Below are 564,770 nucleotides of genomic sequence, written 5' to 3' on the forward strand. Positions count from 1 at the left end.
TGATGTTCTTCTCCGTCCCCCAGATGATATGGATAGGACACACCCGTATGACGGGAAGGCCTGGAGTTCTTCCGGGACCCTAGCGTTGCCCCTCTCCCACAGTTGCCCCCTATGTCTTCTTAGGAGATTTTGGTGAGACAGACAACCTAAAATCAACTGTCCTGCCTCTGTTTGAAGTATTGCTTGGAGCCTAATACTTCCTCGGCGTTCTGGCCACCGGCTACGCGCCTCAATAGGATGTTGCCTCAATCTTACAGCACGACTCCTATTGGTGTTATCTCCTTTTTGCTTTGATCTCGTTTCTCACTCTCCACAATAAACCTCGCTTCTTTGCCTTTCTTGAGATACCGCCGCGATGTAGTGCAGGCGCGGTTCCTTAACGTTCTTTTCTGTTCGCTAGGCCTCTGTCAGGATCCCACCCCTGACAGGGACCCCCTTGAATCTTCCCCTGCAACACCCTCTGCCACAGGATGTTGCTTGGTTCCAACCCAGTCAGCTTTCTGTCTAACTTTCTATCTAACCCCCAGTTTTACCAGATTGTAAGGAGTGGCCTAATACATAGCGCCCTTAGCTCCCCCTGGAGGCCAGACTATGAAGTGTATTGGTGTCTGTGATACCTGGTCAGGTGAACTCCTTCAGTGCCATCAGACATACCATCACCCCCCTTAGTGGCAGAGCGATGTTACTGCAACGACCAGGTCTCTGGGGCGCTGCAGTACCGTTACACTAAACGACTTACCAACGATCACGACCAGCGATGCGATCGTTGGTAAGTCGTTGTGTGGTCGCTGGGGAGCTGTCACACAGACAGCTCTCTCCAGCGACCACCGATCCGGGGAACGACTTTGGCATCGTTGAAACTGTCTTCAACGATGCCGAAGTCCCCCTGCAGCACCCGGGTAACCAGGGTAAACATCGGGTTACTAAGTGCAGGGCCGCGCTTAGTAACCCGATATTTACCCTGGTTACCATTGTAAAAGTAAAAAAAAAACAGTACATACTCACCTTCTGATGTCTGTCACGTCCCCGGGCGTTCACAGGGTTACGCGCTGCTGCTGAGAGCTTCCTGCGCTGACACATTCAGTGCAGGGAAGCCGCCGGCGAGGGATGTGACAGACATCAGAAGGTGAGTATGTAGTGTTTTTTTTTTTTTACTTTTACAATGGTAACCAGGGTAAATATCGGGTTACTAAGCGCGGCCCTGCGCTTAGTAACCCGATATTTACCCTGGTTACAAGTGAACACATCGCTGGATCGGTGTCACACACACCGATCCAGCGATGACAGCGGGTGATCAGCGACTAAATAAAGTTCTGGACTTCTAGCTCCGACTAGCGATATCACAGCGGGATCCAGATCGCTGCTGCGTGTCAAACACAACGAGATCGCTATCCAGGACGCTGCAACGTCACGGATCGTCGTTGTTCTCGCTGCAAAGTCGCTCAGTGTGACGGTACCTTAAGCCTAGAGCTAGGTATCAATGACAGCTGCTGACCCCAAGCAATAATCCCATTACCCTGAAGCTACTGCATCAGCATGAAAAAGGTGGTGTTGAACCAAGAAATTACATAACAATTTTTTTAATATCTTTCTTTAGCTAAAAAAAGCATTCATTGCTGTACAAAAAAGCATGCAAAAACGCATTCAAAAACGCATAAAAAACGCACGTTTTTTCCACAGCATTTTTCTTGCCAAGAGAAGCAGAAACCTTGCAGAAATTTCAGCAAGCTAATACTCAACGTGCGCACATAGGCTAAGGCTCATAATCAATCATACACAAGCACCAAGCTCTCTGGTAAATAAAGGACTCCCAGAAGTTGAAGGAGAGGGAATTATCTTAATAACATGTCCAGATTGAAATCGAAGCTGATTTTTAAATTAAATACTCTAGCCCCAAAAGGATTAAACCAGGAGATTGAACTTCACTTATTCAACTAAATAGCAGTTTTGATAGTGGAGTTTTTTTAGCACTTATTTTTGCATACATCCGCACAATTTATTTATTTTCTAACATTTAAGTACAGACTAAATTGTAAAAAAATTATTTTGAACATCAATTTATTCATTTACATTCATGAAATTACCTCTGCACACTCTGGAGAGATCATCTTTGAATATTAATAGGGTTGAAGGTACACTGATGAGCAAAAGGGTAAAAAATTTTTGAACTTTTGACTTTCAAGCTCTATATTTCACCTTCCACTACTGCTTAGAATGTGAGACTACCACCATTTCATAGTCAATCATATTGGCTATCTCATGCATAAATCTGATCAAGAGCACGTCCAGAAGGATTCAGACAGTGTTGAAAGGCAAAGGTGGATTTACAAAATACTGACAAAATAACAAAAATTTTAATTTTGATTTTTAGGAGCAAAACAGTAACAATGCAGTGACACAACAAGACTCTGTATAACTATTCATATGCTAAATAGTTGAAAATCAAATTTATGTATGAGATAGGCAACATGATTGTGTGTAAAATGTTGTTTAGAAACAGTAGTGAATGGTGAAAGTCAGAAGTTCAAAATATTGTTACAGTTTTGCTTGTCAGTATATAATGAGGGATGAAGTAGATTAAGTTGTATATTTGCAAAATATTTTTGCATTGATTTTCAATTCTTTAATAAATGACATTCTTCAAAATCAGATAGTGATTATGAGTCACCCACCAGGGTCTAGGGATACTTGGTACCGGGTCCGGTACTTAAAGGAGATGTCACGGTGGCTGTGACCCGGTCTATGGCCCTGGGCGCCCAAGTAAAGGGGACAGTTTTAAAGGGATTGGTAAAAAAAAGGTTTGTGATGCCACCTGTGGTTCTTGGTCAGAGGTGACTGACGCTGCTTAAAGGGGTCCTCTGGGGGTGATGGTGCTGCAGCAAAGATGGTGTCACTTCCCACAGGTGAAGCGGGGTCCCCAGGGCTCCCAGTGTGGTTGGCAGGGATGGTGTGGTGCCAGAAATAACAGAGGACACAGGATTGCAGTCTATTTACCTGGTTTACTGGTTGTAGTCAGCCAGAGTCCAGGATACCAGCAACAGGTGACGGTGGAGTCCAGGCAGCCTTCCACTATGCGCTGATTAATAGTCCCTTGCTGCCTGCGGCTTTCTGGCAAGGTCCTATTTTACTCTCTGTCCTGGGACAGTTCCTGCATGGTTGGCAACTTGAGCCATTCCTGTGCGTCTCTGTACACTGTGACTCTGGGCTCTAGATGTTGCTATACCTCAGGTGTAATGTAGACAAGTCACTACAAATTTGCTGTCCTCCGGTTCTGCATTGGGACTTGTAGTTCCAAACAGCCTTGGGCTCCTGGTGCCCGGATTCTGTGCTCTAGTTTAGAGGGAGCCCACTCACAGCTCTCCTCTAGCTCCTGGTTTCTCCTGTGCTCCTTCACTGTTTCTTGTCTGCACCAGACTAACTAACTCCTCCTCCAGACCAGAATGTATATTATCCAGGGAAGCTGAAAACCGGGTTCAGAGCTCCCCCTTCTGGCCTGGAGTCAGAATGTGTAGAATGTACAGCTTACCTGCCAAAAGGATTTCCCTCGTTTCCAGGCATGGCATCACCCTCCCCGGGAGGAAGGCAATACCACTGTGGTACCTGAACCTCTGGGGTGCCACAATTATTATGCCTACAAAAACACCTTGCTATTAGTGATGAGCAAGCATACCCTGATAACGCCTTGTCCGAGCATGCTCAGCTGTTGTCAGAGTATCTCGAACGTGCTCGTTTCTTATGTTCGAATCTCTGTGGCTGAATGATTTTCGGCTGTTAGACAGCTTCAACAAATGCAGGAATTGCCTGCTTGTTAGGGAATCCCTTATATATGTTGAGGCTGACTAACAGCCACAAAACATGCAGCTACCAAGGAATCGAAGATAATATGCGAGCACGCCCGAGACACTTAGATACACCCGAGCATGCTCAGATAAGAAGTTATCCAGTCATGCTTGCTCATCACTACTCGCTGTAGAATACTTAAGTTTATGTGTAATGAGATTTGTAGAAAGAAATAATCATTTGCTTTTTTGTTAAGCACTACTGCTTGATACAAGGTCAGAGTCATGGTACTTATATGATAGCTATATAGTTATGTCAGTAGGAATAAGGCACTCCTAGATAAGTCGGTGCTCGGATGGGGTCCAGCTCAAATCCATAAATAGAAAGAATTTGGCACTTGAATGGGGGTTATGGTGAAATCAGATGAAAGATTTATTATGTGGTCCAAACTGTGTGTACAATGTGTAACGTTTCGGACTTGCATAAACCTTTTTCAAACATATACCCTGATGATCCTGAGAGATCATGTTCAGGATAAATTGTATGGCATCCTTCAGACAGCGTGCTGAAGAGGATTCATCAGGGACTGACCACTGAGGCATGAGTAAGAGAGCAAGGCAGCACAATAAGGTAATGCAACTTCCATCGCTTGTGGTGCAGGATGCCTATTAGAATGGCCCCAGGTTTATAACTCAGAGAGGTAAAGGGCTAGGCTGGAATGGAGAACGTGAGACGAAGACTGCCCTGGGTGGGAGTTCCAAAGCATCAGCAAGCTAAGAAGCTAGGTACCAGTTATGCTGGCAAGCTAGTTCCCTCATGAGGGTAAAGGACGGGGTTCAGAAGAGAACTCACTTACTGGAGTGTAGTACAGTGCTGGGTTGTCGTGAATGCAGAGAAACTTGAAGCAGGAACAAGTAAACTTAAAGAGGTAGAGAGACTGTGTGTGAAGATTCTCGGTGTTATAAAAGAAATATTTGTGAAGTTATGCACCCACTATATATTCCACATAGTTCCCACCAGGCCAATGTTGAGTAAAAGACTGTTTATCTTTGACTGGTGGTCTCCTGCATTAAAGTCCTCAACATCTGATCTTGGTCAACCAAAGTCAACAGTAACATGCAGCCTGCACGGGCGTAGCACCACCATAGGCGAAGTCCACACACCCAACCAGGTCCCCCACGTTCATGTAACATGCCAGGGCATAAGAGATGAGTACCTCACTCATGGCTACCGTCCCACACTATGTTACATTTATATGCAAATATATTTAATCTACAGAAGCATTTGCATTGCATAGCGTAGAAAATAAATTTAGGTGTGCAGGACAAGATGTGCTAGATTTAAAGCTTCAGCAATCTGTATTCATAATTATTCACATAAATGTTATAACGATTTCTTATAATAATATCGGAGCATCATTTAGATACTAATAAAACAGTGACTCCAAGTGGCTAAAAACATAAAATTAATCATCCTGGATATAAAATACATTTTATGATAAAGAGCTATAAACTACATTAAGCTTTTTAGCTTCTTCTTATCATTATTAATATTATTAGCATTAGTAGTAGGACTAATAATATTTCAGTTGTTTGTTAATAAAGTATGCGCTATATACTACACCAAAAGAAAATAGAGATTGCCACAGGTAACTACTGTAAGCAAAAAAAAAACCTTTACATTAAAATGGTGATGATGATGTGTCCCTTCAACCCCTTTCCGACATCGGGCGTAATAGTACGCTGATGTCAAACTCCCCGTTTACTGCGGGCTCTGGTGCTGAGCCCGCACCTTTCCGGGCACATGTCAGCTGATATGTACAGCTGACATGTGCCCGCAACAGCTGCGGGTGGAATCGCAATCCACCCTTGGCTGTTAACTAGTTAAATGCCACTGTCAATCTCTGACAGCGGCATTTAACTTGCGCTTCCGGGAAGCACGCTGGAAATCCTGCCAATTGGTGCCCCTGTCACGTGATCACAGGTCACCGATGGGTTGACATGACAAAAAAGAGGTCTCCAGCAGATTTCTATGGTTGTCATAGCCAGATTGCTATGAGCGCCGCCCGATGCATGCCACGCCCCTGGAAGAAGCATCATTGCGAAACGTCTCTCGTCAAGCTCAGAGTTGGAAATATATATATTCCTATGACACATGGATCTATCCTCTTGGGTATCCTACTTGCTGGGCTCAGATTCATGAGATTTCTCTAACTATGCACTGGCAAAATCCAGCTTCTTTATGTAACCCCTTGGTGCCTACTGGGCTGTACGGTAGTATTTTTCAATCTCTATGGGAAACAGCTGAGCAACCGTGTGTTTTTTTTTTTTAGGGATTTGCCTTGTTTGCTATATTTTTCAAATCCAACTGGCTCACAGTGCATTTGTTTGTACCATTTATTTGCTGCTTTCCACCCCTTTATTGGAGGCCATTCCCTTGCCCTGTATTTTTAATATGTTCTTTTATTTTTTGATAACTAATAAAGATATTTTTAACCTCATCCTTCTGTTTTTCCTCACTTCTTATAGCACCTTCCATAATAGATTATGTTGTGTTTCGTATCCTGAAGTATATTTAGCCTTCATAAATTTAGGACTATGGGAATAATCATCACCTGTATGTAGCAGAGCCTATCAAAGTAGTGCAGCTTCTAGTCTTCCACAGAGACTATTGAAGCATGCAAAAAGTAAAAAAAAGTTTTTAGAAATATTAAAAAAATAAGAAATATATAAAAGTTCCAATCACCCCCCTTTTGCCCCATTCAAAATAAAACAATAAAAAGAATCAAACATACACATATTTGGTATCGCCACGTTCAGAATCGCCCAATCAATATAAAAAAGAATTAACCTGATCGTTAAACGGCGTACTGAGAAAAAAAGAAAAATGCCAGAATTATGTTTTTTTGGTCGCCACAACATTGTATTAAAATGCAATAACGGGCAACCAAAAGATTGTATGTGCACCAAAATGGTATCATTAAAAACGACAGCTTGGCGCACAAAAAAATAAGCTCTCACACAACCCCAGATCACGAAAAATGAAGACGCTACAAATATCGTAAATTGGCACAATTTTTTTTTTTTTTTTACAAGCATTGTTTTCACCTCGTAAATAAGAAAGAACCTATACATGTTTGGTGTCTATGAACTCATAATGACCTGGAGAATCATAATGGCAGGTCCGTTTTAGTATTTAGTGAACACGGTAAAATAAATTTAAGAAAAACAACTATGTGATTGCACTTTTTTTGCAATTTCACCGCACTTGGAATTTCTTTCCCATTTTCCAGTACATGATATGTTAAAACCAATGGCTTTGTTCAAAAGTACAACTTGTCCCACAAAAAACAAGCCCTCACATGGCCATTTTGATAAAAAAATAAAAAAAGTTATGGCTCTGGGAAGAAGGGGAGCAAAGAACAAAAATGCAAAAATGAAAATACCTCCGGTCATGAAGGGGTTAACCCCTTTCCGACGTCAGACTCCCTCCCTTTGATGTTGGCTCTGGGGGTGAGCCCACATCTTTCCCAGGACATGTCAGCTGTTTTGAAGAGCTGTCATGTGCCTGGAACAGCTGCAGGTGGAATCACGATCCACCCACAGCTATTAACCCGTTAAATGTTGCTGACAGCGGCATTTAACAAGCGCTTCCTGCCATTGGGCTGGAAATCCGCCCATAGGTGATCCCGTGACGTGATCGCAGGTCACCGGTTCATTGGCATGACAGCCAGAGGACTCCTGGAGTCCTCTATGGTTGTCACTGCCGGCTTGCTGTGAGAACAACCAGGTGGTCAGCGCTCAAAGCAAGTAATTCAGCTACATATAGGCGATCTGATCATCGCCTATATATAGCTGAGCCAATCGGGTTGTGGCAGCTTCTAGTCTCCCATGGAGACTATTGAAGCATGCCAAGAGTAAAAAAAAAAAAGTGTTTATAAAATATAAAAAAAATAAAAAATAGAAAAGTCCAAATCACCCCCCTTTTGCCCCATTCAAAATAAAACAATAAAAAAAGCCAAACATACACATATTTGGTATCACCGAGTTCATAGTCGCCCCAATCTATCAATAAAAAAGGATTAACCTGAATGCTAAATGCCGTAGAGAGAAAAAAAGTAAAAACGCCAGAATTACTTTTTTTTGTTCGACGCAACAATACATTAAAATCCAATAACGGGCGATCAAAAGATCACATCTGCACCAAAATAATATCATTAAAAACGCCAGCTCGGCGCACAAAAAATAAGCCCTTACCCAGCACCAGATCATGAAAAATGGAGATGCTACGGGCATCGGAAAATGATGCATTTTTTTTTTTTTTAACAAAGTTTGGAATTTTTTTTCACCACTTAGATAAAAAAAAACTAGACATGTTTGGTGTCTGTGAACTTGTAAAATACCTGGAGAATCATAATGGCAGGTCAGTTTTAGCATTTCGTGAACATAGTAAAAAAGCCAAACAAAAAACAAGTGTGCGATTGCACTTTTTTTGCAATTTCACCGCACTTGGAATTTTTCCCGTTTTCTAGTAAACAACATGGTAAAATCAATGGTGTTGTTCAAAAGTACAACTCGTCCTGCAATAAACAAGCCCTCTCATGGCCATTTTGACCAAAAAATAAAAAAGTTATGGCTCTGGGAAGAAGGGGAGCAAAAAATTAAAATGCAAAATCAAAAATACCTCTGGTCGTTAAGGGGTTAAATAAGAACTTTTTCCTATTTGATGACCAATACTATCTACAGAAAATGGAAATGGTTATGGAATCAAACATCGCACCCCCCTACGCAAATATTTTTATATTTTTATGACACTCTTTGAAGAAACTCATGTCTATATCCATCCACTCTTCCAGAGGCACTTTATATGCTGGAAAAGGTATATAGATGATGTTTTCACAATATGGAAAGGCGATGAGGAACAATTAACACAGTTCTTTCAATATATAAATTCATGTGCGCCATACCTCACTTTTTCTATACAGAATAGCACTAAGAGCATCAGTTTCCTCGACACAATGGTCACACTTGAAGGAGATTGTAGAATAGATGTTGATTTTTATACCAAACCCACTGATAAAAACAGCTTACTGCACTAACCCTATAGACACAAGAAACTATTGTCTTTACCAGCAGTCTCTCAGACTTCAACACCACTACCCAGTGACACACTGCATTAGCCATTGCTTGATCTTGGATATCCTGCACTAGAAATTTTTAGAAATGAACATATCCCCAATATATTTACTATCATAACACTTCACTTGCTTTACCCATGATGTGTACTACACTTATTTGTCTCAGACCTGTTCAACTGCACCTATAGCAAAAGGCATTAACAAACATTATACCTAACTTGGAAGGTTGGTTTACTACTTTGTGACAGTACATTCCTGATTGTATATAGTAGTTGTACATAGCATAATATAGCACACAACATGGTAATTAATAGTTTGCATAGAGCAAGTAATGACAGTTGCATAGTAGGAACATAACTCAAGTTTACAGGTGATATATCTATCTCAACAGAGTCAACAACAGCCCACGGCAACCAACAACGTATATATTAGTCCCAAACAGTTCATGACACAACAGTGGGGGCTCAAACCGCATCTTATTTTTGTAAGATGGTGACATTGATCAGTTTTCAAACCTCACTGCACTCCGATTTGCAGATACAATGTACAATAGTAACTATTGCTGTACATGCTGTATATTTAGGTGTACATTTAAAGTGACAGTCAATAACTACTTTGGATGATTACTAGTGATGAGCGAGCATGCTCGCCACTACTCGGTACTCGCCCGAGCATCTAACTGCTCGAGATGATCGGAGCTCACCGAGTACTTCCGCGGTTGTTCAGCGGGAGCTCGGGTCCCCTCCCTGCATTTTTGACGCTCTTTAGAGAGCCAATGAACATGCAGGGATTGTCTGCCACACAGTGTAAGTGCAGCGCCCCAGAGTCCTGGTCGTTGCAGTACTGTCGCTCCTCCGCTAAGGGGAGTGATGGTATGTCTGATGGCACTAAAGGAGTTCACCTGACCAGGTATCACAGACACCAATGCACTTCATAGTCTGGCCTCCAGGGGGAGCTAAGGGCGCTATGTATTAGGCCACTCCTCACAATCTGGTAAAACTGGGGATTGGATAGAAAGTTAGAAGAGAAGCTGACTGGGTTGGAACCAGGCAAAATCCTGTGGCAGAGGGTGTTGCAGGGGAAGATTCAGGGGGGTCCCTGTCAGGGGTGGGATCCTTACAGAGGCCTAGCGAAAAGGACAGAACGTTAAGGAACCGCGCCTGCACTACATCGCGGCGGTATCTCAAGAAAGGACAAGAAGCGAGGTTTATTGTGGAGAGTGAGAAACGAGATCAAAGCAAAAAGGAGATAACACCAGTAGGAGTCGTGCTGTAAGATCGAGGCAACATCCTACTGAGGCACGTAGCTGGTGGCCGGAACGCCGAGGAAGTATTGGGCTCCAAGCATTACTTCAAACCAACGGCAGGACAGTTAATTATAGGTTGGCTGTCTCACCTAAATCACCTAAGCAGACATAGGGGGCAACTGTGGGAGAGGGGCGTCACTAGGGTCCCGGAAGAACTCCAGGCCTACCCGTCATACGGGTGCGTCCTATCCATATCATCTGGGGGACGGAGAAGAACATCAGAACAGACATAAGTTGTGGGAAAGAACATCAGAAACAGACACAACAGTTGTGAGGACTATCCCGTGGTGCTCAGCAGGGAAGTACTACAACACACAGGCACTAGAAGGTAGGCACAGATTTCCACCTGCAAAGGGAACTCTGGAGGTGGCATCGGACCGGCCGGTCTCAGACAGCCCTGTTAACCGTACTCTGGATTGAGGATCTTGAAGCCTTCAGTAAAGAGGTAAAGAGACTGCAACCCTGTGTCCTCGTTATTCACCGCGACCTGCACCACGCACCACCTCCCACACCTTTCATTGGACGCCCCTTAGCAGGGTCACGGACCGGGTCTAGCCACCGTGACAACCCCAGAACTGAGACAGAGAAGCCCAGTACCGAGTACCCCGTGGCCCTGCGTCTGGGGGAGCTCCAAACTGCCACCGCCATGTTGGTTGTGGCATTACAGTGATTGGCTGGCCGCACAGCGTCATCTAGTCTATATCAGACCTGGCACCGACATGCTCATCACAGTCTACTCCAGAATCGGGCAGTGTAGGGAGAGGTGCGGCTGACTAGGGAGAGATTTGCTAGTTTTAGTTAGTGTAGGTATACCACAATATATTATACACATATCCATCTCAACTAACAGTCCTTCTGAGGACTAATACAGCTGCAAAGATATCAGTGTTAGGCAGGCAGGCAGTGTATGTGGCAGGCTGCAGTGCATATAGCAAGAGGGTCCATTCCAGTTCTGTCTGCTGCTGCTGCTTTTACAGATATTTCTAGACATAGTCCCAGGTATTATGTCCCTGGGACTATTTTTTTGGAATCTTAATCCTAATTACTTGCTTAAAAAGCAATTCAGAGAACACCGTTTTTCTGCTCCGCTTCCTTGTTGGCACTGCACAATACAACCAGATCCTTTCTGTAATGCTGTAAGAATCAGGCCGCACTCACATGTCATCCGAGTGCAGTCCTATTGTGAGTGTGACGATTCAAAGAGGGGAAACGGAAAGTGGACCCTCTAGACCGTGACGACGAACCCCTCACGGACGAGCTGACCAGATAGACCACCCCCTATACAGGGAGAGTTAGGGTCAGGCCCGTGAGGGACTATCGCCACGGAAGCTGGAGGACCAGGACGGGAGAAGACCAAGAAGAGGTGGAGATAGTAGGACCACAGGATAGGTGAGTACTGCAGAGACACAGGACTGGTGGGTAAACTGCAGCAGTGCAGGGACTGGCGGAGGAACTGAGGGAACGCAGAGGCTAACAGGATACAGGAAAGACAGGATAAACCCAAAGTCAGAGGGAAAACGAACTTCACAGAGACTAAGAGCGGCCAGGAACACCTGAAGGAACAAATGATAACCAGGCACAGAGGGACGGCAGGAAGCAGTTTAAATACCTAAAGGCAGGGTAGCACTTCCGGGTAACAGACCTCCAGAACCATAGAGAGGACAATAAGGAGGACAAACTTCATATACTAATCCTCCAGGACCATAGAGGAGATGAAGAGGAGTGCCGACAGAAGATCAGAAGTGCACACGTGCAGCACTGAACCTGGTATGCGCGCGCGCACGAGAAGCAGAGGCCGGGAGCGAGCAAGGAGGCGGCAGCAGCGGTATGATAGTACCCCTGTCTTTACATCCCTCCCTCCTCTTTAGGCCTTAAAGAAACTTTGCTAAATTTCAAGGAGCTTGAATATTCTCCCGAGGCTCCCAGGATCTCTCCTCAGGAGCAAAACCCTTCCAGTCGACCAAAAACAAAGTTCTACCTCTAATTTTTTTCATGGCCAAAATGTCCTTAACCTCAAAAACATTGTCTGCGGAAACAGACGAAGGTGAAGAAAGAGTCGAGGTATGAAACCGATTAAAAACTACAGGCTTAAGGAGAGATACATGAAAGGAATTAGGGATACGAAGAGAGGCAGGTAACTTAAGTTTGAAAGAAACGTTGTGAATACGTGCCAAAACTTCAAAAGGACACCTCAATATGTGAAGGGATTTTAAGGCGAATAAATCTAGAAGAAAGCCAGAACTTATCCCCAGGATGGAACACAGGAGAATCGAGATGCCTTTTATCTGCATGCCTCTTCATCCTATGCTGAGCTAGTTCAAGAGCAGACTTAGTCTCCTGCCAAACCCTGGAGAATTCCCTAGACAGAAGATCTGCCGCCGGCACAGTAGAGACAGGAGGAACTGGTAGAGGAAGACCAGGGTGTTGTCCATAGTCGACAAAAAATGGAGATTTGGTAGAAGCTTTGCTGGTGTGGTTATTATAAGAAAACTCGGCCCATGGTAGTAAGTCAGACCAATCATTTTGATGAGCGTTGGAGAAATGCCGGAGATAAGTAACCAGGATCTGATTGGTACGCTCCACTTGGCTGTTGGACTGTGGATGATAGGCCAAAGAAAAATCAAGCGAAATGTTGAATGACTTACAGAGAGATCTCGGGAAACGAGCGGTGAACTGAACTCCCCGGTCAGAAACAATGTGCTGTGGAAGACCATGAATGAGAAAAATATGTTGAACAAAAATCTTCGCCAGTTCAGGAGCCAAAGGCAGACCAGGAAGAGCAATGAAATGTGCCATTTTAGAAAAACAGTCCACAACCACGAGGATGACGGTACAACCACAGGAACGAGGCAGATCAGTTAAGAAATCCATTGCAATATGTTGCCACGGAGCGGTAGGCACTGGAAGAGGAAGAAGAAGCCAGGAAGGAAGCCGCCTGGGTACTTTGTTCTTGGCACAGGAAGGACAAGAGACCACAAAAGCTTGGACATCCTTCAAAAGAGTCAGCCACCAGTAGTAACGAGATATTAGATCAAGAGTTTTCTTGAAACCGACATGTCCCGCTAGCTTTGAAGCATGTCCCCAGAGTAACACGTCTCCTGTTCCTCTCAGAAACGAAAGTCTTACCCGGAGGTAAAGAGGTCATAGATACTGGAGCAAGTGTGATGTTTTTAGCGGGGTCAATGATGTGCAAGGACTCCTCCTCAGTAGGGTTGAGCGACCTTGACTTTTTTAGGGTCGAGTCATGTTTCATGAAACCCGACTGTTGGAAAAGTCGAGTCGGGCGAAATCGGCCGATTACTGCGCAAAGTCGAGGATCGGCCGGAACACGAAACCCTATGCACGTCAATGGGGATTTTTTTTTTTCTTTCTCTCTCTCTCTCGATAAAATGATGATAGGCGTGCACGCCCTAACCCCTATGTCATCACTCTGCCCACGCTCCTTCATTGGCTGTAAAAATGGCGCTAAACGCATCATACGAAACGCGACTTTGGCGCCAAGATCGCGTACCGCATGGCCGACCCAAAACAGGGATCGGGTCGGGTTTCATGAGACGCCGACTTTACCAAAAGTCGGCGACTTATGAAAATGAACGATCCGTTTCGCTCAACCTACTCCTCAAGAAGGACCTGGATAGAGCGTCAGCTTTGAAGTTCTTTTCTCCAGGTAGGAAGCGAAGTTCAAAGTCAAATCGGGCAAAGAACAAGGCCCACCTGGCCTGTCGTGGATTCAGTCGGTGCGCTGAACGGATGTATGCCAAATTCTTATGATCCGTAAAGATGACAAAGGGATGTAAGGCTCCTTCCAACAGATATCTCCACTCCTCTAAGGCCAATTTAATGGCCAAAAGTTCCCTGTCACCAATGGAATAATTTCTTTCAGAAGAAGAGAAACTCTTGGAGAAGAAACCACAGGGCACAAGACGACCAGTGGAAGACTTCTGAGAAAGCACAGCTCTGGCACCAACAGTAGAGGCGTCAACCTCTAGGAAGAAGGGTTTATTAGCTTCAGGGCGATAGAGTAAAGGAGCGGAGGCGAATGCTTCTTTGAGAGAATGAAAAGCCTTTTCAGCCTCTGCTGGCCAAAGACGAGGATTGGCACCCTTCTTTATCAAAGAAGAGATGGAAGCCGACAAGGAGGAGAAATGAGGAATAAATTGCCGATAGTAATTTGCGAATCCTAGAAAACACTGAATCGCCTTAACCCCAAGCGGACGTGGCCAGTTGAGTACGGCAGAAACTTTAGCCGGATCCATACACAGACCAGAATCAGAGATGATGAAGCCCAGGAACGGCAGGCACGACTGTTCGAAGGCACACTTCTCAAGTTTAGCATACAAACGATTCTCCCTAAGACGGAGAAGAACTTGCCGCACATGTCTCCTATGAGAAAGCAGATCCGGTGAAAACACAAGGATGTCGTCCAAATACACCACTACACAGGTGTAAAGTAGGTCCCGAAAAACATCATTCACCAACTCTTGAAAAACTGCAGGAGCATTACATAAGCCGAAAGGCATCACCAAATACTCATAATGACCGTCTCTGGTGTTAAACGCAGTCTTCCATTCATCTCCCGAACGAATTCGGATAAAGTTGTAAGCTCCTCTGAGATTCAGTTTAGTGAAGATTCGTGCTCCATGCAGACGATCAAAAAGTTCTGGGATGAGAGGAAGTGGATACTTGTTTTTAATGGTGATGTTATTGAGGCCACAGTAATCAATGCAGGGATGAAGGGAACCGTCCTTCTTCTTGATGAAGAAAAAACCAGCGCCTGCAGGTGAGGAGGACTTCCATATAAAGCCTGTGGCCAGATTCTCTTGAACGTATTCAGAGATGGCTTGAGTCTCGGAGGGTGACAGAGGATAAATACGACCTCTAGGAGGAGTAGAGCCAGATACAAGATCTATCGGACAATCGTATGGGCGATGCGGATGTAAGACCTCTGCTTCCTTCTTGTTGAAAATGTCCGAAAAAGAGTGATAAGCTGCGGGTAGATTCGCTAGTTCCGGAGACGAGGGAGAGAAACTAGCAGGCTTGACAGGAAGCAGGCATCTGTTTTGACAAAACTGTCCCAAGGATAGGACGTCCCCAGTACGCCAATTCAGAGTAGGTTCATGGTTTCTTAGCCAGGGAAGTCCTAAAAGAAATGCATGGGATCAAGACGGTAAAACATAAAATGCCAACTTTTCTCGATGTAAAGCTACAATTTGAATCTCAATCTCCTCTGTGACAGAAGAAATGACCTCCCGCAAAGGCTGACCGTCGACAGAAGCTATTTGCCTAGGAACCTCCAAGGATCTGACAGGAATCCCAAGCCTCTCGACCAGCTGAAGTTGAACAAAATTCCTAGACGCACCAGAATCTACATAAACCTCAAGAGAGAAGCGACTGGAACCCATGTGTAAAATAACAGGCAAAATTAAAGGTGGAGAGGAATCATGGCTACCTAGGGAGGCCTCTCTTACCTGACCTAGGCGGAGGTGTTTCCCGGCTTCTGGGGACAAGAACGCAGAAGATGAGAAGCGCTGCCACAATAAAAGCATAAGCCCTGTGCAAGTCTCTCCTTTCAGCGTTGTTCGGCAGGCTTGAGGCGATCAACCTGCATAGGCTCAGGGGAAGAAGAGGAAGAAGCTGCAGTGGTTTGGGAAAGAGAAGTACCACGTGTAACGGAGGATAAAATAAACGAGGAAATCTCCTCTCTCTGACAACCTCACGAGAACGCTCCTGGAACCGCAAATCAATGCGAGTCGCCAAAGAGATAAGGTCATCTAAAGCAGAAGGAGTATCCCGCCCTGCCAGCTCATCCTTAATATGAGGAGAAAAACCTCGCCAAAATGCTCCCACCAAAGCCTCATTATTAGTGTTGAGCGATACCGTCCGATACTTGAAAGTATCGGTATCGGAAAGTATCGGCCGATACCGGCAAAGTATCGGATCCAATCCGATACCGATACCCGATACCAATACAAGTCAATGGGACTCATGTATCGGACGGTATCCCTGATGATTCCCAGGGTCTGAAGGAGAGGAAACTCTCCTTCAGGCCCTGGGAACCATATAAATGTGTAAAAGAAAGAATTAAAATAAAAAATATCGCTATACTCACCTCTCCGACGCAGCCGGGACCTCAGCGAGGGAACCGGCAGCGTTGTTTGTTTAAAATTCGCGCTTTTACTTGGTTACGTGAAGTCCCGGCTTGTGATTGGTCAGGGCGGCCATGTTGCCGGGACGCGGACCAATCACAGCAAGCCGTGACGAAATTACGTCACGGCTTGCTGTGATTGGTCCGCGTCCCGGCAACATGGCCGCCATTAACCAATCACAAGCCGTGACGTCACGGGAGGCTGGACACGCGCGCTTTTTAAAAAGCGCGCAAGTCCATCCTCCCGTGACGTCACGGCTTGTGATTGGTTAATGGCGGCCATGTTGCCGGGACGCGGACCAATCACAGCAAGCCGTGACGTAATTTCGTCACGGCTTGCTGTGATTGGTCCGCGTCCCGGCAACATGGCGCCGTGACCAATCATAAGCCGGGACGTCACTGGAGGCTGGACACGCGCGCTTTTTAAAAAGCGCGCAAGTCCAGCCTCCCGTGACGTCACGGCTTGTGATTGGTTAATGGCGGCCATGTTGCCGGGACGCGGACCAATCACAGCAAGCCGTGACGTAATTTCGTCACGGCTTGCTGTGATTGGTCCGCGTCCCGGCAACATGGCGCCGTGACCAATCATAAGCCGGGACGTCACTGGAGGCTGGACACGCGCGCTTTTTAAAAAGCGCGCAAGTCCAGCCTCCCGTGACGTCACGGCTTGTGATTGGTTAATGGCGGCCATGTTGCCGGGACGCGGACCAATCACAGCAAGCCGTGACGTAATTTCGTCACGGCTTGCTGTGATTGGTCCGCGTCCCGGCAACATGGCCGCCCTGACCAATCACAAGCCGGGACTTCACGTAACCAAGTAAAAGCGCGAATTTTAAACAAACAACGCTGCCGGTTCCTTCGCTGAGGTCCAGGCTGCGTCGGAGAGGTGAGTATAGCGATATTTTTTATTTTAATTCTTTCTTTTACACATTTTTACATTAATGTTGTTTCGATACCGATACCCGATACCACAAAAATATCGGATCTCGGTATCGGAATTCCGATACAGCAAGTATCGGCCGATACCCGATACTTGCAGTATCGGAATGCTCAACACTACTCATTATTCCAACCTAAATCAGAGGACAGCGTCCGGAAACGGATGGCATATTGAGCTACAGAAAGGGTCCCCTGACTAAGGTTGAAAAGGGACTCAGTAGTTGATACCAGACGACCAGGTTCATCAAACACCTTGCGGAAGGTGTCTAAAAAGAGAGCAAGTTGAGAAACCACTGGGTCATCTCGCTCCCAAAGAGGGTTCACCCAAGCCAAAGCCTCATCCTCCAAATGGGACATCACAAAAGCCACCTTAGCTCGGTCAGTTGGGTATAGTAGCGGGGATAATTCAAAGTGTAGTTGACACTGGTTGAGAAACCGCGACATAATTTATTTAGGATCCCCACCATACCGAGGTGGCCTGGCAAGACGGGGCTAGGGCTGTGGAGCGGACGCCTGTACAGGAGCAGAAGAGGCAGTCTGAAGAGAGAGAAGTCGATTATCGACAGAGGCCATAAAATTCAAAATATGGGACTGAGTGTCCCGTTGTTGACTTAACTCTTGCTGAAGAGCCGCCAACTGAGTAGCGTTACCAGGGTCGGTAGACTGTAATGTCGCGAGACGAGACTCCATGTTCTTGAGAAAGGACATTATTCTAGTCTGGTTCTCCCGCAAAAAAAGTAACTCCTTTTGAGTGGCAGCGACACCAGCGGGGTCCATGGCCTGGTTATACTGTTATGCTGTAATAATCAGGCCGCACTCAGATGTCATCCGAGTGCAGTCCTATTGTGAGTGTGACGATTCAAAGAGGGAAAATGGAAAGTGGACCCTCTAGACCGCGACGACGAACCCTTCACGGATGAGCTGACCAGATAGACCGCCCCCTATACAGGGAGAGTTAGGGGCAGGCCCGTGAGGGACTATCGCCATGGAAGCTGGAGGACCAGGATGGGAGAAGACCAAGAAGAGGCAGAGATAGTAGGACCACAGGATAGGTGAGTACTGCAGAGACACAGGACTGGTGGGTAAACTGCAGCAGTGCAGGGACTGGCGGAGGAACTGAGGGAACGCAGAGGCTAGCAGGACACAGGAAAGACAGGATAAACCCAAAGTCAGAGGGAAAAAAAAACTTCACAGAGACTAAGAGCGGCCAGGAACACCTGAAGGAACAAATGATAGCCAGGCACAGAGTGACGGCAGGAAGCAGTTTAAATACCTAAAGGCAGGGTAGAACTTCCGGGTAACAGACCTCCAGAACCATAGAGAGGACAATAAGGAGGACCAACTGTTATGACCCCAATGGCGAGGGTCTCAGAGGAACGTGGAAGTCTGCAGAATACAAAAATCCAGCTCATAGGGCAGTGGTAACTGGGTTGACCATATATCTACTCCTAACGCCAACACTAGAAGTAGCCGGGGATCATTCCTACGTTGATTCTAGATGACACGCGCCAGCCGGAGAATCTAGCTACCCCTAGTAGAGGAAAACAAAGACCTTTCTTGCCTCCAGAGAAGGGGACCCCAAAGCTGGATAGAAGCCCCCCACAAATAATGACGGTGAGGTAAGAGGAAATGACAAACACAGAAATGAACCAGGTTTAGCACAGAGAGGCCCGCTTACTGATAGCAGAATAAAGAAAGGTAACTTATATGGTCAACAAAAACCCTATCAAAATCCACACTGGAAATTCAAGAACCCCCGAACCGTCTAACGGTCCGGGGGGAGAACACCAGCCCCCTAGAGCTTCCAGAGAAGGTCAGGATATAGATTTGGAACAAGCTGGACAAAAATACAAAACCAAAACAAATAGCAAAAGGCAAAAGGCAGACTTAGCTGATATAACTGGAACCAGGATCAGTAGACAAGAGCACAGCAGACTAGCTCTGATAACTACGTTGCCAGGCATTGAACTGAAGGTCCAGGGAGCTTATATAGCAACACCCCTAACTAACGACCCAGGTGCGGATAAAAGGAATGACAGAAAAACCAGAGTCAAAAAACTAGTAACCACTAGAGGGAGCAAAAAGCAAATTCACAACAGTACCCCCCCCCTTAGTGAGGGGTCACCGAACCCTCACCACGACCACCAGGGCGATCAGGATGAGCGGCATGAAAGGCACGAACTAAATCGGCCGCATGAACATCAGAGGCGACCACCCAGGAATTATCCTCCTGACCATAGCCCTTCCACTTGACCAGGTACTGAAGCCTCCGCCTGGAGAGGCGAGAATCCAAGATCTTCTCCACCACGTACTCCAACTCGCCCTCAACCAACACCGGAGCAGGAGGCTCAGCAGAAGGAACTACAGGCACAATGTACCGCCGCAACAAGGACCTATGAAATACATTGTGAATAGCAAACGACACAGGAAGATCCAGACGAAAAGATACAGGATTAAGGATTTCCAATATCTTGTAAGGCCCAATAAAACGAGGTTTAAATTTGGGAGAGGAGACCTTCATAGGAACAAAGCGGGAAGAAAGCCATACCAAATCCCCAACGCGTAGTCGGGGACCCACACCGCGACGGCGGTTGGCAAAGCGCTGAGCCTTCTCCTGTGACAACTTCAAGTTGTCCACCACATGATTCCAGATCTGCTGCAACCTATCCACCACAGAATCCACCCCAGGACAGTCAGAAGGCTCCACATGACCCGAAGAAAAGCGAGGATGGAAACCAGAGTTGCAGAAAAAAGGCGAAACCAAGGTGGCGGAACTAGCCCGATTATTAAGGGCAAACTCAGCCAATGGCAAGAATGTCACCCAATCGTCCTGATCAGCAGAGACAAAACACCTCAAATAAGCCTCCAAAGTCTGATTGGTTCGCTCCGTCTGTCCATTAGTCTGAGGATGGAAAGCAGACGAAAACGACAAATCAATGCCCATCCTACTACAAAAGGATCGCCAGAACCTGGAAACGAACTGGGATCCTCTGTCTGACACAATATTCTCAGGGATGCCGTGCAAACGAACCACGTTCTGGAAAAACACAGGAACCAGATCGGAAGAGGAAGGCAGCTTAGGCAAAGGAACCAAATGGACCATCTTGGAGAAGCGATCACATATCACCCAGATAACGGACATGCCCTGAGATAGCGGAAGATCAGAAATGAAATCCATGGAGATATGTGTCCAAGGTCTCTTCGGGACAGGCAAGGGCAAGAGCAAACCGCTGGCACGAGAACAGCAAGGCTTAGCTCGAGCACAAGTCCCACAGGACTGCACAAATGACCGCACATCCCTTGACAAGGAAGGCCACCAAAAGGACCTGGCCACCAGATCTCTGGTGCCAAAAATTCCTGGGTGACCTGCCAACACCAAGGAATGAACCTCGGAAATGACTCTGCTGGTCCACTTATCCGGGACAAACAGTCTGTCTGGTGGACAAGACTCAGGCCTATCAGCCTGAAATCTCTGCAACACACGTCGCAGATCCGGAGAAATAGCTGACAAGATAACTCCATCTTTAAGAATACCAACAGGATCAGTGACTCCAGGAGCATCAGGCACAAAGCTCCTAGAAAGAGCATCGGCCTTCACATTCTTTGAACCTGGTAAATACGAGACAACAAAATCAAAGCGGGAGAAAAACAATGACCAGCGGGCCTGTCTCGGATTAAGGTGTTTAGCAGACTCGAGATACATCAGATTTTTGTGATCAGTCAAGACCACCACACGATGCTTAGCACCCTCGAGCCAATGACGCCACTCCTCAAATGCCCATTTCATGGCCAACAACTCCCGATTGCCCACATCATAATTTCGCTCGGCAGGCGAAAACTTCCTAGAGAAAAAGGCACAAGGTTTCATAACAGAGCAACCAGGGCCTCTCTGCGACAAAACGGCCCCTGCCCCAATCTCCGAAGCATCCACCTCAACCTGAAAGGGAAGTGAGACGTCAGGCTGGCACAAAACAGGCGCCGAAGTAAACCGGCGTTTCAACTCCTGGAAAGCCTCCACGGCAGCAGGAGCCCAGTTAGCTACATCGGAGCCCTTCTTGGTCATATCCGTCAAAGGTTTCACAATGCTAGAAAAATTAGCGATAAAACGACGGTAGAAGTTAGCGAAGCCCAAGAACTTCTGAAGACTCTTAACTGACGAGGGCTGAGTCCAATCAAGAATAGCTCGGACCTTGACTGGGTCCATCTCCACAGCAGAAGGGGAAAAAATGAACCCCAAAAAGGGAACCTTCTGTACACCAAAGAGACACTTTGAGCCCTTGACAAACAAAGAATTTTCACGCAAAATTTTAAAGACCAACCTGACCTGCTCCACATGCGAATCCCAATTATCAGAAAAAACCAAAATATCATCCAGATAAACAATCAAAAATTTATCCAGATACTTCCGGAAAATGTCATGCATAAAGGACTGAAAAACTGAAGGCGCATTGGAGAGCCCAAAAGGCATCACTAAGTACTCAAAATGACCTTCGGGCGTATTGAATGCGGTTTTCCATTCATCACCTTGCTTAATGCGCACAAGGTTGTACGCACCACGAAGGTCTATCTTGGTGAACCACTTGGCACCCTTAATCCGGGCAAACAAGTCAGACAACAGCGGTAAAGGATACTGAAATTTGACAGTGATCTTATTCAAAAGCCGATAATCAATACAAGGTCTCAAAGATCCGTCCTTTTTTGCCACAAAAAAGAATCCCGCACCAAGAGGGGAAGAAGACGGACGAATATGTCCTTTCTCCAGAGACTCCTTGATATATGAACGCATAGCGGTATGTTCAGGTACCGACAGATTAAACAGTCTTCCCTTAGGAAATTTACTGCCCGGGATCAAATCTATAGCACAGTCACAGTCCCTATGAGGAGGCAGTGCACTGGACTCAGACTCACTGAAGACATCCTGATAATCAGACAAATACTCCGGAACTTCCGAAGGCGTAGAAGAAGCAATAGACACAGGCAGGGAATCCCCATGAATACCACGACAGCCCCAACTTGAGACTGACATAGCCTTCCAGTCCAGGACTGGATTATGGGTCTGTAACCATGGCAGCCCTAAAACAACCAAATCATGCATTTTATGTAAAACCAGGAAACGTATCACCTCGCGGTGTTCAGGAGTCATGCACATGGTAACCTGTGTCCAATACTGCGGTTTATTTGCTGCCAATGGTGTAGCATCAATACCCCTAAGAGGAATAGGATTTTCTAATGGTTCAAGAGTAAAACCACAGCGCTTAGCAAATGAGAGATCCATGAGACTCAGGGCAGCACCTGAATCTACAAACGCCATGACAGGATAAGATGACAGTGAGCAAATCAAAGTTACACACAGAATAAATTTAGGTTGCAAATTACCAACGGTGACAGGACTAACAACCTTAGCTATACGTTTAGAGCATGCTGAGATAACATGTGTAGAATCACCACAGTAGTAGCACAAGCCATTCTGGCGTCTATGAATTTTCCGCTCATTTCTAGTCAGGATTCTATCACATTGCATTAAATCAGGTGTCTGTTCAGACAACACCATGAGGGAATTTGCGGTTTTTCTATCACATTGCACCGAATTAGGTGTCTGTTCAGACAACACCATGAGGGAATTTGCGGTTTTGCGCTCCCGCAACCGCCGGTCAATTTGAATAGCCAGTGCCATAGTATCATTCAGACCTGTGGGAATGGGAAAACCCACCATAACATTCTTAATGGCTTCAGAAAGGCCATTTCTAAAATTAGCGGCCAGTGCACACTCGTTCCAATGTGTCAGCACGGACCATTTCCGAAATTTTTGGCAATACACTTCAGCCTCGTCCTGCCCCTGAGACATAGCCAGCAAGGCCTTTTCTGCCTGAATCTCAAGATTGGGTTCCTCATAAAGTAAACCGAGCGCCAGAAAAAATGCATCAAGATCAGCCAATGCCGGATCTCCTGGCGCCAGCGAAAAAGCCCAATCCTGAGGGTCGCCCCGTAAGAACGAAATAACAATTTTTACTTGCTGAGCAGAATCTCCAGATGAACAGGGTCTCAGGGACAAAAACAATTTACAATTATTCACGAAATTCCTAAACTTAAACCTGTCTCCGGAAAACAGTTCAGGAATCGGTATTTTAGGTTCTGACCTAGGATTTCTGATAACATAGTCTTGTATGCCCTGCACACGAGTAGCCAGCTGGTCCACACTTGTAATCAAGGTCTGGACATTCATGTCTGCAGCAAGCATAGCCACTCTGAGGTAAAGGGGAAGAAGAAAAAAAAAAAAAAAACTCAGAATCTTCTTTCTTATAATCCCTCTTCTGCAATGCATTAAACATTTAATACTGGCCTGGCAAACAGTTATGACCCCAATGGCGAGGGTCTCAGAGGAACGTGGAAGTCTGCAGAATACAAAAATCCAGCTCATAGGGCAGTGGTAACTGGGTTGACCATATATCTACTCCTAACGCCAACACTAGAAGTAGCCGGAGATCATTCCTACGTTGATTCTAGATGACACGCGCCAGCCGGAGAATCTAGCTACCCCTAGTAGAGGAAAACAAAGACCTTTCTTGCCTCCAGAGAAGGGGACCCCAAAGCTGGATAGAAGCCCCCCACAAATAATGACGGTGAGGTAAGAGGAAATGACAAACACAGAAATGAACCAGGTTTAGCACAGAGAGGCCCGCTTACTGATAGCAGAATAAAGAAAGGTAACTTATATGGTCAACAAAAACCCTATCAAAATCCACACTGGAAATTCAAGAACCCCCGAACCGTCTAACGGTCCGGGGGGAGAACACCAGCCCCCTAGAGCTTCCAGAGAAGGTCAGGATATAGATTTGGAACAAGCTGGACAAAAATACAAAACCAAAACAAATAGCAAAAGGCAAAAGGCAGACTTAGCTGATATAACTGGAACCAGGATCAGTAGACAAGAGCACAGCAGACTAGCTCTGATAACTACGTTGCCAGGCATTGAACTGAAGGTCCAGGGAGCTTATATAGCAACACCCCTAACTAACGACCCAGGTGCGGATAAAAGGAATGACAGAAAAACCAGAGTCAAAAAACTAGTAACCACTAGAGGGAGCAAAAAGCAAATTCACAACAACCAACTTCATATACTAGTCCTCCAGGACCATAGAGGAGACGAAGAGGAGCGCTGACAGAAGATCAGAAGTGCACACGCGCAGCACTGAACCTGGTATGCCCGTGCGCACGAGAAGCAGAGGCCGGGAACGAGCGAGGAGGCTGCAGCAGCGGTATGATACTTTCCATATTACAGAGCTAAAAATCCATTTATTTAAAACTATGGTTTGTTTGTCACATGGATCACATATAGGTGCGCTCAAAATTCTGCCATTTCTGGCCTCCATTTAAATTTTGTTGCAGTGTGTTAGCGAAGTTATTGGCACCAGTTTGCTGTTTAAAATAGTTACCTACAAACCAGCTATTTAAAACTGTGAACCTACAAACCAGCTATTTAAAACTGTGGTTTTCCATCACACGGATCACATGTAAGTTCGCTCCAAATTCAGCCATTTGTAGTGAACATGGAAAATATTGTCCTCCATTTAAAATTGGCATGGTGTGTGGCAAAGGATGGGGAACTGGATGTGATGGTGATGGTGCATGCAGAGGCCGACGCTGATGCAGAGGCCAAGGGCAAGCTGAAATTGTGCCACAATAAACACCCACATCTTCTTGCCCGACCTTCCTGTCCCAATTTCTATGGGACCGCAGCACACCACTTTTGAACCCAGAGCAGTGTCAAAAGGTTGTTGATTGGATAACAGATAATGCTTCCAGTAACTTTGCCACCACCACCACCATATTTTCCACATGGTTAAGTCTGAGTAGCCATGAGTGTGGACCGCATATTCCTCACCCTGATCCTCCTTCCTCCCACCATGCCGAGTGCCTGGAGACAACTGATCCCACACTTGGACACTCCAAAGAGCTGTTCACTTTTCCACTTAGAGATTCGGGCCTCTCACCCCGGTCCACTTGAAGCAGAGCAAGAGGAGATCGCATGTAGCGATGCCCAAATATTTAAGTAGTCACGGTCACACAAAGGCAACGGTTGGAAAGTGTCACAAGAGGTGGACGATGATGAGACATAATTGCCAGAAAGTCAGGAGGAGGACCAGGGTGTGGAAGTGGAAAACCTGGCATTAGGTCATGCAAAGCGAGGACAGCAGCACTCAGGGGGAGGGAGGCGTAGCACCCCAACAGGCAGGAAGAAGCAGTGTGGTGGCCGCAGAAGGAAAGCGGGCAACCGTTCCCCGTAACACCAACACGATGGAAGTTGCCAGTACAACTGTTTGGTCTTCCCGAGTATGGTTGTTTTTTAAAGACACTGCCGATAACCCCAAAAAGGCCATTTGCACCACCTGCCAGGCCAGCATCAGCAGGGGTATCAAAACTATCAGCCTGTCCCCCACCAGCATGATCAGGTACATGGCAGCAAAACACCCGACTTTGTGTGCTGAACCCCAGGGTCCAGGAACAGTGTCTGCGGGTGACAACATTGCTTCTTCTGCTGTTGTCCGTGCAAGCCAGTCCCCTGTCCATGGTGCATGTGAAGATATCTCCTTCCCTGCACCTGGCATTGCACACACTCAACTAGCACCATCAGCAAGTATGTCCACATCCTTGTCCCAGTTTAGTTGTCCATACCCCAGTCCTTGGAACGCAAGAGTAAATACACAGATAACATACCACAGGCCACACTACTAAGTTCCCACATTTCGCGACTGCTTGCGCTCGAAATGTTGCCTTGGAGATGGAAGTTTCCTCAACCTGATGGAGGTGTCCGTCTCACTGTACTCGGTCCCAAGCCGCCACTATTTCTCCCTGTGTGCCGTCTACACATTACACAAGCATGTGTCCCACAACATTAGCCATGCCCTCAACAATGCAGTTACTGGGAAAGTCCACCTAACCACGGACACGTGGACAAGTGCTTGTGGGCAGGGACAGTACATCTCGCTGATGGCACACTGGGTTAACATAGTGGAAGCCGAGACCCAGTCGGACCTTGAGATGGAACACTTCCTCCTGATGCTGAGGATTACAGGCCCCAGGTCAATCAGGGTTGTCCCACAGTCTAAGGCTGTGTGCACACGTTGCGGATTTGATTGCAGTTCCGCAGCATTTTTTGCCACACGGAATTGCATCAAATCCACAGTGTAGTGCACAACCAATGTAAGTCTATGGGAGCCGCAGACTTGTTGTGCACATGCTGAGAAAAAAGTCGCACCGAAAGGCAGCTTTTTTTCTTCCGCAGCATGTCACTTCATGGAACTGCAGCATTTCTGCACCCATAGACTTGCATTGAGTCGGGCACATCCGCAGCAAAACCGCAGATGTAAAAAAGATCTGCGGATTTGCTGCGGATGTGGGTCTGAGAAATGCTGCAGTTCGGGAGGTAGGAAGTGTATGGGCGGAGTGTGGGCGGTGACTGTGTGTGTGCATGTGTGTGGGCGGGGTCTGCGGGCTGTTTGGGTGTGTGCGGGTGTGTGCAGATGTGTGCGGCGCTGTGCGGGACCGTGCGGGTGTGTGTCGGGCTGTCCGGGTGTGTGCGGGACTGTGCGGGACTGTGCGGGTGTGAGCGGGTGTGTGCCGGGCTGTCCGCGTGTGTGCGGGACTGTGCGGGTGTGTGCCGGGCTGCCCAGTGTGTGCGGGACTGTGTCGGTGTGTGCTGGGCTGTCCGGGTGTGTGCGGGACTGTGCAGGTGTGTGCCGGGCTGTCCGAGTGTGTGTGGGACTGTGCAGGGCTGTCTGGGTGTGTGCGGGGGTCTTTGGTGTGTATGTGTGTGTGTGTGCGTGTGCAGGCATCGTCCGATGGGACTACAAGTCCCGTCGGGCTATGCCTGCTACAGTGACAGTGAGTGACACATTAGCCAATGATGGGACAGTAGTAGTCCCATCATCCGGCTAAAGTGTTGAATGAAAAAAAAAACATACACATGTACAGTACATGCAACATGCAACACGCAATATACAACATGCAACATGCAACACGAAAACATACCACACACAACATACAACACGCAACATGCAACAAGCAACATACAACACACAACATACAACACACAACATACAACACACAACATACAACACGCAACATACAAAACGCAACATGCAACACACAACATGCAGCACGTAACATACAACACGCAGCATACAACACACAACATACAACACGCAACATACAACATGCAACATACAACACGCAACATACAACATGCAACTTGCAACATGCAACACGCAACATACACAATGCAACATTCAACATGCAACATACAACACGCAACTTTCAACATGCAACACGCAACATGCAACATACAACATGCAATATGCCACATACAGTGCATACATACAGTACATACATACAGTACATACATACAGACATACAGTACATATAACGGAGTACATACTCACCATCACCTTGTCACCTTGATCCCCGAAGCCAGTGTCACCTGTAAAAAATATTAAAATAATAAACCAACATTACACTCCCTGTGTCTGCAGAAATCCAATTAAAACGAGTGTCCCACGATGATCAAATGATGCGACCGCTCTCCAGGGGCTCCAGGAATACAATGATGGAAGGTATCCTTCTGCACTGTATTCTGTTGTGAATTCCATTTCTTGGACTCCCTCCTGTGGTCATGAATGGTACTTTGGTTAGTTCTGCTCTTGGACTCCCTCTGGTGGCTTTGAGAGAAACTGCTGGTCTCTGAGGTTGCTTTCTCAGCTGCCCTCGTTTATTGTTATGCTTGCTTCCCTATTTAACTCTACTCAGATCGTTACTTCATGCCAGCTGTCAATGTTTCAGTATTGGTTCAGATCTCTCTTGGACTTCTCTGAGGACCTGTCTACTCCAGCAGAAGCTAAGTACCTGCTAGTTCATTTGTTGTTACTGCTGCCTGAATATATTTCTTAGTACTGCTGCCTGAATATATTTCTTAGTACTGCTAAATTCTAGTCCAACTTGCTATCTTGATATTTCCTTGCTAGCTGGAAGCTCTTGGGGTGCAGTGTTGCACCTCCACACCGTGAGTCAGTGTGGGGGTCTTTTTGCATACTTTGCGTGGTTTTTTGTAGTTTTTTGTGCTGACCGCATAGTTTCCTTTTCTTTCCTCTGACTACTTAGTTAAGTCTGACCTCCTTTGCTAAAACCTGTTTCATTCCTGTGTTTGTGACTTTCTTCTTAACTCACAGTCAATATATGTGGGGGGCTGCCTTTACCTTTGGGGAATTTCTCTGAGGCAAGGTTAGGCTTCTATTTCTATCTTTAGGGGTAGTTAGCTCTTAGGCTGTGAAGAGGCGTCTAGGGAGAGTTAGGTACGCTCCACGGCTATTTCTAGTGTGTGTGATAGGAGTAGGGTTTGCGGTCAGCAGAGTTCCCACTTTCCCAGAGCTTGTTCCGATTTCTAGTTTACTCATCAGGTCATTCCGGGTGCTCCTAACCACCAGGTCCATAACAGTACAGCTGGCCCACAAAGTGTTTATGCATCTCAAAAGAGGGATAAGAGAAGTTCTGAACCCATTTTTTTTTCTTTGCAGTGTGTTTTGTCTCTCTTTTCCCCTTAATCCCTGGGTGGTTCAGGACTCAGGTGTAGATATGGATATTCAAGGTCTGTCCTCTTGTGTGGATCAACTCGCTGCAAGGGTCCAAAGCATTCAAGATTATGTAGTTCAGAATCCGATGTTAGAGCCTAGAATTCCAATTCCTGATTTGTTTTCTGGGGATAGATCTAAGTTTCTGAATTTCAAAAATAATTGTAGACTGTTTCTTGCTTTGAAACCCCGCTCCTCTGGTGACCCCATTCAGCAAGTAAAAATTATTATTTCTTTGTTGCGTGGCGACCCTCAAGACTGGGCATTCTCCCTTGCGCCAGGAGATCCTGCATTGCTTAATGTAGATGCGTTTTTTCTGGCGCTTGGATTGCTTTATGATGAACCGAATTCAGTGGATCAGGCAGAGAAAACCTTGCTGGCTTTGTGTCAGGGTCAGGATGAAGCGGAGGTATATTGTCAGAAGTTTAGAAAGTGGTCTGTGCTTACTCAATGGAATGAGTGTGCCCTGGCAGCAATTTTTAGAAAGGGTCTCTCTGAGGCCCTTAAGGATGTTATGGTGGGCTTCCCCACGCCTGCTGGTCTGAATGAATCAATGTCCTTGGCCATTCAAATTGATCGGCGTTTGCGCGAGCGCAAAGGTGTGCACCATTTGGCGGTGTCCTATGAGCAGAGGCCTGAGCTTATGCAATGTGATAGAACTTTGACCAGAACTGAACGGTAAGAACATAGACGTCAGAATCGGCTGTGTTTTTACTGTGGTGACCCTACTCATGCTATCTCTGATTGTTCTAAGCGCATTAAGCGGTTCGCTAGGTCTGTCACCATTGCTACTGTACAGCCTAAATTTCTTTTGTCTGTTACTTTGATTTGCTCTCTGTCGTCCTACTCGGTTATGGCATTTGTGGATTCGGGCGCTGCCCTGAATTTGATGGACTTGGAGTTTGCCAGGCGTTGTGGTTTTTTCCTGGAGCCTTTGCAGTATCCTATTCCATTAAGGGGAATTGATGCTACGCCTTTGGCCAGGAATAAACCTCAGTACTGGACTCAGTTGACCATGTGCATGGCTCCTGCACATCAGGAAGATATTCGCTTTTTGGTGTTGCATAATTTGAATGATGTGGTCGTGTTGGGTTTGCCATGGCTACAGGTTCATAATCCAGTATTGGATTGGAAATCAATGTCTGTGTCTAGTTGGGGTTGTCAAGGGGTACATGGCGATGTTCCGATGATGTCAATTTCTTCATCCATTCCTTCTGATGTCCCTGAGTTTCTGTCGGATTACCGGGATGTATTTGATGAGCCCAAATCCAGTATCCTACCACCTCATAGGGATTGTGATTGTGCTATAAATTTGATCCCTGTTAGTAAGTTTCCTAAGGGCCGACTTTTCAATTTATCCGTGCCAGAACACACCGCTATGCGGAGTTATATAAAGGAGTCCTTGGAGAAAGGGCATATTCGCCCGTCTTCATCACCGTTGGGAGCAGGGTTCTTTTTTGTGGCCAAGAAGGATGGTTCTTTGAGACCCTGTATAGACTACCGCCTTCTCAATAAAATCACGGTCAAATTTCAGTACCCTTTGCCTCTGCTGTCTGATTTGTTTGCTCGAATTAAGGGGGCTAGTTGGTTCACCAAGATAGATCTTCGAGGGGCATATAACCTTGTGCGTATTAAACAGGGCGATGAATGGAAAACAGCATTTAATACGCCCGAGGGCCATTTTGAGTACCTGGTGATGCCATTCGGGCTTTCTAACGCTCCATCTGTGTTTCAGTCCTTTATGCATGACATCTTCCGAAAGTATCTGGATAGATTCATGATTGTATATTTGGATGATATTTTGGTCTTTTCAGATGATTGGGAGTCTCATGTGAAGCAGGTCAGAATGGTATTCCAGGTCCTTCGTGCTAATTCCTTGTTTGTGAAGGGGTCTAAATGTCTCTTCGGAGTTCAGAAGGTTTCCTTTTTGGGCTTCATTTTTTCCCCTTCTACTATCAAGATGGATCCTGTTAAAGTTCAGGCCATTTATGATTGGACTCAACCTACATCTGTGAAGAGTCTTCAGAAATTCCTGGGCTTTGCTAATTTTTACCGTCACTTCATCGCTAATTTTTCTAGTGTGGTTAAACTTTTGACTGATTTGACAAAGAAAGGTGCTGATGTGGTGAACTGGTCCTCTGCGGCCGTGGAGGCTTTTCAGGAGCTGAAACGTCGTTTTTATTTGGCCCCTGTGTTGCGTCAGCCAGATGTTTCGCTCCCTTTTCAGGTTGAGGTTGATGCTTCTGAGATTGGAGCAGGGGCTGTTTTGTCTCAAAGAAGTTCTGATGGCTCTGTGATGAAGCCATGTGCCTTCTTTTCTAGAAAATTTTTGCCTGCTGAGCCTAATTATGATGTTGGCAATCGGGAGCTGCTGGCTATGAAGTGGGCATTCGAGGAGTGGCGACATTGGCTTGAGGGAGCCAAGCACCGCGTGGTGGTCTTGACGGATCACAAGAATTTGACTTATCTCGAGTCTGCCAAGCGGTTGAATCCTAGACAGGCTCGATGGTCACTGTTTTTCTCCCGTTTCGATTTTGTGGTTTCATACCTTCCGGGTTCTAAGAATGTGAAGGCTGATGCCCTTTCTAGGAGTTTTGTGCCTGATTCTCCGGGAGTCCCTGAGCCGGCGGGTATTCTCAAAGAGGGGGTAATTCTTTCTGCCATCTCCCCTGATTTGCGGCGGGTGCTGCAGGAGTTTCAGGCTGATAGACCTGACCGTTGTCCAGCGGAGAAACTGTTTGTCCCTGATAGATGGACTAGCAGAGTTATTTCTGAGGTTCATTGCTCGGTGTTGGCTGGTCATCCTGGGATTTTTGGTACCAGGGATTTGGTGGCTAGGTCCTTTTGGTGGCCTTCCTTGTCACGGGATGTGCGTTCTTTTGTGCAGTCTTGTGGGACTTGTGCTCGGGCCAAGCCCTGCTGTTCTCGTGCCATTGGGTTGCTTTTGCCCTTGCCGGTCCCGAAAAGGCCTTGGACGCATGTTTTCATGGATTTTATTTCACATCTTCCTGTCTCTCAAAGGATGTCTGTCATCTGGGTGGTTTGTGATCGCTTTTCTAAGATGGTCCATTTGGTACCCTTGCCTAAATTACCTTCCTCCTCTGATTTGGTGCCATGATTCTTTCAGCATGTGGTTCATTTGCACGGCATTCCGGAGAACATTGTGTTGGACAGAGGGTCCCAGTTTGTCTCTAGGTTTTGGCGGTCCTTTTGTGCTAAGATGGGCATTGATTTGTCTTTTTCTTCGGCTTTCCATCCTCAGACAAATGGCCAAACCGAACGAACCAACCAGACTTTGGAGGCCTATCTGAGATGCTTTGTTTCTGCTGATCAGGATGATTGGGTGACCTTTTTGCCATTGGCTGAGTTCGCCCTTAATAATCGGGCTAGTTCGGCTACTTTGGTTTCGCCTTTTTTTTGCAATTCTGGTTTTCATCCTCGTTTTTCTTCAGGGCAGGTTGAGCCTTCTGACTGTCCTGGTGTGGATTCTGTGGTGGACAGATTGCAGCAAATTTGGACTCACGTAGTGGACAATCTGACGTTGTCCAAGGAGAAGGCTCAACGTTTCGCTAACCGCCGTCGTTGTGTTGGTCCTCGACTTCGTGTTGGGGATTTGGTTTGGTTATCTTCTCGTTATGTTCCTATGAAGGTTTCTTCTCCTAAGTTTAAGCCTCGTTTCATTGGTCCTTATAAGATTTCTGAAATTCTCAACCCTGTGTCATTTTGTTTGGTCCTTCCAGCTTCCTTTGCCATCCATAATGTGTTCCATAGGTCGTTGTTGCGGAGGTATGTGGCGCCTATGGTTCCCTCCGTTGATCCTCCTGCTCCGGTGTTGGTTGAGGGGGAGTTGGAGTATGTGGTGGAAAAAATTTTGGATTCTCGTATTTCGAGACGATAGCTCCAGTACCTGGTTAAGTGGAAGGGCTATGGTCAGGAGGATAATTCCTGGGTTGTTGCCTCAGATGTCCATGCTGCCGATTTAGTTCGTGCCTTTCATTTGGCTCGTCCTGATCGGCCTGGGGGCCCTGGTGAGGGTTCGGTGACCCCTCCTCAAGGGGGGGGTACTGTTGTGAATTCCATTTCTTGGACTCCCTCCTGTGGTCATGAATGGTACTTTGGTTAGTTCTGCTCTTGGACTCCCTCTGGTGGCTTTGAGCGGAACTGCTGGTCTCTGAGGTTGCTTTCTCAGCTGCCCTCGTTTATTGTTATGCTTGCTTCCCTATTTAACTCTACTCAGATCATTACTTCATGCTAGCTGTCAATGTTTCAGTATTGGTTCAGATCTCTCTTGGACTTCTCTGAGGACCTGTCTACTCCAGCAGAAGCTAAGTCCCTGCTAGTTCATTTGTTGTTACTGCTGCCTGAATATATTTCTTAGTACTGCTGCCTGAATATATTTCTTAGTACTGCTAAATTCTAGTCCAACTTGCTATCTTGATATTTCCTTGCTAGCTGGAAGCTCTTGGGGTGCAGTGTTGCACCTCCACACCGTGAGTCGGTGTGGGGGTCTTTTTGCATACTTTGCGTGTTTTTTTGTAGTTTTTTGTGCTGACCGCATAGTTTCCTTTTCTTTCCTCTGACTATTTAGTTAAGTCTGACCTCCTTTGCTAAAACCTGTTTCATTCCTGTGTTTGTGACTTTCCTCTTAACTCACAGTCAATATATGTGGGGGGCTGCCTTTACCTTTGGGGAATTTCTCTGAGGCAAGGTTAGGCTTCTATTTCTATCTTTAGGGGTAGTTAGCTCTTAGGCTGTGAAGAGGCATCTAGGGAGAGTTAGGTACGCTCCACGGCTATTTCTAGTGTGTGTGATAGGAGTAGGGTTTGCGGTCAGCAGAGTTCCCACTTTCCCAGAGCTTGTTCCGATTTCTAGTTTACTCATCAGGTCATTCCGGGTGCTCCCAACCACCAGGTCCATAACAGTATTCCTCCGCCACTGTAAAAAATAGTCTCACTTGTGGCACTGCTGTGTGAGAAAGTTCCCAAGCAGCATTGCCATAAAGTGAGACCCTGAACTAAGGTAACCTCAGTGATGCACTACAGGAGCCATTGTCTCCTGTCAGTGTGTCACTGAAGGTCTATAGAGCAGTGACCTCACCCGATGTCACTTTTCTATAGGGGAGATCGTCGTGGGACAATCGTTATTAATTGGACTGCGTCAGACAGGGAGAATACGGTTTATTATTTTTAATTTTTTGCAGGTGATCAAGTATGGTAAGTATGGTTAAATTAAGAATATTAAAATACTTTTTTCTGGCTGTCTATTTATTTGTGTTTATCTCTTTCACTACTCTAGGATTAATAATGGATAGGCGTCTTATTGACGCCTCTCCATTATTAATCCGGCTTAATGTCACCTTACAATAGCAAGGTGACATTAACTGTTATGACCCCAATGGCGAGGGTCTCAGAGGTATGTGGAAGTCTGCAGAATACAAAAATCCAGCTCATAGGGCAGTGGTAACTGGGTTGACCATATATCTACTCCTAACGCCAACACTAGAAGTAGCCGGGGATCATTCCTACGTTGATTCTAGATGACACGCTCCAGCCGGAGAATCTAGCTACCCCTAGTAGAGGAAAACAAAAGACCTTTCTTGCCTCCAGAGAAGGGGACCCCAAAGCTGGATAGAAGCCCCCCACAAATAATAACGGTGAGGTAAGAGGAAATGACAAACACAGAAATGAACCAGGTTTAGCACAGAGAGGCCCGCTTACTGATAGCAGAATAAAGAAAGGTAACTTATATGGTCAACAAAAACCCTATCAAAATCCACACTGGAAATTCAAGAACCCCCGAACCGTCTAACGGTCCGGGGGGAGAACACCAGCCCCCTAGAGCTTCCAGCAAAGGTCAGGATATAGATTTGGAACAAGCTGGACAAAAATACAAAACCAAAACAAATAGCAAAAAGCAAAAGGCAGACTTAGCTGATATAACTGGAACCAGGATCAGTAGACAAGAGCACAGCAGACTAGCTCTGATAACTACGTTGCCAGGCATTGAACTGAAGGTCTAGGGAGCTTATATAGCAACACCCCTAACTAACGACCCAGGTGCGGATAAAAGGAATGACAGAAAAACCAGAGTCAAAAAACTAGTAACCACTAGAGGGAGCAAAAAGCAAATTCACAACAGTACCCCCCCCTTAGTGAGGGGTCACCGAACCCTCACCACGACCACCAGGGCGATCAGGATGAGCGGCATGAAAGGCACGAACTAAATCGGCCGCATGAACATCAGAGGCGACCACCCAGGAATTATCCTCCTGACCATAGCCCTTCCACTTGACCAGGTACTGAAGCCTCCGCCTGGAGAGGCGAGAATCCAAGATCTTCTCCACCACGTACTCCAACTCGCCCTCAACCAACACCGGAGCAGGAGGCTCAGCAGAAGGAACTACAGGCACAATGTACCGCCGCAACAAGGACCTATGAAATACATTGTGAATAGCAAACGACACAGGAAGATCCAGACGAAAAGATACAGGATTAAGGATTTCCAATATCTTGTAAGGCCCAATAAAACGAGGTTTAAATTTGGGAGAGGAGACCTTCATAGGAACAAAGCGGGAAGAAAGCCATACCAAATCCCCAACGCGTAGTCGGGGACCCACACCGCGGCGGCGGTTGGCAAAGCGCTGAGCCCTCTCCTGTGACAACTTCAAGTTGTCCACCACATGATTCCAGATCCGCTGCAACCTATCTACCACAGAATCCACCCCAGGACAGTCAGAAGGCTCCACATGACCCGAAGAAAAGCGAGGATGGAAACCAGAGTTGCAGAAAAAAGGCGAAACCAAGGTGGCGGAACTAGCCCGATTATTAAGGGCAAACTCAGCCAACGGCAAGAATGTCACCCAATCGTCCTGATCAGCAGAGACAAAACACCTCAAATAAGCCTCCAAAGTCTGATTGGTTCGCTCCGTCTGTCCATTAGTCTGAGGATGGAAAGCAGACGAAAACGACAAATCAATGCCCATCCTACTACAAAAGGATCGCCAGAACCTAGAAACGAACTGGGATCCTCTGTCTGACACAATATTCTCAGGGATGCCGTGCAAACGAACCACGTTCTGGAAAAACACAGGAACCAGATCGGAAGAGGAAGGCAGCTTAGGCAAAGGAACCAAATGGACCATCTTGGAGAAGCGATCACATATCACCCAGATAACGGACATGCCCTGAGATAGCGGAAGATCAGAAATGAAATCCATGGAGATATGTGTCCAAGGTCTCTTCGGGACAGGCAAGGGCAAGAGCAAACCGCTGGCACGAGAACAGCAAGGCTTAGCTCGAGCACAAGTCCCACAGGACTGCACAAATGACCGCACATCCCTTGACAAGGAAGGCCACCAAAAGGACCTGGCCACCAGATCTCTGGTGCCAAAAATTCCCGGGTGACCTGCCAACACCGAGGAATGAACCTCGGAAATGACTCTGCTGGTCCATTTATCCGGGACAAACAGTCTGTCAGGTGGACAAGACTCAGGCCTATCAGCCTGAAATCTCTGCAACACACGTCGCAGATCCGGAGAAATAGCTGACAAGATAACTCCATCTTTAAGAATACCAACAGGATCAGCGACTCCAGGAGCATCAGGCACAAAGCTCCTAGAAAGAGCATCGGCCTTCACATTCTTAGAACCTGGTAAATACGAGACAACAAAATCAAAGCGGGAGAAAAACAATGACCAGCGGGCCTGTCTCGGATTAAGGCGTTTAGCAGACTCGAGATACATCAGATTTTTGTGATCAGTCAAGACCACCACACGATGCTTAGCACCCTCGAGCCAATGACGCCACTCCTCAAATGCCCATTTCATGGCCAACAACTCCCGATTGCCCACATCATAATTTTGCTCGGCAGGCGAAAACTTCCTGGAGAAAAAGGCACAAGGTTTCATAACAGAGCAACCAGGGCCTCTCTGCGACAAAACGGCCCCTGCTCCAATCTCTGAAGCATCCACCTCAACCTGAAAGGGAAGTGAGACATCGGGCTGGCACAAAACAGGCGCCGAAGTAAACCGGCGTTTCAACTCCTGGAAAGCCTCCACGGCAGCAGGAGCCCAGTTAGCTACATCGGAGCCCTTCTTGGTCATATCCGTCAACGGTTTCACAATGCTAGAAAAATTAGCGATAAAACGACGGTAGAAGTTAGCGAAACCCAAGAACTTCTGAAGACTCTTAACCGACGAGGGCTGAGTCCAATCAAGAATAGCTCGGACCTTGACTGGGTCCATCTCCACAGCAGAAGGGGAAAAAATGAACCCCAAAAAGGGAACCTTCTGTACACCAAAGAGACACTTTGAGCCCTTGACAAACAAAGAATTTTCACGCAAAATTTTAAAGACCAACCTGACCTGCTCCACATGCGAATCCCAATCATCAGAAAAAACCAAAATATCATCCAGATAAACAATCAAAAATTTATCCAGATACTTCCGGAAAATGTCATGCATAAAGGACTGAAAAACTGAAGGCGCATTGGAGAGCCCAAAAGGCATCACCAAGTACTCAAAATGACCTTCGGGCGTATTGAATGCGGTTTTCCATTCATCACCTTGCTTAATGCGCACAAGGTTGTACGCACCACGAAGGTCTATCTTGGTGAACCACTTGGCACCTTTAATCCGGGCAAACAAGTCAGACAACAGCGGTAAAGGATACTGAAATTTGACAGTGATCTTATTTAAAAGCCGATAGTCAATACAAGGTCTCAAAGATCCGTCCTTTTTTGCCACAAAAAAGAATCCCGCACCAAGGGGGGAAGAAGACGGACGAATATGTCCTTTCTCCAGAGACTCCCTGATATATGAACGCATAGCGGTATGTTCAGGTACCGACAGATTAAACAGTCTTCCCTTAGGAAACTTACTGCCTGGGATCAAATCTATAGCACAGTCACAGTCCCTATGAGGAGGCAGTGCACTGGACTCAGACTCACTGAAGACATCCTGATAATCAGACAAATACTCCGGAACTTCCGAAGGCGTAGAAGAAGCAATAGACACAGGCAGGGAATCCCCATGAATACCACGACAGCCCCAACTTGAGACTGACATAGCCTTCCAGTCCAGGACTGGATTATGGGTCTGTAACCATGGCAGCCCTAAAACAACCAAATCATGCATTTTATGTAAAACCAGGAAACGTATCACCTCGCGGTGTTCAGGAGTCATGCACATGATAACCTGTGTCCAATACTGCGGTTTATTTGCTGCCAATGGCGTAGCATCAATACCCCTAAGAGGAATAGGATTTTCTAATGGTTCAAGAGTAAAACCACAGTGCTTAGCAAATGACAGATCCATAAGACTCAGGGCAGCACCTGAATCTACAAACGCCATGACAGGATAAGACGACAGTGAGCAAATCAAAGTTACAGACAGAATAAATTTAGGTTGCAAATTACCAACGGTGACAGGACTAACAACCTTAGCTATACGTTTAGAGCATGCTGAGATAACATGAGTAGAATCACCACAGTAGTAGCACAAGCCATTCCGGCGTCTATGAATTTTCCGCTCATTTCTAGTAAGGATTCTATCACATTGCATTAAATCAGGTGTCTGTTCAGACAACACCATGAGGGAATTTGCGGTTTTTCTATCACATTGCACCGAATTAGGTGTCTGTTCAGACAACACCATGAGGGAATTTGCGGTTTTGCGCTCCCGCAACCGCCGGTCAATTTGAATAGCCAGTGCCATAGTATCATTGAGACCTGTGGGAATGGGAAAACCCACCATAACATTCTTAATGGCTTCAGATAGGCCATTTCTAAAATTAGCGGCCAGTGCACACTCGTTCCAATGTGTCAGCACGGACCATTTCCGAAATTTTTGGCAATACACTTCAGCCTCGTCCTGCCCCTGAGACATAGCCAGCAAGGCCTTTTCTGCCTGAATCTCAAGATTGGGTTCCTCATAAAGTAAACCGAGCGCCAGAAAAAACGCATCAATATCAGCCAATGCCGGATCTCCTGGCGCCAGCGAAAAAGCCCAATCCTGAGGGTCGCCCCGTAAGAACGAAATAACTATTTTTACTTGCTGAGCAGAGTCTCCAGATGAACAGGGTCTCAGGGACAAAAACAATTTACAATTATTCACAAAATTCCTAAACTTAAACCTGTCTCCGGAAAACAGTTCAGGAATCGGTATTTTAGGTTCTGACCTAGGATTTCTGATAACATAGTCTTGTATGCCCTGCACACGAGTAGCCAGCTGGTCCACACTTGTAATCAAGGTCTGGACATTCATGTCTGCAGCAAGCATAGCCACTCTGAGGTAAAGGGGAAGAAGAAAGAAAAAAAAAAAAAAACTCAGAATCTTCTTTCTTATAATCCCTCTTCTGCAACGCATTAAACATTTAATACTGGCCTGGCAAACTGTTATGACCCCAATGGCGAGGGTCTCAGAGGTATGTGGAAGTCTGCAGAATACAAAAATCCAGCTCATAGGGCAGTGGTAACTGGGTTGACCATATATCTACTCCTAACGCCAACACTAGAAGTAGCCGGGGATCATTCCTACGTTGATTCTAGATGACACGCTCCAGCCGGAGAATCTAGCTACCCCTAGTAGAGGAAAACAAAAGACCTTTCTTGCCTCCAGAGAAGGGGACCCCAAAGCTGGATAGAAGCCCCCCACAAATAATAACGGTGAGGTAAGAGGAAATGACAAACACAGAAATGAACCAGGTTTAGCACAGAGAGGCCCACTTACTGATAGCAGAATAAAGAAAGGTAACTTATATGGTCAACAAAAACCCTATCAAAATCCACACTGGAAATTCAAGAACCCCCGAACCGTCTAACGGTCCGGGGGGAGAACACCAGCCCCCTAGAGCTTCCAGCAAAGGTCAGGATATAGATTTGGAACAAGCTGGACAAAAATACAAAACCAAAACAAATAGCAAAAAGCAAAAGGCAGACTTAGCTGATATAACTGGAACCAGGATCAGTAGACAAGAGCACAGCAGACTAGCTCTGATAACTACGTTGCCAGGCATTGAACTGAAGGTCTAGGGAGCTTATATAGCAACACCCCTAACTAACGACCCAGGTGCGGATAAAAGGAATGACAGAAAAACCAGAGTCAAAAAACTAGTAACCACTAGAGGGAGCAAAAAGCAAATTCACAACAATTAACCCCTTATTACCCCATATCCCACCGCTACAGGGGAGTGGGAAGAGAGGGGCTAAGTGCTGGAATTGGCGCATCTTACAGATGCGCCATTTCTGGGGCGGCTGCCGGCTGGTATTTGTAGCCGGGTGGGCAAATATCCATGGCCCCTCTCTAGGCTATGAATATCAGCCCGCAGCTGTCTGTGTAGCCTTTCTGGCTATAAAATATAGGGGGACCCCACATCATTTTCTTTTTGGGGTCCCCCTATTTTAATAGCCAGTAAAGGCTACGCAGACAGCTGCGGGCTGATATTCATAGCCTGGGAGGGGCCATGGGTATTACCCCCTTCCCAGACTACAAATATTGGCCCCGGTCGTCGGCTTTCCACCTCTGGCGCAGAAAATTGCAGGGGAGCCCACGCCATTTTTTTACAGTTTTTTTTTTTTTATTAAACATTCATTAATAAACATCGGCCTTGCTATTATATATCTATGGATAATCTATCTATAGATATATTTATAGATATATCTATAGATATATCTATCCATATATCTATAGGGTATGTGTCCACGGGACGGATTGCCGGTGCTTTGGACGGAGCGGAAAACTCGCGCCACCCCCTTCTGTATGCACGGTGTTTCTGGATGTGTTCATTGCACACAATCCGGAATCTCCGCACCCCATACATAGGACCCTGTGATTTACCTTGTGGCGAAGGAGCGTCGCTGCAAGGGAAACAGACATGCTGTGTTCTAAAAAGATGCACCGCATGTCCGTAAACGCAGGGCCACCGGATGCGTGTTTGCATGTATAGTGGAGACGGGATTTCATAAAATCCCCTCCACTATGCTGTAACACCTGGACGCTGCGGATTGAACACTGCGGCTGTACGCAGCATCCAATCCGCAGCTAATCCGGATGTAATCCTGAATGTGGACACATACCCTACGCTATCCATACATCTATCAATAGATATATCTATCCATAGATATATCTATCCAGATATATCTATAGATAGATATATCAATAGATAGATGTATGCATCTATAGATCTATCTATATGTAGATCTATCTATCCATCTCATTCCTTCTATCTATCTATCTATCTATCTATCTATCTATCTATCTGTAATGGAGTGTGGGTTAGACAAATGTAAAGAGGAGGTTGGACAATCATGACATCACAAATCTTTTTTTTTTTGTTCAATAATACATCTTTATTTAGCTTTAAAAAATGCATACAAAAACGCATTAAAAAACGCGCAAAAACCGCACCAAAAACTGCATCAAAACCGCACAAAAAATGCATCAAAGGCAAGGAGATGCAGATTTTGTGCAGAAAATTCTGCACCCAAATCTGCAACATGTGCACACAGCCTAAAGCTCCTGCCCCCCCTCCTCCTCTTCAGCCTTATTCTCCGAAATGACCACATCAGTCACAAGCTGGAAGCATTGCAGCACTGCCTCAGCCAAGCGGCAACAGGCTGTTCTGAAGCTAATATGCTTAAGTGACAAATCGCACAATGCTGAAGAGTTGTGGACAGCTCTGAAAGAGCAGGCAGATCTGTGGCTGACACCGCTGAACCTACAGCCAAGCATGGTTGTGTATGACAATGGCCGGAACCTGGTGGCGGATCTGAGTTGAGACGAACTCACACACGTACCATGCCTGGCCCATGTGCTTAACCTCGTGGTTCAGTGGTTTCCCAAAACATACCAGGAGCTGCCGAATCTGCTTGTCAAAGTACATTCCCTGTTTGCCCATTTTAGAATGTCAGCTACAGCTTCAGCCCCCCTTGATGTGCTTCAGCAGCGTTTGCAGCTTCTGGCTCACTGACTAGTGTGTTATGTCCCCACGCATTGAAAGTCTAGACTGTAGATGTTGGGAAGGATTTGTGAGCAGAAAAGTGCAGTTGTTGACTACCAGCATCAACAAGGCCGTCGGTATTCAGTTTATACTCCACATATAAAATCTCAGGAACATGGATGTCAGACATATGTACCATCCTCCAAAACTTTGAGGACTCCACCAAGATGGTGAGCAGCGATGACATCATAATTAGCATCACCATCCCGCTTCTCTGTGTTCTGAAATGCTCTCTGTTCACAATCAAGGAGGATGGATTGCAGGCGGAGCATGATGAGATGGATCAAGGAACCATACAGGGTGATTACACACAACCCAGCCTCATCTCTTCCCAACGTGGATTGGGTGACAATGAGGAAGAGGAGGAGGAGGAAGAAGAACAGGTGCTAGTTTCATGCGCTATAGACCGTACTACCTGTACAACTGTCATACCATCTGTTCAGCATGGATGGCATGAGGACATGGAGGAGGAGAGCATGGACTGTCATCCTCTTGGTGAGGACATGGAAGTTTTGCCTGTTAGCAGTCAGGCACTCATGGCTGAGTCTATGTTATGCTGCCTTTCCCGTGACCCTTGCGTTCTCAAAATTTTGGGTGACAGTCATTACTGGTTGATGTCACTTCTAGACCCATGCTACAAGGAGAACTTTCTATCTCTTATTCCCGAGGTGGACAGGTCTACTAAAATGGGGTAGTACCAGAAGGCCCTTGTTGCGGAATTATTAAAAATAATTCCCATCTGAAAATGCTGGCGGCAGAGGTCACAGTTCGTTGGACAACCAAGTAGTACAGGCGAGAAAGACACAACTCCAATCCAGCAGAGGCAGGGGAACACTGACAAAGTTCTAGGAGAGTTTTCTCAGACCCTTCCATCGCACAGGCAGTGAAGCGTGGGGTACTCTCACAAGGAGTGCAAAGTTTGGGAAGATGCTGAGGGAGTACCTTGCTGACCGTACCAATGTCCTCCATGATTCCTTTGTGACTTATAATTATTGGGTATCAAAGCTGTACATGTGGCATGAACTGGCTCTCTATGCCTTGGAGGTCCGGGTCTGCCTTGCCACTAGCATTTTGTCAGAGCTGGTTTTTAGTGCCACTGGTGGAATTATAACTGATATGCGCATCCGCTTGTCAACTGAAAATGCTGACAGGCCGACTCTTATAAAAATAAACAAGGGCTGGATTGGGACAGACTTCTCAACACCACCGCATGATAGCAGCTTAACAAACTCAAATCCAGTGTCTTTTTTGGGAGGTCTATTCTCATGTACCTCTTCACACCCACACTTGGGTATACACTTCCTGATTTTGGCTATTTGCTGTTGTCCTCCTCCTTCTCCTTATCCTCGTCCTCCACCACATCACCAGGGTGACCATGGTCTGTGATGCAACACCCACATAATTTTTTAAAGGGTGTTTATGATGCCCGTAAAAAAAAATTTGTTATACAGTATGTTCATGTATAGCCCCAGGGGTAAATGTTTGTCAGCCCATACACTTAGTGCATGGGCATTAGAAGTAAATCAGACCCTCTCCTTTCTAATGGGAACATTTTTTTATGAGACCCTCCTCCATGTCTCTTCCAAGGGGCATTGGAGTGCCTCCAAATTTTTGGTAGCTCTTGCATTCACTGCATAGGAAAACACTATGGGACACCCACTTCCTAATAATGTGAACATTGTTTTCAGGAGGCCCTCTGACCTCTACGTCTCTTCCAAGGAGCATTGGAGTTCCTCTAAATTTTTGGCAGCTGTTGCTTCACTGCATAGGCAAACACTATGGGAGACCCACGTCCTAATAATGGGAACATTTTTTTCATGAGGTCCTCCTCTACGTCTTTCCAAGGGCCACTGGAGTAGGTCCAAATTTTTGGCAGCCCTTACATTCACTGCATAGGCAAACAGAATGGGAGACCCACTTCCTAATAATGGGAACATTGTTTTCAGGAGGCCCTCCTGTACGTCTCTTCAAAGGGGTATTGGGATGCATCCAAATTTTGAGCAGCCCTGCCACTCACTGCATATGAAATAACATTATAGGAGACCCACTATTTAATAATGGGAACAACAAAGCATAGCCGACTGATGGCTCTCTAAGAAGAGTGAGAGAAGACTGCTGGCCCTTTAAAAATAGTAAAGGCTGCCTGATGGCCCTATAAAAATAGGCTTTGTGAAATAAATAAAACAGGATGTGTCTGATGATGTGTCACACACCACATGGCCAGATAAGGTTGTAAAATGTAAAAATGACATTTCCCAGTGAATGATTTGTCTTGGTTGAAAGCAATGCTAAAGTTCAAAAACGCATCAGAAATGCTACGTGTGAACATAGCCAAAGGTGTGGAGGAGCATTTTTGTTTTTGGTTATTTATTTTACCTTCTATACAAATCATTACCCTGGAAAGGATGTGCCTTAACATATTTCCCAGGAAAATCCATTTTGGTTTCAGTTTTGTATATTTTACTGTGAGTCTGTAAAAGTGGCGTAAGACTCTGACAACACTGCTCACAGCAGTGATTTGGGAGTCAGAAATGCTACCAGGGGTCTTCCCCATGTTGTTCCCATGCCATTTGAACACTGTTCCCATCAATTTCCACAATTTCTAATCCCTCTGCAGACCACCGGGGGCGCCAGAAAAATGCTTGCATTTCCCATAGACTTACATTGGGCTCGTTGCTCGAGTCGAGCATCTGAGCATTCCAATTTGCTCGACCCGAGCAACGAGCATTAGGCCGGCCTCACACTAGCGAGTTTTACGGACGTATGAGCGCATAAACTACGTCCGTAAAATTCGCATTACACACGGCCCAATGAACCTCTATGGCCCAGCTCATATCTGCCGTATATTACGCATCCGTAATATACGGTCTTGTACGGCCGTAGAAAATCACAGCATGCTGCGTTTGTCACCGTATTGCGCAAAAAAATCGCCAATGAAAGTCTATGGGGGCGAGAAAAATACGGATTCCACACTGACCAGCAGTGTGACTTGCGAGAAATACGCAGCGGTGTTAGTGAAAAGTCGGTAATTCAATTGCCGGCTTTTCATTTCTCCTGCACAAACCCGACAGGATATGAGACATGGTTTACATACAGTAAACCATCTCATATCCCCTTTTTTTTTTTGCATATTCCACACTACTAATGTTAGTAGTGTGTATGTGCAAAATTTCAGCGCTGTAGCTGCTGAAATAAAGGGTTAAATGGCGGAAAAAATTGGCGTGGGCTCCCGCGCAATTTTCTCCGCCAGAGCGGTAAAGCCAGTGACTGAGGGCAGATATTAATAGCCAGGAGAGGGTCCATGGTTATTGGCCCCCCCGTGGCTAAAAACATCTGCCCCCAGCCACCCCAGAAAAGGCACATCTGGAAGATGCGCCTATTCTGGCACTTGGCCACTCTCTTCCCACTCCCTGTAGCGGTGGGATATGGGGTAATGAAGGGTTAATGCCACCTTGCTATTGTAAGGTGACATTAAGCCAGATTAATAATGGGCAGGCGTCAATTATGACACCTATCCATTATTAATCCAATTGTAGGAAAGGGTTAAAAAAACACACATGATTTAAAAGTATTTTAATGAAATAAACACAGCGGTTGTTGTAATAATTTATTGTTCTCTCAATCCATCAGCAACACCCTCGCTTGGAAAAATAATAAACGCACAAGATACATACCTTCTGGTGAACCGTCTCGTCCCACGAAGTAATCCATCTGAAGGGGTTAACTAATATTACAGGCAGGAGCCCTGCTAAATGCAGCTGTGCTCCGTGCCTGTAATCCCCGGCGAATGAATGAAATGTAGGTCATTGACCTACATTTCCTTCAGTCGCGGTGATGCGCCCCCTGCTGGATGTCCTCATATGACCTGGAGCGTGGGAAAAAGTTCCCAGGCTGCAGTTCATGAGAACATCCAGCAGAGGGCGCCTCACCGCGACTGAAGGAAATGTAGGTCAATGACCTACATTTCATTCATTCGCCGGGGATTACAGGCACGGAGCACAGCTGCATTTAGCAGGGCTCGTGCCTGTAATATTAGTTAACCCCTTCAGATGGATTACTTCGTGGGACGAGACGGTTCACCAGAAGGTATGTATCTTGTGCGTTTATTATTTTTCCAAGCGAGGGTGTTCCTGATGGATTGCGAGAACAATAAATTATTACAACAACCGCTGTGTTTATTTCATTAAAATACTTTTAAATCATGTGTGTGTGTTTTTTTAACCCTTTCAAACAATTGGATTAATAATGGATAGGTGTCATAATTGACGCCTGTCCATTATTAATCTGGCTTAATGTCACCTTACAATAGCAAGGTGACATTAACCCTTCATTACCCCATATCCCACCGCTACAGGGAGTGGGAAGAGAGTGGCCAAGTGCCAGAATAGGCGCATCTTCCAGATGTGCCTTTTCTGGGGTGGCTGGGGGCAGATGTTTGTAGCCACGGGGGGGCCAATAACCATGGACCCTCTCCTGGCTATTAATATCTGCCCTCAGTCACTGGCTTTACCATTCTGGCGGAGAAAATTGCGCGGGAGCCCACGCCAATTTTTTCCGCCATTTAACCCTTTATTTCCGCAGCTACAGCGCTGAAATTTTGCACATACACACTACTAACATTAGTAGTGTGGAATATGCAAAAAAAAAGGGGATATGAGATGGTTTACTGTATGAAAACCATGTCTCATATCCTGTCGGGTTTGTGCAGGAGAAATGAAAAGCCGGTAATTGAATTACCGGCTGTTCACAGATATCGCGCTGAATGAAATCTAAATACAGAATATATATATATGTGTCTCAATGACATATATATATATATATATATATATATATATATATATATATATATACTGTATATATGTTTTCCCGAACATTTGAGCACATAAATCCATTAGATGTCGGTTTTGCAAGCCTGCGCGAAAATCTCGCAGTACGGATGCCATACGGATTACATACGGAGGATGCCATGCGCAAAATACGCTGACACACCCTGACTACGGATCAATATTTTGGGAACATTTCTCCGTATTACGGCCGTAGTACGGATGTATAATACGTGGCGTATTGTCTTACGCCATGTGTGAGGCCGGCCTAACTGTCAATGAGAATTCTGCACCTTTCGACAGGTACTTTGGCCCACTCCTCAAGAGCAAACTGCTCCAGTTGCCTCGTGTTTGAATGTTGCCTTTTCCATACGGCATGTTTCAGCTCCTTCCAAAGATGCTGAATAGGATTTAGGTCAGGGCTCATAGAAGGCCACTTCAGAATAGTCCATTGTTTTCTTCTTAGCCATTCTTGGGTGTTTTTAGCTGTGTGTTTTGGATCATTATCCTATTGCAAGACCCATGTCCAGTGACTGAGACCAAGCTTTCTGACACAGGCAGCACATTTCTCTCTAGAATCCCTTGATAGTCTTGAGATTTCATTGTACCCTGCACAGACTCTAGACACCCTGTGCCAGATGCATCAAAGCAACCCCAGAACATAACAGAGCCTCCTCCATGTTTCACAATAGAGACAGTGTTCTTTTCTTGATATGCTTCATTTTTCCATCTGTGAACATAGAGCTGATGTGCCTTGCCGAGAAGTTCCATTTTTGTCTCATCTGTCCATAGGACATTCTCCCAGAAGCTTTGTGGCTTGTCAACATGTAGTTTGGCAAATTCCAGTCTGGCTTATTTTATGATTTTTTTCAACAATGATGTCCTCCTTGGTCATCTCCCATGAAGTCCACTTTGGCTTATACAACGATGTATGGTGCGATCTGACACTGATGTTCTTGAGCTTGAAGTTCACCTTTAATCTGTTTAGAAGTTTTTCTGGGCTCCTTTGTTACCATTCATATTATCCGTCTCTTTGATTTGTCATCAATTTTCCTCCTGTGGCCACATCCAAGGAGGTTGGCTACAGTCCCATGGATCTTAAATTTCTGAATAATATGTGCAATTGTAGTCACAGGAACATCAAGCTGCTTGGAGATGGTCTTATAACTTTTACCTTTGACATGTTTGTCTATAATTTTTTCTTTCTAATCTCCTGAGACCACTCTTTTCTTCTCTTCCTCTGGTCCATGTTGAGTGTGACATGCACCATGTCACCAAACAGCACAGTGAATATCTGTAGCCCTATATACAGGCCCACTCACTGATTCCAAGATTGTAGATGACGCGCCCACAGGGCAGTGGGGTACTCGGTTCTGGGTCCGGTCGCAGAAGGAGGATGTCACGGTGGCTGTAACCCGGTCCGTGGCTCGGGGCATCAACATTAAAGGGGGTTAAATGTTCAGAGTTTGTCGTGACGCCACCTGTGGGGTTCGGTCAGTATTGGGACCGATGCTGCATTAGAGGGGTCTCCTGTGGGGATGTTGCGGCAGCCCAGATGTTACACTTCCCACAGGTGAAGCGATGTCCCCAGGAGTCCTATGGTGTGTGGCGTAGATGGTATAGCCGGTGAATAAATGGAGGATTCAAGTGATAAGTCTTTACCTGGTTTACTTGTGGGTGACAGACCACAGTCCAGGGTACCAGGCACGGGTGGTGGTGGTCCGGCCGGCTCAGAGGCAAGTGAGAGTTCTCCTGTCCCAGTAGAGGTCCATGAGGCTTTCCTACATGTGCCTTTCTAAGTGAGGTCCTTGCTGCTTTAAGCTTCCTACAAGGTCCTCCAGTTTCCCCCTGTCCTGGGACAGGTACCTGCACGATGGGCAGCTTGAGCTTTTTTACAGGGACTCTCAGATGCCTCGGGCTCCTCTAGTGCTGCTGCGTCTCAGGTGTGATGCGGGCAGATGACGTGTAGTGTTATGCCCTCCGGTTCTGCTCCGTGTCATAGAGTCCATTAAAGCCTCGGGCTCCCGGTACCCGGATTCTGCGCTACAGCTCCAAGGATGCCCTGCCACAGTTCCCCTCTGAGCTCTGTCTCTCTCCTGTGCTCCTCCCCTTCTGGCTGCTCCACATGCAACCCAACAGGTTACTCCTTCCCAGTGGCTGCAGCTCCATGTGGCTGCCAGGCCTCTCTGTCTGCTCTCAGTTCCAGACTTTCTTCTCCTTCAGTGTCTCACTCCAACTAAACTAGCTCCTCCTCCAGGTCAGGATACATGAAGACTAGGGAAGCTCCACTGAATCCAGGTTTTGAGCTCCCCCTCCTGGCCTGGATTCAGAATGTGTTGCGCATGTGTGCGCCTTACCTGGTGAAGAGAACTCCTTTGCCTCTGAGCATGACATCACCTTCCCCGAGGGAAAAGCAACATCACTGCAGCAACAGGTAACCCGGGATGCTGCAGAGACACCTGTGACGCTAGTTAGTGGACACACCTTGATTTAACATGTCCCTTTTGCCACATTATTTCCAGGGGTACCATCATTTCTGTCCAAGCCTATTTCATGAGTATTATATAATTTTTTTTAATTCTATGGAAGCATGGTCTGACTTTCTTTTGTTCCATGGCGCTTTACATGTGAGGAGGGGTATACATAATAAAAACAAGTACAGTAATCTTAAACAATACAAGTCACAATGGTACAGGAGGAGAGAGGACCCTGCCGTGAAGGCTCACAATCTGCAAGGGATGGGTGAGGATATAGAAGGTGAGGGTAGAGCTGGTCGTGCAGTGGCTTAGTCGACCGGTGGTTACTGCAGCTGGTAGGCTTGTCAGAAGAGGTAGGTCTTAGGTTCTTTTTGAAGGTTTCCATGGTCCATAGATCTGTTATTTATTATTACTTTTGTCAGATTCAAGTTATTTCTGTAACCAGTGTGGGTTTTTCTTTCATTAAATGAGGGGTACCAACAATTTTGACCACGAGTGTATATACAAGAAAATGGACAGCATGTGACTTAAATATGAGTGTCTGAGCAAAGGGTCTGAATAGTTATGACCATGTGATATTTCAGTTTTTGCTTTTTAATAAATTTGCAAAAATTACTACATTTCTTTTTTCAGTCAAGATGGGGTGCAGAGTGTACATTAATGAGAAAAAAATAAACTTTTTTTGAATTTACTAAATGGCTGCAATGAAACAGAGTGAAAAATGTAAAGGGGTATGAATACTTTCCGTACTCACTGTAGCACAAGCAATCATACAATCTCAGCTTCAAGAACTCTGAGGAGACTATTAAATACAGTAAGGGTATGTGCACACGTCAGGATTTCTTGCAGAAATTTCCTGAAGAAAACCGGAAATTTTCTGCAAGAAATCTGCATTTTTTTTTTTTTGCGTTTTGTTCGCGTTTTTTTTAGCATTTTTCAAGCGAAATTAGCTTGCAGAATGCTAAAGTTTTCCAAGCGATCTGTAGCATCGCTTGGAAAACTGACTGACAGGTTGGTCACACTTGTCAAACATAGTGTTTGACAAGTGTGACCAACTTTTTACTATAGATGCTGCCTATGCAGCATCAATAGTAAAAGATAGAATGTTTAAAAATAATAAAAAAATTAAAAAAAATAGTTATACTCACCTGCAGACAGCCGATCTCCTCAGCGGCGTCCGTTCCTATAGATGGTGTGTGTGTGCAATACCTTCGATGACGTCGCGGTCACGTGAGCGGTCACATGACCGGTCTCGCGACCAATCACAAGACCGCGACGTCATCGCAGGTCCTTCACCACACCATCTATAGGAACGGAAGTGACAGCATGCACCGATGAGAGGCGGGAAGACTCCGGGGGCCATCGAAGGTGAGTATATCACTATTTTTTATTTTAATACTTTTTTTTTTTACCAATTATATGGTGCCCAGTCCGTGGAGGAGAGTCTACTCTCCTCCACCCTGGGTACCAACCGCATATGATCTGCTTACTTCCCGCATGGTGTGCACAGCCACATGCGGAAAGTAAGTAGATCAATGCATTCCTAGGTGTGCGGAATCCCCGCAATTCCACAAATTTAATGAACATGTTGCTTTTTTTTCCACGATGCGATTTTTTCGCAGAAAAAAAAGCAACATTTGCACAAGAAATGCGGACTACACTGTAAATAATAGGAGGCATATGTAAGGGTTTTTTTCGTGTTTTTTTCGCGTTTTTATCACGTTTTTATAGCGAAAAAAACGCGAAAAATACTGAATGTGTGCACATGGCCTAAAAGGTAAAGAAGAAATTTAAAACTATGAAAAAAACATAAAGAAAAAATACACATATTTAGTATCACTGAATTCATAAAAGACCAGTCTATCAAAATATAAAATAAATTAATCTGAACGATAAACAACATAATAAGAAAAGACATAAAAACTCCAGAATTCCTTTTATTTGTCCACCGTGTCATTGCAATAAAATGCAATAAGTGGTGATCAAAACATTGTATCTACCCCAAAATGGTATCATTAAAAACGTCTGCTCAGGATGCATAAAATAAGCCCCCACACAGCCCCATATCCTGCAAATTAAAAACATTACGGGTCTCGGAACACACGCAAATTTCCTAATTTTTTTTTCTTAACTTAAATAAAAAAAACTATACATGTTTGGTATCTGTGTACTCATTGTAACCTGGAGAATCATATTGCCAGGCCAGTTTTATCATATAGTGAACATGGTTAGCAATACCTCAAAAACAATTGTGGAATTGCAGTTTTTTTGCAATTTCAACACACTTGGAATGTTTTCCCTGCTTTCCAGTGCATCACATGATAAAATAAATGGTGTCATTCAAAAGTACAATTTCTTCCACAAAAAAGAAACACCCTCATATGAATATATTGCAGGAAAAATAAAAAAAGTTACAGCTCTTGGAAGAAGGGGAAGAAAAAACTAAAAGGAAAAGAACAGAAAATCACAAGTTCGTGAAGGGGTTAAGGACAAAATCAATATTGTGTGCTATTAGTGAGAACAGATGGACATCAGGTAATTGCTGCAAATAGCTTCATGAATGAGCCAAAGTAGTGTAGAATTTGGAGGGTCACTTTAACCCCTTCCTGCAAATAAACATAAACTAATTATACCTGAAGCATGGCATGGGCACAAGAGTTATGCTAATGACTTTCACAGTGAGAGCCTGCTGTAATACACATCTACGCTCCTTTTGCATGTGCTGGGACTTATGGATAAAGAGGAAAAAGTAGACGTGTGCACAGCCGTAAAGAAGTGCCAGAGTAAGTTCCCACACCGTAGTATATAGCAAAAACTCGGCACTCAAATTAAGGTAAAGGTACCTTCACACGAAACGACTTTGTAACGATATCGCTAGCGATCCGTGACGTTGCAGCGTCCTCGCTAGCGATATCGTTTAGTTTGACACGCAGCAGCGATCAGGATCCTGCTGTGATGTTGCTGGTCGCTGAATAAAGTTCAGAACTTTATTTGGTCGTCCGATCGCCGTGTATCGTTGTGTTTGACAGCAAAAGCAACGATACCAGCGATATTTTACACTGGTAACCAGGGTAAACATCGGGTTACTAAGCGCAGGGCCACGCTTAGTAACCCGATGTTTACCCTGGTTACCAGTGTAAAATGTAAAAAAAAACAAACAGTACATACTTACATTCGCATCCCCCGCCGTCTGCTTCCCACACTGACTGAGCTCCGCAAAGTGAAAGTGAAAGCACAGCACAGCGGTGACGTCACCGCTGTGCCCTGCTACTGCCGGCGCTCAGTCAGTCAGTCAGTGCAGGAAGCGGACGCCGGGGGACGCGAATGTAAGTATGTACTGTTTGTTTTTTTTACATTTTACGCTGGTAACCAGGGTAAACATCGGGTTACTAATAATAATAATAATAATAATTTTATTTATATAGCGCCAACATATTCCGCAGCGCTTTACAACTTATAGAGGGGACTTATACAGACAATAGACATTACAGCATAACAGAAATCACAGTTCAAAACAGATACCAGTAGGAATGAGGGCCCTGCTCGCAAGCTTACAATCTATGAGGAAAAGGGGAGACACGAGAGGTGGATGGTAACAATTGCTTTAGTTATTTGGACCAGCCATAGTGTAAGGCTCGGGTGTTCATGTAAAGCTGCATGAACCAGTTAACTGCCTAAGTATGTAACAGTACAGACACAGAGGCTATTAACTGCATAAAGCGGCCCTGCGCTTAGCAACCCTATGTTTACCCTGGTTACCCGGGGACCTCGGCATCGTTGGTCGCTAGAGAGCTGTCTGTGTGACAGCTCTCCAGCGATCAAACAGCGACGCTGCAGCGATCGGCATCGTTGTCGCTATCGCTGCAGCGTCGTTTCGTGTGAAGGTACCTTTAGACAGGTGATTTAATGGTGTCCACAAAATGCTGTGCCTGTGTGGGACGCGGAATCCACTGCTAGTCCATGCGGTCACACACAGGCACGGCACTTATGTCCTGATATTTTAAGGTATATCGCTTCATTTGGGGCTATACTGCCCACATACAGGCAGCGCTCACACACAAGTGTGATTTCATGCCACAATCAGCAATTCTGTGGGTCCACTCGCTCCCTCACATTTATCAACTGTGACTGATGAAGGTCCGGATGTAGGATCGAAATGTTTCTGTTATTTTGTGGACACCATTAAATCACGTAAAGTTGAGTGCCGAGTTTTTTGCTATATACTACGTTATGGATAAAGAGTGACATCTGAATGTGAGGAGTTTGACAGAGGGAGATCGCTCCCTCTGTAAGCGCACTCTGCAGCATGATTGCGATATGTCAATGGGTTTCTATTAGTGAAGAGTGAGTGTGCTTGTTATTCAAGTTTTCCAAGTATGCTCGGATGCTCTCTGAGTATTTTGGGTGTACTAGTAAATTATGTTTTTGTCTCCACAGCTGCATGATTTGCAGCTGCTAGACAACTGAACACATGCAGGGATTGCCCATACGTATTCAGGCAGTCTAGCAGCCGCAAATCATGCAGCTGCGGAGACTAAAACATAATCTACGAGCACGCCTGTTGTGAATTCTGCTCTTGGGTTCCCTCCGGTGGTTGTTGGTGGTAATACAGTTGTCCCTGGGTTGCAATCCTGAGCAGGTGTCCCTGCTGATTGCAGCTCTGACTGGGTATTTAGGTGTGCAGGATTCATTAGCCCTTGCCAGTTGTCCATTGTTCTTGGAGGTTTTACATCTCTGTCTGGTTCCTCCTGCCCTGCTGCCAAATCAGCCAAGATAAGTGTCTGGGTTTTGTTTCTGCAGCACACATGCTGTGTGCTTTACAATTCAGTACTATTCATTATTTTTTCTTGTCCAGCTTAGACTGTGTTTGGATATTTTCAGTCAAGTTGGATTCTCAGGAGATGCAGATATACATTCCATGTCTTTAGTTAGATGTGGAATTTTTGTATTATCTGCTGTGGATATTTTTAGGGTTTTAATACTGACCGCTTAGTATTCTGTCCTATCCTTTTCTATTTAGCTAGAGGTGCCTCTTTTGCTAAATCCTGTTTTCTGCCTGCGTGTGTCTTTCCTCTAATACTCACAGTCAATATTTGTGGGGGGCTGCCTATCCTTTGGGGTTCTGCTCTGAGGCAAGATAGAATTCCCATTTCCATCTATAGGGGTATTTAGTCCTCCGGCTGTGTCGAGGTGTCTAGGATGTGTTAGGTACGCCCCACGGCTACTTCTAGTTGCGGTGACAGTTTAGGGTTTGCGGTCAGTACAGGTTCCACCTACTCCAGAGAAAGTCTCATGCGGCTCCAAGGTTACCGGATCATAACACACGCCCAAGATACTCGGAGAACATCCGAGCATGCTCGGAAAACTCGAGTAACCAGCACACACGCTATTCACTAGTTCCTATGGCAATCAGAGACCTAACAATGTCCTCCATGTCTGCCATATGCCTTAGCCTATGAGAGCCCAAAAAACAAAACTTCACAAAACAAAGAAGAGATACAAACCAGAAAAAGGGCGCTCCTATCAAGATTAAAGAGAAATGGATTATCTCCACCCATTCTATGTGAACGGTACACAAGAGATCACTATATGACCATTTCCTATCCAACTGAGTAAGGCAGTAATGCATAGTGGCTTTTTTAATAAAAAGTATATTTTACATAATACTATATTTTATCTACACTTATCGGATCCATTTGCCTTTTTATCTCTACAGGATTGCTGTTTATCTGGTTTGTTTCACTTCATTCAGCTGTGTTGGAACTCCACATGGAGTATATTTCCACAGTATATCAGGTTGACCACACTGATCCACTATAGTGCAATTGGAGCTGTGCCTATAACACTTTGTATGGTGAGAATATTTTCTACTATTAGTTTTATTGTGTTATCTTCTGTAGCAAATCCAGGTAGGACATGGGTAAGTCCTAGCTCTGCAGGATTTGATTAGATGCACCTGTGTAGCTTTTAACTTGGACCATGGTCTGTGTTCACTAGGTGTGTCAGTGCTGAATGGAACAGAATCGAGTGTGCTGCTGGTGAACGACCAACCAAAATTCCGGTCTCTCTCTGAATGGAGACTGCATGGGTCAGCAAGGACAGCTGAGCAGTCTGTTGGTGGGTGTTGCAGAAAGCCATATGAAAGCTGTAGCCTGTTCATGTGAACTGTGTCAAGAGTTGAACACTTCTGTTTAGTGCTTGAAGCTTCGGGAGCTCAAGCTAAAGGTGATACCGAAACTGGCGGGATTGGGCCTCTTCTGTGTATAAAGTTTATCCCGGGAAAAAGGACTGTAATCTGTCCTGGTGAGCCCACACTGGCATATGTGTCCTGCAAAGTGAACTGTTTATTTGCTGTGATACAAGAAAAGGCAGTTTTTAGTTTTGAATTCTTTGGAGTTTTAGCAAGAAAACTGCGCTGGTTTAGACCAAACTGTATTGCCTGTTTGAATGCTTCCTAATGTCTACTTGAGAAAATGAATCCCTACAATTGATGGATGAAATGTGGGTGTGGCATTTCGGAGAGCACAAGCAATTGCAGTTTGAAGATTGAAGGTCCTGGGTAAGGTAAAGGCAGCTACAGCATTGAAAACACAGTCTGAAGGCAAGGAGGAATTGTCCAGGTGGAAGGTGAAATTGTTGTGGTGTCATGGCATTGGTGGTGTGGTTCTGGAAAGCTGGGAGATGTCTCTTTAAGTGACGTTGTGCAGATGAAAACCAAAGTCCGCAATGATGGGAGTGAGGTTAACATACACCTTGGTACAAAGAGAAGGTGGAATTGACCAAGTCTCAGAACTAATGGACTGCAGCATTGGCCAGTATGTCTCCTACATAGCCTACCCTGACTAGAGTGCTGTTCCTAATCCTGGAGAGCACCATCAGGCTTACCAGGTGAATGTGAATGGTGTCCAAGGTACATGACTTCGAGACTCGAGAAGTTTGTTGATTCTGGTAAAGGCCACACTTCCGCATGTGCTAGTCTTTTAGAAGAGGGTGGGCGTAAGGTGCATCCATGGAGTCGCAAGAACAATCCAATGTCCCAGTTCAACATATGGACGGACAGTTGTTCCGTGTAAGTGGATTGATAAAGGATTTGTGAATGCTATTGTTTCAGTTGAGATTTTCCTTTCACTGTACTGGATAGAGAGGAGGATGTAGTGTATTAAGCACAGACCAGCATGATGACCAGGTGGAAGAGCCTGTGTACGTGATGTACAGGCAGCAGAGCCTGTGTGCGGGATGTGCAGGCAGCAGAACATTGCATGTAATCTGTACATAGAAGAACTCTGTAGACTCTGTTGGCAGATGATGCCCAGTCCCTGGCTTTAGGCGGGGGGAGGATATGTGACAGAGCCAGGTAGGACAGAATTAAGTCCTTGCACTGCAGGATTTTCTTAGATGCATCTGCTTAACTTTCCTAGAATGGGGGGCTTGTGTTCACTAGGTGTATCAGTCTGCTGGAAGGAGCAGAGTCCAGTGTGCTGCTCAAGAGTGACCAGCCAAAATGTGAGAAGTAGCTGAGAGACATATCGTGGTCTCTCTATGAATTGAGACTGCATGGGTCAACTAGGAAAGCTGAGCAGTCTGTTTGTGGGAGCTGCAGAGAACCATGTGGAAGCTGCAGCCTGCACAGTATGAACTGTGTCCAGAGTTCAACACTTCTGTTTGGTGCTGGAAGCTGCTGGAGCTCAAGCTGAAGGTGATACCAAAACCGGTGATATCGGGCCTCTTCTGCGTGTGAAATTTCTTCTGGGAGAAGCTTGAAATTTCTTCTGGGAGAAAGGACTGTAATCTGTTTGGGCTAGCTCACACTGACATATGTGATAAATTAAGAACTAGTCCAGCTTCATGATTAGATTCTTCTTTATTTAGATGAAATCCATACTTCCATTGGAAGTCACAATGACAAGTGATCTAGCGTTCATGTAACACTCACATCTACACGTTTCAGGTGAACACTCACCCATAATCAATTTTTGTATAACTCAGAAATAGTGAAACATTATTATGACTTTTAGCATTTAGCTGCAAGTCCCAATCAAGTGCCTCAAAATGGGCATAGCATTGGTAGAACAGGGTGTAGCTACACCTAGCTGTCAAATTCATGAAAAGCTATGACACTTTAATGGCATAACTCATTGTGGAGACACGGGGGGGTTAGCGGGTGCTCTAGCCCGCTAGCCAAAACTGCATGGACCAGGGCTCATGCCAAAAAATGCCTGCACTCCTTTCACCATGGGCATAACACTACTCAGACAGTACAGGGTGAGTGTAAAACTGTGTGGTAATACTTTATTGAACCACAAAACAGGAAAATAACATATAGAACAGTCCCAGCAAAATACTCAAGATGGTGCAAAACTACAGAGTCTAACTCTTCCGCTGACTTGCCCTGATAAGAGCAGCTGTGATTTCAGAGCTTTCAGAATCCACTTCCCCCTCCTGTGGCACGCACAGAGAGGAGGTAACGACAAGCTTAGGAAGTTGACAGTCCATTGCGGTACAATGCTAGGTGACCGGAGGGTCATAACCTGGCTTCTCCTAACATCTCCATGCATCCAGGTGACCGATGGGTCACAATCCTAGCTTTCCCAAACGTAACCATGAGGCTCAGATGACTGGTGGGCCCAAATCTCAAAACATATCCATGGGTTCAGTAATGGTCAGTGGTACAGATCTGTATTCATTCAGCCGGGCCCATGGTCCCCTAAGCTGGTATTCTGTAGAATGTCAAATCTGTGTCCCTCATGATGGAGCCATGATCTTGCAGCTATCCTGTAGAGCAGTGTTCCCCAAGTTTGGTCCTCAAGAGCCACCAACAGGTCGTGTTTTCAGGATTTCCTAAGTATTGCCCAGGTGAGAATTCCATCATCTAGACAGGCAATAATTCCATCTCCTGTGTAATACTAAGGAAATCCTGAAAACACGACCTGTTGGTGGCTCTTGAGGACCAAACTTGGAGAACACTGTTGTAGAGTGTTCATGACTGTGGTTTTGGAAAGAGTCTCTGTTTCTTTGGATCTCTGGATCTCTTAGATCTTTGGAAATCTTGTTATAGTGGCATATCCCTTTTTATAGTTCACAACTGTTCTTTAGGGTTGAGCGAAACTGATCGGACAAATTCAAAAATCGCCGACTTTCGGCAAAGTCGGGTTTCATGAAACCCGACCCGATCCCAGTGTGGGATCGGCCATGAGGTCGGCGATCTTCGCGCCAAAGTCAAGTTTCGTATGACGCTTTCAGCGCCATTTTTCAGCCAATGAAGGAGGACGCAGAGTGTGGGCAGCGTGATGACATAGGTCTCGGTCCCCACCATCTTAGAGAAGGGCATGACAGTGATTGGCTTGCTTTCTGCGGCATCACAGGGGCTATAAAGGGGCGTGCATGCTGACCGCCATCTTACTTCTGCCGATCTCAGCATAAGGAGAGGCTGCTGCAGCTTCATCAGAGGAAGGGATATCATTAGGGAGGGAAGATTAACCCCCAAACCGCTTGTGCTGTAGCGATATCCACTGTCTAACACCACCTTTTCTTTGCAGGGACAGTGGAGGCTAGATTTTTGTGCATCAGCTCTGTAGCTTATCAGGCTGCCTTATAAGGCTCCCTGATAGCTGCATTGCTGTTTGTACGCTGCTGTGCAAACCAACTGCTTTTTTAAAAGCAAAAATCCTGTTGCTCCTTTTTGCACAGTTATCTTGTTTATTTGTCCACACTTTTGTGTGCAGCAGTCCTTTTTATTGCTGGCTGCCATACTTGTACTGAGATCATTGTAGGGAGATTGAAATTGTAGTACAGTCCTTGTATTTTTTGATATATCTTCCAGCCACGTTCTGCCACTTACATTGTATAGTCTAATACACAGGGCCTGTTTTTTGCTGCAGTCTCCACCCCAAAAAAGGGAGATTTAAATTGCCAACAAGTTTATATACGTCAGTTCTGTTTGTCGTATATCTGCCAGCCACGTTCTGCCTTTCACATTGTGTAGTGTAATACACTGGGCCTGAGTTTTGCTGCAGTCTCCCCCCCAAAAAAGGGAGATTTAAATTGCCACTAAGTGGATCTACGTCAGTTCTGTTTGTCGTACATCTGCCAGCCACGTTCTGCCTTTTACATTGTGTAGTGTAATACATAGGGCCTGATTTTTGCTGCAGTCTCCCCCCCCCAAAAAAAAAGGGAGGTTTAAATTGCCAACAAGTTTATATACGTCAGTTTTGTTTGTCGTATATCTGCCAGCCACGTTCTGCCACTTACATTGTATGGTCTAATACACAGGGCCTGTTTTTTGCTGCAGTCTCCCCCCCAAAAAAAGGGAGATTTAAATTGCCACTAAGTGGATCTATGTCAGTTCTGTTTGTTGTATATCTGCCAGCCACGTTCTGCCTATTACATTGTGTAGTGTAATACATAGGGCCTGTTTTTTGCTGCAGTCTCCCCCCAAAAAAGGGAGATTTAAATTGCCACTAAGTGGATCTACGTCAATTCTGTTTGTCGTATATCTGCCAGCCACGTTCTGCCTTTTATATTGTGTAGTGTAATACATAGGGCCTGTTTTTTGCGGTAGTCTCCCCCCCAAAAAATGGAGATTTAAATTGCCACTAAGTGGATCTACGTCAGTTCTGTTTGTCGTATATCTGTCAGCCACGTTCTGCCTTTTACATTGTGTAGTGTAATACACAGGGCCTGTTTTTTGCTGCAGTCTCCCCCCAAAAAAAAGGGAGATTTAAATTGCCAACAAGTTTATATACGTCAGTTCTGTTTGTCGTATATCTGCCAGCCATGTTCTGCCACTTACATTGTGTAGTGTAATACACTGGGCCTGAGTTTTGCTACAGTCTCCCCCTCAAAAAAGGGAGATTTAAATTCTCAACAAGTTTATATACACCTTCTACCTTGTTTTACAGTACCATATAACGGTTGTTAGTTTGGTTACATTTTCCCCAAAATGAGGAAGTCTGGTGGAAGAGGCTGTGGGCGGTCGTTGCCAGCTGGTAATGATGGTGGTGGTGGTGGTGGAGCATCTGGTGGTAGTGGGAAAAGCAAAATAGCACCTAAGGCTCGAGTTGTTGAGCCAGCGTCATCATCTGGCTACACAAGGCCTCGAAGGTTCCCTTATCTGGGAGTAGGAAAATCGCTTTTAAAGCCAGAGCAGCAGGAAAAAGTTTTGGCTTTCCTTGCTGACTCAGCCTCTAGCTCTTTCGCCTCCTCTTCAGAAAATTCGAAATATAAAAGCAGCGAGTCGTCAGTGGATGCTCCCGGTCAGGAACAAGTTGCTTCCTTGTGTCCTTCACCCAAAGCAAAAGTGAAGGATGCAGCAGGCGACACTACAGTTTACTCCATGGAGCTCTTTACACATACCGTGCCAGGGTCAGAAAGGGAAATAGTTAACACCCCATTACAAGATGAATCGGACATGGAGTGCACAGATGCACAGCCACAGCTAGATTATTATGCTGTTACATTGACTCAGATCACTACATTGCTCTCGCAGTGTACTGAGCCAGAATCTGACCCTGATGAGACTATGGTGCCCCGTCCCGAATGCTATAGCACCTTACACGGTGACACAGAGGAAGGTGCACATGACATTGAAGAGGAGGTGATAGATGACCCAGTTGTTGACCCAGATTGGAAGCCATTAGGGGAACAGGGTGCCGCTGGCAGTAGCTCGGAAGCGGAGGAGGATGATCCGCAGCAGGCATCTACATCGCAACAGCTTTCAGCTGGCAGGCCCGCATCTGGCCAAAAACAATGGACAAAACCAAAAACACTTTTAGGACAGCGTGGCCATCCGGTGAAAGTAGCACAGCGTGCAATGCCTGAAAAGGTATTCGATAGTAGGAAGAGTGCAGTGTGGGAATTTTTTAACCAAGATCCAAAAGATCAGTGCAAAGTTATCTGTAAGAAATGCTCAAAGACCTTTAGCAGAGGGAAGAATGTCCAAAATCTAAATACAACGTGCATGCGTAGAGATTTAACTAGCATGCACTTGCAAGCCTGGACTAACTACCAAATGTCCCGTACCATTAGTGCACCCACTCAGAATGAAGGTAGTCAGCAACGCTACATTGCTTCCCTCACTATAAGCCCACCGCTTAGGACACCACCAGCAGCAAATGTAGAGGTATCGTCGCAAGGCCAAAGCAGTCAGGGAATCACAAGGTTCTTGGTAGAAAACACTGTATGTAGGCCAACATCAAGAATACCATCACCAACCCTCTCTCAATCCGCCATGTTCACCACCACCACCGCTAGTTCCACCAATATGCAGCTCTCCAGTCCAGCTCACCCTACAAGAGACTTTCGTTAGGAAAAGGAAGTACTCATCCTCTCATCCGCGTACACATGGTTTGAACGCCCACATTGCTAGACTAATCTCGCTAGAGATGATGCCCTACCGGTTGGTTGAAAGCGAAGCTTTCAAAGCCCTGATGGCCTATGCAGTACCATGCTATGACCTGCCCACTCGACACTTCTTTGCGAGAAAAGCCATCCCAGCCCTCCACCAGCATGTCAAAGACCGCATTGTCCATGCACTGAGGCAATCAGTCAGTAGAAAGGTGCACCTCACAACAGATGCATGGACCAGTAGGCATGGCCAGGGACGTTACATGTCCATCACGGCGCACTGTGTTAATGTGGTGGATGCAGGGTCCACAGGGGACAGCCATAGTGGGACAGTTTTGCCTAGCCCATGGTCTAGGAAACAGTTGGCTGTAAGCGTTTGCCACCACTCCTCCTCCTCCTCCTCCAAAAGCGAAAGCTCATCCACAGAGCGCAGTCGCACGACCACTCCATCCGCAGCTGCCAGTGTTGCACATGAGGTGTCCCATTATGGAACAGCTAGTGGTAAGTGTCAGCAGGCTGTGTTGGAAATGAAGTGTTTGGGCAACAACAGACACACCACGGAAATGCTGGCCGAGTACTTGCAGCAAGAAACTCAGTCATGGCTGGGCAGTGTACATCTTGAGGCAGGCAAGGTAGTCAGTGATAACGGAAGGAATTTTATGGCAGCCATAGCCCTTTCAGAACTGAAACACATACCTTGCCTGGCTCACACCTTGAACCTGGTGGTTCAGTGCTTCCTGAAAAATTATCCGGGGTTACCAGCCCTGCTCCTGAAGGTGCAAAGACTTTGCTCGCACATCCGCCAGTCGCCCGCACACTCCAGCCGTATGCTGCAACAAGGTGGAACTCCACACTGCACATGCTTCAGAGGTTGTGCGAACAGAGGCGTGCTGTAATGTATTTGTGGGAGGATAAACATACACGGGCAGGCAGTTGGATGGCAGACATGGAGTTGTCTGGTGTGCAGTGGTCGAAGCTACAAGACCTCTGTCAAGTCCTTCAGTGTTTTGAGGAATGCACACGGCTGGTAACATAGTAACATAGTAACATAGTTAGTAAGGCCGAAAAAAGACATTTGTCCATCCAGTTCAGCCTATATTCCTATATTCCATCATAATAAATCCCCAGATCTACATCCTTCTACAGAACCTAATAATTGTATGATACAATATTGTTCTGCTCCAGGAAGACATCCAGGCCTCTCTTGAACCCCTCGACTGAGTTCGCCATCACCACCTCCTCAGGCAAGCAATTCCAGATTCTCACTGCCCTAACAGTAAAGAATCCTCTTCTATGTTGGTGGAAAAACCTTCTCTCCTCCAGACGCAAAGAATGCCCCCTTGTGCCCGTCACCTTCCTTGGTATAAACAGATCCTCAGCGAGATATTTGTATTGTCCCCTTATATACTTATACATGGTTATTAGATCGCCCCTCAGTCGTCTTTTTTCTAGACTAAATAATCCTAATTTCGCTAATCTATCTGGGTATTGTAGTTCTCCCATCCCCTTTATTAACTTTGTTGCCCTCCTTTGTACTCTCTCTAGTTCCATTATATCCTTCCTGAGCACCGGTGCCCAAAACTGGACACAGTACTCCATGTGCGGTCTAACTAGGGATTTGTACAGAGGCAGTATAATGCTCTCATCATGTGTATCCAGACCTCTTTTAATGCACCCCATGATCCTGTTTGCCTTGGCAGCTGCTGCCTGGCACTGGCTGCTCCAGGTAAGTTTATCATTAACTAGGATCCCCAAGTCCTTCTCCCTGTCAGATTTACCCAGTGGTTTCCCGTTCAGTGTGTAATGGTGATATTGATTCCTTCTTCCCATGTGTATAACCTTACATTTATCATTGTTAAACCTCATCTGCCACCTTTCAGCCCAAGTTTCCAACTTATCCAGATCCATCTGTAGCAGAATACTATCTTCTCTTGTATTAACTGCTTTACATAGTTTTGTATCATCTGCAAATATCAATATTTTACTGTGTAAACCTTCTACCAGATCATTAATGAATATGTTGAAGAGAACAGGTCCCAATACCGACCCCTGCGGTACCCCACTGGTCACAGTGACCCAGTTAGAGACTATACCATTTATAACCACCCTCTGCTTTCTATCACTAAGCCAGTTACTAACCCATTTACACACATTTTCCCCCAGACCAAGCATTCTCATTTTGTGTACCAACCTCTTGTGCGGCACGGTATCAAACGCTTTGGAAAAATCGAGATATACCACGTCCAATGACTCACCGTGGTCTAGCCTATAGCTTACCTCTTCATAAAAACTGATTAGATTGGTTTGACATGAGCGATTTCTCATAAACCCATGCTGATATGGAGTTAAACAGTTATTCTCATTGAGATAATCCAGAATAACATCCTTCAGAAACCCTTCAAATATTTTACCAACAGTAGAGGTTAGACTTACTGGCCTATAATTTCCAGGTTCACTTTTAGAGCCCTTTTTGAATATTGGCACCACATTTGCTATGCGCCAGTCCTGCGGAACAGACCCCGTCGCTATAGAGTCCCTAAAAATAAGAAATAATGGTTTATCTATTACAATAGTCTGATTGCCGTATGTGGAGTCGGGAAGGAATTTTTTTCCCCATGGTGGAGTTACTCTTTGCCACATGGGTTTTTTTTGCCTTCCCCTGGATCAACATGTTAGGGCATGTTAGGTTAGGCTATGGGTTGAACTAGATGGACTTACAGTCTTCCTTCAACCTTAATAACTATGTAACTATGTAAATACTTAGTTCTCTTAGTACTCATGGGTGTATGCCATCCGGACCCGGAGATTTATCTATTTTAATCTTATTTAGCCGGTTTCGCACCTCTTCTTGGGTTAGATTGGTGACCCTTAATATAGGGTTTTCATTGTTTCTTGGGATTTCACCTAGCATTTCATTTTCCACCGTGAATACCGTGGAGAAGAAGGTGTTTAATATGTTAGCCTTTTCCTCGTCATCTACAACCATTCTTTCCTCACTATTTTTTAAGGGGCCTACATTTTCAGTTTTTATTCTTTTACTATTGATATAGTTGAAGAACAGTTTGGGATTAGTTTTACTCTCCTTAGCAATGTGCTTCTCTGTTTGCTTTTTGGCAGCTTTAATTAGTTTTTTAGATAAAGTATTTTTCTCCCTATAGTTTTTTAGAGTTTCAATGGTGCCATCCTGCTTTAGTAGTGCAAATGCTTTCTTTTTACTGTTAATTGCCTGTCTTACTTCTTTGTTTAGCCACATTGGGTTTTTCCTATTTCTAGTCCTTTTATTCCCACAAGGTATAAACCGTTTACAGTGCCTATTTAGGATGTTCTTAAACATTTTCCATTTATTATCTGTATTCTTATTTCTGAGGATATTGTCCCAGTCTACCAGATTAAGGGCATCTCTAAGCTGGTCAAACTTTGCCTTCCTAAAGTTCAGTGTTTTTGTGACTCCCTGACAAGTCCCCCTAGTGAAAGACAGGTGAAACTGTACAATATTGTGGTCGCTATTTCCTAGATGCCCGACCACCTGCAGATTTGTTATTCTGTCAGGTCTATTAGATAGTATTAGGTCTAAAAGTGCTGCTCCTCTGGTTGGATTCTGCACCAATTGTGAAAGATTATTTTTCTTGGTTATTAGCAGAAACCTGTTGCCTTTATGGGTTTCACAGGTTTCTGTTTCCCAGTTAATATCCGGGTAGTTAAAGTCCCCCATAACCAGGACCTCATTATGGGTTGCAGCTTCATCTATCTGCTTTAGAAGTAGACTTTCCATGATTTCTGTTATATTTGGGGGTTTGTAACAGACCCCAATGAGAATTTTGTTACCATTTTTCCCTCCATGAATTTCGACCCATATGGACTCGACATCCTCATTCCCTTCGCTAATATCCTCCCTTAAAGTGGACTTTAGACAAGACTTTACATAGAGACAAACCCCTCCTCCTCTCCGATTTTTACGATCCTTTCTAAACAGACTGTAACCCTGTAAGTTAACTGCCCAGTCATAGCTTTCATCTAACCATGTCTCGGTTATTTCCACTATGTCAAAGTTACCTGTAGATATTTCTGCTTCTAGTTCTTCCATCTTGTTTGTCAGGCTTCTGGCATTTGCGAGCATGCAGTTTAGAGGATTTTGTTTTGTTCCAATCTCCTCGCTGTGGATTGTTTTAGAAATGTTCTTACCTCCCTTCTGAGTATGTTTTCCTGGGTCTTCTTTGCTCGAGTCTAATGTTTTTCTTCCCGTCCCCTCTTCTTCTAGTTTAACGCCCTCCTGATGAGTGTAGCGAGTCTTCTGGCGAATGTGTGTTTCCCAGGTTTGTTGAGATGTAGTCCATCTCTGGCGAGGAGTCCATCGTACAAGTAATTCACACCGTGGTCCAGGAATCCGAATCTTTGTTGTCTGCACCATCGTCTTAGCCAGTTGTTCGCATCAAGGATCCTGTTCCATCTCCTGGTGCCATGCCCGTCTACTGGAAGGATAGAAGAAAAAACTACCTGTGCATCCAGTTCCTTTACTTTCTTCCCCAACTCTTCAAAGTCCTTGCAGATTGTCGGTAGGTCCTTCCTTGCGGTGTCATTGGTGCCAACATGTATCAGAAAAAATGGGTGGACGTCCTTGGAGCTGAAGAGCTTTGGTATCCTATCAGTCACATCCTTGATCATCGCACCTGGAAGGCAGCATACTTCTCTTGCGGTTATGTCCGGTCTGCAGATGGCTGCTTCTGTGCCTCTCAGTAGTGAGTCTCCCACCACCACCACTCTTTGTTGCTTCTTGGCTGTACTTTTTGATGTCACTTGTTGCTGCGTACCCTTTTCTTTTTTGCTTGCTGGTAGTGCTTCATCCTTAGGTGTGCCATCTTCAACCTCTACAAAGATTTGATATCGGTTCTTCAGTTGTGTGGTTGGTGATTTCTCTATGGTCTTCTTGCTTCTTTTGGTCACATGCTTCCACTCATCTGCTTTTGGAGGTTCTCTGACACTTTTTTCACCTTCTGTGACCAGTAGAGATGCTTCTGTTCTGTCTAGGAAGTCTTCATTCTCTTTGATGAGTTTCAAAGTTGCTATTCTTTCTTCCAGACCCCGCACCTTTTCTTCTAAAAGGGCCACTAGTCTACACTTCTGACAGGTGAAATTGGATTCTTCTTCTGGTCGATCTGCGAACATGTAGCACACGCTGCAGCTCACCATGTAGGTTGTCACATCTGCCATGTTGCTCCCAGATCCTGCTTACTTGCTGTGTGCTTTCCTTCTTGTGTAATCTACTCAGCCAAGCTTTCTTGCAATAATGTCCTACAGGCAAAAATTTGGTTTGGTGATGCTTTCCAAGCAGCTGGTCCCGGCTGTACCCAACGATCTTCTTGCTGAGGGAGACTCTTCGCTTTTCCCAGAAGGCACCTGGAATATGCAAATTATCCTCCTCAAGCTTGAATCCCTGGTTTGGTGATGCTTTCCAAGCAGCTGGTCCCGGCTGTACCCAACGATCTTCTTGCTGAGGGAGACTCTTCGCTTTTCCCAGAAGGCACCTGGAATATGCAAATTATCCTCCTCAAGCTTGAATCCCTGGTTTGGTGATGCTTTCCAAGCAGCTGGTCCCGGCTGTACCCAACGATCTTCTTGCTGAGGGAGACTCTTCGCTTTTCCCAGAAGGCACCTGGAATATGCAAATTATCCTCCTCAAGCTTGAATCCCTGGTTTGGTGATGCTTTCCAAGCAGCTGGTCCCGGCTGTACCCAACGATCTTCTTGCTGAGGGAGACTCTTCGCTTTTCCCAGAAAGCACCTGGAATATGCAAATTATCCTCCTCAAGCTTGAATCCCTGGTTTGGTGATGCTTTCCAAGCAGCTGGTCCCGGCTGTACCCAACGATCTTCTTGCTGAGGGAGAATCTTCGCTTTTCCCAGAAGGCACCTGGAATATGCAAATTATCCTCCTCAAGCTTGAATCCCTGGTTTGGTGATGCTTTCCAAGCAGCTGGTCCCGGCTGTACCCAACGATCTTCTTGCTGAGGGAGACTCTTCGCTTTTCCCAGAAGGCACCTGGAATATGCAAATTATCCTCCTCAAGCTTGAATCCCTGGTTTGGTGATGCTTTCCAAGCAGCTGGTCCCGGCTGTACCCAACGATCTTCTTGCTGTGGGAGACTCTTCGCTTTTCCCAGAAGGCACCTGGAATATGCAAATTATCCTCCTCAAGCTTGAATCCCTGGTTTGGTGATGCTTTCCAAGCAGCTGGTCCCGGCTGTACCCAACGATCTTCTTGCTGAGGGAGACTCTTCGCTTTTCCCAGAAGGCACCTGGAATATGCAAATTATCCTCCTCAAGCTTGAATCCCTGGTAAGTGCAGACAACGCCATCATAAGCATGAGCATCCCACTAATGCATCTGCTGATGCAAAGTTTGATGCACATTAAGGAGCAGGCGTCTGCGGCCAAGGAGGAGGGAAGCCTTGATGACAGTCAGCCATTGTCTGCTCAGGGAACTCTCCTGGATGAGGTGGCAGACGAAGAGGAGAAGGAGGAGGAGGATGATGGGGATGAATATTTATGGGAGGAGGATGCTTCTCAGGGGGGAATAGAAACTGGTGGCGTTGCAAGGTCAGGTACAGGGTTTTTGTGGGAGACAAGTGATGATTTGCAAGAAAGTGCTCCTCAACCCAGCACAAGCAGTGAATTGACACCTGGAACATTGGCCCACATGGCTGATTATGCCTTGTGTATCCTAAAAAGGGACCCCCGCATTATAAAAATGATGACCGATGATGATTACTGGTTGGCCTGCCTCCTGGATCCACGATATAAAGGGAAATTACAAAATATCATGCCACATGAGAACCTTGAGCAAATATTGGCTACCAAACAAGCAACTCTTGTAGACCGTTTGGTTCAGGCATTCCCAGCACACAGCGGCGGTGATGGTTCTCACACGAGCTGTAGGGTGCAATATGGCAGAGGTGTTAGAGGTGCACAAATCAGAAGTGGCGTTGGACAGAGGGGTTTTATGACCAGGTTGTGGAGTGATTTCGCAATGACCGCAGACACGACAGGTACTGCTGCATTGATTCAAAGTGACAGGAGACAGCATTTGTCCAGTATGGTTACGAACTATATTTCCTCCCTTATCGATGTTCTCCCTCACACTCCCTTTGATTACTGGGCATCTAAAATAGACACCTGGCCTGAATTGGCAGAATATACATTACAGGAGATCGCTTGCCCAGCTGCTAGTGTGCTATCAGAAAGAGTCTTCAGTGCGGCTGGTTCAATACTGACCGAAAAAAGGACTCGTCTGGCTACCCGAAATGTTGATGATCTAACCTTCATTAAAATGAACCAATCATGGATTTCAAATTATTTTGCCCCACCTTCCCCTGCTGACACGTAGCTTGCCTGAAAAATGTCTTGCTTTTGGCCTCCTCTTGCTGACTGCTCCAATTCCTCCATTTGCAGCTGCTGAATGTCCACCATAGGCCATTTTTATACCTCCCTAAATGGGCTGACTCCCCCCACAGGGCCTTGGTCACCACTTGGCGCAAGCACCCGTGCGAGTGCCGTTTGCCTGGACAGGTGGGTGTGCCCACTTTTGGCCGACCGCTCTGGCACAGGGTCCCTCATAGTACAATGAAGTGTCTCTGATGGTGGTGGTGCACACCCAATGTCAGACACACCGTCGTAATATGAGGGGCCCTGTGCCAGTACCGCCGGCCATGAGAGAGTGTTCCCCCCAGCTCAAACAGTGCTCTACCACTTGCAAAACTTACCTCTCACTGCTCCACCACTGTTTAGTCTGTGCTGTTATATCCTTCAATGGCACTGCCAATACAAATTTGTTGAAATGATAGATGATAGTAAAAATATACAGGGGCCCTGCCCTCCATTTAGACCAGTTAATACTGTGCGCGAACTACCACTGTCTGCTACTCAGCAGAGGAGCCGACCCCTGTACCTAGCTATGCCACCTGTTTATTTAGGAACATTGTTTTGGCAGACATTTAGCCCACTTTACTATTTTGGCCTACTAATTGTGTCAGCCACTCCTTCCAGTTGTCCTCCACCGAACAAAGCAATGCCGCCTGTGTACTCCAGTTACCAATTTTGAACTGCATTTAGCCTACTTTATCATTTGGGCTTACTACCTGTGTCTGTCTGCGCCACTCCTTACAGTTGTCCTCCACTGCACAAACCTATGCCGCCTGTGTACTCCTGTTACAAATTTAGAACTGCATTTAGCCTACTTTTTTAATGTGGGCCTACAAACTGTGTCTGCGCCACTCATTACAGTTGTCCTCCATTGAACAAAGCGATGCCGCCAGTTTACTCCTGTTACCAGTTTTGAACTGGATTTAGCCTACTTACTTTTTGGGGCCTACTAACTGTGTCAGCCCCTCCTTACAATTGTCTTCCGCTGAACAAAGCAATGCCGCCTGTTGAGTCCTGTTACCAATTTTAAACTGCATTTAGCCTACTTTTTTATTTTAGGCCTACTAAGTCTGTCTGCGCCACTCATTACAGCTGTACTCCATTGAACAAAGCTATGCCGCCTGTGGACTCCAGTTACCAATTTTGAACTGCATTTAGCCTACTTTTTTATTTTAGGCCTACTAAGTCTGTCTGCGCCACTCATTACAGCTGTCCTCCATTGAACAAAGCTATGCCGCCTGTGGACTCCAGTTACCAATTTTGAACTGCATTTAGCCTACTTTTTTATTTTAGGCCTACTAAGTCTGTCTGCGCCACTCATTACAGCTGTCCTCCATTGAACAAAGCTATGCCGCCTGTGTACTCCAGTTACCAATTTTGAACTGCATTTAGCCTACTTACTTATTTAGGCCTACTAACTGTGTCTGCCTCCCATTACAGTTGTCCTCCACTGAACAAAGCTGAGCCTCAATTTTCATCCTGTTTCAGATATTAAACTGCATTTGGCCTACTTGTTTGGTTGGGCCTACTAACGGTGTCTGCCACTCCTTGCTTTTCTCCTCCACTGAACAAAGCTGAGCCTCAATTTTCATCTTGTTTCGAATATTAAACTGCATTTGGCCTACTTGTTTGGTAGGGCCTACTAACGATGTCTGCCGCTCCTTGCTTTTCTCCTCCACTGAACAAAGCTGAGCCTCAATTTTCATCCTGTTTCGAATATTAAACTGCATTTGGCCTACTTGTTTGGTTGGGCCTACTAACGGTGTCTGCCGCTGCTTGTTGTTCTCCTCCACTGAACAAAGCTGAGCCTCAATTTTCATCCTGTTTCGGATATTAAACTGCATTTGGCCTACTTGTTTGGTTGGGCCTACTAACGATGTCTGCCGCTGCTTGTTGTTCTCCTCCACTGAACAAAGCAGTGCCGCCTGTTTACTCCTGTTACCAATTTTGAACTGCATTTGGCCCACTTTATTACTTGGGCCTACTAACTGTGTCTGCCACTGATTACAGTTGTCCTCCAATGAACAAAGTAATGCCGCCTGTTTAGTCCTGTTACCACATTTGAACTGCATTTAGCCTACTTTATTATTTGGGCCTACTAACTGTGTTTCCTTCTCATCCTGCCCATTGCCCAGCCACTGCTAGATGAGTCTGCTGGTACATTGACCCAGACCACTACATTCCCCTTGCACTCCACACAGCCAGAATCTGACCGTGCTGAAAGTCAGGTTCCCCTTCCTACATATTATACCACCTTACACGGGGACAAAGAGGAAGGTGCAGATGAAAGTGCAAGTTCCTTCATCAGGTGGGGGGGGCATACTCTACTCTACTGTTCTTCAAACCATCATTCACAGGTCAAGGGGAAGGGGTGACGAGGTTAACCCTAATTGTTTGATAATATAGAGTTTATCCTTCAAAGTTTACAAGTCAACAAACTACATGGCCTGATAGAATGTGTAATCAACAAATCAGAAAACATCATTGTTCAGTGACCCTGCATCACTGTTTTGCAAAATAGCAGTACAATAAACTGTAGGAGCTGATATAAAAAGTAAATAACAGCCATTCATCAATTTGTAAATATCAAATAAACCTACAAAAAGAGTCAACATTTCAGACTCATGATCAACTGAATAAAGAAACACATAAATTTAAAAGGCGAGATATACAGTCTATGCCTCCTGGCTTACTGAAAATAGACATCTGGATAACTAAGATAAAATGCTGTGTCACACTCATTTCAAAAATATACTCCAGCCTCTAACTAGAGTACATTTCTGATGGCGGTACACACCATATAATAAAAGCGCCTAAATCATTGTGACTTCATACTCATACATCATACTCCAGCAAGCCATTCTTTAAGACTGGCATGCACAACACCAGTTGTTAGAACAGTTCCGGAGCCCCTGTATAAGTCCCCTTCCTCCTCTCAGCAGGGACGTCAGCGTGTTCACTTACCCTTCTATGCTGCTCTGATTCCCACAGTGTCTGCTTCCTCCCAGGACCTGCGCATGGCAGGTAGGTCTCCTGGGAGTGTGCTTAGGGTGCGTGCACCCCCTTCCTTTTAAAGGGGCAGCGCGTGTCTGAAAACATCCTCAGCCAATAGCTGTGTCATGAAAAGTATTGCGACCCAACGGGTGGTCGGTCAGTGGATGGCACAATACACACACAACGGGATGGTATTGGGAAGAGGAAGGCCCTACAGATAGGGAAATGGGGGATGGTCACCACCTGAGCTCAAACCTGAGCCTGTCCCTGCACTCCCCTAATGCCCTAAGCGGGTCCTTCCCCCAGCCGCTGTCATGAACCTAAGTCCCTCGCTGTCACCTAATACTGCCCTGGCTAGTGCACTGGCCAGCAAGGAGCACTAGCCTCACCACTGCAGATAATACAACACAGGGGACAGTAACAAACACCAAAGGGAGAATGTAAAAATACAGCACTTAGCTTCCGGACACTGCTGCCAAGTTCCACACCGCAGATACCAGAGCAACAGGACTCCAGTCACCAGAAGTGGCTGACACCAGAGAGCTGCTCCTGCTAAGCTGGTCTCCAAAGATAAACTCTATCAACAACAGTCAGCCGATGCATCAGGCGACCATTTAAAGGATGGTGGGAAATGGATCGTGACAAGCTGGGAGATGTCTTATATTTAAGCCACCCTTCCCTATTTGTATCAATGTGCTAGCATGCTACCTAGATTTAATGTCTCTGTACTTGTGCTCCCTGAATCTGATTCTGTCTGTCCTGTCTAGCTGATCCTGCCCATCCTGTCTGAACTTGATTCTGTCCATCCCGCTGTAGCCTGTTTCTGTACCCTCTTGCTCATCAGCGATCTCTGGAAGCCAATCAATGGCCTTAAAGACACAGGCAGTACACAAAAACTTCAATGCTAAGGCCAGTGTTTGCGTGCAGCACTTGGGTGACTGATGAACGGGTCATCACTTCAAGAACTGGCAACGACCTCAGCAGTGGCGGGGTATTCAAATGACAGGTAATTTAATGTCTTTATTTTATAGCATTCCCTACCCGAGTGAGGGTAGCTGTTGGGTTTCTTTGAGACCTACGGTGATTTTCAAGGGTTTGCCTACCCTTGCATGTGAAGTCTGGATATGGCAGACTGTGCAGAAGAAACCATTCAAGATTCAACGGAAAGACAAGCGATTCCCAGCACAGCGTTGTGGAGCGCTGAGAGGGCGCAGCGAAGCACATATAGGACACTGCTGGCCATCCACTGCACCCTGACCTATTTCCTGTTGTCTCGCCTAGTTCTTGCCACTGGGGCTAGATAGGTACGGGCGAGAGAGTGAGGTTGACTACTGCGCAACTCTTCTTCACTTTAATCCAAGTCAAGCACAAGTCATGACTTCAACCACTGCATATCTAAAGTCCTGTGGCGATGGGAGAGTGGCAAAGCAGCCGGGGTGGAATCACTGGAAGCTGTAGTCATGAACCTGCACGCAGGCGGCCCAGGCCATATGGTCACTCCCCACTGGACCGAAGCAGCAGTGGAGTTCGGCAGCCTCCTGGGTGTCTGAGCAGTCCTGTTCAGGATCACTCTGCTCAACTCAGTCGAGGACGGGGCTAGAAAAGGTGCCTCAAATCTAGTCTGCTTCATTTCACCTGGCCAGCCTACCGCAGCTTGAGGGTTTCCCATACAGCGGTCAAAACACAATAAAGAATAAGAAAATGATGGTACTCAACCTTGGCACATGGAATGTGAGAACTCTGCTGGATAATACTAAGGCAGACAGACCAGAGAGAACGGCATTGGTTGCTAGGGAGCTAGATCATTACAACGTTGACATAGCAGCTCTCAGTAAAACATGCCTGGCAGACAAGGGTCAATTGACAGAGCATAGTGGTGTATATACGTTCTTCTGGAGTAGTCGAGACAGCACTGGAAAATGAGAAGCAGGCGTGGGATTTGCTATTAAAACTCATCTTGTTCATAAACTTACCAGGCTTCCGGAGGGCATCAATGACCGTCTGATGACATTTCAGCTCCCACTTACAAACAAGAAACATGCAACTCTGATCAGTGCCTATGCTCCCACTATGACTAACCTGGATGATATTAAAGATAAGTTCTATGATAATGCAGCGCCCCAGAGTCCTGGTCGTTGCAGTACTGTTGCTCCGCCGCTAAGGGGGGCTATGGTACGTCTGATGGCACTGAAGGAGTTCATCTGACCAGGTATCACAGACACCAATACACTTCACAGTCTGGCCTCCAGGGGGAGCTAAGGGTTCTATGTATTAGGCCACTCCTCACAATCTGGTAAAACTGGGGGTTAGGCAGGAAGTTAGAAAAAGAAAGCTGACTGGGTTGGAACCAGGCAACACCTTGTGGCAGAGATGTGTTGTAGGGGAAGATTCAGAGGGGTCCCTGTCAGGGGTGGGATCCTGACAGAGGCCTAGCAACCAGAGAGAACGTTACGGGACCGCGCCTGCACGATATAGCGGCGGTACCCCAAGAAAGGACAAGAAGCGAGGTTTATTGTGCTGAGTGAGAAACGAGATCAACGCAACAAGGAGAATACCAGTAGGAGTTGTGCTGTAAGACGAGGCAATATCCTATTGAGGCGCATAACCAGTGGCCGGAACGCCGAGGAAGTATAGAGCTCCAGGCCAAACTTCAAACCTACGGCAGGTGTTGTGAATTCTATTTTTGGGCTCCCTCTAGTGGTCACAAGCGGTACTGTGTAGTGTTGTCTTTCTGCAGGTTGGCTGCATCAGCTGGTTCGTTATCCTTGGTTGGTTTCCTATTTAGCTCACCTGGAGACTCAGTTCCTTGCCTGCTATCAATGTATTCAGTGCTCTTCAGATTCCTTGTGTCTACCTTGCTCCCAGTCTCTCCAAGACAAGCTAAGTTTTTGTTTGATCATTTTTTGATTATCAGTGTTCATTATGTTTTTAGTCCAGCTCACTAAAATGTGATTTCCTCGCTTGCTGGTTGCTCTAGGGGACTGAGTTTCTCCCCCCACACCGTTAGTTGGTGTGGGGGTTCTTGAAATCTCAGAGTGGATATTTTGTAAGGGTTTTTTACTGACCGCATAGATTCCCTTTTCTATTTTCTGCTATCTAGTATTAGTGAGCCTCATTTGCTGAATCTGCCTTCACCCCTGTGTATGTGCCTTCCTCTTACCTCACCGTTATTATCTGTTGGGGGCTTCTATATCTTTGGGGATTATTTCTCTGGAGGCAAGAGAGGTCTTTTCTTTCTCTCTAGGGGTAGTTAGTTCCTCAGGCTGGCTCGAGACGTCTAGGATTTTTAGGCATGTTCACCGGCTACTTCTAGTGTGTTTGGATAGGTTCAGATTTGCGGTCAGTCCAGTTTACCACCTCCATAGAGCTTGTCCTATGTTTGTTACTTAGCTGGAGTAATATGTGATCCTCAACCACTAAGGATCATAACAGTATAGCAGGCCAAAAAGTGTTTAATGCATCGCAGAAGTGGGATAAAAAGAAGACCTGAGTACATTTTTTTTTTCCCCTCCCGCTTTTCCTTTGCTGCAGTCTGTTTAGCTTCTTTCATCCCCTTGAACTCTGGGTGGTTTTGAGCTCAGCTACAGACATGAATGTTCAGACTCTGACTTCTAGTGTGGATCATCTTACTGCACGGGTGCAAAGTATTCAGGATTTTGTTATTCATAGCCCTATGTCAGAACCAAAGATACCCATTCCTGAGTTGTTTTCTGGAGATAGATCTAGGTTTCTAAATTTTAAGAATAATTGTAAGTTATTTCTATCTCTGAGACCTCGTTCCTCTGGTGATTCCGCTCAGCAAGTTAAAATTGTTATCTCCTTGTTGCGCGGCGACCCTCAAGATTGGGCTTTCTCTCTGGCACCAGGAGATCCTGCATTGCTTAATGTGGATGCATTTTTTCTGGCTCTTGGACTGCTTTATGAGGAGCCTAATCTTGAGAATCAGGCAGAAAAAGCGTTGCTGGCTATCTCTCAGGGTCAGGATGAAGCAGAGGTGTATTGTCAAAAATTTCGGAAATGGTCGGTGCTTACTCAATGGAATGAGTGTGCCCTGGCTGCAAATTTCAGAGAAGGTCTTTCTGAGGCCGTTAAGAATGTTATGGTGGGGTTTCCCACCCCTGCAAGTCTGAGTGATTCTATGGCTTTAGCCATTCAGGTTGATCGGCGTTTGCGGGAGCGCAAATCTGCTCATCCTTTGGCGGTATTTTCCGAACAGAGACCTGAGTCTATGCAATGTGACCGAACTCTGACCAGAATTGAGCGACAAAGTCATACACGTCAAAATGGGTTGTGCTTTTACTGTGGTGATTCTACTCATGTTATCTCAGCATGCTCTAAACGCTTAAAAAAGAAATCTAAACCTGTCACCATTGGTACCATACAGCCTAAATTTATTTTGTCTGTTACTTTGATTTGTTCTTTGTCGTCCTACCCGGTTATGGCTTTTGTGGATTCGGGTGCTGCCCTGAATCTGATGGATTTGTCGTTTGCCAGGCACTGTGGTTTTGTCCTGGAGCCTTTGGAATTTCCTATTCCTCTGAGGGGAATTGATGCTACGCCATTGGCTGAGAATAAGCCTCAGTATTGGACGCAAATAACCATGTGCATGACTCCCGTACATCAGGAGGTGATTCGCTTTCTTGTTCTGCATAATTTGCATGTTGTTGTCGTTTTGGGTCTGCCATGGCTGCAAGCTCATAATCCAGTTTTAGATTGGAAAGCTATGTCTGTGTCAAGTTGGGGTTGTCAGGTGTCATGATTCTCAATGGCGAGACAACATAGCCCAGCATATATGAGAACTAGCTCTTGGAAGATGGAAACTATACTGACCATGAACTAAACCTGCCGCACAACTAGAAGTGGCCGGGTAGCATGCCTACGTTTTTTAACCCTAGATGCCCAGCGCCAGCCGGAGAACTACCTAATCCTAGCAGAGGAAAAGACAGTCCTGGCTCACCTCTAGAGAAATTTTCCCAAAAGGCAGACAGAGGCCCCCACATATATTGGCGGTGATTTTAGATGAAATGACAAACGTAGTATGAAAATAGGTTTAGCAAAATCGAGGTCCGCTTTCTAGATAGCAGGAAGACAGAAAGGACACTTTCATGGTCAGCAGAAAACCCTATCAAAACACCATCCAGAAATTCCTTTAAGACTCTAGCATTAACTCATAACACCAGAGTGGCAATTTCCGATCACAAGAGCTTTCCAGACACAGTAACGAAACAGCAGCTGTGAACAGGAACAAAATGCAAAAACACACAAGGACAAAAGTCCAACTTAGCTGGGAGTTGTCTAGTAGCAGGAACAAGCACAGAAGGCTTCTGATTACATTGTTGACCGGCAAGAAACTGACAGAGGAGCAAGGTTATATAGCGACTCCCACATCCTGATAGGAGCAGGTGAACAGAGGGGATGATGCACACAAGTTCAATTCCACAAGTGGCCACCGGGGGAGCCCAGAATCCAATTTCACAACAGTACCCCCCCCTCAAGGAGGGGGCACCGAACCCTCACCAGAACCACCAGGGCGATCAGGATGAGCCCTATGAAAGGCACGGACAAGATCGGAGGCATGAACATCAGAGGCAGTGACCCAAGAATTATCCTCCTGACCGTATCCCTTCCATTTGACCAGATACTGGAGTCTCCGTCTGGAAACACGAGAGTCTAAGATCTTTTCCACAACGTACTCCAACTCACCCTCAACCAACACCGGAGCAGGAGGCTCAACGGAAGGCACAACCGGTACCTCATACCTGCGCAACAATGACCGATGAAAAACATTATGAATCGAAAAGGATGCAGGGAGGTCCAAACGGAAGGACACAGGGTTAAGAATCTCCAATATCTTGTACGGGCCGATGAACCGAGGCTTAAACTTAGGAGAAGAAACCCTCATAGGGACAAAACGAGAAGACAACCACACCAAGTCCCCAACACAAAGCCGAGGACCAACACGACGACGGCGGTTGGCAAAAAGCTGAGTCTTCTCCTGGGACAACTTCAAATTGTCCACCACCTGCCCCCAAATCTGATGCAACCTCTCCACCACAGCATCCACTCCAGGACAATCCGAAGATTCCACTTGACCGGAGGAAAATCGAGGATGAAACCCCAAATTACAGAAAAACGGGGACACCAAGGTGGCAGAGCTGGCCCGATTATTGAGGGCGAACTCCGCCAAAGGCAAAAAAGCAACCCAATCATCCTGATCCGCAGACACAAAACACCTCAAATATGTCTCCAAGGTCTGATTAGTCCGCTCGGTCTGGCCATTAGTCTGAGGATGGAAAGCAGACGAAAAAGACAAATCTATGCCCATCCTAGCACAGAATGCCCGCCAAAATCTAGACACGAATTGGGTCCCTCTGTCAGAAACGATATTCTCAGGAATACCATGCAAACGAACAACATTTTGAAAAAACAGAGGAACCAACTCGGAAGAAGAAGGCAACTTAGGCAAGGGAACCAGATGGACCATCTTAGAGAAACGGTCACACACCACCCAGATGACAGACATCTTCTGAGAAACAGGTAGACCCGAAATAAAATCCATCGAGATGTGCGTCCAAGGCCTCTTCGGGATAGGCAAGGGCAACAACAATCCACTAGCCCGAGAACAACAAGGCTTGGCCCGAGCACAAACGTCACAAGACTGCACAAAGCCTCGCACATCTCGTGACAGGGAAGGCCACCAGAAGGACCTTGCCACCAAATCCCTGGTACCAAAGATTCCAGGATGACCTGCCAACGCAGAAGAATGAACCTCAGAGATGACTCTACTGGTCCAATCATCAGGAACAAACAGTCTACCAGGTGGGCAACGATCAGGTCTATCCGCCTGAAACTCCTGCAAGGCCCGCCGCAGGTCTGGAGAAACGGCAGACAATATCACTCCATCTTTAAGGATACCTGTGGGCTCAGAATTACCAGGGGAGTCAGGCTCAAAACTCCTAGAAAGGGCATCCGCCTTAACATTCTTAGAACCCGGTAGGTACGACACCACAAAATTAAACCGAGAGAAAAACAACGACCAGCGCGCCTGTCTAGGATTCAGGCGCCTGGCAGACTCAAGGTAAATTAAATTTTTGTGGTCAGTCAATACCACCACCTGATGTCTGGCCCACTCAAGCCAGTGACGCCACTCCTCAAAAGCCCACTTCATGGCCAAAAGCTCCCGATTCCCAATATCATAATTCCGCTCGGCGGGCGAAAATTTACGGGAAAAAAAAGCACAAGGTCTCATCACGGAGCAGTCGGAACTTCTCTGCGACAACACCGCCCCAGCTCCGATTTCAGAAGCGTCGACCTCAACCTGAAAAGGAAGAGCAACATCAGGCTGACGCAACACTGGGGCGGAAGAAAAGCGGCGCTTGAGCTCCCGAAAGGCCTCCACAGCATCAGGGGACCAATCAGCAACATCAGCACCCTTCTTACTCAAATCAGTCAATGGTTTTACAACATCAGAAAAACCAGCAATAAATCGACGATAAAAGTTAGCAAAGCCCAAAAATTTCTGAAGGCTCTTAAGAGAAGAGGGTTGCGTCCAATCACCAATAGCCTGAACCTTGACAGGATCCATCTCGATGGAAGAGGGGGAAAAAATGTATCCCAAGAAAGAAATCTTTTGAACCCCAAAAACACACTTAGAACCCTTCACACACAAGGAATTAGACCGCAAAACCTGAAAAACCCTCCTGACCTGCTGGACATGAGAGTCCCAGTCATCCGAAAAAATCAGAATATCATCCAGATACACAATCATAAATTTATCCAAATAATCGCGGAAAATGTCATGCATAAAGGACTGGAAGACTGAAGGGGCATTTGAAAGACCAAAAGGCATCACCAAATACTCAAAATGGCCCTCGGGCGTATTAAATGCGGTTTTCCACTCATCCCCCTGCTTGATTCGCACCAAATTATACGCCCCACGGAGATCAATCTTAGAGAACCACTTGGCCCCCTTTATACGAGCAAACAAATCAGTAAGCAGTGGTAACGGATATTGATATTTAACCGTGATTTTATTCAAAAGTCGATAATCAATACACGGCCTCAAAGAGCCGTCTCTCTTAGACACAAAGAAAAAACCGGCTCCTAAGGGAGATGACGAAGGACGAATATGTCCCTTTTCCAAGGACTCCTTTATATATTCTCGCATAGCAGCGTGTTCAGGCACAGACAGATTAAATAAACGACCCTTAGAGTATTTACTACCCGGAATCAAGTCTATGGCACAATCGCACTCCCGGTGCGGAGGTAGTGAACCAACCTTGGGTTCTTCAAAAACGTCACGAAAGTCAGACAAGAATTCAGGAATCTCAGAGGGAATAGATGATGAAATGGAAACCAAAGGTACGTCCCCATGAGTTCCTTTACATCCCCAGCTTAACACAGACATAGCTCTCCAGTCGAGGACTGGGTTATGAGATTGCAGCCATGGCAATCCCAGCACCAAAACATCATGTAGATTATACAGCACCAGAAAGCGAATAACCTCCTGGTGATCCGGATTAACACGCATAGTCACTTGTGTCCAGTATTGTGGTTTATTACTAGCCAATGGGGTGGAGTCAATCCCTTTCAGAGGTATCGGAGCCTCCAGTGGCTCCAAATCATACCCACAGCGTTTGGCAAAGGACCAATCCATAAGACTCAAAGCAGCGCCAGAGTCGACATAGGCGTCCGCGGTAATAGATGACAAAGAACAAATCAGGGTCACAGATAGAATAAACTTAGACTGTAAAGTGCTAATTGAAACAGACTTGTCAGGCTTCTTAGTACGCTTAAAGCATGCTGATATAACATGAGTTGAATCACCACAATAGAAGCACAACCCATTTTTTCGTCTAAAATTCTGCCGCTCGCTTCTGGACAGAATTCTATCACATTGCATATTTTCTGGCGTTTTCTCAGTAGACACCGCCAAATGGTGCACAGGTTTGCGCTCCCGCAGACGCCTATCGATCTGAATAGCCATCGTCATGGACTCATTCAGACTCGCAGGCACAGGGAACCCCACCATAACATCCTTAATGGCATCAGAGAGACCTTCTCTGAAAATCGCCGCCAGGGCGCACTCATTCCACTGAGTAAGCACAGACCATTTGCGGAATTTTTGGCAGTATATTTCAGCTTCATCTTGCCCCTGAGACAAGGACATCAAGGCCTTTTCCGCCTGAAGCTCTAAATGAGGTTCCTCATAAAGCAACCCCAAGGCCAGAAAAAACGCATCCACATTGAGCAACGCAGGATCCCCTGGTGCCAATGCAAAAGCCCAGTCTTGAGGGTCGCCCCGGAGCAAGGAAATTACAATCCTGACCTGCTGTGCAGGGTCTCCGGCAGAGCGAGACTTCAGGGACAAAAACAATTTGCAATTATTTTTAAAATTTTGAAAGTGAGATCTATTCCCCGAGAAGAATTCAGGCAAAGGAATTCTAGGCTCAGACATAGGTGCATGAACAACAAAATCTTGCAAATTTTGTACCTTTGTGGCGAGATTATTCAAACCTGTAGCTACACTCTGAAGATCCATTTGAAACAGGTGAACACAGAGCCATTCAAGGATTAGAAGGAGAGAAAGAGAGGAAGGCTGCAGTATAGGCAGACTAGCAAGTGATTCAATTAAGAGCACACTCAGAACTAGAGGAAAAAAAAAAAAAAAATTGTAGCAGACTTCTTTTTTCTCTCCTTTCTCAGCCAGTAATTTAACCCTTTTTTGGGCTGGTCAAACTGTCATGATTCTCAATGGCGAGAGAACATAGCCCAGCATATAAGAGAACTAGCTCTTGGAAGATGGAAACTATACTGACCATGAACTAAACCTGCCGCACAACTAGAAGTGGCCGGGTAGCATGCCTACGTTTTTTAACCCTAGATGCCCAGCGCCAGCCGGAGAACTACCTAATCCTAGCAGAGGAAAAGACAGTCCTGGCTCACCTCTAGAGAAATTTTCCCAAAAGGCAGACAGAGGCCCCCACATATATTGGCGGTGATTTTAGATGAAATGACAAACGTAGTATGAAAATAGGTTTAGCAAAATCGAGGTCCGCTTTCTAGATAGCAGGAAGACAGAAAGGACACTTTCATGGTCAGCAGAAAACCCTATCAAAACACCATCCAGAAATTCCTTTAAGACTCTAGCATTAACTCATAACACCAGAGTGGCAATTTCCGATCACAAGAGCTTTCCAGACACAGTAACGAAACAGCAGCTGTGAACAGGAACAAAATGCAAAAACACACAAGGACAAAAGTCCAACTTAGCTGGGAGTTGTCTAGTAGCAGGAACAAGCACAGAAGGCTTCTGATTACATTGTTGACCGGCAAGAAACTGACAGAGGAGCAAGGTTATATAGCGACTCCCACATCCTGATAGGAGCAGGTGAACAGAGGGGATGATGCACACAAGTTCAATTCCACAAGTGGCCACCGGGGGAGCCCAGAATCCAATTTCACAACAGTCAGGGAATTCATGGCGATACTCCGTTGGTGTCTATTGCTTCTTCCACTCCTTCTGAGGTCCCTGAGTTTTTGTCTGACTACCAGGATGTATTTGATGAGCCCAGGTCCTGTGCCCTGCCTCCTCATAGGGATTGTGACTGTGCTATAAATTTAATTCCTGGTAGTAAATTCCCTAAGGGACGACTTTTTAATTTGTCTATACCAGAGCATGCCGCGATGCGGAGTTATATAAAGGAGTCTCTGGAGAAGGGACATATTCGCCCATCCTCTTCCCCTCTTGGTGCAGGTTTTTTTTTTGTGGCCAAGAAGGACGGTTCTTTGAGACCTTGTATAGATTATCGTCTTCTGAATAAAATCACAGTCAAATTTCAGTATCCTTTGCCACTATTGTCTGATTTGTTTGCTCGGATTAAGGGTGCCAGTTGGTTCACCAAGATAGATCTCCGTGGTGCGTATAACCTTGTGCGCATTAAGCAGGGAGTTGAATGGAAAACAGCATTTAATACACCCGAAGGCCATTTTGAGTACTTAGTGATGCCTTTTGGACTCTCTAATGCTCCTTCTGTGTTTCAGTCCTTCATGCATGACATCTTCCGAGAATATCTGGATAAATTTATGATTGTTTATCTGGATGACATTTTGGTCTTTTCTGATGATTGGGAGTCCCATGTGAAGAAGGTCAGGATGGTGTTTCAGGTCCTGCGTGCTAATGCTTTATTTGTGAAGGGCTCAAAATGCCTCTTCGGAGTACAGAAGGTCTCCTTTTTGGGTTTTATTTTTTCTCCTTCTACTGTGGAGATGGACCCAGTCAAGGTCCAGGCTATTCATGACTGGACTCAGCCCACGTCTGTTAAGAGTCTTCAGAAGTTCTTGGGTTTTGCTAATTTTTACCGTCGTTTCATCGCTAATTTTTCTAGCGTGGTTAAACCTTTGACGGATTTGACCAAGAAGAGTTTTGATGTGACTAATTGGTCTCCTGCGGCCGTGGAGGCCTTTCGGGAGCTGAAGCACCGGTTTTCTTCAGCTCCAGTCTTATGTCAGCCAGATGTTTCTCTCCCCTTCCAGGTCGAGGTTGATGCTTCTGAGATTGGAGCAGGGGCTGTTTTGTCGCAGAGAAGCTCTGATGGCTCTGTGATGAAGCCATGTGCTTTCTTTTCAAGAAAGTTTTTGCCTGCCGAGCGGAATTATGATGTTGGTAATCGGGAGTTGTTGGCTATGAAGTGGGCATTTGAGGAGTGGCGACATTGGCTCGAAGGAGCTAAACATCGTGTGGTGGTCTTGACTGATCACAAAAATCTGATTTACCTTGAATCTGCAAAGCGCCTGAATCCTAGACAGGCTCGTTGGTGGTTGTTTTTCTCCCGTTTCAACTTCGTGGTCTCATACCTGCCTGGTTCGAAGAACGTGAAAGCTGATGCACTTTCTAGGAGTTTTGTGCCTGACTCTCCGGGAGTTTCTGAGCCGGCTGGTATTCTCAGAGAGGGAGTGATTTTGTCTGCCATTTCCCCAGATTTGCGACGAGTGCTGCAGAAATTTCAGGCGGATAGACCTGACCGTTGTCCACCAGAGAGACTGTTTGTCCCGGATAGATGGACCAGCAGAGTTATTTCCGAGGTTCATTCTTCGGTGTTGGCGGGTCATCCTGGGATTTTTGGTACCAGAGATTTGGTGGCTAGGTCCTTCTGGTGGCCTTCCTTGTCGCAGGATGTGCGTTCCTTTGTGCAGTCTTGTGGGATTTGTGCTCGGGCTAAGCCTTGCTGTTCTCGTGCCAGCGGTTTGCTTTTGCCTTTGCCTGTTCCAAAAAGGCCTTGGACGCACATTTCCATGGATTTTATTTCGGATCTTCCAGTCTCTCAGAGAATGTCTGTCATCTGGGTGGTGTGTGATCGTTTTTCCAAGATGGTCCATTTGGTGCCCTTGCCTAAGTTGCCTTCTTCCTCCGATTTGGTTCCTCTATTTTTTCAGAATGTGGTTCGCTTGCACGGCATTCCTGAGAATATTGTGTCTGATAGAGGATCCCAGTTTGTGTCCAGGTTTTGGCGGACTTTTTGTGCTAAGTTGGGCATTGATTTGTCTTTTTCGTCGGCCTTCCATCCTCAGACTAATGGCCAAACCGAGCGAACTAATCAGACGTTGGAAACTTATTTGAGATGTTTTGTTTCTGCTGATCAGGATGATTGGGTGACTTTTTTGCCATTGGCCGAGTTTGCCCTTAATAATCGGGCTAGTTCTGCTACTTTGGTTTCGCCTTTTTTCTGCAATTCTGGTTTTCATCCTCGTTTTTCCTCGGGTCAGGTTGAGCCTTCTGACTGTCCTGGGGTGGATTCTGTGGTGGATAGGTTGCAGCAGATTTGGAACCATGTGGTGGACAATTTGAGGTTGTCACAGGAGAAGGCTCAGCGCTTTGCCAACCGCCGCCGCGGTGTGGGTCCCCGACTTCGTGTTGGGGATTTGGTGTGGCTGTCTTCTCGGTATGTTCCTATGAAGGTCTCCTCTCCTAAATTCAAGCCTTGCTTCATCGGTCCTTATAAGATCTTGGAAATCCTTAACCCGGTGTCTTTTCGTTTGGATCTCCCAGCATCGTTTGCCATTCATAATGTGTTCCATAGGTCTTTGTTGCGGAGGTATGTGGTACCTGTGGTTCCTTCTGTTGAGCCTCTTGCTCCGGTGCTGGTCGAGGGCGAATTGGAGTACGTGGTGGAGAAGATTTTGGATTCTCGTATCTCTAGACGGAGGCTTCAGTATTTGGTTAAGTGGAAGGGCTATGGTCAGGAGGATAATTCCTGGGTTGTCGCCTCTGATGTTCATGCGGCCGATTTGGTTCGTGCCTTCCACGCGGCTCATCCTGATCGCCCTGGGGGTCTTGATGAGGGTTCGGTGACCACTCCTCAAGGGGGAGGTACTGTTGTGAATTCTATTTTTGGGCTCCCTCTAGTGGTCACAAGCGGTACTGTGTAGTGTTGTCTTTCTGCAGGTTGGCTGCATCAGCTGGTTCGTTATCCTTGGTTGGTTTCCTATTTAGCTCACCTGGAGACTCAGTTCCTTGCCTGCTATCAATGTATTCAGTGCTCTTCAGATTCCTTGTGTCTACCTTGCTCCCAGTCTCTCCAAGACAAGCTAAGTTTTTGTTTGATCATTTTTTGATTATCAGTGTTCATTATGTTTTTAGTCCAGCTCACTAAAATGTGATTTCCTCGCTTGCTGGTTGCTCTAGGGGACTGAGTTTCTCCCCCCACACCGTTAGTTGGTGTGGGGGTTCTTGAAATCTCAGAGTGGATATTTTGTAAGGGTTTTTTACTGACCGCATAGATTCCCTTTTCTATTTTCTGCTATCTAGTATTAGTGGGCCTCATTTGCTGAATCTGCTTTCACCCCTGTGTATGTGCCTTCCTCTTACCTCACCGTTATTATCTGTTGGGGGCTTCTATATCTTTGGGGATTATTTCTCTGGAGGCAAGAGAGGTCTTTTCTTTCTCTCTAGGGGTAGTTAGTTCCTCAGGCTGGCTCGAGACGTCTAGGATTTTTAGGCATGTTCACCGGCTACTTCTAGTGTGTTTGGATAAGTTCAGATTTGCGGTCAGTCCAGTTTGCCACCTCCCTAGAGCTTGTCCTATGTTTGTTACTTAGCTGGAGTAATTTGTGATCCTCAACCACTAAGGATCATAACAGGCAGGACAGTCAGTTATAGGCGGGCTGTCTCACCCAATTGACCTAGGAAGACACAAGGGGGGTAACAACAGGAGTGGGGCGACGCCAGGTACGGACTGGGGATGAAATTCAGCCCTTGCATTTCAAATCATAGAGGCCCATGGTGTCCCCGTCCTTAATAACCAGATGGGATATATTACTAATATTACCCTGGATGGAGGAAAGGAAGATTTACTACAAGACCAATATTTCTAATTATACCCACGGCATGCTGAGGTAAGTGATGGAGTGACCGACTTTGTACTCCGTCACAAATGATAACAGTATGGGTGCATTGAGAACATTGATTCTGTTAACAATGTAGCACACAAGGCAGCCCACAACCAGACCAGCCCTTCTGGCATTTGCCAGAATTGCCAAATGGCCAGTCCGGCCCTGGGCGACGATAGAGTCCCGGAAGAGCTCCGAGCCTCCCCGTCATACGGGTGCGTCCTAACCATAAGATCTGGGGGACATGGAAGAACATCAGAATTGAGTTTTGAGGGAACAAGAGAAACAGACACAACAGTTGTGAGGACTATCCCGTGGTGCTTAGCAGGGAAGGACTACAACACACAAGCGCTAGAAGGTAGGCACAGATTTCCACCTGCAAAGGGAGCTCTGGATGTGCCATCGGACCGGCCAGGCTTGCGCAGCCCGGTTAACCGTATTCCGGATTGAGGATCCTGAAGCCTTCAGTAAAGAGGTAAAGAGACTGCAACCTGGTGTCCTCGTTATTTACTGCAACCTGCACCGCACCACTACAACATCACCACCATCCCGCACACCTATCATTGTACGCCCCTCAGCAGGGCCACGGGCCGGGTCTAGCCACCGTGACAACCCCAGAACAGAGACTCAGAGGCCCGGTACCGGGTACCCCTCGGCCCTGCGGCAGTGGGGGCGCTACAACTTGGCGTCACGAACAGGATCTACTTAAGCCTGAAGAATCAGGTCATGTGTGCCTTGGAACTGTGATTTATTATACTTGGACTGTGACTTATCGCAAAGACTGTGTATTGCTACTTGCCGCCAAAAGTTCCCGCCAAAACCCGCCGCCATTGCAGCATCACAGGGAGTGCAGAGGAAGAAGGAGGGCGTGCCATGGGAGGAGACTACCAAAGCGGCGCCAGAAGTAGCGACCGCCCCCTCCGACTTCTGCTGCAAGATGACGACTTGCCCAGCAGCAGAGAACCGCCCCCTGATTTGCAACGGCGGGAACGAGGTGAAGAGGGAGCTCGAACTCGGAGAAATGGCGGAGCCAGGTGCATGCATTGCCGCCGGATGCCGGACAGCGATGATGAACAGCAAGTGCCCAAACGACAGCGAAGCGATTCCGGCTTGCCCTCACCCGCCAGAGGCGGATCCATTTCCACCACAGCGGAAGGGTCTGAACTCCTTGGAACCGCCGGCGGAGGAGCCGAGCCTACCCATCCCGACCACGGAGCCATGGAGAGCGGAGCCACATCGAGAGGCCATCCTGGAGGAGCCGCGGTCCGGGCTGCAGCCGATTCCAGTGTCCTTGTCAACGGAACGGATCGGCATCGGTGGAATCACATCAGGCGCAGGTATGGAAGGCGCCCCTACTCCCCCGGCCAATTCTGCTCCCCTGACCGATCCTGCTCCCCTGCCTGATCCCGCTCCCGTGACCGCTCCTAATCCCAACAGTAACTGCCTCTTCTCGGTTGAGCGGGTGACCCTCACCCCCGACGCGATGGGGAGGCTGGTACCTCCACTACCAACCAAGATGGGAGAACCCATAGACGTGGGCCCAGACAGGGTGATCCTCCGGTGGGACACCCCCTGGACCGAGCCGGATGGAGCTCGGGGGGACGGCCTTACCCTTGCTGTGCTCACTTGGGAACAATACAAACAATGTCTGATCCTACATTGGAAAAACCGAAAAGAGACCGAGCAGACTGATCCGCTAACAGTATGACACCCAAGGCCTGTGCGCGGCAGGAAAGACGTGGTGAAGCGGGGAACGGTGCTGGCCTTTCACCCAAAGCGGGGTTGGGGCTCCATACAGGAACCGGGACTACCGGCTGACGTCTTCGTTACTAGTTACAACGTGAAAACTCCCTGCTGCAACCAATATGGTGACCCATTGCAAAGGGGGGATCAGGTGATCTACACCCGCCACCGGAGTGCGCAAGGATGGTGCGCTCAGAACGTCCAACGCTGTGAGCCTGAAGGGGCGTTACCTGTTGCCCCGACCACGACTGATCCGGGCTTGACAGATCTTGTTACTATCACCACCATCCGCCTTGTAGCGGCTACCGAACTTGCAAACAGGGTTAGCCTTCAGATCCAGACACCGGGTGATCTGACTGCACCTGAGAGATCAACCACCGGTACTGACACCGCATCGGCCGCAGATCAGAGACCGCTTCCTGCACTGCCACAAACTGAGTAAGCAAGAATGCTTTAATATGTATATAGTTAACTGTTTGTCCTTCTGATGTTTTGCTGCTACAACCCGACTAGGGTTAACTCTTAAAGGGATCCCTTTGTTTACCCGGGATCCCTTCTTCTGCTTTTTGATTTTGTTTCCTGTTTGTTCATCATTGAAAGAACTGCTGAATCATGAACAATGCATGATTACAAACTTTTTGTACATAGTTTGCACCTTCTTAAACGTGCTCTCTACTGGTTTTACACAAGGAAAGGACTCTTTGCGAAGACACTGGTCTTGGAACCAGCACCGGAGTCCTTACTGCGAACAGACTTGCAGCTTGAGGAGTTGCACTACCTCACAGAGACTTGGTCCCCTCTTAAAGGGAATGTTCACATATTGCACTTATGAACAGTGTTGCCTTAAGATGGTTAAATGGCAATAATGTCTTGAAAGAAGAAGTTAAATGTAGCTAAATAGTTGATTGTGAGAAATGTTTAATGATGTTGATAGAAGAATGAGGGCAGAAAGTGAACCCGTACGGGTTTAGTCAGTGAGTCCTCCTAGGAGCCATACAGAGCTGGCTCAGTAATCCAAACTGAAAGATGGATGATAAGTTCTATACCGTGTATAGCAGTAGAAAGGCAGTAGGCCCGGGCGGAAAGGGGCGGTCCTGTAACAGAAAGGAGAGGCAGTAGGCCTGGAGCAGTTAGGACAGGCGGTCCTGCAGATGTAAAGAAGGGGAATGCAGAAAAGTTGATTAGCCTTATAATGTTTTATAAGAAGGTCTTTAGTGGATTCAGCGTGTACATCCTTAAAGGCAATGTTAAATTATTGTTCAAAAAAATTTTGCACTTAGTAGAATACCCGGTTGGGTAAGAAAAGTATTTATAGTATGTTATTTAAAGTATTTAACCATGTTTGTAATGTTCAACTGTCCTCACCTCCCATAAAGGGAAGCTCTGTTGAAAAGTTTATTTGTACTTGCATTTTCAAAATTGTATGTCTTTTTGCTGACATGTATTGTTGTTTTCTTCCCAGTCCAGGAGTACTGGATTTAACCGAGGGGGAGTGCAGCGCCCCAGAGTCCTGGTCGTTGCAGTACTGTTGCTCCGCCGCTAAGGGGGGCTATGGTACGTCTGATGGCACTGAAGGAGTTCATCTGACCAGGTATCACAGACACCAATACACTTCACAGTCTGGCCTCCAGGGGGAGCTAAGGGTTCTATGTATTAGGCCACTCCTCACAATCTGGTAAAACTGGGGGTTAGGCAGGAAGTTAGAAAAAGAAAGCTGACTGGGTTGGAACCAGGCAACACCTTGTGGCAGAGATGTGTTGTAGGGGAAGATTCAGAGGGGTCCCTGTCAGGGGTGGGATCCTGACAGAGGCCTAGCAACCAGAGAGAACGCTACCGGACCGCGCCTGCACGATATAGCGGCGGTACCCCAAGAAAGGACAAGAAGCGAGGTTTATTGTGCTGAGTGAGAAACGAGATCAACGCAACAAGGAGAATACCAGTAGGAGTCGTGCTGTAAGACGAGGCAACATCCTATTGAGGCGCATAACCGGTGGCCGGAACGCCGAGGAAGTATAGAGCTCCAGGCCAAACTTCAAACCTACGGCAGGACAGTCAGTTATAGGCGGGCTGTCTCACCCAATTGACCTAGGAAGACACAAGGGGGGTAACAACTGGAGTGGGGCGACGCTAGAGTCCCGGAAGAGCTCCGAGCCTCCCTGTCATACGGGTGCGTCCTAACCATAAGATCTGGGGGACGTGGAAGAACACCAGAATCGAGTTGTGAGGGAACACGAGAAACAGACACAACAGTTGTGAGGACTATCCCGTGGTGCTTAGCAGGGAAGGACTACAACACACAAGCGCTAGAAGGTAGGCACAGATTTCCACCTGCAAAGGGAGCTCTGGATGTGCCATCGGACCGGCCAGGCTTGCGCAGCCCGGTTAACCGTATTCCGGATTGAGGATCCTGAAGCCTTCAGTAAAGAGGTAAAGAGACTGCAACCTGGTGTCCTCGTTATTTACTGCAACCTGCACCGCACCACTACAACATCACCACCATCCCGCACACCTATCATTGTACGCCCCTCAGCAGGGCCACGGGCCGGGTCTAGCCACCGTGACAACCCCAGAACAGAGACTCAGAGGCCCGGTACCGGGTACCCCTCGGCCCTGCGGCAGTGGGGGCGCTACAATAACCTTGACACACTTATTTCAGCAATCCCACATGCAGACAAGCTCATTATACTTGGAGACGTTAATGCCAGAGTGAGAACAGACCATCAAAACTGGGAAGGGGTCATTGGGAGACACGGCACTGGCAAGTGTAACAGTAATGGCCTGCTGCTCCTCAAGATGTGTGCCACACATGACCTTGTCATCACCAACACCCTATTCCGCTTACCCACACGCAAGAAGACATCATGGATGCACCCACGCTCGAGGCATTGGCATCTCATTGATTACATCATTGCCAGGAAAAGGGATGAGATGGACTTTAGAGTGACGAGGGCCATGTGCAGTGCAGACTGTTGGACTGACCATCGCCTCATTGTGTCTAAGTGCAGGCTCCGCATACTGCCTGTGAGGAGACCCCAAGGGCAGAAAACTACAAAGAGGCTGAATGTCTATAAGCTGCAAAATAAAAGAATTGCAGGGGAATTTGCCAATGACCTTGATGACAGACTGTTATATACACTGCAGGCAGAGGAGACCGGCATTGAAGAACAGTGGAGGATTCTGAGAGATGCTGTTTATAATACTGCTCTGGAGCATCTCGGAGCAGTAAACGGAAATAATCAAGATTGGTTCGATGAAAATGATGAGGAAATAAAGACACTCCTAGAAGAGAAACATCAGCGGTACAAGGTGTATCAAAATGACCCCACGTCGTTAGCTAAGAAATACGCCTTTACCACCATAAAAACAAAGGTACAGATCAAGCTACACGAGATGCAGAATAACTGGTTTAGCAAGAAGGCTGATGAAATTCAGGGCCATGCAGATACCCATGACCAGAAACGTTTCTACGATGCGCTCAAAGCTGTATATGGACCCCAGTCATCAAGCTCTTCATCTCTGCTTAAAGCAGATGGAACTAAGCTGCTGACAGAAAAGAAACAAATTCTGGAATGGTAGGCTGGGCACTTTAATAATATTCTTAATCGCCCTGCCAGTATCAATGATGAGGCTATTGCTCACCTGCCCCTGGTAGAAATCAACAAGGACCTTGATGTTCTTCCAAGTGAAGATGAAGTCAGGAAAGCAGTAAAACAACTTTCTTGTGGAAAAGCACCCGGAAATGATGCTATACCTGCTGAGGTATATAAAGCTGGCGGCCCTGCTCTGATGCAAACGGTGACCAAACTATTCCAGTATATGTGGAAAAAGGAACAGGTTCCGCAACAGCTGAAAGATGCCAGCATAATTCACATATACAAGAGGAAAGGTAATCACCAATCTTGTGACAACCATCGAGGCATTTCCCTTCTGTCTACTGCAGGAATGATATTGGCTCATCTCTTGCTCAACTGCCTTTTACATCACCTTGAGCAAGGCCTATTACCCGAAAACCAGTGTGGTTTCCGTGCTAAACATGGAACAGTAGATATGGTCTTTACAGCACGTCGACTTCAGGAAAAGTGCCAGGAGCAACACCGTGACCTTTATGTAACTTTTGTTGATTTGACCAAGGCTTTCGACACAGTCAGTAGAGATCGCCTGTGGAAGATCATGGCAAAATTCGGCTGCCCGAGCAAGTTCATCTCAATCATCTGGCAGTTCCATAATGGCATGATGGTGAAGGTTCTGAATGATGGAGACAAATCTGAGGCTTTTCCAGTAACAATCGGCATAAAACAAGGCTGTGTGCTTGCTCCAACTCTGTTCAGTATGCTATTCTCTGCAATGTTAAGTGATGCCTTTAACAACTGTGAAGATGGAATCCAAGTTAGATACAGGACTGATGGCAAGCTATTCAACCCAAAACGCCTGAAGGCGGTTATGAAAGTGCATGAGACTGTTATCCGTGAATTATTATTTGCTGATGACTGTGCACTTAACGCTAGCACGGACCAGCAGATGCAGCATGAAATGGACTGTTTTTCGCAAGCCTGCGACAGTTTTAGTCTAGAGATCAACATTAGAAAAACCGAAGTCATGTATCAACCTGTTCCAGGGAAACTATACATGGAGCCACATATCACGATGAAGGAGCAAAACCTCAAAGCAGTCGATAACTTCACCTACTTAGGCAGCACACTTTCCCGTGAAGTAACCATAGACACTGAGCTTAATAACAGAATTGCCAGAACCAGTGCCGCCTTCGGGAGACTGCGTAAGAACGTCTGGGAATGAAGGGGACTCAGCCTTACCACCAAGCTGAAGGTCTACTACGCGGTGGTCCTCACCACACTTCTCTATGCTAGCGAGACCTGGACAGTCTACAGCCGGCATGCTAAACAGCTTAATCATTTTCACATGATTTGCCTCCGCAGACTCGTCCACATCAGGTGGCAAGACAATGTCCCGGACACAGCAATTCTGGAACAAACTGGGCTCTGCAGCATTTACACTCTCCTACTGAAAGTCCAAGCCAGGTGGGCTGGACATGTGGTCAGAATGCCTGACAGCCGAGTAGCGAAACAACTGCTGTACGGAGAACTGTGCCAAGGAAAGCGAGCAGTTGGGGTGCAGAAGAAGCGCTATAAAGACTGCCTTAAGGTTTCTCTCAAAAACCTAGAAGTCAATACCAAGGAATGGGAAGAGCTTGCCCTGGATCGTCCAGGTTGGTGGGGCAGGATCACTTCAGGAGCACGTGCAGCTGAAGATAGGAAAATCTTTGATGCAAAAAGAAAGTGTGCTGTCCGCAAGGCACAAGTAGAATCTGGTGTACTGACTACACCTGCTTCCTTATGTCAAGTATGTGGGCGAACCTTCAGGGCCCGGATTGGACTCATCAGCCACCTCCGGACCCATAACTACTAATTCTCTTCTAACCCTGAAGTCATAGTCATCTTCGACTACGAAGGACGAACATCATCATCATATAAAATGCTTTTTCAAGTTTTGCATTTTTTTTATATTGGGGCTATGTTGACGTAAAGGAGACACAAAGACACAATTACAATCCAGAGGACTTTTGTAAATTTGCCAATGATTTAAACACTACTTTAATGTTTTAATGTCATCTAAAGGTGTTGAGCCAGTTTCTTGGATCATTTATATTACCGTAGTTAGTGTACTACACAGAGTGTGCTCATTGTAGCATGTCCCAGGATATGTCACAACCATATATCATTCATAAGAACATTTTACCCTGTCGTATACCTATCACCAGTCATGAAGGAAAAATTTTGAAAGTTGCGACTTAAATGTGTTTTGCACAGGTTGGTGTCAATTTGTGCTGTCACAAGCAGTGTTCAGTTCTTCACAGAAGTTCTCTGGTCTCTGACTGCAATACAAGCCTGGTAGCTTCGAACTCTGTGGATGTGCTCTGACAAGGATTGATTTAATAGCTGATGTAACCATATAAAGAGGCGTTTGGAAGCCTTTGTTACAGCCACTAACTAGTCTTTTAGTTGTATTGTTTGCTGGGAAGAGGAGTTTCAAGCTCTATTTCGGTGTTGGCAGCAGAATACAGGAATGTTCCACAAGGCACTGGAGCCATAATTCTGAGTGTCTTAGTAATGCATGTAATGTGCCAGCTGTGGACATTGAACTTCTTATTTAATTTCCATTCTAATAAACTGCTTGTAGAAATGTAGCTGTAAAATTACGTTTCTTAAATGATTTTAGAATTGTATTGTATACTATAGACCTTATGATCTTTTTATGCATCTTTTTACAGCAAGGTGTTCTGTAGTAATATAGCACATTTGTCATCTATGCCCAATGAAGGCTGCCATCTTTACTGGATCAATCAAAATTTGGAGAATGAACCCAATAAATTAGTAAAGCAGTGACATAAGTGAGGCTGAGAGATCAGTGAACACACAGACTACAGTCTCAGTAACATTGCTCTTTCTACTGTTATAGATTATAAAATAAATGCACGAAGCTAAGCTTTTGGTCACCCCCTCCAAATTATTTATTACTAAGTTGGTTTGGTTGTGAATGGTGCTGGTGTGCCACAACTGTAATTTACAATGTACTGGGCCATGGAGCTAGAATGGTTATCCACTAAGTGTTGTCAGAAAGAATCAATTGTACATAACTAGTGTTTCAGCAATTTTACTCACAGGAAAGTTTTACGTGATAGTCTATTCTTAGGATAGGTCATTAAAGGGAATCTGTCACCTACTTTTTCGTATATAAGCTTTGGCCACCGCCATCAGGGGCTTATCTACAGCATTCTGGAATGCTGAAGATAAGCCTCAGATGTAACCTGAAAGATGAGAAAAAGAAGTTAGATTATACTCACCTGGGGGGCGGTCCGGTGAGGTCCAGTCCGATGGGCCTCGTGGTCCGGGTTCGGCGCCTCACATCTTCCTGCGAAGACATCCTCTTCCATGTTTCTGTCATGGCTCCTGCGCAGGCGTACTTTATCTGCCATGTTGAGGGCAGAGCAAAGTAGTGCAGTGTGCAGGCGCCGGGAAAGGTCCGAGAAGCCCAGCTTATATACGAAAAAGTAGGTGACAGATTCCCTTTAAAATCTGATTGGAGGAGTTGTGACGCTAGGCATCCCTGCCGATCAACTGTTCCCGCTGCAATGCTCAATTGTGGAACTGCACAGCACAGCTCCGTTAATGGTATAGTGGTCGTGGCCATGTCATGCACAACTGCCTCCTGTTTGAATCTGTAGGGGTGAAACTGCAGATGCCCACCATGGCCACTATACCATTGACAAAGCTGTGCTGTGCCAAAGGATAGGCCATAAATGTAAAAGTCCTGAAAACTCCTTTAGTCTTACAGGAGGAAACAGTTTGACTTGAACAGAATCCAACTGGTATCTGGAATGGTGAATGCCTGGCACTTCTGCAGCCTACTTTCCACAATGGATAAACAAAGAAGACAAGAAGAAAAAAGAGAAGCGATACAGCTCAGTCCAGAAGTTGGTGTGTTAGAGAATAATTACGGTAATCCAGTATCAGGTACACAGGAGCTCTTGGGTGAAGGAGTTGTGAATCCTAAAAGTTGATAAAGTTCTGTACAAATATTTCACTCTTTCATTCAATCATGGTGAAAAAAACCATATAGCTATGTGCCACGGTCATAAGCAGAGTCTATGCGTTTTGGATGTATCCACCCCTTATAAACCACAGCTCATAGCTATACAGTGTTTGTTATTAACCATGATTGAATAAAGGAAATACATTTTTATACTGGATACAGGAATTTTATCAACTTTTTTTATTCAAAACTCTCCAAGATAACCACATAACAGTATGGTACTCCTCTTTGCAAACAGGCATCATTTTACAATCAATATTGATGTGGATACTCATTATCTCAGTTTGTGGTTAATCTACACTGGAACACATCACTCACGGTCTCCTTTGAATATAAGTGAGACACGGTGAGGTGAAATGTACACCACACCATGGAAGTCATGCCTTGGCAGAGTTGACTCTCTTCCTAATTTCCCCTGATGAACCTCATCTAATCTAAAGGAAAGTAGGCTGTCAAATTACGCCTTCATTGACCAATTTTCCACCTGGCTTCTTCACTTTCTCTCTGCTGACATCCCCACCATCATAGGTAACTTTAATATCCCTACTGAAACCCGCCAGCCAGCAGCATCCAAGATCCTGGCACTTACTTCATCCTTTGGACATACTCAGTGGTCCTCCACAGCCACCCACACAAACGGACATACACTAAACCTCATCTTCACCCGCCTCTGTTCCTTATCTAATTTCACAACCTCTCCCTTCCCCTATCTGACCACCATCTACTCACCTTCTCATCATTGTCCTCCTCACCCGCCCCCCATGTCCAGCCACTACCACATCCTCGCAGATTGCAAGGACTGTGTATTGCCATTTGCCGCCAAAAATTCCCGCCAAAACCACCACCATTACAGCGCCACGAGGAGCGCAGGAGAAGAAGGAGGGCGTGCCATGGGAGGAGACTACCAAAGCGGCGCCAAAAGTAACGACCACCCCCTCTGACTACTGCTGCAAGATGACGACGTGCCCCGAAGCAGAGGAGAACCGCCCGCCCCCTGATTTGCAACGGTGGGAACCAGGACAAGAAGGAGCTCCACCCAGAGAAAATGGAGGAGCAGCGTGTATGTGGGGTCGCCGACCTCGAGGTGGTGAGGGTGACCAGTGGGCACCTGAACGATGACGAAGTGACCCAGGACTGCCTCAGCCGACCGGGGGTGGACCCGAACCTGCCACAGCTGGAGAATCCAGACTCCTTGGATCTGCCGCTGGAGGAGCCAAGCCGACCAATCCCAGACATGAAGCCGACAGCAGCGAGGAAATGGAAGTTGGAACTATGCCAGAAGACCGCAGGGGGAGAACCGCGGTCCGAGCCGCAACCGATTCCAGTGTCCTCATCAATGGAGCAGATCGGCATCGGTGGAATCACATCAGACGCAGGTATGGAAAGCGCCCCTGCTCTACTGACCGATCCTACTCCCGTGACCGCTCCCCGGCCCGACAGTAACCGATCCCCTGCCGCTGAGCTCGTCGTGGTACCTCCTAATGCCCTGGAGAAGATAGTGCCTCCGCTACCAACAACCATGGGAGAACCACTAGACGTGAGCTCCGAGGGGGTGATCTTCCAATGGGATGCACCAAAGATTAGACCGGACGGGTCCCGAGAAGAAGGAACCTATATTGCTGCGCTCACCTGGGAGCAGTACAAACAATGCCTAATTTCGCATTGGAAAAACAAAAAAGAGACAGAACAAAATGACCCACCAAGAGTACAAAAGCCAAAGACCGAATGTGGTAATAAGAACCCGGTGAAACAAGGAACCGTACTAGCCTTTCACCCGAAGAGGGGTTGGGGCTTAATACGGGAGCCGGGACTACCGTCTGAAGTCTTTGTTGCCAGCTATGACGTAGATGTTCAATTCCGCAACGGATATCGGAACCGAATCTTGCGCAGAGGGGACCAGGTGACCTACACTCGCCAACGGAGTGCACAAGGTTGGTGCGCACGGAACGTTAAGCGATGTGAACCTACTGTAGCGCCACCTGCCATCCTGACTGCAACTAAATCTGAACTGACAAATCCTAACACTACCACCACTGTGTGCATTATTGCCACCACTGAACTGGCTACCAAAACTGACATTCGAATCCAGACTCCTAGTGATCTGGCCGCACCTAAGAGACGAACCAATGACACTGACACCGCATCAGGCGAGAGCACGGAACCAAAGCTTCCCCGGTCAGGAAGTGTTCACTACCAACTGATGCATTGCAACCTACTATGAGGATGAACCTCGGAAGCCTGAGTATGTATATAGTTATTTTTAAAACGTTTCCTGTTTTGCTGCTAAACCCGTCTAGGGTTAATTTTTAAAGGGGTCCCTTTGTTGACCCGGGATCCCTATTGTTTCTAGTTTGCGCCAAGTTCATCACTGTTTTGCCAAAGAACATTTGAATCATGAACTGCGCATGATTACAAACTGCCTGTATATAGTTTGCACCTTCTTAAAGGTGCTCCCTACTGGTTTTACAAAAAGAAGAACTTTTTGAAGAGACTGTTCCTGATTAGCGTGAAAGTTCTTACTTTGAACTGACTTGCAACTTGAGCGTTTGCACTACCTCAGAAGAGACTTGGTTCCCCCTTAAAGAGAATGTTCATTTGTTACACTTAGCCTAAAACATGATAATGTTGCCTTAAATAGTTAGATAGTGATGTTTTACATAGTAGTATGTTATGACCCCAATGGCAGAGGGTCTCAGGAATAAATACCAAGTCTGCAAACACAAAAAAACCAGCTCATAGGGCAGTGGTAACTGGGCTGACCATATATCTAATCCTAGCACCACAAATAGCAGTAGCCGGAGAACGTGCCTACGTTGGTTCTAGACGTCTCGCGCCAGCCAGAGAACTAACTAACCCTAGAAGGGAAAAGAAAGACCTTTCTTGCCTCCAGAGAAAAGACCCCAAAAGTTGGATACAAGCCCCCAACAAATAATAATGGTGAGGTAAGAGGAAAAGACAAACATAAGAATGAGCTAGGTATTTAGCAAAGAGAGGCCCACTAGCTAATAGCAGAATATAGTAAGATGACTTATATGGTCAGCAAAAACCCTATTAAAATATCCACGCTGGATATTCAAGAACCCCCGAACCGACTAACGGCCGGGGGGAGAACACCAGCCCCCTAGAGCTTCCAGCAAGGTCAGAACTCACATTTAGTACAAGCTGGACAAAAATAGAAGCAAAGCAAATAACCCAAAAAACAAAGAAGCAAGACTTAGCTTAATTTTGCAAGAACCAGGACCAGCAGACAGGAGCAACAGAAGGATCTGATTACAACGATGCCAGGCACTGGACTAAGGATCCAGGAAGTTTATATAGCGACACCCCTGGACTAACGACCCAGGTGAGTGCCAAACTGAAGAAAGACAATCCCAGAGTCATATCACTAGTGACCACAAGAGGGAGCCAAAAAGTCTAATTCACAACAGTACCCCCCCCCTTAAGGAGGGGTCACCGAACCCTCACCAAGACCACCAGGATGATCAGGATGAGCAGCGTGAAAGGCACGAACTAAATCGGCCGCATGCACATCAGAGGCAACCACCCAGGAATTATCCTCCTGACCATAGCCCTTCCACTTGACCAGATACTGAAGCCTCCGCCTGGAGAGACGAGAATCCAAGATCTTCTCCACCACGTACTCCAACTCGCCCTCAACCAACACCGGAGCAGGAGGCTCAACAGAAGGAACCACAGGTACAACGTACCGCCGCAACAAAGACCTATGGAACACGTTGTGAATGGCAAACGACACCGGAAGATCCAAGCGAAAGGACACAGGATTAAGGATTTCCAATATCTTGTAAGGACCGATGAAGCGAGGCTTAAATTTAGGAGAGGAGACCTTCATAGGAACAAATCGAGAAGACAGCCATACCAAATCCCCAACACGAAGTCGGGGACCCACACCGCGGCGGCGGTTGGCAAAACGCTGAGCCTTCTCTTGTGACAACTTTAAGTTGTCCACCACATGATTCCAGATCTGCTGCAACCTATCCACCACAGAATCTACCCCAGGACAGTCAGAAGGCTCCACATGTCCCGAGGAAAAACGAGGATGGAAACCAGAGTTGCAGAAAAATGGCGAAACCAATGTAGCGGAACTAGCCCGATTATTAAGGGCAAACTCAGCCAACGGCAAGAAGGTCACCCAATCATCCTGATCCGCAGAAACAAAACACCTCAAATAAGCCTCCAGAGTCTGATTAGTTCGCTCCGTTTGTCCATTAGTCTGAGGATGAAAGGCAGACGAAAACGACAACTCAATGCCCATCCTAGCACAAAAGGATCGCCAGAACCTGGAAACAAACTGGGATCCTCTGTCAGACACAATATTCTCAGGAATGCCGTGTAAACGAACCACATTCTGAAAGAACACAGGAACCAGATCGGAAGAGGAAGGCAGCTTAGGCAAAGGCACCAAATGGACCATCTTAGAAAAGCGATCACATACCACCCAGATGACAGACATGCCCTGAGACACCGGGAGATCTGAAATGAAATCCATGGAAATGTGTGTCCAAGGCCTCTTCGGGACAGGCAAGGGCAAGAGCAACCCGCTGGCACGAGAACAGCAAGGCTTAGCTCGAGCACAAGTCCCACAGGACTGCACAAACGACTGCACATCCCGTGACAAGGAAGGCCACCAAAAGGACCTAGCCACCAGATCTCTGGTGCCAAAAATTCCCGGATGCCCTGCCAACACCGAGGAATGAACCTCGGAAATGACTCTGCTGGTCCACTTATCAGGAACAAACAGTCTGTCAGGTGGACAAGAGTCAGGTCTACCAGCCTGAAATCTCTGCAACACACGTCGCAAATCCGGAGAAATGGCTGACAAGATAACTCCCTCTTTAAGAATACCAACCGGTTCTGCGACTCCCGGAGAGTCAGGCACAAAGCTCCTTGAAAGAGCATCAGCCTTCACATTCTTTGAACCTGGTAAATACGAGACCACAAAGTCAAAACGGGAGAAAAACAATGACCAGCGGGCCTGTCTAGGATTAAGGCGTTTAGCAGACTCGAGATACATCAAATTTTTGTGATCAGTCAAGACCACCACACGATGCTTAGCACCCTCGAGCCAATGACGCCACTCCTCAAATGCCCACTTCATGGCCAACAACTCCCGATTGCCAACATCATAATTTCTCTCAGCAGGCGAAAACTTCCTCGAGAAAAAGGCACAAGGTCTCATCACAGAGCAACCAGGGCCTCTCTGCGACAAAACGGCCCCTGCCCCAATCTCAGAAGCATCCACTTCAACCTGAAAGGGAAGTGAGACATCAGGCTGGCACAAAACAGGCGCCGAAGTAAACTGGCGCTTCAACTCCTGGAAAGCCTCCACGGCTGCAGGAGCCCAGTTAGCAACATCAGAACCTTTCTTGGTCATATCCGTCAAAGGTTTAACAATGCTAGAAAAATTAGCAATAAAACGACGGTAGAAGTTAGCAAAACCCAAGAACTTCTGAAGACTCTTAACTGACGTGGGTTGAGTCCAATCATGAATAGCTCGGACCTTGACTGGGTCCATCTCCACCGCAGAAGGGGAAAAAATAAACCCCAAAAAGGGAACCTTCTGTACTCCAAAGAGACACTTTGAGCCCTTAACAAATAAAGCATTCTCACGCAAAACCTGATACACCATCCTGACCTGCTCTACATGCGAGTCCCAGTCATCAGAAAAAAACAGAATATCATCCAGATAAACGATCATAAATTTATCCAGATACTTCCGGAAAATATCATGCATAAAGGACTGAAACACTGAAGGAGCATTAGAGAGCCCAAAAGGCATCACCAAGTACTCAAAATGACCTTCGGGCGTATTAAATGCGGTTTTCCATTCATCTCCTCGCTTAATGCGCACAAGGTTGTACGCACCACGAAGATCTATCTTGTTGAACCACTTGGCACCTTTAATTCGGGCAAACAAGTCTGACAACAGAGGCAAAGGATACTGAAATTTAACAGTGATTTTATTCAAAAGCCGATAGTCAATACAAGGTCTCAAAGATCCGTCCTTCTTGGCCACAAAAAAGAATCCCGCACCAAGAGGGGAAGAGGAAGGATGGATATGCCCCTTCTCCAGAGATTCCTTGATATACGAACGCATTGCGGTATGCTCAGGTACAGACAGATTAAATAGTCTTCCCTTAGGAAATTTGCTACCTGGAATCAAATCTATGGCACAGTCACAGTCCCTATGAGGAGGCAGAGCACTGGACCTGGACTCGCTGAACACATCCTGATAATCAGACAAATACTCAGGAACTTCCGAAGGAGTAGAGGAAGCAATAGACACCGGCGGGGAATCACCATGAATACCCTGACAGCCCCAACTTGACACAGACATTGCCTTCCAATCCAAGACTGGATTATGAGTCTGTAACCATGGCAAACCCAAAACGACCAAATCATGCATTTTATGCAGAACAAGAAAACGAATCACCTCCCGATGTTCAGGAGTCATGCACATGGTTACCTGTGTCCAAAACTGCGGTTTATTTTCCGCCAATGGCGTAGCATCAATACCCATCAGAGGGATAGGATTAACCAACGGCTCAAGAACAAAACCACAGCGCTTGGCAAATGACAGATCCATAAGACTCAGGGCAGCACCTGAATCCACAAACGCCATAACAGGGTAAGAGGACAATGAGCAAATTAGAGTCACAGACAAAATAAATTTAGGTTGCAAATTACCAATGGCGACAGGACTAACAACCCTTGTTAGGCGTTTAGAGCATGCTGATATAACATGTGTAGAATCTCCACAGTAAAAACACAACCCATTCTGACGTCTATGATTTTTCCGCTCATTTCTGGTCTGAATTCTATCACATTGCATCAAATCAGGTGCTTGTTTAGACAACACTACCAGAGGATTAGAGGTTTTGCGCTCCCGCAAACGCCGGTCAATTTGAATAGCCAGCGCCATGGAATCATTCAGACTTGTAGGAATGGAGAAACCCACCATCACATTCTTAATGGCTTCAGAAAGGCCATTTCTGAAATTTGCGGCCAGAGCACACTCATTCAACTGAGTAAGCACGGACCATTTCCGAAATTTTTGGCAATACACTTCAGCTTCATCCTGGCCCTGAGAAATAGCCAGCAAGGCTTTTTCTGCCTGAACCTCAAGATTGGGTTCCTCGTAAAGCAATCCGAGCGCCAGAAAAAACGCATCAATATTTGCCAATGCCGGATCTCCTGGCGCTAGCGAGAAAGCCCAATCCTGAGGGTCGCCCCGTAAAAAAGAGATAACAATTTTAACTTGCTGAGCTGAGTCTCCAGATGAACGGGGTCTCAGAGATAGAAACAATTTACAATTATCCCTGAAATTCCTAAACTTAAATCGGTCTCCAGAAAACAGTTCAGGAATAGGTATTTTAGGTTCAGACATAGAACTACTGGTAACAAAATCTTGTATGCTTTGCACACGAGCAGCAAGCTGGTCCACACTTGTAATCAAGGTCTGGACATTCATGTCTGCAGCAAGCTCAAGCCACTCAGAGGTAAAGGGGAGGAAGAGAGGAAAAAAAAAAAAAAAAACTCAGAATTTCCTTTCTTATTATCCCACTTCTGCAATGCATTAAACATTCAATGTTGGCCTGGCATACTGTTATGACCCCAATGGCAGAGGGTCTCAGGAATAAATACCAAGTCTGCAAACACAAAAAAACTAGCTCATAGGGCAGTGGTAACTGGGCTGACCATATATCTAATCCTAGCACCACAAATAGCAGTAGCCGGGGAACGTGCCTACGTTGGTTCTAGACGTCTCGCGCCAGCCGGAGAACTAACTAACCCTAGAAGGGAAAAGAAAGACCTTTCTTGCCTCCAGAGAAAAGACCCCAAAAGTTGGATACAAGCCCCCAACAAATAATAATGGTGAGGTAAGAGGAAAAGACAAACATAAGAATGAGCTAGGTATTTAGCAAAGAGAGGCCCACTAGCTAATAGCAGAATATAGTAAGATGACTTATATGGTCAGCAAAAACCCTATTAAAATATCCACGCTGGATATTCAAGAACCCCCAAACCGACTAACGGCCGGGGGGAGAACACCAGCCCCCTAGAGCTTCCAGCAAGGTCAGAACTCACATTTAGTACAAGCTGGACAAAAATAGAAGCAAAGCAAATAACCCAAAAAACAAAGAAGCAAGACTTAGCTTAATTTTGCAAGAACCAGGACCAGCAGACAGGAGCAACAGAAGGATCTGATTACAATGATGCCAGGCACTGGACTAAGGATCCAGGAAGTTTATATAGCGACACCCCTGGACTAACGACCCAGGTGAGTGCCAAACTGAAGAAAGGCAATCCCAGAGTCATATCACTAGTGACCACAAGAGGGAGCCAAAAAGTCTAATTCACAACAGTAGTAGTATGTAGTTAGCCAGCTAGTAATAAGAAATGTTTAATGACGTACTTTAGAAATTGAGGACAAGAGAAAGTTGAAAGCCGAATTTCAATAAAGTGAACCCGTAGGGGTTAGTGAGTCCTCCAGAGAGCTATAGATAGATGGTTGATAGACTTTGCACTTAGAGAAATGAAGAAAATGTTGCTTTATACTTTTGAGTTTTATAGCATGCCTTTAGTGGATATACGCCCTTAAAGGAAAAGTACTGTTTTGTATTTGCACTTAGTAGATAGTATACCCGTATGGGTAATAACGGTTATTTATACTTAGTTAATTAATAAGTGTTATTTAAAATCTTAAACAGAATGTAAATATGTTTTTGTTTGCAACGCTCAAGTGTTCTCACCTCCCATAAAGGGAAGCATTGTTATATTTACTTGTATACAGCATTCCAAAAATTTTGTATGTCTTTTGCTAACATGTATTGTTGTTCTTCTTTTCCCAGTCCGGGAGTACTGGATTTAATGGGGGGGGAGTGCAGTGCCCCAGAGTCCTGGTCGTTGCAGTATTGTCGCTCTTCCACCAGGGGGAGTGATGGTACATCTGATGGTACTAAAGGAGTTCACCTGACCAGGTATCACAGTCACACACTACACTTCACACTCCGGCCACCAGGGGGAGCAAAAGGTTCTATCAGGCCACTCCTCACACTCGGTTAAAACTGGGGGTTGGATAGGAAGTTAGTCATAAAGCTACCTGGGTATGACCCAGAGAAGACCTGTCAGGCAGACAGAGAGAGAAGGAGGAACATCGGAGCTGTAGACAGAGGTCCCTGTCAGGGGTGGGATCCTGACAGAGACATAGCAAGAGATAGAACGTTACGGAGCTGCGCCTGCACCTCATTGCGGCAGCATCCTAAGAAAGGACAAGAAGCGAAGTATATTGTGGAGAAGTGAGAAACGAGATCACAGCACAAGGAGATAATACCAGGAGGAGTCCTGCCTTTAGGTCGGCAACATCCTTCTGAGGCGCGTAGCCGGTGGCCGGAACACCGAGGGAGTAATAGGCTCTACGCATTACTTCAAACAACGGCAGGACAGTTAATTCCAAGTTGGCTGCCCAACCTTTAACCTAATGAAGACAACGGAGGCAAATTGTGGGAGAGGGGCGTCTCTAGGGTCCCTATAAAATAGCTCCAGGCCTACCCCGTCATACGGGTCGTCCTATCCATACCATCTGGGGGACGGAGAGAGAATATCAGAAACATACACGACAGTTGTGAGGACTATCCCGTGGTGCTCAGCAGGGAAGTACTACAACACACAGGCGCTAGTAGGAAGGCTACTGATTTCCACCTGCAAAGGGAACTCTGGATGTGCCTTCGGACCGGCCGGATTCAGCCAGCCCTGTTAGCAGTGCTCTGGATTGTGGATGCTGAAGTCTACAGTAAAAGGTAAAGAGACTGCAACCCTGTGTCCTCGTTATATTCATCGGGCCACCGTGACATCCCCAGAACGGAGACAGAGGGACCCGGTACCGAGTACCCCACTGCCCTGCGCCTGGGGGTGATCCATATGTTTGCCCTGAGCCTCCCCAATGTTCTTCTGGACCTCCCTTCACACCTCCCCCAATTGTTGCACTGCCATATCAGCCCCTGGACATCCTGAATCCAGCCTAGAAAATTCACCAAAATTGGGGTGAAAACCATAGTTACAGAAGAATGGAGATGTTACAGTTTTGCCATTAGAAGGAGGGAGGTCAGTGATAAAATCCATGGACAAATGAGTCCAAGGTCTATCCGGAATTGGCAATGGCACCAATTCCCCGGCTGGCCGGTTATGGGAGCTCTTAGCACGGGCACAGATATCACAAGCAGACACAAACAGTGATATCAGAGGTCATGGAGGGCCGCCAAACCCCCTAGCAATGGCTTTCTGGGTGGCAGAGATCCCCGAGTGTCCACTTTGAGCAGAATCGTGGAAGTCTCGGAGAACCCTTACCCGGTACAAAGAGCTTATTGTCAGGCAAAGAGGGAGGAGCAAGAGTCTCAGCCTTCCAAATCTCCTACTCCAATTCAGAGGATACCCCCGCAACAACCACCCCATGCTGAAGAATGGAGGAGAGAGATTTGGGGGGTGATATTGGATCAAAACTGTGAGATAAGGCATCCGCCTTGACATTTTTGAAACCAGGCCGAAAAGTGATTGAAAAATGAAAACGAGAAAAAAAAGCAACCACCTAGCCTGTTAACCGAGTTAACCGTTTGTCAGATTCAATATACGACAAGTTCTTGTGGTCCGTAATCACGGTGATCCAAGGAACCGCCCCCTCCAAAAAATGCCTCCATTCTTCAAATGCCAATTTTATGGCCAATAACTCCCCATTACCAACATCATAGTTCCTCTCTGCAGAGGAAAACTTCCTGGAGAAAAAGGCACATGGTCTTAAATTGGTCAAAGAAACGGGTCCTTGAGACAACACCGCCCCCACTCCCACCTCTGATGCATCCACCTCTACAATGAATGGTTCAGAAGGATCGGGCTGAACCAATACAGGAGCAGACATAAAACACTTTTTTATGTAACAAATGCTTCAACCGCCAAGGGTGATTAAACCTTGAGATCAGCCCCCTTGCGAGTGAGATCGGTGAGTGGCTTGACCACCTGAGAAAACACCTTGATGAATTTTCGATAATAATTGGCGAAACCCAGAAAACGCTGCAACCCCTTGAGGTCTCTGGGTTGCACCCAATCAATAATGGCCTGTACCTTTCCGGTAAACATCCAAAACCCATTGGCAGAAAGGATGATCCCCAGAAAAGAAAGCTCCTGGACACAAAGCAAACATTTTTCGGGTTTAGCGAACAGAGAATTTCCCCGTAACCTGTGGAGAACAGCACGTAAATGACCAATGTGGGATTCTTTGTCAGGCGAGAAAACAAGGATATCATCCAGGTATACAACCATAAAGCACTCGATAAAATCACAAAAAACATAATTCATGAAGTTCCGGAACACCGCGGGCGCGTTCGTGAGACCGAAGGGCATGACCAAATTTTGAAACAGACCCTCGGAGGTGAGAAATGCCGTTTTCCACTCTTTCTCCTTGATATTGGTGGCACCAACTTCCATAGTCTCCTTGAATGACATCACCTCGGACTTGGCAGGCAATACAGGAATCTCACGCTGGAAAATTCCTCTCTCCCGTAACCTCCGGTCCATATGAATGGCCTGGGTCATGGCTTCCACCAGGAAACCGTGTGGTGTATGAAAGGCCAGCATGTCCTTGAGATGATCAGAAAGTCCTCTCTCAAACAAGCTTCTCAGAGCAGAGTCACCCCAAGACACCTCAACAGACCACCGCCTAAACTCAGAACAATACTGTTCAGCAGTGAGTTCATTCTGGGAGAGACTCATGATCATGTCCTCTGCTACCCTGACCGAGTGTGGTTCATCATAAATCAGTCCCAAAGCCTCAAAGAATCTGTCCACAGACACATGTTCAGGGGCAGAAGCAGGTAAAGATAAAGACTAGGACTGAGGTCCCTCCTGCAGTAAGGAAATGATTATCCCCACCCGCTGACTCTCATCTCCAGAAGATTGGGAGAAAAAAAAAGCTTTCAACTCTCTTTAACTGTATGGGATCTCTCCCTATCCCCAGAGAAGGTATCTGGGAGCTTGACTGTAGGTTCAGGAAAGTGCAATGAGACATCCACAGTGTTAGGGCTCCTTTCCACTTGCGAGATAAACGTCCGTGTCTCGCATGTGAAAACCAAGCTGTGGCGCCGGCACTCCGAAGCGGAGAGTGCGGCTGCATAGCAACACATGGAGCTGCACGCTCCGCTCCCAAGTGCCGGCGCCACAGCTTGGTTTTCACATGCGAGACACGGACACTTATCTCGCAAGTGGAAAGGAGCCCTTAGAGTGCTTACAGTCAGTCTGCAACGATTTAACTGTCAGAAAGCTCCCTTTGCAAGTGGTTATGAGACGAGAACAAGGCCCTCTGTTCCACAACCAGGTCTTGTATCATCACTGTCAAACTGTCCATTTTATCCGCCAAGGTATGGAGCGGATCCATAGAAAACAGAGCAGAGAAAAAAAAATTCTATAATGTCATGCTGCTGCAGTGCAGTATAACGTAACCTCCACCAACCTCTCGCCAAGTGGTGAGAGAGTGGTCAGACAGGCCTAGTCAAAATACAATCAGAGACAGGAGTACCCAAAAAGGATAAGCAGTAAGTGTGGTCAGAAAACAAGCCAGGTGGTTCAGAAGCGGTCAGAAGTGGATAAGAAAAAGTCAGAAAACAGAAGCGAGTCTGAATACAAGCCAAGTCAGGAACCAGAGAATCAAGGAGATAAACAGAGAAACGATGGGAAAAGGGCAGACAGAGGGAGTAAACAGACACGGGACAAATCAGGGATCGCAGCAGGTCAAATCAAAAGTTACCAGAGTCAGGTTGACACCCCGAAGGCAGAACTATAGCTTACACCACCAGCAGGATGTATGGGAGCTAAATAGCAAACCTGAGCCCAGAATGAGGCAGAGCAAAGTTAACCCTTGACATGATCCGCCCGGAAAAAGAGCAGACAGGACTAAACCCTGGAACAGATCTTAACAGCGGTGTTGGAAGAAAACACGCCTGCCAGACGACTTCACTGCTTTCAAACAAGCTACACTTGCCTTCAAATTAGCCCTCACCTCTGCTAAACAGACCTATTTCACAAACCTTGCATATTCATTATCCTTCAACCCAAAACAACTGTTCAGCATATTTAACGCTCTCCTCCTTCCACCAATGCCAACCCCCAACTTCCCTCATCTCTTTCGAGGACTTTGCCACCTACATCAAAAACAAGATCGACCAAACAAGGCAAACCTTTACTGTTCCACCACCCCAACCACTCCATATACCAGATCTCTGCCCTTCCCTAATAACCTCCCTCTTCAACATCACTGAAGGAGAGCTTACTCCTCTCCTTTCCAAATCACACCTCACCACCTGTGCACTTGACCCCATCCCTTCCCACCTGCTCCCCAATCTTCAACCTATTGCTATCTTCTGGTACCTTCCCCTCTGCCTTCAAACATGCCACCATCACACCCATCCTCAAAAAACTAACCTTGACCCAACTGCTATGCCCAGCTATCGCCCCATATCACTGCTCCAGTTTGCTTCAAACTCTTTGAGCTGCATGTCCATGCTCAACTTTCCTCCCACCTCTCATCTAACTCTCTCCTTGACAACCTCCAATCTGGCTTCCGCCCCCACCAGTCCACCAAAACTGCCCTGACCAAAATTACTAATGACTTACTCAGAGACAAAGATAACAGACAGTTCTCCATCATCCTCCTTATCGACCTGTCCTCTGACTTCGACACAGTTGACCACTGCCTACTGCTACAGATTCTTTCTTCCCTTGGCATCAAAGACCTTGCCCTGTCCTGGATTGCCTCATACCTTTCCGACCACACATTTAGCGTTTCCCACTCCCACACTACCTTCTCCTCCCTTTCCCCCATCTCACTTATCCCCCCTACCTGATCTATCTATTATGGTAAATGGCATCATGCTCTCTCCCGCACCTGAATTCCACTGCCTCGGGAAAATTCTGTCCTTCAAACCGCACGTCTAAACTCTTGCCACCTCCTGTCACCTCCAACTCAAAAATATTGCCAGAATCCGTCCCTTCTTCAGCCCACAATATACTAAAACTCTTGTGCATGCCCTCATTTTCTCCCGCCTCGACTACTGCAACACCCTCCTCTGTGGCCTCCCCGCTAACTCTCTTGCACCACTCCAGTCTGTCCTCAACTCTGCTGCCTGGGTAATCCACTTCTCTCCTTGCTACTCGCCTGATTTTCCCCTTTGCAAATCCCTCCACTGGCTCCCAATTCCCCAACGAATCAAGTTCAAACTACTAACAATGATCTACAAAGCCATCCACAACATGTCCCCTCCCTATATCTCTGAACTAATCTCCCAATATCTTCCCTCATGTAATCTTTGATCCTCACAAGACCTCCTACTCTCCTCCACACTAATTCGTACCTCACACAACTGCCTCCAAGATTTCTCCCGAATATTCCCTATCCTCTGGAATTCCACGCCTCAACACCTCTGATTATCCACCACCCTCCGATACTTCAGATGGAACCTGAAAACACATCTCATCAGGAAAGCCTACAGTCTGCAATAACCATTCTGTCGCCTCATCACCACCCAAGCTGCCGCCTCACCACCACCCGAGCTGCAGCCTCACCACCAACCGAGCTTCTGTCTCTTCCCCATTATCCCATAGAATGTAAGTCCGCAAGGACAGGGTCCTCTCCCCTCTGTACCAGTCTGTCACTGTAAATTTGTTTACTGTAAATTATATCTATAACTCTGTATGTAACCCATTGCTGATGTACAGTACCATGGAATTAATGGTGCTATATAAATAGATAATAATAATAATAATAATAATTAGTTTTTCCTCTGGTTTAGATGTGCTTGCAGCAAAAAATTATTTGCTCCTAATACAGTGGCATGTAAAAGTTTCAGCACCTTTGGTCAATATTACTGTTATTGTGAAAACAGTTCAGTAAATTGAAGTTTAAATGATCTGTAAAAGGCCTAAAGTTAAAGATGACACATTTCCTTTGTATTTTAGCCCCTCACAAATAAAAAGTAAAAAAACTAAATATATTTAATCTTTTACATTTTAAACAATACAAAAAGGAAAATGGGCGAATGCAAAAGTTTGGGTACCCTGCTTAGTTAGTACCCAGTACCCCTTTTACAAGTATCACTGCTTCTAAACTCTTTTTGTAGCCAGTCAAGTCTTTAAATTCTTGTTTGAGCGATGTTCATCCATTCTTCCTTGGAAAATGTTTCCAGTTCTGTGAGATTCCTGGGCCATCTTGCATACACTGCTATTTTGAGGTCTAGCCACAGATTTTCAATGATGTTCAGATCAGGGGACTGTAAGGGCCCTTGTAAAATCTTCAGCCTTTTGAGGTAGTCTATTGTGGATTTTGACATTTGATTATTATCCATTTGTAGAAGCCATCCTCTTTTCAAATTCAGCTTTTTATGGATGGTGTTATGTTTGCATCAAGAATTTATTGAAATTTCATTGAATCCATTCTTCCCTCTACCCGTGAAATGTTACCCATGCCATTGGCAGCAGCACAACAACAGAGCATGATTGATCCCCTCCCATGCTTAATGATTGGTGAGATGTTCTTTTCCTGAAATTCTTTTCCCTTTTTTCTCCACACATACTTCTTTTGATTATTGTGGCCAAAGAGTTCTATTTTAACCTCATCGTCCACATCAGCGTTGCTTAGATTTTCTTTTGCATACTTCTGACACAAAATTTTATGGTGAGGACAGGAGAGGTTTTCTTCTGATGGCTCTTCCATGAAGGCCATATTGGTGCAGGTGTCTTTGAGCAGTAGAACAATGTACTACAACTCCAGAGTATGCTAAATCTTTCTGAAGGTCTTTTGCAGTCAAGTGGGAGTTTTGATTTGTCTTTCTAGCAATCGGACAAGCAGATCTCACTGAAATTTTGCTTGATTTTCCAGACCTTATCTTGACCTCCACTGTTCCTGTTAACTGACATTTCTAATCTTCTTATAGCCTTCTCCTCCTTTGTAGGCCTTCACAATTTTCATTTTCAGAGTGCTAGGCAGCTGCTTAGAAGAACCTGTGGCCAGTAGCGTAGCTACTGGGGGGGGCAGAGGGGGCCGTCGCCCCGGGTCCTGTCACATGAAGGGGCCCACTGGGAGCCAGGGCGAGGCCACTTCAGTGACGAGGCAGAACACAGCATAGGAGCAAAGCAGTATGTCTGCTCCCGTCTGACGGAGACTCTGCAAGCTGGCTAGCACAGTGGCTGACTGCAGAGTCTCCCTCCTGCAGTGAATGGTATTGCCTGTGTCTGACCTGATGATGAAGCTTAAGCTTTTCCTGGGCTGCAGTTCTGAATCTTGACTCTGTGCAGTGTGCACGCTGGGTCCTAGTGCGATTTCACTGACACTTAGACACTTCCTGGTCCTGCCTGCAAACTTCATCAGTAAGTGGGGATGGAACGTATTAGGTTTACTAAATTCAGGTATGTCTCTGTCAGGTGAATGTGAGACCATTGGGGTATTGTGGGGGCTGAAAGTGGGTGAGGGGGGACAGGGTACTGGGGGGTGAATGTGAGACCATGGGGGTATTGTGGGGGAGGGGAGACAGGGCACTGGGGGGTGAATTTGAGGCCATGTGGGTATTGTGGGGGAGGGGAGACAGGGCACTGGGGGGTGAATGTGAGGCCGTGGGGGTATTGTGGGGGAGGGAAGACAGGGCACATGGGGGTTGAATGTAGGGCCATGGGGGTGTTGTGGGTGAGGAGTGGACAGGGCACTGAGGGGGTGGATGTGAGATGATGGGGGTATTGTTGGGGCTGAAATGGGGGAAGGGGACAGGGCACTGGGTGCTGAGAATTATATTTTGTTATGTTATTTTATTATATGTACTCCATCACATGTAATATTTGCTGTCTGGGGAGGCTGGAGAGGGGGAGGGCAGGGGGCTTTTGATGCGTACCACCTGGGTCTTTTATGAGTATTAGTATAAAAAGCCCCATACAGTAACCAAGATGTGCATCACATTTACAGCACCACTCCAGTATTTTTTTTTTATTTCACTGCTGGAGCGGAGCTGAAAATCCAAGTCCCCTGCCCCCTGTCTAATACTCACCTTCAGTGGTTTTCATCTGTTTTCACCTCGACTCCGTCTCCTGCAGTTTGTGACCTGTCCGCGGCTCCAGTGTTTCATGGAGCGGTGCAGAGGTCACTAATCATGTAAGTCTATGGGAGCCTCGTTCTGGCCTGTTCCTCGCTCTCATAGTCTTACATTGAGCGCTTGTGACATAGCTTCTCACTTCTGGCCAGTCAGAAGCTGCACTCACAAGTTTAAGCCGCGGCACTGCAGCAGTGCCACAAAATAGTGAATACGCCGGAGGATGAGTAAATGACCGGGGCAGGGGACTTGCGCTTAAAGCACCATTCCAGAGGTAGAAAAAAAACCCTGCTAGAGAGGTGCTTTAATAATTTAATAATAAGCAGTTTTTTACTGTAAAGTTGATAAAGGCTTGGAATAAATGTCTGCAGTCACTTTAAATGACTGCAGACTGCCAAATCATGATCGGGAGCTGCGGGCCCATCATATTGTGTATAACGGAGCTGTGGGCCCATCATACTGTGTATAAGGGAGCTGTGGGCCCATCATACTGTGTATAACGGAGCTGCGGGCCAATCATACTGTGTATAAGGGAGCTGCGGGCCAATCATACTGTGTATAACGGAGCTGCGGGCCAATCATACTGTGTATAACGGAGCTGCGGGCCAATCATACTGTGTATAAGGGAGCTGCGGGCCAATCATACTGTGTATAAGGGAGCTGCGGGCCAATCATACTGTGTATAAGGGAGCTGCGGGCCCATCATACTGTGTATAAGGGAGCTGTGGGCCCATCATACTGTGTATAAGGGAGCTGCGGGCCAATCATACTGTGTATAAGGGAGCTGTGGGCCAATCATACTGTGTATGAGGGAGCTGCGGGCCAATCATACTGCGTATACGGGAGCTGCGGGCCAATCATACTGTGTATAAGGGAGTTGTGGACCATTCCCGGTGACAACCTCTTGAAGCTCATCAAGAGAATGTCAAGAGTGTGCAAAGCAGTCATCAAAGCAAAAGTTGGCTACTTTGAAGAACCTAGAATATAAGACATAATTTCAGTTGTTTCACACTTTTTTGTTAAGTATATAATTCCACATGTGTTAATTCACAGTTTTGATGCCTTCAGTGTGAATGTACAATTTTCATAGTCATGAAAATACAGAAAAATCTTTAAATGAGAAGGTGTGTCCAAACTTTTGGTCTGTACTGTATGTTATATTTAACAATCTATGGGGACTCCTTTGAGCATTGTTAATATTTTTGACATTTATTTTTTCTAATTCTATTCTTTATAAGTTGAATCTTTTCTTCTTTGGAAAATCTATGTACTTCAACCAAGGCACGGCTTTTTGAGGACATGTAGAATATTAGTTTTTTCTGATTCTATAATGCTCTGTATTGAAACTAGGTACAAAGTGCTTGAGTCAGCCAGTGTGTTCCACCTTCATGTTTCACGGTAGGCATAATGTCATTTAACTCAAAACCTTTGTTTTATCTTCTGAGACTTCATTATTAAAAAGCTCTAGTCTTGTTTTGTTTTTACAAAGGATAATGTACTAAAAGAGCTGTGGTTATGTCATCTAGAATAAGCAAGAATTAATTTATTCTCACAAAATATCACTTTGTTCGACTACAAACCATAAGTGTACGTGTAGATCTTTTACTTTAACCCTTTACTAAAGTATCACGTACATATAGGCAATTGCGGGGGTGATCTTGTGTGAGAAGGGCTCAGGAGCTGAGTTCTGTGTGCATGCAGCAGATATTGGCTATATTAAATACCCAGTAGCTGTCTATTACAGCCACACCTGGAGACAAGCTTCATCCGCAGCTATTCACCATTTAAAAACTGCTGTCAATCTTTGACAGCACCATGTAAATGGATTGAGCACCGCTGCACTCCGTTACTGACTTCTATTGATGCCCTGTGATGCGATTGCTGGTCACCGATGGGTTACTATGGCAGCCAGAGACCTGCTGAAGAGCCCAGTCGCCACCATCTTGTTCAGCTATATGCTGAGCTTGAAAGGATACCAAGATTTAAACTATTTACTGCAATACTGCAGTATATAGTAAAAGCAATCAGACCATGGCAGGTTGAAGTCCCCTAAAAGGACTAAAACACTGAAGTGATTAATAAAAACAGTTTTTATAAAAAAAAAAGTTCTAATCGCCCCTCTTTTTCCCCATGGAAAATAAAGACATTTAGAAAGCTAAAAAAGCAGCATATTTGGTATCACTGTGTTCATAAAAGAATTAACTATCAAAATAAAAAATTAATTAGTTAACCCAATCAGTAAACGTCGTAACAAGGAAGAAAAAACACAAGCCCTCATACACCTGAATGTGGATGGAAAAATAGAAATGTCATTGCTCTTTGAAGAAGGTGAGGGGGGGGGAGCGCAAAAATAAAAATTGGCTGAGGAGGGAAGGGGTCAAGAGGCCCTGTCACTTGCCATGAATGTGTATTTTTTACTTGGTGTAAATGTTGCTGTTCTCCTGAATTTTGCATTGTCTTTCTTCTGTTCCAATTCTCTGATATGGCCCCCTCTTCCCTGTATGTAAATTGAGCAACTCAACTCAACAGCCCTACTCTATGAGAATCTTTCTAAGGACAGTACCACTTAGCTAAAAAAAAGAACAGATTTAAAAATAGGAAAGAGGGGGCATACAGTATCTCTTGAATGGAGAGGCGCAGGAACAAAAAAAAAATACACAATGCCAGATTCAGGAGAACAGCAGTATTTACAAAAGGTACTAAAATTGTCATTTATGTCACGTCACAGATCCTCTGTCCACATCAGATGCCCTCATTAAACTAAAAGCTTTTTTAAAGAAGACTGTTGATTATGTCAGCCTATTTCAGTGTTGGTGTCTGTGACAATAAAAGAGACCTTCATGAACCTTCTTTTCAACTGATTTTATGACCCTTATATATGAACATTTACTAGGTATCTAACTCCATCTACTTGATACCCATAAGCAACAGGCGCCAATAACATCCGCTTCATTGGCCCAAAAATAAGTTTTGTTGGGGACTGCAGACTGCTTCAGATGGTGGGCCTGTAAAGTGCATAATTGGCTATGATGATAGTGGTGTTTTTTATTTAATACAATTTTGATCTTTAACATAGTGGCGGCTTCCAAGTGAAATCACCAGAAGAATGGATCAGTCACTTGTTTCAGCTGCTTCAAGGATTTTGGAGCCTTTAATGGGTTTTCCCAGGAACAGTGAACATTTTAATCAAGAGATCTTTGAATAATAATAAGTTCCACAACTGGAAGCATTTAAATAAAATGTTCCTGTGCTGAGATAATCTTATATATGTGCCCCTGCTGTGTACTGTGTAATGGCTGTGTCTGATCGTGCAGAAACATGGTCTGATCATACCACAGCTCCTGGGAAGGGGAAGGGGTATACAGACATTACAGCACTGGTCACAGCTGATTCTTTTTGGGAGGCAAAACATTTCACTGCCTGTTTTTAAGCATGCAAATTGCCTCTTCTGAGAAAAAGAGGACTTAAACTCTATAGCGCCACCTGTTGGAAGTAGCGATCCTACAAGTCACAATCAACTCTTTAACGAGTCATGCAATATGACTTAGGATTAAAGCCAAATCAGTATCTCAATCCGCAGACACGGTGTTTCGGGCTGTTGGCCCTCTAAGCAATGTTTTACTTCACAGAAAGCATCAGCTGCAATCCCGTTTTAATGTCTGTATAGTCTTTTAGTTCCTCTGCAATACTAAGATAGGTTATTCAACTAGAGGTTATTCAGTTTAGTAATAGGAAGGTTTAGGGGTGATGTTGTTACAATGTACAAATATATCTATAGCGAACTAGGAGAGACAAGAGTGGACCCTCTGGACCGTGGGGAGCCCTACCCCTGGGCGAGCGACCTAGGAGATAACGACCCCTATACAGGGACCGCAAGGAGCAAGCCCAGAGGTCACTTACCCACGGTGAGATACCAGTAGGGGCGGCTCCAGGAAGAGAGATAAACAAAGGCAGGATACCGGGGAAGAATGCGGGAAGCAGCTAGAGAGCCTGGAGGGCCGGGAGGCAGGAACGGAGCGGAGCTGAGGGAAGGAAAACAAAACAAAGACCATAGGTAACCTACAGGAAAAGAAGAACAGGGACTGCAGGTAACAACAAGGAGGAAACGGAGTGAACCAGAGAGAACCGGAAGGTAGTACGGTAAGGCACAGAGTGCAGGCACTTGAGCAGGGAATACGAAGGGCCAAACGTAATAGCAAACGTGCTAAAACAATCAGGCACCAGGAAGCAGGAAGAACTACCTTTTATAGGAGGAGCAGGAACGGGATTGGATGGAAAAGAACATGTGACTTCAGGAGGAGGCGGCAGAGACGCTGGGTCTGCGTCCTAGAGGGAAGTTAGAGCGCCTGCGCAGAGAAAGAACACCTGCAGAGGAGCGTGCAGACCGGGACGTAGCAGCGGTGGAGTGAGGACGCAGGAGCGCAGCGCTGGAGCGGTGAGAACGGCGACGCTGGAGCGTAGCGGTGGATGTAACAGTACCCCCTTTCTTATACCCCCCTTTACGAAGAGTAGCAAAAAACCTATTAAGAATACGAGGAGCATCAATGTTCTCCAAGGGCTCCTAGGACCTCTCCTCCGGACCAAAACCCTTCCAGTCCACCAGAAAAAACTCTTTTCCCCGAACCTTTTTAACAGCCAAAATGTCCTTAACCTCAAAAATGTTGTCCGTGCTGGCTGGTTGAGAAGAGGAACAAGAGGGAGAATGGAAACGGTTAAAGATGGCTGGTTTGAGAAGAGAGACATGAAACGTATTGGGTATACGGAGCGAAGCAGGCAATTTCAGCTTGTAGGCGACTTCGTTGACTCGACGTAGAATCTCAAAAGGACCGATGAACCGTGGACCAAGCTTGTAGGAAGGAATCTTGAGTCTGATGAATTTTGAAGAAAGCCAAACTTTGTCACCAGGAGAGAAAGGAGGAGAATCTAAACGCCTCTTGTCTGCTTGTCTCTTCATTCTAGAAGAAGCTAGATTTAAGGTCCCTTTGACCTCGCTCCAGATGGAAGAAAAGTTGAGAGCCGTAGAGTCAGCAGCTGGAACACCAGAGGCAGGAGAAACCGGTAGGGGAACACTCGGATGCCGTCCAAAAACAACAAAAAATGGAGACTTTGCGGAGGACTCGCTGGAATGGTTGTTATAGGCAAACTCCGCCCAAGGAAGTAGTTCGACCCAGTCATTATGGTGAGCATTAGAAAAATGCCGAAGATAAGCAGCCAAGGTTTGGTTGGTACGTTCTGCTTGACCGTTAGTTTGAGGGTGATACGAGGAAGAGAAGTCTAGATTCACCTTTAAAAGCTTGCACAAAGCTCTCCAAAAGCGGGAAGTAAATTGAACCCCTCTGTCTGACACGATGTGCTGAGGAAGACCATGGAATTTGAAGATGTTAAGAATAAAAATGTTAGCCAACTCAGGAGCTGAAGGTAAACCGGATAATGGAATGAAGTGAGCCATCTTAGAGAATCTGTCCACAACGACGAGGATGACCGTGCAGGCGGAAGAGCAAGGTAGATCGGTGATGAAGTCCATTGCGATGTGTTGCCAAGGTGCGGACGGAACAGGAAGAGGAAGGAGATTTCCATGCGGTAGTCGCCTGGGTACCTTGTTTCTGGCACAAGAAGGACAAGAGGCTACGAAGTCCTTTACGTCTTGACGTAAAGTAGGCCACCAATAGTAACGTGAAATGAGAAGAAAAGTCTTTCTAATACCGGCATGACCAGCCAATTTGGAAGAATGGCCCCAAGATAAGACCCTCTTAGTGTCTTCATCCAAGACAAGAGTTTTACCCGGTGGAGGTTGGAACATCCGTAAAGGGGCTACGGTGACCATCTTGGTAGGGTCAATGATGTAAGCAGGCTCCTCCACGGTATCAGACGATTGGAAGGACCTGGACAGGGCGTCGGCTCTTATGTTTTTGTTGCCGGGCCGAAAACGAAGTTCGAACTCAAAGCGAGCAAAGAACAAGGACCATCTAGCTTGACGTGGATTCAATCTTTGTGCAGTCTGTAGGTAAGTAAGATTCTTGTGATCGGAGAAGATTACAAACGGGTGCACCGACCCCTCCAGTAGATATCTCCACTCGCCTAGAGCCAATTTGATGGCCAGCAATTCTCGATCTCCAATTGTGTAATTTCGTTCAGAGGGTGAAAAGGCTTTTGAGAAGAAGCCGCACGGTGCCGTTAGACCCTCAGGAGTCTTTTGTGAGAGCACAGCTCCAGCTCCGGTAGAGGAGGCGTCAACTTCCAGAATAAAAGGCTTGTTCACCTCCGGGTGATGCAAGACTGGGGCAGAAGAAAAAGATCTCTTGAGAAGAACAAAGGACTTCTCGGCCTCAGGAGACCAATCCTTGGAGCAGGAACCTTTGCGAGTGAGAGAAGAGAGAGGACGAATCATGGAGGAGAAATGTGGGATGAATTGCCTGTAGTAATTGGCGAATCCGATGAAGCGTTGAATGGCTTTCACTCCGCAGGGCCGTGGCCAGTTAATAATGGCATTCACCTTCTCAGGGTCCATCTTAAGGCCGGAGTCGGAGACAATGTACCCAAGGAAAGGTAGTGAGGTTTGCTCAAACAAGCACTTCTCTATCTTGGCATACAAGTGGTTTTCTCTTAGGCATTGCAAGACCTCGCGAACACTCCTGCGATGTGACGGAAGATCAGAAGAAAAAATAAGGATATCATCCAAATAAACCAAAACACAAGAGTACAGAAGATCCCGGAACACATCGTTGACGAACTCTTGGAAAACCGCAGGAGCGTTGCAGAGACCGAAAGGCATTACTAAATACTCGTAGTGTCCATCCCGGGTGTTAAAAGCTGTTTTCCACTCATCGCCAGAGCGGATCCGGACCAAATTGTAAGCGCCTCGTAAATCCAACTTAGTAAAAATACGAGCACCACGGAGGCGATCGAAGAGCTCTGGTATAAGGGGCAGAGGATACCGATTCTTAATCGTGATGCTGTTCAAACCCCGATAGTCTATACAAGGTCTTAAGGAACCGTCCTTCTTCTTCACAAAGAAGAACCCTGCTCCAGCAGGGGAGGAGGATTTCCGGATGAATCCTTTAGCTAGGTTCTCTTGTATGTACTCAGACATAGATTTGGTCTCAGCTGCAGAAAGCGGGTAAATCCTTCCCCTAGGTGGAGAACGGCCGGGAAGAAGCTCCACAGGACAATCGTAAGAACGATGGGGAGGAAGATTCTCAGCCTCTCGCTTGTTGAAGACGTCAGCGTAAGACCAGTAAGGAGAAGGTAATCCGTCAGGAACTTCAGCAGGCTGGGTACGAGAAACCGGACATACAGACCGAAGGCAGCGATCATGGCACGAAGGGCCCCACCGAAGTACGTCTCCAGTGCGCCAATTCAGTGAGGGCTCATGTAGTCGAAGCCAAGGGAGACCCAGCAGGAAGGCGTAGGAAAGGTTAGGCAGAACATAAAAAGCGATCTTCTCGCGATGAAGGGCCCCAATTTGTATCTCCACCTCTTCAGTGACGAGGGAAATTGCATCTTGTAAAGGTCTTCCATCCACAGAGGCGATTAGACGGGGAGTGTCCAAAGAGATTACTGGTACGCGAAGCCTCCGAACCGCCTCAAGACTGATAAAATTGCCTGCCGCTCCAGAATCCACATACGCCACCTCGGAAGATTGATGCTGGTTAGAGAAAAAAAGAATGGAAAGAGTCAAAGGTTGAGAGGAAACGCGGGCACCTAGGGAGGCCTCTCTTACCTGTCCTAGGCGGAAGAGTTTTCCGGTCTGTCAGGGCAACTGCGGAGTAAATGGGTTGCACTACCACAATAGAAGCAGAGGCCCTGGGTGCGCCTCTCTTTGCGGCGTTGTTCAGCCATTTTAACTCGATCCACTTGCATAGGTTCAGAGGTTGGAACAGTAGAGGGAACAGAAACGGGAGCACGAGAAATACTAGACTGACGGAAGGTAGCGGAGACAGGCATAGATCTCCTTTCTCGAGCAGACTCCCGCGAACGCTCCTGGAAGCGGAGGTCGATCCGAGTGGCGAGAGAGATAAGGTCCTCCAGAGTAGTTGGAGTGTCACGACCGGCGAGCTCGTCTTTAATACGGCTGGACAGGCCTCGCCAGAAAGCACCCACTAGAGCCTCATTGTTCCACCCTAACTCCGAGGCCAAAGTACGAAAGCGGATGGCATATTGTCCAACGGAAGAGGAACCCTGACGCAGATTAAAGAGAGACTCGGTCGTAGAGGCTAAACGTCCGGGCTCATCGAAAACTTTCCGAAAGGTCTCAAGAAAGTCCTCCAGGTGGCTGACAACGGGATCGTCACGCTCCCATAAGGGGTTCACCCAAGCTAATGCCTCTCCCTCAAGATGAGACACTATGAACGCCACTCTTGCCCGATCTGATGGATACTGAAGTGGGAGAAGCTCAAAGTGGAGGCGGCATTGATTCAAAAACCCCCTACAAAGTTTTGGATCGCCAGAGTACCTGGGAGGTTTACCCAAACGAGGGGGAGGGTGAGCCGTAGACGGAGGACTGGAGTCAAGGGAAGAGGCTTGTGCGACCACAGCTGGGGCAGACTGGAGATTAAACAAACGGTCATCAATATAGGCCATATAACTCAGCATGCGGGATTGGGTATCACGTTGCTGGGCAAGTTCCTGTTGGAGACTAACTAACTGGGCGGCATTAACTGGGTCTGAAGTCTGTATCGAGGTAAGGCGGGACTCCATAGACTTCATAAAAGCCATTATGCACCGTTGGTTTTCACGCAAATGGGCTAGCTCTTTCTGGGCCGAGAAAGGGGTACCCGCGGGGTCCATGGCCTGATTGTACTATAGCGAACTAGGAGAGACAAGAGTGGACCCTCTGGACCGTGGGGAGCCCTACCCCTGGGCGAGCGACCTAGGAGATAACGACCCCTATACAGGGACCGCAAGGAGCAAGCCCAGAGGTCACTTACCCACGGTGAGATACCAGTAGGGGCGGCTCCAGGAAGAGAGATAAACAAAGGCAGGATACCGGGGAAGAATGCGGGAAGCAGCTAGAGAGCCTGGAGGGCCGGGAGGCAGGAACGGAGCGGAGCTGAGGGAAGGAAAACAAAACAAAGACCATAGGTAACCTACAGGAAAAGAAGAACAGGGACTGCAGGTAACAACAAGGAGGAAACGGAGTGAACCAGAGAGAACCGGAAGGTAGCACGGTAAGGCACAGAGTGCAGGCACTTGAGCAGGGAATACGAAGGGCCAAACGTAATAGCAAACGTGCTAAAACAATCAGGCACCAGGAAGCAGGAAGAACTACCTTTTATAGGAGGAGCAGGAACGGGATTGGATGGAAAAGAACATGTGACTTCAGGAGGAGGCGGCAGAGACGCTGGGTCTGCGTCCTAGAGGGAAGTTAGAGCGCCTGCGCAGAGAAAGAACACCTGCAGAGGAGCGTGCAGACCGGGACGTAGCAGCGGTGGAGTGAGGACGCAGGAGCGCAGCGCTGGAGCGGTGAGAACGGCGACGCTGGAGCGTAGCGGTGGATGTAACAATATCAGGGGACAGTACAGAGCTCTTTCTAATGATCTTTTTACACTTAGGGCTGCGACAATGAGAAGGGGGCATCCCCTACGTCTAGAGGATAGAAGGTTAAATCATAATTACAGATGCAGATTCTTTACTGAAAGAGAACATGGAACTCTCTGCCTCATGACGGTGTAATGGTTGATTCACTACTAAAATTCAATAAGGGTCTGGATGCCTTTCTTTATAAATTATAATATTACAGGTTATGGGCACTTTATTCTGTGGTGTGTTGATCCAGGCAATTAGTCTGATTGCCGTATAGAGTCGAGAAGGAAATATCCATCGATATCTGAATGAAATGAAAAACTATGGTAGGAGACCCAGGAGGACCCCACTGACACTGAGGCACAAAAAGGCTACACTGCAGTATACTAAATTCTGCGTGAGTAAGCCAAAATCCTTCTGGGAAAGTGTCTTGTGGACAGATCAGACAAAGATAGAGCTTTTTGGTGAAGTACATCATTGCACTGTGTGCAAGGCATCATGAAATCTGAAGATTACCAAAGGATTTTGAATTGTAATGTAGTACCCAGTGTCAGAAAGCTGGATTTGTGTCCTAGGTCATGGGTCTTCCAGCAGGACAATGACCCTGATCATACCTCAAAAAACTCTCAGATGTGGATGGAAACAAAGCGCTGGAGAGCTCTGAAGAAGCCAGCAATGAGTCTGGACTGGATCTAAATCACATTGAACATCTGTGGAGAGATCTTAAAATTGCGGTTGGGAGAAGGAAAAATTCCAGTTGAGAGTTGTTAGAAGCTTGTTGATAGTTATAGAAAGCGATTGATTGCAGTTATTTATTCCAAAGGGTGTCCAACCAAATATTAGGTTGAGGACGCCAACAATTTTGTCCTGCCCATTTTTCAGGTTTTGTGTGAAATGATGTCCAATTTGCCGTGTTTTTCTTTTTTTTTTTTTTTGTGTTGCTCCAAACACATAAAGGAAATAAACATGTGTATAGGGATGAGGGAACCCGAACTGTAAAGTTCAGGGTCCGTTCCAGACATCAAGTGTCCAGTACCGAACCGGACTTTTCACAGAATGTCTGGTTTACTGTTCAGGTGTGGATGCCTAATAAAGTTTATTGAAAGGCTGCAGCACAGCCAATCAACAAGCTTTTAGGCTGTGGGAACTCCCATAGGTATCACAGCAGTGACAAGTCTTGTCATAGCTGTGATTGCCAGGCGCAACACGTGACTTGGCCTCTATCAATGCCGGATCATGAGTGCTGCCGCCATTCTGCTATTATTAGTGTACGGACAGGACACAGCTGGAGTGAGGGACAGTGTTAGGGAGCACAAGCTGCTGAAAAGCTGCTGTCTGTACTCTGCACGAGTCTCTCTGGGAGAACTGTGCAAAAAAGCCGCTGTGTGTACTTTGCACCCAAATCTGTGGGAGTACTGTGCCAAAAGCCGCTGTGTACTTTGCAACCCCGCCTGTGGGAGTACTGTGCCAAAAGCTGCTTTGTGTCCTCTGCAACCCTGCCTGTGAGAATACTGTACCAAAAGATGCTCTCTGTATTCTGCACCCCTGCCTGAAGTAGTATTGTGCCTTTAAGCCACTGTGTGCACTCTGCACCCATATCTGTGGGAATACTGTGCCAAAAAGCCACTGTATGTTCTCTGCAACCCCACCTGTGGGATCACTGTGTCAAAAGCCGCTGTGTGTACTCTGCAACCCCGCCCATGAGAGTACTATGCCTTTAAGCCTTTGTGTACTCTGCAACCCTGCCCGTGAGAGTACTGTGCCTTTAAGCTGCTGAGTGTACTCTATACACATATATGTGGAAGTACTGTACCAAAAAGCCGCTGCATGTACTCTGCAGCCGTGTCTGTACAAATAATTCTATTCTGTAGCTGTCTCTTTGCCATTTGTAGGCCAAACAAATAATTTTTCTGTACCGCTGTGTTTTTTCTAGTAGTGTGACAAATAAAATTTATGTTAAATTAAGTAATCTCCATATCCATATTTGTTTGCAGGGCAATTGTCCTACTTTTACCCCCATTTAGTTTACTTTTGCAGCCCCTTAACCCTTATTATGCCCATCTTAAAGCATTTTAACCCCTTCCTGACATCCGACGTACTATCCCGTCGAGGTGGGGTGGGCCCGTATGACCGCCGACGGGATAGTACGTCATAGCCGATCGGCCGCGCTCACGGGGGGAGCGCGGCCGATCGCGGCCGGGTGTCGGCTGCATATCGCAGCTGACATCCGGCACTATGTGCCAGGAGCGGTCACGGACCGCTCCCGGCACATTAACCCCCGGCACACCGCGATCAAACATGATCGCGATGTGCCGGCGGTGCAGGGAAGCATCGCGCAGGGAAGGGGCTCCCTGCGGGCTTCCCTGAGCCCCCCGCAGCAACGCGATGTGATCGCGTTGCTGCGAGCGTCTTACCTCACTCCCTGCCTGCTCCAGACCCGGATCCAAGATGGCCGCGGATCCGGGTCCTGCAGGGAGGGAGGTGGCTTCACAGACGCCTGCTCAGAGCAGGCACTGTGAAGCAGCCTGCACTTCTCCCAGATCGGTGATCTGTCAGAGTGCTATGCAAACTGGCAGATCACCGATCTGTATTGTCCCCCCCTGGGGCAAAGTAAAAAAGTAAAAAAAAAAATTTCCAAATGTGTAAAAAAAAATAAAAAAAAATATTCCAAAATAATGAAAAAAAAATATATATATTATTCCCATAAATACATTTCTTTATCTAAATAAAAAAAAAAACAATAAAAGTACACATATTTAGTATCGCCGTGTCCGTAACGACCCCACCTATAAAACTGCCCCACTAGTTAACCCCTTCAGTAAACACCGTAAGGAAAAAAAAAAAAAAACGAGGCAAAAAACAACGCTTTATTACCATACCGCCAAACAAAAAGTGGAATAACACGCGATCAAAAAGACTGATATAAATATCCATGGTACCGCTGAAAACGTCATCTTGTCCCGCAAAAAACGAGCCACCATACAGCATCATCAGCAAAAAAATAAAAAAGTTATAGTCCTGAGAAAAAAGCGATACCAAAATAATTATTTTTTCTATAAAATAGTTTTTATCGTATAAAAGCGCCAAAACATAAAAAAATGATATAAATGAGATATCGCTGTAATCGTACTGACCCGAAGAATAAAACTGCTTTATCAATTTTACCAAACGCGGAACGGTATAAACGCCTCTCCCAAAAGAAATTCAGGAATTGCTGGTTTTTGGTCATTCTGCCTCACAAAAATCGGAATAAAAAGCGATCAAAAATGGTCACGTGTCCGAAAATGTTACCAATAAAAACGTCAACTCGTCCCGCAAAAAACAAGACCTCACATGACTCTGTGGAGCAAAATGTGGAAAAATTATAGCTCTCAAAATGTGGAGACGCAAAAACTTTTTTGCTATAAAAAGCGTCGCTGGTTTCACACTTGCGTTTTTGTCTGCAGCGTTTTTTGCACAAAAAAACGCATGCGTTTTTTCCCTATATTTAACATTGAAAACGCATGCGTTTTTTTTGTACACGTTTGGTCGCGTTTTCAAACGCATGCGGTTTTTTTCTGCATGCGTTAATTTTCAGAAATACAACCTGCAGTATTTTCTTGGTGTTTTTAAGCACATGCGTTTGTTTGCGTTAAAAACGCATGCATTTTTAATCGAAAAAAAACAGAAAACACACTGAAAAGCCACCCACCACCATCAAGGTGATAAAGGGATCCAAACCCTAACCCTAACTCTACCCCTAACCTCACCCCTAACCGTTTAATTAACATTTTCTGACAGTCATAGTGCCACGTATTTCAGTGCCACGTATTTCAGTGCCACGTATTTCAGTGCCACGTATTTCAGTGCCATGTATTTCAGGGCAACGTATCACGTATTTCAGTGCCACGTGTTTCAGTGCCACGTATTTCAGTGCCACGTATCACGTATTTCAGTGCCACGTATCACGTATTTCAGTGCCACATATTTTAGTACCACGTGTTTCAGTGCCACGTATTTCAGTGCCACGTATTTCAGTGCCACGTATTTCAGTGCCACGTATTTCAGTGCCACGTATTTCAGTGCCACGTATCACGTATTTCAGTGCCACGTATTTAAGTGCCACGTATCACATATTTCAGTGCCACGTATTTAAGTGCCACGTATTTCAGTGCCACGTATTTCAGTGCCACGTATTTCAGTGCCACGTATTTCAGTGCCACGTATCACGTATTTCAGTGCCACGTGTTTCAGTGCCACGTATTTAAGTGCCACGTATCACATATTTCAGTGCCACGTATTTAAGTGCCACGTATTTAAGTGCCACGTATTTAAGTGCCACGTATTTAAGTGCCACGTATTTAAGTGCCACGTATTTCAGTGCCACGTATTTCAGTGCCACGTATTTCAGTGCCACGTATTTCAGTCACGTTTAGGGTTAGGGTTAGGGTTAGGGTTAGGGCTAGGGTTGGAGGTAAAGTTAGGGTTGGGGCTAAAGTTAGGGTTGGGGCTAAAGTTAGGGTTTGGATTACATTTACGTTTGGATTAGGGTTGGGATTAGAATTATGGGTGTGTCAGGGCTAGGGGTGTGGTTAGGGTTACCGTTGGGATTAGGGTTAGGGGTGTGTTTGGGTTAGGGTTTCAGGTAGAATTGGGGAGTTTCCACTGTCCAGGCACATCAGGGGCTCTCCAAGCGCGACATGGCGTCCAATCTCAATTCCAGCCAATTCTGCGTTGAAAAAGTAAAACAGTGCTCCTTCCCTTCCGAGCTCTCCCGTGCGCCCAAAAAGGGGTTTACCCCAACATATGTGTTATCAGCGTACTCGGGACAAATTGAACAACAACTTCTGGGGTCCAAGCTCTCTTGTTATCCTTAGGAAAATAAAAATTTGGGGGGCTAAAAATCATTTTTGTGGGAAAAAAAGATGTTTTATTTTCACGGCTCTGCGTTATAAACTGTAGTGAAACACTTGGGGGTTCAAAGTTCTCACAACACATCTAGATAAGTTCCTTGGGAGGTCTAGTTTCCAATATGGGGTCACTTGTGGGGGGTTTGTACTGTTTGGGTACATCAGGGGCTCTGCAAATGCAACGTGACGCCTGCAGACCAATCCATTTAAGGCTGCATTCCAAATGGCGCTCCTTCCCTTCCGAGCTCTGTCATGCGCCCAAACAGTGGTTCCCCCCCACATATGGGGTATCAGCGTACTCAGGACAAATTGGAAAACAAATTTTGGGGTCCAATTTATTCTGTTACCCTTGTAAAAATACAAAGCTGGGGGCTAAAAAATCATTTTTGAGAAAAAAAAAAAAATTATTTTCACGGCTCTGCGTTATAATCTGTAGTGAAACACTTGGGGGTTCAAAGCTCTCAAAACACATCTAGATAAGTTCCTTAGGGGGTCTACTTTCCAAAATGGTGTCACTTGTAGGGAGTTTCAATGTTTAGGCACATCAGGGGCTCTCCAAACGCAACATGGCGTCCCATCTCAATTCCAGTCAATTTTGCATTGAAAAGTCAAATGGCGCTCCTTCCCTTCCAAGCTCTGCCATGCGCCCAAACAATGGTTTACACCCACATATGGGGTATCATCGTACTCAGGACAAATTGCACAACATTTTTTGGGGTCCAATTTCTTCTCTTACCCTTGGGAAAATAAAAAATTGGGGGCGAAAAGATCATTTTTGTGAAAAAATATGATTTTTTATTTTTACGGCTCTGCATTATAAACTTCTGTGAAGCACTTGGTGGGTCAAAGTGCTCACCACACATCTAGATAAGTTCCTTAGGGGGTCTACTTTCCAAAATGGTGTCACTTGTAGGGAGTTTCAATGTTTAGGCACATCAGGGGCTCTCCAAACGCAACATGGCGTCCCATCTCAATTCCAGTCAATTTTGCATTGAAAAGTCAAATGGCGCTCCTTCCCTTCCAAGCTCTGCCATGCGCCCAAACAATGGTTTACACCCACATATGGGGTATCAGCGTACTCAGGACAAATTGCACAACATTTTTTGGGGTCCAATTTCTTCTCTTACCCTTGGGAAAATAAAAAATTGGGGGCGAAAAGATCATTTTTGTGAAAAAATATGATTTTTTATTTTTACGGCTCTGCATTATAAACTTCTGTGAAGCACTTGGTGGGTCAAAGTGCTCACCACACATCTAGATAAGTTCCTTAGGGGGTCTACTTTCCAAAATGGTGTCACTTGTAGGGAGTTTCAATGTTTAGGCACATCAGGGGCTCTCCAAACGCAACATGGCGTCCCATCTCAATTCCAGTCAATTTTGCATTGAAAAGTCAAATGGCGCTCCTTCCCTTCCAAGCTCTGCCATGCGCCCAAACAATGGTTTACACCCACATATGGGGTATCAGCGTACTCAGGACAAATTGCACAACATTTTTTGGGGTCCAATTTCTTCTCTTACCCTTGGGAAAATAAAAAATTGGGGGCGAAAAGATCATTTTTGTGAAAAAATATGATTTTTTATTTTTACGGCTCTGCATTATAAACTTCTGTGAAGCACTTGGTGGGTCAAAGTGCTCACCACACATCTAGATAAGTTCCTTAGGGGGTCTACTTTCCAAAATGGTGTCACTTGTAGGGAGTTTCAATGTTTAGGCACATCAGGGGCTCTCCAAACGCAACATGGCGTCCCATCTCAATTCCAGTCAATTTTGCATTGAAAAGTCAAATGGCGCTCCTTCCCTTCCAAGCTCTGCCATGCGCCCAAACAATGGTTTACACCCACATATGGGGTATCAGCGTACTCAGGACAAATTGCACAACATTTTTTGGGGTCCAATTTCTTCTCTTACCCTTGGGAAAATAAAAAATTGGGGGCGAAAAGATCATTTTTGTGAAAAAATATGATTTTTTATTTTTACGGCTCTGCATTATAAACTTCTGTGAAGCACTTGGTGGGTCAAAGTGCTCACCACACATCAAGATAAGTTCCTTAGGGGGTCTACTTTCCAAAATGGTGTCACTTGTAGGGGGTTTCAGTGTTTAGGCACATCAGGGGCTCTCCAAACGCAACATGGCGTCCCATCTCAATTCCAGTCAATTTTGCATTGAAAAGTCAAATGGCGCTCCTTCCCTTCCAAGCTCTGCCATGCGCCCAAACAATGGTTTACACCCACATATGGGGTATCAGCGTACTCAGGACAAATTGCACAACATTTTTTGGGGTCCAATTTCTTCTCTTACCCTTGGGAAAATAAAAAATTGGGGGCGAAAAGATCATTTTTGTGAAAAAATATGATTTTTTATTTTTACGGCTCTGCATTATAAACTTCTGTGAAGCACTTGGTGGGTCAAAGTGCTCACCACACATCAAGATAAGTTCCTTAGGGGGTCTACTTTCCAAAATGGTGTCACTTGTAGGGGGTTTCAGTGTTTAGGCACATCAGGGGCTCTCCAAACGCAACATGGCGTCCCATCTCAATTCCAGTCAATTTTGCATTGAAAAGTCAAATGGCGCTCCTTTCCTTCCGAGCTCTGCCATACGCCCAAACAGTGGTTTACCCCCACATATGGGGTATCAGCGTACTCAGGACAAATTGTACAACAACTTTGGGGGTCCATTTTCTCCTGTTACCCTTGGTAAAATAAAACAAATTGGAGCTGAAATAAATTTTGTGTGAAAAAAAGTTAAATGTTCATTTTTATTTAAACATTCCAAAAATTCCTGTGAAACACCTGAAGGGTTAATAAACTTCTTGAATGTGGTTTTGAGCACCTTGAGGGGTGCAGTTTTTAGAATGGTGTCACACTTGAGTATTTTCTATCATATAGACCCCTCAAAATGACTTCAAATGAGATGTGGTCCCTAAAAAAAAATGGTGTTGTAAAAATGAGAAATTGCTGGTCAACTTTTAACCCTTATAACTCCGTCACAAAAAAAAATTTTGGTTCCAAAATTGTACTGATGTAAAGTAGACATGTGGGAAATGTTACTTATTAAGTATTTTGCGTGACATATCTCTGTGATTTAAGGGCATAAAAATTCAAAGTTGGAAAATTGCAAAATTTTCAAAATTTTCGCCAAATTTCCATTTTTTTCACAAATAAATGCAAGTTATATCGAATAAATTTTACCACTAACATGAAGTACAATATGTCACGAGAAAACAATGTCAGAATCGCCAAGATCCGTCAAAGCGTTCCAGAGTTATAGCCTCATAAAGGGACAGTGGTCAGAATTGTAAAAATTGGCCCGGTCATTAACGTGCAAACCACCCTTGGGGGTGAAGGGGTTAAAGCACCATAGTCCCCATTGACTTCCATTGGGTTCAGGGTCAAGTTAGTATCCGAACAAAACTTTTAACTCTACTTCGCACGAACCTGCCAAACTCAAAGATCCACGGGTCCTCTCATTCCTACCTGTGTATAACAACTATGTGTAACTGTAATAATTTTCTGGGAGAAATACTTCATTTTCTGGAACAATTTCAATGGTACCAACACTTTTGGCTAAGACTTTAGGTCTATGTCAAACATTCTATAATTTTGTAGATACCATGTACTGGATGGAAAATCAGGAGATTTTTTTGCATTTTTTACAATCCTGATGGATGTTTAATTCTTTTTCAAAGTTTTACTTACATATACCAGTCAGTACAAAGCCAAAAGGACTATCTTTGTTATGATACTGGAATAACACTGCTGGAAACCAGTGGCTGAACAAGCACTAGCAGGAACAGCATGTGATAATAGATGTTCTTGGAGATAGCAAAGGGTTGTAGGAAACAATCCAGAAATTAACGAGAACAGCCTGGGTAAGTTCAGGAGCTGGAGACTGAAACCAGACTAACAGCTAGACACAATAGTCAAGGTATGAGTGAGGAATCCATATGGCTTTAAGTAGGCTATCTCAGGTTCAGAATTTGCCATTTTAGTAAAAAGCAATTGCAGAACACAACAGCACCATCCAGTGGTAAGGAATGAAATTGCAGCACAATTATCATGGTGAACAATAGCAGCCACTAGTGGTCAAACTGTAGAAGGACAACAGGAGTCCTGATATTACCCCCCCCCTCCCCCCCTTCAACAGCAGACTCTGAATGATGCTTGACTTGGTTTATGTGGATATTTTGGTGAAACTATTTAAGCAGTCGAGGAGCAATGATATTTTCTACAGGTTCCCAGGAATTATCTTCAGGGCTGTACCCTTGCCACTTAGTACTGCAACTTTTTTCTGAACATTCGGGAGTCCAAGACCTTTCTTTTCAACTGTGTAATGCCCACCCACTTCAACAGGATCAGGAGGAGGTAGACCACACCCTGGAAAAGGATTTGGAGCAAATGTGTTATGATCCAGACCGGGTTTTGAGTCCTGTCTTCTCTTTTCCCGGTCTGATCATGTCAGGGGTTAACTTTTCTCAGCCTCAGTCTGGTCTCAGGTTTGCTATTTAGCCCCGCTGTGTCCTGCAGATATTGTCAGTTATAGTTTTTGCCTAGTGCTGCTGTAATCTGACTCAGATTTGTCCTGCTGCGTTTGCTGTCTGAAGCCGTATCTCTGTTTTCCCCTGTTCCCGTCTTGACTCAGTGTTTCCCTTTAGTGTGCAGACTCCCCGTTTTGACTTGGCTTGTATCCTGACCAGTTTCTGTCATTTGTCTTTTGGCTTATCCGCTCCTGACTGTTACTGACCCTCTGGCTTGTCTCTGACCTAGAGTTTGTTTTTTCCTTTGGTACTGCACTACAGTGTAGGATTTGACCTTGCTTGTTTGGACTATTCTGCTGCCACCTGTGGTAGCCTCACTGTTACACTGCAGATTAGCTCTGTTAGGTGCAGACCTGCTTCCTCTCTACTGCCATCTAGTGAAGCCTGCACCTACCTGAATTGCAGTAGCATGACAAAATGGCTTTAGTAAGGAGACATGGAAAACTGGATGTATATTAATTGTTTTGGGAAATTGGAGGCAAAAAGCCACTAAGCTAACTTGACCTATACATTTTTGGCCCAGTTTTGGTGAGGGTATATGGAGTTTCGAATTCTTGGTGGAAAGCCATACTTCAGAGGTGTCAAACTGCATTCCTCGAGGGCCGCCAACAGGTCATGTTTTCAGGATTTCCTTGTATTGCACAGGTGATAATTTAATCACCTGCACAGAATGATTCCAGCACCTTGTGGAATGCTAAGGAAATCCTGAAAACATGACCTGTTGGCGGCCCTCGAGGAATGCAGTTTGACACCATCATGCACTTGGAAGCTTGGTGAAGGTCTGCAAGATTTATCTGTTGCCTCTATGTTTCTTCTGGGCGATACTTAAAGTGACTTTTAGCATTTCCAGATTCTGTTACAGGGATTGTATTCTGTCAGTGACAGCTGGGATAGGCGTTTCTCTGGGAAAATTAGAAGAATACTTGGACGGAAACCAGAATTTGCGAAGGATGGTGTTTGGTTGGTTGAAGCATTTTGAGAAGTGTCATATGAAAATTCAGCCATAGGAAACAAATCAACCCAGTCATCCTGAAGATGACAAATGTAGCAGCTGAGATATTGCTCTATGGTTTGGTTTGAGCGATTAATTGAGTCTGTGGACAGGAGTCTTTTATAAAGGTGACTATGTAAGACAACTGTCTTTAAAGGGAACCTGTCACCCCCCTCAGGTGTTTGTAACTAAAAGAGCCATCTTGTGCAGCACTAATTCTGCATTCTGACAAGGTGGCTTTTAGTTATGCTCCCTGCACACGCTGAAATAAACGCTTATAAAATGTGCCCCCTCATACCGTGAAATCATCCCGGGGCGGGTCTTTTTCCCCTAATCAGACGCAGCACAGCTGTCACTCCGGGCCTGTGCCGGTCGCCGCCTCCTCTTGCTTCATTAGCTTTCCCGGTGCCAGTGCTCTTAAGTATTTTTTTCCGGGCATGAGCAGTTGCGCTGCCCTTCGAACTTACAGTGCAGGCACCAGGGACGCTAATGAAGCAAGAGGAGGTGGCGCCCGGTGCGCACAGGCCCAGAGTGACGGCTGTGCTGCGCCTGATTAGGGGGAAAGACCCGCCCCAGGGACAATTTCACGGTATGAGGGGGGCACATTTTATAAGTGTTTATTTCAGCGTGTGCAGGGAGCATAACTAAAAGAGCCACCTTGTCAGAATGCAGCATTAGTGATGCACAAGGTGGCTCTTTTAGTTACAAACGCCTGAGGGGGACAGGTTCCCTTTAATGCAGGTAATGAGTTGATTAGCATCTAACTGGTCTGTAGGAGCCAGAACTCATAATGGTTGGTAGGGGATCAAATACTTATTTTTCACTGCAAAATGCAAATAAATGTAATTAATACAATGTGATTTTCTGGATTTTATTTTTGATATTCTATCTCCCAAAGTTAAAATTAACCTACCCTTAAAATTATAGACTGTTCATGGTTCAGGACCCAACAAGAAGTGGGGCACTGCTAGACCTAATATTAACCAACAGGCCACACCGCATATCAAATATAAGAGTTGGGGGTCACTTGGGGAATAGTGATCACAAAATATAAAACGTATATTGAAAAATATGGTGTTAAGAGTGATCTGTTATATCAGTTACAATTTTTTTCCATTACTAGAGGAGTGAGGAAGGTGTACAACAAAAAGAGAAGAAAAACTTTCCCCAATATTCCATACAATCTGTTTAATAGCCAAAAGACGTTCGTTAAAACATTGGTTATCTGAATCTATTCCAAATTGGAAAGAGATAATAGGCCAAGTGAAGGCCATATTCCATTTGGAAAGGATGGAAGTATAACGTGATAAGGAAAGATATGTAAAATCGCTTATGATATATGATAAAATTGGAAAGCTTTTTAGTAAATTATTATACAAAGGAGAAACTTCATAAAATCATGAAGCGGTTTGACAGGCCAGTTGGTACTTATTGGAAGATTTGGGTGGAACATTGAGGAAGTTAAAAATAATTGATCCGAATGCGGAGGGAAAAGATACAGGCTAAAAGAACACTGTACAGAGATTAAACAATGAAGTGCAACATACAACAGGTTACGTTGGTCAAGAGAATGATAGGATATAACTGTACACTTCAAATATAAATAGTATATTCTGCATGTCTTGGTGGAGGGAAGGTAGTTGGGGAATTATATAGGGTTTTGGTATTTTTCTTTTTAAATTACCCATATATACTTGAGTATAAGCCGACCCGAGTATAAGCCACAATTTTTTTGCCACAAATTTTGCCACAAAAAACTGGGAAAACTTAATGACTCGAGTATAAGCCTAGGGTGGAAAATGCAGCAGCTACCAGTAAATGTCAAAAGTTAAAATAGATACCAATAAAAGTAAAATTAATTGAGACATCAGAAGGTTAAGTGTTTTTGAATATCCATATTGAATCAGGAGCCCCATATAATGCTCCATAAAGTTTATGATGGCCCCATAAGGTGCTCCATATTAAAATATGCCCCATATAATCCTGCATAAAGGTTAATACTGGCCCCATAAGATGCTCCATAGACACATTTGCCCCATATAGTGCTGCACAAGCCTTGATTATGGCCCCATAAGATGCTCCATACAGACACTTGCCCCATATAATGCTCCACAAACGTTAATTATGGCCCCATAAGATGCTCCATAAAGATATTTGCCCCATATAGTGCTGCACAAATGTTATGGCCCCATAAGATGCTCCATACAGACATTTGCCCCATATAATGCTGCACAAACGTTATGGCCCCATAAGATACTCCATTCAGACATTTGTCCCATACAGTACTACACAAACGTTATGGCCCCAATAATATGCTCTATACAGACACTTGCCCCATTATAATGCTGCACAAACGTTGATTATGGCCCCATACAGACACTTGTCCCATTATAGTACTGCACAAACGTTATGGCCCCATAAGATGCTCTGTAATAGTGTGCAGGGTTGAGTATGTCACCACGGAACAGACAGACCAACTGTTGAAGGGGATTTATTAACAGGGGTAGAATTATCCTCGCAGGGAGTAAACGGGGTTAATAGAGTTAAGTAAAACAGTAAACAGTTAAGCGGGATCAAAAGGGTTAACGAGTGTTCTTGTAACTTATCAGCCCAGGGAGATCCTGACTGGAGGGTCCTTTTACCAACGTGGATACAGTCACCAGCAGGGCTTGAGATTCTGGTCTTTTCTGTGTCTCCTGGGAAGTCCGGGGTTAAGTCTCTGCAGCCTGTTCTTCTCAAAGTGAAACTGGAACCAGGAAATAGCACAGTCTCTCCGTCACTGCTGCAGGAGTCTCCGTAAGCCTGGCAGCTTCTCTGTAATAACGATGTCACACACACACACTGGGCAGTTACTTATCACACTCAGGGATCTTTGCTTGTGACTGCGGTCACCAGGGCTGCACTGAGTCACTGTCTCTGCACTGTCAGGGGAAGAGTCTTCTCAGATTATGGAGGCTTCCAAGTCCTCACTCTCACTCCAGCCTTAGTGCCCTCACGGGGAGCACTCTGTCATGGGGAGCGCGGCGCTGCAGCCTGCTTTCTCTCTGGCACGCTGTCCCCTTTCTGGCGCGCTCTCTCTCCCGCACTTTTCTGACCACTCCCCTCTCTTTTCACAGCAGTCACCTCGTCCCCTCTGTCCAGGGCAGAAAGTCTTCCCCCCAACAACCCAGCTGTCTGACTAAGTGGTTCCAGGCAAGGAGCAGGGAAAGCAACCTCCTTACAACTCCATACAGACATTTTGCCCCATACAGTGCTGCACAAAAGTTATGGCCCCATAAGATGCTCTATACAGACACTTGCCCTATTATAGAGCTGCACAAACGTTATGACCCCATAAGATGCTCTATACAGACACTTGCACCATTATAGTGCTGCACAAACGTTATGGCCCCATAAGATGCTCTATACAGACACTTGCCCTATTATAGAGCTGCACAAACGTTATGACCCCATAAGATGCTCTATACAGACACTTGCACCATTATAGTGCTGCACAAACGTTATGGCCCCTGTCATGAATCCCCAATGGCTAGGGATAGCACAGGACAAGCAAAGTATAACAAATATCGGACGAGCTCTAGGGTGATGGAATCTGGGCTGACCGCTGCCCTACGCCTGACAAACGCAACTAGAGATAGCCAGGGAGCGTTCCTACGTTGGTTCTAGACGCCACGCACCAGCCTAAGAGCTAACTAGTACTGCAGAGAAAACAAGACCTCACTTGCCTCCAGAGGAATTAACCCCAAAGGTATAGTTGCCCCCCACATGTATTGACGGTGAAATGAGAGGAAGGCACACACATAGAGATGATGTATATAGCTTTAGCAAATAGAGGCCCGCTGAACACTAGAAAGCAGAATGATACAAAAGGGGACTGAGCGGTCAGCATAAAACCCTAATAAAAAAAAAACCATCCTGAGATTACAAGAACCCATGTGCCAACTCATGGCACATGGGGAGAACCTCAGTCCACTAGAGCAACCAGCTAGCATAGAGACATTCTAAGCAAGCTGGACCAAAAACCAAACAACTGAAAATCAGCACTTAGCTTATCCTGAAAGATCTGGGAGCAGGTAGGCAGGAACCAAACAGAGCACATCTGAACACATTGATAGCCGGCAAGGGAAATGACAGAAAGGCCAGGTAAAATAGGAAACACCCAGCCTCTGATGGACAGGTGGAAACCAAAAGCCGCAACCCACCAAAGTCACCCAGTACCAGCAGTAACCACCAGAGGGAGCCCACCAACAGAATCCACAACAGTACCCCCCCCTTGAGGAGGGGTCACCGAACCCTCACGAGAACCCCCAGGGCGATCAGGGTGAGCTCTATGGAAGGCGCGGACCAAATCAGTCGCGTGAACATCGGAGGCGACCACCCAGGAATTATCCTCCTGACCATAACCCTTCCATTTAACCAAATACTGGAGTTTGCGTCTGGAAACACGAGAATCCAAGATCTTTTCAACAACATACTCCAATTCTCCCTCCACCAGCACCGGAGCAGGAGGCTCGACCGAAGGAACAACGGGCACCTCATACCTCCGCAACAACGACCGATGGAACACATTATGAATAGCAAACGATGCTGGGAGATCCAAACGAAAAGATACAGGGTTAAGAATCTCCGAGATCCTATAAGGACCGATGAACCGAGGCTTGAACTTAGGAGAAGAGACCTTCATAGGGACAAAACGAGAAGACAACCACACCAAGTCCCCAACAAGAAGTCGGGGACCCACGCGGCGACGGCGATTAGCAAACTGCTGAGTCTTCTCCTGAGATAACTTCAAATTGTCCACCACCTGATTCCAAATCTGATGTAGCCTGTCCACCACCGCGTCCACTCCAGGACAATCCGAAGATTCCCCCTGACCAGAGGAAAAACGAGGATGAAACCCCGAATTACAAAAAAAAGGAGAGACCAACGTGGCAGAACTAGCCCGATTATTAAGAGCAAATTCAGCCAGTGGCAAAAAAGCAACCCAGTCATCCTGATCAGCAGAAACAAAACACCTCAAATAAGTTTCCAAGGTCTGATTAGTTCGCTCCGTCTGGCCATTCGTCTGAGGATGGAATGCAGACGAGAAAGACAAATCAATGCCCATCTTGGCACAAAACGTCCGCCAAAATCTAGACACAAACTGGGATCCCCTGTCAGAAACGATATTCTCCGGAATCCCATGCAAACGAACCACGTTCTGAAAAAACAAAGGAACCAACTCAGAGGAGGAGGGTAACTTAGGCAAGGGCACCAAATGAACCATCTTAGAAAAGCGGTCACACACAACCCAGATAACGGACATTTTCTGTGAAACCGGGAGATCAGAAATAAAATCCATGGAAATGTGCGTCCAAGGCCTCTTCGGGATGGGCAAAGATAACAACAACCCACTAGCCCGTGAACAGCAAGGCTTAGCTCGAGCACACACTTCACAAGACTGCACAAAGGTACGCACATCCCTAGACAAGGAAGGCCACCAAAAAGACCTGGCCACCAAATCTCTTGTACCAAATATTCCAGGATGACCAGCCAACACAGAAGAATAGACCTCGGAGATGACTCTACTGGTCCAATCATCCGGAACAAACAGTCTTTCTGGTGGACATCGATCCGGTTTATCCACCTGAAACTCCTGCAATGCGCGTCGCAAGTCTGGGGATACGGCGGACAATATTACCCCATCCCTAAGGATACCAGCAGGCCCAGTGTCTCCAGGAGAATCAGGCACAAAACTCCTGGAAAGAGCATCTGCCTTCACATTCTTTGAACCTGGCAGGTATGAAACCACGAAATTGAAACGAGAAAAAAATAATGACCAACGAGCCTGTCTAGGATTCAAACGCCTGGCAGACTCAAGGTAAATGAGATTCTTGTGATCAGTCAAGACCACCACGCGATGTTTAGCACCCTCAAGCCAATGACGCCACTCCTCAAATGCCCACTTCATGGCCAAAAGCTCCCGATTCCCCACATCATAATTGCGCTCGGCGGGCGAGAATTTTCAAGAGAAGAAAGCACATGGCTTCGTCACCGAGCCATTAGAACTTCTCTGTGACAAAACCGCCCCCGCTCCAATCTCGGAAGCATCAACCTCCACCTGAAAAGGAAGTGAAACATCTGGTTGACACAACACAGGAGCAGAAGAAAACCGGCGCTTAAGTTCCCGAAAGGCCTCCACGGCCGCAGGAGACCAATCAGCAACATCAGCACCCTTTTTAGTCAAATCAGTCAAAGGTTTAACAATACTGGAAAAATTAGCTATGAACCGACGCTAAAAATTAGCAAACCCCAAGAACTTCTGAAGGCTCTTAACAGATGTAGGTTGTGTCCAGTCACAAATAGCCTGAACCTTAACGGGATCCATCTCAATAGTAGAAGGAGAAAAAATGTACCCCAAAAAAGAAATCTTCTGGACTCCGAAGAGACACTTTGAGCCCTTCACAAACAGAGAATTGGCCCGCAAAACCTGAAACACCTTCCTGACCTGTAGAACATGAGACTCCCAGTCATCAGAAAACACCAAAATATCATCCAAATACACAATCATAAACTTATCCAGATATTCACGGAAAATATTGTGCATAAAGGACTGAAAGACTGACGGAGCATTGGAGAGTCCAAAAGGCATTACCAAATACTCAAAATGGCCCTCAGGCGTATTAAATGCGGTTTTCCACTCATCACCCTGTTTTATCCGCACCAGATTATACGCACCACGAAGATCTATTTTAGTGAACCACCTAGCCCCCTTAATGCGAGCAAACAAATCAGTAAATAATGGCAATGGATACTGGTATTTGACTGTAATCTTATTCAGAAGGCGATAATCTATACAAGGCCTCAGGGAACCATCTTTTTTTGCCACGAAAAAAAACCCTGCTCCCAGAGGGGACGAAGATGGACGAATATGTCCCTTTTCCAAGGACTCCTTAATATAATTCCGCATAGCAGTATGCTCTGGCAGTGACAGATTAAATAAACGACCCTTAGGGAACTTACTGCCAGGAATCAATTCTATAGCACAGTCACACTCTCTATGAGGAGGGAGCGAATTGAGCTTAGGCTCCTCAAAAACATCCTTATAATCTGACAAAAACGCAGGGATCTCCGAAGGAGTCGATGAAGCGATAGAAATCGGAGGTGCATCATCATGAACCCCCTGACATCCCCAGCTTAGCACAGACATTGTTTTCCAGTCCAGGACAGGATTATGAGTTTGTAACCATGGCAGACCAAGCACTAGTACATCATGTAAATTATACAGTACAAGGAAGCGAATCACCTCCTGATGAACGGGAGTCATGCGCATGGTCACTTGTGTCCAATACTGCGATTTATTCATAGCCAATGGCGTAGAATCAATTCCCTTCAGAGGAATAGGAACTTCCAGAGGCTCTAGACTAAAACCGCAGCGTTTAGCAAATGACCAATCCATAAGACTCAGGGCAGCGCCTGAATCCACATAGGCATCGACGGAAATGGAAGACAGTGAAAAAATCAGAGTCACAGACAAAATGAACTTAGACTGCAGAGTATCAATGGCAAAAGATTTATCAACCCTTTTTGTGCGTTTAGAGCATGCTGATATAACATGAGCTGAATCACCACAATAAAAACACAAACCATTTTTCCGCCTATAATTTTGCCGTTCACTTCTGGACTGAATTCTATCACATTGCATAGTCTCAGGTGCCTGTTCAGAAGACACCGCCAACTGGTGCACGGGTTTGCGCTCCCGTAAACGCCGATCAATCTGAATGGCCATAGCCATAGACTCATTCAGACCTGTAGGCGCAGGGAACCCCACCATAACATCCTTAATGGCCTCAGAAAGACCATTTCTGAAGTTTGCAGCCAGGGCGCACTCATTCCACTGAGTAAGCACCGACCATTTCCGAAATTTCTGACAATATATTTCCGCTTCATCATGCCCCTGAGAGAGGGCTAATAAAGCCTTTTCAGCCTGAATCTCTAGGTTAGGTTCCTCATAGAGCAATCCCAATGCCAGAAAAAACGCATCCACACTGAGCAACGCAGGATCCCCTGGTGCCAATGCAAATGCCCAATTCTGAGGGTCGCCCCGTAGGAACGATATAACAATCTTGACCTGTTGAGCAGGGTCTCCAGAGGAGCGAGATTTCAAAGAGAGAAACAATTTACAATTGTTCCTGAAATTCAGGAAGGTAGATCTATCTCCAGAAAAAAACTCTGGAATAGGAATTCTAGGTTCAGACATGGGAGTGTGAACAACGAAATCCTGTATGTTTTGAACCTTTGCCGCGAGATTACTCAGGCTGGAAGCCAAACTCTGGACATCCATGATAAACAGCTAAGATCAGAGCCATTCAAGGGTTAAGAGGAGGTAAGAAGCAGCTAGACAGCAATTAAGGGCTAGGCAGCAAAACTCTGAAGGAAAAAAAAAAAAAAAAAAAAAAAATTTTCCTTGAACACTTCTTTTCCTCCTGCTTCAGCCCAAACAATTAACACTTTGTGGGCCGGCTATACTGTCATGAATCCCCAATGGCTAGGGATAGCACAGGACAAGCAAAGTATAACAAATATCGGACGAGCTCTAGGGTGATGGAACCTGGGCTGACCGCTGCCCTACGCCTGACAAACGCAACTAGAGATAGCCAGGGAGCGTTCCTACGTTGGTTCTAGACGCCACGCACCAGCCTAAGAGCTAACTAGTACTGCAGAGAAAACAAGACCTCACTTGCCTCCAGAGGAATTAACCCCAAAGGTATAGTTGCCCCCCACATGTATTGACGGTGAAATGAGAGGAAGGCACACACATAGAGATGATGTATATAGCTTTAGCAAATAGAGGCCCGCTGAACACTAGAAAGCAGAATGATACAAAAGGGGACTGAGCGGTCAGCAAAAAACCCTAATCAAAAAAAAACCATCCTGAGATTACAAGAACCCATGTGCCAACTCATGGCACATGGGGAGAACCTCAGTCCACTAGAGCAACCAGCTAGCATAGAGACATTCTAAGCAAGCTGGACCAAAAACCAAACAACTGAAAATCAGCACTTAGCTTATCCTGAAAGATCTGGGAGCAGGTAGGCAGGAACCAAACAGAGCACATCTGAACACATTGATAGCCGGCAAGGGAAATGACAGAAAGGCCAGGTAAAATAGGAAACACCCAGCCTCTGATGGACAGGTGGAAACCAAAAGCCGCAACCCACCAAAGTCACCCAGTACCAGCAGTAACCACCAGAGGGAGCCCACCAACAGAATCCACAACAGGCCCCATAAGATGCTCCATACAGACACTTGCCCCATTTGCTGTTGCTGCAATAAAAAAAATCACATACTCACCTCTGCGTCGCTCAGACCCCTGGCACTTTCAATATTCACCTGCTCCTCGTTCCGGCGCCGCTCCATTTTCAGCGTCTTCTGCACTGACGTTCAGGCAAAGGGCGCGCACTAACCACATCACCGCGCCCTCTGACCTGAGCGTCACTGCAGAAGATGCTGAAGACGGAGCGGCGCCGGAACGAGGAGCAGGTGAATATCGTGCAGCGCTGCGCTCCCCTCCTCGTTATACTCACCTGCTCCTAGTGCGGTCCCTGCTTCCCTGGCGCCGCAGCTTCTTCCTGTACTGAGCGGTCACCGTTACCGCTCATTACAGTAATGAATATGCGGCTCCACCCCTATGGGAGGTGGAGCCGCATATTCATTACTCTAATGAGCGGTACCATGTGACCGCTCAGTACAGGAAGAAGCTGGGGTGCCAGGGACCTACAGGGACTGCGTCAGGAGCAGGTGAGTATAATTAGACAGCCCCTGCTCCCCCTCCCCTGCCGACCCCTGGGTATGACTCGAGCATAAGCTGAGAGGGGGACTTTCAGCCCCAAAAAATGGGCTGAAAATCTCGGCTTATACTCGAGTATACACGGTACTTTGTTTGTGATCCTTTCATTTTGAAAATGAAGAAAGGAAACTCAATAAAAAGTATTCATATACAGTATATATATATATATATATCTATATATACTGTATATATATATTAGTAAAAACCAACCATATCCCTCACCTGTCCGAAGTGCCGCTGAGCCATACTGTCCCACGCAGTAATCTATCTCTGCGATATCTGGTTTTCAACATGAATAGTGCCATGATGCGAACGTCCAAACTGAAAACCAAGACACAATGAGCTGCTGCAAGGGGTGAAGAAATGTGGGGACCTCCATGAGATTACCATGAGCACCATAGGAAGAGCTAGGCTAAGCACCAAATTTGGCGCATCTTATGGATGCTCCATTTCTGAGGCGGCTGAGGACTAAAGATCGTAGCCTGGGGGGGAAATATCTATGACTCCTTCCTAGGCTATTAATATCAAACCACAACTGCCTGTTTAGCATTTGCTGGATTGAATTTATAGGGGGATTCTACATAATTATTTTTCTGGAGTCCCGTGTAAATTCACCATGAAAAAGCTAAGCAGATGTGAGCTGATATTAATAGCATGAGGGCCTTATGGGATATTGTCCCTTTTCCCAAATTAATAAAATCAGTCCCCACCAGTGTGCTTTCCCTCTGCTAGTTATGAAACCTGTGCGGGAGCCCAAGTTTTTTTTATTTATTTGTTTTACAAAAGAAGGACACAGTTGGTGCTGAATGCAACTCCCATCATGGTCTCCTGGTCGCACTGATCAGGAGACAATGATGAGGGCTGACTTCAGCAGCCGGCCGGTGCCTGTGAACAGTGCAAACTGTACCACTTCTTTCCAGGCACTGATACTCGTCACGCTGATGACAACTCCCATCATCGTTTCCTGGTCAAGTTCATCTCAGTGCGACCAGGTGACTATGAGGAGAACTGCCTTCATCAGACAGCGCCTGGGATCAGCGTGAACTGTACTTCTTTTGTCAAGTGCCGGTACGTGTCACACGGTCACACTGACGACACGGACAGTGTAACGAATGGAAACAGAGGCACAGAAATAGAAGTTCACATTTGTTTTTATTAAGATTTAACGTAGAACCTCGGGACCACGGTCCGGGGGGCCCCGAAGGGGGCATGACTACATGAGTCCCAGACACCCGTGGTAAGTCCCCTCGAACAGGGCCAGAATAGAATGCTTGGGGGACACGGGTGCTACCTCCAATTAGACCCCAAACTCGTGGCAGCTGTCCCAGCAGGGAAAACGGACAAGCAGGGTTAGCGGGAGACGTGGAGCTAACCAGGTGATACCGGACGTATGGGTAGAAGCTAGTTCCGGCGGTACTGGCTTTGTCCGGAGATGAGGATGGCAGATTGGCAGGACGAGACAGATCTGGCGTAGACAGAGCGAAAGTCGTCCAAGATAGCCGGGTAACCGGTAGCTGAAGATCTGTGGAGACAGAGAGTATAAGCAGAGCACTGGCAGAGAACTTCAGAAACAGAAGCACATGCTGACAGGAACCGGAAGAAGCAACAGTGGATACTTGTTGCTCCGGCGCCCTCCCTATGGTGGAGGAGCTAGAAATAGCAATGAACAACACGCCATTGGCCAGAAGCATCTTTTAAAAAATGCGCACCAGGAGTGAGCGCATGCGTGACCTAAGCACTCTGCCTGAGAACCTGCTGGCAGCACTCCAGGAAGCAGGAGAGGAAGGAGAGGCAGAGGCTGCATCCTGACAGCGTGGAGCCGGCACAGAGCGGGAGTCCCGACGGGGACCCCGCAAATGTACAGAAACGGAACCGGGTGTAACAGACAGCAAACACAGACGGCACACGGATGTCACATACACATGGATCTCACCAGTACTGGTTCTTCTTGTCACCAGGATGTGTGAAGGAGGCCTAAGAGTGACTGGCCTCTTTTGCCATTGCCTCACCCAAAAGTGAAGTTCATCCCCCAATAGCATCATAGTTATATTACAATGAACAGCAGCACATATGTATATTCTCCAATTTTTCTGCAAACTTATGCTGCGTTCAGACAAATCCAACCACGACCATTAAATGACTACTGATTGGCTGTGTGCATGCAGATCAGCAGTTATTTAATAGCTTGTTTAGACAGGCTGACCACAAATCTATAGACATAAAAATATTATTTCGACATGTTTTATGATCGTTCTGTGCACATAGAATGCCATGTTATCGGCAGCACATCCCCTGCTTTCACAGTCCGACGCGCTGCCGATAACAATGATTTTTTAACTAGCTTAAATATCATCGCACCTCATGAAGGAACAATTTACTCTTTTGTCGGGTGTCTGTCGACCTATTTGGACAGGGAAATAAACTAGCATTCTTTTGAACACTTATGCAATGGTCATCGGCCAGTCTACATGGGGCCTTAGAATGCTGTCCTGCCGTACAATAACATTTACATTAAAGGGAACCTGTCACCCCCCTCAGGCGTTTGTAACTAAAAGAGCCATTTTGTGCAGCCCTAATCCTTCATTCTGACAATGTGGCTCTTTTAGTTATTGTTTGTTGCACTGCAGAAATAATCGCTTTTGAATTTGGTCCCTCATACCTGTGAAATCGCCAGGGTGGCAGGTCTTTCCCCACCTCATCCAAACACAACACAGCCATCACTCTGCGAGAAGGGCGCTGCCTCCTCGGCGTTATTCAGTTGTCCAGTCGCCTGCGCGGTCATATTCTGCCTTGCACGGCCCAAGATCCCGCGGGTGCACGCAGGCGCAGTAAACAAGACATCAAGTGATGTCAGTGGTCGGACAGCGCGAACTGCGCATGCCCAAGGCAGAATATGACCGCGCAGGCGCCTGGACAACTGAATAACGCCGAGGAGGCGGTGCCCTTCTCGCAGAGTGACTGCTGTGTTGTGTCTGGATGAGGGGGGAAAGACCTGCCCCCCGGACGATTTGAAGTGCAACGAACAATAACGAAAAGAGCCACCTTGTCAGAATGCAGCATTAGTACAGCACAAGATGGCTCTTTTAGTTACAAATGCCTGGGGAGGGTGACAGGTTCCCTTTAATTATAGAGTAACTGAAGTTTCTTCATGTATTTTCATATTTAGAAGGTATTTTAATTAGCTGGAGAATTGTAAGGGTAGGGGTCCTGAGACTCCAACTAATTGAATAATAAACCCCATAAGAAGTGTGCAGGGGTCTATAGAGCAATCCATACGAATCTTAGGATCAGGATGCCTACAGATCTGCAGGCTAACAAAGTGCCTTCTAAACATGAAAAAACATGAAGAATGTTTAGTTACTCTTTAAGTAATCTAAATTGACTTTTGACATCAAGAAACTGTAGACTGTGAACCCTTGTGGTATTTTCAAAGTGCAAATAGTTTGGGAATGGCGGTCAGTAAAAAAAAATAATACTACAGAACATGCTGCAAGGAAACAAGGAAAAAGTGAATCAGAGTGGAGGCAGCATGGCAAACTGTGATCTGAAAGGACAGAACACTGTGTAACGAATGAATCATTAACAGTGCGAAGGTGCTTGGGGACGTATGGTATATAAAACATGAATGAATTTAGCTTGATATTGAGATATTTGGAAAAGGTAAAATTACTGTTGACTGTGAATTAATGTCTTACTTTTTCAAATAGCTATAGGCAAATTTTGGTATGTAAGGCTACGTTCACACGTTGCTTTTTTGCTGCAGCCAAAACTTGATCTCTTTGAAGTAAAAAGATGCAGACAAAAAGCCGGTTTCACTGGCTTTATTACTGCTTTTCTTGTGTTTTGTTCTGGATTTTTTGCTGTGTTTTTCAGGATCCACCATACAAGCATGAACAATGCAAATTGTTAGGTCACCAGTGCAAGACATATGTGAAAACATAAAACATTTTTGGTAAAAAAAAAAATAAAAGGACAAATTAATTAAACCATTTTGTGGAAAAAGATTTTTATTGATTAAAAAACAGTGACTATTCTGAACAAAAAAAGTACATAGGAGTTCATGAAAAAATACTCAATTGCAAATGTAAAATAGTGGGGGGCCGAGGGGGAGGGTGGTTGAATTGGCCAGGTACAGATTACCTAATACATTGGCAGTGCATTGAGTTGGTCGGGTATTGTTCAATTTCACACATTAAGGCCGGCGTCACACTCATGTAAATACGGTCCGTTTATTACGGCCGTAATATGCAGAAATGTTCCCAAAATAGTGATCCGTATGTCCTCCGTAGGCAGGGTGTGGCAGCGTATTTTGCGCATGGCATCCTCCGTATGTAATCCGTATGGCATCCGTACTGCGAGATTTTCTCGCAGGCTTGCAAAACCGACATCTAATGGATTTATGTTCTCAAATGTTCGTTAAAACATATATACAGTATGTGTATATATATATATATATATATATATATATATATATATATATGTCATTGAGACACACACATATATATATATATATACTGTATTTATATTTAATTCAGCGCGAGATATGTGAAAAGCCGGTAATTCAATTGCCGGCTTTTCATTTCTCCTTCACAAACCCGACATGATATGAGACATGGTTTACATACAGTAAACATCTCATATCCCTTTTTTTTGCATATTCCACACTACTAATGTTAGTAGTGTGTATGTGCAAAATTTGGGCGCTGTAGCTTGTAAAATAAAGGGTTAAATCTCGGAAAAAATTGGCGTGGGCTCCCGCGCAATTTTCTCCGCCAGAGTGGTAAAGCCAGTGACTGAGGGCAGATATTAATAGCCTAGAGAGGGTCCATGGTTATTGGCCCCCCCTGGCTACAAACATCTGCCCCCAGCCACCCCAGAAAAGGCACATCTGGAAGATGTGCCTATTCTGGCACTTGGCCTCTCTCTTCCCACTCCCGTGTAGCGGTGGGATATGGGGTAATGAAGGGTTAATATCACCTTGCTATTGTAAGGTGACATTAAGCCAGGTTAATAATGGAGAGGCGTCAATTATGACACCTATCCATTATTAATCCAATAGTACTAAATGGTTAATAAAACACACACACATGATTACAAAGTATTCTAATGAAATAAAGACACATGTTGTTGTAATATTTTATTAGACTCTTAATCCACCTGAAGACCATCGTTCTGAAACAAAGTTAAAAAAACAATATTCCATACCTTCCGTCATTATGTCCCATGATGTAAATCCATCTGAAGGGGATAAATCATTTTACAGCCAGGAGCTGTGCTAATGCACTCGCTCGTGCCTGTAAAACCCCGGGTACTGAATGCAAAGCTGGGTGATCTGTAGTTGCCTTGAGTCGCGGTGATGCGCCCTCTGCTGGATGTCCTCATATGAACTCGAGCGTGGGAACTTTTCCAAAGCTCCAGTTCATGAGGACATCCAGCAGAGGGCGCATCACCGCAACTCAAGGTAACTACAGATCACCCAGCTTTCCATTCAGTACCCGGGGCTGGATTAATAATGGCTGGGTGTCATAATTGACGCCTCTCCATTATTAACCTGACTTAATGTCACCTTACAATAGCAAGGTGACATTAACCGTTCATTACCCCATATCCCACCGCTACACGGGAATGGGAAGAGAGAGGCCAAGTGCCAGAATAGGCGCATCTTCCAGACGTGCCTTTTCTGGGGTGGCTGGGGGCAGATGGTTTTAGCCAGGGGGGGCCAATAACCATGGACCCTCTCCTGGCTATTAATATCTGTCCTCCGTCACTGGCTTTACCACTCTGGTGGAGAAAATTGCGCGGGAGCCCACGCCAATTTTTTCTGCGATTTAACCCTTTATTTTACAAGCTACAGCGCCCAAATTTTGCACATACACACTACTAACATTAGTAGTGTGGAATATGCAAAAAAAAAAAGGGATATGAGATGGTTTACTGTATGTAAACCATGTCTCATATCCTGTCGGGTTTAGGCAGGAGAAATGAAAAGCCGGCAATTGAATTACCGACTTTTCACTAACACCGCTGCGTATTTCTCGCAAGTCACACTGCTGGTCCGTGTGGAATCCGTATTTTTCTCGCCCCCATAGACTTTCATTGGCGATTTTTTTGTGCAATACGGTGACAAACGCAGCATGCTGCGATTTTGTACGGCCGTAGAACGCCGTATATTACGGATCCGTAATATACGGCTGATAGGACGAGACCCATTGAGAAGCATTGTGCCGTATGTAATGCGAGTTTTACGCACGTAGTTTCTGCGCTCTTACGTCCGTAAAACTCGCATGTGTGACGGCGGCCTTACTGATGGCAAAATACATTTCTCAGTCAAAAGCTCTTACCCATATTCCAACTTGTGAGACACGCACACAGCCCAATGCGTGTTTCGTATTGGTTCCTCGGGGGATACCACCTGACATTTAAGCTGTAGCAAAGAACTTCTATCTGTGACATTAGAAGTTAGGTAATTAAATGCTTGACCAAATATAGCAAAATAAATTTAAAATTTAGCATTTTTTATGGCCCATGAGTGAAGTTTTAAATATCCAAATGATCACCGGCAGAAAAAAAGGTTACCCACTCCTGATTTACAAAACTATTTATAGTTTCCTAAGCTACATAATTTGTCATTAATTCCACAGCGCATTACCTGCACTGTCCTCATTGGGGCTCAAAATCAAAATTCCCTATCAGTATGTCTTCGGAGTGCAATGTATTTGTAAAAATCGGATACCACTCTGATATTTCGCATGGCATCTGATTTTTTCTCGCACTAATCCAATTTCATGGGTGAAATCATAGCTTGCTGCTATTTTTTCCTCTCAAGCCAAATACAGCTGAGAAAAAAAATATGTAGCTATATCTATTTTATTTTGTCAGGTCACCCTGTGATTTTACTGTACGCTGCAGATGAATTGCTGGCTTTTCAAAGGATATGGTTGTGTAAAAATCGAACAGCACTCACATGGTCCGAGTGCTGAGTGATTTATTTATTTTTTTTTTAATTTATTTATTTTTTTAAATCACACTCATTGACTTGCATTGGCACGTCTCAGCAGAGATACAAGAACAATCGCAGCATCCTGATGTGAGCTGAGAAAAAAAATCTCAAAGATTAACATTGGTCAGAGTGCAATACGATTTTTTTTTTTTTTAATCGGATTTCACTCGTCTGTTTTCCTCGCAGATGAGTATGAGCCCTAAGGCTGATTAATGGTTTGCACCATGTGGTACTCTCATGAAGTCTTCTCCTTATCTAAGGGCTCATACCCACTTGCGAGAAACTCGGATGAGTCTTGCACGGCAATACCCGGCACTGCACCCGGCACTCAGGAGCGGAACATGTGGCTGTATGTATTTCTAGGTGGCCGCACGCTCCGATCTGACTGCCGGGTGCACTGCTGGCTATTGCCGTGCGAGACTCATCCGAGTTTCTCGCAAGTGAGTATGAGCCCTTAGGGTCCCTTTCCACTTGCGAGAGAAAAAACGGTCCGTAATCTGGTCCGAAAAAAACGGATGTAACGTATGCGATTGTCATGCGAGTGTCATGCGAGTGCAATGCGATTTTTAATCGCATCATCCGTTTTTTGTAATCGCATCATCCGTATGACATCCGTATTACTGTTCGATTTGTACGCACCGGTGTCCTTTGAAAAGCCGGCAAATCAGTGCTGTGTACAGTAAAATCACACTGACAGGTTAGAATAGAGTAGATATATACACATAGAATAGGTATATATACATATATACACTCACCGGCCACTTTATTAGGTACACCATGCTAGTAACGGGTTGGACCCCCTTTTGCCTTCAGAACTGCCTCAATACTTCGTGGCATAGATTCAACAAGGTGCTGGAAGCATTCCTCAGAGATTTTGGTCCATATTGACATGATGGCATCACACAGTTGCCGCAGATTTGTCGGCTGCACATCCCAAAGATGCTCCATACAAGGCAGGATGGATCCATGCTTTCATGTTGTTTACCCCAAATTCTGACCCTACCATCCGAATGTCGCAGCAGAAATCGAGACTCATCAGACCAAGCAACGTTTTTCCAATCTTCTACTGTCCAATTTCGATGAGCTTGTACAAATTGTAGCCTCAGTTTCCTGTTCTTAGCTGAAAGGAGTGGTACCCGGTGTGGTCTTCTGCTGCTGTAGCCCATCTGCCTCAAAGTTCGACGCACTGTGCGTTCAGAGATGCTCTTAGGCCTACCTTGGTTGTAACGGGTGGCGATTTGAGTCACTGTTGCCTTTCTATCAGCTCGAACCAGTCTGCCCATTCTCCTCTGACCTCTGGCATCAACAAGGCATTTCCGCCCACAGAACTGCCGCTCACTGGATTTTTTTTCTTTTTCGGACCATTCTCTGTAAACCCTAGAGATGGTTGTGCGTGAAAATCCCAGTAGATCAGCAGTTTCTGAAATACTCAGACCAGCCCTTCTGGCACCAACAACCATGCCACGTTCAAAGGCACTCAAATCACCTTTCTTCCCCATACTGATGCTCGGTTTGAACTGCAGGAGATTGTCTTGACCATGTCTACATGCCTAAATGCACTGAGTTGCCGCCATGTGATTGGCTGATTAGAAATTAAGTGTTAACAAGAAGTTGGACAGGTGTACCTAATAAAGTGGCCGGTGAGTGTATATGTCAGTGAGACACCTATATATGTATATTTATATTTAATGCAGCGCTAGATAGCATTAAAGCCGCTAATTCAATTGCCGGCTCTTGCCCTCTCCTTCCCAAACCCGACAGGATATGAGACATGGTTTACATACAGTAAACCATCTCATATCCCTTCTTTTATTACATATTCCTCTTCACTAATGTAAGAAGTGTCTGTGTGTCAAATTTGGGGGCTCTATGAAATTAAAGGGTTAAATCGCGGAAAAAATTGGCGTGGGCTCCCGCGCAATTTTCTCCGCCAGAGCGGTAAAGCCAGTGACCGAGGGCAGATATTAATAGCCTGGAGAGGGTCCATGGTCATTGGCCCCCCCGGCTACAAACATCTGCCCCCAGCCACCCCAGAAAAGGCACATCTGTAAGATGCGCCTATTCTGGCACTTGGCCACACTCTTCCCACTCCCGTGTAGCTGTGGGATATGGGGTAATGAAGGGTTAATGTCACCTTGTTATTGTAAGGTGACATTAAGCCAGATTAATAATGGAGAGGCGTCAATTATGACACCTATCCATTATTAATCCAATTGTATGAAATGGTTAAAAAAAACACACACACAATATTGCAAAGTATTTTAATGAAATAAACACACAGGTTGTTGTAATATTTTATTGCTCTCTCAATCCACCTGAAGACCATCGTTCTGTAACAAATTAAAAATAATAAACCAACAATATACATACCTTCCGTAGATCTGGGACGTCCCACGATGTAAATCCATCTGAAGGGGTTAAAATATTTTACAGGCAGGAGCTCTGCTATAATGCAGCTGTGCTCGTGCCTGTAAACCCCAGGGAATGAAGGTAATGTAGGTCAATGACCTATAGTTACCTTCAGTTGCGGTGATGCGCCCCCTGCTGGATGTCCTCATATGACGTCGAGCGTGGGAAAAAGTTCCCAGGCTGCAGTTCATGAGGACATCCAGCAGAGGGCGCATCACCGCGACTGAAGGTAACTATAGGTCATTGACCAGATTACCGGCCGTTTTTTCTCTCGCAAGTGGAAAGGGACCCTTAGGGCTTGTTTCCACTTGCGAGAAACACATCCGTGTCTCGCATGTGGAAACCAAGCTCTGGTGCCGGCACATTGGAGCGGAGCATGCGTCTCCATGTGTTCCTATGAAGCTGCACGCTCCACTCTGGAGTGCCGACGCCAGAACTTGGTTTCCACATGCGAGACACGGACGTGTTTCTCGCAAGTGGAAACAAGCCCTTAGACTTAGATACTGAAACCCCTACTTCCTGGAGAGTGTCCTTCACTGGGGTGGATTTTGTGAAGGGGTTTTTCTTCACCATGGAATGGATTCTGTGATCATCCACCATTGTTGTCTTCTGTGGACATCCAGGCAGTTTTGAGTTTCCAAGCTCACCAGTGTGGTCTTTATTTCGCAGAATGTACCAAACTGTTGATATGACCACTCCAAACATTTCTGCTATCTCTCTGATGGATTTCTTCTTTTTTCAGCCTAATGATGGTCTGTTTTTCTTCCACTGAATGCTCCTTTGACAGAATGTTGTGGTTCATAGCAACAGCCTCCAAATGAAAATGCCACACCTGTAATCAGCAATAGACCTTTCACTTGCTTCATTGATGATGGATTAAAGAGGGTATAGCCCATTAAAGAGCTTTTGAAATATCTGTCCTGTTACTTTTGGTCTCTTTAAAACAAGGCAGCTACATAATCCTTACCCTCCAATTAGGAAGATAATACCTTCAAAGTAAAGAGGAGTCTGCACGTTAACCCTATATTGATTATATAACGGTACAGGCTGTAGAGATAAACACTATCATGATATATTATGGTTTTCTAATTCGTCCGTAAATGTCGGCGGTCCATGACTTTTGACACATTTGCTAGACAAAACAAATATTTAAGTGAGCGTATGTATATATTACCTACGTCAGACACTTGTTCTTTGTGGGAACGTGTTCTAACCATGGGTTTGAACAGAAACACATTACCAGAATTGCTAATTTAACATCACAAAAATTTAAATAAAAAGAGATTAAAGTCATACGGGCGTAAAAATATAACTAGTAAAAAATAGTGTGTCCCACAAAAAAGCTGTCGTACAACTGTGTCTACAGAGAATAAAAAGTGATAATTCTCTGGATGTGGTGAACCCACCCCCCAAATGACTTTTTTCACTACCAGTCCCCTCTTACCCAGTCTTGTCCAAGTAGCAGGTGTCTGCTAAGAAGGCGGGAGAGGCAGAGGAGAAAAACAGGAGGAGCAGTCCATGAACCAGGAGGACTGTTGTTCTGGGGATGAGGGGAGACTCGGGGAGCCACTCTCTGCAGCTGCAGAGAGTCTGGCCAAATTATACAGGACAGGTAGGTGTACAGGCCCAGCTGACCACTGGGGTATAGCATTGTAGTATAAAACAGGACAGGGCACTGGGGGTGAATGTGAGAAGATGGGTGTGTGGTTGGGGTGGGCGGGCAGGGCACTGGGGGGTGAATGTGAGAGTTTGGGGGTATTGTGAGGGCTGAGGTGGGTGGGGCTGGTTATTATACTTTTTGTGATATTTTTTTTTTTTGTGATTATATGTTCTTCATCACATGTAATAGTTGCTGTCTGGGAGGCTGGAAATGGGAAGGTAGGGGACTTTTTATACTTGCAAGCTGGGTCTTTTAAAAGTATTAGTATCACAAGCATAACAATACAGGTTAATATTTATTAGTATAACAATGATAAGTATTAGCATAAAGACGCAGACAGACGACCGTATAACTCATGCGAGGAACGCATCACAATCTTCAGACTGGTGACACTCCTCCTGACATGAGCGTGACAGCATGATGGATTACGCGCTGGTCAAGAGGGCAGACAGACAGTCCGAGCATCACAATGCAATCCTCGCACGAGAAATACGTCCATCTGTCTGCCCACTAACAAGTATAACTGTTATGTTTACTGAGGCAGGGACAAGAGTGGACCCTCTGGACCGTGGAAGGCGACCCTCCGGACGAGCGAGCCCGGTGTTAACCAACCCCTATACAGGGACTGTTTAGGAGCAAGCCCAGAGTATACCAGACCACGGTAGCAGATACCAGGAGAGACGGCTCTTGCTAGGGAAATAAAACAGAAGAGGGGACAAAGCAAGAATCCGGGAAATGAGGGAGATGAGGGAGATGAAAACCAGGAGTAGTGGGAATGAGCTGAAGATGACCAGAGACAGGAACGGTACTGTAGGAAAAAAGGAAGAGAAGGTTAATCAAGTAGAAGCTGGAGAACGAGCACAGGGCAAGGGGGAAGGAACGAGCGCAGAACCGGTGCGGAGATACAGAGCACAAAGACAAAGGCGGCCGGAGACAGAAGCAAAGAGCTAAAGACACTCAGGCACCTCCTAGCAGGGGAGGTGGCCTGAAATACCGTGCTCTCTTCAGGGATAGGTAGTTGGAAGCCCACGTGGAGGAAAAAATCCGGCGCAGGAATCCGGGGCCGGGAGCATGATCTAGTGCCGAATCCTGCTGGGGACGAGCGTGCCACTGACTGGAAGCTGGAGCGCGAGGAAGAGAGGTGACGGGGGAAGGTGACGCAGCCCAGGAGGAGGAAGGGACAGTGCGCCGGGGCCCGGAAGAGGAGCGGGTGCTGTGAACAGAGGCGGCAGCAGAAGCAACAAGCCGGGAGCCAGGAACGGAGCGGTGAGTATGAATCGTAACAGTACCCCCTCTTTAAAATCCCCTCCCTTAGATTTAGCGAGAAATTTGTTAAGAAGACGAGGTGCATTGATATTCTCTCGAGGTTCCCACGATCTCTCCTCAGGACCGAAACCCTTCCAATCCAACAGGAAAAAGTCTCTCCCACGAACCCTCTTCTTGGCTAAAATATCCCTCACCTCAAAAATGTTATCGGCATGGAGAGGCTGAGGAGAGGTACAGGAAGAAGGATGGAAGCGGTTAAGGATAACAGGTTTGAGCAGAGACACATGAAAAGTATTGGGAATACGGAGCGAGGCAGGCAACTTCAGCTTGTAGGCGACTTCGTTGACCTGACTCAGAACCTCAAAGGGACCGATGAAACGAGGACCAAGTTTGTAGGAAGGAATCTTGAGCCTTATGTAACGTGAGGCAAGCCAAACCTTATCGCCGGGCAAGAATGGAGAAGAGTCTAAACGTCTCTTGTCAGCATGTCTCTTCATTTTAACAGACGCCATCTCGAGAGCCTTTTTAACTTCACCCCATATTGCTGAGAAATTTAAAGTCAAAGAGTCTGCGGCTGGAACTCCTGTTGTGGAAGAAATCGGAAGAGGCATATTCGGATGTTGACCAAAGACGACAAAAAAAGGAGATTTAGCTGAAGACTCATTAGAGTGATTGTTATAGGCGAATTCGGCCCAAGGCAGAAGGCTAACCCAATCATCCTGGTGGGAATTGGTGAAGTGACGAAGATAGGCAGCCACAATCTGATTCGTTCGTTCAGCTTGACCATTAGTTTGAGGGTGATAGGCAGAAGAAAAATCTAGAGACACCATCAAAAGCTTGCATAGTGCCCTCCAAAAATGAGATGTAAACTGAACTCCTCGGTCAGACACGATGTTCTGAGGAAAACCATGAAGTTTGAAGATAGTTTTAATGAAAATCTTCGCCAATTCCGGAGCTGAGGGAAGTCCAGGCAAGGGAATGAAATGGGCCATCTTGGAGAACCGATCTACCACCGTAAGGATGACTGTACAACTTGAGGATTTCGGTAAATCGGTAATGAAGTCCATGGCGATGTGTTGCCACGGACTAGAAGGCACTGGAAGAGGGAGCAACCCTCCACGGGGTAACTGTCTCGGCACTTTGCACTTCGCACAAGAGGGACAAGAGGCGACAAACTCTTTGATATCCTGTCGTAACGAAGGCCACCAATAGTAGCGGGAGACGAGAAGGAGAGTTTTCTTAACTCCGGCATGGCCTGCCAATTTAGAGGAATGTCCCCAGCGTAGCACTGTTTCTCTGTCATTTTCAGTGACAAGTCTTACCCGGAGGAGGACAGATCACCCCTAAAGGGGCTACAGTAACGATCTTACTGGGATCCATGATATGAGCTGGCTCCTCGTCGAGGTCCTCTGGCTGCGAAAGTCTAGACAGAGCGTCTGCTTTGACGTTTTTGTCACCAGACCGAAAGCGAAGCTCGAAGTCGAAACGGGCAAAGGGACCATCGAGCCTGCCGAGGATTAAGTCTGTGCGCGGTTTGAAGATAGACCAGGTTCTTATGGTCAGAAAAAATCACAAAAGGATGAACGGCTCCTTCAAGAAGATGTCTCCACTCCCCCAGAGCCAACTTTATGGCTAAGAGTTCTCGGTCCCCAATGGTATAATTATGTTCCGAAGCTGAAAATGTCTTGGAAAAGAAGCCGCAGGGAACCAGTCGACCTGTAGAGGTTTTTTGGGAAAGCACTGCTCCGGCACCTGTGGAAGAGGCATCCACCTCGAGAACGAATGGTTTATTGTTATTGATTTCAGGATGGTGTAACACTGGGGCGGAGGAGAAGGACTGTTTCAGAAGCACAAAGGCTTTTTCAGCCTCCGGAGGCCATTTCTTCGGGTTGGAACCCTTATGGGTGAGAGCAGTAAGAGGGCGCACTACAGAGGAGAAATGTGAAATAAATTGCCTGTAGTAGTTGGCGAACCCTAGAAACCGTTGGATGGCTTTTGTTCCATAGGGACGTGGCCAATTGAGAATAGCGCTCACCTTCTCCGGATCCATTTTGAGACCAGTATCCGAAATGATGTATCCCAAAAAGGTCAAGGAAGCTTGTTCGAAGAGGCACTTCTCATACTTGGCGTAAAGACGATTCTCTCTTAAACGTTGCAGAACCAGACGGATGCTTCTTCTGTGAGAAGGTAGATCTGCCGAAAAAATCAGGATGTCGTCTAAATACACCACAACACAGGAATAAAGAAGGTCTCGAAAGATGTCATTCACAAATTCTTGAAAGACTGCGGGAGCATTGCAGAGGCCGAATGGCATGACTAGGTATTCGTAATGCCCGTCCCGGGTGTTAAAGGCAGTCTTCCATTCATCGCCAGAGCGGATTCGAACAAGGTTGTAAGCACCCCGAAGATCTAGCTTCGTAAAGATTCGCGCCCCTCTTAGTCGATCGAAGAGCTCAGGAATAAGAGGCAGCGGATATTTATTCTTGACCGTAATGTTGTTCAAGCCCCGGTAATCAATGCAGGGTCGAAGAGATCCGTCCTTCTTCTTGACAAAGAAGAATCCCGCACCAGCGGGGGAAGAAGACTTTCGAATGAATCCTCTAGCTAAGTTCTCTTGGATGTATTCGGACATAGCTTTGGTCTCGGCGGGAGATAACGGGAAGATTCTCCCTCTGGGAGGAGTGGAGCCGGGAAGAAGCTCGATCGGGCAATCATAGGCCCGGTGCGGAGGAAGACTCTCGGCTTCTTTTTTTATCAAAGACATCCATGTAGGACCAGTATGGAGTAGGTAGTCTGGAGGGAACGGAATCAGTTGAAAACGAAACTACAGGACAAACGGGAAGAAGACATTGTCTTTGACACGTAGATCCCCAACGGAGCACATCACCCGACCGCCAGTCCAGAGTAGGTTCGTGTGTACGGAGCCAAGGAAGACCTAGAAGCAGAGCATGGGTTAGATTAGGTAAGACATAGAGAGTAATCTTCTCACGATGAAGAGCCCCGATACGCAGTTCAATCTCTTCCGTAACCATGGTAATGGCGTCTTGCAAGGGTCTCCCATCCACAGAGGTAATCAGACGAGGAGGGTCCAAAGAAAGAACTGGAACGTGAAGCCTCCGAACCGCCTCAAGACTGATAAAATTGCCTGCCGCGCCCGAATCCACATACGCGAGCTCAGAAAAGCGCTTTTGATTGAGGACAAGCAAGACAGACAAGAACAAAGGTTGAGAGGAGTCAGAATCACCTAGGGAGGCCTCTCTTACCTGTCCTAGGCGGAGGAGTTTTCCGGCCTCTCAGGACATGCCCGTAGTAAGTGTGAAGCGCTACCGAAGTAGAAGCAGAGTCCCTGGGAACGTCTCTCCCGACGGCGTTGCTCTGCCATCTTGACTCGGTCGACCTGCATTGGTTCTGGTACGGATGCTGTAGGTGACGACGAGGACCTGGGACTCCCTGACCTGCGGAGGGGTGGTAGAGTGCGAACAGACCTCCTCTCTCTAGCGGACTCACGTGATCGCTCTTGAAAGCGTAGGTCAATGCGCGTGGAGAGGGATATGAGGTACTCTAAAGAGGTTGGGGTATCTCGTCCAGCCAACTCATCTTTAATTCGACTGGACAGACCTCGCCAGAAGGCGCCAACCAAGGCCTCGTTATTCCACCCTAACTCAGAGGCCAGGGTACGGAAGCGAATGGCATATTGGCCAACTGATAGAGAGCCCTGCTGAAGATTGAAAAGCGACTCAGTTGTGGAAGCTAAGCGTCCGGGCTCGTCGAAAACCCTGCGGAAAGTCTCTAAAAAAGAGGCCAATTGAGAGACTACAGGATCATCCCGCTCCCATAGGGGATTGACCCAGGCCAAAGCCTCTCCTTCCAAATGAGAGACTATAAAAGCCACTTTGGCTCGGTCAGTGGGATATTGCTGGGGCAGGAGCTCAAAGTGGAGACGACATTGGTTCAGAAATCCCCTACAGAGTTTGGGATCCACGTTAAACCTAGGAGGTTTGCCAAGGCGAGGTGGCGGATGAGGCGAAGGAGAAGAATTAGAGTCCTGCGAGACCTGAGCGGAAGCCGCGGAGACGGACTGCATATTAAATAAACGATCGTCTATGGAAGCCATGTAAGACAGCATACGCGCCTGCGTATCGCGCTGTTGAGAAAGTTCTTGCTGCAGTCCTGCAATTTGATTAGCATTAACCGGGTCGGCGGTCTGTATAGAAGTCAGGCAGGACTCCATGTTTTTCATGAAGGACATAATGCGCTGTTGATTGTCGCGCAAGTGCGCCAATTCCTTCTGAGCAGAGAACATGGCACCTGCGGGGTCCATGGCCTGAGTGTGCTGTTATGTTTACTGAGGCAGGGACAAGAGTGGACCCTCTGGACCGTGGAAGGCGACCCTTCCAGACGAGCGAGCCCGGTGTTAACCAACCCCTATACAGGGACTGTTTAGGAGCAAGCCCGGAGTATACCAGACCACGGTAGCAGATACCAGGAGAGACGGCTCTTGATAGGGAAATAAAACAGAAGAGGGGACAAAGCAAGAATCCGGGAGATGAGGGAGATGAAAACCAGGAGTAGTGGCAATGAGCTGAAGATGGCCAGAGACGGGAACGGTACTGTAGGAAAAAAGGAAGAGAAGGTTAATCAAGTAGAAGCTGGAGAACGAGCACAGGGCAAGGGGGAAGGAACGAGCGCAGAACCGGTGCGGAGATACAGAGCACAAAGACAAAGGCGGCCGGAGACAGAAGCAAAGAGCTAAAGACACTCAGGCACCTCCTAGCAGGGGAGGTGGCCTGAAATACCGTGCTCTCTTCAGGGATAGGTAGTTGGAAGCCCACGTGGAGGAAAACATCCGGCGCAGGAATCCGGGGCCGGGAGCATGATCTAGCGCCGAATCCTGCACGCCTGCGCAGAAGCAGACATCCCACGGCGAGGAGGAGGCGCGCGCCGGGGACGAGCGTGCCACTGACCGGAAGCTGGAGCGCGAGGAAGAGCGGTGACGGGGGAAGGTGATGCAGCCCAGGAGGAGGAAGGGACAGTGCGCCGGTACCCGGAAGAGGAGCAGGTGCTGTGAACAGAGGCGGCAGCAGAAGCAACAAGCCGGGAGCCAGGAACGGAGCGGTGAGTATGAATCGTAACAATAACAAGACAGTAACCACGGGCTGCATGCTATTTAATAATTTCATAATAAGCAATTTATTATTATAAAGTTATTAAAGGCTTGGGATAATTGTCTGCAGTCACTCTGAGACTACAGACTGCCAAATCATGATAGGGTGGACCTGCTGTCATGAGACCCCAATACCACTGGTGCAATCAGGCGGTCATGCGACCATGTTTGCTATGTGCACGTGTCAACTAGATAAGTTTGACTTCACTCAATAGAAGATAATTGGGAGAAGCCAAAAGAGTCATCACACGACCCCCTTCTCACATCAGCGATGCTGGGGGCATTATGACTGTACATAGGGGGACTCATTGTAAAATATTAAGTAGGCACTTAAGAAGCATTATTATTTGTAGGGTAGCTACTGGGAGGCAGACAGTGCTGTCAGTCAGTGTCGGGGATGCTGTTACAGCTGCCACTTTCTATAAACAGAGCGGTGACTGAAAGCCTGCCGGCGTCGCCCCTGTGACTGGAAGAGTGAGTCTGCCGGGAGGAACAACGTTAATTTCCTCCTGGCAGTTAGGCTATCAGTATGGGCGCCACATGGTGTCAGAACGCTATTAACCTGCAGATTAACCCCATATCTGCAGGTTAATAACATTACTTTACATGATAGGTTCCCTTTAAGCTCTGCAGTTGAGCAGGGAGACACAATCTCCCTGCACTACTGCTCTCCATTTTGTAGACCACAGGTCGCTTTAAGACTGCGGTCCACAGAACGTCAGAGTGATGCACTGGTTAAGTCACCAGCGCATGCACAGAATGTCAGCGTGGGAGCTAATGAGAAGGTCACTATACAGTCTGGGGGCCATCATACAGTGTGGGAGCCCATATACAGTTATATGAAAAAGTTTGGGCACCCCTATTAATCTTAAGCTTAATGTTTTATAAAAATTTGTTTTTTTGCAACAGCTTTTTCAGTTTCATATATCTAATAACTGTTGGACACAGTAATGTTTCTGCCTTGAAATGAGGTTTATTGTACTAACAGAAAATGTGCAATCTGCATTCAAACAAAATTTGACAGGTGCATAAGTATGGGCACCCGTATCATTTTCTTGTTTTAAATACTCCTACCTACTTTTTACTGACTTACTAAAGCACGTGTTTGGTTTTGTAACCTCATTGAGCTTTTAACTTCATAGCCAGGTGTATGCAATCATGAGAAAAGCTACTTAAAGTGGCCACTTGCAAGTTGTTCTCCTGTTTGAATCTCCTCTGAAGAGTGGCATCATGGGCTCCTCAAAACAACTGTTAAATGATCTGAAAACAAAGATTATTCAACATAGTTGTTCAGGGGAAGGATACAAAAAGCTGTCTAAGAGATTTAACCTGTCAATTTACACTGTGAGGAACATAGTAAGGAAATGGAAGAACACAGGTACAGTTCTTGTTAAGGCCAGAAGTGGCAGGCCAAGAAAAAACATCAGAAAGGCAGAGAAGAAGAATGGTGAGATCAGTCAAGAACAATCCTCAGACCATCTCCAGAGAGCTGCAGCATCAACTTGCTGCAGATGGTGTCACTGTGCATCGGTCAACTATACAACGCACTTTGCACAAGGAGAAGCTGTATGGGAGAGTGATGCGAAAGAAGCCATTTCTGCAAGCACGCCACAAACAGAGTCGGCTGAGGTATGCAAAAGCACATTTGGAGAAGCCAATTTCTTTTTGGAAGAAGGTCCTGTGGACTGATGAAACCAAGATTGAGTTGTTTGGTCATACAAAAAGGTGTTATGCATGGCGGCAAAAAAACACAGCATTCCAAGAAAAACACTTGCTACCCACAGTAAAATTTGGTGGAGGTTCCATCATGCTTTGGGGTTGTGTGGCCAATGCCGGCATCGGGAATCTTGTTAAAGTTGAAGGACGCCTGGATTCCTCTCAGTATCAGCAGATTCTTGACAATATTGTTCATGAATCAGTGACAAAGTTGAAGTTACGCAGGGGATGGATCTTTCAGCAAAACAATGATCCAAAACACTGCACCAAATCTACTCAGGCATTCATGCAGAGGAACAATTACACTGTTCTGGAATGGCCATCCCAGTCCCCAGACCTGAATATCATTGAACATCTGTGGGATCATTTGAAGAGGGCTGTCCATGCTCGGCGACCATCAAACTTAACTGAACTGGAATTGTTTTGTAAAGAGGAATGGTCAAAAATACCTTCATCCAGGATCCAGGAACTCATTAAAAGCTACAGGAAGTGACTAGAGGCTGTTATTTTTGCAAAAGGAGGATCTACTAAATATTAATGTCACTTTTCTGGTGAGGTGCCCATACTTATGCACCTGTCAAATTTTGTTTGAATGCAGATTGCACATTTTCTGTTAGTACAATAAACCTCATTTCAAGGCAGAAACATTACTGTGTCCAACAGTTGTTAGATATATGAAACTGAAATAGCTGTTGCAAAAAAACAAATTTTTTTAAAACATTAAGCTTAAGATTAATAGGGGTGCCCAAACTTTTTCATATAACTGTACAGTGTGGGGGCCATCATAAAGCGTGGAGGCCATTATACATTGTGGGAGTGGAGCGCCCCCACATTAAGGGCAATGGAGTACTCGGTACCGGGTCCTTCTAGTTCAGGGGATGTCACGATGGCTTGACCCGGCCCGTGGCCCTTTGAGGGGTGCCCAATTAAAGGTGTAGTTTGTCTAGTGTTCGTGACGCCACCTGTTATGGTTCTCAATGGCAAGAGAACATAGCCCAGCATACATAGGAACTAGCTCTTGGAAGGATGGAAACTTAAACTGACCATGAACTAAACCTGCCGCACAACTAACAGTAGCCGGGTAGCGTAGCCTGCGTTTTATCCCTAGACGCCCAGCGCCGGCCGGAGGACTAACTAATCCTGGCAGAGGAAAATATAGTCCTGGCTCACCTCTAGAGAAATTTCCCCGAAAGGCAGACAGAGGCCCCCACATATATTGGCGGTGATTTAAGATGAAAATGACAAACGTAGTATGAAAATAGGTTTAGCAAAATCGAGGTCCGCTTACTAGATAGCAGGAAGACAGAAAGGGTACTTTCATGGTCAGCTGAAAACCCTATCAATACACCATCCTGAAATTACTTTAAGACTCTAGTATTAACTCATAACATCAGAGTGGCAATTTCAGATCACAAGAGCTTTCCAGACACAGAAACGAAACTGCAGCTGTGAACTGGAACAAAATGCAAAAAACAAACAAGGACAAAAGTCCGACTTAGCTGGAAGTTGTCTGGTAGCAGGAACATGCACAGAAAGGCTTCTGATTACAATGTTGACCGGCATGGAAGTGACAGAGGAGCAAGGTTAAATAGCGACTCCCACATCCTGAAGGGAACAGGTGAACAGAGGGGATGATGCACACAAGTTCAATTCCACCAGTGGCCACCGGGGGAGCCCAAAATCCAATTTCACAACAGTACCCCCCCCTCAAGGAGGGGGCACCGAACCCTCACCAGAACCACCAGGGCGATCAGGATGAGCCCTATGAAAGGCACGGACCAGATCGGAGGCATGAACATCAGAGGCAGTCACCCAAGAATTATCCTCCTGACCGTATCCCTTCCATTTGACCAGATACTGGAGTTTCCGTCTGGAAACACGGGAGTCCAAGATTTTTTCCACAACGTACTCCAACTCGCCCTCAACCAACACCGGAGCAGGAGGCTCAACGGAAGGCACAACCGGTACCTCATACCTGCGCAACAATGACCGATGAAAAACATTATGAATAGAAAAAGATGCAGGGAGGTCCAAACGGAAGGACACAGGGTTAAGAATCTCCAATATCTTGTACGGGCCGATGAACCGAGGCTTAAACTTAGGAGAAGAAACCCTCATAGGGACAAAACGAGAAGACAACCACACCAAGTCCCCGACACAAAGCCGAGGACCAACCCGACGCCGGCGGTTGGCAAAAAGCTGAGTCTTCTCCTGGGACAACTTCAAATTGTCCACCACCTGCCCCCAAATCTGATGCAACCTCTCCACCACAGCATCCACTCCAGGACAATCCGAAGATTCCACCTGACCGGAGGAAAATCGAGGATGAAACCCCGAATTACAGAAAAAAGGAGACACCAAGGTGGCAGAGCTGGCCCGATTATTGAGGGCAAACTCCGCTAAAGGCAAAAAAGCAACCCAATCATCCTGATCTGCAGACACAAAACACCTCAAATATGTCTCCAAAGTCTGATTCGTCCGCTCGGTCTGGCCATTAGTCTGAGGATGGAAAGCAGACGAGAAAGACAAATCTATGCCCATCCTAGCACAGAATGCCCGCCAAAATCTAGACACGAATTGGGTTCCTCTGTCAGAAACGATATTCTCCGGAATACCATGCAAACGAACCACATTTTGAAAAAACAGAGGAACCAACTCGGAAGAAGAAGGCAACTTAGGCAGGGGAACCAAATGGACCATCTTAGAGAAACGGTCACACACCACCCAGATGACAGACATCTTCTGAGAAACAGGAAGATCCGAAATAAAATCCATCGAGATGTGCATCCAAGGCCTCTTCGGGATAGGCAAGGGCAACAACAATCCACTAGCCCGAGAACAACAAGGCTTGGCCCGAGCACAAACGTCACAAGACTGCACAAAGCCTCGTACATCTCGTGACAGGGAAGGCCACCAGAAGGACCTTGCCACCAAATCCCTGGTACCAAAGATTCCAGGATGACCTGCCAACGCAGAAGAATGAACCTCAGAAATGACTTTACTGGTCCAATCATCAGGAACAAACAGTCTACCAGGTGGGCAACGATCAGGTCTATCCGCCTGAAAATCCTGCAAGGCCCGCCGCAGGTCTGGAGAAACGGCAGACAATATCACTCCATCCTTAAGGATACCTGTAGGTTCAGAATTACCAGGGGAGTCAGGCTCAAAACTCCTAGAAAGGGCATCCGCCTTAACATTCTTAGAACCCGGTAGGTATGACACCACAAAATTAAACCGAGAGAAAAACAACGACCAGCGCGCCTGTCTAGGATTCAGGCGTCTGGCGGACTCAAGATAAATTAAATTTTTGTGGTCGGTCAATACCACCACCTGATGTCTAGCCCCCTCAAGCCAATGACGCCACTCCTCAAAAGCCCACTTCATGGCCAAAAGCTCCCGATTCCCAATATCATAATTCCGCTCGGCGGGCGAAAATTTACGAGAAAAAAAAGCACAAGGTTTCATCACGGAGCAGTCGGAACTTCTTTGCGACAAAACCGCCCCAGCTCCGATTTCAGAAGCGTCGACCTCAACCTGAAAAGGAAGAGCAACATCAGGCTGACGCAACACAGGGGCGGAAGAAAAGCGGCGCTTAAGCTCCCGAAAGGCCTAAACAGCAGCAGTAGACCAATCAGCAACATCAGCACCCTTCTTAGTCAAATCAGTCAATGGTTTAACAACATCAGAAAAACCAGCAATAAATCGACGATAAAAGTTAGCAAAGCCCATTTTTTCGTCTAAAATTCTGCCGTTCGCTTCTGGACAGAATTCTATCACATTGCATATTCTCTGGCGTCTTCTCAGTAGACACCGCCAAATGGTGCACAGGTTTGCGCTCCCGCAGACGTCTATCGATCTGGATAGCCATTGTCATGGACTCATTCAGACCCGCAGGCACAGGGAACCCCACCATAACATCCTTAACGGCATCAGAGAGACCCTCTCTGAAATTCGCCGCCAGGGCGCACTCATTCCACTGAGTAAGCACAGACCATTTACGGAATTTTTGGCAGTATATTTCAACTTCATCTTGCCCCTGAGATAGGGACATCAAGGCTTTTTCCGCCTGAAGCTCTAAATGAGGTTCCTCATAAAGCAACCCCAAGGCCAGAAAAAACGCATCCACATTGAGCAACGCAGGATCCCCTGGAGCCAATGCAAAAGCCCAATCTTGAGGGTCGCCCCGGAGCAAGGAAATCACAATCCTGACCTGCTGAGCAGGATCTCCAGCAGAGCGAGATTTCAGGGACAAAAACAACTTGCAATTATTTTTGAAATTTTGAAAGCAAGATCTATTCCCCGAGAAAAATTCAGGCAAAGGAATTCTAGGTTCAGATATAGGAACATGAACAACAAAATCTTGTAAATTTTGAACTTTCGTGGTGAGATTATTCAAACCTGCAGCTAAACTCTGAATATCCATTTTAAACAGGTGAACACAGAGCCATTCCAGGATTAGAAGGAGAGAGAGAGAGGAAGGCTGCAATATAGGCAGACTTGCAAGTGATTCAATTGAAAGCACACTCAGAACTGAAGGAAAAAAAAAAAAAAATTTTTCAGCAGACTTCTTTTTTCTCTCCTTTCTCTGCCAATTAATTTAACCCTTTGTGGGCCGGTCAAACTGTTATGGTTCTCAATGGCAAGAGAACATAGCCCAGCATACATAGGAACTAGCTCTTGGAAGGATGGAAACTTAAACTGACCATGAACTAAACCTGCCGCACAACTAACAGTAGCCGGGTAGCGTAGCCTGCGTTTTATCCCTAGACGCCCAGCGCCGGCCGGAGGACTAACTAATCCTGGCAGAGGAAAATATAGTCCTGGCTCACCTCTAGAGAAATTTCCCCGAAAGGCAGACAGAGGCCCCCACATATATTGGCGGTGATTTAAGATGAAAATGACAAACGTAGTATGAAAATAGGTTTAGCAAAATCGAGGTCCGCTTACTAGATAGCAGGAAGACAGAAAGGGTACTTTCATGGTCAGCTGAAAACCCTATCAATACACCATCCTGAAATTACTTTAAGACTCTAGTATTAACTCATAACATCAGAGTGGCAATTTCAGATCACAAGAGCTTTCCAGACACAGAAACGAAACTGCAGCTGTGAACTGGAACAAAATGCAAAAAACAAACAAGGACAAAAGTCCGACTTAGCTGGAAGTTGTCTGGTAGCAGGAACATGCACAGAAAGGCTTCTGATTACAATGTTGACCGGCATGGAAGTGACAGAGGAGCAAGGTTAAATAGCGACTCCCACATCCTGATGGGAACAGGTGAACAGAGGGGATGATGCACACAAGTTCAATTCCACCAGTGGCCACCGGGGGAGCCCAAAATCCAATTTCACAACAGCCACCTGTGGTATTCGGTCAGGGTGACCGACGCTGCTAGGGGTCCGCTGGTGTGATGGAGTGGCAGCTAGATGGTATACCTTCCCACAGGTGAATTATGTCCCCAGGGCTTCCCAGATGTGTAGGTGATGATGGTGGAAAATGTAATGCACGGAGAATAACGAGGACACAAGGTTGCAGTCTCTTTACCTTTTACTGGAAGCTTCAGCATCCACAGTCCAGGGTGCAGACCACAGGGTAGGCAGCGTCTGGTCGGTCCAAAGGCACATCCAGAGTCCCCTTATCCAGGTGGAAATCAGTAGCCTTCCTACTAGTGCCTGTGTGTTGTAGTACCTTCTTGCTGAGCACCACGGGATAGTCCTCACAACTTTCGTGGATGTTTCTGATGTCTTTCTCTCTCTGTCCCCCAGATGGTATGGATAGGACAAACCCGTTTGACTGATGGCCTGAGGCTTGTTTATAGGGACCCTAGAGATGCCCCGACCCCCACAATTTGCCACTGTGTCTTCATAGGTATTAAGGTCGGGCAGCCAACTTGGAATTGACTGTCCTGCTGGTCTCTGAAGTAATGCGTAGAGTCAATTACTCCCTCAGTGTACCACTGGCTACGCGCCTCAGAAGGAGGCTGCCTATCTCAGGGCAGAACTCCTCCTGGTGTTTTCTCCTTGTGCTGTGACTTTGTTTCTCACTCTCTACAATACACTTCTCTTCGTGTCCTTTCTTAGGAGGCTGCTGCATGTGGGGCAGGCGCAGCTCCGTGTCTTTCTGTCTTGTGCTAGGCCTCTGTCAGGATCCCACCCCTGACAGGGACCCTCTGTCTGCAGCTCAGATGTTCCTCCTTTCCCTCTGTCTGCCTGACAGGTGTTGCCTGGGCAAAGCCCAGCCAGCGTCTCTCTCACTTTCTATCCAAACCACCAGTTTTACCCTTCTGTGAGGAGTGCCCTACTAGATAGGAGCATAGCTCCCCTGATGGTCTGGAGTGTGAAGTGTGTTGTGATGCTGTGATTCCTGGAAAGATGGACTCCTTTATTACCTTCAGACGTAATATCACTCCCCCTGGTGGAAGAATAATATTACTGAAGCAACCAGGACTCTGGGGCGCTGCAGGAGCTAATGGGAGGGCCATTATACAGTGTGTGGACTACTGTGCATGGCCCTCTAAATGTGTCAGGACTACTGTGGCAGCTATTATGAAGTGTGAGGGACACTATACAGTATGGGGGCTACTGTCAGGATCAATAAACATTGTGGATGCTACTGTTGGGGACATTATTTTATGTATAGAGGAACTATGGGGACATCATACTATGTGTAGGGGATCTGTGGGCCCACCATACTGTGTATCGGGTAGTTGTACATGGGGAACTCAGGGGACATTATTAAATGTTAAATGGGCACTTAAACATTATTATTATAGGGGCACTCAGTATTGTGACCATCAAGGAGATGCACATGGAGCATTATTACTTTCTAGGGACAAAATGTGGAGGGCACATGCACGGGAAATCAACATTTTCTATGGGTCGATTTTACCATCTAGAGAGCGCAAAGGAGGCATTATTACTATGTAGAGCACTAAGAGGACTGTTTTTGTACCACACAGCAGGTGCAGTAATAGGGACACATACGGTAGCATTGGGGTATCATCAGGATGAGGAGTTTGTGTTGGTTGGGAATACATTTGCACATGGAAACACAAGAAGCAATGGAATGACTGAACGGGAGAAGATACAGATTAGATATTAGAAAAAACTTTTGACAGTTAGGGTTATCAATGAGTGGAGCAGGCTGCCACGAGAGATGGTGAGTTCTCCTTCAATGGAAGTCTTCAAACAGAGGCTGGACAGACACCGGTCTGAGATGGTTTAGAGAATCCTGCATTGAGCAGGGGGTTGGACACAATGACCCTTGATGTCCATTCCAAGTGTAACAATCTATGATTCTACATGTGAACGGTGCAGGAAATGTGAGAAGTCAGATGTGTCTTAAGGCCGGCGTCACACCTAACGTATAAAAATACGGTCTGTTTTTTTACGGTCGTAATACGCAGAAATGTTCCCTGAACAGTGATCCGTATGTCATCCGTTGACAAGGTGTGGCTGCGTATTTTGCGCAAGTAATCCTCCGTATGTCATCCGTATGTCATCCGTATAGCGTATTTTTTTTCTCGCAACCTTGCAAAATGGACATTTAACGGTTTTGAGGCCTGAAAATAATTTAAATCATCATCAACATAACTATTTATTGCCTCTACAATAGGTGGCAGCCTCCAATCTGGCCATTTTGTTGCTGTGCTTGTGTTGGTGTATTGGTAGTTTGTTGCAACATGTCAGACAGACACAGGTTCACCCCAACTGAGCGTGTTCTATACAACTGGGTTTTGTCACGCCGCTTTGGCCAGCCATATCCAGTGATAGTGGTTCTGAGGAGGAGACAAATGTTGGTCCATCCGCTTTTGAGGCAACGCCTCACTAAAGGCCATTTCCACCATCTCTATGCATCTCTGTGGACACATACCGACAAGTTTTATCAATATTGTCGCATGAGCCTTGCCACCTTTTTTCTTTTGTTGGAGACAGTGCGCCCTGGGATCACCTTTCAGGACACCAGGATGCGCAAATTTATATATCTGCTGAGGAGCTTCTTCTCCTTACGTTACGGTATGTATTCCTCCTTCTCAATACTCTATGTTGATGATGTGTCTCTAAATGTCTTACCTAGTTCTGCTTACCAGTTTCAGTTCTTTTATTCTTAATGTAACTCAAATCTCTACTCTTAGTAATAAGAATATGTTATTAATGTGAAATTCACATAGCCAGTGTAAATTTTTTTAAGGTTGTGATAGCCTGGCTTGTTAGTTCCACACAGTACTTGTGCTCTATATGAATTGTTTAAAACCTTGAACCAGTTTTAATGTTTTTTTTTTCAACATTTGTTTTCTTTTAGCTTCCTTACAACTGGTCTATCCTATGCAGCACTCCATCATGAATTTTTGATTGGGAAGTCTACAATCTCAGGCATAGTCCGGTCTACCTGTTCATTAATCTGGTCACGACTTCATCAAGTGGTCATGCCTGAGCACAAGATGAAAGACTGGTTGCGGATTGCCTGGGGATTTGAGGAGCACTGCCAATTTCCCAACTGTATTGGAGCCCATGATGGGAAGCACATCCGTGTGCGTAATCCGCCGAACTCAGGGTCCCAATTCTATAATTATTAACAATATTTCTCTGCAGTGTTGTTGGCTCTGGTTGACAGTCACTACAGGTTTATAACTGTAGACATTGGGGCCTATGGAAGAACTGGAGACAATAGAGTCTTCGATTCTTCTATTATGGGTCAGCGGCTGCGCAACAACCAGTTGGACCTACCACCACGTCAGCTTTCAGGCTCCAATCAAGAATCTGTGCCTTATGTCCTTGTTGCAGATGAGGCCTTTCAATTAACCAGGCATGTAATGAGGCCATATCCCCGTCGAAACCTGGACCACTGGTGTAGGATCTTTAACTTGCGCCTATCACGCGCACGGCGACTGGTGGAGTGCATCTTTGGCATTCTTTGTGCCAAATGGCGGGTCCTCCAGTCAGCTATTCAGCTGAGTGAATCCAATGTAAATGAGCTAATCAAAGCATGTGTGGTCCTACATAACTTCACCCGACTTCATGAATGCTCCTCATCTGATGGTGCTGAAGCTGTGTTGGGCAATGTGGGTAGGCCTAGACCACATGTGATCCCTCAGCGTCGTCCGCTCTCCAGACTGAAAGTACGTGAAATTTTCACTAATTATTTTGTGACACCTCAGGGTGCTACTCCCTGGCAAGAGCATGTTGTATCTATGTTGTAAGTTTAAAATGTTTGTGTATATATAAATATAATTTTTTCCTTTAAGTTGTTGTGTGTGTTCAGTTACTTTATCGTACAGATCTTTTTTTTTTATTTTATCTTGTAATAGTTAATTCAATAAGAGACAAAACTTGGCATTTTAAAAATTTTTATAAAGCCAAAATACCTGAGGAGGAGGTGCCTCAGATCGATTTTGACCATGCATTTCTGGGTTGGGGTTAACTCGGAGCAGGTTACGGGATGACAGCTGCCACCTCTCCAAGAACTCAGGTACCTCATATGGAGTATTGGGGGGTGTGCATGCATCAATGATCGGAATTCATCCTCGCACAGGTAGCCTCACCTCATGGGGTAGGGGACGGCGGTACCGGGTCAGAGTGAGGGAATATGCCTCCTCACCCTCATCCTGGGCAGCCCTGGACAGGTAATTGAGCACCGCCGTGTCAACATCCCTCCTAGAATTATCAGAGGCAGGGATCGCTCGCCTTCGTTGCCCACGGCAGGATATGACAGCAGGATGGGGGGAGCTCTCAAGATGAACAGTAGGGCTGCTGCTGTTGTCTGGTTCCTCAAGGCTGCCGGGTGCTGGTGCAGCTGCTGGTATAGGTACTGTTGCAGGTCCTGGTGTTGGTGCAGGTGAAGCTTGGGGGATGCAGCTAGAAGGCTCAGAAGATGGGCCAGCCACCTCTTCACCTTCCCCGACCGGATCTATAATGGTCTCCGAATCCGACCCGGTCTCCCTCTGTGAGAGTGAGGTTGGACTGAGTTCTGTTATGAAATATAATAAAAAAAAAGGTTGGAGATATGACCCTAAATAGTATATGTGTAATGTGGTGTGATATAATGCACTTACGGTCTGAGATCCATAATGGGAGCCAGAAATGCCAGCCGGTCGAAATAGATATACTTTTGCTTAGTCGGTACTGCATCCCCACTCCTGGCCCGCTGCTGATGTTCCCGCCTGTACTGGTCGCGGATTCTGCACCAGCGTCTCATAACATCTTCCACTGCAATGTCACACAATAATAATGTATTAGGACATTGCGCACATTGGATCAACAAGTTTATAGACATTTTACATAGTCATGTGGCCTACTAAGGTGTCATTTATAAACATAATCTAGATTACACATAATGAGCAAAAAATACACATACTAGGATTAAGGCTATGTGCACACTCTGCGGCGTGCTCTGCGGGTTCTCCCGCAGCGGAATTGATAAATCTGCAGGGCAAATCCGCTGCGGTTATCCCTGCAGATTTATCGCGGTTTGTTCCGCGGTTTCCGCTGCGGGATTACTCCTATACTATTGATGCTGCATATGCAGCAATATGCAGCATCAATAGTAATGATAAAAATAATAAAAATTGGTTATACTCACCCTCTGATGTCCGGATCTCCTCGGCGCTGCACGCGGCGCTCCGGTTCCAAAGATGCTGTGCCGAGAAGGACCTTCGTGACGTCACGGTCATGTGACCGAGGCGTCATCACGGTCATGTGACCGCGACGTCACCGCAGGTCCTGCTCGCACAGCAACTGAGACCGGACGGCCGCGTGCAGCGCTGAGAGGTGAGTATAGCATCATTTTTTATTTTAATTCTTTTTTTTTTTTTTTTACACTATTTATGCTTCCCAGGGCCTGGAGGAGAGTCTCCTCTCCTCCACCCCGGGTAGCAACCGCACATTATCCGCTTACTTCCCACATCGTGGGCACAGCCCCATGCGGGAAGTAAGCGGTTCAATGCATTCCTATGGGTGCAGAATCGCTGCGATTCTGCACAAAGAAGTGACATGCTGCGGGTTGTAAACCGCTGCGTTTCTGCGCGGTTTTTCCCGCAGCATGTGCACTGCGGTTTGCGGTTTCCATAGGGCTTACATGTTAATGTAAACGCTATGGAAACTGCTGCGGACCCGCAGCATCAAAATCGCCGCGGATCCGCGGTAAAAACCGCGAAGTGTGAACATGGCCTTAAGGGGATACTGTGAAAACGTGTTATTTAGTGCAGTTAATATGATTTATAAAACATGAGAGAACTTACTAATTTGTTGCTGTCCCTCACGTGGACGGTCCACAAAATCTCCAAATAGTAGCCCACATATCCTCCTCCATGCCGCCTCTTTTCTGGCCCGGTCTGAGTAGTGTGCATCCCTTTGGTCCCATAGCTCTGGCCTTTCTTGGACCAGAACGATAAGCATCTCTAACTTATGTAGGTAGACATGCTGCAGGACTCCGTGGTGGCATTCTTCCGGGATGTCTGGAGCGCTTTTTGAGCTAATTAGCATGTCCAAACTTCCTGATAATGGCTTGGCCCATTTCCTGTCACCTGGAAAAGTCTTGCGTATTTCTTGCAAGTCAGACGTGTGGTCCGTGTGTAATCTGTATTTTTCTCACCCCCATAGACTTGCATTGGTGTATTTTTGGAGGAATACGCTGACAATCGCAGCATGCTACGATTTGATTTTCTCAGCCCGTAAAATACGGCCGAGAAATATATGGCTGATGGAAGCTGCCCCATAGAGAAACATTGGCCTGAGTGCAATGCGTTGTTTTTGCGCCTCTCAGTTGTCCGTAGTTCTCTCTAGTGTGACGCCGGCCTTATTGTAACCTCCGCAGATGAGTCTTGGCTGGAGAAGTAGACATGTCGGTCTGGACCAGATGGAAAACACGGGAAAAGTGAACGACTCCATCAGAAAGAATGTCAGCTGTAAGTCATTATCAGTAACTGTGCTGTAATCTCTATATCTCCTGCAGGACTGGTATCTACCACTATATGTCACCATATGGCGGTAATATCAGTGCTGGTCTTTGTACAGAGATTTATTTTCAATAACAGTGCGGTCATCTCCTGAGGTTCCGCTATACCCACTGAAGTTATAATCATGATTACCTGGTTAGGGGCCACAGGCAGACACAGACAGAAAGGGCCCCTGTGCAAGAGCAATACATGGGCACTTTGCAGCCCAAGAGCTCCTAAAAATGCAAAATTGCACCTTCTTTGGAGGTAGAAATGAGCCCCCTTACCTCTTGCACGCACGTGCGGCTGTGCAGGTTGCACAATGATATGTCCAGCTGATATGGACCCACTCAGATGTTTCAAACCACCTGAGCTGAACTCTTAGGGTAAGTCTCCACGTTCAGGATTGCATCAGGATTTGGTCAGGATTTTCCATCAGTATTTGTAAGCCAAAACCAGGAGTGGGTGATAAATACAGAAGTGGAGCATATGTTTCTGTTATACTTTTCCTCTGATTGTTCCACTCCTGGTTTTGGCTTACAAATACTGATGGAAAATCCTGACCAAATCCTGATGCAATCCTGAACGTGGAGCTATACCCTTAGGGTATGTTTCCACTGTCAGGATGGCCGGCGGTATCGCCGCAGCGGCGAAGCCGCTCGGCGCTAAGCCCCGCCCCCTTTCTGGGACGCGATCATGCCGGATGTGTTAACTCTTCACATCCGGGATGATCGCTCTCTCCCATAGCGCCCTGTGATATGCCTTGCGGGGACGCTGCGTCCCCGCAAGGTGTACGGACATGCTGCGATCTGAAAAGACGCGCAGCATGTCCGGAGTCGCAGGGCCGCCGCGTGCGGGTTTCCACGCATAGTGGAGACGGGATTTCATAAAATCCCCTCCACTATGCTGGAACATCTGGACGCTGCTTGTTTGACGCTGCAGCTCTGCGCAGCGTCAAACAAGCAGCGTTTCCTGACCGTGGAAACATACCCTTAGCTATACCTCTGAGTTGTAGGGAGGTCATACAGGCACATGGAGGCCACACACACTACTGAGCATCATTTTCTTGTCTTGAGGCATTTCCACTGAAGTTGGATCAGCCTGTAATTTGATTTTCCACTTTGATTTTCAGTATCATTCCAAATCCAGATCTCCATGGGATATTAATTTTTATTTAACTTGATAATTTCTCTGTTTTATTGTTTGCAACATATTCCACTAAGTAATGAATAAAGATGTGTATCTGGAATATTTCATTCAGTGATATCTAGGATGTGGTGTTTTAGTGTTCATTTTAGTATTATATTATTTTTTGTCTATGAGGATTTTTTTTCAGGATGAGCTGTATTCGTCAGTGGCAACATTCTGGGTCACACATAACTTTTCTCAGTGTGTAGACATGATGTATGTGCACATATAGTCGCATGTATATGCCCGGCTTCCCCTCAGCACACACTGCCCCTCTCGCCCCTGTGTACAGCGGGTCTCTGTGGCCGGCTCCCGCTCTGCCCCCTCGCCCGCTGCCCTCCTCTCCTCCTCGCAGTCTACCTCTCTCCCCTCCCCTGGCACAGGCCGCTGCCCCCGCACTGCGCCTGCGCACAGGCCCGGTTCGGGAGCCATGTTGTGGGATGTGCGGGGCTTGAATTCTCCTGGCTCCGTTCGTATCTACGTCTTCAGCTGTGAGAGGCTTCCAGGCCAAACCCGGTTGTTTTTCGAGCTGTGAACGGAGAGCTGCTGCCCTGAGCCTGCCCGTGACAGTGCGCGGGGTCCGGGGCCCCCCGGGCGGTCACCATGAGCACAGGCTGCGACCTGTCCCGGAGGAATCCGCAGGAGGATTTCGAGCTCATCCAGAGAATTGGCAGCGGCACGTACGGGGATGTGTACAAGGTAACCCGGGCAGGAGTGTGGGAAGGGGCATGACGGGCCAGCTGCGGGCAGTGCCAGGATGTGGGCAATCAGGGCAGAGCCATGGCAGTGCCCCGTGAGAGGCCTGTGCCCGCACAGATGGTCAGTGCTGGCCACCGCTACATTACACTTGTAGAGTTGTGCAACTTTCCTCATAGGCAGGAGCTGGGCAGCTGATGGCAGGGCTGGCACACAGGTGTATATGGCGGCCAGGTGGCAGTAACCACCATGTCGGTGTACTCTTCCGTTTGTGCGATCTGAGCTTTCTGTAGATGTTAAAAATGTCATGTGTTGTCTAGAGGGGCATCATCCATGTAAGGTGGCATTGTGCCCGCCAAGGAGGGCTGCGTTGTGCCCCGTGCAGGGATGCGTTGTGTCATGTGGAGGGCTGCGTTGTGCCCGCCACGGATGGCTGCGTTATGCCCGCCACGGAGGGCTGCGTTGTGCCTGCCACGGAGGGCTGCGTTGTGCCTGCCACGGAGGGCTGCGTTGTGCCCCCCGTGGAGTGCTGTGTTGTGCCCCCCGTGGAGTGCTGCGTTGTGCCCCCCGCGGAGTGCTGCGTTGTGCCCCCCGCGGAGGGCTGCGTTGTGCCCCCCGCGGAGGGCTGCGTTGTGCCCCCCCGCGGAGGGCTGCGTTGTGCCCCCCCGCGGAGGGCTGCGTTGTGCCCCCCCGTGGAGGGCTGCTTGTGCCCCGCAGAGGGCTGCGTTGTGCCTCTTTGGTGACAACATTAGATCACATTACCATTGCAGACCATGGCAAATTATAGTGGCATCTGTGATAAGGGAATGCCAACTTTATTTCTTGCAGAAAGTTTGCTTGTTGTCCTTAGCAACCTATCAGCTGGCAGCTGGCATTCTGTGCTGAAAACACGGAGTTGAGGAGTGGGCTAAGTTTAATGGAGGTTGGCCACCTAAATCCATGTAGTACCTATCCACAAAATAAGTGATGAATTGATGATTTCCAAGGGTCACACTGCTGAGACCCCCAAGAATCCAAAGAACAGGGTTGAAAGTGGGCATGTGTGACCTCCGCTTCCTTCGGTGCTGCTGACAGCCATGTGTTCAGTCCTATTACAGTGAATAGAGCAGGGGTCCCAGGGTGCGCACCACCCATGCATTCACACAGGGACCCTAATCTTGTAACAGCACCGACCATACGTGTATTAGGCTGGGGGTACACATTAGGTTTTTATGCTACATTCACTGACCCCGCCGTGGCCTGTGTCCGGACCCCCACATTGTGATGGAGCGGGACTGCTGGCCACAGTCTGGCCCACTATGTATGTGTAGCACCGACACTACGAGGGCTGTCCATAGCTGCTGGGATCATTGCAGTGATACCTGCCCGGAGCTTATGTAATCTGCTCTCTGTGCAATATATCATGCCGTCCAATTCCAGACATAGTTGTCATGTTTACTCCTCGGCCTGTCACTGTTGTGTGCGACTCCAGCAAGAAATGCAGATTGTGTATTCAGGGAATTGTCAGTGAGTGCAGATAGTTCTCATTTAGGTAAAAAAAAGTCATTGCAGCTGAAGCCGAAGGGAATGTTCACACTGCATCTTTCCAACGTTCTAAAACATCAGTTTTTCAAGCAGAAGACGTTAAAATAATATTAAAAAATATTGGAAAAAGGCATCACCCCATTTCTCTGTTTGTTTTTTTCCTGAAGCGTCCTGTGTTTGCAGCATAGGTACCGTCATATTAAGCGACGCTGCAGCGATATAGACAACGATGCCGATCGCTGCAGCGTCGCTGTTTCGTCGTTGTGTGGTCGCTGGAGAGCTGTCACACAGACAGCTCTCCAGCGACCAACGATGCCGAAGTCCCCGGGTAACCAGGGTAAACATCGGGTTACTAAGCGCAGGGCCGCGCTTAGTAACCCGATGTTTACCCTGGTTACCAGTGTAAATGTAAAAAAACAAACACTACATACTTACATTCCGGTGTCTGTCGGGTCCCCCGGCGTCCGCTTCCCTGCACTGTGTAAGCGCCGGCCCTAAAGCAGAGCGGTGACGTCACCGCTGTGCTCTGCTTTACGGCCGGCCGGCGCTGACACAGTGCAGGGAAGCGGACGCCGGGGGACCCGACAGACACCAGAATGTAAGTATGTAGTGTTTGTTTTTTTTTACATTTACACTGGTAACCAGGGTAAACATCGGGTTACTAAGCGCGGCCCTGCGCTTAGTAACCCAATGTTTACCCTGGTTACCAGTGAAGACATCGCTGAATCAGCGTCACACCCGCCGACTCAGCGATGTCAGCGGGTGAGCCAGCGACGAAATAAGGTGCTGGCCTTCTAGCTCCGACCAACGAAGTCACAGCAGGATCCTGATCGCTGCTGCGTGTCAAACACAACGATATCGCTATCCAGGACGCTGCAACGTCACGGATCGCTATCGTTATCGTTGTTAAGTTGTTCAGTGTGAAGGTACCCTTAGAGAAACAAAATCTAGCTGCAGTGGATTTGATAACAAAATGAAGTCCACCTCCATCTACCTCTTCTCTCCCAAAAACCTTGTGCAGAATCTCCAGCGTTGCTCCCGGTCTTTGTTGACAGGCATCTGGCATTTACCTGCTGCTGCCCGTCGGTGAGCGATGATGCCATGTTGGCATGTGACTTCTGAGCCCACCGATTGGCTGCAGTCATGTGTCGGCTGCTTGTAAACACAAACGGGGAAGCACAGAGAAGTTTTACACCAGATCACCGGGGAAGAAGCGAGGTACATAGAGTTCATTTTGTTAATGTATTATACCTGTTGTGGTTTTTACATTTTTGGTCACTCATGAAGTCACTGGTATACGTTTTTGGCTGTTTATACAACGTTCTAGTTAAAGAAGGCGTTGAGGCAGGTGCACTTTAGAAGATATCCTTAAAGGGGTTCTTCACTACTAAATAAAAGAATCATAGTGGTCCCGTGGTGGTGTTAGAAGCCAAATAGGGCACACACTCCTCTCGGATGAGGGCTTTTTCTCCACACTTTGTTAAAACTAGCCATGAATTTTGATCAATACCCGGCACAGAGAGGGAAGCGTTTCATGTGACTGCTGCTACCTGATCGGCTGCAGCATGATTGGTTCCATCTGCACAGTTTTTCCCCTTTGATGCTGGGAACTATTGGGGAACACAATAAGGACTTCGGAGGATCAGCTGCTTTTTGTAAGATGAGTATAAGTTTCTTGTTTTCTTAATGAAATTGTCTTAAAAAAAAAAAAAAAAATTGCACCATGAGGCCGGGTTCAGACAGTGGTGCTTCACGATCCCTGAAGGCAATGCATGATCTGATTATGGGTCTTCTGACCCTAACATACAGTCTCGTATAGAAATGACAGAAAAACGACTGGCACATCCAAGCTAGTATGAATAGGTGCATACCAGGAGCAGCTACCTCCATATACAAAAAAAGTTTGCACTCTATCGTGCCAAAGCATGTCGAATAAGAAATACATGAAATATGAATAGCAAAATGGCTTTTTGAACATTAGGAAAAATATTTGAGACGCTTTGGCCAAATAGTGTGAGCCCATCAACCATCGTCAAGGTGGCCTCATTAGTCTGATGGGTCCCTGACCTCCCTGTCCAAATGTAAACAATGACCGAAGGCCAATGTCTGTATGCATGGGTGAATGTGGACACCTCTCTCAGCAAAGCCTATATATATGGGTTGGCCGGAACCAAGTGTGATTAGATGTAATTAAATCCACATGGTGAAGGGAGGAGTGCTCAGTCAGTAAGCTAACATAGAAATGACAGAAAAACGACTGGCACATCCAGTGCATGAGACCACCTTGACGATGGTTGATGGGCTCATGCTATTTGGCCAAATTCTGTGCAAAGCGTCTCATAAATATTTTTCCTGATGTTCAAAAAGCCATTTTGCTATTCATATTTCATGTATTTCATATTCGACATGCTTTGGCACGATAGAGTGCAACCTTTTTTTGTATACAGTCTCGTATAGCCCTGACCATATATCAGGCTGTAAATTGAGGATGTCAGTTGAGCTACTGTCAGCCTTGGCGTCACAGACTGTATACAAACCTTAGGTCGGTGTCACACTTGCAACTGCAATGCGAGAAATTCGCCTCAATAAGCGTTCAGCTGCATAGAAATACATGGAGCCGCACTCTCCGGTCCCGAGTGCCAGCGGCAGTGCCGGGTATTGGGGCGAGAGACTCGCGCAAGTTTCTCGCATTGCAGTTGCAAGTGTGACACCGGCCTTAATGTTCCCATCACAGCCACTATCCTGCACAAACTAAAGCTTATTCAGATATGCTAATCAGTGTGCTAGTTGCACCCTTGGCCTCATTCAAATGTCAGTTTTTCCTGTCTTAATGAGGCCTTGTTGTGACCAAGAGGCTCAGTGCACTGTGCCGCCCACTGGTTTTGCATGTAACCCTCTCCCTCATTGGTGATTGACAGCTCTGAAGTAAGCAATGTCTGTAGAGAGAGGCAAACTAGTGCTGTCAATCATCAGTGAGGGAGGCAGGGGACGCAAAACCAGTGGGCAGAACAGTGAGTCTCTTGGCCACACCGAGGGTGCACCGAGCACCATGAGTACTATATTTGATTAAGCGTCAGTTTCTGCATAACGGAGGCAGCTAACAAAACACTAAAGGTTCGATTTTTCTTTTTTAGGAGCTGTATCCCCTACAAGGTTGTGTGCTTAGTTTATGCTGTCAGTTCAATTGCCAGATTCCCTTTTGTTTAACTTGCTTAATAGTGGAGAAACTCTTCAAAGATCTATCTGACATACAGTTGTGTGAAAAAAGTGTTTGTCTCCTTCCTGATTTCCTATTCTTTTGCATGTTTGTCACATTTAAATGTTTCAGATCATCCAACAAATTTAAATATTACACAAAGATATCACAAGTAAACAAAAGCTAATGACTAGAGCATAGGCTAAATATGCTCCAATCAGGATGACACTGCCCCCTAGCTGATGCTTGGTGTGCTGCTATGGGCAGTAAGCCCCTGTCTGCAAGGTGACCCTCCTCCCCGGCCCCAGTGCAGTTGCATCGGCAGTATGTCCGCCCCTGCAGCAGACCTCACATTCAATATTAACCTGTGTGATATCCTTAGCCAAACACTGACCTCAGCCGCTACATGGACTATATGGGCTGTAATGTCTGCAGCCAATGTGAACGGTATGCCTGTGGGGGACGCAATACTGGAATGGAGGATAAGTAATATTTTTTATTTTTTTTTAAAGCAGGAATACTTGCTCTTTTCACCATTTTATATATTAGACAACTGCAATAAAACAGTTTTCCAGTAAAAAGAAGTTATTATTATCACCTATCCTAAGTATAGGTGATAACTTGTTGATTGTGGGGTTCAGCTTCTGACTGCTGGGACCGACACCGTTGTATCCTTGTTAGAACACAGCAGCAGTGCGCATGCTCGACCGTTTCTCCATTCATTCTGTATAAGGCTTTTCCACGGTCTGGAAAGGCAGTGCTTTGGACACAGCGGACACCCGCCCCGTTCAAAGCGCTGCCGGCTTTTGTACGCGCGATGATTCCGCATGTATTCATTGAAAATGTGTGCATCTCCGCAAGATAAATAGACATGCTGCGGTCTATAAAGACGCACCGCATGTGCGTATACGCAGGTTTGCCACCTGCGTCTTTGTACACATAGTGGATATGGGATTTCATAAAATCCCATCCACTATTCTGTAACATCTGGATGCTGCAGATTAGACGCTTCGGCTGTACGCAGCATCCAATCTGCAGCAAATACGCCATGTGGAATCATACCCTAAGGCTGCTGAGCACTGCGCTCAACTTTTTCTGACATCCCCATATAAAATTATTGGAGCGGCAATCGAGCATCCATCCTGTTGCTTTATTTTCTAATGGGAATACAAATTCCCTGCTCTGTTCTTGGGTGCAAATCATTGCTCTCGAATCCCCATAGTAAATTTTCCGTTATCTATTGAGAGGTGACAACTTGTTGTAAAGAGTCAACCCTTTTAAATAGGACCTGTCACTTGCTAAAAAAAACTTTGAGTTAAATACCTTGTAAAGTTCTCATTCTAACACTTTTCTCTGTTTTGTTCTGTGTTGCGACATTGCAGAGATATTCACGTTTATTGCTTTTGGCGCTCAGTATGTGAAATCTCTGCTAGTTGTTCACCTGGTCGTTCTTCATAGTCCTCTGTGGGCACATGCGCTTTCACCCCTCCTTTCCGGACCCTTCTGATCTTTCAGTCTCAGACACTGCTGAGTTGTGATTGGTAGCATCTGGGAGGGATAGGTGAAAGTGCTCGCTCCCAGAATTGATTGTGGAGAAACACGGTTGAACTACAAGCAGAGATTTCACAAACTACACAACAAAAGCAACAAATATGAATATGTCTGCAATGGAGCCACACAGCACAATATGGAAACAGGCTGCAGAAAAAAAAAAAACTTGAAGGGAATCTGTCACCTAATTTTGGCTCTATAAACTGCGGCCATCGCCTTCAGGGGCTTATCTACAACATTCTGGAATGCTATAGATAAGCCCCCGATGTTTCCTGAAAGATAAGAAAAACAAGTTAGATTATACTCACCCAGGGGCCGTCCCGCTGCGGTCCGGTCCGATGGGCGTCGCGGGTCCGGCGCATCCCATCTTCATGCGATGACGTCCTCTTCTTTGCTTCCTGTCGCGGCTCCTGCGCAGGCGTCCTTATCTGCCCTGTTGAGGGCAGAGCAAAGTACTGCAGTGCGCAGGAGCCGGGAAAGGTCAGAGAGGCCCGGTGCCTGCGCACTGCAGTACTTCACGCTGCCCTCAACAGGGCAAATCCCTGCGCAGGAGCCGCAACAGAAGCAAGGAGGATGACGACATTGTATAAAGATGGGAGGCGCCGGACCCGGACCTGCGATGCCCATCGGACCGGACTGCACTGGGACCGCCCCTGGGTGAGTATAATATAACCTGTTTTTCTTATCTTTCAGGTTACATCGGGGGCTTATCTACAGCATTACAGAATGCTGTAGATAATCCCCTGATGGTGGTGGCTGCAGCTTATAGGCGAATTTTGGGGGTGACAGGTTCCCTTTAACTCATTAAGTTGAGCCAATCAAATTTTAAGACCCGTACAGCCAATACAGTACAGGAAGGAAATATTAACTTGCAGTCATCATTTTGCCATCATCATCATGCAAAGCAGTGACCAAACTTTTCAGATTACCGTAATTTTTTTTTCTGTACTTTTTAGACATTGCCCTTAAAGGTAACCTGTCAGCTGATGCATGCTTGCATGCTGCCCAAACCGTGGACATCATGTATCAGGCACTGGCTGTACGATCTCAGCCAGGTAGGTTTGTCTCAGAAACGCTGCACCATTCAGAGAAAAACATACTTTTAGTAGTGCCAACTCTGCTGGCAGAATGTTTGTATGACTTTTTCTGCCGGTTGTGTAGTAAATAGTAAAATGGCATCTATGGTTGGTCTGTCTCTAAAAGTGCTCCCTGCTGTAACACAAAGGGCTTGTACCAAATATAAAAAATATAAAAAACGCATTTCTAATGTATAAACCTGTGCAGCAATGCTAATCACAACCCTTGGACAGGGGTAGCGCTGTTTCTGGGAAAACCTTTATAAGTTCCCTGTACTGGCACAAGTAGAGGCTCTATTTTAAATGTCTGACCTCTGTCCTAAAGTAAGCTTGCAGTGATTGGCATTACTGCGCCGCTCAGCAAGTAAGTACAATTGAGATTATTGCCATCTTAGGTATTTTTTTAATGTCACACTTGTCTGTATAAATCTCTAGACCTATCGGTACCTCGTTCCAGGTTCAGTTCTTGAGTCACAAAAAATTTCCTGCTGTGACTTAAAGTGTTGGTCCGGCTTTAGGGTACAACTATGCAGTCACTCTATAGGACTGCAGACTTGTGAATCTTCACAGTGCGCACACTGCGCTGTCAGGATTCTGTGGTGAGGGTGCGTGGTGACCAGTATGCGATTTGCATACAGAGGGGAAAATAAGTATTTGATACACAGCATATTTTGCAAGTTTTCCCGCCTCTGAAGAATGGAGGGGTCTGTAATTTTTGTCGTAGGTACACTTCAACTGTGAGAGACAGATTCTAAAAATAAAAACCAGAAAAATCACATTATGATTTTTACGCAATTAATTTGCATTTTATTGCATGAAATAAGTATTTAATACAATAGAAAAGCAGCTTAATATTTGGTACAGAAACCTTTGTTTGCAGTTACAGAGGTTAGACGTTGCCTGTAGTTCTTAACTAAGTTTGTACACACTGCAAGCAGGAATTTTGGCCCACTCCACCATACAGATCATCTCCAGATCTTTCAAGTTTCGGGGCTGTCGCTAGGCAACATTGAGTTTCCGCTCCCTCCAAAGATTTTCTATTGGTTTCAGGTCTGGAGACTGGATAGGCTACTCCAGGACTTTGAAATGCTTCTTCCAGAGCCACTCCTTAGTTGTCCTGGCTGTGTGCTTCTGGTCATTGTCATGCTGAAAGACCTTTCCACGACCCATCTTCAATGCTCTTAATGAGGAAGGAGGTGGTTGGCCAAAATCTCATGACCCCATCCATCCTTCTTTCAATACAGTGCAGTCTTCCTGTTCCCTTGACAGAAAAGCATCCCCAAACTATGATGTTTCCTCCACCATGATTCATTGTTGGGACCGTGTTCTTGGGCAGAGGTGTCAAACTGCATTCCTCCAGGGCCGCCAACAGGTCATGTTTTCAGGATTTCCTTGTATTGCACAGGTGATAATTTAATCACCTGCACAGAATGATTCCAGCACCTTGTGGAATGCTAAGGAAATCCTGAAAACATGACCTGTTGGCGGCCCTCGAAGAATGCAGTTTGACACCTCTGTTCTTGGGGTTGTACTCATTTTTCTTCCTCAAAACATTGCAAGTGGAGTTGATACCAAAAGTTCTATTTTGTCTCATCTGATCACATGACCTTCTCCCATGCCTCCTCTGGATCATCAATATGGTCATTGGCGAACTTCAAATGTACCTGGACATGTGCTGGTGTGAGCAGGGGAATCTTTTCGTGCCCTGCAGGATATTAATCCATAACGGCAAAGTATGTTACTAATGGTAATGTTTGATACTGTAGTCCCAGCTCTCTTCAGGTCTGTGGCCAGGTCCTCTCGTGTAGTTCTGGGCAGCTTCCTTACCTTTCTCAGAATCATACTTACCCACGATGCGAAACCTCATATGGAGCCCAAGACCATGGAACATTGACAGTCATCTTCTGTTTCTTCCATTTTCTAATAATTGTGCCAATAGTTGTTGCCTTCTCACCAAGCTGCTTGCCTATTGTCCATCCCAGACTTGTGCAGGTCTACAATTTTTTCCCTGATGTCCTTAGACAGCTCTTTGCTCTTGGCCATGGTGGATAGGTTGGAGTGTGATGGAATGTGTGGACAGGTGTCTTTTATACAGGTAACAAGTCGAAACAGGTTCAATTAATAAAGGTAATGAGAGCAGAGTAGGAGGGCTTCTTAAAGGAAAATTAACAGGTCTGTGTGAGACAGAACTCTTGCTTGTTGGAAGGTGATCTAATACTTATTTCAAGCAATAAAATGCAATTTAATTATTTAAAAATCATACAGTGTGAATTTCTGGTTTTTATTTTTAGATTCTGTCTCTCACAGTAGAAGTGTACTTATGATACAAATTACAGACCTCACCATTCTTTGTAGGTGGGAAAACTTGCAAAATCTGCAGTGAATCAAATATTTTCCCCACTGTACATAAGGTCTAGTGTCAGCTAGGTGTGCACGGCCTCACTCATTGCCAGTGTATCGAGTGAGGCCAAACACATCTGGCTGCAAGTGACCCACTCTCGTCACCGGAGATCATGACGACACGCGATGTGAGCCTCACAAATCGGTGGTCACATAGTGACTGCAGTCTTGGTACCCTAAGGCCGACAACCCCGGAGTTGATTATAACAGGGACAAAACTGTCCCATTCTGATCAGTTTGGGATCCAGCGGTCGGGCACCCACCATTCCTGTGGTTAGTTGGTAGCTTGTTTTCATCATCAGACAACCCCTTTTAAGAAAACAAGCATAGGTACATCAAAGGTAGGAAACACTGTGTTTGTAGTAGTAGATGTTGGTGCAGGGTGAGGGGGTGAAATGCGAGCTGAGTACACATGGTTCCCTGACATGGGAATAGAAACACGAGCGGTGTTGTTGACACCGACGCTGGCACTTACGGGTGTAGCTGCCAAGTTGTACGCTCACGCTTCTCTTATTTACCGTTGTGGATCGTCGAATTGCAGCGCTCGAAATCCGCAGTATCTGCCACACCAATTGATTTGCTATGGATTCCTAACATCACTATTTTTTTTAGAAAATCTCATCCACAATGCTGGTAATGTAAGGTCGGGTTCAGGCACGTGTATTTCACGGTCTGTATACATACCACAATTCACGGACTAACCCCAGGTCTACAGATCCAAATTTACAGGCTCATAAACACACACGAGGCAGTAATTTCGGGAAGGGAAACCTGTGGTCTGTATGCGGATTGTGAAATGCAGCCTTCTCACCCATCCAGATTTCTGTACATTTGTGCCCCGTGGGACTGTAACATAAGCATAAGTTTTCTAAGACAATGTTCAGGAATCATCCGTTAGAACGGATCCAGCAGCACATCTTTTTTGTCCTGCTCAAATTACTGTAATTGATTTCAACTGGATCTTTTTTTTTTTTTTTCAAATAAACTTTATTGGAATTTTACAATTATCAGGGAGGGGAAGGAAGTAGGCAAAAAAGAAGGGGGAAGGGAGGGAGAGTGGATAAAAGGAGGGGGAAGAGAGGGGGGAGAAAAGGAGAGAGAAGACATCTCCCATAGGGGTGGAGCCGCATATTCATCAACTGTAATGGGCGGCACCACGTGACCGCTCATACAGGAGAAGCAGCGGCGCGGAGAGGAGACATCGCGGGAGCTAGGTGAGTATTTCTCTGCATCTGAAAGGGGCCGGGCGGCGCACTGTGGATGGGAGGACACCAGCAAAGTTTATTTTTAACAAAAAATTTGAAAAAATTGATCTTTCATCTCCTCTCTCCAGCGAACGCTGCGGGGGAGAAGAGATGAATGCAGCCTTCAGCACCACACAGGGGGGACAGCGCTTACTGTAAGCGCTGTCTCCAGCACGGCACACGGACGGAACACGGACAACATCCGTGTGCGGTACGTGTTTTACACGGACCCATTGACTATAATGGGTCCGTGTAATCTGTGCGCTCCCACGAACACTGACATGTCTCCATGTTTTCCAAACGGACACACGGTCCGCGAAAACACGCTGACATGTGCAGAGACACATTGATTTTAATGTGTCTACGTGAGTCAGTGTCTCCGGTACGTGAGAAAACTGACACCTCACGTACCGGAGCCACTGACTTGTGAAACAGGCCTTGGATGCTTTCCTGGCCCACACTGGTCTTTTCAGGCCTCAGTAAGTGATTAGCTGAGCGGCCATTACTACCGGTCCTTGTTGAGAAGTGACCGGGAAATAACTGACCAGATGATCATCAGAACTGGAGCTGATGGGTGGACCACCTATTGATCATAAACTCATGTCATTTACGGTAATAATTAAGGGAAATTATTTTAAGGCTATGTGGATACTAACGTTTTAGAGGAGTTCTGGGGGCAGAAACTGAGCAGAAACGTTGTGAATGTTTTTCAAAATTCAAAACTCTCCCAAACTTGATGTAGTTCCACATTGAGTGGAGCCAGAAAGCAAAGTTTGAGTAAAGCATTAGACCAGATAAAATTTTATAGGCTCACCTGGGTAAATGTGTAAGTGCCGTGATTTACTCACTGATTGCGGTCTTCTCTGGTTTACACCTCTGCTCCAGTCCTCTTCTGGGTCACGTCATGGCTGTGCTGTCCTGCCAAATCACACTGGGGTTTGTGTGTGAGCCAGAAGTGGCTTTTATAGTGTAAGGCTATGTGCACACGCTGCGGATTTTGCTGCGGATCCGCAGTGGTTTTGACGCTGCGGATTCGCACCTGTTTTTCATGAGTTTACAGTCCAATGTAAACCTATGGAAAACAAAATCTGCAGTGCACATGCTGTGGAAAAAAACGCACGGAAACACTGCATTATTTATTCCGCAGCATGTCAATTCTTTGTGCGGATTCCGCTGCGGTTTACACCTGCTCCTCAATAGGAATCCGCAGGTGTAAAACCGCAGGTGGAATCCGCACAAAAACCACGGCAAATCCACGGTAATTCCGCAGGAAATCCGCAGTGCGGTTTACCTGCGGATTTACAAAAACAGGTGTGCAAAAATCCGCAGAGATCCCACCTACGTGTGCACATACCCTAAGTCTATGGAGTGTCAGAAGAAGTATCCTTAGGGTTACATTGTAAAAGCAACTTCCAGCTCACACATAAACCCCAGTGTGATCCGGCAAGTCGAAATAGCCATCGTGTGACCCAGGAGGGGACTAGAGCGGTGCTGGAAACTGCAAGACTGCGATCGGTAAGTATATTACTACTCTTAAATTACATACACATTTCTACAGGTATAGACAATAAAAACGTTAATTGGAGTGTTTTTTTAAAGGGAATCTGTTTTTTTGCTATGTAAGCTGAGAGCAGCAAGATGTATGGGCTGAGAGCCTGATTCTAGTGATGTGTCACTTGCTAGTCTGCATGCTGTCATTTTAATACAATCACACCACTGATGGGCAGCTTTCTATGTACTCTGTGCATAAGCGGAAAGCTGCTAAACGGGTGGGGGCAAAGCTACACAGAGAAGGAGGACTACATGGTACATGGCTTCTGGTTCTCCAGTGTCAATCTCTGCTGATAAAACATTTTTATTGAAATAGCAACACACAGTCCATGACTGGAATCTGGCTCTCAGCCCCTACATTGTGATTCTCTCAGATTACATATCAAAAACCTGCTGACAGACTCCCTTTTACCCCTCACTACTTTTGACCTATATTTACATCAAAGGTTGTGTCCCTACCTTTATTGTGGCCTCGAACGCCAAGCCCACATCTTTCCCCTCACATGATGACTGATTTAATCAGCTGTCATGTGCCTTTAACAGCCGCAGGTGGAGCGGTGCTATGCCCGTGGCTGTTACCCTGTTAAATCCTGCTGTTAATCTCTGACAGCGGGATTTAAGTCACTGTCAGGAAGTGTATCATTAATTCCGCTCATCGGCGCCCCTGTCACGTGATCGCAGGCCGCTGATGGGTTGTCGTGACAGCCGGGGTCTGCTGAAAACCCCCGTCCCTGTCATCACGATACTCCTATGAATGCCGGCTGAAGTACTGCTATGTATGTGTAGCACAGGCAGTTTCAAGTACCCTGAGAGGACTTTAAAATTAAGAAAACAAAAAGGTTTTAAAAACATGAAAAAAATAAAAAGCACAACTTCAAATGACACCAGTTTTGCCCCATCAAAAATAAAAGAATGATGAAAAATGCACATATTTGATATCGCTGCGTTCAGAAATGTCCAATCTGTCAAAATCTAAAATAAATGAATCCGCTCGGGAGACCTTGTAACATGAAAAAAAAAATTTAAATTCCAGAATTACATCTTTTTTTGGCCTCAATAAAATGTAACAAGAGGTGATCAAAATATTGTATCTACCCCAAACTGGTATGAATAAAAATGTCATCTCAGAGTGCAAAAAGCAAGCCATCACACAGATCCCGAAAAATGAAAATGTTACAGGTCTTGGAAAATGGCGACACAAACATTTTTTTTTTTTACTACTCATTTCAAATTTTTTCACTTACATTTTTTAAAAAAACCCTATATGTGATTGGTATCTGCGCACTCGTACTGACCTGGGGAATCGTATTGCCAGGTTAGTTTTCCCATATAGTGAACACTGTAAATTAAAAAAAAAAAACTATTGTGGAATTGGCATTTTTTTATGCGATTTCAGTGCACTTGGAATTTGTTCCTGCTTCCCAGTGTATCATAAAAATAATGGCTTGTGTCTTTCAAAAGTATAACTTGTCCTTCAAAAAACAGGCTGTCAGGATGGGAAAATAAAAAAGGAAGAAGGGGAGGAAAAAACAAAAACGCAAAAATGGGAGATCGCCATGTCATGAAGGGGTTAAGGTGAATGTATAGTTTCTATCATATGTTATGGCAGTGATGTGTTCATCCACTGACTACATTTAGGGACATGTGTCAAAGTATTGTTTGTAGGTAGTCAAAAATTTATTTGTTTGCCAAAATAATAGTACAGTAAATGTACAAAAAAAGAAAATGGCAATTTGACTGCAGCCCGTCGGCCAGTCCTGCTAGCCACTGAGCCGCTGTACTGCTGCCTTGGAGGAGTTTGTGTTGTCGGCCTCGCCTGTCCTACGTAATCACCATTTTTATGACACACGCACCCGGAGTAATGAGACGACACATAAGACACTAATAACACAATACATGAGCCGCTAGCGCTTGTCCGTGTGTCTGTACTGTCAGACTGGCTGTTAGGGATGGCACAGTAATAATCGTATCTGTCTGGAATGCTGTTGTTTCTAGGATCAGATGATTGTATTACTTTTATCACTAGAACAAAATCTTATGAGCGCACACTGTGGTAAGCGGTAACGTAGCTCATCCGGGGCCGCAGACCACAGTTGTGGTCAAAGCTCTAAGAAATGCTATCTGCTTCATAACTTCTGATTACGGTGTTTATCGCCTCCAAAATGACCTGTAGCCATAATCGTCTTTCGAGCTGAATTCACACAAAGCATTTTGCTTTGTTGGTGCCTTTTTATGTCTTGTCTGTTTTTTTGTTTTTTTTTAAACTAAAATGATGTTGTTGTTTTTTTTTTTGGCATTTGCTGATTTTTCATAAATCGCCAAGCTTTGATTATGGGGATTATAGGTCTCAAACTGCTGAAAAACAAAGATGTGACCTAAAAAATGCATCCACAAAATATGATTTATAACAAAGAACCCGCTGTGGAAGCAATTGGACTTTATGGTTGTATTGTATAAGCATTAAAAACACTTTGAAATAGTATATGTGAATGATTCGTAAAACCTTGGCTAACAAACCTGTCACGTTACGTAGCCATGTACGAGTGGGCCATGTAATCGGGGGCAAACATACCATTAGCACAACTTGTGGCCCAAAATAAGGGTGCCAACAGGTGGAAGTGTGCACTATGATGAGCTATTGGACTGCAATGGGTATATATATATATATATATATATATATATATATATATATATATACATACATACATACATACATACATACATACATACATACATACATACATACATACATACATACATACATACATACACGTTCGCTCATCACTAGTAACTAATGCTTCCAAAAACTGTGCTTATGTAGTTTTACCACAAATTGTTGCCATTTTCAAATTGATGATTAATGTCTTTGCTGATTGGAGGATGAATGCTAACCCTAATTTAGAAAACCCCATGGAGGTGCAGCTACCCGCCAGACTTTGGTCTCATTCAGACATCTGATTTTCTCATGCGAGTGCCATCTGTCAGGTGGAGAAAATGTTTTTTTTCCTCCACATATGAGAAAAACGTATGATACCCTGATCAGAATAATTGGTCCGTTTTTCTCATATGTGGAAAAATCTCTAACTGCTGGGTGTGAACTCGCCCTCCTTGTAAATGAAGCAGCTGGAACCTGGTAAGAAGTTCTACTGCTGAAATGCTGTCATTGAATCCATTCCGCTCTGTACTATGAGATGTCCTGTACTTTTATCTATTTCTTTGTATAACCAGAGTGTAATACCTATAGAATAGAATTCAGCTGCTTTTCTTACTGGGGTCTGACACAAGCAGAATGCTCATTCTTTTTACGAGTAGAAGGGGCCTAATCAGTAGGAGAAGCCAGAATCCCATGTGTCATTGCTCCGTTCTTCATTTTCCTAATGGGAGGATGGGCATTGTTTCCAGGAACATGCTGGAAAAAGAATTAATTGCACAGAAGAGCAGCGGGTGATGGGGAGCAGCAGTGTGCGGCGTCCTTCGTAGGGCACCTTCCCTGGCATCTCCGATGACGAACTTCTCATGGCTTCTCAGAAAGTTTTCGGATCTTGTTTGTTTGTTGCCATCTGCTCCTAGTTTTGCTGTGAGATTTTTGGTCTTGCTGCACAATATTTTATTATTATTTCTTTTCCTACTATTACAAGCTGCTGAAAGTTATTATTTATAAGGGACAGTCCAGTGCCAGGTGTACCACTTTGTGTCATAATATTATTACCGTTTATACTCGTGTATAAGCTGAGTTTTTCAGCACATTTTTTTTATGCTGAAAACGCCCCCCTCGCTTTATACATGAGTCATTGTCCCAGAAAGGGGGAGCAGCGGGTCACAGAGGCAGGAGCCGGCGGCTGTAACTGTGCCCGCTGCTCTGGCAGTAAATTTTAATTTCTCTTATAGCGTGCACAGTTACAGCCACAGCCGCCGGCTTCCAGCACACATTCTACTTACCTTACCTGCGCGCCCTCACTGCATCTCCTTCCAGTGCCAGTCTTCTGTCGAGCGATCATGTGTCCCCGCTCATTAAGGTAATGAATATTCACCCCTCTCCACTCCCATAGGTGTGGAGTAAATATCTATTACTTTATTGAGCGGGGACACGTGATCGCTTGGCCAGAAGAGCTGCTGGTGCCGCAACGAGATGAAGCAAGGTCTCGCAGGGAAGGTAAATAGGATGTTTTTTTTTGTTTTTTTTAATATAGGAACCATGCATACAAGGACGGGGATGGGGAGCCATTCATACAAGGACGGGAGCGGGGAGCCATGCATACAAGGACAGGGGCGGGGAGCCATTCCTACAAGGATGGGAGCGGGGAGCCATGCATACAAGGACAGGGGCGGGGAGCCATGCATACAAGGACGGGGATGGGTAGTCATGCTTACCAGCATAGGGATGAGGGAGGGGACAATAAATACCTGGTTATACTCAAGTCAATAAGTTTTTCGTGGCAAGATTAGATGCCTCGGCTTATTCTTGGGTCGACTTATACTCGAGTATATACAGTATTTTGTGCAACATTTATGGAACTTTATGTACAATAATTGTTGTGGAAGGCTGCATTCCGCCACCCATTCGGTGGCCCTGTCAAGGCTTACATCTAAACCCCTGCAATGGGGCCATAGACTATATTGGTGCCGGCAGAGTGAACGTGCGCTCTGCCATGCATCATTTTTTAACGCGTATTCCTACTGGAGGGGGCACTCACATGTAGTAGACTTCTTCTTGCTGTCCTCCGGTAGGCACATCTGCCCAAAAATGATGCGTACTTATAAAATCAGAGGCACACGGCGTTACTGCACGAGCCTTCAGAGTTCCTTGAACACAGTGTTACAGACCTGTACTCCACAATCTGTATTACTATCATGTGTACAAGGTCTCAACCACACATTTTAGTGTTTTAGTGCAAAAGTGAAGATTTTAATTTTCATTTCAAAGCCACAAAATCTAGTGTGTCCCACAGTTTCGAAATGTTTTAAAATAATTGTTCTTTGAAAGAGTTATCCGCTATTTTCATATTGATCCTATTTTATTTTAATCTCAGATTAGAGGGGGGAGTCTGATAAGAAAGCACTCCCACTTGATGGGTTGTCATTGCAACTGGGGGCCTAATGAAGGCACTCAGTTCTACCATATTTGAAGACATATTAGGTCTTGCCAGAATCAAGACCATATAGGATGCACCTCAGTGTTATGCCAATCGGCAAAGTAGACATATAGACGTATTGCAAAGTTTTATTTGAGCGATCACACTCATGCATGGTCACTTTGTCTAATAGGACTAAAAGAGTAAGGCAAAAGGTTGAATTATATGGTAAAAAAAATGTAGTGGCCAAAACTACTGGTGGCACAAAAGCATTAATAACTCTTAGATTCTAAAAGCAATTATTAGTCAGTCCCTTCACTGGCCCTACTCAAGAGGAAGACAAGTCCGATGTTGGAGAGATTAGGCTAGTTTCACACTAGCGTTCGGCAGGGCTGTAGAGGGCTGCGGACTTCCTCCGTGATGCCCCGCCCACTGCTGCGCCTCTTCCTTCATCTCCGCCTACGGCTGCATGCGTCTTGCGTACCCTATCCTTAACATTGGGTACGCAGGCCATGCGGATGTATGTGGATGCCTCCGCATGCGTCATTTTGACGCTGCACTGACCTGCATCAAACGCAACATGTTAGGATTTTTTGCGGTCGGTGCAGCTTCAAAACGACGCATGCGGAGGCATCCACATACATTCGCATGGCCTGCGTACCCAATGTTAAAGGGAGCCTGTCACCCCCCCAGGTGTTTGTAACTAAAAGGCCACCTTGTGCAGCACTAATGCTACATTCTGACAAGGTGGCTCTTTTAGTTCGGGTCGCTGGCACTGCTGCAGTAATCGCTTTTGAAGTTTGTCCCTCGTACCTGTGAAATCTCCAGGGGGCAGGTCTTTCCCCCCTAATCCAGGCACCTCACATCCGTCACTCATGGCGTCTGCGCGCCGGGGGCTGCCTCCTCTTCCTTCAGTAGCGACCCTGGCACCTGCGCATGCCTGAAAGAAAAACCAACAGCACAGGCGCCGGGGACGCTACTGAAGGAAGAGGAGGCGGCGCGCAGAGGCCATGAGTGACGGCTGTGAGGCGTCTGGATTAGGGGGAAAGACCTGCCTCCTGGCGATTTCACAGGTATGAGGGACAAACTTCAAAAGCGATTATCGCAGCAGTGCCAGCGACCCAGAACTAAAAGAGCCACCTTGTCAGAATGCAGCATTAGTGCAGCACAAGATGGCTCTTTTAGTTATAAACGCTTGGGGGGGGTGACAGGTTCCCTTTAAAGATGGGGTATGCAAGACTCATGCATCCTTAGGCGGGGCTGAAGGAAGAGGCGCTGCAGTGGGTGGGGCTTCACGGAGGAAGTCCGCAGCCCTGCCGAATGCCAGTGTGAAACTAGCCTAACACACACAGTAGCTGATACTGTAAACCTCAATAAAGATAATACGTTGTTTATTTCTTTTGTCCCCCAAGTGTTATCTATTTATTCTATATCTTTGTATGTATATATTTGTGCTGCATGAACCAGACATTAGACTTGTCAGTGTTTTTAATGGTGAAACATGTATAATAGACGGAATGGTGTCTACGCATGGCCTGCGTACCCAATGTTAAAGATAGGTACACAAAACGCATGCAGAAGTAGGTAGAGCTTAACGGAGGAAGTACGCAGCCCTCCGCCAAGCCCCCGAATGGGTATATTGACTGTCACCAATGTCCTAGGCAGGGAGCTGCTATAGTAAATAATGTACTTGTAAGCCATGTTCACACATTGCAGTTGCACTCTCATTTTTTTTGTAACCATTTACCGTAATTGCTGTAAAAAATATGACAGTTTTGAAAGGATTTTATAAAAAAAAATATATATATATATACAGGTCCTTCTCAAAAAATTAGCATATAGTGTTAAATTTCATTATTTACCATAATGTAATGATTACAATTAAACTTTCATATATTCTAGATTCATTATCCACCAACTGAAATTTGTCAGGTCTTTTATTGTTTTAATACTGATGATTTTGGCATACAACTCCTGATAACCCAAAAAACCTGTCTCAATAAATTAGCATATCAAGAAAAGGTTCTCTAAACGACCTATTACCCTAATCTTATGAATCAACTAATTAACTCTAAACACATGCAAAAGATACCTGAGGCTTTTAAAAACTCCCTGCATGGTTCATTACTCAAAACCCCCATCATGGGTAAGACTAGCGACCTGACAGATGTCAAGAAGGCCATCATTGACACCCTCAAGCAAGAGGGTAAGACCCAGAAAGAAATTTCTCAACAAATAGGCTGTTCCCAGAGTGCTGTATCAAGGCACCTCAATGGTAAGTCTGTTGGAAGGAAACAATGTGGCAGAAAACGCTGTACAACGAGAAGAGGTGACCGGACCCTGAGGAAGATTGTGGAGAAGGACCGATTCCAGACCTTGGGGAACCTGAGGAAGCAGTGGACTGAGTCTGGTGTGGAAACATCCAGAGCCACCGTGCACAGGCGTGTGCAGGAAATGGGCTACAGGTGCCGCATTCCCCAGGAAGCGCCTGACCTGGGCTACAGAGAAGCAGCACTGGACTGTTGCTAAGTGGTCCCAAGTACTTTTTTCTGATGAAAGCAAATTTTGCATGTCATTCGGAAATCAAGGTGCCAGAGTCTGGAGGAAGACTGGGGAGAAGGAAATGCCAAAATGCCTGAAGTCCAGTGTCAAGTACCCACAGTCAGTGATGGTGTGGGGTGCCATGTCAGCTGCTGGTGTTGGTCCACTGTGTTTCATCAAGGGCAGGGTCAATGCAGCTAGCTATCAGGAGATTTTGGAGCACTTCATGCTTCCATCGGCTGAAATGCTTTATGGAGATGAAGATTTCATTTTCCAGCACGACCTGGCACCTGCTCACAGTGCCAAAACCACTGGTAAATGGTTTACGGACCATGGTATTACTGTGCTCAATTGGCCTGCCAACTCTCCTGACCTGAACCCCATAGAGAATCTGTGGGATATTGTGAAGAGAAAGTTGAGAGACGCAAGACCCAACACTCTGGATGAGCTTAAGGCCGCTATTGAAGCATCCTGGGCCTCCATAACATCTCAGCAGTGTCACAGGCTGATTGCCTCCATGCCACGCCGCATTGAAGCAGTCATTTCTGCCAAAGGATTCCCGACCAAGTATTGAGTGCATAACTGAACATTATTATTTGATGGTTTTTTTGTTTGTTATTAAAAAACACTTTTATTTGATTGGCCGGGTGAAATATGCTAAATTATTGAGACAGGTTTTTTGGGTTATCAGGAGTTGTATGCCAAAATCATCAGTATTAAAACAATAAAAGACCTGACAAATTTCAGTTGGTGGATAATGAATCTATAATATATGAAAGTTTAATTGTAATCATTACATTACGGTAAATAATGAAATTTAACACTATATGCTAATTTTTTGAGAAGGACCTGTATAATGTGAACATGGCTTAATGGGAACGGGAAAAAAATGTAATGAATAAATTGGGAAGTCTGGCAGTTGCTTTCTCTTGTTTCCCTGTTGATACATCAGTGCTTACCTGAGCCAAAATCCTTATGTGTATGGGGAAGGCGGGAGAGATGGCTGCCTGCTGAACAAACATTAGTTCTACCGTTATCTCTTGTATGGCCAGCTTTATTGCTTATTCCTAGAACTCAATTACCGCTACATTAATTTTGCTATATATCTTTCACAAGCAGTTTAAGTTGCTGATATCCCAACTGCGTCCAAAGTTTGGAAGAATGTTTCTGCACTACGGTTATGTCAATACACCAAACAGAAAAAAATGTGTTTTATGATGGCATATGGGTCTCATGTTTCAGTTACCTATACATAACCGAAGTGAAAAGCATATTTTAAGAGACGCTTTCAACAGGATTTCACACCCTCTCCCCCTAAAAAAAAGTTTATATGTGCTTGTAGCTCTTTTAAAGACCAGTCCAACAATACCTTTGCCAGTCTGTTCCTCCAGTACTGAGAAATCAGTGTTTCCATTGATATTCAAATGAGGCTGAAGATCAGAAGCCCCTGACACTCCAGCTCTATTCTCCAGTTCAGCATTTCCGACTCCTGCTTCACTGTCTGCCTCTAAGAATTGTAATTTTGGGCAAAGGAGCCATCAGTCAAGCAGGAGGAGTTGGCGCTAGTTGGGATTCCATTTTTAAAACTGCGCTTCAGTAGTTAATAAAAACCCTTCAGGTGCTTCATAGGAATTAAAGCAAAGTGGAATAAAAAGAATCACATTTTTTCCACTAAAATCTTGCTTTTCTTGGCTTTGGGTTGCTATTGCATTCATCGGCTCCACTTTGGCAATCGCGGGTGCGAAAAGGGTCAAAGAGATGGCTCCTTCTTTGTTAACCATCTAGATTCCACTTTTGCTATTGATAGTTACAACTAAGGAGTTAAATGGCATGAACACCGATCATGGCCAAACGATGAGATGTAAGGTTATGCAAATAAAAGTAGTGGCAGGTGTCACTCAGATCTGCAAATGATCACACTTTCAAGTACCTAGCTCCAATCTGTGGCATCTGGGAGGGGCATAAGAGCCAAATTAAGAGCATTTTTTGTTTTAGTCACATGAAACCTCAAAAATCAGATCAAGCCATGCTATGCCTCCTGTTAGGCATCGTTATAGTTATCGCCTCTTGTCGCAGATTTTGAGGGACACAATCCATGTACTGAGAGAGCTCTGTCTCTGGCAGATCACTACCTGCGTAGGCCCGATATATCAGCACTATTCAACGTTGCAGTGGTTGGGAGAACAACGATGTTCTGAAATGACAGCAATAGATGCACAGAGTTGACCCTATGCATGGATAGGTCGTCAGATAGGAAGAATGGTGCGTTCCTTCTGCAAATGAAGTTGGATGTCACGTAGCAAGCCTCAAATAGTGTCTACACAAATCATCAGAAGATGTTTGCACAAGCCACATGTCCAGCTTCAGGTGTTGTATCGACCTCATGCCACCACTCTCAAAAGCTTTTCTGGTGCAGAGGACGACGACAATGGAGGCTGGAATAGAGGCGTAGGATCCACTTTTGTCTTGGGTGCAATAATAGCCAGAGATTGGTCTGGAAAGTATGTGGGCAACGTCATGAAAGGGTCATTATGAGAGATTGTCATACTGTCCCTACTCTTTAGATTATGGTGTAGGGTGGAATAATGTACGATAGCCGGACCATTCCAATCTTCACTCCAGGTACACTGACTTCTCCGCATTATATTGATATTGATTTGATCGTGGAACCAGTTATATGGCCATTTCGCCAAAGTGTCCCAGAAGCTGTTTTTCAAGACAAAGCCAAGCCGCATGTTACTGGTGCTACTGTGAGCAGCATGTGTGGCCCAAACCTGCTACCGTGGTCTGTAGCCTCCCCAGACTTGTCTCCCATCGAGCACAACTGGGAATTCATTGGTTGGCAAATGCACAGGGAGCTGCCTGCAGCACATTTTGATGATTTGCGAGCCTAATGTACATGGCAGAGGATTCCTCAGACAACCATTGATAACTGTGTTGATAACATGCCAAGGCGTGTATTTCTGCTCGTACTCGATGCTGAATAAATTGAGATGTTTTGAATATTTTGTTCCCATTTTTTTCATCATTTGCATATAATTAATATTCTCTTCATAATTTCGCTTTTGACATAAAGAAGTTTTAAGAGTACAACACATGGCCAGTGTGTTTGCTGTGTAGATCACTGGTAATGTGTTTTCAGTTACGCTTTACTTATCCATCAGAATTTCTTGATGAATTCTTTGAATTCTTTTCAGAGGCTTCCTTCTCAAGCATATACTTGAATTCTCAGTGACTAGCGTCTCGCCACAGATCAAACATTTCCGTGCTATCTCTATGTAGTGCGGTAAGATTTGTATTTGTGCATTCGGATACTTCAGACACCCAGGATCTCTGTGTTTAGACTTGATCAGAGGCATTTGCCTTCTTGATAGAGCAGCATTTCTTGGCTGCATCTGTCAGGAAGGAATTTTATCACACGAGTTTGAAAGTTGACTTGACGTTCAGCTCTGTTTTTCTTGCCATGTTTGGAGAATAATATGATCCCATATCTTATATGACTTGGCTCGCGTTATTATAGGAAGACTAGTACTTTTTGAGATGTGAAAAAACCCCAGATTTTTTTTAAGATGTGTGATTTGGGGAAGTCGTCTTGATGCTTGCAGTTAATAAATTATTGTTGTTGAATGAAAATACTATTGCCTTTCTGCCACATCCGATTATCGTTATGATCCCACCAATCTTTTGTTTGCTATATTTGTTTATGGATCCAACCTATGGTATCCAGTCACCTAGAAAACATCTATGGATCAAGTCCGTGGTATCCAGACGCCTAGTAATTGTCTTGCACGTTACTTTTTTGCTGATTCTTGAGAAATGGCACTTTAAGCTAATTCCATGGACGGGCATCATAGTGTGGGCATGTTTGCTTTAACATAATCTAAAACGGCACAGCAAATTTCTAATCTTTGGCTTACACTGGACACTTAGTCATGAGTCCGGTATATTCATGAGGGGAGCTCTCCCACCCAAAGCAGATACGCAGCATCCAGCCAACAGTCACCTCTGAGAAGAGATGCGGGGAGCGTTCCCCTTGTGGGTACACTGGACGTTTAGCTAGTTTATTCTATGATCTTTACTGCCAAGTAGCACAATATTTTTAGTGGGGTTTTGGCCAATATGAGAGTGAATGTGTTTTCATACTTTTCTACCTTTTAAGATAGTATTGTGTGATCTTTTATTTTTGTAAAGAACTAGAGCTTGTCTTGTGTAAGGTGACATTACTACACATTGTGAGATCTTCCTCCCACTCTTGAGTGTTTGCACATGATAAAGTGATCTGGTGGTCTGGGGTAAGTTCGTTAGCTAAGCCAGCTCCCTTTTTTCGTTATGGCTGATTACTCCTTATTATTAAGGTACCTTCACACTAAACGACTTTGCAACGATAACGATAGCGATCTGTGACGTTGCAGCGTCCTGGATAGCGATATCGTTGTGTTTGACACGCAGCAGCGATCTGGATCCCGCTGTGATATCGCTGGTCGTTGCTGAAAGTTCAGAACTTTATTTGGTCGTCAGATCGACGTGTATTGTTGTGTTTGACAGAAAAAGCAACGATGCCAGCAATGTTTTACAATGGTAACCAAGGTAAATATCGGGTTACTAAGCGCAGGGCCGTGCTTAGTAACCCGATATTTACCCTGGTTACCATTGTAAAAGTAAAAAAAAAACACTACATACTCACCCTCTGATGTCTGTCACGTCCCCCGGCGTCCGCACTGCTGCTCAGAGCTTCCTGCACTGAATGTGTCAGTGCCGGCCGGAAAGCAGAGCACAGCGGTGACGTCACCGCTCTGCTGTTAGGGCCGGCGCTTACACAGTGCAGGGAAGCTGAAGACGAGGGACGCAGCAGACACCGGAATGTAAGTATGTAGTGTTTGTTTTTTTACATTTACACTGGTAACCAGGGTAAACATCGGGTTACTAAGCGCGGCCCTGCGCTTAGTAACCCGAAGTTTACCCTGGTTACCCGGGGACTTCGGCATCGTTGGTCGCTGGAGAGCTGTCTGTGTGACAGCTCTCCAGCGACCACACAACGACGAAACAGCGATGCTGCAGCGTCGCTTAATGTGACGGTACCTTTACCCCTTTACAAATCATTGGTGAGGCCACATCTAGAATACAGGATCCAGTTTTGGCTCCACATTTTAAAATGGATATACAGTAGCAGAGGTGTATCTAGCCTTTCCTGCACCCGGGGCAAAGGATCAGTTTGGCGCCCCCCAACCTCCCCCATTTGAACCTTAACTCTATTGAAACTGTATGACCAAGCCAAGGTACATTCCTGAATCCCCATAATGTTAAAATAGATACCAATAAAAGTAAAATTAATTGAGACATCAGTAGGTTAAGTGTTTTTGAATATCCATATTGAATCAGGAGCCCCATATAATCCTGCATAAAGGTTAATAATGGCCCCAAAAGATGCTCCATAGACATATTTGCCCAATATAGTGCTGCAGAATTGTTGATTATGGCCCCATAAGATGCTCCATACAGACACTTGCCCCATATAGTGCTGCACAAACGTTGATTATGGCCCCATACAGACACTTGCCCCATATAGTGCTGCACAAACGTTATGGCCCCATAAGATGCTCTATACAGACACTTGCCCCATTATAGTGCTGCACAAATGTTATGGCCCCATAAGATGCCCCATACAGACACTTGCCCCGTTATAATGCTGCACAAACGTTATGGCCCCATAAGATGCCCCATACAGACACTTGCCCCATTATAGTGCTGCACAAATGTTATGGCCCCATAAGATGCTCTATACAGACACTTGCCCCATTATAGTGCTGCACAAATGTTTTGGCCCCATAAGATGCCCCATACAGACACTTGCCCTGTTATAATGCTGCACAAACGTTATGGCCCCATAAGATGCCCCATACAGACACTTGCCCCATTATAGTGCTGCACAAATGTTATGGCCCCATAAGAAGCTCCATACAGACATTTGCCCCATTATAGTGCTGCACAAACGTTATGGCCCCATAAGATGCTCTATACAGACACTTGCCCCATTATAGTGCTGCACAAACGTTATGGCCCCATAAGATGCTCTATACAGACACTTGCCCCATTATAGTGCTGCACAAATGTTATGGCCCCATAAGATGCCCCATACAGACACTTTCCCCGTTATAATGCTGCACAAACGTTATGGCCCCATAAGATGCCCCATACAGACACTTGCCCCATTATAGTGCTGCACAAATGTTATGGCCTCATAAGATGCTCTATACAGACACTTGCCCCATTATAGTGCTGCACAAATGTTTTGGCCCCATAAGATGCCCCATACAGACACTTGCCCCGTTATAATGCTGCACAAACGTTATGGCCCCATAAGATGCCCCATACAGACACTTGCCCCATTATAGTGCTGCACAAATGTTATGGCCCCATAAGATGCTCCATACAGACACTTGCCCCATTTGCTGTTGCTGTGATAAAAAAAAAAAAAAAAAAAATCACATACTCACCTCTCCTCTCAGGCCCCCGGCACTTTCAATATTCACCTGCTCCTCGTTCCAGCCTCCGCTCCATCTTCAGCACTGACGTTCAGGCAGAGGGCGCGCACTAACTACGTCACCGCGCCCTCTGACCTCAGCGTCACTGCTGAAGACGGAGCGGTGCCGGAACGAGGAGCAGATGAATATCGCGCTGCGCTCCCTTCCCTGTTATACTCACCTGCTCCTGGCGTGGTGCAGTCCCTGCTTCCCGGCGCCGGCAGCTTCTTCCTGTACTGAGCGGTCACCGTTACCGCTCATTACAGTAATGAATATGCGGCTCCACCCCTATGGGAGGTGGAGCCGCATATTCATTACTGTAATGAGCGGTACCATGTGACCGCTCAGTACAGGACGAGGAGCCTCCTTGGACCGCTGCATCATCAGGCGGCCAGCTGGCCCCCCCCTGTCGGCTGCCCCCCCTGGATACGCCACTGTACAGTAGTTATAATCAGCTCAAAGACTGGTAGATTAGATTATTGCAAGAGATAGAGGCCTCTAATATGATGAAAGGTTGGAAAAGTTGGGCTTGTTTAGCTTAGAACAAAGACGCCTTCGAGGGGCTCTCCTTTACATGTATAAATATATGTGTGGTCAGTCTCGCGAGACCGCTACGTCATCTACGGTCATTGCCGCAATGCATTTTTGGGACCGGAGCGTCGCGAGGAGCGGGACAGGCTGCTGCGGACGCCGGAAGGTGAGAATATAATGATTTTTTTTTTTTATTATTATTTTTAACATTATATGTCTTTACTATTGATGCTGTTGGTCACACAGGGTTAATGGCAGCGTTAATGGACTGCTAAAACCCTGTGTGGCCGCTGACTGGAGGGGAGTAGGGAGGGGCCAATTCGCGGCCGGACTGTGCCTGTCGCTGATTGGTCGCGCGCATCCGTCTGCGACCAATCATGGTCGCGCCCATCCGGCTGCGACCAATCTCGGTCGCGCCCATCCGGCTGCGACCAATCAGCGATGCGGGATTTCCGCGACATACAGACAAACAGACGGAAGTGCACCTTAGACTATTATATAGTAGGATTAGTGACCAAATGTAAAGTTGGTGGAGAAAGGTTGAACTTGATGGACCTAGGTCTTTTTTAAAACTACGTAACTATAAGGGTATGTTTCCACGGTACGTAAACGCTGCTTGTTTGACGCTGCAGCGTCAAACAAGCAGCGTCCAGATGTTCCAGCATAGTGGAGGGGATTTTATGAAATCCCGTCTCCACTATGCGTGGAAACCCGCACGCGGAGGCCCTGCGACTCCGGACATGCTGCGCGTCTTTTCAGAACGCAGCATGTCCGTACACCTTGCGGGGACGCAGCGTCCCCGCAAGGCATATCACAGGGCCCTATGGCGAGGGGTGCGATGATCCCGGATGTGTACTGTACACATCCGGCACCATCGCGTCCCATTAAGGGGGCGGGGCTTAGCGCCGAGCGGCTTCGCCGCTGCGGCGATCCCGCCGGCGAAACGGACCGTGGAGACATACCCTTAGGGTATGTGTCCACGTTCAGGATTGCCTCAGGATTTGATCAGGATTTTTCCTCAGTATTTGTAAGCCAAAACCAGGAGTGGAACAATTAGAGGAGAAGTATAAGGGTATGTGTCCACATTCAGGTTTGCTTCAGGCTTTGGTCAGGATTTTATGCAGGTAAAATCCTGACCAAATCTCCACCTGAGGTCACTGGCAGGTCACCTGCGGTGTTCTTGCGTGTTTTGCTCATTGTAGCAACATGCTGCGTTCTGAAAAAACGCACCGCATGTGCGTTTTCGCGGCAAAAACGCATGCGTTTTTTAACGCATAGTGGAGTCGGGATTTCATGAAATCCCCTCCACTATGCTGTAACATCTGGACGCTGCGTTTTTGACGCTGCGTCAAAAACGCAGCGTTTCCTGAACGTGGACACATACCCTAATAGAAACATATGCACCACTTCTGCATTTATCACCCACTCCTGGTTTTGGCTTACAAATACTGATGGAAAATCCTGACCAAATCCTGATGCAATCCTGAACGTGGACACATACCCTAAGAGACTGAGAAGGGGGCAGGTTTAGTTAGTGTGCTGTTCCCTTTTATTTCAAGCTCTGTTTTGATTGTTCTTGTGTGCTTGCATGTAGAACATCTAACAATGAACATTTATATTCACCACTTTTGATGATTTTTATTTATAATGACCAGCTATATAATCTCTAAAATTCCCATTTCTGTAAAATAGACAAAGTTACCGTAAGTGAAGACATTCTGAATAGAAGCATGGTATAGCAGCATCACCTTATAGGAGAAGAGAATAGGGGCCCTAGCACCCAACACAGAAGGCTTTTCCCATAGGAGTCAATGAAGAAGGGTAGCTTGGATCTTAACTCCTAAATAGTTTACTAGAAACCGCTTCTCCTTTGTGGCTATGCCATAAATGGTGAATAAAACTTTTTCATATCAAAAATTCTGTATCTAGGAAAATAATAAAGTGTTTTTTTTTTTTTTTTAACAATCCTTAAAGAAGTTGTGCACTACCCTATAAAAGGAAAAAGCTTATACTCCCCTCCCGTGCCGGCGCCGTTCCCACGGTGTTGGCACCCGCTCTCCCCGGGGCTTCCATGCTGTTGTGACACAGACACAGCTCTGATTTCCTCGTCATGTTCGAGGGGAGTATAGATTTTTTTTATTTTATCGGGGCCAAACATTTAGATCAAGAAGGGCTTGTCCAAGTTAGTGGAAAACCCATTTATTGACAATCACAGAAATCGGGGTCTCTGTCTCTACATCATGCTGCTCTCACATGGAGTAGCAAAAATTTGGTGACAGATTCCCTTTAAACATTTGCAAATCTTACTCCAGAGAAGTTCTAGTTTCGACTAGCATATGAAATGCCAGACTTGTTAAAAATTGTTTTTATAGACATTTTTAAGTATTCTAGGTGGAGGGATACAGAAACAAAGGGAGAGATTAGGGCAAGAATGAGGAAACAAGGAACAGACAAATAGACAAAAACCAGGAGTGGGAAGAACGGGGAATGGAAGTGAAAAGGGGAAGGGATTGGAAGAATAGGAAAATCAATCCCTATAAAGATGGAGAAAGAGAAAAGACAAGTGTACATTTGTAATGTCTCGACACTTAAATATATTAACATTATTATGCTAGAACATGCCATAATGAAATTTTACATATGTTGTAAAGAAAGGATGGATTACTACAGTTAAAGATTGCAAAAATTGTACTTTCTACAGACTTTGACCATTTCACAATGAAACAGGACTTTTTACTGTTCGTGTTTTATTTTTATTTTTTGGTTGCTGCTATGCTGCAGGTAATTTTCATGTAAGTCGGGTTTTAAAAATGCAGTGTAGGTAGATCTGTGGCTCCTGTCCTAAAACATCGAAGCTGCGGTTAAGCAGGTCCCTGCAGGCAAGATATTCTTAAGTACAATGCTGTCTGTATGTCAGACTCTGCGGGGTGTTTAAGGACAGCCTTGTGTACCTACATTTATAGCTAGAGTCCTTATAGCTGCTCTCCATCTTATGGCATTATATAATAGTCTACAAAAAGGGCTAAAATGCCAGAAATGTCACTGCAGAGAGTGGAGAGCACCGAGTGTCCAGTTCATGGAGGTGACATTACATTTTTACCAATCGCTGTGTATCAATGAAACTAATGGGTCATTTACGCTATCTAAACGGGGACATGCTGCCGATAACCTAATATTGGATGGGGACAGAAAGACTTGCCAATCATTTTGTCCCCATCAGTGCTCACACAGGCTGATGTGCTTTCATTAAGGCCTCATTCAGACGTCTACTTTTTGCGTATGATTGCTATCTATGGTTTTCACAAGTGATCTATGAAAAATCGCTCAGATATGTCAGATTTAGTTATAGAGTTAATATAAAAATCAGCAGTGCAGATCATTGGTTTCATGAAAAAAAATCGGACTGCACTCGGATGAATGACTGTTGGAAAGGAGAAGGTGGCAAAACTTCCATCTGCATGTATGTGAAAAACTGATGACTCCTGGACCACTCTGCGATCAAACTCTGATCAAAATAATTGGTCCATTCATCTTGTATGTGAGAAAAACAGATGTTGGAATGAGGACTCACCAATTGCAGCTCATCTCCCAAGGAGCTGGCTAGATGCAGGCGAAATACTTCAGAGTGTTCCTCAGTGATTGCAGATGCAAAATAATGCCTACATAGAAAAAGGAGAGCTGGTTGTTTTTTTGTGTGTGTGTGTGTGTGTGTATATATATATATATATATATATATATATATATATATATATATATATATATATATATATATATATATATATATATATATATATATATATACTAGATGGTGGCCCGATTCTAACGCATCGGGTATTCTAGAATATGTATGTAGTTTATTTATGAAGTTTTCAGAATAATGCAATTTATACACAGGATTCGGCCGGCCGGGCGCGACCATTTAGCAAAGCGTGGTTCAAATTCCACGCCAATTCGCCGCCGGACTGCGCATGTCGCTGATTGTTCGTGGGCGGGCGTGACCAATCCAGGTTTTTGAGGGCCCCGGGCGAAGGTCTCAGTGGCTCCCCTCTTTAACACATACCACGATTCATGATGCACAGATACAGCAGAGAATTATAGCACAGCCAAGTAGCGTATAACACAGCCCACGTAGTATATAACACAGCCACGTAGTATATAACACAGCCCACGTAGTATATAACACAGCCCACGTAGTATATAACACAGCCACGTAGTATATAACACAGCCCACGTAGTATATAGCACAGCCACGTAGAATATAGCACAGCCACGTAGTATATAGCACAGCCACATAGTATATAGCACAGCCACATAGTATATAGCACAGCCACGTAGTATATAACAGCCCAGTAGTAAATAGCACAGCCACGTAGTATATAACACAGCCCACGTAGTAGATAGCACAGCCCACGTAGTATATAGCACAGCCATGTAGTATATTGCACAGCCACGTAGTATATAGCACAGCCCACGTAGTATATTTCACAGCCCATGTAGTATATTGCCCAGCGACGTAGTAGATTGCCCAGCCACGTAGTAGATTGCCCAGCCACGTAGTATATAGCACATATATGTAGTATATAACACAGCCCACGCAGTATCTAACACAGCCCACGTAGTATATAGCAATGTGGGCACCATATCTCTTAAAAAATGAATTAAAATAAAACATAGTTATATACTCACCTTCTGTTGGCCCGGCCCGGATCTAGCCGAGGTGTTTACCGATGCTCCTCGCGGCGCTCCGGTCCCAAGAGTGCATTGCGGTCCGCTACGTCATCATCTTGCGAGACCGCAATGCATGGACCGGTCACCGGAGCGTCGCGAGGAGTGGGAAAGGCCTGGGCTGAATCCGGAAGGTGAGTATATAATGATTTTTTTTTTTTTTTTAATTATTTTTAACATTAGATCTTTTTACTATTGATGCTGTATAGGCAGCATCAATAGTAAAAAGTTGGTCACACGGTTAATAGCAGTGTTTATGGAGTGCGTTACACCGCGGCATAACGCGGTCCGTTAACGCTGCCATTAACCCTGTGTGAGCGCTGACTGGAGGGGAGTATGGAGCTGGCACTGACTGCGGGGAGTAAGGAGCGGCCATTTTGCCGCCGGACTGTGCCCATTGCTGATTGGTCGTGGCTGTTTTGCCTCGACCAATCAGCGACTTGGGATTTCCGTTACAGACAGAAAGACAGAAGTGACCCTTAGACAATTATATAGTAGATATATATATATGTACTATATAATTGTCTAAGGTCTTCTTCCGTCTTTCTGTCTGTCTTTCTGTCGCGGATATTCATTGGTCGCGGCCTCTGTCTGTCATGGAAATCCAAGTCGCTGATTGGTCGTGGCAAAACGCCCACGACCAATCAGCGACGGCCATAGTCTGGCAGTGAAATGGCCGCTGCTTTACTGCCCTGCAGTCAGTGATGAGCGCTCACACAGGGTTAATGCCAGCGTTAACGGACCGTGGTGTAACGCACTCCGTTAACGCAGCTGTTAACCCTATGTGACCAACTTTTTACTATTGATGCTGCGTATGCAGCATCAATAGTAAAAAGATCTATTGTTACAAGTAATAAAAAAAGGTTATTCTCACCTTCCGACGTCGCGCGCTGTCCTCGGCAGTGCAAGCAACAGGTTGCGGTGCCAAGGATGCTATGCGAGAAGGACCTGCCATGACGTCACGGTCATGTGACCGCGACGCCATCACAGGTCCTGCTCTCATACCAACCCTGGGACCGGATGCTGCCTCGTGCACCGCACACAGGCGCCAGGACTTCAAGGGGCCTTCGGAAGGTGAGTATGTGTTTATTTTTTATTTTAAGTCTTTTTTAACAACGCATATAGTGCCCACATTGCTATATACTACGTGGGCTGTGTTACATACTGTGTGGGCTCTGTTATATACTACATCTCTGCTATATACTATGTAGCTGGGCAATATACAACGTGACTGTCCAATATACTACGTGGCTGTGCAATATACTATGTGGCTCTGCTATATACTACGTGGCTGACCAATATACTACATACCTGAAGCTGAAAAGAGAGACAAGCCAGAAAATCCCTCTCTGAGAAGAGTCTGCACAGGCCGTGTGCAGAGAACCACAAGTATCAGTGGTTGCTATGGACAAGAGCTGCTTTGATTCGCCGAGTTGGGGCTAGCTCAGCTATGTATGAGTTGTCCGCGCCTGGACAAGGCTAGGGATTTATGTTTATGATGTTGCTTTGGTACTGTGCAATCTGTGGAAAGTAAACTGCATGTGTTTGAACCAAACCTGCATTGCTTGTGTGAATGCTACCTAAGGCCTAATGCCTACCATAGTGAGTGAGACCCTGCACTGCAGATATGAATAAGAGGGTTTTTCAGATATTTTTTTTTCACAAATTTGTGGTGGCTGTGCTAAAAATAATAAAATCATCAGTGCTGGTTCTCTGGTGATTGTGTCCATGCTGCATTGGTGACATAACGTCAGTAGCGCCGCAGCCAATCCACTTTGCTTTTTGTCTGTCGTATTCTTTGTCCCCCCCCCCAGTCGTGTGAACTAGTTGTTTTTACATTGCAGTGCATACGTTCTTTCTTTTAAGCTTATATTTTAGCATTTTTTCAGTTCAGTTACAAAGCACACCTGCTAGAAAGAGAGGTTGTGTGCACATATCTTAGCAGACAAAATAATTTTAAAAAAATCTAATCTCAAGGAGCTGTTTGTATCAGCAGATTAGTGCTAAGGGTTTGGCCCCCATGTGTCCACAATTATGTAAGAAACAAAACAAACCTTATAGTTGCCTCTTAGAGCGCTCCCCTGCACCCAGGACCCAGTACAGTGCTGGTTTCCTAACATCAGCAATCCTCGGGGGCATCACAAGAAATTCACATTTTGTTTCCATTTTTTAATATGTGTACACTGTATATACATAAATACAGTAGATGTACACCTGTAGAAAATACACATGATAACTGACTGAGAAAATTATCATCGACAGCAGCAGCTTCTAGACCACTCTGCTCTGTTGACAGGGTTGACTTCTGACGTCATGCTGATTGACAGCCGGCTCCAGTTCTCAATCAGCATGACACCCGCAGTCATACCCCTTCAGCAAAGCTGCTGTGTTGACATAGAGCAGCCGAATCGCCGGCAGCAGTCAGTGACCGCTCTGAGCTGGTGCCGAGTACAGGAGGTAGTTTTTAGGCACATAGTAAAAAAACTAAACAAACTTGGCTAACCTCTTTAACTGTTTGTCAATTATGTATACCATATTCTGTTCACGTGACTAATGGCACGGTAGGTACAATGTATAGGTGACTAGCAGCACTCACTTCTTAGGGCGCTCGTTCCAAATCCAGGGAACCCTCCTGGGTAAAACGTATACTCAGAGTCTTCTAACTCTGAGTAATGGCACGGTAGGGTCATGCCGCCAATCACAACAATTATTTGCAGATACTTTTTTTGGTTATACGTATCCAACAAAGAAATACCGGTATGTAGTTTGGATATAATCCAGGTTTTCACTGCTCTGCTTCATTATACTCCCATTGTCTGTCATTACTTAATTAATTTCCAGCTACTCCTTATTTAGGAAATAAATATCCGCAAGTAATTATTTTTAGCAGTGTGCCTATTAGTGGGCTGTTAGACCTGGCACACCTCAGGCAATGGAAAATGAATTGTTAGCGGGCACATAGACACACCTCTCAGTGGGAAGCTGCTCCCCGCTACCGGCGCAGCATTGCAACTGCTGACATTCGTTTACTTCTACTTTGGAGTTCATGCCTTTCATAGCTTTCTGTATGTCGGGTTAGAGACTACGTTTAACCCTTAAATGATTTGGCACTATACGAACAGACACTTTTTAGCAATTATGCACACGTGGCCGTTTTTTTATTTTTAAAATTAGGAGTGAAGTATAAACAAATATACTTTCAGTCATGGCTGTGGAGTCGGGAAGCCAAACCTCCGACTCCTTAATTTCCTTGACTCCTCACTCCACAACACTGGCTCACTACTGAGCATGTACATAAAGTGCAGCACAGAATCATCTCAACTAAAAGCCAAGATCCTTAGGTCAGGAACAGAATTATAGGACATTTCATAACTCTCACAAATTATTATGAAAATATTTACAGCACATCCTGCACTGAACTACTGTACTTAATGTATTGTATTTTTTAGGAGTCAGTTCATTTTAAACCGACCACCAAAATGGACACTGACTCTGATTCTACCGCCCTGTTTTTAAGTAATAGTTATTGTTCTCTACCATTTACATTTTCAAATTAACACAATATTAAAAAGTGTTGAAATAGTGTTCTTTTGACCATTCCTTTTCTTTGTATTTGTTTTTTAAAATAGTTGAACTTTTTTTGTAAAGAGTAACTTAACTTTTTGGGTAATATTTTATATTCTGTAGACCTTTTAATTCCGTGCAGATCAATGAGGGACCACGCACGGAGCAGAGTATGGGACCAGTAGAAAACGTATGAATTTCTGTTGAGTCTGTACTCCGCTCAGCGCGCGAGCTCTCAGGCAGTCCTGCGTTCTCTTGTTTTCCTCGGACCAAGTGGTCCACACAAAAATTCGGGAGACTTGTCTGCTATTGATCTGATTTTTATTTTTGTCCTATTCGAGAAATGCTAATGAAACTCTTGGCTCTGGTAGCTAAAGCTGATTAGAAACATTGATGAAATGCAGACTTTTTTTCTTGCACAAGAAAAGATTGTTGATGTCTGAATGAGATCTTTAGTTGTTTAATTAAAGAAGTTGTCCACAAACCCCACGCTTGGCCCCGATAAAATGAAAATGCTTATAATCCCCTCCTGTGTCGGCACCATTACCGCACTCCCCGGGACTCCCATGCGGTTGTCGTGACACATGACCACAGCACCCAATCAGCGCTAGCGGCACAGTCCCTGCCTTCTGTTGAATTGAAGATAAGAAAAATGGTGTGCACTCAGGTCGTAGGATAGTGAGGTGCTGGTAAACTGACCGTGTGGTCAAGTCTAACATAGAAAAAAATTACCGCACACTCAATATTGATATAATGCAGAAAAAAGGTTTATGCCAATTTTATTCAGGAAAAAACAAAATGATAGTTCGCCACAGTGATAGAGTAGAACCCGACGTTTCGACCCTCCCGGGTCTTATTCATGGGGTTACTCTAGTCCTTAGGAATGTATGTACACAAGGTGGCAGTAGTAAACGAGGACCAAACGATCCCTGATACAGAGAGCAAAACCTTGGTAGAAGGCCAGTAAGGGTTATTATCCCAAGGAGTTAATTCAGAAGGGGTCGTGTACTTCATGGACCTGGTGTGGGTCCTATGGGGGTAAGCGGCGCATCCCGCGCCTTGCTGCACGTTTCCAGAGGGGAGGCTCGGCAAGTCTTGCCGAGCCTCCCCTCTGGAAACGTGCAGCAAGGCGCGGGATGCGCCGCTTACCCCCATAGGACCCACACCAGGTCCATGAAGTACACGACCCCTTCTGAATTAACTCCTTGGGATAATAACCCTTACTGGCCTTCTACCAAGGTTTTGCTCTCTGTATCAGGGATCGTTTGGTCCTCGTTTACTACTGCCACCTTGTGTACATACATTCCTAAGGACTAGAGTAACCCCATGAATAAGACCCGGGAGGGTCGAAACGTCGGGTTCTACTCTATCACTGTGGCGAACTATCATTTTGTTTTTTCCTGAATAAAATTGGCATAAACCTTTATTCTGTTGAATTGAGCATGAAGAGGAAGCCAGAGATCAGTTGCAGCCCAGATTTCCTCCAGATGTTCAATTTGACAAAAAGCGGTGACCGTGACATCTGCGCTGATCGGGCGCCGGGCTCACGTATCATAATAACTGTACGAGAGCCCTTCGTAGTACACCACACAATTATAAACCCAGTCCTCAGATCAGAAACATGTTCTCAATCCATCATACCCTCAACTCACCGTTAATGGGGGCTATAGTAGCCAAGGACACTCTCAAAGAATATATCAACACAAAAGAGGAATAAAGAGCACAAAAAGTCCCAGGATAAAATAAATATCAATTTTATTCAATAACAATACAATACAAATAAATAGTAATAATCAGTTGAAGATAAAGGTAGATAGTAAATGTCCTAGGTGTAAAGCACTGGATCCACCAATATTCTAGTGGAGGGGGGTAGTAAATAACAGCAAAAAAAATAAATAAAATAAAGTGTAAGAGCTACCCAACACTGAGTGTTCCCATATTATTATAAGTCTAAGTGAAGACAAAAAGCACACTCAAAACTAAAGTTCACCTAATATCAGATAAACACCACAGAATTAACATGTGGAATATATAGAAAGTACACTACCTGTTTTTTGGCTCTGTGTACTTTCTATATATTCCACATGTTAATTCTGTAGTGTCTATCTGATATTAGGTGAACTTTAGTTTGTGTGTGCTTTTTGTCTTCACTTAGCTTTATAATAATATGGGAACACCCAGTGTTGGGTAGCACTTGCACTTTATTTATTTTTTGCTGCTATTTACTACCCCCATTTACTAGAATTTTGGTGGATCCAGTGCTTTACACCTAGGACATTTACTATCTAGCTTTATTTTCAACTGATTATTACTATTTATTTATTTGTATTGTTATTAAATAAAATTGACATTTATTTTATTCTGGGACATTTTGTGCTCTTTTTCCTCTTTTGTGTTGTAGTACTCCATACAGTATAATGGGCCACCACATAGTCCTCCATACAGTATAATGGGCTCTACATAGTTCTCCATGCAGCAGAATGGCCCCCCATAGTCCTCCATACAGTTATGAGCCAAATATAATCACTCTGAGGGACAGATTTGGCCTGCGGGTCAAGGTTTGACGTGTGCAGTAGATGCAGAAAATCCTCATGTTAACAACAAAATAACCTTTATATACACACAAAACCAAAATAAATATGTTGGGCATCCACTCAAATATAATATACCTATAGATGTAATACACAACTACAACATATATAGTAGATCATAGTTTATTAAATCATAAAAACGTCATAGTACGTAGTAACCATAAATACAGGGGAAGACAGATTTTTAGATGAAAAAATACGGGATGTTTCGGGGTACATATAAAAGTTTACAATAATCATAATTCCAAAACTAATTAGTCCACAGCCACCTCTATTATTACATTACGGTAAACCACATAGGTATCATAATTTAAGGATATGTGGACATGGAAATATATTAGTAGTATAGTAATCACTGTATTAGATGCCAACATTAAATGATCCTCAAAATAGTTGTATAAAATATTTATAGCACATATATGTGAAGGCAATTATGCCATAGTACAGACATATAATAGTAATGTGCTTAAAAAAGCAATAATATCTAGACAAAGTGCCTTTGTACAATAAAGTGCAGGAGAGGAGACATAGTGGTATACTAACCAGTGGAGGAGCCCAGTAGCAGCTCTCCAAGGTGTGATCACTTCTTTTTAGATGCAGACAATTAGAAGTTGATCTAATTTGATTCAGGTGTTATTTTTGGGTATGAAAATTTACAGGGTGATTCCATAATTTTTTCCCATAGAATTGAGTGACTCCATAATTTTTCCCCTCTGCTCGTTTCTAAAAAAGTAACCATTACTGACTACCACATTTTTGTTCTTGATTTCTTTTAGTGTTTCTTAAAGCCAGAAAGTTGCCATTTGAAATGACTTTAGTTTTGTGCCATGTCTGTGATCTGCTTTTTTCTACAAAATTAAACAACTGAATGAACATCCTCTAAGGCCGGTGATTCGATAATTTTTGCCAGGGGTTGTATAATCATAATGGCAGGTCAGTTTTAGCATTTAGTGAACATTGTTAAAAAAAAAAAAAAAATTGTGGGATTGCACTTTTTTTTTGCAATTTAATCGCACTTGGAATTTTTTCCCCGCTTTCCAGTACACGATATGTTAAAACCAATGGTGGTGTTCACCATTCACCATACAACTTGTCCCGCAAAAATCAAGCCCTCACATGGCCATTTTGATGGAAAAATAAAATAGTTATGGCTCTAGGAAGAAGGGGAGCAAAAAAAACGAAAACGCAAAAACTGACAATGGCCCGGCGGTTAAGGGGTTAAAGCCCATGTGCATTTTTTACATGTGGATTTTCTGCATCTAATGCAAGTCTATGGGAAAAATCTGCACATAAAATCCAGTGTACTGAGAAGAGAAATTAACATGCTACGGATTTGAAACACGCACCACAGATCCTTTTTATCTGGTGTAAAAAAACAAACAAAAAAAAAATTGGGCATAAGATTTATTTATATCTCATCCATTTTCCTAGATCTTTGAGACGCTGCATTTTTTTGCACAGCGAAAATACACAGCGTCAAAAACTCATTAAAAGCTCATTAGATGGGGACTTAAAAGGGTGATCCAAAGGCAGTAGTAAATTGTATCTAAATGCATATCTATTTGTAATCTAAGCTATTTTCTAATATACTTGCTTTAAAAATTCCCTAGCCACACTAACAGCTATTGTATTTTTATTTCCTGACTAATGACAATTCTTTTGTTAGCCCCCAGTGCATCCTGGGATACTCAAATGTCGCATCATCGGAGCAGGAGCTGTCACTGTCACAACCTTGGGCCCCTCCCTGAAACAAAGCTTAATCATTGACTCTTGTTTGTGGAGCGAGGTTGATCTGTGCTTTGTGCTATGTGCACAGTGACAGTGCCCGCTTTCTTGTCAGCTCAGATCTGCAGTAGTGAGATGGTAACACAGTGGTGTCAAAATACACAGCTTGCAAAAGATCAGCGCCTCCTCCATAGGTGACGTAAGTGGTCTTTGCCGGGTATTTTAACACCGACTATGTGATTGCAGACTTGTGAATTTGAATGTCGCGCGTGGTCTGAGGATTTTCCTGTGTCGGCGGTGACACAGAGTGATCATGTGACCACAAGTATGCGATATGCATGCTTTTGGTTACATTCCAACTTGTATTTAGTGCGCTGCCTAAGGTGAATAGAGTGAGGCTGCACAAGTCTAGTTGGAATGTGGCCAGGAGTATTCATATCACATACTTGCAGCCACGTGACTGATCTGTTTCACCGTCGGCATGTGAGAATCCGCTCTGTGGACACTGAGGTGAGGATTCACAAGTCCCCAATTACATAAGTGCAGACGTTTGTGAGGAGTGTGGACAATCCCTTTAACTAAGTCTATTTTTTGTGCACCTCCATGTTTTTGTTCTCGAATCTCAATGGTCGTTGTTGGTAGAAAAAATGTTGAATTCGTGCTCCTCACGTAATGACTGCACTTTCTTGAAATCTAGTTTCCTTACCTGCAGTTGTGACTTAATACAGGCTTGCTAGTCTAGAAGAACAGGCGGCGTTTCCAGGCTTGCTAAGATAATTACAGTCATTCTGCTGCATTGAGTTGTTTGGACAAAGCTACACAGGTATTTAAGAAAGTTAAAATTGGTGTTCTGTATCCAAGTCTGTCATTTCTCGTGGGCTGCATCCCACTCCTTCACTTTGTGATTTTAATTATTTCTCCCTTGGGCAGTTTTAAATGAAAAAATGTAACTATTTTTTTTTTGTAATTTGTGTGTCTGCAAATAAACGTTTTTTTTTTCAAGTTGTGAAATCTTTGCAATATTCAATATTTTTAAATGAGGAGTTAAAGTTGAAAATTGGATTCAGGTCATCGCTTTGTAAAGTGCTGCGGAATATGTTGGCGTTATATAAATAAAATTATTATTATTTGAGCTCCTCTAGTGCTTGTTAGCCATTTATCAGAAGACGAGCTGCTCCTGCTAAGGGTATTTTCGTACATCTAATGGTCTCCTGACCCGAACCCGATAGCGACATAGCCATGCATGAAGCTGTTGAATTGGGGTGATGAGACCCCCAGCCAATCAATACATAGTGGTCTGTATTCAAACCATAGATACCCCGAACACCTCGAGCTTTCGACACGCCTTTCTCGGATGCTGCTGTAAAAGGGGACTCCACTTCCCACTCACCTATCGCAGTAGGCTGACAATGAGCTGAGCGCACCCCATAGCCAGTCCTCACATCCACACCACACCTTCGTCTGCCGCCATTCACTGGTTTCATGGGCCAAGAAGACGCCTACACTGTGTCACGCCACCCAGCTTTCCCAAGTTCCTCATAGGTACACTGAACTTGCACTCTAGAATGAGGGTTTGTGGGTACGTTTATAGTAGCAAGGAACAACCCTATTAAACTTCAGATTTAATATGCAAAATTAAGAACTGCGCTTAAAAAAGATGAAATAACACAAATATATACATACATACAGTACAGTCCAAAAGTTTGGACACACCTCCTCATTTAAAGATTTTTCTGTATTTTCATGACTATGAAAATTGTATATTCACACTGAAGGCATCAAAACTATGAATTAACACATGTGGAATTATATACTTAACAAAAAAGTGTTAAACAACTGAAATTATATCTTATATTCTCGATTCTTCAAAGTAGCCACCTTTTGCTTTGATGACTGCTTTGCACACTCTTGGCATTCTCTTGATGAACTTCAAGAGGTAGTCACCGGGAATGGTCTTCCAACAATCTTGAAGGAGTTCCCAGAGATGCTTAGCACTTGTTGGCCCTTTTGCCTTCACTCTGCGGTCCAGCTCACCCCAAACCATCTTGATTGGGTTGAGGTCTGGTGACTGGAGGCCAGGTCATCTGGCGTAGCACCCCATCACTCTCCTTCTTGGTCAAATACCCCTTACACAGCCTGGATGTGTGTTTGGAGTCATTGTCCTGTTGAAAAATAAATGATGGTCCAACGAAACGCAAACAGGATGGAATAGCATGCCGCTCCAAGATGCTATGGTAGCCATGCTGGTTCAGTATGTCTTCAATTTTTAATAAATCCCCAACAGTGTCACCATGCTTCACGGTGGGAACCAGGCATGTAGAGTCCATCTGTTTACCTTTTCTGCCTTGGACAAAGACACGGTTGGAACCAAAGATCTTAAATTTGGACTCATCAGACCAAAGCACAGATTTCCACTGGTCTAATGTCCATTCCTTGTGTTCTTTAGCCCAAACAAGTCTCTTCTGCTTGTTGCCTGTCCTTAGCAGTGGTTTCCTAGCAGCTATTTTACCATGAAGGCCTGCTGCACAAAGTCTCCTCTTAACAGTTGTTGTAGAGATGTGTCTGCTGCTAGAACTGTATGTGGCATTGACCTGGTCTCTAATCTGAGCTGCTGTTAATCTGTGATTTCTGAGGCTGGTGACTCGGATAAACTTATCCTCAGAAGCAGAGGTGACTCATGGTCTTCCTTTCCTGGAGCGGTCCTCATGTGAGCCAGTTCCTTTGTAGCGCTTGATGGTTTTTGCCACTGCACTTGGGGACACTTTCAAAGTTTTCCCAATTTTTCGGGACTGACTGACCTTAATTTCTTAAAGTAATGATGGCCACTCTTTTTTCTTTACTTAGCTGCTTTTCTTGCCATAATACAAATTCTAACAGTCTATTCAGTAGGACTATCAGCTGTGTATCCACCAGACTTCTGCTCAACACAACTGATGGTCCCAACCCCATTTATAAGGCAAGAAATCCCACTTATTAAACCTGACAGGGCACACCTGTGAAGTGAAAACCATTCCCGGTGACTATCTCTTGAAGCTCATCAAGAGAATGCCAAGAGTGTGCAAAGCAGTCATCAAAGCAAAAGGTGGCTACTTTGAAGAACCTAGAATATAAGACATAGTTTCAGTTGTTTAACACTTTTTTTGTTAAGTATATAATTCCACATGTGTAAATTCTTAGTTTTGATGCCTTAAGTGTGAATGTACAATTTTCGTAGTCATGAAAATACAGAAAAATCTTTGAATGAGAAGGTGTGATCCACACTATAGGGCTGTATTGTACTCATAGCCATCTTTCATTTGTCTGTCTTCCCAACACATATTTTTACAAACTGTGATTTTAAAATAAATTTGTTAAATAAAATTACTCTTAAACCTTTCTACTCTGCTTACTCATGTTGCTATATGACTGCTTGGGGTTTGTTCTTTTTTGTCTGTGATCTATTGCACCTACCAGGTGCAATGCTTCACATGTAATATGCAACTGGGTTGTTTTTCTCACATGTTTTAAACATTTTCAGGTATCTAATTTAAAATGGCATGTAAAAGTTTGGGCACCCCATGGACCTTGCAAAAGTTTGGGCACCCTGCATGGTTAGTATCTAATAGCACCCCATGTGAAAGTATCACAGCTTTTAAACGCTTTTTGTAGCCAGCCAAGAGTCTTTCAATTCTTGTTTGAGGGATTTTCATCCATTTTTCCTTGGAAAATTCTTCCAGTTCTGTGAGATTCATGGGTCATTTGCATGCACTGCTATTTTGAGGTCTAGCCATAGATTTTCATTGATATTCAGATCAGGGGACTATGAGGGCCATTGCAAAACCTGCAGCTTGAGGTCGCCTATTGTGGATTCTGATGTGTGTTTATGATCATATACATTTGTAGAAGCCATCCTCTATTCAACTTCAGCTTTTCTTTTTTTACAGATGGTGTTATGATTGCATCAAAAATTTGTTGAAATTTCATTGAATCCATTGTTCCCTCTACCTGTGAAATGTTTCCCATGCCATTAGCTGCAACACCATCCCAAAGCATGATTTATCTATCCCATGCTTAATGGTTGGCGAGATGTTGTTTTCCTGAAATTATGTGCGTTTTTTTCTCCACACATACCTTTGATCATTGTGGCCAAAGAGTTCTATTTTAACCTCATCGATCCACAGGACATTCTCTTGCATACTTCTGACATTGAATTTTAACGTGAGGATGCAGGAGAGGTTTTCTTCTGATGTCTCTTCCATGAAGGCCATGTTTGTGCATGCATCTCTGAACAGTATAACAATGTACCACAACTCCAGAGTCTGCCAAATCTTTCTGAATGTCTTTTGCAGTCAAGCGTGGGTTCTGATTTGCCTCTCTAGCAATCCTACAAACCGCTCTCACTGAAATCTTTCTTGGTCTTCTAGACCTTATATTGACCTCCACTGTTCCTGTTAACTGTCATTTCTTAAGTACACTTCGAACTAGGGAAAGGGCAACTTGAAAAACGCTTTGCTATCTTGTTATAGCTTTGTCCTGCTTTGTGGGCTCCCACCTTTTTCAGAGTGTTAGGCATCTGTTTAGAGTGAACCCATGTCTGCTGTTTTTTTGAGGCAAGGTTAGAGGAGCCTGGCTTTGCATAAAGCTGTGAAATTTGCATCACCTGGCCCTTCTTAAAAGGAAACTGTCACCCCCAAAATGGAAGATGACCTAAGCCCACCGGCATCAGGGGCTTATCTCCAGCATTCTGGAATGCTGTAGCTAAGCTCCCGATGTAACCTGAAAGATGAGAAAAAAAGGTTAGATTATGCTCACCTGGGGGGGGTCTGATCCGATGGGCGTCGCAGTCTGGTCCGGGGCCTCCCATTTTCATAGGATGACGTCCTCTTCTTGTCTTCGCGCTCCGACGCAGGTGTACTTTGCCCTGTTGAGGGCAGAGCAAAGTACTGCAGTGCTCAGGTGCTGGGCCTCTCTGACCAGACAAAGTACGCCGGAGCCGCAGTGTGAAGACAAGAAGAAGACGTCATCGTAAGAAGATGGGAGGCCCCGGACCGCGACGCCCATCGGACCGGACCGCCCCTGGGTGAGTATAATATAACCTCTTTTTCTCATCTATCAGGTTACATCGGGGGCTTATCTACAACATTGCAGAATGCTGTAGATAAGCCCCTGATGCCGGTGAGCTTAGGCTACGTTCACATTAGCGTTGCGTCAGGCGCAGCCGCGGCGACGCATGCGTCATGCGCCCCTATATTTAACATGGGGGCCGCATGGACATGCGTTGCACTTGCGTTTTGTGACGCATGCGTCACTGTGGTGCATGCGTCAGGGCGCAGAGGACGCTGCATGATGCAGTTTTTTCTGCGCCAAAAACCATGCAAAAGTGGACACATGCGTCACAAAACGCTGCGTTGTGCATGCGTTTACATTTGCGTTGTGCTTTGCGTTGCCGACGCTGCACCGCACAACGCAAATGTGAACGTAGCCTTAGCTCAACATCCATTTTGGGGGTGACAGGTTCCCTTTAATGATGATGGTGAACAAGCCATAATCGTAGCTGGCTAATTAAGGGCGGAAACCTTGGTCAAAGTTATCTGAGCCTACAAATCTCCAAGGGTGCCCAAACTTTTTAGCAGGCTGTCATTCAGGCATCAAAGGGAGTTATTACTGTGTAGTGAGCTCTGACTGTTCACTGCCATCTGCGCCACTCCAATGACTGGAAGCAAGCTGCTGCTGGGAGGATATATTTTCATGTTATTTCTGCAGCCTCACTTAAAGGCAGATACCTACAGAATAGCAGGTACTAAGGCTTTGATTCATCAAAGTGTTTCATTAAAGCACCAGAAAAGTTGCAACATTTTTTTCTCAATGCAAAACCGGGAATTGGTCCATGGCTACAGCCACCTGTAATATTCATAAATAGTGATAGCATTTTCTATGCCACAAATGTTACTCCAGTCCCCAATTGGAGTCTTATCTCTACTGAGGCTCACGTTACTAATAATAATGAATTTGGTGGATCCTATATCTGCTTTCCCCTCATTAAGTCTTGCTTAGAAACACCAGTCTTAATGTATTAAGGACTTAAGGTACCTTCACACTGAGCAACTTTCCAACGAGAACAACAGCGATCCGTGACATTGCAGCGTCCTGGATAGCGATCTCGTTGTGTTTGACACGCAGCAGCGATCAGGATCCTGCTGTGATATCGCTGGTCGGAGCTAGAAGTCCAGAACTTTATTTCGTCGCTGATCACCCGCTGTCACCCGCTGGATCGGCGTGTGTGACGCCGATCCAGCGATGTGTTCACTTGTAACCAGGGTAAACATCAGGTTACTAAGTGCAGGGCCGCGCTTAGTAACCCGATATTTACCCTGGTTACCATTGTAAAAGTAAAAAAAGAAAAACACTACATACTCACATTCTGATGTCTGTCACGTCCCCCGGCGACCACAGGGTTAAAACTGCTTTCGGCAGGAGCGCTTGCTAATGCTGCGCTGCTGCCGAGAGCTTCCTGCACTGACTGTGTCAGCGCCGGCCGTAAAGCAGAGCACAGCGGTGATGTCACCGCTGTTATTGCCGGCGCTGACACATTCAGTGCAGGAAGCTCTCGGCAGCAGCACGTGCATATTAGCAGCGCTCCTGCCGAAAGCAGTTTTAACCCTGTGGACGCCGGCGGGGGACGTGACAGACATCAGAATGTGAGTATGTAGTGTTTTTTTTTTTTTACTTTTACAATGGTAACCAGGGTAAATATCGGATTACTAAGCGCGGCCCTGCACTTAGTAACCCGATGTTTACCCTGGTTACCCGGGTGCTGCAGGGGGACTTCGGCATCGTTGAAGACAGTTTCAACAATGCCGAAGTCGTTCCCCTGATCGTTGGTCGCTGGAGAGAGCTGTGTGACAGCTCCCCAGTGACCACACAACGACTTACCAACGATCACGGCCAGGTCGTATCGCTGGTCATGATCGTTGGTAAGTCGTTTAGTGTAACGGTACCTTTAGTTTGCAGGTAAATAGTTTTTTTTTTGTGACAGGTTCACTTTAACCTGAATCCTGTTATTAGATTACTGAATGACAAAGCCGGTGACTTACAGCTAGACACTGTTTCTTCAAGCTAAGGAGCATTGGTTTTCTGCAGACAAACCCATTATTTCACAGTGCCCCTATTGTCCTTAATCACTCACGAGTGCAATACAAAGAAATTGCCTGGCATTAGTCATCGGATCATTAAACATAGGCTTCGTTCAGCATGCTTCATACTTGGCAGGGAAACAAGTGTAGCTTTAGCAGAGGCTGGCACTGAGCTTTTGTATGTGAGTGGAGAAGGTTGTGTTCTTGTTGTTCTTGTGGAGACTTTTAGCTTCTGAGGACAATGTAATATTGAATTTGGGACTAGTCATTTACATTATTAGGGAACTAAAAAAAAAAAAAACACTGAATACTTTTATGTCACTATAAGGCCAAATTCACACATTCAGTATTTTACATCAGTATTTGTAAGTCAAAACCAGGTGTGGGTGATGAATACAAAAGTGGTGACATTTTTCTGTTATACTTTTCCTCTGATTGTTCCTCTCCTGGTTTTGAACGTGTGAACATGGCCTAAGTGACATCTGAGGGTATGTTCCCACGGTCAGTAAATGCTGCGGGTTAGACGCTGTGCACAGCCGCAGCATCCAGATGTTACAGCATAGTGGATGGGATTTGAAGAAATCCCATCTCCACTATGCGTGCATCGGCACCCGCGTCTCACCTGCAGAGACGGACATGCTGCATGTCTTTCCAGACCGCAGTATGTTTATTAATCTTGCGGAGCCGTGAGTCTTCCCAAGATAAATATCATCAGTACAATGAATAGGACGCGGTGATTCCGCACTGTTCAGTGAACACATGCGGATTCACCTGTGTTCAAAAGCCGGTAGCACTTTGGACTTAGCGGACATGTGCTGCTTCCAAAGCGCTGCCGGTTCCTGACCGCATGCACCCGGCCCAAGTCTATTGCTCTGCTATTGTATTGTAGAGTGTATATGCCAGTCCCAGGGAGGAGACCATGGTTTGCTGTTTGTGTGTGTTTGTGTATATATAGCTATATATATATAGCTTGCAAGGCTGGGTGGGTAAGATAATAATGCACGGACTGTGCACGTTATTTCTATGCTTTCCCATGAAGACTTCGCTATACCATGTGCAAATTATCCGCCTCTGTCTCCAAGAATGCTTTCGCAGTTAGAGACACTGCCTGGGTTAGATAATGTATTGACTCTGCATATTTCATGCCGTTCGTCGAAGACCATCACCGTTACATAAATTACAATGAATGCCCTAATAATATAGGGAATACCCAAGGGGAAAGACTGCAAATAACAGATTTATAAACACAGCCTTGGACAATATGATTCCCAGGACAAAACAAGTGAAAAAAACTCCAAAAATGTAAGCAAATATTTTATTAGTGTTAATATTAAAACCAAGTTAAAAATCAGAAAATTTGCCTACATGACAAGAGATGCGGCAAGGTGCCCATAATGAAATGTGTTTTTCGGATTATAAGACGCAGCGGACCATAAGACGCACCCCAAATTTTCAGATAGAAATTGGGGGAAAAGAAAATTAATGCATCAAATGGGGGGTCCGTCTGAATTCAGATTTACCCTGGGGGATAGGCATCGCTTGGGAAGCGGAATCAGAGGAGGTGTTTGGTGGTCCGGCAGTGATATGACCCAGATTGGTGCAGCAGGTTCGGCGGTGTTTGGTGGTGCAGGGGCTCCGCCGACATTTTGTGAAAGCCCGGAGCCTCCGCACATCCATTGCTGTGATGCGATGGTCTCCGAGAAATCCCATCCCAAGGCTGGTGCGGCAGGTTTTGCGGTGATCAGTGATGCGGGGACTTCAGCGACATTTTGTGAAAGCCCGGAGCCACTGCACTTCCATTGACTCGATGCTGTGACCTACGGGAAAATCGCCGCCAGAGGCAGCGCATGCGCAGATTGAGATCTCGGCAACCTTTAAACACAGGTTGTATTGTACCAAAATAGCTAAAAACCGTAACAGGAGTGAGGGGTTGTAATACTTTTGCTAGTCACTGTACTAATTTTTTATTGATTGAAATCCCTGCTCATTTTGGCCTTTTCATTCCAGTGGGCTGTCCCATCATTGACTGACAGCCGTCTTTGTATAAGTGCGTGTTCAGAGATAGAGGTCAGTCCCATTCTTGAATCGCTCCTTTGACTGAAAAGCCCAAGATAAGCAAAGATATTAATGAAGAAGAGACAAGTTCTACTGGACCTTTTCCACAAACATCTATTTTAATCTGTTAAGATCGTCCGGCTCTATATCTTGCTGCCTGCAGAATACATTTTCATTGTGACACGTCCCCTTTAAACTGCTGGTATCTGAGTTATCTCTGATCCCAGACATTGCCACTGTAGTAATACTGCAGCTCATGCCACTCCGCAAGCTGCAGCCCAGTTTCGAGAAGAAAGCTGCCATGTTCTTCTAATCTTGCACATGCGCTTTGAGGATGATGAGTCTCCATATTAAGGTTTCCAGGCTGCACACGTTTCTTCCTGATTCCTTATGGGGTGGTCTTGTATCTAAGGCTACTTTCACACTAGCGTCGTTTGCAATACGTCGCAATGCGTCGTTTAGGAGAAAAAACGCATCCTGCAAAGTTGTCTGCAGGATGCGTTTTTTCCCCATACACTTACATTACCGACGCATTGCGACGTGTCGCAACCGTCGTGCGACGGATGCGTCCTGTTTTGACGGACCGTCGGCACAAAAAAAGTTACATGTAACGTTTTTTTGTGCGTCAAGTCCGCCATTTTCGACTGTGCATGCGCGGCCGAAACTCCGCCCCCTCCTCCCCGGACCTTACAATGGGGCAGCGGAAGCGTTGTAAGACTGCTTCCGCTGCCCACGTCGGGCATTTCTTTCACAACGAGCTTCGGCACGTCGGGCCGACACGTAATGATGGCCCCGTGCCGACGCTAGTGTGAAAGTAGCCTTACGCAATTTATGGTATATGGTAATCCCCGTTCTGTAAATGAGAATCATACAGTGTATTAAATATCTGCTAATATGTTAATGATTGAAGCAATTCTTGAGACGCTGGTATGTTTTCTTGAAGGGTGATAATTGAGTTTGATGGGTGTGAAGACTTGTGTAAAAAGCTGTCAGATCTAGTCATAACTTGGGTGCACATTGGTGTCATTGCTATATATAGCTAATAATGGTGTCAGAGAGCGCCAGGGATAGAAGTAATTAATCCATCCTCTGATAATGAAAATAAATGGTAGATATTACGATCAAAGACTTGTTCGCAGCTTGAGAGGCTTCCTGCTGGAAAGAAATGGGAGACTGAAAATGGGTGTTAATGGCTTCAGCGTTCAGTGCCTGCCTGGGGGTTACAGTCACTTTCCTTGAGGTTTGCTGCTTTCTTTTATGAGATCTCGTCTTGTCACAAAAATGATGGGCTATATTTCTACTGAAAATATGGTTTTATGAATTCAGTCTTGCTTCTCAAGGCATGGGAATAGCTGAACTGAGTCTGAAAGGGGGTTTGCTACAAAAATCACTACATTTAAAGGGAACCTGTCAGCTGGATTGTGCTCAGTAACCTACAGTGTCAGGTTGGCGCCGTTATACTGAGTACAATGATACCTTGATGAAATCTGTCTTGTGGTTGTTGTTTAATCTTTATTTTCTGTTTTCAGTTATTGATATGCTCGTGCTCTGGGGCGGCCTCTTCATGTGGTGCTCTGATTAGACATTCATACTGATGGCATATGACAGGTCACTGATCCCTCACTCACCTGCCCCCTATTTTACATCATGAATATAATACGTTTTGGAAAACAAAATCACAATCATTAGGCAGGCATCTGTGCTGTAGCATGATAAGGTGGAAAATATGGCTGTTTCCATGTTATTTAGAAATAGTTCTTGTTGTAAAAAAAAAAAACAAATCAAAATGGCGCCGGCGTTCCGATAGATGTTACTGCGTAGATGCTGCCGACGCCATTTTACTAGAGAAAAAATAATTAGGCTTCAGAATACTTACATGTGAAAAATGACCAAATCTGCACTGTGTGAGATCGACTTTACTGATGTTTAATTCTATAACTATAGACAGGGATGTTCTCATCCCCAGACAGCAATCATTACTTGTGAATGGCGAGTCTCATCTATAACCATATAACCATTCTAACCATAGCAAATAATGATTTTGCACCAAAAAAGGGACTTTGGGAATCTTATTTTTCTTGTTTTTACTAATAACTTTTTTGAGAGATAATTGTGATAGATGGGACACAAGGTATATCGGAAAGTTCCTGAAGTTTGCATTTTACAATGTTTGATTGTCATAATCCTAGAAATTCCATTTAAATACTTTCCAATTTTGTGAACAAAACCGAACAATGGTTTCTAAAAAAAAAAAAAAGCGATATACAAAATTTCAAGTTTAAGACCAGATTGTTCAAGTTTACCCAAACCTTGTTATTAGATTCTTACCTTTTCCTTCAGGTTTCGGATATGTAATATGTTATGATCATCATCTGGCTCTTTACTGAGCTGGAAAGAAGAAAGATGTATTTTTTTCCTAGTGCTGCAGATGGCTGAGAAAGCCCTAGGGTTTTACTCCTAAATTGCCCACAGAGAACAATCTTGTGCCAGAACCAACCTTAAAGAACAAGGGAGAGGGAGGCCAGGACAGGAGGACCCATGAAGTAGTAGGAAAAGTCCATTCATGTACAGTCTATAGTGAAAGAATAAGACCGTCCAGTAGTTATTACAAACATTCTGGATTGATCTTCCAGCCAGCACAATATATATTACGGTACATTCCTCAGGTTTCAAAAATGCAAAGTTATTCTGCCTATTGCCTGTATTATATATCCGGCTTATACGTACTTCAAGGGATGGATGCATGTATTTTTTTGTTCATGGCAAAAAATATAGCTATGGTGTTTTCTTTGGCCAAACCTGTAAAGTTTCATACAATTCATGATAAAACTGTGTAACTAATAACATTGTTTAGTGGCCAAACATAATGTTTGACCTTGGTTGGTAAAGTAAAATGTTGCAGTAGGCTTCCAGATGACTAAATTGGATTGAGATCAATAAAATGAATGACTTTGGCCACCTAAGCTGAGTAATAGAAATTACATTTGGTCATAGGTTTTAGAAGGCTTAGTGCTGGACTATGTGGTAAAAGATTTAACCAGGGAGCATCAAGTCATGAAAGGGCTACTTTCATCATCACAGATGGCAATTGTCGGATAGAGTTTGTAAGTACCACCAATTTTGCAACGTATACGTAATCTCCGGTCCTCCCAAGACCTCCTCTCCTCCACACTTATCCGCTCCTCACCCAACCACCTCCAAGACTTCTCCCGAATATCCCCCATCCTCTGGAATTCTTTGCCCCAACACATCCGACTATCAACCACATTCGGATCCTTCAGACGGAACCTGAAAACCCACCTCTTCAGGAAAGCTTACAGCCTGTACTGACCCTGCTGCCTCCTCACCACTACTGAAGCTACCGCCTCACCAACACCGGAGCTCGTGCAACCCTCAACCTATTGTCTCCATCCCCATAATCCTGTAGAATGTAAGCCCGCAAGGGCAGGGTCATTGCCGCTCTGTATCAGTCTGTCATTGTTAGTTTGCTTACTGTAAGTGATATCTGTAATTTGTATGTAACCCCTTCTCATGTACAGCACCATGGAATCAATGGTGATATATAAATAAATACCGGTAATAAAAATGTCATTGAAATTTTCAGTCAGTTTTGAGGTATTAACACTTTTTTCTTTTGTTTAAAGTTTGTTTCCTAATAGACAGAGACAGCAAAACAGTGCTTACAAGCTCATTTCTGTTAAGCTTGTAAACACTGTTTCAAAGCTGGCGAGGTTCTCTGGAGCGCGGTTACCTCCTAATCCTGGCCTGTTTCAGTTCATTGTTTACAAGCTGGACAGCAGTGGTGGTCGGTCTCTTATGGAGCTCATTGCTTGGAAACTGGACAGCAGTGGTGGTTGGCCTCTTATGCAGCTCATTGTTTACAAACTGGACAGCAGTGGTGGTCGGTCTCTTATGGAGCTCATTGCTCATAACCTGGACAACAGTGGTGGTCGGCCTCTTGTGCAGCTCATTGTTTACAAACTGGACAGCAGTGGTTTGTCTCTTATGGAGCACATTGACCTTAACCTGGACAGCAGTGGTGGTCGGTCTCTTATGCAACAAGCTGTAAACAAAAGTATTAAAACATTTTCTCAAAATATTAAGATGTAAATTCCAAAAGTGCATAGCATTATCTGACAGTATCCATCTATGAAGATGGGAATATATCTTTACTTGTCACAAACTATATGAATAAGGGTGGATTCAGGTGGCCGTGCAGGAAAAGAAAACTGTCCGGTCACAAAAGCGAAACGCGTGTACAAGACTGGGTCCATGTGCATAGTGAACGGGTGCAAGAAATGCTGCCATTAAATGCTCTAGGTAGTATGGAGCAGACTAGTGCTTGCTGTGATTCTTTTCACATGGGCCTTCACTCCATATGAGCCCCCCCACTAACTTTTTTTTTATGCAGTAAATGAGTATATGTGCATGTTATATAGTGTATTAGGCTATGTCTCCACGTTCAGGATTCCCTGCGCTTTGGACGCTGTGGATACCCTGCTCCGCCCAAAGCGCCGCCCCCTGTTGAGGTGACTTTCCTAATTTTAGGCAACTTTGAGCAACAAGTTTGCAGCTTTCTCTAGATTTGCTGCAGAAATGTCACCTCAGATTTGTACTTTTGAATGTAGCCTTATGCAAACAAAGAAGTTTTATGAAAAGTAGTCTTTAAAATGTTTTTTGGCAACATATTGGTAGGGTTTAACCTCTGGGAACGATGGGGCTGCAGCACGAGTGCAGGCTGGGTTTTTGAACTCCACCTTAGGCACCTTACTACCACTGTCTTTCCTAATCAGTGTAGAATAAAAATTGTTTCTTCTACACTTTGTGTTTCAATTCCTCAGCATTTTTTAGACCTGCGGTCAGAGAACGGCAACATTCATGTTTACATCCAGAGATTGAAACCTCCTATTGACCTATGGTAGTCCTGCTTGTATCTGCCATGTGGATACAATTGTATCCAGTCTAGTTAATCCTCCTTGACCTAAAACAAATAAGACTGCAAGTTGTTTAATTTAGAAGACAAGGTTAAGTGATTGATACATTGGAGCTAACTATCATCAGGGTGTGGGGGAGATTTGTGCTGCTGGTGTATGTAACTCACTCAGGTTCGAATCTTCTACGCCATTGTGATCAGGACAAGTTTCTACCTTTAGATGTAGAACAGTAGTTGTGAACCACCTCTGAAAATTGTGAGACCAAAGTAGTAATAAAAAGGGAAATCAAACTACTCCCACTCCTAAGGTGCCAGATCTGGGGAATAGTGTGAAATCTCTGCTACTGTAAAGTAATATGGTGTGTCACACAATCCCGCCGACACTTCACAAATTCTCAGGAAGTTACTGACTACATCACATGATCTTTTCCAGCGCTGCGTACCAGTTGGGAGGGATCATATGATATGATCTATTATGCAACTTCAGATACCAGTAAGAATATTCTCCTAGTCCCTAGCAATTATTTTGATATTATTTTAAATCGTCGCCTTAGTGACAGTTTAAAAAAATAGAATTTATTACACTGCTTTAGTAGAAAGTTTTGAAACTTTACATTAACAATGTTTTAACGTCTCAACGTTTCAAGTTTCTGCTTGGTGTATTCACATGTAAGGGTATGTGCACACCATGCAGATTTAGTGCAGTTCTGCAGCGTTTTTTTCTGCAGCAGAAACGCTGCAGAACTGCACTGTGATTTACAGAACAATGTAAATCAATGTGAAAAAAAAAAAGCTGTGCAGAAAAATCCGTGCAGAAACGCTGCAGATTTCAAAGAAGTGCATGTCACTTCTTTTGTGCAGAACTGCAGCGTTTCTGCACCCATTGACTCCCATTCTGTGGGTCAAATCCGCATAAAAACTGCAGATGTAAATACCATCTGCAGATTTTATGTGGATTTGGGTGTCAAAACCGCAGCAGACGGAAGTGACGTCAGAGGAGGAAGTGAGTGGGCGGAGTGTAGTGAAAATGGAGTCGTACCGTCGATGGGGATCGATGTGAGGCGTATGGTAGAAATGGTATGTATAGTGTCTGTGTGTGTGTGTGTCTGTCTGTCAGTCTGTCTGTCAGTAGTGACTCATTGTAGTCATTCGTCTGGTGGGACTACTTCTCCCATCGAAATGTGATGATGGGAGAGTTGTCCCATCGTCAGGCGACTGACTACAATGGGTTAAAAACACAAACACACATATAACATGTAGTACGTACTCACCACATACGTCCCCGAAGGCCACCATCCACAATCATCCTTGTCCCAAAATAAATAAAAAAAAATATATATATTTTCCGTCGTAATCCATTAATAGGTTGTCCCACGACGTCCTCCGGTGATACACTGCAGCAGCTAATCGCTCCTGCAGTGTATCGGAGCTGCCCGTTCATTTCCTGGAGCTAAATGAACTCCGGGAGCTCACTTTACGGCAATTGAACTGCTGTAACATTTTTCAGCAGTGTCGTAAAGCGAGAGTCCCGGAGTTCATTTAACGCCGGTAAACTCGCGCGCATGCGCAGGCACACTGAAGGAGCTTTAGCTCCTGTCAGTGTGTTTTGGCAGCCATGGAGAGCAGTTACATCTCCTGGCATAGCAGATCGTCGTGGGACACTCGATATTAATGGACTACGTCGGAAAAGACTACAGATCAGGAAGAGATTTGTAAGTATGGTAAAATTTAGAATATTAAAATACTTTTTCCTGTGTCTTTTTTTTGTGTTCAGTAATTTGGGGTTAATAATGGATAGGCGTCTTACAGACGCCTCTCCATTATTAACTGGGGTTAATGTCACCTTACAATGTCAAGGTGACGTTAACCCCTTCATTATCCCATATCCCACCGCTACACGGGAGTGGGAAGAGAGAGGCTAAGCGCCAGATTTGGCGCATCTTAGAGATGCGCCATTTCTGGGGCGGCTGCGGGCTGGTAGTTGTAGCCAGGGGGGGCCAATATACATGGCCCCTCTCTAGGCTATGAATATCAACCCTAACCCTAAACGTGACTGAAATACATGGCACTTAAATACGTGGCACTTAAATACGTGACACTTAAATACGTGGCACCGAAATATCGTGGCACTTAAATACGTGGCACTTAAATACGTGGCACTTAAATATCTGAATATACTGAAATATCGTGGCACTGAAATATTGTGGCACTTAATTATGTGGCACTTATATACGTGGCACTTAAATATCGTGGCACTATGACTGTCAGAAAATGTTCATTAAACGTGACTGAAATACGTGGCACTATGACTGTCAGGAAATGTTCATTAAACGGTTAGGGATGAGGTTAGGGGTAGGGTTAGGGTTAGGCTTTGGATCCATTTATCACCTTGATGGTGGTGGGTGGCTTTTCAGTTTGTTTTCTGTTTTTTTTCTATAAAAACGCATGCGTTTACATAGACAGCAATGCATTTTTTTGCCGCAAATAAACGCATGCGTTTTTTTGTGGCAAAAAAACGCCGCTAGAAATTACTACAGGTTGCATTTCTGCAAATGAACGCACGCATCCAAAAACGCATGCGTTGCCGAAAACGCGTCAAAACGCATGCGAAAAAACGCCAAAAAAGACGCAAGAGTCACAAAACGCAACGCAACACATGTCCATGCGCCCCCATGTTAAATATAGGGGCGCATGACGCATGCGTCGCTGCTGCAGCGCCCGACGCTGCGCCACACAACGCTAATGTGAACCTAGCCTTACCTGCAATCTTTGCTGGTTCAGATACTCCAGTAAAACCCCAATCATCTGGAGGCGTAGTGGCCTGCGTATCCGGACAGAAGTAACATGCTGTTCGGTATGCGGTGGGCTACTTTCTTCCCTGTGTTCTTCATTACCAGCACTCATGGTGAGGCCTGTCAGAAAGTGGTTATGGCTTTCCAAAATGGAGATTGAGAAGAGGTTGGACTAGGAAATGACATCACGTAAATTTTTTTTTTTTTTAATCTCTTTATTTAGCTTTAAAAAGCTGACAAATCAGCATAAAAAAACGCACTAAAAACTGCACCAAAACTACACAGCAAAAAACGCACAAAAAACGCACTAAAAACGCATAAAAAACGCAGGTGCGTTTTCTGCCAGAAGATGCAGATTTTGTGCAGATTTTGTGCAGAAAATTCTGCACCAAATCTGCATCGTGTGCACATAGCCTTACTAGCGATGAGTGAGTATACTCGATGCTCGGATTTTCCTCGGGTGTCCTCAGAGTATTTGTTAGTGTTCGTAGATTTACTGTAGTTTTCATTGCCGCAGCTGAATGATTTACAGCTATCAGCCAGTCTGAGTACATGTGGGGGTTGCCTGGATGCTAGGGAATCCCCACATGTATTCAATCAGGCTAGTAGCTGTAAATCATTCAGCTGCGGCAATGAAAACTAAATCTCTGAACACTTACAAATACTCGGGAGGACCCCCGAGGAAAACCCGAGCAACGAGTTACACTCGCTCATCACTAAATGTAACGTGTCTCCACTGACCTAGACAGCGATTGACCACCGCCTCTTGGCATTCCAGTTGTTTTTTTTCCTATGTCTAAAATTGCAATTTTTTTGGCGATTTTTCTTATAATGGAAAACTAGCTTAACATTCTTGTGTAACTTCAGACATTCAATATGTAGATTTCTTCCAGTTGTGTTCAGCTTTGGGGTTTGTGCACACAGTGTCTTTTTCATGCAGGTTCCGCAAGGAATCCGACTGACAAAGCCCTAAAGAAATGTCAAAAAGAATTAATATATGAACTGCAATGTGAAAGCGTCTTGCTGTGCATACATTCAGTCTTTTGTAACCTCTTTTAACTCCTTCAGGCTTTTTAAGCTAAAAGAAGTGACCTAACCATTCTTCAGGCTGCTTCCACTTGAAAGCTGTCATTTTATATGCGAGATTGAAAGTTTGCCGTGGCAGAGAGGCCACAAAAATGGCTGAAAGGAAAACAAAGGAGTTGCTCCAAGAAAAACACTCCTGGCATTTTCTTGTAGGACACTATGTGCACATACTTTTCAGACCAATACAATATAGTAATTATTGAATGAAGATATAGCAGAGTAACACTTGCGATGACAACACATGTGGGCATCAGGGTATATGTCTTGTCAAGCCTAAATAATTATCAAAAATTTTCGATGTCATGCATATGCAGGCCATGGACATCTTTTAAGGTATCTTTTACTTTAATTCATGTATTTTTAATTCAAAACCATTTTTGCAATAAGGTTTTATTCAGAGTTGTGAGTCATTTGGCTAGCACACCCTTTATGTATCACCATACTTTGCAGTACATTGCCAGCACTGGGATGTAGTGACATCTGTCCAAGATCTCATCTAAGGCCGGAGTCACACTACCATAGAATACGGCCGAGTGCTATGTGAGAAAACATTGCATAGCACTCGGCCCAGTGTTAATCTATGGGGCAGCTCCCATCAGTGTTTATTTTCGGCGTGTGTGTAAAGTTGCAGAATTCTGCGATTATCCCCGAGACTTGCCAATGGAAGCCTATGGGTACGAGAAAAAAATCGCACAGCACTCTGTCCATGCGAGTGCTGTCCGATTTTTGCACACCGGTGTCTTTTGAAAAGCCGACAATTCATGTGCCGCATACAGTATAGATAAAATAGATATATGCACATAGAATATATAGATGTCAGTGACACGTGTGTGTGTGCTATATATATATATATATATATATATATATATATATATATATATATATATATATATATTATATATGTGTGTATGTGTGTATATATATATATATATATATATATATATATATATAAATGTGTGTGTATGTATATGTATATATATATATATATATATATATATATATATACGTATATATTACATAGAAAGATGAAAAGCCGGCGATTTAACAGCCGCGTAGTGTAAAATCACAGCAGGAGCGGACAGGATAGAATAGATGGATTACATACAATAAATACACATAGAATAGGTAGATATTCAGATGTCTGTGACAAATACAATTAGTACAGTGTGTGTGCAGCTTACTGTACATGTATTTAATTAATAAAAGATTATTTTTCGTAACCAGTAGAGGGAAAGCAGATGGCTGGGGGCCAATGTTTATAGCTGGGAAGGGGGTAATACCTATGGAGCTTCGTAGGCTATTAATATCAGCTTACATCTGTATACTTAGCCTTTACTGGCAATTAAAATGGGGGACCCTAAAAATAACCAGCAATGGCTATGCAGACAGCTGCAGGCTGATATAAATAGTCGAGGAAGGGGCCATGGGTACTGCCCCCCCCCAGGCTAAAAACATCAGCTCTCCGCCACCCCAGAAAAGGTGCATCTGTAAAATGCACCAACTCTTGCACTTAGCCTCGCTCTTCCCACTTTCCCTGTAGCAGTGGCAAGTGGGGTGATAGCTGGGAGGTTGATGTCACCTTAGTATTGTCAGGTGACATCAAGCTCCGAGGTTAGTAATGGAGAGGCGTCAATAAGACTGCCCCCTTACTAACCCCATAGTCACATTGCATAAAAACAGACACCCAGAATAATGTCCTTTAATTGAAAGAATGGCACATACCTCGTTAATATATCTTAATTAAACCATACTTATGACCTCAATCACCAACGCCCTTGTCATCTGCAAAAGAGTTACAAGTAAAACACAACAATATTCCTTACCTTTCCGCAGAGATGCCGCTAATCCATTTGTCTCATGACGGGTTTATCTCTGCTACATCTAGATCGCAGGCTGCATGGTGGCATGATGCGACCATACAGCCTGTCATCCAGCAGAGACACTGAGCACCGTGTGCTCAGTGTCTCCCTGTGAACTCCTATTCCCTTTCTGAGGGCACCGCGAGCGTGAGAAAGTTCTGCACGCGGTGCCGTCAGACAGGTCCTTGCGAGTTCACAGCCAATGAACAGGAGAACTGAGCTGGAGAACTCTCACGCTCTGGGATGCCCTCGTATAGGGAATAGTAGATGTTAAAATCGCATTGCAGTCGGATGTAAATCGGATGTTAGGTGTGAAAAATCAGATAGTACTCGCATGAAAAAACGCATTACACTTGTGCGACTCTCAGCAGGGAGACTTCGGCCTAATAGTTCTGTTCTGTACGTCTTCTTTCTCTTATGTAGAACAATCTTCTAAACTGATTTATGACCAAATAAAAGCTGAAGACTGGTTTGGTCAAAAATGTTAGCTTCGAAGACCACTCAGAAGAGATGACAAAAGGTCTACATATCCCGCCAGCAGTCAAGCTGTGGAAGCTGGCTACTGCCATTGTCTATAAACTGAAGCTGCAGAAGCCAACGAAAGCAATTATTTTATTTTTTTTTAGATAAATCCCTCTTCCAAAAGAAAAACAAAAAAAATGCATTTAAAGTAGCACTCCCAACAATTTATTTGTATTTCCTAAATGTGTGATGTGTATTGCAAGTGCGTTAAAATGACTTACCATGTGCCATCTTCCCCAGTTTCCAGCGCAGCTCCTGTCCTCTTCTCACTGACTTGACTGAAATAGCGACTTGCCACAACACAGCGGGCTATGTGTGAACCCGATGTTGCTATTACAGTGTTAGTCTATAGCACGTCAGAACAAGACTTCATAATCTTACATTGTTAACCTGGAAGAATGGCAACCAGTGAATATTTTCTTGCCCTTATCTTCCATAACACACGTATTTAAATAGGCTTGGCAAATAAGAAAAAACTTGGAAGTACTTCTTTAATGAAGCACTCCTCCCTTCCAAATTTGTATCCTTGTAATATATTGCAATCATCATATCACATAGCACTGTGTACTTGCAATTACTCATTTTGCACTTCTACCCAGATAATTCTTCTCTTCTCCATCTGGTCTATGACATCACGTGATTAAAAACGGACTAGCTGAATCCTTCTAAGCATAATTTAGAAACAGGAGCTCAATTTTACCTTAATGAGTCACTGCAAAAGTTCCTGGCAGGGGGGAGCAGCTGGGTCAGGAGTTGTAGGGGGAATGATAAATGCACGGACTAGAGACTTCCTGCTTCTACATAGAGCAGAGAAAAGAGAAGAAGTAATTTGGTAGGAAGGCAAAATGAGCAATAGTAAGTACACATAAGTGCCATATAATATGATGACTGCAATATACTAAGAGGATAATTACTTTGATGAGAGGAGTGCTTCTTTAAGTAATAACCGCCAAACTAGACAGAAAAGATTTAATTACCAGTATACAGTGTGGTTGTAACCTGTTCCTTCCAGAAGCAGCATTGTACATCTCACCATATTCCTGCTTCACCACCCAGAATCTTTGCATTGAGCTTTTTTCTTACATATTTTACACTAATTACACCACTTTTAATGTGCCAAAGTTACATTGAAATTTGTATTGCTCCTCTTTGAGCAAGATTGCTTCTAAGTTTCATGAGCGCATTAATGCGGGAGTAGGAAAGGGAATTCAACTCCGTTTCCAATTTATCAGGGCGTATTTGTACTTCTGCAATAATGCTTCTGTTAATCAGTTGATTTATGCCAACCTTTAATAATCGTGTGCAGCAGACACCATTGTTAATATAATGTAAGCGTTGATTTAGGTAATTGAATTGCTTTATAGTTCAAACATCTTTTCTTCATCAATTCATAACGTCTCCCCAAGTTCTGTTCAATGCCGTGCTAAGTTGCTTCCTCTAAGACTCAAGGAGATTTATCTGCTCTTAAAAAATGCCGCAGAGCACAAACACCATATTAATGAAGCTCAGCTAAGGTTCAGATTGCGTTTTAGGCAGTCATTTAACGCCGCCATTAAGCCCTATGTCGGATGCATCGCTAGCGCACGCCCATTTTGGGTGTTCGCTAGCAATGTGCCATCATTGAGTGACGGACCCTGGGACACGGGCTGCAGCGTTTCCGGGTCCGTCACCGCTAGCATAGATCATCTGCTAGCTCTATCTGTGCTAGCGCGATCACATTTCGGCACTTGTGTTAACGCAGCCCGTTTAACGCAAGTGTTGAACGGGCTGCATTAACGCAATGTGAGCCTGGCCTAACCCTTTTTCTCCTTTTTGATATTGTAAGATTTGCAGATTGCACATCCGATATATACCGTAAGTGTTTCACACTCCGTGAGAGGGCTGATCCTGACACAAGTGCAGACCTCTGGTCCGGGGTGAAGCGGAGACGCGTACACCCAGCTTCAGAGGCTCAGTGATGTGAGTGCACAAAGATGCGCGCCTGCGTGAGATTTGTATAATGCTGGCAATAACGCTGGCTCTTGTAAGCCACCCACAGAGCCGTCATAACATCTAAGTGGGCCGACAAGTGTGGGGACACTAACCCCCCATCAGCTAGTCAAAAGCTTCATTTATATATCATAAGCGGACTTTAGAAATACTTTTTGTAACGGTCTGTGTGTAATGTAATAAAGGCAATGTTAGGCAGGGAATTTAGATCTGCAGACACAACTGCTGGTGGTTCTAGGGGCACGGGGGGACCTGACAGGTTCCCTTTAAATGTAATGTAAACCATATTCACAGGCAGAATATTTGCAAAATATCTTTGGATTGCTGCCTGAGATCTAACTTGTGAACACAGACTAAGGTACGATGATCCACATAAAAAATGACGCAATTTTTGTCAAATCTATAGTGTCCTCGCATCATTTCTGTCACTCCATGTTTATCAAATGTTACGCCTTAAATTGCACCAGGGCATTTTTTGGGGGCCATGGTAGCGCAATACCGAATGTTGAAAAAGAGTTGGAGACCAATGTTTCTTAGACCGAAAATAAGATCATGAGTCCTAAGTGCCATTCAACAAAAAAAATTTTTAGTTTTTTCTATGGGGCTATGCACATGTATAATTTTTTTTCCTTGGACAGAACAGAGTTATTTGGATCGCACTCAGCCATGCAAATCATGAGTTAGGGGAAAGATCAGACTGCACTTGGTTGACATCTGAGTGCAGTCCTATTTCCATGGACTGACAGAATGGAGAAGGTATAATTTTTTTTTTTAATCCATCTTCTCATCCGAGAGAATCGGATCCCACTGTGATCAAACATTGGTCAAATTCAGATCAGTGTTATTTGCATAATTGTCCCTATTCTCTTGGATGAATGAAAATACACTCCTGTGACTCTAGTGTAACACTGAATTTTTGCACAAATTGGGACTTTTAAACATGTTAATAGGTATTGCCCAATGTTAGAAAAGAGCGTGATTCCCTTGTGTCAAATGTCGCACGTAATGTTTAGAATTGAGAGTCCTCAGTGGTTGATACCTTTTAATGGCTAACTGAAAAGATGGTAACAAATTGCAAGCTTTCAAGACTACTCAGGCCTCTTCATCAGGCATAGACTAATAGAAATTCTGGAGAATCACATATTTATGCACAACATAGTATAGAAATAATGCCATAGATAAGACAGGTGACATGAAGCAGAATTACCATTATGTGAGTGATAAACAGTTGTGTCCATAAATATTGGAACAGATCATAGATAAGGAGTGTGAATGTTTTATTGTCCTCTGATTGGGGGTCTGGTTCTATGTTATGATGACCCACACAATCTGAGGAGCAAATTCCTTAGTTGATGTAAGAAGACATAAATCCATGCGATACATTCATTCCTGCACTGAGTGTGTCAAAGGTCGTCATCAGCTTATATTACCAAACTCTTCTGTCTCTCTGAGATTTGAAGTTCTCTTTTAATACAAATAATTTCATGTCCATAATGCTGTGATCAGGGAGACAAAAATGTATTGTCACAGGTAGATCCATTCTTTTTTCTCTTATTGTATGGCGATGAGAGTTCATTCTTGTTCTAAGCTTTTGCCCTGTCTCCCCTTCATACAGACCCCCAGTTGGACATTTAGTACAAATAATTAGGTATACCACATTAGATGTGATCCAGCTGAAAGTACCTGGGATCTTGTAGTCCTGATGTGAATTGGGGATGTTTATCTTGTCCATGGTCATTATAAATGGACAGGTTTTAAATTTTTTCTGGTTGCAATGTTATATTTTATGCAAGTTATTATTACTTTTAATGCATGTTAAAAATGAAAGGGGCTGGACAACTTTGGGGGCAATTTTTTTCTTAAATGCATGTATTTTGGGCTAAAAATCAGTTAAGTTTCATTACAAATTTTGCATGTTTTTGCTTTTGCAGGCTCTTTGTCTCCCTTCACATTCTTCTGTTATCTACTCTGTGGTCATAAATCAGCTGAAGGGAGCTAAGGGTACCGTCACACATTGAAATTTTCATCGCTACGACGGCACGATTCGTGACGTCGCAGCGATCGTATGGTTATCGCTCCAGCATCGTAGACTGCGGTCACACGTTGCAATCACGGCGCTGGAGCGATGCCGAAGTCCCCGGGTAACCAGGGTAAACATCGGGTAACTAAGCGCAGGGCCGCGCTTAGTAACCCGATGTTTACCCTGGTTACCAGCGTAAACGTAAAAAAACAAACAGTACATACTCACCCGTCGGTGTCCTTCAGGTCCCTTGCCGTCTGCTTCCTGCTCTGAGTGCAGCCGTACCGTGAGAGCAGAGCGCAGCGCCGCTGCGCTCTGCTCTCACTTTCCGGCCGGCACTCAGAGCAGGAAGCAGACGGCAAGGGACCTGAAGGACACCGACGGGTGAGTATGTACTGTTTGTTTTTTTACGTTTACGCTTGTAACCAGGGTAAACATCGGGTTACTAAGCGCGGCCCTGCGCTTAGTTACCCGATGTTTACCCTGGTTACAAGCGAAGACATCGCTGGATCGCTGTCACACACAACGATCCAGCGATGTCAGCGGGTGATCAAGCGACGAAAGAAAGTTCCAAACGATCTGCTACGACGTACGATTCTCAGCAGGGTGTCTGATCGCAGTAGCGTGTCAGACACAGCGATATCGTAACGATATCGCTAGAACGTCACGAATCGTAACGTCGTAGCGATGGAAATTTCAATGTGTGACGGTACCCTAAGAAAAAGACAGATAGGAGACTAATTTTTGACTGTCAGAACCAATTCATTCCTGGATTCTCGGGTAAAGAGCACTCCAGTTTCTCTTTAAAGTGCAGCTTTCCTCACACTGACCACACTTCTGTCTTGAGAGAAAGCCACCGACCTATTTAGCTGAGAATCTATCACTGAGCTTATTCTGACAGTCTAAGGCTTCTTTCACACTTCCGTCTTCCAAATCTGCACAGGATCCATCAAGAAGACGTTGAAATGACGGATCCTGTGCAGATTGTGGAAAACGTGTGCACTGGGCCCGTCTTTCTGACGGACCCGTCGAGGCTATGTGCACCTGTTGTGTATGTGTCTTCGCAGTGGTTTTCTGCTGCGAAAACGCATACACAACACAAACCAGGTTAAAAAAACCAGGTTAAAAAAAATTAAAAATCGCAGTATTCTCACCTATTGGCATCCCGCGCACCGATGCTCCCGGCAGCTAGCGTTCCTAGTAATACGTTGCAAAATCTCGCTAGAAGTCGCTCCGAGACCGCGACGTCTCTCGAGATTTCGCAATGTATTACTAGGAAGTAACGCTGCCGGGAGCATTGGTGACGCTGCGCGGGACGTCGGTAGGTGAGAATACTGTGATTTTTTAATTTTTTTTTCACATAGACAGCATCAATAGTAAAAAGAGAAAGAGAGCGAGAGAGAATTTCACACATGCTCTCTTTGAAAAGGTGGGACCCGTCGCTGGATTCCTGCTTTTCACAGTCAGCGACGCATCCTGCGCCCATAGGCTTCCATTATAGCCAACGACGGGCAGCGCAGGATCCATCGCTGACCGATTTTCCGACGTGCAGATTAAACGTTCCTCTGAACGTTTTCTCTGCCCGACAGACCTTTTTCTTTTTTTTTTTACACAGGATCCAGTGAAAGACGGATGAAACAGATGGCCATCCGTCACAATCTGTCGCTAATACAAGTGTATGGGAAAATGCAGGATCCTGCATTCTCAAAAATCGACGGATTGTGACGGGAGCTGAAAAACGCAAGTGTGAAAGAGGCCTAACAGGAAAGTTTGCGACTCTTATGTCATTTCTGAGCTCCTCTCAGCTGATTTATGGCTGCAGAACATACCAAAGTTGAATGTGCATGGAAACAAAAAGCCTGTAAAAGCAAAATTTGTAATGAAACACAATAGAAAAAATGATTTTTAACTCAAAATACATGCATTTAAGAAAAAATAATCCCTAATCCTTTTTTTTAAGACCACTATGACTTATCTAGAATGCAAGTTTTGGCGACTGTTGAAATGCATGAATAAGTATTTCGCTGTTGCACTTTGCTGAAGTTTAACGAACACTCCCTTTTTTTTCGTTGTCATTTTTGAGTTTTGGCATATGTCCTAAAAATTATGTATTTAATGGTGTACGACATTGATATACTTATAAGAAGAAAACGAAAAATTGAAGCAACATCAGGTTTTCTTACATTTTTATCACATTGTACATGCAGTTCTACCTGTCTATGCTTGTCTGGCTCAGAGCATGATATTCTGAGCTCAATTGCAATGCAGACTGTTGTGAGAATAGATTGTTATATTGTATACAACATTGTATATTCTTATTTTTGCTCCATTTCTTCCATGGTTCTTTACAAGTGTATATATACGGTATGTATTATTTTTCTTTTTCTTCATTCCTTACTTACTTTATGCCTAGGAGTTTAGTGGTGGTCTTGCTTGGGGATTGTCCGCTATCTCAGCCTTTACCATACAGGGAAAGCAGTCAGCACCTAAAAGTAGCCGAATTTTAGAAATCCCAAGGATTATGCTCAATCTGTTCCTGCAAAAATATATATAATTCTGTTAACGGGGTTGTCCACTAATTGGACAACCCTTTTTTGATTATAAATGTTTGGCACCGATTAAATAAAAAAGTTGATACTCCCCACCTGTGCCTGTGCCGTTCCAGCGGTGTCGGCACGCACGTTCCCGGGGCTCCCGTGCTGCTGTTATGACACATGAGCCCTGCGCCCAATCAGCGCTCGCTGTCTCCACCTTCAGACAAATCAAACATGAAGACTAAGGGCTCATTTCCACATGCGAGACATACGTCCGTGTCTCGCAGGTTAAAACCCTCTTCTGGCGCCGGCACTCCAGAGCGGAGCGTGCGGCCGCACAGCAACACATGGAGCTGCACGCTCCGCTCCCAAGTGCCGGCGCCAGAAGAGGGTTTTAACCTGCGAGACACGGACGTATGTCTCGCATGTGGAAATGAGCCCTAAGTGAGAGATCAGCATCGGGGCAGATTCCCAGGCACCATAGTGCTTGGGCCGGCACTGTATTTTGGTGGCCGTCTTCCCATTAGTTTCTTCTTGCCCTGTGAGCTTATGCACGCAATGTTCACTGCTGAACGCTGAGGCGCAAGCAATAAAAGATTACGTCCTGACACCAGTGCCAGCATCAGGACGGACTTTGTGGGCAGATTTAGCGCACAATTTGTACAGCCCTGAAGGGTGGTATATATTTGGCAGCTCCCTGTTTCCTCCCTTTTTTAACCAAACTTCTAAGGAGCTATCAAGCAAGGTATATCGATAGTGGCGATCCAGCCCCGGTGCCGTGTTATTCCCCCTCTCACAGATTGCTTTGAGAGAGATATATATACATACAGTATGTGTGTGTGTGTATGTATATATATATATATATATATATATATATATATATATATATATATATATATTTCTTTGCAGAAAAAAAGATTCCCCGCCCCTGCCTTAAGGGAACATTTACACGTGTATTTTAAGTTCTTGTGGTTTTTTGTATGCCGAGCGGATGGGTTAAGGACCAATGCAAGTCAATAAGGTAGTTCATATGAAGGTTTTTCTCACACGGACCAATGTCTTGCTCATTAAAAATCATAGCATGCGCTGCTCTGGTACATTTTTCGGCTAATAATCTCCCATTAAACTTAATGGGTATGTTAAAAAATGCAGATGCCATATGGCCTCAGTCTATATGTCATCTATTTTTTTTTCTATCTCTTTTATAAATGTTAACATAGGAAACTGCATGTGGTCTTATAATATGCCATACAGATGTTAAAAAGGGGCATACTTATGACACAGAGGTTGAAAAATTGTTCTTTTTTTTGGCGTGGGGACTGACAAATGCAAGTGCTTCTCACAAAATTACCGGTAGAATATTATCAAAAAGTTAATTTATATCAGTTCTTCAATGCATCTTGTTGCATCTTGTTGCTAATTGCTGATTTTTACTGGCTCAGCACACATTAGTGGATCTCTACAAGCTTGCTGCTTCACATATGTAATTCAGGGTTAATGGATGATTACCATGTTTTAAATGCTTTTAAATGTTTGGTTCTGTATGTCCGAGTTTCCTAATAAAGCTACATCTTTTACATTATTGTTATTATTGTACTTTGAATCAGGTGTGCGCACCATCCTTTTTTTTGGTCTTTCCTTTTTCTATTCGAGCGGCTTGACACAAGGAATGCGACTCTTGTAGCCCATATCCTGGATACGTCTGTGTGTGGTGGCTCTTGAAGCAATGATTCCAGCAGCAGTCCACTTCTTGTGAATCTCCCCCAAATTTTTGAATGGCTTTTCCTTTCCTTTCAAGGCTGCGGTTATTCCGGTTGCTTGTGCACCTTTTTCTACCACACTTTTTCCTTCCGCACAACTTTCCATTAATATGCTTGGATCCAGCCCTCTGTGAACAGCCAGCTTCTTTAGCAATGACCTTTTGTGGCTTACCCTCCTTGTGGAGTGTGTCAATGACTACCTTCTGGACATCTGTCAGGTTAGCAGTCTTCCCCATGATTGTGGAGCCTACTGAAACAGACTAAGGGACGTTTTTAAACGCTTAGGAAGCCTTTGCATGTGTTTTTGGTTCTAATTTACTGAGATAATGAGTTTGGGGTTTTTATTGGCTGTAAGCCATAATCATCAACATTAACAGAAATAATCACATGAAATAGATCACTCTGTTTGTAATGACTATATAATATGAGTTTCACTTTTTGTATTGAAGAACTGAAATAAATTTGCTTTTTGATGATATTCTAATTTTGTGAGAAGCACCTGTAGACGATAGAACCCGGTCTAAGGGCTCGCTCACAGTAGCGTATTATACGGCTGAGTGCTATCCAATGTTTTATCGGATAGCACTCGGACCAGTGTTATTCTATGGGGAAGCTCAGATCTGCGATTGTTTTCTCATGGCAATTCAGCATGAGAAAACAATCACTGCATGCTGCGAGTGCATCCGATAGTCTGATCACGAGCACCAATGCAAGCCTATTGGACACAGACAATAGAGAAGATGGAGACATTTACTTCTCCATCTTCTCCGCACCTTTGCTACAATTCTCTCATGCAAGAGAATAGAATCACACTATGGTGACACTCAGAGTCTGACATGGAGAATCGACAGGTGTGTGAGCGAGCTGTAATGCTGATTTTTATTCAGTCTTCATCCTTTCCTAAAGGGTTGTGGTTTGTCTCCTGTAACTGGCAGCTTTGGGGTAGGGGTTCTGCTGCAGCCAGTTGCCTAATAGCCAGAGAGAGGTCTGATCTGAGACCGAATAGGATCAAGGGACAGAAATGTTGTGTTCAGTAGAATGTAGCCTCCGATAAAGTTATGAGAACGTGCCGTGATATACCATAATTGCCATGGTAACGGTGGTCATTATGTGATATCGTACTTTCGGAGCTCTCTTTATCTGAGTTATGTACATTGCTTTGATATGCAAAACTCATGCTGGAGTTTAATCTTGTATGCTTTCCTGTAGCTATGTGCCCAAGTGTTATTAGCCCGTAAGTGAACGGAAATGCATAATCCTAAAATAAATAACTATGTGAAGCACTTTTATTCTAATGCTTGGTATTAATTTTTTGCTGCTCTTTTTTATTATTATTTTCTAGTAATTAAGTGTGTTAAAAAAAATCTTGCACTATTCCATTTTTTCCATTGGTTGCTGCAGTGGACACAATAACTTGTCATTTCCTGTCTACTGCAGCTTTGTTGTGTAGACTGGAACAGGGTTAGCGGAGTCTGGTAGATTTAATGACGGCTTTCTTGTACGGCAGAAGGTCGAAATGAGTCTGCATGGTAACACCATTCTCCATATACACAGATAAGGCTCTGTATATAGTAGCTATGCCACTCTGGGGCGCAAGGCTGGCCTGCATCACTTCATTGGAAATGCGGTTTCCATAACGCGCACCCTCTATATTGTGCTGTGCACACAGAAGATGCCATAAGGAAGCATGTCTTAAATATTATATCCCCTGCGGATGTTATCATTTTTTTCTCATTAATAAAAAAGTAACAAATATTATAATTCTCTTGCTCTGGGGCTAGCCCATCAGTAAAACCTCATTTATTATATAGGCCTTCACATTGAGCAGTGTTTGTGGTTTACAGGCATTAGAAAGCTATGAAAACGATCAGTTATGACAGCACATCGTCACGTATAAATGGGGAAATCACTGCGAATAGCAATTGTATTAATAATTGTTCTTCCCCGAACAGTTTTTGTTGGGCCGTGTAAATGGGTCAGTAGACAAGCGCATCTTGACTTGTATATAGTAGAGCCACATTCAGGCTAAAATCGACTAGTACAAATAGATTGGAAGGGGAACCTGTCACCTCGGAAAATGCTATTTACCTGCTGATATAGGGTTAATCTGCAGGTAAATGGCAATACAAACGGCATTTACTGAAAGCGTGGCAGCTATCAGCATGCGCCAGATCTTTGACATCCAGCCCTGGTAGCTGTCAAAGATGGAAGGTGGAACCAATTTTTTTGAAGAACCTGTTTGTATTTTTTTATATTTTCTGTGGCGACAATTTTTTTTCTACCTCGTGTTTTTGTTTTTTTTATTGTCCAGCAATGGCAATCCCCTTCTTTAAAAGGGATTTCTGACTTTATTTAAAAGAAATTTACTGACTGTAGGGTCAGGTAACTGGCGATTGGGACATATCTCTTCCCACCGGTGGCGCTGGAGTAGAGGGCACATTTCAGGGCTAAATATATGTGGTTATTAATAACTTTTAGTAGGTATTTCTTCCCACTGCCGGAGGAAGGAATACCTATAAACAATACTGGAAAGCCATTTTAAATTGGCTAACCTTGTACTACATTGCCGTCATAGCATGGCTTTTAGCAACATCGTGCACATTGTTGCGTTCACAATTCTGTTTTCTCCTAGGCTTGCTTAACATCCAAACTGTGGTCTACTCGATACTGTACAGAAATCTTTCCCAGGAATGATGGACTCATAGGAGCCCAGAATTGTGAATGCAGGTCTGGAGGGTTATAATCCCCGAGTATCATCAGTGATTAGCACCAGATAAGGAGTGCTATGTACTTATAATTTTAGTATGTGATCCATCTGGGCGTTCTCCTACAACACAATTAAAAAGGATTTTTCAGTTTTAAAGTAAAATGTAACAGACGCTTATAAGATTTAAAAAAGGAAAAACAAACGGATTATACTGTTCTCCTAAAAACCTATTAGTGCCTCACTACACTCTCAGACCTAGCAATGAAGGGCCATCCCAACATATGACTTCTGCAGCCATCCACTGTGATAGTGGAGCTCTGGATCGGTTGGGGGTCCCAAGAGTCAGACTGGTGCTGCCATGATCAGGGGGGGATGTAAAGGCAATGTGGTATCAATGGGGGTATACAGAAATAGATAAGCTGTTTCCATATCACTAAATTAACATGTATGCATGTGTGGTCCAGGAAAGCTTATTAGTGATGAGCGAACGTGCTGGGATAAGGTGTTACCCATCCTCGTGTGCTAACCGACTGTCTTCAGCGTGCTCGAAAATATGTTCAAATGCCTGCGCCTGTATGTCTCGTGGCTAACAAACAGGCAATCCCTGCATATGTTGATGCTGTCGAACAGCCATGAGACAAGCGGCCGTGGGGACTCGAACATATTATTCGAGCACGGTGAAGACACTTGGTTAGCACCCGAACATGGATAACGCCTTATCCGTGCACGCGCGCTCATCACTAAAGCTTATAACACATAATATCCCCTCCCAGTCATTTGATGGAGCCTAAACACTGGGGTGTAGGCCACTATTGATACAAGTTATATACGTGCCCCTCATTCTTTTTCCTATTGGTGATGGTCAGGAGAAGGAGGATGATCCGAAAAATGCCCTAAAAGAGGCTACTCCTGTAAGTAGTACAGACAGTCGGCTAAGTGTCCCCATGGCTGTCCGTCCACGAGCTGGCCACGGAGATGCTGGCATTAGTTTACAGTTTGGGGGAAATTCAGGAACGCTCTTTCCCGCTGCCTTCATTTACATGTCATTCCTGACCAGTGGTGCATGAGTCATTGCTGGGTTATAGAAAAGCCCGCCATTCCTGTCCTCTTCATCACGTAGATTTATTGCAGGTATGCAGCTTTTTTATGTTGTCTATTATTATGTTGTTGAGCTTAACAAGGCTGTGTACAGTCCTCCTAATCCACTGATGGCAAATCCATTTACAATGCAGAGAGATGTAATGTGGTTAAAGACTGAAATAATCCCTGGGAATTCAAGACAGGCCGACAGACAAACAAGCCGCTTTGCTCGGTGCTCATCCTTAAGTACATTCATTACAGATGTTGTTTGTGCACCGTAATGAAGAGTGGCACCTTGTTTTCTGTTCTAGGGTAAACTCAGCCGTGGATGCCTTTTTTTTCCTAAAGAGATGATGTTTAGGCATTTGACATACCATTAAGCACATGTCTCTGGTGATAATATGGAGTCATTTACAGCAGTTCTCCCCTTTTATCAGATTTTTGCGAGAATACCATAAAGTCACGAGCAGAGTCCTGGAGTGCGGCTCTATACGGGAGCTCTATATTTAATGCCTGGAACGCTCGGCAGGACCAACACTTTCAGAACAAAACCTTTGGGAAAGACTCCATGTTTTGTCCTTCCAGGATCTGGCTTTATTCTTGTTAATGCCATGTTCCGGCATTAGTGCCGCCTACTTCTGCCATCTGAGATGGACGTTGGCACAGCGTGACTCCTGCACAGCTGCTCGTCTCCATCTCTGCTGTCAGTGTCAGCACAGTACCAATCCATCAGCTGCAAAACAGATCAGTGATTACTGTTTTTTTTTTTTTCCTAGGCCATGGTGATACTTTACATTTTGCTAAGACATCAGCACCCTGATGTAATATTTTTGGGAATGAGATATGTAGAATTCTTGCCACATTACTAATAGTACGTTAGCTAAAAAAAAAAAAAAAAACCTCTAAAAGCCATAAAAATACATTACTCAGATGTTGGATTTTATAAGTCATATGAGTCAATGGTGGATCTTTACCTCTATTTAACAGTATGTATTTGTTGTTACTGTACCAATTCAATAAAATTGAATAATCTTTTTGGGATTTTCCTTAATTATGTAAGAAGAAATACTGTATAAGGGTTGTGCTGTATAAGGGTTAGACTCAAGCTTTAAACATGCCTCAATCACACCTATCCTCAAAAAGCCCTCTCTTGACCCATCCTCTGTATCTAGCTATCGCCCTATATCACTTCTCCCCTATGCCTCAAAACTACTGGAACAACATGTCCATCTTGAACTGTCCTCCCATCTATTTTCCTGCTCCCTCTTCGACCGCTTTCAATCAGGCTTCCGGTCACACCACTCCACTGAAACTGCCCTAACTAAGGTCACCAATGACCTATTAACTGCCAAGAGCAAGCGGCACTACTCTATCCTCCTCCTCCTGGACCTGTCCCCTGCCTTTGACACAGTGGACCATTCCCTGTTGCTGCAGACCCTCTCATCCCTTGGCATCACAGACTTGGCCCTATCCTGGATCTCGTCATACCTAACTGACCGGACATTCAGCGTCTCCCACTAACACACCACCTCCTCACCTCGCCCCCTATCTGCCGGAGTCCCGCAAGGTTCAGTTCTAGGGCCCCTGCTCTTCTCCATTTACACCTTTTGGCCTGGGACAGCTCATAGAATCTCATGGCTTTCAGTATCATCTCTATGCTGACGACACACAGATATACATCTCTGAACCAGATATCACCACCCTACTAACCAGAATCCCTCAATGTCTATCCGCTATTTCATCCTTCTTCTCCGCTAGATTTCTAAAACTTAACATGGACAAAACAGAATTCATCGTCTTTCCCCCATCTCACACGACCTCCCCAACGAACCTATCCATTACAGTAAACGGCTGCCCACTCTCCCCAGTCCCACAAGCCCGCTGTCTTGGGGTAATCCTTGACACTGATCTCTCCTTCAAACCACATATCCAAACCCTTTCCACTTCCTGCCATCTCCAACTCAAAAATATTTCACGGATCCGTACATTCCTAAACCAAGAATCTGCAAAAACCCTAGTCCATGCCCTCATCATCTCCCGCCTCGACTACTGTAACCTCCTGCTCTGTGGCCTCCCCTCTAACACTCTCGCACCCCTCCAATCTATTCTAAACTCTGCTGCCCGACTAATCCACCTGTCCCCCCGCTATTCCCCGGCCTCTCCCCTCTGTCAATCCCTTCACTGGCTCCTCATTGCCCAGAGACTCCAGTACAAAACCCTAACCATGACGTACAAAGCCATCCACAACCTGTCTCCTCCATACATCTGTGACCTTGTCTCCCAGTACTTTCCTGCATGCAACCTCCGATCCTCACAAGATCTCCTTCTCTACTCCCCTCTTATCTCCTCTTCCCACAATCGCATACAAGATTTCTCTCGTGCATCCCCCTTACTCTGGAACTCTCTACCACAACATATCAGACTCTCGCCTACCATCTAAACCTTCAAAAAGAACCTGAAGACCCACTTCTTCAGACAAACCTACAACCTGCAGTAATCGCCAATTGACCAAACCGCTGCACGACCAGCTCTATCCTCACCTACTGTATCCTCACCCATCCCTTGTAGATTGTGAACCCTCGCGGGCAGGGTCCTCTCTCCTCCTGTACCAGTTGTGACTTGTATTGTTCAAGATTATTGTACTTGTTTTTATTATGTACACCCCTCCTTACATATAAAGCGCCATCAAAAAATGGCGCTATAATAATAAATAATAATAATAATTAATCCACATTAATATAAATGCTCAGAAATGTAAAAAAAAAAGCACAATGAAAAGATAAGCATATTGGACCAACATGTCATGAAATGTATTAAAAGGGAATATCTGTATTAGGGATTGCAGAAAAATGTATTTTACCAGCATGTGCAGAAATCTTCTTCCACTGTGGACGTTAACATCCAGGCAATAATAATTGGTGGTCTTTTAATGACCTGTTTATACCAGCCGACCACAATTCTATGCACACGTTGCGATTGCTGTGCACACATAGCATGACATTCACATCCTTTTTACTTATCGATAACTATTGGGGCTTGGAGGGATGTTGGTAATAGTTGGGTATGAGCACACAGCTCCATAGATCATACAGCTCTGGTGTCTGCCAACCGTAAAGATGCCCGCTGATGTTTATATCATCGGAGCGGAGATCCTACGGAGTTGTATGGCACATTGAACCCCCTTTACATGCTGTTGAGCTTTTTCCTTCACTTTTTTAAAACATTATCAGCAGTTTTAGACCTCCTTTAGCTCAAAAGGGGTTGTCCCTTCATAACACACTGTTGTCTAGGGGCCCTTTACCGTAATCTGTGACTCCATGCACCCATGCAAATAAAGCAGGCACTACCCATCTCTGGCGTTCACATTCTCTGCCAGGGAAGATAAAGTGTTTTCTTTTGTCCTATTGGGATAGTCACTTTTAGGGTTTGCTCACAAGGGCGATAAGTCTCTCTCCCGAGAAAATCAGTTTGATTATAGTAATGACGCGTGGATCAGTCTCTCATCCGAGTGTCATTTTACTGTGATGTGATTCTCTCACAGGTGCAGAGTAGATGGAGAACTTCTTTATTTCTCCATCTTTCTTCTCCATTGTCTGTATCTGAGAGCAGTCCGATGTTTTACACGTAACCATAGACGTGTATGGGTGTGTGTGTGATCCAATTTCCGGAGCCACTCGCAGCATGCTGCGTTTTTTTTTTTTTTCCATGGCGAATCTGCATGAGAAAAAAAACCTCAGATCTGTACTGCCCCATAGTATAACACTGGTCCGAGTGATAAAACATCAGATGGCACTCTTTTAATTTACACGTCCGTTTGAGCTCTTAACGCGCCGCTCCATTGTTTTGTTTTTTATTGCAGCTTTGGAGTGGTGCATTAATCTCCACCTTCTATCGCCGCTCTTCCTGTTGGTCTCCAGCAGTTTATTACCTGCCGGATCGCTCCAGTGTTTGCTGGAGTGAGGCGGAGGTCACTTTTCAATGCAAATCTGTGATCGCTTCGTACTGGTTCCCATAGGCTTTTTTTTAGTGGTTGTGACCTTTACTTCTGAGTTCCGGTCAGTCAGAAGTCGCGGTCACCAGATGACGCCGCGGGACTGGAGTGGCACTGATAGAAGGTGAAGACGATGGCTGGTAAGCACTAGAGTAGTGCTTTAAGGGGTCCATCATTTGGTTTATACCCCCTAAACTACCACCTCCACTACAGCGTTGTGTTTTTCACTAGTTTTATGATTTTACATCCACTGTATGATATTTTTACTGTGTAAAAAATTTATACCAATTGTCGTCCACTCTCTGTGTACAAATTACGTACCCCCGGCTATTTGGGTGGTACTGTTCCACGGACTACACATGCAGTTCGGGCTAATCCATGTCTCCTGAGCATGTGCAGCAAGAAGATGTTCTCGTCTCCTCTTCATCTGCTCATGCATTCGCTTATGTAAGGCCTCATTCATACATCACTGTTTTGGACGTGCAGACTGAGTTTCATGAGTTATTTTCATCAACGTTTGGTCAGACGCTCATCAGTTTAAAATTCTCTACCTTCTCCTATCTCAGTCCGTGAAAAATGGAGGGCACATGGATGGTATTAAGTGATCTCCCAATTTTTTATTTTTTTTCAAGTACCTATAAACTTTCATTGCCGAGTTTGATCCAACACTCAAATCAAGATCGGACATGCCTCCGTGATTTTGCACTGATTACTCGGTCAGTAAATAGTCAGACATCTGAACTGCCCCATAGACTTTCATGTGCTATCATTGAAAAAAAAAAAAAACAGGTCACACTCATGTGAAAAATGGATGTGTGAGTGAGCCCTAAGGCTGAGAGAGTGACGTGTGCACTGCTCCGATATACCTGAGGCGAGTTCATATCGATAACTGGACTGTGACTATTCCATGGAGTAGTATTGCCCAAATGACTGGCATCAGAAATTTTCATACAACGGGCAATGATTATGATTTTTTACCTTTTTTTTAATTTTTTTTTACACAATGTGATATCATAGAGTTTACATCGAAGCTTGATCCGAAGACTGAAAGAGCTTAATAACGCAGTGGTGGCCGTGGTTTAGAGACTGTCCACCATATTTTCTTGTTATGTTACTTAAGATATAGCTATTCACCAAGATTTGGTCCTTGAACATTGCACTAACGAGAGAATAAGTCGTAGTCTTCACCGGAACCTTAGTGGGACATTCCTTCTAGGACGTGAAGCTGGTCATTCTCCAGAATGAATAACACTATATGGTGCGCTTGTCCATGGGAGCTGTCTGTTTGCCAATTTGTGGTCAGAATTAAGTTTTGGTCCCATTAGGAATCAGGACACTGTATTTTCCCATGGAGTGAACTAAACTGTAGAATTAAAGTGCCAGTAAGTGAAATGAAGGAGACCCTGTGACCATACGAGAAGGCTCACAACTGTGTACACCTTACAAAAGTCCTAGCACCGAGAGGAAAGGTTTCTGTGCCTTGGACCTCTTCCCTGATATCTGTTATTCCTGCAGTTAATTACCTAAAATGAAGTCTGGTTTGGGTATAAATAGAATCTGGCTTCTTCGAGTCTGAACGCCTTGGTATGACATTACCCGAACAGACAGTTTTGTCATAGCACATCAAGTAAGGTCAGCTAAGATGCTTAACGTATTACCTCCATTCCACTGCACAGTGTTCACTCGCGGGCAAGAAGCTTCTTACCAAAGGGGGCATGAGATTGGTACAGGGGGGACATTTGTTATGTTTTTCTGGAACTTGTCTTTATGTTTAGATCGTGGGAGGCCTCAAAGTCATCTTATGGAGACTCGACAAGATCACGCCGTGGGTCATAAGAAATGTGTGGCGTGCGACTGTGATCAGGGTGTAGCTCTGGGATAAAAACTTGGCCATCTAGGTCTGGGCAGCCGTTCAGAAAAAGAGGAGCCCCAAGATGTTTCTTTTATGTGGTTATTAAGGATAACACACCTAATTTATCCAGTTACCAGAGTATAATGTTCTGTTTAAGCGTCACAGAAAGGGAATCTGTCGGCAGGTCTTTGCTGTCCCATCCGAGCCCTGCATAATGTGAAGGCCGACACCCTGATTCCAGCTAAATGTCACTTACTGGACTGCTGGCTGTCATTTAGATAAAATCACTGTTTTATTTGCTGCAAGCGTACCAGTTATCTGATTGAAGAGCCCTGTAAAACCCCGCCTACACCACTGATTGGCAGCTTTCTGCCTATGCACAGTGTACACAAAGCTGACAATTACTGGTGAGTGGGGTTATACAGAGCTCATGAATATGGAGGACTACATGGCAGCAGGTTTACTAGTCCTATAGTGATAATCTGCTGATTAAACAGTAATTTTATCAAAACTACGCTAACAAGCCTAGTAAGTGATACATCACTGGAATCGGGGTCTCAGCCCTTACATCATGCTGTTCTCAGATTAGGTAGAAAAAAGCTGGTCATGGATTTATTGTTGTTAATAACATAATTATTATTTTATTTTCCATATGTAGGTTATGGCCATACTGGCAAAAAAGTTGGGCATTTTTTAGCATATAAAATTCACAGCTTCATTATAGCACCAACCTTGTGGATGAAACTTGAGCACAGTGCGGGGGTCACATCAGCTGTATGCTAGTCTTTGTTGCTAATAATCACCATGAATTTCACCCCTTTGTATGTGAAATCAACAGTGATTTATTACAGATTTTGCAGCAATTTTTGGCTGACTTTTTATCTTGTATGGATAGACCTTTATAGCCGTCAGCCAAACAGTCCAGCTTTTTCAGTGGTGACAATGTAGTAGGTGTCTGTTGGGCAAATCTGGCAGCAGCTTATTTCCGATGAGAACAAAGGGTCAGGCCGGTGGGAGTCCTGAATTGCCAGATCGTTCTTGGCCAATATTGGCCAATGCATCTGTTTTTCCCCAGTCTATAGCCATCATAAATTGTATAGCTCCCACACTGAGATATACTGTCTAACTAAAGAAAACTGCTGTGAAATTTGCATGTGCCTTTCCAGCCTTAGGCTGTGTGCACACGTTGCAGATTTTTCGCGTTTTTTCGCTATAAAAACGCGAAAAAAACACATACATTATGCATCCCATCATTTAGAATGCATTCCGCAATTTTTGTGCACATGATGCGTTTATTTCCACACAAAAAAAATGCATCGCGGTAAAAAGCGCAGCATGTTAATTAATTTTGCGGGTTTTTTGCGGATTTCCCACTATATTATTGCATTGGGAACCTCCGCAAAAATCCGCAAAAAAAAAACGCACCAAAAACGCGGTAAAATGCGGTAAAAACACGCATGCGGATTTCTTGCAGAATATGTCCTGTTTTGCTCAGGAAATTTCTGCAAGAAATCCTGTACGTGTGCACATAGCCTTACAGAGAGAAAGCCAAAAAACATGGCTGACATGCTGCATGCGTAAGTCTACATATCAGACATGCCATCTTCTAGGAACATGTCTGGAATTCAGTGGAAGAAAATGTTAAGCTCTGGATTTATTGACCTTCTTGAAAATTGAATTATGGTTCATACTTTACACGTTTCTGCAACTTTGTTCTCATTACGGAGCGGTTTAGTCATTTTGTTTGATGGGTTTAGGACTTGTCTTAATGGTTTTGTTTGCTTTTTGTTTTGCAGGCTCGCAATGTCAACACCGGAGAACTGGCAGCAATTAAAGTTATTAAACTGGAACCAGGTAAGAGGCTTACAGTGGTTTTATTTTCAGTGTGTTTTTCTCATTTGGGCATTTGAGCATAAAGTGGAAAGACAAATCAAAGTACAAATACATTATGAAAACAGTATAAAGTGATTTTTGAAACATTGCCTACTTAATACTTTACAAAACTTTTACTTATACCCTGTAATCATAGAATGTTAGACTTGGAAGAGACCTCCAGGGTAATTGTGTGCAACTCTTCACTGTGCAATACTCCCCTCCTCCCTTGCCGGCACCGTTCTCACGGTGTCAGCACTCTCTCTTCCCTGGGGTCTCGTGCGGTGTTGTGACACATGACGGCAGCGCCTAATCTGCGCTGGCGTCACTGTCTTCGCCTTCGGACAAATCGAACATATCGAACATGAACCCTGGACTTCCTCTTCATATTCAGTTTGTCCGAGGGCAGGGACAGTGACGCCAACGCTGATTGGGCACTGGCGTCACATTTCACAACAACAGCACGGGAGCCATGATAGAACTAGTTACGACACTGTGGGAATGGCACCAGCACGGGAGGAGAGTATAGGCTTTATTATTTTATTGGTGCCAAGCGAGAGGTATGAGAAGAAGTTGTCCAAGTATGGGGTCATCTTCTTTAAGTCTCCTCTTTTGTCTTCTTTTTTTGCAAGTTAAACATTCCCAGATCCTTTAACTGTTCCTCGTAGGACATACTTTGCAGTCTACTTACCATCCTGGTAGACCTTCTGTGAACTTACTCCAGTTTTTCAATGTCTTTTTTAAAATGTGGTGCCCAAAACTGGGCATAGTATTCCAGATGAGGTCTGACGAAGGAGGAGTAGTGAATAATTACTTCACGTGATCTAGACTCTTTGCTTCTCTTGGTACATCCCAGAACTGTGTTTGCCTTTTTTGATGCTGCATCACACTGTTGACTCATGTGCAGTCAGTGATCTATTAGTATACCCAAGTCTTTTTCACACTTGCTGTTGCTTAGTCCAATTCCTCCCATTCTATAGATGTAATTTTCTCTTTTCTTGTCTAGATGTAGAATCTTGCATTTCTCCCACATGTGCACATGTTGAATATTTGGTGAGTTTTTTACCTCAGTATTTGTAAGCCAAAACCAGGAGTGGGTGAAAAATGCAGAAGTGGTGCTCTGAGGTAAAAAAAAAACTCATCAAATACTGAACATGTGCACATGGTCTTAAATACCATTCTATTAGGCGCTGCCCATTGTTAAAGCTTATCTAGATCCTTCGGAATCTTTTCTATGTCTTCTCTAGTGTTAGCTGAACCTCTTAGCTTTTTGTGGTCTGCAAATTTTATTAGTTTACCTTCAGTTCCCTTATCTAGATTATTTATAAAAATGTTGAACGTTGGAGCCAGGCCAGGGCCTTGTGTTACCCCACTTGAAACACCCTTCCAATTGGATGTGCAACCATTTATCACCACTCTATGAATACGATCACAATTCTATGAATCCACCTAACTGTAGCCTTGTCAATCGCATACTTGGTCATTTTTTCAATAAGGATAGCATGAGATACTTTATCAAATTCTTTGCTGAAGTTGAGATATATCTACCGCATTTCCCTTATCTACCCAGTCAGAGATTCCATTATAGAAGGAAATTAGATTAGTCTAGTATGACTTGTGTGCTACAAACCCATGCTGGCTCTGATTAATAACTGTATTCTTATTCAAGTACTTACATAAATCTTGTTTAATAATTTGATCAAAGATCTTTTCTTGCATAGAAGTAGGGCTCACTGGCCTGTAATTTCCTGGATGCATCTTCTTTCCTTTTTTAAAGATAGAAAAATAGAAAGAAATCAGTTCACCACATTGTCAGGATGTAGGCACTGAGTCTCGCCCAGAAGAATCAAAGCTTCAAATGAAGGGAGGAGTTGTATTCCAGCTAGACAAACATAGTAAAATCCAAGGAAAACTTCATTAGCCAAAAAATTTAAATGTTGTGATGGTAGAACCACCAGCGGCACACTAACCAACATGTTTCGATTTAAGAAGCCTTAATATTGATAGGCTTTATGCTAGGGACAACATTTGCCCTTCTTTAATCGTCTGTTATTTCGCCTGTTCACCAGGGTTTTTTTTTAAATATTCTGGCTAGTGGTTATGAAATAAGTTCTGTGTTCACCCATACTGGTCTCTTTTGCTACCAACCCTTCCTTTTTTGGGAAATTGTTACTGATTGTGCAGTGGGAATTTCATTTAGCAAAATCCCCCATCCTTCTTGGACATTTCTGTCCTTTAGAACATCCAGCCATTAAACCTTTCCTATCCTCTTTCGGAGCCCATTAAAATCTGCCTTTCTGAAGTCCAATCTTAAAGTCTGAGTCCTCGCTGGTCTTCTTCCTCTTGTAATCTAAAATTCGACTCTAACATGATCGCTGCCTCCTAAATTCCCAGCCTCCTTTACTTCCTCAACCATGTCCTCCCTGTTGGAAAGAATTAGGTCCAAGATGGCAGTTCCCAGTTCCTCTTGTTCCCTCTTCTACCTTTTGAAAGATAAAGTTGTCAGCAAGAGAAGATAAGAATTTTCTGAAATCATTACTTTTGCCTGAGAGAAATTCCCAACAAATATCTGAATAGTTAAAATCTCCCATGATCACTATGTTGTACTTTTTTGAGAGCATAAATCATTATGTTGCTTTATTATCTTTGCCTCCTCATTTGATAATCGACAAGCATTGGTAACAATCCATCAGCCACCCAACGAATGAGCAAAATGCTTGTTTGGGGATTGAATCATTAGGGTATGTGCACACGTCAGGATTTCTTGCAGAAATTTCCGGAAGAAAACCGGAAATTTTCTGCAAGAAATCCGCATTTTTTTTTTTTGCTTATTTTCCCCGTTTTTTTTTGCGTTTTTTTTTTTTTTTTTTTTTTTTTTTTAGCATTTTGCAAGCGTAATTAGCTTGCAGAATGCTAAAGTTTTCCAAGCAATCTGTACCATCGCTTGGAAAACTGATTGACAGGTTGGTCACACTTGTCAAACATAGTGTTTGACAAGTGTGACCAACTTTTTACTATAGATGCAGCCTATGCAGCATCAATAGTAAAAAATAGAATGTTTAAAAATAATAAAAAAAATGGTTATACTCCCCTGCAGACAGCCGATCTCCTCAGCGGCTTCCGTTCCTATAGATGGTGTGTGTGTGCAGGACCTTCGATGACGTTGCGGTAACGTGACCACGACGACGTCGCGGTCATGTGACCGTGACGTCATCGCAGGTCCTTCACACACACCATCTATAGGAACGGAAGCGGCAGCATGCACCGCTGAGAGGCGGGAAGACTCCGGGGGCCATCGAAGGTGAGTATATGACCATTTTTTATTTTAATTCTTTTTTTTTTTTACCAATTATATGGTGCCCAGTCCGTGGAGGAGAGTCTCCTCTCCTCCACCCTGGGTACCAACCGCACATAATCTGCTTACTTCCCGCATGGTGGGCATAGCCACATGCGGAAAGTAAGCAGATCAATGCATTCCTAGGTGTGCGGAATCCCCACAATTCCGCAAATTTAATGAACATGTTGCTTTTTTTTCCGCGATGCGATTTTTTCGCGGCAAAAAAATGCAACATTTGCACAAGAAATGCGGAATACACTGAAAATAATGGGAGGCATATGTAAGCGTTTTTTTCGCGTTTTTTTTCGCGTTTTTATCTCTTTTTTTATAGCGAAAAAACGCAAAAAAAACCCGCAAAAAATACTGAACGTGTGCACATGGCCTTAATGTGGGCATTTAGATTATTACCAGCAGTACATCGCCCGATTTAAATGTGCGATGTGTTGCCTACAACATGGTGTTGTATGGTGACAGAATGGTCGTATTAGTATTTCTTCCCTATACCGTTTTTTGTTGGTCCATGTTAACGGTTCAATAAATAGGCACAGATGAAATTGTACACGGCAGATCAGTGCTTGTTAGTGGACTGAAATCGCCCAGTATAAATGTGCCCTAAGCCCTCTTCACATGTCTGTGTTTCCAATACTTGCGGCATCTTGTTTGTTTTTTCACTGATGCCACACGTACCCATTATGACTTTCGGTGCTATGTCATTGTCTGTGTTTTTACATGGACCGTGTGTCTGAGCAAAACGCACAGAGACATGTACATTTTTTTTCAGACAGCACGAATGTAGAGGGTCAATACAAGTCTATGGGTCTGTGAAAAACATGTATTCGCTCATCTATTCAAATCTATGTGTGTGATTAAAAAATCTGATTCCATATGGAGCCACCTTTATAGCATCTGACTTTTACAAATGCATTGCAGTTCTTTCAAATGGGAAATTGTGTTTGGGTTAGTAAATTAATAACTGTTCTGTTAAAAAACGTATTGTACATGGATGGCGTATGGATGACAATTGAGGAAAAATATTGTCTGCGTCGTCTAGATTAAATTTGAGTTATTTTAGTCCATGTCTGTCTGTTTGCTAACATCCCCAGCTCCTCTTATGATCAGTAGGTCTGGTGTGACGCTTTTATGACTGCTGGAGCGGGGTCCTGTGTTTCGTTTTGCTCAACCCTTAAGTAGTGTACTACACCATTTTGTTTCAATGGGCATCCACATAACCAAAAGCGACCATCATATGTGACCCTTTGGGCATTGGGGACTGGACCTATGTTGACCAGCTCTGTGAAAGAATATCAGGGAGAGACCTCCAGCAATCAAGATTTATGATATATTTTTAAATTGATAATTCATAACTGTTTATAGTGAAGAAATGTCTTCTGATAATTAGATGCTGAAAATGGCATTCTCAGAATCTGTCATGTTAGCAGTAACGTGTTTAGACTACAGTACGACTTGCAACCAAAAACACCTGCCGATCATTATAAGGCCTGATTATGACCGTGCTTCCAATCATCACAGAATGATCGTTCATAGATTTAGTGTGCATAGGCTGTCATTGTTTTCAGCAGCACGTGTACTGTTTGCACAATGCGATGTGCTGCTGAAAATGATGCTTTTTTTGCTCTTTTGTCGGCTGATTGGCATCTTGTTTACATTTCAGAATGATCAGGGAACAAGTTTTCCTAGAAGCGCTCGTTCCCAATATTTGTATAGTGTAAATGCAAAGTAAGGGAAGAGTCAGGCGGCCGTATAACTTGGACGAGGCTTGCAATGCAATGCTTAGACTGGCATTGTGACAACTGTATACAAATACAGGCGTAATGCTTTGGTCGTGAGAGCCAACGGCCAGTCCGAGCATTGCAATGTGATCATTGTCCGAGTTAGGGTATGTTTCCACGTTCAGGATTGCATCAGGATTTGGTCAGGATTTTTCATCAGTATTTGTAAGCCAAAACCAGGAGTGGAACAATTAGAGGAAAAGTATAATAGAAACATATGCACCACTTCTGTATTTATCACCCACTCCTGGTTTTGGCTTACAAATACTGATGTAAAATCCTGACCAAATCCTGATGCAATCCTGAACGTGGACACATACCCTTATACGGCCATCTGACTCTTACTAAATCTCAGCTATATGCCTTGATGGTCGTGTTTGCTTCCAGTTCAAGGTTTAAATGTATTGTAAGATTGGTCGTTAGTAAGCCATTGTGCAACAATGTATACTGCCTCATATACAGTGTCTTGCAAAAGTATTTGGCTCCCTGGAACTTTTCAACCTTTTCCCACATATCATGCTTCAAACATAAAGATACCAAATGTAAATTTTTGGTGAAGAATCAACAACAAGTGGAACACAATTGTAAAGTTGAACGAAATTCATTGGTTATTTTAAATTTGTGTGGAAAATCAAAAACTGAAAAGTGGGGCGTGCAATATTATTCGGCCCCTTTCAGTGCAGCAAACTCATTCCAGAAGTTCATTGTGGATCTCTGAATGATCCAATGTTGTCCTAAATGCCTAATGATGATAAATATAATCCACCTGTGTGTAATCCAAGTCTCCGTATAAATGCACCTACTCTGTGATAGTCTCAGGGTTCTGTTGGAAGCACAGAGAGCATCATGAAGACCAAGGAGCACAACAGGCAGGTCCGTGATATTGTTGTGGAGAAGTTTAAAGCCGGATTTGGATACAAAATGATTTCCAAAACTTTAAACATCCCAAGGAGCACTGTGCAAGCGATCATATTGAAATGGAAGGAGTATCATACCACTGCAAATCTACCAAGACCCTCCCGTCCCTCTAAACTTTCATCTCAAACAAGGAGAAGACTGATCAGAGATGCAGCCAAGAGGCCCATGATCACTCTGGATGAATTGCAGAGATCTACAGCTGAGGTGGGACAGTCTGTCCATAGGACAACAATCAGTCGTACACTGCACAAATCTGGCCTTTATGGAAGAGTGGCAAGAAGAAAGCCATTTCTCAAAGATATCCATAAAAAGTGTCTTTTAAAGTTTGCAACAAGCCACCTGGGAGACACACCAAACATGTGTAAGTAGGTGCTGTGGTCAGATGAAACCAAAATCGAACTTTTTTGGCAAAAATGCCTAACGATATGTTTGGCGTAAAGGCAATACAGCTCATCACCCTGAACACACCATCCCCACTGTCAAACATGGTGGTGGCAGCATCATGGTTTGGGCCTGCTTTTCTTCAGCAGGGACAGGGAAGATAATTAAAATTGATGGGAAGATGGATGGAGCCAAATACAGGACCATTCTTGGAGAAAACCTGTTGGAGTCTGCAAAAGACCTGAGACTGGGACGGAGATTTGTCTTCCAACAAGACAATGATCCCAAACATAAAGCAAAATCTACAATGGAATGGTTCACAAATAAACGTATCCAGGTGTTAGAATGGCCAAGTCAAAGTCCAGACCTCAATCCAATCGAGAATCTGTGCAAAGGGCTGAAAACCGCTGTTCACAAACGATCTCCATCAAACCTCACTGAGCTCGAGCTGTTTGCCAAGGAAGAATGGGCAAGAAATTCAGTCTCTCGATGTACAAAACTGATGGACACATACCCCAAGCGACTTGCAGCTGTAATCACAGCAAAAGGTGGCGCAACAAAGTATTAAGTTGAAGGGGCCGAATAATATTGCACGCCCCACTTTTCAGTTTTTGGTTTTCCACAAAAATTTAAAATAACCAATAAATTTCGTTTAACCTCAAATTTGTGTTCCACTTGTTGATTCTTCATCAAAAATTTACATTTGGTATCTTTATGTTTCAAGCATGATATTTGGGAAAAAGTTGAAAAGTGCGTCTGAATGCTTTCGCAAGGCACTGTATTAGTCTTACTGTATACCTTTGTATGAAATGGCGTTGTTTTCTTCTGCTGTTCTGTATCTTAAATAAAAATTATTTCAATTTATACCTGGCCTAGAAAGACAAAGATACATACTTTTGGTTAAAGACGCACTCCTCCCATCAAATTTTTTATCTTCTTAATATATTGCAATCAACATGTTATATAGCACTGTGTGCTCACATTTGCTCATTTTACCTTTCCAACCAACTAATTATTTTCTTTTCTCTGCTCTATGTAAAAGCAAGAAGTCTCTTGTCATGTGAATATTAAGAACTTTATAAAACAAACCATATCACATAATTATGAGCTGCAGTCATCTTGTAGGTGTCCTTGTGGTTTTTATTTACATTTTTTCTTTTCTTTTTTTTTTTTTTAAATTAAAGGGAACCTGTCACCAGGTTTGGCCGATACGAGTTACGGCCACCACCTTTCAGGGCTTATCTACGGTATTCTGTAATGCTGTATATCTGCCCCCAACCTGATCTGCAAGAGAAGAAAAATAACTTCTATTATACTCACCTGCGGTGCGGTCCGGTCCGATGGGTGTCGCGCTGTGCCTCTCTGACCTTTCCTGGTACCTGCACACTGCAGTACTTTGCTCCTCAACAGGGCAGATAAGTACGCCTGTGCAGGAGCGTGATGCCGGGGAGCGATGAAGCAACAGGAGGACGGCATCGCAAGAAGATGGGAGGTGCCGGACCCGGACCTGTGATACCCATCGGACCAGACTGTATATTTGCTCTGAAAGGCAGTGGCTGTATCTTATATCGCCCAAACCTGGTGACAGGTTCGCTTTAAAGTATCTTATCTAAAATGCTAGTGATTGTATGTTTTAATTCCAGTACTTATTGGACAGATTTATTAGTTTCTCTCAGCTAAAATAAAAACCTGGCATTCTAGGGTAATTTTACACTTAGCAGATTTATTGCAGGACATTGGGTTTGCAGGAATCTGTTCACTTGCTGCAGTAGCAGTCCTATCTAGATTTATGGAGCTGATTTTCATTTTCAAATGTAGAAAGTTCTGTAAAAATGAAACCGCTGAAAGACTTTTGAGGCGAATAAGTTTCAATTTTTGATTGAAAGTCAGCAGAGCGCCCTCTGTGGATGACCACGGTGGTTTGTTTATGTAGTTCTCCAGCTGTTGGTTTCCCTGTTGACTTGAATGAAAGAAATGTCCTAAAAAATGTTCAGAAACACCAGGGTAGGGCTTAATTTTATTTGAAACGTGGCCTTAAAAATTCATGATTTGAAGCGTGGATCGGACTATTAAAAGGTTTCTCACTGCTGGGCAGGAAAGCATTCAGCAGTATGATATTATTCTCTATTAACCCATTTTAAGCAAACAAGAATGTTCAGCACAATGTGAATGAGAGAGAAACGAGGGATCTCCAGATGGAAGGTGGAGGAGTCAGATATTTATGGATTGTAAGCTGGATTCTTGCAATGTCTCCCTGCTCCATCCTCTATATGGAATGTGATTACAGGATGTGACCCTCGAGTAATAAATTTCCTTTTGCAAATCTCAGCACGGAAATTCAACTTTCTTAGAATGATGTGTGTGGTCTTTCCGCCTGACTATCTGCCTTGGGTGGACACAACCTTCCGAAATTCCCATTTCTTCTTTAGGCATGGGGTTATTTATAGGAATGTCATGATTCAGCGATTGATGCGGCGGGGCTGTAATGTATGGTAATCGTATGTCCAGCCAGATGTGACTAGTACAGGACATACAGTGGGGCAAAAAAGTATTTAGTCATTCAGCAATAGTGCAAGTTCCACCACTTAAAAAGATGAGAGGTGTCTGTAATTTACATCATAGGTAGACCTCAACTATGGGAGACAAACTGAGAAAAAAAAATCCAGAAAATCACATTGTCTGTTTTTTTATCATTTTATTTGCATATTATGGTGGAAAATAAGTATTTGGTCAGAAACAAAATTTCATCTCAATACTTTGTAATATATCCTTTGTTGGCAATGACAGAGGTCAAACGTTTTCTGTAAGTCTTCACAAGGTTGCCACACACTGTTGTTGGTATGTTGGCCCATTCCTCCATGCAGATCTCCTCTAGAGCAGTGATGTTTTTGGCTTTTCGCTTGGCAACACGGACTTTCAACTCCCTCCAAAGGTTTTCTATAGGGTTGAGATCTGGATACTGGCTAGGCCACTCCAGGACCTTGAAATGCTTCTTACGAAGCCACTCCTTGGTTGCCCTGGCGGTGTGCTTTGGATCATTGTCATGTTGAAAGACCCAGCCACGTTTCATCTTCAATGCCCTTGCTGATGGAAGGAGGTTTGCACTCAAAATATCACGATACATGGCCCCATTCATTCTTTCATGTACCCGGATCAGTCGTCCTGGCCCCTTTGCAGAGAAACAGCCCCAAAGCATGATGTTTCCACCACCATGCTTTACAGTAGGTATGGTGTTTGATGGATGCAACTCAGTATTCTTTTTCCTCCAAACACGACAAGTTGTGTTTCTACCAAACAGTTCCAGTTTGGTTTCATCAGACCATAGGACATTCTCCCAAAACTCCTCTGGATCATCCAAATGCTCTCTAGCAAACTTCAGACGGGCCCGGACATGTACTGGCTTAAGCAGTGGGACACGTCTGGCACTGCAGGATCTGAGTCCATGGTGGCGTAGTGTGTTACTTATGGTAGGCCTTGTTACATTGGTCCCAGCTCTCTGCAGTTCATTCACTAGGTCCCCCCGCGTGGTTCTGGGATTTTTGCTCACCGTTCTTGTGATCATTCTGACCCCACGGGGTGGGATTTTGCGTAGAGCCCCAGATCGAGGGAGATTATCAGTGGTCTTGAATGTCTTCCATTTTCTAATTATTGCTCCCACTGTTGATGTCTTCACTCCAAGCTGGTTGGCTATTGCAGATTCAGTCTTCCCAGCCTGGTGCAGGGCTACAATTTTGTTTCTGGTGTCCTTTGACAGCTCTTTGGTCTTCACCATAGTGGAGTTTGGAGTCAGACTGTTTGAGGGTGTGCACAGGTGTCTTTTATACTGATAACAAGTTTAAACAGGTGCCATTACTACAGGTAATGAGTGGAGGAAAGAGGAGACTCTTAAAGAAGAAGTTACAGGTCTGTGAGAGCCAGAAATCTTGATTGTTTGTTTCTGACCAAATACTTATTTTCCACCATAATATGCAAATAAAATGTTAAAAAAACAGACAATGTGATTTTTTTAAATTTTATTTTCTCAGTTTGTCTCCCATAGTTGAGGCCTACCTATGATGTAAATTACAGACGCCTCTCATCTTTTTAAGTGGTGGAACTTGCACTATTGCTGAATGACTAAATACTTTTTTGCCCCACTGTACATCATGCAAGAAGATATCTTGGGTTACGTTCACACTACATTTTTGCCTCTGCTGCTGTCTCAATTGTGGGTTTCTGTCTGATGCCCAGAAAAATGGGATTTAGATGGAAAACCAGTGAAAACATTGCTGCTGAGTCCAAAGTCTGCAAATTTGGACATTTTTCTTGGGACTTAGAAGGAAGTCCCCGACAGAGACCGCAAAAAAGGCACAAACATAGTGTGAAAAAAGTCAAGAAAAGATGAAACTCCAATTAAAAGTCCTTTACTACAAGATCCAGGACTTGTAGGTGGTTTGCAGGGGGTGTGTTGGAGAAGAGGAGATGACGGCCGTTTCGCGCTTCCACAACGTTTCTGCAGGTTCCGCAAACCACCTGTATTCCCTGGATCTTGCAATAAAGGACTGGATTTGGTGAGTGCCGCTTTACATCTTGTCTTGAGTTTTTGCCCAATACGTATCTGAGCTGAGCACCACTGTGAATCCTTAGAAACTGGCCAAGCTCGCTTTAAGGCTATGTGCACAAGTCAGGATTCTTTGCAGAATTTTCCTGAACAAAACCGGACTTTTTCTGCAATAAATCCGCTTTTCTCGCTTTTTTTATGCGGATTTTTCCCGAGCTTTTCACTACTATATTATATAGTGGCAAATCCAGAGATTTTCCTCAAAATTAATGAACATGCTGCTTTTTTTCCGCAATGTTTTTTTTTTGTGGAAAAAAGCTCAACATGTGCACAAAAATTGCAGATTGCATTCTAATAGGATGCTTAATGTAAGATTTTTATAGCGGAAAAATGCCGAAAAAACGCAAAAAACTCCCCCAAAAAATCCTGACGTGTGCACATAGCCTAAAAGCGATGTGTTTTCATATTACTACTAAGCTTCACTTGGACTTTTGTACTGTGAAACAAGCCTCACTGATATCTTCACTATTGTAGTTGCTGAATCTTATTGCAGTAGGTCAGTGGAGCACATTTCATTGTCATCACTGATGGCCCATGCCATGTCAGTGACCTTTTTAAAGCATATCCTATACAAGGGTAGTTCTTTTTTCAGACTTTCTTTTAATTATCCAGTTCATAACTGCCATGACTAGACGATGTGACAGCTTAAATGGCCAGTTTTCCTATTTAAAGGAGCCCTATATGTGACTCCCAGTTACTGATTGAGGGAAGAAAATAATATAATAATCATAAACTATACATTTCTCAAATTTTTGTGCTTTTTTTATACTTTGAAATCTTGTGTTTTGTTTTTTGCCACAAAAGTTAGTCTAGAGGACCACACAAGAAAGACTGCATCCATATACAGTTACCCACTCTCTCTACCCCACCGCTACCCAGAGATCTATTCCTAACAAAGCCAGAATGGCCAGCAAATGGTCTCGGACTTATGGCCTCTCCAGCATTTGCGTATAATTCAATGTTTAAGTTTCACACTTTTTTAAAGAAAATCTTTTTATTAGCTGTTGCCTAAAAACATTGGCCCCGATTTTGTCCAGCAATTTTGCTAGAATTCTGGCATACATTGTTTGAAAAGTCACAAAATTTGAGCTACAAAATATAGGCCTTTTGGCATTTTTACATCAGTTTCTTCCAGTGTCACCAAAATGGGTAGCGTTGGGCAGGGGTGTGATGCTACAGTTTGTCAAATTTTTGAGCATATGTGTCGTTCCCCATCTCCATACTCCAGTCAGGACTCTCAACCCCAACATGTCAAGACCGTGGAGAAAATCTCCAGTTTTGATCAGTCGGGGGCCTACATCTCCCAACTCCTCCTTAATTAGGAGGAAGAGCATTCCTCCCCGCTCGTCACCTCGCCATAAAGGGATCTGAGTTTGGATTTTACCGCCCAGTCCTTCTATCTCTCCACATAACCTGTCAGGACTGTCAGGATCCCCCGATTTTTGGGTTTAGCTGATTCTTATCAAAGCTGTATGTGGGTTTTTAGGCTCTTGGTCAACTTTCAGAAGCCAAAGCATCAAGAAATGTTATGCTGGCCCGTAACCAGTCTCATTCATGTCTATAAACCCTTGTGGATTGGTAATAAGGTCAAACTGGCCCTTGAAGTGCTTTTCTTGGCTGCTATACGTGACCATGATTTTGTTAACTCCTACCTTACCAGAAACCTCTAGTATTTAGTTCAGTTTGGTTTCCTGTGAGTTTAGATCCAGATTAGCAGTTTCTGTTTTTTAGCAGTTTATTGAACACTGGGATTATCGTCTTACTGGCCGTGTTTTCTTCTTCTCATCACTCCTACCAGTTAGTGTGATGTAGTTTCTATACCGCGTTGGTCTTTCTCTCTTCTTATAATGTGAGACTTTCTTTATTTGCTCATCAGCTCTTTCAGATGATGATTTCCCAATGAGCGCCTGGTGCGGTAACGTCTGTTATGTTGTATTTACCGTATTTCATTTCATGAATGTACACAATAAATCTTAAGACCATATATACCGCGATGCGTGCAGTGCCTCTGGGTTATCTCATTGCTAAGGAGAAGCTGCAGATCACAGGTTTCCTTCAGTCGGATCCAAGCAGTGCAGAATTCTTGGTTTCCATGGAGACAGGTGGTCGTCTAATTACCATATTTGCATCGGCTGAAGAGCAACTTTGTGTGCATATGGCTACTCCTCACCGCTCTTATACTGGGAGAATGGGGAGACTGTCATTCTGTGCCGCTCGCTGCTCTGGTTCGGATTGCTCCTATAGAAGCATTGTATAATGTCAGGGGTTGTCCTGACTTTTTCTAAAAAATGGCTAAGCTCAGGAAATATGTTAAAATGATAAAATAAGCATTACTTTCCGTTAAATCCACTGCCAGCTCTCCGATGGTTCCTGCCAGTCCTGCAGAAATGATTTCACATCCAGCACTGATGATGATGGTGATGCCATCAGTCGGTAGCAGTAACATGCCATACAGAACAGCATGGCAGCCAAGGACAAAGATTTACCGTGTGTTATTTTAACTAATTTCCTGTAATTGACCAGTTTGTTTGTTTTTTAACCCCTTAGTACCCCTTAGGATTATTTTATTTGCTTGTTTTCTGCAATACAAGAAATAATAAGCGAAAATGCATGAATGACAAAGGAAAAACAAAATATATACATCCAAAGAGGGTGGTCAATGAACAAACACGTATTATAGCCAACATTATCAGTTCTCATAAGACATAGGTTAAAATGAGCAGCGTTTATACACAATTGTAAATATTCCATTTAAGAGGAGGAAGGGGAGTAGAGGTAAATAAAGGGAACTAGTGAGGAAGGGAGAGAAGGAAGAGGAAACTAGTGAGGAAGGGAGAGAAGGAAGAGGAAACTAGTGAGGAAGGGAGAGAATGAAGAAGAAACTAGTGAGGAAGGGTGAGAAGGAAGAAGAAACTAGTGAGGAAGGGAGAGAAGGAAGAGGAAACTAGTGAGGAAGGGAGAGAAGGAAGAGGAAACTAGTGAGGAAGGGAGAGAAGGAAGAGGAAACTAGTGAGGAAGGGAGAGAATGAAGAGGAAACTAGTGAGGAAGGGAGAGAATGAAGAAGAAACTAGTGAGGAAGGGAGAGAAGGAAGAGGAAACTAGTGAGGAAGGGAGAGAAGGAAGAGGAAACTAGTGAGGAAGGGAGAGAAGGAAGAGGAAACTAGTGAGGAAGGGAGAGAAGGAAGAGGAAACTAGTGAGGAAGGGTGAGAAGGAAGAAGAAACTAGTGAGGAAGGGAGAGAAGGAAGAGGAAACTAGTGAGGAAGGGAGAGAAGGAAGAGGAAACTAGTGAGGAAGGGAGAGAAGGAAAAGGAAACTAGTGAGGAAGGGAGAGAATGAAGAGGAAACTAGTGAGGAAGGGAGAGAAGGAAGAGGAAACTTCCCCGACTGCTGGGTGGTTGGTAGATGTAGCAGTGATCATTATGTGTAGGTCCTGTCAGGGAGACATACACTGTTTAGGTTGTACATACAGTGCTGAGGAGTAAACACTGGCACCTTTTGCAAACAGCACAGTCAGAAATTACGGAATTCAGGCAACCATTCCCACCATGCTTTAAGAGGGCCCCCAACCTCAGAGACTGACTAGTGAGAGCGGATGTAGGCACTGCTAAACAGGCACTCTTCCGTGTCTTCACTGTAATCAGTGTAACAACTGCTAGTTTCCCGATTGGGGTTGGTTTCTTAAATGTTTTTCTGATGGGGCCATGCATTCCAGGATGGGGGTGGATGGGGGCCATTTATAAGGATGGTGCTATGCATACCAGGATGGGGATGGGGGGTAACCATACAAGGATAAGGATGGGGCCATGCATATCAGAATATTAAAAAGAAATGAATATTCACTACCCTCCGCACGCCCATGAGCGTGGGATGCAGTGAATATTCATTTCTCTTTAGCAGCGAGCACAGGAGTTGGCTCCAACCACCAGCTCCTGCCTCCTGTGACCCGCTGCTCCGCCGCTGTTGTCCCCCACTTCCCCATCACAGCCAGAGCTGGTACACTCATACTGTAAGACGCACCCCCCATTTTCCTACACATTTTTGGATTAAAAAAAGTGCGTCTTATAGTCCGAAAAATACAACAGACGCTATTTAGTCTATGGGTAGTGGATTCTATGGTTAGGAATCCCTTAAAAACATTCTTCACCCATGGACTGTGTATACAGTAGTTTAATAGATATGTCATGAGAAGCTGTTGACAAGCTCATTAAATGGATGCCAGTGATGAGTGCCATGCAATGGCATCTGTTACCCATAGGCTGTCATTTAAATGGCAGTCTTTCAGTAAGATGACCCTATCGTCCATAAAACCTCATATATGGGCATGCAAATCTTTGAAATGTAAGTCCATCAACACCTTCATATCTTTTATCTGTTGCTGCTTTCACAGATAGGTGTGGGTTTCCCTGCCGGATCCCTCTTTTCCACTGATCTTTAGAATTAGGTACTTGGTTGCCCTATCTCCCCCCGCTGTAAGACCATGGTCATGAGTTGTTGAATAGAGTGACAGGCCAGGCATGTTCCCTCCATTAAAGTCCATGACACTGGCGTGAATGGCTGTGTGTAGTGCCGCACTTGGCTCTCTTTGGGCATTTTCAGTGTCCTACACTGGAATGAAGAGGTATGGTGCATGCGCGACCTGTCTACAGTCAACTCCTCCTGTTTTTTTGCAACGGCTTGGGTTTGGCCAAGAATACTGATTCTGAGAACTATACAACTATCTGAAAACGGTGTAAGTAAGAGGTAATTGTGAAGGTCAGTATTACCTGGTGCATGCACCATTATATTATAGTCCGGCAGCATCTCAATGTCTCACCCGTATACATAGGTGCGATTATAATTAACATGTTGTTTTGTTTGTTAATATAGACATATATATAAACCCGTCCTGCCTGTTTACACATATGTGCGAATATCCTGTGACCGCCGTGCACAGCTCTGCATTTCCTTTTCCTTAAGGAACTCGTTATTTTCTGCATTCTCTTTACATTGGCAGGTTTGCGGTAGAATGGGTCAGGTGCTTCCTGTAAGACTCTCGGCCGCGTCTGTGTGCGATTCCTGTAGGACGCCTCTGACTTTGTCATGTGTCACTTGTTTCTGCTGCCATTAACCTTGTGAGCCACAGTTAGAAATGTGAAGTCTGTCTCTTTAGGGAAATGTGAGGCTTATGTTAGGTTTCAGAGACTTTAATGGGCAGAGATGGCTGTGTGCCACACAAACACACTACTGAGCTGATATTTCCATGCTGTGTGACACATAGATATGCGTCTTCACGATCAACACTTGGCCGTCATCCTTCTTGTACATCGGAAACATTTTGTTTTCCCAATGGCTCAGATTGATTTAAAAAAAAAAAAAAAAGAATAAAAGAAGTGATACTTGTCCTTACCAATCCCCTGCCCCAACGCCTACCCAGTGCTTGCTGTTCTCTATCTCCTGGTCTCTCCTCAATATGGATTTTAAGACTAAAGTCACACTGCTTGGATTTGCTGCAGATAATTCCGCAAGGAATCCAACCCAAAATCCTCAGGAATAATAAGCCAGAAAATCTGCACCAAATAATGCTGATTTTCTATCAACTATCTGGAAGAAAAATCACTATACCAAGCCTTCCAAGTATGCCAAGGCGTCCCTGGTCCCTTAGGCAGTTGCTGTACATGCAGCTCCACCAATGCTGTCTTTGCACATGACTATTGTGATTGGCTACAGTGATCAGATGTCAGTGAAATCGGCCAGTAAGCTGTCACCAGTTGGAAATCGCGGAAATCATGGCAAGGGAGCTGCAGAAGTCTTAGAAGGGGAGTATACTTTTTTTTTGCAAAGGTTTTGTTTATATATCCATTTTTAATTTTGATGATAAAAGATAAAGTAAAATGTCCAGTACAGGATCCATTCATTGAATGGGATTCATAGGGTCATATAATGTCTCCTGTGTGCCTCCTTTTTTAGCTGTTATCCATTTTTTAAGCTGAATCATAAAGAAAGTCTGTCTGGATGAAAAAACCAATAGCAAATGGATTCTTTTTTTTCTAAATATTGAAATCAAAGGGAAACCGATCATCGTGGCTGGTTTCCATTTTGCTTCTGTTCGTTCTTTGTTTGTAAAATCCATTTTTTTCTTTATATTGTATTTGTTACAAATGGATAACAACTGGACAAGTGAACAGAGCCTTAGGGTACTGTCACACAGTGGCACTTTGGTCGCTACAACGGCACGATCCGTGACGTTCCAGCGATATAGTTACGATCTCGCTGTGTCTGACACGCTACTGCGATCAGGGACCCCGCTGAGAATCGTACGTCGTAGCAGATCGTTTGAAACTTTATTTTGTCATCAAGTGTCCCGCTGTGGCGGCATGATCGCAGCGTGTAACAAAGGTGTGCACGATATTCCCAATGTCCCGTATGACTTCTACATCGCAAGTACGTCATGAAATTATCGCTCCAGCGCCGTGCATTGCAAAGTGTGACCGCAGTCTACGACGCTGGAGCGATAATCAAGCGACGCTGCAACGTCACGGATCGTGCCGTCGGAGCGATCAAAGTGCCACTGTGTGACAGTACCCTTAGTCTGCACAAGATGTCCAACACGGGGATTTGTTTGCAGATTTTAATTTCCCCATTGAAGTTAATAGAGAAAATCCTCAATATATCTTTGCTCGTAATGCAGCACAAATGAACAAACTGCATATAAAACCCTGCACTGCAGATCCGTCCCCTGCTGAAACAGAATGCTGCATGTGGATGAGATTTGTTCAGATGTCAGCCACTTTTCTACTGCCACATTCAGCTTTTCACTACCACAAGACTATTTTTATTTATTCATGTATTTGTGTTTCTTCTGAAAAATCTATAGAGGCAAATCAGCATCAAAATCCTTGAACATTCCTGAGGAAATATTCTGCAGTCAAGTCGACGTTTGTGGATTTAAGAATAATAACGAGCATGTTGTAAGATTAAAGAATTATTGTCAGAATCACATTATTTTTCACAACTCACAGTAAATGCTTAATGTTAGTATGCAGACTATGCAGCCCAACATGACATTTATTTTTTGTAGCTCTGTCTGCCCCTTTTGTGCATCCAGCTTCACAGAGCTGAATCGGTGGTCCTATCCTTATCTGCTAAAGCTACATTTCCCATAAGCACTTGCTTCTCCTCAGTGCTCCAGACCCCTCTCCTTTATTTTGTGCTCCACACTAGCCCCACCCTCTCATCAAGCCACTCTAAGGGTATGTGCACACGTTCCGGATTTCCAGCGGATCCGCAGCGTTTTTTACCGCGCAGAAACGCTGCAGATCCGCAAGTGATTTACAGTACAATGTACATCAATGAAAAAAAAAAAGCTGTGCTAATGGTGCGGAAAATTCCACACGGAAAAGCTGCGGATTAAAAGAAGGAGCATGTCACTTCGTTTGTGCGGATCTGCAGCATTTTTGTACCCATTCCATTATAGAAATCTGCAGGGGTAAAAAACGCATGAAATCTGCAGAAAATCCGCATAAAAAACGCATCAAATCCGCACCTGCGTTTTCTGCCAAGAGATGCAGAATCTGCACAAAAAATTCCAGAGGCAGATCTGGAACGTGTGCACATAGTCTAAGGCTGTGTGCACACGTTACGGATTCTTCGCTTTTTCTCTCTCTCGTTTTTTCACTATAAAAACGCGATAAAACCGCGAAAAAACCGCATCCTATTAATAGAATGCAATCTGTAATTTTTGTGCACATGTTGCTTTTTTTCCCACGAAAAAAAAACGCATCGTGGTAAAAAACGCAGCATGTTCATTAATTTTGCGGATTTTTTCTGGTTTTGCCGCTATGTATTGTATTGGGGAAGCTCTGCGAAAAAACGAGAAAAATCCGCAAAAAAAGCATGCGGATTTCTTGCTGAAAAAGTCCGGTTTGGGTCAGGAAATTTCTGCAAAGATTCCTGACATGTGCACACAGCCTAAGTGCATGTTCACACAATCAGTTGGACGCTGTGTATTTGTGCCGGGTCCAGATGTGGCAGCGTAGTGGATGGGATTTCAAGAAAACCCATGTGCACTATGCATCCCGAGACGTCCACTATGCATCCCGAGACGTGACATCATCCGTCATCTCGCACAGTAGAAGCTCTATTCTGACCATGTTCAGTGACAGAGCTATGCGGCAGGAAGCCAGGTGAGAGACTGCGCTGCATTACACTTTGTGATTTTGGCAATAACACTTTAACTGCTATTCTCCAAAGACATATTGACATATTCACACACAGCGGTTTTGCCGAACTTCCTGTCATGTGGCCGACAACTGCACAACAAAAAAAAAAGTGGTTTTACCTCTGTGTGAATATAGTATCCATTTAACTCCTTTTTTGCACTTTGTATCCGTGAGTCTTCTGGGATATTAGTTGTTTTTTGTGCTATTTCTACACTACAATGACCCCATGAACAACCACTTCCTGAGGCTGGAAATCCTCTATGTTCCTCTCACTTGTCACTACGCAGAAACACATTTTGTATGATCATTTCTGCACCATGTAAACCTGCAGTGATTATAGTGACGGCATAATAATATAATACCGTAATTCTATTTCTATAGTGCCAACATAATCCGCAGCACTTTACAATTCAGAGGGGACTTGTACTGACAATATAGACATTACGGAGTAACACATAGCTCAGCACAGACCAGGAGGATGAACGGCCGTGCTCCCCAGATTACAGTCTATGAACCCCACAAGAACATCTGACTCTGATGACTTGATTTCTAGGTGTCTATCGCTCTTCATTATGGCAGTGGGACTCCCAGCTCCAGCATTAGGGCCCATACTCATTTGCGAGAAAAACGGACAAGTGCAATCTGATAAAAAATCGGATTGCACTCTGACCAATGTTATTCTATGGGTTACATCTCATCTGCAATTTTTTCCTCAGCTGAAATCGTACTGAGAAAAAAATCGCAGCATGCTGTGATTTGCAGAGTATCTTGGACTACACTCCCAATGGAAGTCAATGGGCAAGCTAACAATTGCATGACATACGGACCAGGCGAGTGCCATCCGATTTTTACACACCCTTGTCCTTTGAAAAGCCGGCAAATTCAGCAGCCGCATACAGTAAAATCACAGCAGGAGCCGACAAAATATAATAGAATACATACAGTATATACCGTACACATAGAATAGATAGATATAAAGATGTCAGTGACATATGCAATTAGTACAATGGGTGTGCAGCTTTAATGTACATGTATTTATTTAAATAATGATTATTTTTCTGAAAAAAAAAATGGCGTGGGCTCCCACACAATTTTCCAAACAAGCAGAGGGAAAGCTGATGGCTGGGGGCAGATGTTTATAGCCTAAGAAGGGGGTAATACCCATGGAGCTTCCTAGGCTATTAATATCAACTTTATACTACTACTGTTAAAATGGAGGACCCCCAGAAAAAGACATAGGATTTCCCTATAAGTAATAACCAGGAAAAACTAGGCAGACAGCTGCGGTCGGATATTAATAGCCTATGAAGGGGCCATGGATATTGCCTCCCCCAAACTAAAAACATCAGCTCTCAGCTGACCCAGAAAAGGCTCATCTATAAGATGCGCCAATTCTGACACTTAGCCTCGCTCTTCCCACATTCCCTGATGCGTTGGCAAGTGGGGTAATAGTTGGGGGGTTCATGTCACCTTTGTACTGTCAGGTAACATTAAGTCCAGAGGTTAGTAATGGAGAGACGTCTATAAGACTCCCCCATTACTAACCCCATAGTGATATTGTATAAAAAAACGCACACACCAAGAATTAAGTCCTTTAATTGAAAGAATGACAGAAACTCCTTTAATAAATCTTAATTAAACCATACTTACTGCATCGCTCATTCAACTGACGCCTTTGTCCCCTGAAAGAGAATTAAAATAACAAACAACTATATTCCTCACCTGTCCGCTGAGAAGATAATAATCCATTTGTCCCACAACGGGTCTAGCTCTGCTACATCTAGATGGCAGGCTGCAAGGTTGCATGATGCGACCATACAGCCTGTCATCCAGCAAAGACAGTGAGCAGCATCTATTACTGCTGCTCAGTGTCTCGCGGTGAACTTGTATGACCTGACTGACTTCATTGCGAGCATGAGAAAGTTCTCACACTCACTATCCCATCAGAAAGGTCCTGGGAGTTCCTCAGCCAATAAACTTCACCTATGGACGTCAGTGCGAGCTCCGTTACAAATGTTCCCATGGTGCTCGCGCTGATGTCAGGTGAAGTGAGTTCATTGGCTGTGAACTCCTAGGGCCTTTTGGGTGGAAACTGTTTTAGCTGCGAAGAGGCCACCAACTCCATTATTGCTTATGGATTCAGAGTAGGATGTCACAATAGGTGTATGATGATTATATCATGAATATCAACAATTTATTGTAGCTGTTAAATTAATTTTTGTATTTGGCTTCATTTGGTGTCTGTTTTCAGCCATTTTTTACCTCATGATTTATTTATTTATTTTACTCACTTTTAGCACCATTAATTCCACAGCGCTTTACAGACATTATCATCGCTGTCCCCACTGGGGCTTACAATCTAAATTCCCTATCAGTATGTCTTTGGAGTTTGGAGGAAACCCAGGCAAACATGGGGAGAACATGCAAACTCCTTGCAGATGTTCTGCTTGGTGGGGCAAACTCCTTGCAGATGTTGTGCTTGGTGGGATAAACTCCTTGCAGATGTTGTGCTTGGTGGGATAAACTCCTTGCAGATGTTGTGCTTGGTGGGATAAACATCTTGCAGATGTTGTGTTTGGTGGGATAAACTCCTTGCAGATGTTGTGCTTGGTGGGATAAACACCTTGCAGATGTTGTGTTTGGTGGGATAAACTCCTTGCAGATGTTGTGCTTGGTGGGATAAACACCTTGCAGATGTTGTGTTTGGTGGGATAAACTCCTTGCAGATGTTGTGCTTGGTGGGATAAACGCCTTGCAGATGTTGTGTTTGGTGGGATAAACTCCTTGCAGATGTTGTGCTTGGTGGGATAAACGCCTTGCAGATGTTGTGTTTGGTGGGATAAACTCCTTGCAGATGTTGTGCTGCTTGGTGGGATAAACTCCTTGCAGATGTTGTGCTTGGTGGGATAAACTCCTTGCAGATGTTGTGCTTGGTGGAATTTGAACCCAGGGCCCCAGCGCTGCAGTGCTACCCACTGAGCCACCATGCTGCCCTATCTGCTGATTTCCCAATGAGATGGATGACATTATTTGGCACATGAGCTCAAGTATACAGATCACATACATGTGGCCACATGGGAAATACTGGGGAATGTGATGTGCACACTGTAGAGTGCCTGCTGACTTTTCTTCTCAGCCTGGACAATCCCTTTAATTACCTGCTGGCTATTTTGGTATCTGGAATAGTTTATATACTTGCAGAACAAAAGCAAATTACCATTTTTTTCAGTTACAGAAGGAAAAGTATATTAAAGTCAGTGATGCTCATCTGGCTGAGAGAATACAAGTCCAGTTATGTCTCCTAGCTTCTAAATGGCAGCAGCAGCGACTTCCCAAAATACCAGAAGAGAAACATAAATTATTACTGGGTGCTTGTAGTTTTTAGTAATGCTACTTTGCATTTACTGTGATTCTTGTTTACTCAGTTGAAAATGTATTTGACTTGTTAGGCTTTTTTTTCCTCTGTGCTTCAGGTCACCACAAAACATTGTACATATCTGTGCCCTTGTTCGTGTCGTAGAAAGTGAGCGCATTGTATAGCAGCATTGCCTCATACAGTCTGGAACGCAGAGTTCTGCTGTGCGCCATCATGTTACCTGCCTGGCCACATCGAGGGGCATTAATCACCCCCAGGTTACAGGCCTGTCTCTGTATATCCTCTACTCATGCCGCTTTCTGTAATTTTTTAATATATATTACAGTTTGGGGTGAAACCTTCTGCTTCATTATTGAGGTCTTTTTAGAAATGGTGTAAATTGTCTCTACAGAGAGGACGAGGACTAGATCTCTAGTGCCACCTATTGGAAGTAGCAATCCTAACAGTCAATGTCGACCCTTTAAAGGGAACCTGTCACACCCGAAATCGAAGGTGAGCCAAGCCCACCATCATCAGGGGCTTATCTACAGCATTCTGTAAGTCATCGTAAGAAGATGGGAGGCCCCGGACCGCGACGCCCATCAGATCGGACCTCCCGCCCAGGTGAGTATAATCTAACCTCTTTTTCTCATCTTTCAGGATACATCTACGGCTTATCTACAGCATTACAGAATGCTGTAGATAAGCCCCTGAAGCAGGTGGGATTATTTCACCTTCGATTTTGGGGGTGACGGGTTCCCTTTAATGAGCCTTGTCAAATGACTTGGGATAAAAACCAAACCAGAATCTCAATGTGCAGAAATGGTGTGAAATTCAGCGGTGTCTGAACTTACACATTGATGAATTGGGGCCTCAGCCTATATTTTATATTGAAGCATCTAATGAGCGTGTGCAAAGCTTGTAGTGAAGAAGGAGAGCAGCTGTGACTTCGGCTCTTGTGATTGGAGGATTGTGTGTTGTCAGCTGTGTATAAGAGGTGTTACCTGTCAATCCTTCACAGGTGGAAACTCCTGGAAACTCTTCCTGAAAAGTCAGGAATTATGAGTCTAAGGCTATGTGCACACGTAGGAAAATAGGTGCAGAATTTTCTGCACAAAATCCGCATCTCCTGGCAGAATCCGTTGCCGCGATTTTTATGCAAATTTTATGTGGTGTTTATGCGGAATTGCTGCGGATTTTGGCACTGTGGATTTTTAACATGGAGGGGTGCAGAAACGCTGCAGATCCGCACAAAAGAAGTGACATTCACTTCTTTGAAATCCGCAGAAATGCCGCACTGATTTTTCCGCACCGTCTGCACACCTTTTTTCCCCCATTAAATAACATTGTACTGTACATCACAGTGCGGATCTGCAGCGTTTCTGCACGGAAAAATCCTCTGCAGATCCGCAGCAAATCCGCATCGTGTGCTCATAGCCTAAAATGTCACTAGTGGACAGCATGAAATGTACAAAATTCCTAATGTTGTAGTTTTTTTTTTTTTTTTAAATGTAACATAAAAACTATTTAACTCCTTAAGGAGCAGGCAATTTTTTGCCCTTTTTTTTTGCTTTTTTTCCCCTCATCTTCTTTTAAGATCTTTAACTTAAATTTTTCTGCCAACATATCCATATGAAGTCTTGGTTTTTGTGGTTCAAGTTGAACTTTTCAATAACACCATCCGTTTTACAATGCAAATGGATGGAAAGTGGGGGGGAAAAAATCCAAGTGCTGTGAAATTAAGAAAAAAATGCAATTTCGCATTTGGTTTTACTCAATTCATTGTTCGGTAAACATTACCTGGTAGCATCATTCTCCAAGTCAGTATGATTATAGCAATACCAACCTTGCATCATGGTTTTTTTTTTTTTTTTGCTTTGATGTCACTTTCAAAGATTCGTTACCTTTTAATTTTTCCGTCAAAAGAGCTTTGTGAAGACTTGTTTTTGTGTGGCAAGCTGACATTTTTATTGATACCATTTTTGGTAGACACAACATTTTGATTGCTTCTTATTGTATTTTTTGCACATTTGCAACAATGGAAAATACTCAATTTTTGATTACCATTTTTACCAATCAAGTTAGTTATGTTTATGTTATAACGTCACATTATCAGATTTTTTTATATATATAAATATATACACTGCTAAAAAATATAAAGGGAACACTTACGCAACAGACTATATATAACTCCTAGTAAATCAAACTTCTGTGAAATCAAACTGTCCACTTAGGACACAACACTGTTTGACAATCAATTTCACATGCTGTTGTGCAAATGGAATAGCGAACAGATGGAAATTATTGGCAATTATCAAGACACCCTCAATAAAGGAGTGGTTCTGCAGGTGGGGACCACAGACCACATCTCAGTACCAATGCTTTCTGGCTGATGTTTTGGTCACTTTTGAATGTTGGTTGTGCTTTCACACTCGTGTTAGCATGAGACGGACTCTGCAACCCACACAAGTGGCTCAGGTAGTGCAGCTCATCCAGGATGGCACATAAATGTGAGCTGTGGCAAGTAGGTTTGCTGTGTCTGTCAGCGTAGTGTCCAGAGGCTGGAGGCGCTACCAGGAGACAGGCCAGTACACCAGGAGACGTGGAGGGGGCTGTAGGAAGGCAGCAACCCAGCAGCAGGACCACTACCTCAGCCTTTGTGCAAGGAGGAACATGAGGAGCACTGCCAGAGCCCTACAAAATGACCTCCAGCCGGCCACAAATGTGCATGTGTTGTGAATTTGGTTTCTGGGCTCCCCCGGTGGTTTCTGGTGGTACTGCACTTGTGTGCTTCATCTCCTCTGTTCACCTGTTTCCATCAGCATGTGGGAGTTTTCTATTTAGCCTTGCTCCTCAGTCATTTCTATGCCGGCCAACAATGTTACCAGAAGCCTTTCTGTTGCATGTTCCTGCTCCTAGACTACTATCAGCTAAGTTGGACTTGTAGTCCTAAGTTTGTTTTGCATTTTTGTTCCAGTTCTCTGTGATTGTATATTTCTTAGGCTGGAAGCTCTTGTGAGCTGAAATTGCCACTCTGGTGTCATGAGTTGATATTAGAGTCTTAAAGTAATTTCAGGATGGTATTTTGAAAGGGTTTTCAGCTGACCGTGAAGTTCCCTTTTCTGTCTTCCTACTATCTAGTAAGCGGACCTCAATTTGCTAAACCTATCTTCATACTTCGTATGTCTATTTCCTCTAAAATCACCGCCAATATATGTGGGGGCTACTGTCTGCCTTTTGGGGAAAATTTCTCTAGAGGTAAGCCAGGTCTGTATTTTCCTCTGCTAGGGTCAGTCAGTTCTCCGGCTGGCGCTGGGCGTCTAGGGATAAAACGTAGGCACGCTACCCGGCCACTGTTAGTTGTGCGGTAGGTTTAGCTCACGGTCAGCTCGAGTTCCCATCTTCCAAGAGCTAGTCCTTGTATGCTTTACTACGTTCTCTTGCCATTGAGAACCATGACAGTTTGGCCGGCCAAGGGTTAAAATAATTGGCAGAAGAAAGGAGAGAAAAGAAGTCTGCAGAGAATTTTTTTTTTTTTTTTCCTGAGTTTGCTCATTAGTTGATTCACTAGCATCTCTGCTTACTGCAGCCTTCGTCTCTCTCTCCTTCTAATCCTTGAATGGTTCTGATTTCACCTGATTAATATGGATCCTCAGAGTTTAGCTACAGGTTTGGATAATCTCGCTGTTAAGGTTCAAAGCTTACAGGATTTCGTTATTCATGCTCCTATATCTGAACCTAGAATTCCTTTACCTGAATTTTTCTCCGGGGATAGATCTCGCTTCCAGAATTTCAAACATAATTGTAAATTATTTTTGTCTCTGAGATCTCGCTCCGCTGGAGATCCTGCACAGCAGGTCAGGATTGTAATTTCCTTGCTCCGGGGCGACCCTCAGGATTGGGCATTTGCTTTGGCACCAGGGGATCCTGCGTTGCTCAATGTGGATGCGTTTTTCCTGGCTTTGGGGTTGCTTTATGAGGAACCTCATTTAGAGATTCAGGCTGAAAAAGCCTTAATGGCCCTGTCTCAAGGGCAAGATGAGGCTGAAATATACTGCCAAAAATTTCGTAAGTGGTCTGTGCTTACTCAGTGGAATGAGTGCGCCCTGGCGGCGAATTTCAGAGAGGGTCTCTCTGATGCCATTAAGGATGTTATGGTGGGGTTCCCTGTGCCTACAGGTCTGAATGAGTCCATGACAATGGCTATTCAGATTGATCGGCGTTTGCGGGAGCGCAAACCTGTGCACCATTTGGCGGTGTCTACTGAGAAGGCGCCAGAGAATATGCAATGTGATAGAATTCTGTCCAGAAGCGAACTACAGAATTTTAGGCGAAAAAATGTGTTATGCTTCTATTGTGGTGAGTCAACTCATGTTATATCAGCATGCTCTAAACGTACTAAGAAGGTTGATAAGTCTGTTTCAATTGGCACTTTACAGTCTAAGTTTATTCTATCTGTGACCCTGATTTGCTCTTTATCGTCTATTACCGCGGACGCCTATGTCGACTCTGGCGCCGCTTTGAGTCTTATGGATTGGTCCTTTGCCAAACGCTGTGGGTTTGATTTAGAGCCTCTGGAAGTTCCTATACCTCTGAAGGGTATTGACTCCACGCCATTGGCTAGTAATAAACCACAATATTGGACACAAGTGACTATGCGTATTAATCCGGATCACCGGGAGATTATTCGCTTCCTTGTGTTGTATAATCTGCATGATGTGTTGGTGCTTGGATTGCCATGGCTGCAATCTCATAACCCAGTCCTCGACTGGAAAGCAATGTCTGTGTTAAGTTGGGGATGTCAGGGGACTCATGGGGACGTACCTTTGGTTTCCATTTCGTCATCTATTCCCTCTGAGATTCCGGAATTTTTATCTGATTATCGTGACGTTTTTGAGGAGCCTAAAATTGGTTCACTACCTCCGCACAGAGAGTGCGATTGTACTATAGATCTGATTCCGGGCAGTAAGTTTCCAAAGGGTCGTTTATTTAATCTATCTGTGCCTGAACATGCTGCTATGCGGGAATATATTAACGAGTCCTTGGAAAAGGGACATATTCGTCCTTCGTCATCTCCCTTAGGAGCCGGTTTTTTCTTTGTATCTAAAAAAGATGGCTCTTTGAGGCCGTGTATTGATTATCGGCTTTTGAATAAAATCACGGTTAAATATCAGTATCCTTTGCCACTGCTTACTGATTTGTTTGCTCGAATAAAGGGGGCCAAGTGGTTCTCTAAGATTGATCTTCGTGGGGCGTATAATTTAGTGCGAATTAAGCAGGGGGATGAGTGGAAAACCGCATTTAATACGCCTGAGGGCCATTTTGAGTATTTAGTAATGCCTTTTGGTCTTTCAAATGCCCCTTCAGTCTTTCAGTCCTTTATGCATGACATTTTCCGTGAATATTTGGATAAATTTTTGATTGTGTATCTGGATGATATTTTGATTTTTTCGGATGACTGGGACTCTCATGTCCAACAGGTCAGGAGGGTTTTTCAGGTTTTGCGCTCTAATTCCTTGTGTGTAAAGGGTTCTAAGTGCGTTTTTGGGGTTCAAAAGATTTCGTTTTTGGGGTACATATTTTCCCCCTCTTCCATTGAGATGGACCCTGTCAAGGTTCAGGCTATTTGTGATTGGACGCAACCCTCTTCTCTTAAGAGTCTTCAGAAGTTTTTGGGCTTTGCTAATTTTTATCGTCGATTTATAACTGGTTTTTCTGATGTCGCTAAACCGTTGACTGATTTGACTAAGAAGGGTGCTGATGTTGCTGAGTGGTCCCCTGCTGCTGTGGAGGCCTTTCGGGAGCTTAAGCGCCGCTTTTCTTCCGCCCCTGTATTGCGTCAGCCTGATGTTACTCTTCCTTTTCAGGTTGAGGTCGACGCTTCAGAAATCGGAGCTGGGGCGGTTTTGTCGCAGAAAAGTTCCGACTGCTCCGTGATGAGACCTTGTGCGTTCTTTTCTCGTAAGTTTTCGCCCGCTGAGCGAAATTATGATATTGGTAATCGGGAGCTCTTGGCTATGAAGTGGGCTTTTGAGGAGTGGCGTCATTGGCTTGAGGGGGCTAGACATCAGGTGGTGGTATTGACCGACCACAAGAATTTGATTTATCTTGAGTCCGCCAGGCGCCTGAATCCTAGACAGGCGCGCTGGTCGTTATTTTTCTCTCGGTTTAATTTTGTGGTTTCTTACCTACCGGGTTCTAAAAATGTGAAGGCGGATGCCCTTTCTAGGAGTTTTGAGCCTGATTCCCCTGGTAATTCTGAACCTACAGGTATCCTTAAGGATGGAGTGATATTATCTGCTGTTTCCCCCGACTTGCGACGGGTCTTGCAGGAGTTTCAGGCGGATAGACCTGATCGTTGCCCGCCTGGTAGATTGTTTGTTCCTGATGATTGGACCAGTAGAGTCATCTCGGAGGTCCATTCTTCTGCGTTAGCAGGTCATCCTGGAATCTTTGGTACCAGGGATTTGGTGGCTAGGTCCTTCTGGTGGCCTTCCCTGTCGCGAGATGTGCGAGGTTTTGTGCAGTCTTGTGATGTTTGTGCTCGGGCCAAGCCTTGTTGTTCTCGGGCTAGTGGATTGTTGTTATCCTTGCCTATTCCGAAGAGGCCTTGGACTCACATCTCCATGGATTTTATTTCTGATCTCCCAGTTTCTCAGAAGATGTCTGTCATCTGGGTGGTGTGTGACCGTTTCTCTAAGATGGTCCATTTGGTTCCCTTGCCTAAATTGCCTTCCTCATCCGAGCTGGTTCCTCTGTTTTTTCAGAATGTGGTGCGCTTGCATGGTATTCCGGAGAATATTGTTTCTGACAGGGGAACCCAATTCGTGTCTAGATTTTGGCGAGCGTTCTGTGCTAGGATGGGCATTGATTTGTCTTTTTCGTCTGCTTTCCACCCTCAGACTAATGGCCAGACCGAGCGAACTAATCAGACCTTGGAGACTTATTTGAGGTGTTTTGTGTCTGCGGATCAGGATGATTGGGTTGCCTTTTTGCCCTTGGCGGAGTTTGCCCTCAATAATCGGGCTAGTTCTGCCACCTTGGTTTCTCCTTTCTTCTGTAATTCGGGGTTTCATCCTCGTTTCTCTTCCGGTCAGGTGGAGTCTTCGGATTGTCCTGGAGTGGATGCTGTGGTGGAGAGGTTGCATCAGATTTGGGGGCATGTGGTGGACAATTTGAAGTTGTCCCAGGAGAAGACTCAGCATTTTGCCAACCGCCGTCGTCGTGTTGGTCCTCGTCTTTGTGTTGGGGACTTGGTGTGGTTATCTTCTCGTTTTGTCCCTATGAAGGTTTCTTCTCCTAAGTTTAAGCCTCGGTTCATCGGCCCGTACAAGATATTGGAGATTCTTAACCCTGTGTCCTTTCGTTTGGACCTCCCTGCATCTTTTTCTATTCATAATGTCTTCCATCGGTCATTGTTGCGCAGGTATGAGGTACCGGTTGTGCCTTCCGTTGAGCCTCCTGCTCCGGTGTTGGTTGAGGGTGAGTTGGAGTACGTTGTCGAGAAGATCTTGGACTCCCGTGTTTCCAGACGGAGACTTCAGTATCTGGTCAAGTGGAAGGGCTACGGTCAGGAGGATAACTCTTGGGTGACAGCCTCTGATGTTCATGCCTCCGATTTGGTCCGTGCCTTTCATAGGGCTCATCCTGATCGCCCTGGTGGTTCTGGTGAGGGTTTGGTGCCCCCTCCTTGAGGGGGGGGTACTGTTGTGAATTTGGTTTCTGGGCTCCCCCGGTGGTTTCTGGTGGTACTGCACTTGTGTGCTTCATCTCCTCTGTTCACCTGTTTCCATCAGCATGTGGGAGTTTTCTATTTAGCCTTGCTCCTCAGTCATTTCTATGCCGGCCAACAATGTTACCAGAAGCCTTTCTGTTGCATGTTCCTGCTCCTAGACTACTATCAGCTAAGTTGGACTTGTAGTCCTAAGTTTGTTTTGCATTTTTGTTCCAGTTCTCTGTGATTGTATATTTCTTAGGCTGGAAGCTCTTGTGAGCTGAAATTGCCACTCTGGTGTCATGAGTTGATATTAGAGTCTTAAAGTAATTTCAGGATGGTATTTTGAAAGGGTTTTCAGCTGACCGTGAAGTTCCCTTTTCTGTCTTCCTACTATCTAGTAAGCGGACCTCAATTTGCTAAACCTATCTTCATACTTCGTATGTCTATTTCCTCTAAAATCACCGCCAATATATGTGGGGGCTACTGTCTGCCTTTTGGGGAAAATTTCTCTAGAGGTAAGCCAGGTCTGTATTTTCCTCTGCTAGGGTCAGTCAGTTCTCCGGCTGGCGCTGGGCGTCTAGGGATAAAACGTAGGCACGCTACCCGGCCACTGTTAGTTGTGCGGTAGGTTTAGCTCACGGTCAGCTCGAGTTCCCATCTTCCAAGAGCTAGTCCTTGTATGCTTTACTACGTTCTCTTGCCATTGAGAACCATGACATGCATGTGTCTGCCAAATGGTTAGATACCGACTCCATGAGGAAGGTCTGAGTGCCCGACATCCACAGATGGGGGTTGTGCTCACAGCCCAACATTGTGCAGGACGCTTGGCATTTGCCACTGAACACCAGGATTAGTAAATTCGCCACTGGCGCCCTGTGCTCTTCACAGATGAAAGCAGGTTTACACTGAGCACATGTGACAGAGTCTGGAGACACCATGGAGAGCAATCTGCTGCCTACAACATCCTTCAGCATGACCGGTTTGGCAGTGGGTCAGTAATGGTGTGGGATGGCATTTCTTTGGAGGGCCGCACAGCCCTCCATGTGCTTGCCAGAGGTAGCCTGACTGCCATTAGGTACCGAGATGAGATCCTCATACCCCTTGTGAGACCATATGCTGGTGCAGTTGGTCCTGGGTTTCTCCTAATGCAGGACAATGCCAGACCTCATATGGCTGGAGTGTGTCAACAGTTACTGCAAGATGAAGGCATTGAAGCTATGGACTGGCCCGCCCGTTCCCCAGACCTGAATCCGATTGAACACATCTGGGACATCATGTCTCATACCATCCACCAACGTCACGTTGCACCACAGACTGTCCGGGAGTTGGCGAATGCTTTAGTCCAAGTCTGGGAGGAGATCCCTCAGGAGACCATCAACCACCTCATCAGGAGCATGCCCAGGCATTGTAGGGAGGTCATAAAGGCACATGGAGGCAACACACACTACTGAGCATCATTTTCTTGTCTTGAGGCATTTCCACTGAAGTTGGATCAGCCTGTAATTTGATTTTCCACTTTGATTTTGAGTATCATTCCAAATCCAGACCTCCATGGGATATTCATTTTGATTTACATTGATCATTTTTATGTTTTATTGTTCTCAACACATTCCACTATGTAATGAATAAAGATTTGCAACTGAAATATTTAATTCAGTGATATCTAGGATGTGGTATTTTAGTGTTCCCTTTATTTTTTTGAGCAGTGTATCTTTATTTTTAATAGGGTAAAAGTGAGGAGTCAACTTTCATTTATTTATTTTTTAATATTTTAAAAAAATTAATACCGTATATATGTATTTAGAGTGTGCAGCTTAAATGAGTATAGCCCCTTTGAAATATAAGTGTCATATAACTTTTTTAACCCATAACATGAAAGTAAAGTTAATAATATTACTTTACAAAATCTTCAGTTTTACTCAAATTAATTAATGCAAAAATAAATACACCCTACATGAAAAACAACTACATCTAGTATTTTGTATGACCTCCATGATTTTTAAAGACTGTATTAAATCTTCTAGACATGGATAGAGCAGATCGGGAGACATGCTTTTCTACTAAATCACTTTCACCCTGTTTTTTAGAAATGCAACATTGGCCTTAGGTGTGTGTTTTGGATGATTGCCATGTTGGAAGATACTTGTCTACAAAGTGCACGGAATGATGGTCGCTTCTTCTCTTTCAGTATAGAGCAGTTCATCTGTGAATTCACTATACCATTAATGAAATGTATTTCCACGCAGCGAGCAGCACTCATGCATCCCCACATAAGGACACTGCCACCACCATGTTTCACTATGGGCACCATGTATTTATTTGTTTTCCTCACCTTTGTGACATTGTACAGTTTTGAAGCCATCCGTTCCAAAAACATTTATCTTGATCTCATCACTCTGGAGTATAGAATCACAGTAGTCTTTGATTTAGCATGTGCCCTTGCAAGAGAGGCTTCCTTTGTGGACGACACACATGCAGAGCATGTTGTAATGTATCATGGGAAACTCATTATGGTTTGGCTTTATATCTTTTTAGCTAACTGGATTAAGCTTGCATTTCGATTTTCGTCAGCTTTTCTATTCATAAGACGCTTCTGTACTATGTTCTCCCTGGAAGTCTGAGTGGGATGATTGCAGTTCCGTCTTAGTTATTTTTTTATATCACTTTTGCTACAGTATTCTGACTTATAAGTAAAGCTTTACTGATCTTCTTGTAGCCTTCACCTTTCTTGTGTAAAGAAATCATTTTCTTTCTCGTTCTTGTGACATTTCTCTTCCATGTGGTGCCATCGCTGAGAGCATGAAATTGGAAGGGTTTTTTTCTTTGTAAAGTAACACCCTTTTATACAGGGCTGTGGAGTCTGAGTGGGTGTACATTTTGGTGGAGTTGGAGTCTGTATAAAATGGACCGACTCCGACTTCTAAAACATATAATGCATTGAGCACACTAATTCAGTGCAGAATGTGCCGTAAATTTTTTCATAACAATTTGAGAAAGTTATGAAATGTCCTATAAATAAATGTCTGTTCTGTTCCTGATCTAAGGATATAGGCTTTTAGATTAATCCGTGCTTTCTGAACATGCTCCGTAGTGACCAGTGCTGTGCAGTCGGAGTCTGAGTTGGAGTCAGAGTTGGAAGTTGGTGGTTTGGCTCCACAGTCCTGCTTTTATAGTTGCCTCTCTGCTGGATACCTGTTTAATGAATGTTTCTCTCAAATTGGGCGGAAGATGAACTGTGCAACCCTTTCAGTAGTACCAGAGTAATGGCTATCCCAAAGTTACATGACAATAGATTTTTTAAAGGAGCTATCAGCCACTTTTTCTTATTTCAAAAATGGACCCATGGTGGTTCTGGAAAAAATATGTATTCAACCATCAGCCTCGGACCCTGATATCACTCAGTGATCATGCAGCTCGTGTCCCTCACTGTTTTCTTACTCCCTCTTCCGGTAAAGGGTCTCGTGTGGCTGCCACAGCAAATTGGTGGTTGAATCGAAGTGACCTCGACAGCCCCTTACTGTTCACATGATGGCCCCCACATCTCTCTTCTGGCTCGCATGACACATTATTGCCAGGAAGGGAATTGAAGCTGGTGAGGAACTGAAAAATGGTGGAGGCTCTAGTAGGTCAATGTTGTTCTTTTTGGGGGAAAAAAAAGTGGTGCACCATACAAGTTATGGGCACAGATCGTCTCTTGCATCTACAGCTTGGTAAATACCATGTTTAATCTGGATCAGTGCATTTATTCTTTTTTTCCAGCTCTTGTTTTCCCTGTGATTCGGTATATAATGGTCCTGTGCACACAATGAATTAGAATAAGTGTTCACACTGGTGGAGATGCTCAGATATCTGACTGCAGTCCTTTGATACAGCATTTAGAAAGCCTTCTTCCTAATGAATTCAGGAGGGAAATGGAGCCAGTGATAGGAATGTGTTGATCTTTATCTTTTATTGATGGTGCCCTTGAAAAGTGCCGTTGTGCCGAGAGATTTCTTGCATCTTAAAAAGCACAGGGTTGTATTGTAGAAAGCTTTTGGTAGAAACGACGACTTAATGGTCGTCAGGCAACAAGGAAGGTTATTTCGAGCTTAGATGCTTGGCTCAGCATCTCAGGGTTGCTCAATAGAACGAGAAGGGTACGTATTCACATGGAAAGCCCCTTTATTCAGACACATTTCCCAGACTCACAAGTCACCGGCGACATGATGCATGTTACAGGCTCAGATCGGAACTACTGTGTGAGAAGATGCATAGAAATGTGTTTATGAGGATGAAAGGAAATATTTGATATAGGTTATTGATCGTGGAAAAGAGGTTTACATGCGTGGGCCAGCCTTTAAGAAAAGAAGATGTTAAAGAATCTTCTTAATACCCTCTTCAGCCGATTTTGAGTTCTCATCCAGAAAATTCTGTATGGCATTCTCGTGTACCTTTACTGCCACAGGTCAGAGTACAACTTTCCAAAGGTGAGAAAAATCCACTGCCAGGACACCCCTGATCATCTTCCTTCTAATGCTAGAGCAGAACAGGTCTCCAGTACTAGAGAATGAAGACCCCATTTAAAGGGAACCTGTCCATAGGCCCCTCCTAAGCTGGTATCACTGCTATATAAGGTCTGTAGATACATCTAAGACTATACATTCTAATGTGCCTGCATGAATAAAAAGATGTAATCACTGCTGTGGTATATGTCAATTACTCTAAGTGTCCAGTGGGCGTTTCTTCAGCAAGGAAGTGTCCTGCCTTCTCAGTGGCATTCCCTCCCAGTATCGGCTTGAGTGACTTATCTCGTACCTCCCTCACCATACATTGTCTCCTGCAAAGGCATCAAGTAGAAAAGGAGTTAGCAGACACAACACCACTGACTAGTGGAAATAGGTCATCTATAAAAGCACGTGACTAGAGAGTGCCACCAAGAAGCCGCTATGAAGTATTTTAAAAGCTTTAAGCTTTTTTTTTTTACTCTGCTTGAAGTTTTACTTACCGGTGATAACATTGCAGGACCTGCACAATTACATAAGCATAAAGGCTTTCCCTTAAAGCTATGGCTGCACCTATGTGTCAGTAGAGCACTCGGGTGTAATATTGTTAATTAAAGCAGAGAAGAATGTAACAAGGGTGTGCAGCGGTTGAGTGATTTGGTTAAAGCTGTTTTATAACACAACTGATTTCCCATATGGTTATGTTTTTAAACCTGCATATGCTGACAATTAAGCACAAAAGCCTTCATTATTATCATAAACATCAGTTGCGAAACGTGTAAAACATACAATGCTTAAAGGGGTTTTCCAGGCATAAAAAAAGTCATCTTACTGCCCCGGTAATGAATCTCCAATTCCGCCTCTTTTACCTTTTATTTCTTTTTAGCTCCCCTTTCTCCTCCTGCAGCCATTTCATGATCTTTAGTTGTTTATTTTCTGTACTCTCCTTCTATGTGTCCAGACTATATTTCCCAAGAGTCAGTGCACTGTGGCTTGTTTGCTAGATTTGTTTGTTCCTTAACTCACTTACTCTCACCCCATGGGTAGATGCGCAGTCAGTAAACGCTGCGGGTTGGATTCTGCATACTTTCTCAGCGTCCAACCCGCAGTCCTGATGTTGCAGCATAGTGGATGAGATTTCAAGAAATTCCATACCCACGCCCACTGTGCACTCAGAGATGCCCGCGGCTCACCCGCCGAAGACGGACATGCGGCGCGTCTTTCCAGACGTCAGCATGTCTATTTATTTTGCTAGGCCACTCCATGACCTTAATGTGCTTCTTTTTGAGCCACTCCTTTGTTGCCTTGGCAGTATGTTTTGGGTCACTGTCTTGCTGGAAGACCCAGCCACGACCCATTTTTAATGTCCTGGTGGAAGGAAGGAGGTTGTCACTCAGGATTTAAGGTACATGGCTCCATCCATTCTCCCATTGATGCAGTGAAGTTGTCCTGTGCCCTTAGCAGAGAAACACCCCAAAACATAATGTTTCCACCTCCATTCTTGACAGTGGGAACGGTGTTCTTTGGGTCATAAACAGCATTTCTCTTCTTCCAAACATGAGGAGGTGAGTTAATGCCAAAGAGCTCAATTTTTGTTTCCTCTGAGCACAGCACCTTCTCCCAATCACTCACAGAATCATCCAGGTGTTCATTGGCAATCTTCAGACATGCCTGCACTTGTGCCTTCTTGAGCAGGGGCACATTGCGGGCACTGCAGGGTTTTAAACCTTAACGGCATAATGTGTTACCAATGGTTTTCTTGGTGACTGCGGTCCCAGCTCCTTTGAGATCATTAACAAGTTTCCCCTGTGTAGTTTTAGGCTGATCCCTCACCTTCCCCATGATCAAGGATACCCCACGAGGTGAGATTTTGCCTGGTGCCCCAGATCGATGTTGATAGTCATTTTGCATTTCTTCCATTTTCTCCAACAGTTGTCTCCTTATCACCCGACGTCTTACTTATGGTTTTGTAGCCCATTCCAGCTTTGTGCAGGTCTATGATCTTGTCCCTGACATCCTATAAAGCTCTTCTGTCTTGCCCATTTTGTAGAGGTTAGAGTCTGACTGATTAAGTGAGTCTGTGGACAGGAGTCTTTTATAAAGGGGACTATGTAAGACAGCTGTCTTTATTGAAGGTAGCGAGTTGATTAGGAGCGTCTAACTGGTCTATAGGAGCCAGAACTCTTAACCCCTTCCCGACCTGTGACACAGCGTATGCATCATGAAAGTCGGTGCCAATGCGACCTGTGACGCATATGCTGTGTCACAGAATGATCGCGTCCCTGCAGGCCGGGTGAAAGGGTTAACTCCAATTTCACCCGACATGCAGGGACGGGGAGTGGTACTTCAGCCCAGGGGGGGTGGCTTCGCCCCCCCGTGGCTACGATCGCTCTGATTGGCTGTTTCACTTTCAACAGCCAATCAGAGCAATCTGTAATATTTCACCTATGAAAATTGGTGAAATATTACAATCCAGCCATGGCCGATGCTGCAATAGCATCTGCCATGGCTGGAGACCCCGATCTGCCCCCCCCACGACTGACGGCGGCGATCTGCAGCCGCCATCAGTGTTCCGTACCCCTCCGTCCTGTCCTAAGCGCCTTCCTCTCCCATCCGACCCTCCCCCGTCCTCCCCTCTGCCCCCCCCCCCCCCCCGGCTGTCCGATCGCACCCCCCATACTTACCTAGTCCCGGTGTCCCTCCCGGTGTCCTCGGTCTTCTCGCATGGGCGCCGCCATCTTGGAAAATGGCGGGCGCATGCGCAGTGCGCCGGCCGAATCTGCCAGCCGGCAGATTCGTTCCTTGCACATTTTGATCGCTGCGATAGGTTCTATCACAGCGATCAAAATAAAAAAATAGTAAATAAACCCCACCCTTTATCACCCCCATAGGTAGAAACAATAATAAAATACTGAAAATATATTTATTTTTGTTTTTCTGTTAGGATTAGGGGTAGGGTTAGGGGTAGGGTTAGGGTTAGGGGTAGGGTTGCACTTAGGGTTGCACTTAGGGATAGGGTTGCACTTAGGGATAGGGTTGCACTTAGGGATAGGGTTGCACTTAGGGATAGGGTTGCACTTAGGGATAGGGTTGCACTTAGGGTTGCACTTACGGTTGCACTTAGGGATAGGGTTGCACTTAGGGTTGCACTTAGGGATAGGGTTGCACTTAGGGTTGCACTTAGGGATAGGGTTGCACTTAGGGATAGGGTTGCACTTAGGGATAGGGTTGCACTTAGGGTTGCACATAGGGATAGGGTTGCACTTAGGGATAGGGCTGCACTTAGGGTTGCACTTAGGGCTGCACTTAGGGTTAGGGTTGCACTTAGGGCTGCACTTAGGGTTGCACTTAGGGCTGCACTTAGGGTTAGGGTTGCACTTAGGGTTGCACTTAGGGTTGCACTTAGGGATAGGGTTGCACTTAGGGATAGGGTTAGAGTTAGGGTTAGAATTAGGGCTAGGGTTGGAATTAGGGTTAGAATTAGGCTATGTGCACATAATGCAGATTTGGCTGCGGATCCGCAGCGGATTGGTCGCTGCGGATTCGTAGCAGTTTTCCATCACGTTTACAGTACCACATAAACCTATGGAAAACCAAATCCGCTGTGCCCATGGTGCGGAAAATACAGCGCGGAAACGCTGCGTTGTATTTTCCGCAGCATTTCAATTCTTTGTGCGGATTCCGCAGCGTTTTACACCTGCTCCATAATAGGAATCCGCAGGTGAAATCCACACAAAAAACACTGGAAATCTGCGGTAAATCCGCAGGTAAAGCGCAGTGCGTTTTACCTGCAGATTTTTCAAAAACAGTGCGGAAAAATCCGCACACAAATCCGCAACGTGGGCACATAGCCTTAGGGTTAGGGTTGGAATTAGAGTTAGGGTTGGAATTAGGGTTAAGACTAGGGTTAGGGGTGTGTTGGGGTTAGGGTTGGGATTAGGGTTAGGGGTGTGTTGGGGTTAGTGTTGGAGTTAGAATTGAGGGGTTTCCACTTTTTAGGCACATCAGGGGGTCTCCAAACGCGACATGGCACCACCATTGATTCCAGCCAATCTTGCGTTGAAAAAGTCAAATGGTGCTCTCTCCCTTCCGAGCCCCGACGTGTGCCCAAACAGTGGTATACCCCCACATATGGGGTGCCAGCGTACTCAGGAGAAACTGGACAACAACTTTTGGGGTCCAATTTCTCCTGTAACCATTGGGAAAATAAAAAAATTGCAGGCTAAAAAATTATTTTTGAGGAAAGAAAAATGATTTTTTATTTTCACGGCTCTGCGTTATAAACTTCTGTGAAGCACTTGGGGGTTCTAAGTGCTCACTATACATCTAGATTAGTTCCTTTGGGGGTCTAGTTTCCAAAATGGGGTCACTTGTGGGGAGTTTCTACTGTTTAGGCACATCAGGGGCTCTGCAAACGCAATGTGACGCCCGCAGAGCATTTTATCAAAGTCTGCATTTCAAAATGTCACTACTTCCCTTCCAAACCCCGACGTGTGCCCGAACAGTGGTTTACCCCCACATATGGGGTATCAGCGTACTCAGGAGAAACTGGACAACAACTTTTGGGGTCCAATTTCTCCTGTTACCCTTGGGAATATAAAAAATTGTGGGCTAAAAAATCATGTTTGAGAAAAGAAAAATTATTTTTTATTTTCATGGCTCTGCGTTATAAACTTCTATGAAGCACTTTGGGGTTCAAAGTGCTCACCACACATCTAGATTAGTTCCTTGGGAGGTCTAGTTTCCAAAATGGGGTCACTTGTGGGGGAGCTCCAATGTTTAGGCACACAGGTGCTCTCCAAACGCGACATGGTGTCCGCTAATGATTGGAGCTAATTTTCCATTCAAAAAGCCAAATGGCGTGCCTTCCCTTCCGAGCCCTGCCGTGCGCCCAAACAGTGGTTTACCCCCACATATGGGGTATCAGCGTACTCAGGAGAAACTGGACAATAACATTTGGGTTCCAATTTCTCCTGTTACCCTTGGGAAAATAAAAAATTCCGAGCTAAAAAATCATTTTTCAGGAAAGAAAAATTATTTTTTATTTTCACGGCTCTGCGTTATAAACTTCTGTGAAGCAGCCGGGGGTTTAAAGTGCTTACTATGCATCTAGATAAGTTCCTTGGGGGGTCTAGTTTCCAAAATGGGATCACTTGTGGGGGAGCTCCAATGTTTAGGCACACAGGGGCTCTCCAAACGCGACATGGTGTCCGCTAACGATTGGAGCTAGTTTTCCATTCAAAAAGTCAAATGGCGCGCCTTCCCTTCCTAGCCTTGCCGTGCACCCAAAAAGTGGTTTACCCCCACATATGAGGTATCGGTGTACTCAGGAGAAATTGCCCAACAAATTTTAGGATCCATTTTATCCTGTTGCCCATGTGAAAATGAAAAAATTGAGGCTAAAAGAATTTTTTTGTGAAAAAAAAGTACTTTTTCATTTTTACGGATCAATTTGTGAAGCGCCTGAGAGTTTAAAGTGCTCACTGTGCATCTAGATAAGTTCCTTGGGGGGGTCCAGTTTCCAAAATGGGGTCACATGTGGGGGAGCTCCAATGTTTAGGCACACAGGGTCTCTCCAAACGCGACATGGTGTCCGCTAACGATTGGAGCCAATTTTTCATTAAAAAAGTCAAATGGTGCTCCTTCGCTTCCGAGCCCTGCCGTGACACCAAACAGTGGTTTACCCCCACATATGAGGTATCAGCGTACTCAGGACAAATTGGACAACAACTTTTGTGGTCCAGTTTCTCCTTTTACCCTTGGGAAAATAAAAAAAATTGTTGCTAAAAGATCATTTTTGTGACTAAAAAGTTAAATGTTCACTTTTTCCTTCCATGTTGCTTCTGCTGCTGTGAAACACCTGAAGGGTTAATAAACTTCTTGAATGTGGTTTTGAGCACGATGAGGGGTGCAGTTTTTAGAATGGTGTCACTTTGAGGTATTTTCAGCCATATAGAACCCTCAAACTGACTTCAAAGGTGAGGTGGTCCCTAAAAAAATGGTTTTGTAAATTTTGTTGTAAAAATGAGAAATCACTGGTCAAATTTTAACCCTTGTAACTTCCTAGCAAAAAAAAATGTTGTTTCCAAAATTGTGCTGATGTAAAGTAGACATGTGGAAAATGTTATTTATTAACTATTTTGTGTTACATAACTCTCTGGTTTAACAGAATAAAAATTCAAAATGTGAAAATTGCAAAATTTTCGCCAAATTTCCTTTTTTTTCACAAATAAACGCAGAAATTATCGACCTAAATTTACCACTAACATGAAGCCCAATATGTCACGAAAAAACAATCTCAGAACCGCTAGGATTCGTTGAAGCGTTCCGGAGTTATTACCTCATAAAGGGACACTGGTCAGAATTGCAAAAAACGGCCAGGTCATTAAGGTCAAAATAGGCTGGGTCATGAAGGGGTTAATGGTTGGTAGAGGATCAAATTTCTTATTTCTCACTGCCAAATCAAATAAATTTCTATAATTTATACAATGAGATTTTCTGGATTTTATTTTTGATATTCTGTCTCTTAATGTTAAAATTAACCTACCGTTAAAATTATAGACTGTTCAAGTCTTTGTCAATGGGCAAACTTACAAAATCAGCAAATGATCAAATAGTTACCTTTTCGCTTTATAAGACGCTCCGGATTATAAGACGCGCCCCAAATTTAGAGGAAAAAAATAGGAAAACATTTTTTCTAGTAAAATGGTGGTGCTTCTTATAATCCATGCATCCTATTGCTTACTGGGGGTGGTGGCTGTGGTGAAGCGGGGACCCAGGGTCGCTGCTGGAGGTGGCAGGAGTGGGGTGATGCTGCAGGCTGGGATGAAGGGGTGTCCGGCAATGCTGCTGGTGTCTGGCGCTGCTGCCCGGTGCTCCAGTGCCCGGCGGTGCTGCGGGGGGATGTCCGGCGGTCCTGCTGCGGGTGTCCAGCGCTGCTGCCCGGTGCTCTGTTGGTGTCTCTGGTGCTGTGGGTGCCCAGACGGCGCTGCCTGGTGCTGCTGTGGCGGTCTCTGGTGCTGCCGGGGCTCTGCCAACATTTTGTGAAAGTCCCAGATCTCCATCTGCTCATGTGCCGCCCCGCACGGTGGCCATTTTATCGGAGTCCACCACACAGGAAACCATGGGACTGCCGGGGTGGGCAGCATCGGAGACTGCCACAACAGCATCGGGCAGCGCTGGCCACGCACCCGCAGCATCGGAGACAACAGCAGAGCATCGGGCAGCAGTGTCGGACACCCGCAGTAGTGACGCCGGGCACTGTAGACACCCGCAGAGCAATGGGTATCAGCTCCGGACATCCCCTCATCCCAGCCTGTGGCCTGCAGCAATGGTACCGGTAAGGTGCATTCGCATTATAAGACGCACCCCCATTTCCCCCTCCAAATTTGGGGGAAAAAAGTCCATCTTATCCGAAAAATGTGGTATTTCCTTCACTGTACATACAAGGGCTTATTCACACTAGTCAATGAGAGGTATGAATTGTCATTCACATGTTGCGTGAACATTTGAATAAGTATAATCTTTATTTATATAGCGCCAACATATCCCGCAGCGCTTTACAATTCAGTAGTTTATATACAAGTCATAAGTAACAACACTAAAGATTATACAATAATTAAAGCAAAAATAATGACGACCCTGCTCGTAGGAGCTTACAATATACAATGAGGTGGAGGAGACACAAAGTACAGGGGATAATTTACAGTGATGGTCCAGCCATCTTAAAGGAATGGGAATTTGAACCATCAAAGTGTTTTTTTTTTTTTCTATTTTGCAGTCAATTCTTCAAGCGTTTTTCACTTATTTAAGTCAATGGGGAAAAATGCATCAAAAATGTATTTTTTGCAGCGTTTTTCCTGCCAACACTAAAATATTTGCAGTAGAATTTTTTTCACCAAATGTGTGGCACATACCCTTAGGTAATTGCATTTCTTAATTTTACAATTTTATTAAACCTTTTTATATCTAACTTGAACGTAACAATACTAACTATTCTTCTTTAGAGGTTAAATGACGGATGATTGATGCTGTCACTTTGGGTTCTTTCATTTGGAACTTGCATCCATAATGTGTTCATAATACGCTTGTCTGAAACGTTCAAGATGCTAAAGCTTTGTTTACGCATATTTCAGTGTGATTTTTACTGTGTTTTTTCTCTGCAATTTACAATCTGCTTGTTATAGAACCAGCAAACGCTATGAGATTACAGAATTCATATGCACACTTTTTTTTTCCTGATTGAATTTGAGCACTGCAAAGTTTTTGAAATCTACAGCATGTCAATTCTTTGTGTTTTGCAGTGTTTTTTTTTCCACCCATAGAAAGCAATGAAAAAGTGAAAAATTGATGCAAAAAACACAGCAGTTAATGCAAAAATCTATGCATTTTTCATGGTGCTTTTTTTTCTGCCAAGGAAGCAGGTTTTGGCTGTAAAAAAAAAAAAATGCAGCAACATATCGTAATAGACAGTGTTATTGGACAGTTTTTCATAAGAGTTTACTCTTATGCCAGTGGTTTATTCATACCTACACTCCTGCTGTGTAATTAGTCTTCAGTGCTGCTGCTTCTGAACATGTGATACATAAAGCTAAAGAGTAAGGCTACTTTCACACTAGCGTTATCTGCAATACGTCGCAAATGCGTAGTTTTGCCGAAAAAACGCATCCTGCAAAAGTGCTTGCAGGATGCATTTTTCCTGCATTGACTAACATTAGCGACGCATTTGCGACGCATTGACACACGTCACAACACGCTGTGTTGTGGCGGACCGTCGGGAGCAAAAAACGTTACATGTTACATGCTCCCGACGGTCCGCTTTTTCCGACCGCGCATGCGCGGCCGGAACTCCGCCCCCACCTCCACGCACTTCCCCGCACCTCACAATGGGGCAGCGGATGCGCTGGAAAAATGCATCCGCTGCCCCCGTTGTGCGGTGGAGACAACGCTAGCGTCGGGGACCTCGGCCCGACGCACTGCGACGGACCGAGCCCGACGCTAGTGTGAAAGAAGCCTAAGAATTCCTGTTGTCTGTGTACTTGTGAAACCTGCAGAATACAAGTCACAAAATGGCCAGAAATAGTGTTACTCCTTTTGTTCATCTATATGACATCGTATTTTGAAAAGTCACACAAAATGACAAGCATTCTTTAAAGAGTACTTATTCTTTCCCTAAATCTGTGTATATGCAGTGTACTGTGAGTGTGTTCATATAGTTACCTACTTTTGTCTTCTCCAGTGTCCAGAGCCGCTCTGCTCCTCTTTTCAGTGATGTCATCACTCTTCTGAACCTCCGGGTCACTATATGCTCTGTGCGTGAGCCGGAAGTCTTCTTTCAATGTAAGACTAAGGAGTCCATAGACTTACTTTGTCAAAGCCACTTACGGGTCACGCAAAACATAGTGTAACCCACAGAGTCAGAACAGCGATGACATCACTGAGAAGAGGAGCAGAGCGGCTCTGGACACTGGAGAAGACCACAGTAGGTGAGTATGTTAGTACACTTCATATACACAGATTTAGGGGAAAATAGTTTATGGCAGGCTTCCTTAATAAGATTGGGAAGCCCTAGACTAGTGATTACTCTAAATAAAAGGTTATAGTTAAAAATGCTCAGAAGAATCCCAAATGTCCCCCAAAAGGGCCTGACTTTCTAGCAAAAGTCAGGTCCGATCTATTCTTCACTTCCCCTCACGTGGTGAAAGCATGTAATCCAGCACTTTGCACTAACTCAGCGCTGCCATATTATTTACTAAGCGGTTACTGATGAGCAATCACTCATAATGATGTTCCCATTCAGGAAAACCTTAGTAAACAATACGGCAGCACTGAGTTAGTTCAAAGAGCGAGATCTCATTCTTTCACTGCGAGAGGGGCCGTGGATTTCTCTATATGACTATGACTGTAACTTATAATTATAAAAGAATCACCACTCTCTTATTAAATGGTTTATTCAAAACTTTTTTTCTTCTTGTACTATGGTGCTGTCGCCGACACAAAGCGGTCACTGACATCAACAGTGTAGCTGTTTCTCTTCTGGGCTGTTCAGTCGATCAAGGCTGTGCAGTTTGAGTTGTGGAGTCAGTGCTCATTTTGGAGGAATTTGAGTCAGTACAAATGGTCCAACTCCTAAATAAATAATAAATAATAATAAATTGGCTACAATAGTACAATGCAGGATGTGCTGTAATTGTTTTCAGGATTTGGGAAAGTTATAAAATGTCCTATAAATGTCTGTTCTGTTCCTGATCTAAGGATCTGGGCTTTTAGTTAAGATTAATCTGTGCTGCACTTTATGTACATGCTCAGTAGTGAGGCAGTGCTGTGGAGTTGTAGTTGAGATGAATCTGTCCTGCACTGTATGTACATGCTCAGTAGTGAGGCAGTGCTGTGGAGTCAGACTATATATTTGTCTATATTTGCCCCGTATTTCACATGTAAAGCGCCATGGAATAAATGGCGCTATAAAAATGAATAATAATAATAATAATAATAATCTGTGCTGCGCCTCATGTACATGCTCAGTAGTGAGGCAGTGTTGTGGAGTCGAACTTGAGATGAATCTGTGCTGCGCTTGATGTACATGCTCAGTAGTGAGGCAGTGCTGGGGAGACGTAGTTGAGATGAATCTGTGCTGCACTTTATGTACATGCTCAGTAGTGAGGCAGTGCTGTGGAGTCGTAGTTGAGATGAATCTGTGCTGCACTTTATGTACATGCTCAGTAGTGACCAGTGCTGTGGAGTCGTAGTTGAGATGAATCTGTGCTGCACTTTATGTACATGCTCAGTAGTGAGGCAGGGCTGTGGGGTCGTAGTTGAGATGAATCTGTGCTGCACTTTATGTACATGTTCAGTAGTGACCAGTGCTGTGGAGTCGTAGTTGAGATTAATCTGTGCTGCACATTATGTACATGCTGAGTAGTGAGGCAGTGCTGTGAAGTCGGACGTGAGATGAATATGCGCTGCACCTTAAGTACATGCTCAGTAGTGAGGCAGTGCTGGGGAGTCGTAGCTGAGATGAATCTGTGCTGCACTTTATGTACATGCTCAGTAGTGAGGCAGTGCTGTTGAGTCGTGGTTGAGGTGAATCTGTGCTGCACTTTATGTACATGCTCAGTAGTGAGGCAGTGCTGTTGAGTCGTGCTTGAGGTGAATCTGTGCTGCACTTTATGTATTTGCTCAGTAGTGAGGCCGTGCTGTAGAGTCTGAGTTGAGATGAATCTGTGCTGCGCTTGATGTACATTCTCAGTAGTGAGGCAGTGCTTTGGAGTCGTAGTTGAAATGAATCTGTGCTGCACTTTATGTACATGCTTAGTAGTGACCAGGGCTGTGGAGTCCGAGTCGTGGAGTCAGGGAAATTGAGGAGTCAGAGGTTTGGCTTACCAACTCCATAGCCCTGTTGTCGATTGTGCACAACTGCCGATGTCATGCTGATTGACAGCCTGCTCCCCATAGTTAGGCAGCCAGGAGCCAGCTGTCAATCAGAATGACGGCAGTCTCACCTCATCAACAGAGCAAAATGGAAGAGAAGACACTGCCCTTTTGACCTGACGTCAGCGCAAGCCACTGAATCACTGGCTGGGGTGGTCTTTGACCGCTCTGGGCAGGCAGAGATCGGCACGGGACACAACAGTCAAGTAGTTAGCAACTACCTGCCTGTTAGTTCTTAGGCCCATAGTAAAAAATAAAAAAATAGTCCCGAAGAACCCCTTAAAATAAAAAGGGCAGTTCCACATTGGTGCCGGGCACTCGGTAAGCTTTGTGCATTCAGTGTCTTGCAGCATTACACCCGGGACATAGAAGGCCTGTCCTTCTATTAGCTCTGTATTACTATTTAATGTGCCTTATCAACCACATTGGTGTTCTCATGGCAACTTCTCATTCTTTTAATAGCTTCTAGATACACATCCAATTCTCACCCTCAGCTTGTCATGAGGCTGGTTTGATGCCCAGAATACAGGGGAGACGGTTGTTTTTATTTGCTACTTGTTTATTACAGGCGTCCGATATTTTAGAACAGGTAATTGAATGAAAACCTTGAATTAGTCGCAAAGTGGTATTTGGGAGATGCTGCTATAAAATGAATGTGAAGCCATGTGAGATGCTGATTGTGAGCCCCATCAGGGACAGTGATGATGTGTGCAATCTGTAAAGCGCTGCGGAATATGATAGCGCTATATAAAAATTATTATTGTTATTATTATTATTATTATAAGATGCTGAGGCCGGCTGCATCTTCTGGAATGGTTTACTTTGTGCATTCTCAGCATCCTGGCTCATTTATCTCAGATCAGTGCTCCTAGTAACAGGGAAATGTAAAGGAATGAAAGGAGCTGGTGGCCATGTCTCCTCCTAGCAGGGGGCTGATGCTTGCCTGAGCTGCTTGTAGCACAGATTGTCGCTAGATCCCGCTGCGCTTCTGTTCATTAATATTTTGCTCCTTGTATCGTAGCAAATTTTCAAGTTTAGATAAACTAATTGAAAGTGTTCTATAAAAAACATAGTCAGACGGAGCAAGATAACCTAAAAATTAATCTGTCTGAATGATCCAACCCTTCCCCCACCACCACCCAGACTGGTAATGTGATCATGTTGCTCTTTACATCAGGACAGGTGTGGATGTCTTAGTTTCTTAGTTTTTCAATTTGTTGCTTCCTGACTGAAAAAAAAAATCACTGTTTTAATTCCTAATCGAATGAGGCTTAAGTGCTCCAGAAGTGTCAAAGCACTTCCCAAGCCTCTGCTTCGTCGCTCTATTCCCTACTTAGTCCCATCTTCCCAAGCTGTGTAGTCAAGCCTGTGAGATGTCAGTCAGTAAGTGGAAGGTGGCGCTGGGCGGGGAATTGTCACTTTTTTTTACACCCCCAGAGCACTTATTGTGGTCCAAAACAAAATATTATTTTTCTCCTAATTCTCTAATGTCATAATCTGATATTTTGTGTAATATACTTTAATTAAAAATGTCCTATCCTTCCCTAATCTTAACGGCTTTATTTATTTTTTCTACTACTTCCTCTTTGATTGCGCATCATTTGGGAATCCCAGTGCATGCTGGGATAAGCAAATGAATTGTCATTAGGATGCAGGCCTCTGCCCCCTTCCTAACGCACAGTGTCACCAGGAACACCTGATCCAGGGCCTGGGCTAGTCCCCTGCTCTACCGAGCATGCATCGTCACTGTGCACTGTTCTTCTCAGTGCACAGTGACAATGCTCTCTCTCCATTTCAGATCAGAAGTTTCCCGCCAGCAACAGAGCGCACTGTCATTGCACATTATAAGAAAAGCAGTTAGAGTTGTGAGGGGAAGGATAGTGAATTTAAATTAGATTTGAGATTATGAAATTAAAGAGGGATTTAGCAGTAAAATAACATTTAGTTACGGACTGCTCCTTTAAGCTTTATTTTCGTATAAATTAAAACAGTGCTACAATGTTGCATATACATTGTGTCATTTTAAGTAACAAAAATCAAAGTCTCTCTGATTGTCCAACGCTCCATGTAATCGAGTTGCTATAAACGCTAATAATCATACAAATAGATGATGAATCTACTGCCAGGCTTCAGGCTTATTATTGTGGACCCAACTGACTATGGAGCGATGAAGTGTTATGCCTGTTTTGTTTTCATTTGCCTGTCTAATTTTCTCCATTCGCTTTTTCCTTTAAATCATCTTTTGCCATTTTTATCAGCTTCTTATTTTCACACTGCACCGTGTGTCCTCTCAGTCCCTTTCCTCAATCTTAGGACTCGTTCACACAAGTGTGTAATGTTGATATGTTCCGTCCAAATAAAAATCGGAACGCATAATGAGCAATGTAAATCAATAGGGCCGCTCAGATGTCAGTAAGTGACTTGGGCCGTGTGAAATCAATCCCAGCATGCACTGTTCTCTACCGATTCTACAATTAGCCTCCTCCATTAAAGTCTATGGGTGCACAAAAAAGAGCGGGATCCCATATGGAACATCTGTATTGCATCCGATTTTTACGAATACATTGTCATTATTAACCTAGGAAACGGTATTTGGTCATGTACATTCTAAAGTGTTGATGTATAAAGACGGCTGTTACATGGATGTCACAAGGATTGTCGGAATTGTCCGAGTTTTCTGGATGAAAATCAGACGACTTTTCATACCCTTGTCTTACTTTGCCCTTTCCCTTCTTCTCTTCCCATCTTTCCGTCTCTCCTTTTCATACCTTTTGTTTCTAATTCATACATTAGTGTAACTGACGAAACAGGAAACCTTGGAGAGAAATGTATTGTGGATTTTAGGATGAACCAGAGATTCAAAGCTTTTTCTTGGATTTTGCACAGATGTCTCATGATTTTCACAAGTTTAATTAAGTTAAAATGTAAATTAAAATCACATTTGACAGATAGATGCATGGCAAGATAGGACAATGTTTTGAAAAGCTTCCATGAAGGGCTGGGAATACTTGTTCGTCTCTTTGAGGACTGGAATTGTGATAAACTGATCTAAGGAAGGAAACTATCAAAGAGCGTAAATGAAGTCTCTCTGAACTCCCAGGAATCATTCCTTTTTTGCATGTAGAATATATTTGGCAGTGGAAGTAAATTAACAGTGGAGCAGGAAGGGGTTTTTCATGGTTGGGAGAAAAAAGACCTAAATCGCAAGCTGTTGTGCCATTTAAATGACTCCATTGCATCTCCTGCTAAACTTCTCTAAATGAAGCCAATGAGCCGGACACTGTACAGGGAGCAGCTCTCAAGAGCAGGACACTTTTTTTTTTAATTAGTTCAATGCCTGGAATAAAAAAAAAAATTATTAAAACACGAATTGACACAATCCTTTGAGAAAACACAATTTACAATGGAAGTTTTACTTTGAAACGTAAAAAACTGTACTGCAGCAAGTATTAGCTTTCACATTTCCTTACTACTTGAGTTAGTTATGGGTCTTTATCAGACCTGGGCAAAGTGTGGCCAGCGGGTGACATCTATCCCTCTGGCTATTCCAGTTTGGCCTGCGGAGCGAGACAGCCAGGGGGTAGGGGGTGGTGTTGGGGTGGGAAGGAAACAGTGCCCTCCCCTGCCCGCTGTCACCACTGCCTGCATCCACGGGGAATGCATTGGTGGAATAGGGACCGCCGTCTCCTTCTTCCACCAATCAGCTTGTGAAACCGCTTAAGCTGATGTAATTTCATCGTGTCAGCTGTGCATCGGAGATAGGAGCAGAGCACCAGGGGAACGGGAGCGAGGTGAGAATATGGTGTTCTTTTTTTCATGTGTATGGGAGGCTATGGGAGGCTCCTGCAGGACATGGAGAGGTTATGGGGTTCTCATGCTGGACATGGGGAAGGCTATGTGGGGCTCCTAATGGACATGAGGCTATGGGGTCTCCTGCTGGACATGGGGAGGCTATGGGGGGCTCATGATGGACATGGGAAGGCTATGGGGTGGCTCATGATGGACATTGAGAGGCTAATGCGGGACATGGTCAGACTGTAGGGGACTTATGAGGAACATGGAAATGCTATGGGGGCTAATGCAGGACATGGGAAGGCTATGGGGGCTCATGCAGGACATGGGAAGGCTATGGGGGTCTTCTGCTTTTCATAGGGAGGCTACGGGGGACTCAAGCTGGGCATGAAAAAGCTACGGGGGCTAATGATGGACATGATAAGGCTATGAAGGGGTTCATGATGGATATGGGGATGCTATGGTGGCTCATGCTAGACATGGGGAGGCTATGAGGGTCTCCTACTGTTCATGGAGAGGCAACGGGGGTCACCTGCTTGGCATGGGGAGGCTATCTTTGGCTTATGATGGACATGGAAATGCTATGGGGGCTCATGCTGGACATGGGGAGACTATGGAGGGGGCTTATGCTGGACATGGAGAGGTTATGTGGGGCTCATGGTGTATATGGGAAAGCTATGGGGAGCTCATGCTATGTATTGGGGGATGTTATCATGCTTAATTTTGTTCAGTATTAAGTAATACAAGGAATATTAATATAAAATAATTAATATTAGTATTAAGCAGAGTTAATTTTAGCCTGTTTGTTCGGCCCTGCACAACAGTCACGTTTTTTTCATGTGGCCCCTCTGGTTGCCAACCCCTGGTCTATATAATATTTCATTCTCTGAAGATTGTATGCCTCAAACTAATCAAATATGAGACTTGATTTAGGTGTGCAGTTTGTATACCCAATAGCGCTGTGTTTCCCTGTTTAGTTAGGGTTTCCCTAGAGCACAGCACTAAGATGTCACTTTTATGAAAGATGGCTAACAGTATTAACCTGGCCAAAGACTCTTGGCGATAACGGTTAATACCTCTTAGCCAGATGGTGCTTTGTGATATTGATGGGCTGTGTCTTCTTTTTGGCAGTGCTGTGGAGTTGTAGTTGAGATGAATCTGTGCTGCACTTTATGTACATGCTCAGTAGTGAGGCAGTGCTGTGGAGTTGTAGTTGAAATTAATCTGTGCTGCACTTTATGTACATGCTCAGTAGTGAGGCAGTGCTGTGGAGTTGTAGTTGAGATGAATCTGTGCTGCACTTTATGTACATGCTCAGTAGTGACCAGTGCTGTGGAGTTGTAGTTGAGATGAATCTGTTCTGCACTTTATGTCCATGCTCAGTAGTGACCAGTGCTGTGGAGTTGTAGTTGAGATGAATCTGTGCTGCACATTATGTACATGCTCAGTAGTGACCAGTGCTGTGGAGTTGTAGCTGAGATGAATCTGTGCTGCACTTTATGTACATGCTCAGTAGTGACCAGTGCTGTGGAATCGTAGTTCAAATGAATCTGTGCTGCACTTTATGTACATGCTCAGTAGTGACCAGTGCTATGGGATCAGAGATGAGATGAATCTGTGCTGCACTTTATGTACATGCTTAGTAGTGAGGCAGTGCTGTGGAGTCGTAGTTGAGATGAATCTGTGCTGCACTTTATGTACATGCTCAGTAGTGAGGCAGTGCTGTGGAGACATAGTGGAGATGAATCTGTGCTGCACTTTATGTACATGCTCAGTAGGGACCAGTAGGGTTGAGCGACTTTAACTTTTTTAGGATCGAGTCGGGTTTCGTGAAACCCGACCTTCTCAAAAGTCGGATCGTGTGAAATCGGCCGATTGTTTGGAAAAGTCGGTGGGCCGACCCGAAACACGAAACCCAATGCAAGTCAATGGGGAATTTTTTTTCTCTCTCTCTCTCTCTCTCTCTCTCTCTCTCCCTCCCTCTCCCTCTCTCTCTCTCCCTCTCTCCCTCTCTCTCTCTCCCGTCCCTGCAAAGTTTGTGTTTCACTGTGGAAATCGCTATATCCCAAACGTTAAGATGGCGGTTTTACCCCCTGTGACGCCACACAAAGCACACACTCCGTCATTGGCTGAAAAAATGGCGGGGAAAGCGTCATACGAAACGCGCCTTTGGCGGGAAGATCGCCGACCGTGTGGCCGATCCCACGCTGGGGTCGGGTCGGGTTTCACGAAACCCGACTTTGCCAAAAGTCGGCGACTTTTGAAAATGACCGATCCGTTTCGCTCAACCCTAGTGACCAGTGCTGTGGGGTTGGAGGTTTGGTTTACCGATTCCACAGCCCTTTTGGAACCTCCACTTATCAGCTGTTCTTGGGTCCAGTGACGGCTGTATGTAAATGAACAGAACTCCATCAACTGTCAAGTGACCATTACAGGGTTCTCTGTCATGATCTCAATGGCAAGAGAACATAGCATAAGCATATATAGGAACTAGCTCTTGGAAGATGGGAACTGAGCTGACCATGAACTAAACCTAACGCACAACTAGCAGTGGCCGGGTAGCATGCCTACGTTGATTCTAGATGCCCAGCACCAGCCGGAGGACTAAATAAAACTAGCAGAGGAAAATATTAGTCCTAGCTCACCTCTAGAGAAATACCCCGAAAGGAGACAGAGGCCCCCCACATGTATTGGCGGTGAGTAGAGATGAAATAACAAACGTAGTATGAAAATAGGTTTAGCAAATTTGAGGTCCACTTACTACATAGCAGAAGACAGAAAGGACACTTTCATGGTCAGCTGAAAAGCCTATCAAAAACACCATCCAGAAATTACTTTAAAACTCTGGCATTAACTCATAACACCAGAGTGGCAATTCCTGTTCACAAGAGCTTTCCAGACACAGTAACGAAACTTCAGCTGTGAACTGGAACAAAAATGCAAAAACAAACATGGACAAGAGTCCAACTTATCTAGTAGTTGTCTAGGAGCAGGAACAAGCACAGAGAGGCTTCTGATAACATTGTTGACCGGCAAGCAACTAACAGAGCAGCAAGGTTATATAGCGACTCCCACATCTTGATGGGAACAGGTGAACAGAGAAGATGAAGACACCAGTTCAATTCCACCAGTAGCCACCGGGGGAGCCCAGAATCCAAATTCACAACAGTACCCCCCCCTCAAGGAGGGGGCACCGAACCCTCACCAGAACCACCAGGGCGATCAGGATGGGCCCTATGAAAGGCACGAACCAGATCGGAGGCATGAACATCAGATGCATTCACCCAAGAATTATCCTCCTGGCCGTATCCCTTCCACTTGACCAGATACTGGAGTCTCCGTCTGGAAACACGAGAGTCCAAGACCTTCTCCACAACGTACTCCAACTCACCCTCAACCAACACCGGAGCAGGAGGCTCAACGGAAGGCACAACCGGTACCTCATACCTGCGCAATAATGACCGATGAAAAACGTTATGAATAGAAAAGGATGCAGGGAGGTCCAAACGGAAGGAAACAGGGTTAAGAATCTCCAATATCTTATACGGGCCGATAAACCGAGGCTTAAACTTAGGAGAAGAGACCCTCATAGGGACAAAACGAGAAGACAACCACACCAAATCCCCAACAGAAAGCCGAGGACCAACACGACGGTGGCGGTTGGCAAAAAGCTGAGTCTTCTCCTGGGACAACCTCAAATTGTCCACCACCTGCCCCCAGATCTGATGCAATCTCTCCACCACAGCATCCACTCCAGGACAATCCGAAGATTCCACCTGACCAGAGGAAAATCGAGGATGAAACCCCGAATTACAGAAAAACGGGGACACCAAAGTGGCAGAGCTGGCCCGATTATTGAGAGCGAACTCCGCCAATGGCAAAAAAGCAACCCAATCATCCTGGTCAGCAGACACAAAACACCTCAGATATGTCTCCAGGGTCTGATTAATCCGCTCGGTCTGGCCATTCGTCTGAGGATGGAAAGCGGACGAAAAAGATAAATCTATGCCCATCCTAGCACAGAATGCCCGCCAAAATCTAGACACGAATTGGGTCCCTCTGTCAGAAACGATATTCTCAGGAATACCATGCAAACGAACAACATTTTGAAAAAACAGAGGAACCAACTCGGAAGAAGAAGGTAACTTGGGCAGAGGAACCAAATGGACCATCTTAGAAAAACGGTCACACACCACCCAGATGACAGACATCTTCTGAGAAACAGGCAGATCTGAAATAAAATCCATCGAGATGTGCGTCCAAGGCCTCTTAGGAATAGGCAAGGGCAACAATAATCCACTAGCCCGAGAACAACAAGGCTTGGCCCGAGCACAAACGTCACAAGACTGCACAAAGCCTCGCACATCTCGTGACAGGGAAGGCCACCAGAAGGACCTTGCCACCAAATCCCTGGTACCAAAAATGCCAGGATGACCTGCCAACGCAGAAGAATGAACCTCAGAGATGACTCTACTGGTCCAATCATCAGGAACAAACAGTTTATCAGGTGGGCAACGATCAGGTCTATCCGCCTGAAACTCCTGCAAGGCCCGCCGCAGGTCTGGAGAAACGGCTGACAATACCACTCCATCCTTAAGGATACCTGTGGGCTCAGAGTTACCAGGCGAGTCAGGCTCAAAACTCCTAGAAAGGGCATCCGCCTTAACATTCTTAGAACCCGGTAGGTACGACACCACAAAATTAAACCGAGAGAAAAATAATGACCAGCGCGCCTGTCTAGGATTCAGGCGCCTGGCGGTCTCAAGATAAATCAAATTTTTGTGGTCAGTCAATACCACCACCTGATGTCTGGCCCCCTCAAGCCAATGGCGCCACTCCTCAAAAGCCCACTTCATGGCCAAAAGCTCCCGATTCCCAACATCATAATTCCGCTCAGCGGGCGAAAATTTACGGGAAAAGAAGGCACAAGGCCTCATCACGGAGCAGTCAGAACTTTTCTGCGACAACACTGCCCCAGCTCCGATCTCAGAAGCGTCGACCTCAACCTGAAAAGGTAGAGCAACATCAGGCTGACGCAACACAGGGGCAGAGGAAAAACGGCGCTTAAGCTCCCGAAAGGCCTCCACAGCATCAGGGGACCAATCAGCAACATCAGCACCCTTCTTAGTCAAATCGGTCAATGGTTTAGCAATATCCGAAAAACCAGCAATAAATCGACGATAAAAGTTAGCAAAGCCCAAAAATTTCTGAAGACTCTTAAGAGAAGAGGGCTGCGTCCAATCACAAATAGCTTGAACCTTGACAGGATCCATTTCAATGGAAGAGGGGGAAAAAATATATCCCAAAAAGGAAATCCTCTGTACCCCAAAAACACACTTAGAACCCTTCACACACAAAGAATTAGACCGCAAAACCTGAAAAACCCTCCTGACTTGCTGGACATGAGAGTCCCAGTCATCCGAAAAAATCAGAATATCATCCAGATACACAATCATAAATTTATCCAAATAATCGCGAAAAATATCATGCATAAAGGACTGGAAAACTGACGGAGCATTAGAAAGACCAAAAGGCATCACTAAATACTCAAAGTGGCCCTCGGGCGTATTAAATGCGGTTTTCCACTCATCCCCCTGCCTGATTCGCACCAAATTATACGCCCCACGAAGGTCAATCTTAGAGAACCACTTGGCCCCCTTTATGCGAGCAAACAAATCAGTCAGCAACGGCAATGGGTATTGATATTTAACAGTGATTTTATTCAAAAGCCGATAATCAATACATGGTCTCAAAGAGCCGTCTTTTTTTGACACAAAGAAAAAACCGGCTCCTAAGGGAGATGACGATGGACGAATATGTCCCTTTTCCAAGGACTCCTTTATATATTCTCGCATAGCAGCATGTTCAGGCACAGACAGATTAAATAAACGACCCTTTGGGTATTTACTACCCGGGATTAAATCAATGGCACAATCGCACTCTCGGTGCGGAGGTAACGAACCAAGCTTGGATTCTTCAAAGACGTCACGATAGTCAGACAGGAACTCAGGAATTTCAGAGGGAATGGATGATGAAATGGAAACCACAGGTACATCCCCATGAGCCCCCTTACATCCCCAGCTCAACACAGACATAGCTCTCCAGTCGAGGACTGGGTTGTGAGATTGCAGCCAAGGCAATCCTAGTACCAAATCATCATGTAGATTATACAGCACCAGAAAGCGAATAATCTCCTGGTGATCCGGATTAATACGCATAGTTACTTGTGTCCAGTATTGTGGTTTATTATTAGCCAATGGGGTGGAGTCAATCCCCTTCAGAGGAATAGGAGTCTCCAAAGGCTCTAAATCATACCCACAGCGTTTGGCAAAGGACCAATCCATAAGACTCAAAGCGGCGCCAGAGTCGACATAGGCGTCCGTGGTAATAGATGACAAAGAGCAAATCAGGGTCACAGATAGAATAAATTTAGACGGTAAGGTGCAAATGGAAACAGATTTACCAAGCTTTTTAGTGCGCTTAGAGCATGCTGATATAACATGAGTAGAATCACCACAATAGAAACACAACCCATTTTTCCGTCTAAAATTCTGCCGCTCGCTTCGGGACAGAATTCTATCACACTGCATACTCTCTGGCGACTTCTCAGTGGACACCGCCAGATGGTGCACTGGTTTGCGCTCCCGCAAACGCCTATCGATCTGAATAGCCATTGTCATGGACTCATTCAGACCCGCAGGCACAGGGAACCCCACCATAACATCCTTAATGGCATCAGAGAGACCCTCTCTGAAAGTCGCCGCCAGGGCGCACTCATTCCACTGAGTAAGCACAGACCATTTACGGAATCTTTGGCAGTAAATTTCCGCTTCATCTTGCCCCTGAGATAGGGACATCAAAGTTTTTTCTGCCTGAAGCTCCAAATGAGGTTCGTCATAAAGCAACCCCAAGGCCAGAAAAAACGCATCCACATTGAGCAACGCAGGATCCCCTGGTGTCAATGAAAAAGCCCAGTCTTGAGGGTCGCCCCAGAGCAAGGAAATCACAATCCTGACCTGCTGTGCAGGGTCTCCGGCAGAGCGAGATTTCAGGGACAAAAATAATTTGCAATTATTTCGAAAATTCTGAAACCCGGATCTATTCCCCGAGAAAAATTCCGGCAAAGGAATTCTCGGCTCAGATACAGGTGCATGACAAACAAAATCTTGCAAATTTTGTACCTTCGTGGCGAGATTATTCAAACCTGCAGTTACACTCTGAAGATCCATTACAAACAGGTGGACACAGAGCCATTCAAGGGTTAAGAGGAGGTAAGAAGCAGCTAGACAGCAATTAAGGGCTAGGCAGCAAAACTCTGAGGGGGAAAAAAAAAAAATATCCCTTCAACACTTCTTTTTCTCCTGCTTCAGCCCAAACAATTAACACTTTGAAGGCCGGTCAAACTGTCATGATCTCAATGGCAAGAGAACATAGCATAAGCATATATAGGAACTAGCTCTTGGAAGATGGGAACTGAGCTGACCATGAACTAAACCTAACGCACAACTAGCAGTGGCCGGGTAGCATGCCTACGTTGATTCTAGATGCCCAGCACCAGCCGGAGGACTAAAACTAGCAGAGGAAAATATTAGTCCTAGCTCACCTCTAGAGAAATACCCCGAAAGGAGACAGAGGCCCCCCACATGTATTGGCGGTGAGTAGAGATGAAATAACAAACGTAGTATGAAAATAGGTTTAGCAAATTTGAGGTCCACTTACTACATAGCAGAAGACAGAAAGGACACTTTCATGGTCAGCTGAAAAGCCTATCAAAAACACCATCCAGAAATTACTTTAAAACTCTGGCATTAACTCATAACACCAGAGTGGCAATTCCTGTTCACAAGAGCTTTCCAGACACAGTAACGAAACTTCAGCTGTGAACTGGAACAAAAATGCAAAAACAAACATGGACAAGAGTCCAACTTATCTAGTAGTTGTCTAGGAGCAGGAACAAGCACAGAGAGGCTTCTGATAACATTGTTGACCGGCAAGCAACTAACAGAGCAGCCAGGTTATATAGCGACTCCCACATCTTGATGGGAACAGGTGAACAGAGAAGATGAAGACACCAGTTCAATTCCACCAGTAGCCACCGGGGGAGCCCAGAATCCAAATTCACAACAGTTCTCCAGTATTGACCACTAAACAGTTAATGGACGTGTGCTTTACTACTCCGGAACTGTTTTCATCTGGCCACCGCTGGAGCCAGGAGCAGCTGATTGATGGGGCTCTTGGTCCCGTAAATGTTTTTTGCCTGCCTAATCCAATAGAAAGAGACCTCGTGTGAGAAAAGTGCTTTTCTATTGGAGGAGACTGATGGACAGGTTTGGTCAATGCTCTTCCACCAGCAGCCATTGTAAAATAGCTCTTAAAATGCAGATAAAATAGCCAATCCCTTAATTTTGGCGTCATTTCCACTGCATTAAACCACAATTCTTAACATTTTCAATATTGGAAACCTCAAAAAAGAAAAAAATCCAAATTCCAGCTGTACCTCATATGAGTTTGGTGTGGGAAGAGGAAGAATATTCCATATTCCGGCTGAGAACTTGTGACCGCTTTGTCTGCCCGCACACCGCAGCAGGCGGACGTCGCTTGTGTCTCCTAGTGCTCAGATCTGGTTGATCATTACCTGCCCTCCACCGCACCCTGGTTGTGACACTGCTGCACACTGTAGGTCCTAGTTATACACGAATTGTACACTTTAGAAATGGGTAAATAATTGTAAATAATATTTACGGTATTTGATTATATGGTATTAAAAAAAGGAAGAAAAAAGGAGAATATCCAATATGACAAGGGATAGACCAGCTTGTTTGACACATGGTGTATTCAAACAATTGTAGAAAACATGTAGCCCTCTGCTCCTACACGGCTTTTCTATGCCCTCGTCATTTCTGTTCCTGTGTTGCGTGCAGAGATATGAGTGGCATTTTACAGGAGTAGATGGCCGCGGGCCCAGAGGGAGTTGTGTGAATTTGCTGCGCACACGTCTCTGGAATCAGTGGTTAATGTCGGGTCACGCAGGGCTCGGAGTGGCCAGATGCACACAAGTAAGATCATCTGCAGGATCAGTCAGCAGTGAGACCTCATGGGCTTGTTAATTGTTTCATATGCAAATAAAGTCAGAATGACAATCTATATTTGCAGCTATAAAAATGCGTTGTACTGAATGACTGTTACCTCTGTGTGTATGTGTGTTACGAGGCTTGTCTGGGCTTAACCGAATGGGCCAAGGGCAGAAAAGCCATAAAAAGAGTAAATAATTAAGCATCACATGCCTCACACATCCCCCATCACTGCAGATCTGGCGCTCCTTGTCATCTCTATTTACTGTGGTGCGACGTAATGTCATATCAACACACATGACCACTGCAGCCAATCACTTGGAACAGCAGTATGACCGCTGAGGTCAGTTATTGGTTGCAATGGTCATGTGTATTGATTTATCATCTTTGCTGCAGTTCAGTAAAAAAAAGACTTTGGCCTGTAGCAGTGGGGTGGTCAACAGGTAAGCTGTGCTTCTTTAATTATTTTGGCATTTTGCTCATTTTTGTTGATCTCGATCATTCCATTTCAGACAATGCGCTAATCTTAAGTCCTTAACATTTCTGTTAAGTCATTTTTTTAATCGCACTGCAATCTTTCTCCAAAACTTCCAAATGTGAATTTAGAAATTCATCAGCTAGTAACTGATCAAAAATTATTAAAGGGGTTACCCCACTAAAACATTTACCACCCATCCACAGGTGATATATGAGCACTTCATCATCATCATCATCATCATCATCATCATCATCATGATTATTATTACTTCAGGCCTCACTGCAGCAATTATTGGAGTTAGGCTACTTTCACACATCAGGTTTTTGCCGTCAGGGACAATCTGTCGAATGTTGAAAAAAAACGGATCCGTCGCAGATTGTGAAAAACTGATCCGACGGATCCGTTTTTTCAACGGATCCAACTAGCATATCCAGAAAATTGGAATAAAAAAAAATTGGAGCATGCTCAGTTTAAAAAAAAAACGTAATCCAGCGCCGGAATCCATCATTTTCTGGATCCGGCACATTCCGGCTCCCATAGGCTTCCATTCTAGCAAAAAGCCGGAAGCGCCGGATCCGGTGCTTAAGGCTTTTTCGCCAGAGACAATAAAACTTTACTGTGTACTTTTTTCCACAACATTTTTGCCGGATCAGGAGAAAAGCGGACGAAATGTAAGGTCATCCGGCGCTAATACAAGTCTATGGGAAAAAACTGGATCTGGCAGCATCTTTCGCCGGATCCAGTTTTTTCAAAATTTGCCGGATTGAGCCTGACGGCGAAAGACGGATGTGTGAAAGTAGCCTTATAGATCTCATCTGGGTCCTGGTGATTGAGGGCTGCACAAACTGCATTGATGCTCCCGTAAAGTGGAATAAATATCTAGATAAAGGGAATTCTCTAGACACACAATCTCTTAATAACATATCTGCATAGGTTGTTGTGAGCATATCCCTCAAATTCTCTTTAGAGAGTACATTGTAAACCCTCCATGGCTTTTTATAGTAAAGTGCTATGGAATAAATGGCGCTATGATAATAATTAATATTAGATGGCACTAATATTTTCAATGTCTAACAATAGGCTTTAGTCTAGCTCTTTGTGGCGTCCAAGTCTCATTGATTTTGTGTCAAGCAACCAATGTAGGAGAAAGCTGAACGTCTGGGGGGCTCGCGACGTATCCCTCATACAGAAGGCTGCGCCGTGTTTGACTATGGTGTCATACCGTGGGGTAAGTTGTAGACTGCTCTCTCCCTACTTCCATTAATCTCTCACTTGACTCCACCTGGAAAAGGTCTTGGCTTCAGCACTGCTGTCTTTGCATTGCTGCCTTGGAGTATGTTCACACGCAGCTTTCTTGATTCATGTTTTTCCAAAGGATAAACATAGACAATAACCTGAATAGTGCAGTGTCAATTTTAAGTTAAAATGTTCTTTTTAGACAGGTTTTCTGTGTGTTTTTCCAAGCATTTCTAATTTTTCATCTCAGTTTGTACACAAATCCTCAAAGATCCCATAATCGTCCCTTCCGTAGGGACAGTCCTACAGTTTTCTGCATGTTGTAGTTAGACAGCCGACTCATGAAAGGAGTCACAATCCCGGTCATTCCTCAGCTCTGGAATACATTAAAACCTGGGTCCTTCTACTGGACAAAACATTCACGGTATGCACCAACGATCAGGAGCTTATGCAGGTTTGATGTTGCGTATTTATGCAGCGTCAAAACCACAGCGGCCAGATGTTACCGCATAGTGGATGGGATTTCTAGAAATCCCATGTCCCCTGTGTGTGTATGTGCGCCTGCGGATCACCCGCGGGGACTGATATGCTGCATGTCGTTGAGGACAGCAGCCTGTTTATTTCCCTAGACACACAATCTCTTAATAACACGCCAGTCTCCACAACAGAAATGTAATCAACAGAATGTATTGGACGCTGTGAATCCGCACGGATCAGTGAACACATGCGGATTTACTTGCGTTCAGTGTGACGATTCAAAGAGGGAAAAACGGAAAGTGGACCCTCTAGACCGCGACGACGAACCCCCCACGGACGAGCTGACCAGATATACAGGGAGAGTTTGGGGCAGGCCCATGAGGGACTATCGCCACGGAAGCTGGAGGACCAGGACGGGAGAAGACCAAGAAGAGGCGGAGATAGTAGGACCACAGGATAGGAGGGTACTGCAGAGACACAGGACTGGTGGGTATAACGGGAACACTGCAGTAACACAGACCGTGCCGAGGCAATGCAGAGACACAGGGACTGACGGAGGTAAAGCAGCGGTACGGGGACTGACGGAGGTATAGCAGTGACACAGGGACAGACGGGTGTACTGCAGCGGAACAGCGACTGACGGAGGAATCGCAGGGACACAGGGACTGAGGGAACGCAGAGACTGGCAGGGTATTGGAAAGACAGGATTAACCCTAAGTCAGAGGGAGACGAACTCACAGAGACCAAGGGCGGCCAGGAGCACCTGAAGGTACAAATGATAACCAGGCACAGAGGACGGCAGGAAGCAGTTTAAATACCTTAAGGCAGTGCAGCACTTCTGGGTACCAGTCGTCCAGGACCATAGAGAGGACAATAAGGAGCGCCGACCTCCGGGTACTAGTCCTCCACGACCATAGAGGAGACGAAGAGGAACGCCGACAGAAGATCGGAAGTGCGCGCGCAGCACTGAACCTGGTATACGCGCGTGCACGAGAAGCAGAGGCCGGGAGCGAGCGCGGAGGGAAGGATGCTGCAGAAGGAGAGGCGCGCCGGGACGCCGAAGGCAGGTAAGTATGACAGGGCAGAGGAGGCGGCAGCAGCGGCGTGATATTCAGTAGGTGGCAGTGCTTTGGATGCAGCGAACATACACTACGGCCAAAGCGCTGCTACTCCCGGATCGTGGTCAAATAGCCAAAAATGCCCCCAGCACACTGTTGGGGAAAGTTCCCAATTTATGTATACATGTGGGCCTTACAGGGTTTGCTCACATTTAGGTTACATTCTGGCTTGACACCATTTATTCATAAATCGACTTATCAGCTGAGTAGTGGAGATGAGCGAATCTTGCATAATGTTTGGCAGATTTTCTTTGTAAGGTGGTAGAATCGATTCGGTCAGAATAAAATATTTCCGAATCTGAAATGCCCCTAAAGGACAGTTTGTGGCTCTGAGGTCTCTCCAGACACTGAAGTCTGGTAAAAGGAAAAAAAATAGAAGGGTTAAAAAAAACCAACATTATTTGTCCGTTGCACTACGGCAGCTCCTTTGTGCATCATTGTCAGTCTTCATATCTTCCGGTGCTGACGTTTGTCATTAACCTCAGCGAGGGGCGACGCACATCATTGAAGTCAGTGACCTCCGCGTGAGGCCAATCGATGCCTTAAGTTCTAACAAGGAGCGTCCAGAAAGATCCAAAGACAGGGGTTGGAGGACACCATTTTGTTGTATTCTTCTGAATCAAATGCCAAACATTTGGGAACCACCAACATTTTGGGGGGAGATTTCAGAACAGATTTAATTTTGCATAGGAGCTCTTACTTTGGTGCTCAGCCAAGCAAACGCACCTAATGGCTGAGGTTTGTAGTGTTGGCTGGAAGCTTCTCTGGCGTACATGCAGAGTGTAAAAAAGAAATGAACAGGTCCTAAATCAGAACGGACTGCAAAGAAATGAGGTTGGCATTTGTAACCATTCTCATGTAATCTGTGCGATGTAGCATCTCAGACGGACGCACCATACCTCCTACAGATGTATGCGTTACTAGACCACCAAGTCCGGGGCGCACCAGACACGCGAAGCATGCCCTCCCATCAGACATGTGCACAATGTGTTTTGACAATATGGGAAAATAAAAGCATGTGCTTGTCAGTTCCATACAGAGACGAGCTCTGAAGCCGTTTGTGAGCAGGAGTCGAGAGGAGGTGAACATATTCTTTAGCATATGCCGATGCTCTTTTCAGGAATAAGTCTGACTCCTTGAAGTGAGCCATACTAATATCCAATGACTGTAGACATTGTGCTGCAGGCAGCGTGCCGTGTGTGCATCTTTTGCCATATCTTTGGTTCTAGAACCTTTTTCAATACTTAAAGAAGCACTCCCATTTTATATGCATGTAATATAGTATGAGTTCATTACTATACCGGTACTCACCTGCTTTCTCCAGTGTCCAGCACCGTTTTTCTCTGCTTCTCAGTGACGTCACCACTATTGTGATTAGCCGGCTCACTCAATGCATGAGCCGGAAGTCTCCTTCATAATGAAAGCCTATGGTGACTGGATCTGGCGTTGCTTTTTTTTTTCTGCAGCCAAAGCCTGATCTATTGTAAATAAATAAACTGCAAAAAAAAAGCAGGTTTTGCCGGCTTTCTGCTGCTTTTCGTGCTGTGTTTTTGCTGTGTTTTTCAGGATCCCAAAGTCCAGTTTTGCTTCCACCATACAAGCAGGAACAATGCAAGGTGTTAGGTCACCAATGCAAAACGGATGAGAAAGCCTAAGGCCTTGTTCACACGATCCTTTTTTCGCTGCGGATTTTTCAGGTCCTGATTTGTGAAAACCGCAGTGCAAAACCTGCGGTGGTTTTCACTGCGGTTTTCAGTCCTTTTTCTTCTGCGGATTCCACTGCGGGTTTCCAGCTGCATTTTCCTATTGGTGCAGGTGGAAAGACGCTGTGGAATCCACAGAAAGAATTGACATGGTACTTCTTTTTTTCCGCAGAAAATCAGCGCGGATTTTCCAGCGGAAAAAAGGAACGTGGGAACAGCGGTTTTTTTTTTCCATAGGGTAACATTGTACTGTACCCTGCATGGAAAAAGGATGCGGATCCGCAGCAAAAACCGCATCGTGTGAACATAGCCTAAAACATTTTTGTAAAAAAAGAGCAATTTGAAGTTTACACGAGTTCATGAAGCAATACAAATTGTAAATGTAAAAACAGTGGGGGGAGTTGAATTGGTCGGGCATAGTTTACCTGAGTTGAATTGGTCGGGCATAGTTTACCTAAGACATTGGCAGTGCATTTTTGTAGGTCAGGCACTGTTTACTTTACCACTTTGGTTGACCCTTGAGTTAGTTTAATTTCACACATTGGCAAGGCAGTGTTTGGTTTTACATACATGACTAATTTAATTGAACTGTACTAATACTAACATCCAGGCTCATGTGAGGCACCAAGACATTTTGAATTAAACTTGCGAAAATTGCAAAAATAAATGGGTTTTATCCTGCTGTACCTGCTTTTTTCTGCTAAAAATGCTGCAAAAACTGATGGCAACAATTTTAATGCTTTTTTTTTAGTTTACTCATTGCTTGCTATAGGTGAAAAAAAAAACAATGAAAATTAAAAAACAGCAGTTTTCCAAATCAGTCAGGGAAAAAAAACCAAGAGAGAGCATGCAATTCCTAGAGTTGTAGTCCTCTTCCTCTCTGAAGAGGCTATTTGCATTTTTACTTTCCCAGGTGAACATTGCATGGCGAATAGGTCTTCTTACATTGGCATGCCAGCGTCTGAATGTCACTCTCCACAATAAGAAACGTTACCTCTTAGACCTAGCCAAATCAGATCTCATACTTTGCACTGATGAGGGGCAATACCCTGAAACACTGTCTGCAAATTGAGAATCTGATTTCGCTTTTATCCCAAGTCACATTGCAGGACTTGTTAAAGGGTTGATAATGACTTCTAGGATTGTTGCTTCCAACAGGTGGCGCTATAGAGTTCTGCTCTCTGAAGAGGCAATTTGCATATGAGGTTTACTCTTACACTACAACACATGCATATAGACACACATTTAAAGGGAACCTGTCACCACGTTTTTGGAAGATGGGATAAAAATAGCGTTAAATAGGGGCAGAGGTGGGCGTTACATTAGTGTGTTTGTTATGCGTTTATTACCCACCTAAGTTGCCGAAATACCTTTGCAAAGTCTCCGTTTTCGCCTGTCAATCAGGCTGGTCTGGTCAAAAGGGCGTGTTGTCTTCCCCCAGATTTTGCGTAGTTTTCCGTTGGTGGCGTAGTGGTGTGCGCATGCCCAAGGTCCCGAATCCTCTGCCAGGGGATTTAAAAGAGCGCGCTGTTCGTTATTTCATTGGTGATCGGTGGGCGCGGCCATCTTCCTTTGGCCGCGCGTGCGCAGAAGCGGCGCTCTGCTGGCTGCGGCTTCAGGAAAATGGCTGCGGGATGCCGCGCGTGCGCAGATTGATATCGCGGCGGCCATTTTCCTGAAGCCGCGGCCAGCAGAGCGCCGCTTCTGCGCACGCGCGGCCAAAGGAAGATGGCCGCGCCCACCGATCACCAATGAAATAACGAACAGCGCGCTCTTTTAAATCCCCTGGCAGAGGATTCGGGACCTTGGGCATGCGCACACCACTACGCCACCAACGGAAAACTACGCAAAATCTGGGGGAAGACAACGCCCTTTTGACCAGACCAGCCTGATTGACAGGCGAAAACGGAGACTTTGCAAAGGTATTTCGGCAACTTAGGTGGGTAATAAACGCATAACAAACACACTAATGTAACGCCCACCTCTGCCCCTATTTAACGCTATTTTTATCCCATCTTCCAAAAACGTGGTGACAGGTTCCCTTTAATGAATTAAAAACTTAATAGGAGTGCTTCTTTAATTAGCAGGTTGGTGTAAGATTGGGTTTGCTCTTTAACACAAACTATTCTATTTTAGAATATGATGATGATGGTGACGACTCTAGATGATACTGTTGCGTCGTGCAAAAAGTTTGATATTGATGAAGATTAGGACAACCAGAGTCCAAATATTCATCTCTTAGTGATAAGGCTTACATCACTCTGAAAAAGTGGCAACATTCTTGTACAATGCGGAGTTGCATAAAAGTGATCCAACTTCTGGCATTTTTACACCAGTTTTGCTCAAATCTGCCAGCTCCTGGGCCAGTTCGGGGCCATGATGCCCCACCGCTCTTCCAATTCATGACAACCTGTAGCATGCCTCATGCCAGAAATCTTACTCCACTCTCTGACTGGAGTAAGATTTGTGGCGAGTCGCATGGGAGGTACAAACCACTTTAAACACACAGATAATTCATTTAGAGGCATGTGCCTCTTAATAAATCATGCACACCTCACTCCAGCATATCCCCTCATCATGCCCCCTCGTGATGAATTGGGGCCTTAGATTCATGCAATAAATGGGCGTCTCAGGGGCACATCTCTGTATACTGTTTACTGGTAAAAAGACGAAAGCCCTAGGTCTCAGAGCTCGACATAGAGCATTGTCCTAATGTGTACATAGCCAAATGTTTATTTCTTAATTACTTTTATATGCATTTGTTATTTATATTTTTGTTTATTCCTTTACAGGAGAAGACTTTGCGGTGGTGCAGCAGGAGATCATAATGATGAAGGACTGCAAACATACGAACATCGTGGCTTACTTTGGCAGCTATCTGAGGTGGAGTGTTTGATAAATTTGTTCTTGGATATTAACCGAAAAATATAGATTTTGACATTTCATTTATAGTTTCCTTAAATTGTTCATAGCTATAACTATATTGGCTGCTCTTCATAGAGGAAGGGCCAAGTCACGTTTAATCTGATTGTTGATGTCCTAGCTAATCTTGGTGGTTCATGCTTATGCCTTCTTGAAGGGAAACGGTCACCAGATTTTTGCCACCTAGTGTGAGAGCAGCATAATGTAGGGTCAGAGGCCCCAATTCCACTGATGCGGCACTTACTGGGCTGCTTGCTGTAGTTTGACAAAATCACTTTTATCTGCAGATTATCACTAGAGGACTAGTTAAACTGTTGCCATGAAGTCCTCCGTATTCATCATCTCTGTATAACCCCACCCACACCACTGATTGGCAGCTTTCTGCCTATGCACAGTGCATACAGAAAGCTGCCAATCAGTGGTGGGGGTGGGGTTATACAGAGGTCAGCATTCAGAGAACTGGTAGATCTGCAGCAAAGAAAACTGTTTTCATAAAAAAAATACAACACACAGTCCAGTAAATGATGCATGTAAACTATTAATATGGGCATATAGGTTATAGACTGCTGAGAGGAGTGATACCTGTATGTCTCATGTAAGGTGCCTTGTTGTGGATAAATCATCACTTTATATAAATGATCTTCTCCAGGCTTTGGGGAGGACGCTGTCTGGAAGATAGCTCTGCCCCCAGAGATTATTTTACATGAAGGGGCAGTTACCAGTGTGAGGTGTGATGGCCGCTCTCTGCTCTCCTGATCTCACTGCAGAGCTGTGTGTGATTATACCTGCAGGACACATCTGCAGGTTACCCTCAGCTTCAGCTTCCAGCTCACAAGCAGCCAGTGTGACAGTATTGTTATATTACAGCAGAGCTCAGAGAGAAGCAGAAAATGTGTTTGCAAGAAGACAAATTTAATTTGTTAGTTACTTGTCTCACTGCTAACTGCGTCTTCATGTAAAATAAGCTCTGGAGGCAGAGTTATCTTCCAAGCAGAGTCCTCCCCAGAGCCTGGAAGAGGTCTTTTATATAAAGTGATAAAAAGATGATTTAACAACAACAACACAGCTGATATGAGACACACAGAGAGGACTGTTTTCAGCATTCTATAACCTGTATGCCCATATTAATAGTTTAGATAGATCAAATGTAGTGATTCCCTTTAAGTCTGCTGAAAGTAACATCGATAAATCACCCTTGAGTGTGGCTATGGATTGTGCCACTGATTGTTATAAGCCCTAATTACCCCAATCACATTTTAAGTTTAACCCCTTCCCACAAACTGCTGTATAGATACGGCGCCATGTTCATGCTGAGCCCGCTGCGATCGAGTGCGGGTATCAGCTCTATGTGAGACAATGGTTTTGTAAATTTTGTTGGAAAAATAAGCAATGACTGGTCAGTTTTAACCCTTATAACTACCTACCTAAAAAGAAATGTGTTTCAAAAATTGTGCTGATGTAAAGTCGACATGTGGGAAATGTATTTATTAACAATTTTGTATCAGAAAATGCTCTAATTTAACCCCTTCATGACCTTGGGATTTTTCGTTTTTCCGTGTTCGTTTTTCACTCCCCTCCTTCCCAGAGCCATAACTTTTTTATTTTTCCGTCAATTTGGCCATGTGAGGGCTTATTTTTTGCGGGGCGAGTTGTACTTTTGAACGACATCATTGGTTTTAGCATGTCGTGTACTAGAAAACGGGGAAAAAATTCCAAGTGCAGTGAAATTGCAAAAAAAGTGCAGTCCCACACTTGTTTTTTGTTTGGCTTTTTTGCTAGGTTCACTAAATGCTAAAACTGACCTGCCTGTGAAAAAAAATTCCAAACTTTGGTATAAAAAAAAAAAAAAAAAATTGCGCCATTTTCCGATACTCGCGTCTCCATTTTTCATGATCTGGGGTCGGTTGAGGGCTTATTTTTTGCGTGCCGAGCTGGCGTTTTTAATGATAGCATTTTGGTGCAGATACGTTCTTTTGATCGCCCGTTATTGCATTTTAATGCAATGTCGCGGCGACCAAAAAAATGTAATTATGGCGTTTCGAATTTTTTTCTCGCTACGCTGTTTAGCGATCTGGTTAATGCTTTTTTTTATTGATAGATCGGGCTATTCTGAACACGGCGATATCAAATATGTGTAGATTTGATTTTTTTTATTGATTTATTTTGATTGGGGCGAAAGGGGGGTGATTTAAACTTTTATATATTTTTTTTTTTTTTCACATTTTTTTTAACTTTTTTTTTTTTACTTTTGCCATGCTTCAATAGCCTCCATGGGAGGCTAGAAGCAGGCACAGCACGATCGCCTCTGCTACATAGCAGCGATCTGCTGTTCGCTGCTATGCAGCAGAAAATCAGGTGTGCTGTGAGCGCCGACCACAGGGTGGCGCTCACAGCTACCGGCGATCAGTAACCATAGAGGTCTCAAGGACCTCTATGGTTACCATTCAGAAGCATCGCCGACCTCCGATCATGTGACGGGGTTGTCGGCGATGCCGTCATTTCCGGCCGCCCGGCCGGATGCGGTAGTTAAATGCCGCTGTCTGCGTTTGACAGCGGCATTTAACTAGTTAATAGGCGCGGGCAGATCGCGATTCTGCCCGTGCCTATTGCGGGCACATGTCTGCTGTTCAAAACAGCTGACATGTCCCGGCTTTGATGCGGGCTCACCGCCGGAGCCCGCATCAAAGAGGGGCTTCTGACCTCGGACTTACTATCCCGTCCGAGGTCAGAAAGGGGTTAAGGGCATAAAAATTGTTTTAAAATTTTCACAACATTTCTGACATTTTCACAAATAAACACAAGTCATATTGAAGAAATGTTATCACTATCATGAAGTGCAAAATGTCATGAAAAAAAGTTGTTTTTTTCTATTTTCCATATCATAAAAAACAAACAAAAACCTGAAATTTTCACGATGGCCAATTAGCCTAATTTTAGATTCACATTTAATATACTTTACGCTAGACTTTAGCAGTCTAATTTGTCATCACCGTCTATATTCAGTTTATACAGGATAAAAATTCACATGCATTTATAAGTAAATTAGTTTATTATCAATTTAAAAAAAATGCAAAGTGAATAAACATAAGACAAATATAAAACAAATTAATAATTGGTGTGATCAGGTTTTTCCTTTAAAACAGTATACATTTTTCTATGTACACTTGAAGTCGTCAAGAAGATTGTTCCAAATATTTTGGAGAACTAACCACAGTTCTAATGTGTATTTAATCCCAGACAGACTCAATGATGTTGAGATCAGTGGTTTGTTGGGGTCATATCCTCACTTCCAGGACTCATTGCTATTTCCACTGAAGATAGTTCTTAATGACATTTGCTGTATGTTGAGGGGGGTTGTCCTCCTGCAGAATAAATTTGGAGCCAATCAGATGACTACATTGGATGATGGATAAGTATCTGCCTAATTTTCTCAACACTGAGGACATCATTAATCCTGACCAAATCCCCAGCTCCATTTGATGAAATGCAGCACCAAACTTTAAAGGACCCTGCAACATTCTTCACTGTTCCTGCAGGCAACCATTATTGTAGCTGGCACCAGTCCTTAGAAAAAGAACTGCTATCTGCTACTGCCAAATATTTCACATTTTGACTTAGAGCACATGCTGACATTTTTCTTCAGCCAAGTTCTTATGTTTTCATGCATAGTTATGTCGCTTGGCCTTGTTTCCATCTTGAAGGTATGTTTCTTTATGTCACAATTCTTCAAAAAAAGTCCACTTCTAGTGAGATTTTTCTGAACAGTAGACGGGTGTAGTTGGGTCCCACCAGTTACAGCCAGTTCTGAACTGATGGCACTGCTGGACATCTTTTGATTTTGAAGTGTAGCTGTGACGCTAGTCACAACCCATCGACAGGCTGTAAGTCCGTGAAGTCAGACATTTTGGGGTCAATACCAAAAGAGCATGTAGTAAACCAAGGGAAAATACAATGTCATAAGTCAGGTCACATTCCAGGGACAGAATACCTGAGAAATAGCGGATAAGCAAAGGGGCAATAACAAAATGGATAGTCAGAACACGGTCCAAAGGTCAGCAGCGGAAGATCAGAAGCAAAGAGGCAATAACAAACAGGTGGTCAGAACATGGTTCAAAGGTCAGCAGCAAAAGATCAGAACTTACCGGACAGGGATAAGGATAACACACCCAGAGGGCATAAGTTTTTGACTGGCAGTGATCTGGGCCCAACAGCTCACCTAAATAGCAGGGCAATTGCTAAGAACAGGGAGCACCTCTGGAAATCTCTGTACCTCCCAGTCTCAGATAGTTCAACCGAGTTGTCAATCAAAGCACTGACAGCTCAGCACGCCCCAGCACAGGATAGGATGACAGAGCTGTCCATCACTGAGTCCCAGACGCTCTGAGCTGGAGGAATTGTGACAGTGTGTCTTTCATCTGCTGCACTAAGTTTCCTTTGCCGATTACTATGTTTAGGATCCTCAATGTTGTCCATTTCTTGATTCCTCAATGCTGAGAAATACAGGCAGGTACTAACCATCAGATAATACCATCAGGAAGATATCTGATTGGCTCTGTGGTTAGTTGTCCAAGATGTTTGGTTAAACCTCCGTGCTGAGATCTTTTAAAAATGGTGTGCGAGTGTACCTAGAGGAATTGATGCTTTCATGCTGCTTTGAAGGAAAGGGTGGTCACATTCTCTTGTTCATTCACTTTACATTTTATTCATCGATAAAACTAAATATTAACACTTTTTTTTCAAAGCATTCTTACTTTTTAGCATTGATTTTGCACAGCTGTCTCAAACTTTTGCATTGTACTGTGCTTAAATTCAGCTAAGTTGTGTCTGATTCTTTCTAGTTCTGGGAATGAAAGAACCGCAAGTATGTGTCTAGAATGAGGCCTAATGGTCAATGTGAAAATTGCAAGATTTCTTAATTTTTTTTTTAGTTTACATCACAATACGAAAACTAAGAAATAAAAAAATACCAAATATTTGGGTATAAATACGTTTAACAGAAATTTGATGAGCTATCCTTTGAAATCTGTGAGGGATTGACACCTGGCAGCCCCACCAATCAACTCATATCTACTCCAGCAGCTGAATGTAAGCAGTCTACAGAGAGGCACACCACAGCCCCTTACTGGAACGTCTGCCAGGAGCCACAGGGTCAAACACTGCCTTGGACAGACTTGGCACAAGCCTCTTCATCAGGCAGGCGCTAGATAAATCCCAATACCATTTAACCCCTAGGGACAGGGACCTGTTTTACAATAGGTCCCAGTGGAATGCTACCATGGAAAGGCTGCCATGCAGAGGTAGGAATGGTCGCCAAGCAGGGTCGGAGCCAAGAGGTCATGTCAAAGACAAAATCAGGATCTGTAAGAATAGTAACAAGCTAGGGTCAAAATGGAATACATGAAACCACACAGAATGAGAAGATGCACACCTAGCTATATCTGGCAGCTCCCAGCAACAAGCTGGAAGCCTTGGTACGGTGTGGTGCTCTCCAGTTGGCTGGAACAGGGAGCTGATAACTTCAGCTGGAAGCACACACACCTATACTGCCAGACTGGATGGCACTACAGGTCCCAGCCATTCTAACCTTAGTGGATGGACAGAGCTTCTGGGTCTGACATCTTACCTTGGCCACTCGCAGAGTAAACACGGCGGCGCCTGGTGCCAAAAGCAGAAACCGCAGGATCTGGTGGAGATGTGGCACTTAGGTTGCTTACTGGCCACTGCGGCATTTCTCGCCATTTTAAGTGGGCAAGGTTCAATAAAAGTGAATGGGAAATAAACGTCTCTAAACAATGTACGTAGCTGCGGTGTTCTACGCCGTATGTTCCTCATATCTTTCTGCTGCTGAAGCATATATTGGCTGATTGGTGGGCATGATACTTGTCAGACCCCCACAGAAGACGCCTTTAATAGATCACATTACTTGTCAATTTAAGTCTTAAGGTGCATAAATGCTGCAATTTGACAACTTTTATATGTAAATTGGCTTGTGACACAGCATTTAATAGTGAACCTTGTACAAAGTTTTGCCATACAGTGGTTATAAAAAGTCTGTGCACCCCTGTTAAAATGCCAGGTTTTTGATAAGTTAAAAAAAAATCATACCAAGAAGAATAATTTCAGAACAATTTCCCCCATGAGTGTCACCCATAATCTGTATAAAGCAATCTAAAGTAATGTGGTGGCATAAGTGTGTACACCCTTAAACTAATACTTTTGGACGTACCTTTTGAATGTATGATAGCTTGCAGTCATTTTGGGTAGGAGTCTATCAGCATGGCACATATAGTTTTGGCAACTTTTGTCCATGCTTCCTTGCAGTAGTGCGCGAAATCTGTCAGATTGCAAGGGGCATCTCTTATGTATAGCGCTCTCTTCAGGTCAACCCACAGATTCTCAATTGGATTCAAGCCTGGGCTGTGGCTGCGCCATTCCAAAACTTAAGATCTTCTTACATACTTGTGGATTTGGAGGTATGCTTAGGGTCGTTGTGCTTAAAGGGGAAGACGGATGGTTTTGTTGCCAAGTTGACTAATATTTGGAACTGTTTCTTATTCCCTCCACTTTGACTAAATCCCCAGTTCAGGCCGTCAATGAACAGCGCCCTACAACACAATGCTCCTTCATTGTGGGTATGGTGTTATTTTGGTGATGCGCAGTGTTCGTTTTGCGCCAAACATCATTTTTGGAACTATGGTCATTAAGTTCAACCTTGTTCTCATCAGACTAGAACTTGTTTTCCTAAATGATCTTGAAGTTGATGTAGGTTTTGGCAAAACATAGCAGGGCTTATATGTTTTTCCTTTCAAGAAAAAGCTTTGTCTTGTCACCCTACCCCACAGGTCAGACACATGAAGAATATGGGAGATTGTTGTCTTATACAGTACACAACCCAAACTATACAGAAATTCCTGTAGCTCTTTTAATTCTGCTGTAGACCTCATTGCAGCGTCTTTAACCAGTTTGCTTTTTGTCTTTTCATCAATTTTTGTGGGACGTCCAGTCTCTGAATTACCAAACTTAAGCCACTTCTTGACGACTATCTTCACAATGTTCAATAGTAGAAATAATCCTTTGGAAATAATTTTTTACCCTTCTCCTGACTGATAACTTTCAACAATGAGATCCCTTTGCTGAATTGTCAGCTGTTTACAGATGACCGGCCTGATTCATCAAAGCATTTACAACAGTATTTTGGCTTAATAAGCTTTGAAAAGACACATAATTTTGCACAATTGGAGGCTGTGCTAAAACTATGTGACTTTGGCATTCTCGCGTCATTTTCGCCCATCTCCGACAAAGTGGTCGGAGCCGAGTTGGGATGGGTGCTTGGCGATTGTTGCTCGTCAAGGTCATGACTAGCAGCGGTGTTCCCTTTGCCACAATTCTCAGTTAGCAGGGGCCAGACTAAGAATTGTGGTGAGGTTCTCACAGAGATGCACTCCACTTGTCTGACGCCTCTTCATGAATCCGGAACGTCTGACTTCCGCACACCTCTTCATCAAGACCAGATGATCAGCAATGGTCTTGACCATGGACCCAATGACGTTGCTGTAAAATGCAACTAAGAAAATCTCAAGGAAATCCTCCTAGAACAGCTAGAACTTTATATGGAGCTGTGTACTGACTATTATTTAATATGAGCGTACATGTGATTGGGTAATTCTGAACACATCCCCAGTTATAAAAGGGTGTTCACACTTATGCAACCAGTTTATTTTAGTTCACTATGAAAACAAAAAACTATTAAATTATTAAACCCTTCATTTTTTTTTTAGAATGGAATTTTTTTTAATGAGAATTAAATTGCAAAGTTGTTTGTTTTTACAATCACTTTGCAATTTTACCCATTTAAGAAGTTGAGACAGTCACTATAAGGGGTTAAACATGGATCTCTGTGCAAATCTGTGGTGAATCTGGAGCAGTTTTTGCAGCCAAGTTTCCATTTGTTAATCTGTTTTCAGGTATCCATGTTTCACAGTCCGAGAGCAATGGCGGGGCCGACCACCTGTCCAACTGATGGCCTCATAGGCTTACATGAGGCTGCTAGTTTGGGTCAGGACACTTTCGGTCAGTGTGGTCATTCCTGTCCGGACACGGTCTGTGAAACATGGGTCTCTTTATTCAGCCTAATTGTGCTATATTCTCATTGTGCCTTTCCCCAATACATAGACGGGGTGGTTTCAGATTTCGGAGAGGGTTCTCCATGTGCCATGAGTTAGGATGTATAACTATTTTCCGCTATATATTGGGTGTGTGAGAGTCGGTGCTCGCTGGAGACGACATGAAATATTTCTCATTCTTTATATCACAACAATCTTGTTTCCAGATTGTGTAACTGAATGGAAATATGCAAAACTCCATCGCCTTTCTCCCCATTTCTAGTGACGTGCAAAGTGATCGCTGAAGGCAATCTAGCCTGACTATAATCTCAGCAGCGAGAAGGATCTGTACCTACAGCACGCTGGGCAACAATCTGGAAAGACTGCACGGAAAGCTCTGTGCACCGACACCTCTGCATCACTGATCTCACCCATTTCAGTCTAGTTTCTTTTTAAGCCTGAAAGGGTTTATGTCTTTGCAATCTGACATTTATGAGACGTCTTAGCTTTATCAGCATTTCCAAAAACATTTATTGATGTTCACTTTTCTTCCAATACATGGAAAAATCACAGTCTAAATGTCAGCAAAACGGTAACAGCTTTATGAGACATTGTACCATTCCGGGCCTCACATTCGGAAAAAGCAGAATGAGTCCTAAAGGGGAGGGTATCCTGGGATAGCAAAACACTGGGTACAGAAAGCCAGGAAACATATCGCATCAAAGGCGGTTGTGTGGAATTTTTCTAAACTAGCTGGAAATAAGTTAAAACAAACACAAATAAGCATTACTTAAAGGGAACCACGAAAATGCCATTAAATCTTAAAGAGCAGTGGGAGCTGAGTAGTTTGATATATAGTTTTGTGGTGAAAGATTCAGTAAAATCTTTGTTTTAATCTTCTGCTGTTTCTGGGTTTTTTGGTCCAGTGGGCGGTCCGATCAGTGACTGACTGCTTTCTCTGTAAGCACACTTATATATAGAAAACTGTCAGTCACTAATAGGACCGCCTACCGGACCAAAAATCCCAGGAAGAGCAGAGATTAAAATTAATAAAGGGGTTGTTTGGGACTTTAACATTGACAGCTTATCCTTAAGATCGGTCATCCGATGTCTGATCAGTGGTGGTGCCCCGCCGATCAGGTGTTCCTGGTGTCAGCGGCGGCTGGACCTGCTCAGTTCCAGAGCTGCACAGCTCTGTTGACGCAGTAGTGGCCGTGGACTGTGCACCTCACATCCACCTCTTATTGATTTCAGCAGGTGGAAGATGTGCAGTACTCCGCCACTATACAGTACATCTATATAGCAATCTGCTCCGCTTCCTCTGCTCTATAACATGGTGCCTGCAGATTGGACTGAATGTTCATAGATCTGTAGTGATGACATTACGTCTATTGTTCGTGTTTTTGTACCCAATTACTGACGTCACTGATTGGCTGCATTGGTCAAGTTATGGCTGCATGGTCGGTGGGAACCACCAAAGTAAAAGGAGTTAACTCATTTCCAGTTCTCTTTTATTTTTATTTTTTTTAAATCCCAGTCAATCTGTTCAAATTTATTCTGAAAAGCCACCACTAGAGGGAGTTTGGAAGCATTCGGTATACTATTCAAATTATCTCTTCAGAGAGGAAGAGGACTAGAACTCTAGTGCCACCTACTGGAAGTAACAATCCTAGCAGTCAATGTCGACACTTTACTTCTGGCTGAGAGTTACTTGCCTTGGTATATAAATCTGACCAAGCTTTGCTATTGCTACATTTCTAACACTTATTTTTCATGATGATCTTGCACATTCAGAATCATTGGTTAAAACATATGTTATTTGTCTTCATTACTTTGTATTTGTTTTCTTATTTTAGGCGTGACAAGCTTTGGATATGTATGGAATTTTGTGGGGGAGGCTCCTTACAAGACATCTACCATGGTAAGAAATCTTGAACATTTAGTGAACTTGCTTATTTCTGCTGCCCTGGAAATATCTCTGGTCAATTTACAAAATGTGCAAATATTGTATTTCGATTATTTGTTTCCAGATCATACCAATAGTTGTTAAAGAAATGGCACAAAAAGCCACGTTAATATTAACCAGTTCAAGACCAGGCCATTTTCCCCGTTCTTGACCAGGCACATTTCTAGTGGGAGGTTGTTCATGCGGTATACAATGCTGTAATGTTTTTTAATCATTGCGGATACTGAAATTATTTTTGCATCTTTATTTTGTGATACATTTCATGTCAGGTTTGTTTTTTTTTTTTGGTATTTCCATTCATTTCTTAAAGGAAATGTGTGTTTTACACATTTTTTTTCATGACCAATAAAGGACCAATAAAATATATATTTTTTAATTTGTTCCTATTTCCAGAAGTTATTTTTATATATCGGATACTGATTTTTTCATTTGCTTTTTTTTTCTGAAGGGTGTGGGGCTAGTAACAGCAACTTTTTTTAATTTATTTATTTGTAATATATTCCACATATGATGCCCCCGATAAGGTCATAAAAGATCTTAGGGTGGCATTTTTATATTTAAAAACTATTTGTAAATGATTTAATTATCCCTGTAGTTAGGGCTGGTATATTAACCCTAGTTGAAGGGCAAATTAAGCCTCGTGGCTGCACAGCAGAGCTAACTAGGTGGAGTAAACCCGGACAGCGCTTCCTATCCTGTATACACAGTGCTTGTTCAGCGCTGCCTTTACAGTGATCAGGAAGGCAAATATGGTAATAAACCGTCTCTGCCTTCTCTATAGGGAGTTGGGTTGTGTCTAACAGCCGCCTCCACAGTAGCATGAGTTGATGCAGCTGCCATATTATTAAGTCACGTTTTAGACAGTCACTGCGGAGTATGATGCAGACCGCCCGGAAGTTATAGTCTATGGGTCTATATGGAAGCACTTAAATTTTCAGCATAGCATTGATGGTTTACAATATAGCGTTCTTCCATGCTACATGTGCTTCCCCTGACAAGTCTGAGGGCTGTCCGACTACATAAGTCCATGACTGGTTTGCAAGTATAAGATGGCTGATCTCTGATAAGGCCTGATTTCAGATCCTGAGCGAGGTTTTGAGGATGCATTCTTGTCTCATGCCGTTTAATTCTCCCCCTCACTGTCACGATGAAAGGGGCTGGATGGCGGGCGCAGTCTATTAGCCAAGGTGATGGAGAAGTGGCGCTGGCTTAGCCTATTCATGTCGCTGACACAGGGAAAAAGAAGGAGCTCTCTGCCTGCCTAGGAGCATCAGACCATCACACTGGGAAGAAGCCCCCTGTCATCTCGCAGGGCTGTGCGCAGCCTCATCTGAGGCACTTTTATTTCCTATATTTTCTGTATATATGGTACACTATGAAAAAGTCTCCCAGCCCCTGTCACATATCCATCTTTGTTTCCCAACGATTTGGTACAGAAAGACCAATTGGAAACTGATGTTAAAACTGATCCTGTGCAGTTTTGACGACCAATATATCAATTGTGACTATTGATGTCGTCCAGACTAGTCTGGGTTAAGCACAAGAAAATTAGGGATCTGCACAGCTGATATGGTCAACCGGGCATAGGGCCGAATTCCCATATCTGTGCCTTTAACGGACAGAACAGGGATCCATGCAGATGGAAACATTGTGCTGTTCATTCTAATCACCGATTCGATTTAGAAGTTTGGTCTGTTAATGCCCCCGCTCTTTTTTTTTACTCATCTTTAAAAAATTGGGCAGATTTATTGTCAAGAAATGTGGAAGGTTCAGGCCATGTTCACACTTTGCGGTTTTTACTGCGGATCCACGGCGATTTTGATGCTGAGGGTCCGCAGCAGTTTCCATAGCGTTTACATTAACATGTAAACCCTATGGAAACCGCAGTGCACATGCTGCTGGAAAAACCGCGCAGAAATGCAGCGGTTTACATTCCGCAGCATGTCACTTCTTTGTGCAGAATCGCAGCGATTCTGCACCCATAGAAATGCATTGATCCGCTAACTTCCCGCATGGGGCTGTGCCCACGATGCGGGAAGTAAGCGGATAATGTGCAGTTGCTACCTGGGGTGGAGGAGAGGAGACTCTCCTCCAGGCCCTGGGAAGCATAAATAGTGTAAAAAAAAAGAATTAAAATAAAAAATGATGCTATACTCACCTCTCAGCGCTGCACGCGGCTGTCCGGTCTCAGTTGCTGTGCGAGCAGGACCTGCGGTGACGTCACGGTCACATGACCGTGATGACGCCGCGGTCACATGACCGTGACGTCACGAAGGTCCTTCTCGGCACAGCATCTTTGGAACCGGAGCGCCGCGTGCAGCGCCGAGGAGATCTGGACATCAGAGGGTGAGTATAACCAATTTTTATTATTTTTACCATTACTATTGATGCTGCATATTGCTGCATATGCAGCATCAATAGTATAGGAGTAAACCCGCAGCGGAAATCGCAAAACAAACCGCGATAAATCTGCAGGGATAACCGCAGCGGTTTTGCCCTGCAGATTTATCAATTCCGCTGCGGAAGAACCCGCAGAGCACACCGCAAAGTGTGCACATAGCCTCAGAGTAATTGAAACTGAGCAGCTGTCAAACATAGCCCTTGGTATCTGTGAGTAGGACCTGAGCGTAGGCTCGAGAGTTTTGACTGTCACATGATTAGGGTTCCTGAGTTGACCCCTCATTGAAGGTGTAATAATTTTTCCCTAAAACGTTTTTGTTTCCTGGTAGCGATAATATGCAAAGTTATGAGCCAGACTTGTGTTTTTTATGGTCTCCAGAGCCGAGTCAGAAGAAGTGTAGGGGTGGATTGAAGCACACTTACTGTGTAGTGAGCGATGTCTGTCCCAGGCCGCCCCGATGACTATGCCAGGCCGCCCCGATGACTATGCCAGGCCGCCCCGATGACTATGCCGGGCCGCCCCGATGACTATGCCGGGCCGCCCCGATGACTATGCCGGGCCGCCCCGATGACTATGCCAGGCCGCCCCGATGACTATGCCAGGCCGCCCCGATGACTATGCCAGGCCGCCCCGATGACTATGCCGGGCCGCCCCGATGACTATGCCAGGCCGCCCCGATGACTATGCCAGGCCGCCCTAATGACTATGCCGGGCCGCCCCGATGACGGCTAGTGCTCTGGTACAGGGACAATCAACTTACCTTCATTTTCTCTCTTTAGTGTAAAAGGGTATTTACCTGCAGATTACTACTGTCTACAGGAATGTAGACTTGTCTTTAGCTAGGATATGCCATTACTTCATGACCAGCTGTGGTCCTGGGTTTGGGTCCCTTGGGTCCTGAGAATCGGGGTGGCTCTTGTTGAACTATATCTGCCTTTAGTGGCTCCCCCGGCAGGTCACTGCCCAGTGAGATAACTAGCTTGGGTTCCCTCTGGTCCAAATATGTGCCAGGAGTTCAAAGAGAAGTAGTTTCCATGTGAAAAGCCCTGTTCCGTATCATGGCAACACAAGATATATTCCTTAACACTAGAGGAAAAAAGACGCAACACAAGTTTCTTTAATGGAAGAAAAATGGCCGTGATGTTTATTAAGGGTTAAACCAATTAATACACAGCTTAAATAAAGTAATCATATAACTTTCCATATATCCAAGAACACCAAATCCAATCCGCCCATACCACTGGGCGATTTTCCCACAAATAAAACATCACGACGGGCCTTAAAAGAAAAAGGGAGGGAAAGTGGGGTCTTCGCTTCTTCACAGCTCCAGCGGAATGACAGTTCCCAGGTAGCCGCTGGACCTTATATAATAACAAAATTCTGCCCAACAACTAGTTTAAACCAATGAAAACCGTTAGAAAAGGCGCAAAAAGGCACCAGATAAAACCAGTCTTTCTAAAAATAGCACAGTACAGATATTTAAAATTGACCTTTGTTTGAACCCTATTTAAAAGGCCAAGCTTATTTCTCCTGAATAAAATTAAAGAGGCTAAAAACCGTCAATATCTGTGATGCCATGGGACCCCCCCTTTATTTCAATATCTTGAGGGGGGGGGGGGGGCTGTCATTATATGTCATTCTACAAGAATGCATCACATTTCCTTTTTTCATATATTGGAAAAATCTGGATTTTGCTACCTGTTATTGGTTCACACAAAGAATAAATATCTGTATAATTACCCACAAAAGGTGATTTAGTTCTTTTAAGTTTTCTCTGGAGAAAAGTATTCTGAATAATTGTGTTTCTGGGACTGGAATCCCCTGCCATTTCCCATTTCCGTGCTGTCTGACACCATCCGATGTGTGTAGCTCTTGTGTACCGTGTCCCGGACTCGCCGTACATTACTGGACTAATTGAATGTAAATGTTTTCTTGTCTTCCCCCACAGTGACCGGACCGCTCTCAGAACAGCAGATTGCATATGTTTCCCGGGAAACGCTGCAGGTACCGGCGCTGTCACTTGTGTGATGGGTTGTGTGAGTCACAAGTAACCTTGGAGGTTTTGCTGTCCTAAGAATTCAATCCTGCGAGTACACAGTGTTTAACAGCAATGTTCTGAAGGCAAATTGCATCCTGTCATTGTGTGAGGAGGCAGCGTAACCATAGATAACATCCCACCGCTCACCTCTTGTACCCTGCACTTCGTCGATTTACTTTTATAATGGTTACCAAGGACACACGGGGAAAGCTGCCGGAGGTTTTTCTTGGTCTTAGCAGGTATAATTTGTAGGATGGACTCTGCATCATAAGCTTTAAATTGTCACTTCTGCGTCAACAAACTTTGCATAAATCAGTAGTACAGGTGAATATAAGAAACTTTCTAATATATCTTATTATAGAAACCTGCTTCTTTCTCCACTTATGAGCCACTTCTTCCCCTTCCCCCTGCTTCTTCTGCTCATCATTCACTTTAAAATAAAGAGATCAGATTTATCTTGGTCAAAGCCACACAGACAGCCAGCACAGCGAGTGCCAGGTTATAACTGTGGCCAAAAGTTTTGAACTGACACAAATTTCGGAATTTGCAAAGTTTTTAGATCTATTAGTCGGATGTTTCTTTGGTTACTGAAGTTCAAGTATTTCATAAGTTTTTGCACTTTTTATTGACAAATACATACAATTTATGCAGTAACTCAATATTTAACTGTGTTAATCCTTATTTTTCATGACTTCTACAAGTCGCCCTGACAGCTGGACCTCGGATTCTGGGCCAAATCCTGACTGATAAGATCAGATTCTTGTCAGATCAGTGCTGGGAGTTTATCACAATTGCTGTGTTGTTTTTATCCTCCAGGTTTTTGAGGATTGACCACAAGTTCTTATGGGGACCTGGCTAGTTTCCTGGTCATGGGACCAAAATTTCAAGGTTTTGTTCACAGAGCCACTTCAGCAAAATTATGTGAGCCCACCCTCTGGATGAAAAGCAACCCCACACATGAATGGTCTCAAGATTCTGTACTGTTGGCATGGCCCAGGTCTCATGGTAGCACTCACCTTTTCTCCTCCAGACAGTCTCTCTTGTAGGTGTCCCAAACAGTATGAAGGGGGCTTCATCTTTAAAAAATAACATAACTTTTCAGGAAGTACAGATATTGTCCTGCAAATGACTGAGGTAAAGTTTATTTTCTCTGATGAAGCCCTCTTCAGACTTTTTGGGACATCTGGAAGAATGATTGTCCAGAGAGGGAAAAAAAGTGCTTCCATGAGTCCTGTGTCATGCCGACATTAAAACATCCTGAGACCACTAGTGTGGGGTTGCTTTTCATCCAGAGGAGTGGGCTCTCACAGTTTTGCATATGAACACTGCCATGAATAAAGAATGCGATCTAATCTTCCTCCAACGTCTCCCAGCAGAACAAATTTGAGATGACTAGAGTTGAGCGAATTTCTTCAGCTATAGCGCTTGCCGAATAAGCTGCAAAGGGAACCCGGATACATGGAGCGCGCCGGCTGATCGGTGCCGCAGCTGCATGTGCCGCGGCTGTGTCACTGTCACCGCACATGCATGGAGAGCCTGTTTGTAGGGCTTGTTGTGGTGATGACCACTCCTTTTATCAGCATGTTGGAGCACCATGTCTCAAGGCAAAAGTGCTCAGTGAACAAAACATTGACATTTAGGGTCCATGGCCAAATAACTCCTCAGAGTAGTTTATCTGGTCATATTGTTTCAGAGAGCAATAATGACCATATAAAAGGTTTTTTTTATTTAGATGCATAGTTCTGATAGATCCACTTTTAACCTTATTGAGGTTGATTACGTGAATAGCATGTTGTTACTGAAGGTCAGGAATCTGATGATATTAGGTCTCTACAGTATCCTCTTGTACGGCCTCTTTTCTTGGAATAAAACCTTTTCAGCCCAGGCTACTCTTGTGTTACTCACATGCTTTGTTCATGCAGCTGCATCCTGACAGTCATATCCGTGTCTCCATGTGCATACCCTGGCTAGCTGTCATAGCATTCACAGCGATGACAATGCCGCATCCTGGAGGCGCCGCCGCACCCACACACGGCCCTAAATCCACAGTATGATAGTGTAGCAATAGTCAGCTCCCAATATCTGCGTGTGATGGAAACAATACGATAGCCCTCATTGTAAGAGAAAGTGTAAAGCACCAGTGCTGTCATCGGACAGCGAGAACCCGAAACAAGTAGTAGACCATAAAGAAAACCCTCATCTTCACGTTCTATGATGCACATTTCTCCTGGGAAGAAGGCCTTTGGTCCTCAGCATTGATGGTATTAAATATTATATTTTTATATATGTAACATCATCAGAAAATGACCTTTTGTTTAAATCAGTTTTTTTTGTTACGTTTTTAACTTTTTTTTTCTTCACCTGCTCCCTCCTCCTTTCACAATAACCTTCTCATGTGCTCATTAAATACTTCTATAAAAATATAGAGTAATTTTACTATATAATATACTGGAAAACTGGAAAAAGAAAAAGTTCCAAGTGCGGTGAAATTGTGATAAACCCCAAAATTCTGACATTGTTTTTTGAGATTTTGTATTTATGGCATACATCTGAGATCATGATTCTCTTTGTCAGTACGATTACGGCGATAAACAATTTGACCAGTTTTTTTTATATTATTATTTTGGTTAAAAAAATAAATAAATAAATTTTTTGTGTTGCCAATTTTTGAGACCTGTAATGTTTTCATTTTTCGATCAATGAAGTAGTTTTGAAGGTTTATTTTTTGCGAGGTGAGACGATATTTTTATTAATGCCATCTTGGGATTGAGAAGACATTTTAATCACTGCATTTTTTTGTGGCATTGCAGAGACCCCCACAATTATGTAGTTTAGAATTTGTTTCTGTTCACAGTGTTTACCGATTAGGTTGAATAATTTTATATTTTGAGAGATCGGACTTTTATGGACACGGTGACATCACAAATGTATATTTTTTTTTTTTGTAAAGAACACTTTTTATTTACAGAATCTTTGAAAGAGCAAAACGCTCCATCATCGGATGAAATAGTCTTTTGTGCAGAAAGATCCTCGTTCTCAGCGGTGCGTCGTCCTGTGTAAATGACGCGCACTGCCAAGAACAATGGCTGCCTGTGCGCACTCAGCGATCTATTACACATCACTCTGTACGCATCCTGTACCGCGGTCTGCTTGGGTAAACAGGCTATGACACGACCGCCGATCAGTAAATATTTGCCGATCGTTGGTCATTTAGTGCCGCTGGTCGGTCCGTGTAAGCAGACCCTGGTTGACCTAACAGCTTGTCTTTTGGAGTGTGGGAGCAAATAAACATTTTCAGCAGTCCTTGAGAGAAGCATGGAGATAATGGCATGGCTTGAATAGGTTCCAGGACCCAAAGTAAAGCAGGTAACCGTGTGTGTCAGAATTTACAGCAGGGTCAGTGGATCTACAGGATCAATACATCTTGGCTGGTTCCTTGACACTCCTAAGGTAGTTATTACACTTCCATCAATGTGCATTGTGAAGCAGAGCTGTCACTACAACCATAAAATCCCACCTCAAGTTTCTGCTTCCTTGTCCCTCCTGCACTAATAGAAAGGAAACCGATTGTTTTACAGCTTCTGGAAGGGTTGATATGACCCATTGCCTTTCGCACACAAACTACCGTATGTGTTTTTCTTTTTTTATACGAAGCACAGATGCCTGTGCTGTGTGATTTTCTGAATTGGCCCACAGTCTTGTGAACGGTATATGAGAATTCAGCAATTGTGCCTTGTTTCCTTGTGTTAATTTCATTGGCACCACTTCATCATAAATTGTCGGTTTGTAACATTTGATCTCCAGATTTAGAGTTTACTTACCTATATGGAGCTGTTTTTCAGTTGTGCTTTTTAGAATTGTTTCAGTGCACCTAAAACTGATTAATTCTGTTTTGTACATACAACTCCCATGCAGACTTAAAGCTGGTGAAATAAGTATTGAACACATCACCAATTTTACTAAATATATTTCTAAAGATGCTCTTGACATGAAATTCTCACCAGATGACGGTAAAATCCCATACAGTCCACAAAGGCGAAACATTAAACCATAGATGTCCATAAATTGTGTGTAATAATGAGAAATGACACAGGAAAAAAGTATTAAACATTATTACTGAAAATTATTTAATACTTGGTTCAAAATTCTTTGTTGGTGATGACGACTTCAAGACTCCTTCTGTATGGAGAAACTAGTCGCCTGAATTGCTTAGGTGTGATTTTGGCCCATTCTTCAATACAAACACTCTTTTAATAATGAAGGTTCTGTGGGCTCCTCCTATGAACTCTGAGCTTTAGTTCCTTTTCTATTGGATTCAGGTCAGGTGATTGTCTGGGCCATTTTAGCAGCTTTATTTTCGTTCTTTCAAACAAATTCATAGTTTCCTATCCTCTGTGTTTGGGATCATTGTCTTGCTGAAATGTCCACCCTTGTTTCATCTTCATCATCCTGGAACATTGTGGCAGATTTGAATCAAGAATCTCTGCGTACATTTGTCCATTCATCCTTCCTTCAATAATATGAAGTTTGCTAGTGCTGTATGCTGAAAAACAGCCACACACCATGATGTTCCCATCTTCAATCTTCATTGCTGGAATGGTGTTTTTGGGCTCACATGCAGTGCCTTTTGGCCTCCAAACATGGTGTGTATTATGGCATCCAAAGAGTTCAATTTTGGTCTCATCTGACCAGACTATATAGACTATACAGTTGTGTCACATTTTTATTTCAAAGATGCCTGTATGCACAATCGTATGAAAGTGTTTGTCACTCTTAAATGTTTAAGATCACCAAACAAATTCAAGTATTAGACAAAGATAGCACAAGGAAACACATAATGCAGTTAAAAAGACATCCAAACCTACAGAGCCCTGTGTGAAAAAAGTGTTTGCCCCTAAACCTAATAACTGGTTAGGCCACTGGGTCCAAGCATGAACCTCCTTTTTAAAGTCATGCCTCAGCATCTCAATTGGATTAAGGTCAGGACTTTGACTAGGCCGCTACAAAGTCTTAATTTTGTTTTTCTTAAGCCATTCAGAGGTTGACTTCCTCATTTGTTTTGTATCATTGTCCTGATGCATAACCCAAGTGCTCTTCAACTTGAGGTCACAAAAAGATGGCCAGACATTCTCCTTCAGGACTTTTTGGTAGACAGCATAATTCATGGTTTCGCTAACCACTGCAAGTCTTCCAGGTCCCGAAGCAGCAAAATAGACACAAACCATCATGCTGCCACCACCATATTTTATTTGGGGGTCTTTTTATCCTGGTTCCAGCCCGGCGTCCTGGTTTGCCCACTCTTAATTGCGGTAAGCACACCCTGTATGGTTTATTATTAGCGACGGCATGTCGCTTTACTACATGTATTTGAGTGTGTACCACGGTTTTATATTATACAGCCTGTTGGTGACTGCTTACTAAAACATTTTTGGGGCACCGCTCGCCGGGGGGGACTTTGTTTCCACCTTCCGTCCTTATGCACCTTGTATGCATTTGATATATGTTTCATATTTATAGAGTTTATGTGTATTTTCACATTTTGTATATTTAAATAAATTTTTGATACCCTTAATACTCCTTAGTCCTCCCTATTTTTATTTTTCATATTTTACTGTTGGTATGATGTTCCTTTTCTGAAATGCTTTACTTTGTTACTTCTGTGGCAGATATAATGGGACATATACCTTCCAAAAAGTTCAGCTTTTGACTCGTCAGTCCACAGAGTATTCTCCCAAAAGTCTTAGGGATCATCAAGATGTTTTCTGACAAAACTGAGATGATCCAAATGTTCTTATTGCTCAGCAGTGGTTTTTGTCTTGGAACTCTGCTATGCATGCCATTTTTGCCCATTCTCTTTCTTATGGTGTAGTGATGAACACTGACCTTAACAAAGGTAGGTGACGCCTTCAGTTCTTTGGATGTTGTTGTGAGGTTTTTTGTGACCTCTTGGATGAGTCGTCAGTGCACTCTTGGGAAGGTTCACCACTGTTCCATGGTTTCGCCATTAGTAGATAATGGCTCTCACTGTGGTTCGCTGGAGTCGTAAAGCATTAGAAATGGCTTTATAACCTTTTCCAGACTGATAGATCTCAATTACTTTGATTCTCATTTGGTCCAGAATTTATTTGGACTGCAGCATGATGTCTAGCTTTTGAGGATCTTCTGGTCTACTTCACTTTTTCAGGCTAGTCCTATTTAAGTGATTTCTTGATTGAAAACAGGCATGGCGGTAATCAGTCCTGCATGTGGCTAGGGAATTTGAACTCTGCTTCCCAAAGGTGTGATAAACCAAAGTTAATTTATGTTTTAGGGGGTTTAGGGCAATCACTTTTTCACACAAGGCCTTGTACGTTTGGATTTATTTTTCCGTTAATCAAAATCTTCATTTAAAAACTGTATTTTGTGTTATCTTTGTCTAATATTTAAATTTGTTTGGTGATCTGAAACATTTAAGTGTGACAAACATGCAAAAGAACAGGAAATTAGGAAGGGGGCAAACATTTTATCCACATAAGTGTATACTCCCAGTATTTCCCAGGCTTGTCTAAATGTGGAGCAAACTTTTAACACTTTTAAACATGCTTTTTGTTTTGCGTGGCGAGCGTGCAGTCAGGCAATGGAGGTCGACTGCATTACTTACTGTTTTCTTTGAAACAATTGTACCTGTTGATTTCAAGTCTTCATGTAGCTCTCCGCAGGTGGTCCTTGGCATTTGGACACATTTTCTGGTAATTTTGACTCCTCTGTCTGAAATCTTATGGGGAGCACCTTGTTGTGGCTGGTTTATGGTGAAATTATGTTCTTTCCACTTCTGGATTATGACCCCAACAGTGTTCACTGCAACCTTTCAGCAGCTTAGAAATTCTTCTGTAACCAGTGTTATCAGAATCTTTTGCAACAATAAGGTTACTAAGGTCTTGAGACGGCTCGCTGGTTTTACCTATCATGAGATGTTTCTTGTGTGGCTCCTTGGTAATGAGACACCTCTTTATAGACCATCAGTTGAACCTGCTGATATTTTCGCCAAATGGCAAGATTGCTTTCTAATTACTGATGGACTTCAGCTGGTATCATGCCTTTCCGTGGCTTTTTGCACCTCTTTCTTCATGTGTTTAATACTTTTTTCCCTGTGTCATTTCTCATTGGCAGACATACCGTGTATACTCGAGTATAAGCCGACCCCCCTAATTTTGCAACAAAAAACTGGGAAATCTTATTGACTCGAGTATAAGCCTAGGGTGGAAAATGCAGCAGCTACGGGTAAATGTCAAAAATAAAAATAGATACCAATAAAAGTAAAATGAATTGAGACATCAGTAGGTTAAGTGTTTTTGAATATCCATATTGAATCTGGAGCCCCATATAATCCTCCATACAGTTCATTATGGCCCCATAAGATGCTGCATATACAAATATGCCCCATATAATGCTCCATGCAGTTCTTTATGGCCCGATAAGATGCCCCATGCAGTTCTTTATGGCCCCATAAATGCCCCATGTAATGCTCCATGCAGTTCTTTATGGCCCCATAGATGCTCCATATAATGCTCCATGCAGTTCTTTATGGCCCCATAGATGCCCCATATAATGCTCCATGCAGTTCATTATGGCCCCATAGATGCCCCATATAATGCTCCATGTAGTTCTTTATGGCCCCATAGATGCCCCATATAATTCTCCATGCAGTTCATTATGGCCCCATAGATGCTCCATATAATGCTCCATGCGGTTATGGCTCCATATAATGCTCCATGCAGTTCTTTATGGCCCCACAGACACTCCATATAGCATTGTGCCACATGTAATGCTGCTGCACTAAAAAAAAAAAATGACATACTCGCCTCTCGTCGCTGCTCCTCAGCGTCCCATCTCTCTGCACTGACTGTTCAGGCAGAGGGCGGCGCGCACACTAATACGTCATCGCGCCCTCTGACCTGAACAGTCACTGCAGAGGACGTGGAAGACGGAGCGTCGGTGGAACGCGGAAAGGTGAATATGAAATACTCACCTGCTCCAGGCGCTCCTGACGCGGTCCCTGCACGTCTCCGGGAGCGGCAGCTTCTTGCTATAGTGAGCGGTCACATTGTACCGCTCATTACAGTAATGAATATGCGGCTCCACCCCTATGGGAGTGGAGTCCATATTCATAACTTTAATGAGCGGTACCAGTGACCGCTGAACAGGGGAAGAAGCTGCCGTGTCCCAAGACCGTGGGACATGCAGGGACCGTGTCAGGAGCGCTGGGAGCAGGTGAGTATTTGACAGGTGTCGCTCCCCCTCACCCGCCGACCCCCCCGCCGACCATGACTCAAGTGTAAGCCGAGAGGGGCACTTTCAGCCCATTTTTTTTTGGCTGCAATTCTCGGCTTATACTCGAGTATATATGGTAATTTGTGGACATTTTGGTTTGATTTCTTTGCCTGTGTAGATAGGATGGGTTGTTACCGACATCTGGTGAGAATTTCATGTCAATAGCACCTCTACAAATACATTCTTTGTGCAAAAAAAAAAAAAGAAAAGAAAAAAAGAGCATGAACCGCACATCCCAAAATCATACGTTGATCTAAAGCCGCTAGTCAAAAATTTAAATACTGAACATGAGGTTTTCAGTTTAACATTCTGATCAGACTGTATGAAGCCCACTGCCCCTTCACGGCAAACCTCGTAGTGGGTCCTAACGCCCTAACGGAGCGTAGCCGTGCGGCGACCACCGCCGCAGCGGCCATGCACCAGCAGGGCGGACGGCCTGTTGCCCCACAGCACCCATGCTGCGAGACTGAGCCCCCATGACTCCAGACCGCGCCGCCCCACCATTACAAAGCCACAGCAACAATGGCCTCTACAAATACATTTACTTAGAAAATTTGTGACATTTTAAAAACTTATTTTCCCCACTGTATGTGTCTCAGGGCAAGCAGACTACAATTTTCTTTAGTCCATTTATTGTTTTGTTCTCTGTATACCAAATGTATATGATAATAATCATTGGATTTATGAAAGTGTGCAGGATTGATGAGTTTGTTGTCAGTTACTATCTTACTGTAGATACATATTAAAACTGAATTTTTCATTAAGGGAATGTGCACATAGGTCGTTTCTATGGTGGAATTTATTCAGACAAGCTCCCATGAACCTGAAATACAACTGTGAATTTCATTGCAGAAATGGCGCTGTTAACAAGTTGTCTTCTACTTGAGAACCCTTTTTTCAATAGTCTTAAGTGGAGTTCAAAATCAATAGAGGAAAAAACTAGCTGTCCCAGCTCCTTTTCTTCATTTCTTTAGGGGGCTTGAAGAGGGACATCAGTAACACTTGGAATGTTAGGGCTGCAGCCGATCAGTGGTCACCTGATGCCCTCTGCTGGTAGGGGAAGAAAGGGTCTCGGGTGGGGTGGGCAGGGTGTGAGGTTGCAGCCAGAAGAAGAGTGGATGAGTGCAGTTGGTCTAGTAGGTGTTAGCTTTTTCTTTCTTTTTTTTTTTTAAATTAACCACACTGGGCTAATTAAAAAGGAGTTTTCAAGAAGTGCAAAGAGTGAACTCCACGGTGTCATCTACAGCATAAATTGACATGCTGAGACATTCAAGTTCTCAGTGTTTGTATATTCATGTTGCTGATATTCTCTGAAGCATGTGCGTGATTTTTCTTAAAATTTATATCCAGTCCTGATTCTGTTAGACGCCGTAAATTTGGAGTATCAGCTGTCCACATGTCCTTTTGTGGATTTTTCCACTGCTTTTTCAAAACTGTCCAGGGGAATGGCATCATTATAAAATATAGACATTAATACTTCTTAGCGCTTCCGTTTGTTCTCTGCCAGGACTGGAGATGATAACATTCCATGCATGGATGATACATCATTACTAGTTCTAGTCTCAGCTGAGACCACCGGAGCCCAAGGGCAGGTGTGATGGGGTGCCAGTGATGATAAGCAACACTTCTTTTGTTTTTGTTTTTCGTTTGTATTTTAACAATTTGTCCCCTATAGGATGGGGTTGAAAGTTTCTGTTTAGTCCACTGTGCTAATTTGATTTTTCACTTTAGAAGCCTTGGAGAATAAAATCAACTGATTGAGAAGGGGGACATGGTCCTTTATAGGTTTAGCTCCACGTGGGAAGCTTATATGATCAGAATAGGATTTGATGTGTATGAATAATATTTGACCAAGGTTTTCCCAATTAAACATAACAGGATATTTTCATGCCTTCTGCTCAAAACAATTTCAGCTTTGTGAACATAGACATAGACATAAGTAGTATCTACTCATGTCTGTTTTTTTTTTCCTTTTAACTCATCTCAAATAGTAGTAAAAGATGCACCTACTCAGACTGTACATCAGAGTCTGATTTTTGCATACCCCTTTAATTTAATAATTTAACAGCACTCCTTCACTTCGCCTTGCCACCCTGCCTTCCATGCTCAAGCATTCAGTTATATTTAGGGACACTATCTCTACCTGCAAAGCAGTAAGGAAAAAGTTTGCCCTCTCTTTTAGAACCTTAAAATACCTTCCATTGTGGTGTAAGCCCGAATTTCCCCAGGGCATGAAGAATAAACTCTATAAATAGACTCTCCATCGTGGCTAACCTGAGCAACCTCACTTTTAGGCTAAGGCAGAATGAGTTAGATATCATCCTCTTATCCCCCAATGTACACCCCTTCATTATCAACCCTATATTTTGTGAAACCCAATTTGTTGGGAGTACACCCAGACACATTTAAATGTTGGACGAAGCAACTAGAGAATGTGGAAATCTCCGCCAAAATTAGAATGGGTTGAGGTGCATTCAGAAAGAACATTGTCGATGAATCCTGGAGAGAAACCCAATTGAAAATCATGCATGGGGCCATCTATACTTTCAGTGGACCCAAAAAAGATCCTTTCTCGAATAGGTTAACCGCTGCTCCCAGGTGCCATCTACCTGATTCTGGTCTAATCCATTGCCTCTGGTTAAGCCCTAAAGCAGCCTCCTTCTGGAAGCTAGTTTCAGACATGGTCGATATCCTATGGTGTTCTAAATGCACCTTAACCCCCACTTAGCTCTTCTACACTTTTAGAGCAGCTCCAACGCCTAAGCTGATCACTTGAAAGGCCCCCCTAAGCTGTTGCACACCCTTCTTTTTGGCAAAAAAACCCACCCAAATTCTTGTTAAAACCTAATATCCCTCCCATCCCAGAATTGATAGCTCAACTGAAACATTTTATGAAGGTAGAAAACGTGATGCAGTAAGTAATAAAGAAACACAAGGCGGCAAATTAGTATTGAAATGGAAACAGTTTATTGTGAAATGTTGTTCTCCTGAGGAAAAACTACTATAGAACTATTTGCCTCTACAGCACACGTTAATCTCCAGTCTGCAGGCCAAATCTGGGATTGTATTTGGTCTGTGACGTCTTTCAAGTGTATCGGCATCCCGAATGGCGATAGTTGAAAGTACTGATGGAAGAGGGAAGCCATTAGCTCCCTCCCCCCATTATTCTCACTCTGCGTCTGACGTCTCACCTCAGTGGGCGTGAAGACGTCACTTCATCTCACCACAATGGCGAGCAATAAAGAACTTTATCAGAGTGCTCGCTGCCAAGTCCGGAGCAGCGGGGTGTTGAGGTGAGGTTTGTTTGTTTTTGTTGTTTTTTTTAAATGTTGGTCCATTATCTTTATGGAGGACATTTTGGGGCCCATTATACCTTATGGGAGGCTATGTGGGGCTATTATTCTGAATGGAGGACTATTTGGGGCCATTATTCTGTATGGAAGATTATGTGGGGCCATTATTCTGTATGGAGGATTATATGGGTACATTATACCTTATGGAAGGCTATTTGGGTCTCATTATGATGTATAGAGGACTATTTCAGGCCATTCTGTTGGAGGACTATGTGGGGCTCTTTATTCGGTATGGTGGATTATGTGGGGCCCGTTATTCTGTATGGTGGACTATTTGGGGCCCATTTATTTTAATAAATGTCAAGGTTGGCCCTCGACTTTGTCCAAGTTTTTAATTTGGCCATCTGTGTATTTGAGTCTGACATCCCTTCTCTACGGCTTTGTATATTTTAGAGGATCTCAAAAATAATCTAGGTCAACTTCATATTAATAATTGACAGAAAATAAAATAAAACAAGTGTAGTAACGGGATATACGGTAACTCCTCCACATCTTCTCTAGAAAGATGCTTTTCTTTTTATTTATGCTGTGTTAAGCTGATTCTGTTAGCCAGGTTTTTGTTAGTTAATACTTTTTTGTTATATTAATAATTGCATTACTGTTCCAGTCTGCGTACTGGTAATATAGGTCCTGGATTGCGTTGTTTCTATTATCTTGTAAAACTTAAAAAAAAATTATATATAAATATATATATACACTAGATGGTGGCCCGATTCTAACGCATCGGGTATTCTAGAATATGCATGTCCACGTAGTATATTGCCCAGTGACGTAGTATATTGCCCAGTGACGTAGTATATTGCCCAGTTACGTAGTATATATTGCCCAGCCACGTAGTATATTGCCCAGTGACGTAGTATACAGCACAGAGCCACGTACCATATTGCACAGCGACGTAGTATACAGCACAGAGCCACGTAGTATATTGCCCAGCCACGTAGTATATTGCCCAGCCACGTAGTATATTGCCCAGCCACGTAGTATACAGCACAGAGCCACGTAGTATATTGCCCTGACACGTAGTATGTAGTATATTGCCCAGCCACGTAGTATATTGCCCAGCCACGTAGTATATTGCCCAGTCATGTAGTATATTGCCCAGTCATGTAGTATATTGCCCAGCCACGTAGTATATAGCACAGCCCATGTAGTATATTGCCCAGCCACGTAGTATATAGCACAGCCCATGTAGTATATTGCCCAGCGACGTATATAGCACAGCCCATGTAGTATATTGCCCAGCCACATAGTATATAGCACAGCCCATGTAGTATATAGTACAGCCCATGTAGTATATTGCCCAGCCACGTAGTATATTGCCCAGCCATGTAGTATATAGCACAGCCCATGTAGTATATTGCCCAGCCACGTAGTATATAGCACAGCCCATGTAGTATATTGCCCAGCCACGTAGTATATAGCACAGCCCATGTAGTATATTGCCCAGCCACGTAGTATATTGCCCAGCCCATGTAGTATATTGCCCAGCCCATGTAGTTTATTGCCCAGCCCATGTAGTATATTACCCAGCCCACATAGTATATAGCAATGTGGGCATCATATCCCCGTTAAAAAAAAATAATAAATAAATAAAATAAAAAATAGTTATATACTCACCTTCTGGAGCCCCCAGATCCAAACGAAGCGGTTACCGACGCTGCTCGTGCGCTCCGGTCCCAAGAGTGCATTGCGGTCTCGCGAGATGATGACGTAGCAGTCTCGCGAGACCGCTACGTCATCATCTCGCGAGATCGCAGCATGGACTGGTTACCGGAGCGTCGTGAGCGGGAAAGGCCTGTTGTCGATCCGGGGGCCGACGGACGGTGAGTATATAACGATTTTTTATTTTTTTTTATTATTTTTAACATTAGATCGTTTTACTATTCATGCTGCATAGGCAGCATGAATAGTAAAAAGTTGGTCACACAGGGTTAATAGCAGCGTTAACCGAGTGCGTTACCCGCGGTCAACGCTGCCATTAACCCTGTGTGAGCGGAGACTGGAGGGGAGTACGGAGCGGGGCACTGACTACGGGGAGGAAGGAGCGGCCATTTTTCCGCCGGACTGTGCCCGTCGCTGATTGGTCGTGGCTGTTTTGCCACGACCAATCAGCGACTTGGATTACATGACAGAAAGAGGCTGCGACCAATGAATAACCGTGACAGACAGACAGAAGGACGGAAGTGACCCTTAGACAATTATATAGTAGATATATATATATATATATATATATATATATATATACACATACAATGTGTGTAATAAAAAAATGAAGCAACTTTACAAATAAAAGCTATCTATAGCTTGTATGAAAGCTTGTGTGTCTCCATGGTACCAGACATCAAACAAAACCTTTGTAGTCTGATCCTGCAGTAGGTGGTTTAAATATCTCAAACCAAACAGATGTCAGACATAAGATTAGATATATTGGGTTATTAACTCCTTCTTGCACCCTGAAATAACTGTATGTCACAGTCAAGGTGCCCATATATGTAGCTGAGCCTTCTCCAGATCTCGGTTGTGTTATACAGCCAGAACATCCCCCTAACAGTAGCTATGTGATACCTGCAATTGCTGCTCTTTAACGATCAATCACTGAGCGTGGACTAGTTGCACTCGTTCCCATTGGACTCCCTGCAATGCGCTCGCGGGGAGCCATTAGGTTCCAGTTGCAGCTAGTGAGGCCTACTGAAAGCTCCCATCACTGCAATCTTGCTTCTTCTTTAAAGTCCAGTCAAAAGAGAAGTTCAGTTTAACTACAAACTTCAGGTAAGCAGGTTAACGTTCCCTAAAAAGGCTAAAAAGTATATTAAATTAACCCACGATGAAGTTTAATTGCTCATACCCACCTGTTTTCTATGTTCAAAAATTAAGAAGTAAAGAAATGATCAAAAAAATATTTTCCATCATTGCACTAGAAAAATTCTTATTTATTGAAATATAAAACTATTAAATTGTTCATTAAAGGGCACAAAAATGCAAAAAATTGCTACCATAAATGCCATTTTGATATAGGAAGGATATATATCTTAGTACTGTGTTAGCCAGTGGATAGAAAAATATTTAGAATTGAGAGTCCTCAGTGGTTGATACCTTTTAATGGCTAACTGAAAAGATGGTAACAAATTGCAAGCTTTCGAGACTACACAGGTCTCTTCATCAGGCATAGACTAATACAAATTCTGAAGAATCACATATTTATGCACAACACAGCACAGAAATAATGCCATAGATAAGACAATGTCCATTTGTGCACGTTTCTTCAGAAGTGGCTTTAGTGGCTTTTTGTCTTATCTATGACATTATTTCTGTGCTGTGTTGTGCATAAATATGTGATTCTTGAGAATTTTTTTAGTCTGTGCCTGATGAAGAGATCTGTGTAGTCTGGAAAGCTTGGAATTTGTTACCATCTTTCAGTTAGCCATTAAAAAGTGTCGACCACTGAGGACTCTGAAATTCTAAATATTTTTCTACCATAAATGCCAGAATTGCTGTTCTTTGAACACCACATATACCGAAAACAATCTAATAAGAAAAGTTAAAATTGTCATACGTACCTGAAAATGGTATCAGTAAAAACGCTATCTCTGCAGACAAGAAATAAAAAATAAAGAGCCGACACACAGGTAGAAGTTCCAGGTCTCTGAAAATAGCAACAGTGTTATATATTTAAGTTCTGATTTTTATTTAACCACTAGAATATATAAAAAAAGAGGTTTGGTGTCGCCAGTCATAGTGACCTGAAGTATCATACTGCCAGGCCATTTTTACCAGATGATGAATAATATAAAATTATAATATAAAAATAATGGCCACATGTTTTTTGTCACCATTTCAGTCCATGATTTTTTTTTTCTGTTTTTCAGTAGATTATATGAAGATATAAATTCTGTAATTTAAAACAACTACGTGTCCTGCAGAAAACAAGCCCTCATGTGGGCATATGTAGTGACTAAAATAAAATAAAAATTATAGCTCTTAGCTCCTGGAAGAAGGTGTGGAAAAATTAAAGTCCAAACAAAGAATCATCTGGTCAAGAAGTTGTTAATTTAATATTTTTCTTTATTTGAAAAGCATTATTTGCAGCTACATTAATTTTATTTAGATGGATTGCAAAAATAAATACCCGTATTTTCCGGCGTATAAGACGACTTTTTAACCCCCGAAAATCTTCTTAAAAGTCGGGGGTCGTCTTATACGCCGGGAATCGACTTGTACGCCGGTGTATATGGTGGGTGGGGAGGGGGAGTGAGGGGTGTCAGTGCTGGGAGCGGCGGCGGCTGCTGTGTTCTGGTGCGGCGGCTCCTCTTCTGTGTGGGGCCTCTGTGCTGTGAGGTGGCGGCGGCAGCGGCGTATCTTTATCCAGTTGGGGCTCCTCCGGCATCTCCTTAGCCCTGGAGGCACCGCCGCAACTCCATCGGTGCAATGCGGTGGCCTCCGGGAAAATGGCCGCTGCTCAGATTCAGATCTCGTGTCCCGAGATTTCGGGACGAGATCTGAATCTGAGCAGCGGCCATTTTCCCGGAGGCCACCGCATCGCACCTATTGAGCTGCCTCCGGGAAAATGGCCGCTGCATTGCACCGATGGAGTTGCGGCGGGGCCTCCAGGGCTAAGGAGATGCCGGAGGAGCCCCAACTGGATAAAGATATGCCGCCGCCACCGCCACCGCACAGCACAGAGGCCCCACACAGAAGAGGAGCCGCCGCACCAGAGCACAGCAGCCGCCGCACCTGAGCACAGCAGCCGCCGCCGCCACTCCCAGCACTGAGACCCCCACGCTGCACCGCTACGATAAGGTAATGGGGGATACTCACTTTCCTGTGAGACGCCCCCTCGTCATCAGGATCACTCCCCCCCCCCCCCCCCCAAAAGGCACATATTCACCGGCCCTATAAGACGACATAGGGTGTATAAGAAGACCCCCGACTTTTAAGAAGATTTTATATTTTAACTGGTAAAGTTGGGGGGTCGTCTTATACGCCGGAAAATACGGTAGATGCAATGACTGGCTTTTCCTTCAATTTAAAAAAAAAAACGCAAAAAAAATCTCCATTTTTTTAAATATACTTCCTGTCTCATCCTGTGTTACATTTCGAATCCCCCCGGATCCCCGCTTTCTGTGATAATCCAGTACACAACTGCTTGTGATTCTTGACCACTGGCCGTTCGGAGCACCGTGCTAGCAGCCACGCGTGACTAATGAAATCTCTGCTGTTTTCAGCATCACCCTGCTTACCCTCGTTTGAAATATTGATATCAAGTTTTCTGCAGTAAAGGATCATTTTTCCTTCCATCACGATACAGTTTGCAACCGTTGACCCTGTTTGAATGTGCAGGCATGTATTGTGTTCATTAATTAGAAAGTAATGCTGCTATGTTTCTTTCAGGGGTTATATTATCTACACAATAAAGGAAAAATGCATCGGGACATAAAGGTAAGAAACATGTTGGTCTTTCACCAATGATTCTGAGAAATGATTTGTAGTTGAGCTGCAGCACCAGAAAATATCATTTACGGAGTGTCTGGAGATGTCCTGAGCTGTGTACCGGTCAGTAGCGGGACCAGATAACCGCTGATCAGTGGCTGTGTCGGGTGTCAGACCGCCACCCATCTGATATTAATTATTGTACTTCTCCAAGGATAAATCTTCATTATCTTAGACAAAGACTAATTCAGGATTGTTGTTTTTTTTCCTTGCTATGGCCTAAAAATGAACAGGCAAGTAGTTGCTATAACTACCTGCCTGTTCAACCCCTGTGCTGGCTCAGAGCAATCCCGACCACTGCCGGCGGGTCAGCTGCTCCACGTCAATAGAGCCGCTCTTTTTCTTCCGGGCTGCTCTGTCAATGGGGCGTGACTGCCGGCATCATGCTGATTGACATGCTTCTCTTCGCTGCCTAAGGCTGGGTTCACATTGCGTTAACAGCAGCCCGTTCAACACATGCGTTAAACGGGCTGCATTAACTCAAGTGCCGACATGCCAAATCGCTGGCGCAGATAGAGCTAGCATATGCTCTATCTACACTAGCGGTGATGGACCCGGAAAAGCTGCAGCCCACGTCCCAGGGTCCGTCACTCAATGATGGCACATCGCTAGTGCATGCCCATTGTGGGTGTGCGCTAGCGATGCGTCCGACATAGGGCTTAATGGTGGCGTTAACGGACTGCGTTACACCGCATTATGCCGCGGTGTAATGTAGTCCGTCTAACGGATGCCAAAACATAATACGAACTCATCCTAACTGTATGACATCGGCAGTCACGCCCGTCGATATAGCGGAGCGGAAGGAAAGCTGCTGCTTTTGGCAGGGGCCTTAACAGGTTTCTTATTGATGCCTTTTCTTCTGTTCAAATGTGAAATTCAAGAACTACTTACCGTAACTTATCTTATGCTTGGCTTGAAAAGTAACAAATTAAGATGCGAATAATTATAGGTCGTCTGTTCTGGAAATTATTTTATGCCAGCGCACCATTAAAACGTGATAAAGTGATAATAGAAGCTCTTCATAACTATATCTAAGGAGCATCTGTCACCCAAATGCTCTTTTTCTTTGTTTGGCTCAGTCATTGTAGAACTCTGAGATTTTTTTTGTACTGTTAATTCACCTTCTGATTATTACTTGTCACATGTTTTTTTTCCCCTTAATTTACAATGACTTGCTACCTAAATATCAATTAGGGCTCCTTGCATCACTTATTAGGTTCTATGCTGTTGTTTCTATAAAAATTAATTTTTTATCAGCAGGAGAATTATCACTGCCTGGACTACAGCGCACGTGAGCCCTGGTCCGAAACAGTATCAGCCCTACAAAATGCTCTGCTTTTGTTACATTTGTAATTATGTATTGTTTCATGAACTCATGACATTTTTTGTGCAGAATAGTTACTTTTTCAGACATAAAAATATTTTTCCACTAAATAATTTGTTCAAATTGCCCTTTTTCCAAATATGTTTTATGCTTTCACATATGTCTTGCATTGGTGGCTGAACACCTTGCATTGTTCATGCTTGTATGGTGGACGCAAAGCTCAATTTTGGGATCCTGAAAAACGCAGCAAACAAGTCAGCAAAACCTTCTTTTTCTCTGCCGCTTCTTTACTGCCAAGAGATCAGGTTTGACTGCAGAAAAAAGCATCAGAGAGGCTATGTTCACACATTGCTTTTTTTGCTGGTGAACTGTGCTTCTCTGGTTATTATTATTGTGAAGGCCATTGTTCCTCACACATACAGTAAGATCTCTGGTCCGGCTTACAGCAAAATATTGCTTCCATTGACTTGAACAGAGCTGCATACTAATAAGCCCCCTGGTGGTTGCAATCTGCAGTTACCATTAGCTGCGATATTTCCAAATATATGGGGAAACAATGGATCGGAGCTGGTGTCCACCTCTGCATTGTAGTTTCTGTTAGAAACAAGTCACAATGTAGCGGCTCATACCGATGGACCCCACTGAGTCTTACTGGGATCCTCAGGATTTGGTTATGATGTTGTTTTCCTAAAAAAGGCCCTTTTTTATGATTCTTAATACTAATTACAAATACTTATTTTCAATTAAACGATGTCGAGCTGTGTTTAATGTTCAGTGAAGGGTCTGTTGAGCCTTCTCAGCATTTCTGGTCTTTTTTATTTCACTGTCTTTAATCTTTGTTATTAGTGATGAGCGAACGTGCTCGGATATAGTGTTATCTGAGCATGCTCAGGTGCCATCCGAGTGTCTTTGGCGTGCCTGAATAATATGTTCCAGTCCCCGTGGTTGCATTTCTCATGGCTGATCAGTAGACACAACACATGCCTGTTTGTTGGACAATCCCTGCATGTGTTGGTGCTGTCGACACGGAGCCGCAGGGACTGGAGTATATTATTGGAGCACACCGAAGTCACTGATTTGGCACCCGAGCGTGGATAACCCCTTATCCGAGCACGCTCGCTCATCACTAGTTGTTACTTCTCCAAATAATTATTTCCTTTTCATAAAGTAAATATTGTGTTCTCGGGGGGCAGCGGGGTGTAATTTCTCCCGATGCGTGTAGAGCCGCTCTGCCAGTCATTCTGACATTTTCATACGTAATGTTTTCTCGGCCACATTTTTCCTTGTACAGGGGATGATGACAGTGCGACGAAGCAGAATGAATGAAAAAGAGGGATATTGGTTTTTGGATTGGATTAGAAGTGAAAGAATAAGGGCAAGAATCTTGTAAGCGTTTGCATGTAGCGCCATGATTAATAGGTGTGAACAGACACGTTATAATGTCAGTGTAACAGACTCATTGTCCCTGAAGGAAGATGGATCTCTGCTCTTCTGTGTATTCTGACACCTTATTTTAACATTTAGATATTTCCTTCAATTCTAAATGCATTTTGTGTTTTTTGGTTTTTTTAGGGAGCGAACATTCTTCTGACGGATAACGGCCATGTAAAGCTAGGTACGTGCTTTTTCTTGTGTCAGGTCAATTTGCTGATTATTATTACATCTTGTTAGTAAAGAAGCTCTTCAAAGCTTTTATCTTGGACTGTGATCCTTATTGTGCTTCTGAAAACGATGAGTACTGCCAGGACGAGGGCCAGACCGTGTCTAAAGTGACTCCGTCAGCTACATTAAAGCAGATGGGTCTACAGGGGATTCCCAGAGAAGCCCCCGTAGCTCGCAATAGAGATTATGTAAGTGAACTTGGTAGGACATGAGAGATGGAATATTTCACTCTGGTTTAGCCGCAAATTAAATAAAGTCCATCATTTACCATATCAAACCTATTGAAGTCGACCTGTCTACAGCTCTTATGGTAGACGTATGAGAAAAGCTGTGTTTTTTAAATATAAGTTCTTGCTCTAGAGGACATAAAGGTGTGCGGCAGGGGGCTTACCATACAATTTGCACCAATTTTTTGGAAGAAAAGTTGCATATTTTGGCCTACTTCTGTTTCGTGCATTTTATTTTACTACTTTTAGTTTTGAACCACTTTATTTTTTAATTGTGGTTTATTGAGAGGGGGTTTGGGCAAACAGGACCTGATTTAGTTTTTATCATTCAGGAACCATATGGGAAATATTGCTTTAAGTTTGGAGCTTTGAGTGCCCCAAGATGTGTAACATTTATTTTTAGGCAATCACATGTTAATAAGTAAGCTTGAGAGCTCATGCAGATCAGCGTCTAAATAGGACATGTACTATCCAATTTCTAATCGGAAAGTGTACGGACAGCACTGATCCATGTTATTCTATAGGGCTGTTCAGATGAACAATATTTTTCTCGGTCCGACTGTCCATGAGAGAGACAATCACAGCATGTTCTACTTTATTCTGAGTCTCGGGTGAGACAAATTCGTTCAAGTCTATGGGTGCTTAAAAATAAAAAAACACAGATCCCACACGAGGCATCTGATTTTTATGGATACTTTTATGGATAAACCTAGGAAACTGAACTACGCAAAAAAAATTTACATGATCATATACAGTGACCATGAATCGCACACAGACATAAAAATTGGCAGACGGATGAAAATTGGATGTAAATTAGGGAAAAATTGTCCCTATTTTTTTTTTTTTAGATGAAATTCGGACGATTTCTTATAGTCTGCAGCCGCCCTTATTCCAACAGGTGTATAAAATGACAAACATTAAATTCTTAAACAAGCAGTGGAAAAGGGACACAAAAGCTGTGCAGCAAAATGCGGGCAAAATGGCTTCCAAAAATCAAATGAATGATATACTAAAAAAAACACGCATATGCACGGTGTAATGAAAAGGACGATTAGTTTTCAAAGCTGCTATTATTTACTTGTAATAATTGTAGTAAAAATGCAAGAAAATATGCTTCAAGGATAAATGCATGAATACAAGGCACATACTTGCTGCATAGAACAGCCTTCAGAGCTGGAATCGCCAGTAAGTAAGTAATACAACCAGCGTTTCATGGAGACATCATGGATGGTGAGTGGGCGTCCGGCACGCACCCTGTTGCCACATTTCGGGGGCCTGAAAATCAGAAACGAAGTAAATGTCTGCAGAACAGTGTGTGAGGATTTAAAGACCTATAGTAAAAGCCCGTCCCGTTGTGTTGTTCGCACACTGACATGGTTTCATAAATCCTTTAATCTGAATCACCAGAGCTCTCGAAAAATGATAGATGATATTTGCTTTGTATCCGTGCAGTATATTTTCTTGTATTTATACTATCTTGTTGGAATGCTTATTACAAGGAAAATAGCAGCTTTGGAAACTAGTCAGACTTGTGTCCTTTTCATTATACCATGAATGTGCTGTTTTAGTTTAAAATATAAATGTATTCAATTCTCCCAGAGTGTCCATGCATTGCCGTGTTCTGCTTTATTTTCCCTGTGGCGGTCCCATCAGTTCTGAAGAAGTGAATGGCGCCATGGTCAGACGTGTGCTCTATTAGTCCACGTGTACCGGGCACATCGGGACCACTGTTCTCGAGGTTGGTGGGGTTCCCAGCCGTGATCCATTTGTTACTTATCCTGTGGACTGCTGATAAATGTTGAACCTGTTATGAAAGGAAATAGCCCGCTGTAGGGAATAGAGAAATACGAAAAATCTGTATAAAATTAACAGCATCTAACCAATGGAGAAAAACTGTTTGCTTTGTTGAAAGAATACTCAATGACATACAAAACATTATAATAATGGAGGCGGAGGAGCGTCAACACTCTGAACCACAAGTAACCATGTAATACATGTGCGTAAAATTATATATATAGCTTCAGAACCTAAGATCATATGAAGTGCAAAATGGGATAACTTTTCTGGGCTATTACTTTTACTCATTTATTTATAAGTGTCTCCTGAGCTGTACTGGCACATGCACTTTATATACTTCTAATTATAGATTATTAACATCAAGTGGACGTGTTGTCCCTATCTTGTACTACTGATCATCCTAGGTTTTGATTCATTTCTCTGCATGTATATACTGTGTATATGTGTATGTGTGTGCATGTATATGTATATGAGTGTGTATGTGTGTGTGTGTGTATATATATATATATATATATATATATATATATATATATATATATATATATATATATACAGTTATATGAAAAAGTTTGGGCACCCCTATTAATCTTAAGTTTAATGTTTTATAAAAATTGTTTTTTTTGCAACAGCTATTTCAGTTTCATATATCTAATAACTGTTGGACACAGTAATGTTTCTGCCTTGAAATGAGGTTTATTGTACTAACAGAAAATGTGCAATCTGCATTCAAACTAAATTTGACAGGTGCATAAGTATGGGCACCCTTATCATTTTCTTGTTTTAAATACTCCTACCTACTTTTTACTGACTTACTAAAGCACTTTTTTTGGTTTTGTAACCTCATTGAGCTTTGAACTTCATAGCCAGGTGTATGCAATCATGAGAAAAGCTACTTAAAGTGGCCACTTGCAAGTTGTTCTCCTGTTTGAATCTCCTCTGAAGAGTGGCATCATGGGCTCCTCAAAACAACTGTCAAATGATCTGAAAACAAAGATTATTCAACATAGTTGTTCAGGGGAAGGATACAAAAAGCTATCTCAGAGATTTAACCTGTCAATTTCCACTGTGAGGAACATAGTAAGGAAATGGAAGAACACAGGTACAGTTCTTGTTAAGGCCAGAAGTGGCAGGCTAAGAAAAACATCAGAAAGGCAGAGAAGAAGAATGGTGAGATCAGTCAAGGACAATCCTCAGACCACCTCCAGAGAGCTGCAGCATCAACTTGCTGCAGATGGTGTCACTGTGCATCGGTCAACTATACATCGCACTTTGCACAAGGAGAAGCTGTATGGGAGAGTGATGCGAAAGAAGCCGTTTCTGCAAGCACGCCACAAACAGAGTCGGCTGAGGTATGCAAAAGCACATTTGGAGAAGCCAATTTCTTTTTGGAAGAAGGTCCTGTGGACTGATGAAACCAATATTAAGTTGTTTGGTCATACAAAAAGGCGTTATGCATGGCGGCCAAAAAACACAGCATTCCAAGAAAAACACTTGCTACCCACAGTAAAATTTGGTGGAGGTTCCATCATGCCTTGGGGCTGTGTGGCCAATGCCGGCACCGGGAATCTTGTTAAAGTTGAGGGACGCATGGATTCCTCTCAGTATCAGCAGTTTCTTGACAATAATGTTCATGAATCAGTGACAAAGTTGAAGTTACGCAGAGGATGGATCTTTCAGCAAGACAATGATCCAAAACACCGCTCCAAATCTACTCAGGCATTCATGCAGAGGAACAATTACACTGTTCTGGAATGGCCATCCCAGTCCCCAGACCTGACTATCATTGAACATCTGTGGGATCATTTGAAGAGGGCTGTCCATGCTCGGTGACCATCAAACTTAACTGAACTGGAATTGTTTTGTAATGAGGAATGGCCAAAATACCTTCATCCAGGATCCAGGAACTCATTAAAAGCTACAGGAAGCGACTAGAGGCTGTTATTTTTGCATAAGGAGGATCTACTAAATATTAATGTCACTTTTCTGGTGAGGTGCCCATACTTATGCACCTGTCAAATTTTGTTTGAATGCAGATTGCACATTTTCTGTTAGTACAATAAACCTCATTTCAAGGCAGAAACATTACTGTGTCCAACAGTTATTAGATATATGAAACTGAAATAGCTGTTGCAAAAAAAACAATTTTTATAAAACATTAAGCTTAAGATTAATAGGGGTGCCCAAACTTTTTCATATAACTGTGTGTATATCTAATATATAATTGCCTAGAATACTACTTCCTGCAATTTGTGCCAACTTCCGTGGCTTTGTCCGGAGCTATTGTCCGGAGCTAATGTCCGGAGATAAGTGATGTCACCAGTGTCCTACACCCAGGCAGAGCACAGGGGCCCCAGGCAGCATATGGGGCCCCAGGCAGAGCACAGGGGCCCCAGGCAGCATATGGGGCCCCAGGCAGAGCACAGGGGCCCCAGGCAGAGCACAGGGGCCCCAGGCAGAGCACAGGGGCCCCAGGCAGAGCACAGGGACCCCAGGCAGAGCACAGGGGCCCCAGGCAGAACATGGGGCCCCAGGCAGAGCACAGGGGCCCCAGGCAGAGCACAGGGGCCCCAGGCAGCATATGGGGCCCCAGGCAGAGCACAGTGGCCCCAGGCAGAACATGGGGCCCCAGGCAGAACATGGGGCCCCAGGCAGAGCACAGGGGCCCCAGGCAGAGCACAGGGGCCCCAGGCAGCATATGGGGCCCCAGGCAGAGCACAGTGGCCCCAGGCAGCATATGGGGCCCTAGGCAGAGCACAGTGGCCCCAGGCAGAGCACACACCAAATCGGAGGCCGAGGGGCCCCGCCAACCAAATCGGAGGCCGAGGGGCCCCGCCAACCAAATCGGAGGCCGAGGAGCCCCGCCTACCAAATCGAAGGCCGAGCGGCCCCGCCCACCAAAGCGGAGGCCGAGGGGCCCCGACCACCACATCGGAGGTTGAGGGTCCCCGACCACCAAATCGGAGGCCGAGGGTCCCCGCCCACCAAATCGGAGGCCGAGGGTCCCAGCCCACCAAATCGGAGGCCGAGGGTCCCAGCCCACCAAATCGGAGGCCGAGGGTCCCCGCCCACCAAATCGGAGGCCGAGGGTCCCCGCCCACCAAATCGGAGGCCGAGGGTCCCCGCCCACCAAATCGGAGGCCGAGGGTCCCCGCCCACCAAATCGGAGGCCGAGGGTCCCCGCCCACCAAATCGGAGGCCGAGGGGCCCCGCCCACCAAATCGGAGGCCGAGGGTCCCCGCCCACCAAATCGGAGGCCGAGAGTCCCCGCCCACCAAATCGGAGGATAAGGGGTCCCGCCAACCAAATCGGAGGCCGAGGGGCCCCGCCAACCAAATCGGAGGCCGAGGAGCCCCGCCCAACAAATCGAAGGCCGAGCGGCCCCGCCCACCAAAGTGGAGGCCGAGGGGCCCGGCCCCGCCCACCACAGCGGAGGCCGAGGGGCCCCGCCCACCAAATCGGAGGCCGAGGGGCCCCGCCCACCAAATCGGAGGCCGAGGGGCCCCGCCCACCAAATCGGAGGCCGAGGGGCCCCGCCCACCAAATCGGAGGCCGAGGGGCCCCGCCCACCAAATCGGAGGCCGAGGGGCCCCGCCCACCAAATCGGAGGCCGAGGGGCCCCGCCCACCAAATCGGAGGCCGAGGGGCCCCGCCCACCAAATCGGAGGCCGAGGGGCCCCGCCCACCAAATCGGAGGCCGAGGGGCCCCGCCCACCAAATCGGAGGCCGAGGGGCCCCGCCCACCAAATCGGAGGCCGAGGGGCCCCGCCCACCAAATCGGAGGCCGAGGGTCCCCGCCCACCAAATCGGAGGCCGAGGGTCCACACCAACCAAATCGGAGGCCGAGGGGCCCCGCCCACCAAATCGAAGGCCGAGGGTCCCCGCCCACCAAAGCGGAGGCCGAGGGTCCCCGCACACCAAATCGGAGGAAGAGGGACCCCGCCCACCAAAGCGGAGGCCGAGGGTCCCCGCCCACCAAAGCGGAGGCCGAGGGTCCCCGCCCACCAAAGCGGAGGCCGAGGGTCCCCGCCCACCAAATCGGAGGCCGAGGGTCCCCGCCCACCAAATCGGAGGCCGAGGGTCCCCTCCCACCAAATCGGAGGCCGAGGGTCCCCGCCCACCAAAACGGAGGCCGAGGGTCCCCGCCCACCAAATCGGAGGCCGAGAGTCCCCGCCCACCAAATCGGAGGCCGAGGGGCCCCGCCAACCAAATCGGAGGCCGAGGGGCCCCGCCAACCAAATCGGAGGCCGAGGAGCCCCGCCCACCAAATCGAAGGCCGAGCGGCCCCGCCCACCAAAGCGGAGGCCGAGGGGCCCGGCCCCGCCCACCAGTTCGGAGGCCGAGGGGCCCCGCCCACCACATCGGAGGCCGAGGGTCCCCGCCCACCAAATCGGAGGCCGAGGGGCCCCGCCCACCAAATCGGAGGCCGAGGGGCCCCGCCCACCAAATCGGAGGCCGAGGGTCCCCGCCCACCAAATCGGAGGCCGAGGGTCCACACCAACCAAATCGGAGGCCGAGGGGCCCCGCCCACCAAATCGAAGGCCGAGGGTCCCCGCCCACCAAAGCGGAGGCCGAGGGTCCCCGCACACCAAATCGGAGGAAGAGGGACCCCGCCCACCAAAGCGGAGGCCGAGGGTCCCCGCCCACCAAAGCGGAGGCCGAGGGTCCCCGCCCACCAAATCGGAGGCCGAGGGTCCCCGCCCACCAAATCGGAGGCCGAGGGTCCCCTCCCACCAAATCGGAGGCCGAGGGTCCCCGCCCACCAAAACGGAGGCCGAGGGTCCCCGCCCACCAAATCGGAGGCCGAGATTCCCCGCCCACCAAATCGGAGGCCGAGGGGCCCCGCCAACCAAATCGGAGGCCGAGGGGCCCCGCCAACCAAATCGGAGGCCGAGGAGCCCCGCCCACCAAATCGAAGGCCGAGCGGCCCCGCCCACCAAAGCGGAGGCCGAGGGGCCCGGCCCCGCCCACCAGTTCGGAGGCCGAGGGGCCCCGCCCACCACATCGGAGGCCGAGGGTCCCCGCCCACCAAAACGGAGGCCGAGGGTCCCCGCCCACCAAATCGGAGGCCGAGAGTCCCCGCCCACCAAATCGGAGGCCGAGGGGCCCCGCCAACCAAATCGGAGGCCGAGGGGCCCCGCCAACCAAATCGGAGGCCGAGGGGCCCCGCCAACCAAATCGGAGGCCGAGGGGCCCCGCCCACCAAATCGAAGGCCGAGCGGCCCCGCCCACCAGATCGGAGGCCGAGGGGCCCCGCCCACCACATCGGAGGCCGAGGGGCCCCGCCCACCAAATTGGAGGCCGAGGGTCCCCGCCCACCAAATTGGAGGCCGTGGGTCCCCGCCCACCAAATTGGAGGCCGTGGGTCCCCGCCCACCAAATCGGAGGCCGAGGGTCCCCGCCCACCAAATCGGAGGACGAGGGGCCCCACCTGTGAAAATTTTACTGTGAAAATACCTGATGGGCACACAAGTATGCGCCAGTATGGGTACTAAGAGCTTTTCCACATAATAATGAAATATTTTAAAATGTCATAGAACATACCAATATACATAGTTATTGATACATATTATTTATTATTTACATTATTGTTCTTAAGCAAAGAACCGTTGTTGTGGCATTTGCCACAACACGCAAAGTTGTTGTCTGATGTCTTTCATCACTCCCCTCATAAGCATGTTCATGGATCCTGTGTAACTGTACCTTAAATAACAAGAATTGTCAAGAGCTGGTGAGTGCAGCCATTTTTTGTTCTTTCTTACTATTATTTATTAATTGTATTATTCTTACATTTGAATAAATAAAATATTTATGGATTCTAGACTCCCGATTCTTTAGAATCGGGCTGCCATCTAGTATATATATATATATATATATATATATATATATATATATATATATATATATATATATATATATATATATATATATATATATAGTTAGATTACAATCTGTGTTTAAATATTTTTGTAATCAGATTTGTTCAGCAAATTTATGGGATCAAATAACTAATAAATGGCATGTGCATATGTATTCATTCTATAGCACCCTAAAGCCCCTAAAAATGTCTGGTAGAAGCAATTACCGTATTTTTCAGACTATAAGAGACGCACCCATGTTTTAGAAGTGGAAAGTAGGGAAAAAAATATGTGAAGCAAAAAATGTGGTAAAATATTTAATAACATAAATAACATACTATTATATGTGGTGTTATTATATATAATAGTATGTTATTATGTTGGAAGCTGCGGGTAGAAGATGGTGCTGCAGGACCAATGTGGTGTCTGTAAAGTACTATATGAAGACGCTGGAGGGTGAGTATAAGAATGGGGGCGCAGGGCTTATATTTAAAGCACCACTCCAGCACTGAAAAATAACACTGGAGTTCTGCTTTAAGATCCCACGGGAGAACTATAACTCCCAGCATGTCCTGCAGATCCTGTGACATACTGGGAATTATAGTTCACCACAGGAGTGGTAGAGTGCATTTTTATGTGTTGTAATTTTAACTAATTCTTACTTGTGCAGGTCCTGCAGCCAGCCACGCTGTGGTGAAGTAATGAAGAGCTGCAGCATCACACAACCACACAGAGCCCTCCCTCTTATTGCGTCTCCACAGCTCGTGTAATAAGGAGCCTTCAGATGCTAGTACATGTCTTCAGGACCTGATGACATAATGAAGAGGCAGGGCTTTGTGCGGTCAAGTGATGCTCCAGCCCGCCCTCTTCATGACCTCACACAGGTCCTATGCCGGAGCAGGGAGCACCCAGCACAGCCCGCCCTCTTCATGACCTCGCACAGGTCCTATGCCGGAGCAGGGAGCACCCAGCACAGCCCGCCCTCTTCATGACCTCGCACAGGTCCTATGCCGGAGCAGGGAGCACCCAGCACAGCCCGCCCTCTTCCTGACCTCACACAGGTCCTATGCCGGAGCAGGGACCACCCAGCACAGCCTGCCCTCTTCATGACCTCACACAGGTCCTATGCCGGAGCAGGGACCACCCAGCACAGCCTGCCCTTTTCATGACCTCACACAGGTCCTATGCCGGAGCAGGGAGCACCCAGCACAGCCCGCCCTCTTCATGACCTCACACAGGTCCTATGCCGGAGCAGGGACCACCCAGCACAGCCTGCCCTCTTCATGACCACGCACAGGTCCTATGCCGGAGCAGGGAGCACCCAGCACAGCCCGCTCTCTTCATGACCTCACACAAGTCCTATGCCGGAGCAGGGAGCACCCAGCACAGCCCACCCTCTTCATGACCTCACACAGGTCCTATGCCGGAGCAGGGACCACCCAGCACAGCCCGCCCTCTTCATGACCTCACACAGGTCCTATGCCGGAGCAGGGAGCACCCAGCACAGCCTGCCCTCTTCATGACCTCACACAGGTCCTATGCCGGAGCAGGGAGCACCCAGCACAGCCCGCCCTTTTCATGACCTCACACAGGTCCTATGCCGGAGCAGGGAGCACCCAGCACAGCCATGCCGCAATCCCTCCTGTGGCGTGGCCCCCTGCTCCTGCCGCCTCCTCCACCAGACACAGATCTCCCCAGCCGCTGCAGGAATCGGATCCTGAGGAAACCATGTGGGTCCGCTGTTTAAGTGAAGGACTATTCATTTGCTGCTCCCCGCTCACTGCTCAGCGCTGACAGGTGGGCGGGTAAGCGGCTAATGAATATTCACTTCACTTTAATCATGGGGACCACCTGTTTCCCCAGCACTGGATTCCTGCAGTGGGGACATTTTCCTGCCTCCTGCGAGTGGGATACCAGTGTGATCCCACTCTGCTGCTGCCCCACGTGTTACATTTGGACCATAAGACGCACCCCGCACTTTCCTCCCAAATTTGGAGGAAAAAAGTGCGTCTTATGGTCCGAAAAATATGGTACTTTAATAAGTCACATGCTTTAGTGAAAGGAAGTCCCCCTGTGTGCAATCTAAGTGTCACATGTCTGTCAGTATATATATTTTACCTTTTCTGAAAGGCCACAACACCAATAAGCAAGAGGCACCACTAACCAAACATCACCATGAAGACTAATGAGATCTCCACACAAGTCAGGGACAAAGTTGTTAAGAAGTTCAAGTCAGGGTTGGGTTATAAAAAATATCCTAATCTCTGATAATCCCCCGGAGTACCATCAAATTCATTGACAAGCCAGCTGGTATGTCACTCTCCATAAGGAGAAACGTTACCCCTTAGACCCCAGTCCAGAGCCTCTCACCTAGCCAAATCAGTTCTCATGCTTCGCACTGATGAGGGCCAACAGCCCGAAACACCGTGTCTGCGAATTGAGATACTGATTTGGCTTTTATCCTAAGTCATATTGCACGACTCGTTAAAGGGTTGATTGTGACTTGTAGGATCGCTACTTCCAATAGGTGGCGCTATAGAGTTTAGTCCTCTTTTTTTCAGCAGAGGCAATTTGCATAATCAAATTCATTATCATCAAATGGAAAAAACATGGTTCCACAACAAAGCTGCCAAGAGACGGAGGCCCACCAAAACTCACAGCTCGAGCAAGGAGGCAGCACATAGACCAAAAGGTAACCCTGAAGGAGCTGAGAGGAACAAAAGAAACATGTTTTGGAGTGACCTAGTCAAAGCCCAGACCTTCATTCAATTGGGAATCTGTGGTCAGGCTTGAAAATTTCTGTTCACCAGAGGAAACCATCTAACATGAAGGAGCTGGAGCAGTTTTGCTTTGAGGATTGGGCAAAAATTACAGTGGAAAGATGTGGAAATCTCATAGAGACTTATCCAAAGCGACTTGCAGCTGTAATTGAAGGTAAAGGAGGCTCTACAAAGTACTGACTTTAGGGGGTGTATAATTGTGCACTCTGAAGTTTTCCGTTATTTTTTCCTTTTTGTTGTTTGCTTCACAATAAAAAGAAAACCAAATGTTCACAGTTGTAGGCATGTTCTTTACTTTCGCAGGCCACTGTGTATGTATGTTTATATAAAAAGATTTATTTTGGTTCAGGGTGTTGACTCTCTTCCATTTTCAGTCTTAGTACTCGATTTTAACTCTTATGTTTTTTTTCTGTGTGATGTGTCATTGTGTTCTTTCAATTAGGCATACAGTTTTACCCCATTGGTTGGATACTGTTCATTTTGGATGATAAATTATACATATTAATAAAATAGATATTGATTTAAGATGATCAATATACCATAGTTAAAAACTTGACTAAAAATTACTTTTCTTAAATATGCAGGGCTACAAATTATAAAAACTAAACCAATTGGCAGACATTGTGATGGTGCCAGGATACTCTTTAGGTACCCAGATAAATGAGACCCTGATGAGTAGGACAGTTTATAGCTACGTACATGACAAACACAAAATGCTCTTATTGTGAAGGAAAAAAAAGATCATAAACCAAGTGAATGTCTGCAGAACAGTGTGTGAGGATCTGAAGACCTTTAGTAGAAAGCCCTTCCCGTTGTGTTGGTGGGGTACTGACATGGTTTGATAAATTCTTTTAATCTGAATCACCGATCTCTCGTAAAATGATAGATGGAGCTTCTTTTGCCAGAGCTTAATAGATGCAAATCTGCCATGGCCCTTAAAACGATTACCGTATCTTCTTTATCTTCCACCCACCAGATACAACTGCTCCACACAGCTAAATAGTCACAACATGGGCAGTGGGAGACTGTCCCTGGGGGGCAATAAGGGGGCCATCCTGTGCCGTCATTGAATTCAGCTGTACTTTTTAAGGGAAATTAAATAATGCTCTTCATAGTGATCAACAGAGATCTTTGAAGGAAACTTGGCCATCTTCTTAGGATGACTCATGTGGTGGCTTAAAAATAAAGTTGAGGAGATGCAATAGGCTTTGAATCCAAGTGGCTTCATGAATTGATTTCCAGTTTTGTGTTTTTTTTAAGGGCTTTTTTTGCTTATTAAAAGTTCTACTAACCTCAAATGTAGCAGTAAATCCTACACCTTCTTATTGGAAGAGCTGTAAATGGTATTGTGATTGCTAAACATTTAATTTTCTTGGTAAAAAAAAAAATAGCCAAGGTCACTTTTACTTTAACATTACAAAATAACCTGCACCAAACTTGCCGTGATATTCATATAAGACTTAACATTTATTCCATCATGGTTAAAATGAGGTAACAAAAAACAGGAGCCCGTGATCTACCGTACATGTTTGGCAGGTTTCATAGGTTCCTATATTTTTGATAGCTTGTTTTAACCATGATGGAATAAACTTTGCACCGCTGTTCTTTTTTCAAGTTTGGAGCTGATGTTTGGTTCATGTTAAGGCTATGTGCACATGTTGCAGATTTGACTGTGGAATTTTCTGTGCAGATTCTGCATTTCTTGACAGAAAACGCAGGTCAGAATCTGCACCTTTTTTTGGTATGTGCACACATTGTGCGGATTTCTTCCTTTTTTTACCCCTGCAGATTTCTATTATGGAATGGGTGCAGAAACACAGCAGATCTGCACAAAGGGTATGTGCACACGTTGCGGGTTAGCCTTAGGAATTTCTGGTGCGGATTCTGTCTCTCCTGACAGAAAAAGCACCTGCATTTTTTTGTGCGGTTCCGCAGCATTTTTTTGTGTGCTTTTGCTGTGGTTTTCTTGCGGATTTGCTGCGGTTTTTACCCCTGCGGTTTTCTATAATGGAGTGGATACAAAAACGCTGCAGATTCACAAAAAAGAATTGACATGCTATTTCTTTAAAACCGCACCGTTTCCGCAGCGGATTTTTCGCAAAGTGTGCACAGCATTTTTTTTTTTTCATTGATTTACATTGTACTGTAAATCAGTTGCGGATCTGCAGCGTTTCTGCACCTCAAAAAACGCTGCGGATCCGCAGCAAATCCGTAACGTGTGCACATACCCAAAGAGTTGACATGGTCCTTTTTTGAATCTGCTGCGTTTTCCGTGCAGATTTTTCCGCACCATTAGCACAGCATTTTTTTTTTGGCCATTGATTTACATTGTACTGTAAATCACTTGCAAATCTGCAGTGTTTCTGTGCGGAAAAAAAATCTGCAGATCTGCAGGAAATCTGCAACGTGTGCATATAGCCTTAAAGGGACTCTGTCACCTGAATTTGGAGGGAACAACTTTCAGCCATAGGGGCGGGGTTTTCGGGTGTTTGATTCACCCTTTCCTTACCCCCTGGCTGCATGCTGGCTGCAATATTGGATTGAAGTTCATTCTCTGTCCTCCATAGTACACGCCTGCGCAAGGCAATATTGCCTTGTGCAGGCATGTACTACGGAGGATATTTGCCTACATTTGCACGTGCTGTCCTAATGCTGCCACTCTCTATTAGTTTTTCTGTGGTTTTGCCCTGTCTAAAACACATGACAGCTGCAGCCAGTCACTGGAATCATTGCCATCTACTTTCACATGACTGTTGATACCATGTTGTTTGGTGATACATTTATTTTGGCAACGCCCTTAACTAGAAATATAGTGGAATGAGATTGGTTGTTAATTTTAAATATTTGTGCTTCTAAGTATTAAAGACTATGTATTGGTAATTGATGAGATAATTGGAGACTTTCAGAAAAGAAGTTTGTAATCTTGCAAGTTTTTTTGGAGGGGCACAAAAAATGAATTGGATAGATAACAGGACACCATCTATAACTGTTTGGAAGAGAATAATGAATAGAGATGCAGTAAAGCAGAGAAATGTATATAGTGCTGATAATCAGAAGCTAATTGGTCCCCTCAGATACAAAAGACTTTTACTATTCTTCATTTTAATAAATCTCTGTCTCCCTCCTCTCTGTCTCCCCCCCCTCTCTGTCTCCCCCCCCTCTCTCTGTCTCCCCCCCTCTCTCTGTCTCCCCCTCTCTCTCTCTGTCTCCCCCCCTTTCTCTCTGCCTCACCCCCTTTCTCTCTCCCCCTCTCTTTCTCGGTCTCCCCCTCTCTCTCTCTCTGTCTCCCTCTCTCTCTCTCTGTCTCCCTCTCTATGTCTCCCTCTCTCTCTGTCTCCCCCACTGTCTCTCCCTCTCTGTCTCCCCCTCTTTCTCTGTCTCTTTGTCTCCCCCTCTCTGTCTCCCCCTCTCTCTGTCTCCCCCTCCTCTCTCTCCCCTCTCTCTCTGTCTCCCCCTCTCTCTGTCTCCCCCTCTCTCTGTCTCCCCCTCTCTGTCTCCCCCTCTCTCTGTCTCTCTCTCTCTGTCTCCCCCTCTCTGTCTCCCCCCCTCTCTGTCTCTCTGTCTCCCCCCTCCTCTCTCCCCCCATCTCTCTGTCTCCCCCTCTCTCTGTCTCTTACTCTGTTTCCCCCTCTCTCTGTCTCCCCCTCTCTCTCTGTCTCCCCCTCTCTCTCTGTCTCCCCCTCTCTGTCTCCCCCTCCTCTCTCCCCTCTCTCTCTCTCTGTCTCCCCCTGTCTGTCTCCTCCTCTCTCTCCCCCTCTCTCGCTCTCTCTCTGTCTCCCCCTCTCTCTGTCTCTCACTCTCTGTTTCCCCCTCTCTCTCTGTCTCCCCCTCGCTCTCTCTCTCTCCCCCTCTCTCTCTGTCTCCCCCTCTCTCTCTCTCTCTGTTTCCCCCTCTCTGTCTCCCCCTCTCTCTCTCTGTCTCTCCCTCTCTCTCTGTCTTCCCCTCTCTCTCTCTCTGTCCCCCTCTCTCTCTCTGTTTCCCCCCCTCTCTCTCTCTGTTTCCCCCTCTCTCTCTCTCTGTTTCCCCCTCTCTCTCTCTGTCTCTGTCTCTCCCTCTCTGTCTTCCCCTCTCTCTCTCTGTTTCCCCCTCTCTCTCTCTCTGTTTCCCCCTCTCTCTCTCTGTCTCCCCCTCTCTCTCTCTCTCTGTCTCTCCCTCTCTCTCTGTCTCTCCCTCTCTCTCTCTGTTTCCCCCTCTCTCTCTGTTTTCCCCTCTCTCTCTGTTTTCCCCTCTCTGTCTCCCCCTCTCTCTGTCTCTCCCTCTCTCTCTGTCTTCCCCCTCTCTCTCTCTGTCTTCCCCCTCTCTCTCTCTTTCCCCCTCTTTCTCTGTCTCCCCCTCTCTCTCTCTCTCCCTCTCTCTCTCTGTTTCCCCCTCTCTCTCTCTGTTTCCCCCTCTCTCTCTCTGTTTTCCCCTCTCTCTCTCTGTCTCCGCCTCTCTCTCTCTCTCTCTCTCTGTCTCTCCCTCTCTCTCTCTGTCTTCCCCTCTCTCTCTCTCTGTCCCCCTCTCTCTGTCTCCCAGGTCAGACATTTATGGAATGTACATGGGGTTTTCCTTTGTGGTACATTACATTTTTTTTAAAGCAATGTAGTTTGACCAGTATGTAAAAATAGAATAAATCGTAGGGAATAATGGGGGCTGTAAATACTTCTTTTCAGCACTGTACTAGAAAATGTGTGAATAATGTGTGCAGTCTGCTGTCCTCTTTTAGTTTTCGGGCAGTCTGCATGCGCTCCTATATCTCTGCTTCTCTATGCTGCCTCGGGGTCTGCAGACGTCCGCTCTACTTTACACTTCTTGTTCTGACTTTGCTAATATATTCATTGTACAGTAACGTAATAATGTCTTACATGTTAATATAGTGTATGTCAGGCCAATGCTGCAGCAATGGGAGAGGCAGCAAGTATGTTTTTATTTCAGCTTTGGGTGTGACTGTAGAAACAGGAACTATTTAATGTAAGACCAGGACAAAATAGCTAAATTGTATGGTATTGGGAAAAAAAATGCGTAAAAGTCATTTCCGTGACATTGTGTATGCTTGCATGCTCCCGTCTATTGCTGAGTCACGCCAATAGCATTCCATTGCCTGATTTTATTTATAGCACTTCCTATTTCAGTAGCTGTTTGCAGATTGTACTGCGTCTTGGGTTTGTAATGAGCACGTCCCTGGAAGAACAGATGTTCATAGCTGATTATTAGCTAAGCATTATTGTAGGGCAGAAGTGTAAAGAAAATGGCACCTAGGTTTACGACTCTGACGATAAGGTCTAGACTTTAAGGGGGAAAAGCTGTCATTTATGAAACATAAAAATGTTGCCCATACTGGAAATTTTATAAAAACAGTGGGACATTATATTTCAAGGAGATTTGGTAGCCCTGGCTCAGCCAATACACTGTGTTCCAAATTATTATGCACAAAGAGTTTAGGAGTGATAAGGTTAGAATTTTTTTGTTTGTCATTTAAACTCATTGATGGTGATGTGTGTCAGGGCTCTTTATATCACTGAAAGCAATTGCGGATACCTGTGCACATTAGTTTGGCCGGTGTGTCCAATAAAGGCAAGACTACTTAAGAAGGCTGTTCCACATTATTTAGCTGCCTACATTTTTTGCCAAAATGGGAAAGAAAAAGGATATGTCGGCTGCTGAGAAGCAACAAATTGTGGAGTATTTAGGTCATGGCATGACTACAATCAACATTGCGAAGACACTTCATCGTGATCATCGCACAATCAAGAAGTATGTAGCTGATTCCCTGCACACACGTGTGCGTGCTGATAAGGAAAAATTGAGGACTCTTTCCAACATGTAATTGCGTAAGGTTAAAAGAGCAGCTGCAAATATGCCTTGTCATAGCAGCAGACAAGTTTTTGAAACTGCTGGTGCCTCCAACGTCCTCAGACCAACAAGATGCAGGGTCCTTCAGAGGTGCGTAAGCCATCCTGTCAACCACCTCTATCCACTGCACACAAGCAGAAACGGCTCCAGTGGGCCAAACGATACATGAAGACTGACTTCCAAACTGTTTTGTTCACCGATGAGTGCCGTGTAACGCTCGATGGTCCAGATGGATGGAGTGGAGGATGGCTGGTTGATGGACACCCCATGAAAACACAGCTAAGGCGCCAACAAGGAAGAGGAGGAGTAATGTTTTGGGCTGGAATCGTGGGGAGAGAGATTGTCGGCCCCTTTATGATCCCTGAAGGGGTAAAGATGAACTCCATAATCTATGTGGAGTTTCTAAAACAACACTTCCTGCCATGGTTCAAGAGGAAGAACCGTGCTTTCCGCAGCAAGATCATTTTCAGGCATGATAATGCACTGTCTCATGCTGCAAAAAACACATCTGCATCTCTGGCTGCTATGGGCATAAAAGAGGACAAACTTATGGTGTGGCCACCATCTTCCCCTGACCTCAACCCCATTGAGAACCTCTGGAGCATCATCAAAAGGAGTGTCTATGATGGCGGGAGGGAGTTCACATCTAAGCAACAGCTCTGGGAGGGGATTCTGTCCACATGCAAAACAATTGAAGCAGAAACCATCCAAAAACTGACAAATTCAATGGACGAGAGAGTTCAGAAGCTTCTTTCGAACAAGGGGTCCTATGTGCAAATGTAACATCACTTAGAATAAAGTTTTCACTTGAAAACTGTTTGATTTCATTTTGTAATAAGCTGATAATGCTTATAACTTCACAATTGACCTTTTTTTTGTTCAAAATAAAAAAAAAGGTTGAAAACTGCTGTGCATAATAATTTGGAACATGCATTTTGAGTGTTTATTTATTTTTTTTTAAAGATACTGTTTTCATAGGCAGTTTGTTCCAAAACATTGCAATTATACTAGAATAGTAGATGACTGGAAAATAACAATGACTGCAATTCAGATAGGTAATTTAGAGAAAATATGAGGAAATATTATTTGCATAATAATTTGGAACACAGTGTAGGAGAGGATCCCTAAATAAGTGAGACCAGCTGTCTTCCTGAAAATCCTGGGTATTCTTATCATATATCCCCTTTAACAAGATGAGTAGGAAAGTACTTCTTACCCCACTTATGAGCCACTTCTTCCTCTCTCCCATGCCACCAGAGCTTGTCATGCACTCCGAATGCCGGCTCATTGTGATGTCAGGTTGCTCAGCCGTTGTACTCTATGGAGGAGGAGTGAGGATGCAGATGGAGACACAGAAAGATGGTGCTGAGCTTTATACCAAGTCTTTTCAATCACCCCAGAGCTTGATTTCCCATTCACACAGCTCAGTACTGCTATTTCATGTCTTCCACAACTCTGCTGCGTCTCTCTGTGCGCTAAAAGAAATGAAGTACAGGAATCCATCCCACACTACTGTGTACGCAGTTATTAGGCAATTCGTATTTTTGATTATTTCATTATTGAACAACTACAGTGCTGTTGATCAGTGCAAAATGTAAAAAAAAAAAAAACACCTGAATATTTAAGAAAGTAAAAGTGAGGTTTTGATTTTCTTCTTAGGTGTATATCTATGTGTGCATATTTATTGGGCAAGTTATTAGTGTGTAGAATTATTATGTAGCCAAATGAAAAAAGTCAATTTTCCCATCTCAATTGTTTATTTTCATCTGTTAAAGTGAGAAAAATAACCAAACAACTCAACATGTACAAAAATACATTCCTGACATTAAATATATATAGTGACCAATATAACCACCCTTCGTTTCAGCAACAGTCATGAGTCTTCCATCCATGGAGTCTAACAGTTTATTAATCTGTTGAAGATCAACTTTTTGTCAGCGCCAACCACAACCCCCCAGATACTGTTCAGAGAGGTGTATGGTTTTCTTTCAGTGTAAATCTCAATTTTAAGAAGGGCCCACAACTTCTCATAGGGTTTAGGTCAGGCGAGGAAGCGGCTATGTCATCATTCTTACATCTTTATGGCTCTTACTGGCAGCCAAGCAGGGGAGACTTCAATGTATGCGATGGAGCATTGTCCTGTATAAAAATCATGGTTTCCTTGAATGATGCAGATGTTTTCCTGTACCTTTGCTTGAAGAAAGTGTTTTCTAAAACTGGCAGTAGGCTTGGGAGTTGATTTTATGTCCATCTTAATCCTGAAAAGGCCCAACTAGCTCATCTTTAATAATACCAGCCCATAGAAGTACCCAACCCCACTGGCATCTAATTCAAAGTGGAGGTCTTTGCCCATTACTTATCCTGCCATATGCCCTTCTGAGACGTCAAAGGTCACTCTCATCTCATCAGTCCATAAAACCTTTGAAAAATCTGTCTTCATATACTTTTTGGCCCTGTCGTGACATTGTTTATCAAAACTACAGCACAGCAAGCAGCTTAGTAAGTGACACATCGTTGCAATCAGTGTCTCTGTCTCCAAATTATGCTGCTCTCAGATTAGATGGCAAAAACCTGGTGACAGATTCCTTTTAAGGTCTGACAACACACACATTACACTACAGTTCTCCAATGAAGAGTTTAAGTCTATGTGTACTTTTTTGTGTATGTTTGGCCAAATAATGGATTTGCAGCCAGCGATTTAATGTTCTTTTTTTTTTTTCTTTTTTTTATAGCTGATTTTGGAGTTTCGGCTCAAATAACAGCCACTATAGCTAAACGAAAGTCTTTCATTGGCACGCCATATTGGTAAGATAATCGTTTGTCTTTTTTGCTTGTTCTATTAATTTATTTGGTTATGAAGTTATGCTGGAGTTGGATCATTTTGGATGCGTCCTGCCTTAGGCAGCCATAATTTGCCCAGATTTTCGACATTAATGTTGAGTTAGTTGCGCCAAAATACTTACTCTTAGGCCAGGGTCACACTTGCAAGTACAATGCGAGAAACTCGCACGAGTGTCTCACATCAATACCCGGCACTGCCGCCGGCTCTCAGGACCGGAGCTTTCAGCTGCATAGAAATACATGGAGCCGCACGCTCCGGACCCGAGTGCCGGCGAGAGACACTTGTGCGAGTTTCTCGCATTGTACTTGCAAGTGTGACCCCGGCCTTAATTGCGCGCACCTTCCTGGGGCACGGGTAGTCAACACCGCATCCATACCTGCCAGATTGGCCTTTTTTAGTCTGGCGTACCATTAAAAGAAATGCAAAATAGTGATCAAAACATTGTGTATCCCAAAATCGAAAAAGCATCAGCTCGGTGTGGGAAAAAAAAAGTTACTGATCTCGGAAAATCACAACACAAACCAAATCTTTTTTTTTTACCTTGTGTAAAGTTCATAATTTTTTAAATCACTGAAATATGAAAAAATAATACTAGTAAGTTTGTATTACTGCACATTTTGAGGATGGTTCATTAAGACTGGCGAGAGAAGGAGCATGTTGGAGCGGACGCACCTAATTCATTAAGAGGCCACAAATGTTTCTCCAGTCCCCGCTAGAGTAAGATTTGTGGCATAGCCATTGTCGCCCATTGTCCCGTTCCTGTCCTGCCCCGTCTCTGACCACTTTGTCTGAACTTGGACGACAATGATGTGAAAATGTCAAAAAGTCACATTTTTTTTGCACAACCTCTTGCAATTTTTTAATGAAATATGGCGAAAAAAAGTCTAATGAACCGCCCCCCATAGTACAGGAATGAGTTAGAAGCTTTTTTTTGTATTGCACAGCATGCTTCACATTGGCTATAGATGGGCTCATGATAATGTGTCAGCGGTTCGTTATCTGCCATTATTTTTTTCGTAGGATATTCCCATTGTTCTGCCAATAATCCAGTGATACATACTGGGAGAACTGGCTTGAGCTGTAAACCAGGTCTGTATCCTCATTATTAGGAGGATACAAGTGTAAAAAGAATATAAAATAACATAATGTTGTAGGTCACATTTGTAGACATTGCACCGTATACCTATATACGTGTAGCTACATCTCTGACCATAAATCCTATTCTTAGGATGGCTCCTGAGGTGGCCGCTGTGGAGAGGAAAGGTGGCTATAACCAGTTGTGTGATATCTGGGCAGTGGGCATAACGTCCATAGAGCTGGCAGAGCTTCAGCCTCCCATGTTTGACTTGCATCCAATGAGGTAAAGCAAATAAAGCCTCTTTTTCTTCACTTTCTTGTAACTTATCGCTTCAAAGTCAAGTAATTTCTGTACCTCCTGCCTCCCTCCTTGCACTTGCTCTTCTCCTACCCACCCCCTGTAGCTCTTTCCCTCTGTTCTCCCCTTTATCTCTTCTCCACAATTACCTTTTATCCGTTACTAATAGTAAATAATTTAGTGATATCTAAATGTCAAGTGTCTCCTCGTAAGACTAATAATTACCACGTTCCTGTTTTTGCCTTTGGCATTAATGGTTATTTGTTTTCAGGGCCTTATTCTTAATGACAAAGAGCAACTTTCAGCCTCCAAAGTTAAAAGACAAGATGAAATGGTAAGAATCAGACAACCCATTCTTACTAAAGGCACTTATTGTTTTTCAATAGATATACATATTTTCTTTTTCTTTTTTTTTTCTTTGAAGGTCAAATAGTTTTCATCATTTTGTAAAGATGGCTCTGACGAAAAATCCTAAGAAAAGACCTACAGCTGAAAAATTGTTACAGGTAAATAATAATGTGCCACTATATCCAGGGCTGTGGAGTCGGAAAGCCAAACCACCGACTCCACCAAAATGGGCTCCAACTCCAACAAAATGGGCTCTGACTCTCTGACTCCACAGCCCTGACTATATCACTGTTTGTCAGTAAGTTCTGGAGTATGCCAATGTCACACTTGTTATCCTTATTATTATTATTCATTTATTCCATGGTGCTTTACATGTGAAAGGGGCAGATATAGACAATCACAATAAGCATGAGCAAAACAAGGCACACACAAGTACAGAAGGAGGGAGGACCCTGCCCGCGAGGGCTCACAGTCTACAGGGGATGGGTGAGGATACACTAGTAGAGGGTAGAGCTGGTCGTGCGGTGGTTCAGCAGACTAAGGATCACTGCAGTTTGTAGGCTTGTCAGAAGAGGTGGGTCTTCAGGTTCTTTTTGAAGGTTTCCGTGGTAGGCAAGAGTCTGATGTGTTGGGATAGAGCGTTCCAGAGTATCAGGGAAGCACGGGAGGAGTCTTGGATGCGGTTGTGGGAAGTAGAGATAACAGGGGAGTAGAGAAGGAGATCTTGAGAGGATCGAAGGTTGCTTTTGGGGGTAAGTACCGGGAGACCATGAACTGGAGACTCTGGACAATAGGAAGCCAGTGAAGGGCTTGGCAGAGCGGAGAGGCTGGGGAATAATGGGGAGACAGGTGGATTAGTCGGGCAGCAGAGTGTAGGATGGTTTGGAGTAGTGCCAGGGTTCTAGAGGGGAGGCCAGAGAGTAGGAGGTTGCAGTAATCGAGGTGGGAGATAAGGGCGTGCACTAGCGTTTTTGTAGTTTTATGGTCAAGGAATGCACGGATCCGGGAAATGTTTTTGAGTTTGAGTCGGCAGGAGGAGGCAAGGGCTTGGATATGAGGCTTATAAGAGAGGGCAGAGTCGAGGATCACCCCGAGGCACCGAGCATGCGGGACTGGGGAAAGTGAGCAGCCATTGACATTGATGAATAGGTCTCATGGAGGGGCAAAGTGAGATTGGGGAAAGATGATGAATTCTGTTTTGTCCTTGTTCAGTTTTAGAAAGTGAGCAGAAAAGAAAACTGAAATAGCAGACAGATATTGTGGGATTTTGGTCAGTAAGGACCTGAGATTGGGTCCAGATAGGTTGATCTGCGTGTCATCGGCGTAAAGATGATACTGCAAACCGTGTGATTCTATGAGCTGTCCCAGGCAGAAGGAGTAGATGGAGAAGAGCAGGGACCCTAGGACTGAGCCCTGGGGAACACAGACAGACAGGGGGCAAGGTGAGGAAGTGGTTTGGGAGAGAGAGACACTGAATGTTCAGTCTGTTAGATATGACGAGATCCAGGATAGGGCCAAGTCTGTGATGCCAAGAGATGAGAGAATCTGTAGCAGGAGGGAATGGTCGACAGTGTCGAAGGCAGAAGACAGGTCCAGGAGAAGGAGGACAGTAGTATCGCTTGCTCTTGGCGGTTAGTAGGTCATTGGTGACTTTAGTTAGGGCAGTTTCAGTTGAGTGATGCGGTCGGAAGCCAGATTGTAACTGGTCAAAGAGGTTGCAGGAGGAGAGGAAAGAAGACAGTTCAAGATGGACATGCTGTTCCAGTAGTTTTGAGGCATAAGGGATAAGAGCTATTGGGCGATACCTAGACACAGAGGATGGGTCGAGGGAGGGCTTTTTGAGGATGGGTGTGATCAAGGCATGCTTGAAGGATGAGGGGAAGACATCAGTTGTGAGTGAGAGGTTGAAGAGGTGTATTAGGGTTGGGATGAAGACTATGCCGAGGCTAGGGATGAGGTGGGATGGAAGTGGGTCAAGCGTGCAAGTGGTAAGATGCGATCTTGACAGGAAGTTGGAGAGCTCATCTTCTGTCATGTTGGAGAAGCTGGTTTTGGAGGAACCAGAGTTGAGCAGTTAAGAGGGGCATTGGGGGCAGCTTACCAAAGCTTTCTCTGATCATGTCAATTTTCTGCTTAAAGAAAGAGGCAAAGTCTTCAGCAGAAATGAGAGGAGAGGGGGAGGTGCTGAGGGATGGAGTAGAGAATTTAAAGTTGAAAAGCTGTTTAGGGTTGTGAGACAGGGAGGAGATGAGAAGTAAGTTTGTTTTACGGCAGTGTGCGTGGACTTGAAGCTGGCGAGGGACAGCTTGTATGTGATGAAGTTCTCAGCAGGTCGGGATCGCTTCCATATCCGCTCAGCAACCCTGGAAGCCCATCTCAGTTCTTTGGTCAGGCTGGTCAGCCAGAGCTGCCTGTTGATTGCACAAGTTTTGCTACGCGTGAGGGGAGTGGCCAAGTCGAGTGTTGCTGTTATTGTGGTGTTATAAAAAGTGGCAGCATCATCTATGTCATGAAGGGAAGCGATGTCTGTAAGAGGGAGAAGGGACTCAGAGAGTGATTGTAAATTGAGGTGTTTGAGATTTCTGCTAGGGTGAGTGAGTTTGTGGAGTGGGGGTTGCACACTAGGAGAGGAGAGAGAAGAGAATGTTAGTAGGTTGTGGTCAGACAGGGGAAAGGGCGAGTTAGTGAGATTAGTAAGGGAGCAGAGGCGGGTGAAGATGAGGTCCAGCGTGTGAACATCTTAGTGAGTGGCCACGGACGACCATTGAGTGAGGCCAAAGGAGGCAGTGAGTGATAGAAGTTTAGAGGCAGCTGGGGTGGAAGCATCAATGGGGATGTTGAAGTTGCACATGATGATAGTGGGGATGTCAGCAGAAAGGAAATGAAGTAGCCAGGTGGTGAAGTGGTCGAGGAAGGTGGAGATGGCTAGTTCTGGGGGCAGTAGATGACAGCCAGCTGGAGGTTTGGGGGGAGAGTAGATGGTGATGGGTGCACCTCAAACGAGGGAAGAGTAGCGGGCGAGGGGTGTGAGAAAGATGGAATCCGCCGTAGGAAAGTGCAGCTGGAGAGGCTGAGTCAGAGGGGGTGAGCCAGGTTTCAGTGATGGCAAGAAAGGAGAGTTTGTTGGTGATAAAGAGGTCATGGATAAATGGCAGTTTGTTGCCGGCAGAGCTTGCGTTCCATAGAGCTCCAGGTAAGGGGACCAGGGGCGTGGGGGCTGGATGAATGGGTATTATATGGACAGTATCAATGATGTATTAAATATGTTAACTATATTTGACTAAAACAATTGTAATTTGGTATTTAAATGTATTTAGCAACTTATTTTATTTATTTTTTTTTTTTATAAAGGGACCTGAGAACAGAATTTTACCTTAATAATGTGTTAGTATGGTAGCAGCCTCCTATTAAAGCTTTTTAGTGAAGTCTTTATTATAAATAAGAGTTTATGTAGTTACTGCAAAGCTGAACTACCATCATTCATCCCTGCAATTCACGCTCAGAGCAGCATGGTTGACAAATCAGAATGTGCTGGGAGGAGAAGAGTTGGGACGACTTGTTCATTTCTTCCCTGCACATGCTGATTTGTAGAATTGCAGAGTGAAAGACTAATGTGGCACAAGCCCCAGATGGCTTCTCCTTCTCCACTCCAGGTGATTGGCAATGCTTTTCCATGTGTGTACATAGGGAGAGACCTGTTACTCACCTAAGATGGCTGGTGGAGGTGCTCCGACTTTGGTTCCCATCCAGCTCTTCAAACTGTATTTTTCATTTGCTTCATGCTGCCCACGGTTTGGACAGCATGACTCCACTGACAGGTTTTCTTTTTGCTATAACTCTATAAACACTTAACATATATAATCATGGTCTTATTATGGATATCAGGAGGCTGTTCCATCGCTGCTAACACATTGTGGGGGTGAGTGCTGCTTTCTGGTTCCTCTTAAGCAAACATTTTTTTATTTTTCATTATCAAGCTTTAGTTTCGGAGAAATGTATTGTACACAGCATCGTGCACTCCTGTGAACTGCAGCTGCAATTCAAAACTGAAAAATAACGCTACAAGTGTAGCCTATAAAAAGACTGTTCTTACGCTTCTTTTTCTTCCTTTTGTAGCATCCGTTTGTTACACAACCGTTGAATCGCACACTTGCTATTGAACTGTTGGATAAGGTGAATAATCCTGACCACTCTAGTTACCATGATTTCGATGATGATGATCCAGAGGTAAGCTGCATCTTTTAGTGTTTTTGCTCATTTTACCTTGATAAATCTAATGTAAAATGTTCTTTATTAACATTGATTTCACCGTCATGGTTACATTAACCTTATGGTTTTTTTCTCCAAGCTGATCTTGAGTAATGTTGGTGTTCGTAACATTATTTCAAAACCACCATTCCCCACCTCCCACAACAAAAATATGCAATTTTTTTTCTCCATATCATATATTTTCATAAAAGGGATCCAAATTGAAGGCATGGCAGTCTTACTGTGTGTAGGACCCAAATGAAGCCACAATGTATTATCCACCCAAAGAACTTTTGGATGGTGTGAAACAATCTAATGGCAATCATTAATCAATGCTAAATATGTTTGTGTCTTTTTTTATTTAATTTTTAATTTGATTTAATTTTATTTATTTCAATATTGTATAATTGCAAACTAGATCAGATTCAAGATACTAAAAAATGTGCCGAATATACCGTAAGGTATAGTAGTAAGGCTAAAGCAAATGCTTTTTACAAGAAGACAGTTTTAACACTCGTACAATGCAAGTAATAAGAAAGAAAATAGTGCGAAAGGCAGAATAAAAAGGAGGAGGATGACATGTCACAGGAGAAGAGACACGGAGGCACGCTAATAAGTGTCATGGAGTAAAAGCAAAGCCCTTCACTTTCACATTTTGGGTGTTGAGACTTGGATTGCCCAGGCCTTATACATTTTTGTCTTCTGATCCTTTAAAGATGAAGTGTGATTCCAACTGGATAGTGCTGCAGAGCTACTATATACCTGGTCCCATCTAGCATCGTAGAGTTATAGCCATGCTGTTTCATGTAGGCTACGATGTGGTATATCGGCATGCTGCGCCAAGGTTTGCAATTTAGCATTAGGGCAAGTGAAACTGTCCAGCCAAACCCGAGTCTCCATACAAAAAAACCCCACATCTGTACACAGCTGTTTCAGGTTGATTGATAATGGCTTTATTTCTAAAGTCATCGTATGTATACTGCACATATGATATACTACAATGTAGTGCATTACGGTAAATATCCCATCCATTGTAGTTCAAGACCGCAATACCGGCAAGACTACAACGTTCCGCATTGTACTACAGTCGTGCTATATACCAATAAGCTACACGTCATTCAACAAGTGACAGAGCTGGGGTAGTGGGATACATAGCGTAGGGAAATGATAGCTTTATTGATGTACAGAAACACCAAGGAGAGAGAGGAGAGCTCCGTCAGTCCTCTTCTCCGCCGACCTCTGGGCTGTCTGACTGCTGTTTCATGGTTCTTGCCTCTCATCAGTACAGAGCAGGGCACTCGGCTGTTACAGAATGGCTGCCTGTTGCAGGAGACTCTGGTTTTGCTAGTATTCTTAGTCATGTTGCAAGGCTTGTCCAATGTTCAGATATTGCCTCCGATCGGTGGCATTAGAGATACAATGTTCCTTCCTCCTAGAGGAGAGCTTAATTGTATATCGACACTTCCTAAGAGTGTTTTTTTTTTTACCAGTTGTAGTTTTGATTAGGAAAAATGCTTTTGTAATTTTGTCTCTTAAAACTTTTAATTTTTTTTTCTGTATGTTTTTGTGTGCGTTGGTCCCTTTTTGTTTTTCCACATAGTTTAAGTTTTGGGGTATCTTTTCTCCTGCATCTCCTCCTGTGCGTCGGGCCCCTCGTTTTGCTGCCCGTCCCAAGGTACAATTGCTTGTTCCTGGCAAGCTGAGTGTATCACCTAACTATTTCACAGTATGCTGGCTTCCTAAACCTACAGTAGCTAAAGCAGTACATATAACATTGCTCTCACCAAGCTTGCAGCTTCAAAGTGAAGTCCATATGTGCCTTCTGTGCTCATTTCATCAAGGTCTGTAGATGGTCTCCCAGCTTGTACCGTAGTGTGACATGGAATAGCACTAACCAGTTTATTGCATTCTAACTCCTAGGAAAAACATCCATAGTCTGTCATGTTAGACTTGATCATATATCTGTTCATCTCTCCATGAAGTATGTTTATTTTGCTTCAGTTCATGTCAATCGCCTTCATTTTAGCATAATTGTCAGATTTTAATTTTGTAATTGAATTAATTTCTTTGACCGTTTATGAGCAGAATACTGTGTCTGATGTTTAGGCCGTTGTATCTACACATAGCCTCATGGTCACCTACATAGTATTACTAGCGTGATGTCAATCTTAAATACCTAATGAGAGGTTATACACAAAAGCTACACAAAATCAGCAAACAGTATTACACTTCTCATACCAGTTGTAAATGTAATGTGTAAAATAAAAAAAATTGCATTGCAGATAATCGTCCTTAAAGGAAATCCATCACAATGTCATTGCAGCCCTATCTTGGGGCAGGAGGACAGAAACAGATATACGTACAGTTTTATGGGAATTTGTTCAGTATAACTTGGTTGTTAATATAAACCTCTGCTCTTTCTACACCTGGGAGTCCAGTGGGTGGGACTAGTTAGAAATTCACAGACATCAGGTCAAGTAGGCTGTAACCATTGGATAGAACCGCCCACTGGACTCCTTAGCATAGATCTAGCAGACTAAAAGAAGAGTTACACTGTGTCTTTTCACAGCAAACTTTGACACTACCATGTTTCTTCATACTTATAAATATGCCTAGCTCCTCCTGTTTTATAAAATTCTGCAATAAATATATGTGTATGTGTGTGAAATGTTCTTTTTAAATGGACATTATTGGTTTAGAAAACGTCTTAGCTTTTGCCATATCTCGATAATATGTTTGTTCAGTGGTAGTTCGATTTCCGTGTACCCCAGTGATGGATACAAAAAAGATGAGGAAGCGCTGGATTGAGTTTTATGGAGAGCCATGTACCACAGTGTGCAAGCCAATAGGCCGTTTATAATCTGTAAACGCTAAATCCTTGTATCAAAGAGGAGGCGAAAAAAAGATGATTTCATAGAATACATAAGATGCAAGTTAAAAATGCTAAGAAAATAAGGAAATAAAAAGCTTCCCCCTTAATAGATTCCTTATGACATGAAGGCAATAAAGATGTTCAGTTATTTAACCCACATGGTAAATGCTGAAAAAAATACAAGACAAAATACCGTACTCCCCTTTGTAAAAAAAAAACAAAAAACAACAACCAAACAAACAAAAACCCATATATTCACCTCCTAAAGGCTCTCTGTTCCAGCCGGGGTCAGTGACCTGGTTATGCCACGTGCGCTCTGCAGCCAGGTAGTAGCTGCTATCAGGCTGCTGTGACCTTTCTGCCTTCAGACAAATGACGGACCAGCGGAAGAAGCGAGAGCTCAGCAGCCCGATAGTGAACCATGGCAGAACCACTGGAAAGGGTCCGGAGCGGGAGGGCAGGTATGTTATGTTTCAATATCAGGAACTATTTAATTTACAAAGTGGTTCTCCAGGTTGTAGACTTTTTTTTAGGAAGTTATACAAGATTGGAGGGATTTTTTTAGGAAGTTATACAAGATTGGAGGGATTTTTTTAGGAAGTTATACAAGATTGGAGGGATTTTTTTAGGAAGTTATACAAGATTGGAGGGATTTTTTTAGGAAGTTATACAAGATTGGAGGGATTTTTTTAGGAAGTTATACAAGATTGGAGGGATTTTTTTAGGAAGTTATACAAGATTGGAGGGATTTTTTCTCTATTGATGCTTGGGCTTTTCCCGGTCTTCGTCTCCAGACTTACATTCTAGTCTTCACCCCTGACGCAAACCTCTACAGATAACATTTCTCTGAAGGACTAAATTGAAATTGAATTTTGTGCCCTCATTTTCACAGCATTCAACCTGTTGGGAATATTACATTTTATTTTCTACGGCATTTGATTAAATTAGGCTGAAGTGGTTTTGCGGCAGCGCGTTGTCACAGTGTGGTCACAGGTGACGTGTCTCATTTACTTTCCACTTACGCCAGCACAGCTCGGCAGAAATCTGAGCGGCTTGTTTTCACTAGCTGACTCATTCATGTGTTTTGAAGTTAGAAGTCCTAGAGTGTTTGTTGCTGGCTGTGCATACTTGGTCCTAGACCATTACTTTCCAGGCAGCCTTTTATAAGCCTTTGTATCCTTGCACACCTGAGTAAGCCATTAGACGCCTTGTTGTTCTGAGAGATCTTTCTAGTTATGCGAGAGACATACGGCAGTTCCTTCAAGAACAAACAGTACCTGCCGTCGCTTGTCCGTGCGACAACCAAGCATTCTTTGCTTCTTCTTTTTATATATTGTTGATAGTTTAAAAGGGATTCCAGTGTTTAAAGCAAATTTATTTCATGTCGTGAATATGCACAAGGATGAAGTGGTAAAAAGAAAAAAATAACTTCCTTTATTTTTATCTATTAGCCTAGCCAGGAGTCGGTGTTAAAAACTGTTCTAAAGTAATATAGCAAAGTATATTTGCCAAGTATGAATTATATCACACAATTCTGATTTCTTTCTCCAGAATAAACTTTGCTCTGAAATGATATATCAAATAAATCTCAGTTGATCCAGGTTATTTATTTAAGGTCCCCATAAGGCACAGGGGTAGGTATGTAACCGAAAAAAAAAGAGGAATGTCAGGAGCAAAATACAACAATTTTTTGATAAAACATTAATTTTATTAAGTAAATGTAAAAAATGATGAACAGCACAGTTTAAGAAAACTCCGAAAAACAGTGATCCAGTCTTTCTGGTCTTGTGATCTTAATATATTTACACATCTGCGCTGGCGTTGCTACTGAGGAGAATTTTCTTGGACTTCAGAACAGGTGGCTTAGTCTTCTTTTCCTGTTCCAATTGGCCAGCAATCACATTTACAATAAAGGGGAAGTGACGTGCACTCCGGAGTTAATGACGTAGGTGCTGGTTGAACTTGGAAAAATCCAGGTCATTCAGAAATTGAAGAAAACAACCGCACTCCAATTGTATATTTGCATCATAAATGTGTAGAATTTTTAATAGGAACACCACAATGGTACAGACAGTTACTGAGGTGCTGAGGTAACGTTTCGACCCTTATGGGCCTTTGTCAAACCTCACACTTATAGGACTGAGAAAATCCGGAAATGCACGGATAGGGAGTGGGGTCCCTGTAAAAACTTGTGGGTCCTATGACAGAGGGGACGGCGGTGGCGAAACACATTTCGGGCCTCTTTTGGTGTGTGAGCTGATGGTACTTATGTATTATTGATGTTTTTTTGTCTGTGTACTGGATGTAATCCCCTACCTGTTCATACTTCTCGTCACTATTTAGTGTTATTGATATATTTTTTTAAGGCAATTCATTACCAATTCTATCACATCAGAGAAATCTGCTACACCCAAGGTCTTATGTACTTATCATACAGGCAGTAATAGACTATCCAACTGGTGTGTGATGTTACCTCATGGTGATTTGTGTTTGGTACATCCATGTACACGTACTTGAGAACCCTTTGATATAGTTCTTCCACTAGCTCACCCACCAACATATTTCGTTGTCTACGTCTGTTTTTCGATGTTTGCTTAAACTATGCTGTTCATCATTTTTTAAATTTACTTAATAAAATTAATGTTTTATCAAGACGTTGTATTTTGTTCCTGGCACATTCCTCCGAACTGATTTAGTAGGAAAAATATATTACCGTTACCATCCAGGCTCCATTATTTTATAATGAAGTGTTGGAAAACTATGTAGTTTGATGCCCCGAGGAAGCCAAGTCTGAATTTATGGTACATACTTTTATGTGAAATTCCTCTGTGACTGAGAGTAAGATTTAATTGTTCCTATTGTTTTGCAATATAGGAATTTCATGTATGTACTCGTATTGAATTTCTGGTTGTTCATAAGGAATAGATGTTCTTGCCAAGAATTCACCGGACTATATAGCCATGGGTATTCTATGCAGGTAAACATTGTTCCCAATCCTCCCCTTTTGTGGGTGTATTTGCTTACCCCAGCAATTCATTGGGCCTGTTAACTATACAGTGTAGTCCCCAATAAGTGATTTGCCATTTAGCAGTGTTGTGCAGTTCAATAAACGGGGTGACAATTTGATCTTTATTTTAACAGAGATGTTTGGGACATTATCCAAATATGACCGCTTCTCCTCCTGCTCTTGTTACTGCAAATGGAGGAACATGTGACCAGACCTGTCCGTTAGTCTGTTGCCAGGGCGAGGAGTGTGAGTCAAATGAAAGATAGGTGAAGTGTTAAATTATGAATGGGTTCCTAAAGTGTAATAAAAATAATACCCAAAGAGTGGATCAGATTCAATTATATACATTGCCAAATTTAACTTGATGTGTCCTGTGTTTTAAGGTAAACTTGGAAAGATCTGTCCCTTGTCTATATCCAGACTAGATTCTACTTTTCTACTCAAATCATTTGGCTTTGGAAAATCTGTGTAAAATGCTTGTTGTGTACTCCTGTGTGCAGTAGATTAGATGCACATTAGATGTATATCAATTGAACCTGCCGATTTTGTTAGGACTGAATGACCATCTTTAATGTGTTTGGGGGGGACCTCTCCAAATGACCCTTCCCTGAAGGCAGATTTTGGGGAAAATGTGGATTGAGTAGTTGGGGTTCAAGTTCCCAGTTGTTCTGTTTTCATGGAGATAAGGCACTGCTAGGGATGTCTGACACAGCTATGCTCAGCCAAGTCTAGCTTTTCAAGGGTTTGGAGACATAGCTGTCAGGTGAAATAGCTATCTGTAGACAACTCTTCAGTTCACACCACAGTTGTCAAAAAAAAAATCAAGAGACTTAAAAAAAGAAAGACAACTTAATAGGTGGGGAATAACATATAGAAAATACTAAGGCCACTAAAAAGGATTTTAGGCGAAATTCTGCAGCGAGTTGGGTGCTTCTAGAGGAATCATTTTTTTCTCACCAAATCAATAACAAGTCTACATTTTAGATGTGTTAACCTTATACATATTTTATGGGGAGGTGCAGGTTGTGGTGGGGTATAATGAAAAACTATAGTCCACTACAGTGGTGTGGTGAAAATTGTGTGAATCTAGCCTAATGTGTTCTGCCCACATAGATAGGAGAGGCTAGCACATACAAGACTGAAGTACTTAAATTGAGTCTTTCAGTGTTGTTAACTGCAGTAATATAAATGCAGATGCTTCCCAAATGATCATATTCTTATCTACTTATCCTTGAACTCTATAAAACAATGGCAGTGATTAAAATTGTACTTCCTTTGCTAGGGTAATAGCATTCTTAGAATTCTTCTGTTTATTCTTAAAGTGTAATGGCCAGAGATGAGCAATGATTTACGCTAGCCTCTTCTGGCTTCCAGTCTAGTTCTGCATGGCTGCCAGTTTTCACTTCTGCTCCCAGCATCATGTGTGCTTCTGTCACTTACTAGGCCCCGTGAGATATGGCCTAGCCAGGATGCCAGGTGCAGAAGAGAAGTCCTTCTGCAGTGCAGTACCAGACTGGATGCCGGAACGAGGCAGTGCATATGGAATTGCTCATCTCTCATAAAGACCAAATCACGTTAAGATAGCCCCTGATTGTGCTGTTATCACTTGTCTTCTACTTTTATTTTTCTGAAATAGCTGATACTCACTTTAAACATGGTTTTCTGTTCATTTTTGAACCTACAAGATACAATGTTCACCAAGCTTCATTGGAAAGTGAAGTGGATTGAGTACTGACGCAATTGACACATAACAAAGCAACTGTCATTGATGGTATCCCTGCAGAGCACCAGTCAGTCAGAAGAGCACTGACAGCAATATCCCAGAAGATCTGAAGGACCTGCATACCCCCAAAGGATTGGAAAAAATTCAGTTTTCATCCCACTACCGAAGAAAGGCAATGCCAGGGACTTGACCAACTATAGATCGTTCCCCTTAATTCCTCATGCCAGCAAGGTGTTTCTAAAGATTGTTCAAATGCTCTTGGGCAACAATTTTATAGAGAACTTCTTGACGCCAAAGCTGATTTGTAAGGGTAGTGATCCGATTGCAAACCTGACATGGACCATATCACAGGTGAGGGAGTATCAGAAGAAGCTCCACCTGTGCCTCATTGATTATACCAAGATTTTTGACAGTGTTGAGCATTACAAGCTCTGAGTATGAAAGGTGTTCCCGAGGCTCCCAACTAGCATAATCAGTTCACAGCTTTGTTTTTGTTGAGTACCTCATTAATCACAGTGGCCCTACAACAGCATGGACCAAATATGAAGATGCAAAGATATCTCAATCACAGTCAAAAAAAATACTGATCACTGCAGTTGTATTCCAAGTTGTGACTTATAGCTGCGAGAACTGGACACTCATGAAAGAAGACTGAAGTAAAATATTGATGCCTTTGAGCTGTGGTGCTGGTGAAGCCTTCATCTAATCCCATGGACAGCTAGGACCACAAGCAAATATGTTATTGATCATGTAAACCCAGAGTTGTCCCTGGGGGGCAAGGTCATTAAACAAAAACTGAATTTGGGCATGTGTTGAGGGCAAATTAGAAAGGAAGTCGGTCAGTGATAGAAGGAAACTGGAGAGTGAAGGCCGTATGCCATCAAGTATGACATGTGAATGAACATAAAGCAAATGAAACAGACCATGGAAAACAGGAATGCCTGGCGAGAAACAGACTATAGAGAATTGAAGGGTCAGTTTTGACTGAACAGATCCATACAGAATATAATATACGGTAATGACTCAGATTTTAGCTATGAGGAAAGTATTTTAGTTGAAAGGGTAATTGGTTAAAGTAGTGAAGATAGCAACTTACTTTCTGGTTCACACGGTGAAATAAGGTTCCAGTGTCTTCTATAAGGCACTACAGAGACTGACAGACAGATGCAAGACAGCCCGTCTCTTTCCCTTCCAGTGAAAATCTTGTCTGAAATCTGTGCCATTATGTTGTTTGGAAATTGCTGTGTGAAGGTATCATTTCTCCCTCATACCTCTTTCCTTTCAAGTGCTTAGATATTAATATGTCAGTTTGTAGGCTCACTCCCTTGTCATTTCTTGCCTGCATTGGTAGGACATGTGTTATTATTTGATTTCAAAGCCCATTTTCTTGAAGTGCTGTAACAAATAATACACACATACCCAGCCGTCAGGCTGCATTGTGCCCCCCGTATATTATTACCGCATGCAGACCTTGAAAACACTATTGTGGAAAACTCAATCATTTTTGTTATCAAATCTTTGAGAGTCCATTATTTTTGTTATTTTATGTGCATGAAATAAAGTTATTTTTCCAAAGTCTAATTTCTGTTTTGCCATTCACAGAGCAAAGCTAATCTATGTTTTCAAAAATCATGAAACGGAATTTGGAAGAACGACTGTAGGTTGTTTGAGGATACATGAAACTAGGTTTATTTTAGCTTAGAGCACAAAAAAGGGAAAATAAAATGTTACTCAGACAACAAATAAGCCAAAAAAAAAGACATTAAAAAAAATCTGATAAGTTTCACGTCTGCTTTGGGCTAATGTGAGGATCAGTTTGGGAGAGGAGAGATAAGGATTAGGAATATTTGTTTACAAATATCAGATGATGAGTCCTTAAAGCAAGCTCATGTACTGGCACATTAGGATTATGCCCACTGGGATAAAAAAAAACTGATGCTGATGGAGCGAGACAGGCTAGTGTGCTCTGTTCTAAATTCGGCAATCTACAAGCCCTTCTTATTAGCGTAGATGTAATAAGGGACATTGATGTGGGAAGAAACGTTAAAACGAGCTTCAAATTAAGACTATGCTCATGGTTATTATTTCCACGCTACTGTGATTTGCTTACGGATATCACAGCTGCCTCTATTGACTTTCCATTACTAGAATGTAAGAAAAGTCAAGGATACTTTCTAATATGCTGAAAAGTGTTATCTCAGTAGACAAGCCTTTGTCATATAGCCCATTGTACGGGCGACATTTGAGGCCCTCCTATTAACAGAGAATGGTGTCTCCCAATGAATTGGCTAGTGTAAAAACTGAATTTCCGCTCCATCAGATTTTGTTATGACCTTGTTAAATTGTAGCAACAGATGACATAAGTTGTCTTACAGCCTGGACAAACGCCGGGTGCCATATACAGTAGAGGAAAGGTGATCCAGCCTCTTGATTTTGGCTGCACCATCTGACAATCACGGATGTATGGGGTTTTATGGACTGGCCGAAAATGTTAGCTGTTCGGTGAAAGAAGGATCAGTCTTGTTGAATTTCATCTGTGCTTTTATTTACAGTAAATGGGGAAGTCGAGAATAGCATATTAAGCTTTGGAGACTCCACACAGATCCAGACAAAATAGCACAACATTATGTGCAATCCTGTCAGTACAATGTCATGTACCAAGGCAGACACCAGAAGGACATAAATAAATACATCACATGAAAAAAAAAACAACCTTAACAACACCAAGTCAGATTACCATGCTCTAGCAGTATGCAGTAGACCCGCATGATAAAGGCCCAACACCAAGTCAGGTTACCAATGCACTAGCAGTATGCAGCAGACCCCCATGATAAAGGCCCAACACCAGGTCAGATTACCAATGCAGTATGCAGCAGACCCCCATGATAAAGGCCCAGCACCTGGTCAGATTACCCATGCGCTAGATGTATGCAGCAGACCCCCAAGATAAAGCCCCAACACCAGGTCAGATTACCCATGCACTAGCAGGATGAAGCAGACCCCCAAGATAAAGGCCCAACACCAGGTCAGATTACCAATGCACCAGCAGGATGAATCTGACCCCCATGATAAAGGCCCAACACTAGGTCAGATTACCAATGCACCAGCAGGATGCAGCAGACCCCCATGATAAAGCCCCAACACCAGGTCAGATTACCAATTCACCCTCAGGATGCAGTAGACCCCCATGATAAAGACCCAACACCAGGTCAGATAACCCATGCACTAGCAGTATTCAGCAGACCCCAAGATAAAGGCCCAACACCAAGTCAGATTACCAATGCTCTAGCAGGATGAAGCAGACCCCCAAGATAAAGGCCCAACACCAGGTCAGATTACCAAAGCTCTAGCAGGATGAAGCAGACCCCCAAGATAAAGGCCCAACACCAGGTCAGATTAAAAAATTCTCTACAGTATGCAGCAGACCCCCATGATAAAGGCCCAACACCAAGTCAGATTACCAATGCAGTATGCAGCAGACCCCCATGATAAAGGCCCAACACCAAGTCAGATTACCAATGCTCTAGCAGTATGCAGCAGACCCCCAAGATAAAGGCCCAACACCAGGTCAGCTTACCAATGCACCAGCAGGATGAATCTGACCCCCATTATAAAGGCCCAACACTAGGTCAGATTACCAATGCACCCTCAGGATGCAGCAGACCCCCAAGATAAAGCCCCAACACCAGGTCAGATAACCCATGCACTAGCAGTATTCTGCAGACCCCCAAGATAAAGGCCCAACACCAAGTCAGATTACCAATGCTCTAGCAGGATGAAGCAGACCCCCAAGATAAAGGCCCAACACCAGGTTAGATTAAAAAAATTATCTACAGTATGCAGCAGACCCCCATGATAAAGGCCCAACACCAAGTCAGAGTACCAATGCAGTATGCAGCAGACCCCCATGATAAAGGCCCAGCACCAGGTCAGATTACCCATGCGCTAGCAGTATGCAGCAGACCCCCAAGATAAAGCCCCAACACCAGGTCTGATTACCCATGCACAAGCAGTATGCAGCAGACCCCCAAGATAAAGGCCCAACACCAAGTCAGATTACCAATGCTCTAGCAGGATGAAGCAGACCCCCAAGATAAAGGCCCAACACCAGGTCAGATTAAAAAATTCTCTACAGTATGCAGCAGACCCCCATGATAAAGGCCCAACACCAAGTCAGTTTACCAATGCTCTAGCAGGATGAAGCAGACCCCCAAGATAAAGGCCCAACACCAGGTCAGATTAAAAAATTCTCTACAGTATGCAGCAAACCCCCATGATAAAGGCCCAACACCAAGTCAGATTACCAATGCACAAACAGTATGCAGCAGACCCCCAAGATAAAGCCCCAACACCAGGTCAGATAACCCATGCACTAGCAGAATTCAGCAGACCCCCAAGATAAAGGCCCAAAACCAAGTCAGATTACCAATGCTCTAGCAGGATGAAGCAGACCCCCAAGATAAAGGCCCAACACCAGGTCAGATTACCAGTGCACCTGCAAGGTGCAGCAGACTCCCCATGATAAAGCCCCAACACCAGGTCACATTACCAGTGCACTAGCAGTATGCAGCAGACCCCCATGATAAAGGCCCAACACCAAGTAAGATTACCAATGCACTAGCAGTATGCAGCAGACCCCTATGATAAAGGCCCAACACCAGGTCAGATTACCAATGCACCAGCAAGATGCAGCAGACCCCCAAGATAAAGGCCCAACACCAGGTCAGATTACCAGTGCACCTGCAAGGTGCAGCAGACTCCCCATAATAAAGGCCCAACACCAAGTCAGATTACCAATGCACTAGCAGTATGCAGCAAACCCCTATGATAAAGGCCCAACACCAGGTCAGATTACCAGTGCATTAGCCAGATGAAGCTGACCCCACGATAAAGACCCAACACCAGGTCAGATTACCAATGCATCGGCAGAATGTATCAGACCCCCATGATAAAGGCCCAACACCAGGTCAGATTACCAGTGCACTAGCAGGATGAAGCTCACCCCCATGATAAAGACCCAACACAAGGTCAGATTACCAATGCATTAGCAGGATGCAGCAGACCCCTTTGATAAAGGCAGGGGCAGCACAGGTGCAAAATACTAATGAAACAACCATTCACAAACCTACCAATTCATGGAGGGAGTGGTTGCCTAGTAGTAAAAATGCATACAGATGAGGCTGGCATAGGGCGCCAGTCACTGCTAGTACATGGGTAATCTGACCTGGTGTTGGTGAGGCTTTCTCTTTCTGTAATGTGTTTTCAGAAACCAGAAGGACTCATTATGAACGTTACTGGTGTAACGGACTCGGCATTTCATTAATTTAATTGTTTTGCTAATATGATAGAGCAGAGCACCAGAATAAGGAAAATCCGGTGTGAACAGAGCCTACACCCTATAGACATTTTCAGATTATTACAATTCTTCCCTTTTGGTAGGTTTCATTGTTTAGCCACTTAAAGTGTTTAATCATTTGGTTATGACCATCCCATCACATTTCTCCACTTTGTCATGAACACCACTACCGCTGCCACCAATTTGCCATTTTATAATACCAGCGAGTCGCCTGCACTGACCCACACATTGGTACACATGCACACCCAGCTTTTCCCATGACCGTTCACTACTTGCACTCTGGCTACAAGGCACAAACTTATTACGTTTTTGAATTAATGTACAAAAAGAACTACAGTACTTAAAAAGGTTACAAAAAGTGAAATAAAAAGACAAATAGACAAAAACTGTATAAAATAAAAGGAATACAATACAGATATTTCTTATGAATCGGATACATGAGAGGTTCTGGCTGAGGAGAACGCTGCAGGGGATATGGGCCGATCACAGATCTGCAATACTTGTTGCTTCTACTGGGCTCTGATACAGATATCCCTTAGATGACATGTTAAGGATCACCCCAGACTCCTCTCTCTCCTTCCTCTGCCGAGGTAAGAGGAGGACAGCTGATTGGATTTGATTCTAATCCAGTTTTAGCCCTCATTTCTGCTCTGGGTCATTTTCCCCAGGAACCTCCTAGAGAAACCATAATACGGTCCTCTTACTGATCATCTGTGGAGAATGCTATACAGACTGCACATGAATATGATATATACATAATTCAGGCAGATATTGCGCTCCTATGGGTTGCCAGCTAACAACTTTTGCAATTTTACCCATACATGCGAATATCCTCCCTAATCATGGATATTCATGGATTCTGTAAAGCTAGAATTCTAATTAAAAAACCTTAAAATATTGTTTTATAGTACAGACAGAACAACTACACAAGGTGAAAGCATTGATGCCTCAGCGTTTAAGACTTCTGTGCCAATGGAGGCGTACAGTACGTATCTGGTAGCCCAGATGGTTATCCAACATTTCCATCTACCTGTTAATCACATTGTTTTGCCTTGTGCTGCCTACAGTGGGGGAATTTGATAATAATTGTAATAATACACTACCGATTTTTCACGTTTTCCCACCTACAAAGAATGGAGAGGTCGGTAAATTTTATCGTAGGTACACTTCAACTGTGAGAGACAGAATTAAAAAAAAAATCCAGAAAATCACATTGTATGATTTTTACATAATTTGCATTTTATTGCATGAAATAAGTATTGAATACAATAGAAAAACAGAACTTAAAATTTGGTACAGAAACTTTTGTTTGCAATTACAGAGGTCAGATGTTTCCTGGATTTTGGCCCACTCCTCCAAACAGATTGTCTCCAGAGATTTCAGGTTTCTGAGCTGTCGCTGAGCCACCTTGAGTTTCAGCTCCCTCCAAAGATTTTCTATTGGTTCAGGTCTAGAGACTGGGTGGGCCACTAAGACCTTAAAATGCTCCTTAGTTACCCTGGTTGTGTATTTCAGGTCATTGTTATGCTGGAAGACCATCCACGACCCATCTTCATTGCTCTTAGTGAGGCAAAGAGGTTGTTGGCCAAAATCTCGTGATACATGACCCCATCCATCCTCCCTTTAATACGGTGCCGTCCTGTCCCTTTTGCAAAAAAGCACCCCCAAATGACGTTTCTCCCACCATGCCTCACGGTTGGGACAGTGTTCTTGGAGTTGTACTCATCCTTCTTCCTTCCTCCAAACACGACGAGTGGAGTCGAAACCGAAAAATTCTATTTTGGTCTCATTTGACCACATGACCTTCTCCAATGCCTCCTCTGGATCATCCAGATGGTCATTGGCAAACTTCAAATGGGCCTGGACATGTGCTGACTTGTGTGCCCTGCAGGATTTTAATCCATGACATTGTAGTGTGGTATAGTATTGTTTGAGACTGTGGTCCTAGCTCTCTTCAGATCATTGACCAGGTCCTCCCTTCTAATTTTGGGCTGCTTCCTGACCTTTCTCAGAATCCTACTTACACCACGAGGTGAGACCTAGTATGGAGCCCCCAGACTGAGGAAGATGGACAGTCTTTGTGTTTCTTCCATGTTCTAATAATTGTGCCACCAGTTGTTGCCTTCTCACCAAGCTGCTTGCCTATTGTCCTGTAGCCCATCCCAGCCTTGCGCAGGTCTACATTTTTGTCCCTGGTGTCTTCAGACGGCTCTTTGGTCTTGGCTATGGTGAAGAGGTTGGGGTGTGATTGAGTGTATGGACAGGTTTATTTTATACAGGTAGCAAGTTAAAACAGTTGCAGTTAGTACAGGTATTGAGTGTAGAGTAGGAGGGCTTCTTAAAGGAAAACAAAATAAACCGGTCTGTGCGAGCCAGAATTCTTGCTGGTTGGTAACTGATCAAATACTTATTTCATGCAATAAAATGCAATTTCAATATTTAAAAATCATACAATGTGATTTTCTGGTTTTTATTTTTAGATTCTGTCTCTCACAGTTGAAGTGTACCTGCGATAAATATTATAGACCTCTCCATTCTTTGTAGGTGGGAAAACCATAAAATTCATCAGTGTATCAAATACTTAATTTCCCCACTGAATGTAGTACACACTCCATGTCTGCTTCATTTACAGTGGGGGTGTAGGCAGGGATCTAATGCCCCCAGCCTTTGATCGGTATAACTTCTGACTCCAGTTATGACACACTTTATTAAATAAATGTCCTAGTATACCATAACTGCTTGGTCATGTCACCTAATTGGAATTGTTTATCCCTTCTCCCAGCTGCTCATGATTGGTTTGTGTGTACTGCGCATCCCGATGTCACCACATCCCAGGGATGTAAGATAGTAGGGGAATGCATCCAGCATATGCGCAGATGTGAGCCGAATTTTCCTATCTGTATTTTACATGTTTCATCCATTGTCAGCAGAAGGCCTTTGCGTGATAGGATCTAAGGGATAAGTGAATTTAGATGTTTATGTGATACCACATGGCACTTATTAAGATTTTGAACTGCGCATGATAGATAATTTTATTATAAAGATATTAACTCTTTAAAAATAGAAATACTGATTTCCAGGGTGCAGTGACTGCTTTGTAAAGTCAAAAGTAAGTTGTCCATTCCAGCTAATAAACATGTACAGCTCAATTGCATTTTTCAATTTCTCTAGGAAATTAGCAATTAAGTTCCTTTTCCTATCAACTTTCATTCTCCTGATATGAGAATTTTTATCTTGCATTAGTGCACAGCTTGTTTCCATGGAGGTTGTTCACTAGTGCTTGGAGAAGCATAGCAAACACTGCAGTTAGGAGTTAACTCCTAACATCCCGGTCAGCTCTCGACAACCCATTTTTTTTTTACAAATGATCCCCCTTTCCCTCACCACCCGCTTAGCTCTTGACAAGCTGCTGTTATAAATCTTTCAAAATCACCAACCCCCAACATGGGATTCTTTCAGAGCAGTTCATCTAATCATGGCTCTCACTGAGCCCTGTGCTTATTCAAATGCCCTGTTATCTCTATGTAAATATATTGATAATCATGTAGATTCAGAACAATCCGCTGATAGATGAATGTGTTATAGCAGAACTTGTGCTGAGCTTTATAGTAATACTAATACTACACCACCGTTACTCAAGGAGGAAAGCCCACCCTGCCGAAAACCTGAAAGTAAGAAGATTGCAGTTTTGGGAGCTGGTCAGGAGACAACTTGAGAAAAACCCTTTAATTTGTTGTAATGTAAAGGTGAACATCATTGAATGTTGTGTTCCTAGGGTGATCAGATGTGATGAAGTCCGCTGTGTCTCTGAGCTTTCTAATCTCTTTTCCCTATTCCTGGGGCATTCCAAAACTATTTCTTAATGGTGCATTGGTTTATCTATCAGTAAGAGGATTAAGAGGCAGCAGTTGTCTTTTAAGTTATTATTACAGCATGGTAGGAAGCTACAATTGAGGTTTATAGCTGCCTGATATAATCACATCCTGGAGAGCTATAAATGTTTCCCAATAGTAATCAATCCCCTATTATGTCCACATCTCCTTTTCCGTGGATCAGAAAACACATCTAGTTTTTTTTGTTTTTTTTTGCTTAGCTCAGATTTATATTTCTCACCTGTCCTTAAGCCTGCCTTTTTTGTCATTGGATAAGAAAATCCGTCCAAAATGCGTGGATGTTTCAATCCAAATATTGTAAAGAATATACCCAGCTCCTTTCATTTACTTTTGCTTTACGTTTCTGCCTTTTGTTAGCCAAGAAGTATTGTTTCTCCTTGCGGAGATTGACATGCCGAGCATGCCGAGATGAGGAGACTTAAAGCCGCAATGCTCCTCTGGGAAATATGCTAATTATGCAAATTGTGTCTTCAGAGAGGAAGAGAGCTAGAACTCTGGTGTCACCTATTGGAAGGTAGCAATCCTACAAGTCAATGTCGACATACCTTTTGTTAGGAAACTGTAGTTGACTATGTACAAATGTAGCAGAGCTCAGTTTGTCATTCACTGCATTAACATAGCTCTGCAGGTTTACCTACAGTTTTTGGGGAAAAAAACACATATTGCTTGTGTTCATTTTTATATATTATGTGTTCATTATTGGTGTAGATCAGATGGGTTTACGAGCCTGTCCAAATGATTAATTGTTCATGAATATAAAGCTATACATATGGATACAGTATAATGCCTTGTTTGGGTAGGATGGGTGCTGTTTTCAGTATTACTTGCTTCTGCATTTTACAATCATAACAGTTATAGTTACGAAAATTACAGGTTTTCTGGGTTGATGGATGATGATTGTGCATTTTGTCGCTAGTTATTTTTTAGCTTAAAGGGTACAGGCAGAAATGTGACCTGCATGTTATATGGCAAAGGGGCAGAGCTCCTAATTCTTGTGAGAAAAGATTCAGCAGAAATTGAAGGTTTTTTTTTTTTTTAAAGATCCTGCTCTTTCTGGACATTGGGAGTCTAATGGGTGGTCTTACTCAGGAATTGGCAGCTCTCCCTGCTGCGCAATCATATATGGAAGGCTGTCAATCACGGATTAGGACCACCCACTGGATACCAGAACGAGCAGTAATTAAATTAATAAATTACAATTAATCTTTATTTTTAGCATTATGAATCAGTCTTGTTCGCTAACCCTCCACTATAGCATGCAGACATGTTCCAGTTCTCTTTTAAAGGGAATCTGTCACCAGCAGCATAATGTTGGTAAAGATTATCTCTTGCTGATAAAACACTGATTGTATTGAAACTACAGCAGAGGAAAATGGGCAGCATAAATCTTTTAGCATTTAAAGGTGTTTTACCATAATGTAAAGTGACACTTTCTAATCAGTGGGGATCCAATTTCTGGATGGAGGGAATAACTTACCGGTGTTCCCAGCAATGCTGTAATAATTTTTCTTTCATCTTGTTGGCCTCCATAATGATGTAATTATTTCTAACCGTGCAGAATACTGCATAGAAGATACTTATGATCGCAGGCGTTTTTAGCCGTCATCATTTTTGTAAATTTCTTTTTCCTACTTGGATATGGAAGTGGGCTGAAATCAGGCAGCTCCAGTCAAACCCTTGACAACGACGATTTGCATGCTGTTCAGTCTTCGCAGCATATACAGCCCTAGTGAGAAAGTCATTTGCAATATTCTAGTCATTATTTTCTTTTTCTTTTCTTTTTCAGCCTGCGGTTGTTGTTCCGCACAGGATTCACTCAACAAGTCGAAGTGTCAGAGAGGAGAAGACCCGTTCAGAAATTAATTGTAAGGCTCCGCCAGCTATTTCTGCTTTCTTGTATTCTGTAGTTTCTCATACTTGGCTTCTCTTGCCTTGTAAGCCGAACATCTGCTTTCCGGGTCCTTTTTTTTATTTTTGCTCTGTATGCTTATGATGATCTAATTCTTTATTAAATAGAAAGTAGAGAACTCCTTCTACAGAAGATGTATTTTTGCTGGATTTATTCAAACATATCTGTCTGCTCTGGCCCAAGGGCCGCAATATGTCTCAAGCCTCCACTGCTTGTCATTAAATATTAACTTTGCCTGGATGGATGCATGACTTCCTCAGGTGTTCCTACTCCCCAGACTATCCCATTTAAATAATGTCTGTAAAAATTCATTGCATTTGTACATATATTTGTTGACTAGCTGGAAATGGATTCATTTATAATTTCTTGAATAGCAACATTATATTCTGCAGCCCTTTACATACATCATCGCTGTCCCCGATGGGTCTCGCTATATAAATTTCCTATCAGTATGTCTTTGGAGTGCGGGAGGAAACCAGAGAACATACAAACTGCTTGTATGTGTTGTCTTTGGTGGGATTTGAACCCAAGACCCCAACATTACATGGCTGCATTGATAATTACTGAGCCACTGTGCTGTGTCGTTTTAACTCTTTCAAAACCTAGTCATATCACCTTTAAAGGTGTTTTCCCCACGATAGGGAATAATATATTGATACTGATCACTGGGTTCCTGACACCTGGGACCATCAGCAGTCATAACAAAAAGAGGGTTCTGAATAGAACGAAGGTCAAGCATGCACTCATTCTTTATAGGACTGTCAGATATAGAGGAGTACAGTACTTGGCTATTTCTGGTAGTCCAGTAGACGATGAGTGAAGCAGAAGTGTGCATACTTGACCTTTGCAATATTCCCAATCTCATGATCGCTTGTGGTCCCAGCAGTCGGACACCCAACGATTTGTAAGGTATTCCCTATTTTATGGATAGGGTATAGCTTTCAGTCTTGGGGAATCCTCTTTAATAGCAAAAACTGCCATAAAACATATTGGAGACCTGGAGATCAGTCTTTTATATCTCTGAATAGGAATTTTGATCCAGTATTCATTTGCAGAATTTCTTTAATTCAGCTACATACCAGCATGTACTGCCTCTTACATTGAAAAGTAGTACAGTGCATCCTCTCATCCTCAAGATTTTATGATATAGGTTGAAAAAGTATTTAGTGCAACCAGTTTGTGCATGTGTTGTGTTCCTGTATATTCAGTAACACAATGTACGGTGTAACCTGTGTGCTCCCTCTATATTGTAGCTCTGTGGGCTGTCTGTCTGCAGAATTCAGTATATAGGTAGGCTTTGGGCAGATGTCCAATATGGTGTCATTTACAGCTACAAATTAGGCCTGACCACAGGCCTGATGAACTAAACCAACCGCATTAGAGAGCTCACACACAAAGTATAACTAGGACTGCTGCTAGTTCAGGGCATTAGACTTGCAGAGGGACTTGTCACTTGGCCAAACGTGCATATTTACAGTGGAGGCAATAATATGGCTGTCTGCTCAAATATAAAAAGTGTATACACAAGCTTATCAAATAGTGAGTCTATAAAAGGGTTATTAATTACTATAAAACATTTTACAACACTAGTAATGCCATAATAATTTCCCGCTGCTTCTGTCCCATTGTTCCCTGGTTCTTCCCTGGTCCTCCACCAGTCACTACGATTGAGTGACATGGCTTTCCTGGACCAAGATAAACCAAGACAGGCAGTGGACCAAGGAAGTATCCACACAAGAACTCTGGGGTACAGTGTCATGTAAAAGTTTGGTTGCCCCTGGTCAAAATTACTCTTATTGAGAAAAGTTAAGCATGTTGAAGATGAAATGATCTCTAAAAGGGCTAATGTTAAAGATGACACATTTCCTTTGCATTTTAGGCAAATATATCTTGCCATTTTTCACATTTGAAAAATTACGAAAAGGAAAATGGTTCAGTGCAAAAGTTTGGGCAGTCTTGGAGATTCGTGTGTTCAGATAACTTTGACCAAGGTTTCAGACCGCAATTAGCCTGTTAGGGTTATGGCTTGTTCACTATTATCGTTAGGAAAGGCCAGGTGATACAAATTTCCCAGCTTCATAAAAAAAAAACCCCAGCCTCCTCGTGCCAAAAAACAGCAGCCATGACTTCTTCTAAGCAGCTGCCTTAGGCTAGGTTCAGATTGCGTTTTAGCAGTCCGTTAGGTGGACTGCGTTACACCGTGGCATAACGCGGTGTAACACAGTCCATTAACGCTGCCATTGAGCTCTATTTCGGGCGCATCGCTAGCGCACGCCCATAATGGGCATGCACTAGCGATGTGCCGTCATTGAGTGACGGACCCTGGGACGTGGGCTGCAGCGTTTCCGGGTCCGTCACCGATCGCGCAGATAGAGCATCTGCTAGCTCTATCTGCGCTAGCATGTCGGCACTTGCGTTAACGCAGCCCTTTTAAAACATGTGTTGAACGGGCTGCATTAACGCAATGTGAACCTAGCCTAAGGGTATGTGCACACGTTGCGGATTTCTTGCAGAAATTTCCTGAAGAAAACCGGAAATTTTCTGCAAGAAATCCGCATTTTTTTTTTTCCGTTTTTTTTTGCGTTTTTTTTTTAGCATTCTGCAAGCGTAATTAGCTTGCAGAATGCTAAAGTTTTCCAAGCGATCTGTAGCATCGCTTGGAAAACTGACTGACAAGTTGGTCACACTTGTCAAACATACTGTTTGACAAGTGTGACCAACTTTTTACTATAGATGCAGCTTATGCAGCATCTATAGTAAAAGATAGAATGTTTAAAAATAATAAAAAAAATAAAAAAATGCTTATACTCACCCAGACATCTCATCAGCGGCGTCCGTTCGTCTTCCTATAGCTGGTCTGTGCGCACAGGACCTTCCGTGACGTCACGGTCACGTGAGCGGTCACATGACCGCTCACGACCAATCACAGGACAGTGACGTCATCGGCAAGGTCCTTCGCCGCACATCAGCTACAGGAACTGAAGCGACAGCGTGCAGTGGAGGCGGGAAGACATCGAGGGTGAGTATATCGCTATTTTTTATTTTAATTCTTATTTTTTGACCACTTATATGGTGCCCAGTGCGTGGAGGAGAGTCTCCTCTCCTCCACCCTGGGTACCAACCGCACATAATCTGCTTACTTCCCGCATGGTGTGCACAGCCCCGTGCGGGAAGTAAGCAGATCAATGGACCCCTAGGTGTGCGGAATCCCCTGCAATTCCGCATTTTAATGAACATGTTGCTTTTTTTTCCGCGATGCGATTTTTTCGCGGAAAAAAAGGCTACATTTGCACAAAAAATGCGGAATACACTTAAAATAATGGGAGGCATATGGGAGGCATAGCGTTTTTTTCGCGTTTTTATCACGTTTTTATAGCGAAAAAACGCGAAAAATACTTAACGTGTGCACATGGCCTGACACTCTGAAAATGAAAGCAGGAGAAGGCTATAAGAAGGTAGCAAAGCATTTTCAGGCCATGTGCACACGTTAAGTATTTTTCGCGTTTTTTTCGCTATAAAAACGTGATAAAAACGCGAAAAAAACGCTTACATATGCCTCCCATTATTTTAAGTGTATTCCGCATTTTTTGTGCAAATGTAGCCTTTTTTTCCGTGAAAAAATCGCATCGCGGAAAAAAAAGCAACATGTTCATTAAAATGCGGAATTGCAGGGGATTCCGCACACCTAGGGGTCCATTGATCTGCTTACTTCCCGCACGGGGCTGTGCACACCATGCGGGAAGTAAGCAGATTATGTGCGGTTGGTACCCAGGGTGGAGGAGAGGAGACTCTCCTCCACGCACTGGGCACCATATAAGTGGTCAAAAAATAAGAATTAAAATAAAAAATAGCGATATACTCACCCTCGATGTCTTCCCGCCTCCACTGCACGCTGTCGCTTCAGTTCCTGTAGCTGATGTGCGGCGAAGGACCTTGCCGATGACGTCACTGTCCTGTGATTGGTCGTGAGCGGTCATGTGACCGCTCACGTGACCGTGACGTCACGGAAGGTCCTGTGCGCACAGACCAGCTATAGGAAGACGAACGGACGCCGCTGATGAGATGTCTGGGTGAGTATAAGCATTTTTTTATTTTTTTTATTATTTTTAAACATTCTATCTTTTACTATAGATGCTGCATAAGCTGCATCTATAGTAAAAAGTTGGTCACACTTGTCAAACAGTATGTTTGACAAGTGTGACCAACTTGTCAGTCAGTTTTCCAAGCGATGCTACAGATCGCTTGGAAAACTTTAGCATTCTGCAAGCTAATTACGCTTGCAGAATGCTAAAAAAACGCGAAAAAAACGGAAAAAAACCGCAAAAAAAAAAATGCGGATTTCTTGCAGAAAATTTCCGGTTTTCTTCAGGAAATTTCTGCAAGAAATCCGCAACGTGTGCACATACCCTTAAGTTACCCTTTCCTCAGTTCGAAATGTAATTAAGAAATGTCAGTGGTGGAGGTCAAGATAAGGTCTGGAAGACAAAGAAAAATTTCAGTGAGAGCTGTTCGTAGGATTGCTAGAGAAGCAAATTAGAATGACTGCTTGACTGCAAAAGAAGTTCAGAAAGATTTAGCAGACTCTGGAGTTTGTGATACATTGTTCTACTGTTCAGAGACACCTGCACAAATATGGCCTTCATGGAAGAGTCATCAGAAGAAACCTGTCCTGTGTCCTCACCTTAAAATTCCGCTTCAGAAGTATGCAAGAGAAAGTCTAAACAAGCCTGATGGATTTTGGAAACAAATCCTGTGGATCAATGAGGTTAAAATAGAATTCTTTTTGGTACAGTGATCAAAGGTATGTGTGGAGAAAAGAGGGCACAGAGTTTCAGGAAGAGAACATCTCGCCAACCATTAAGCAATAGCGGTGGATCAATCATGCTTTGGGGTTGTGTGGCAGCCAACGGCACGGGAAACATTTGCAGGTAGAAGGAAGAATGGATTCAATGAAATTTGAACAAATTCTTGATGCAAACATAACACCATCTGTTAAAAAGCTGAAGCTGAAGTTAAAAAACGGCTGGCCCAGGAATCTCACAGAACTGGAAGAATTTTGCATGGAAGAATGGATAAAAATCACTCAAACAAGAATTGAAAGGCTCTTGGCTGGCTACAAAAAGTATTTACAAACTGTGATACTTGCAAAAGGGGGTGTTACTAAGTACTAACCATGCAGGCTGCCCAAACTTTTGCGTTGGATCATTTTCCTTTTTGCAATTTTTAAAATGTAAAAAATGCCGATCTATATATTTTTTGCCTAAAATACAATGTAAATGTGTCATCTTTAACTTTAGCTCTTTTAGAGATCATTTCATCTTAAACTTGCTTAACTGTTCACAATAACAGTACTTTTGACCAGGGGTGTTCAAACTTTTACATGGCACTGTATCACTCCTATAAATGTGTTATAAAAGTTAAGAGCTTAGCTACCTGAAGGGATTCTGTCACCAGCTTATTGCCACCTAATCTGAGAGTAGCATGATGTTGGGGCAGAGACCCTGATTCCAATGATGTGCCACTTACTGGGCTGCTTAGTGAAGTTTGGCTAAAAACACTGTTTTATCAGCAGGAGATTATCACTAGAGGACTAGTAAACCTGCTGCTAGATAGTCAAGCATAATCATGAGCTCTGTATGTCTCCGCTCTCAACACTGATTGGCAGTTTTCTGTGTACATTGTATGTGGGTAGAAAGGTGACAATTAGGGTTGAGCGAAACGGGTCGGCAATTTTCAGAAGTCGCCGACTTTTGGCAAATTCGGGTTTCATGAAACCCGACCCGACACCTGTGTGGGGTCGGCCATGAAGTCGGCGATCTTCTGAATCTGGAATCGGAATTCCGATACCGATTCCCGATATGTTTAAGATATCGGGAATTGGTATCGGAATTCAGATTTAAGTGTAAAATAAAGAATTAAAATAAAAAATATCGCTATACTTACCCTCTGACGGGCCCTGGTACTAACCGGGAACCTTCCTTCCTTAGAATCAGCCTTCCAGGACCTTGCGGTGACGTCGCGGCTTGTGATTGGTCGCGCGGCCGCCCATGTGACCGCTTGCGCGACCAATCACAAGCCGCGACGTCACCGTGACGTCACCGAAGGTCCTGGAAGGGCTGATTCTTAGGAAGGAAGGCTGCCGGAACGAAGCCGAGGGTGAGTATATTCCTATTAGGTATATACTCACCCTCGGACACGCCCTGCTTCTTTCCGGCAGCCTTCCTTCCTAAGAATCAGCCCTTCCAGGACCTTCGGTGACGTCACGGTGACGTCGCGGCTTGTGATTGGTCGCGCGAGCGGTCACATGGGCGGCCGCACGACCAATCACAAGCCGCGACGTCACCGCAAGGTCCTGGAAGGGCTGATTCTAAGGAAGGAAGGTTCCCGGTTAGTACCAGGGCCCGTCAGAGGGTAAGTATAGCGATATTTTTTATTTTAATTCTTTATTTTACACTTAAATATGGATCCCAGGGCCTGAAGGAGAGTTTCCGCTCCTTCAGACCCTGGGAACCATTGGAAACCCAATGGACTGCATTGGGTTTCAAGTTTCGGCCGACCCCGACCCCGACTTTTTTTATAGGATCGGCCGATTTCACTCGACCCGACTTTTGAAAAAGTCGGGTTTCGTGAAACCCGACCCGATCCTATAAAAGTAAAGGTCGCTCAACCCTAGTGACAATCAGTGGTGTGGGCGGAGTTATACACAGCTCAGTAGTCAGAGAACTGCTCGATCTGCAGTAGATATAACTGATTTTATCAAAATGACAGAAAGCAGCTCAGTAAGTGATAAATCACTGGTATCAGGTTCTCTGTCCCTACAGTCTGCTCTCAGATGGAGCAGAAAAGAACCTGGTGACAGATTCACTTTAACCCCTTCCTGACATCGTGCGTAATAGTACGCTGATGTCAGACTCCCTCCCTTTGATGTGGGCTCCGACACCGGAGCCCACATCTTTTCCGGCACATGTCAGCTGACAGGTGCCTCTAATAGCCGCGGGTGGAATCTTGAACCACCCACGGCTGTTAACTAGTTAAATGCCGCTGTCAAACTCTGACAGTAGCATATAACACGGGCTTCAAGCAAGTGTGCCAGAAATCCCGCCCATCGGCGTCCATGTCACATGACCGCAAGTCACCCATGGGTTGGCATGACAACCAGAGGTCTCCTGCAGACCTCTATGGTTGTCACTGCTGGATTGCTGTAAGCGCCGCCTGGGGTCGGCGCTCATAGCAAGTGATACAGGAAAGATATATATCTTGGTACCGTGTTAGTCAGTAGATAGAAAGATGTTTAGAATTGAGAATCCTCAGTGGTTGATACCTTTTAATGGCTGACTGAAAAGATGGTAACAAATTGCAAGCTTTCCAGACTACTCAGGTCTCTTCATCAGGCATAGACTAATAGAAATTCTGAGGAATCACATATTTATGCACAACAGAGCACAGAAAAGAAAAAAAAACAACCATGGATAAGACAGGTGACATGAAGCAGGATTACCATGAGTGATAAACAGTTATGATGGATCTACTTATGGCAATACATTTTTGTCTCCCAAATCATAGCATTATGGACATGAAATTACTTGTGTTAAAAGGTAACTTCAAAACTCAGAGAGACAGAAGAGTCTGGGAATATAAACTGATGACGACCTTTGACTGTCTTAGTGGTGGAATAAATGTGTCGCATGGATTTAAAAATGTTTAGAATTGAGAGTCTTCAGTGGTTGATACCTTTTTTAATGGCTAACTGAAAAGATGGTAACAAATTGCAAGCTTTCCAGACTACTCAGGTCCCTTCATCAGGCAAAGACTAATACAAATTTTGAAGAATCACATATTTATGCACAACATAGTATAGGAAAAAAAACATGGATTCCTGTATCGCATGGATTTATGTTTTTTACATCAACTAAGGAACTTGCCCCTCAGACTATAAGGGGTCATCACAACAGAGACCCCAATCAGGACAATAAAATATTCCTTATCTAAGAACTGGCCCAACATTTATGGACATAACTGTTTATCACTCATCGTAATTCTGCTTCATGCCACCTGTCTTATCCATGGTTGTTTGTTTGTTTGTTTGTTTGTTTTCTGTGCTGTGTTGTGCATAAATATGTGAGTCTTCAGAATTTTTTTAGTCTATGCCTGATGAAGAGACCTGTGTAGTCTGGAAAGCTTGCAATTTGTTACCATCTTTTCAGTTAGCCATTAAAAGGTATCAACCACTGAGGACTCTCAATTCTAAACATCTTTCATAGCAAGTGAGCAATTCTGCTACATACAGGCAATCTGATCATCGCCTATATGTAGCAGAGCCGATCAGGTTATGGCAGCTTCTAGTCCCCCATGGAAACGATTGAATCATGCCAAAAGTTAAAAATAAAAAATAAATGGTTTTAAAAAATATATAAAAATTGAAATCACCCCCCTTTTCGTGCCCATTCAAACTAAAACAATAAAAAAATCAAACATACACATATTTGGTATCGCCGCGTTCAGAATCGCCCGATCTATCAATATAAAAAAGAAATAACCTGATTGCTAAAGGACGTAAGGAGGAAAACAAGGCAAAACGCCAGAATTACGTTTTTTTGGTCACCGCAACATTGCATTAAAATGCTATAACGGGCGATCAAAAGATCGTATCTGCTCCAAAATGGTATCATTAAAAACGTCCACTCGGCACACAAAAAATAAGCCCTCACCCGACCCCAGATCACGGAAAATGGTGATGCTATACTGTAGGTATAGGAAAGACGCAATTTTTTTTATTTTTTTTAAACAACCTTTGGAATTTTTTTTCACCACTTAGATAAAAAATAACCTAGTCATGTTTGGTTTCTATGAACTCGTAATGACCTGGAGAATCATAATGGCAGGTCAGGTTTAGCATTCAGTGAACCTAGTAAAAAAGCCAAACAAAAAACATTTGTGGAATTGCACTTTTTTTTTTCAATTTCACAGCGTTTGGAATTTTTTTTCCCGTTTTCCAGTACATGATATGGTACACACATTGCCACCATTTTGACGAAAAAAAACAAAAAGTTATGGCTCTGGGAATAAGGGGAGCAAAAAATGAAAATGCAAAACCAAAAATACCTCTGGTCGTTAGGGGGTTAATTGTCACGGATCCCTTCTCCATGCTGCTGCTAATTCGTCGCGTGCCAGCTCTCAGCACGCGACTTGGGGTTGTGCCTGCAAGGGTTAATCTATCTCCCCACTCTCAGTCCAGAATTCAACCTCTGTCCTATGCTGTAATGGGAGCATAAATCACACACCGACCCAGGCCACACACCCGCTCATACACGCTGCCACCACTCACCGATTACACGGGTGATGAGTCCCGGACTATTACTAATACTGTCTAAGGGGCAGCATGGTGGCTCAGTGGTTAGCACTGCAGCCTTGCAAGGAGTTTGTATGTTCTCCCCGTGTTTGCGTGGGTTTCTTCCGGGTTCTCCGGTTTCCTCCCACATTCCAAAGACATACTGATAGGGAATTCAGATTGTGAGCCTCATCGGGGACAGTGATGATAATGTGTGCAAACTGTAAAGCGCTGCGGAATATGTTGGCACTATATAAAAATAAAGATTATTATTATTATTATATTGTTCTAAGAAATGCCATTGGTAAATTAAACGTTGAAAAAAATGTAATGTTACAAATGAATGGAAATCTGTTTTCTTTCTTATGTAGTTGGCCAGGTAAAGTTTGATCCACCAATGAGGAAAGAGACGGAGCCTCATCATGACCTGGTGAGTACTTAGAGGATCCGAACATCTGCTATTACTGACGTGTGACATTATAGTGAGCCACCATTATCTATGATGCCAGGGACCATGGGCACCTTCCATGTGTATGTTGCTGCTGTCAGAAGCTGGACGCTGTGTAGCTGTGGTTTGTTGTATGGAGGTGCTGCAATCACATCACTCCGCACATTATGGTTATCAATGATTTTTTCTACTCTTATTTAGCCTCTTAAGATTTGCTTTTTTCCTTTTTTGTTTTCTTAAAAGATCCTGCATGTGGCAAATTGTTTAAGAGGCAGGTCAGACAGAATGCATCTCTCTTGCTAATGCTTTTTGGGGTTTTAACTAACTTTTTGATTTGATTATCTCCAATTTATATAATTATTGTCCATCTGAAATTCCTGGAGGGACATCTGCGGTTCCTGCTCTTACCACTTCTGGTTGTGTTTGCCACTAACCAAATGCTGTTATATTATTCTGTTATCTTCTATGATCAGTGAAAATTCCTAGCAAGCATGGTGTGAGTGTTGTGCTGTTGCCTGGCCAGGCGCTCGGTTTTGAGACTTATTTTTTTAGATCTTCCAAGTGATATTCCCTCTTGTATATGTGCCGCTTTCAATCACTGTAAATAACTTGGCTATCTGTCTGCTAAACAGCTCGACAGGGACGATTTTTTGGACAGTGCAGAAGAAATATACTACACTGCAAGATCTAATCTGGTATATTCTTTTTCTTTGTCAACTTTACCTTTGTGTCTACTTTTATTGGCTTTCCAACTAGCTTCTATGTTGTTCTCTTGTTGTTCCCTCCAAGACATAAGTCTGCACAGTACAGGATGTGCTTCAGTCCTGCGTTGTTCATCATGATTCGTTTAACACCCAGACTAAAGAATGTAGTGCGTCCTCTGCTATCCTTCCCAGTACAGATCTGTAAAATGTCATATTAAACAAACTATATGTTTTAACATTTCCAAATATTAACACAAGATAGTTAAAACCTATTTGTCGTTCAACAGAATATTCAATTGAATGGGCAAGTAGACCAGAACCAATATCACTTGGGTTTTTACATTATTTCTATCATTGTCAATTCTTGTAATCGCCTGTACTGTAAGCCAATATGTCTGTATACGGGCTGATTCGCGGAATTGCTGCCGACTCTCCATGTAGATTTAGGCTAAGAAAAATCTGACGTGGAATACAGTTACGGCCAAGTGCACGAGATGTTATCAAAACAGTTTACACACCGGACGACTTCTCCCTGCACTATTATTATTATTATTATTTATTTATTTATTTATATAGCACCATTAATTCCATGGTGCTGTACATGAGACGGGGTTACATCAAAATACAAATATCACTTACAATAAACAAACTAACAATGACAGACTGATACAGAGGGAAGAGGACCCTGCCCTTGCAGGCTTACATTCTACAGGATTATGGGGAAGGAGACAGTAGGCCGATGGTGTTGAGGTGGCCGTGTGGTCATTACAGGCTGTAAGCTTCTTTGAAGACATGTGTTTTTAGATTTCTTTTGAGGGATCCAAATGTGGTGGATAACTGGATGTGTTGGGGCACAGAATTCCAGAGGATGGGGGATATTTGGGAGAAGTCTTGGAGGCGATTGGGTGAGGAGCGAATAAGTGTGGAGGAGAGGAGGAGGTCTTGGGAGGACCGGAGATTACGTGAGGGAAGATATTGAGAGATTAGAGAGATGGCTTTGTAGGTCAGTGTTAGTAGTTTAAACTGGATACGATGGGAAATTGGGAGCCAGTGAAGGGATTTGCAAAGAGGAGAAGCAGGAGTGTAGCGAGGAGAGAGATTAATTAGTCGGGCAGCAGAGTTAAGGACGGACTGGAGGGGTACGAGAGAGTTAGAAGGTAGGCCACAGAGGAGGATGTTGCAGTAGTCGAGGTGGGAGATGATTAGGGCATGCACAAGCATTTTGGTAGAGTAAGGGTTGAGGAAAGGACGGATTCTGGAAATATTTTTGAGCTGGAGGCGACTACTCCAGATGATTGACAAGTCTCTCCCTATATACATACAAGGATCTTTAAACTAAAAATGTTTTCTCTAAAATGCCGGCACATTTGAAATCAAAATGTACCTGGTTGCAAACATGCAGCCAGACTCTGATTCACAACATTGGACAACATGAATCCACTGACTGGTTCACTTTAGCAATCCCTCGGCCCTCTCCTGGCAACATTTGCCCGGTCCTTCTCTGGTCTTCACTAAAAGACAGACACAAACAAAAACAAGGTCAGATAGACTCCCGACGTTCATCCTTTGGACATCGCTTGCTTCACTGCAGTGAGTGAGCATGTAGGTGTCAGCCCTATTTGCCTCAATAGTATCCCTCATAGTAGCCTCTGGCTTTCAAACCGATTTTTAGAAATTAACAAATTGTTTATGACCATGCAGTTTATGCAGAATTGTGTGGCCTGTCATAATTGTCAATCACATACAGTGCCTAAAAGTAGTATTCAACCCCCTGCAGATTTAGCAGGTTTAATAAGATGCAAATAAGTTAGAGCCTTCAAACTTCAAACAAGAGCAGGATTTATTAACAGATGCATAAATCTTACAAACCAAAAAGTTTTGTTGCTCAGTTAAATTTTTATAAATTTTAAACATAAAAGTGTGGGTCAATAATTATTCAACCCCTAGGTTTAATATTTTGTGGAATAACCTTTGTTTGCAATTACAGTTAATAATCGTCTTTTATAAGACCTGATCAGGCCGGCACAGGTCTCTGGAGTTATCTTGGCCCACTCCTCCATGGAGATCTTCTCCAAGTTATCTAGGTTCTTTGGGTGTCTCATGTGGACTTTAATCTTGAGCTCCTTCCACAAGTTTTCAATTGGGTTAAGGTCAGGAGACTGACTAGGCCACTGCAACACCTTGATTTTTTGCCTCTTGAACCAGGCCTTGGTTTTCTTGGCTGTGTGCTTTGGGTCGTTGTCTTGTTGGAAGATGAAATGACGACCCATCTTAAGATCCTTGATGGAGGAGCGGAGGTTCTTGGCCAAAATCTCCAGGTAGGCCGTGCTATCCATCTTCCCATGGATGCGGACCAGATGGCCAGGCCCCTTGGCTGAGAAACAGCCCCACAGCATGATGCTGCCACCACCATGCTTGACTGTAGGGATGGTATTCTTGGGGTCGTATGCAGTGCCATCCAGTCTCCAAACGTCACGTGTGTGGTTGGCACCAAAGATCTCGATCTTGGTCTCATCAGACCAGAGAACCTTGAACCAGTCAGTCTCAGAGTCCTCCAAGTGATCATGAGCAAACTGTAGACGAGCCTTGACATGACGCTTTGAAAGTAAAGGTACCTTACGGGCTCGTCTGGAACGGAGACCATTGCGGTGGAGTACTTTACTTATGGTATTGACTAAAACCAATGTCCCCACTGCCATGACTCTTCCCGGAGCTCCTTCCTTGTTGTCCTTGGGTTAGCCTTGACTCTTCGGACAAGCCTGGCCTCGGCACGGGAGGAAACTTTCAAAGGCTGTCCAGTACGTGGAAGGCTAACAGTAGTTCCATAAGCCTTCCACTTCCGGATGATGCTCCCAACAGTGGAGACAGGTAGGCCCAACTCCTTGGAAAGGGTTTTGTACCCCTTGCCAGCCTTGTGACCCTCCACGATCTTGTCTCTGATGGCCTTGGAATGCTCCTTTGTCTTTCCCATGTTGACCATGTATGAGTGCTGTTCACAAGTTTGGGGAGGGTCTTAAATAGTCAGAAAAGGCTGGAAAAAGAGATAATTAATCCAAACATGTGAAGCTCATTGTTCTTTGTGCCTGAACTACTTCTTAATACTTTAGGGGAACCAAACAGAATTCTGGTGGGTTGAGGGGTTGAATAATAAATGACCCTCTGAAAAGACTTTTCACAATTTAAAAAAAAAAAGAAAGAAAGAAATAACATTCTTTTTTGCTGCTACTTGTAGGCACTGTACATATAACTTCTAAAAATCCACTGACACTTTTATGGTGAAATACACATTGGATGCAATGCGGCCATGTGGTGGGCAGGCAAACGTTACCCTAGCTGAGACGAAGGAGTTCTCAATTTTACTTTATTTTTTCATGCCCTCGCCAGGCAAAAATAATAAAATTAGAGCTCCTTGGCTTCTGTGGTTACTTTTCGCCACTACCTTCTTGGTTGTTTGTTGTCAGGCTTCAGTTGTGATGTCACAGCTTCAGCACCTGTGAATGCAGCAGCCAATCACTGGGCTCAGTGACGCCACATCCGCCTTACCGCTGACCCACTGATTGGCTGCTGCAGTTAAGGGCACTGTAATTGTGCAGCCTGGCAAGCAAAACACTGGCGACAGCAGCAGAAAAGCAGCACTGGCTCCCTCGGGAGTGAGCAGCTCTGATTTTATTATTTTTTTTAGTGCTATATTATGAGAATAGCAAAAATTAAAGCTTTATCAGACTCAGACATTGCAGTTGGTGCCATTTTTCATCTCTTTATATTTCTGTGTTTGGAGCAGCTCTGGATAGAAGAGTGCATACATAAGAGAGATGACAACGATTTTATCTTCCATAGCCATAATCACATCTTCCTCCCTGCTGCCTGTTTCCATGGGGAAATATTTATCTCCATATCCTTCGCGTATATTGTATAGCAGTATAGACGCTCGTTTTCCTGCCTTCCACGGCGCTCTTATTTATAGTTGATGCTGTTTGCCTTGTAAGCCTTTGATACTACTTTAAGCAGCACTGACAGATGTCATGTTCATGAGAATGTCACGTAAGATGCGATTCTCCGGGTGGCAGCTGAACAACCTCTCACATTTGCAAGATTTTTACTTTCCCTCTTTGTTTTGACTGTCTCTGTTCTGGTATTAATTTATGACAAACAGCCAACATCTCAAAAAGACAGATTTGGGTTTGCTCCCAAAAAAACTGGTCACTTTCCTAGTTGGGCCAAAATGGTTTAAACATCAGTTTCTTTATGTCCAGGAGGACTTGGCATGCTCAGCACAGGTAATTATGCCAGAGGCTTGTGCGGAATAACAAGCAGACCGGCCTTGTATCAGATGGCCCAAAACGCCATACGCCGATTAAGGGATTCCTGCCCGCTGACCAAGAATTACTATGAACATATTAGGTGTCTGAGGAACGTGCGCTAGCCGTCTTGATTCTGGGCTAGCTTGCGACATTTATTTTGAACAGTGGTTAGAATTTCTAAAATAGAGTAGGTTGCTGATATCTGTGATCCATGCGTGGAACCTGTAGACAATAAATGTCAGAAAAGAATCGCTTAAAGGGGTTTCCACTACTAGGTCAGCTCATTGTCATACCGTACACTTGGCCCTGATAAAATAAAAATGCCTATACTCCCGAGCTGGTGCAGTTACAGCTGTGTCGGCACTCCCTCTCCCTGAGGTTCGCGTGCGGTTGTTGTGTCATGTGACCCCGGCACCCAATCAGCGCTGGCGTCACTGGTCCCGCCTATGTACTAGTTGAACAGGAAGTGGAAGCCAGGACTATAGCTGATCTCTGACTTCCTCTTCATGATCAATTTGTCCAAAGGTGGAGACAGTGACGCCAGCGCTGTCACTGTGGGAACGGTGTAGGAACAAGAGGCGAGTATAAGCTTATTTATTTTCTTAGGGCCAAGCATGGGGTATGACAGGGAGTTGTCCAAGTAGTTCCCTCCATGTGGTTCCATGTTATGGGCTTCTTTACTTATTTTTTTTCTTTTTTTTTATGGCCTTTTGAAGGAGGCAATGCTTTCAGGGTGATAATGCAAAGTAACCTATTTAAGACGCCTCAAGAGTCCTGTGAACACTGCCCCCTTAGTAAGGACCATACTATAGAAATTAGAACCATGGTATGTAAAAAGGCCCATGTCTCTGGAATTGTATGGCGGGTTAAGGGCCCCTTTGCACTTCCAGGGAAAACGGACGAGTGCAATCCGATAAAAAATCGGATTGCACTCGGACCAATGTTATTTAATAGGTGTCTTTTCATTTGCGATTTTTTTTCTCAGCCGAAATCGGACTGAGAAAAATCTGGATCGGCTGAGAAAAAAATCGCACAGCACTCGCACCAGGTCCTGGAGAAAGTGGAGAGACACACAATCCAAGCTGCTTAAGGTCTAGTGTGAAGTTTCCACAATCAGTGATGGTTTGGGGAGCCATGTCATCTGCTGGTGTAGGTTTTATCAAGACCAAAGTCAGCGCAGCCGTCTACCAGGAAATTTTAGAGCATTTAATGCTCCCCTCTGCCTACAAGCTTTTTGGAGATGGAAATGTAATTTTCCAGCAGGACTTGGCACCTGTCCACACTGCCAAAGTACCAATACCTGGTTTACAAACAACAGTATCACTGTGCTTGATTGGCCAGCAAACTCGCCTGACCTTAACCCCATAGAGAATCTATGGGGAATCATCAAGAGGAAGATGAGACACCAGACCCAACAATGCAGATGAGCTGAAGTCTGCTATCAAAGCAACCATAACACCTCAGCAGTGCCACAGGCTGATCACCGCCATGCCATGCCGCATTGATGCAGTAATTGATGCAAAAGGAGCCCCGATCAAGTGTTGAGTGCATTTACTGAACATACATTTCAGTAGGCATTTCGAATTTTAAAATCATTTTTCAAGCTGATGTTATAAAGTATTCTAATTTACTGAGATAATGACTATTGGGTTTTCTTTCATTGGCTGTAAGCCATAATCATCAACATTTGCAGAAATAAACACGTGAAATAGATCACTCTGTAATGACTCTATATAATCTATCAGTTTCACTTTTTGTGTTGAACAACTGAAATAAATTAACTTTTTGATGATATTATAGCTTTTTGAGAAGCACCTGTATATTGAGTTGTGACGTCTGGAGCGATCTGCAGGTAACCGTGCAGAAGACTGACCTGAGTGGCATTAGTAAAAGATGAAGTTGGCGGCTGGTAATATGAGACTAGGTGCAAGAAACTTACAGTACATTAGTAGCACCAATCCAGCGCTGCAATTAAAAGAAAAAAGCTCTAGAGTGGTGCTTTAAAAAATGTCCAGCCCATAATATCCGTTCTTTCTACTTTTAAGTTAAATAAAACGTTAGAAGACCCTGCAGCCACAGTAGTTTTTCTTTCCATATGCCTTACGATTTAGTGCACATCTACATATGGATTTTTCAAAATTGTGCCATTTTGGTCTTCATGATTTAGGCACATAGTAGTGTTATTATTGAGTGATTCCATTTACTAAGATATCACCCAGCCCGTGACCAGGCTTAGTCCACACACACCGAGTAACATAAAACTGTAAAATGTTATTATGAGCAAAGATATAGAATTTCTATAGATGGCTTTCATCTGACATTTTTAAAACAATGGTAATCTAATAAATTACAAGCACTCTATCATTGTTTATATATATATATATATATATATATATATATATATATATATATATATATATATATATATATATATATTATTTTATTTTTTTTTATTTTTTTAAGTTCCTTCTTAATTGCAAGCAGATCTTGGGGGCCTGAGTCATGAGACCCCACCTACCACTCAAACTCCTCCAAAAATGTACAGATACCCCTCCAGAAATGCACAGCTCAGGCGACAGTAGAGCGGAATATGGATTGAGTAGAAAGTACAGGCTAGGAAACTGATGATTCTAGTGAGTGTGTACTCTGCTGTGGTTGTGCATTCAGGCAGGAGCTATGTGTTCCTGTCTCATGAGCTGCGCACCTCTTGAATGTGTTTTTTTTTTTTGGATCACATGACAATTAGAAGGGCATTCAGACCTTTAAAAAAAAAAAAAAGTACCGTAATAAAGTTTTAGTTACTCTTTAACGCTGCCATATATAAGGCATTTACTGCTTCTGTTTCCCCATTCTGCATGGTACAAGCAGTTAGTGTGCTTTGGCAGGCATGTGCCCACTGCTGATGGCATCTACCTGTTTTGCATTTGCTAATTATTTGCAGCTTGTAGCTATTCTATTTAACCCAGGCTGTTTGCATGGATGTATTTCCGGGAGCTTTCTAACAAGATTCTTCATTTTTATTCTGATAAATGTCAGAACTTGTAGACCAGGGTTATATTTTATTGCACTTTTTAAGGGGGACAACTTGATACAACCAGTTTAGAAATGTCTATATTTGTACTTTCTCGACACCCCGATATCACTGGACATTTGCATTCATTCATCCACCCAGGTGTTTCCATGTACATTGTGTACTTTGTACCTTCAAATATCTTTGGCAACACTTTGGGATAAAGTAGAAAAGTAAAAAGTGCACTGAAGAATGACAGATATTTCTATTGTCAAATTGTCTATTCCCAAAATGTATTTTCATTATTGTTAAAGGGAGTCTGTCACCGTCAAAATGGTAATTAAACCCCTTATACAGTTATGTAGGGGACTTAGCCCCTATAAAAAGCATGCTCACAGTATAGATTATAGTGCATTAGTTGCCAGGAAAAAAAAATTGTAAGCAACTCAAGGGTCTTTGGTGCCCCATTTGCATGGCCTGCAGTAGCCCAGCCGCTTGCTTCTCCGACAGTGTCAGTGTATTCTCCTCACTGGCTTCTATCTGTAGTTCTGCTCCCATCTATCGTACAGTACTGGGCAGAGAGTCTGCAGATAGGAACCAGAAATGAGAGTGCCCACTGAAAAAAATCAATGAACTGTGCACAGGTGGTCTTCTGCAGTGTCAGGGTGCACTCTTATCACTGGCTCCTGTCTGCAGCTGCCGCTCAGTATTCTACTGCAGACAGGAGCCTGTGACAAGAGCGCACAGGGAGCACGGCGGGGCTCCTACATTATCTGCAAAATGCAGAGCTGCTGATTAATCCTCTGGTCACACCAAGGGTGCACTGAAGCCTCTTCATTTGCATACAAAATCTTTTGGGGGGGGGGCAGTTAAATCACTAAAATCTATATTATAAGTATGATTCTGTATAGAGCTAATTCCTCTAAATATCTATACAAGGGGTTTCATTAGCATTTTGGGCATGACAGACTCGATTTAAATACTTAGGCGTCATTTAGATGTCTGTGTAACATGTATGTGCTGTATCCGGCTCTTACACGGCTACAGCGCTTACGCATTATAATCTATATTGCTCTTCACATGTCCATGTTTCCCGGCAGCACAAATGACAAGGACCTATATAAGTCTATGGGTCAGCGAGAAACACGTACAGCTTCCGTGTGCCAGCAGTGTGCCGCTCATGTTTAACGTTGCAAAGTATAGGAGAAGCTTTTTAATTTATTTTTCTTTATCCATCTATAAAAAACACTGATGACTCATTCATGGTAAAAACGGACACTCTGATGACACACTGAAGATACACTGATGGTTAAACTGACATACTGATGGTAAAAACTGACACACTGATAATAACAACTGACACACTGATGGTAAAAACTGACACACTGATGGTAAAAACTGACACACTGATGACACTAATAAAAACACTGATGACACTGGTACAATTTTTTTCGCATACATGTGTGAATGAGGCTTCAGTCTGGGGAATTTCTGTTGAGTTGTTGTGGGCGGAAGTGGGTAAAGTTCATACGCCAAAGAGCTGTGGTTTGACGAACACTTGTCTCATGCATTATGGAAAAAGACTATGTCAAGGCTTGCTTTGTATATAGACTTGTGCTTGACTACTATATATATGTAGAGTTAAAATATACACTACCGTTCAAAAGTTTAGGGTCACTTAGAAACTTCCTTATTTTTTAAAGAACAGTTTTTTCCAATGAAGCTAACATTAAATGACTCAGAAATACACTCTATACATTGTTAATGTGATAAATGACTATTCTAGCTGCAAACTTCTGGTTTGTAATGCAATATCTTCATAGGTGTATAGAGACCCATTTGCAACAACTATCACTCCAGTGTTCTTATGGTACTTTGTGTTTGCTAACTGTAAGAAGGCTAATGGATGGTTAGAATACCCCTGAAAACCTTTGTGCAAGTATGTTAGCACAGCTGAAAACAGTTTGGCTGATTAGAGAAGCTATAAACCTGACTTTCCTTTGAGCTAGTTGAGAATCTGGAGCATTACATTTGTTGGTTCCATTAAACTCAAAATGGCCAGAAAAAAAAGAACTTTCATGTGAAACTCGACAGTCTATTCTTGTTTTTAGAAATGAAGGCTATTCCATGCGAGAAATTGCCAAGAAACTGAAGATATCCTACAATGGTGTGTACTACTCCCTTCAGAGGAGAGCACAAACAGGCTCTAACCAGAGTAGAAAGAAAAGTGGGAGGCCCCTCTGCACAACTGAGCAACAAGACAAGTACATTAGAGTTTATAGTTTGAGAAATCAACGCCTCACAGGTCCTCAACTGGCAGCTTCATTAAATAGTACACGCAAAACGCCAGTGTCAACGTCTACAGTGAAGAGGCGACTCCGGGATGCTGGCCTTCAGGGCAGAGTGGCAAAGAGAAAGCCATATCTGAGACTGGCTAATAAAAGGAAAAGATTAATATGGGCAAAAGAACACAGACATTGGACAGAGGAAGATTGGAAAAAACTGTTATGGACAGACGAATCCAAGTTTGAGGTGTTTAGATCACACAGAAGAACATTTGTGAGACGCAGAACAACTGAAAAGATACTGGAAGAGTGCCTGACACCATCTGTCAAGCATGGTGGAGGTAATGTGATGGTCTGGGGTTGCTTTGGTGCTGGTAAAGTGGGAGATTTGTATAAGGTAGAAGGGATATTGAATAAGGAAGGCTATCACTCCATTTTGCAATGCCATGCCATACCCTGTGGACAGCGCTTGATTGGAGCCAATTTCATCCTACAACAGGACCCAAATCACACCTCCAAATTATGCAAGAACTATTTAAGGAAGAAGTAGGCAGCTGGTATTCTATCTGTAATGGAGTGGCCAGCGCAGTCACCAGATCTCAACCCCATTGAGTTGTTGTGGGAGCAGCTTGACCGTAAGGTGCGAAAAAAGTGCCCAACAATCCAAGCCAACTTGTGGGAGCGCCTTCTGGAAGCATGGGGTGAAATTTCTCCAGATTACCTCAGAAAATTAACTTCTAGAATGCCAAAGGTCTGCAATGCTGTAATTGCTGCAAAGGGTACATTCCTTGACGGAAGCAAAGTTTGAAGGAGAAAATTTTTATTTCAAATAAAAATCTTTTTTCGAACCTTGTCAATGTCTGGACTAGATTTTCAATTCATTTGGCAACTCATTTGATTAATAAAAGTATGCGTTTTCATGGAAAACACAAAATTGTCTGGGTGACCCTAAACTTTTGAACGGTAGTGCATAATATGGCTTGTGGCAGAAAGTGAGGTCAGAATGGCATCTGTGAGCGTGATCCATTGGTGATGTGTCTCGCTGCCATCCATTTATATTTTGAATTTAGATTTGGGATATTAATGTAATTGAAGGGAACCTGCGCTCCCCTTGTAAAAGGCTTGTTTTCTCCAAATGCAGTGAGGCTCAGCATTCTTTACTTGTCTCTTCCTCAATAAATTACACATTTATTTGTTTTTGTACACACTAATCTCAGTTTTACTGATTTCCGTCATTGTGTTTTTTGCATAATAAATCTAAAGTTAATACCTGTATGTTCTTTGTGGTATATGTATCTTCGTCTTTGTTAACGATCAAAATGTCAGTAAGGCTAAGTGTGTACTGCACTTAGCCCGAAATACATGTCTGGAGCTTTTCTCGGTGTATAATTTATCGTTCCTAAAGTCTCCCCATATACGATCCGTTCTTTGACCTTCGTCTGGCTGGTATGCGACAACTTACCGCTTCTGCAATCGTATAGGAAAGCAGAGCAGAATTCGCTTTCCTATAGAGACACCACAAAAAGGCTATACCATTTGGTATATGAGTTTTTTTTGTTTTGCAATAGGTGACTATAGTGGACAGATGTCTATATCCCCCTGAGCTTATGCACCTGACAGTGGCCCTAAATACAGTGAATTCGGAGAATAATATTGCCTTTCCCTCTTAGGCTGCTTTAAGACAACAGGTTTTTTGCATCAGGCACAATCCGTTGAATGTTGAAAAAACGGATCCGTCACAGATTGTAAAAAACTGATGCGACGGATCCGTTTTTTTGACGGAATCGACCAGCTGATCCAGCTAATTGAATCCAGAAGAAATGGAGCATGCTCAGTTTAAAAAAACAGAATCCGTTGCCGGATTCCATCATTTAAAAAGGATCCGGCGCCATAGGGTTCCAATGTAGCAAACGCCGGACACCACCGGATCCGGCGCTGTCCGGTTTTTCGCCAGAGACAAAAGACTTAACTTTGTAAACATGTGGCCATCCGTCGCAATCTGTCGCTGATACAAGTCTATGGGGAAAAAAAACGGATCCGGAGGCATCATTTGCCGGATCCGTTTTTTTTTCAAAATTCGCCGGATTGAGCCTGACGGCAGAAAACTGATGTGTGAAAGAAGCCTTAGGAGGGCATGTATGTCAGCATTGGCTAACACTCAAATTGATGTTGACTACTATATTGAAGAGGATCTGTCATTTGGTGAGGTTTTGCTCATATTTTAACCCCGCTACTCCCAAGAATATTTTTTTTTTCTCTGTTTAGTTTCCACTGTATGGTTCCAGATATATGGGTCTTTATTTTATTGCGCTCAGTATCCAGATTTTTACGGTCATTACGAAGGAAGCATTGCTCACAGTCTAATTATGCAAAGCAGCCTAAAGCCACGCCCCAGAGAATCATGTGAGCCACACCCCCTTATCATGATCATAGTAATTAGCATTTTGGGCACCCATATCTCTGCAACCCTATGGCAGATTAAAAATAGAAGGAAAAAATGGCCCCTTTTGATCTCTTGACAGGTTACTTTATTGTGTTACATACACACTCAGTTTGCTCCTCACTAATGCCAATCGGACCCATTGCTCACTAAAAACAGCTAATGCCAGTTTTTCTGAGCGATAGTATAAGAACCACAGGCTTGATCAGATACCTCTCATCTATGAAAAGCCATAAAAATCTGTACATGGTAAATCCACCAACAGGTGCACACACAATAAAAAGATTTCATATTTTCATAAACCTACTGAAATTTCCTAGTTCCCTCTGTGAAGTACAGGACCAGCTCGTATTTCCTATACTACCATGTCCGTTAGTGTTAGGTAGCATAACGTGTCTACATCATATAGGGTGAATATGTTCCTGGATCACCGTAGATCGTCATTAATGATCTTATTTTAAATTCTTTTTTTTTTTACTCCTTTTTTTTCTTTAGGACCTACAGTTAGACTACGGCCAAGGTCCCCAAAGTGGCTATTTCCTTGGAGGAAACAAGTGAGTTAATAAAGATTTTGAAACGTTTGATGTTTTATTTCTGTGTGTTAAGATGAGCCTACCACCTAAGCGAGTCACTGAAAGAGGACTGGGAATCTCTTTATTATTAATGATTCCCTGGTGCTGTACATGAGAAGGCGTTACATACAAAACATAGAAATGACAGTGAACTAATACCGTATATACTCGAGTATAAGCTGAGATTTTCAGCCCATTTTTTTTAGACTGAAAGTGCCCCTCTCGGCTTATACTCGAGTCATTGTCCCATGGGGGTCGACAGGGGAGGGGGAGCGGCGGCCGTTCCCGGCGCGGTCCCTGCATCTCCGGTCTCCAGGCACTGACAGCTTCTTCCAGCGTTGAGTGGTCACATGGTACCGCTCATTACAGTAATGAATATGGACCCGACTCCACTCCCTGTAATGAGTGGTAACGGTGACTGCTCAATGCTGGAAGAAGCTGTCAGCGCCTGAGGATGCAGGGATCGCATCGGGAGCAGGTGAGTATAATGGGGAGCACTGCGCGATATTCACCTTTCCTGGTTCCGGTCGCCGCTCCGTCTTCCGCGTCCTCTGCAGTGACGCTCAGGTCAGAGGGCTCGATGACTTGGTTAGTCCGCACCCTCTGCCTGAACGTTAGTGCAGAGGATGCGGAAGACACAGCGACGCCGGAACGGGGACCGGCGAGTATTGCAAGTGCCGAGGGCCTGAGCGACGAGAGGTGAGTATGTCATTTTTTTTTTAATCGCAGCATCAGCATATGGGGCAAATATCTATATGGAGCATCTTATGGGGCCATATTCAACGCTTGTGCAGCACTATATGGGGCAAATATCTATATGGAGCATCTTATGGGGCCATTTTCAACGTTTGTGTAGCATTATATGGGGCATATATCTTTATGGAGCATCTTATGGGGCCATAATCAATGTTTGTGCAGCATTATATTGGGCAAATATCTATATGGAGCATCTTATGGGGCCATTTTCAATGTTTGTGCAGCATTATATGGGGCAAATGTCTCTATGGAGCATCTTATTGGGCCCTTATTAACCTTTATGCAGTACTGTATGGGGCAAATGTGTCTATGGAGCATCTTATGGGGCCATTATTAACCTTTGTGCAGCATTATATGGGGCATATTTTAATATGGAGCATCTTATGGGGCCCATCATGAACTGTATGGAGCATTATATGGGGCTCCTGATTCAATATGGATATTCAAAAACACTTAACCTACTGATATCTCAATTAATTTTACTTTTATTGGTATCTATTTTTATTTTTGAAATTTACCAGTAGCTGCTGCATTTTCACCCTAGGCTTATACTCGAGTCATTAAGTTTTCCCAGTTTTTTGTGGCAAAATTAGGGGGGGTCGGCTTATACTCGGGTCGGCTTATACTCGACTATATACGGTAGTTACCGATGGGTTGCAGAAGCTCTGGTGTTGGTGAGGTGGTGACAGGGTCATTGCAGGCTGTAAGCTATTGTGTAGTGATGGGTTTTCAGCTTCCTCTTGAAAGTTCTGAATGGGGGGACAATTGGGTGTGTTTGGGGCATAAAAATTCCAGAGGATGGGGAATACTCAGGAGAAGTCTTGCAGGTGATTGGGTGAGGAACATACAAGTGTGGAGGAGAGAAGAACGTCTTGGGAGGACCGGAGATTACGAGTGAGAAGGAATCGGGAGATCAGAGATATATGGGGGAGACAGATTATGGATGGCTTTGTAGGTCAGTGTTAAGAGCTTGAAATGGATATGTTGAGGATTTGGGAGCCAATGATGGGATTTGCAGAGGGGAGTAGTAGCCAGGAAAGAGGTGGATTAGTCGGGCATCAGACTTAAGGACAGACTGGAGAGATGCGAGAGCGTTAGCAGGGAGGCCACAGAGGAGGATATTGCAGTAGTTGAGATGGGGGATGATGAGGGCATGCACTTTTAATTTAGTAGATTTCTAAGAATAACATCGTAGTACTTTTTGCATAATATTAGGTGTTATTTGCTGTGGAATATTTCTGCGAATTTTCTACTGCTGCCAATTTTCAAATTATTTGACCTATCACCAATCTTCAGAATACAATCTGCATATGTCACTGAAACCAACAGTCCAGTGGGGTTTTTTTCTCAGCGCTGGAGTAGTTCTTCTAATGTAAGGTCCATTCCCCCAGTTTTATACTCAACCTCTGGTGTCTTCACCTTTTTTCGACGCCGCTCTGGTCCCTCGGTGCCACCTTGTGACCGCTACTTCTGACTGGAATGTATATCACAAGCTCTCAATGTAAGTGTTTGAGAGCTAGAACGACGCTTTCATAGAGATGGTTTGAGTCGTGACCGCTGGCTGGCTCGATACTAGCGCAATCCGGAAGGTCATAAACTGCCAGAGACCGACTGCAGTGATAAAAGGTGAAAAATGTGGTGATTAAGTATAAGGGTAAGTTCACAATAGGCATTTTTCAGCCTTTCTTTTTTCTGCCGCAAATCTTGATCTCTTGGCAGGAAAGAAGCTGCAGAAAAAAGCTGGTTTTACTTCGTTTTTTTGTGTGCGTTTTTGACATGTTAGATTTGTCTCTTGTGCATACTGAGTTAAGTGCAAAAAAAGTCCTATTCTACAGAATCAGGTTTTGTCACAAAACCTGATACCTGCGGATTTTCAGCCTTTTTTCTCCACCCGTTTATGTCAATGGATGAAAAATGCTGAAAAAAAACATGAAAGAAGTGATATGCTCTATTGTGCAAAAAAACATGGAAAGTGCAAAATACTGATGACAAAAAAACCAAGGTGTGTGCATGACATGAGATTTCTGAAATCTCATAGACATAGCTGGTGCTGTAAAACGCAGCTGAACATTTGCATAGAACGCTGAAAAAACTGCAAAGTGTGAACTTGCCCTATAAGTAGAGTCAGGGACCTTCAATTAGATGCACAACTCCAGCAGTAAAAAAAACCCTCTGGAGAGGTGGTTTAATAGATCTCTTAGACATGATATGCTGCTGTATTTACTTTGAAAATCCTGGTCAGAATGACTGTATAATCAGCACGATCTCTACCCTCTTAGGCCATGTGCACACAATGCAGATTCCATTGCGGAATTTTCCCCAGCGGTTTTGATAAATCCGCAGTGCAAAACCGCTGCGGTTTTTCCTGCGGATTTATCGCGGTTTTTATTGCGGATTCCTCTGCGGGTTTTCACCTGCAGTTTTCTATTGGAGCAGGTGTAAACCCGCAGTGGAATCCACACAAAGAATTGACATGCTGCGGAATGTAAACCGCTGCATTTCCGCCCATTTTTCTCCGCAGCATGTGCACTGCGGATTTCGTTTCCCATAGGTTTACATTATACTGTAAACGCATGGGAAACCGCTTCGGACCCGCAGCTGCGGAAACGCTGCTGATCCGCAGCGTGTGCACATACCCTTATTAGCCTGATTCACAGCTCATTTGTCCCTCCTGCTGTGATCTCACACTGCTCAGTACAAGCTGTCAGTCAGGCTGGATGGGCAGAGACTGTATACACTTAGACTTATGAGTTATATCATTCCATAGCTGGATTATCAGAATTATCCAGCCATTCTGACATGTATTATCAAAGTGAATATCCCAGTCTCATCAGGCCTACTATCTCTATGTAATAATGTATAGAGTTTGTATTGTGAAATCTCATGACAGATCCGCCGTAACTCTGCAGTAATGACTGGTAAAGGGGATGTGCAGAGTTAGAACAAGTGTGAGGTCACCGCATGTGATTGCAGACTGATGAATCGTCACAGCATGCACTGGCCACGCTGCTGCAATATTGCGGTCTTCCCAGTGCTTGTAGATGGTCACGTGGCCTCGCGTGTACAGTTTGCATACTTGCGGTCACTTGCTGACTAAACTCCTCTAACTTTTCTCAATAAAAGTGAATTGATAGAAGCCTGATGAGTCCAATCGCATACATCGAGTCACTGCAGAATACTGTCCGAAGCCGCTCAACTCCTTTCACATTTGATGCCTAAACATTCATGGACTAGAGGGTCCATTATTCTTTACTTGTGCCCATTCATCAACATGGAATATGTGCGCATCTACTTATGATATTCCCATCCTTAATGTGACCCTTTTCCTTTCTCCCTATGAAGCCTCTCAATTATAGCTATCAACCAAATCAGTTGCTTAATCAGAAGGCATGTCGTGTAGTGTTGGTTTGTAATGCAAACTGTACATTATAAACCCATTAATAATAATTGTCATCTGCATAACGCACACTAAGGCCATTGGAGTGCTCCATTTCCTGCTGCTGCCCTTTATTACTTTAGTATGCCTGAAAAGACATGTTCTGTCCAAGACAGCTGAAAATGATTTACATTGTCATATTTTCTAAGCCTAGGAATTAAGAAATGGGTTGGATATGTTCTGTATGACAACGTATCCAGCATATCCATCCAGCCATAAAATGACTACATTGTAACTTGCTTATGTTCAGATAGAAACCACATCACTGCCTTCTCCATGGCCACGAAAGCCTTTTCTGATCTGTCCTGATAAGCAGTAATAACCAGCGAGGGAATGTTACCATAAGCATTCCTCATAAAAAAATCACATTAATGGAAAATCAGGCAAGATGAGAATTTATTTCTCCAGTAATGATAATGTTGTGAACAGAATTCGTAAAATATTCAGAACAGCCACAATTTCCTTTCATCATAAGAAAACTGCTCTGTTTGTCAGACTGAGACATCCAGCGCTCTTACTCTATGGGAGGCAGGATCAAGTCCTGCTGAGCCACTGCATCGCTGGCGCAGAAGACAAATTATCCCCGAGGACTTTATTTTCTCCTCTATTTTTTTTTTTTGTCTACCTTGTTTTAGTTAATTTTGGCTCATTGGGTGATCGTGCTGAGGCACGGCTGAAATTAAGGTAAAAATGCCATAGCTGAAAGCAGTAAATGTGTTCCCTGCTGATCAATTCAGATACTTAAGGGTTATTCCCAAGATCATAAAATAGCCTCACAATTATCTCCAAGCATTTTTATAAAAGTTTAATCTTGAACGTTTGGCAGTAATTAATTGACGGTCATCCCCGCCTCCCAGATCTATTTACCGTCACTTGCCATTGAAATCATCCTCCTGTATTTGCAATGGCTTAGCTCGGCCATGCTCAGTTTCTTAGGGTATATACTGTAAAGCAGTGACAGGTATTATATGTGAGGGTCGGTATGTATCCCCCAGGATGTGCACAGAAGCGTATTGAGGCCGCTCGAGTGCACTGCAGTCACAGGCATAGCTGTGATTGCAGTGCAAAATAAAAGCGAGTTTGGTCTTGACTAAGCTATTTGTCCAAGGCAGATTTAAGAAAACCCGGCATGGCTTTTTTTTTTGGAGCGAACTTCAGGATGGTAGTGGTGCAGTTTGCTCCCTCCAGGTCGGGTCTTACAAGTGGCCCATGGCCACAGATTCCATATACAAACCCTGCAGTAAAGGGTTTGGGTGTCAGTCTTGGTTTGCAAACTGCAGAGCAGGTGGCTCTGCAAGGTTCATCCTGTGTGAAGTAACACGGAGCCAAGCATAGCCAAAAGGCCTGGCACACCTCAGCGTGACACAGTGGTGCAGTCGCCCATGGCAACCGGTCTCGACGGACTGTTTTGATTGCTGTCTGCGATACGGAGGATACCATTTGTATTCCGTTTGTGAGTACGTTGGACATTAAAGTCTCTTTGTTTTGAATTTTCCTGTGGTCACTGCTTGTCTGTCACACTGCACCAACCCTGCTGCACTACAGTACCCACAGTGGCCCAGATTTATCAATGCGATCAAAACAGAATTCTAGTCAAAATCACTTACAAACCTTTTTACTTTTTTTGCGCAACGAGAACATGTGCAAAAATTTTGCTTTCAGTCTAATTTTCAAAATGAGCTTATGTGTGGCACAAAGAGGCCACAATTATACTGTGGCTTGGCACTGCTGCTGGACTGTGGATACCGCACATGTGCCTTTCTACTACTGATATCTGAGCCTCCTTCAGCCACAGCTCCAGTACTCTGTGGCATGCTGGTGCCACTTCACTGAGGAACTGCTATTGCATGGTTCTATTCAATACAGATTGGGAAAATTGTGGTAAATTTCTGCGCTGCTGAATCACTAGAATTCCAGGATTATTAGTACATGTCGTTTTATTATTCTACGCGTTTCAGAGTTCAAGACTCCTTCATCAGGAGACACCACAGGAACAAGATGGTTCTATTCAAGAGTTATTTGAGCCTCTTTCCAGCACAGATCCACTGCGCTGGTGCCACTCAACTCAACTGGGCAGCGCTCTCACTTGATTTAGTGTTTGCTGAACTTATGTTAATTATATTAAGTACTGTACATAAATAGACTTAATATTAATAAATATATTATGTCTCTTTTATACATCATTTTATGAGTAGAGTACTGCAAGTAGAGTTGAAGAGGTGGTGCCAGGCAGGTCACACAGGAGAACAGAGGGCAGGGGACTGCAGCACTGTGTAGAAGTATGGTGCTGCTTTGAAATGTAGTTTTAGTAGACAGGAGTAGGACCACCCATTCAGTTCACTGAACTTAGATACCCAGAGGGGAAAAGTAGAAGGAAAAAAGACACAAAGGTACAAGTAAGAGCCCAATATTGGGCTTGGTCTGTATTTTAACAATAGTTATGCTGATACTGTGGCTTCTGAAAATAATGTGTTGTGGGACTAACATTATATACCGGTAATTGAAATGGAAATTGGGCTTTTGCAAAGGGCAGTTTTAAAGCGGTACTTAGCTTACTTGTAAAATGTATCTTTAGAAGATTCTACACTGGTAATAGTCTTTGCACCACTCCAGTCTTTCCTTTCATTGCAGCGCTGGAGTGGTGCTACTAATGTAAGACCTCTGAACCTGGTTTTATACTTACCATCCTCCGTCTTCTGCTGTTATCAGTGCCGCTCCGGTCGGTCTCCAACAAATTTGGGACCTGCCAGATCCCTTCAGTGTTTGCTGCAGCGAGCCTCAGGTCACTTTTCAATGCAAGTCTATGACAGCCTCATTCTGGCTCTCGTAGATTTGCATTGAAAGCTAGTGACCGTTACTTTGTGACTTCCGGTCAGTCAGAAGGTGCGGTCACAAGATGGCAGCATGGGACCAGGGCGGCATTGGGAAGAGCTGAAGGTGGTGGGTTGTAATTATAATATTGGGTGCAGGGATCTTATGTTAGTAGCACCATTCTAGCGCTGCAATAAAAAATATATGCTGGAGAGGCGCTTTAAGGGGTTTACAATTTTACAAAAAAAAAAAAGCTTCAGCTTTTACCCTATGCTCCTTCTTGTCCGTTCACTGATTTTGGCATTGAAGCTCAGTCCCGTTCAGTTAAATGAGGGCGTGCTGCATCAGTTGATACAGACCATACACATGAGTGGGACTGTTTCTCAGACAAAGCCTTTTTTTAAAATCCTGACTACTCTGTTTTAGAACTTTTTGATAAATGGAGTCGTTTTATTTCCATTTCAAGTTATGCAACCATTTTTTTTTAACATGTCAAGTGTTCAGTGATGATGTGGATGATGTCTTTAATACTGAAAATAAACCATGAATAAACTATATTAATACAAGTCCAGTACCATAGTTGGTCCTTTTTAGTTCCTATTCAAGTTTTGATTAAGTAGCAGAAGCAGTGGTTAAAAACACCTTCTCTTCAGATCTTCATCAAAGTTTTTATCCCCTTTAATATATTGCAGTAATCATAGTATGTAGCACCTTGTGCTTAGAATTGCTCATTTTGCCTTTCTACCCAGAAAGTTATTCTCTTTTCTCTGCTCTATGTAGAAACAGAAAGTCTCTTTTCCCTCCATTTATCATTCCCCTCTTCAACTCCTGACCCAGCTGCTCCGCTCCTCCCCCTTACCAGGGACTTTTGCAGTTAATTATGATTCACACAGGGTAAATTGATGTCCTGTTTCTACATGGAGCTTAGAAGGATTCAACTACTTATTGATATCATGTTATGATGTCATAGACCTAATGGAAAAGAGAAGAATTATCTGTGTAGAAAGTCAAAATGAGCAATTGTAAGTACACAGTGCTATATAATATGATGATTGCCACATATTAAGAGGATGAATATTTTGATGGGAGTACTTCTTTAAGCACTCAACGGGAAAGTGTCACCTATATATTTAAACTAGATGCTGAAATCTTTTGTTTGGTAGTCTTATTATATTGTATTTTCCGATTGTAATTTTTTTATTCTATTTTCTTTACTTAAGTATGGCGATCATCTTACCTGAGCAACTAGTATTCAAAAAGTAACTTTATCGTTGTCACATAGATCATAGGAATCTGCAGTATGCTAATAAGTCATGGACCTCTATGGGATAGTGATGTGCACATGCTCTGTGATCTGTGCAGAGGTCACTGTGCAGGAAAGAGGAAGGTGAACTGTGATTGTCACTAACTATTCTAAATAGAGCATCGTGTGTGATCTATATATTGCTGTAATGCTCAGTGGCCGAAGTAAAACTGCAAGAATTTGTGGGCGAGTTTTCATTAAAGTTAGTGATATGGAAAAACCATAAAAAAGTTATTTCAGCAATTGGTCATTTTGTATGCCACATCCCCTTTGAAGCCTATTGAGTGCTCACATTTTGCTCCAACATAGTGTTTCACCTAAATGATGAAAAAAATAATAATCTAGTGGAAATTTTAGTAGGTCGATTCATTTGCACCGGATTTGCGCGTGTCCTAAAAATGTGTTTATTAAAGAAGCCCTCCTCCCATAAGTTTGTATCCTCTTAATATATTGCACTCATCATATTATACAGACTGTGTACTTACAATTGCTCATTTTGCCTTTCTACCCAACTAATTATTCCCTTTTCTCTGCTCTATGTAGAGACAGGAAGTCTCTTTTCCCTGCATTTATCATTCCCCTCTTCAACCCAGCTGCTCCATCCTCCCCCTACTTGTGCAGTGACTTATGACTCATACAGGAAAAAATGACCTCCTATTTCTACATACAGCTCAGAAGGATTCAGCTCGTCCATTATTAATCACATGATGTCATAGAGCTAATTGAAAACTGAAGAAATAGCTGGGTAGAAGGGCAAAATGAGTAATTGTAAGTACACAGTGCCATATAATATTGTGATTGCAATATATTAAGAGGATCAAAATTTTGATGGGAGGAGTGCGTCGTAAAATTAGACGTGGAACTAGCACCATTCTTAGTATGTTAAATGTTGTTTTTTTTGCTTTGAAGGAGTCTTCTGAAGTCTGTGGAAGAGGAGCTGCACCAACGGTAATTTATGTCTCCTCTTGGCCACCAATCCCCTGTCTGCTCTAACTGTGCGTATTTCTGTCCAGTTGTAACGTTCCCCTGCCTCGGTGTGTGTTGTGCAGATGTATCAGAGCTTTACTTGGTGTGACCTGCATCTGTGCTCCACAGAACCAAGAAAAGCATAGGCAGAAATACCAACAAACTCTATACTCTGTAGCAAAACAATACATGAAGCCCTTAGGTACTGCATGCCGTAGTCCTTTTGTAGTAGCTGTAGTCTAGCGTTTTCAGTGAAGACCACTCAGCCATGGTACCTTGTTCATCTCCTTAGGGGACATGTGGCACATTTAGAAGATGATGATGATGGGGATGATGATGAATCTAAACAGTAAGTTCTTTTCAAATCTCAGCTTATTGGGTCTCTGATTCCGATGCATCTTAAGAGCAGGACTCAGTCTAGCTTTAACGGCACAGCAAAGCAAATCTGTGCATTAGCTTTATTTATTCTCTTCATATATCTACTCTGTTGCTTCTTTTAGTCTTTGCAACTAACAGAGGAGACACATTGATGTAGGCTTCCAAACCTCTCGCTCAGAGCTAGGCAGCTGATCCCAGTGCTAGGGGTCCTACCAGTACGGGAACACTGTGCTGTGGTTATGGTGTCCGAGGTTCTTCTCAGTTCTGTCCTATACGTAGGTGGAGTGTCCTGTGACTTCTGTAGCCGTGTCGCTGTCCCTCATGCTGTGCGTTCTACTCTGTCTGCCGGCGATCTTGTCGCAGCTTGCTCTGTGCTCTCTGGCTTTTTATGTGCTATGCTCCAAATGTTTTCCGACAACCCTTACTGCTGACATTCAACTAATCTAACAGATATATATTTTTTTATTTTAAAGAAAGTAATGAGATGGCTGTTCAGCCTTGGTATTTTACAGCCTCGCTCGAGTACTGCAGAGTAGAGATGAACCTGTCTGTGGGAAATATATGGTCGTAATAAACAGTGAAGATCCAGACATAGAAATATAGCGTGGTGCCGCGCTGCATTTAAATATGTGGCATAAATTACCGCAGGTCTATAATCATCACCTGCAATACCTTTTTGCAGGAATTAGGCCTCATTTTTTTTCTGGGTGCCCAATACATTTTGTAAGAGTTATAATTTGGGGGAGAAGGGAAGGAGATCTTGACTTTTTTTTTTTTTTTAATTTTAAAAATCCAAAAATATCTCGTGCCATGTACATAGTTACATAGTTATTAAGGTTGAAGAAAGACTTTAAGTCCATCTAGTTCAACCCATAGCCTAACCTAACATGCCCTAACATGCCCTAACATGTTGTTCCAAAGGAAGGCAAAAAAAAACCATGTGGCAAAGAGTAAGCTCCACATTGGGGAAAAAAATTCCTTCCCGACTCCACATGTACACATTCTTTAGAAACAATGACCAGCTGTCCAATCCCTTTACCCCCACAGCTATATGTAGTTATATACTTGCTGGTCATTCTTTGAAAAATATTTTTTGTAAAATACATTTGTTATATAGGTTTTCTTTATGTTCTGCAACCACAGCCACAAAAGATGCAAGTCCCCTAGCCATTAGCTATCGCACTCAAGCCCTTATGCCTTAGTTTGCCTCTCTGTCTGCATTATTATTTTAAGTCACATAGCAGATGTGGAAATATTCATACGGTTTTGCACTCGTGCCCAGGAGTATCAGGCTATGCCACTGCATTAGTATGTGGTGCACTGTAAGTTTTGCTGGGCAGCAGTGGAGAATTCCAAATGGTTGCCCAAGAGTCTGATAAATCTTTGTGCAATATACTCGCATTTAAAACTGCGCTGTACCTGTACAATCTATCTTCAAAAAGGTCTCTGTATACACTAGGTCAGGGATCCGCAACCTGACCCACCCCAGCTGCTGTGAAACTACAACTTCCAGCATGCCATGATAGTCACCTCCTGGGGCATACTTTCAGTTGTAGCTTAAAGGCAATGTGTAAGCAAGATTTCACAATCTCCCCCCAAAATAACCCAAAATTTATATGTGAATGTAGCTATTTCATAGGCAAGTCCAGCAATATCTTTATAAGGCCATGTCTGTTCCTCCAGTATTGAGAAAATGTTGTTGATGTGCAAATGGAGTAATGGACTATGGTAGATCTGAAGCATCTGTCACTCCAGCTCTCTTCCCCGCCCAAGCACCACGTCCTCATGCTTGATTGACAGTTTCTTTGCTGGGTGACGTAAGTCAGGGGAGTCGTCAGTCAAGCAAGAGAAGGTGGCACTGGGCAGGAATAGAGCTGGAGTGACGGAGGCTTCAGATCTGCAAATAGTTCTAAAGCCTTGTTTTCATATAATTCAAACGATGATAACTCATTAGCAAAAGAACCGACTGTCCTTGTAAAGGTGTTACTGCACTTGTCTTTCAAAGATCTGCATGCCCATATAAATGGCTGAAGGGTTGAAATCCTGCTGACAGGTTCCCTCTAACAGCTGGAGTGCCGCAGGTTGTTGGCCATTGCACTAGGTCTTAGCGAGTTTGCCTCATTGGTGACATGACATACCATTATAACCTATGGATGAAGATTACCTAGTCCGAGGGCACAGTGAATATCCCAATTTTTAGGAACCAATGGTGCAGGAGCATAAGATGTGTTTACTTTAAATCAATAGGTCTCATTAGTTATAGATTTCATGTAATATTTTATGTCGGATATAGACAAGGGAATCATTGGTTCACTTTCACTCCGTATACAAGAACTGCTGCCTCCGTTACTCTTCTACCATTTTGATTATAGAAATATGCCCGGAAAATATTGAAAGAAGTTTTGTTTCTGATTGCATATGCAAGAATGGAGAGAAATGTTTTCAGCAGTCCAGGTCAAGATTTATAGAGCTCATCTTCTCAGAGAGAAAAAGAATAACATATTGGGAGCACACTTTGCCCTGGAGTAATTTCTTAAGGGCACATAGATCTTAAATGTCACATTTCCTGCTAAAGCATTACACTGTGTCCTTTCACTGTGAAGGCAGGAATATATAGGCTATCCTCGTAAGGCACATTTATCTGCTGTCTGGAATCTTCTTAGAAGGTAGAAAAGGAAAGTTCATATATTCATATTTTATTTATTTTCTAATTTATTGTGACAATTTCTGTAATTCAAAGAGCACCTGCCATCTAAATAAAGTAAAAGCATCTTGTATGCGGACTGTTAATGCAGATAGTGGAGGCGGCCATGTCTTTATGGCCACGTGAGGCTCCAAGATGCCTGATTGTGTTTGATATTACTCAGACATTGCACACAATTATTGCATTGTAAAGGTTCCTCTTAATTATATATTTCACATTTCTACATACAATCTGTTAAAATGCTATACTGAATAGGATTTTACCAAAAGATTCAGATGAAGTGCTGTGGTGAAGGCATTATTCCAAATTCAAAGATTTCATAAACCTTATCCCCTATTTATATATTTACTACTTTATCACTACATTGTTTTGCAGAATATGTAATTTGTTAATGATACTTTCACCTGGTAGATAATTTCAGATCTTCAGAGTATGAAATCTGTAGGTGAGGTACTTATACCGTATATAACTTTATTTTTTGTGTGCTTTGTCCTCCATTTTTCAGCTCCACTATAAAACCCAAAGTGCCACCTCCTCTTCCGCCAAAGGTTAGTGTTGTCTCTGTTTAATTCATGATGATGCTGCTCAAGAACATAATTTACGTTCTTTCTGTGATTGTGTATATATTAGGAAGAAAAGTGTCTCTGAACAGCTAGAGTTGTGAAAAAAATATTATGCCTTCACCTTCATCATCTCTTGTCTTCTTCACGATCACTAAATTGCTTTTTCGACACTGCTTTATGTTTTCCCCAAAAGTCTGCATGTCATTACTAACAAAAAATGCAAGTCCAGCTTATAAGATTTACTGCACACCACTCTCCCCTCCCTGGTTATCAAACATGTTGGGGGCTATAGTCCAGAAAGATGAAAAACAGTTTTCAGATGTGCCCCCGACATGTCTATTATCTTAAGTGAGGCACACAGAATTTAAGATATGAAACTTTGGGGTCAGTTTGAACCAGGGCTGCGGAGTCTGAGTTGGAGCCCATTCTGGTGGAGTCGGTGTCATGGAAATTGAGGAGTCGGAGGTTTGGCTTACTGACTCCACAGTCGGAGTCGTGGAGTTGGAGCCTATTTTGGTGGTCGGAGTCGGAGGTTTGGCTTACCAACTCCACAGCCCTGGTTTCAACAATGTATTTTGGTGCGAGACTACGCTGTTATGTCCACCTAAAAAGATGAACTCCGCCAGGACGAAGGACAAAAGCTCAAAGTTTCATCATTTTGACTAAGGGTATGTGTACACGTCAAGATTTCTTGGAGAAATTTCCTAAAGAAAACCGGAAATTTTCTGCAAGAAATCCGCCTTTTTTTTTTTTTTGCGTTTTTTTCACAGTTTTTTTTAGCATTTTGCAAGCGTAATTAGCTTGCAGAATGCTAAATTTTTCCAAGCGATCTGTAGCATCGCTTGGAAAACTGATTGATAGGTTGGTCACACTTGTCAAACATAGTGTTTGACAAGTGTGACCAACTTTTTACTATAGATGCAGCCTATGCAGCATCAATAGTAAAAGATAGAATGTTTAAAAATAAAAAAAATGGTTATACTCACCTGCAGACAGCCGATCTCGTCAGCGGCTTCCGTTCCTATAGATGGTGTGTGTGTGCAGGACCTTCGATGATGTCGCGGTCACGTGACCGCGACGTCATCGCGGTCATGTGACCGCGACGTCATCTCAGGTCCTTCACACACACCATCTATAGGAACGGAAGCGGCAGCATGCACCGCTGAGAGGCGGGAAGACTCCGGGGGCCATCGAAGGTGAGTATATGACTATTTTTTATTTTAATTCTTTTTTTTTTTACCAATTATATGGTGCCCAGTCCGTGGAGGAGAGTCTCCTCTCCTCCACCCTGGGTACCAACCGCACATGATCTGCTTACTTCCCGCATGGTGGGCATAGCCACATGCGGAAAGTAAGCAGATCAATGCATTCCTAGTTGTGCGGAATCCCCGCAATTCCGCAAATTTAATGAACATGTTGCTTTTTTTTCCGCGATGCGATTTTTTTCGCGGAAAAAAATGCAACATTTGCACAAGAAATGCGGAATACACTGAAAATAATGGGAGGCATATGTAAGCATTTTTTTCACGTTTTTTCGCGTTTTTATCACGTTTTTATAGCGAAAAAACGCGAAAAATACTGAATGTGTGCACATGGCCTAAATGTGCATCATTGAAGTCAGTGAATCTGGAATCAGTTTGTATGTCTGAAAAATGTTGTTCAGCTATTCCTAATAGAGTACTTAGTAGGAACCCAGTCTTGGGCCGATTCATCAAGACTGACATTTTGTACGTCAGTATACAGTTAGGTCCATATATATTTGGACAGAGACAACATTTTTCTAATTTTGGTTATAGACATTACCACAATGAATTTAAGCAAAACAATTCAGATGCATTTGAAGTTCAGACTTTAAGCTTTCATTTGAGGGTATCCACATTAAAATTGGATGAAGGGTTTAGGAGTTTCAGCTCTTTAACATGTGCCACCCTGTTTTTAAAGGGACCAAAAGTAATTGGACAATTGACTCCAAGGCTATTTCATTGGACAGCTGTGGGCAATCCCTTTGTTATGTAATTCTCAATTAAGCAGATAAAAGGCCTGGAGTTGATTTGAGGTGTGGTGCTTGCATTTGGAAGGTTTTGCTGTGAAGTAAACATGTGGTCAAAGGAGCTCTCCGTGCAGGTGAAACAAGCCATCCTTAAGCCGCGAAAACAGAAAAAACCTATCTGAGAAATTGCTACAATATTAGGAGTGGCAAAATCTACAGTTTGGTACATCCTGAGAAAGAAAGAAAGCACTGGTGAACTCATCAATGCAAAAAGACCTGGGCGCCCACGGAAGACAACAGTGGTGGATGATGGCAGAATAATCTTCATGTTGAAGAGAAACCCCTTCACAACAGCCAACCAAGTGACCAACACTCTCCAGGAGGTCGGCGTATCAATATCCAAATCTACCATAAAGAGAAGACTGCATGAAAGTAAATACAGAGGGTTCACTGCACGGTGCAAGCCACTCATAAGCATCAAGAAGAAAAAGGCTAGACTGGACTTTGCTAAAAAACATCTAAAAAAGCCAGCACAGTTCTGGAAGAACATTCTTTGGACAGATGAAACCAAGATCAACCTCTACCAGAATGATGGAAAGAGAAAAGTATGGCGAAGGCGTGGTACAGCTCATGATCCAAAGCATACCACATCATCTGTAAAACACGGCAGAGGCAGTGTGATGGCTTGGGCATGTATGGCTGCCAGTGGCACTGGGTCACTAGTGTTTATTGATGATGTGACACAGGACAGAAGCAGCCAAATGAATTCTGAGGTATTCAGAGCCATACTGTGTGCTCAGATCCAGCCAAATGCAGCCAAACTGATTGGTCGTCGTTTCATACTACAGATGGACAATGACCCAAAACATAAAGCCAAAGCAACCCAGGAGTTTATTAAAGCAAAGAAGTGGAATATTCTTGAATGGCCAAGTCAGTCACCTGATCTCAACCCAATTGAGCATGCATTTCACTTGTTAAAGACTAAACTTCAGACAGAAAGGCCCACAAACAAACAGTAACTGAAAACCACCGCAGTGAAGGCCTGGCAGAGCATCAAAAAGGAGGAAACACAGCGTCTGGTGATGTCCATGAGTTCAAGACTTCAGGCAGTCATTGCCAACAAAGGGTTTTCAACCAAGTACTAAAAATGAACATTTTATTTTTAATTATTGAATCTGTCCAATTACTTTTGGTCCCTTTAATAACAGGGTGGCACATGTTAAGGAGCTGAAACTCCTAAACCCTTCATCCAATTTTAATGTGGATACCCTCAAATGAAAGCTGAAAGTCTGAACTTCAACTGCATCTGAATTGTTTTGTTTAAAGTTCATTGTGGTAATGTCTATAACCAAAATTAGAAAAATGTTGTCTCTGTCCAAATATATATGGACCTAACTGTATATATAAAGAATGTGTCAAAGAAAGATTTGTCAAATTCATTAAATCATGTTGGGTCTAGGAGTAGTGATGAGCGAATATACTCGTTACTCTAGATTTCTTGAGCATGCTCGGGGGTCCTTCAAGTATTTTTTAGTGCTCTGAGTTTTAGTTTTTAGCGCCGCAGCTGAATGATTTACATCTGTTAGCCAGCATAAGTACATGTGGGGATTCCCTAGCAACCAGGCAACCCCCACATGTACTTATGCTGGCTATCAGATGTAAATCATTCAGCTGTGGCAACGAAAACTAAATCTCCGAGCACTAAAAAATCGAGAAATCTCAAGTAACGAGTATATTCGCTCATCACTATCTAGGAGGCCAAATACTGCCGATGCCCCAATGGCTCTCCCTCTCTTCTGCACCAGTTGTCTCTTCTAAATTTCCCCTATTCTCTGTCTCTCACAATGTTGGAGCCCAAAGAAGACCGCATCGGCTCAGCCTGCCCTCATTACCTTTTATGCCTGTGTTTCTTGTAAAAGCAAGTTTTTCTTTGGCCAAGCCATAGCGTTCCTCAAGCCGTATGTGAGATTTAAGAAAAAGAAAAAATGTAATACTCCGGAAATCATCGAGAATAAAATAAGAGCAAATACTATTCACATTTGACCTGATGACGGGTACTCTTCAGGAGGCAATGCAAGCAGTTGGGGATTGTCGTAACTTTATTATGAATTTTTTGGCCCTGCTGGACAGGGCCCCCTCCGAGCAGCCAGCTGGAACTGGTCTAACAACCGTTTTGCACCAGATTTCATCCTGTAGTTTGATGAATTAGTCTCTTAGATCTCAGTCAAACATTTATGATTTTTCACGTGTCGAAAAAACAGACTGTTTTTCATCAGTGTTTTGGATCTGGGTTTCATCAGTGTTTCGTCAGTGTCAGTTTTTACCATCAGAGTTTCAACAGTAATTCTCTATGATGAATAAATAAATAGATTAATTACAAAGCTTCACCAAGTCATGGCAATTTTAATCACGGACAGCACATGGACTGCACACAATGCCATAAACATGTACGTTTGAATTATGATGGACGTGTCGCCATGATTTTTTGTCATCCACTCAGTAAGAGAAAAGCCACAGACGTGAGTAGCACCATAGATTTGAGTACATGTCTTATCCGTGAGAAATACAGCACACGGACGTGTGAATGAAACCTTAATGTTTTCTCCGCATCCTATGCTCCTTGTAGTGCATTCAGCCTAGTGATTAGTCTGGAGGTCCTGTGCGCCAGGTCTGTACAATGTGGCTAACTTGTTCTGGCACATTGTAAATCATTATCCTGTTCCATCTGCAGCACTGTAGAAAATGTGCACTATGTAGCTTCATCAAGCTGACAAAGCCAAGCAGATGTAGACCGCAGACCCGGACTTGACAGTTTACTGTGGTGCCCAGCAGTATCTACTAATCATTACATCAATTCTTCTCAGATGCGCTCTGCTCCTTTGCAATGGAAACTGCCTGGAGACTGAACATTTTTCTTGCCCTTCCCATTGCTAAATTGACATTTCTAGCTGTTCCGTGCGAGCTCGGCCTCTCTGCCTGCGTCTTTTATTTACCTCGAAACATTTAAAGATGAGATTAATGAATTAAGAACAAATCAAGCGCAAAAATGTGCATTAGCTGCCTGTCCGCGAGAAAATAGGAGAGTGCCCGAAGCGCCATGTGCATGGGCGTCCATCACACACATTGCCTGGGAGACACAGACTGTAACACTGGCTGCTCCGAAAGAAAAGGAGAGGGAACTGGAGCTGCCTGCAAGGCATTTGCTGAAAGCCCCGGATTTTTTAATGTTCCTCTTTCCAAAGCATTGCTATCTGGGCTCATGATCTTCGTTGCGCTGGATGTGCTGTGTATAGTAAAAGTAAATCCAATTACACGGTGACCTGAATGTTTTGCTAAAAGACAAGGATGGCATAGCTGGATCACATTAAGTCTTCTACGCACTTGTATATCGGGTCCTACTTTACCCGCAGATTCTGCTTCTTCACTAGTCTCAAGCATTGCTTCCTCCCTTCATGTCAGAAGTAGGGCTCACTGTACGTCAGTATCTTCACCCCTTTTCACACATCTGTTTTTCACGGTCCCTGTATGGACCATATTGCGCGATGTTGTAGAGTTCGGGTAAGGAAATCCGCTCCCAGTCCGTGTGTTGTAGCCTATTCTCGGACTCCTAAACACGGATATGTGAAGTTGGCATAAATTTGACATAGAGAATTGGAGTTAACGTCAGTATCTAAAGCCCAAGGTCCCTCGTAGCCTAAACTCTGCATTGTGGGTTTATTTGTGTGCGCGTGAAAAATCCACTCCATTTAATAGCTCAAGCAAAATACATGTCGAATCATGAAAGTCATGCCCACTATGCATTTTACGACAATGTGGGACTGTGTGTTTTTGGTGGGTTTTCCCCCATACACTGCGACCGTGAAGCTGAAAAAATGAATGTATATAATAATTGCAGTTGAGCTTTTAAGTGTGGAGTTGCAGTGTTTCTGCACTAAAAAAAAAAAAAAACAAAAGCTGTTATTTTTTCTTTTGCCACAAATCAGCACCAAAACCCATAAAAAAGAAAAAATGCTTAAAAAAGCAACAAAAATGCAATAAACATTGCTGACTGCCTTTTATATTCTAGTGCTGAAAAAGAAGGTATTACGGCATGTGGGAACATGGCTGAAAAGTCTGTATTTTGAGATGGAGTTTTTTCATATACAGTCCATTTTTCTGATGTGTAGTGACTGCGAACACACAAGGACTGCATACTATTCTGCCCCTCTCCAGGGTTCATTTTACTACGATGATCCATGTGATGAATCGGAGCCATGTCTGTGTTTGCTGGTATTATCCCAGGCCATGATAAATGTTTTCTTTTTCTCATTACTCGTGTGACCAGAACTGAGCTGATGCTTTGTGATGATACCTCTCCGCTCCTGGGAGCTGCTGACATTGATGTACTACCAGGGATTGCTGGTTTAACTTTCAGGTGTTTTTTTTTCCCCTAAAAAAAAAAAAAAAGAAAGTCTCCAGCAGGTGGCCTAAAGCACTTGTCATTTATGTCAGTGACCATCTATAGTGCTATAGTATTCAGGCTTTTGTTCCGAAGCGATCATCACTTTCTAGGGGTTTTCTAAAGTTGATGTGAATCAATTCATGGGCCCAAGTTCTGCTACTAAAAACCAGTTCCATACATATAAATTAATATTTTTTTCGGTAGCATGTGGATTTCTGCAAGGCCCAATGAGATGATTGGAATCCTCTGCAACAAAGTTGCCATGTGTGAATGGAGCACCCTGATACACATTGGACTAGGGCATCATGGGGTGCAAGGTCTACAAAAAAATAATGTAAATATATTGATAAATCTGTGCAAAAGTATGTTTGAAATTTGCTAAATTTTCTATTATTGAATAAATAAGCTTTATTGAAAATCTATTTTTATGTTCACTTGCAATTTTTTTTATTCTTGTATTGCAAAACAATTTTCGTCAACATATACCATAGCACTGTTCACATTTACTAATTATATGTCCCCATGTGGTTAGGTATTTCTCTGTGTATGTATCTTAGTACTGCAACGAGTCCTGTAATTATGTTGAACTAATGAGATGATTTACATTTGTGTGTATGGTTACCAGGTGATACATTTCATGTGTATCATTATTTTTCACATTGAGCCAATTATAATTCCATCTAAACAAGAGTTATCCAAGAGCCTAATTTATGTTGCACAGTTGGATTTGTATTTATTTTAACTAAGTACCTCCTCCATTTGGCACTGTGTCCTTTTCTTCCAAAGTTGGACCCCCCAAGGAATAAAAGAGAACCCAATATGCAACTGGGCGTGCACTACAGTACTTGGAGCGTTTGACTTTTACTCTCTATAATGCAACTGTGTTTTGATTGGCCAGCTTCATAGAGGAGAAAAAGGAAATGCCCACAGAGAAGTTCTGTGTTATTTGTCTAGTTGACTAAAGGGTAAAGTTGTATATTGGGTGCTCTCTATTACTGGGGGGGGCATAACCTTGGAATGTAGGGACTCAGAATAATAAAAACGGTTCCAGAATCATTGGAGGAGGTATTCAGATTAAGTGTAAACATTTGGTGAAAAGTCTCCTATTGTATCCTGTGAGAATTAGACCATTTGGCTACAAGGCAAATTAGTAACGATGATGTCTAAATTGAAATATTTAATTTGGGGGATTTCTTTTATTTATTTTTTTTACAGCCTAAATCAATATTTATACCCCATGAGTCCAGTGCTTCTGAAGATGATAACCAAGGAACAATAAAGAGATGTCCCATCTCAGAAAGCCCTGCACGGCCTGCTTCTTATGTACCCCCAAGACCACCCCCTCCACGAATACCACCTAATAAACCGAATGTGTTGGGTAAGTGCAAATATGGATTGGTTCAGGTCCCATTAAATATGTTCAGAGCAATTGTTCTTGTGTCAGCAGGTTATATATTTTTCTAGTTGTATTTTTAAAACGTTTTAAAAGTTTTAATATCTTATAAGTCAAGTTAGAAACGATTTCCGTCTATTTCACAGGTAATGGAGTGGGTTCATTCCAAGTGAATGGAGACCGGGACACTTCTTCACTTCCTCAACAGGTAGACAGCCGGATTTCCAAGTCGCTAAGTGTGCCTACACGGAAAGAAAAGAAAGATGTGCCGGTAAGCCTACCGCTGCTCACTGCCTACACTTACATGATTACAAATGATCTATATATATCAATTGTATACTGGCAACAAGGGTACATTTTTGGTGCTTTTTCTCCCTCTGTGCGTTTTGCCGTTAAAAGCGCAGCATTTTACTATTCCTGCCAAGTGAATGAGATTTCTGAAATCTCATACAAATGTTACTGATTTTTCTTTGCCGATTTGAAGCAGTTCCAAATCTGCAGCATGTTTATTCTTGCTGTGTTTTTCACCAATTCTAGTGACTTGGAAAAAAATTTATAAAAAAAATGCATCATAAAATGCACGAAAAAACAAACATCTTTATGCAGCATTTTTCCTGCCAAGAGACACATTTTGGATGTAGAAACATCTGCAACAAAAGCTTAACGTGTGCACATACCCTTTAGCTTTTGCCTTTGACCATATTATTATATGTCAGATTTCACTGAATTAATGTGATTGTTCCAGTTGATTACAATTTTCCCCAATTAGTGATCTAATCAAAAAACAATGTATGTGATTTTAATATTCCTTCTGTTTCAGAAGCCAATAAGTAACGGGCTTCCACCGACGCCTAAAGTGCATGTAAGTATCATCTGAAGAATACAGATTTTGTAAAGATTTTGGTAAAGGAAGTGATTGAGGATGTTGGCATTTTTATTATGTGGGAGTGAATAAGGAGCCACTTTTGGACACACATAAGGGCAGATAGGCTCAGTTTGTGCTTAAAACACAATGAACGTTTCTTGCATCACATTTTTCAAGTATTTTGGATACTTTGAGTGTCTCGAGGGATAAACGGTGTGGCTTGATATGCGCCACCAAAAATACATCAAAATGTTTATTTACTCTGTCTACATGTTAGACCATTGAAGTAAATATGACTTGGGCTGTGGCAGAAGCGTGACCATCTATATATATATATATATATATATATATATATATATATATATATATATATATATATCCATCTATAAGATCGCTTTATTAGTTCGGAAATTTGCTTTAAATTACATAGAGATTACAGTATGTAAAAGATGATGTTAAAAACTTTGTATGTTCTCCCCGTGTTTGCGTGGGTTTCCTCCCACATTCCAAAGACATACTGATAGGGAATTTAGATTGTGAGCCCCATCGGGGACAGTGATGATAATGTGTGCAAACTGTAAAGCGCTGCGGAATATGTTAGCGCTATATAAAAAAATGATTATTATTATAAAAACACATTGCATACGAATGCTAGTTAAGATAATTGTATTATTCTCGCACGACAATCGTCCTACTTTTCTGAATCAGTATCTAATTGAATGTTTTATACACTAGTGTGACTCCAGCCTAAATCTAAGGCCGTGTTAACAGCTATGAGTAAGGCACTATTCACAAATCAGTGTTCGTTGTGCATTGATTGTAACTCATAGTACCACGGTACAGAGTAGTCTTGGGCTATTCATTATCCATTTTTTTGTCTGACTTTGACCAAACTCAGCCATGGAAATAAATTAGTTTACAAAAAAAAAGGACATGACGTGGATGCCATTCGAGTTGCATCCAAGTGCTGTCGATTGTTCACTGAATAAGTCATACTATACTATTCAGCTATATAAAAGGCAAGGAGACTAAGTCTTAAAGGGGTTGTTCCATGAACAAAGTACATTTTAATCAATCAATCATGGAGTAAAAATAAGTTCCACATTTGGATGTGTTTGAATTTTTTTTCCCTGTTCTGAGATAATTTTATAAATGTGCCCCTGCTATATATTGTGTTAATTGCTGTGTGTGACCTCGAAGAGCTGCTGTAGTTAATGGTCGTACACACAGCTCTTGGCCATGGGAAGGCATAAATGAATATACTGGTGACTCTGCACGGACTTACAGCAACTCGTGTATGCGAGTAAACACATTTCCCTACCTGTTTGTTTTATCACTGGAGTGCGTATTTCTGCTGTGTCACCAGTCATCTGACATTCACATAAATCAAGTCACTGACCTAAGATTTCTGGCAGCTTATGACCTCTATTGTCACTGATTTGATTTATAAGGACTGGCGACACAGCTGAAACACTCCTGTGACTAAACAAACAAGCAGGGAAATGTGTTCTCTGATTAAACAAACAAGCAGGGAAATGTGTTCTGTGATTAAACAAACAAGCAGGGAAATGTGTTCTGTGATTAAACAAACAAGCAGGGAAATGTGTTCCCTCACACAAATGAATATTTGAGACGCTCTACCATGTCACCAGTATATTCTATTATGTGTCCTTCCCTGCCCAGTAGCTGCGTCTGTATGACTGAGCTGCAGCAGCTCCTCAAGGTCGGACACAGCTATTACACAGCACGAAGCAGGAGCACATTTCGAAAATGACCTTCTGAATAAAGATTCCAAGATCAATTGATGAAATGTTTGTGGGACAACTCCTTGAAGGGGTTGTATGCTGACAGAAAAATCTGCTGTTTATTAAAGTACCAGCATCGCAGATGAGGTTTTACAAAATGGTATTTATATAAAATCCTTGGTGTTTACTGAACGATAATTTATGCAGCCGATTTACACTGCATTTCCACAACAAAATTTGCATGGTTTGGTGCATATTTCCTGTTTTGTAAAACTTTCTGTAGATAAATCCTGTGTAGACGTATCCTAAGGGTACGGGTCCACCTTCAGGATGGCTGGCGGTTTGGACGGAGCGGCAAACCCGCTCCGCCCTAAGCTCCACCCCCTTCTGGAGACGCGATGATGCCGGATGTGTTCATTGCACACATCGGGTATCATCGCACCCCACACAGGGCCCTGTGATTTACTTTGCAGCGGCGCAGCGTCACCGCAAGGTAAACGGACATGCTGCGATCTTAAAAGACGCGCCGCATGTCCGGAATCGCAGGGCCGCCGGGTGCGTGTTACCACGCATGGTGGAGACGGGATTTGATAAAATCCCCTCCACTATGCTGTAACATCTGGACGCTGCGTGTTTGACGCTGCGGCTCTGCGCAGTGTCAAACACGCAGCGTTTCTTGAATGTGGAAACATACCCTAAGGGTTTTTTTAGCTTTTCTCAGTCGCAGTTACTACACCTCAATGCTGTGCATGTTTTCTTACAAAAACATCAAATATCAATGTTCCCGAGCTGTTTGATCCCTTACGCTTCTTTCACACTTGCGCCGTTTGGCCTCCGTCGCAATGCGTCGTTTTGGGAAAAAACAGGCCTGCAAATGTGCCCGCAGGATGCTTTTTTTTCCCATAGACTTGTATTGCCGACGGATCGTGACTTATGGCCATACGTCGCGTCCGTCGTGCACTGGATGCGTCGTGTTTTGGCGGACTGTCGTATTGAAAAAACTTTCAAGGGAACGTTTTTTCTTACGTCGGGTCCTGCATTTCCTACCGCGCATGTGCTGCTGGAACTCCGCCCCCTCCTCCCCGGGACTTTTGAATGGGCAGCGGATGCATTGAAAATCTGCATCCGCTGCCCACGTTGTGCCGAATTTTCACAACGTCCGTCGGTACATCTCGCCGACGCTTCGTGACTGCCCCGTACCGATGGAAGTGTGAAAGAAGCCTTAGTTAAAGCAGATCCGTCACCACTTTTTACAATATAAACATATACATTATAAATAGATCTCTTTTAGCTGATGAGGCTGATGTACTTACTTCAAAAATCCACAACAGAATGTTTGTATAACCGTTTATGAAAGTTTACTCTTTCTCATACGCAAATTACTTACTACAAGCTGCAGCCAAGGTTGAATAAACTTGGACTCCTAAGGTTAATCAGTCTTTAGCTAGACTCTGGTTCCAAGGGGTAACGATTCTCCTTGCGGAGAGTGACATGTCAAGCTTGCCAAGGTGAGGAGACTTTTAGGCCACAGTGCTCCTCTGGGAAATATGCAAATTACCTCTTCAGAGTGGATGAGGACTAATACTCCAGTGCCACCTATCGGAAGAAGGACTCAATTTCAAAATTATACAGTCATTGTGGTATAACTTGCCAAAGTAAGTACCCCAGGCTCACCAGACAGAGATCTAACAGATCTATTTAATAATGTATGCAGTTTGTATGTTGCAATCTGCTGACCGATCTTCCCGAAAGTTAGGAAAGGGAGATTGATTCCAAGAGTGGGTGTTCAATGACACATTTGCCCAGTTAGGCAGCGGCGGTAGCACTTGTCATTCAGCAGTATAGATACGTCTGAGCTGTTACAATCATAATTGAAATTACACAGCTTTCCCAGTAGTAAAACAAGGGAATGAATCATCATGACGCATCAGAACTCATAGAAAGAATAGGACCGCTTCCCATAAATTCTTTTTACATATGATTTCATCTTTTCTTGGAAGTGGCAGATGATTGACTTGTAATGTGTGATGCCTCAGTTTAATTTTCAACTCTGTGTTGAATCAAGAGGCTTAATAAAAAGTGCATAGATACGGTAAGTGTTATGTAGAGAAATGGATTGCATGTTTGTAAACCCTCTGAAAATGTCGGTTTTTCATTAAAACACAGAATTTCTGCAGCTTTATATGGTTCCTAAAAATCTTGCTCATTAATTGTGCATTAAACTTACATTTTATTTGGCCCTTCTGATCTCCGATATTCCTAGTAAGCTGGGCTACCATGGCCTCTTATGTAGCGTTGGCTATACTGCCATCTTGTGGTTGCTGCTGTTTTCATTTCTTACATTAATACAGAAGTGGCATTTTCTGAGTCAGCCTTTATAACACAATGTCCATATCCTGCCATTGATTTTATTTTAGCAGACTTTGGTATTGAGCGTGCCTTGACACTCAGCACAGCAGCCCCAGCCCATTTCTCATGCACTTTCTACTGTTCCAATGTGATCGGTCAGCACAGCTCGGCTCGGTCTGCTTGTCACCCGTCTTGATGTGCTGGAAAGAAGTGTTTTTTATGCATGAACTGAGATGACCTCTTCAGCAGCACTGCCTGCTTGTAGACCAAGATTTCCAGCAGCTTCTGTGCTCTCTGCAAACCCTCTTACTAAAACCAAAATGGAAAAAAATATGTGGGAATTTATTTAAAGGGAACCTTTCACTAGATTCATTCTGCCCGACCACGGGAAGACTGCAGCCAGGCATGTTGGTCTCTGGAACGCTCCGGAAGATTGACAAGTCTCCCATGTGTGTACAGGGCAGCGTCAGACTGGTCACATCTCCCTATAAGCCATGATTTAGCTGAAGTTCCACAGCCTTTCAAAGAAAGCCATATCTGTCTGCGATCCCACAGTTATCCTCATATTCGTGCTTCCCATGGATCAGGCAGCATGAGTCTACTGAAAGCTTCCCTTTAATTTATGTTCATCTGGGTTGTCAGTATGGCCATTACTATTTTTGGTAATTTCACTGCCCCTTTTACTATAAAGAAGTTCTATTTCAATAACGGAATCTTTCTCAGTATGCAAATAAATATTTATACATATCATTAAAGGGAATCTGTCAGCACGTTTTTGCTATGTAACCTTCATGATGTAGAGACAGAGACCCTGATTCCAGCAATGTTTCCCTTACTGGGCTGTGTGCTGGTATAGCCTATTCCTTCTAACTAGTGTGTGTCATCATAAATAGCTGACATATACCAGTGTGATCTCTGATCAACCTTACTACATAATGGTATTACCGACATATGATCCATTTACACTCATCCATACCTGTTCATTTCCATAGACCCTAATTGTCCTGTTTGACGTTCTGAGTTATAGCTATAATAGAAAACTAGATAAGTTCTGTATATGCAGAGAGTACCAGACATTACTAATGAAAATGTTTGACTATTGAGTTTTCGGTCGGTGCTGATAGTGTCATGTGTATGTGTGTATTGATTCATGCTTTTGTCAAGAGGAATTTTAGTGCCTATTTGTCACATTTGCCCATATTAACTATTTTTCTATAAGTCTCGGTTCAGACCCCTACTAGTGTTGATAGCTTACTTGATGTATAGTCCATTACCATTTGAGCCCTAGAAATCCCCTGTAAAGAGAATCTGTCACCAGGGGTTTGTCAGCTACTCTGGGAGCCGCATAATGTACACACAAAGACCCTGATTCCACCAATGTGTCACTTACTGGACTGTTTGCTGTAGGTTTGATAATATGACTGCTTTAACAGCAGGAGATTATCAAAAGAGGCCTACTAATCCTGCTGCCAGGTAGTCCAACCATGCCCTTACCACTGATTGTCCGCTTTCTGCCTATGCACAGTGTACACAGTGTTATACAGAGCTCAGCATTCAGAGAATTGACAGATAAAAAAGGAATTTTATCAAAACAATGGAAAACAACACCGTAAATCATGCTGCTCTCAAATGGGGTAGAAAAACCTGTTGACGGCTTCCCTTTAAGCCAAGAAATACATTGGAGGAGGCGGATGTTGTTGATGTGCTCCAAGTGTAACGCCACAGCTTGATTGGACTGGAGCCGGTGCGTGCTGTGTTTTATGAAGAGTCGTTGGTGCAGAGGAGCATCGCAGGTTTTGGATGGGAGTAAAGGTTTTCGTGTTTCCTTACACTACCCTGAGTCCCTTAAGGGTATGTTTCCATGTGACGTATTTGCTGCAGAATGGATGCTGCGTACAGCCGCAGCGTCCAGATGTTACAGCATAGTGGAGGGGATTTTATGAAATACCATCTCCACTATGCGTACAAAGATGCAGGCAGCAGACCTGCATAACCGGACATGCGGCGCGTCTTTATAGACCGCAGCATGTCTATTTATCTTGCAGAGGTTCTCAGTCTTCGCAAGATAAATAGCACCGTTCTATAGGATAGGAAGCGGTGATTCCTCATGGTTCAATGAACACATGCGGAAACACTGCGCGTACAAAAGGGGGCAGATGTCTGCTGCGTCCAAACCGCTCGGAATACGTCACGTGTAAACGTACCCTAAGAGTGACCTGCCTAGTACTGGAGAACAGATCTTTCCATGGTAATCTGGGCTGCGGTGAGTGTCCATTCATTACCAAATGAATACCTGAATTGTAAGCATTACAGATCCAGCTGCCAGTCCGTGTCGATACTTTTAGAATTGACATTTGCTAACATTAGATCTTGTAGTAATATTTTTAATTACCTCAAATCAAATTGCTAGAAAGATGGAAAAATAATAAACCTTGCTGATCTTTTTAAGATCTGTTAATGCCAAGCTCTGGTTGTAGAGACGGATAATGAGCCGCCTGAAAAATGTCATTAGTATCAAGTAAAGATCCTCATTAAAAATATTACCAATGTAAAACAATAGTTTGCAATAATTGGCGCTTCTGATCCGCCGCCTCTTCAACTGACACGTCAAGATGAGAGTTGTTGTTTTCCTGTTGATTACATGCCGCAAGCAAAGCTGGAATCGCGGAAGAATTACCGCCTGCCTGCGCTCAATTACAGGAACACAAGGAAATGCAGACGACAAATATAGACGGAGAGATCCGGAATTAGATGTGGTGAATTTATGTGATGTGTGTTTTGAAACATTCATTGCAAAGCTCATTTCACTGAGATACACCATTAAGAATATTTTGCATAAAAGCAGCATCTGTGTTCCATTTCCAGCAAGTGAGCTAAGCAAGACAACAGCAGAACTCAGCCGCGCCGTATTCCAGGGGGCTGCAGACTGAATGACTCATTAATTGCAGGCTGTCAGCAACATGTTCACTGCTGCCAGTTACAGCAGAACAAAGGTTTAGAAAAGCTTCATCATGGAGCCTAAGCTGCTGCTCAACTGTCCTGCCTGTGCCCCAATGGAAAATGATGCGGAATCACGTCATTTCCAGCTCCTTCGCTTACCCTCACCTGTCGGGCTGAATTATAAGATGCAGAACATCACACATGATCCAGTGGTTTCGTCCCTTATGTACCTACCATATTGATGTTATACAGCACTGTGCAAAAGCCTGAGACTCACCCATCAGTCAATATGAAGTATTTTCCAGAATTATCAAACAGTTTGGGTTTCTCTTAAACAGCAGCACTCAATTCATGGTATGGTATGGAATGAACATGATCTGCAGAACAAATAGTCATTTTTTACTTCATGTAAATGCCACTTTTCTCCTGAATTTGCCATTATTTTTTGTTCTTCTCTGTTCTTTAGAAATGCCCCCTGTGTATGTTGGCTGTATGTAGATGTAGTGACACACATCGATGGAATCAGGGTCTCTGCTCCAACATTATACCGTATATACTCGAGTATAAGCCAAGATTTTCAGCCCATTTTTTTAGGCTGAAAGTGCCACTCTCGGCTTATACTCGAGTAATTGTCTCGGGGTTGGCAGGGGTGGGGGAGCAGCAGGATTGGCGGCTGTCACATCATACTCACGGCCTCCTGGCACGATCTTTGCACGTCCCTGCTTCTCAGATGATCTCCGGCGCCTGCACCTCTTCCTGTGTTCAGCGGTCATGTGGTACACTTCCATAGGCGTGGAGTGCATATTCATTAATGAGCGGTACCATGTGACCGCTGAACACCGGAAGAGCTGCAGGCACCAGGAGGGGGTGAGCATGACGGGGGAGGGTGAGCCATGCGAAATTCACCTGTCCACGTTCCACCGCCGGGCTCTGTCTTCCACGTCCTATGCCTGTGACGTTCAGGTCAGAGGCGCGATGACGTGTTTAGTGCGCGCCCTCTGCCTGAACAGTCACAGCCAGAGGACCCGGAAGACACAGCGGCGCACGGCGGTGGAACGGGGACAGGTGAATATCGCAAGTGCCGGGGGCCTGAGCCAGCTGCGACACCGGCACCCGGCGCACATAGCGCGCCGGTGTCCCAGCCTGCTCAGGACACCGACACCTGGCCCCAGCGACGAGAGGTGAGTATGTCATTTTTTTTCTTTTTTTTTTTTTAATCGCTGCAGCAGCAGCGGCAGCAGCATATGGGGCATGTTATTCTGTGGATCATCTTATGGGGCCATCAACCTTTATGGAGCAGCATATGGGGCATATTATTCTATGGAGCATCTTATGAGGCCATCAAACTTTGTGCAGCATTATATGGGGCATATTATTCTATGGAGCATCTTATGGGGCCATCATGCTTTATGGAGCAGCATATGGGGCATATTATTCTATGGAGCATCTTATGGGGTCATCAACCTTTATGGAGCAGCATATGGGGCATATTATTCTATGGAGCATCTTATGGGGCCATCAACCTTTATGGAGCAGCATATGGGGCATATTATTCTATGGAGCATCTTATGGGGCCATCAACCTTTATGAAGCAGCATATGGGGCATATTATTCTATGGAGCATCTTATGGGGTTATCAACCTTTATGAAGCAGCATAATATTATTCTATGGAGCATCTTATGGGGCCATCAACCTTTATGAAGCCGCATATGGGGCATATTATTCTATGGAGCATCTTATGGGGCCATCATTAACCTTTGTGCAGCATTATATGGGGCATATTTTTGTATAGAGCATCTTACGGGGCCCATCATGAACTTTATGGAGCTTTATATGGGGCGTATTTTGTATGGAGCATCTTATGGGGCCAAAATCACCATTTGTGCAGCATTATATGGGCCATATTTTAATATGGAGCATCTTATGGGGCCCATCATAAACTATGGAGCATTATATGGGGCGTATTTTGTATGGAGCATCTTATGGGGCTCATCATGAACTGTATGGAGCTTTATATGGGGCTCCTGATTCAATATGGATATTCAAAAACATTTAACCTACTGACGTCTCAATTAATTTTACTTTTATTAGTATCTATTTTTATTGTTGAAATTTACCAGTAGTTGCATTTTCCACCCTAGGCTTATACTCGAGTCAATAAGTTTTCCCAGTTTTTTGTGGCAAAATTAGGGGGGTCGGCTTATACTCGGGTCGGCTTATATTCGAGTATATATGGTAGTTTTTAAAGTTAAAGGTAGACTTGGGTCCATCCTAAAGCCTAACATGTTGATCCAGAGGAAGGCAAAAAAAGAAGTATTATATTTTTCAAGAAAGACATCCAGGCCCTAATTGAATTTTAGTAGTGAATTAAGTCATCTAGTCCAGTGTTCCCCAACTCCAGTCCTCAAGGCCCACCAACAGGTCATGTTTTCAGGATTTCCTTAGTATTGCACAGGTGATGGAATTATTGCTTATGCAGGTGATGCAATTATCACCTGGGCTATACTAAGGAAATCCTGAAAACATGACCTGTTGGTGGGCCTTGAGGACTGGAGTTGGGGAACACTGGTCTAGTCTAGTGGTCCAGAGGAGAGATGATAACCATGCTCCTTTGGCTAAAAAGACAAGATTTACTATAAGGAAAAAGAAGACTATAGCTCAGGAATGGAGAGGAGCAGAAATAACAGAAGAACTACGCCAGATTCTGAAGAACAGCACTGTTTACGTCATGTAAAATATCCCATAATTATAACCAGTGACAGGTTCCCTTTAAGTACACCTCCAGCATTTTCTTTTATACGTCTGCTGTTTCCAGCACTGCTTTGATGCTCCTGCTCCATGTGATCACAAATGTGACCATCTGGCTCACACAGCGTCTGACCTAAGACACTATCAATCTAAGTATATAAGACTCTGATCAAAGCTCTCATAGGCTCGCATTATAGAGAACCTGTCATCAGGATCATCCAGTTAAACTAAAGGTATGTGCAGAATGGCTCTGTCATACTGATTTAATACGCACCTATAGTGTAAAAATCTGCAGCCTGGTATTCCTTAAATCATCATGATAAATTTCGGTTGCCTTGGTGCCTCGGGGTGGGACTGAGGGTAGGGTCTTCAGTTCAGAGGGCTCAGCCATGGCCTCTCTGCTGCCTCTATTGCATTCATCATCATGGATTCATAATGTTTAGGTTGGCGCCGTCTTAGCTGTGGGTGGTGTTCTTGCTGGTGGCGGTCTTCATGAAAATGGCCCCGGGGCATATGCAGATCGACCTCCGGCAGTCTTCAGGAAAATGGCGCCAAAGGTGGAGCATGCGCAGAATGAGATCTCGACTCATCTTTGATGAGCTTGTAAGCACCTAAGCTCGCTCTATTGGTGGCTTCAAGTAGCCAGCTTTTCAGTTACATGTATGTCTATGCAAGGATTTGTAGAACTGTATCAGTGGTGAGGAAACACCCATACCGGTGGGTGAATTCACCAGGATAAAAAGGAACTGCAAAAATGTTGAAACAAAGAAATTATCCCAACTGGATGCTAAATAGAGCTTTAAATCGAGTTTCATTGAAGCATCATGAGGATTTGATACCCCCCATATGAACTCTTCAGTGAGGGACTCTACTGTTCGCAAACCATTTTTATGCTTACAGTCCAGTCCTCAGTTTCACCACATTAAAAGAGTTATCAATAAATGTGTACCTATATTACATGAAGATCCCACACTCGCATCCATATTGCAGGATGGTTGCAATGTAGTTGCCAGGAAAGCCCCCACTTCAGGGAATATTTTATCTCCAAGTTTGTTTGTATCTCATGTTCCACAGAAAACATGGTAAAATTTAAAAGGCAGTTACAAATGTGGAACAACGAATTGTAAGACTTGCAAACAAATTACTTATACTACATTTTTTCATAATCATGACAATTCTCAAATATTTAATATTGGCAATTTTATTAACTGCAATACCAAACAAGTTGTATACAAAATGGATTGCATCATTTGTAAATTGGCATATGAGGGATGCACGTCCGGGAAACGAAAGACTTGCATTGCTGAACATTTAAATGATATTTCTAAGGGTATTAATTCCAACCGCAACATATCTTCTATTGCCAAACATTTCATTCAGCAGCATGCATGTAATATTTCTTCTTTGCGAGTGTGTGAATTGGAAAAGGTAACTATACCTATGCGGGGTGGAGATGTCAGGCGCCGCTTGTTTACTCGTTAGGCCGGTGTCACACTCAGCGTAGGGAATTACGGTCCGTATTTTACGGCAGTAATACGCAGTAATTTTCCCAAAACACTGTTCCGTATTCAATGCGAGGATGCGATTTTTACGGACAAATGTATCCGTGTGTCATCCGTATGGCATTCGTATGGCGATTTTTTTTTTTGCGCAGGCTTGCAAAATGGACAAATCATGGATCCATCGGCTAAAATATTCCTAAGAACATACATACAGTCTATATATATTTATATATATATATATATATACACACACTCACCGGCCACTTTATTAGGTACACCATGCTAGTAACGGGTTGGACCCCCTTTTGCCTTCAGAACTGCCTCAATTCTTTGTGGCATAGATTCAACAAGGTGCTGGAAGCATTCCTCAGAGATTTTGGTCCATATTGACATGATGGCATCACACAGTTGCCGCAGATTTGTCGGCTGCACATCCCAAAGATGCTCCATACAAGGCAGGATGGATCCATGCTTTCATGTTGTTTACGCCAAATTCTGACCCTACCATCCGAATGTCGCAGCAGAAATCGAGACTCATCAGACCAAGCAACGTTTTTCCAATCTTCTACTGTCCAATTTCGATGAGCTTGTACAAATTGTAGCCTCAGTTTCCTGTTCTTAGCTGAAAGGAGTGGTACCCGGTGTGGTCTTCTGCTGCTGTAGCCCATCTGCCTCAAAGTTCGACGCACTGTGCGTTCAGAGATGCTCTTAGGCCTACCTTGGTTGTAACGGGTGGCGATTTGAGTCACTGTTGCCTTTCTATCAGCTCGAACCAGTCTGCCCATTCTCCTCTGACCTCTGGCATCAACAAGGCATTTCCGCCCACAGAACTGCCGCTCACTGGATTTTTTTTCTTTTTCGGACCATTCTCTGTAAACCCTAGAGATGGTTGTGCGTGAAAATCCCAGTAGATCAGCAGTTTCTGAAATACTCAGACCAGCCCTTCTGGCACCAACAACCATGCCACGTTCAAAGGCACTCAAATCACCTTTCTTCCCCATACTGATGCTCGGTTTGAACTGCAGGAGATTGTCTTGACCATGTCTACATGCCTAAATGCACTGAGTTGCCGCCATGTGATTGGCTGATTAGAAATTAAGTGTTAACAAGAAGTTGGACAGGTGTACCTAATAAAGTGGCCGGTGAGTGTGTATATATATATATATATATATATATATAATATATACAGGTATATATATATATATATATATATATATATATATATATATATATATATATATATATATATATATATATATATGTCAGTAAGACACACACACACATATATATATATATTTCAGCGCAAGATATCATAAAAGCCGCAAATTCGATTGCCGGCTTTTGCTCTCTCCTTCCCAAGCCCGACAGGATATGAGGCATGGTTTACATACAGTAAACCATCTCATATCCCTTTTTTTATTATATATTCGTCTTTACTAATGTAACAAGTGTCTGTGTGTAAAATTTTGAAGCTCTAGCTATTAAATTAAAGGGTTAAATCCCAGAAAAAATTGGCGTGGGCTCCCGCGCAATTTTCTCCGCCAGAGTGGGAAAGCCAGTGACCGAGGGCAGATATTAATAGCCTAGAGAGGGACCATGGTTATAGGACAATGCAATCCGTATTTTCTGCGCCTCTCATACGTCCGTAAAACACGCCAGTGTGACGCCGGCCTGAAGCTTACTGGATATATTACCTTGATACAAGATTTTTTTCACCCAGGAGCTGGAACACAAACCTTATTTTCTAAGAAAAGTGGTGGTCTGACTTCGTTTGACTACTATAGAGATGTATTTATTAGATTTACCACAGAATTTTGTACTTATTTAGAAAATAAAAAAGTTGAAAGTTTATATATAAAACAAGGATAATGGGGCGCCAATCTTACTTTAGATCATGTAAGATAACAACTTCAAACACATTGTTGTGAAGATCAACTTCAAGATGTCCTTTAGAGCTGTGACTACTGGTAGTCTGAAAAGTCGTTCTGTGAGATAGGCCGTGTGCAGTTCCCTAGGAGAATACAGTTTTTTTAGTTCCACCTAGCAGTGGTAGGCCATTTTCTCATTAAGGACCCCAAAAATGGGTTTTGTGTTTGTTTTTGTTTTTTTAACTGTTGTAAGGGTATGCTCTTATAAGAGGCATGCTAAGCTGACAGGCAGGTTTCCTTGCCTCCCCATACATCACAGGCCCTGTATTCCCTGCCTCTGGTTGATTGACAGGTCATTGGCTCCATAACACGGCAGGGGATACAGTGGGAGGCTGAGACGCCAGAAGTGCATCGCCACACCCTATTGCACTTCCAGGAACACATAAAAAAAATTCCAAACCCTATTTCCTGCTGCTGGATCGTCACCTTGGGGTCAGATCATCTTGCTTATCTTTCAGAGGCTTTCACAGTAATATAAATGGTATGAGGACATAGAAGATTTTGACCAATTCCTTTTTGATTCATATATTTGGGGCAATAAAAATGTTTTCTCCCTTTTGTGTCTTTATTCTCCGTGTTGCTCTGTTGCTGGCTGCAGAACGAGTTAACAGAGTCAATCAGTGCGTTAATTTTGACATTCTGATGAAGAGTCTGTAAGTCTTCTTTATCTTTTTTTTCTCTGCTCCATTCATCTGATTTATGGCTACAGACAACATTAAAGTTGACTGTGCAAGGAGACAAAGAGGCTGTAAAAGCCAAAGGATGCAAACTTTTTTTTTTTGTGTACTGAAACAATTGCAAAAATCATTTTTAGCCCCAAATACTTGAATTTAAGTTAGCTAAAAAGAAAGGTCTCAGAAAATGGACAATCCCTTTAAGGTTGAATAGTTGTTTTTTTGTCTCTATGGGTTTACAGACTTTCAATACTTGTGTTGGACTTATGCTGTTGTTTTTTTTTCACAGATGGGTGCATGCTTTTCAAAAGTATTTAATGGCTGTCCCTTAAAGATTTATTGTGCAACATCATGGATAAATCCAGAAACAAGAGGTATCGTAAAAGTTGTAATCCATGTCCTAAATACTTGGCAAAACCAGATCGATTAAACAATTGCAGAATGTAATGGACTTACTGTAAATTTTACATTGGGCTAACTGCTTTCAAGGTAAACTGCATTAGTTTGCTTCGTAATGGCAGTGCCAGACTGTGACCGCACAAGGACCATGTTCTTCTGGAGGTGGAGAGGTGGGATTTAGTGATGAGCCCCCGTACTCAGATAAGGTGTATCCATGTTCATGTGGTAATATAGAGTATCTTCGGCACTCTAATAATGTGTTCTAGTCCCCGCGGCTGCAGGTCTCGTGGCTGTTCGACAGACACCACAGATGCGGGGATTGCCTGTTTGTTACGCTATCCGTGCATATGTTGCAGTTGTCTAACAGCCACGAGACATGGAGCCGCGGGGACTGGAACATAGTATGTGAGCACGCCGAAGATACTCTATTAGCACACGAGCATGGATAACACCTTATCCCAGCACGCTCGCTCATCACTAGCGGTATAAAGCAGAAGGAATTGGAACATATGTACCAACATCTCCTCTGTCCTTCTATAGAGCAAGATGTCCTCAATGCTGGAGTATTAATTCTCAAAAGTGTTGTACCCTAAGTGTATATTATCACCTGTTCACAGGCTGTTTTCTAGTACTTGAGTGCCCAGAATTAATAGCGCAATGGTCCCACATGTACACCACCGTGCCACTCATTGTCTATAGAACTGCCGGAAATGGCCACATGAGCTATCTGGCAGAGTCATAGACAACGAGCGGAGGTGCACATACAGGACTGAGTGACGGAGCCTTGACCATTACTAATTGGGTCCCATAGAGTAAAACCGGTTTAGATGTAATAATCTAGTAAGGGGGTTTCAGCTCCGTTTGTGAACTTTAATCCTTACTTTTTACCCTTCGATTATCCAGTTAAATCTGTCTGTGTCTTTACCTTTCCAGATCAGTATCTAATATTTGGCGCTGAGGAAGGTATATACACATTGAATTTAAACGAATTACATGAAACATCGATGGAACAGGTATTCCCCAATCTCTGACCTAATGAACACTGCTATGTATACACGAGTGCCATGTAGAGTTATGTCCTGATATTGTCTTCTGCAGCTTTTCCCAAGAAGATGTACATGGATGTATGTAATGAACAACTGCCTCCTTTCTATATCCGGTACGAGCCTCTGGATTCTGTTAATTTTTATGCTGCCAGAAATGAATAGAAATGATCATGAATGTGTAAAACTTAGACCGTGCGGCTTTTTTGGTAATACAGGTCTGGAATCTGAGTAGTGTAAATGGTATTACCTGTGGGATTGGGTTGCCTTCTGGTTTGCCCAGTCTCTTATGCTACTTTATCTGAGCTTGCACTAGAATTCCGCGTCTCTCTTTTGCAGGTAAAGCTTCCCAACTGTATTCACACAATCTCCCCGGCCTATTTGATTACGCCAGACAAATGCAGAAACTGCCTGTTGCTATTCCAGCTCACAAGCTTCCAGACAGAATACTACCCAGGTAGGGGACATCAATAAGGCCGGACTCACATGTCCATCTTTGTGGGTCTGAGTATGTCTGTACTGGTCTCCTGTGCCAAGGTCAGCAGCCTCGTCAGCTGCTCGGTTCGGGTCAGCAGACTCATCAGCTGTTCAGTTCGGGTCAGCAGCCTCATCAGCTGTTCAGTTCGGGTCAGCAGCCTCGTCAGCTGTTCAGTTCGGGTCAGCAGACTCATCAGCTGTTCAGTTCGGGTCAGCAGACTCATCAGCTGTTCAGTTCGGGTCAGCAGCCTCATCAGCTGTTCAGTTCGGGTCAGCAGACTCATCAGCTGTTCAGTTCAGGTCAGCAGCCTCATCAGCTGTTCAGTTCGGGTCAGCAACCTCATCAGCTGTTCAGTTTGGGTCAGTAGCCTCGTCAGCTGTTCAGTTCGGGTCAGCAGACTCATCAGCTGTTCAGTTCGGGTCAGCAGACTCATCAGCTGTTCAGTTCTGGTCAGTAGCCTCGTCAGCTGTTCAGTTCGGGTCAGCAGACTCATCAGCTGTTCAGTTCGGGTCAGCAGACTCATCAGCTGTTCAGTTTGGGTCAGCAGCCTCATCAGCTGTTCAGTTCAGGTCAGCAGACTCATCAGCTGTTCAGTTCAGGTCAGCAGCCTCATCAGCTGTTCAGTTCGGGTCAGCAACCTCATCAGCTGTTCAGTTCGGATCAGCCACCTCATCAGCTGTTCAGTTCTGGTCAGCAGACTCATCAGCTGTTCAGTTCTGGTCAGCAGACTCATCAGCTGTTCAGTTTGGGTCAGCAGCCTCATCAGCTGTTCAGTTCAGGTCAGCAGACTCATCAGCTGTTCAGTTCAGGTCAGCAACCTCATCAGCTGTTCAGTTCGGATCAGCCACCTCATCAGCTGTTCAGTTCTGGTCAGCAGACTCATGGCCATTCCCAACATATAAATCCTGACTTTCAATTGTTTAGATGATTTCAGGTTCTGCATTATAGGTCTTCAGACTTGTGGCTCACTTTGGACACAGCCATAGCTGTATGTACTCCCTCCTGCAGCTCCATATCACTCCAGTTTTATACAGTTGGTTTTTTTTTGGAAACTATCCAAATCAGAAAGAATGAAATGTAGACTTAAATGTGTACAAGTCTACAAGAGAATATACCCATACATACAATATCCAGCTGAATGAGCCCCTAGAAAAATTAGATTAAGATAAACATAGCAATTTTTCATTTTTTTTTTGTTTACTTACATGTATTTGTTTTTTCTGATCATTAGTTTAAGGAGATCAAATTTAATGTGTCACCTTCATTATTTTTAATAACTAAAAACAGATTCTAATGCATGATCTTTTTTCTCAGTTTTTAATTTACATTTTTTTAATTCCTGCATACATTAAGGGGGGCAGCCATCTTGCACCAGCAGCCACATGGACCATAGCCAGCTAATGGTCATAGATGCTCATTTAGTTGTATTAGACACTACGCTAGTGGAGGAAGGCTTTCATATTTGCGTAGAGGTCCTTTCGCAGGGAGGCGGAGGAGGTGAGATGCGACCATCACTTATTGTTTATATATAGTTGTCATCCGTCATCGTAATCTGGCCGTGTAAGAATGATTAGGTAACTAATGAACAGTGATCTCTACGGAGCAGGAAGTATCGGCCTAATATTAGGCTCAGTGACTTGAGTTAGTTTCAAGATTTCAGGGATTTTTTTTTCCTCTCGCCATATATAACACTAAATGAATTTTGTTTATTGGCAAATAGTTGCCCTCGTGAACTGATTTTGTTTAGCATTGTCATAGGATGTTTTAGGAACTAAACAACGTCCTCATATATCCATAATGTATCTGTGGGTCTTTCTATAAATTGGTTAAAGGGTCAAATCTATGCTAAAAAGTAAATGATAGATACTAAATATAAATAGAGAGGTACTAACCTGTATATTTCATACCTGATGCTTTGTGCTGCCTACCAGTGGGGTCTGTCTCCTGAGCCCTTCCCCCACTAATTGGTCAAAATACAGCACTGAGTGCCTGCTCCATGTTAAGCCTACAGGTTTGTACATCGCTCTGTGATGAGTTTAGTTTAAACACCACTAGACATACGAGTGAGCCCAACACCGCTCAGTTGTGCAGCTCATGAGTGGTATTTTCACTCATCGGTGGGGGTCTCAGGAACCGATCCCTCCACCATTTAGCAGTTTATAGCACCCCATATTAATACATATATTTTTTTACATTGATAGTTTATCCTTTTAATGTAAATTCCAGTTAGGACATGTTGAATTTTGATTTCTTGATTACTGTTTAGATATTCTGTCTCGTTACATTTCTGTAGTGTGCAGAACTGTAAGATAATAACTATTGAATGGACACTTTTCATCTACAAAGTTTACTGTACTGAAAGAGGCTCGACAAATGACAGCGTCTGCAGTACCGAGGGAATTATTGTGATGTCTCTGGAAGCATTGATTTCCAGTTAAATTACAATGTAGTTATTAGAATTTATATACTGTGCAGCGACACTTGCTATCTGCTACACGGCTATAGTCTATTGATTCTTGTTTTTATTGCCTTCTACAGAAAGTTTGCTGTTTCTGCAAAAATACCTGATACGAAATGGTGTCAAAAGTGCTGCGTTGGTAAGTGTCATCTTCGCAGAAATTTATTTCCTGTGCATGAGAGTTGGATGAGTATTACTATTGTTCCATTAATAAATAAAATGACTAAGTATTACACTAAATTGCTAACTCACTCTTCCATACCAAAAGATATGATCAAAAGAGAGTTTGTGGGGGTTTTTCCAATTTAAAAACTAAAGCGTCTGCAGCCCAATGTGAGCAGGTCGCCTCTTCAGCCCGATTCAAGTCGTTTGCTTCTTCAACCAGATCCAAGCAGTTTGCCTGATTGGAGCAGTATGTCCCTCTGGCCCGATCTGAGAAGTTTGCTTTTCTCTTGAGCCCAATCTGAGCAATTTGCCTCTTGAGCCCGATGCCAGCAGTTTTCCTCTTGAGCCCGATGCGAGCAACTTTCCATTAGAGCCCGATGCGAGCAGTTTGCCTCTTGAGCCCGATGCGAGCAGTTTGCCTCTTGAGCCCGATGTGAGCAGTTTGCTTCTTGAGCCCGATGCGAGTAGTTTGCCTCCTGAGCCCGATGCGAGCAGTTTGCCTCCTGAGCCCGATGCGAGCAGTTTGCTTCTTGAGCCCGATGCGAGCAGTTTGCCTCTTGAGCCCTAAGGCTACGTTCACACTAGCATTGTGCGCCGTTGCGTCGGCGACGCAACGCACAACGCACGCAAAAACGCGTCAAAACGCACGCAAAAACGCTGCGTTTTGCGACGCATGCGTCGGTTTTTTGCCGAAAATCGGACGCAAGAAAAATGCAACTTGTTGCGTTTTCTTGGTCCGACGCTTGCGGCAAAAAAGACGCATGTGTTGCACAACGCAACAAAAAAAACGCATGCGTCCCCCATGTTAAGTATAGGGGGCGCATGACGCATGCGTCGCCGCTGCGTCGCCGACGCAAACCCGACGCACATTAGCTTAACGCTAATGTGAACGTAGCCTAAGTGAGTAGTTTGCCTCTTGTGCCCGATGCGAGCAGTTTGCCTCTTGAGCCCGATGCGAGCAGTTTGCCTCTTGTGCCCGATGCGAGCAGTTTGCCTCTTGTGCCCGATGCGAGCAGTTTGCCTCTTGTGCCCGATGCGAGCAGTTTGCCTCTTGTGCCCGATGCGAGCAGTTTGCCTCCTGAGCCCGATGCAAGCAGTTTGCTTCGCACTGACAGCTTAAGTCAAGCAGCCTTTACAGAGTGGACTGAAAGCAGCTCCTTTATGCATGCCTATGAATACTTCAAAGTGATTTTGATAAGAATAGATGGAGAAACTAATGGTCCACATAGAAGAGTCGGTATGATTCAGAAAGTCAGAGTGCGGGTCACGTTGTAAAACTGAAGAACCGCAATGCAGGAATACAGAGATTGGTAAATCAATTAACAGCTCGCCTATGCGTTTGGTATACATTACCATCCGACAAAAAAATAAATAAATTTAGCGACTTACTAGACTTGGTAGAGTGAGGGCTCAACAGTAGTCAGAATCGGTGTACACATTCTTTAATAATTTAAATATTTATTGATTTTACTCACTTATATAGCGTCATTATTTGCACAGCACTTTACAGACATTATCATCGCTGTCCCCATTGGGGCTCACAATCTAGATTCCCTATCAGTATGTCTTTGGAGTTTGGAGGAAACCAGAGAACCCGGAGGAAACCCACACAAACACGGGGAGAACATACAAACTCCTTGCAGATGTTGTCCTTGGTGGGATTTGTATCTAGGACCCCAGTGCTGCAAGAATGCAGTGCTAATCATTGAGCCACCGTGCTGACCAGTTTGTGTCTATATACTTGATTTTGCAATAGAACAGCTGTTTTTCCTGGGTAGACTGTGCAGTGGTAATGAGTTACCGTATTGCTCCCAGCATTGGGAAGTGTAACTGGGGAGTCTCCAGGCCGACATCATTGATCTCTTTTCATTATTGCTGAGTGTAAATGCTGTGCGAATGTTCAGGTAATGTTCATCTCAGGGCTTTAGGTTGTCCACGTGTTCAAACAAGTCACTGAATTCCAGATATGAGCTCAGGTGTAAACAGCTGGGTCGGCCAAAAAGTAAAACGACCCACGTTCTAGCACATCCTTCACTTCAGGCTTCGTTACATGATCATACAGGACACGTCTAGAATACATTGCTCTTATTATACATCGCGTGACTGTCCTAGTACCTCCAGCTCATGCAGAACTTCAGGAATGGTACACAGGGTTGCCAAATTGACTCTTCATTGTATCTAAAAAAAAAAAAAAAAAAAAAATCACAACCACCTTTTTATGGCTATGTTATAAAACTGTAGTGATTAAATTAAGATTTTAAAGGGAATTTGTCAGCAGGTTTTTGCTATTTAATCTGAGAGCAGTATAATGTAGGAGCTGAGAGCCTGATTCCAGGGCTGTGTCACTTATTAGGTTGTGTGTTGTAGTTTCAATCCAATCAGTGTTTTATCAGCAGGAGATTATCACTAGAGGAGTATGTTTCTTGTGCAGGCTAATCTGTGTAGCCTTAAACCCACCACTGATTGGCACCTTGAAGACCACTTGCAGTGTACACAGGAAGCTTCCAGTCAGGGGTCAGGGAGGGGTTGCACACAGCTCAGAAGTCTTAACTCTGCTACAGGTGCTTCTCACAAAATTAAAATATCATCAAAAAGTTAATTTATTTCAGTTCTGCAATACAGAAAGTAAAAATTAATATATTATATAGCGTCATTACAAACAGAGTGATCTATTTCATGGGTTTATTTCTGTTAATGTTGATGATTATGGCTTACAACCAATGAAAACCCCCAAAGTCATTATCTCAGTAAATTAGAATACTTTATAAAACCTGCTTGAAAAATGATGTTAACATCTGAAGTGTTGGCCTACTGAAATGTATGTTCTGTAAATGCACTCAGTACTTGGTCGGGGCTCCTTTTACATCAATTACTGCATCAATACGCCGTAGCATGGAGGCGATCAGCCTGTGGCGCTGCTGAGGTGTTATGGAAGCCCAGGTTGCTTTGATAGCAGCCTTCAGTTCATCTGTATTGTTGGGTCTGGTGTCTCTCATCTTTCTCTTGTCAATACCTCATGGTGTGGACAGGTGCCAAGTCCTGCTGGAGAATGAAGTTTCCATCTCCACAAATCTAAATAGATCAAATAGATCACTCTATATACCATATGAGTTTCACTTTTTGTCTTGAACAACTGAAATAAATTAACTATTTGATGATATTCTAATTTTGTCAGAATCACCCATACATCTACAGTTAGGTCCATATATATTTGGACACAGACAACATTTTTCTAATTTTGGTTATAGACATTACCACAATGAATTTTAAACAAAACAATTCTGATGCAGTTGAAGTTCAGACTTTCAGCTTTCATTTGAGGGTATCCACATTAAAATTGGATGAAGGGTTTAGGAGTTTCAGCTCCTTAATATGTGCCACCCTGTCTTTAAAGGGACCAAAAGTAATTGGACAGATTCAATAATTTTAAATAAAATGTTCATTTCTAGTACTTGGTTGAAAACCCTTTGTTGGCAATGACTGCCTGAAGTCTTGAACTCATGGACATCACCAGATGCTGTGTTACCTCCTTTTTGATGCTCTGCCAGGCCTTCACTGCGGTGGTCTTCAGTTGCTGTTTGTTTGTGGGCCTTTCTGTCTGAAGTTTAGCCTTTAACAAGTGAAATGCATGCTCAATTGGGTTGAGATCAGGTGACTGACTTGGCCATTCAAGAATATTCCACTTCTTTGCTTTAATAGACTCCTGGGTTGCTTTGGCTTTATGTTTTGGCTCATTGTCCATCTGTAGTATGAAATGACGACCAATCAGTTTGGCTGCATTTGGCTGGATCTGAGCACACAGTATGGCTCTGAATACCTCAGAATTAATTCGGCTGCTTCTGTCCTGTGTCACATCATCAATAAACACTAGTGACCCAGTGCCACTGGCAGCCATGCATGCCCAATTCATCACAATGCAATAAGTGGCTATCAAAACATTATATCTTCCCAAAAGTGATAACATTAAAAATGTCAGCTCATGGCACAAAAATTAAGCCCTCATATAGCCCCAAATCCCGGAAAATGAAAATGTTATGGGTCTCAGAAAATGGCAACAAAAACAAAATGATTATTTATGTATTTTTTTTCTTCAAATTTCTGAATTTGTTTCACCACCTATATAAAAAAAAACTACCGTATACATGTTTGGTATCTGCATACTCATACTGAGCTGGAGAATAATATCGCCAGGTCAGTTTTACCATATACTGAACATGGTAAATTAAAAACTCAGAAAACAATTGTTGAATTGCACTATTTTTGCAATTTCAACACACTTGATTTTTTTTCCCTTTCTCAGTACACTATATAGTAAAATGAATTATTTAGACTAGAGAAAACCTACTGATGTCTCAATTAATTTTACTTTTATTGGTATCTTTTTACTTTTGACATTTACCGGTAGCTGCTGCATTTCCCACCCTAGGCTTATACGCAAGTCATTAAGTTTTCCCAGTTTTTTGTGGCAAAATTAGGGGTCTCGGCTTATACTTGGGTCGGCTTATACTCGAGTATATACGGTAGCTATTGGCCGTGTCTTTGCAGACTGAGCAGTGTTAGTAGGTACCTTAACCCCCAATTGCTTGCTGTCTAGAGAAGGGGGCTCTGCTTGCGCTCATTAGTTGTCACTGCGCCCAATGCTTTTGGAAAGGGGGAGGCATTTTTTGCAGTTTTAAGAGGCTTATTAGTAGCACACGGTGACCTCTCTAACTCCGGGGGTTACACATAACACAATTGCTTTGATTAGGATTTTCATTAAGTGTCTTGTTAACAGTGAGAAAAACAATCCGTTGCAGAAGGTTGAGTCTGCTGGATACTGTGCTTTATTACAAACAAAAGAAACAATGACCTGTCCATTTGCCTAAATAAGTATATTTTATCCAGACATCACTGCTCTCTCCATGTTGACTTTTAGTGAGGTAAATACAGGTGACAAACAGTCTTGATTATCTCCAGAAAAGCAGGGAGTCACAGAGGTGGGGTCTGACTGCAAGGATCGATTCTTAATAATTGCCGTTATTCTGCTTTATGATCCTTCACTGGTAGACACGTGTACATTTCCAACACCATGCAATACCTCTGAGGCTTTAAGCCAGGCTCAGCCCCGCTGTTCATCATCAGTAACACATATCATAAAAGAATGGTGCGAGGTAATATCAGATAAAAATACACAAATGACACAACATGAAAAGACAAGATGGGGCTCCTGGTTTAACTTCCAAAAACCCTAGTTATCACCTTGGGCAATGGGGAAGGGCCCCAGCAAATGGAGAGCTTACAAAGCAAGATAAAAACAAGACCTCAATCGTAGTTCCCCTACAACTCACCCTAACCCCTTAGTCCAATAGATAACTGGTAAAAACAATCATAATGACAAAACCAGCAACAGCAGTCATCATCATCAGTGCCTGTCTAAGGCTACATTCACATTAGCGTTCTGCGCCGTAGCGTCGGGCGCCGCAGCGACGGGCGCCGCAGCGTCGCCGCATGCGTCATGCGCCCCTATATTTAACATGGGGCGCATGGACATGCGTTGCACTTGCGTTTTGCGACGCATGCGTCACTGCGGCCCACGCGTCATGGCGCAGAGGACGCAGCAAGTTGCATTTTTTGTGCGTCCAAAATCAAGGAAAAAAAGGACGTATGCGTCGCAAAACGCAGCGTTGTGCATGCGTTGTTCCTGCGTTGTGCGTTGCGTCGCCGACGCTGCGTCGCCCAACGCAAATGTGAACGTAGTTTAATGCTCTTGTGGCTGAATGGACACAAATTCCAGTATCCATGAACCAAAACTGTGTTAACAGCCTTCCCCAAAAACTAGAGGTAGAAGCAGAGGTGGTGACCAAAAAAAGAATGACCTGCTCGATAATCGTATGGTTATTGAATGAGACCTGCGTGTGTGGACATACTGCAGGAGAAATGTGTTCGTGATAATAGTAACTAGGCCGTGCATAAACATTATATACAACTTGCTGTTTCTAGTGAGGAATCCATATACTAGCCATAAATATCTATGTGGAGCCCTCCAGTCGAGCATTATCCTCCTAGAGTGGGTGGAACAAATGCAGAAATTCATGCTAATTAAGGTACGTGGACTCTTATTGTTATGCCATTTTGCTCCAAGTCATTTAAAAGGGTTTTCCGGAATCAACAATAATTATGCAAATAACAACAAATGGCATAAAATACCAAAAGAACCAATACTTGCCTAATAAATCCCCTGCTCCTAATGCGCCACTGCTCTAGTACTCCTTGTCGCTTTATGTCTTCCTCCCTACACCACAGGCCGCGGCGGTCATGTGGGAAAGTACAGAAAGACCAGGGAGATTTATGGAGGAAGCAGTGGTTCCTCTATTATTGGATGCCATTTTCTACCTTTAGCCTGGGACAGTGTTCCCCAACTCCAGTCCCCAAGACCCCACAACAGGTCATGTTTTCAGGATTTCCTTAGTATTGCACAGGTGATAATTTCATCCCATCACTTGTGCAATACTGAGGAAATCCTGAAAACATGAGCTGTTGGTGGGCCTTGAGGACCGGAGTTGGGGAACACTGCCCTAGGGTTTGCTGCTCTTTAGAAGCCATTTGATACTGTATTTATACTTCGCCCTTTTTGGGAAAAAGCATCATCCATCCTCGGTGGGGTGGAGTTGTTTTTGCCCAAAGCAGATCTAGCAGAAGCGAGAAGTAAACGTCTGTTTCACATTCCTTTTGAATTCACTTTTGCTGAATACCTGCAAGCAAAATTGCCACGAGAATATTGTTGTTTATTCGTACCGTGTGTGAAAACACTCTTAAAGGGAATCCGTCTCCCGTTTTTTGTCTGAAATCAGCATAATGTAGAGACAGATACTTTGATTCTAGCAATGTGTCACTTACTGGGCTGCTTGCAGTGGTTTTGGTAAAATCACTGTTTATCAGCAGGAGATCATCACTATAGGACTAGTAAACCTGCTGCCAGGTAGTCCTCCATATTCATGAGCTCTGTAACCCCGCCCCCACAACTGATTGGCAGCTTTCTGCTATGCACAGTGTACACTGCCAATCCATGATGTGGGCGGGGTTATGCAGAGCTTCACAGAACGGGCTGATCGGCAGCAGATCCAGTGATCTCATTGGTGCAGCCTGTGCAGAGGTAAGGGGGCCACTACCACCTCTGAGTATGAAAGCAGCTTCTCTCATAGACAGAACTATATTGTAAAGCATAGGGCCCATATACTGCTCCTGCACAGGGGCCCTTTTCTATCTGTCTCTGCCACTGGAATCAGGGTCTCTGCCCCTACATCATAATGGCCTCAAGTGGGATAGCATAAACCAGGTGATAGTTTTTCTTTTAACACATGAAATCACTCCTACAAATACATAGTGATAGAGAATAGTTATATAAAATTTTTAATTGTTTGTGATTGTTTCATACAATCTGATTTTTAATGTTAAAATCTTTGGAGTGTATAGTATTCCGCTTCTCAGTAAGCAATTATTTTTTAGATTTTATAATTGCTGAGATGATATTTTTTGCATGTTGTTATGTTGTGAGGCTTGTCAGTTTTTATTGCCTGCGGGGGAAGTAGCAGAAATTGATGGCTCAGTCACTGTTGGTATACTAATTCCTGCATGTTTGTGACAAGTCAGTGGACTGTGGAATTTTCTGTCTGTGGGTGATAGATATTGGCTCGTGTTTAAAAAGATTGAGAACAATTTGTGGAAAGGAGTAAAATAATAGTGAAATCCCCAAATATTTACTGACCATCACAATTTGATTTATTTTTTTGAGTTGTCAATAAAAGGTTGTAGCATTCACAATAAAGCCTGGGATCCTAATGCTGATAAATGCGGTTCTCAGCCAGCAAGTGATCCTGTCCATGTATTCTTATGTCCGTGTTCCCTTTGTCACCAAGCACATAGATTTCCCATTACCATGCCCGCTCATGATGCTGGAGATGCTGGTTGTGCCCGAACAGGAATACCCCCTAGTGTGTGTGAGCGTCAGCAAGGGCACAGATTTCAACCAGGTTGTGCGGTTTGAGACTGTGAATCCCAACTCCACCTCGTCTTGGTTTACAGAAACAGGTGAGTCATTTACTATTCTCCTCGTGGATTCCTCTTTGCGGCCTCCGAGACCCTAAATTGCTCTCACTCCTTGTCCCTACAGACACCCCGCAGTCCGATGTCGTCCACGTGACACAGTTAGAGAGAGACACCATTCTAGTGTGCCTGGATCGTAAGTCTAGGATACTGCCCCTGGCTCGGCTTCATTGCTCCTTTATGCCGTTACATTAGATTTATCTTTCTTTTTAAGGTTGTATAAAAATAGTGAATCTTCAAGGAAGGCTAAAATCCAGCCGCAAGTTGTCTTCAGAGCTGACATTTGACTTTCAGATTGAGTCTATAGGTGAGAGGCCTGTTCCTTTCTATACTGCTGTTGGAGGCATGCCGCCATGTTTCTTGCAGTGTCATATGCTCCTCAATTGCCATATTTATCCCATTAGTTCTTTAAATTCACTTACAAAAGAAAACGACAATGCCAAAAATGACCACCTGCCGATGACCACTATATGTGGCGTAATCTTATTTTCTTTAGAATATAATGCACAGAAAAGATGAAAGTGAAAACATTCTGGCATTGCTGTGATTCTATGATTGACGGTACCATGCACATTTTATGGCGGTGACATTTACTAGCGACTTCCACATGCTGCAGTCAGTTTTCAATTGTAGCAGCAATTGCACTATTTAGTTGTCAGCCTTGTATAAGTGTTCTCCTCACCCGTGCGGCCATTGATCACTGCTGGCAATAAGTGTGGTCACACTCTTGAACAAATTTTCCATTGGTTACATAGAAATTTTTTTTTTATTATTTTACATAAAAAAAGTACAATTGTTCAACTATTGTCATTATGTATTTTGTTCTAGTTTGCCTTCAAGACAGTGTTCTTGCGTTTTGGAAACATGGTATGCAGGGAAGGAGCTTCCGATCAAATGAGGTAAATCGGTCACAAAGTGCAGACGTGTGCTGTATACAACCAATCATTAGCCATGGGACTGAAGACACATTCTTCATATACTCCATTGAGATGTATGCTCCGTGCTATAGTATATGGAGGTCATGTCCACCTCAAAGGAAAAAGGGCGACTTCGCGCGACCCTCCTCCCTGGCAGTGAAAAGGGACTTTACCTTTGTATATTCACCCTACCTGGTGCTCTCATTTGCCTCCCTCTGAGTACTGTGCTGAGATTGGCATTCCCGAGTCCATCGCATCCAAGATGGCCACTGAAGGGGTATGTCTAAACCAAGCCTCAGGAAGGGCAAGAGAGGCACAGTTTAGCTTTGCCACTGTACTTCGCACGCACTGCCGCAGCCATCCACTGGGCTCAGCGAAGGAGGTGGTGGGAAGCACAGTTCACCAGGTAGGTTGAGTGTACATGGCAGATGTGTCGTGACTAATTGTCAAGGTAGAGCGTTGCTTTGACCCCTAACATTCAAGTATCGCCCTTGTTGCTAACAGTCTAATGTCTGTAGGAGCCACCTGATGATCTCACAACATTGTCTGTTGGGGAAAACAAAGACCCATCAGGTTGGAGTGTAGATACATAAGACCTTATGTCTGCTCTTGAATTTAATAGAAACTGAGATGTTTGTAAACTGTAAATTTTCATCAGCCATACTACATGTTTGTGGCATTGCCTGGCAGATGGTTGTAACATTACAGATGTGTCACCCGACTGACTTTGTATGTCTATGGCCTCCTAAAGAATGGAGAATGTGTTTATCCTTGTTGTTTCACCCATTTTTTATCTTAATTGCTGTAGGGTAAGATCTTTTTGCTATCAGGGCTGGACTGGCAATTCTGGCAAATGCCAGAAGGGCCGGTCTGGTCGTGGGCTGCCTTGTCCGCTACGTTGTTAACAGAATCGGTGTTCTCAAGACCCCCATACTGTTAAGAGTTGTGACGGAGCACAAAGTCGCTGACCTCAGCAGGTCACGGGTATCATTAGAAATATTGGTCTGGTAGTAAATCTTGCTGTCCTCCATCCAGGGTAATATTAGTAACATATCCCATCTGGTTCATGGGGACAGTGACACCATGGGCCTGTGTGATTTCAAATGCCAAGACTGTATTTCAGCCCCAGTCTGTACCTGTTTGCTATGATTCTCATTTTTTTCCCTGGATTTTCAGTACGGTTACTTGGCAGCAGTTTTAATGATTTTCTGTCAGTACAACATATGGACCCACCGGATCCACAAATACAATAGCTGCTTCTACAGAGTGTCTTCAGTTCTGGAACTTAGAGATCCATATGCCCTAACAGGAGATTGAGACAATGGTTGTCTTAAATTAGTTAGAACATTTGTATAAAAAATGTTTGATTATCCTGCTTCTCGGACAATATAGTCTACATATGATAACGTATAAATATCATAATCTATTCACACGTATCAGTTCAGCAGGAGTCCTGTATTTTATACCATCATTTCCATCTGTTCCAGATTGCCTGGGGCTAATGGGCAGAGTTTTATCTATTCACTGTCCAAATATTGGTGTGTTAGGGTGGATCAGAGTGTGAGGCCGTCCCCGGAAGGAGGGAAGACGGGGCAGGGCTAATCATCCCTGGAAATATCGACCATGACGTAATGCTTAGTATTGACTATTCTATGATTTGCTCACATTATACGAAGTAATAATAAGCATTAGCCGGCTACTTTATTCTGATAGAAAAGTATCTATTTTTTATGTAAGTTATTAAAGTATATTATGTCTTTCCACTCACAGATAACCCAGGAAATCTCAGATAACACGCGGATATTCAGGCTGCTGGGATCTGACAGGTAATTGTGTAGCTGTCAGCCTGGAGTAACTTGCGCCCACATTCATTTGGCTCATTTTCTAGTTCTAGAAAACAAAACATTATCACAAATGATTGTAGTAGACGCTGCCTTTATCATTACACACAGCATAGCCTGAATAAAGACTATAGTAAGACTGCATTTACGTGTTTCCCTTTTATAGTAGTTGTAATCAATTGTATAAAGTGTTTACCTGCAGCAATTTATACAGTAATTACTCTGCTGACTTTTGCCTCCGGCTCAGTTTTCGCCTCCTGACAGATGTTGGTTTTTCTTGGGCAAGTTTACTATTAAAACAGAATGCAAAAAATAACAAAATAATGCAGCTCCTTTTTTCCGACCTTAATAAGAACAGGATCTAGGATGTATCTTTGTTCAACAGAAATATATGGCAGCAGGACAGACGTACATTGTATGTGAGGAATCTTGTTGCTCGGCCCTTACATTCATGTCAACACTTGTGTTCCCGGAGATCCCCTGTTGGTCTGCCGCAGTCTAGTTGTATGTTTTACTTGTCTCCATCAATACTATATATGATATTATACTATTGGTAAAAGTATTGTTAACTTACAAACCTTCACGGAAAAGGAGAGCGATGTAAGAAACTGCCCGCGATGTTCTGCAGCATTGTGATAATGCAGCCTGCAGTGGTCACATAGGACATGTTCTGTTTTTTTAATGCACAGTATGACAAACAATGCAAATCAGCGAAGTTTACTAGGAGAAATGTAGATCATTTAATGCAGGTTTTGTGCTCGGACATCACCAGGCTGGTCCCCAAGCACATAAAGTAGGATTAGAGGAATTGTCAGTTAGCACCAGGTTGTGAGTTATAAGTTTTTGTACTTTTATTAAAGCCTCGATAAATCACAGATGAACACATGAAACACGTCTTTTCAAACTCAAAGGAGGATACGCCTTTTAACTGCGGTAGTTAAGAGTATTTATTCCTCAGCGTCGCTTTTTAACGGCGCTGAGAAATAAGGTTATAGTGCCCCCCAGCATCAGAAAATCTCTGGGGTCTTGGCTACCAGGGGTAGCCAAGACCCCAGAGAACATAATTCGGGTCGGTTTGTACCATCCCCACTGTTGCAATCTCCGTTATTCACCAAATAACGGCGACCGCAAAAAAACAAGTCCGATTTCCCATTTATTTATCTTTCCTATGATATGATCTAGCACTTCAGAGGAGAAAGAAATGGGGTCCCCGAGCCCTCTGCGTTTTCTTCCGAGAAGATCTGCCGGACGGCACCCGCCAGCAATAGATTTTTCCTATTGGTTCATTTTGATCACTGTGATAAACCCTATCACAGTGATCAAAATAAAAAAAATAGTAAAGCAACCCCCTTTTATCCACCCCCTTAGTTAGGTAAAAATAATAAAATTAAAAAAATGTATTTTTTTCCTTTGGGGTTGGGGCTAGGGTTAAGGTTGGGGTTAGTGCTAGGGTTAGTGTTGGCTAGAGTTAGGATTGGGGCTAAGGTTAAAGTTGGGGCTAGGTTGTGGTTAGGGTTAGGGCTGTGTTAGAGTTAGAATTGGGGGGTTTCCACTGTTTAGGTACATCAGAGGGTCTCCAAACGCGACATGGCGCCCGCCATTAATTCCACTCAATTTTGCGTTCAAAAAGTCAAACGGTGCTCCCTCCCTTCTGAGCCCTGCCATGCGCCCAAACAGTGGCTTTCCCTCATGTACTGGGTATCAACGTACTCAGGAGAAATTGCACAACAAATTTTGTGGTCCATTTTCTCCTAATACCCTTGTGAAAAGAAAAAAAATTGGTTCCAAAGTAAACAAATTTGTGAAAAAAGTAAAATGTAAATTTTTTCCTTCCACATAGCTTTAGTTCTCATGAAGCACCTGAAGGTTTAATAAACTTCTTGAATGTGGTTTTGCTCACATTGAGGGGTGCAGTTTTTCGAATTGTGTCACTTGGGTATTTTTTGTGTGGTAGTTCACTCATGTGGCGGCACACAGAGGTAGGAAAAAATGGGAACACCGTCTCTTTAGAGCCCTCGTTGCTTTATTGTAAGGCAGCATACACCAACTAGTGGGGAAAACAAACTCAACCTTTCTGGCTAAAACAGGAACAAAATAACAAAAGAAAAGCAAAATGCTGCAACACAGTCCGTATGTTGCGGGTGGCACCCCGCTCTGGAGCAGCAGAGGTTCAGTTTGTGCTCGACGAGCCACAAAGCCTCTGGAGACTCCTCTCTCCAGGCTGGCTGAACCCAGACTGCCTGTAGAGCTTGGTTATTTCAACCCAAGCCTGTAACTTCCCCATCATGTGATTGTGATCACATGATCATGACCTCATGCAGGTCCTGGCAGGTCTGCCAGGTGAGATAAAGTGGACCTTTTCCCACCCGCTTTGTGAAGGTCCACATAAAACCAGCCCTTTTATGCAACTTAATCCTCAGAACACGCAGTGTGCTGGAGAAAAATGCTCTGGTTTCATATCACTGACGCCGATAAGGGCAGTGACACATATCTCCCCTCTATCACCTTACCAGTGACTCTGTCACATGTTATATTGACCCCCGAAACTCAATTCAAATGTGAGGTGGTCCCTAAAAAAAATAGTTTTGTAAATTTTGTTTGAAAAATTAGAAATTGCTGGTCAACTTTTAACCCTTATAACATCCTAACAAAAAAGAGTATGTTTCCAAAATTGTGCTGATGTAAAGTAGACATGTGGGAAATGTTATTTATTAACTAATTTGTGTGATATGACTCTGATTTAAGGGCACAAAAATTAAGTTTGAAAAATGCAAAATTTTCCAAATCTTTGACAAATTTCAATTTTTTTCATAAATAAACGCAAGTCATATCAAAGATATTTTACTGCTAACATGAAGTAAAATATTAAAATATATTACGAAAAAACAATCTCAGAAACAGTGGATCCGTTATAACCTCATAAAATGACAGTGGTCAGAATTGTAAAAATTGGTTAATTATTGCCAACTCATTGACGTCGGCTTTATACAAATGTAATCAATGCAAACCACTAGTGTGAGCCCAGCCTATAGTTCTTCAAAGCAAATGCATAACAGTGCACTTAAAGCAAGAAGAGTTCTATATATTGTCCCAAATGAGCAGATACCATCCTACAATTAATTATTCAAGCAATTGAGGGATCCTTTAGGCCATGTGCACACTTTCAGTATTTTTCGCGTTTTTTTCGCTATAAAAACGTGATAAAAACGCGAAAAAAACACTAACATATGCCTCCTATTATTTACAGTGTATTCCACATTTTTTGTGCAAATGTTGCATTTTTTTCCGCGAAAAAATCGCATTGCGGAAAAAAAAGCAACATGTTCATTAAAAATGCGGAATTGCGGGGATTCCGCACACCTAGGAGTGCATTGATCTGCTTACTTCCCGAACGGGGCTGTGCACACCATGCGGGAAGTAAGCAGATTATGTGCGGTTGGTACCCAGGGTGGAGGAGAGGAGACTCTCCTCCACGGACTGGGCACCATATAATTGGTCAAAAAAAAAGAATTAAAATAAAAAATAGTGATATACTCACCTTCGATGGCCCCCGGAGTGTTCCTGCCTCTCACCGCTGCATGCTGCCGCTTCGGTTCCTATAGATGGTGTGGTTCAGGACCTGCGATGACGTCACTGTCTTGTGATTGGCCGCGAGACCGGTCATGTGACCGCTCACGTGACCGCGACGTCATCGAAGGTCCTGAACCACAGCATCTATAGGAACGGACGCCGCTGAGGATATCGGCTGTCTGCAGAGGGTGAGTATAACCATTTTTTTATTTTTTTTATTATTTTTAAACATTCTATATTTTACTATAGATGCTGCATAAGCAGCATCTATAGTAAAAAGTTGGTCACACTTGTCAAACACTATGTTTGACAAGTGTGACCAACCTGTCAGTCAGTTTTCCAAGCAATGCTACAGATCGCTTGAAAAACTTTAGCATTCTGCAAGCTAATTACGCTTGCAAAATGCTAAAAAAGACGCGAAAAAACGGGGAAAAAACGCAAAAAAAAAATGCGGATTTCTTGCAGAAAATTTCCTTTTTTCTTCAGGAAATTTCTGCAAGAAATCCTGACGTGTGCACATACCCTTAGTGTTTTGTTTTCGTTTTGTTGTTTTTTACAGAAGGTTACTTGAAAACCTCACTTAACTTCATTCTGTAGACAGATGTACACCTCCTCTACATTCATTCTCAAGGACCTCCAGATATAGCCATGCACTACGCTCGGCTGGTGTTCACTGTTCCCATCGAGAATGAATAGAGCAGATGTGTGCATGTTCAACCACCACTTGGTTCACCCGAGGCTCCTCAGACCCCCAATCTCCGGATCAGTGGTGATTTCATCTGTCAGATCCCTAGTGATCTGCAAGTAATCTCCTATCCTGTAAATAAGGGCTAACTTTGCTCAAGATTGTGCTGACCTCACCCTACTTACCTCTAGTCGTTAACTCTGTTTTTGTTTTGCTTGTGTGTTTTGCAGAGTTGTTGTTCTGGAAAGCAGACCGACTGACAACCCTACAGCCAACAGCAACCTGTACATCCTCGCAGGACATGAGAACAGCTACTGAAAACCAATGGCAAAAGGAACTCGTGTCGCCAAGTGAACACTATTACTTAAGGGTGTATCGACAGGACACGGAGAAGATTGGAAGAGCATTGCCAAGAGTATTGCAAAGTTTCTGTAACTGCCACCCCATTCTGTCGATGCAGTAGTCAAGCCGTGAAGCAGAAACTTTGTGGTTGCAGATACTGGTATTGTGGAGAAAGATTTTCACCGCAGGGTTATATGTTCCTGCAGAGAAACTTAAGAACAAAGCAGCAGCAGCAACACATGATCATTTTATATACATAATATATATACAAATAATTTATTGTGGCATGAATCAGTGATGAAGAAAATGTCGCTTCTCTGTGGTATGGACACATTTCTTCCCACACAAGTGCTGCGTTCACAGTTGTGTCATCCTTGCACACACAGGTAGTATTAATTCTCGTGTCCTACTGCGGTGGCTGTACCTTCCCATTGCTGATGTCCTACCTGGATCCCTCCTGTAGATAGTGATACTTTTATGACGTACAAGTGTCTTAATTGTACAGATGTAAAGTTGGTCCGAGCCCCATGTTCTGAGACTTCTTCTTCTCGTCTGGTCTAGCTAGTTAGAGAGGACGACAAAACACAAGAGTTTATTAACACTATTGTATTTTTATTCCATGTAATTTAGTAATGCCAATATAAAATTTTGTAAGTTAAGAAAAAGGATCCTGTAATCTATAGAGCTGTAAGCATTGTACGGTATCCTTAACGTTAATACAACTACACTGGTGTTTAAATTTGCACAAAGTATTGTCAAGTGACACATTGCACCACAGCGTTACCCTGTGACTGCTGCAGTGAAATGCGTTGGCTTCTGCCATTAATATCTTCTTTGCTTGCTTTTTTTTTCTCCCTATATTATTTTTATTTTGTAAAGCGGCAAATTCTATTTACCTGGATAATAGATTTTTAATTAGTTTTGGCATGCACAACAGCAAATTAATAAGTGAACTTTTTATGATTAAAGGGAAAAGATCAGCCAATTGAAACAGTAGTGATATATTTATTACAAGCACATCACATCTTTTGTATAGTTGTTATTTAATCTGAAAGGGAAAAATCTAGCGGCTTGTAAGGACTTCTGAATAGATAGTTGTCAGTCTACAGATTTTCTTACACCACCTACAGAAATTGCTGTATTAACACGGTTTCCCCGTTTGTATTTGTACAAATGATAATGTTGTGATCATACCCTTTAATCTTGCAACACCCATCATACATATGTATGGATTCAGGTGAATATGCTGTTTGCATCTATAGAATCAGCCATATTTCTTTTAATATATGCAGAAAGCTTCTTTTGTCTGTACAAATCCTAATCAGAGCTAGAACCATATGGCTCTGCTAAGAAGGTGGATAAATACTCAACATTTCAGCCTGACTGATCACCTCTAACATTCCACTTTGTAAGAATTGATCTAGATTTTACTTTTCGTTTTGCCTTACTTTCATCCTTTAGGATGCTTGTGAACTTGTGGCCAAAATAATTTAGTTACTACCTCATGCAAATAGACTAAAGGAGACTGCGCATCCAGCAGCTGTGCATTTGAGTTTTTTTTATTTCGCCTTTGCATTTTTGCAATCCCTAAGCAGTGGCAACTCTACATTAATTGATAATATTGAAAAATATTATTAGACTTCCCCGGCCCTTTAGTCTACCATTATATTAATGCACCTTAATGATATCGAGCTGTAACATAGCATTATTTAATCATATACCACTGCTCGTCCAGGGCCTACATAGACCGTGTGATGGATCGATGATCCTACTGCCTGACCCGAGAGCAATGACTGATCACGTGCCACTGTAATGTTTTACCACAATGCACAGTTTTGCATTTGTTTCTTAATTTTCATGCGCAAAACACTAATAAAAAAAGAGCTGTGTAGATGGCCTATGGTGTACATTCTTGATAAGGCAATGCTTTTGGATAAATTGATGACTGTATATACTGTAAAATAAACAAGATTTTTTTTAACAACTCTTAGTTGGTATTTTTTTACATCCTCAAATTATATGCTGTTACACGTTGTTGTTATTATAGCATATTTTCATCTGTGCACGTAAAGGGAAGAAATGCAGTCCTATCTGCAGTCATCATGTTATAAAGGGGTGCAGAGCAGATTGATGTATGGTTTTGTAAGTGGAGATTTAGAATAACTTGTCTTTTAATTATTTAATGCTCTGATATTTCTGGAATTTTGTGTCCAGTGGGCGATGCTATAAGTGATTGGCAGCTTTTCCTATATGCACACATATACACAGAAAGCTGTTAATCAATGATAGGACCTCCCAGTGGACTGAAAATCTCAGAAAGGAGGTGACAGATTCCCTTTAAAGGGGTTATCCATTACTAGGACAACCCCTTCTTAAACTAAATGTTCGGTGGCAATAAAATAATAAAGTCTATACTCGCCTCCCATGCCATCTCCATTCCAGCGGTGTCAGCACTCGCGATCCCGGGGCTGTGATGCGGTGGAATGACATGTGATGCCCGGCGCCCAATCGGTGCTGGCATCACTGTCTTTGCCTTCAGACAAGCTGAACATGAAGAGAAAGTCCAGGATCAGCTGCTCTCTGGCTTCCTAGAAATGTTCAGTTTGTCTGAAGGCGGCGACAGTGATGCCAGAGCTGATTGGGTGCCGGCATCACAACACCCCATCACAGCCCTGGGGAGAGCGAGTGCAGACACCGCAGGAAAGGCACTGGCACGAGAGGTGAGTATAGGCTTTATTATTTTATCGGGGACAAATATTTAGTTTAAGAAGGGGTTGTCCTAGTAGGGGACACCTCCTTTAAGTATGGAAGAAACCTCGGTAATGTGTAAGGCTGGTTTCACATTTGCGGTTGTGTCCGCAGCGTTTCTGACGCATACTGCGTCTTGATTTCATATCTTTAAAGGGCCACTGTCACCCCCTCCAGCCTTTATAAACTAAAAGAGCCACCTTGTGCAGCAGGAATGCTGCATTCTAACAAGGTGGCTCTTTTAGTTTTTGATTCAGTTAATCCCGGAATAAAGCGTTTTAAAATTGGCCACAAATACCTGACTTTGTACCTGGAGGCGGTCCGAAGCCTCCTCTATGAATCTCCCAACTGCCGTCACTCTTCTCTTCAGGGGCGATGGTCGCCGCCCCCTGAGCGCTGTTTCTTCTTAAATCCGGCGCCTGCGCTGTGCTTGCCTGCCTGGGGCAGGCGCAGTCTTCATTGTCAGTCACAGCTCAGATGCAGGGTGCCTGACTGCGCCTGTGCGGGCAGTGCGGCCACCCTGTTGCTGAATCCCCGCCCCGCACTGTGTTATTCATTATGCACAGTGCGGGGCTGGCATTCCTGGGCATGCGCACTGCGCTGTTCAGGCGCTCCCCCATCTCGGACGCTCCCCCTGCTCCCCCGCCTTCCAGCATTGTTATTTGCGGCTGCCTCATTACAAACGCTGGTGAGGATTAGTGTATATTGCGGCAACCTGCATCTGAGCTGTGACTGACAATGAAGACTGCGCCTGCCCCAGGCAGGCAAGCACAGCGCAGGCGCCGGATTTAAGAAGAAACAGCGCTCAGGGGGCGTCGACCATCGCCCCTGAAGAGAAGAGTGACGGCAGTTGGGAGATTCATAGAGGAGGCTTCAGACCGCCTCCAGGTACAAAGTCAGGTATTTGTGGCAAACTTTAAAACGCTTTATTCAGGGATTAACTGAATCAAAAACTAAAAGAGCCACCTTGTTAGAATGCAGCATTACTGCTGCACAAGGTGGCTCTTTTAGTTTATAACTGCTGGAGGGGGTGACAGTGGCCCTTTAAGGCCAGTCTCACTCGTCCAGATAATTCCGGTACCGGAGTTATCCGTGTCCGTGTGCTCACGTGGCACATCAGTATGGAACACGTGCGGCAGCCGTGTGCTGACTGAGGACCACACGGACCGTGCAAGAGACAGCGCTAGAGTTAAGCGCTGTCCCCTGCTTTGGGTGCTGAAGCCGGCATTCTTTCCTTCTCCCCAGCAGCGTTAGCTGGAGAGAAGGAATGAAAAATCAAGGTTTTATTATTATTTTTGTGTTTAAAATAAAGTTCGTGGCCACCTCCCGCCTCCCACCCCCTGTGCGCCTGCCCGCTTGCATTAAAATACTCACCCAGCTCCCGCTATGCTTCCTCTCAGCGCCGGCAGCTTGTCCTGTGTGAGCGGTCACGTGGTGCCGCTCATTACAGGGATGAATATGCGGCTCCACCCCTATGGGATTATTTCATCCCTGAAATAATGGCAGTTGGTGATTTTAAACATTCTATGGAGGAAGGAGCTAGAGGCAGACACAGACATTCTGCTGCAAGTTCTCCTGAAACAACTGTTACAGTTCTCCATAGAATTTTGTGAGTATTTATCAGCCACCTATCCCACTAAAGGGAAAATTTGAATTATTAGTCCTGGACGAGAAAGAAGCACATTAAAGAAGAAGCACGATAAAAAAATATTTAAACTAAAGTTAATTTTGAAAATAAAAACCTGATTTTTTTTTTTTTTAAACAGGTCATTTTTTGATTACACAGTCTCTTTAATATATAGCTGTACCATTGAAGCTAGAAGTTTGCGTACACTATATAAAAAGACACATATGCATGTTTTTCTCAGTATCTGACATGAAATCAGAATAAACCTCTCCCGTTTTGGGTCAGTTAGGATTACCATAATTATTAATATTTGCCAAATGCCAGGATAATGAGAGAGAATTTTTTGGCAACATCTGAGCTAGAGACACACCTGTGGATATAATTGAATGCACACCTGAAACACACTGCTTCTTTGTGTAGCATCATGGGAAAGTCTAAAGAAATCAGCCTAGATTATTAGGAAGATAATTGTGTACTTGCACAAGTCAGGCTCATCCTTGGGTACAATTTTAAGATACCTGAAGGTGCCTCGTTCATCTGTACAAACAATTATACGCAAGTACAAGCAACATGGCAATGTCCAGCCGTCAAACCGCTCAGGAAGGAGATGAACGTGATTTGGTCCAACATGTGCATATCAACCCAAAGACAAAAGCAGACCTTCTGAAGATGATGACGGAAGCTGGTAAGATTGTGTCAACATCAACAGTGAAACAAGTACTGTATCAACATAGGCTAAAAGGCCACTCTGCCAGGAAGAAGCCATTACTTCAATGGAAACATAAAAAAGCCATATTAATGTTTGCAAATTCACACAGAAGCAAAGACCATAATTTTTGGAGACATGTCCTGTGGTCTGATGAAATTAAAATTGACCTTTTTGGGCATAATCACTATCGCTACCTTTGAGGAGAAAGGGAGAAGCTTGGAAGCCTAAGAGCACCATCCCGACTGTGAAACACGGGGGAGGCAGCATCATGTTATGGGGTTATTTTGCTGCAGGAGTGACTAGTGCACTTCACAAAATAGATGCCATCGTGAGAAAGAAAGATTATGTGGCAATACTGAAGTAACATCTCAAGACATCAGCCAGGAAGTTTAAGCTTGGGCAGAAATGGGTCTTCCAAGTTGACAATGACTTGAAGCATACTGCCAAAATGGTAACAAAGTGGCTTAAGGATTTCATATTATTAAAAATATCCCATATGGAGAATTGATTAGAGTCAGGAGAAGCTGTACTGACGATACTTTTGTGATAGAGGCAGATATGACATGTAAGAGACTTTTGCAAGTGGAATCTAGATAGTGCACAAGACAGTTATTAATATGGATCGTAAAAATCTTTTAATGAAGAAAACGAAACCTACTCTTAAAACTTCACAGAGGAATCTATATCTTATAGTTCGCAATATGAGGAAATTGTCAATATTGTAAAAAAATATCTTCCCATGCTGAATCAAGATGATAAATTGAAGCAAATATTATGCAATAATGACATCAAATTTGTAGCTAAGAAAACTCCGTTAGATTCAATACTATCTCCCAGCTTATTTGTAGGCAATCCACAAAAACCTAAAAACCGTGCTACATGGCTCAATACTACAGGTTTCTTTAAATGTGGAGCCAATCGATGTAAAACCTGTGATTTTGTTGAGAAAACAAATACATTTTATTCCCTGCCCAATCATTCGGAATTTCTCATACACGATTACACTAACTGTAACACGTACAATGTTGTGTATCTCATGGAATGTACGATGTGCGGGGTCCAATACACAGGATGCCCATCAAAGGTCCGTATAAGGTGACACTTATCTGATGCCACTAATCCCAATGCACTTTCAGCTTCTGCAGTTTCTAGACATTTTACAAATGAACATAAAGGTAACTTTACTCATTTCAGATTTTGCAGTATTGAAAAGGTCTAAAGTACCTAGAGGTGGTAATATACAGCAAAAATTACTGAGTCGCGAGTCATATTGGATATTTATGTTAAACACTCATATTACTCATGGTCTTAATGCCAGGCAAGATTTAATCAAACAATATTGATAAGCTTTTCTTAATTGCTTAACTTTTTTGGATTTTCATCCTCTGTATATATGTCTTTAACAGTGTCTTAATTAACAGCTCAGTTTACAAGCGGTGTATGCTAATAATTTTTAATTGTCGACTCATCTACTTTGAACATACTATTTAAATGTGGTCTCTTTTAATAACAGGTTAGATCATGATTAAAACTTAGGTTGAAATGCGTCGATCTTCCTCACTGGTGTGCCGGAGCCGGATATGTTTTTGTGCATATTTTTTAAGGTTGCTGAATATAGAAAATACAAACATTTTTAGCCACCTTCACTTACAGCTGGATGTTTTTTCAATTTTTTCAGTAAGGTATTTGACAAGGGTTTCTTGCAAATAGTTAGGCTTCACGTTCGTGCCTTCTGTTGTTTGAGGACTCACAGGTAACTGAAGATCTTCTTTGATCTCCCTAGAGCTAATCATTCAATGCCTCTTTTCCATTCGTGTGATTATATGATCTATGTGGATGGTAGTATTTATTTTCCTACCATGTATTTAGGGTTTTGATTGCCATTTTAAAGAATAGGAAATCTTTTTAGCTGAGCAGCCAATTATTTTCTGCAGTTCTTTATATTTTTTCCCTCTCTAATCAACTTCTTGATCAAAGTTCTTTCTCTAGTGGTACTTAATGCTGATGATTTATTATTGTTTCTAGCAGAGGCGTCCACTACCCTAACCGTAGCAATGGAGACTAGCGAGAGATGGGGGATATATCCGGAATTAGTGATTAATTGGAATAAATCTGCTAAAGGACTGCTTCCATTGGATAATGGTGACAATGTTCTTTTTTTATGCTAATTCTGGATTCTAAGTAGTTACTGAGTTTAAATATTTGGTTATTAACATAGCAACGTAATTAAATGACTATGAAAGATTAAATCTAACCCCAATTCTTACAAAATTAAAACAAATTAGAAGCCTGGTCTAAATTACCTTTAATCAGTGGTGAGTTGCATTAATCTAGTTAAAATGATATGGATGCCTCAACTGCTGTACGTTTTACACAATTCCCCTATCTGGATACCCCAGAGATACTTAAAAGAAAAAAAAACAAAAAACGAGTAACCGCCTATTCATGTAACTAATTTAGGGTCAAGCAATCTTCAAGAATTAGGCTATGTGCACACGTTGCGGATTAGGCTTAGGAATTTCTGGTGCGGATTCTGGCTCTCCTGGCAGAAAACGCAACTGCGGATTTATCGCGTTTTTTGTGTGGTTCTGCAGCGTTTTTTGTGCGTATTTGCTGCGATTTTCTTGCGTATTTGCTGCGATTTTTACCCCTGCGGTTTTTTATAATGGAATGGGTACAAAAACGCTGCAGATTCACAAAAAAGTGACATGCTGCGTTTTCGCAGCGGATTTTCCGCAAAGTGTGCCCAGCATTTTTTTTTTCTCATTGATTTACATTGTACTGTAAATCAGTTGCGGATCTGCAGCGTTTCTGCACCTCAAAAAACGCTGCGGATCCGCAGAGAATCCGCAACGTGTGCACATACCCTTAGCCTGGAGACATTGCAAATAGAACTGAAACATGGGGATGGGATGATCCTAAAGGAAGGGGAGCACAGTTTCTTCTACTTAAGCATCATTTTAAGCCATGTAGGCTATATAAAATATTAGAGACTCATAGGTTTATGGTTTTGTCGGGTTTATTCCCAACGTTATTACTTATTCATCAGCTATGGTGGATGGTCAGAGGATTGCAGGGTCTACAAGGGGACACACAGCTTTCCTCGCTTTGGGAATCCCCTTGGCTTTCTAATCTTTATCAATTAGAAGGATTTAAGAGATGGAATCAGAAGAGGATTCACAGACTGTTCAATGTTTTGGTAGGTGATCTGACTAAAGAATGTGCTCTATTACTGACTTTGGGATACCTACCCCTGAATTTTCTAAATACCTTCAGCGGAGACCAGGGTCGGCATTAGGCCTGTCCCACACGTCCAGATAATTCCGGTACCAGAAAAATCGGTACCAGAGTTATCCGTGTCCGTGAGCTCACGTGGCACATCAGTGTGGCACACGTGCGGCAGCCGTGTGCCGCCTGTGTGCCGACTGGGTACCACACGGACCGTGCAGGAGACAGCGCTAAAGTAAGCGCTGTCCCCTGCTTTGGGTGCTGATGATAGGGGTGGAGCCGCATATTCATCACTGTAATGGGCGGCACCACGTGACCGCTCACACAGGAGAAGCTGCGGTGCGGAGAGGACGCTTTGAGGGAGCTGGGTGAGTATTTTCTTTCAGCGGCCGGGGGCACAGGGGGTGGGAGGGGGGTGGTGACAAAGATCTTTATTTCAACCGCAAAAAAACCCAAAAAACAATGATTTTTCATTTCTTCTCTCCAGCGAACGCTGCTGGAGAGAAGAAATGAATGGCGGCTTCAGCACCACGCTGGGGGGACAGCGCTTACTGTAGCGCTGTCTCCTGCACGGCACACGGACAGCATCCGTGTGCGGTACGTGTTTTACACGGACCCATTGACTTTAATGGGTCCGTGTGATCCGTGCGCTCCCACGAACACTGACATGTCTCCGTGTTTTGCACGCGGACACACGGTCTGTGAAAACACGCTGACATGTGCAGAGACACATTGATTTTAATGTGTTTACGTGTGTCAGTGTCTCAGGTACGTGAGAAAACTGACACCTCACGTACCGGAATCACTGATGTGTGAAACCGGCCTTCGGGAAATTGTCCTGTCCCACACCCTTTAGGGCCTCCAGCCTCTACAGCAGCAGCTGCACTGATAATAGCATTAAAACAATTTAAAAAAATACACATTTGATATAGCTGCATTTATAAAAGTCTGATCTATCAAAATATGAAGTAAATTAATCTGTAAACAATGTAAAAAGAAAAAAAATCAAAACGCCAGAATTGCATTATTTTGGCTACCGCAACATTGCAATAAAATGCAATAAGAGGAGATCAAAACATATGTGCTTTAAAATAGTATCAGTAAAAATGTCAGCTCTGGGCGCAAAACATAGGCCCTCACTCAGCCCCATATCCTAAAAAATAACATTACGGGTTTCAAAGAATGGCAACCAAAGCAAGGTTTTTTTTCCACAAATTTTAGACATTTTTTTCACCTCTTAAATAAAAAAAAAACTATACATGTTTGGTATCTAAAAATACCAAAAATACTTTCAATTGAGTCGCCATTTTTTTGATATTTTGATCGCTATTTGTACTGATGTTCTGTTGGTATACATGTTTGGTATCTGCGTACTCGTACTGACCAGGAGAATCATTTTGCCAGTTTTACCATATAGTGAAAAAAAATTGTGGAATTGATTCTTTTTTATTGCAATTTGAACGTACTTGAAATTTTTTTTCTCCTTTCCAATACATTATGCGGTAGAATGAATGGTGTCAATCAAGGTACAACTCATCCTGCAAAAAAAACAAGCCCTCATACATGTCACGAGAGACCTAGGTAGGCACTTGCTAATAACCCGGGCCTCTGCGATTTCCCTCAGACTAGGGAAACCCTGACTGACCCTCTCCCAGAGTTTACACTGATGGTGTGCATGTCTGGGCCTCCATCCTCACCCTGTCTCCTGTTTCAACCCTAGGCTGAAAATCACCACCCACCACCCAGTGAAGAGACCACACTCCAGTACCCACAGTTAGCACAGACAAGGATAACGGAAAAATATGCACCACGCCGCAGTCACACAGGAATACACTATAAATGCACAGGGCAAAACAAATACAAATATATGAAGGAGAAAATAAGACAAAGGGAAATACACCACCAGATACGATACTCCTAGCTCACCACTCCAGACCGAGATAACCAAGCACAAGACAAGCTATAATCGGCGACGCCCAATGTTCAGAAGAACTATTTAAAGGCAGTGGGCGTGGCCCAGCTTCCAATCCGAGCACCAGCTAAATTAACCCTGGACCAGCTAGATAAAATCTAGCCGACGCCACTGAGCGCATAGTGGACAAAAGCGGAATTACCGCTGTCTGTCGAACGCCCTAGTATGAACAGCGTCCGACATGACAATACAGCTATGGGGATGGAAAAATAAGTTATGGAAGAAGGAGAGGAAAAAACAGAAAACTGCCAAGGGGTGAAGGGGTTAAAACATTTTAAATCCTTGTAAATAGCACCAGAGCTCCCTGTAGGCTTCATTCTTCAGATGTTGTTAGTAAACTTATCTATAAAATGTAATTAGGGTACCTCCTTCGTTCCTAAATGTGTAGACAGTTATCATTGCAAGGCATTAAGTTCAACATTTCCACCAGTGACTCCATAACAACACAAGACAGGAAGTGTTGTCATAGGGATTTTGGAACACCAGAATAAGGCTTAACCCCTTTCTGCCATTGGACAGAATAGTACAGAAGACCTCTACGGTTGTTGATGCCAGATTACTATGCGCGCCACCCTGTGATCGGGTCGGCTATTGAAGCATGGCAAAAGTAAAACAAAAATGTTTAAAAAAAAATATGAAAAAAAAATAAAAGTTACAATCACTCCCCTTACGCCCCATTCAAAATAAAATAAAAAAAATCAAACCTACACATATTTGGTATCCCCGCATTCAGTATCGCCCGATCAATAAAAAAAATAATTAACCTGATCGCTAAACAGCGTAGCAAGAAAAAAAATTCCAAATGCCAGAATTACGTTTTTTGGTCGCCACAACATTGCATGAAAATGCAATAACGGGCGATCACAAGAATGTATCTGCACCAAAATGGTATCATTAAAAACGTCAGCTCGGCATGCAAAAAATAAGCCCTCACCTGACCCGAGATCCCGAAAAATGTAGACACTACGGGTTTCGGAAAACTGCACAATTTTCTTTTTTTTTTTTAGCTAAATTTGGAATTTTTTTCACTACTTAGATAAATAACCTAGACATGTTTTGTGTCTATGAACTCGTAATGACCTGGAGAATCACAATGGCAGGTCAGTTTTAGCATTTAGGGAACCTAGCAAAAAAGCCAAACAAAAAACTAGTGTGGGACTGCACTTTTTTTTGCAATTTTACCACACTTGGAATTTTTTTCCTGTTTTCTAGTACAAGACATGGTAAAACCAATGGTGTCGTTCAAAAGTACAACTCGTTCCGCAAAACATAAGCCCTCACATGGCCATATTGATGGAAAAATAAAAAAGTTATGGCTCTGGGAAGGAGGGGAGTGAAAAACAATCGCAAAACAGAAAAGCTCCGGGGGTGACCCTATCTATAACATTGCAGCAGCATTAGCAGTGAACTGGGTTTGTCTCTGTGAGCTGCACAATTCACAGCAGTGGGGAGTGTTCTGCTGCCATATTCATAGAGCCCTCTGCTGTGATTTGTTTCCTGTCATTAGGATCTGCTAACAGAAGCATTACTGCTTCAGAACAGATCCTAGATTGACAGGAGTAAAATGCGGGAGAAAAGCCCGTGCACTGCAGGCAGAGTATCAGAGACTGCAAAGACATCAAGGAGGAACAGTGTAGGATCAGCATTAGCAGAGGGGGAGCTGACTGTGACTCATCCCTCAAGAAGATAAGAAGGAGCTCCAGGTCTGCAGTGAAGGGCCAGGCATTGTGTAGGGAGGGGAGAGATACATTAGTATGGCTGAGAGAGACTGATGGGAGAGACACATATGGATGAGTCACAGACAGCTCCTGCTCCGATAATGCTGCTCCATACACACCAGATATCTTCACTCTTTCTCGGGCCCATGATGCTGCCGAGTCCACTGCCTTCTGCTCCTCTGTAAACAAGCTGTGCATCCGATGCAGTAACTGCTGATGAAAGCAGATCACAGGGCAGTCACACAAAATGGCGCTGCCCTGTGATGCTACTCTTCATTCTGCCCCAGGGATACTAGACCACCCAAAAGGGGAGGGAAATGGCGATGACAGCAGTTACTGCCCCAATTTTTCAGCTAACAGGGTATGTGCACACGTTGTGGACTCTGGATTCTGCAGAATCTGCAGGTAAAACGCCCTGCATTTTTCCTGCGGATTGCCCCGCCGATTTACTGCTGATATTGTGCAGTTTTTGTGCGGATTTCACCTGCGTTTTTACACCTGCCGATTCCAATTATGGAATAGGTGCGGAATCCGCACAAAGAACTGACATGCTGTGGAAAATAAACCGTTTCTGCGCTGAATTTTCCGCAGCATGTGCACAGCAGATTTGGTTTTCCATAGGTTAACATGCTACTGTACAAAGCATGGAAAACTGCTGCAGATCCGCAGCGTCAAATCCGCAACGTGTGCACAAACCCTTAAGAATTCCCATCTCTTGGTCAGAGTACAACTGGTTACAAAGACCGTCTCTCTCTCTGGAGGACCCGTCCTGTATGGTACTACACAAAATCGCTACTTCGCCCAACTCTAGTGGTCTGATCTCAGTATCATACAGTACTTTATTAGATCTGCTGTTGGCAAAGTGTCAATCACATTCTAAAATAAAATGACAAAGTGTAAGACTGTTCACACGTTGTGTTTTTTGCTTTTTTTAAGCAAATTTTCAGCTGCTTTTCACAGTTCTGTACTGTATTTCAAAGTCTTTGAGATTTCAGAAATCTCATGCACACACTTTGGGTTTTTTCCCTGACAGTTTTATCAAAGAATTGTTTTGGGTTTTTTTTTAAATGCAGCATGCCACATCTTTCAGCATTTTTGCAGCCTTTGTCACCCATTTAAAGCAATGGATAATGCGAAAACGCTGCAAATATGCTGCACAAAATGTAGGTATCAAGTTTTGCTGCGTTTTTGGTGCCAAAACCTTATAAAGTTGAATCAAATTTTTTTATGAACTAAACTTTATCGGCATGCACAAGAGACAAATGTACCCTGACAAAACCGCAGCAAAAACTAAACAAAACCTGCTTTTTGTAAGCAGCTTAAATGTGGCATAAAAAAAACTGCAAAAACCCAATGTGTGAACATAGCCCAATAGGCCCTATAGAAAGGGTCAATGGCAAAAAATCTTGGAAAGAATCTCACAACTGTCTCTGAGTGCATCTTATAGATTGTCCCAGCTATATGTGTTACATCAAGCATACGTACACCTCCGTTCTTATTTGACATAGGACTCCAGCAAAATCCTAATTGCAGTAGATGTCAAATAAACTCTGCCCATTTCTGCACATGATGTGCTCCTGTTCTAATCAGGAATCTTTCTGGAAAGGAGTGTTGGAAATGATAAATAGGGTTAATTCAACTCAAATATTTCCTACTCCTTTTGGTAGTATATTGGGGTATGATGGGGACTTGACCATTGGTGAATATGTCCCGTATGTTGTCCATGGCCAGGAAATTAATAGCTCAATACTGGATAAAAGATCAGGTCCCTACAATCCCGACGTTTGTAAATAAAATCTGAGTTTGGAAAAGGGCATTTACTTGGAAAGTTATTACAAAATTTGAAAAGCTTTTGGCCACATGAATTGATGGATCAGGGTTGACATCAAGAGAGTTAGGCCTGGGTCACACTACAGAGAAATACGGACGAGGGAGAGGTGCAAAAACAACGCATTACACTCGGACCAATGTTTCTCTATGGGGCAGCTCCTATCTGCCGTATATTTCTCAGTCGTATTTAACGGGCTGAGAAAATCGCAGCATGCTGCGTTTGTCAGCGTATAGAAAAGCCGGTAATTCAGCGCAGTGTACAGTAAAATCACATTGACAGGTTAGAATAGAATAGATAAAATAAATGTCTACACATAGAATAGGTACCGTATATACTCGAGTATAAGCCGAGATTTTCAGCCCAAATTTTTGGGCTGAAAGTGCCCCTCTCGGCTTATACTCGAGTCACGGTCTGAGGCAGGGTCGGCGGGTGCGGGGGAGAGGGCGCTGAGGCATACTTACCTAGTCCCGGCGATCCTGACGCACCCCCTGCCCGTCACACTGTCTCCGGGTGCCGCAGCTCTTCCCCTGTTCAGCGGTCACGTGGGACCGCTCATTAAACTTATGAATATGGACTCCACTCCCATAGGGGTGGAGCCGCATAGTCATTTCTCTAATCAGCGGTGCCGGTGACCGCTGATAGAGGAAGAGGCTGCGGCACCCGGAGACCAGCTGTCCGGTGGAAGGAGCGGGACGCCGGGAGCAGGTGAGTATCGCATATTTAACTGTCCACGTGCCGGGCGCCGCTCCATCTTCCCGGCGTCTCTCCGCACTGACTGTTCAGGTCAGAGGGCGCGATGACGCATATAGGGTGCGCGGCGCCCTCTGCCTGATCAGTCAGTGCGGAGAGACGCCGGGACCGGACGCTGGGGAGCTGCAAGCAAGAAAGGTGAGTATGTGGTTTTTTTTTTATTGCAGCAGCAGCACCAGCGTTATATATGGCACAGATTTATGTGGAGCATCTATGGGGCCAAACTGAACGGTGCAGAGCATATAGGGCACAGCTATATAAGGAGCATCTATGGGGCCAAACTGAACGGTGCAGAGCATATGGGGCAGCTTTATAATGAGCATCTATGGGGCCAAACTGAACGGTGCAGAGCATATAGGGCACAGCTATATAAGGAGCATCTATGGGGCCAAACTGAACGCTGCAGAGCATATAGGGCACAGCTATATAAGGAGCATCTATGGGGCCAAACTGAACGGTGCACAGCATATAGGGCACAGCTTTATAAGGAGCATCTATGGGGCCAAACTGAACGGTGCAGAGCACATAGGGCACAGCTTTATATGGAGCATCTATAGGGCCATAATGAACGGTGCAGAGCATTGTATATGTGGCACAGCTTTACATGTAGCATCTAAGGAACGTCATCATGAACCCCCTGACACCCCCAACTAGTCACAGACATAGATTTCCAATCCAATACCGGATTATGCACCCGTAACCATGGGAAACCCAGCACAATAGCATCATGCAAATGCTATTTGCAACACCAGAAAACGACAATCTTCCTGATGGGCTGGCGCCATGCACATGGTCAGCTGTGTCCAAAACTGAGGTTTATTTTTAGCCAACGGTGTAGCATCAATTCCCCTCAAAGGAATAGGGTTCTGCAAAGGCTGCAAGGGGAAACCACAACGTCTGGCAAATTCTAAGTCCATTAAGTTCAAAGCGGCACCTGAGTCCACAAATGCCATGACAGAAAATGACGATAATGAGCAGATCAGGGTCACAGATAACAGAAATTTAGGTTGTACAGTACTGATGGTAACGGAACTAGCGATTCTCTTTGCACGCTTAGGGCAATCAGAAATAACATGAGCAGAATCGCCGCAGTAAAAACACAACCTATTCTGACGTCTGTATCCTTGTCGTTCAGCTCTAGACACAATCCTATCACACTGCATAGGCTCAGGACTCCGCTCGGGAGACAACGCCACAGTGCGCACAACTCTGCGCTCGCACAAGCGCCAATCAATCTGAATGGCCAGAGACATAGAATCACTCAAACCAGCAGGCGTGGGGAACCCCACCATAACATCTTTAACCGATTCAGAAAGACCCTTTCTGAAAATTGCCGCCAAGGCATCCTCATTCCATTTAATAAGCACAGACCATTTTCTAAATTTCTGGCAATACGATTCTGCCGCTTCTTGACCCTGACTCAGGGCCAACAAGGGCCAACAAGGTCTTCTCAGCATGATCCACTAAATTAGGTTCCTCATACAATAACCCTAGCGCCTGAAAAAAGGTGTCTACATTAAGCAAAGCTGGATTCCCAGATTCCAGGGAAAATGCCCAATCCTGAGGGTCGCCACGCAGCAGAGAAATGACAATTTTAACTTACTGGGTGGAATCACCAGAGGAACGGGGTTTCAGAGCAAAAAACAGTTTACAGTTATTTTTAAAGCTCAAAAATTTGGACCTATCCCCAAAAAACAAATCAGGAGTTGGAATTCTAGGCTCCAAAACCGGAGTCTGAACAATATAATCGGAAATACCCTGTACTCTAGCAGCAAGTTGATCCACACGAGAAACCAATTCCTGAATATCCATGCCAGCACCAAACTCCTGAGCCACCCAGAGGTAAAGAGGAAAAAAAAAACACAACAGACTACAGAAAAAAAAATGGCTCAGCACTTCTTTTTCCTTCTTCTGAGATGCAATTAACTCATTGTGGGCCAGTTGTACTGTTATGAACTTGTGGCCTAGGAGCAGCATGAGGAACACTCTGGAGAAGGTGGTACCTGTACTGACTACAGACCATGAACTTAACACCGCAACTAGAAGCAGCCGTGGGATGTTCCTAACACTCCCTAGACACCTCGTCACAGCCGGAGGTCTAAATACCCCTAGAGATAAGAAAAGGAAAACTATCTTGCCTCAGAGAAAATCCCCAAAGGATAGACAGCCCCCCACAAATATTGACTGTGAGAGGAGAGGGAAATATCATACGCAGACTGAAATCAGGATTTAGCAAAGGAGGCCGCTCTAGCTAAATAGAAAGGATAGGACAGAGGACTATGCGGTCAGTATTAAAACACTAGAAAATATCCACCACAGAAAATACAAAATCTCCACATCCAACTAAAGATATGGAGGGTATATCTGCATCTCCAGAGATACCAGCATGGCTGAACAAATCCTTGCACAGACCAAGCTGGACAAAACAAAACGTAGAAATGAACTGAACTATTAAGCCCACAGCATGTGGACTGCAAAAAGCAAAGCCAGAACTTATCTTTGATGAAATGAACAGCAAGCAGGAGAGACCAGGAAAGGATGTGAATCCTCCAGGAACAATGGACAACTGGCACTGACTAAAGGGTGAAGCCAGACTAAATAGCCCAGTCTGAAGTGGACACACCTGATGACTGCTGTGAAAGACAGACAGCAGCGCTACCACTTATAACCACCGGAGGGAGTCCAAGAGCAGAATTCACAACAGTGCTGCCTTACACTACAGAGTCTGCCTGTGGGAGGGTGCTGCCTTATACTACAGAGTCTGCCTGTGGGGGGTGCTGCCTTATACTACAGGGTTTGCCTATGGGGGTGCTGCCTTATACACCATGTTCCAAATTATTATGCAAATTGGATTTTAGTGTCATAAAGATTTAATTGTTTTGATTTTCAAATAAATTCATGGATGGTATTGTGTCTGAGGGCTCAATGGATCACTGAAATCAATCTTAAACACATGTGATAATTAGTTTTCCAGGAGATTCTAATTAAAGGAAAACTACTTAAAATTATGTTCCACATTATTAAGCTGGCCACAGATTACAAGTAACATGGGAAAGAAAAAGGATCTCTCTGCTGCCGAAAATCATCATATAGTGCAATACCTTGGTCAAGGGATGAAAACATTAGATATTTCACGAAAACGTACGAGTGATCACTATACTGTGAAGAGATTTGTGACTGAAACAGAGCACAGAGAGTTAATGCAGAAAAAGGCATAATGAGGAAGGTTTCTGCCAGACAAATTCATTAGATTAAGAGAGCAGCTGCCAAAATACCATTACAAAGCAGCAAACAGTTATTTGAAGCTGCTGGTGCCTCTGGAGTCCCTCGAACCTCAAAGGCTTGCTGTGGTGCATAAACCTACTATTCGGCCACTCCTAAACAGTGTTCACAAGCAGAAACGGTTGTAGTGGGCCCAGACATACATGAAGACTAATTTCCAGTCTTGTTTACTGATGAGTGTCGAGCAACCCTGGATGGTCCAGATGGATGGAGTAGTGGAATGTTGGTGGATGGCCACCATGTTCCAACAAGGCTGCAACGCCAGCAAGGAGGTGGATGAGTCATGTTTTGGGCTGGAATCATAGGGAAACAGCTGGTAAGGCCCTTTAAGGTTCCTGAAGGTGTGAAAATGACCTCTGCAAAGTAAATAGAGTTTCTGACTGACAACTTTCTTCCATGGCCAAACAAAAAAAGTTGTTAAACCGCACCCTTAAATGTCCAAGTCTTTAAAGACCAAGAGGTGCCTGTTAAAACCAGGGAGTCCATCCCAGAGCGTGCTCCATATCCAGATAAATTAAAAAAAAACAGCGCCTCAAAATGTAGTGAAGATTAAATCTTACATTTTATTCTGCCTCCTGTGGCATAGGGTCTGCCTATGGGGTGCTGCCTTATACTATAGAGTCTGCCCATGGAGGGCTGCCTTATACTACAGTCTGCCTATGGGGGATGCCCTATGCTATAGAGTTGACAGAATGGGGGTGCAGAATGGGTGCAGCACATTACAGAATGGGGGCGCATGATGGGAGCAGCACATTACAGAATAGGGGTGCAGGATGGGAACGTAGGATGACAGCACCACATGACAGGATGAGGGTGCAGAATTGGAGTAGCACATACCAGGATGGGGGCAGCACATACCAGAATTGGGGCGCAGGATGGGAGCACATGACAGGATGAGGGCACAGGATGTGAGCTGCACATGACAGGAAGGAGGCACAAGATGGTAGCAGCACATACCAGGATGGAGACCATATACCAATATAAATGCTCGCCACCCGGGCATAGAACGGGTTAAATAGCTAGTATATTATAATAGCAATGATAAAATGGGGAATAACAAGGGAAGAAGGGAGGAAAATAAAAGGGGGAAATTTGGACTATTTTCATCAATACCCAACAGCACTTTTTATAAACAGACCTCATTGATAATAACCCCACCATTATTACTCCATGTGATTAAATAATTATTTCAGAGTATTAGTGCAGCCTCCTATCTATACATATATCTATACATATCTAGCTGCTTATAATTGTCTATGTGATGAGGTCACAGTGACAATAGTCCAGATGGTGTTACTACTGTGATGTCACAATTAACGGACAGTTCTAAATGCCGTGTAACGCCTAATTCCGTTGAGGGTTGTTGAAGGCGTTGGAGAGAGAGGATTGTGGTTTTGTGAGACTTAAAAAATGTCGAGGAAAAGGCTTTTCAAGCTAACTATTGTTCTGTCTGATTCAGAAAACAGCTGTGATGAGGATTTCCATCAGGTAAGCCGTCACTTCTCTGCATTATTCTTATATATAACTCATTTATGGTCCAATGATTTATGTGACAACTTGTTATAATGACCAATATTGCTGATTGTTTGCTTCTTAATTCCTGATAATGAAGAGTAATATTCCTGTTTGGATATTGGCTTAATAAGCTGCGACCTTAGGAAATCACAAAAGAGGTTATATCCATCTTACTAAACCGTCACTAACAATATTAGTATTAATATAAGAATTGCATGCCCCGCACCCCGGATCTGTTACCTCATGTGCCCTTGTGCTATTTTCATACCCTTACTGATGTTTCTGATGATTTATGTGACATTGGGGGTCTTCTATTTGTTCTCTTCTTTAGTCCCATCCTAAAAAAAGATCAAGACTTCCGGACCATCAACAGGAAGCTGGATTTCCTAGTAGGAAAACATCTATAAAACTAGGTACTGATCAATGATACAATCTAGTCTGCTGATATGTGCCCTAGCAATAATGGGTTTATAAGAACAGCTTTGCCCGGGATTGTAGGGTTTGCTGCCTCTGTACTTTCATATTATATTTTTTTTATGTCTTGTGTGTGACTTAAACATGAACGGCCTATTCTTAGTAAAAGCTGTCAGTGTTTGATCAATGGGGGTCGGATTCTTGAAAACATCCTTCATTGTAAGCTCAGGCTTGATCGCTTGGGCAACCAATTCTGGAACAGCAGATCATATAATGGGACTGGGTTATAAACAATGAAGGGGACAATGATTATGTTTCCAGTGGCACTGCGGCCCATTCATTATTTTGATAAGTCCCACACCAATCACTAGGAGCCTACCTTAAGTATTGCCACCAATCTTTGCGTCCTGGAAGATCCCTTTAATTATCACTTATTGCTGTTACCTATAATAACCGTCTAACACTTTTTTTTAATTCCTCAGATGTAATTCCATCTTTACCGTCATGCAGCAATGACATCTTCAGGTAGGATGAATCTCATCTTCTCCATCTCTGAGCTCAGGTCCCATTGGGAGACATTTCTTTTGGGCACAATCAGTGTCCTTCATCACGGCTTCATAAAAGACCCTGATGGTTACTGGGCTCTGAATTATTTCATCTGATCCATTTATATCAATAATTTCATGTATAATTTCATTCAGTTTTAATATAAAAATTTTCCCCATTGATTCCTATTTCTGTATTTGTTTTCACAGTGATTTCAATGTCATTTTTACATCTAATGACGAAGATTATTCTATTGGGCAGGAAACATCATTTCCCAAAAGTAAGGACTAATAAGCTGTGTTTTCTAGACATGACCTAGATTTCTGCTATCTGACACAGTCCATCAATCCATTTTCTGTTGTATGTTATTCACAGGACTCAGGACTTCTGACATCGAAGCTGATGATGCCCCTGAGCAATGTGGATTTCCACATGATGTCAGCGATGACGACGACTATATAACAGCACCATCATCTCCTGTCACTGGTCAGTGTCCAAAACTATGGATTACATCACTATCTATAAAGATTATTATTATTATACATTTATATAGCGCCATTTATTCCATGGCACTTTACATGTGAAAAGGGGCTAATATAGACAAGCACAATAAACATGAGCAATACAAGGCACACACAAGTACAGAAGAAGGGAGGACCCTGCCCGCGAGGGCTCACAGTCTACAGGGGATATGTAGATAATAGGAGAATTAACACATATCCCATATAAACAGATGTACAGGTCCTTCTCAAAAAATTAGCATATAGTGTTAAATTTCATTATTTACCATAATGTAATGATTACAATTAAACTTTCATATATTATAGATTCATTATCCACCAACTGAAATTTGTCAGGTCTTTTATTGTTTTAATACTGATGATTTTGGCCTACAACTCCTGATAACCCAAAAAACCTGTCTCAATAAATTAGCATATCAAGAAAAGGTTCTCTAAATGACCTATTACCCTAATCTTCTGAATCAACTAATTAACTCTAAACACATGCAAAAGATACCTGAGGCTTTTAAAAACTCCCTGCCTGGTTCATTACTCAAAACCCCCATCATGGGTAAGACTAGCGACCTGACAGATGTCAAGAAGGCCATCATTGACACCCTCAAGCAAGAGGGTAAGACCCAGAAAGAAATTTCTCAACAAATAGGCTGTTCCCAGAGTGCTGTATCAAGGCACCTCAATGGTAAGTCTGTTGGAAGGAAAAAATGTGGCAGAAAACGCTGTACAACGAGAAGAGGTGACCGGACCCTGAGGAAGATTGTGGAGAAGGACCGATTCCAGACCTTGGGGAACCTGAGGAAGCAGTGGACTGAGTCTGGTGTGGAAAGGCGTGTGCAGGAAATGGGCTACAGGTGCCGCATTCCCCAGGTAAAGCCACTTTTGAACCATAAACAGCGGCAGAAGCGCCTGACCTGGGCTACAGAGAAGCAGCACTGGACTGTTGCTAAGTGGTCCCAAGTACTTTTTTCTGATGAAAGCAAATTTTGCATGTCATTCGGAAATCAAGGTGCCAGAGTCTGGAGGAAGACTGGGGAGAAGGAAATGCCAAAATGCCTGAAGTCCAGTGTCAAGTACCCACAGTCAGTGATGGTGTGGGGTGCCATGTCAGCTGCTGGTGTTGGTCCACTGTGTTTCATCAAGGGCAGGGTCAATGAAGCTAGCTATCAGGAGATTTTGGAGCACTTCATGCTTCCATCGGCTGAAATGCTTTATGGAGATGAAGATTTCATTTTTCAGCACGACCTGGCACCTGCTCACAGTGCCAAAACCACTGGTAAATGGTTTACTGACCATGGTATTACTGTGCTCAATTGGCCAGCCAACTCTCCTGACCTGAACCCCATAGAGAATCTGTGGGATATTGTGAAGAGAAAGTTGAGAGACGCAAGACCCAACACTCTGGATGAGCTTAAGGCCGCTATTGAAGCATCCTGGGCCTCCATAACATCTCAGCAGTGTCACAGGCTGATTGCCTCCATGCCACGCCGCATTGAAGCAGTCATTTCTGCCAAAGGATTCCCGACCAAGTATTGAGTGCATAACTGAACATTATTATTTGATGGTTTTTTTGTTTGTTATTAAAAAACACTTTTATTTGATTGGACGGGTGAAATATGCTAATTTATTGAGACAGGTTTTTTGGGTTATCAGGAGTTGTAGGCCAAAATCATCAGTATTAAAACAATAAAAGACCTGACAAATTTCAGTTGGTGGATAATGAATCTATAATATATGAAAGTTTAATTGTAATCATTACATTATGGTAAATAATGAAATTTAACACTATATGCTAATTTTTTGAGAAGGACCTGTATATTATATTCCCTGAGCTTTATAGGTGGGGAATGAGCATGGAATACTTGTAGATAGTAGGAGAATGAACACATATCCCATATAAACAGGTGTATATTACATTCCCTGAGCTTTATAGGTGGGGAATGAACATGAAATATATGTAGATAATAGGGAATGAACTCATTACCCATATAAACAGGTGTATATTTTATTCCCCGAGTGGGGAAGGAACATGAAATATATGTAATGTATATCTTCCTACGGAGTCTCCCTTGGTACGACCAAGTCCTAAACTTCTACATAGGTTCAGGATCTATTTTCCACTTTTCCTGACTGTACTGTCGTAACTGTTTCTCTCCATGTGTACTAAGTCATGGCCATCAGTCTCTGCTCCAAATATGTAGATGTTTCCATCCGTGGCAGAAAGTCTTTCTCTCCCAGTTCTTTCGTTGAGGTCTACGAAGATGAGAACTTTGCCCAGGGCCTGATAATGAGCGGCTTCCCCCTGTAAGATCTCAAAGCTCTCTGGATTGAAGTAGGGTGACTCTGGTGGTGGTATATAGCTTGCACAAACATAGACATCAGACTGAGTGGTGAGGATGGAGCTGGTGATTCTTAACCATAGGTGACTGTCTCCTCTCTTCACCGGTTTGATGTATTGGTGGAGCTCTTCTTTATGCCAGATTAATATTCCTCCTGGGCAGCTGCCCTGTTTAATATTTTTATTTTTCATGGCAGAGACACAGATTTAACCGTATAAAATGGGCACCAGGGATTCATTTTCGGCCCTGGTCTATTCTTCTAAGAGAATCTGAAAATCTATATTTTTCAGTCTTTGTTTAAAATCTGGGTCATTTGTTTTGCATCCAAACACTGAGGTGTTCAGGCTTTGGATGTTCCAGCTGCTAATTTTAAGTGATCATTTTTTTTTATATAACTTGTGTGTGTGTATACCTTGTAATAAATGTGGCTGTGTAGGACACTCCGGATCTCTGACTGGTTTAGTAATGGTTGGTTCCATCCAGTCACATTAGTTTCCTGCACAATGTGCTGAGAAGAGTCCTTATCTCCTCCATTTCTCTTCTCTGTATATCTCTGCTCTGGATGCTTCTGTTTTGTATGTCTCTGTGTGAGGTCGGTGGTTTCCTCCATGGTGGTCTCCTCCTCTCATGGTCTGATTTTGGGTGAGGGTGTTTGTTTCCAGCTTTCTTAGATATAGTTGTGGTTTCCTGCCTTTTCATTGTTGAGGGTCTTTCATGAGATTCTGGTTGGTGTTGGATCCAGGCCTAGGGTCCCTGTTTAGTACAATGTCCTTCAGCTCTTTGGCCAGAAGGCTGACCCCTAGCTTGTTCAGGTGTTTGCTGTCATAGAGGTGATGGTGATTTATAGAGGGGGGTTGTGTCAGAATCACTCCTGGCACAGATTTCATTCTTGCGGCTAGGTCTGTGTTGATGTTCTGGATGGTGTGGTTGGATATATCCTTTCTTGGGAGCAGAGATGACAGAATGATTTTGCTGTCAGGAAATTTTAGTTGTGCCGTCTTTGCTAGTTGGGAAAGTTGTCCTGAGATGTGCTGGTCTGGCAGATTGTTTGTGCCTGTGTGTATAATGATATGGTTTAGGTTGGTAAACCGTGGATTATTGATGACCACTGTCACCTGCTTAATAGTTGCATGATTTTATTGGCCCTTTTTCCTGGGAATAGCCACCGTGTATTTAGGTATTTCCCATTTGAGTCCATTATGAGGACAGTATCAGGACTTTGTGATGTTGTGGGTGGGTGATGTGGCTGCTGATGGGGGTCTGTGCTGGAGATTATGCTGGTGGAAGGTTCTCTTCTCTCTTCTATGGGTCTCATTTCTGTCTCCCTTTTATTAGAGTCAGGTTCCTCCATATTGGGGTTATTTGGCCTCTCAGCCTCCTGGCCAGTGGAGGTCATGTCCTCTGCACTCCTCCTTACCATGGCCCCCTCCTGGCTCCTATGTCCAGGGGTGGGTGGTTACAGCTTTTCTATCTCCTGCCTCAGCCTGGCATTTTCTTGCTGCACATAATACACATGTATATATATATACACACACTACACATGTATTATTATTATAAACACACACACTAAACATATATATATATATATATGTATATACACACACTACAAATGTATATATACAAACATACTACACATGCATTTATATACACACTACACATGTGTATATATACACACACTACACATGTATATACACACTACACATATATTTATACACACAATACACATGTATATGGGGAGGAAACATCATTTCCCAAAAGTAAGGACTAATAAACTGTGTTTTCTAGACATGTTATTCACAGGACGCAGGACTTCTGACATCGAAGCTGATGATGCCCCTGAGCAATATGGATTTCCAGAGATTTATGGTGTCTGCGATGATGATGACTATATAACTGCACCATCATCTCCTGTCACTGGTGAGTGTCCAAAACTATGGATTATATCACTATCTATGAAGATTACATATATTTCCCCTAAACATCTAACAATAGACTGGTGCACCTTGGCCAGATAGCAAACAAGTGGTCACAGCCGTGGCAATGTAGAGTAAAAAGGAGTAGTGGCCCTGAATATCTGGCGCCTTTTCACTCCCTTTAAATCAAGGACTGCAAATTTTGCTACTCTCTTTAATAATATTATATAAATGCCCTAATGTAAAAATTACCAAAGATGAAAAGATTTTCACTGCTCCATGTTTCTTTCCAGATGCAGAATCTTCTGGATGCCTGGAGAGATCCACCTCTGAGGAACAGTAAGTTATATAACGTTATGATATACTATAAGCTAAGTAGTGGTGCCCCCTACTGGTGGACATCCTCAGCCATCAGGTCAGTTCACAAAATCCAGCACTCCCACATCTCCTTGTTTTACACTCCAATCCATGCCAGGGTGTAGTTAATCCTCCACTCTGCCCTGTAGAACTCCTGGCACCCAATGAAACATTTCAGATCCACTCACATAGTAATGATATTGGATTCTTGCATTGTCATTTTCGGGAGATTTATTTTAGTGCTGATACTTCCACCTGCCCGGACTCATAGCTTATTGCTGGCAGTCCCTATTGTATATGTTGCTCTTGACCTTCTATCATTGTGGTGACTTGATCCTTAATTGGGAAATCCCTTCTAAATTATTGGGGAAAGGAATGAATTGGTAAATGTTCTGTATGTTCTGAGATATGACCGAAGGCTTCATGTATGATCTTCCATTCTTCCAGGCCTATTTGTACCATACAGGGCTGCTTCATAGAGGCCATCACATCCCCAACATCTCCGTATGTGATGGATTTTCAGGAGACCAAACACGAGTTGGTAACGCGGCTGTTCAAGCTCTACAACAGCACCGTGTTTGAGAACAAGGTAAAATATTACAATCCCCCGGGTTGTACATCCTCATTTATACTCTGCTATCTGTAACTCTTCATGTAAATATCTGTGTAATAAATCATCTATAACCTTTACTATGCCTCCATGTAAATGCACAGTTGTACTGGTGTGGAGGAGGTAGCTGTCACCCCCGAGACCTTGTGGCTACTGGAGTGTTTAGGACCAGTAGTCACAAGTTTTATCTCCCTTTTGTAGTGCCCTATAAGGGACTGCATTTTCTGCTGTATTTCATTGAATTACAGATATAATGTATTTTATTTCTTCATTCCTCATTTCTTCATCTGTAGCTTCCTGAGTCAAATATACAAATAGAGTGGAGTAATAGACTGACGGTGGCAGCTGGATACTGCATTAACACCATTAAGGATGGGGATCTATACTCCACAATTAAACTGTCTGACAAAGTGTGTGACTCCGCAGGTAAGTTTGATATGACTATCATATAGCAAAAAATTGTCATTTTGTTAGAAGTAACAGTTTGTTAGGGTCAAACTTTCACAGCTTTCATACCAGAGAAACACACACATGCATGGCTACTAGTTCATAACTGGATAAGATAATTAATAAACCTTCCGGGCCCCTTTTTCCCTAAGGGTGGGGGATCGGGAGGTGAACAGTGGATAAAATACACATAAATAGTAACTGCCAGGCTTGTAACTAGAAATTACTGGGTCGATGAATCAGAAGAGTCAGCCTGGGTGATGGAGATCCTTCAGATCCTATAGTTGCTGAAATCTCCAAAGCTCCAGGGCAAATGTCTTTTGAGCCTTCCTGATAATATGGCCTAGCAGGTTGGCACTTGTGATGTAAAGTATATTTATAACTTATAATAATTGTATATTTCTATCTTTAGAGCGTGTGAGAGACATATTACTGCATGAAATGTGCCATGCCGCCTGCTGGCATTTAAACGGTGTAGAATTTGATGGACATGGTCCATTCTGGGTACAGCACACTGAACAGGCTACACGTGTCCACCCTGAATTACCACCAGTGAGCGTCCATCACTCATATGACATCAAATACAAGTACAACTATGTTTGCGCAGGGTGTGGAGACAGGTAAGGAAATATTTTATTTGTATACTTATAAAGAAACTAAATTAATGCAACTAATATTATGATACCAGGACATCACTGAAGACTGAGATCTAATTTTCCTAGAATAATCCATCCCTTCCTGAAATAACTTAAATTCGTGCCCTTTCTTGTTTGCTAATCTCTGTTCTTTCTGTCACCTTAGAGTCGGCCGTTTCACAAAAATCAGTGAAGAGAAGAGACACTGCAAAAAATGTGAAAGCAGACTTGTCATGGAAAACACCTCCTAGGATAAGGACCACCTCAGGGAGGACCATCAAGAGGACAAAAAACATATTCCACCTCCTCTGCTTATTTTTCTTAAAGCATCCGAAGAGGACGTCATGGAACGAAGATGGGAGGCGCCGGAGCGGACCGGAGACACCCATCCGACCGGACCGCAGCGGGACCGCCCCTGGGTGAGTATAATCTAACGTCTTTTTCTCCTCTTTCAGGTAACATCGGCGGCTTATCTACAGCATTACAGAATGCTTTAGATAAGCCCCTGATGCCGGTGAGCTTACCTCACCAGCGATTTTGGGGGTGACAGGTTCCCTTTAAGTCTCCACAAGCAATATAATCTGGAAATAATGAATGACAATATAAACTTTTCCAGCTGTCTTGCTCATTAAAATCTGTCTCCATATCCATATAGTCATCTTTACTGTTTTGCTAATGTTGTGACATTTATTTTGCAGGTGAGGCAGGGCGGGGTCTCGCTGTGAACCCACAAAGAACATGGGATCCAGCTGGAGACGACTTTACATCAGCAAAGAGAGGCAGATTCCGGACTCGGTCTCTGTTCTCCACCACTGGATATGACATTACTGGACATTCTACACCACTGGATATGACATTACTTGACATTCAACAGCTAGACGCACTCACAAAACGAGTGAGTTTCCTACTGCAGAACGAGGCAGATTCCAGGCTCGGTCTCTGTTCTCCACCACTGGATATGACATTACTGGACATTCAGCAGCTAGACGCACTCACTGAATAAGTGAGTTTCCTACTGCAGAACGAGGCAGATTCCAGACTTGGTCTCTGTCCTCCACCCCTGGATGTACCATTACTGGACATTCAGCAGCAAGCAGCTAGATGCACTTACTGAATAAGTGAGTTTCCTACTGCAGAACGAGGCAGATTCCGGGCTCGGTCTCTGTTCTCCACCACTGGATACGACATTACTGGACATTCAGCAGCTAGACGCACTCACTGAATAAGTGAGTTTCCTACTGCAGAACGAGGCAGATTCCAGACTTGGTCTCTGTTCTCCACCCCTGGATGTACCATTACTGGACATTCAGCAGCAAGCAGCTAGATGCACTTACTGAATAAGTGAGTTTCCTACTGCAGAACGAGGCAGATTCCGGGCTCGGTCTCTGTTCTCCACCACTGGATATGACATTACTGGACATTCAGCAGCTAGACGCACTCACTGAATAAGTGAGTTTCCTACTGCAGAACTAGGCAGATTCCAGACTTGGTCTCTGTTCTCCACCCCTGGATGTAACATTACTGGACATTCAGCAGCAAGCAGCTAGATGCACTCACTGAATAAGTGAGTTTCCTACTGCAGAACGAGGCAGATTCCAGGCTCGGTCTCTGTTCTCCACCACTGGATACGACATTACTGGACATTCAGCAGCTAGACACACTCACTGAATAAGTGAGTTTCCTACTGCAGAACGAGGCAGATTCCAGACTTGGTCTCTGTTCTCCACCCCTGGATGTAACATTACTGGACATTCAGCAGCAAGCAGCTAGATGCACTTACTGAATAAGTGAGTTTCCTACTGCAGAACGAGGCAGATTCCGGGCTCGGTCTCTGTTCTCCACCACTGGATACGACATTACTGGACATTCAGCAGCTAGACGCACTCACTGAATAAGTGAGTTTCCTACTGCAGAACGAGGCAGATTCCAGACTTGGTCTCTGTTCTCCACCCCTGGATGTAACATTACTGGACATTCCGCAGCAAGCAGCTAGATGCACTTACTGAATAAGTGAGTTTCCTACTGCAGAACGAGGCAGATTCCGGGCTCGGTCTCTGTTCTCCACCACTGGATACGACATTACTGGACATTCAGCAGCTAGACGCACTCACTGAATAAGTGAGTTTCCTACTGCAGAACGAGGCAGATTCCAGACTTGGTCTCTGTTCTCCACCCCTGGATGTAACATTACTGGACATTCAGCAGCAAGCAGCTAGATACACTCACTGAATAAGTGAGTTTCCTACTGCAGAACGAGGCAGATTCCAGACTTGGTCTCTGTTCTCCATCCCTGGATGTAACATTACTGGACATTCAGCAGCAAGCAGCTAGATGCACTTACTGAATAAGTGAGTTTCCTACTGCAGAACGAGGCAGATTCCGGGCTCGGTCTCTGTTCTCCACCACTGGATACGACATTACTGGACATTCAGCAGCTAGACGCACTCACTGAATAAGTGAGTTTCCTACTGCAGAACGAGGCAGATTCCAGACTTGGTCTCTGTTCTCCACCCCTGGATGTAACATTACTGGACATTCAGCAGCAAGCAGCTAGATGCACTTACTGAATAAGTGAGTTTCCTACTGCAGAACGAGGCAGATTCCGGGCTCGGTCTCTGTTCTCCACCACTGGATACGACATTACTGGACATTCAGCAGCTAGACGCACTCACTGAATAAGTGAGTTTCCTACTGCAGAACGAGGCAGATTCCAGACTTGGTCTCTGTTCTCCACCCCTGGATGTAACATTACTGGACATTCAGCAGCAAGCAGCTAGATGCACTTACTGAATAAGTGAGTTTCCTACTGCAGAACGAGGCAGATTCCGGGCTCGGTCTCTGTTCTCCACCACTGGATACGACATTACTGGACATTCAGCAGCTAGACGCACTCACTGAATAAGTGAGTTTCCTACTGCAGAACGAGGCAGATTCCAGACTTGGTCTCTGTTCTCCACCCCTGGATGTAACATTACTGGACATTCAGCAGCAAGCAGCTAGATGCACTTACTGAATAAGTGAGTTTCCTACTGCAGAACGAGGCAGATTCCGGGCTCGGTCTCTGTTCTCCACCACTGGATACGACATTACTGGACATTCAGCAGCTAGACGCACTCACTGAATAAGTGAGTTTCCTACTGCAGAACGAGGCAGATTCCAGACTTGGTCTCTGTTCTCCACCCCTGGATGTAACATTACTGGACATTCAGCAGCAAGCAGCTAGATGCACTTACTGAATAAGTGAGTTTCCTACTGCAGAACGAGGCAGATTCCGGGCTCGGTCTCTGTTCTCCACCACTGGATACGACATTACTGGACATTCAGCAACTAGACGCACTCACTGAATAAGTGAGTTTCCTACTGCAGAACGAGGCAGATTCCAGACTTGGTCTCTGTTCTCCACCCCTGGATGTAACATTACTGGACATTCAGCAGCAAGCAGCTAGATGCACTTACTGAATAAGTGAGTTTCCTACTGCAGAACGAGGCAGATTCCGGGCTCGGTCTCTGTTCTCCACCACTGGATACGACATTACTGGACATTCAGCAGCTAGACGCACTCACTGAATAAGTGAGTTTCCTACTGCAGAACGAGGCAGATTCCAGACTTGGTCTCTGTTCTCCACCACTGGATATGACATTACTGGACATTCAGCAGCTAGATGCACTCACTGAATAAGTGAGTTTTCTACTGCACAATAAGGCAGATTCCAGGCTCGGTCTCTGTTGTCATTAATGAACACCCAAAGCCTAAGTGAAAGGCAGTCCTTCAGCCATGGTTTGCTAGAGAGATTTCCTCCACTGGGGGTTTTCCTTTCCTGACTGCTGAAGGTTGACTCTACGTAAGTCAAAGGCCCCTTGTCATCATCATCATATGGGCAGCACGGTGGCGTAGTGGTTAGCAAAGCAGCCTTGCAGCGCTGGAGTCCTGGGTTCAAACCCCACTAAGGACAACATCAGCAAAGAGTTTGTATGTTCTCTCCGTGTTTGCGTGGGTTTCCTCCGGGTTCTCCGGTTTCCTCCCACATTGCAAAGACATACTGATAGGGAATTTAGATTGTGAGCGTTATATAAAAATAAAGATTATTATCATCAGGGCCACATTTTAAACGTTTATTGCCTTGGCTTCTATGAGAACTTTTACATTAAACATCTAGAATAAAGTTAATAAAGAAGTTAGTGAATAATATGTAGCAGTGTATCTGAGCCTCTATGGATCTTTATAACACCGATTATACATTGCATTGTTAGGAAGGATTATTTCGTATAGTCATTGAACACCTGGCTGCTTATAAGCATATTTCCTTACAAAGATGTATGGAGCGCCCCCACACCGCCGCAGGGCCGAGGGGTACCCGGAGCCGGGCCTCTAGGTCTCAGTCCTGGGGTTGTCACGGTGGCTAGACCCGGTCCGTGGCCCTGTCTGTCAGTGGGGGACGTCCGGTGAAATAAGCAGTGTTGTAACGGTGCAGTTGTGGGGTGCAGGTCGCGGTAAATAACGAAGACACCAGGTTGCAGTCTCTTTACCTCTTTACTGGAGATCTCTGAGTCCTCAATCCAGAATACGGTTCACCAGGCTGCGCAAGTCCGGCCGGTCCAATGGCACCTCCAGAGTTCTCTTCACAGGTGGAAATCGGTGCCTTCCTTCTTAGCGCTATGTGTTGTAGTCCTCCCCTGCTGTGCTTACGGAAAGTACCCCACAACTGTTGTGTCTGTTTCTTAAGTTCCCTCACAACTCGATTAAATGATGTTCTTCTAATCGTCCGTCCCTTCCTGATGTTACGGTTAGAACGGCACCCGTTTGTCGGGTAGGCCTGGAGTTCTTCCGGGACCCTAGAGACGCCCCTCTCCCGCAATTGCCTCCCAAGACTTCATAGGTGATATGTGTTAGACAGCCCGCCTTAAACTGACTGTCCTGCCGCTGTTTAGAGTATTGCTTGAAGCTGAATGTTATAATACTCCCTCGGCGTTCCGGCCACCGGTAGTGCGCCTCAGTAAGGTGTTGCTTCGGTCTTACAGCACGACCCCTACTGGAATTCTCCTATTGCTTGATCTCGTTTCTCACTCAGCACAATCTATCTCGCTTCTAGTCCTTTCTTGGGCCCCGCCGCTTCCCGGAGCTGGCGCGGACCCGTTACGTTCTTTCCAATGCCAAGCCTCTGTCAGGATCCCACCCCTGACAGAGACCCTACTGTCTCTTCCTCCACAACACCCTCTGCCACTAAGTGTTGCTTCGTCCAATCCAGTCAGCTTTCTGATCTAACTTCCTGCCTGACCCCCGGTTTACCCACTATGGTGGGGAGTGGCCTAATGAATAGCACCCTTAGCTCCCCCCGGAGGCCCAGCTGTGAAATGTATTGGTGTCTGTGATACCTGGTCAGATGAACTCCTTCAGTGCCATCGGACGCACCGTAGCTCCCCATAGTGGCGGAGCCACAGTACTGCAACGACCAGGACTCTGGGGCGCTGCACTCCCCCCTGGTTAAACACAGTACTCCGGGACTGGGAAGAAAACAACAATACAAGTTAGCAAAAAGACATACAATTTTTGTTGAGTGTAATGACAATAAGTATACTTGAACAAGCTTCCCTTTATGGGAGGTAAGGACACTTGAACGTTACAAACATGGCAAAAATATCATAGCAACAGGCTATAATTAGCTTTTCTTACCCAACCGGGTATTCTACTAAGTGCAAACATTATTGAACAATAATGTAACTTTGCCTTTAAGGATATACACTCTTAGTCCACTAAAGACCTTCCTATAATCACATTATAAGGTATTTCAACTTTTTCATTCTCCTTCTTTAAATCTGCAGGACCGCCTGTCCTATCGGCACCAGACCTACTGCCTCTCCTTTCAGTTACAGGACCGCCCCGTTCAGCCAGGGCCTACTGCCTTTTCAACTACTATACACAGTATAGAACATAACATTTCTTTCAGTTTGAGAACACCGAGCCGGCTCTACTTGGCTCCTATAAGGACTCACCCACTAACCCTTACGGGTTCACTTTCTGTCCTTAGTAACACATTACTAACTTTCGATGGGGAACGCAGGGTTTACCTTCTATCCCCCCCCCTTTGCTTATCAACATTATCAACTATCTTCTTTTCACAACATTAAACTTTCTCATTACTTCCTTTTACTTTTTCTTTCAGAGAACATTATCAGCATTCCTTTACAATTAACTAATGGCATACATATAACTTTTACATGCAAATATTATCATCATTTTCTTCCATTGACATTATTGCTACCGGTCTTAAAGCAATATCACCATTTACGTGCAACAAATGAACATCCCCTTTAAGAGGGGACCAAGTCTCTGTGAGGTAGCGTATCTTCTCAGGCTACCAGTCCATACTCAGCAAAGGTTCCAGTGCGGTATCTTCGCAAAGAGTCCTTGTTTAAGTAAAACCAGTAGGGAGCGCCTTTAATAAGGTGCAAACTATATACAAAAGAGTTCTGATCATGCACTGTTCATGATTTCTCAGTTTTTGAAACTTGTGCAAAACTTTTGGAAACAAAAACAAACAAAACAATAGGGATCCCAGGTCCGTAGAAGGATCCCCTTAAGAGTTTACCCTGAACGGGTGTTAGCAGTCATAAAGGCAATAAAATAGTAACTATTTACAAATAAAAGAAGTACAGTAAAATCTTACTGTGGTGAAGCGGAAGGTGGTCTCCTATCCGGTCTCACCAGACCAACAGCTCGCACTGGTGAGCCAGGACGCGGTTCTGGTCCCAGCAACGCTAAGATCCCTCGCCGGGAGGCCCTTCTTGCTGGCAGGCGCACGCGTCCCTCCGGGGCACGGCGAGGCCGGGCTTCTCGTGGTTCCGCGGGGCCGTGCTCTGCTGCTTTCCCCACGGGATCATCTCCTTCTGGTGTTCCGGCAGCAGCCTGAAGAGCAATGCATCGCTGCACGCCTCGCGCCATCCAGCCAGCCTCTCCCGTAGCCCTCCTCCATCGGGTGTAAGTCACTGCATCACCGGGTTCCAGATCGCGGGGAAGTCTTCCGCTGCAGGGCTCCACCTCTTCCCGATCCACGTGGATTTGTAGCGGCTCCCCGATTTCCTGGATAACCCCGCGTCCGTATTGGGGGTTAAAAGAAATCACGACCCCCCAGTGGGATGAGGGAACCTCCGCGGTGGGGGTCAGGTCCACCTGCACAGCCGGCCGAGGTCGGGTTCGCCATGCAGCCATCAAGCGCCGCAGGTGTTCGGCCTCAGGCGTGATCTTTAGGCCCGATGCCTGCAGCGCACCTTCAGCCGCGGCCAGGTTGGGAGAAGCGGGGGGCACTGGAACCAGGCAGATCTCTGTGGGCTGGCCCAGCCTAGCAATCACGCGGGCGTCGGCCTCCAGGCGGGCAGCAAATTGCCGGGCCTCTGCCGCGGCCATGCTTTCTTCCGACGGCGGCCGGGGAGGTCGGCCCATCGTTGGTCCTGCTAGGGTCAGTCCCCTCAGCGACGGCGTACCCGGAGCTACATTGGACTGTCCGACCTCTCTCCGCGCCCGATCCTTCTCATGCGGGGCTTCTGGCGTGGCCATCTTGGTCTCTTCTCCCGCGTCTTCTTCCCGCGGTCTCTTCCGTGGGCGGCCCCGTCCCCATGGTCTCCACCCTCCGACCAGAATCAGGAGGCAGACCTCAGCTGTTGACGGACACGTCCTCAGGACACAGAAATGTTTGGACTGGGCGGCCATTGTTGTTCGCGCTCTCCAGCTTGTCTACGCCCACTCCACGCCCCTCTTCTTCTCCTGCGCTCTCCTTAGCGCTGCAATGGCTGCGGATTTTGGCGGCAAATGGTACAGCACAGTCTCTCAATAAAGTACAGTCCAAGCACAGTAAATCACAGTTCCAAGGCACACATGACCTGATTCCTCAGGCTTAAGTAGATCCTGTTCGTGACGCCAAGTTTGGAGCGCCCCCACACCGCCACAGGGCCGAGGGGTACCCGGAGCCGGGCCTCTAGGTCTCAGTCCTGGGGTTGTCACGGTGGCTAGACCCGGTCCGTGGCCCTGTCTGTCAGTGGGGGACGTCCGGTGAAATAAGCAGTGTTGTAACGGTGCAGTTGTGGGGTGCAGGTCGCGGTAAATAACGAAGACACCAGGTTGCAGTCTCTTTACCTCTTTACTGGAGATCTCTGAGTCCTCAATCCAGAATACGGTTCACCAGGCTGCGCAAGTCCGGCCAGTCCAATGGCACCTCCAGAGTTCTCTTCACAGGTGGAAATCGGTGCCTTCCTTCTTAGCGCTATGTGTTGTAGTCCTCCCCTGCTGTGCTTACGGAAAGTACCCCACAACTGTTGTGTCTGTTTCTTAAGTTCCCTCACAACTCGATTAAATGATGTTCTTCTAATCGTCCGTCCCTTCCTGATGTTACGGTTAGAACGGCACCCGTTTGTCGGGTAGGCCTGGAGTTCTTCCGGGACCCTAGAGACGCCCCTCTCCCGCAATTGCCTCCCAAGACTTCATAGGTGATATGTGTTAGACAGCCCGCCTTAAACTGACTGTCCTGCCGCTGTTTAGAGTATTGCTTGAAGCTGAATGTTATAATACTCCCTCGGCGTTCCGGCCACCGGTAGTGCGCCTCAGTAAGGTGTTGCTTCGGTCTTACAGCACGACCCCTACTGGAATTCTCCTATTGCTTGATCTCGTTTCTCACTCAGCACAATCTATCTCGCTTCTAGTCCTTTCTTGGGCCCCGCCGCTTCCCGGAGCTGGCGCGGACCCGTTACGTTCTTTCCAATGCCAAGCCTCTGTCAGGATCCCACCCCTGACAGAGACCCTACTGTCTCTTCCTCCACAACACCCTCTGCCACTAAGTGTTGCTTCGTCCAATCCAGTCAGCTTTCTGATCTAACTTCCTGCCTGACCCCCGGTTTACCCACTATGGTGGGGAGTGGCCTAATGAATAGCACCCTTAGCTCCCCCCGGAGGCCCAGCTGTGAAATGTATTGGTGTCTGTGATACCTGGTCAGATGAACTCCTTCAGTGCCATCGGACGCACCGTAGCTCCCCATAGTGGCGGAGCCACAGTACTGCAACGACCAGGACTCTGGGGCGCTGCATGTAAATTGGGGTACATTTGTGTGGTTTTAAAAAATGAAGATGATTAAAGAAGATTTAAAAGTGACACACAAAATGTGGAACTGGTTTTTTATCAGTCTAGGTGGCATTATATACTTCAGTGTTGCTAGAACATAAATTGCACAGTATTCAAAGAGTAACTGTCATTTTAATTTTAAGTTTGTTAATCAATAATACTAATGAAAATGCAATATATATTATCAGAGAATTGTGCTTCTTCTTCTGGACTGACCTTTCAATCTCAATTCAATCAAAATTCTATCAAATCTGTATTCAGTTGTAAAGGGGAGGCAAATGGAAGATGCATTCAGTCAACATTGCACAGCACCTGCAAGTAAATGCCACCATCTGCTAGCTGCACTGTATATGGAGAAAAAATTGGTGTGCACTAAGGTTAAAATAAGGCGAGGTGCAGGTGTAGAGGACTGGGATGTCCTAACACACTAAGACTGAATTTAATACACCGCACACTCTAAGGATATCATTTGTGGGAAATTTGAAATTTATTGAAGTGCTATAGACATATCATTCAACAATGCAGAATGCGACCAGAAGTCAAACTGACAACGTTTCGACTCCTCCCAAGTCTTTATCAAATGGTCGCTTAGCAAGGTGAATAGTAGTATAGCATAAATAGTATCCTCGTAGCATAAAGAGTATCTTACACAATATTGTTAATAGTAGGCAGGTGGCCTTTCTTTATGGTGCCGCAAGTATAATCTGTCAGGGTTGGTGAAAGTACTAAATAGTATGTTTGTAGCTCAAAGATTGCGATACTCCTATTGTGCCGCAAAACTAATCCTGGCAAGCTCTGTAAGTGGTAGGAGGATTAGCCTCGTGTAGTATGTGGACAGCAGGTAGATCGAACGTATCACAGGTACAACCTAGGACTGCTGGTAGTATGGGGCTATTTGTGAAGTTCCTCTGGCAATATCAGTGGTAGGTAGTATCAGCTACAGTGAGACGGAAGACAAGGGAGCTCTTTATAAGCAAGGTTCTATACAGGCTTTCTCCGGCGGCAGCAGGGAGTAAGTTGCATGAGTGGCAAAAGGGGGCCATGGGTTGGAGACCTCTTGTGGTGCTGGGGTGTAGGCGGCGCTCCTGCGCCTTGCTGTAACGGCAAGGCGGCCTGCTGCCGCCGGAGAAAGCCTGTATGGAACCTTGCTTATAAAGAGCTCCCTTGTCTTCAGTCTCACTGTAGCTGATACTACCTACCACTGATATTGCCAGAGGAACTTCACAAATAGCCCCATACTACCAGCAGTCCTAGGTTGTACCTGTGATACGTTCGATCTACCTGCTGTCCACATACTACACGAGGCTAATCCTCCTACCACTTACAGAGCTTGCCAGGATTAGTTTTGCGGCACAATAGGAGTATCGCAATCTTTGAGCTACAAACATACTATTTAGTACTTTCACCAACCCTGACAGATTATACTTGCGGCACCATAAAGAAAGGCCACCTGCCTACTATTAATTACGCTAGGCATAGATTTACAAAACTGAACATGAGGTTCTTAGTTTAACATTCTGATCAGACTTTATGAAGCCCACTACCATGTCACAGTGAACCTCTCAGTTGGTCCCTAAACTAAAAAGTGCAGCATGGTGTTCAAACCATCATCGCAGCGACGATATATCACCATGGTGGGCGCCCTGGTGCCTGACAGCACCCATGCTGCGAGGCTGAGTCCCCATGACTTCAGGGCACAACACCCCACAAGCACAACACCACAGCAACAATGACCGCCACACTGCACAAACACCAGTGATTAACCCCTTTCTGACATATGACGTACTATTCCGTCGAGGTGGTATGGGCCCGTATGACAACTGACGGGATAGTACGTCATCACTCATGCAACTTACTCCCTGCTGCCGCCGGAGAAAGCCTGTATAGAACCTTGCTTATAAAGAGCTCCCTTGTCTTCAGTCTCACTGTAGCTGATACTACCTACCACTGATATTGCCAGAGGAACTTCACAAATAGCCCCATACTACCAGCAGTCCTAGGTTGTACCTGTGTTACGTTCGAACTACCTGCTGTCCACATACTACACGAGGCTAATCCTCCTACCACTTACAGAGCTTGCCAGGATTAGTTTTGCGGCACAATAGGAGTATCGCAATCTTTGAGCTACAAACATACTATTTAGTACTTTCACCAACCCTGACAGATTATACTTGCGGCACCATAAAGAAAGGCCACCTGCCTACTATTAACAATATTGTGTAAGATACTCTTTATGCTACGAGGATACTATTTATGCTATACTACCATTCACCTTGCTAAGCGACCATTTGATAAAGACTCGGGAGGAGTCGAAACGTTGTCAGTTTGACTTCTGGTCGCATTCTGCATTGTTGAATGATATGTCTATAGCACTTCAATAAATTTCAAATTTCCCACAAATGATATCCTTAGAGTGTGCGGTGTATTAAATTCAGTCTTAGGCTGCACTGTATAGGCAGGAACTGAAGGATGGAGAGTGTGTTCCCTAGATGAAATAATTTGAGGGGGACACCGGGTCAAGTGACATCTGTGTCACAGTTGCTAAATATAAAAGGCCAGGACCGTGAAGCACAATTCATGATAGTGGTAAAATTTCTTTGAAATTACCTGCGTTTATTTGTGAACAAACGGAAATGTGGCGAAAATTTTGAAAATTTTGCAATTTTCCAACTTTGAATTTTTATGTCCTTAAATCACAGAGATATGTCACACAAAATACTTAATAAGTAACATCTCCCACATGTCTACTTTACATCAGCACAATTTTGGAACCAACATTTTTTTTGTTTGCTAGGGAGTTATAAGGGTTAAAAGGTGACCAGCAATTTCTCATTTTTACAACACCATTTTTTTAGGGACCACGTCACATTTGAAGTCACTTTGAGGGGTCTTTATCATAGAAAATACCCAAGTGTGAAACCATTCTAAAAACTGCACATCTCAAGCTACTCAAAACCACATTCAAGAAGTTTTTTAACCCTTCAAGTGTTTCACAGGAATTTTTGGAATGTGTAAAAAAATAATGAACATTTAACTTATTTTCACAAAAAACTTACTTCAGCTCCAATTTGTTTTATTTTACCAAGGGTAACAGGAGAAATTGGACCCCAACAGTTGTTGTGCAATTTGTCCTGAATATGCTGATACCCTATATGTGGGGGTAAACCACAGTTTGGGCGAATGGCAGTGCTCGGAAGGGAAGGAGCGCCATTTGACTTTTCAATGCAAAATTGACTGGAATTGAGATGGGATGCAATGTCGCGTTTGGAGAGCCCCTGATGTGCCTAAACATTGAAACCCCCCACAAGTGACACCATTTTGGAAAGTAGACCTCCTAAGGAACTTATCTAGATGTGTGGTGAGCACTTTGACCCACCAAGTGCTTCACAGAAGTTTATAATGTAGAGCCGTAAAAATAAAAAATCACATTTTTTCCCAAAAATCTTTTTGCCCCCAATTTTTTATTTTCCCAAGGGTAACAAAAGAAACAGGACCCTAAAAGTTGTTGTGCAATTTGTCCTGAGTACGCTGATACCCCATATGTGGGAGTAAACTTATCTAGATGTGTTGTGAAAACTTTGAACCTCCAAGTGTTTCACTACAGTTTATAACGCAGAGCCGTGAAAATAAAAATTCTTTTTTTTTTCCACAAAAATTATTTTTTAGCCCCCAGTTTTGTATTTTCCTAAGGGTAACAGGAGAAACTGGACCCCAAAAGTTGTTGTCCAATTTGTTCTGAGTACGCTGATACCCCAATGTGGGGGAAACCACCATTTGGGCGCATGGCAGAGCTCGGAAGGGAAGGCGCGCAGTTTGGAATGCAGACTTAGATGGATTGGTCTGCAGGCATCACATTGTATTTTCAGAGCCCCTGATGTACCTAAACAGTAGAAACCCCCCACAAGTGACCCCATATTGGAAACTAGACCCCCCAAGGAACTTATCTAGATGTGTTGTGAGAACTTTGCACCCCCAAGTGTTTCACTAGAGTTTATAATGCAGAGCCGTGAAAATAAAAATTCTTTTTTTTTCCACAAAAATTATTTTTTAGCCCCCAGTTTTGTATTTTCCCAAGGGTAACAGGAGAAATTGGACCCCAAAAGTTGTCCAATTTGTCCTGAGTACGCTGATACCCCATATGTTGGGGTAAACCCCTGTTTGGGCGCACGGGTGAGATCGGAAAGGAAGGAGCACTGTTTTACTTTTTCAATGCAGAATTGGCTGGAATTGAGATCGGACGCCATTGAAGAGCCCCTGATGTGCCTAAACAGTGGAAACCCCCAATTCTAACTGAAACCCTATCCCAAACACACCCCTAACCCTAATCCCAACCATAACCCTAACCACACCCCTAACCCTAATCCCAACCCTAATACCAACCGTAAATGTAATCCAAACACTAACTTTAGCCCCAACCCTGACTTAAGCCCCAACCCTAACCCTAACTTTAGCCCCAACCCTAACTCGAACCCTAACCCTAACTTTAGCCCCAACCCTAACCCTAATTTTAGCCCCAACCCTAACTTTAGCCCCAACCCTAATCCTAACCCCAACCCTAACTTTAACCACAACCCTAACCCTAACTTTAGCCCCAACCCTAACTTTAGCTCCAACCCTAACCCTAATCGTAAAATGGAAATAAATACATTTTTTAAAAATGTATTATTTTTCCCTAACTAAGGCGGTGATGAAGGGGGGGTTTGATTTGAATTGATAGCGGGTTTTTTAGCGGATTTTTATGATTGTCAGCCATCACACACTAAAAGACGCTTTTTATTGCAAAAAATAGTTTTTGCGTCTCCACATTTTGAGAACTATTTTTCCATATTTTGGTCCACAGTCATTTGAGGTCTTGTTTTTTGTGGAACAAATTGGCGCTTTTATTGGTAACATTTTCGGGCGCGTGACATTTTTTGATTGCTTTTTTTTCCGATTTTTGTGAGGTAGAATGAACAAAAACGAGCTATTCATGAATTTCTTTTGGGGGGGGGGCGTTTATACCATTCCGCGTTTGGTAAAATTAATAAAGCAGTTTTATTCTTCAGATCAGTGTGATTACAGCGATACTTCATTTATATTATTTTTTATGTTTTGGCGTTTTTATATGATAAAAACTATTTTATATAAAAGATAATTATTTTTGCATCGCTTTATTCTGAGGACTATAACTTTTTTATTTTTTCGTTGATGATGCTGTGTGGTGGCTCGTTTTTTGCAGGACAAGATGACGTTTTCAGCGGTACCATGGTTATTTATATTCGTCTTTTTGGTTGCGTGTTATTCCACTTTTAGTTTGGCAATATGATAATAAAGCGTCGGGTTTTTTTATCGGTGTTCACTGAAGGGGTTAACTAGTGGGACAGTTTCATGTCAGGTCATTACAGACGCGGCGATACTAAATATGTGTACTTTTCTTTTTTTTATTTAGATAAAGAAATGTATTTATTGGAACAATATATATATTTTTTCTTTATTTAGGGATTTTTTTTGTTACACATGTAAATATATATATTTTTTTACTTTTTTACATTGCCCCAGGGGGGGCATTATGCTATAGTGTCAGATCGCGGATCTGACACTTTGATCGCTGAACTGACACAGTGCACTGCACACAGGCACTGCAGGAGGCTTGCAGGTGCCTGCTCTGAGCAAGCGCTTGCAAGCCACCTCCCTGCAGGACCCGGAAGATCCCAAGTGGCCATTTTGGATCTGGGCCTGCAGGGAGGAGGTAGTAGACCCTCGTAGCATCACGATCACATCGCGTTGCTCCGAGGGTCTCAGGGAAGCACGCAGGGAGCCCCCTCCCTGTGCGCTGCTTCTCTGTGCTGCCGGAACGTTGCGATCATCTTTGCTCGCAGTGTGCTGGGGGTTAATGTGCCAGGAGAGGTCCGTGACCGCTCCTGGAACATAGTGCCAGATGTCAGCTGCGATAGTCAGCTGACACCCGGCCCTGATCGGTCGCGCTCCCCCCGTGAGGGCGGCTGATCAGTGATGACGTACTATCCCGTCGGTTGTCATACGGGCCCATACCACCTCGACGGAATAGTACGTCATATGTCAGAAAGGGGTTAATCACTGGTGTTTGTGCAGTGTGGCGGTCATTGTTGCTGTGGTGTTGTGCTTGTGGGGTGTTGTGCCCTGAAGTCATGGGGACTCAGCCTCACAGCATGGGTGCTGTCAGGCACCAGGGCGCCCACCATGGTGATATATCGTCGCTGCGATGATGGTTTGAACACCATGCTGCACTTTTTAGTTTAGGGACCAACTGAGAGGTTCACTGTGACATGGTAGTGGGCTTCATAAAGTCTGATCAGAATGTTAAACTAAGAACCTCATGTTCAGTTTTGTAAATCTATGCCTAGCGTAATTAAATCAACGTATGATTTTTGGATGTGTGGTCTATGTCTTTTTTTTCTACAGTTTTGGCACTCACATATTTAGGACTTGCGACCTAGTAGGAAATATCAGTGAACCCAATCCGTTAGGGCCAGTGTAACATTCAAAGGTGCTTAAAGAGAATTCAATGGTGACAGGGCTAGTATTGAGAGTGACGCATGTTAATCTCTTCATGACATACTGCTGGAGCCTGCCATGTACAGTGGGTACAGAAAGTATTCAGACCCTTTTAAATTTTTCACTCTTTCTTTCATTGCAGCCATTTGGTAAATTCAAAAAAGTTATTTTTTTTCTCATTAATGTACACTCTGCACCCCATCTTAATGGAAAAAAACAGAAATGTAGAAATTTTTGCAAATTTATTAAAAAAGAAAAACCGAAATATCACATGGTTATAAGTGTTCAGACCTTTTGCTCAGACACTCATATTTAAGTCAGATGCTGTCCATTTCCTTGTGATCCTCCTTGAGATGATTCTACTCCTTCATTGGAGTAGAGCTGTGTTTAATTAAACTGATACGACTCAATTTGTGACACCAAATATATTACATCAATAATACCATAATCATTAACTGAAACAGCTTAATAAAAAGAATCAAAGAAAACTGACAACACAAAAATATTGTCTAAATGAGAGTTTCTTGACATACAAGCCATTTTAAGTTTGAAATAAAATACCTGATACAGCAGACACAACAGATGAGAAGAGACAAAGATAAAATCTTGCAATAACTACTCTTCTTAGCTTTCTTATAAAATTCCCATCAGAGGTCGGTGATAGAAGAAGGGTGAGTGACACAAATGCTGCCTCCTGACGACGATTCATTTGAGGGCAGTGACAGAAGCTGTGGGGTGGTGAAGGTGTCACTCACCTTTGCTTCTATTACTTTCCCATGATGTCATCTCGTTTCAGAGAAAAAACAACAGTATCAGAAGCAGGGACTGTGGCGTCAACTGAAGATGTAGGTGGTAAGAAGTGTGGCTGCAGCTACTGAAGATACGGGTTACAGGGACAGAACTGCTGATGAACTAGAGTATGAAAGAGGTTGAGATAAGTGACCGTAACGTTGTCTTCTAATGATGTCCAGTTTTAGGTGGGTGATAAAACTGAGTACTAAGAGCAAAGCGGTCCTCCTCTGATGTCCTGTTTGAGACTTTCCTCAAATTAAACATCACAGGAAAAAAAAAAACGATATACTGTAGGAAATGGCAGAATAGGGAGAATGACGCAAAATCATTTATCAAAATTACAATCTGATTGTTGTAATGACAGATGTTCTGCGCCTGCCTTACTACAGAAGGAAGCAGTTGCTATGTCACTGCTAGTTGAGCCCATTGAAGCGCAGCTGCGTGAGACGGCCATTGTTCTCTGTTTCTCTCCTGCACACTCCCTGCCCTCCACTTTGCCAATCTTTCTTCCAATGAACTGGAAATAAAGGATTTATGAATCACATACTCGGTGAGTGCCGCTTTTCACTTTTTTTTTCGGGATGCATGATTTGAAATTGTAATGTGAGCACCACAGATAGACGTGATGGACGGCACATTGCTCTGCAAGAGAGCGTTTTGAAGACTATTCGTATCGCCACATGCTGGGAGTGGTGCCTTATCAGAATGACTTTGTAATCTTTTCTGAACACTCAGCATTTTATTTATTCATCTATGCACTGCCAGAAGTTATGAGACCATGAGGCTGCAAATTCCTCAGTATCTGCGCCCACCTCGCTTGACTGACAGTCTGCAGCTGAAATCTTCATAAAGCCGCAGTCTCCAGAGCACAAAAAATAGCCTGTCTTCCAGGAGAACTTTCAGTGTGTAACCACAATCTGCTGCAATAACCAAGCTGACCAAGAGTAAAGCTGCACATGTACATTAGGTCTATAGAACAACATGGTAGATTATCCCAGACTTCAGGAAAGTCTTCCCTGTCAGTCACATTGTAGGCAGCAGAAGGAAGGAAATTAAATTACTGATGAAGTGTAAGAATACTGAACCACCCTCTTAAAATTATTTACATATTCGCTAGGAAAACAGGAAAAATCGTTTTTTGAAGGACGAAAGAGGTCTACTGTAGAAACATTCCCATGTGCACTGTGAGGATTGTTTAATGAATGTGACGCTATGGTGACCTTCAGTGATCATGGTTGTTCTACAGTAGTGCCACATATGTGCCAGATATCTCTGGCCTCCCCTCTAGCACCACTCCAATCCATCCTACACTCTGCTGCCCGACTAATCCACCTGTCTCCCCATGATTCCCCAGCCTCTCCTCTCTGTCAAGGCCTTTACTGGCTTCCTATTGTCCAGAGGCTCCAGTTCAAAACCCTAACTATGACATACAAAGCCATCCACCACCTGTCTCCTCCATACATCTGTGACATGGTCTCCCGGTACTTACCCACACGCAACTGTCGATCCTCTCAAGATCTCGTTCTACTCCCCTCTTATCTCTTCTTCCCACAACCGCATACAATACTTCTCCCGTGCTTCCCCCATACTCTGGAACTCTCTACCCAAACACATCAGACTACCATGGAAACCTTCAAAAAGAACCTGGAGACCCACCTCTTCCGACAAGCCTACAACCTGCAGTGATCCTTAGTCTGCTGAACTGCCGCATGACCAGCTCTACCCTCTCCTAGTATCTCCTCACCCATTACCGGTAGACTGTGAGCCCTCGCGGGCAGGGTCCTCTCTCCTTCTGTACTTGTGTGTGCCTTGTTTTGCTCATGTTTATTGTGCTTGTCTATATTTGCCCCTTTCACGTGTAAAGCACCATGGAATAAATGGCGCTATAAAAATGTATAATAATAATAATAATAAAGAACAGCAGGTGCCTATGGTATTTTTTCAAGAAAGAAATAAATGATTTTTTTGTATCCATTTTGAAACTTTTCTAATATTTACACCTTTTTTCAATCAATGTGACCATCAACTGACCTTACTACTGATTTGATTGTAGTAGTAATGTAGCACAGCATGCTGCATATTGCCATGACCCAAGGATCATTTAAATAGAGGAATGAGACTGGGCTAACAGAGAAAGTTCTGCTTGTTAGTAGCTCTTCATTTTGGTAGAAAAGGGGAAAATGTAGATAAATATCAATGCAGATGATAAGACACGAAAAAGAAAAATCTAATGTACAAGAAGCAGGGGCCCGCGTAACTACAATAGGTGCAGGGGTTGCAAGTACACCCAGTCCCTGGAGCATAGAGAGCCCAAAAGGCCCTCAGGCCTATATAAAAAAGACCAATGCTAAAAGACTTGCTGTAATTGGGGGGCCCGATGGAGCTTCAACATTGGGGCCCATGAGCGTCAAGTTATACCACTGACAAGAAGTCTAAATTTTCTATGTATTAAACATACTGTAAATTGTTAGACGAGTTACACAGAATAACACCTATATAACACACTAGATGTTGGCTTGATGGCCAGGCACACAGGAAAGATTTGCAACATTCCCAATAATAATTAATTACGGTACCTTGTTTTGATCCACCCAGTGCAGGAAAAATTCATTAGGATCCATTTTCAGGATAACAGGATACACAGGATTCGAATCCTAGAATTCATAAAAATAAATTGGGGTCACAAAGACTGTAATAAGAAACTGAAAAATCGAACATTTCTGCAAGGTACAGTATCTCCAAAGAACAATAGAATTATTAGTGCAATTTAAACACTGTATAAGTTAAATAATTAAATATCTCACTGGTATAGTCAAAGATTGCAATATATGGCTTAGTCACCGAAAAGACGAAATAATGATCAATTAGTCTACAATTAATGAAAAGACAAAAACTGACGTTCAGTGTGGGGAGTCCCGCACTCACATCACTTCACTTATGCATCCATCTCTGCAGGACATAGATAACTGTGACAAAGGTCTGAGTGGCCGAAACGTCGGTCCTTGTCTGTTTCATTGGTTGGAGACCAAGCATCACTTGAGCAATCGGTCATTATTTCGTCTTTTCAGTGAGAAAGTTACTCTAGAGACAAAGGTCATTCTCTTGGGCACTAATGGGTAATGTTTCTCCATGTGAATAGTGAAAAGCCAACCCTGGCATATCAAAGTGAGGAGACATACGCCATGCATGCTGATCTGAGAAATTAAATATGCAAATTCTCTTGGGCAGTTGAGCAGACAATTTCCTATCAAAAAATATGGATGACAAGATTTCGAAAACAGCACCACTCCTGTCTGTGGGTTGTGTGTTATATTGCAGATCAGTCCTGTTTATTTTAAAGTTTTTATTAAAAATTTGTCATGTGATTCTAGTCCGGTAAATTAATAAACTGCACTAAAATTATAAAAGTCTAATGAATATACTGTCACAAAAGAACTTTGCAACATTTTTTGGCTCTTGGAGTTGACATCACTGGATCCCGGTCTAAAGCTGCACATACATGAGACAATTCTCAGCCATTTCAATGAGGCATATAGATAGATAGATAGATAGATAGATAGATAGATAGATAGATAGATAGATAGAGATATACACTGCTCAAAAATTAAAGGGAACACTTAAACAACAGAATATAACTCCAAGTAAATTGAACTTCTGTGAAATCAAACAGCCCACTTAGGAAGCAACACTGTTTGACAATCAATTTCACATGCTGTTGTGCAAATGGAATAGAGAACAGATGGAAATTATTGGCAATTATCAAGACACACTCAATAAAGGAGTGGTTCTGCAGGTGGGGACTACAGACTACATCTCAGTACCAATGCTTTCTGGCTGATGTTTTGGTCACTTTTGAATGTTGGCTGTGCTTTCACACTCGTGGTAGCATGAGACAGACTCTACAACCCACACAAGTAGCTCAGGTAGTACAGCTCATCCAGGGTGGCACATCAATGCAAGCTGTGGCAAGAAGGTTTCCTTTGTCTGTCATCGTAGTGTCCAGAGGCTGGAAGCGCTACCAGGAGACAGGCCAGTATACCAGGAGACGTGGAGGGGGCCGTAGGAGGGCAACAACCCAGCAGCAGGACCGCTACCTCAGCCTTTGTACAAGGAGGAACAGGAGGAGCACTGCCAGAGCCCTGTAAAATGACCTCCAGCAGGCCACAAATGTGAATGTGTCTGCACAAATGGTTAGAAACCGACTCCATGAAGATGGTCTGAGTGCCCGATGTCCACAGATGGGGTAGTGCTCACAGCCCAACACCATGCAGGAGGATTCGCATTTGCCACAGAACACTAGGATTGGCAAATTCGCCACTGGCGCCCTGTGCTCTTCACAGATGAAAGCAGGTTCACACTGAGCACATGTGACAGACGTGACAGAGTCTGGAGACGCTGTGGAGAGCGATCTGCTGCCTGCAACATCTTTCAGCATGACCAGGTTGGCAGTGGGTCAGTAATGGTGTGTGGGTGCATTTCTTTGGAAGGCCGCACAGCCCTCCATGTGCTCACCAGAGGTAGCCTGACTGCCATTCGGTACCGAGATGAGATCCTCAGACCCCTTGTGAGACCATATGCTGTTGCGGTTGGCCCTGGGTTCCTCCTAATGCAGGACAATGCCAGACCTCATGTGGCTGGAGTGTGTCAGCAATTCCTGCAAGATGAAGGCATTGAAGCTATGGACTGACCCGCCCATTCCCCAGACCTGAATCCGATTGAACACATCTGGGACATCATGTCTCGCACCATCCACCAACGTCACGTTGCACCACAGACTATCCAGGAGTTGGCGGATGCTTTAATCCAGGTCTGGGAGGAGATCCCTCAGGTGACCATCCACCGCCACCTCAGGAGCATGCCCAGGCATTGTAGGGAGGTCATACAGGCACATGGAGGCAACACACACACAACTGAACATCATTTCCTTGTCTTGAGGCATTTCCACTGAAGTTGGATCAGCCTGTAATTTGATTTTCCACTTTGATTTTGAGTATCATTTCAACTCCAGACCTCCATGGGATATTCATTTTGATTTACATTGATCATTTTTTATGTTTTATCGTTCTCAACACATTCTACTATGTAATGAATAACGATTTTCAACTGAAATATTTCATGCAGTGATATCTAGGATGTGGTATTTTAGTGTTCCCTTTATTTTTATTTTCTCACAATGGAGTCAAAGTGAATTTGTAAAATAAATTAATTTATCTGGTATTATGCCCGATGTAGAGGACGGGTGGGTTATTTGTCTGCAAATGCTGAACTGAACAGGTGCATCATAAGTCATGATTCAAGTGTGTCCAAGGATGAGCTTTCCCCAAATGATCCAGGTAATGATGACGTCCCGTGTATGGGTATGAACAGTTTATTCATGCCTGTTGTTCTGAGCGGTTGGCAAGGAGTAGGGGACTTCAATAGATTCTTTAAATAGCTGGGTTCTAAATTGTTCATGGCTTTAAATGTCATACAATAATCAGAAATAAAATGTTTACACTGGTCACTAAATTGTATACTAGATTCATGTTTTCTTTCCTGTGCAGATGACTTTTCAACAGGTTCATTATGATCACAGACAGGATTATAAATTATAGACAAAAGCTCTATGTACATTAGATAACACAGGATCTATTATTCTCAATAGATGACATCACTGCCCTTCTCTCGCTGCCTTCATGATGTCCTGTGTCCATATAGGAGCAGAGCATGATTTGGATGTTTCTGTAATCTGATCATTGTGACTTAAATCTATGTGGCTGCTGGATAGATCTACTATTAAACCGTGTGAAGGATGAACGTTTTATATATACAGTACAGACCAAAAGTTTAGACACATCTCATTTAAAGAGTTTTCTGTATTTTCATGACTATGAAAATTGTCCATTCACACTGAAGGCATCAAAACTATGAAATAACACGTGGAATTATATACCGTATTTTCCGGCGTACAAGACGACTTTTTAACCCCTGAAAATCTTCTTAAAAGTCGGGGGTCGTCTTGTACGCCGGGAATCGCCTTGTACGCCGGGTGTATATGGTGGGTGGGGGGGGGAGTGATCCTGATGACGACGAGGGGGCGTCTCACAGAAAAGTGAGTATCCCCCATTACCTTATCATAGCGCTGCAGCGTGGGGTCTCTGTGCTGGGAGCGGCGGCGGCTGCTGTGCTGTGCTGTGGCGGCTCCTCTTCTGCAGTGTGGGGCCTCTGGTGCTGTGGGGCGGTGGTGGCGGCGGCGGCGTATCTTCATGCAGTCGGGGCTCCTCCGGCATCTCAGCCTGGAAGCCCCGCCGGCAACTCCATCGGTACAATGCGCTGGCCTCCGGGAAAATGGCCGCTGCTTAGATTCAGATCTCGTTGAGATCTGAATCTGAGCATGCGCAGCCCCCAGCGGCCGGGCCACCGCATCGCACCTATTGAGCTGCCTCCGGGAAAATGGCCACTGCTCAGATTCAGATCTCGTCTCCCGAGATCTCGGGACGAGATCTGAATCTGAGCAGCGGCCATTTTCCCGGAGGCCACCTGACCGCATTGTACCCATGGAGTTGCCGGCGGGGCTTCCAGTCTTTGAGATGCCGGAGGAGCCCCGACTGTATGAAGATACGCCGCCGCCACCGCCCCACAGCACCAGAGGCCCCACACTGCAGAAGAGGAGCCGCCACAGCACAGCACAGCAGCCGCCGCTCCCAGCACAGAGACCCCACGCTGCAGCGCTATGATAAGGTAATGGGGGATACTCACTTTCCTGTGAGACGCCCCCTCGTCCTCATCAGGATCACTCCCCCCCACCCAAAAGGCACATATTCACCGGCCCTATAAGACGACATAGGGTGTATAAGAAGACCCCCGACTTTTAAGAAGATTTTATTTTTTAACTGGTAAAGTTGGGGGGTCGTCTTATACGCCCAGTCGTCTTATACGCCGGAAAATACGGTACTTAACAAAAAAAAGTGTTAAACAACTGAAATTATGTCTTATATTCTAGGTTCTTCAAAGTAGCCACCTTTTGCTTTGATGACTGCTTTGCACAATCTTGGCATTCTCTTGATGAGCTTCAAGAGGTAGTCCCCGGGAACTCGAGCACGGGAAAATATTCAGAAAAGTTCCCAGGCTGGAGTTCATATGAGTTCATCCAGCAGAGGGCGCAGCACCGCTACTTGAGGTAACTACAGTACATTCCCCTGCATTCCATTCATTCACCAAGTTTTACAGGCAGGAGCACAGCTGCATTAGCAGAGCTCCTGGGTGTAAAATGATTTAACCCCTTCAGATGGATTTACAGCGTGGGACAAGACTGAACGACGGAAGGTATGGGATATTGTTGTTTGTTTTTTTTTAACTTTAATTCAGGTGACAAGGGTCTTAAGGTGGATTAAGAGTATAATAAAATATTACAACACCATGTGTCTTTATTTCATTAAAATACTTTTTAATAATGTGTGTGTGTTTTATTAACCATTTCGTACTATTGGATTAATAATGGATAGGTGTCATAATTGACGCCTCTCCATTATTAACCTGGCTTAATGTCACCTTACAATAGCAAGGTGACATTAACCCTTCATTACCCCATATCCCACCTCTACAGGGGAGTGAGAAGAGAGAGGCTAAGTGCCAGAATAAGCGCATCTTCCAGATGTGCCTTTTCTGGGGTGGCTGGGGACAGATGTTTTTAGCTAGAGAGGGGCCAATAACCATGGTCCCTCTCTAGGCTATTAATATCTGCCCTCAGTCACTGGCTTTCCCACTCTGACGGAGAAAATTGCGCGGGAGCCCACACGAATTTTTTTCAGGATTTAACCCTTTAATTTAATAGCTAGAGACCCCAAATTTTACACAGAGACACTTCTTACATTAGTAAAGAAGAACATGTAATAAAAGAAGGGATATGAGATGGTTTACTGTATGTAAAACATGTCTCATATCCTGTCGGATTTGTGAAGGAGATAGCAAAAGCCGGCAATTGAATTACAGGCTTTTCTGCTATCTAGCGCTGAATTAAATATAAATATATATATATATATATATATATATATATATATATATATATATATATACACTCACCGGCCACTTTATTAGGTACACCTGTCCAACTTCTTGTTAACACTTAATTTCTAATCAGCCAATCACATGGCGGCAACTCAGTGCATTTAGGCATGTAGACATGGTCAAGACAATCTCCTGCAGTTCAAACCGAGCATCAGTATGGGGAAGAAAGGTGATTTGAGTGCCTTTGAACGTGGCATGGTTGTTGGTGCCAGAAGGGCTGGTCTGAGTATTTCAGAAACTGCTGATCTACTGGGATTTTCACGCACAACCATCTCTAGGGTTTACAGAGAATGGTCCGAAAAAGAAAAAAAATCCAGTGAGCGGCAGTTCTGTGGGCGGAAATGCCTTGTTGATGCCAGAGGTCAGAGGAGAATGGGCAGACTGGTTCGAGCTGATAGAAAGGCAACAGTGACTCAAATCGCCACCCGTTACAACCAAGGTAGGCCTAAGAGCATCTCTGAACGCACAGTGCGTCGAACTTTGAGGCAGATGGGCTACAGCAGCAGAAGACCACACCGGGTACCACTCCTTTCAGCTAAGAACAGGAAACTGAGGCTACAATTTGTACAAGCTCATCGAAATTGGACAGTAGAAGATTGGAAAAACGTTGCTTGGTCTGATGAGTCTCGATTTCTGCTGCGACATTCGGATGGTAGGGTCAGAATTTGGCGTAAACAACATGAAAGCATGGATCCATCCTGCCTTGTATGGAGCATCTTTGGGATGTGCAGCCGACAAATCTGCGGCAACTGTGTGATGCCATCATGTCAATATGGACCAAAATCTCTGAGGAATGCTTCCAGCACCTTGTTGAATCTATGCCACGAAGAATTGAGGCAGTTCTGAAGGCAAAAGGGGGTCCAACCCGTTACTAGCATGGTGTACCTAATAAAGTGGCCGGTGAGTGTATATATATATATATATATATATATATAGATAGATAGATAGATAGATAGATAGATAGATAGATAGATAGATAGATAGATAGATAAAAAAAATGGAAACAACACAATGCTCACCAATGGGTGCCGGGCCTTCCGGGCAAGATGATCCACTCATCCACCCAAATAACACATCAGGTAAAAAATGAAGGCAGCACTCCAATTCTTAAAAGTGTAGAAAACTTGTGAAGTTTATTTCAGCCCCACATCTCATACGACGTTTCGGCTCACACTGAGCCTTTCTCAAGCTTGAACAGGACCCTCAGTTTACACAGAACATTATATTCAGTGATGAGGCAATCTTTTTTGTGAATGGTGAACTTAACAAACAAAACCATCGCTATTGGTCTGACACTAACCCACAGTGCATATATGCCTCCAATAATGTTGTAACACAAATTATACCACAGAGTCTGCCTATGGGGGTGCTGCCTTATAGTACAGGGTCTGCCTATGGGGTGCTGTCTTATAGTACAAGGTTTGCCTATGGGGGTCCTGCCTTGTGCTATAGAGTCTGTCTATGGGAGGTGCATTATACAATATAGAGTAGGCCTATGGGAAGTGCATTATACTATATTAATGACTATCTGGTGCATTATACTATATGGAGGCGATCTAGGGGGCCATCATAGAGTGTGAAGATTACAGTGAGGGGCCATCACAGTGTGGAGATTACAGTGAGGGACCATCATACAGTGTGGGGATTACAGTGAAGGGGCCATAACTGTCACGTGGGTACTGGGTAGACTACAGCTGATTACCCGGGCCCCTGCGATATCCCTCATAAATGGGAAAACCGTGTCTGTCTCTCTCCCAGAATTTACACTGATGGTGTGCTTGTCTGGGCCGCCAGGCCTGACCCTGACTCCTGTTTCAGTCCTATGCTGAAACCTCCACCCGCCACCCAGTGATTAGACCACACACCAACCCCTACAGAAAGCACAGACAGGGAAAAACTAAAAAGGCACCATGCTGTAGACACACAGGAAAACACTATAATGTGCACAGGGCAAAACAAATACAAATATAGGAAGGAGAAATATGACAAAGGATAATACGCCACCAGATACGATATTTCTTCTCCTAAACCACCACTCCAGACCGAGATCACCAGGCATAAGACACAAGCTATAATCGGCGACGCCCAAAGTCCAGAATGACTATTTAAAGGCCACGGGCGTGACCCAGCCTCCAACCCGATTACCAGCTAGATTAACCCTGGACAATCTGGATAAAGTCTAGCCGGCGCCACTGAGCGCATAGTGGATGAATATGGAATTACCGCTGTCTGTCAGACGCCCTAATGTGAATAGCGTCCGACATGACAGTACCCCCCCTTCTACGAGGGACCCCAGGGCCTTCACGACTTATAGGACCCGGCTTGTCCGGAACGCGGCGGTGAAACATACTGACCAGCCGGTCCGCATGTATGTCAGAAGCTGGTACCCAAGACCTCTCCTCTGGCCCATAACCACGCCAGTGTACCAGGTACTGTAATGTGCGGCGCACTATACGAGAGTCAACCACCTTGGAGACTTCAAACTCCAAATTGCCATCCACCAAGACTGGAGGTGGCATCGGCGCCGCGTCCACGGAACCCACTACCTTCTTTAAAAGAGATCTGTGAAACACGTTGTGTATTTTATATACCGTAGGAAGCTCCAATCGGTAGGCTACCGGGTTAATGATGGCGGCTACCCTAAATGGACCAATAAACCTTGGACCCAATTTCAGGGATGGTACTTTGAGTTTTATGTTTTTTGTGGACAACCACACCCAATCACCCACACTCAGGTCCAGACCTGGCACACGTCTACTGTCAGCCACTTGTTTGTACCTTGCACCCACGCTCAGCAAGCGCTGTTTCACTCTCCTCCAAACAGATGACAGTTGTGCTCCTAGCTGGTCCTCCTCCGGAACGCCAGCAGAGCCACTCTGACGCAGAGTACAAAATTGAGGATGGTACCCGTAAACACAAAAGAACGGGGACTCCCCAGACGATTCCTGGCGGTTTATTATTATTAATGGCAAACTCAGCCAAAGGAAGGAACGTTGACCACTCCTCCTGGTTGTCAGAAACAAAACAGCGTAAGTGTTGTGAATTCCGTTCTCGGACTCCCTCCTGTGGTCATGAATGGTACTTTGGTTGGTTCTGCTCTTGGACTCCCTCTGGTGGCTTCGAGCGGAACTGCTGGTCACTGAGGTTGGCTTTATCAGCTGGCTCTCGTTTATTGCTGTGCTGGCTTCCCTATTTAACTCCACTCAGATCGTTACTTCATGCCAGCTGTCAATGCATCAGTATTGGTTCAGATCTCTCTTGGACTTCTCTGAGGACCTGTCTACTCCAGCAGAAGCTAAGTTTTTGCTAGTTCATTTGTTGTTACTGCTTTCTGAATATATTTCTTAGTACTGCTAATTTCTAGTCCAGCTTGCTATCATGATATTCCCTTGCTAGCTGGAAGTTCTGGGGGTGCAGAGTGGCACCTCCACACCGTGAGTCGGTGTGGGGAGTCTTTTTGCTTACTCTGCGTGGTTTTTTGTAGACTTTTGTGCTGACCGCATAGTTCCCTGTTCTATCCTCTGACTATTTAGTGAAGTCTTGCCTCCTTTGCTAAAACCTGTTTCATTCCTGTGTTTGTGACTTTCCTCTTAACTCACAGTCAATATATGTGGGGGTCTGCCTTTACCTTTGGGGAATTTCTCTGAGGCAAGGTAAGGCTTCTATTTCAATCTTTAGGTGTATTTAGCTCTTAGGCTGTGAAGAGGCGTCTAGGGAGAGTTAGGTACGCTCCACGGCTATTTCTAGTGTGTGTGACAGAAGTAGGGTTTGCGGTCAGCAGAGTTCCCACTACCCCAGAGCTAGTCCCCATTTTGAGTTTACTCATCAGGTCATTCCGGGTGCTCCTAACCACCAGGTCCATAACACGTAAGTACTGCTCCAAATTCTGGTTCACACGCTTGGTCTGACCATTTGACTGAGGATGAAACGCCGAAGAATGCGACAACTTGATCCCCAGCCGTGAGCAAAATGCTTTCCAAAACTTTGCCACAAACTGAGTACCCCTATCTGACACTATGTCAGATGGGACCCCGTGAAGTCTGACCACCTCCTGCACAAAAACCTGAGCCAGAGTCTTCGCGTTAGGCAACGAAGGCAAGGACACAAAGTGCGACATCTTTGAGAACCGATCAACAACCACCAAGATGACCGTGTTCCCAGCTGAGGAGGGCAGGTCTGTAATAAAATCCATGGAGATCTCCGTACATGGCCTACTTGGTACCCCTAGAGGATGTAATGTGCCAGCAGGACGGGAGTGAGGCGTCTTAGCCCTAGCACACGTGGTACATGCTGATACGTACGAGACCACGTCCTGTCGGATTTTGGGCCACCAAAACCGACGCGAAACCAATTCCAAGGTACCCCTAACCCCTGGATGGCCAGCCAGAACAGCATCATGATGCTCGCCCAACACCTTTAGGCGAAGATGGAGCGGTACAAATGATTTTTTAATGGGAAGCTCTGGTGGTACTTCCTCCTGACCTCGGCAATCTCAGCCTCAACCTCTGTCGTGAGAGCTGAGACCACTATACCCTTTTGGAGGATGGGTACTGGATCTTCCCGAGGTTCTCCCCCCGGAAAACGCCTGGATAAAGCATCTGCCTTAGTGTTCTTAGACCCCGGTCGGTACGTAACAAAAAAGTTGAATAGCATGAAAAACAATGCCCAGCGAGCCTGCCTGGGGGACAGACACTTGGCTGACTCTAAATAAAGCAGATTTTTATGGTCGTTGATAACTGTAACCTGGTGAACCGACCCCTCCAAGAAGTGTCGCCATTCCTCAAAAGCCAACTTGATAGCCAACAACTCCCTATTGCCGATATCGTAGTTATGTTCGGCGGGCGACAGCTTCTTGGAAAAGTAGGCACATGGACGCAACTCGCCCAAGGATGAGCCTTGTGACAGTACCGCCCCCACTCCAACCTCAGACGCATCGACTTCCACGGTAAACGGTTTTGATACGTCCGGTTGCACCAGAATGGGGACCGAAGCAAAACTATTCTTCAGAAATTCGAATGCGCGCACAGCAGCCTCAGGCCAGGCGGAGAAATTGGTACCCTTTTTCGTCATGTCAGTAAGCGGTTTAGCAATGGTAGAAAAATCTTTGATAAATTTTCTATAATAATTTGAAAATCCAAGGAACCGCTGGAGTGCTTTTAGGTTATCAGGCCGTTCCCAATGCTGCACCGCTTGCACCTTAGCGGTGTCCATTTTAAACCCTGAAGCAGACACAATATAACCCAAGAAAGGCAACTCCTGAACCGAAAAAACACATTTCTCCAATAACTCTTTCTTAAATAACTCTCAGCAATGTAGACTTTTAAAGCTTGCCTCTCAGGACCAGAGATGTTAAACATCCTAGCTTTCGGCAATTTGGCCCCTGGTTTAAACCTAATAGTACAGTCATAGGGTCGATGTGGTGGCAATTCTGAGCAACCCTTCTCAGAGAACACATCTGCGAAATCCAGCAGTGACTCAGGAATTCTAGGAGTCACAGTGGACACACATGTGGCCAGGCAATTCTCCTGGCAGAATCCGCTCCACTGAATTATGTCCTGAGTTTTCCAGTCAATCACCAGGTTGTGCATAGACAACCATGGAAAACCCAGAACCATTTATGCAGGAAGATTACTGAGCACCCTACATGTAACTTGCTCAGAATGTAGGACCCCAATGTGGAGTTTAACCTCAGCCACAAACTCAGTAATCTCCCCCTGTGGGAGTGGAGTAGCATTGATGGTGACCACCCGGATAGGATGAGGCAGTTTTTCGACCGTGAACCCGGCCGTGCGCGCAAACTCCTCATCAATGAGATTAGTGGCCGACCCACTATCCACAAAAACAGTGATTGGCAGCTCTCTGCCAGCGACCATAACTCTGGCAGGAAGCATACATTGAGAGACCACCATGGAGGATATGCATAAGCTCAGATTGGCCTCCCCCACACCCTCTGAGCTTAGTAGTTTTCCGCCGTTGCGCTTTTCTTAGAAAACAGAGGACAAGCATTAACATAATGCCCTTTTTTACCACAGCAAAAACAGGCTCCCTGTTTCCTGAGTGAGGGGGCTCGATGATGTCACACCCCTGCGATTTGCATAGGCTCCATGGGCTCACCTGCAGCAACCTCACGTGCACCTACGGCCTCCCCCATAAGCGGCGTCTCTTGTACCCCCTGATGCAAACGGCGATCAATGCGGACAACAAGACTCATGGCAGACTCTAGAGAAGCAGGAGTCTCATACATCAGGAGGGCTTGTTTAACCCTTCTCGAAACCCCATGTATAAACTGACTCCGCAGCGCCGGGTCATTCCATTGTGTGTCCACTGCCCAGCGGCGAAATTCAGAACAGTAATCCTCCGCCATTCGCTCCCCCTGGCGGAGAGTGCATATTTTAGATTCTGCTAGAGCCAATCTGTCAGGGTCATCATATATGAGCCCAAGAGCAGAAAAAAAAAATCTCCACTGAGTTAAATGCAGCTGAATCAGATGGTAATGACAATGACCATGCTTGGGGGTCTCCGTTCAGTAATGACAATACCAGGCCCACACGCTGAGCCTCATTACCTGAGGAAACCGGGCGCATACGAAAATATAATTTGCAAGCTTCACGAAAAACAACAAATTTACTGCGTTCCCCAGCAAACCTTTCAGGTAAAGGGATCTTTGGCTCTGCAACTCTACCTGCAGTTTCAGTTTGCACATTAGATACTTCAAGACCCTGTTGCTGAACTGCCCCCTTCAACTCAGTGACCTGTAAGGACAGCGCCTCCAACTGGCGGCTTATGGAAGTCATGGGATCCATGGTATCTAAAATGTATTTTGGCCGATTATAATGTCACGCGGGTACTGGGTAGACTACAGCTGATTACCCGGGCCCCTGCGATATCCCTCATAAATGGGAAAACCCTGTCTGTCCCTCTCCCAGAATTTACACTGATGGTGTGCTTGTTTGGGCCGCCAGGCCTGACCCTGACTCCTGTTTCAATCCTATGCTGAAACCTCCACCCACCACCCAGTGATTAGACCACACACCAACCCCTACAGAAAGCACAGACAGGGAAAAACTAAAAACGCACCACACCCCAGACAGATAGGAAGGAGAACTATGACAAAGGATAATACACCAACAGATACGATATTTCTTCTCCTAAACTACCACTCCAGACCGAGATCACCAGGCACAAGACACAAGCTATAATCGGCGATGCCCAAAGTCCAGAATGACTATTTAAAGGCCACGTGTTGTGAATTCTGTTGTGGGTTCTGCTCTTGGGCTCCCTCCTGTGGTTATAAGTGGTAGTGCTGCTGTTTGTCCTTCACAGCAGTCATCAGGTGCGACCACTTTGGACAGGGCTATTTAGTCTGGCCTCACCCTTTGGTGAGTGCCAGTTGTCCATTGTATTCTGGGGAATTCACATCTCTGCTTGGTTTCTCCTGCTGGATTGTCCAAATCATCAAAGATAAGTCCTGGCTTTGTTTTTGCAGTCCACATGCGGTGGACTTTATAGTTCAGTGAATTACTGTTTTTTTCTTGTCCAGCTTTGTCTGTGTAAGGATTTATTCAGCCAAGCTGGAAGCTCTGGAGTTGCAGAGTTACACTCCATGCCTTTAGTTAGGTGTGGAGATTTTTGTATTCTCTGTGGTGGATTTTTGTAGTATTTAATACTGACCGCATAGTACTCTGTCCTGTCTTTTCTTTCTAGGTAGCGTGGCCTCCTTTGCTAAATTCTGTTTTCAGTCTGCGTTTGTAATTTCCCTCTCCTCTCACAGTCAATATTTGTGGGGGGCTGTCTTTCCTTTGGGCATTTTTCTCTGAGGCAAGATAGTTTTCCTGTTTCTTTCTTTAGGGGTAATTAGTCCTCCGGCTGTGACGAGGTATCTAGGGAGTGACAGGAACATCCCATGGCTACTTCTAGTTGCGGTGTTAAGTTCAGGGTCTGCGGTCAGTATAGAGGCCACCTACTCAGAGCTCGTCCATGCTGCTCCTAGGCCACCAGATCACAACAGCCACGGTCGTGACCCAGCCTCCAACCCGATTACCAGCTAGATTAACCCTGGACAATCTGGATAAAGTCTAGCCGGCGCCACTGAGCGCATAGTGGACGAATGTGGAATTACCACTGTCTGTCGGACACCCTAATGTGAATAGCGTCTGACATGACAATAACACAGTGTGGAGATTACAGTGAGGAGGCCATCATACAGTGTTGGAACCATCAAACAGTTTGGGGGTTACTAAGGGGTCAGTATACTATGTGGGTGGCACTATACAGTCAGTGGGCCTTATACTGTGTACTGTCTCCTCCATATATCTCTGAACTAATCTCCCGATATCTTCCTTCACGTAATCTCCGGTCCTCCCAAGACTTCCTTCTCTCCTCCACACTTATTCGCTCCTCATCCAGTCGCCTCCAAGACTTCTCCCGAATATCCCCCATCCTCTGGAATTCTCTGCAACAACACGTCAGACTATCAACCACATTCGGATCCTTCAGACGGAACCTGAAAACCCATCTCTTCAGGAAAGCTTACAGCCTGCACTGACCCCGCTGCCTCCTCACCACTACCGAAGCTACCGCCTCACCAACACCGGAGCTCGTGCAACCCTCAACCTACTGTCTCCTTCCCCATAATCCTGTAGAATATAAGCCCGCAAGGGTAGGGTCCTCACCCTTCTGTATCAGTCTGTCATTGTTAGTTTGTTTACTGTAAATGATATCTGTAATTTGTATGTAACCTATTCTCATGTACAGCACCATGGAATCAATGGTGCTATACAAATAAATAATAATAATAATAATAATAATAATAATAATAAATAATACCGTGTATAAGAGAGCCGTACAGGGGGGAGACTGGGGACATTATTAAATGTAAAGTGGGCACTTATGGTTATAGGGGAACTTGGGTTACTGTGACTATGAAAGGGGCACAGGGCATTATTACTTTCTAGGGGGCAAAATAAGGGCTAGACAACCCCTTTAATAGTTTTGCACACAGTGTACCAATACTACCACATACAAGAAACAAATTAAAAAAATAATAATGTCCCTTTATGTGCCCCTAATATATTAATCATTTCCTCCTATGTGACCCATATACAGTAATATTGTCCCCTTCTCTGGCCCCCATATAGTAATAATGTCCCCCTTTGCTGCCCCCTTACAATAATATTGGCCCCCATCTATATATATAATTGTCTAAGGGTTTTTCTGTCTGTCTGTCTGTCCTGGAAATCCCAAGTCTCTGATTGGTCGAGGCCGCCTGGGCATCGACCAATCAGCGACGGGCACAGCATGGCGACGATGATGTCATAAAGGTTGCCATAGCGACGATGATGTCATAAAGGTTGCCTCGACCAATCAGCGACGGGCACAGTCTGCCGCGAATTCTGGAATCATCATTGTCCATATACTACGGGGACATGCATATTCTAGAATACCCGATGCGTTAGAATCGGGCCACAATCTAGTAGTCATATATAATACTATAATGCATTCCATAGTTCTATATAATAGTATAATGCACCCCCATAGTAGTATAATGCACCCCATAGTATAATGCACCCCATAGTCAAATATAGCATAATGCACCCCCATAGCAGTATAATGCACCCCCATAGTAGTATAATGCACCCACATATCAGTATAATGAACCCCCATAGTAGTATAATGCACCCCCATAGCAGTATAATGCCCTCTATAGTAGTATAATGCACCCCCATAGTGCATCTTTACAAAAAAAAGTTTCTCCTTTCCAGCGGTGTCCTCAGCAAGATTCAACTGAAGTGCGGACTGTCATTCCGGTGTATGACAGTGATGTCATACCCTGGTGACGTGCACGCTGATGTCAACACGCAAATAAATCAGAACATCCCATAGAATACGTGAGACCATGATTTGATAAATTGTTGCTTTTCTGGTGGTGCAACAGATTGATGGGACATTGGGAATTCTGGAAGTCTACTGTAGTTACAGCATCTCCCATCTCAGAAAGTCAGGGCATACATCTCTGCCCGATATGCATTTCATCTTCAGGCAAGCTTGCACAGATTGCATCCCACAGAAAACTAGGTGACCCCAGTTCTCATCTTCCTACATTCAAATGTATGCTCGTCTTTTAGACACGAATATATTTGAACCCATTTGGCATCGGGACAGGGGCAGAGCAGCGTCATCACGCAGCAGACCTCATCACAATGCCGCTGTCAACGCAGAGGTGGTGAGGACATGGAAGGGAACGGTAAGCATTCTATGGGCGATCTGAAGAATAAATATCTTATTATGAGAGGGGTTTGGTGTTACATTATGGGGTAATTGGGAGAAAATTATGAAAAAGGCACAGTATAGCAAAGGGAAGTATGGGGGAGTTATTTTGGAGAGGGGCAGTGTGGTTTGGACATTTTGAAGAGGGGCAGTGTGGGGGGACATTATGTGCAGGAAAGCAGTAATGGGAAATTATTTATTCAGGAGCACAGTATAGGAGATATTTTTATTCAGGAGCATTATAATTATACTTTTATTTTTAAGGGCATCGTGTCAGGAAGTAATGCAGACTGGAGAAGAGGAAAGGCTGGAGAATTGAGCTGTGGGCATGAAATCTAATCATAGCATATGAATAAAACCTAGAAGAGAAAAAATAAGCAAAAACCCTGCTGTAAATAAGTAAAAAGTTGGTTTCTCTTGTAGGTTTTATATGTTTTATGGCAAATGTTAACATGCATTTATGTGCTGCATGTGTACCAACTTAAGTCAACCTCAATATTTGTGTTTTTTCATAGCATATGGACTATGACAAAAGAGTTGGAGATAAAAGGGATGGGAACAATTTCATGGATGTAAATATTTTTTGTGATACTAACTACATCTAATCAATGCTGTGGTTCCTGTATGTCTGATGATGGCTGGTAACAACAACTTTACCGTTTACAGTATATTCTTGCCATTGTTAAGGACATACTGGGAGTTGCAGGTTCACGTGATACAAGTGTATATAAGGCTGACATGTCACAACACTGCATTTGATCACTGTACTAAGCTTGGTGATATATTCCTGTACTATCAGTGGTTCTGGCCCTGCATTCATGTACTGACAGTGGTTCTGATCTTATACACGTAGTAATCCATAATGTACTTTATGGCTATGTTAAGACTTAAAAATTGTTAACTTATACATAGCATTTTGATATGATGACGAGGATGACAATGTGTGCCTTGGACAGAAAAAAATATTGTGCACCAATGTTGTGTCTTAAGCTCTTAAAGTTTAGTGCTCAGGTCAGCCATTATCAAGACACAAGCTCCTCAAGTCAGAAAAAGGTATTTTTGATTCATTCTCTGATAGTGCAGCCCAAAGGAGCATTGTGTCCAACATCCTGGCAGTTCCATGGTAGTTATATGTTCTGTGCTTCACCATTTACTACTAGCCTCATTTGTCAAGTAGTCTGTGCAGCATCTTGCATTGCCAGGAATAAGTCAGTGCGATGTATTGCATAGAGACTTGGCTGTTGATGAAAGGTAGCGGGCGCCAAATTCCTTGGGGTAACAAGGACAGGGTAGTATTTAAAGGGAACCTGTCAGTAGAATCAACCCTTCTAAGCTGTCGATATAGGCATGTAGGTCATAGAAAGCTGACTAAAATGATACCATGAAGTCTGTGATCTCATGTTTTATTACAGAGATATCCATATTTCTGTTATATGTAAATGAGCTGTTCAGGACTCTGTTCCGGATAAAGATGAGCATAAGACTCTGCCTCCAGAGATTATTTTAAATGACAGGTGGAGTTACCAGTGTGAGACATGTAGCTAACACAGAACAGCAGAACTGAACATTGTCACACAACAAACATGATAGCAGCTGCAGCTCTCACAGCTCTGCTGTAATACAACAATACTGTCACATTGGCTGCTTGTGAGCTTGAAGCTGAGGAACCTGCAGATGTGTCAGGTATAATCACACACAGCTCTGCAGTGAGATCAGGAGAGCAGAGAGCGGCCATCACGCCTCACACTGGTAACTCCCCTTTTATTTAAAATAATCTATGGAGGCAGATTGTCATGTAGATCAGTGTCCTAGGCCCATAGTTTGGGACACCTCATTTACATATAAGAAAACTGTGGCCTTTTTTCATAATAAGACATCAGGACATCAGATCGCAGATATCAATGTATCAATTTATTCAGCTTCCTATGACCTAGAGGCCCATATAGACGGCTTAGGAGGGTTGATCCCACTGACAGATTCCCTTTAAAATTGTCAGTATTTCCTGTGAGCACTATCTATACATCGCTATATCATAAGTAGAAGATGAGAAGGGAATATATAGAAAAAGCTACTTTTATTCAGAAAAAATGCAGTTCCATGGGAGAGAGTACCAGGGTGTATGATTGGTCAACGGCCATGATATTCCAAATAATAGATGGACTACTGCTGTATCGCCATCAGACACGCTTCCTCTATTCCAGTGGCGTATAGGAAATATGTCTGAGGGTGAAACGGCCAAACATCCTGTTACTCTCTCACATGGAATTACACTGTTTCTAACTAAAAGAACATTTTTCTATACAGTTTGATAAGTGACGTATTTCCTTATAATCTTCTGCTTTTAATAAGTACTAAAATCATATTCTGATCACCATTTTTGCGATTAATTCTTAAGCTTCAGCTGAATTTCTATCGGTTCGGAAACAAGGTAAACAGTGCCAAACACTTTTTATATTTTTTGGAATATCACTATGAATTGTACTAGTTAGTTACTGTATATTATTTAAATTTACTCATTTTACTTGTACAATTGATAAAGCAAGGTAGCAAATAATTGTATTATTTATCATTATTCTTGTCCTCCACTATCACTGTAAAGTTAACATTACACACACTCAAAATGAGTAAATCATGAGAGTAATTGGCCAGTTTCATTAGAAGGATAATCCTCCCTTGCCGCAAAGGTCAAGACAGAAAAGATAAGAGCGCATGTCACAAGATCCTGAGTTCAGCAGGGATTCTTCACTCCCATATACGCACTTGAGGACCTCCCTCTAGTACTGACCTTTATTACATCACCCACCAACTTAAGAAGACTCACCTGAGATGTTCAAGCTGGTGTAACTCTGTATCCTTTTTATTTTCTTTTATATCTGCCTTGACACCAGATAATATTGTTACGTGGACTGTTTTACTGGAACTTTGGTTGCCTATTTCTTAGATGTGTACTTTTCCAGAAATAGGCTTTATTTGGTAGACAAGAAGCAGCAGCAAAGTTGGGTGGGTGATGTGGAGGGAGGCGGAGGAAAAACATACGTGGGAATAAAGCACAGGCCTTTACGTTTCTAATGTTTCTACACTGTTTGGTGCTCCCTTCTTCCGTTTTTTTTCTCTCCCTAGGTATCATCTCTTGACTTGAAAGGACAATGTCAGTATATTCAGTCCATCTTAAGTTCATTAATAACATACTGTTAGTGGTCTCCCTAATGTAAATTATACTTCTGACTTTTATGAGGATCCCATACTTTGGGAAGGGGAGAATTGGTTTTGAGCATTATTTTCTGTAAAGATACATTCAATTATAGGTTAGGGCTGGGGTTAGGGTTGGGGTTAGGGTTTCAGTTAGAATTGGGGAGTTTCCACTGTTTAGGCACATCAGGGGCTCTCCAAACGTGACATGGCCTCCGATCTCAATTCCAGCCAATTCTGCTTTGAAAAACTAAAACAGTGCTCCTCCCTTCCGAGTTCTCCTGTGCGCCCAAACAGTGGTTCCCCCCAACATATGGGGTATCAGCGTTCTCAGGACAAGTTGGACAACAACTTTTGGGGTCCAATTTGTCCTGTTACCCTTGGGAAAATAAAAACGTGGGGGCTAAAATATAATTTTCGTGGAAAAAAATTATTTTTTATTTTCACGGCTCTGCGTTATAAACTGTAGTGAAACACTTGTTGGTTCAAAGTTCTCACATCACATCTTGGTAAGTTCCTTGGGGGGTCTAGTTTCCCATATGGGTTCACTTGTAGGGGGTTTCTACTGTTTAGGTACATCAGGGGCTCTGCAAATGCAACATGACACCTGCAGACCAATCCATCTAAGTCTGCATTTCAAACGGCGCTCCTTCCCTTCTGAGCTCTGCCGTGCGCCCAAACAGTGGTTCCCCCCCATATATGGGGTATCAGCGTACTTAGGACAAATTGGACAACAACTTTTATGGTCCAATTTCTCCTGTTACCCTTGGGAAAAAAAATTGCGGGCTAAAACATAATTTTGTGGAAAGAAAAAATGATTTTTTAATTTTCACAGTGCTACATTCTAAACTTTAGTGAAACAATTGGGGGTTAAAAGTGCTCACCACACATCTAGATAAGTTCCTTAGGGGGTCTTCTTTCCAAAATGGGGTCACTTGTGGGGGTTTCCACTGTTTAGGCACGTCAGGGGCTCTCCAAACGCGAAATGGGTTCCGATCTCAATTCCAGCCAATTTTGCATTGAAAAGTCAAACGGCGCTACTTCCCTTCTGAGCTCTGCCATGCGCCCAAACAGTGGTTTATCCCCATATATGAAGTATCAGCGTACTCAGGACAAATTGCACAACAACTTTTGGGGTCCAATTTATCCTGTTACCCTTGGGAAAATAAAAAATTTGGGGCGAAAAGATCATTTTTTGTGAAAATTAATATGACATTTTTTTTACGGCTCTACATTATAAACTTCTGTGAAGCACTTGGAGGTTCAAAGTGCTCACCACACATCTAGATTAGTTCCTTAGAGGGTCTACTTTCCAAAATGGTGTCACTTGTGGGGGTTTCCACTGTTTAGGCACATCAGGGGCTCTCCAATCGCGACATGGGTTCCGATCTCAATTCCAGCAAATCTTGCATTGAAAAGTCAAATGGTGCTCCTTCCCTTCCGAGCTCTGCCATGTGCCCAATCAATGGTTTACCCCAACATGTGGGGTATCAGCGTACTCAGGACAAATTGTACAATGCCTTCGTCGTCCAATTTCTCCTGTTACCCTTGGTAAAATAAAACAAATTTTATCTGAAGTAAAAATTTTGTGAAAAAAAAGTTAAATGTTCAATTTTTTTTAAACATTCCAAAAATTCCTGTGAAGCACCTGAAGGGTTAATAAACTTTTTGAATGTGGTTTTGAGTACCTTGAGGGGTGCAGTTTTTAGAATGGTGTCACTTTTGGGCATTTTCTGTCATATAGACCCCTCAAAGTCACTTCAAGTGTGAGGTGGTCCGTAAAAAAAATGGTTTTGCAAATTTTGTTGCAAAAATGAGAAATCGCTGGTCAACTTATAACCCTTATAACTCCCTAACAAAAAAAAATTATGTTTCCAAAATTGTGCTGATGTAAAGCAGACATGTGGGAAATGTTGTTTATTAACTACTGTATAAAATGTGATATAACTCACTAATTTAAGGGCATAAAAATTAAAAGTTTGAAAATTGCTAAATTTTCATAATTTTCGACAAATTTTTTTTTTTTCACAAATAAATGGAAGTCATATCGAAGAAGTTTTACCACTATCATGAAGTACAATATGTCACGAGAAAACAATGTCAGAATCACCAGGATCCGTTGAAGCGTTTCAGAGTTATGACCTCATAAAGTGACAGTGGTCAGAATTGTAAAAATTGGCCCTGTCACTTAGGTGAAAACAGGCTTTGGGGTGAAGGTTTTAAGAACCGGCCCGATACCGAGTATCCCCACGGCCCTGGCGGGCGCTCCACAGTTTTTATAGAATCCTTTTTTTATCTGCTGTAGATCTAGCAGTTCTCTGAATGCTGAGCTCTGAGTAATCCCGCCCTCACCACTGATTGGCAGGTTTCTGTGTGCATTGTAAGCAATCTGCCAATCAGTGGTGGCGGTGGGGTTACTCAGAGCAGTTGACTGGGAGGCAAGTGACACAAGCAGAGCTCCTGCTCCTGTTGATAAACAACTGATGTACTGAAACTACAGCAAGCTGCGCAACAAATGATACATCCCTGGAATCAGGGTCTCTGCCCCTACATTATGTTGCTCTCAGATTAAATACCAAAAACCTGCTGACATGTTACCTTTAATACGGGTTATTACCATCATCGCTTGTGGTCCAAGGCAGGGAAGTGGTAAATGTAAGAGCTTAAAGGAGTTTGCAAGAGAGAAAAACTAGATAGGTGATAATGATTATTGTACGCCGGGGTCCAACTGCTGTGACCCCCAATGATTGGCAGATCAGGTATTGCCTTTATTCTCTATGTGAAAAAGGCATATCAGCCCCATAGAGAATAAATGGAGCGGCTGTCGAGCATGCGCACTCCTGCTCCATTCCCCATTCAAATTCCCCGTTTTGCCTATCGGTGTAAATCCTTGAGGTCTTATCTTCACTGATCAATAAGTTACAACCTAACCTGCAAATAGGTGATAACTTGCTTTAACTGATCAACCTCTTTAAGTGAGAAGCTTTATAACTCGGTTACAGATGACAATAAGATATAATGATATATAAAGCGCCATGGAATAAGTGGCGCTATAATAATAAATAATAATAATAATGATAAGAAAAAGCAAAACAGATAAGAAAAAGCAAAACAGATAAGTAGAAGCAAGATTTTATTGTCCAACTCCATATACATTGTGAGGACTGAGACACTAGGTGGCACTATGTGACCAAAATTCATTTAATCTTCCATGAAAATGTTGATTTTGAATATTAATGTTGAGTGCAAAACAACTGAAACAAATGTTTGTTTTTACATCACTTGATGCAAATTCAACTCTGTAGATCCTCTTCTTTCATTGCATGGATGGTGATAAATATGTCACTATATCCCTCTGCTATTTGAAATCCGATGGCAGCAGTATGGCACTGTCTGTGTGCACTATTTATGGTGGAAACATTGCCTAGGTGTATTATGTCTCAGAGCGCTGCATTTAATGTTTAAGGAGGACTTTACTTTGGCGCTCAGTGACCCATATTAAAGGGATTGTCTAAAACGAACTTATTAAGCCATACATATCCAAAGAAGAGGTCGTTACTATATTAGTATATTATTATAATGGGAGATAAACGTCCGTACTCTGCAGCGACCACTAAACCATGCACGGGCCGCTTACATCCGACCACTGCTGGAGAAGATATCAATGGGGTGATGGGTATCAAGCCCACAGTAATCTCATATTGATACTGACTTTGGTCACGTGACTTGATGTCTCAAAACTTGAAGCCAGGTCGCAAGCAAATTACAATGCGATCTATGATGGCAAAGTCATGTGCAACTTGCAGCCAGATATCCAGCAGGTTTGCATTTTTTATGATAAGTCGCTCAATGTTGCATTGCAGGGGTTGTTCCATGAACAAAGGTACAATTTAATTAATAGATCTTGGAATAATAATAAAGTTTCACAATTGGATGTGATTACATATAATGTTCCTGTGCTGAGATAATCTTATAAATGTGCCCCTGCTGTGTACTGTGTAATGGCTGTGTCTGACCGTGCAGGAACATGGTCTGATCACACCACAGCTCCTGGGCAGGGGAGGAAGCAAAAGAGTATACAGACAGGACAGCAAGGGATCACAGCTGATTCTTTTGGTGAGCTTTTGTGTGCTGTCCTGTCTGTATGCTCTATTGCTTCCTCCCCTGCCCAGGAGCTGTGGTATGATTAGACCATATCCCTGCACTGTTAGACACAGCCTTTACACAGTACACAAAACGGGCACATTTACAAGATTATCTCAGCACAGGAGCATTTTATTTAATCACACTTCATTGTAGAAATTATTATTCCAAGATCTATTAATTAAAATTAACTTTTTTCCTCGGACAACCCCTTTAATTTGTGTGGTGCAACACAGGCATTCATTTCAGTAAGAACCCTAAGGGTATGTTCCCACGGTCAGGAATTGGCAGCGCTTGAATGCAGCACATGTCTGCTCCGTCCAAAGCACTGCCAGCTTTTAAACACAGGTGATTCCGCAGGTGTTCATTGAACCACACGGAATCACCGCGCCCAATACATTGGACGGGGACATTTATCAAGACATTATCAAGATAAATTGACATCCTGCAGTCTAGAAAGACGCGCCGCATGTCCTTGTCCGCAGGGAAGCCACGGGTGCCGATACACGCATAGTGGAGATGGGATTTCTTCAAATCCCATCCACTATGCTGTAACATCTGGCCGCTGCAGGTTGGACGCGGCGGATGTATGCAGCGTCCAACCCGCAGCGTTTACTGACCGTGGGAACATACCCTAAAGCTGGGGGTTCACAAGGTGCATCTGTGGTGCAGACTTTACAGATAGAAAGACAGAATTGTACATTACCAGCAAAATGAATGAGTTTTAGCTAAGTCTCATCCATTTGTTGCAATAATTTCAGTGTGGAATATATGCGCAAATCTTTTTTGTTCTGTGTTTTTTTTTTATTATGCAACATGTCAATTGTTTTGTGTTAAATCACAAATTTCACTAAATCTGCAACAAAACCCGTAGCAAAGTTGCATGAAACACTTTCATATGCTGAAAATTTGCATAAGGCCGGGGTCACACTTACGAGTGTTAATGCGAGAAACTCACGTGAGACCTCTCGCATCAATACCCGGCACTGACCCCAGAACTCGGGACCGGAGCGTTCAGCTGCATAGAAATGCATACAGCCGTACACTCCGGTCCCGAGTGCCGATGGCAGTGTCGGGTATTGATGTGAGAGACTCGCGCAAGTTTCTCGCAATCCACTCTCAATTGTGACCCCGGTCTAAGGGAAAAAGTCAGTGATGAGGTCATCGCAGCTCAAGGTGAGTGTCTTTACAGCAGATCACCGTGAGAATTTTTCTCAGTGATCTGCTGTGAAGACACTCACCTTGAACTGCTGTGACCTCATCACTGACTTTTTCCCACGGTCCTGAGGTCGCCGCACTCCAGGCCGGCTGGGAACGCAGCCTCAAGTGACGTCACTGAGGCTGCACTCAGAGCATCTCATTCACCAGTGGTTTTCAGCTGGGACGGTCGCATCTTGGCACCTTCCAGGTTGAAAACTACTGTATTTAGCCCCCAGACATGGATTATAACGTGGGACAGAACGACGGACAGGTATGGTATATTCTTTTCTATTTTATTTTTATTACAGGAGATCAAGGGCTTCTGTGGAATTAGATGAGGTTGTAAGTATAGTTTATTTGAGAATATTAAAGGAGTCTGTGCTATGTTTTCAAATAAAGGACTTTATTCTGGCTGTGTCTTTATTTCACATATAACTATAGTATTAGTAATGGATAGGTGTCTTATAGACACCTCTCCATTACTAAGCCGTGGGCTTGATGTAACCTGACAATACAAAGATGACTTCAACCCCACAAATATTACCCTACTTTCCACCGCTACAGGGCATGGGAAGAGCCGGGCAAAGAACCAGAAATGGGGCATCTAATAGATGCGCCTTTTCTGTGCAGCTGCAGGCTGCTGTTTTTAGCCTGGGGGGGCCTATATCAATGGCCTCTTACCAGCCTGAGAATAGCACCCCCCAGCTGTGAGCTTTAGCAAGGCTGGTTGTCAAAAAAGGGGGCGGGGACTCCATGCTGTTTTTTTAAATTAAATAATTTCAAAAACAGGGGACCCCTCTATTCTTGATAACCAACCTTGCTGAAGCTGACAGCTGGGGGTTGCAGCCACCAACTGTGAGTGTTGCCTGGTTGGTTCAAGAAAATAGGGGGGGAACCCACACCGGGTTTTTCATTCATTTATTTTGTTATATCGCAGGCGGTGGCTGAGGAATACCCCGATCATCCGCTCCTGCTGTCACTGTTATTAGAGGCAGCAGGTGTTGGATGATGGGAGTAAGAGTCCCAAAAGCCCCCACCTGCTGTCATCCTTCTGACTTTAATATAACTCTCATCATTCTTCTCTGCTCACGCCGATCGCCGGCAGAGCAGGGGAGAATGATGAAAGCCGTCTTCAGCACCAGCTGCTGGGGAACAGCGCTTATTGTAGCGCTTCTTCCCCAGCGGCTGTCCGTGGTACTGATGCGGCACACGGTTGCAACATGTTTTACACACACAGACATCTCAGATACTGTTTTTTCCGGTACTGGAAATAAACGGACGTGTGATATCGGCCTAAATACAATAAGTCTAATGGTCACTACTCCATGCTGCATCTCCTGGATCTCTTTGCTGCATTTGACACTGTGGAACACCAGCTCCTCCTCACTATGCTCCGTTACATCGGCCTCAAGGACACCACACTCTTTTGGTGCTCCTCCTACCTCTCTGTCCGCTCCTTCAGTGTATCTTTTGCTGGCTCTTCTTCCCCGTAGTGTCGAGGTTCCTCAAGAACCAATCCTAGGCCTCCTCCTCTTCTCCTTAGGCTACGTTCACATTAGCGTTGTGCGACGCAGCGTCGGGCGCCGCTGCGGCGACGCATGCGTCATGCACCCCTATATTTAACAAGGGGGGCGCATGGACATGCGTTGCACTTGCGTTTTGTGACGCATGCGTCACTGCGGCGCACGCGTCAGGGCGCACAGGACGCAAGTTGCATTTTTTGTGCGTCCAAAATCAAGCAAAAAAAGGACGCATGCGTCACAAAATGCTGCGTTGTGCATGCGTTCACATTTGCGTTGTGCGTTGCGTCGCCGACGCTGCGGCGCACAACGCAAATGTGAACATAGCCTTATACACTGCCCCTATTGGACAATCAGTAGATTTGGTTTTCAGTACCGTCTCTATGCTGATGACACCCATGCTGATGCACATAGTCTCCTGTCTAGAGATGGGCGGATACCTGGATGCTCGGGTCTGGTAGCTTCAGCAGAACAGATACAAAAAAGTTTGGGTTCGGGTACCAGTACAGTACCGGACCCAGACCCCAGTCAATTGAATGAGGGGCCCAAACATCCAGTGTTTGCCACACTGTCATGTGCATGACAGCGCGGCAAACACCACTTCTGATCGGCATTTCACGCTGACAAAAGACAGCGTGAGCATACAGCTGTGATCGGAGGCATATACTGTAGTTTACCTCCGGTCACTGGTGTCAGCTGATGGGACTACTGCTCCCATCAACCTATGCCTGCTGACGCTAATAACAGTGTGAGCAGAGGCAGCTGATGAATGCAGTCTCAGTGACCGGCAGTAACCTTGATGACGTCACCACTTGTCATTGATGCTGCGATCACAGCAGCTCATTCATCAGTGGTTCTCAGCCTGGCCGGTCACATCTTGTTGTTATTTTATTTCTGTTTTATTACAGGAGACGAGAGATTCAATGGAATTAGGCGTTAGGTGAGTATAACTCTTTGTTATTTTTAAATAAAAATGGAAAAGTGTGTTTAGTCTTATTTCTAATAAAGGACTTTATTCTTGCTGTGTTTATTTACAATAGGATTAGTAATAGATATGTGTCACATGAAAATACAAAGGTGACATCAACCCCACAAATATGAACCCCACTACAGGGCAAGTGGGAAGAGCCTGGCAAAGTGCCAGAATTGGAGCATCTAATAGTTGCGCCTTTTCTGGGCGGCTGTGAGCTGCAATTTTTAGGTTAGGGGGGAGGGCAAAACATATGTCCCTTAACCAGACTGAGAATACCAGCCCCCAGCTGTCTGCTTTAGCAAGGCTCGTTGTCAAAAATGGGGGGGACCCCACACTGTTTTATTTATTTAAATTTTAAAAATTTGGAGTGGGGACCCCTCTATTCTTGATAACTAGCCTTTCTGAAGCTGACAGATGAGGGTTGCAGCCCCCAGATGTCAGTTTTGCCTGGCTGGTTATCAAAAATACAGAGGAATCCATGCCATTTTTTAAAATTATTATTTATTTACAGTGCAGGCACCGGCTGATGAATACTCCCACTGCTCTCGCTGTTATTAGCGGCTGCAGGTGTGGGCTGATAGGAGCAGTAGTCCCATCAGCCGACACCAATGACCGGATGTAAACTTCTACCTCCGATCATAGCTGCGCACTCATGATTTTACAACCGATCAGAAGCAGTGTTTGCCATGCCATCATGCACATGACAGCGAGACAAACACCCGGTGTTCACGGGGCCGAACCCGAACAGTAACACGGACTTATGGTGACGTCCGTGTTCGGTGTCCGTGCCCGAACAGTAGGTGTTCGGTACGGACGCCAAACTTTACTGTTTGGGTTTGCCCATCTCTACTGTTGACATCACCCCTGGATTACTATATAATAGCAGAAATTGTCTTCCTGCTGTCTCTAACACTATTTCTTCCCTCTATCAGAAACTGAATCTCTCCAAAACTGGACTCCTTGTGTTTCCTCCCTCCTACTTAGACCCGATCTTGCAATTTCCTCTAGTGGCTCAACCATAACTTCCAAGCAGCACGTTCACTGCCTTTGGGTCGTATTTGACTCAGATTTTTCATTCACCCCCTACATCCGATCACTCGCCCGCTCATGTCATCTACACCTCAAAAACATCTCTCGAATCTGGCCTTTTCTTATATTTGCAAAAACTCTGTTAGGCTATGTGCACACGTTCAGGTTTTTTCGCGGTTTTCGCGCTAAAACGATATAAAAACTCATTAAAAACGCATGCATTATGCATTCTATCATTTAGAATGCATTCTGCATGTTTTGTGCACATGGATGCGTTTTTTTCCGGGGAAAAAAACGCATTGCGGTAAAAAAAATGAGCATGTTCATTAATTTTGCGGATTTTCTGCGTTTTTCCCGCAATTCTATGCATCTGGGAAAAAAAGCACAAAAAAAGTGTCAAAAAACGCGAAAAAAACGCATGCGGATTTCTGGCAGAAATTTCCGTTTTTTTGTCAGGAAAATTTCTGCAAGAAATCCTGACGTGTGCACATACCCTTACTGTTGCTCTAATTCATTCTTGTCTGGACTACTGCAACTCTCTACTAATTGGTCTCCCTCTTACTAAACTCTCCCCTCTCCAATCTGTCCTGAATGCAGCAGCCAGGATCATACTCCTCTCTAACCGTTACACCGATAGCTCTACCCTGTGCCAGCCATTGCACTGATTGCCCATCCACTATAGGGTCCAATATAAGCTTAACACTTTCACCCACAAAGTGCTCCACGGTTCAGTACCACCCTATGTCTCCTCTCTCACCTCTATCATCCTACCCTACTGCTAATGACTTAAGGCTAACAATAATCCAAACCTCTCACTTCTGCCTCCAAGACTTCACTCGTGCTGCGCTAGTTCTCTGGAATACACTACCCAGGACAATTTTATTAATAATCACTATCTACAGTTTTAAGTGTGGCCTAAAAATGCATTTCTTTAGACTGGTCTATCGTCTCACCTCACTTATTTAACTATTCTATTTTGCTCTTCCTAAATTTTCCTCAGAATCTGATCCCTCGCAGCATCTGTTTACACCCCCTTTGTGCACCTAGTAGCCCTGTGTCCGTACTCATATGTATCACCTGTATGGGCTGGCCATTGGTTCATGCAGCGTTATGTGAACACCCTATTTATGATATTGATGGCCGGACCATACAACACCAGCACTTTTTACCATCCACCTTTGGTGTCCCCCCTATTTCTTCACAGACTAAGCTGGTGAGCAGGACCCTCACTCCTCCCGATGGTAATGTGACCCCGGCCTTAATCTGATACTTCTGAACTGTGAAGTGCTACGGAATATAAATTATTATACTATCAAAAGCCCTGCACCAAATGTGCCATGTGTGACTCCATCCACTGCATGTTATTCCTGCACAGGAAACGCATCTTTTAGTGTGGATTTCACCCCTTTATTTCCATGGCAATCCTTAAATCCGCCTGTTACATAACTGCCGACTGTTGTTTCAGGATTCCGCAGATAATATTGCACATGGAAATACACGAATAAGTGGGACCAAATGTTTCCCTCTGATTTAAGTTTTACAGATGTGTATGAAACCTGCACTGAGTCTGCGCTGTGTGAACACGGCCTATACGACTCTGCAAAAACTCTTACTGTTTCACTCATTCATTCTCGTCTGGACTATTGTAACTCTCTACTAATCGGGCTCCCTCTTACCAAACTCTCCCCACTCCAATCTGTCCTGAATGCTGCTGCCAGGATCATATTCCTCACCAACCGTTACACCGATGCCTCTACCTTGTGACAGTCATTACACTGGCTACCCATCCACTCCAGAATCCAGTACAAAACTACTACCCTCATCCACAAAGCACTCCATGGCTCAGCACCACCCTACATCTCCTCTCTGGTCTCAGTCTACCACCCTACCCGTGCCCTCCGCTCCGCTAATGACCTCAGGTTAGCATCCTCAATAATCAGAACCTCCCACTCCTGTCTCCAAGACTTTACACGTGCTGCGCCGATTCTTTGTAATGCACTACCCAAGTTAATATGATTAATCCCCAATCCCCAGTTTTAAGCGTGCCCTAAAAACTGATTTGTTCAGATTGGCCTACCGCCTCAACGCATTAACCTAACTATCCCTGTGTGGCCCATTCATATAAGTTAAACCAAAATCAGGTTCCTCGCATCATGTTCTCATACACTTTATGCAGTTAATAGCCCTCTGTGTCTGTACTGCTACTGCAGCGCCCCAGAGTCCTGGTCGTTGCAGTACTGTGGCTCCGCCACTAAGGGGAGCTATGGTACGTCTGATGGCACTGAAGGAGTTCATCTGACCAGGTATCACAGACACCAATACATTTCACAGCCGGGCCTCCAGGGGGAGCTAAGGGTTCTATTCATTAGGCCACTCCTCACATACTGGTAAAACTGGGGGTCAGGCAGGAAGTTAGGAAGAAAGCTGACTGGGTTGGAACCAGGCAACACCTTGTGGCAGAGGGTGTTGTGGGGGAAGATTCGGTAGGGCCCCTGTCAGGGGTGGGATCCTGACAGAGGCCTGGCAACTTGAGAGAACGTCACGGGACCGTGCCTGCTCAGCATAGCGGCGGTGCCCAAGGAAGGATTAGAAGCGAGATAGATTGTGCTGAGTGAGAAACGAGATCAAAGCGACAAGGAGAATACCAGTAGGAGTCGTGCTGTGAGACCGAGGCAACATCCTACTGAGGCGCACAACCGGCGGCCGGAACGCCGAGGAAGTATTTATAAATCTAGCTTCAAGCAATACTTTAAACCAACGGCAGGACAGTCAGTCATAGGCGGGCTGTCTCACCTAAATCACCTACGAAGACATAGGGGGCAACTTGTGGAGAGGGGCGACTGTAGGGTCCCGGAAGAGCTCCGAGCCTACCCGTCATACGGGTGCCGTCCTAACCGTAACATCAGGGAGGGACGGAAGATTAGCAGAACATCATCTAATCGAGTTGTGAGGGAACTTAAGAAACAGACACAACAGTTGTGGGGACTTTCCGTAAGCACAGCAGGGAAGGACCACAACACATAGCGCTAGCAGGAAGGCACAGATTTCCACCTGCAAAGAGAACTCTGGAGGTGCCATTGGACCGGCCGGACTTGCGCAGCCTGGTTAACCGTATTCCGGATTGAGGACCCAGAGATCTTCAGTAAAGAGGTAAAGAGACTGCAACCTGGTGTCCTCGTTATTTACTGCACCGCACCACCACCACCACCATCCACATCCATCATACCATCTATCATTGTGCGCCCCTCAGCAGGGTCACGGACCGGGTCTAGCCACCGTGACAACCCCAGAGCCGAGACTCAGAGGCCCGATACCGGGTACCCCTCGGCCCTGCGGCAGTGGGGGCGCTGCAAATTTGGCGTCACGAACAGGATCTACTTAAGCCTGAAGAATCAGGTCATGTGTGCCTTGGAACTGTGAATTATTATACTTGGACTGTACTTTATTGCAAAGACTGTGCCGCGCCATTTACCGCCAAAATCCGCCGCCATTACAGCGCTGAGGAGACCGCAGGAAGGGAAGAGGGGCGTGGAGTAGGCGTAGACCAGCTGAAGAGCGCGAAGGACAATGGCCGCCCAGTCTAAATATTGTTGCATCCTAAGGGCGGGCCCGTCAACAGGGGAGATCCGCCTCCTGATCTTCTATGGCGGGCGGAGACCGAAGAAACGAAACTATGACTCAGATGAGGTGGGACTGGAGACTGGAGAAGGCCTGCAGAAAAGGATGGCCCCGCATCGACCCCCGTCACCGGAGGATTATTCAGATATGCCCCCGATGGAGGATCTGGATCCGTGGGAGCTGTCGATGGGGCACCCTTTGCCTGCGCAGTCCCCAGCCCGTGTGCCTCCCCCAGGGGAAAGGAGTGACGCTGGAGGAGTCACCCCAGGTAGGGGTACTGAGTGCCGCGACCCCCAGGGAGATCGCCTCACCTCTGCACCAGACCCGGCCGCCGCTGCGGCCACTGGCGCTCCCGCATTCCTGCCGCCTGCTCCCAAAGAACCGGGGGGGCCAGACATGGGGCCCTTCCCTTGGGGAGAGTACAGGAATCACCTGATTGCGGAGTTCCAGCGGGAAGTGGAGCGGGAGGCGCGTGGTGAGCTGCTAGAGGGCTCCCTGCCGAAGTGGGGCGTCGTGATTGTTTACCTGCCCCAGACAGGGAAAGGCTTCGTGCAGGAGATCGGGACAGCCCTGAGAGTCCGCATCACCCGGGATGAAGTGGAGCCCTGCCTGTGCGGAGACGGCGCCAAGTCCTTCATGAAGCCGGGGGATGTGGTCACATATCGCCGGCACCTAAAGGGAAGCAGCTGGTGGGCCCGGGATATGCAGCGCTGCACTGCCGTTCTGGCGGTATCCCGAACCGAGGGGGAGGAGCTTGCCGCTGAAGCCGCTGCCGCCGCAGCCGCCGCCAGCATCATCCATCGGCCCACGCAGACCCTCATAGCAGCGCACGACCTGGTCGTGCAGAAGACCCGAACCCACGGGGTACACCTGGCCGCAGGAGTAAACTTGGAGTCCAGCTTATCCGGTCCGCAGAAAGCCACTTGCCAGGTAAAGCCTCGGTGGGGGCTGCCTCCTGAGTAGATATTAATGCACTGCAAATGTAAATAGTTACTGTTCTACTGTTTTGCTGCTAAACCCGTTTAGGGTTAACTCTTAAAGGGATCCCTTTGTTGACCCGGGATCCCTACTGCTTTTTGGTTATTTTCTATTTTCTTCTTCGCTACCAAGAACTGCCGCAATCATGAACAGTGCATGATACAAACTGCTTGTAAATAGTTTGCACCTTCTTAAAGGTGCTCCCTACTGGTTTTACTTAAAGAAGGACTCTTTGCGAAGATACCGCACCGGAGCCTTTGCTGAGTACGGACTGGTAGCTTGAGAAGATGTGCTACCTCATAGAGACTGGATCCCCTCTTAAAGGGGATGTTCACTTGTTGCACTTGAAGAATGGTATTGCTTTAAGACAGATAGATAGCAATAATGTCTTGACAAAAAGAAAGTGATGATGATGCTTACGTGTAAAAGTTATATGTATCCAACTAGTTGATTGTAAGAAATGTTTGATAACGTTGATAGAAAAATGAGGACAGAAAGTGAACCCGTACGGGGTTAGTCAGTGAGTCCTCTTAGGAGCCATGTAGGGATGGCTCAGTGATTTCAAACTGAAAGTAAATGTTATGTTCTATACTGTGTATAGTAGTTGAAAAGGCAGTAGGCCCGGGCTGAAAGGGGCGGTCCTGTAAAGAAAGGAGAGGCAGCAGGCCTGGAGCAGTTAGGACAGGCGGTCTTGCAGATTTAACGAAGGAGAGTGAAAGAGAAAGAGTTAATTAATATTATAATGTTCAGAATAATTCTTTAGTGGATAGGAAGTGTACGTCCTTAAGGACAATGTTAACTTATTATTCAAAAGTTTGCACTGAGTAGAATACCCGGTTGGGTAACAGGAGTTGTTTATAACCTGTAATTTATAATGTTTAACCATGTTTGTAACGTTCAAGTGTCCTCACCTCCCATAAAGGGAAGCTCTGTTCAAGCTTACTTATCGTTATTGCATTTTCAAAATTGTATGTCTTTTTGCTAACCTGTATTGTTGTTTTCTTCCCAGTCCAGGAGTACTGGATTTAACCGGGGGGGAGTGCAGCGCCCCAGAGTCCTGGTCGTTGCAGTACTGTGGCTCCGCCACTAAGGGGAGCTATGGTACGTCTGATGGCACTGAAGGAGTTCATCTGACCAGGTATCACAGACACCAATACATTTCACAGCCGGGCCTCCAGGGGGAGCTAAGGGTTCTATTCATTAGGCCACTCCTCACATACTGGTAAAACTGGGGGTCAGGCAGGAAGTTAGGAAGAAAGCTGACTGGGTTGGAACCAGGCAACACCTTGTGGCAGAGGGTGTTGTGGGGGAAGATTCGGTAGGGCCCCTGTCAGGGGTGGGATCCTGACAGAGGCCTGGCAACTTGAGAGAACGTCACGGGACCGTGCCTGCTCAGCATAGCGGCGGTGCCCAAGGAAGGATTAGAAGCGAGATAGATTGTGCTGAGTGAGAAACGAGATCAAAGCGACAAGGAGAATACCAGTAGGAGTCGTGCTGTGAGACCGAGGCAACATCCTACTGAGGCGCACAACCGGCGGCCGGAACGCCGAGGAAGTATTTATAAATCTAGCTTCAAGCAATACTTTAAACCAACGGCAGGACAGTCAGTCATAGGCGGGCTGTCTCACCTAAATCACCTACGAAGACATAGGGGGCAACTTGTGGAGAGGGGCGACTCTAGGGTCCCGGAAGAGCTCCGAGCCTACCCGTCATACGGGTGCCGTCCTAACCGTAACATCAGGGAGGGACGGAAGATTAGCAGAACATCATCTAATCGAGTTGTGAGGGAACTTAAGAAACAGACACAACAGTTGTGGGGACTTTCCGTAAGCACAGCAGGGAAGGACCACAACACATAGCGCTAGCAGGAAGGCACAGATTTCCACCTGCAAAGAGAACTCTGGAGGTGCCATTGGACCGGCCGGACTTGCGCAGCCTGGTTAACCGTATTCCGGATTGAGGACCCAGAGATCTTCAGTAAAGAGGTAAAGAGACTGCAACCTGGTGTCCTCGTTATTTACTGCACCGCACCACCACCACCATCCACATCCATCATACCATCTATCATTGTGCGCCCCTCAGCAGGGTCACGGACCGGGTCTAGCCACCGTGACAACCCCAGAGCCGAGACTCAGAGGCCCGGTACCGGGTACCCCTCGGCCCTGCGGCAGTGGGAGCGCTGCACTACATACTCAGGCTGTTAACTGGTTCATGCAGCTTTACATGAACACCCGAGCCTTACACTATGGCTGGTCCAAATAACTAAAGCAATTGTTACCATCCACCTCTCGTGTCTCCCCTTTTCCTCATAGTTTGTAAGCTTGCGAGCAGGGCCCTCATTCCTCCTGGTATCTGTTTTGAACTGTGATTTCTGTTATGCTGTAATGTCTATTGTCTGTACAAGTCCCCTCTATAATTTGTAAAGCGCTGCGGAATATGTTGGCGCTATATAAAATTATTTATTATTATTAGAGGTATTGTGTAACAAGATGAGGGAACGTCCCATGGGCCTCAGGCTGTCCAGAAAGTGACGACCGCGGAGAGCATTGCTCATGGTGCTGGGGGTCCTCAGGCGGCTTATAGCATAGCTCCCAACCGTCCCTCATTGTGCGGGATTGTCCCGGATTTCATGCTGTGCCCCGCTGTCCAGCGCAGGACGCTGTGGTCCCGGACACAGAGCAGGAGAAACTCAGCCACGCCCCCTTTTGTTAGGCCACGCCCCTTCCCCATATTCCTGCGTCTCCCAGCGTCACTGTTCAGAGAGGGAGAGAGGGGACACTTCTTCTAGTTTGAGGTATGTAACAGCAGAGCCTGGGTGCCGGCGGCAATGTAAGCAGCTGCCAGCAGACCAGTGTGGACTGCTGATAATGCCTGCTAGTATAAATCGTGCGTGGAATGAGTCTGGGGCTGAGCAGGGAGGGATGGACACTCACAGCCTCCCTGTTTGCCTCCAGTGCTCAGTGCTCACAGATCGATGACTCACTGACACTCCAGTCAGTGCATTTCAGAGGAGGAGAGGGTGACGACACTATTGTGGCTGCTTTTTTTCCCTACGCAAAAAAGGGCAAAGCCAAAGCCCCTGTGACAGTCTGACACTATCATCATGTGCTATAATGAGACAGCAAATCATGGCACAATTAAGGTGTGTGTGCGAGGTGTATGGAGCGGAGCCGTGTGTGTATGAGGTGTACGGAGCAGAGCCGTGTGTGTACGAGGTGTACGGAGCGGAGCCGTGTGTACGAGGTGTGCAGAGCGGAGCCGTGTGTGTACGAGGTGTACGGAGCGGAGCCGTGTGTGTATGAGGTGTATGGAGCGGAGCCGTGTGTACGAGGTGTACGGAGCGGAGCCGTGTGTGTATGAGGTGTATGGAGCGGAGCCGTGTGTACGAGGTGTACGGAGCGGAGCCGTGTGTGTATGAGGTGTACGGAGTGGAGCTGTGTGTGTACGAGGTGTACGGAGCGGAGCCGTGTGTGTATGAGGTGTACGGTGTGGAGCCGTGTGTGTACGAGATGTACGGAGAGGAGCCGTGTGTGTACGAGGTGTACGGAGTGGAGCCGTGTGTATGAGGTGTACGGAGCGGAGCCGTGTGTGTATGAGGTGTACGGAGCAGAGCCGTGTGTGTATGAGGTGTACGGAGCGGAGCCGTGTGTACGAGGTGTACGGAGTGGAGCCGTGTGTGCGAGATGTACGGAGCGGAGCCGTGTGTGTACGAGGTGTACGGAGCGGAGCCGTGTGTGTATGAGGTGTACGGAGCGGAGCCGTGTGTACGAGGTGTACGGAGTGGAGCCGTGTGTGCGAGATGTACGGAGCGGAGCCGTGTGTACGAGGTGTACGGAGTGGAGCCGTGTGTGCGAGATGTACGGAGCGGAGCCGTGTGTGTACGAGGTGTGCAGAGCGGAGCCGTGTGTGTACGAGGTGTACGGAGCGGAGCCGTGTGTGTATGAGGTGTATGGAGCGGAGCCGTGTGTAGAGGTGTACGGAGCGGAGCCGTGTGTGTATGAGGTGTATGGAGCGGAGCCGTGTGTACGAGGTGTACGGAGCGGAGCCGTGTGTGTATGAGGTGTACGGAGTGGAGCTGTGTGTGTACGAGGTGTACGGAGCGGAGCCGTGTGTGTATGAGGTGTACGGTGTGGAGCCGTGTGTGTACGAGATGTACGGAGAGGAGCCGTGTGTGTACGAGGTGTACGGAGTGGAGCCGTGTGTATGAGGTGTACGGAGCGGAGCCGTGTGTGTATGAGGTGTACGGAGCAGAGCCGTGTGTGTATGAGGTGTACGGAGCGGAGCCGTGTGTACGAGGTGTACGGAGTGGAGCCGTGTGTGCGAGATGTACGGAGCGGAGCCGTGTGTGTACGAGGTGTACGGAGCGGAGCCGTGTGTGTACGAGGTGTACGGAGTGGAGACGGGTGTGTGCGAGGTGTACGGAGCGGAGCCGTGTGTGTACGAGGTGTACGGAGCGGAGCCGTGTGTACGAGGTGTACGGAGTGGAGCCGTGTGTGCGAGATGTACGGAGCGGAGCCGTGTGTGTACGAGGTGTACGGAGCGGAGCCGTGTGTGTACGAGGTGTACGGAGTGGAGACGGGTGTGTGCGAGGTGTACGGAGCGGAGCCGTGTGTGTACGAGGTGTACGGAGCGGAGCCGTGTGTGTACGAGGTGTACGGAGCAGAGCCGTGTGTACGAGGTGTACGGAGCGGAGCCGTGTGTGTACGAGGTGTACGGAGTGGAGACGGGTGTGTGCGAGGTGTACGGAGCGGAGCCGTGTGTGTACGAGGTGTACGGAGCGGAGCCGTGTGTACGAGGTGTACGGAGTGGAGCCGTGTGTGCGAGATGTACGGAGCGGAGCCGTGTGTGTACGAGGTGTACGGAGCGGAGCCGTGTGTGTACGAGGTGTACGGAGTGGAGACGGGTGTGTGCGAGGTGTACGGAGCGGAGCCGTGTGTGTACGAGGTGTACGGAGCAGAGCCGTGTGTACGAGGTGTACGGAGCAGAGCCGTGTGTGTATGAGGTGTACGGAGCGGAGCCGTGTGTACGAGGTGTACGGAGTGGAGCCGTGTGTGCGAGATGTACGGAGCGGAGCCGTGTGTGTACGAGGTGTACGGAGCGGAGCCGTGTGTGTACGAGGTGTACGGAGTGGAGACGGGTGTGTGCGAGGTGTACGGAGCGGAGCCGTGTGTGCGAGGTGTATGGAGCGGAGCCGTGTGTACGAGGTGTACGGAGCGGAGCCGTGTGTGTACGAGGTGTACGGAGCGGAGCCATGTGTATGAGGTGTACGGAGCGGAGCCGTGTGTATGAGGTGTACGGAGCAGAGCCGTGTGTACGAGGTGTACGGAGCAGAGCCGTGTGTGTATGAGGTGTACGGAGCGGAGCCGTGTGTACGAGGTGTACGGAGTGGAGCCGTGTGTGCGAGATGTACGGAGCGGAGCCGTGTGTGTACGAGGTGTACGGAGCGGAGCCGTGTGTGTACGAGGTGTACGGAGTGGAGACGGGTGTGTGCGAGGTGTACGGAGCGGAGCCGTGTGTGTACGAGGTGTACGGAGCAGAGCCGTGTGTACGAGGTGTACGGAGCGGAGCCGTGTGTGTACGAGGTGTACGGAGCGGAGCCGTGTGTGTACGGAGCGGAGCCGTGTGTGTACGGAGCGGAGCCGTGTGTGTACGAGGTGTACGGAACGGAGCCGCGTGTGTGCGAGGTGTATGGAGCGGAGCCGCGTGTGTATGAGATGTACGGAGCGGAGCCGCGTGTGTGCGAGGTGTATGGAGCGGAGCCGTGTGTGTGCGAGGTGTATGGAGCGGAGCCATGTGTACGAGGTGTACGGAGCGGAGCTGTGTGTGTACGAGGTGTATGGAGCGGAGCCGTGTGTGCGAGGTGTATGGAGCGGAGCCGTGTGTGTGCGAGGTGTATGGAGAGGAGCCGTGTGTGCAAAGTGTAAGGAGCGGAGCCGCGTGTGTAGGAGTAGCTATGTGTGGCCATTATATGGTACGAAGTATCATGTGCAGCCAATATACAGTATGGAGCATCATGTGCCGTCATTATACAGTATGGAGCATCATGTGCGGCCATTATACAGTATGGAGCATCATGTGCGGCCAATATACAGTATGGAGCATCATGTGCGGTCATTTTACAGTATGGAGCATCATGTGCGGTCATTATACAGTATGGAGCATCATGTGCGGTCATTATACAGTATGGAGCATCATGTGCGGTCATTATACAGTATGGAGCATCATGTGCGGTCATTTTACAGTATGGAGCATCATGTGCGGTCATTATACAGTATGGAGCATCATGTGCGGTCATTATACAATATGGAGCATCATGTGCTGTCATTATACAGTATGGAGCATCA

The 564,770-nt window shown here is 44.3% G+C and overlaps 2 protein-coding genes and 1 long non-coding RNA gene across 7 annotated transcripts; 2 read left to right on the forward strand and 1 right to left on the reverse strand.

Annotated features, from left to right (window-relative positions):
- The first annotated feature begins 175,345 nt into the window (after window positions 1–175,345).
- Window positions 175,346–481,875, forward strand: MAP4K3 (mitogen-activated protein kinase kinase kinase kinase 3). 4 transcript variants are annotated; one of them, XM_077282921.1, is made up of 34 exons: window positions 175,346–175,647; window positions 255,545–255,602; window positions 322,498–322,588; window positions 332,586–332,650; window positions 337,045–337,100; window positions 354,186–354,233; window positions 357,181–357,223; window positions 376,495–376,567; window positions 377,833–377,964; window positions 378,251–378,313; window positions 378,404–378,485; window positions 382,444–382,554; window positions 401,213–401,291; window positions 411,035–411,093; window positions 411,744–411,806; window positions 424,347–424,405; window positions 433,639–433,677; window positions 433,988–434,044; window positions 437,283–437,325; window positions 444,987–445,149; window positions 445,311–445,435; window positions 445,985–446,026; window positions 460,206–460,290; window positions 461,249–461,328; window positions 461,414–461,474; window positions 461,698–461,815; window positions 464,375–464,433; window positions 470,439–470,542; window positions 472,355–472,526; window positions 472,609–472,677; window positions 472,756–472,848; window positions 473,370–473,440; window positions 475,229–475,284; window positions 479,785–481,875. In XM_077282921.1, exons 1-34 carry the CDS (start codon window positions 175,552–175,554, stop codon window positions 479,870–479,872), a joined length of 2,703 nt encoding a protein of 900 aa, XP_077139036.1. In that variant the 5' UTR covers window positions 175,346–175,551; the 3' UTR covers window positions 479,873–481,875. The 4 variants fall into 4 exon arrangements, with proteins under 4 accessions (XP_077139036.1, XP_077139037.1, XP_077139038.1 ...); XM_077282922.1 differs by lacking the exon at window positions 433,988–434,044; XM_077282923.1 differs by lacking the exon at window positions 411,744–411,806.
- Window positions 411,892–415,261, reverse strand: LOC143804644 (uncharacterized). Its single transcript, XR_013221073.1, has 3 exons — window positions 415,144–415,261; window positions 413,200–413,326; window positions 411,892–412,014 (listed from the first exon to the last, which is right to left on the reverse strand). It is a non-coding gene; the product is annotated as an uncharacterized LOC143804644 (long non-coding RNA).
- A 17,243-nt stretch (window positions 481,876–499,118) lies between the features above and the next one.
- On the forward strand, window positions 499,119–508,442 carry LOC143809178 (germ cell nuclear acidic-1 protein-like). 2 transcript variants are annotated; one of them, XM_077292321.1, is made up of 12 exons: window positions 499,119–499,249; window positions 499,608–499,689; window positions 500,173–500,215; window positions 500,446–500,516; window positions 500,612–500,722; window positions 504,876–505,007; window positions 505,297–505,342; window positions 505,808–505,949; window positions 506,264–506,396; window positions 506,830–507,037; window positions 507,219–507,471; window positions 507,751–508,442. In XM_077292321.1, the coding sequence occupies exons 1-11, from the start codon at window positions 499,172–499,174 to the stop codon at window positions 507,301–507,303; spliced, it is 1,131 nt and encodes a 376-aa protein (XP_077148436.1). In that variant the 5' UTR covers window positions 499,119–499,171; the 3' UTR covers window positions 507,304–507,471; window positions 507,751–508,442. The 2 variants fall into 2 exon arrangements, with proteins under 2 accessions (XP_077148436.1, XP_077148437.1); XM_077292322.1 differs by having other exon boundaries at window positions 504,891–505,007.
- The last annotated feature ends 56,328 nt before the right edge of the window (window positions 508,443–564,770 follow it).

Source organism: Ranitomeya variabilis, chromosome 2 (genome assembly GCF_051348905.1).
Source record: "Ranitomeya variabilis isolate aRanVar5 chromosome 2, aRanVar5.hap1, whole genome shotgun sequence".
NCBI classification, from domain to species: domain Eukaryota; kingdom Metazoa; phylum Chordata; class Amphibia; order Anura; family Dendrobatidae; genus Ranitomeya; species Ranitomeya variabilis.

What these genes read in the sequence shown, in the direction of transcription:
- MAP4K3 (XM_077282921.1), top strand. Translation starts at nt 175,552, where the DNA reads ATGAGCACAGGCTGCGACCTGTCCCGGAGGAATCCGCAGGAGGATTTC. An exon ending in ACACTGCAAGATCTAATCTG is followed by an intron (nt 411,807 to 424,346) that starts GTATATTCTTTT and finishes TTTTTTCTTTAG; the next exon opens with GACCTACAGTTAGACTACGG. An exon ending in GATGATGATGAATCTAAACA is followed by an intron (nt 434,045 to 437,282) that starts GTAAGTTCTTTT and finishes TCCATTTTTCAG; the next exon opens with CTCCACTATAAAACCCAAAG.
- LOC143809178 (XM_077292321.1), top strand. Translation starts at nt 499,172, where the DNA reads ATGTCGAGGAAAAGGCTTTTCAAGCTAACTATTGTTCTGTCTGATTCA. An exon ending in GGAAACATCATTTCCCAAAA is followed by an intron (nt 500,517 to 500,611) that starts GTAAGGACTAAT and finishes TGTTATTCACAG; the next exon opens with GACTCAGGACTTCTGACATC. An exon ending in ACCATCATCTCCTGTCACTG is followed by an intron (nt 505,008 to 505,296) that starts GTGAGTGTCCAA and finishes GTTTCTTTCCAG; the next exon opens with ATGCAGAATCTTCTGGATGC.